Source organism: Oncorhynchus nerka, linkage group LG18, assembly GCF_034236695.1.
Source record: "Oncorhynchus nerka isolate Pitt River linkage group LG18, Oner_Uvic_2.0, whole genome shotgun sequence".
In the NCBI taxonomy this organism is placed as follows: Eukaryota; Metazoa; Chordata; class Actinopteri; order Salmoniformes; family Salmonidae; genus Oncorhynchus; species Oncorhynchus nerka.
The window spans coordinates 39,369,996-39,930,066 of NC_088413.1; the positions used below are offsets into that span (position 1 = coordinate 39,369,996).

At 42.9% G+C, this 560,071-nt stretch overlaps 11 protein-coding genes and 1 long non-coding RNA gene across 26 annotated transcripts; 4 read left to right on the top strand and 8 right to left on the bottom strand.

Moving 5' to 3' along the window:
* Positions 1 to 216,127: 216,127 nt before the first annotated feature.
* Positions 216,128 to 222,488, top strand: LOC115146593 (transmembrane protein 121-like). Its single transcript, XM_029688668.2, has 3 exons — positions 216,128 to 217,173; positions 219,722 to 219,892; positions 220,208 to 222,488. Exons 1-3 carry the CDS (start codon positions 217,060 to 217,062, stop codon positions 220,889 to 220,891), a joined length of 969 nt encoding a protein of 322 aa, XP_029544528.1. The 5' UTR covers positions 216,128 to 217,059; the 3' UTR covers positions 220,892 to 222,488.
* Positions 222,489 to 227,016: 4,528 nt separating this feature from the next.
* LOC115146592 (tuberoinfundibular peptide of 39 residues) lies at positions 227,017 to 231,001 on the bottom strand. 2 transcript variants are annotated; one of them, XM_029688667.2, is made up of 3 exons: positions 229,507 to 231,001; positions 228,237 to 228,373; positions 227,017 to 227,835 (listed from the first exon to the last, which is right to left on the bottom strand). In XM_029688667.2, exons 2-3 carry the CDS (start codon positions 228,350 to 228,352, stop codon positions 227,463 to 227,465), a joined length of 489 nt encoding a protein of 162 aa, XP_029544527.1. In that variant the 5' UTR covers positions 228,353 to 228,373; positions 229,507 to 231,001; the 3' UTR covers positions 227,017 to 227,462. The 2 variants fall into 2 exon arrangements, with proteins under 2 accessions (XP_029544527.1, XP_064859342.1); XM_065003270.1 differs by lacking the exon at positions 229,507 to 231,001 and having other exon boundaries at positions 228,237 to 229,496.
* A 6,052-nt stretch (positions 231,002 to 237,053) lies between these two features.
* On the bottom strand, positions 237,054 to 246,973 carry LOC115145960 (ras and Rab interactor 3). Its single transcript, XM_029687675.2, is given in 15 exon segments — positions 237,054 to 238,284; positions 238,496 to 238,629; positions 238,797 to 238,960; positions 239,106 to 239,237; positions 239,521 to 239,632; positions 240,611 to 240,807; positions 241,584 to 241,738; positions 241,945 to 242,123; positions 242,331 to 243,004; positions 243,007 to 243,588; positions 243,939 to 244,030; positions 244,119 to 244,191; positions 245,707 to 245,821; positions 246,067 to 246,341; positions 246,344 to 246,973. Coding segments are annotated over 15 exon segments (3,375 nt in total). The 5' UTR covers positions 246,615 to 246,973; the 3' UTR covers positions 237,054 to 238,064.
* A 1,855-nt stretch (positions 246,974 to 248,828) lies between these two features.
* LOC115145959 (synaptosomal-associated protein 23) lies at positions 248,829 to 284,895 on the top strand. Of its 4 annotated transcripts, none has more exons than XM_029687671.2 (8): positions 248,829 to 248,905; positions 272,579 to 272,693; positions 278,280 to 278,321; positions 278,418 to 278,466; positions 281,608 to 281,725; positions 281,930 to 282,103; positions 282,383 to 282,527; positions 283,042 to 284,895. In XM_029687671.2, exons 2-8 carry the CDS (start codon positions 272,637 to 272,639, stop codon positions 283,102 to 283,104), a joined length of 648 nt encoding a protein of 215 aa, XP_029543531.1. In that variant the 5' UTR covers positions 248,829 to 248,905; positions 272,579 to 272,636; the 3' UTR covers positions 283,105 to 284,895. The 4 variants fall into 4 exon arrangements, with proteins under 4 accessions (XP_029543531.1, XP_029543530.1, XP_029543529.1 ...); XM_029687670.2 differs by lacking the exon at positions 248,829 to 248,905 and adding an exon at positions 264,465 to 264,572; XM_029687669.2 differs by lacking the exon at positions 248,829 to 248,905 and adding an exon at positions 268,518 to 268,622.
* Positions 284,896 to 285,386: 491 nt separating this feature from the next.
* Positions 285,387 to 341,132, bottom strand: LOC115145957 (spectrin beta chain, erythrocytic-like). 4 transcript variants are annotated; one of them, XM_065004069.1, is made up of 42 exons: positions 340,767 to 341,131; positions 340,015 to 340,069; positions 323,865 to 324,166; positions 315,291 to 315,442; positions 314,763 to 314,936; positions 313,514 to 313,617; positions 313,070 to 313,150; positions 312,598 to 312,713; positions 312,238 to 312,350; positions 311,924 to 312,111; positions 311,486 to 311,603; positions 311,073 to 311,231; positions 310,524 to 310,826; positions 309,589 to 309,739; positions 308,842 to 308,981; positions 308,431 to 308,634; positions 307,996 to 308,271; positions 307,474 to 307,724; positions 307,108 to 307,245; positions 306,616 to 306,973; positions 306,289 to 306,483; positions 305,835 to 306,041; positions 301,611 to 301,813; positions 300,724 to 300,814; positions 299,463 to 299,609; positions 298,626 to 298,889; positions 298,208 to 298,435; positions 297,854 to 298,066; positions 297,495 to 297,662; positions 297,028 to 297,158; positions 296,498 to 296,702; positions 296,037 to 296,260; positions 295,647 to 295,797; positions 294,361 to 294,605; positions 293,261 to 293,399; positions 292,923 to 293,007; positions 292,585 to 292,781; positions 292,215 to 292,364; positions 291,791 to 292,071; positions 289,505 to 289,678; positions 289,166 to 289,208; positions 285,387 to 288,919 (listed from the first exon to the last, which is right to left on the bottom strand). In XM_065004069.1, exons 3-42 carry the CDS (start codon positions 324,010 to 324,012, stop codon positions 288,719 to 288,721), a joined length of 7,116 nt encoding a protein of 2,371 aa, XP_064860141.1. In that variant the 5' UTR covers positions 324,013 to 324,166; positions 340,015 to 340,069; positions 340,767 to 341,131; the 3' UTR covers positions 285,387 to 288,718. The 4 variants fall into 4 exon arrangements, with proteins under 4 accessions (XP_064860141.1, XP_064860142.1, XP_064860140.1 ...); XM_065004070.1 differs by lacking the exon at positions 340,015 to 340,069 and having other exon boundaries at positions 285,387 to 288,916; positions 340,767 to 341,132; XM_065004068.1 differs by lacking the exon at positions 340,015 to 340,069.
* Positions 341,133 to 341,590: 458 nt separating this feature from the next.
* Positions 341,591 to 393,667, bottom strand: LOC115146761 (StAR-related lipid transfer (START) domain containing 9). Its single transcript, XM_065003340.1, has 32 exons — positions 393,288 to 393,667; positions 390,733 to 390,802; positions 386,813 to 386,929; positions 370,843 to 370,959; positions 370,569 to 370,601; positions 370,191 to 370,252; positions 369,943 to 370,055; positions 368,152 to 368,294; positions 367,969 to 368,036; positions 367,631 to 367,728; positions 366,819 to 367,037; positions 366,398 to 366,567; positions 366,134 to 366,253; positions 365,895 to 365,972; positions 365,566 to 365,745; positions 364,623 to 364,674; positions 363,760 to 363,885; positions 363,491 to 363,573; positions 363,337 to 363,398; positions 362,101 to 362,318; positions 360,260 to 360,755; positions 352,691 to 360,133; positions 352,331 to 352,573; positions 352,001 to 352,184; positions 350,014 to 350,160; positions 348,842 to 348,950; positions 346,168 to 346,334; positions 345,883 to 345,947; positions 345,442 to 345,644; positions 345,133 to 345,212; positions 343,976 to 344,134; positions 341,591 to 343,739 (listed from the first exon to the last, which is right to left on the bottom strand). Exons 1-32 carry the CDS (start codon positions 393,332 to 393,334, stop codon positions 343,638 to 343,640), a joined length of 11,574 nt encoding a protein of 3,857 aa, XP_064859412.1. The 5' UTR covers positions 393,335 to 393,667; the 3' UTR covers positions 341,591 to 343,637.
* Positions 393,668 to 393,785: 118 nt separating this feature from the next.
* cdan1 (codanin 1) lies at positions 393,786 to 415,323 on the bottom strand. Its single transcript, XM_029687664.2, has 25 exons — positions 415,114 to 415,323; positions 413,941 to 414,707; positions 413,546 to 413,779; positions 413,101 to 413,297; positions 412,681 to 412,794; positions 412,418 to 412,496; positions 412,108 to 412,228; positions 411,758 to 411,957; positions 411,505 to 411,580; positions 411,223 to 411,428; positions 410,808 to 410,928; positions 410,509 to 410,652; positions 410,133 to 410,299; positions 409,721 to 409,892; positions 409,567 to 409,621; positions 408,226 to 408,362; positions 407,934 to 408,037; positions 407,149 to 407,298; positions 406,914 to 406,977; positions 406,370 to 406,687; positions 405,992 to 406,099; positions 398,480 to 398,543; positions 397,551 to 397,795; positions 394,969 to 395,076; positions 393,786 to 394,821 (listed from the first exon to the last, which is right to left on the bottom strand). The coding sequence occupies exons 1-25, from the start codon at positions 415,318 to 415,320 to the stop codon at positions 394,702 to 394,704; spliced, it is 4,278 nt and encodes a 1,425-aa protein (XP_029543524.1). The 5' UTR covers positions 415,321 to 415,323; the 3' UTR covers positions 393,786 to 394,701.
* Positions 415,324 to 415,500: 177 nt separating this feature from the next.
* LOC115145955 (tau-tubulin kinase 2) lies at positions 415,501 to 450,104 on the bottom strand. Of its 3 annotated transcripts, XM_029687661.2 has the most exons (14): positions 449,772 to 450,104; positions 445,519 to 445,698; positions 444,569 to 444,716; positions 439,712 to 439,926; positions 438,020 to 438,124; positions 437,643 to 437,801; positions 437,292 to 437,417; positions 431,371 to 431,528; positions 430,946 to 431,156; positions 430,612 to 430,838; positions 428,526 to 429,141; positions 423,125 to 423,478; positions 421,154 to 422,181; positions 415,501 to 420,901 (listed from the first exon to the last, which is right to left on the bottom strand). In XM_029687661.2, the coding sequence occupies exons 2-14, from the start codon at positions 445,588 to 445,590 to the stop codon at positions 420,403 to 420,405; spliced, it is 3,918 nt and encodes a 1,305-aa protein (XP_029543521.2). In that variant the 5' UTR covers positions 445,591 to 445,698; positions 449,772 to 450,104; the 3' UTR covers positions 415,501 to 420,402. The 3 variants fall into 3 exon arrangements, with proteins under 3 accessions (XP_029543521.2, XP_029543522.2, XP_029543523.2); XM_029687662.2 differs by lacking the exon at positions 423,125 to 423,478; XM_029687663.2 differs by lacking the exons at positions 439,712 to 439,926; positions 444,569 to 444,716; positions 445,519 to 445,698; positions 449,772 to 450,104 and adding exons at positions 438,279 to 438,450; positions 438,580 to 439,619.
* Positions 450,105 to 450,795: 691 nt separating this feature from the next.
* On the top strand, positions 450,796 to 462,808 carry tmem62 (transmembrane protein 62). 2 transcript variants are annotated; one of them, XM_029687656.2, is made up of 15 exons: positions 450,797 to 450,892; positions 451,115 to 451,316; positions 451,704 to 451,815; positions 451,964 to 452,101; positions 452,937 to 452,982; positions 455,363 to 455,504; positions 455,741 to 455,865; positions 456,368 to 456,490; positions 456,695 to 456,850; positions 458,751 to 458,910; positions 459,088 to 459,201; positions 459,407 to 459,491; positions 459,750 to 459,854; positions 460,120 to 460,238; positions 460,492 to 462,808. In XM_029687656.2, exons 1-15 carry the CDS (start codon positions 450,882 to 450,884, stop codon positions 460,810 to 460,812), a joined length of 1,959 nt encoding a protein of 652 aa, XP_029543516.1. In that variant the 5' UTR covers positions 450,797 to 450,881; the 3' UTR covers positions 460,813 to 462,808. The 2 variants fall into 2 exon arrangements, with proteins under 2 accessions (XP_029543517.1, XP_029543516.1); XM_029687657.2 differs by lacking the exon at positions 459,750 to 459,854 and having other exon boundaries at positions 450,796 to 450,892.
* ptgr2 (prostaglandin reductase 2) lies at positions 462,580 to 471,946 on the bottom strand. 3 transcript variants are annotated; one of them, XM_029687659.1, is made up of 9 exons: positions 471,862 to 471,946; positions 469,700 to 469,818; positions 469,219 to 469,410; positions 465,839 to 466,009; positions 465,402 to 465,611; positions 464,166 to 464,287; positions 463,883 to 463,970; positions 462,878 to 462,917; positions 462,580 to 462,779 (listed from the first exon to the last, which is right to left on the bottom strand). In XM_029687659.1, exons 1-9 carry the CDS (start codon positions 471,899 to 471,901, stop codon positions 462,715 to 462,717), a joined length of 1,047 nt encoding a protein of 348 aa, XP_029543519.1. In that variant the 5' UTR covers positions 471,902 to 471,946; the 3' UTR covers positions 462,580 to 462,714. The 3 variants fall into 3 exon arrangements, with proteins under 3 accessions (XP_029543519.1, XP_029543518.1, XP_029543520.1); XM_029687658.2 differs by lacking the exon at positions 471,862 to 471,946 and adding an exon at positions 470,939 to 471,033; XM_029687660.2 differs by lacking the exon at positions 469,700 to 469,818 and having other exon boundaries at positions 471,862 to 471,895.
* A 6,217-nt stretch (positions 471,947 to 478,163) lies between these two features.
* On the bottom strand, positions 478,164 to 486,705 carry LOC135561881 (uncharacterized). Its single transcript, XR_010459727.1, has 2 exons — positions 486,525 to 486,705; positions 478,164 to 478,441 (listed from the first exon to the last, which is right to left on the bottom strand). It is a non-coding gene; the product is annotated as an uncharacterized LOC135561881 (long non-coding RNA).
* Positions 481,955 to 517,706, top strand: mideasb (mitotic deacetylase associated SANT domain protein b). Of its 3 annotated transcripts, none has more exons than XM_029687653.2 (13): positions 481,955 to 482,297; positions 495,543 to 497,615; positions 500,073 to 500,393; positions 500,899 to 501,253; positions 502,713 to 502,779; positions 505,072 to 505,214; positions 505,469 to 505,572; positions 507,982 to 508,057; positions 509,942 to 510,030; positions 510,943 to 511,086; positions 512,230 to 512,355; positions 513,345 to 513,538; positions 515,032 to 517,706. In XM_029687653.2, exons 2-13 carry the CDS (start codon positions 495,879 to 495,881, stop codon positions 515,279 to 515,281), a joined length of 3,606 nt encoding a protein of 1,201 aa, XP_029543513.2. In that variant the 5' UTR covers positions 481,955 to 482,297; positions 495,543 to 495,878; the 3' UTR covers positions 515,282 to 517,706. The 3 variants fall into 3 exon arrangements, with proteins under 3 accessions (XP_029543513.2, XP_029543512.2, XP_029543514.2); XM_029687652.2 differs by lacking the exon at positions 481,955 to 482,297 and adding an exon at positions 485,878 to 486,217; XM_029687654.2 differs by lacking the exon at positions 481,955 to 482,297 and adding an exon at positions 485,878 to 486,217 and having other exon boundaries at positions 512,230 to 512,337.
* The last annotated feature ends 42,365 nt before the right edge of the window (positions 517,707 to 560,071 follow it).

A 560,071-nucleotide genomic window follows, 5' to 3' on the forward strand; every position in this document is an offset into this window, starting at 1 on the left:
TATTTCACTGAAAGAATAAACGTTTTGTTTTCGAAATGATAGTTTACGGATTTTACCATATTAATGACCTAAGGCTTGTATTTCTGTGTGTTATTATGTTATAATTAAGTCTATGATTTGATATTTGATAGAGCAGTCTGACTGAGCGGTGGTAGGCAGCAGCAGGCTCATAAGTATTCATTCAAAACTGCACTTTCCTGCATTTGCCAGCAGCTCTTCGCTGTGCTTCAAGCGTTGCACTGTTTATGACTTCAAGCCTATCAACTCCCGAGATTAGACTGGCAATACTATAGTGCCTATAAGAACATCCAATAGTCAAAGGTATATGAAATACAAATGGTATAGAGTGTCATGACGTTGCCCTCTTTGGGTACAGCAAGCCCATCCCCCTCTCCCTGCCTCCCCCCTGCCTTCTTCAACTAGGCTGCTGTGGTCAGAGAGAGGTCGTACATTCCTGAGAAGACCCTGCCTCATGGCCACACATTATAAGAGACAGAGTGAATTATCATAGAGAACAAAGGAATTTCTTCCACCTCACAGAACTTTAGGTCCGAACAAATTTCATGTTCCGGACAAGGTATAAAAGATCGATGAAGAATCCAGCTACGAACTAGTCCGTTTGTTACATTTTGGGGAAGTTCATGGGAGACGGTGTGGCCACATTGCCATAACGCTGTTTATATAATAGCCTCAGATATGAGGTTGTTGTTTAGGATGAATGAGTGAGTATGATACTGTTTGTAAAGTTGTGTGATGTGATTTTGGACTGTTTGTTGAAGGAAACTCCAAATCCTTTTTGAGTTGAACTAAATCAGAGGACCGCCCCTGAGCCCAGTTAGGGTCAGGCATCCTGGGACGGCCCTTTTCTGCTATTCCGAATAAAATCCAACTTTGAGAAATTCTCAAGTAGACCATGTTTTCCTCCATAGAGAGCGGACAAAGGTTGCAGACCATTGCTGAATCTTTTAACCATACCACGTGGTTAAACTCTTAGACTATCGATACCAACAGAATAAGAACAAGTCTTTGATATTAATTACTAGTCTGCAGCTAGGAATTCGGTATCATTGAACGCGAACAACGACAACTGCCGAAACACACATTCTATAATGAAACGAATGAATGTCACTCTGAACAATCCACTCTAACCAAGAGAGAGAGATGACAAACTCTCCAAAAGAAACTAACTTTTCAACAGCGATCAAGACGACACACTGAGCGTAAATATATAAATTGATTGCAATTGTTCCCGAATGAGTGAGCGTTCATATGCAAAGGATTAGCATTTCAATTGTTATAATTAGCACTCTGTAGTGACTTCTCAGCTGACTCCCCCTTTTGTCCACCAAGCCGCGATGCCGGTTTAGCCCACTAGGGCACATTCCCCTAAAATTTCTTGTAACCATATTTTTACCTTGTTTGTTTATGCATTTCTGTGAATTACTTAGTTAGTAATAAATAAATGATTTAAGACAATTGATGTATTGATGACTCATAGTGAAGACTGGGTTCGTGCAGATAACCAACAATTTACGACGTTTGCAATGAGACTAACGTGAGGTAAAGTAAATAATTCATTAATCAGAAGACTATTTGATCAGATAAGAAATATCTGAAAAGTTATTTTAGGAAATTATAACTTTAATCTGAAATAGTTATTTTAGGAAATTATAACTGTAATCTGAATATTTTCCTTGGTGCCCCGACTTCCTAGTTAATTGATCGCTTTGATACTATTTACAGAGAATCTTTGATAAAAAGTCTTCAATTTAATGATAGTAAAGACACGACAAGAGAGAAATAGTCCTATAATTCCTATAATAACTACAACCAAAAACTTCTTAACTGGGAATATTGAAGACTCATGTTAAAAGGAACCACCAGCTTTCATATGTTCTCATGTTCTGAGCAAGGAACTTAAACGTCAGCTTTTTTACATGGCAAATGTTGCACTTTTACTTTCTTCTCCAACACTCCAACACTTTTTCATTATTTAAACCAATTTGAACATGTTTCATTATTTATTTGAGACTAAATTGATTTTATTGATGTATTATATTACGTTCAAAATAAAAGTGTTCATTCAGTATTGTTGTAATTGTCATTATTGCAAATATATAAAAATCTTCTTTTTTTGGTCCTCCAATAATCTGTATCGGTGTTGAAAAATCATAATCAGTCAACCCCTAGTCAGGGGTGGGCTGGTTAGGTGCAAGTTCACATCAGCTACCACACCCAAAATTCCTTCATACACATAACCTACTGTATTGCCAACAGTTCCTGCTCTGTCTCCCAATGGTACAGTGATTCAAACTAATAGTCTCTTCGATGACTACATTTGGCAGTGCAGTGTAGGTGGTCGGGCTTAGTTTGGCCTGGTCGAGCACATGCATTCAGTGGGTCAACGGGGTCAGAGAGATCCCATGAATAATACCAATCGTGGCACTTCCAGCGCGGTATAGATACCGATGCTTAGAGCAGTTAGTACCAGGCCCTCCTCACTGTAAGACATGTTAACTCCTAACTTACACAATAGGTCTTTTCCCATTTCACTTTACAGGGCAGTTAGGAGAATAAACAAAACAATGATTTAAAATGTTATCACCAAGTTGGACCGAAAGGGGTTTGGTAAGGATCTCTACCATTGGAATGCCCCAACAGTCTTTTATTACATCTTTTGACAGTGGAACTTTTAAATTGTTACAATTTGATCAAATAGAAATGGTTGCCCCTGAATCGACCAGGAAGGAAATATTCACACCGCCCACACACACATTCATATTAGGTGAATCTGCACTGTCAGAAGATAAAATCTTGAAATGTGGCCAGGCTGTTGTCATGACTGTCCTGTGAGGATCAGAATGGGTCAGATCAGACGGGTTGTCAGGGGGAGGACATTTTCTAAATGTGAATGCAATATAATGTGTGTATTCCACAGTGGTGAAAAAAGTAACCAATTGTCATACTTGAGTAAAAGTAAAGATACGTTAATAGAAAATTACTCAAATAAAAGTCACCCAGTAAAATACTACTTGAGTAAAATTCTAAAAGTATTTGGTTTTAAATATTCTTAAGTAAATGTAATTGCTAAAATATAATTTTAAATCATTTAAAATTCCTTATATTAAGCAAACCAGACAGCACAATTAAAACATATTTTTTTAAATGGAAAGCCAGGGGCACACTGCAACACTCAGATATGATTTACAAATGAATCATGTGTGATTAGTGATTATGCCAGATCAGAGGTAGTAGGGATGAGCAGGGATGTTATCCTGAGAAGTGTGTGAATTGGACCATTTCCCTGTCCTGCTAAGTATTGAAATGTAAACAAGCACTTTTGGGTGTCAGGGAAAATGTAGAAAGTACATTCTTTTTATTAGGAATGTAGTGAAGTAAAAGGAAAAGTTGTCAAAAATATAAAAAGTAAAGCACAGATACCCAACAAAAAATAATTAAGTAATATTTTAAAGTATTTTTTCATAAATACTTTACACCACTGGTATTCCAATATTTCCATTTTGAAGTCCATAAAAATAACTAGATAGGCTACATGTTTGTTATAAACTAGGCCTATTATAGGGTTAGTGTATACTATATAATAAACTATATTAAATGGATAGGACAAACATGCCTCCTGCCGAAGACCCCTTAAGCCTACGTGTGCACACATTGCCTTATGCTCATGGAATGAGAGATGCAATTTATGATATCATGCTGCTGACCCTATCCTATTTGGAAATATTGTTATTGGTTTAAAAAGCCCTCCATTGTCTAAGTTGCCTTGTCTGTATGATACACTCACGGGGAGCGATAATGGTGCCTGACTGTTACTGTATTTAGAATAACGTATTTAAAACAAGTTGTCGTTTTGATTAGAATTTGATTCAAATTATAGATTGATCAATAGCCTAGTAAATGTAATCTTGCTAATGGACTATGTTTGGCTCATCCATATTTAGACTGCAATTTACAGTAGGCCTCTATATGTGAATGTGCCTATGTTTAACAATGTACTGTACTTCCATATTGAGGCAATGCAATTAGAACAATGTGGACTGCAATCTACCTATTGCAGATTCAGTCTTCCCAGCCTGGTGCAGGTCTACAATTTTGTTTCTGGTGTCCTTTGACAGCTCTTTGGTCTTGGCCATAGTGGAGTTTGGAGTGTGACTGTTTGAGGTTGTGGACAGGTGTCTTTTATACTGATAACAAGTTCAAACAGGTGCCATTAATACAGGTAACGAGTGGAGGACAGAGGAGCCTCTTAAAGAAGAAGTTACAGGTCTGTGAGAGCCAGACATCTTGCTTGTTTGTAGGTGACCAAATACTTATTTTCCACCATAATTTGCAAATAAATAAATTAAAAATCCTACAATGTGATTTTCTGGATTTCCTTTCTCATTTTGTCTATCATAGATGAAAATTACAGGCCTCTCATCTTTTTAAGTGGGAGAACTTGCACAATTGGTGGCTGACTATATATTTTTTTGCCCCACTATATTATCCAGCACATTGTTGCCGCTTGTGAGGCAGGATGCATGTTTATGATTTTTAGGAAACATTTGTTTTAAACGTGCTTGGATAAAATCACCAGCTACAATAAGGAATTCTTCCGGGTGAGAGGATTCTTGCTGGCTAATGATCTTGTACAGTTCACTTGGTGCTTGCTTGTGGCGGTATGTACACAACTGTGATAACAACATACGTGAATTCCAGCATATAGCATATAGTGAGGTTGGCATTTTAGCATCAGAAACTCCAGGTCGGGTGAACAGGAGCTCGAGATGTTTTCAACTTCAGCAAACCAGGAATTGTTGATGAGGAAACATACCTCTTATCTTACCATACAGCAACTGGAAAAGCAGTCTGGTTGAGTAGCAGAGTCGAGGGTATCGTCCATAAGCCATGTCTCTGTAAAAACAAAGACACAGCATTCCCTGATGTCCCTGGTAGATGATGTAGTATTCCAGATCTGAGAGGTAAGGATGTAGCTTCCGATTCATGATCTAGAAGTGTTTGTCGGTTGTAGGAAATTATTGTATGAAAGTTCTGAGCAGGGCCTCCCGAGTGGCACAGCGGTCTAAGGCACTGCATCACAGTGCTAGAGGCATCACTAGAGACCCGGGTTGGTTCCCGGGCTGTGTCACAACCGCCCGTGATCGGGAGTCCCATGGAGCTGCACACAATTGGCCCAGCGTCGTCCGGGTTAGGGGAGGGTTTGGTGAGGCTTAGGGGGTTTTACTTGGTTCAGTTCCCTCTAGCGACTCCTTGTGGAACCTGCAGGTTTCCTCCGACACATTGGTACGGCTGGCTTCCGGGTTAGGTGGCGGGTGTTAAGAGGCACGTTTTTTGGGGGGGGGTCATGTTTCGGAGTACGCATGACTCGACCTTCACCTCCTTAGCCTGTTTGGGAGTTGCAGCGATGAGACAAGATCGAAATTGGTGAGAAAAAGGGGGTAAAATACACCCCAAAAAGTTCTGAGCAAACAAAGTAATACTTGAGTTGAGCAGGAACCAGCAGGATGTGCGACCTCTTCAGCGCCGCCATCTTATCTAATAGTGTTTCATAAAGAACGTACGCATATCTTCCCTGTTTTTTTTCCGCCATTAAATCGAGTAACGGAGCAAAATCTTTGCAGCCTGAATGGAGAATAATCCTATGAGGATATGTCCAATGCCATGCCAAATGTGACACAATAAAGTGATTGATTAAACATTATTGAATACATCCTATACAGCAACACAAAGACATGAAAGCAGGACAAGCACAGTCAGTGTAGTAACTGTGGAGGAGATCATGGAGCCGTGTTTTCAGAGTGCCCAGTAAAAGTGGAACAGATACAGGTGGCTAAAGTCAGAGTAGGACATGATGTTATGTATGCAGAGACAGTGAGAAGGGTTGAGGGTGGACTGGGAGGGAACGCTCACTCCGTTGTTGTTACAGGACCAACGGCAACAGTGAATGTTCCCATTATTACTGCGTGTGGACCCCAGCATCTGGCTTTGACACATCCAGGTTCCTGGCCTTCATAGCGATAGTGGTGAATCGTTATGCAAGTAGAACGCAGGAAACACAAAATGGACATTGCTGAGGAAGTGGCTGAACATTGTCTGGGAGTTCGATACCTATTTGCGGGGTATCTACAGAAAATGTTGGCAGAAGAAGTGCCGCCCTGCACGCCCTATTAATATACCTGGTCTCTGTTTTATGGTTAATGGGATAGGGGTGGGTATTGTAGAATATGTAGTTCGGGGTGGGTTTTGGTTTTTACCTATCTATATTGCACTCCAACCTGAGAGAAGCAGCAATATGCAACACACCCTCTAGTCTGCCGGAAACTTACACAAAGAAGAAGACTACTAGATACTTGGACGTTTTTTGTAAGAATCGACTTATCCACAAAGCTTGAAATGCAATGTGAAAAGAGTGTAAAAGCTAAAGAAGTGATTGAATCACCTTTGTGCCCTGACAATAAAAGAGGTGATGAGTGTTGTGTATTTTAATATTGAGGAAGCTTACGATACCATGTGGAGGGAAAGGTTGAAGATCAAGTTGAGCGCATTTAGGCATTGGGGATGTCTGTATAACTGGATCATGGACTTCCTGTTTGATCGAGTCATCTGGGTGAGGGTACGGTCAGAATTGTCAATGCGGTTTGAAGTGGACAGTGGTACTCCTCAGGGAAGTGTGGTTTTATAAGTGTGGCCAAGTCCGGCTTCATGGTATATCCTAGGAAGAAGGTTAAAGATGTTAGGCTGCAAATATACAGTCAAGATATATGTAGGTTGTCTGAGTTTAAGTATTTAGGTATGTGATTTGATGAGAGGCTTACGTGGAAAAGGCATGTTGAGTATATGGAAATTAAGTGTAGGCAGGTACTGGAACTCATGAGGGCAAGGCAGGATATAATTGGAAGTCGGACAAACAAACATATATATACACCCAGTTGAAGTCGGAGGGCCCGGAGAGCCCGTCGAGACCTGGCATGTCCAGCAGATGGAGCCATCGCCTCGTGATGTATACTCTGTCACCAGGCCTCAATGAGTCTCTCCCTGGTGGCTTACCTGCTGTAAGCCATAATACACTTAGGTTTTTCAACCACTACACAAATTACCTGTTAAGAAACTATAGTTTTGGCAAGTCGGTTAGGACATCTATTTTGTGCATGACACAAGTAATGTCACGCCTGCTCCCGCTCTCCCCCCCTGGCGCTTGAGGGCGCCAGGCTGCCCTGCATCACTCACTCCTATCATCTATTATACGCACACCTGCCTTCCCTTGTCACGCGCATCAGCGATATTGGACTCACCTGGACTCACTCATCATCTGTTTATTACCTCCTCTGCATGGAGTAAAAAGGGGGAGGCTTGCAAGCTGAAGAACACCATCCCAACCGTGAAGAACGGGGGTGGCAGCATCATGTTGTGCGGGTGCAACATCTCAAGACGTCAGTCAGGAAGTTAAAGCTTGGTCGCAAATGTGTCTTCCAAATGGACAATGACCCCAAGCATACCATCAAAGTTGTGGCAAAATGGCTTAAGGACAGTCAAGGTATTGGAGTGGCCATCACAAAGCCCTGACCTCAATTCTATAGAACATTTGTGAGCGGAGCTGTAAAAGTATGTGCGCGAAAGGAGGCCTACAAACCTGACTCAGTTACACCAGCTCTGTCAGGAGGAATGGGCCAATATACACCCAACAAATTGTGGGAAGCTTGTGGAAGGCCTCCTGAAAAGTTTGACCCAAGTTAAACGATTTAAAGGCAATGCTACCAAATGCAAATTGAGTGTATGTAAACTTCTGACCCACTGGGAATGTGATGAAAGAACGAAATATTAAATAAATAATTATTTCTACTATCATTCTGATCATTTCACATACTTAAAATAAAGTGGTGATCCTAACTGACTTAAGACAGGGAATTTTTCCTCTGATTAAATGTCAGGAATTGTGAAAAACTGAGTTTAAATGTATTTGGCTAAGGTGTATATAAACTTCTGACTTCAACTGTGTGTGTATGTGTGTGTGTGTGTGTACCAGGCCTTGATCAGATCTTCTTTGGATTATGGGTGCTTTGTTTATGGCTCGGCAGCCAAAACCTTAACGATCCATAGACCCTGAGATTGTGTCAAGGACCCTGAGATTGTGTGGGTGCCTTCAGGATGACACCTGTTGGGGCATTGCAGGTGAATAGTGGGAAACTGCCACAGAGGATAAGATAGGACAAAGGGAGTTGAAAGGGAGTTCAGAAGAGCATCCTGAGGTCACGGCATCTGGGGAATGCTGGGAGTGAGGAGGGGGTAAGCAGAGTGCGTACGGGTGGACTATCGGGCAGAAGGTGGTAGAATATGGTCTGGGACAGAGAGAGAGAGAGAGGGCCAGCAATTGCGTTGGGGTTCCACCGTTCCTTGGCTCTTTCCGAGACCAAGTTTAGATGTGGACATGATTGAGGGCAGGAGAGATAGGGGTGAGGACATGAAACGATGTGTGGAGAGATATGTAGATGATCGGTTTTATTTGTTTTATGTAGATAGATATAGATGGTTCAAAGGATCAAGTCAGTGGTACGGTAGGGGCAGGGGTGTACAGTGCATTCGGAAAGTATTCAGACCCCTTGACTTTTTCCACATTTTGTTAAATTACACCCTTATTCTAAGATCAATTCAATTGTTTTTTTCTACACACAATACTCCACTTTTTTACAAATAAAAAACTTTACATAAGTATTCAGACCCTTACTCAGTACTTTGTTGGCACACATTTGGCAGTGATTACAGCCTCAAGTCTTCTTGGGTAAGAAGATACAAGATTGGTACACCTGTATTTGGGGAATTTCTCCCATTCTTCTCTGCAGAAGCTCTGTCTGGTTAGATGGGGAGCGTTGCTGCCCAGCTATTTTCAGGTCTCTCCAGAGATGTTTGATCGGGTTCAAGTCCAGGCTCTGGCTAGGCCATTCAAAGAAATTCAGAGACTTGTCCCGAAGCCACTCCTGCATTGTCTTGGCTGTGTGCTTAGGGTCGTTGTCCTGTTGGAAAATGAACCTTCGCCCCCAGTCTGAGGTCCTGAGCAATAGCAAGTTTTCGTCAAGGAGCAAGTTTTCATCAAGGATCTCTCTGTACTTTGCTCTGTTTACCTTTCTCTCGATTCTGACTAGTCTCCTAGTCCCTGCCGCTGAAAAACATCCCCACAGCAAGATGCTGCCACCACCATGCTTCACCATAGGGATGGGGCTAAGTTTCCTCCGGATGTGACGCTTGGCATTCAGGCAAAAGAGTTCAATCTTGGTTTCATCAGACCAGAGAATCTTGTTTCTCATGGTCTGAGAGTCTTTAGGTGCCTTTTGGCAAACTCCAAGCAGGCTGTCATGTGCCTTTTACTGAAGAGTGATTTCTGTCTGGCCTCTTTACCATAAAGGCCTGATTGGTTGGGTGCTGCAGAGATGGTTGTCCTTCTGGAAGGTTCTCCCATCTCCACAGAGGAACTCTATGGCTATGGAACCCTAACCTGTTCACTGGACATGCTACCTTGTCCTAGACCTGCTGTTTTCAACTCTCTAGAGACAGCAGGTGCGGTAGAGATATTCTGAATGATCGGCTATGAAAAGCCAACTGACATTGGTGCTGACCTGTTGCACCCTCTACAACCACTGTGATTATTATTATTTGACCCTGCTGGTCATCTATGAAAATTTGAACATCTTGGCCATGTTCCGTTATAATCTCCATCCGGCACAGCCAGAAGAGGACTGGCCACCCCTCCCAGCCTGGTTTCTTCCTAGGTTTCGGCCTTTCATGGGAGTTTTTCCTAGCCACCGTGCTTCTACACCTGCATTGCTTGCTGTTTGGGGTCTTTGGCTGGGTTTCTGTACAGCACTTTGTGACATCAGCTGATGTAAGAAGGGCTTTATGAATCAATTTGATTGATTTTCCCCCAATTGCTCAGTTTGGCGGGCCGGCCAGCTCAAATCATGCCCAATACATTTTATTTACCACAGGTGGACTCCAATTAAGTTGTAGAAACATCGCAAGGATGACGAATGGAAACAGCTTGCACCTTAAGCTAAATTTTGAGTCTCATAACAAAGGGTCTGAATACTTATGTAAATAAGGTATTTCTGTTTTTTATTTTTCATACAGTACATTTGCAAAAAGGTCTAAAAACCTGTTTTTGCTTTTTCATTAAGGGGTATTGTGTGTAGATTAATAAAGACAATAATTGATTTAATATATTTGAATAATGATGTAAAGTAACAAAATGTGGAGAAGTCAAGGGGTCTGAATACTTTCCGAATGCACCGTATATCCCAGATTTCAGTGTCAGAGTATGTAAGCGGTTAACTGATTATGTGTCAGCGTATGCGGCTGAGTTGAGGGCCATGATTCTAGGTTTGAGATGGGTGGAGGAGGTGAAACCACTCACAGTGGTGAACCGCTCATATTCAGCTGCAGTGTTGAGTAGTGTGACGGGTAGGTCGGACAGGAGAGACTTGTTCCTGGAGATGATGGTGCTGTTAATGGGATTGGAGGATGGGAATAGTTGTACGTTTTTGCTGGGTTCCTGCCCATGCGGGTGTGGAGGATAAGGCTGATGTGGTGGCTAAGAGTGCTGGGAGGATTGAGGGGGTAGATATTCAGGTCCCGATGGGTCACAGGGAAGTCAAGTCCTTGATCCGGGCAAAAGGGCTGGATCTTTGGCAAAGGGAGTGGGATTCTAGTAGTATGACGTAGATAGGGAGAGATTGTGTGAAAGGGACTAAAGGAGAGAATTGAATGTAGGTAGGCTGTGACTGGCCTCACATACCAGTAGAGTAGGTGGCGGTGTATGCACCTTAAAGTCGGATGCGATCCGCCAACTCAATCCTAAAGGAGACGACGAAAAAGCATAATCACTTTGTTAAAACCTCTTGGAACTACTCCTCCCGGATCCGGGAGAATTGTCATCAACTGACACTAATTAGCATAACGCAACGGACAAAAAATCCCTCTAGAAAATATTCATATTCATGAAATCACAAGTGAAATATATTGAAACACAGCTTAGCCTTTTGTTAATCACCCTGTCATCTCAGATTTTTTAATTATGCTTTACAGCCAAAGCAAGACAAGCATTTGTGTAAGTTTATTGATAGCCTAGCATAGCATTATGCCTAGCTAGCAGCAGGCAACCTGGTCATGAAAATCAGAAAAGCAATCAAATTAAATCGTTTACCTTTGATGAGCTTCGGAGGTTTTCACTCACGAGACTCCCAGTTAGATAGCAAATGTTCCTTTTTTCCATAAAGATTATTTTTGTAGCCGAAATAGCTCTGTTAGTTCTTCACGTTTGGCTGAGAATTCGACCGGATATTGCGGTCTCGACAACGCTGAAAAATATTCCAAATTAGCTCCATAATATCGACAGAATCATGGCAAATGTTGTTTATAATCAATCCTCAAGGTGTTTTTCAAATATCTATTCGATAATATATCAATCGGGACAGCTGTATTTTCAGTAAGACCGGGAGGAAAAATAGCTACCTCTGTCTATTACGCAATAATTACTCTGAGAGCACTCAGCCGGCCACTTACGCAATGTAGTCGTTTACGCTCATTCTTCAACATAAAGGCGTGAAACTACGTCAAAATGCTGTAGACACCTTGGGGAATATGTAGAAAAAGGAACCTGGTTGATAGCCCATTCACTGCTCACTAGGGACGCATCGGAACGCAGAGCTTTCAAAACATGAGTCACTTCCTGATTGGATTTTCTCAGGCTTTCGCCTGCAATATCAGTTCTGTTATACTCACAGACAATATTTTTACAGTTTTGGAAACTTTAGAGTGTCTTCTATCCTAAGCTGTCAATTATATGCATATTCTAGCATCTTGTCCTGACAGAATAGCCCGTTTACTTTGGGAACGTTACTTTTCCAAAAATGAAAATAGTGCCCCCTAGTTTCAAGAGGTTTTAACTTCTATCTTCACTTGGAGTGGAGCATGTACTCAGTGTACTCTGTGTTGTAATGTACTTAAGTAAAAAATACTTTAAAGTTCTACATAAATAGGTCTTTGAGGTATCTGTACTTTACTTGACTCTATTTTTGACAACTTTGACTTTTACTCCACTAAATTCATAAAGAAAATTATGTACTTTTTACTCCATATATTTTCCCTGACACCCAAAAGTACATCGTTACATTTTGAACGCTTAGCAGGACAGGAAAATCGTCTAATTCACGCACTTAAAGAGAAAATACCTGGTCATCCCTACTGCATCTGATCTTGCGGACTGACTAAACACAAATGCTTTGTTTGTAAATGATGTCTGAGTGTTGGAGTGTGCCCCTGGCTATCTGTAAATAAATAAATAAGAACATTGTGCCGCTTGGTTTGCTTAACATAAGGAATTTGAAATTATTTATACTTTTACTTTTGATACTTAAGTATATTTTAGCAATTCCATTTACTTTTGATACTTAAGTATATTTTAGCAATTCCATTTACTTTTGATACTTAAGAATATTTTAAACCAAATACCTTTAGACTCAAGTATCATTTTACTGGGTGACTTTCACTTTTATTTGAGTCATTTTCTATTAAGGTATCTTTACTTTTTCTCAAGTATGACAATTGGGTACTTTTTTCCAAAACTGCTGTGTGTACCTAGTGCAGAAACCTTCAGATGGGCCAAGCATTACAAAGGAGAGGACATGGTGAGTTTTAGGAAGTTAACGACGACAACAACAAGTTGCCTCTGCGCTGTTTAGTAACTGGATTCGATAATGTTGTAACTCACTGAAGTAAAATATGCTGCAAGTGCTGGAAAACCTCTGTCTGTGCAAGGTGTCATTTCTCAAAAATACAAAATAAACAACTTGTGACTTTGAGCAGTCCGCAAACCCTGGTTACTGTGCATATGCGTCGGGTATTGAACCCGACTCTCGCGTGTGGACCAGAGGTACGTATATTAGATGAATAACACACTGTCCCTAATTCTAAGGCTAATTTGATTGAGATGATAGTAGTCTATGACAGGAGGTATATTTGTGTTCGTCTACCATAGTCATCAGATGGTTGCTTGCCTTAGAATCTGTTTTTCTGGTGGTGGAGGTCTGGGAGTTCCTCCATACAGTAGTGTTCTCCTGAAATCACTACTGTTGGAATGCTCTTGCACAAGACAGTCAGACTTGGGTAAGTTATTTTTTTTATTCATAGAGGAGTATTGATTTATATCAACTATTATCAACTAACTATATCAACTACTATTTAATACTCATTTTGCTACTCTCTCTCTGTCTTAACTTTGTCATGATGTGATTGTGATTCTGCAGTCAGTCCAGAATTTTTGGTATTTATTAGGCTCCCCAATTAACTGCTGCCGAGGGAGCGCCTACTCTTCCTGTGGCGCCAAACAGGAAGCAACATAACAAATGAAATACATAACATACATGCTGTACATACATAGCACTACATTTACATTACAATTGAACCATTCGGCATACATTCCCATCCAGAGCAACCCACAGCTAATGCATTCATCTTGAAATAGCCAGGCGAGACAATCACATATCACAGTTGTGTCCCAACCACGTATCACATACATAGAACTATACATAATACAATGCAAAATACTCTGTCTCTCCACAGTCCCAGTTGTGCCGTAAGTCGTTATTTTATCTATTTTTTTTAACCTGTTTTTATTGCTAGCTTGATTTAACTGGGGTGGCAGAGAGTTCCATAGTCAAGGCTCTATTTAATACGGTGCATTTCCCGGTGCATTTCCCAGCCTCTGTTCTGAACCTCGGGTAATGTGAAGAGACCTCTGGTTGCATGTCTTGTGTGATACCGATGAGTGTCCGAACTATGTGCCAACTGCCTGAACAGACAGTCCGGTACCTTCAACACATTAACACCTCGCACGAAGACCAATAGTGACGCAGTCAACCGGTACCTTCAACACATTAACACCTCGCACAAAGACCAATAGTGACGCAGTCAACCGGTACCTTCAACACATTAACACCTCGCACAAAGACCAATAGTGACGCAGTCAACCGGTAACTTCAACACATTAACACCTCGCACAAAGACCAATAGTGATGCAGTCAACCGGTACCTTCAACACATTAACACCTCGCACAAAGACCAATAGTGACGCAGTCAACCGGTACCTTCAACACATTAACACCTCGCACAAAGACCAATAGTGACGCAGTCAACCGGTAACTTCAACACATTAACACCTCGCACAAAGACCAATAGTGACGCAGTCAACCGGTAACTTCAACACATTAACACCTCGCACAAAGACCAATAGTGACGCAGTCAATCGCTCCTCATCATTGACATTCGCTCTCCATGTACATCTAAGTGCAATACATGCTGCTTTGTTTTGGACGAACTTCAATTCGCCTACGTCCTTCTTTGCCACACCTGACCACACAACTGGTCAGTATTCCAGGTGCGACAAAAGTAGGACCTGTAGTACCTGTGTGGTTGACTGAGATATCACGAAAGCAGAGCAATGCCTTATCAGGGACAGAACTCTTCCCAGGTTAGTAGCCATTGAGTCTGTATGTTTTGACCATGATGGCTTGCTATCTAGGGTGACACCCAGCAGTTTAGCATGTGAGTGGTGCGCTCTATCAGTGCGCTTATGGCGCCAGATTGTTGGGCAGGTACCTGGCAGTAGTCATTGGAGTGAAGTTGAGAGCTGAGATCTACAGGTGGTGTTGGGGTGGGTGTCTGCTGGAGGTCCCAATGAGAGCCTTGGACCTGGATACCCCCTCTCGTCCACCCACGGTGAGATTCTTGTAAAAGCTTTATGGTCAAAGATATCCCTGTAGAATATCCATTCAAAATCAAAGGGTTGTTTGTCTTACATTAGACAGAGCATATTTGTTAAATGATTGTAGAATATGTATTTGACTGGGTGGGGTGTTTGGGGATATATTCAATTGGGGTGAGTTCAAATTGGGTCAGCTGATTAACTTTTAGGTTTATCTTCCTCTTGCCACATTGGCTGAGGGCCCTTGTTCTTTCACAGTTAGTGAATCCACAAATCACACTCTGGCCCCTACCAACTCACCGAGGGCCCCGTGTTTCTGACTAACTGCAAGGGTGACTTCCAGTGAGCGTCGAGGGCATCAATGAACCCATCAACTTCAGGACACATTCATGACTTCAATGATGCAATTAATGTTCTGCTTTAAATAATAAAACGGCGAGAAATTCAAATGAACAAACCCCCTCTGTTTTACAATATTTAAACCTCAGTAACAGTTAAACATTTCATTTGGTATGTATTTAATCTGTTATAGGTATCACGTCTCGAAATCAGACAACAAATTCACGTGACATATAACTAGGCACGCCTCTCCATGATTTTGTATTAAACTGAGCAAACTCCAAACATATCACAGTGCGTGTTGCGATAACACTTCGCTGTGAAGCCTGTTGGTTTGCCTGAAGTGGCAATCGGATGGTCTAATTAGCCCCTACACCCTCAATCATTTTCACTCCCACAGTTTTGGGACACTCGTGCATATGGCGGAGTCCCAAGTGAACGCACAAATGGAGGGGCGAGGGGAAAGGAGTGATTTGGGAATAAGCCAATGCTCTGAAGCAGCAGTTCCATATTTGTCCAACAAATGGCAGTATTGCTCTGCTGATGAGCTTCTTACGCAGAGCTCAGCTCTGCCTGTGAACACAAGACTTTCTTCAAGGTCCAATACAGCTATTTTTTCCTCCTCAATATCAAATCATTTCTGGTTAACAATTAAGTACCGTACTGTGTTTGTTTGTTTGTTTCAATAATATGGTCAAAATTAACACAATTAACTTTTAAACAAATAACAGTTTCTCAAGTAAAAATGTAAAGTGCCTTCAGAAGTTGTGTTACAGTCTGAATTCAACATTGATTAAATATTTATTTTTTTCTAATCCATCTAAACACAATACCCCACTGTGACAAAGTAAAACATGATTTTATAAATTTGTTGCTAATTTATTGAGAATGAAATGCAGAAAAATCTAATTTACATAAGTATTCACACCCCTGAGTCAATATACTGTATGTTAGAATCATCTTTGGAAGCAATTACAGCTGTGAGTATTTCTGTATTTCTGTCTGTAAGAGCTTTGAACACCTGGATTGTGCAATATTTGCCCATTATTCTTCTCAGAATTCTTCAAGCTCTGTCAAATTGGTTGTTGATCATTACTAGACAACCATTTTCAGGTCGTGCCATAGATTTTCATGCAGATTTAAGTCAAAACTGGAACTCGGCCACTCAGGAACATTCACTGTCTTCTTGGTTAACAAACTATATTATAACTAGATATATTGTGCCTTGTATTTTAAGTTATTGTCCTGCTGAAAGGTGAATTCATCTCCCAGTTTCTGGAGGAATGCAGATTGAAGCAGGTTTTCATCTAGGATTTTGCCTGTGCTTAGTTCCATTCCATTTATTTTTTATCCTGAAAAGCTCACCAGGCCTTAATGATTACAAGCATACCCATAACATGATGCAGCCACCACTGTTCTTGAAAATATGGAGAGTGTTACTCCATAATGTGTTGTATTGAATTTACCCTGAACATAACACTTTGTGTTGAGGACAAAAAGTGCATTTCTTTGCCAAATGTTTTGCAGCATTCATTTTTTCAAACAAGATGCATGTTTTGGAATATTTGTATTCTGTACAGGCTTCCTTCTTTTCACTCTGTCAATTAGGTTAAGTATTGTTGCGTAACTACAATGTTTTTTTATCTATCCTCAGTTTTTTCCTATCACAGCTATTAAACTCTGTAACTGTTTTAAAGTCACCATTGGCCTCATGGTGAAATCCCTGAGCAGTTTCCTTCCTCTCCGGCAACTGAGTTAGGAAGGACACCTGTATCGTTGTAGTGACTGGGTGTATTGATACACCATCCAAAGTTGAATTAATAACTTCACCATGCCCAAATAAAATAAAATCACATTTCTTTGGTCACATACACATGTTAAGAAGATGTTATTGCAGGTGTAGCGAAATACTTGTGTTTCTAGCTCCAACAGTGCAGTAATATCTAACAAGCAATATCTAAAAATGTCTCAACAATACACACAAATCTATGTAAAGGAATGGAATTAAGAATATATAAATATATGGAGGAGCAATGTAGAGCGGCATAAACTAAGATACTGTAGAATAGAATACAGTATATACAATGCAAAATATGTAAACGTTATTAAACTGACTAGTGTTACATTTATTAAAGTGGGCAGTGATTTCAAGTCTATGTAAATAGGCAGCAACCTCTAATGTGCTAGTGATGGCTATTTAACAGTCTGATGACCTTGAGATAGAAGCTGTTTTTCAGACTCTCGGTCCCAGCTTTGATGCACCTGTACTGACCTTGCCTTCTGGATGATAGCGGGGTGAACAGGCAGTGTCTCTGGTGGTTGTTGTCCTTGATGATCTTCCTGTGACATCGGGTGCTGTCCTGTCCTGGAGGGTAGGTAGTTTGCGCCCAAATATACCATGTCTTGAAATATACAGACAGACAAATTAAAAGTATGTTTACATTTCTAATACTTCTGACAGCCAACTTTCTAGCTCCGCCCACAACTTCCAGACTTAGCATTCCCATAAAGCATTCCCATTCCCTTAGCATTCCCATAAAGCATGAATTATTGAGTCATTATTAGTTTTACACTTAAAGACATGACTGGTATTGTGCTGTAGAATTTGTGAATTGTGTCTCTTGTATAATACATTCCATACATTAGCTTATATTGGATCAAGTGTATATTTTCATTAACTGTAATTTTGTTAGTTATGCTCCAACTTTCCCTCCATCTGCCAACATCAGTTATTTTTAAGTCTTGGTTCCAATAGTGGATACTTTCTGAAGGCACTGAGGTTAGGACTGTCTGGGAGTGGTCTGAGTGGGGAGGGGAAAACTGAAACTAGCTGTTATTGGCAGAGATGTTTAGAACTCTCTTTCTTGTTGGTCTATTAACTAATTTATCCCCTGGTGATGTCACCAGGCAGTTCAAACTCCATCCCACCAAAACAGGCAGAAATTTTAGGCTTTTCAAAACGCTCTTACTCTAAAAGGACATTATCATAATTTTCACAATTTCGCAGTATTATTCCAACCTCATAGTGTGGAAATATATATAAAACACAGGAAAATCACGGTGTTGAGTGCACTGGGCCTTTAGGAAGATAAATATACATTTCTGTCTGGAGATGGAACGAGATGAGAGAACAAACACCATTTTTTAAGTTGCTCCTCATAAAGAATGTATCAGTAGTCTCTTATGTTCTGGTCTTACAAACTTAAACCCCCAAATTACCTTTGTATGAAAATTCTAAATCCCATGAATAATTCAACTGAAAAAACTTGACATGCATATTACCCTCTTATCCCTCAACTTTGGAGATGTTCAGCTGGGTCTGTCTTGTGGATTGCCATCTAGACAAACCGTTTCCTCGCTAGACTCAAGCCTTGGTCGTGATTGTCAAGGGGAGAGATAAAGACACTCCTCTCCTGTTTTTCAGGTCTCACTGAGTATCCCCAGAGAGGACGGCTCCCCTGGGACTGTGGCTGGCCAAGGAGGGTCAAAGGAGGGGGTCGGTGAAGCCGTCAGAAGACCAGGTCCACAGTAGACTCTGGTTCCAGTTACTCTCAAACAAAATAACATGTTATTGGTCACATACACGTGTTTAGCAGATGTTATTGCGGGTGTAGTGAAATGCTTGTGTTTCTAGCTCCGACAGTGCAGTAATATGTAACAAGTAATACCTAACAATTTCACAACATATACCCAATACACACAAATCTAAGTAAAGGAATGGAATTAAGAATATATAAATATATGGATGAGCAATGTCAGAGCGGCATAAACTAAAATACAGTAGAATAGAATACAGTATATACATATGAGATGAGTGATGCAAAATATGTAAACATTATTAAACATTTATTGAAGTAGCCAGTGATTTCAAGTCTGGAGGGTATATGTATATAGGCAGAAGCCTCTAATGTGCTAGTGATGGCTATTTAACAGTCCGATGGCCTTGAGATAGAAGCTGTTTTTCAGTTTCTCGGTCCCAGCTTTGATGCACCTGTACTGACCTCGCCTTCTGGATGATAGCGGGGTGAACAGGCAGTGGCTCGGGTGGTTGTTGTCCTTGATGATCTTTTTGGTCTTCCTGTGACATCGGGTGCTGTAGGTGTCCTGGAGGGCAGGTAGTTTGCACGCAGTGTTACGTTGGGCAGACCCTACCACTCTCTGGAGAGCCCGGCGGTTGTGGGCGGTGCAGTTGCCGTACCAGGCGGTGATACAGCCCGATAGGATGCTCTCAATTGTACATCTGTAAAAGTTGTTGAGCGTTTAATGTGCCAAGCCAAATTTCTTCAGCCTCCTGAGGTTGAGGAGGAGCTGTTGCACCTTCTTTACCACACTGTGGATGGATGGACCATTTGGATGGACCATTTCAGTTTGCCAGTGATGTGTACGCCGAGGAACTTAAAGCTTTCCACCTTCTTCACTGCGGTCCCGTCGATGTGGACCATAATAATACAGGATTTTTATAGCACTTTTCTAAAAAGCCAAAGGGCCTTTACAATAATACAACTAATGGACCTTGAGCATCAATTTCATCACTCAATCTCATTGTGTTCTGGTGAAATGGATAACCACCATAGCCTCGGTCTCCTATTTCTTTAGTTTTTTTTCAACCTCTGTCTCCTATTTCCTTGGGTCCTTTACTCCAGCAGCTCCACCTCCACCTCCCAGCCCTCTCGTTCTGATGCCTGTGGAGAGGGCTCCACGTCACTGAGAAAGGTTACTGGTCCTGCCCATTATCATGCCCATTATCTGTACCATCAACAAAGATTAACTAGAGCCTGTAACCTGCAGAATGCCTGGGAGGCATAGTGTATATATTTACAGTTTTTCTTATTCCCTCTGTGTTAAATGATCTGGCAAACATTTGGGGATTTTGGAAGGATAAAGGCATGCGAACCCTCTAGCTTAGATGACAACAGGCAAGAAATCCCATATGGTTGAGGAACAGAAGGCTTCTCTTTACAGCCAAAATACCGTTAAGCAGCTGGGTTTAATAGTACATCCTCCCTAGGTAACACTGGTGTTGTGCTGCTTATTGTTTGCTGCAGTATTTCTAAAAGTGTCTTTCTTGAAAGCAAAAGAAATCCTAAGAAATAAAAAAAGAGCCTGTGCCTCCCTCTGTGTTTTTTGGCACTAAGTGGTGAAGGCCCTGTCCAGCCCTCCTTGGAGAGATGTCTAGTGATGTCTAGGAGAGAGATCTCTACTCCTTCGTTTCTTTAATAGCTGGGAAGCTCCTCAGGGAGGCTCCTCATGTACCCTTCCTTAGCCCTTGACAGACAAAATACTTTGTACCGATGCCAGCCAGGGAGGCAGAGAGGGAGCCAGAAAGCTCAGGTGTCTTGTAGCTCAGTTGGTAGAGCATGGTACTTGCAACACCAGAATAGTTGGGTATACCCTTATGGAAAAACCACATGAATTTCAAATGTGAAAAACACGTGACCTCGTGTTATTTTGTGATCACATGTGAAGTTAATTTGACAACATGTGAGAACATGAACTAGTGAAATTAATCTGAAATAAATGCGACAACATGAGGATGCAAAATGTCAACATTTGATACCATGACACGGCACGTGACAACATTTGAACACGTGAAAACCTAGGTGTCAAATGTAATTTATAATATTTTACTTTGAAAGGCATAATTTGCATTAATTCAATTAAAACAGTCATGGTCCCCTGCAGGTTTTGTCTAGTTTCTGGTTTGTTCCAGAGACGTTCCCAAGGACGTTCTTAGAATGTTGTGTCATGGTCCACTGGAGGTTTTTGTCTAACTGCGGTGAAAATATGGTAAACCGACAACTAGTTAATGTATTTAAACAGCTAAATTCAGGTGTTAATGAACAGCATTCTGCTATATGCTGAATACTTGGACCTCAACCTCAATTAGGATTTGAATTCACAACCTCTTGATTGCTAGCTATCTGAAGTTCCTGCTGCACCACCAGGTCTGTGGACATAATGGAGATCGGCAAGTATGCATTTCTGCACTTTGCCTAACATTGCAGTAAATATATTGCAGTAAATATATTGTATACAACAACATGAAGGTGTTATTATACATTGCATTCGGAAAGTATTCAGACCTCTTGACTTTTCCAAATGTTGTTACGTTAGCCTTATTCTAAAATAAATGAAATAGTTCAATCAATCTACGCACAATACCCCATAATGACCAAGCAAAAACAGTTATTTTTATAATTTTTTCCCAATTTATAAATATAAAAAACTCATCACATTTACATAAGTATTCAGACGATTTACTCAATACTTTGTTGAAGCACCTTTGGCAGCGATTACAGCTTTGAATCTTAGTGGGTATGTCGCTACAAACTCTTGGGTATGACGGCACAACTGTATTTGGGGAGTATCTCCCATTTTTTTCTGCAGATCCTCTCAAGCTCTGTCAGGTTGGATGAGGAGCGTCGCTGCACAGCTATTTTCAGGTCTCTCCAGAGATGTTTGTTCGGGGTAAAGTCCGGATTTTGGCTGGGCCACTCAAGGACATTCAGAGACTTATCCCGAAGCCACTCATGCCTTGTCTTGGCTGTGTGCTTAGGGTCGTCTTCCTGTTGGAAGGTAAACCTTTGCCCCAGTCTGTGGTCCTGAGCGCTCTGGGGCAGGTTTCAGCAATAATCTCTCTGTACTTTACTCCGTTCATCTTTCCCTCAATCATGACTAGTCTCCCAGTCCCCACAGCACGATGCTGCCACCACCAGGCTTCACTGTAGGGATGGTGCTAGGTTTCCTCCAGATTTGACGCTTGGCATTCAGGCCAAAGATTTTCATCTTGGTTTCAGACCGGATAATCTTGTTTCTCATGGTCTGAGAGTCCTTTAGGTGCCTTTTGGCAAACTCCAAGCGGGCTATCATGTGCCTTTTACTGAGGAGTGGCTTCCGTCTGGCCACTCTACCATAAATTGCTGATTGGCAGAGTGCTGCAGAGATGGTTGTCCTTCTGGAAGGCTCCCTTCTCCACAGAGGAACTCTGGAGCTCTGTCAGAGTGACCATTGGGTTCTTGGTCACCACCCTGACAAAGACCCTTCTCCCCTGAATGCTCAGTTTGGCCGGGCTGCCAGGTCTAGGAAAAGTCTTTGTGCTTCCAACCGTCTTCCATTTAAGAATGATGGATGCCACTGTGTTCTTGGGGACATTTACATTTACATTTACATTTAAGTCATTTAGCAGACGCTCTTATCCAGAGCGACTTACAAATTGGATGCGGCAGAAATGTTTTGGTAACATTCCCCAGATCTATGCCTCGACATAATCCTGTCTCGGAGATCTACGGACAATTCCTTCAACCTCATGGCTTGGTTTTTGCTCTGACATGCATTGTCAAGTGTGGGATTTTATATAGACAGGGTTGTGCCTTTCCAAATCATGTCCAATAAATTGAATTTACCACAGGTGGACTCCAATCAAGTTGTAGAAACATCTCAAGGAGGATAAATGGAAATATATACATTTCGAGTCTCATAACAAAGGGTCTGAATACTTAAGATATTTCTGTTTTTTATTTTTTTTAATAATTTAGCAAACATTTCTAAAAACCTGTTTTCACTTTGTCATTATGGGGTATTGTGTGTAAGATTGATGACAAAAACAATGAATCTAATCAATTTTAGAATACGACTGTAACGTTACAAAATGTGGAAAAGGTCAAGGGGTCTGAATATTTTCTGAATACCCTGTATGCAACAGGGAGCCATTTTGGACAGAGACATGGGCTCTGCTGGGTCTGCCTGACCTCCCTCCTAGCAGGAAGGCTGCTGGGCTGTTGATTAGCCCTAGACCCACATGGATCAATATTGGATGAGAGCTGCAATTACACAGGAAGACTAATCCTGACAAAAGCTCCTGATTGCAGGCAGCAGAGAGAGTGGGACAAGAGAGGAGAAAATCAAGGGTTTTGTTTTTATTTAATGAAACATGGCATCTACTGAGATTAAACAGGACTACAGTATGGTTGTTTTCTCATCTGTCGATTAAATACAAGTTAATTTAAAAACAAAACTCTTAAGGTTTGAAATGAACCTTCAAAACCCACAAAGTTTTGAAGTTTCTGTTCTAAATCTAAAGATGTTTTTTTACACATTCAATGCCTTTTTTTTTTAGGTAGGCACAAAACTACCTCAATACCTCCATTTGTTTTTTTAAACCCGCACTGGTTACCTTCAGACGAGTCCCATGACACTTGTGGGGGTCGTAGTGCAAAACGGAAAACACCAACCAATTTTCGGGATGTCTCATGGTCTGACAAACACAGCTCTAGCTCTGCCACTTTTCACTGCAGATGCAGAAGTGCGACACTGGCGGGTGCAGTGGATTGAGACGCATCCAATGCAAAAAACTGCTATCTCTAAGGATTTTGATGGGGATTTGTTTGTAATTTGGACACGTCGGTGTGTCATTCGACTGTCTGTCTGTCTGTCTGTCTGTCTGTGTCAACATGACTGAGAAGACACATGACATGGTATGAAAGACAAAATAAAACAAGATGGGAAATATTATTGACATTACATTGCACTTTTCACTGGCTGTCCCTCAGGTTGTGGCAGGAGGACACATATTTCGCTGCCAAAACTGCACATTTTGGATTTTCACCCTATAAATATTAGATTTTTTTCTTCATCTTTTATCGTTTCAAATTCTTTGTATTGAATTGTAATTTGGGGAAAGAAATGTTCTCTTAGGTCTGAGTATTTGTCACAGTGTAATAGGAAATGCAGCTCTGTCTCTTCCTCTCCCCTGGAGCAGAGTGAGCACAGCCTGTCCTCTCTGGGCAGCCAGGTTTGTCTGTGATGACCGGTCTCTATAGCCAGACTGTGCTCACTGAGTCTGTACCTAGTCTGTGTTTTCCTCAGTTTTCTATCAGTCACAATGGTCAGATAGTCTACCACCATGTACTGTCTGTTTAGAGCCAAATAGCATTGAAGTTTACTTTTTTGTGTTGTCTTTCCAATAGGTGATATATTTTTCTTTTTGTTTTGTGATGATTTGGTTGGGCCAGATTTTCTGAGTGCTGTCCTGAGGCTCTATGGTGTTGGTTTGGGTTAGTGAGCTGAGCTTCAGAACCAGCTGGCTGAGGGGACTCTTCTCTTGTTTCATCTCCTGACATTGTAGAGCTGTGTGATGGAATGTTTTGGGGTCACTTGTTTTTAGATGGTTGTAAAATTTGATGGCTCTTTTTCCTATTCGAATGAGGAGGTGGTATTGTCCCAATTCTGTTCTACATGCGTTATTTGGAGTTTTTCTTTGCACTTGCAATACAGTCTTGCAAAACTCTGCATGCAGTATTTCGATTGGATGTTTGTCCCATTTGGTAAGTGCATTGTTAGAGAGTGGACCCCATACTTCGCTGCCATATAGAGCAATTGGTTCTATAACTGATTGGAACATTTTCAGCCAGATTCTAACTGGAATTTCGATTTTAATGTTCCTTTTAATGGCATAGAATGCTCTTCTTGCTTTGTCTCTCAGCTCATTCACAGCAATGTGAAAGATATGTGTAGTTTTTGGTGTGTTCTAATAGAACTGTGTCCAAATAGAATTTATATTTGTCATCCTGATTTCCGGACGTTTTTTGGAATATTATTATATTTGTTTTTTAACGGTCAGAGCCCAGGTCTGACAGAACCTGTGAAGACGATCTAGGTGCTGCTGTAACCACTCTTTAGTGGGAGACAGCAGCACCAGGTCATCTGCATACAGCAGCCACTTGATTTCAGTGTTGTATAGGGTGATACCAGGTGCTGACGATTCTTCTAATGCTTTTGCCAATTCATTAATGTAGATGTTAAATAGTGTTGGACTTATTGGGCAGCCCTGTTTCACTCCCCGTCCCTAAGAGAAGAAGTCAGTTTGCTTGTTGCCAATTTTAACTGCACATTTGTTTTTAGTGTACATTGATTTAATAACATATGTTTTCCCTCCAAATCCACTATCTATTAGTTTATAAAAAAGACATTTGTGACAAATTGAATCAAATGCTTTCTTGAAATCTACAAAACACAAGTAGATTTTGCCTTTGTTTTTGGTTTACTTGTTTGTCAATTAGAGTGTGGAGGGTGTAAATGTGGTCTGTTGTACGATAATTTTTTTAAAATCCAATCTGGCTTCTGCTCAGGACGTTGTGTTTGTCAAGGAAATGCTGTAGTGTGCTATTTATAATACTGCAGAGGATTTTTCCCAAGTTGCTGTTAACGCAAATTCCTCTGTAATTATTTGTGTCAAATTTGTCTCCATTTTTATAGATTGGTGTGATCAATCCCTGGTTCCAAATATCGGGGGAAATACCTGCAGTGAGGATAACGTTAAAGAGTTTCAGTATAGCCATTTTTAATTTGTGGTCTGTATATTTAATCATTTCATTTAAGATACCATCAGCACCTCAGGCTTTTTCTGGTTGGAGACTGCATAGTTTTTCCAATAATTCTTCTTCTGTAATTGGGGTATCCACAGGATTCTGATAGTCTTTGACTGCTGATTCAAGGATTTGTAATTTTTCTTGTATATCTTTTTGTTCTGGGCTCTTTGTTATATTGCTGTAAAGGTTTGCAAAGTGATTTCTCCACATATCCCCATTTTGGATAGCCAGTTCCTCCTGATGAGGTTTGTTTAATTTTTTGGTGGTTTGATTCTATGGATTCCTCAATTCCATCCAGCTGATTTCTAATGTGCTGTTCCTTTTTTTTGTTCTTAGGGTGTGTTTGTATTGCTTTACACCTTCATTGCTGAAAGAGAATGTTAAGGCTAAAGAGTTGTCAGGAGGGATTGTATGTTTTGGCTACTAATTGCTTTTGGTAAATGTCTGTACTGTTTGCACTCCATCTATAGGCCTGTTTAGTACCATGTAATTTATTGGTCCGTGATGCTTCATGGTTGGGTTCCGCTCTTCTCAGATACACTGTGATTTTACTGTGGTCTGAGAGAGGTGTTAGTGGGCTGACTGTGGAGGCTCTGAGAGACTCTGGGTTTAAGTCGGTGAGGAAGTAGTCTACAGTGCTGCTACCAAGGGATGAGCTGAAGGTGTACCTACCAAAATAGTTCACTCTCAGCCTACCATTGACTATGTACAGACCCAGTGTTCGACAGAGCTTCACGAGCTGTACTCCATTTTTGTTTTTCACTTGGTCATAGTTGTTTCTGTGGGGAGGGAAAGGTTGTTGCTTCCTGGTAGGTGTTTAACCTCATGACTGTTAATAGTGTTTTGTTCTTCTGCTGTTCTAGCATTCAGGTCTCCACAGACCAGTACTTTGCCTTGGGCCTGAAAGTGACTAATTTCCCCCTCTAGAATAGAGAAACTCTCTTCATTGAAGTAGGGTGACTCTGAGGGGGGAATGTATATGGCACAGAGGAAGACGTTTTTATCTGTCAAGATAGCCTCCTTGTTGATTTTTAACCAGATAAAGAATTTTCCTGTTTTGATCAATTCAATTGAATAAATTATTTCAGATTTATACCATATTAGCATTCCTCATGAGTCTCTGCCCTGTCTGATTCCTTTTAATTTAGTGGTTGGTATGATTATCTCCCTAAAACCTAGTGGACAGCCAGTGGAAACATCACCTCTGCACCCATGTTTCCTGTAGTACTACAATATCAACATCATCAATTTCTTTCAGGAAGTCTGGGTTTTTGCTCTCCAGTCCAAAAGCAGAGTACTTCAACCCTTGTAAATTCCAACATGCAATGTAAAAAGATTTCACAACTTTTTTTTCTTTACCTTCAAAATGAGACAAACACTCACAATCCAACAAAAACTATTAAAATATGATTTTTCAATTAACGTAAACTCTTATTATGCAAATGTGACTTGTTTATCATTTAAGATAGCATTTGTGTCATGCCACTTGGGTGGATGTAGTGGCGTTATTGGTGGATTTATTGTGCTCATCTTACCATGACCCTCGACCTATCACATGTGAGCATAGTAGACTCAGCATTTGTTTAATGTCACTCATTTAGTTGGTGGGCCAGTTGCTCCTCTTATGGCCTGTGCGTAGCTCTGCCTGCCTGGCTGTGGCTCCTCCAAGTGTGGGTGGGTCTGAAGCTGGGCTGGGGTGGTCTGTGCTGCGCTGGCTGTGGTGGGCATTGAGGTTGGAGGTGCTGTGGTCGTGGCTGGGGGGTCCAGGGTGCTGGTCCGGGGTGTTATCTCGGTGATCTCGGAGGGGTGGAGATTGCTCCGCTGTTCCTGGGTGGAGAGGTCGGGCTGCGGTTTAAAGCGACGTCCTTGAGAGTCTTGGCAAGGATGGGGACTGTCTCCTTGTACAGGTGAACATGGTCATAGAGACAGTCCAGATCGAGGATGGGATGGTGGGCCAGGTCGCATGGCACAGTCCCGGGAGAGGCTGGCGTTTATTCTTTGGATTGTGGCAGGGTGGAAGTCCTTCCTCTGCAGAAGGGTTGACACCACGATTCTTGAGTTGGGGAAGATTGCGGAGGCCTTCTCAATCACTCCCCGTAGTGAAGTCGTCACCCTCTCCTGCTGAGCACGCAGGTCGTTGCTTCCGGTATGTATGATTATGTGGCTTGGTGACCCAAGATGGGCCATATCAAGCAGCTCCATGGCACTCTGTGTTGTTGGGCACCACACCTTTCTCCTTTTGTGTCTAGGGAAAAGGTTCTTCTCCTGAACAAAATTCCCATTTGAGTCCATCAACAGGACGATGTCAGCCAGTGTTTCTTCTGTACTGGAGGGGGTAGAGGGGGTGCTGGTGGGTGTTGGAGCTGGGGTGTGGCTCGTCTGTGCCAGTGCCACTGTCAGTGGGAGGCTGTTCTGTGGGCTGGGGAGGAGGGGTGCAGCAGGCACGGCTGGGGAAGCCTGGCTGGTTGAGCTGGGCTCCTCTGCTATGTGAGGGCAGGTCATAGAGTGGTGATCTAGCTGCTCCTGCAGCCTGTCCTCTGTTCTCTTTCTCTCCTGCAACTCCTCTCTTAGTGTGGTCAGATCGTTATTACTGTTCTGCCTGTCTTTTTGGAGCTCTCTCACCTCCTTTGTTAGATCAGCCAGCTCTCTCTTGAGTCCGTCTCTCTCTTGCTGAACCTCTTTCAGTTGTGTTGCAAGGCTGCTGTTCAGCTCTGTCCGCACCTTGGTTAGGAGCTCCTCTAAGGTGTGGTTGTCTGGTTGCTGTTTGCTCACGCTCTGCCTCAGCAGGACCACCTCCCCCTCCAGTTTGGTGAACATCCCTCATGGCAGCCATGGTGGTGAGGAGGGCCTGAGCTTGCTCTGCACTGAGAGGGTCGCTCTCCTCCTGGGGCGTGTCCTCCACTATGGTGGGAAGAGAGGTGCTGGATGTGCCTTTTTGGGTGGGGATAGTGGGGGTGAGGGTGGTGCTGGTCGAGTTTGTCTTGTGGGAGGGCATGTCACTGGTGGTGTCCTTCTCTTTCTCTGCTCTCTCCTTAATGGTCTGAAAGTCTGTTTCAAAAAGCCTAAGATTACTGTGCACCATGACACTCCCAGTCTTGTAGATTGTTATCATGGTGCAGTCAAGGTTGTCTGTCTCTTTGATTTTCAGCTTCCACCCATTACAGATTCCCTCTTTCTTCATGGATGGGTAGTGAGAGCACACTGCTGAGCGCCATGCATTTGACTGGTCAGTGAGAAAGATGAGATTACTCACATCACCGTTTTTGTAGAGATCTGCAAAAAGGATTTCTGGCCTCCCCTTTAGTAATTTCTGTTTAAAAGCTTCATTGTGTCATTTTTAGCCTCTGGAGGGTAGAGAATGGATTCAGCACTGAGGGTGAGTGGGGACATGGTGCCTGTGGGCTCTGCTACTACTGCTGCTCTGTTTTGCTGCCCCGTTGCCATAGCAACCAGTTTGTTTGTCTGCTGTTTTGGTAGCTAGCTCTAATTTAGTTCAAAAAACAGCAAAAAGAGTGACAAATCTTTACACCAAAAAACTTAAGATATGTTTAAAGTTAGTGCTCCTGTTTGGTATACTCACTCAGTTTGGTCGTTTGATGTGGTTGTATTAGCTCCCCTTGCTAGGTTTGTTCTAGCTCATTTCTTCTGGCTAGCTTGTTAGTCTGTTCGCTAGGTTTTTGTTGTGTAGCTAAGTTAGCTAGCTAGAGTCAAAACAGGCACACAGTACTTTTTTTTCTACTCTGAATGAATAGAGTTGTTGTTCATATCTTGTCTGGAATTCTTTTTCGATTAGAGTGTTTATCTCATTCTAAAAATCATGTTGAGCATGTCTCTCTCTCTCTCTCTCTCTCTCTCTCTCTCTCTCTGATACTGTGGTGGAGGACACTGTGAAAGACATGTCACCTATAGGTGACATGTCAGTAGGTGCTGTTCTCTCAATGACAAGGAAAGGGAAGGACTTTTGATACCTGATGCTGAGGCTCGAAAGGGCTGAGGGACACACACACACAAGACCGGTAAGACACACTCTCACACAGCAGGAGGGCACCAAAAAGGGGAATGAACATTTAGTTGGTTGGCTCTTTATCTACAGTGTATTGTCTGAAATTCCATCCTCTCCTCCTCTCCTGTCTGCACTGATGGAAAAAGACTTGACAGGTGAAAACAATATGTTATAAATCCCTTAGGTTGGCATTCACCTGGTCAGTTATTTTCAGATCAGCGCACTAAAAGAGATGAGGCGAGGAGAGGACGTTTTTTAAACCTTTGAAAAATAAACGTCAGAACAAAAAGAGTGAACTTCAATGTTATGGATTAGGGGTGTGAACGTTTAAATGAAATGGGAAAAGCAACATTTTTTGTTGCTGTTGTACACAATTAAAATCACAGTGCTGTCATCACCAAACTACTACTAAAAGTTCCGGGTCATCATCATCATAAAGGTCAAAATGAAAACGAAACAAATACCTAACGAAACAATGCTGTAACGTTAGTAGTAGGAGATGCATCTTTCAAACGATTCGCTACGGATATAAAGCGCTCTGCCTGTCGTCTCTCTGCATGTCGGCGCTCTACATGTCATCAGTTGACAAGTGGCAGAGAGTGAGACAGGGAAGCGACAGCAGTGAAGTCCTGTATGGCGATAAGTTAAATGAGAAGGTGGTGAAATGCAAACTTCGCGAGGTGGAATTGAGCTACAGTGGCAGTACAGGTGCAATGCTTAACCATCTGAAAGGGAGGAACCGTGAGACCCAAACCATTGCTGGCAGCAGTACAGGCCCCTAACAACAGACATTAGACAGGCTCTTTACACTAAATAAGTATGATAAGGGACGGAGTGAGAAAATCATAGCACTGATTACAGAAATGATTGCAGTTCATATGCAGCCATTGTCAGTGGTAGAGGATGTCAGTTTCAATGCCCCTGGTGACATAGAACCAGACTGACTATAAGATTCCATGTCGAAAAACTGTGACGGCCCGGATGGAGAAATATTACAATGACAGCTCAGAAAGTACAAACCGCGAGCTCTCAAACACCTTACTGTACGTGTCGTTAACAATAGATTGTTGGACATTTATGAACCCATTGCCATACATCACTGTAACGAGCCATCATATTGATGAGAAGTGGGACATGATGTCCCATTTACTGACCACTGAGAACATGGAGAGGCACACAGCAGAGAACCTACAAACGTCCTTAACTACCATCGTTGTGGGTGGGGGACAGCAGTAAAGTGGGTGGGGGACAGTGGGTGTGGGTGGGGGACAGCAGTAAATTGAGCGCCTTTTGGTAGCCATGACGGTGGGCGATTGAGCGGTCATACGCAGGACCAATCTGCATTGTGAATTCACATGTCATTTTAAACATAAAAAAAGTGTCTGTATAAACATCTCTATCCTGGATGACTAGCAATATGCACTACAAGTGGGAATGTGTCCGATGGCGACCTTTGCTCCTACTCCACTCGCTCTCTCTGGTTCTCTTTGGGAATAATAGTCTTCATTGAAGTGGCTTATGAATTGAGCTCCTTCATTTGGACTATGAATGCGTAAGTCGGCGCTTTTGTGTGCAGAATTACATTTCATTATGCTACATTGCCTATTTGCTTATTGCTTCTCTCTAGGCTTTAGACTTGTGTTGCTTCCACTTTTATTTATGTCATTACACTGAGACAGCTGGGTTATTACCAACCCCAGTATCAAAACATCTAGGTCAACTCATAATATAGGCTAGATTAATCTCTCTCTCGCTCGCTCTGTGCATGACATACTAATGTGTGAAGTATCTGGTGCAAGATCAAAATATCAGCCAGATTCTCACGTTATCGCCCACGAATGCACTCATGCCGGAAGTACACTCACACAGACACACACCCACACAGGCACACACACACTCCTTCCCCGTGAGAGTCATCAGTGTTAATGAAATGCCGCCGGAGCCTAGTTGTAATTTTCAAACAGATAAAAACATTTGAGTAATAAGTCATTCTCAGATGATAAGCTGAAAGAGGCAGAGATATACAGCCGGCAATTCATTTGACTGAACTGTTTGTCAATGTCTCATTTCTTCTTCTTTCCCCACAGACCAGAAAAGTGCAGTGCTCTTACAGACGTTAAGGAGTTGGAGGAGATTGAGAGAAGAGTGGCTCTCAGGCTATAGATCTTGGCTGAGTCCTACACTTCAACCTCCATCATCTGTCTATGCCCTACACTTCAACCTCCATCATCTGTCTATGTCCTACACTTCAACCTCCATCATCTGCAGTTGTTACAGGCCAAGTCTCCAGGGGCCACAGCCAGTTCCGTGCCACCACCAGCTTCTTATGCCAGGGAATGTACCCCCACAGTAGCCTGTGATGGGGCAGTGTTGCCAGGCCTCCTCAGTGATCCGAGAGCTGAAGCAGAGAGAGGGTCTCCGGCTGCAGGAACTGGGGCAGATGAGGCAGGCCAAGCGGGAGGAGATCCAAGGAGAAGACAGCCAGCAGGCCGGAGGGGGTTGGAGTTGTCTTCATCCCCCCTCTCCCTCTCAAGAGATAAAAACTAACAGGATGCTAATGTATTGCCTACACTTTTCATCATCATGTCTCTCTTGGGTTTCTCTCTCTTGGGTTGGTTGCACTTTTTAATGAAATGAGGGTAAATTATTAATAAATTTAATGTTTAGTGTATGTGTATGTGTTTGTGCCTGCACCAGTGTCTGTGTGTATTTCTGTAATCCACTGTGGGAGAGAAGATAAAGACCGGTCTGGAGAGGATGTTCAGTTTCTGGGTTGTTTTCTCCTTGTATCGCATCATGTTTCTCAGTGACAAAGCACGTGTGAGAGAAAACAGGCTGAAGTTCAAGTAGGTGAGTGTTTTTGGATGTTTTCTCTCACTGAAGTTGTTTTAGATGTAGGATGCCTGGCGAATGCACAGGCTCAGTCTGAGTCTCACACCCTGATTAGCTAACGTTACCAGTCATGGCTGAATCCTAGTGCCTTCATCTCTTCAAATATCAAGATGTATGTGTGTATGTGTGTGTGTGTGTGTGTGTGTGTGTGTGAGTGTGTGTGTGTGTGTGTGTGTCTCATTAGTGTGCACGCATGTGCTTATTTTGTGTGTGAAATACTAATGTTTTTCTCTCACCTGTGAGGGCTGTTTGATTTGCTGAGATTTGCTGAGAGCAAATTGCATTTATGTGTGAAATGTGTGATAATCAGGAAACCATTACCAAACTGGAAAGGTTTAGCAGATTAGAGTCAGATGAATTACTGCTGGGTTAAAGGGAGATATGTTAATACAGTATCTGAGCTATGTGTGTGTTATCTGAGCTATGTGTGTGTGTTCCTATCTCAGCTGGGTGTGTGTGTGAGGAGCATGAAGGGGAGCCCTAACAGGCTTTCCTCCTAACCTCCAGGAACCCTCAGAATCCTGTTTACTGCTGGGGGTGTAACACTGGAACTCATGTTATTCGCCAAAGGCGCACACACAAGCACACACACATTCTTGTATGATTAACCTTGTGGGGACACACAATTCAGTACCATTCATAATCCTAATTTCCCTAACCCCTAAACCTATCCTAACCTTAACCATTACCCTAAACCCCCTAGAAATAGAATTTGACCTTGTGGGGACTAACAAAATGTCCCCAGTTGGTCAATTCTAGTTTGTTTACTATTCTTGTGGGGATTTCTGGTCCCCACAAGTATAGTTAAACACTTACATACACATACACACACACACACACACTCTCTTGTACAGCTAACCTTGTGGGGACACACAATTCAGTCCCATTCAAAATCATATTTTCCCTAATCCCTAAACCTAAACCTAGCCTGTACTCTTACCCTTACCCTAACCTTAAAACCCTGACCCAAAAACTTAACCCTAACCATAACCCTAGCTTCTAACCCTAACCCTAAAACTAACTCCAGCTCCTAACTCTAAACCTAATTCTAACCCAAACACTAATTCTAACATAAACCCTAAACCCCCTAGAAATAGCATTTGACCACGTGGGGACTAACAAAATGTCCCCAGTTGGTCAAATGTTTGTTTGTTTACTGTTCTTCTGGGGACTTCTGGTCCTCACAAGAATAGTTAAACATGTCTACACGCACGCACACATACACACACACACAGAGGGAGAGCACTGTTCACCAAGGCTAATGTCATCAGTGCCTCAAGGCTGGTTCACTTGGGCGGTAGATTTGAACCCAGCAACTCTGATCCTTAGATCCCTGACATCTCCTCAGATGTGTAATTTACTCACTGTTAGTAGTGACTCTGCTTCTCTGAGTTCTGTGTTCAGTACTAACAAAGGAGAGAACAGGCTTTTTCTTACATTTATTGAAAGCAATTGAACCAGTGAACCCATTTGGCTTGGTATTTTTCAAGGGAAGCTGAAGCCCTACTACCAACAGGTTATTCATAACTGTTTTGAATTATCTTTAACTTACCAGGAAAGGGTGGTTTAACACAAAGTCCCGGAATTACCAACCCCTAACCCCAGGCACTTTTGTAGATCTTGGATAGGTAAGCTAGTGCCATATTGATTTCACCTATCCAATCCTCTCAGAATGACACAAGTGCTTTGGGGGGGGGTAGCCTTGGGGTTGATTTGAGAGTCAGAGAGTTTTTTAATTCAGTTTACTGTGGTGATACAGTACTAGACAGGGGTGATATAGTGGTATAGAGGGGAGTGCGTAGGACACAGAAGATTTGGACTGCCTCAACTGTCAGCTGGCTATCAATAAACGTCTAGTCTTTTTCTCTCTGACAGAGCTCTTGCTCTCTTATAGACAGCCCTCTAGACTCTCCTGTCTCTGTTGACCTAAACATTTATCTCTCCCTTTCTGACTCAAGACGACGATACCAAAGACCATGTAATGGATATATTAAAAGGATAGTTACATTTTCTGAAGTTTTATCTTTATTTCGACTTACCTGGGGTGTTAAAAAACTATTTGGATGAAACGGCAACAGGCCTAGGGAAATCAAAATTATTTTAGCTAGAACTTCAATAAAGTGAACAATCCCTTTAATCTCCCCTAAGGATTTTGTAACATTTGTCTCATGCCTGCGTTTTGGTGTACTGTACAAAGAACCTGAAAGACACAATTCACTGGGGATTGGAACCGAGCCACGTACTGCTACTTTCCTTCTATATTTATTTGTATCCCTTATTTTACCAGGTAAGTTGACTGAGAACACATACTCATTTACAGCAACGACCTGGGGAACAGTAACAGGGCAGAGGATGAATGAGCCAATTTGAAGCTGGGAATGATTAGGTGGCTATGATGGCCAGATTGGGAATTTAGCCAGGACACCGGGGTTACCACCCCTAATTTACGATAACTGCCATGGGATCTTTAGTGACCACAGAGAGTAAGAACATCCATTTAACATCCCATCCCTGTCTGTAATACCAACACGTTTCAACCAGACCACCATAGTCCCTGTGCCCGAGAACACTAAGGTAACCTGACTAGATGACTACCGACCCATAGCACTCACGTCTGTAGCCATGAAATGCTTTGAAAGACTGGTCATGGCTCACATTAATACCATTATCCCAGAAACCCTAGACCCACCCCAATTTGCATACCGCACCAACAGATCCACAGATGATGCAATCTCTACTGCACTCCACACTGCCCTTTCCCACTTGGACAAAAGGAACACCTAGGTTAAATCTAACTGTACTGTCCGATTTACAGTAGGCTTTACATCGAAAGTATGCCATGTGATTGTTTGAAGACGGCACCCCACATCAAAATATTTTCCCACCGGAACAGGTTTCATAAATTTACGAATAGTTTAAATATTCACTTACTTTTAGAAAATCTTCCTCTGATTTGTCATCCAAAGGGTCCCATCTACAACATGTAGTGTTGTTTTGTTGGATCAAATCCTTCTTTATGTCCCAAAAAGTCAGTTTAGTTGGCGCCATCGATTTCAGTAATCCACTCGTTCATCGTGCAGAGAAAGGAATCCAAAATCTACCGCTAAATTTTGTTAAAACATGTCAAAATAAGTTTCTATTTAATCCTCAGATACCCTAAAAGGTAATTAAACTACAATATTTAATAGGGAAAGAAGTATGTTCAATAGGAAAACGGTATTATTATGATTATTTTAAAAGGATGGATCAGCTTAATATTGCAGAAAAATTGTTGCTTCCATCAATGTAATTGTCTGCATCATTTCCAATTCCCCATATCTTTTTTTTGGTAAATATATATATCCATATGCATACATATACACATATATACATACGCATACCTATATAGACATACATACCTTTCTTTTAGAAAATAGCTTTATTCTCCCGCAAACCCTACCACCCTTCCCCCAATTGGAGTAAACTAATAAACAATAACACTTAGGCTTCTACCTTCAGTTTATACATCTTATACACATTTTACAGACACAATCTATTTTACAATAGTTATATTTTGTTTGTTTTTAGTCCTTCCTCTATTTCTGATGTCCATCCAGTTTGATTTCTATTTAGTTCCACCCTTCAGCTCCATTCAACCCTCCCATCTCAACACCTCTCTTTGCCATTATTTTTCAACTGTGCTGTGATGCTTCACAAAAGTACTGAACCTTTCTATTCTCATAGCTTCTACAGATTGTAAATTAAAAATATATTTTTTTGCTAAAATAATGATTATATTATTGATTAATTGACTATGGCTTTTCAAATCACCCAGTATTGCTATCTGCAGTGTTAGTTCTATGCAAATGTTGCAATTCTTCAGCCATTCCTGGACCTGTGACCAAAAAGAGCTACATATGGACAATACCAAAATAAATGATTTAATGACTCTGCCTCCTCACAGCAAAATCTGCAGAGCTGGGAAGATTGTATCCCCCATTTATATAACATTCTATTGGTTGCAAGAATTTTGTATAGTAATTTCAATTTTAGAAGTTTTGAATCCGCCGTTGTTTTGCGTATGTGCCATGGAATGGGTACATTGAAAATCTCTTCCCAACTATTTAGCAATTTATATCACACAGCTCTCAGTTTTTGTTCCTTAATTAAAATTGGTATATGTTTTTATTTATCACGCTTTTCTTCAACCATTTATGTTCTTTAATACAGGGCCGACTTTTTTACTTTTTTCCCCTTCTACTTGCCTCTTCCATTTTTGTGGTAATGCTGCAATTAGTTGGTTGTAATTTTGGGTAGAGCTGACAATTCCATATGTCTGTGTTAGCTGCACATGTGACATAACTCCACCAGTCCTGTTTATGATATCATTCACTAAAATTACAACTTTTTAAACATTTCATTGAAAAATATGTTTTGTTTTGTATATTTGAGTTTAGCCACAATATTGGTTGTATTATTTGTTCTGTCTTTTCAGGTGGATTAAACTGAATTTTTTTTTTAAATAACGATATTTTGGAGATTATTTCCTTTTCAAACAACGGAAAGTGAGCAGGTGTAATCTGAATAAAGGGAGAAAAGGCCATTCTTGAACATAGGATGAGACATTTCTCCCAATTTACTAGAGAACCAGTTTGGATTTAAGTATAACTTTTGTATGACTGATGCCTTTAGTGAGAGGTCTAATGCTTTAATATTTAATCATTTCTGCCCTCCAAATGAATATTTGTTATATAAATAGGCCCTTTTAATTTTTGGGGGCTTGCCATTCCAAATTTTAAAAAATATTTTTTGTTTATGTAATTTAAAAAGCAGGTCACTAGGTGTAGGCAAAACCATAAGCAAATAGGTAAACTGTGATATGACTGAAGAGATATTCAGGGTGATTTTTCCACAAATAGACAAGTATTTTTCTTTCTATGGTAGCAAGATCTTGTCTATTTTTGCTAACTTTCTATAAAAATGTATTGGAGTGAGATCATTTCTTTCTTTTGGGATTTGTATAGTATGTATGTCCACATCTCAGTCAGACCATTTAATTGGTAAACTACACAGTAATGTAAAATTAGATTTTTTTTGTGATCCAATACGTAATATAGTACATTTATCATCATTTGGTTTTAATCCAGAGAGGATAGCAGAAGTATCCGTGGATAGATTATAATTGTGGGTTTAAAAGAAAACGTGAATCATCCACATACAATGATGCCTTAGTTTTTAAGCCACGGATTTCTAATCCCTTAATATTATTGTTTGATCTAATTTTAACAGCTAACATTTTGATGGCAATAATAAATAGATATGCCGATATCGGACAACCTTGTTTTACTCCTCTAGATAGTTTTAAAACTTTCTGAGATGTAGCCATTATTTACTATTTTACACCTAGGGTTACTATACATAACTTTAAACCATTTTGTAAGAGATTCCCCAAAATGGAAATATTCTAGGCATTTATATATAAAGTCCAGTCGTACTTTATCAAAAGCTTTTTCAAAATCAGCTATGAAAACCAGGCCTGGTGTCCCTGATATTTCACAGTATTCTATTGTTTCCAGTACTTGTCTTATATTATCTCCAATGTATCGTCAATGTAAAAAACCTGTCTGATTAGGATGAATAATATCTGACAATACTTTTTTAATTCTATGCGCCAAGCATTTTGCTAGGATCTTGCATCACATCACGGAAGTGTAAGAGGTCTCCATTTTTTTTATGGACTGGATCTTTATATATACCACTTGGGTCCTGTTTCAGTAATAATGATATCAGACCTTCTTGTTGCATGTCTGATAATCTACCATTTATATAAGAGTGGTTAAAACATGCAAATAATGGTCCTCTGAATATATCATAAAAAGTGTTGTATACTTCCACTGGCATCCAGCCATGGAGTTTTCCCAGCCTTAAAGGCTTTAATTTAATTGCATCAAGAAGTTCGTCCTCTGTAATTTGGCCTTTACATGAGTCCTTCTGTATAGATGTTATAAAATCCATACAATTAGCTTCAGTTAGTGGGGATGGAGGAGACTGAAACGAAAACATATTCTTAAAGTACTTTACTTCCTCTTTCAAAATATCATTCAGTGAATCATTTGTAACAAGTTTCAATACATTTTTTGGTAGCATTTCTATATTGAAGATTGAAAAAGAATTTGGTGCATTTTTCCCCATGTTCCATCCAGTTCGCTTTATTTTTATAACATATTACACTGGATCTTTCTTGAATAAGTTCCTCCATTTATCTTTGTTTATCCTCTAACTTATTCTGTACCTCTGTGCTACAGTTTGTATTGCTATCTGACTGTACTGTTAGTCCTTCAATTTCCTTTGTTAATACGGACTCTTTTGATCTAAACTGATTTTGTTTTATAGATGAGTACTGAAATGCATGGCCTCTAAAGGCACATTTAAAAGTGTCCCATACAATAAGGGGATCTGCTGTACCTATGTTGTCTGAAAAAGTCAGTTATAAATGATTCTGTCCTAGTTCTAAACAATTTATTATCTAGTAGGCTTTGATTCAGTTTCCAAAATCCTCGCTCACGTGGAAAATCTGTAAGAGTAATATACAGTATATGCCAATTATGTGATTATCCGACCGCATTCTGTTCCCTATCAACACTTTTTAAACTGTTGGTCCCAGGGTGAATGGCTTAAGAAAGTAGTCAAGACGACTAGCTTGATTAAGCCTCCGCAATGTATATCTCACTAGGTCAGGGTATTTAAGTCTCCATTTATCCACTTATTCCAATATATCCATGACATTAATGATTTCCTTAAGTGTCTGAGGGTGATAGTTTGTAGTATGATTTCCTTTCCGGTCCATAGAGATATTTAAGACCGTATTAAAATCTCTCACCATAATAATAGTCTTGCTCCACAAGTGTTGCTTGTGGAGTTGATACATTCTTAAATATATTTTCAAAGAAGCTTGGATCATCATTATTTGGACCATATAGGTTAATAAGCCATATCTGTTTATTGTCCAATAACATATTTAAAATAATCCATCTACCTTGATGATCTGTTTGGACAATTTGCACATTTGGCTCAACATTACTGTTAATTAAAACCATCACCCCTTTTGAATATCTTTGCCCATGGGAGAAGTATTATATGCCTTCTCTTTTAGCCAGGTTAATACTGATCGTCTTTTCTTATTATCTGCTAAGCCATTACATTTTACATTACATTACATTTAAGTCATTTAGCAGACGCTCTTATCCAGAGCGACTTACAAATTGGTGCATTCACCTTATGACATCCAGTGGAACAGCCACTTTACAATAGTGCATCTAAATCTTTTAAGGGGGGTGAGAAGGATTACTTTATCCTATCCTAGGTATTCCTTAAAGAGGTGGGGTTTCAGGTGTCTCCGGAAGGTGGTGATTGACTCCGCTGTCCTGGCGTCGTGAGGGAGTTTGTTCCACCATTGGGGGGCCAGAGCAGCGAACAGTTTTGACTGGGCTGAGCGGGAACTGTACTTCCTCAGTGGTAGGGAGGCGAGCAGGCCAGAGGTGGATGAACGCAGTGCCCTTGTTTGGGTGTAGGGCCTGATCAGAGCCTGGAGGTACTGAGGTGCCGTTCCCCTCACAGCTCCGTAGGCAAGCACCATGGTCTTGTAGCGGATGCGAGCTTCAACTGGAAGCCAGTGGAGAGAGCGGAGGAGCGGGGTGACGTGAGAGAACTTGGGAAGGTTGAACACCAGACGGGCTGCGGCGTTCTGGATGAGTTGTAGGGGTTTAATGGCACAGGCAGGAGCCCAGCCAACAGCGAGTTGCAGTAATCCAGACGGGAGATGACAAGTGCCTGGATTAGGACCTGCGCCGCTTCCTGTGTGAGGCAGGGTCGTACTCTGCGGATGTTGTAGAGCATGAACCTACAGGAACGGGCCACCGCCTTGATGTTAGTTGAGAACGACAGGGTGTTGTCCAGGATCACGCCAAGGTTCTTAGCGCTCTGGGAGGAGGACACAATGGAGTTGTCAACCGTGATGGCGAGATCATGGAACGGGCAGTCCTTCCCCGGGAGGAAGAGCAGCTCCGTCTTGCCGAGGTTCAGCTTGAGGTGGTGATCCGTCATCCACACTGATATGTCTGCCAGACATGCAGAGATGCGATTCGCCACCTGGTCATCAGAAGGGGGAAAGGAGAAGATTTATTGTGTGTCGTCTGCATAGCAATGATAGGAGAGACCATGTGAGGTTATGACAGAGCCAAGTGACTTGGTGTATAGCGAGAATAGGAGAGGGCCTAGAACAGAGCCCTTGGGGGACACCAGTGGTGAGAGCACGTGGTGAGGAGACAGATTCTCGCCACGCCACCTGGTAGGAGCGACCTGTCAGGTAGGACGCAATCCAAGCGTGGGCCGCGCCGGAGATGCCCAACTCGGAGAGGGTGGAGAGGAGGATCTGATGGTTCACAGTATCGAAGGCAGCCGATAGGTCTAGAAGGATGAGAGCAGAGGAGAGAGAGTTAGCTTTAGCAGTGCGGAGCGCCTCCATGATACAGAGAGGAGCAGTCTCAGTTGAATGACTAGTCTTGAAACCTGACTGATTTGGATCAAGAAGGTCATTCTGAGAGAGATAGCGGGAGAGCTGGCCAAGGACGGCACGTTCAAGAGTTTTGGAGAGAAAAGAAAGAAGGGATACTGGTCTGTAGTTGTTGACATCGGAGGGATCGAGTGTAGGTTTTTTCAGAAGGGGTGCAACTCTCGCTCTCTTGAAGACGGAAGGGACGTAGCCAGCGGTCAGGGATGAGTTGATGAGCGAGGTGAGGTAAGGGAGAAGGTCTCCGGAAATGGTCTGGAGAAGAGAGGAGGGGATAGGGTCAAGCGGGCAGGTTGTTGGGCGGCCGGCCGTCACAAGACGCGAGATTTCATCTGGAGAGAGAGGGGAGAAAGAGGTCAGAGCACAGGGTAGGGCAGTGTGAGCAGAACCAGCGGTGTCGTTTGACTTAGCAAACGAGGATCGGATGTCGTCGACCTTCTTTTCAAAATGGTTGACGAAGTCATCTGCAGAGAGGGAGGAGGGGGGGGAGGGGGAGGAGGATTCAGGAGGGAGGAGAAGGTGGCAAAGAGCTTCCTAGGGTTAGAGGCAGATGCTTGGAATTTAGAGTGGTAAAAAGTGGCTTTAGCAGCAGAGACAGAAGAGGAAAATGTAGAGAGGAGGGAGTGAAAGGATGCCAGGTCCGCAGGGAGGCGAGTTTTCCAATTGTAACTGGCTATACTTATTTCACCACTTACCATAATGAGACACAACTTCCAATTCTATTTATCAAAATATATGTTTGTAAACGTACCATTAAAAAGTAACATGATGATTGAGTGTCTTTTTAGCTGTACCATGATATTTGCATTGCTAATGAGTAAATATCCAATTGGTCTCCACTATTCCACCCGCTAAAAGCCCTCCTCATCCAAATACCCGACAGACCACCCCCGACCCCCGTTTCGAAGAGGCCTGAAAAGACTGGGATCCATCCTTCAAAAAGAGCACACAATGCCAGTCACAGAACAGAAGTATATCAACCGCCAAATGCATTTCCATCGCCCTCACCTCGATTTGTATTATATATAGCCATCAAAAAATGTACAGTATATATATATTTTTTAAATCCTGTCATATTTACCATAATTAGCTATTAATATTTGTTGTAATGTAGGCAATTTATGCAAATGATTTCACCTCTCACATTCTCAACAGTTGCACCATCCCAGAGCCCAACTCAAGAAAGGTCTTTATTTATGAATGCATATACAGTTGTAGCTGTATGAGAAGGCCCGCAAGACTGTGCGGAAAAAATAATGGGCCGAAAATGGAGAGATTTTATTAACCATTGTCACGTCCTAGATGATGGAGGTCAAATGTACACCTTTTCCCTGAAACACCCACGACATGGTCCCTCGTATTGACCATATTCCCAAGCATCTCCATGCAGTCAGACGTTTGATTTTGTGCCACCAGGGCCACAATAATATACCCCCTCTCTGAATGTCCGAGTGTGACCCCTCCCCATGGGTTACTGCAGCTAGTGTTGCCAGCACTGCCACTGCCTGGGTGGGGGCACCCCACCGGAATCCCCACCGGCTAGGTGCAAGGTCGTCAAGGTTCTCATTAACAGTTTGAGAATTTACTTGTATGGTATGCTCTCCCTTTACTGGGCTTTGGCTTTGCAGAACCAACCCTGCCAAGCAGGCTCAGAATCTTGAGGGGGCAGTGCTGCTCTAGGATTCTGACCGCATTTTGGCTGCATACAGACCGCTTACAGCAGGCCCATAAAACAGTTAGGTACTTCTCCTTAGTATCTGGGTCATTCAGGTGGGTGTCTAAGGTATAGGGTTTTGGACCGTTCCATCAATATGGGATCATAAATTAATTAATTCGATATATAATTTATTTAAAAAATGTAGTTCCCCATGATAGGACAATAAATAAATTAAATGTGTAATTTATTTTTAAACCCTGTTCCACCATGATAGGACAATAAATAAATAAATAAAGAAGATGTGTAATTCATTATAAAAAGTATATCCATCATCTGAACAACATTGAAAGCCCTCTCACACTCCGCTCACAGCAACACATTGGTTCTGAGATTTGCAACCATTTCCTTTCTCACTCAACGCCACACCTTCCCAAACATAAAAATGACACACACCACACCATCCACACATACTGTGCCTTCTGTTTACTGAGTTATTATCTTCACCGTGTTGAATTCGTGCTTTTGTGTTCCAAGTAGTTATATTTGAAGATATATGGAAAAGCTATATTTTTTATTGTATTATTACAATCCATAACCGGGCAAGAATTGTGTTTCATTATTTTCCTTGTCTATAAGAACTGTGTAATATTTAAAATAGCCATGGAGTAGTCTTTGTGTCTCTGAACAACTGGTTATCAATACATAGTTTATTGACGACGAGAGCTACTCGTTTCCCTTTTAATTTATTTTCCTTGAAAATTGGATACAGAACTTTACGTCGTTCTGCAATTTCCTTCGGGAACTGGTCATTCATGCCAATTTTAGTCCCAGCAAGTCTTTTACCCAGGCTTTTAACCATTATTTTATCTTTAAAGGAAGCAAATTTGGCAACGATTGGGCTGTCATACCTCTGCCCTCTCTGTCATAGCGTTGTAAGGAGGAACTCTCTAACTACAGATTCAGGAACTTCCCTTTCTTTCTCCTGGATACCTGTAAGTACCAGATTCTCTCTCGTGGATCTAGTCTGTATGTCAAGTAAGGCTTCTCTTAGAACGGTGTTCTCCTTTTTAAGTTCATTCACTTCGGTTTCAATCTTATTGACTGTCCCTTTTAGCTTGTTTGTTTCCTTCTCCAATGTCGCAGCTTTTTCATCACTCATCTCAAGGCTTACCTTCAACTCTTTTATATCCTTACTGACTAATTCAAGTATACCCAGTGTGTCATTTATTGATTTTAACAGATCGGTTTCAACCTTTACCATTCCCAGTGGTGAAAGTATTAAATCATCTGTGTCTGTAGAAGAGTCGCGTTTTCATTTTGAAATCGGTTCCCCTGTCTGTTATTTGGGTGTTGCTTGTTTTTGTAATATTTGTTGATACATTTCTCTAGTCTTAAGATTTGTTTTGTGTTATTATCCAGATTGAAGGTTATCACCAACAAGATTGTGTAGTGCTAATATTTAGTCTAACTTACAGATACATAACTACCGTCAGTCCGCCATTGCCTCCATTACTGCCATTACCTCCATTATCCATTACCACCATAGAAGACTGATGTTAACTAGCTGGCTCAAGTTGTATTGTATGACAGAGTCATAAAACGATATTAGCAAGTGCGTGTCCTCTTCGTCGCGCGAACATACACGAATTTCGAAGTCTGTCTCCCTTTAGTAACACTCATATTTCTTACTCGTTTTGGAAGAAACAAGCCTGAAACCTTGAACAAAGACTACTGACACCCAGTGGAAGCCATAGAAATTGCATACTGGGAGCTAGATTACATTTTTTCCCTATACGTTCCATTGGAAGAGCATGGGCTCTCAAAAAAAAAAAAACTATTCCGGTTGGTTTTTCTCCTACCATATCTATTGTGTTATAGTCTCCTACATTATGTTAACATTTCTACAAACTTCAGAGTGTTTTCTTTTCAATGGTAGCAATTACATGCATATCCTGGCTTCAGGGCCTGAGCAACAGGCAGTTTACTTTGGGCACGTCAGTCAGGCGGAAATTGAGAAAAATAGACCCTAGCCTGATTCATTTTTAACGAACAGCCAGGACAGAATAAACCCCCAGAGCAAAACAAACTTCTTCACCTGAGCTTTTTGTCTCGGACAAAACAGACCATTGTGATGCTTAGATCTTTGTAATTTCTCTCTCTCTCTCTCTCTCAAATTACAGAGGTGGCACTAGAGGTGATTGGCCCTGTGGGGGATGGGATTGAAGACTGCACAGAGGCAGGGAGGGAGACAAGGCTGCTTTGTATTATCAGACTAATGCTGCTGTGGAGGGGGGTCTACGAAGGTCTAGATAGTAGAGGGCTGACACCCTGTCTTCATCTCAGGCTGGAGTGGCTGTGGTTGGGCTCAGGAGACGCATGGCCCCCCTACTTTACCCTGCCTTCATCTTCCCCGCCTATTTCATTCTCACACATCACACACACCGCTCCTACTTCACTAGGGACTCAGTGACAGCAGAGGAATTAAGAGCGAACCACACAGCAGAGCGAAGACGACAGAGTGGAGTTACAAAAATGAAGTGGAATATATTAGAATAAATCTCAACAAGACCTTGCATTGTATGGAGTATTTAAAACTTCTGATCAAAGGGAATTTTAGGATAATTATGGAAGAGAGGATGATAATGAAAAGCGATAAAGATGAAGCGACACATTTTAATGTCATTAGTGTTCTTTGATATTAACTCAGTCTTCACCTAATATTTCACCTAAACAGAGGTCATCTAATGTCAAGTGAATAACAAGGCAATTTAGTTAGATTTCCCTGCATGCTAATAGAAATATGGGAATATACTGTATATCATGCCTGCGTCAAGCTTAGAGCCAACTCTGACATCAACTAAAGGCATGTCACCTTCAAACGGTGACAGACAGCAAGGCATTCTTTCAACTGTATGTAACCCTTTTGTGCAAAGAAATAGTTAAACACTCCCTCTTCAGTTGAGTGTGCGGTGTTGCTTTTTTTATATACCCATCCTCTCTGTTGAGTGCTGTCTCCAGGCTTTCTGGAGTATCCATCATCACCAGGGTGAGTATGTAGGGCAACGTCGGTCACCTTCACAGTCAGGTCACCTTCACAGTCAGGTCTCCTTCCCAGTCAGGTCACCTTCACAGTCAGGTCTCCTTCACAGTCAGGTCTCCTTCACAGTCAGGTCTCCTTCCCAGTCAGGTCTCCTTCACAGTCAGGTCACCTTCACAGTCAGGTCACCTTCACAGTCAGGTCTCCTTCACAGTCAGGTCTCCTTCACAGTCAGGTCTCCTTCCCAGTCAGGTCACCTTCACAGTCAGGTCACCTTCACAGTCAGGTCTCCTTCACAGTCAGGTCTCCTTCACAGTCAGGTCTCCTTCACAGTCAGGTCTCCTTCCCAGTCAGGTCTCCTTCACAGTCAGGTCACCTTCAGTCAGGTCTCTTCCCACTGCCCCAGTACTGTCTTAACGTTCCCCTGGCCAAAGGATCTCCGCAGGTCTGCATCCCCCTAGTTATGTTTGTTCCTTGTTGAATGACAAACCGGGGCACACTCCCAACAACTCCTCATTGGTAACGTAGTGATATGTTGTACACACACAACACACCTGTCTTCCTTTAAAAGAAAAGCACTTTTCTGTGTAACTAAATACGTCACGTGTAAAATATCAATATTTCAATAATGCACACACATTGCATTTTTTAATGGGGTTTTCAAAATCACTCATCACGTAAGAGGCAATAAAAATATTTTGAGTGTGTGAAAAAAAAGAAAAAAGTTTCTGTCCAACAATACTCTATTGTGGCTCTTTGTTTTCACATAAACAAAATCATTCAGTCCAGGTGCTTTTTTGTTGTTGCAATTCTCAGTAAGCCTTTCAGGGGCGTGGACAGTCATTTCTGGTTGTTCTGCTGGAGTGTTTCCTGAAGCAGTTGGACAGCGTCCGTTGTCAGTCAGTGTTGCTGAATGCATTTGAGACTTGAGAATCGTCATCCTGATGATTCTCAGTCCCTTGAGTGAGTGGCTGCAGCCTCAGATCCACTCGGTTTCGCCTCCGTTCGGATCTCATAGTATCGCGGTGCAACGTCTCTCTGCACATGTCCTTGCTGCATCCAGATTCCTGCATCCAGGTTCTCGGAGTCGTACATGATCTCCAGCTTTCAGTTCAGTGTCTTGCCCTTTTGTCGTGTCACTGCTTTTGTTTATGTTTCCGTTCTCTCTTTGCAAGTTTGACTTTGTGAGCAGATCTGGGTGCTAGCACTTTGGACTGTAGGTCAAACACAGTTCACACGAAGCAGTGGTCTGGTCGATTTCCTGGTTCATTCTGGGCCAGTGCATTACTTATATTTACATTTGAGTCATTTAGCAGACACTCTTATCCAGAGTGACTTAGAGTTAGTGCATTCATCTTAAGATATCTACATGGGACAACCACATATCACAGTCCTTGTAAGTACATTTTTTCCTCAATAAAGTAGCTGCCAGCAAAGTCAGAGTTAGAAAAGGGGAAAACTGAATTATTGTGCTCATCGTTTGCATATTTCCTCACCAAAGTGGCCCTTGTGTATTTCCTGTAGCATTTCTTTGCATAGTGTCATGGGAATGACAAACGTGTTGCCTTTGAGCATGATGTCATCCACAACGCTGAGCTCTGCTCTGCACATCCACTAATCCTCCACTTGGACAGTTGTTTTTCTGTGCAGGCCATCCTTTCAGTATTGTTTCTTTCAAGTCGTCATTGGTTGGTCAGCTGCAGTCTCTCTTTTCATCTGCTCCATTCTCTCTGCAGACACAGGAAGTGATGCTACGATCATGTCGACGTAGTTCAGTGGCTTGGACATGATTGACACCAATGGTTTGTGGTCGGTTTCTACTTCGAAGGCTTGTCCGTAGACATATCGGTGAAACCTTTCGCATGTGTATGTGCTCGCCAGTTGTTCTTTCACTATTTGTGAGTACCTTGTTTCTCCGCCTGGTAAGGCTCTGGATGCATAAGTGACGGGTTGCCAGGTGTCGTCATTCTGTCACAGAAGAACTGCTCCTTAGACCAAACTGTGCAGAAACTGCAGAAATCTTTGCACTTTTATCTGGATCGTAGAACCTGAGCATTGGCTCTTCTGTGATAGTCTTTTTCAGGTTTTCAGTTTTCCTGCTCATGGGACCTTTCCCATTCATTGTTCTGTTCCAGAAGACATCTGAGTGGTGCGGACTGTGGTGACAGAGTTATGAACTTTGCAATGTAGGTGATCATGTCCATGTAGCGTCCTTGTTCTGCGGGTGCTCCATACTGTTGATTGCTGATCTTTTCCTTTTTTTTGACTCCCTTCTCTGAGAGTACGTCTCACACGAAGGTAAATGTTTTCACACCAAACTTGCATTTGTTCTTGTTTAATTTCAGGTTGACTTTCCATGTCAGGTCCAGCACTTGTCTCATTCTTGCGTTGTGTTCTTCTTTTGTGGACGCTCAGATGATGATGTCATCCATCACGGTCTCAATCAATCAATCAAATGTATTTATGAAGCCCTTCTTACATCAGCTGATGTCACAAAGTGCTGTACAGAAACCCAGCCTAAAACCCCAAACAGCAAGCAATGCAGGTATAGAAGCACGGTGGCTAGGAAAAATTCCCTAGAAAGGCCGGAACCTAGGAAGAAACCTAGAGAGGAACCAGGCTATGAGGGGTGCCCAGTCCTCTTCTCGCTGTGCTGGGTGGAGATTATAACAGAAATGGCCAAGATGGTGGCCATTGGCTGACTAAATACTTTCTTGCCCCACTGTATTCACTGCTCTATCCAAAGTTAAATATTGCTCTCCCAGCAATCTTTCCTTGAGTCTATTATCACGTATGCTACAGACTATCCTGTCTGTCACTATTGAGTCTTTCAGATTTTCAAATTCACACGTTTTGCTCAGTGTGTTCAACTCAGCCAAGTGCTGGTCAAAACTGACTCCCTGTTCCTGATCATGAGTGAAAAACTCAGTCAATGTCAAATTTGCCTCATCTAGCTGGAAGCTATTATAAATGTCCAATGCATCCTCCCAATTTGTCATCATCTCCCCCTGCTCCACAGGCTGCTAGGTAGATATTGAATCTCTGCTTGAAACATTTCCAATTGTCGGCTGTTAACTGCATAGGAGTAGGAGGACTAAGCCTATCCATGATGGGGAACAGGTTCTGTAGCTTGCTCATCAACTTCCTCATCAACAGATTCCAATGCAGCCTCTCTCTCTCACTGCTGTCACTCTCAGTGCTGCGGCTCATTAACATCACTCATCTTTTTTTGTTATCATTTATTTATATATTTTTTAAGGGGTGGATCAGCTTAACATTGCGGAAAGATTGTTGCTTCCAGCAATGTAATTGTCTGCATCATTTCCAATCCCCCATAATTTTGGGGGGTAAATATATATATCCATATACATACACATATGCATACACATATATACAGTGGGACAAAAAAGTATTTAGTCAGACACCAATTGTGCAAGTTCCACTTAAAAAGATGAGAGAGGCCTGTAATTTTCATCATAGGTACACTTCAACTATGACAGACAAAATGAGAAAAAAAATCCAGAAAATCACATTGTAGGATTTTTTATGAATTTACACCATTACCTACTGTGAAGCATGGGGGTGGAAACATCATGCTTTGGGGCTGTTTTTCTGCAAAGAGACCAGGACGACTGATCCGTGTAAAGGAGAGAATGAATGGGGCCATGTATCGTGAGATTTTGAGTGAAAACCTCCTTCCATCAGCAAGGGCATTGAAGATGAAACGTGGCTGGTCTTTCAGCATCACAATGATCCCAAACACACTGCCCGGGCAACGAAGGAGTGGCTTCGTAAGAAGCATTTCAAGGTCCTGGAGTGGCTTAGCCAGTCTCCAGATCTCAACCCCATAGAAAATCTTTGGAGGGAGTTGAAAGTCCGTGTTGCCCAGCAACAGCCCCAAAACATCACTGCTCTAGAGGAGATCTGCATGGAGGAATGGGCCAAAATACCAGCAACAGTGTGTGAAAACCTTGTGAAGACTTACATAAAACGTTTGACCTCTGTCATTGCCAACAAAGGGTATATAACAAAGTATTGAGATAAACTTTTGTTATTGACCAAATACTTATTTTCCACCATAATTTGCAAATTAATTCATAAAAACTTTAAAAAATTCACCTGCAAACCCTACCACCCTTCCCGCAATTGGAGTAAACGATAACACTTAGGCTTCTACCTTCAGTTTATACATCGTATACACAATTTACAGTCACAATCTATTTTACAATAGTTCTATTTGGTTTGTTTTTAGTCCTTCCTCTATTTCTGATATCCATCCAGTTTGATTTCTATTTGCAACTGTGCTATTTCACAAAATCTCTGAACCTATATACATTTTACAGACCCCGTATGTTTTACATTGGTTATCTTGTTATTAGTCCCACCCTTCAGGCTCCATTCAATCCCTCCCATCTATCTCTCAACACCATCCGTTTTGGATGTCTCTTTGCCATTATTTTTCAACTGTGCTGTGATGCTTCACAAAAGTACTGAACCTTTCTATTCTCATAGCTTCTACAGATTGTAAATTAACGATAAACATTTTTGCTAAAATAATGATTATATTATTGATTGATTGATTATGGCTTTTCAAATTACCCAGTATTGCTATCTGCAGTGTTAGTTCTAGGCAAATGTTGCAATTCTTCAGCCATTCCTGGACCTGTGACTAAAAACGAGCTACATATGGACTATTCTGGCCTTGAGTTGCGTTCCCATGCAAAACTAGACAGATAGCTAACAACTAAGTCTTCCATAAAACTCCCAAGGCGTGAATTTTCTTGAATGAATATATTGAAAACGTTTATGTTGTGAAACTGGAAAATACAGAAAATAATATACTTTAGTGTTCAATTCACACCGACATACTGTAGCTGTACATTATACATTTGAAGTTGCATAAACACAAAGCACGTGCTAAGGTACCATGCATCTGGCATGATGCCAAGCTAATTGTTACTCATATGGTAATTGGCTAACTCCTTTCATTGCTCTAATAATGTACAACCATCTATGTAGAATAACAAAGCATGTTACACTAGAAACAGTAACAAAACTACAGTATTGTTTATTTTAATAATTCGTTTGCATGACGCACGAGCAAAGTAATACAGCTAACGACATACATGAAAGGCATTGCAATTTGTGTGAATAAATGCAACCAACCAACATTGATATGTAAGCAACTCTATCAATAACAAAATTATCATCACTAGCTAAATGCTTGAATCGAATTTAAAAACAAATATTTTCCAAGGCTGAAGTGTGACAAGAAATAACTACACTGAAAGACCTGCACCGTGCGTTGTTTTTAGCTGCTTCTATGCGTGCAGAACGAATTCTCTACTTCCTGTTTGCGTAGTCTTTCTAAGTACCAGAAAGCTTCACTAGGGGGCGAGTAACACCATGGAACACAATGAAAATACATTTTAACCATTGTAATAAAATAATCTGTTACCTTCTAACAGGATGGCAGCACATGGACAATACCAAAATAAATGATTTAATGACTCTGCCTCCTCACAGCAAAGATTGAATCCCTCATGTATATAACATTCTATTGGTTGCAAGAATTTTGTACAGTAATTTAAATAGATTTTTTTTTTTTTTTTTTTAAATCCGGCGTTGTTTTGTGTATGAATTCATAAACCATGTGCCATGGAATGGGTACATCAAAAGTCTCTTCCCAACTATTTTGCCATTTATATGGCACAGCTGTCAGTTTCTTGTTCCTTAAATGAAATTGGTATATGTTTTTATTTATCACACTTTTCTTTAACCATTTCGGTTCTTTAATACAGGGCCGACATACACACACACACACCCCCACACACACACACACACACACACACACACACACACACACACACACACACACACACCTGTGCCAGCTGTAATCTTATTTCTGTTTCATCCCCCTCACACCGTGCTCCTGCTCACCACATACCTGATGATTGATGCACAGCAGGAGGGAGAGGAAAGAGGGAAGGAGAAAGTAAATTAGAAAGAAGAATAGAGAAAATAGATAAGAAGTAAGAAGAGATAGAGGAAGAGAGAGCGAGTTATTTAGCGTTTCTGCGAAAGATCATTGTAATGTTGTAGTCGCTTTAGACCTCATTGGTGACCTGGTGGGTGGCCAGATTTAAATGACCATTTGCAGCGATAGAGAGAGGTGGAGAATAGTGATAGTGGTTGTGGATGTCTGGGTAACTCTCTTTTTTTTCCATGGCAAATGCCATGAGATGAGGGAGTGAGGGAATGGGTTTCTGTCCCAAATGGCACCCTAGTCCCTATATAGTGCACTGCTATTGGCCTTGGTCAAACACTATAAATGAAATAGGGTGCCATTTGGGACGCAACCCTGCCCTGGTGTTCATGTCCTGGAGCTGATACCAGACCCTGGACACTAAATCGATATGCATCACAAAGACTGGGGGAATTTATGGTCTCTATCGATCCTCAGTGTAACCCCTCCCACAGACATCACACTACAGCACAGCCACAGACCAGAGCAGCCGAGCATGAATCATCATCACACAGCCTAGACCAGAGCAGCCGAGCATGTTGACTCCAATGGCTGGATGTACTTCGGGTGGTAAAACATTCTTGATACACACGGGAAACTGTTGAGCATGAAAAACCCATCAGGGTTGCAGTTCTTGCCACAAACTGGTGCGCCTGGCACCTACTACTATACCCTGTTCAAAGACACTTAAATCTTTTCTCTTGCCCATTCACCCTCTGAATGGCACACACACACAATCCATGTCTCAATTGTCTTAAGGCTTATTTCACCTGTCTCCTCCCCTTCATCGACACTGATTGAAATGGATTTAACAAGTGACAAGAGGGATCATGGCTTTCACTGGGCTTTACTGGTCAGCCTGTCATGGAAAGAACAGGTGTCCTTAATGCTTAAGTGTGTATATAGTGCACTACTTTTGACCAGAGCCCTATAGACTCTGGTCAAAATTAGTGCACTATATTGGGGATAGGGTGCAATTTGGGATGCAAACTGTGTCTCCTCCCTATATTGATTTAAACTAGGCCACACTGTAAACCCTGTAAAGGTCTTTTTAACTCAAATACTAGAAAAATGAAATGTCATTATTACTTAAATTGTTAATGTGATACTGAGAAGTCACACCAAGTACATTGTTTAAAAATATCACGCTTTACCCAGCATGCTCTACTGCAGGAATACTTTTTAATATCTGTGTTTTTGCATGTACGTACATTGAGTGATTGATTGAGTCAATGTTATGCTACACGTATTTTGTAAACTAAACCAATTATTGAATTTTTGCACCCGTCACTGAAATGGTTGTTCCAGTTTAAGTAGGTTCCTCCCACTGTTATTAATCTTGAATCATTATGAATGCTGGTTGTCAGTGAATAGAAATGTCAACTGTTGCTTGTTATATTCCAATAGGAATTACACTTTGTAAGTCAGCATAATGTGATTTATAGTTAGGGTTAAAACATTCTGGTAAGTATCCTGGGTTTTCTGGAAATCCTGGTTGGAACATTACTGATTCGGCTAATGCAGCCACGTTGATGACAGGTGTATAAAATTGAGCACACAGCTATGCAATCTCCAGAGACTAACATTGGCAGTAGAATGGCCTTACTGAAGAGCTCAGTGACTATCAACGTGGCACCGTCATAGGATGCCACCTTTCCAACAAGACAGTTCGTCAAATTTCTGCCCTGCTAGAGCTACACCAATAAACTGTAAGTGCTGTTATTGTGAAATGGAAACGTCTAGGAGCAACAACAGCCGCAAAGTGGTAGGCCACACAATCTCACAGAACGGGACCGCCGAGTGCTGAAGCGCGTAGCTCATAAAAATAGTCTTTCCTCGGTAGCAAAACTCACTAATAAGTTCCAAATGGCCCCTGGAAGCAACGTCAGCACAAAAACTGTTCGCCGGGAACTTAATGTAATGGGTTTCCATGGCTGAGCAGCCGCACACAAGCCTAAGATCACCATGCACAATGCCAAACATTGGCTTGAGTGTAAAGCTCGCCGCCATTGGACTCTGGAGTAATGAAAATGCGTTCTCTGGTGAGATGAATCACGCTTCACCATATGGCAAATCCGAAGTACAAATCGGGGTTTGGCGGTTGCCAGGAGAATGCCACCTGCCCCATTGCATAGTGCCAACTTTAAAGATGGATAGAGGAGGAATAATGGTCTGGGGCTGTTTTTCATGGTTCGGGCTAGGCCCCTTAATTCCAGTGAAGGGAAATCTTAACTCTACAGCATACAATGACATTCGCAACGATTCTGTGCTTTCAACTTAGTGGCAACAGTTTGGGTAAGGCCCTTTCCTATTTCAGCATGACAATGCCCCCGGGCACAAAGCGATGTCCATGCAGAAATGGTTTGTAGAGATCAGTGTGGAAGAACTTGACTGGCCTACACAGAGCCCTGACCTCAACCCCATCAAACACCTTTGGGATGAATTGGAACGCCGACCGCGATCCAGGAGTGATCGCCCAACATCAGTGCCTGACCTCACTAATACTCTTGTGGCTGAATGGAAGCAAGTCCCAGCAGCAATGTTCTAACATCTAGTGGAAAGCCTTCCCAGAAGAGTGGAGGCTGTTGTAGCAGAAAAGAGGGGACCAACTCCATATTAATGCCCATGATTTCGGAATGAGATGTTCAATGAGCAGGTGTCCACATTCTTTTGGTCACGTAGTGTATATGTATCGGTTCAATTATAATGATAATTTTGACCTAGGAAATCACTTGTTGAAGACGGCCAAAGGACTGAAAATGAACAACTATCTCTCTATCACTAACAAATACCGTCATGGGGTGGTAACTCTACAATTCAACTGAGAAGTCTAGGCACACTGGAAATTATTGGAGGGGTGGCTTAGTGGGGGCCCTAAATATAAGTATACGTTAAATATGCGTTTGTATTCCTCCTCATATGATGGCAGTACTGCTCACTTCAGCTAATTTAGCTTCTTAACTTGTTTTTTTTTTAGGTAATCGGTTTACTCAAAATGATTGAGTAGCCAGAACTTATCCGGTTTTACAGTGCGGTGGGCCACTCAAGGCACAGGCCTGTGGTCCTGTATCACCTGGTGGTCCTGTATGGCTCAGTTGGTAGAGCATGGTGCTTGCCACCCATATGTAAAATGTATGCATACATGACTGTAAATCGCTTTGGATAAAAGCAAGTGCTAAATGGCATATAATTATTATTATATTAGCATTAATCTCAACATTAGACCATGCACTTTTAGGGGTCTGAGGCATCATCCCAAATTGCATCATATACCCTAAATAGTAAACAACTTTTGACTAGAGCCTTATGAGCTCTGGCCACAAGTAGCGCACTACATACGGAATAAGGTTCTATTTGGGACGCAGTTGGAAAATGTGGAACTTAGTGAGTGAATTAAGTCAAGTTTGGTATTTATTTAGGGAATGGGGCACATTAACCCAAGTGTCCCTACCTGTCTTAGTTTTCAGTGTGGCATAAAATTAAAAAAATATCTTGGTCATTTAATTACGTGCTTAATCTGCCTAAAAGTAATTTCTGCACCACTGGGACCAGGCTATCAATCAATGGAAATGATGACACTTACAAATAAAATATATGATTAAGTTTGATCAATGATGAAGTGTCAGGCTATCAAGTATCAGGCTACTGTGTGTGTGTGTGTGTGTGTGTGTGTGTGTGTGTGTGTGTGTGTGTGTGTGTGTGTGTGTGTGTGTGTGTGTGTGTGTGTGTGTGTGTGTGTGCAGAGCAATCTGTTCACATGTTTGCGTGCGACGGGGGGGGGAATCTATTTCACGTTGTTTGTAACAGAAGAGGGGTTATTCAGCTCAAGGAAAAACAGTGATTACAATTGAACCTCCAATCTAACAGGGAGCGTGATGATAAGTATTCTACCTTTTTCTTAGACTAATCTAAATGGAATATTTTCAAGGGCAGAGGTCCCTAATGTGAAATGAAACCACAGAAAAACTCCAGAGGCTCAAAAACCAAGAGAAAATTGGCCCAAAATGAAAATGCGTAAATTTGTCTGATTATAAATGTCAACCGTTTGTGTGTCTCTGTGCGTGTGTGTGCATGCCTGCATGTGTGTGCATTTGTGTGTTACCTCACAGTTTCGGTGAGATGGCATGAGTCAATGAAAGCCCTACAGAATCCTCTCTCCCTGTGGCTCATAGCTTGTTTATCTCCCACTGTCTCTGTTCTGGGAGCTTTGCTGTGATTGCTCTGTGTATGGCTGGCAGATGTTTGTTTAGAGCAGTGGTTCCCATACTGTGGGGTCAGGGGATTTTTTTTTAAAGCAACTCAGTCCGGCTTTCAACTTACTCTTCAAAGTTGTGTTAGTAGAATGCACAAGGTACAATTTCGAAATTTAGTGGCGCATCATCAGTTTTCGTCTTGTCATGCATACCTTAGAGAGCTATTTATTAATTGTGAGAAATATCCAGATCAATTAGCCCATGTCAGCTAACGTTTTGTAGCTAGGTTTTTTTAGCCCCTAGATTTGTTGATATGTTTGAGTCACTCATTAATACACGTTAGACTTGGCAAAATGTATAGAATTGCAAGACAATGAGCTTTAAAACAACTAAATGTTCTCTGCACCCTATGACACAATGTATACGTTATACACCTGCACAATTTCTCTCCACCAATGAGAGGGGTGTGAACAGTTTGTGTCAAGAACAGTACTTGTGCCCATAGAAACAGACGTGGCACGTGCACGCGGGGGGGGTTGGGAACCCCTGGTTTAGAGGTACAGGACCCTCCCCCCCCCCCACACACACACACACACACACACACACACACACACACACACACACACACACACACACACACACACACACACACACACACACACGCACACACACGCACACACACTCTCTCTCTTTCTCTCTGCTCCAGCTTCAGTGACACCCTCAGATCTGATTTACCCCACTCCATTCACTGGACTCTCTCCATTCCATCTCCCCTCCAAACAGCAGTCCAGCTGTCATAAATACAGGGGCGGTCGATAAAGACACAGGGAAGGTTGATTGGGAAAGGGTGGCTCTCACAAATATGCTCCTGTCCACAATAGCATGAATTAATGAAAAGAAATGAATGAATGAATTGAACGAACAAATGCATGAGAAAACAAAGAAATTAATGAATTATCTTTTTATTTTCATGTCAACTATTTACCCGTCCCTTACGTGATTAATGCAACTCTCCACTCCTCTCCACCCCATTTGAATTCATACTGTATACTGTACTTCTTGACATCTCTACTTGTATTTCATTATATCTCTATACTCCTTGTACATTTAAAATCCCATCACGCACCTATGTCTGCCCCCACATAGACTTATATTGAATCGTCAATCTTCTCCACTGTCACAAACTATTCATAAAGCCACGTCGAGCATCCATTGAGAGCCTATCAGTGCCAAGTAGGCCATTAAATCAGTGATAGATGCTTTGCTCATCGTAGTGCGTGTTGTTGACCATAGACATACAGTATATCATTGTTGTTGACATCTGGGGCTGATCTGACCTCTGACCATAAGTGATCTAAAACCAATGGGAACAAAACAGTAGCAGGGCCTGAGTCAACCAGGGTGGTGTTCAGTAGGGAGAATATATTTTGAAATGGGGATGTCCTATATATTATTTCATCTTAGTGCACGTGTTGGCTGTCTTCTGGAGCATATTGTTCTGACTATAAGAGGTCTCACTGGGCCTTAAGTTAACTTGGTCTTAATAACTCTATTTGAGAGTCCGCCGAGGCCAAGAGAGGTTAGCCGACCAAGGGATCTAGTATCCATTTCATCTCTGTCTCGGCAGCAGTAGTATGTTTACTAAGTAATGTCAGACTCTGAGCTGAGGTAAACATGTATGGCTTAATTGCCTTGATAAGTTTAGTGTTAGACATTACTGTCCAAGTGCTAAGAGTAGAGACCAGTAGTGACGAATAGGGACTAATTGAGACTAGCGGAGACCAGACTAGAGGATTATGCTTGCACTTATGTAAGGTAAGACCAGGGGAGACTAGAGGAAACCAGGGGAAACTAAAGGAGAATAGAGGAGACCAGGGGAGATTAGAGGTAACTAGAGGTAACTAGAGGTGACTATATGAGACTAGAGGAGACTAGAGAAGACAAGAGAAGACCAGGGGAGATTAGAGGTAACTAGAGGTGACTATATGAGACTAGAGGAGACTAGAGAAGACAAGAGAAGACCAGGGGAGACTAGAGGAGACCAGAGGAGACTAGGGGAGACTAAATGAAACTGGAGGAGACCTGGGGAGACCAGTAGAGACCAGGCCAGAACAGAGTATCCTAGCTCATCTCAGGGGTAAAATCATGTTTACTCCGAACTGAGGCTTAATATTTAATGTTCAATTGCCTTCTCTTCCTCAGCCTCCCCCTATTTTATTAGCGTCTTCATGAATATTTATAAGCCCAGGCATCTGCTAAGGGACTTATTTATCGCAACGCTCACATTCAGCACATTTTCTTTCCCCACCAGCAACCCACTACCAACGGCTGCTTGCATTTCCCTTCCTTCCTCGTGGCTTTCTTTATTTGCTTGTTTTTTTTTGCTCTATAAATGACTGTTATGATGAATGCCCAATTACACAACAATTCTTACCGTGAAGCATAGGGCAAAACCCCCTAAAGTAATGACAGTAAAGAGCGGTTTGTGTGTGTGAACAGTAATAACTCTCCTCTCAGAGAGGTGGTGCCAATAACCGTGTTGTTGAACATGGCCAAGTCTAACCTTGTCTAACCCTGCCTGTGTTTACAACACTCTGTTCTGTGTTTATCTAACCTCGCCTAGTGCCTTCATGTACAACAAGCTGTATTTCTCAATGCACTGGGATGGACTGTTTCCCTGGGCTTCTCTATAGAAACTATAGTTTCACTACAGTTACATTTTCTGAGAATCAAATCAAATCAAATGTATTTATATAGCCCTTCGTACATCAGCTGAGATCTCAAAGTGCTGTACAGAAACCCAGCCTAAAACCCCAAACAGCAAGCATTGCAGGTGTAGAAGCACGGTGGCTAGGAAAAACTCCCTAGAAAGGCCAAAACCTAGGAAGAAACCTAGAGAGGAACCAGGCTATGTGGGGTGGCCAGTCCTCTTCTGACTGTGCCGGGTGGAGATTATAACAGAACATGGCCAAGATGTTAAAATGTTCATAAATGACCAGCATGGTCGAATAATAATAAGGCAGAACAGTTTAAACTGGAGCAGCAGCACGGCCAGGTGGACTGGGGACAGCAAGGAGTCATCATGTCAGGTAGTCCTGGGGCATGGTCCTAGGGCTCAGGTCAGTTGATGTCTTTGACATAACTATCTGGCTTTGTTAGACTTTCAAAACTATCAAACAAATCATTTGTGACCTACTGCTGCAATTGGATTTCCTGTCATTTTGAAGAAATCGAAGAATACTTTGGTGTCCATTTTCTTGCAATGTGAAGCATCTATTCCATGGCATATCTCTTCCTAGAAACCCACGTAGCTCAAGTTCACTACCAAGGTCACTCCTTTCTCTCGCTATAGCTCAGTCTCCTTAAGCTTCTACCTGTAGTTGAGGTAGTATCAGACTCTGAACTCAGATCTGATGTAGTTGTCACTCAGTGTCTGTAGGGTCAATGTGTGGCGAGTCTATCTAGCTATTTCACCGGTCCACGATGATGGCCCCTAAGACTATTTGACTCTATGGCCACCCTGTCTAGTGTACACTCCTCCCCACACCCCGTATCCCCAGCCCCTAGAGACATAGGTAACGACTGGACTCTCCATCTCTTCATCTACCCCCTCCCCCTTGTTCTAATGTGGATGTCCCTCGAGACTCTTTGACACTTCGTCTCTATGGCTGCATTTAGACAGGCAGCCCAATTCTGAAATTTGTTTTACTAATTGGTCTTTTGACTAATCACATCACATCAGATCTTTACGAATCAGATCCTGTTCAGAGCTGATCCAAATTGTCAAAAAAATGGGACTGCCTGTCTAAACGCAGCCTATGTCCCACTCTGGCTAGTGTTCACCATCCCCTCATCCTAACTTATCCTCAGCCCCCTAGCGATATAAGCAACCACTGGACTCTTTCTCTCTGTCTCGCAATCTCCCCCACCCCCATGGTGATGGACCCTGAGACCTCTTTGACACTATCTCCATATGAAACCCCCCATGGCTCCTGCTTGTTCCCTCATACCTCCCCTTGAGATCTCTGCTTCCACTCTGGACTCTTTATCCCTGTTATGGGAAAGAAACTATACTATGAAACAAAAATAAATTATATAAAGCATGATCGTAAAAAGCTTTGGAGCACCTTAAATGACATTTTGGGGAAAGGCTAACTCGACTCCATCATTCATTGAATCAGATTTCTCATTCATTACAAAACCCACTGATATTGCCAACTACTTTAATTACTTTTTCATTGGCAAAATAAGCAAACATAGATATGAGTTGTCAGCAACAAACGCTGACACTACACATCCAAGTATATCTGATCAAATTATGATAGATGTGAAAAAATTATTGTTGTTTATTAACAATGACAAGCCACCGGTGTCTGACAATCTGGATGGAAAATTACTGAGGGTAATGTAACGGTTTTCTTCCGCTGAAAGAGAGGAGGACCAAAATGCAGCTTGGTTAGTGTTTAACATCTTTAATATAGATGATAACCGAGAACACTACAAAATAACAAATGTGAAAACCGAAACAGTCCTATCTGGTGCAATGACACAAAGACAGAAGACAATCACCCACAAAATACCCAAATAACATGGCTGCCTAGATATGGTTCCCAATCAGAGACAACGACAGACAGCTGCCTCTAATTGAGAACCAATCTAGGGAACCATAGACATACAAAACTACCTAGAAAGGAAACAGCCCCATAAACATACAAAACCCCTAGACCAGATGAAACACATAAATCCCCCATGTCACACCCTGACCTAACCAAAATAATAAAGAAAACAAAGATAACTAAGGCCAGGGCGTGACAGGTAATAGCGGACGATGTTGCCACTCCTATTTGCCACTTCTTCAATTTAAGCCAACTAGAAAGTGTGTGCCCTCAGGCCTGGAGGAAAGCTAAAGTCATTCCGGATAAAATGGTGTTCGGCCAGATACATGCTGTTTCACAGTAAACAAATTGACAATAGACTTTCAACACACTTACAGGGAAAGACATTCAACAAGCACAGAACTTACACAAATGACTGATGATTGGCTGAGAAAATGTATGATAAAATGATTGTGTGGGATGTCTTGTTAGACTTCAGTGCAGCTTTTGACATTATCGATCATAGTCTGCTGCTGGAAAAACGGATGTGTTATGGCTTTACCCCCCTTGCTATAATGTGGATAAAGAGTTACTTGTCTAACAGAACACAAAGGGTGTTCTTTAATGGAAGCTTCTCAAACATAATACAGGTGGAATCGGGAATTCCCCAGGGTAGCTGTTTAGGCCCCTTATTTTTTTCAATCTTTACTCATGACATGTTACTGGCTGTTTCTATGTATGCGGATGACTCAACACTATTTACGTCAGCTACTACAGCAACTGAAATGACTGCAACACTTAACAAAGAGCTGCAGTGGGTTTCGGAATGGGTAGCAAGGAATAAGTTAGTCCTAAATATTTCCAAAACTAAAGCATTGTATTTGCGACAAATCATTAAACCCCAAACCTCAACTACATCTCATAATGAATAATGTGGAAATTAAGCAAGTTCAGGTGACTGGATTGTAGTAACCCTGGATTGTAAATTGTCTTGGTCAAAACATATTGATACAACAGTAGCTAAGATGGGGAGAAGCCTGTCCATAATAAAGTGCTGTTCTGCCTTTTTAACACTATCAACAAGACAAGTCCTACAGGCCCAAGTTTTGTCGCACCTAGACTACTGTTCAGTAGTGCGGTCAGGTGCCACAAAGAGGGATTTAGGAAAAATGCTGTTGGCTCTGAATAAGGCAGCACGGCTGGCCCTTAAAAGTACACAGAGAGCTAACATTAATGACATGCATGTACATCTCTCATGGGTCAAGGGTGAGGAGAGATTGACTTCATCACTACTTGGTTTTGTAAGAAGTGTTACAAGCTGAATGTACCGAGCTGTCTGTTTAAAATACTTGCACACAGCTCGGACACACATGCATACCCCACAATGCATGCCACCAGAGGTCTCTTCACAGTACCCAAGTCCAGAAAAGACTATGGGAGGTTCACAGTACTACATAGAGCCATGACTACATGGGACTCTATTCCACATCAGGTAACTGATGCAAGCAGTAGAATCAGATTTAAAAAACAGGTAAACAATACACCTTATGGAAGAGTGGGGACTGTGAAGAGACTCACACAAAGATACAGACACATGCATACGCATACATTGTAATATTGTTGTATGGTGGTATTAAACATTTTGTATTGTAGATATGTAGTGGTGCAATAACGTTACTGTTATATGATGTTTATTCCTTTGTTTTATATGTGATGTAAGGGATTTAATATGTTCGGACCCCAGGAAGAGTAATAAATACAAATGTCTATGGACATGTCATCCGACATCCTTCTTCCATGCTTGGGTAGCCATGACCCCTGACCCTGCCTGTCCTGCTCTGACCATATTCAGAAGGCTCTCCAGAGGGACATTACAGGTCAGAATAACTAATTGAACCACCTCTAACAGCTCACAACAGCCCTAACAAACACAGCAGCTAAACAAAATAGAAAATAACAACTTTAGAACGTTTAATTAATCCATAGCTAGGAATGCCGGGAGCTGAGAATGAAGAGAGCTTATCAATTATCAAAGCAACAAAAACACAACTCTCATTCTGATCTGTATCATTTCTCAGTCTGTTTCATGAATACAGAGAGAATACATTTAACAAGATGCCATTTGTGTGTGTGTGTGTCTGTGTGTATGTGTGTATAGCGCCACAGGGGTGTTTGTGAGAGTCTAGCGGGTGAAGAGAGGGGGGTGGTAGATGTGTTAGATACATACTTAACATGCAGAGTCATGATGCTGACCTAGCGTGGTGAAATTTGATTTGCTGTGTGTGTGTCTGTGTATCCAATGCGTGTGTGTGTGTCTCAGAGGTCTGGCTGGTGCCTGCTGGGCCGGCCATTAGAAAAACAACGACAGAACATAGGCATGCCAGGGAGATCAAAGGTGACGTTCGTAGGGATTAGAAAACAAATTATCATCTCTTCCCCTCTCCTCCTTTCTCCTCTCTCTTTTCTCTATCTCCTCTCTTGCTCTCTCACTCTTTCTCTCTCTCTCAATGTAATTAATTTACCTCTCTCCCCAGTCCCTCTCCCCCAGCTTCTCTCTCTCTCTCAATGTAATTTATTTACCTCTCTCCCCAGTCCCTCTCCCCCAGCTTCTCTCCCTCTCAATGTAATTTCTTTAAAATCTCCCAGTCCTTTTCCCCCAGCTTCTCTCGCTCTCTCAATGTCATTTCTTTACCTCCCAGTCCCTTTCCGCCAGATTCTCTCTCAGTCCCTTTCCCCCAGCTTCTCTCTCTCTCTCTCTCTCAATGTAATTTCTTTACCTCTCTCTCAGTCCCTTTCCGCCAGATTCTATCTCACTTTCTTAATGTCATTTCTTTACCTCTCTCCCAGTCCCTTTCCCCCAGCTTCTCTCACTTTCTTAATGTCATTTCTTTACCTCTCTCCCCAGTCCTTCTCCCCCAGCTTCTCTCTCTCTCTCTTAATGACATTTCTGCCTCTACCTCGCCTAGACACCAAATGACGACAAAGTAATTTGATGGAATGATTCATACAATATAATGGCCATTTCGACTTCGATTGAACTGAAGGACTTTGAGGTGCGCTGCGTGGAGATTAAATAAAATGTTCCTTCTCGTTGCCATCTGCCTGCCCAATGACTTTATCAACATGGAATTCACACAGCGAGTGGCAGCACGTCACAAGGTCAATCAATCCCATTTATTTATAAGTCTTTTTACATTAGCATATGTCACAAAGTGCTTCTTCAGAAACCTAAAACCTCAAGCAATGCAGATGTAGAAGCATTATGGCTAAGGAAAAACTCCCTAGAAAGGCTGAACCTAGGAAGAAACATAGAGAGGAACCAGGCTCTGAGGGGTGGCCTGTCCTCCTCTGGCTGTGCCGGGTGGAGATTATAAGAGTACATGGCCATTAAGGCTAGATCGTTCTTCAAGATGTTAAAAGCCGAGCATTCAGAGGTTGTGACAGCAGGAGAGAGAGAGAGGGAGAGGGTTGAAACAGTAGGTCCGGGACAAGGTAGCACAACTTGTGCAAAATGAGCCAAAACCCCTTGGTTTAGAGGGCATGTTGCAAGTTAAATTTGCCAATATACAGTACCAGTCAAAAGTTTGGACACACCTACACATCAGTTTTTTTTTACTCTACATTGTAGAATAATAGTGAAGATATCAAAACTATGAAATAACACGTATGGAATTATGTAGTAGCCAAAAAAAGTGTTATAAACAAATCTAAATATATTTGAGATTCTTCAAAGTATCCCCCCTTTGCCTTGATGACAGCTTTGCACACAAAATAGTAAAAAGGAAGAAAAACCTTTGAATGAGTAGATTTATCCAAACTTGTGACTGGTACTGTTAATGGAAAGCTTTTGGGGGGGAGCAGCAACATGTGTTTTTTTTACGCATGTCCGCGAGTAAGTAAGTGCTATGATTTTGCCTGTTTGACATTCATTCAGGTGAAGACTCTGGAGCTGACTGGGGACACCATCTGGTGATGAGGCTGGTTCTACAAACAAGTTACTCCGTGGCCTGAAGTTCCAGAATAAAATGCAAAGGATTTTCTTGAAGGTTATTGTCTCTTTTATATGTGTACTATATTTGCTAAGCTATTCGTCTGATTGATAAAGTTGATACAAATTCCATTAAATAGCTAGCTAGATTAGAACTGCTGGGGGAAAGCTAGCTAACGTTACCTAACTCCTACCAATAGTCTGAGTTCACCACCTTAGCTAAGTAGACTGTAGCTAGGTTTCTAGAAAATAACATATATATATTTACTAGCTATAATACTCACTATTTTGAACACTTTTTATCAAGCTACTTTGTTCCTTTACCTATTTATTAAACTTCTTAGGGCTGAGATCTCGCTAAAGGGATCGATATGACAACAGCCAGTGAAAGTGCAGGGCGCCAAATTCAAAACAACAGAAATCCCATAATTAAAATTCCTCAAACATAGACGTATTTCACACCATTTTAAAGATACACTTCTTGTTAATTCCAACACAGTGTCCGATTTCAAATAGGCTTTACGGCGAAAGCACCACAAACGATTATGTTACGTCAGAGCCAAGTCACAGAAAAACACAGCAATTTTTCCAGCCAAAGAGAGGAGTCACAAAAATCAGAAATAGAGATAAAATTCATCACTAACTTTTGATGATGATGATCTTCATCAGATGACACTCATAGGACTTCATGTTACACAATACATATATGTTTTGTTCGATAAAGTTCATATTTATATAAAAAAAGCTCAGTATACATTGGCGCGTTATGTTCAGTAGTTCCAAAAACATTTGGTGATTTTGCAGAGAGCCACATCAATTTACAGAAATATTCATTATAAATGTTGATGAAAATACAAGTGTTATAAATGGAACTTTAGATACACTTCTCCTTAATGCAACCACTGTGTCAGATTTCAAAAAAGCTTTACGGAAAAACCATGCTATAATCTGAGTACGGCGCTCAGAGACCAAACAAGCAAAAAAGATATCCGCCATATTGTGCAGTCAACATTAGTCAGAAATAGCATTATATAAGTTCCGTTACGGTCCCCAGAAACATCTTTAGGATGTTTTTAACATAAATCTTCAATAATGTTCCAACCTGAGAATTCCTTTGTCTTCAGAAATGCGATGGAACTCGAGCTACCTCTCATGTGAACGAGCGTCACGAGCTCAAAGCATTCTGCCAGACCTCTGACTCATTCCCCTCTCATTCACCCCCACTTTACAGCAGAAGCATCAAACCAGGTTCTAAAGACTGATGACATCTAGTGGAAGCCTTAGGAAGTGCAACATGACCAATATCCCACTGTATCTTCAAGAGGGAATGAGTTGAAAAATGACCAACCTCAGGTTTCCCACTTCCTGGTTGGATTTGTTTCTCGGGTTTTTGCCTGCCATATGAGTTCTGTTATACTCACACACATCATTCAAACAGTTTTAGAAACTTCAGAATGTTTTCTATACTAATAATACTAATAATATGCATATATTAGCAACTGGGACTGAGTAGTAGGGAGTTTACTCTGGGCACCTCTGGACACCTTATTCAGCCAAGCTACTCAATACTGCCCCCAGCCATAGAAGTTTTAATGCACTGGTGACTGAAAAGTTTGGGTAGGAAAATGCCCCTCTTGATTTCACTGCAAATAGGCTGTTCTGGTATAATTTGGCTGAATAGGTGTCACGATCTTGGAAATGAATGGACCAAGGCGCAGCGTGAATTGAGTTCCACATCTTTAATTATAAAGTGAAACTAGAATCAAAATAACAAAACTTACAAAGTCCGTGACGACGTAGTACTCAAACACACAAACAATATCCCACAAATGCAGGTGGGGAAAAAGCCTACCTAAATATGATCCCCAATTAGATGGAACGATTACCAGCTGCCTCTAATTGGGAACCACACAAACCACCAACCTAGAAATCTATAAACTAGATAACCCCCCCCCAGTCACGCTCTGACCTAACCGAGGGCTCTCTTTGGTCAGGGCTTGAAAATAGGCTTGTTTTCATTTACAAGAGTGTTTCATTAGTTAAGTTACTGACTAATTCTAAATCGTATTCATGTTTTTTGGTGTTGTTGCATTGAAGGATGAAAAGGGAGTTTGATCACTAGAAAGCAGCATGCAGGCAGACCAGGGTCCGTATTCACAAAGCATCTCAGAGTAGGAGTACTGATTTTAGGATATGTTCAGCCTTTTATATCACAATGAATGATTACATTGACAAGGGGGAGCTAGTCCTAGATCACTATTCCTACTCGGAAAATGCTTTGTAAATACGGGCCATGGAAGAATGCTGTTGCCCCAATACCTTGCACAGCAGTCTTTCACCACAGGACCCTATAGGTATTACAGTCAAAGCTTAAGAACTGAATATTTGTATGTGAATTTCCATATAAATGATACTAACAAAACGGGTTGAGTTGTTCAGCAACATGTACTGTGAACATGACTTTGGAGATGAAAGGTACATAATACGTTTATTGTCATCTCCCTATCAGGCCACTGCGTGCTGTGACATGGGCTTGGATAGTGACACACATCTTCTTTATTAAGCTTCCTGACTGAATACTGGGGTTGTTCCGGAAGCAATGGCCTTACCTGGGAGTACAGCAACAGTCTCTCTGTCTCACAGCCAATCTGTCAACATGTACTGAATGTAGCCACTTAAATTCATACAAACTGTGTTGGGGAATAATCAGAATTGGTTGGTAACATAGGTAAGATGTTTTATATTCATAATATGTTTGTAAGTTACTTCTCATCAGAATGTTATTTTTGTATAATAGTGTGGCGGGGTTGCAGAATCTGTTCTATGTCAAGACTAAGTTGTTTGTGATAACTAACTCTGACGTGTGTGTGGTTTGCTCTCATGATTTGGTAAATAGAGGAAATTTCCACGACATTTGGCGACGAGGAGGGGATGTGAATCTTCACTCGGTGACCGTTCCTATGATCTAGGTAAATAAATCGTGCACGAGGGATCCCCTAAACTCAGGGATCTCAGGGAAACCACAAACCATTGCTTTTAACTAAGGGTATGCTGCTTTAAGTCTATTTTCCTATGACCATAGGGGTTAAATCATTTTTCTTTGTGGAATTTTTTTTCAGTTTAGTGATTTTAATTTGATTAAGTTAGTTGAAAGTTTGTTTTACAATTTTTTTAGTTTTGTTTTACATTACTCTCATACGGAGAGATGTGTGTAAAATATGGGGGAGGATTCCGTTGAATTGAAGTAATACAACTTAAGTGATATGTGAATGAGTGTATTGTATTGTTGAGTGTATTGTATTGTTGTGTTTGTTTTGTTCTATTCCCGAGGTATAGGTCTAACTTCTTGATCCTTGGCTCTACGATGGAGTTGACAGTGAGATGGGGAGTATAAACCAATTTGAAAGAATAGTTTCAATAGAATGTTTTGATATTCTCTGTGAAATATGTTTAGATATGTGTATTAAGAATAATTGGTAAAAGTAATAATTTATCATGTAGTTAATGAACTGAACTAAACTGTTGTTCTGATCTGTTCTTTCGAGGTTATCATGAAAAGAGACATCAGACGGTATCTTAATGCATGGAAGAGATAATTGGACCGAATGGTGTGTGTACCTCAAAACCCCTCTAACTGGCTGAAGAAGAGTGACAAAGGCGTTGAAGGAGGCTTTCCAAACCACTTCTACCGAGAGAAAAGAACCAAGCCAGAAATTGGTGTACAGTCTCAGATCTAAGCTATCAACTGCTTTCATGTTTCTCTCATACTGTGATGAGTCCACTTGGAGTGATCATGGAGAAAGATCTGTTCTAACATATTCTTATGATGCTGGTATATTGGTTGATGAATGGACAAGACATGAGTGGTAAAGATGAGACATTGAAATTGAGACATTATCATGGGCCGTCCACTTTGAACTGTAAAGCTATCTGAAGAAAAACGAAAGAGACGCCAGAAGATGCAGTGCCTGAGAGGGGGGGGGGGGGTTGGTCAACTGTGCCATTAAATTGTTTATACTTTTGTGGTATCAGGTTGATTGAAGAGGTCTACACCATGTAAATTGTAGTCATTTAGATTAAGAATGCATTGAGATACTGGTCTGTATTATAATCATGATTAAAAAAGTTAATAGTAGAATTATGGGATAATTATACTGAATGTAAGTAAATCTGCTAATATCGATGTGTGTTAAATTGAGGTTTTTACTTTGAGTGATAAGACAAATATGAATCACTGAGGAATGCTATTCTAAATATTGGTTGGATAAATAGTTGGGTTGTTACTTATGATTTGGAATATGAATGATTTCAATGACCTATTCTCTATTCCTAAGTATATTTCTGAGCATGAGGACTTAGAGGGATGTCTGTCCTATATGTTGTGAGGAGGCCTGTGTTTAGACACTGGTTCGCATGTAACTTAAAGAGCATAAATATGTTATGTTTTTATTTTCCTCAAATGGATTATTCTGTGTTATTAAACATGTGTTTTTGTCTTGTAGAGTAAAGGTTGTAAACTTAGTTTCAGAAGGGAGGAAGATTACATATAAGCTAAGGTATTTGACATTGAGGGGATTTGAATTTTTATATTGAGTATGTAATTAATATTCTGATTCTTTAGAAGGGACAATGTCCCTTGAGAGGGGAATGTTGGGGAATAATCAGAATTGGTTGGTAACATAGGTAAGATGTTTTATATTCATCATATGTTTGTAAGTTACTTCTCATCAGAATGTTATTTTTGTATAATACTGTGGCAGGGTTTGCAGTATCTGTTCTATGTCAAGACTAAGTTGTTTGGGCCGGAGAGAGGGGAGAGGTCAAGCGTGTATCTCTTGGTTCCACAATGTATGTGTGCCAGTCAGGGTGTCTCTGTGATCTTGTCAAGATAGGATGGATTTGATATATGCCTGTTGATGTGGAGGATTGGTTTATGGTTCTGAGTTTGAGAAAGGAGACAAAGCTGAACGATGAATTATGCCGATGCTGTCTTATCCTGTGTGTGTCTTTGCTATAAAGGACCTCAATTGAAATGTGGAAGGAACTCTCAGAGAATTCATTGATAGACACTGAATTGATCTGAGAGTCACAGGGTTGTGATAGAGCTCATATAAATAAAAATGGACTTTGTGATAACTAACTCTGACGTGTGTGTGGTTTGCTCTCACGATTTGGTAAATAGAGGAAATTTCCACGACAACTGCTAAGTACGCAAGTACGGACTTATATTCACTTTGTCCCATTCCTTAATCTTGTCTGGGATATATATTTTAGTTGAGACACCTGTATGATAAACATTAATACAAATATATTCACTCTGGCCATGATACTTGCATTTATTTTAGACCTTTGAATTGTATTTGTCTTGATGTTTAAGTTATCACAGAGGTTTTGTAAAAATGTGAAAACCGACATGACAAATACCCTCAGAGTTTTTCTTTTGTAATCTTACAATATGAGTGACTTGTTTATAGAACATTTTATTGCATTTGGCCATCCCCAAAATGTGGCCATTGAAAGTCTGTGGATAGCTGACAACAGGGTGGCAGGTTTTGTGATGTGCTGCTCTAGAGTTCCATAGACCAGTAGACTCACCTAGGGGAAAGGGGGGCGGACATAAGTTAGTTTTGATAAAAGTCTGGGAGATAGCATGAGTTGGAGTGAGTACAGTAAATCCAATCCAACCATTGACCCTGGATAATATGCTAGCGTCACACAAGCAGATGGCCATTGTGAGGTTTACATAGTGAATCAAATATACTTTTATGAGTGAAGCTTACTTCTCTGTGCTCCGGAGAGATCGCAGGTGGTTGGTCAAAAGGCTCTGGATGTCCTTGGACAGGATAGAAGTAGTGAGTGTGCTTGAAAGAGAGCCCTCACCCCTGACCAACCCTGGACCAGAGCCTTGTGCCTAACCTGCCAATCACAGTCTCTCTGACAGAGAGTTACTCCAGGGGTAGACATTTGTATGGTGCAAAGGGATTCTCCACTTCAATTTGAGTGTAGGTCTTGAAATTGTATAATGCAATGTAAGTTTAAAATTATATCATGACTTACCGGCACGGAGTGCTCCATGTTCCTGTAGATTGCAAGGTTCAACCTGAATGCAGAGACATTTCCTGGCTTAGAGTATGGTTGCATCTATCTCTGCCAGGCTCCAATAAACAATTAAAAAACCAACTTGCAAAGATTAACAAACTAAATTGTTTGCAGTATTTAGGATTCATGTATCCGTTTGCCTACTTCATGATTGATGCCTGATAATGACAATAGAGCGGTTGTCACTATTTACCACAGCCACAAAGTCATACATCCCGCCAAATAAATAATAATCATGCATGCCAGCAAAAACCACAACACAACACTAAACAATATATTAATTGCACTATAACAGTGACAAATGGTGCACACAAACTGTTAGGGCCTACATAAAGATGTTCCAACTGCAGAGCTTTCTTTTCAGCACCATGGGATGAATCCTTACCACTGCCACACCTGGCTATCAGTAGTGCCTTGTCTAGCAGCGAAACAGTTCATTCAGCCTCATTTACTGCCTTTAAAAAAATAGCTGACTTGCTTATTAAACAAATGTGGTTTCTGCTGACAATTTAGATGTACAAACTATGGCATAAGGGGACGACGAGCGGATAAGAAGACAATCAGTAATTTTGATTAAGACATTAATGAGCGAGCTAGGATGGACGTAGTCAATATAACTATTTGTTCAGCACTTTTCAGAACATGAGCATTCTTACAGCGCCAGAAATCCCGAACATGGGCCTTTCTTACAGCAATCTCCCTGAACATCAAGTCAGAACCGTAGAATAAATAAAGGGGGCATATAAGCAGACAATGAAAGCTCTTACAATATTTGATAATTACATTTCTCTAAAACAGGCTGTAGGTTACATGTGTGCCACCAAGTCAGAACAGTAGGCTAAGTTATGAGGGGGGAAAGGACTAAGGCATATGGGCTAATAACAGCTTACTAGACAACATACACTACTATTCAAAAGTTTGGGGCCACTTAGAAATGTCCTTCTTTTTGAAAGAAAAGCACATTTTTTGTCCTTTAAAATAACTTCAAATTGATCAGAAATGCAGTGTATACATTGTTAATGTAGTAAATGACTATTGTAACTGGAAACAGCAGATTTTGTATGGAATATCTACATACAGTAGGGGCACAGAGGCCCATTATCAGCAACCATCACGCCTGTGTTCCAATGACACGTTGTGTTAGCTAATCCAAGTTTATCATTTTAAAAGGCTTATTGATCATTAGAGAACCCTTTTGCAATTATGTTAGCACAGCTGAAAACTGTTGTCCTGACTAAATAAGCAATAAAACTGTCCTTCTATATATTAGTTGAGTATCTGGAGCATCAACATTGGTGGGTTCGATTACAGGCTCAAAATGGCCAGAAACAAAGACCTTTCTTCTGAAACTCTTCGGTCTATTCTTGTTCTGTGAAATGAAGGCTATTCCATGCGAGAAATTAACAAGAAGCTGAAGATCTCCTACAACGCTGTGTACTACTCCCTTCACAGAACAGCACAAACTAGCTCTGACCAGAATAGAAAGAGGAGTGGGAGGCCCCAGTGCACAACCGAGCAAGAGGATAACTATATTAGAGTGTCTAGTTTGAGAAACAGAGTCCTCAAGAAACACAAGTCCTCAACTGGCAGCTTCATTAAATAGTACCCGCAAAAACCAGTCTCAACGTCAACAGTGAAGAGGCAACTCCAGGATGCTGGCCTTCTAGGCAGAGTTGGAAAAAAAAGCCAGATCTCAGACTGGCCAATAAAAAATTAATATTAAGATGGGCAAAAGAAAAAGACAAAGACACTGGACAGAGGAACTCTGCCTAAAAGGCCAGCATCCCGGAGTCGCCTCTTCTTCCTCTGTTGATGTTGAGACTGGTGTCAGCTGTGCTAACATAATTGCAAAAGGGTTTTCTAATAATTAATTAGCCTTTTAAAATGATAAATATGGATTAGCTAACACAAAGTGCCATTGGAACACAGCAGTGATGGTTGCTGATAATGGGCCTCTGTACGCCTATGTAGGTATTCCATTAAAAATCAGCCGTTTCCACCTACGATAGTCATTTACAACATTAACAATGTCTACACACAATTCGATGTTATTTAATTGGACATTTTTTGAAACTTTTATTTAAAAAACAAGGACATTTCTAAGTGACACCAAACTTTTGAACAGTAGTGTACACTTAGTATTATTTTCTTTGCTAGAGTAGAGATATCTCCCTGGCATATTTCATAATTAATGCAGCAACGTACAATACATTTATGGACTCACCTTGTTGTGCTGTGCTCACGTGAACAGGAAGGTGGAGTCGGTCCTTCACGGTCCAATTTTGTCATCAAACAATATCGTCAAAGTCTGGCATTCTCTGGATGTATGGTGCTTTCAAGATAAATAGTAACTGTGGAAAAAAAACAAGGTTGGAGCTCTAGAAAGAATCTTCAGGTCGGAGCTCTAGAAAGAGGCCTGAGTTCCCAACTTGGAATTCTGAGTTGGATGACGGTTCAAAGTGTATTTTCCCAGTCGGAGCCAGTTCCCAGTTGTCTTGAACTCACTGAAGTCTGAGATTTCCCAGTTCTGAGCTTTACAGTTGTTTTAAACACGACGTAAACCATGCTGGATTGACAGCATGGCTAATGTACTCAACCTTTTCTGACGTATCGTCTTGAATGTTTATCCTTTTAAGCTTGGAAAAGAGACCCTTAAACCCAGACTTGGACCACACACCCACTCCACTGAATAGCAGGCTAGTAATTGCTTTACAACGCATGCAAGTTAGCCACTGATTCCTTCCAAACCATAATTTGTTGAATTTGAGATTTCCAACTTGTTGTGTAATGTTTATGTCCAATGGCCAATGACCACCGATAAGTTTTATCCATAATTAATCTTCATAATTTATCTTCTCTAGACAAGGATTTAAAAATATTTTCCAGTAGATTATCAACTTGATTCATGATGATGACTGCTATCTTGCTAGCTAAGATTTTTGAAAGTATGATGTTGACATGATCAGTCCAATCAAAGCTATTGTCAGGGATTTCCTCCTCTTCGGAAGAAGAGGAGAGGCGAAAAGGATCAGAGGACAAATATGCGGCGTGGTAAGTGTCCATGGTTCTTTTAATACGTAAAGGTACACATGAACACTACAAAACAATAAACATGGAAAACCTAAACAGTCCTATCTGGTGCAAAGACAGAGACAGGAACAATCACCCACAAACACACAGTGAAACCCAGGCTACATAAGTATGATTCTCAATCAGAGACAACTAATGACACCTGCCTCTGATTGAGAACCATACTAGGCCGAAACATAGAAATACCCCAAAACATAGAAAAACAAACATAGACTGCCCACCCAACTCACGCCCTGACCATACTAAATAAATACAAAACAAAGGAAATAAAGGTCAGAACGTGACAGCTATGGTAGATATAACGTCATTTGATGTCATTTTATCTGTGGCCAATGACCTACAGCCTTCTTGGATGGGCATTTCTAATGTAAGTTTATGGCAGCAAGGGGCTTGCATTTCCTTTTTGCTCTACCTATATATTTTGTATTGTATGCAAACTGATATGTGACATGTATTAATGACAAAACATGCAAAACAGGTAACAATAATTAACCAACAATGCAGTTTTAAGAAAAATAAGTGTTAAAGTAAAAAACAGATAAGTAAAAAATAAAATAACAAATAGTTAAAGAGCAGCAGTGAAATAACAGTAGTGAGGCTATATACAGGGGGTACTGGTACAGAGTCAATGTGTAGGGGCACAGGTTAATTGAGGTAATTGAGTAACCTGTGGCCCTGTCTGGGGGTGTAGTCGGACTGGGCCACAGTGTCTCCCAACCCCTCCACAATGTCTCCCGACCCCTCCTGTCTCAACCTCCAGTATTTATGCTGCAGTAGTTTATGTGTCGGGGGCTAGGGTTAGTCTGTTATATCTTGAGTATTTCTCCTGTCTTATCTGGTGTGCTGTGAGAATTTAAGTATGCTCACTCTAATTCCCTCTCTCTCTTTCTCTTCTCTCGGAGGACCTGAGCCCTAGGGCCATGCCTCAGGACTACCTGGCCTGATGACTCCTTGCTGTCCCCAGTCCATCTGGTCGTGTTGCTGCTACAGTTTCAACTGTTCTGCCTGTGGCTATGGAACACTGACTTGTTCACTGGACGTGCTACCTTGTCCTGGATCTGCTGTTTTTGACTCACTCTCACTAACACACCTGCTGTATCTAACTCTGAATGATCAGTTATAAAATGCCAACTGACATTTACTCCTGAGGTGCTGACCTGTTGCACCCTCTACAACCATGGTGATTATTATTATTTGACCCTGCTGGTCATCTATGAATGTTTTAACATCTTGGCCACGTACTGTTATAATCTCCACCCGGCACAACCAGAAGAGGACTGGCCACCCCTCAGAGCCTGGTTCCTCTATAGGTTTCTTCCTAGGTTCCTGACTTTCTAAGGGAGTTTTTCCTATAAAGGACTTTATAAATAAATTTGATTGATTGATGTACATGTAGGTAGAGTTAAAGTGACTATGCATAGATAATATCCAGAGAGTATCAGCAGCGTAAATTAGGGGGCATATAGTTCAGGAGTCTTATGGCTTGGAGGTAGAAGCTGTTAAGAAGCCTTTTGGAACTAGACGTGGTACTCCGGTACCGCTTGCCATGCGGTAGCAGAGAGAACAGTCTATGACTAGGGTGGCTGGAGTCTTTGACAATGTTTAGGGCCTTCCTCTGACACAGCCTGGGATAGAGGTCCTGGATGGTAGGAACCTTGGCCCCAGTGATGTACTACCCTCTGTAGTGCCTTTCAGTCGAGTAGTTGCCATACCAGTCAGTGTTTGGACCATGATAGTTTGTTGTTGTTTTGGACATCAAGGAACTTGAAGCTCTCAACCTGCTTCACTACAGCCCCGTCGATGAGAATGGGGGCGTGCTCGGGGTCCTCTTTTTCTTGTTGTCCACAATCATCTCCTTTGTCTTGATCACGTTGAGGGAGAGGTTGTTATCCTGGCACCACACAACCAGGTCTCTGACCTCCTCCCTATCAGCAGTCTCATCGTTGTTGGTGATCCCGCCTATTCCATTTCTCTTCTTAAAATCTGATTTTATACCTCAGCCGAAACCTAACGACACGCATAACTTTATACCTAATCTTAAATTAAGACCAAAAAGCTGAAGTTTGTTTTCATTCATTTTTACGTTTTGGCCAATTTTGACTTTGTGGGTGTGGTAACTAGTGAAAACCCAACAGAGCTGATAAAAAGATCTGCATGCCATTTTGTGATATTAGCTTGGTTTCCATCCAATTTGCAGTAGATTTTCATGTGAATATTATAAAACCTGCAAAAAAAACATTTTTCACACCAGAAATGTGTTTCCATCAAACCCATGTACAGGGAATAAAAGGCTGTGCATTATGACATAGTACACATTAAAATAACTTTTGCGGTTAAATTATCATGGGCCAAATGAAATATACAAGTTAAATGGGTTTCCATCTCATTTTCAACTCTACTGATGGTTTTGTCACAAAAACTGTTCCTTTATAAAGAAAACGTGCCCACTCTGGTTTTGACACTTGTAGTCTAGCCAACAGTTGGCAGATAAAGTGCAGGTAGGCTGTGCGGATAGGCTACCGACATTATTATGGCATCCAAGTATCAATCATCATGTCACCGGAATAAAACCCTCAATATTTATTGGAAAGGAGCATCAAGCTCATCGCGTGTACTTTCAACACTCTGTGAAGTTCATCATAATTAATTTAATCTGCAGCCTAATAAACTATATGGTTTCCTGAGTCGTAGTGGAAGGACCACACAACATATCATTGCGTGACTCCAAGTTTACTTGGATATATATGATGGTTATTGTACCAATATTTGCTCATAAAAGCCTTCCCACTGCCATTTCTTACATAATACATTTTACTGACACAAAAGGATCCCACCATGTCGAACAAACAAATTTGTCTGTCGGCATTTATAAAATTGTACCTGCATATCCTGTTTTCATCAGCCCGGTCATGACTTTTTTCATGCGTCGGGTAATTAATCTGCATGAAACGGTTGGATGGAAACCTGGTTAGTGGTTACGACAAATGACATGGCATCTATGTGAATTTATAGCTCAGCTCTTATTTAGATTAAGTCAACGTGTCATTTCGCTAACAATTGCTACCTCGACTTATTCCATCACAACATCAACGACAACATGCTCCTTATTTAACTTTTGTTAGCTGCTAGCTTAGCCAGTGTAATATTTGTGTTGTGGAGAAATGACCAGGCAGGAGACAGGAGTACAGTTAGTTTTCGTTTAATCAAAACCCCTCGTGCTCTACAGTTCGTGGCACCCCAGTGCGCATGTGCATTTCCTATTAGGTGTAGTAACGTAACACTGCCGTAATGCATTACTGCTTAGTAACAGCACAGTAACTAATATAAACAGATGTAGATCCCAGATACTACACTCCTCCCCCATAGTGTTTAACTCCCAGAGAACAAGGTAAATATGTTAGGTAACTACTAATGCAATATCTGAACAATGCATTCTTAAACATTTTTCAACTACTGGGTTGAAGCAGACTTTTCAGAGCCCAGCACAAATCCAGGTGATTATTCTGCCCCGAAGATTGAGTTTGTGTCCAACTAACTAATCCAGGTAATGTCCTTTTTCTTTCCTTTTATCTAGGACATATTAAAGTGTTTGTTTTACTGTCCGTTACCTCCTTAACCAGCTCAACTCACAGGTCAAGCTTTTGAGGTGCCCTTCGCTGTCGAATAGGATATCTCCGCTCCTCCTGGGCTTCCTGTGGTGGGCCAGGTTCGGGTGGAAGGTCAGGCTCTGTCTCTCCCGTACGTCCACAGTCAGGAGAATAGTCCTGGGGGTCATTATTGTTCTTGTTCTCTCGGCATGTCTCTGCTGGGGCGTTGGACCGTAGCAGATGATCCACATGAACGTTGACCTGGCGATGACCAATTTGGACTTGGTAAGTCAAAGGTCCTCTGCGTTGCAAGAACACACCTGAGTTCCACAGGCGCTTGGGGTGTCTGAAATCACGTACCATCACCCTCTCTTCCTCTTTGAATTCTCTGACAGTCTTAGAGTATCTGTCATGAGCTTTCTTCTGCTGTAGCTGGTGCTTTGCCACAGTGCTTGACAAGTCTGGTTTCAACAATGTCAGGCGGGTACGTGGTTGGCGTTTCAGAAACAGTTCAGCTGGTGTACATTCCGTTACTGTGTGTGGGGTGTTACGGTAAGTAAACAGGAACCGGGGAAGCCTTTGGTGGATGGGCACAGACTGAACCTCGAGTCTAGTCCAGGCCTTCTTAAAGGTTTGCACGGCTCTCTCCGCTGCTCCGTTTGATGCCGGATGGTAAGGTGGTGACAGGATGTGCCTTACTCCATTGTTCTTGAGAAACATTTCAAAATCGTTTGACGTGAATGGAGGGCCATTGTCCGATACGAGCTCCTTGACTAGTCCAAAGGATGCAAACGGGTGTCTGAGAAGATTGATGGTCTTCTCAGCTGTGGTCAGTTGAGTAGGGAACACTTCCATCCACTTGGAATGGACATCAACGACAACAAGGAAATGTTGCTTGTCAATTTCGGCGTAATCCACATGGATGCGTTCCCAAGGTGTAGCAGCCCAGGACCATGGATGAAGAGGCGCAGCAGCAGGCTTGTTGCGAACAGCTTCACAAGGTGAGCAGTGGCCTACATGCTGTTGAATGTCCTGATCCAGTCCAGGCCACCACAGATAACTGCGAGCGAGTGCTTTCATTCGAGTGATCCCTGGATGTCCCTCATGCAGGTCAGATAGTAGTCTCCTCTGGAATTTGTGAGGTACCACCACCCTTGATCCCCACAGAACACACCCTTGATCAGTGGACAACTGGTCTTTCTTGTCGATGAATGGACGAAGGTTATCGTCATTTACGAAGGTTGGCCAACCGCCTAATTTTAAGTCCAAGACTTTGGAAAGCACTGGGTCTTTCCTCGTTTCCTCTGCTATGTCAGAAGCAGATATGGGCAGTTCATCAATGAGTAAGATCTGGAAGACTGCTCTATCATCTTCACTGTCGGAGTCACTGTTGCACGGTAGTCTCGATAGTGCATCGGCATTTGCGTGATCACTGGATCATCTGTACTCAATCTCGTAGTCGTAGGCTAACAATATCAGAGCCCAACGTTGCATTCGAAGTGCAGCAAGGGTTGGTATAGCTGATTTTGGTCCAAGGATGGCCAACAAAGGCTTGTGATCTGTCAGCAGTTGGAACTTCCTTCCGTAGAGGTATTTGTGAAACTCCTTCACTCCGAATATTATGCTCAGGGCTTCCTTCTCAATTTGAGCATAATTTTTCTCACTTGGTGACAGAGTCCTTGATGCAAATGCAATAGGGTGTTCTTCACCTGACGGTAGAACATGTGAGATGACGGCTCCTACTCCGTATGGAGATGCATCACACGCGAGTCTCAGCTTCATCTCTGTGTTGTAGTGGGCAAGCCACTTGCTCTTTAGCAGACGCTGTTTGCATGTCTTGAATGCTTCTTCGCATTGTGGGGACCACTTCCACTTTGTATCGGCCTGCAGCAGTTGGTGAAGCGGATGCAACAATGTGGACAAGTTTGCCACAAACTTTCCATAATAGTTCAGGAGCCCCAAAAATTACCTCAGCTCTGAGATATTTGTGGGTGCTGGTGCATTTACGATTGCTTCCACCTTGCTGTTGGTTGGGTGCAGGCCTTGTGCATCAATCTTGTATCCGAGATACTCCACTGAGTCCTGGAGGATCTCACACTTGCTGCGTTTCATTCTCACTCCATATTTCTCCAGTCTTGACATCACTTTGTCCAGCACTACAAGGTGCTCTCCAATGGTTGGTGCTGACACGAGGATGTCGTCCATGACGCACACAACATGGTCTCTACCGTCCAAGATCTGATCCATTGTTTGTTGGAATATCGCTGGAGCTGTCGAGATTCCATAGGCCAAGCGATTGAATCTGAATAGCCCTTGTGTGTATTGATGGTCAGATACTGTTCTGACTCCGGATCCAGCTTCAGTTGCTGATAAGCGAATGCCAGGTCCAGCTTACTGAAAACCTTCCCAGCAGCTAGAGTGGCAAACAGATCTTCAGCGTTTGGTAGTATGGATATTTACTCTGGTAGTATGTCAGCAACAATCGGAGTCTTGTCTTTCCACAACAATCGCTCCCAGTCGCTCTCGATTTGATTATGTTATTCTTCTGTAGGCGTTCCAGTTCCTTCTCTACTGCTTCCTTAAGAGCATAGGGAACCGGACGTGGTTTGTGAAAGATAGGCTTGGTTCCTTCTTGCACTCTGACTTTTGCTGTGAAGTCTTGCATTTCACCGTAGCCATCTTTGAAAAGTTCTTTGTGCGTCTCCAGCATGTTAGTGAGTGTAGCCTGACTCCCTGGTTTGTCATTTCTGAGACTGAAGATTTCTACCCAGTTCAACTTGATCTTTTGTAGCCAGTTTCTGCCCAGCAAGGCTGATTTTTCTCCTTTAACAATGACAAGCGGTAGCGTCCACTCCTTCCCCTCATACCGGACTGGTACCTGGATCTGCCCTAACACAGGAATAGTGTCACCAGTGTATGAAGAAAGGCGGATGGACGCGGGCTGAAGAGGGCACTCTTTCAGTTTTTCTTTGTAGAGTCTCTCTGGAACCAGAGATGTCCAGCTGCATTTTTACTGGTTTTCCCGCTAACTCCATGTTGAGATAGATTCCATCTTTTAGTTGTTGAGCTGTGTACACTGTGAACAGTTCCACTGTGTACACTGTGAACAGTTCCACTACTGACACTTTGTGCGCTCTTGCTGTGCGTTTCGAGGCTTTACACACTCTCTGTAAATGTTCAACCTTTCCACAATTGTGGCACTTTTCATTTTGGAATCGACATTCACTGTGCTGATGATTATCTCTCCCACATCTGTAGCAACTTGGCTTAGACCTTTGATATGTGGGCTGCTTTGTTCTTGTGTAACCTTGAGGACGGGACTGAAAAGTGTGACCTTTGTGAGCTTTTTCCACCACGTGCATCACTGACCTTGTGAACACCTTTCTGACGTTCTGCATGTCCCGATAGCTCAATAGTATCCCTGTGGGCAAGCTCGAGTCCAAGTGCTATATCACAGGCTTTCTTAAAGGTCAGGTCCTTCTCTGACAGGAGCCTTCTGTGATATGCTTCACCTGTGAGACCACATACAAACTTGTCTCGGAGAGCATCATCAAGAAATCGTGCAAACTCACATGTACTTGCCAGCCTTTTCAAAGCAAAGATGTAGTCAGCCACGGTTTCCCCTTGACTCTGGTGACGTTGGTAAAATCTGAAACGTTCTGCAATGAGAATTGGCTTAGGCTTGAAATACCTTGAAAGAGTTTCAGTCAGTTCTGCATAGTTCAACTCCACTGCTTTCATTGGTTCAATGAGACCTTTCAGCAATCCATACTCAGTTGGACCCAAAACACTGAGAAATACGTCTGCTTTCTTTCCATCTTTGATTTCATTTGCAGCCAGCCAACGCTCAAAAGCTCCAAATAGGAATCAAAATCCTCTTTTGTAGCCTCAAACTCTGGTACTCGACCAATGGTTGCCATTTTTACAGTTAATTGTTCAGTTTCCTTATTCCTTGTATTCCTTAATTTTCATCTAATTCTTCACTTCAGAAGTTTCTGCAATTACTTCATTCACTGCACTCATTTGTAATAATGTACACACCGTGTTACGTTCCTTCTTCCTTTTTTTTCCTGCCAATATTTCTCCACTGAGATCGCCTAATTTCAATGGGTTCAATGAGACAGTTTTTTTTATTTAACCACCAGAGGGCAGTGTCGCTATTCTGGACTCCAATAGTCTTGCTACTTGGCAGCTCCTGAATACTGTACTAGCAGTGCTAGCAGTGCTTAGCCTTCTCTACTGGCGAAAGAAAATAAAAAATAACTGACGAATTACATAATTATTTTGAGTTTCATTACTCACGCAACATTCTTCCCTTCAAGCAATGTCCCTTTCTGTAGTTTAATCACCTCGTCGCCACTGTAATATTTGTGTTGTGGAGAAATGACCAGGCAGGAGACGGGAGTACAGTTAGTTTTCGTTTAGTCAAAACCCCTCGTGCTCTACAGTTCGCGGCACCCCAGTGTGCATGTGCATTTCCTATTAGGTGTAGTAACGTAACACTGCCGTAATGCATTACTGCTTAGTAACAGCACAGTAACTAATATAAACAGATGTAGATCCCAGATACTACAGCCAGATGCAGCCTTTACTTGAGGCCAGGCTAATTTTGCAGCAAAACTGCTTCAAATAGGGTGATTCGCCTAGGTAGCTAGCTATTAACTAAATGACAACCCTATTCATTCTAGAAGTATTAACTCTATTGCTTAATTCAGAAAGTAGGCCTCGCCTCCGAGTTACATCGTAGATATTAGCTAGAGAGCTAGCTAGCGTAATTTAGCTAACGTGAGCTAGCTAGCCAACTTGCATTGTTACTGACATGCCACGATCCTGCTTACTTTGCAGCTGACAGATATTTAGCTACTGTAGATAGTAATGGTTTATGATAATTGCTGTTAGTTCATTATCTAGCTAGCTAACTAGCTAAGTGTAAAATGCAGCTAGCTAGCTAACCAACTAGGCAGTTATAAAAGACAATCAATCTGTAATTTACCATACTTCTCTGATTAACAAGACATTTCTTTAGCCAACCTCACCTGACTCCTTCTAGCCTACTGCCATCTACAGGTTCAAAACTATATGGCTTTAGACCTGTGCTTCATTGTCAAAAGAAACCAACTCTCACACTCCGACCTGGTGCAGTCAGACAGTCCATGACTTAGCATTACAAAAGTATTCACCTAAATCTACGTCAAGCCTGGACAAAGTTATTTTTAATATGTCGATGGTGCGCGTGCAGCCCAGAAATCAATTAAATCTCCAATTGACAATGTTGGATGGAAAAAAATGTGACATATCAGCATCATACATTTCATGCACTACTAATTTAAAAAAAAGTGAAACATTACCTTTAAGAGAATTACGGTAAAAGAGCTAAAACATCAGGAGATCTCTTAAATATAAACCATATAAAACTATATCAAATTCTGTTTCAAGTCCTTTTGTTCCAATCATGCACTGATCTTTAACTTAAATTATCCACAATAAAAAGCCCCAACAACTGCCACAGATCAAAGCTTATGTGACTTAACTTTCCAAACACAAACTGATTACATTAATGCATGACCTGTGATGTGAAGAGAGCATAAATCAATTCTGTTAGACCATGCAGTGATTTCAACATGTCAATAAAGTGTGTCCATGACTGGAATCAATCCATTGAGCATTCCCCAAGGGCACATAATTGAGAGAGTGGAGAGAATAGTATAGCCCAGGGCAGATATTTAGGCCACGGATGGATGTGATAACGTGTTTGTGTGAGAATGTGTACATGTTGTGCGTTTGTGCGTGTGTGTGTGTTCATAAGTGGTCTAATGAGAGAAAAGAGGGCTTTGTTAAGTTTTACCAACCATATACACCACTGGTCAAAAGTTTTAGAAAAACAAAATGTTTTCTCATTCAATGGTTTTTCTCTATTTTTACTATTTTCTACATTGTAGAATAATAGTGAAGACATCAAAACTGTGAAATAACACATATGGAATCATGTAGTAACCAAAAAAGTATTAAACAAATCAAAATATATATTATATTTGAGATTATTCAAATAAGCCACCCTTTGCCATGATGGCAGCTTTGAACACTCTTGGCATTCTCTCACTGGAGCAGTGAATTTCAAGCACAGATTCAACTACGTACAAGACCAGGGAGGCATTTCAATGGCTCGCAAAGCGAACCTATTGGTAGATGGGTAAAAAAGCAGACATTTAATATCCATTTGAGCATGGTGAAATTACTAATTACACTTTGGATGGTGTATCAATAAACCCAGTCACGACAAAGATAAAGGCATCCTTCCTAACTCAGTTGATGGAGAGGAAGGAAACCGCTAAGGCATTTCACCATGAGGTCAATGGTGATTTAATAACAGTCACAGAGTTGAATGTCTGTGAAAGGAAAACGGAGGATGGATCAACAAGATTGTAGGTACTCCACAATACTATCCTAAATGACAGCGTGAAAAGAAGGAAGCCTGTACAGAATACCATTTTCCCAAAATATGCATCCTATTTGAAATAAAGCACCAAAGTAATACTGCAAAAGAAATTGCCAAAGAAATTAACTTTTGTCCTGAATACAAAGCATTATGTTTGGTGGTGGCTGCATCATGTTATGGGTATGCTTGTCATTGGAAACGACTAGGGAGTTATAACATGGATAAGAGCAGGAAAAATCCTAGAGGAAAACATGGTTCAGTCTGCTTTCCAACAGACACTGGAAGACAAATTGAACTTTCAGCAGGACAATAACCTAAAACACATGGCCAAATATACAATGAGTATACAAAACTTTAAGGACACCTGCTCTCTCCATGACATAGACTGAACAGGTGAATCCAGGTGAAGGCACTGTAAATACTGTGTGCGTGTGTGTGTGTGTGCGTGCGTGCGAGTATGTGTGTGTGTGCCTGTGCATGTCTCCACCACTCCTAAATGGCTTGGCTTGAATAAGTTGGCTTGGCAGTGTCCCCCTTTCCGCTGGGCACTGCTACATGCCCCATGAAGCACTATCACCATCTCCAGGCCTCCCAACAATCTATACCACTTCAAAGGATAACAGTCTCATTGACGTTTGTTTTTCCTGTTTTGGAACTCTGACTACACGGTCTCTAACAGAGCTCTTACAGCAAGGTTAAGTCACACTCACAACAGATATCAAACTGTGAGGTCACTGCATGGGGTTGCCTGGATAATACACACATTATGGTACATTCACCGTCACACTGTGGTAATGTCATAGTCAAACATTCCAGGGCACGCGCACACACACACACACACACACACACACACACACACACGCGTTTTTAGCAGTCAGTGGAATGTGAGTGTGGAGAGGAAGAGAATCAGGGAGAGGAGAGGGGTGAGAAGCTGTAAAGGGCTAGGGAGAGGAGAGAAGAGAGTTATGAGGAGATGGGTGAGGAGAGGAGGATGAGGAGAGGAAAAGAGAGGAGAAGTGGGAGATGGGTGAGGCAACTGGATGTCGTGTTGGTTGGCAGCGCGTTTCTAAGGTGAACAGGGAAGGTGTGGCTGCAATTATCTCTATTATTGATAATGATAATGAGTGAGTGATTCCCCGCATCGAAAGTGGCCAGATCCCGGCGGGAGCCAGATCAGACATGACACACACACACACACACACACACACACACACACACACACACACACACACACACACACACACACACACACACACACACACACACACACACTCCCCACAGGCAGCAATGAATGAGGCAACATCGCTAGATGAAAACAAATAAGTTGTGCTCTCTCTCTTTAACTCTCTCTTAGCTCTTGCTCTCTCTCTCGCTCTCACTCTCTCTCTCTCTCCCCCTCTCTATTATTCTCTCTCGCATTCTCTCTCTCTCTCTCTCTCTCTCTCTCTCTCTCTCTCTGTCTTACACTAACGAAACTCATTATCTGGCAAAAATTATATATTTTTGCTTAGCTCAGCTGGGGCTCCTCGAACTGAAGGTCGTTGCTCTAGCATGAAATTATGTATATACTGTAAATAGATGTGTTGTTTCTGGTAGCATGCTAGAGGTTTGGGGGTACTGTATGTGGCTATGAAGGAGTGGGGGCAGCTTGCTCACAGTAAACATTTTCAGCGAAACCAACAGGGAAAATGCATCAGGGAACTGTATCAAACATAGAACCATAGCCGCGGGAAGTAGGGGTGGTGCAGCAGCCCCTGAAAAATCTGAATTTATAGAAAATATGGGCCTTTACTAGTCCTGTATTAGCGGACTGATATAGCCGTCTGTAGCAGGCAAAAACAAATGTAATCTCAGCACCTCCCCCAAACTTGTCATGGTAACATTATATTGCTATACACATCTACATGTATTGAATGCTAAATGCTGGAGGATGTCGGAGCCCAACTGATAGAGTGACTTAGAGCAAAGTCATTGTCAGTTTCAGAAGACAGCAGTGTGACTCCAAGCAGAGATGATGCTTGGTTTCACCCTGAAACAGTACCAATGAATGTACTCTACCGTAATCCACACTTTTTGCTTAGGATGGCAAACCTCAAAACTTCAAACTTCTACACTACCTCCGGCAAAGCTTAGCAGAAAAAAATACACTTCTCAGATGTATTGCCAATGCCAGCTACAACCCCCTAGCTGCATCTCACCCGATTAACACCATCACTCACACTTTTACTGCAATGCCCAGGCTATGTCTCAAATAGCAGCCTATTAGAGCCCATAGGGCTTTGGTTTAAAGTAGTACACCGTGTAGGGAATTGGGTGCCATTTGGGACGCAGACACTTCTTGCGATACACAGTTAACCTCCTAACTCACTCACTGTGGCATGAACCAACATTCCAATACTGCTCGGCACTTGACAAGGTCAAATGTTTCCATCACAACCAATGTTCTCTTTAACTGTGAAGTACTGTACAAGCCGAGCCAGAAAGTATTCACACACTTTGACTTATTCCACATTTTGTTATGTTATAGGCTGAATTAAAAAATGTGTCACCCATCTACACAGTACACAATACCCCATAATGATCAAATGAAAATGTGTTTTTAGACATTTTTTTTATTTTATTGAAAATGAAATACAGAAATATAGCATTTACATAAGTATTAACACCCCTGATTTAATACATGTTAGAATCACCTTTGGCAGCAATTAAATTCTTTGTGGATAAGTCTCTAAGAGGTTGGTTGTTGATTATTTCTAAACAGTCATAAAGTCTTGTCATGGATTTTCATAGCAATTTAAGTCAACACTGTATCTAGGCCACTCAGAAATAGGGCTGTTGCAGTGACTGTATTGCCGCTGTCACGAGTCATAAAGGCAGTCAAATTCCACGTGACCGTTTAGTCATGGTAATTAGGCTTCTCCAAGCTCTTATGCTGCTGATGATCATTAGTAGCCTACCAAGCTTGCTAACTACCTGGTACTCAGCACTCTATTGTCCCTCTAATCACTCTGACATCAATGCAAATGTATTGAAAAGCTAATCAAACACTTCATGAGAGACCATGAGCTCAATTTACTCATGTCAAAATTGTTTTATAAAAACAGAGTGGCGGCCTCTACTAAAAAGAGGAGGATCCCTTCAGTTTTCTATAGGCTAGGCCTACTATATTTATTTCTCAACTTTCCTAAAATTAAGCACATTGCTTGTCTTTGTTACAGGAGTTTAGCCTACCTGGCTGGCATGAAAATGAACCACTCGCTATTTATGAGCATAGATGACATGTACCTGTTTTGAGACATGTGCATCTAAATCAAAATAAATTTCACACATATATTATTTAGTATATGTAAAGACAAGATTAGATAGTCTGATGGGTGACAATATTAGCCTATCACTTGTGAATTATATATTATCACAGCATAAGAAAAAAAGGCTTTTTTTGTGACTTTTTTGCAATCATAGTCGCACACCTAATGTAGCCTAGCCCATAGGCCTATATGTTTTGATAAGGTTTGTATCACAAATAAAGTGGCCAAATAACTTCTTAAAATTAAGCACATTAATCCGCTTTTCAACTGGTGTTGAGCCTAACTGGCATACATAACTAACTAACTGGCATACACAGTGCATGAGTTTCAAGTTTGGGGAAGATAATTTTCACCATAAAAATGCACCTTTATAATAAAAGTATTGCATGCATAATTGCATTTGCATTCACTTTTGATAATGTTTTCTTCTGCTAATGGCACATTCACGCTTATAGCCTAATGCCACGTGCAAATTGCTGTGCTTAAATGTGAAGAAATAGCCTAATAGTTTATCATAATTTAAAGCTAAATGTTCTGACCTGTTACGTCAGCCACATTGCATAAAAAAATGTTTTTGATGCTAGTGGTTGTATTAATTTGAGATCTATTCCACCCCACAACTGTCCCAGACTACATTTGGAAAATGTATTTCTCGCACAGAATAGAATAGGTCGACATTTGTACTATGGGGGATAGTAGATTGACATAGTCTAGTGCTTTTGCTGTTCTTCAGGCCTACTCATCTTGTTGGCTGACGAAAAGTAAATGTGGACAGTTCTTCCAATATCTTCAATATTGGAATTGGAATTGTTTCCCCAATGTGTCTGTCTTCACTTGTAGCCTGTGAGAGAGACCCGATCACGTGATGGAGAGCCATTTGAGTGAGAGGTGCTTTGGAGTGCGCAGAACTCAGGGAGAAGGGCACAACGCAGCAGCCTGGGCAAAGGGCACAACAGTCACTGTCCGCAAAAGGCATGGATTTTGGGGGGTGCATTACGGCCACACATAGGGGATGCCAATGACATTATCAAGTGCTTGTCAAATTGTGAATGAGATACTGATGTGTGTACAGTGTGTACAGCCTGCGCAAAAAAAAACAAAGCAGTGCTCATGCCTTTCAAGAAGCTTTTGTCAAATCATCATAAGAGTTACATCATGCAGCCTTACAATGTATTAAAAATCAAAACATATAGCCCAATGTTTGTAGAACAACTAAAGTTACATTAATAAATCTAAATTAAGCATATAGGAATACCTATTTATTTGTTAACCGCTCAACACAGAATAGAATGGGCACTTGCTCAAATCGTTTGGAAAAAACATCCTTTCTTTTTTATTCAGCTTTGTTCAAGTGAATTCTTTATACTATAAAATAATATAAATAATGCCATGGAACTAGTGTAGCCCACAGGCATTTGACATAGCCAGATCAGGAGCTAACATAAGGACAACTCAGAGTATGCTATTCTGTTCTTCTGAAACAGACTACATTTTCTTCATATCATGCTTCTTTAGACCTGTTTAAAATAAATAATGGATTTAGTTTGAGTTAGTTTTTTCTTGCTCACAGATTAAACTGAAGAATTGCAGAATTTACATGACTAATAAGTGCAAAACACTCATTTCAAATACATATGTCACGTTCTGACCATAGTTCTTGTGTGTTTTCCTTGTTTTAGTGTTGGTCAGGACGTGAGCTGGGTGGGCATTCTATGTTGTGTGTCTAGTTTGTCTAGTTTCTATGTTTGGCCTGATATGGTTCTCAATCAGAGGCAGGTGTTAGTCATTGTCTCTGATTGGGAACCATATTTTGGTAGCCTGTTTTGTGTTGGGGTTTGTGGGTGGTTGTTTCCTGTCCTCTGCACCAGTTAGGACTGTTTTGGTTTTGCCACGTTTATTGTTTTGTATTCTGTTCATGTTTAGTTTCCCTTATTAAAGAACCATGAACTTTAACGACGCTGCATTTTGGTACTCTCCTTCCCAGGAAGAAAGCCGTTACAACATAACACCAATTGACCAATTGAAAACATTACAGGACATTTTTCATGATGGAAATTTAAATATTAAAATGTGATTGTAAAAAAAAAATGAATTTTTGGGAGAACCATTTAAGAGCTATAGTTATTGTACAGTCCAATAGCAGTGGGTAGAGTGATGCACGGGCAGTTATATAGAACAGTTGGTGGCTGTTTCTCAGGAGCCTGGTGGAGCAGTTACCTCTTTTTGGGCGGAGCAGGTCATTCAGTGGATGGTCAAGAGTGTGCATGTCCTTTACCAGATACAGTGCAGCCTGCTCTCACCTGCTCTGCAGTGAGTGGAGCTGTGGATGGAATGCTCCACCTCTGGAGATGATCCTCAAGGCCCTCTTCTGCACCCTGTCTAGTTGGGCCTGCTGCTTTTTACTGCATCCAACTAACAGCACTACACCGTATTCCAGACAAGGCCTGACCAGTGTAGGCTATATTACAGTAGCGTGAGACAGACAGTTATTTGCTTGACAATCACCGGCTGACTAAATTTCTTGAACGACACAGCCCTACTCAGGAACATTCAATGTCGTCTTGGTAAGCCATTCTACTGTATATTTGGCCTTGGGTTGTTGTCCTGCTGAAAGATTAATTTGTCTTGGAAAGCAGACTGAACCAGGTTTTCCACTAGGCTTTTGCCTGTGCTTAGCTCTAATTCAGTTTCCTTTTATCCCCAAAAAAGTCATTGCCACTGGCAAGCAAGCCCATAAAATGATGCAGTCACCACCATGCTTGAAAATATGAATAGTGGTACTCAGTGATGTGTTGTGTTGGATTTGCCCCAAACATAACACTTTGTATTCAGGACATGAAGTTAATTTCTTTGCCATATTTCTTGCAGTTTTACTTTAGTGCCTTATTGCAAACAGGATGCATTTTTTAAATATTTTTATTACGTACAAGCTTCTTCTTCTTTTAATTTCATTTAGGTTGGTATTGGTTAGTATTGTGGAGTAACTACAATGTTGTTGATCCATCCTCAGTTTTCTTCTATCACAGCCCTTAAACTCTGTAACTGTTTGAAAGTCACCATTGGCCTCATGGTGAAGTCATGGTGAAGTCCCTGAGCGGCTCCCTTCTTTTCCGGCAACTGAGTTAGGAAGGACGCCTTTATCTATGTAATGACTGGGTGTATTGATACATTATCCAGCGTCTAATTGATAACTTCACCATGCTCAAAGGAATATTCAATGTATGCTTTTTATTTTTACACACCTACCAATATGTGCCCTTGGAAAACAATGGAAAACCTCCCTGGTGTTTGTGGTTGAATCTGTGTTAAAAATGCACTGCTCAACTGAGGGACCTTGTGTGTGTGTGGGGTACAGAGATTATGCAGTCATTCAAAAGTAATATTCAACACTAGTATTGCACACAGTGAGTCCATGACACTAATATGATTTTTTTGAATTTTACCCTGTTTTCATGGCATCCAATAGTTTTTTTAGTAGCTACTATCTTGTCTCATCGCTACAACTCCTGAAGGTTGAAAGTCATGCATCCTCCGATACACAACCCAACCAAGCCGCACTGCTTCTTATTAACACAGCGCGCATCCAACCCGGAAGCCAGCCACACCAATGTGTCAGAGGAAACACTGTGCACCTGGCAACCTCGGTTACCGCGCACGGCCCGCCACAGGAGTCGCTGGTGCGCGATGGGACAAGGATACCGCCCAACCCCTCCCTAACGACGCTAGTCCAATTGTGCGTCACCCCACGGACCTCCCGGTCACAGCCGGTTACGACAGAGCCTGGGCTGCGAACCCAGAGTCTCTGGTGGCACAGCTGGCGCTGCAGTACAGCGCCCTTAACCACTGCGCCACCCGGGAGGTTAAGCATTTTTTTACTCCTGAACTTTTTTAGGCTTGCCATAAGAAAGCGGTTGAATACTTATTGACTCAAGACATTTCAGCTTTCATTTTCAATTAATTTGTTAAAATGTCTAAAAACACAATTCCGCTGACATTATGGAGTATTGTGTGTATGCCAGTGACATCTAAATTTAATCAATTTAAATGCAGGCTGGATTATCTTGACAAATGCTCACTAACAGGGATGTAAACAAATTTGTGCACAACATTTGAGAGAAATAAGCTTTTTGTGCATATGGCAAATTTCAGGGATCTTTTATTTCAGCTCATGAAACATGGGATTAACACTTTACATGTTGCGTTTATATTTTTGTTTAGTATAGATCTTTACATATGGCTCTGTGTGTAGGCTTAAATAAGTCTGTGATAATATGGTTTAGATATGAATTTAATCTGTCCATGGTGTACACAACTTGCAGACTTGTTTACGTGTTGCTGTGCGTTTTGTTGCCAACCTTACTTTGCTAACTGACAACTTTACGGTTTTTACTTTTTAATTACCTTTATATTTTAAGTTTTTCCCTCACTCAACTTTTTTTTCATTCAACTTTTTTCACTCCGGACGCTTTATCTGGACATGGTTCGTCAGGACTTCCAACAGCCGAAACTAAGTAGTAACATTAACATGATGCCTTCTAATTGCAGTCGTTGTACTCATAATATACAGGAGAACGATCGCCTTACGGCAAGGATAGCTGTGTGGCAAGCCCAGCTTCAGACGCAATCGTTAGGCAAGGGTAATTTCAGTGTGAGAAAGGATGAAACAGCGTCTGTGTCACCAGTAAGTACAGATAGTAACGTTAGTACAAATCCTCTCGCATGGTCCCCGCAGACAGACAACTTTCTCATGGCTTCTGGAGGGAAATGCTGTAGGAATGCTCAACCGGTGTCTCTCATTCACCTGACAGAAACTTTCAACCGGTTTTTCCCATTAAGCAGCGAGTCTGAGGCCGAGCCTTCTCTGGTCTCTACTCCTCCCGTTACGGGGTCTGAGACGCCGAAGCCTCCCACTATTAGCTCTGACAAATTGAAAACCCTAGTCATTGGCGACTCCATTACCCGCAGTATTAGACTTAAAACAAATCATCCAGCGATCATACATTGCTACCGACGTTAAGGCTAGTCTGAAGATGGTGCTGGCTAAAGCTCAAACTGGCGAGTGTAGAGAGTATAGAGATATTGTTATCCGACACTATGTGTCGGCATCGAGTAATTGTCTCTGGCCCCCTCCCAGTTAGGGGGAGTGATGAGCTCTACAGCAGAGTCTCACAACTCAATCGCTGGTTGAAAACTGTTTTCTGCCCCTCCCAAAAGATAGAATTTCTAGATAATTGGCCCTCTTTCTGGGACTCACCTACAAACAGGACCAAGCCTGGCCTGCTGAGGAGTGACGGACTCCATCCTAGCTGGAGGGGTGCTCTCATCTTATCTATCAACATAGACAGGGCTTTAACTCCTCTAGCTCCACAATGAAATAGGGTGCAGGCCAGGCAGCAGGCTGTTAGCCAGCCTGCCAGTTTAGTGGAGTCTGTCACTAGCACAGTCAGTGTAGTCAGCTCAGCTATCCCCATTGAGAACGTGTCTGTGCCTCGACCTAGGTTGGGCAAAACTGAACATGGCGGTGTTCGCCTTAGGAATCTCACTAGAATAAAGACCTCCTCCATTCCTGTCATTAATTGAAAGAGATCATGATACCTCACATCTCCAAATAGGGCTACTTAATGTTAGATCCCTCACTTCAAAGGCAGTTATAGTCAATGAACTAATCATTGATCATAATCTTGATGTGATTGACCTGACTGAAACATGGCTTAAGCCTGATGAATTTACAGTGTTAAATGAGGCCTCACCTCCTGGCTACACTAGTGACCATATCCCCCCGTGCATCCCGCGGAGGTGTTGCTAACATTTATGATAGCAAAATTGATTTACAACAAAAAAAATGACGTTTTCGTCTTTTGATCTTCTAGTAATGAAATCTATGCAGCCTACTGAATCACTTTTTATAGCTACTTTTTACAGGCCTCCTGGGCCATATACAGCGTCCCTCACGGAGTTCCCTGAATTCCAATCGGACCTTGTAGTCACAGCAGATAATATTCAACATTTTGGTGATTTTAATATTCACATAGAAAAGTCCACAGACCCACTCCAAAAGGCTTTCGGAACCATCATAAACTCAGTGGGTTTTGTCCAACATGTCTCTGGACCTACTCACTGTCAGAGTCATACTCTGGACCTAGTTTTGTCCCATTGAATTCACAACGTGTTCACAGGACGTGCTACCTGTCCCAGACCTGCTGTTTTCAACTCTCTAGAGACAGCAGGAGCAGTAGAGATACTCTTAATGATCGGCTATGAAAATCCAATTGACATTTACTCCTGAGGTGCTGACTTGTTGCACCCTCGACAACTACTGTGATTATAATTATTTGACCATGCTGGTAATTTATGAACATTTTAACATCTTGGCCATGTTCTGTTATAATCTCCACCCGGCACAGCCAGAAGAGGACTGGCCACCCCTCATAGCCTGATCCTGCTCTAGGTTTCTTCCTAGGTTTTGGCCTTTCTAGAGAGTTTTTCCTAGCCACCTTGCTTCAACACCTGCATTGCTTGCTGTTTGGGGTTTTAGAGTGGGTTTCTGTACAGCACTTTGAGATATCAGCTGATGTAAGAAGGGCTATATAAATACATTTGTTTTGATTTGATTTGATGATTGTTCTAATGTTTTCACTGTGACACTTTCACATTACTTTACTTGGACTTTAAAATGTTTAGCATTGAGCCATATCTGTATGGCTCTGGTATTGCTGGGTGCATGGGGTGACAACCATATCATATCAGTATGAACGGTGTATTCTTGATACACTCAAACCGGTGCGCCTGGAACCTGCTGCCATACCCCGTTAAAAGGCACTCTGAGACTCTACTTTTATCCATTGTAAAAAACACAATTTCAAATTTTGCTACATAAGACCAAATCGAGACGGTGGGTCGTACATAACAAAACCGTTTGACATAAAAACACTGGATTTTTAGCATTTGTTCTTTATGTTGATTAATTTAGAAATGATGAAAAAGATTAATAACATTCCATCCATGAGGACACTAAAGGGCGATTTGGTCATTTGACTGCAGGATAAGGCTACAACAAGCAGTGTCGCAATCTTCCCATGAAATTTCTCGGGTTATAAGCGGTGGTCTCTGAGAAGTGATGACCAGGGCTGTGGCGGTTTTAAAGTTTGTCCGCAGGTTATTGCCATGCAAAAGACTGCTGTTCTCATGGTGACTGACAATTAATTAACATAACCAAGCTAAGCATGTACAGGCTGTAACGATCTTCTTCATCTGAGGAACAGGAAAGATCGGACCAAAACTCAGCGTGGTAAGTGTCCATGTTAGTTTAATATAACTGAACACGAAATACAAAATAACAAAGTGAAACAACGAAAACAGAAACAGTCCTGAAAGGTGACACTACACAAAACAGGAAAAATAGAAAAACAACATAAAATGCCCACCCCAACTCACGCCCCGACCAAACCAAAATAGAGACATAACAAAGGAACTTAGGTCAGGGCGTGACAGTACGCCCCCCAAAGGTGCAAAACCTAAACCCATAGGGGAGGGTCTGGGGGGGCATCTATCCGCGGTGGCGGCTCTTGCATTCAATTGTCTGAGTACAGCGCCCCATGTCAACATATCTTTCAAACGAGCACTGGCGACACAAAATCATAAATAGCAATTACATAAATCACTTACTTTTGAAAATCTTCCTCTGGCTGCAATCCCAAGGGTCCCAGCTACACAATGAATTGTCGTTTTGTTCGATAAAGTCCTTCTTTATATCCCAAAAATGCTGTTTAGTTGGCACCATTGAATTCAATAATCCGGTCTTTCAACATGCATGCAAAGGATTCCAAAAAGTTACCAGCAAAGTTTGTCCAAATGAGTCAAACAATGTTTATTATTCATCCTCAAATTGTCTAATATCTAAATAAACGATAATATTTCAGACAGAGAATAGTATGTTCAATAGCAAAGGAAAAGAACGAAGAGCGTGCATACGTTCACGGGCACAAAAATACTATTTTTGCCCTGGCACTCAACTTGGAACGACAACAAATACTTCTTCATTAAAAAAAAAACAAGCCTAAAACCTTGTATAAAGACTGTTGACAGCTAGTGGAAGCCATAGGAACTGCAATCTGGGAGGCGGAAATAAGATCTTTCAAAAGCATTGTTCAATCCAAGCTCAAAAAAATAATAATTCTGGATCGATTTCCCTCAGGTTTTCGCCTGCTATATCAGTTCTGTTATACTCACAGACATTATTTTAACTGTTTTAGAAACTTCAGAGTGTTTTCTATCCAATTCTACCAATTACATGCATATCCTCGCTTCTGGGCATGAGTAAAAGGCAGTTTACTTTGGGCACGTCAGACAGGCGGAAATTCAGGATTACTAGCCTCACTCACAGAGAGGTTAACTTCTTATGGCTGCAATCCCGTTAACGCGATCATTTTCATCAACAACCGCTGAATTGCATTAGCGCCACATTCAAATAATTTTACTGAAAATATTTATATTCATGAAATCACAAGTGCAATATAGCAAAACACAGCTTAGCCTTTTGTTAATCCACCTGTCGTGTCAGATTTTGAAAATATGCTTTACGGCGAAAGCAATCCAAGCGTTTGTGTAAGTTTATCGATCGCTCAACAAAACATTATGTACACTTAGCATCAAATAGCTTGGTCACGAAAATCAGAAAAACAATCAAATTAATCGTTTACCTTTGATGATCTTCGGATGGTTTCACTCACGAGACTCCCAGTTACACAATAAATGTTCCTTTTGTTCCATAAAGATTATATTTATATCCAAAATACCCCCGTTTGTTTGGCGTTTTATGTTCAGAAATCCACAGGAAAGAGTGGTCACGACAACGCAGACAAATTCCAAATAGCATCCGTAATGTCCACAGAAACATGTCAAACGTTTTTTATAATCAATCCTCAGGTTGTTTTTAAAATATATAATTGATAATATATCAACCGCAACTGTATTTTTCAGTAGGAGAGGGGAAGGCAATGGCTGCCCAAAGTCTGTTGCGCATAGAAAATGCTACTGGCACCCGGCCAGACAATGACGCGATGTTATCTTTCTCGCTCATTTTTCAAAATAAAAGCCTTAAACTATGTCTAAAGACTGTTGACACCTTGAGGAAGCGATAGGAAAATGAATCTGGTTGATATCCCTTTAAATGGAGCAAAGGCAGGCTATGGAACATGGAGTTTTCAAAATAGAAGCCACTTCCTGGTTTGATTTTCCTCAGGGTTTCGCCTGCAATATCAGTACTGTTATACTCACAGACAATATTTTGACAGTTTTGGAAACTTTAGAGTGTTTTCTATCCAATACTAATAATCACATGCATATATTAGCAACTGAGACTGAGGAGCAGGCTGTTTACTTTGGGAAACGTATTCATCCAAGCTACTCAATACTGCCCCAGCAGCTATAAGAAGTTAACTTGGCTTTCGAAGACCTTAGAAAGGCAGGGTAGGATAGATATAGGCCTGTAGCAGTTTGGGTCTAGAGTGTCTCCCCCTTTGAAGAGGGGGATGACCGCGGCAGCTTTCCAATCTATGGGAATCTCAGATGATTTGAAAGAGAGGTTGAACAGGCTAGTAATAGGGGTTCCAACAATTTCGGCAGATAATTTTTAGAAAGAGAGGGTCCATATTGTCTAGCCTGGCTGATTTGTAGGGGTCCAGATTTTGCAGCTCTTTCAGAACATCAGCTATCTGGATTTCGGTGAAGGAGAAATCGGGGAGGCTTGGACGAGTTGCTGTGGGGGGTGGAGGGCTGTTGATCAGTGTAGAGGAGGAGGTGCTCTTATTATCCATGGACTTTACAGTGTCCCAGAACGTTTTTGAGTTTATGCTACAGGATGCACATTTCTGCTAGAAAAAGCTAGCCTTAGCTTTCCTAACTGCCTGTGTATATTTGTGCCTAACTTCCCTGAAAAGTTGCATACTACGGGAGCTATTTGATGCTAATGCAGAACGCCACAGGATATTTTTGTGCTGGTCAAGGGCAGTCAGGTCTGGAGAAAACCAAGGGCTATATCTGTTCCTGGTTCTAAATGTTTTGAATGGGCCATGTTTATTTAAGATGTTGAAGAAGGCACTTTTAAAGAATAACCAGGCATCCTCTACTGACGGGATGAGGTCAATATCCTTCCAGTATACCCGGGCCAGGTCGATTAGAAAGGCTGCTATTTTAGGGAGGTTTTGACAGTGATGGGGTGGTCGTTTGACCGCAGACCCATAGCGTATGCAGGCAATGAGGCAGTGATCACTGAGATCTTGGTTGAAAACAGCAGAGGTGTATTTGGAGGGCAAATTGGTTAAGATGATATCTATGAGGTTGCCCGTGTTTACAGATTTGGGGTTGTACCTGTTGGGTTCATTGATACTATGTGTGAGATTCAGGGCATCAAGCTTAGATTGTAGGATGGCTGGGGTGTTAAGCATGTCACAGTTTAGGTCACCTAGCAGCACGAGCTCTGAAGATAGATGGGGGGCAATCAATTGACATATGGTGTCCAGGGCACAGCTGGGGGCAGAGGGTGGTCTACAGCAAGCGGTAATGGTGAGAGACTTGTTTCTGGAAAGGTAGATTTTTAAAAGTAGAAGCTTGAATTGTTTGGGTACAGACCTGGATAGTATCACAGAACTCTGCAGGCTATCTCTGCAGTAGATTGCAACACCGCCTCCTTTGGCAGTTCTATCTTGTCGGAAAATGTTATAGTTAGGGATGGAAATTTCAGGATTTTTGGTGGTCTTCCTAAACCAGGATTCAGACACAGCTAGGACATCCGGGTTGTCAGAGTGTGCTAAAGCAGTGAATAAAACAAACTTAGGGAGGAGGCTTCTAATGTTAACATGCATGAAACCAAGGCTTTTACATTTACAGAAGTCAACAAATGACAACACCGGGGGAGTAGGAGTGGAGCTAGGCACTGCAGGGCCTGGATTAACTTGTTATGGCTGCAATCCCAATACCGGGATCGATATGACAACTACCAGTGAAAATAGAGGGTGCCTTATAGTCTTATAGTTACAATTCCTAAAACATACATGTGTCTTATATCATTTTAAAGGTAATCTTGTTGTTAATCACACCAAAGTGTCCGATTTCAAATAGGCTTTTCAGCGAAAGCACTACAAACATTTATGTTAGGTCTCCACCAAACCACAATAAGCACAGCCATTTTCCAGCGAAATATAGCATTCACAAAATCCAGAAATAAAGATAAAATTAATCACTAACCTTGAATTATCTTCATCAGATGACACTCATAGGACTTCATGTTACACAATACATGCATGTTTTGTTTGATAAAGTTCATATTTATATAAAAGAAATCTGAGCTTACATTGGTTTATTAGATTTACTAGTTCCAAAAACATCAGGTGATTTTGCATAGCCACATCGTTTCAACAGAAATACTCATCATAAATGTAGATGATAATACAAGTTATACACATGGAATTATAGATATACCTCTCCTTTAATGCATGCGATGTGTCCAATTTCAAAAGAGGTTTACGGAAAACGCAACACATGCAATAATCTGAGACGACGCTCAGAACAGAAGCCAAATTAGCTGCCATGTTGGAGTCAACAGAAACCAGAAAATACATGATAAATGTTTCCTTACCTTTGATGAACTTCATCAGAATGCAGTCCTCGGAATCCCAGGTCCACAATAAATGCTTGATTTGTTCGAAAATGTCCGTTATTTATGTCCAATTAGCTTCTTTGGTTAGCGCGTTTGGTAAACAATTCCAAAGCTATAACTATAACTAGACGAAATCTCCAAAAGTTCCATAACAGTCAGTAGAAACATGTCAAACGATGTACTGAATCAATCTTTAGAATGTTGTTTACATATATCTTGAATAACATTCCAACCGGAGAATTAGAATGACTTCAGATGACCGGTGGAACGCAAGTCCTTCCCCTGTGAAGGCGCTTGGTGAATGCATGGTTAACTCGTGGTAGCGGTGACCATTTCCTGTGTCATTCAACCCCCCTTCACATTAGAGTCATCAGACAAAGTTCTATTGACTGTTGACATCTAGTGGAAGGCGTAGGAAGTGAAAACTCATCCATATCTCACTGTAATTTCAATGAGAGCTTGGTTGAAAATCTGCCACCTCAGAAAAAAACAGGAAGTTGAATTTCTTAGGTTTTTGCCTGCTATATGAGTTCTGTTATACTCACAGACATAATTCAAAAAGTTTTAGAAACTTCAGAGTGTTTTCTATCCAATACTAATAATATGCTAATATTAGCAACTATGACTGAGGAGCTGGCCATTTACAATGGGCACCTTTTCATCCAAGCTACTCAATATTCCCCCTGCAGCCATAAACAGTTAACCTCTACATCATCAGAGGAACAGAGGAGGAGTAGGATAAGGGTAAGGCTAAAGGTTAAAGGTGCGTTCGGAGCAGAGAGTAAAAGGAGCAGATTTCCTGGCGTGATAGAATAGATTCAAGGGATAATGTACAGACAGAGGTATGGTAGGTTGTGACTTCATTGGAGGTAAACCTAGGTATTGAGTAATGATCAGAGAGCTTTTGTCTCTAGAGACGTTTAAACCAGGTGATGTCACCGCATATGGTAGGTTAAGGCATATTGGGCAGGGCTCTACCGTGAAATAAAACAACAATCACTAACCAGGACAGTAATGGACAAGGCATATTGATATTAGGGAGAGGCATGAGTAGCCAGGTGATCAATAGGGGTCCAGTGAGTGATTGGGCTGGCTGGAGACACGGCGATTCAGACAGCTAGCAGGCCGGGGCTAGCAAGCTAGCAGAAGGGCCTTAGAGGGACGTCTGTTTTAGCCTCCGCGTGCGGTGATGTCGATAGACCAGTTGTGATGGATTAGTAGGGTTCCGAGTAGCAGAGGGGTCCAAATTGTCAAAATAGGTATAGTGGCCCAAGAAATTGACCATTGAATCTATACAGCTAACAGTCCAAAATGCTCTAGACAGCTAGCAGACCGCACATCAGACTATACTCAATTTATTCTTGTCCTTACTAATATGTGAAATTAGTTTAGATTTTGAATGGCCCATTTTCAAATGAGCATGATCTGGGGAAAAGTACATGTTATCCGTACACTGTACAACCGGATAAGTTCTGACTGGTGAAACATTGTCAGGAAACAGATTAACCTAAAACCATGGTTTGAAGAAGGCCTGTAAGTAGGTTTGCAAAATTCACCAACTTTCCCACAATTTTCAATAATCTTTCAAACAGGGTTTTTGGAAAACCTATGATTTTCATCATAATTTTGCAACCCTAACTGTAAATCACATCATGCTGGCTTGCAAAGTGATGTTTAATTCCTATTGGAATCTAGCCAGAGTTTGGCTAGCCAACAGTTGAAATTTGTGTTCACCAGCAACCTGCATTCATAATGACTGCCAGGGTTAAGAACAGTGGGAGGAGATTACCTAAGCCACTAAAAACTCTAACAACCAGTAACAGGTGCAAAAAATTAAATGATTAGATTCGTTTAGAATTTTTGTATTTATCTTTGTGTGGCATGACATTTAATCAATAAATCACTCAATGTTTATGCAGAAACACAGATATTAAAACCTTTTTTGTTTAACAACCTGCAGTAGAGCATGCAGGGAAGTTCATTTGTCATCATACTTTTTTTTCAATGAGTTGGTGTGACTTCTCATTTAGTATTGAGTCAAGTACCACATAAACATTTGACGTTTTATTTACTTTTCATTGACTTTACTAGGAGTATTTGAGATATTAAAAAAATGCCTTGGAGTTTACAGTGATATGCACTCCAATAGAAAATGGAGGTCTTGCGCTTTCCCGCTGGTCCGTTTTTCAATGTTTTCTAGGGGAACCGTGCTTATTATGAGCAGCTGAGAAATAAATAAGAACACTTACATGTATTTCACTCCACACGTCAGCCACTGTTTGAGGAGCATGCTCAAACGGGAACAGCAGTAATAACATGACACCCTCTCTGCACGTTTGAGAAAGGAATAAAGGAGAGAGAGAGGAGGAGATGGAAACGCATGGTGGTGAGATATTCTGTAGCTGAAGGTAATGTGTCAGCCTATTAATTATGAAAATATACAAAAATCCCTATTACTAGGCTACTCAAAATCATATACAAATTCACTAGAATTGTAAGCTAACTGTAAGCCGCCCTGCACAATCCATGAACCTACAGCATCGCCTAGGGCTATACATTCTCTCCCAGACTTGTGGATAGAAATTTGGGAGCGTAGCATAAGGTAACACAGTCCATCCAGTATGCATAACAATATACAGTCCACACTCAAAGGTGATTACTCAAATTTCTTTCATTATGCACCAAAGACATCTTAATAAGTCAGTTTAGTTTGATGTTTTTCTGCCATGCATAATATACTGCAGGATATGTATTGTATAACAGCACAATCCTACTTTTTTATTCAGGTTTTATTTTTTGGGGGCTTGGGCTCATAAGCCTATGCATACGCATAAAGCTCTAATATGCATATGGTTGTTTTGAATTATTAATCATTGCCTTAGAAAGCGTTGTCCATTTCGTTGTGTTAGGCTTTGAAACAATATCCATAATGACCACGTTTTACACTCAGTTTCAACCTGTTGTTGAACTTCTTTCTTCAAATGTATCCGTTTTAAAAGCACATACTGTTTTGATGATAAGTGTTTGATGTGATTTTCAAATGCATTTGCATTGATTGTCAGAGTGGTTAGAGGGACAACAGAGACCTGAGTACCAGACCATCAGTGACCTGATGATCGTTAGCGAGTTGGGTACTACCAACATGTGTCCTGAGTGCATAAGAGGAGATTACTGTGACTCAACGGTCACGTGGAATTTTACTGCGGGCATGACTCATGACTGCCGGTGTGGCAGTAATACAGTCACAGCAACAACCCTAGTGGTGATTTAATTATTTCTACTCTTAATATATACTGGTGAAAAGTATTGCACTGTACAGGGAAAAGGATGCCATTTGAGACACAGACATTGTAGCTCTGTAAAAGCAGTTTGAATAGAGTTGACCCTCAGAGACACACAGAACCACAGGGAGCTGCCCAGTTTATTTGTTAATGCATTTCTATACATCTATCTCCCATTGTAGAGAGATGGAGAAAGAGTGAGAGCATGAGAGGTAGAGGTGGAGAGAGAGAGCATGAGAGAGGTAGAGGTAGTGAGAGAGAGAGAAAGAGTGAGAGCATGAGAGAGGTAGAGGTAGTGAGAGAGAGAGAGAGAGAGAGAGAGAGAGAGTGAGAGAAATAGCCAGAGAGGGAGAGAGAGAGGAAGAGCACTAGAGAGGGAGAGAAAGAGAGGAAGAGAGAGAGTGAGAGACTGAGGGAGCAGCTATATACTGTATGACTCAGTGATACCAGCAAACCACCTCATATCACAACAACACAGATAATTTATCACACAACAGTGTGTGCGCGCGTGTGCGTGCGTGTGCTAGGTCCGTGCGTTTGTGTGTGCGCGTGTGTATGTGCGTGCGCGAGTGTGTTTTTGTGCGTGTGTGTGCATGTGTGTGTCCGTAACTACACAACTCTGGCTTGGCATCTACTTTAGTTTAGAGTTTATTTAGTCACACGCACAGGGTCGCAGATGTTAATTGCAGGGTACCCTGAAATTATTGAGCTCTGAGCTCCTAAAATGCATGTCAAGAGAAGTAAATGGGACAATAATACAAGTAATAATAAATACATATTTACAACTGTAACAATGATAAATGTCCGCAGATATGTGCACATGTCGCAACTGCCTGAATGCCCGAACAATATGCATGCAACTCAGTGAAAACCCAACCCATAGGGGAACATAGGGTCTAACGACGCGAAGGCAATTGGTTATATTTGACATGCAGTAATGTAAAAGCTATGATTGACTGACAGGCCTGTGTGTAAGTGTCTGCTATTTCTGTTAGAGAAGGACTCAGACAGAGAACAGGTAGATGTGCTCACTGTGTTTACACCTCTCTCTTCCCAAATAAACCATTCATTTTAAAGAAAACGTTCCATTTTCCTTTAGTTAATATCTAAAGTACATTTAACTAGGTTATTCCAGTCACCATATGTAATGAGAATTTTGAATTGCATCAGACGTGTAGAGTTAATTTGAATAAAATAATCGCAGGAATGTTGAATAAATATTTAAAAGGGATGAAAGAAAGAAGAGAATTCTAGTGATTGGGTTAGAAGCCAAGGGCTTTGGAAAAACATGGGATTTGAAAACACTTCACAGAAGGGCAAATTTGACAGGCACTCGAGGATGGTGATGTTAAAATGCCTCTGCATTAAAGTGGCCAGAATCAATTAACTTGCCAGCTCTTATTAGACCACACACTTTTAGCTATTCCGAAAGAAGATCACATAATTGATTCTAGAACGGTTTTAAGAAACCCTACATTTTCCTCAATGTAGGCTACCTTTTCGTGCAAATTCTATCATCTTGAACAGGTCTCTCTTACAAAAGAGACTCGATCTCAGTGAGACTAACCTTCACAAAATATATATATAAACTCCCCAGTCTTTGCCGATATCAAACATATTCTTACCATGATGCAGCCACCACCTTACTTGAAAATAAGGAGAAAGTTACTCAGTGATGTGTTGTGTTTATTTGCCCCAACATAAGCCTTTGCATTTAGGACACAACGTTTATTCCTTTGCTGTGTTTTTTTACAGGACAAATGTTTTGGAATATTTTTATTCTGTACATTTATATTCTTCCTTTCACTCTGTCATATTAGTTTTTTATCGTGGAGTCACTACAATGTTGTCAATCGATCCTCCAATGGACTCATCTTGACATCCCTGAGCAGTTTCCTTCCTTTCCTGCAGCTCTGTTCGGAAGGACAACTGTATCTTTGATGTGTCTGGGTGGTCTAATACATCATCCACAGCATAATTATTAACATGCTTAAAATTATATTTAATGTCAGATTTTAAAAAATTGTTACCCATCTACCAATCACTGCCCTTCTTTATGAGGCTTTTGAAAAGCTCCCTGGTGTTTGTCTATGAATCTGCGGTTTAAATTCAATACTTGACTGAGGGACCTTACAGATGTTGTATGGGGGGGGGGGGGGACAGATGCAGGGGCAGTCATTCAAAAACCATGTCAACACCTATTATTTCACACAGAGGGAGTCCTTTTAAGTTATGTGATTTGTTAAGCCAAGTTTTTACTCCTGAACTACTTTAGTCTTGCCTAAACAAAGGTGGTGAATACTTACACAACGACTAAACAGCAAATTGGCCAGTGTCACCAAGTGTTGATTTGTCAGTGTAACATTTCTAATGTGGATTCAGGTTTTAAATTAACTCCATAAGGCCTTATTCAATACTACAGGTTTAATGATATTATTAGCATATGATTTCTCTTGGTGAATGCCACGGAATTAAAAATGGAGAAATGTAACAATTATGTCTCTGTCACTTACAAATACACTCTTGAGTCGTAACTCTACACGTCACTTGAAAGCAAGGCACTCTGGGAAATATGCAAATACGGCTTTGCTCTAAGCCGTGTGTTACTTTAACACTGAAAAGCGTGGACCGGTGTTACATTTAACACTGTCAGTGTTGATTTAACACTGGAGACATTGCTGTGTATATTCTAGTTATTTCATTTTTATTAATTTGTACATTTGTAGAATTTTCTTTTCACCTTCACATTATGGAATATTTTGTGTAGATCAATAATTCAAATATCACAATTAGGCTATGTGTGTGTGTGTCTCTGTGTGTGCTTTTAGGTGTGTAGGCATGTATGCTTGCTCCAATGCCTGCATCTGCACTTGTGTTTACATTTGTCCTGATGTGTAGCCGGAATACCAGATGACAGCCGCTGATTGGCCACATGCTGAAAAACAATGTCGCCATGGCAACTTGCACAGCGAGGGACAGGACCTTCACAAGGCTCTTTTTAAATTACACAGATGTTTTTCCTGTCAAAAGATATTAGGATTCATCGGCCTGAAAGCTTATTAACAAGCCAAGCTGCCCTCGATGCTTTAATCTAGCAGGCTCTCTCAGTGGAAGAAGGCACACAAATTAATTGAGAATTATACTTCATTTGATTGACAATAGCTATTCCAATACTGAGTGTTATTGAACTGCAACACTGGCTGGGGATTATGGATACTTAGTAACAGCCAATCACATGCTTGTCAGGAAGTTTGCTGGAAGTTAATATAGGCAGAGAATGTCAAGGTTAGAGAAGGAGGAGGTGGAGGATGATATAGTGGTCATCCCAAATGGCAACCCTACTCCGTATAGTGCACGCTTTTAACCAGGACCCTCATCAAGAGTAGTGCTCTATCCAGGGAATATGGTGACCTATGGGATGCAAACATACAGATGTTGGAGCTTAATTTGAGCCAGTTTGCTACAGTAGGGAAATAATCCTGCAAAAAACGGGAAATGTGAATTATTATGTGGATTATTTGCGTAACGGAAAATGAAGTCTGACATTTCAAAGTGGAAATTAAAAACTTCAGGAGCTTTCTAAACCTCAAATACACTACAAGTTTAAAATGTCCTGAAAGTTCTCCAGCAACAGGGTGATCAAATTAAGATTAGACTGTACTTTGTGAAAGTAACCAAAGAGTCTTTCCTCATGAGGAGTTGTGAGTGTCACGATCGTCGTATGGAGGGGACCAAAGCGCAGCATGGTGTGAATACATTCTTCTTTATTGAAATGAAGAACAAGAAGAACACTTCAACAAAAAGAACACTTCAACAAGAAGAACACTTCAACAAGAAGAACACTTCAACAAGAAAAACACTTCAACAAGAAAAATGATTAAGACGAACATGACCGCTATATAAACCATGTATAACGTATAACATAGACAATAACCCACGAAATACCCAAAGAAGATGGCTGCCTAAATATGGTTCCCAATCAGAGACAATGATAAACACCTGCCTCTAATTGAGAACCAATCTAGGCAACCATAGACCAACATAAACACCTAGATGAAAACAACCCCATAAATCTACAAAAAACCCTCGACAGTACAAACACCCTAGAAAGAGACAAAAACACACATATCACCCATGTCATACCCTGACCTAACCAAAATAATAAAGAAAACAAATAATACTAAGGTCAGGGCGTGACAGTGAGAGAGAGGGGTGCATGCTAAATAGGAAAAAAAGATTGCCTCAGAGGGGAAATTGGTTTGTCTGAAAAATCAGTAGTTGACAAAAAAATGTACAATCCTGTCCGTTTTGCATGTTGGGGCATTGACACTCCTTTCTGTATGTTCATTCTGACAGTGACACGGAGATCCATGTTTCGTCTCCCCCACCTACTCCCAAAGCAGTTTGCTTGTTTATTTGTCCTGAGATGGTATTCATTGAAGTCATCTGAATTAAAGCCTAAAAGCCTCCCCACCTCCCAGCTGCTCACTCTCGATAACACACATACACACACACCCCGCTCCCCGGATAAAGGCTGTTGGGTTGTTTGTTTCCATAAATGGCGCTGTGTTTGTGTATACGCGCCGGGCAACCCACCTATTCCCCAACGGGAGCTGACAGGTTGACTAAATAATGAATGCCTGCACGCAGAGAAGCCCATCTGGCCGCTAACATCCCTCTCCTTCAAACTTCTCCTCCTCCCTCTCCTCTGCCTCTTCCCTCTGTTGCCTGGGCTCTCTGCTGCAGACGGATGGGAGTCAGCTACCTAGCATGTCCCTCCATACAGTAAGGCCCCGATAGAGCCACAACCACCAGTTAGACCGTGTTTATGTCACCTCAGAGAGAGAGAGACAGAGAGAGACAGAGAGAGGACAGCTACTTTGCTGAGTAGTACCACAGACAGCATCACAGGAGCCCTATTAGTGTTAAATTAACTCTCATTGGTATAAAATAACCCCAGTGTTGGTGTTAATGACCAGTGTTGAACCAAACCACACACATCATTATCATATTTCCCAGCATGCTCTATTGCAGTTGAATTTTGAAATAGTTTGTTTCAATATCTACAGTTGAAGTCAGACGTTTACATACACCTTAGCCAAATACATTTAAACTCAGTTCTTCACAATTCCTGGCATTTAATCAGAGGAAAGATTCCCTGTTTTAGGTCAGTTAGGAGCACCACTTTATTTTAAGAATGTTAAATGTCAGAATAAGAGTTTAGAGAATGATTTATTTCAGCTTTGATTTATTTTATCACATTCCCAGTGGGTCAGAGGTTTACATACGCCCAATTAGTATTTGGTAGCATTGCCTTTACATTGTTGAACTTGGGTCAAACGTTTCAGGTATCCTTCCACAAGCTTCCCACAATAAGTTGGGTGAATTTTGGCCCATTCCTCCTGCCAGAGCTGGTGTAACTGAGTCAGGTTTGTAGGCCTCCTTGCTCGCACACGCTTTTTCAGTTCTGACCACACATTTTCTATGGGATTGAGGTCAGGGCTTTGTGATGGCCACTCCAATACCTTGACTTTGTTGCTGTTAAGCCATTTTGCCACAACTTTGGAAGTATGCTTGGAGTCATTTGGAAGACCCATTTGCGACCAAGCTTTAACTTCCTGACTGATGTCTTGAGATGTTGCTTCAATATATCCACATAATTTTCCTTCCTTAAGATGCCATCTATTTTGTGAAGTGCACCAGTCCCTCCTGCAGCAAAGCACCCCTACAACATGATGCTGCCACCCACGTGCTTCACGGTTGGGATGGTGTTCTTCGGCTTGCAAGCCACCCCCTTTTTCCTCCAAACATAACAATGGTCATTACGGCCAAACAGTTCTATTTTTGTTTCATCAGACCAGAGGACTTTTCTCCAAATAGCAAAATCTTTGACTCCATGTGTAGTTGCAAACCGTAGCCGTGGCTTTTTCATTGCAGTTTTGGAGCTGTGGCTTCTTCCTTGCTGAGCGGCCTTTCAGGTTATGTCAATATAGGACTCGTTATACTATGGATATAGATACTTTTGTACCTGTTTCCTCCAGTGTCAGGGATTTCCTCCTCTTCTTCCGAAGAGGAGAGGCGAAAAGGATCAGAGGACCAATATGCGGCGTGGCTATTGCGATCCATGTTTAATAAAACAAAGTAAACACGAATCAAATACAAAACAATAAACGTACCACGAAAACCGAAACAGCCTAATACTGGTGCAAAGTAACACAGAGACAGTAACAAGGACAATCACCCACAAAACCCAACACCAAACAGGCTACCTAAATATGGTTCCCAATCAGAGACAATGACGAACACCTGCCTCTGATTGAGAACCATATCAGGCCAAACATAGAACTAGAAAAACTAGACATGTAACATAGAATGCCCACTCAGCTCACACCCTGACCAACCAAAACATAGAAACATACAAAGCAAACTATGGTCAGGGTGTGACATCCAGCATCTTCACAAGGTCCTTTGCTGTTGTTCTGGGATTGATTTGCACTTTTCGCATCAAAGTACGTTAATTTCTAAGAGACAGAACACGTCTCCTTCCTGAGCGGTATGACAGCTGCGTGGTCCCATGGTATTTATACTTGTGTACTATTGTTTGTACAGATGAATGTGGTACCTTCAGGCATTTGGAAATTGCTCCCAAGGATAAACCAGACTTGTGGAGGTCTACAATTTTTTTCTGAGGTCTTGGCTGATTTATTTGATATTGATTTGATTTATTTGATATTGATATTGATATTGATTTTCCCATGATGTCAAGCAAAGAGGCACTGAGTTTGAAGGTAGACCTTGAAAAACATCCACAGGTATCAGAAGCATCAGAAGCTTCTAAAGCCATGGCATAATTTTCTGGACTTTTCCAAGCTGTTTAAAGGCACAGTCAACTTAGTGTATGTAAACTTCTGACCCACTGGAATTGTGATACAGTGAATTATAAGTGAAATAATCTGTCTGTAAACAATTGTTGGAAAAATTACTTGTGTCATGCACAAAGTAGATGTCCTAACTGACTTGCCAAAACTGTAGTTTGTTAACAAGAAATTTGTGGAGTGGTTGAAAAACGAGTTTTAATGACTCCAACCTAAGTGTATGTAACCTTCCGACTTCAACTGTATGTTTGTGCATGTACATTGATTGATTTCTTTATCTTATGCTTTCTGTTACGGAAATGTTTTTTAAAAACATTTTAAATGCCTTAGGTAGTCACCTTACAATGTCCTTAACCCTAACATTCTTTTTGAATGCAGGTTGCAGGGGACTACAAATATAAACTCTAGTCTATCTTAACTGTCTGTATTCAAATAGGAAGGGTATATCACTTTGCAAGCCAGCATAATGTGACTTGCAGGTAGGGTTGCAAAACCCGGGTAACTTTTGCAAAATTCCAAGGTTTTCCAAAAATCCTGTTTGGAAGTTTCCTGGAAAGACCCTACTTACAGCCCAATTATGCTCTCATAACTAAAGGTACAAAGGATGCCCTTACTTTGTACCACCACAGTGACAAGTGTTTGTACCGCTTTAGGAACAAATCTAAACCTTCATTACCTAGTGTAATGCAATTGCCAGAAACTCATGGTTTTACAGACCACATCAGGCCTGCAACCTTTATTTAATGTAATCCAGCCAGCCAACGTTTGGAATGTTTTATCACCCGCAACCTTTATTTAATGTAATCCAGCCAGCCAACGTTAGGAATGTTTTATCACCCGCAACCTTTATTTAATGGAATCCAGCCAGCCAACGTTAGGAATGTTTTATCACCCGCAACCTTTATTTAATGGAATCTAGCCAGCCAACGTTTGGAATGTTTTATCACCCGCAACCAGAATGCCTGCCAGAGTTGGAAAGATTTATTTTTCAATGAGGTTTAACTGAGATTGGCATCCAATATATGTTGCATTGCCGCCACCTACTAGTCTAGAATACAACTTATACTTATACCCTTATACTTCGCTTGAAAAAATAAATAAATAAACCATCTAACACTACACTCTCAAAAATATACAAAATATAACACTACCCTACTCCACTGTTTAAATCTATTTAGTCCTACCTCATGCCAACAACCTGAAAGGATGGTACATCACCACTTAACACACACTGTAAATCTTCTGATGTCAAGTCTCGGAAGCCCAATTACCTCTCTGCAGCTGCCACCACAACCTCCATTTTCTGCGACTTACGTTTATTCCTGCAGTACAATTGATAACCATTGCTATAATAGGCTAATGACTTCTCCAAATGCTAATTGGAGTCAGCTAACCTTGAGTCCAATCAATGAGACGAGATTGGAGATGTTGGTTAGAGCTGCCCTGCCCTGTAAAAAACACTCACACAATTTGAGTTTGCTATTCACAAGAAGCATTGCCTGAGGTGAATCATGCCTTGAAGAAATAAAATCTTCACCAGACAAATTGTCTATAAATGGAGAAAGTTGAGCACTGTTGCTACTCTCCCTAGGAGTGGCCATCCTGCGAAGATGACTGCAAGAGCATAGTGCAGAATGCTCAATCAGGTTAAGAAGAATCCTAAAATTTTACATTTAAGTCATTTAGCAGATGCTCTTATCCAGAGCGACTTACAAATTGGTGTGTTCACCTTAAGACATCCAGTGGAACAGCCACTTTACAATAGTGCATCTAAATCTTTTAAGGGGGGGTGAGAAGGATTACTTTATCCTATCCTAGGTATTCCTGAAAGAGGTGGGGTTTCAGGTGTCTCCGGAAGGTGGTGATTGACTTCGCTGTCCTGGCGTCGTGAGGGAGTTTGTTCCACCATTGGGGGGCCAGAGCAGCGAACAGTTTTGACTGGGCTGCGCGGGAACTGTACTTCCTCAGTGGTAGGGAGGCGAGCAGGCCAGAGGTGGATGAACGCAGTGCCCTTGTTTGGGTGTAGGGCCTGATCAGAGCCTGGAGGTACTGAGGTGCCGTTCCCCTCACAGCTCCGTAGGCAAGCACCATGGTCTTGTAGCGGATGCGAGCTTCAACTGGAAGCCAGTGGAGAGAGCGGAGGAGCGGGGTGACGTGAGAGAACTTGGGAAGGTTGAACACCAGACGGGCTGCGGCGTTCTGGATGAGTTGTAGGGGTTTAATGGCACAGGCAGGGAGCCTAAAATGTCAGCTAAAGAATTACATCAATCTCTGGGACAAGCTTACATCTCTGTTGATGAGTCTACGATACGTAAAACACTAAACAAGAATGGTGTTCATGGGAGGACACCACGGAAGAAGCCATTGCTGTCCAAAAAAACATTGCTGCATTTGGAGGTTCGCAAAAGAGCACCTGGATGTTCCACAGCACTACAGGCAAAATATTCTGTTCACAAATGAAACTACAGTTGAGTTGATAGGAAGGAACACACAACACTATGTGTGGAGAAAAAAAGGCACAGAACACCAACATCAAAACCTTATCTCCACTGTAAAGTATGGTGGAGGGAGCATCATTGTTTGGGGCTGCTTTGCTGCCTCAGGGCCTGGAAAGCTTACTATCATCGACGGAATAATGCATTTCCAAGTTTATCAAGACATTTTGCAGGAGAATGTAAGGCTATCTGTCCACCAATTGAAGCTCAACAGAAGTTGGGTGATGTAAAAGGATAATGACAAAAAACATAGAAGTAAATCAACAACAGAATGGCTTCAACAGAAGAAAATACACCTTCTGGAGTGGCCCAGTCAGAGTCCTGACCTCAACTCGATTGAGATGCTGTGGCATGACCTCAAAAGAGCATTTCACACCAGACATCCCAAGAATAATTGCTGAACTAATACTGTTTTGTAAAAAGGTTATGGTTCAAAATTCCTCCTGACAATTGTGCAGGTCTGATCTGCAACTACAGAACATGTTTGGTTGAGGTTATTGCTGCAAAAAGGTGGGTCAACCAGTTATTAAATCCAAGGGTTCACATACTTTCCCCACCCTGCACTGTGTATATTTACACAGTCTGGTCAATAAAGACATGAAAATGTATCATTGTTTGTGTGTTAAGCAGTTTAAGCAGACTGTGTTTGTCTATTGTTGTGACTTATGTCATATTTTATGACAAATCTATGCAGAAATCCAGGTAATTCCAAAGGGTTCATATACTTTTTCTTGCCACTGTATATCTTGACATCACTTTGTCGGGCAAAGACTCAACATCAAAACTCAAAAGAACACACAATGACTCTTCTGTTTCACCCCTCTCGCCACCCTGTTTCAGTCACACCAAACAATGAGCATCACAAACACCGGGAATCTTCTCCTTCAGTTGGTCAACTTTTACATTTACTGCTACCCCAGTAATCACTCCTTTCAATGGTGCCCTTTTCTTGAGAGCAAAACAATTCATATTTCTTGCCTCCATTTGTTTAACGCTGAGCGCCTTCTCCCTCTGACCAGCAGAAACACACCAATTATCACAAGACCACTTCTGGTTATCCTCACCGATTCCACAGTAGCCAACTCTTTTTTTTCACCCTGAAACCACAAATGTATCAGCCAAAAGGCAAGGGTCCACTTGTTCTACTGTCACACACTCATCTTTAACCTGACGCTTGGTGCAAACCTCTCCTCTGAGAACTTTACCACACCTACCACCTCTGATACTTTGATCTCATTCACTTCCATTCCTCCTCCTGTCTTCAGCTCACTCTGCTTACACTTTCTACCATTCTTCTTTAACAAACCGACTCAAGCTCACTGTCTTCTTCCCTCTCGCTCTTAGACCTCCCCTGCCTCTCTTTTTTCCTCTATTCTTCCTCCGTACTCAAAGTATAAGTCTCCTTATGATAATACTGCACTTCTCCTGAAAAACGTCTTGTTCTTGCTTTCTCAAGGGGCGCCATTTAGCTGGCTGTCACAATCTCCGTACAATCAGCACGAACAGCACATCCCACTTATAAAGCAGCTGCTTTGCCTTGATGTTATTCTTTATCAAAAGCTACCAAACACTTTTCCATTCTCAAACAAGTGCACTCTTCCAACTACCATCCCCATATCAATAGCTCACTCTGGACAAGTACTTTCTTCCATTTCACTTGGTTTGGAAATATAAACAATGAGACTACCTAAACCATGTAAAGTAGAACAACGATTTAAGTAACAGATGCAATAAATCCAAGTAACATATTGGATTAGTTTGGAAACGTTTTGTAATTTATATTTGAGTAATTAATTATTAAATTAACTAATTAACCAATAAATCAACATACATGCACAGACACAGAAACAATTCTAAAGATAAACCTGCAATAGAGCATGCTGGGAAATATGATAATTAGGTGCATGGTTTTGATTCAAAGTGATGTGTGAGTTTGAGGCCCCTGCGTTAGGGTAAAACCAGGCCCTCACAATATGGCCTTATGAAATATGTACGGTGTTTATTTTTATTTTAACATATTCACTTAGGATCTCACTTTGTGGTGTTCATAGGACTGAAAATGGATGAATGCAACTTCCATGTCGCTGTCCTTAACAAATACAATAATGGGTGGTATAACCCTACAATTTACTCAAAAAGCAAAGCACTCATGGAAATATTTGAATAGGGCTTTACACTAAGCAGTGTGTTCATTTGTTTGTTTTTTTAACACTGGGGAATTTGCTGTGCAGTATAGACGGATTAGCTGACAACATCACTAAAACGACATGCGTGCTTCCATGGGGCAGAAGTCAGCGTGTTGTTGTGATTCTGGATGGCCAGATTGCTAGCAAGAATGACAAAAAACTGCCACGTGGGAAATCATAAATGTCTCGTTTCATCTTGTTCTTGATATCATGTCTTGTTTTGAGTTGTTTTGATTTGATTTCATGTCAATGAAAATATTGAAAAAAAAATCACTAGCTAGCTAACCAACAACCTTAACGATGTATTTGAGAGACAACAAGGGCAAAGTTATTTTTTTCAATAAACATCGGAGACTAAATATAGCTTACATATTATCAACAATCTAAGCCAACCCGTTCTGTTTTGCCACATAGTTATGCACACACATCAGTTTTATTGCTAAACAACCAACCTGTCTGTAGTATCACAACTTGGTTATACTTATCTGTACACAATATTATTGGTTGATTGGATTGACTTATATACACATGGGGCACATTAAGGACAATCTAAATTTACAGATAGAAATGTGTTGTGTAGATCAAATATGATCTACTGTCAGCTAGATTGATATATGATAGGACATTGTGTGTGCTGTATTCATTATATTTATATCTGTAACATGCAGTTCCAGATACAGCCCTGCCATTAGCTGATGGCAGAAAATCCAATCGTTTCTGAAGAGTAGTCACTTCCTAAGATCTGTATTCAAATATTTAAAAAAATCGAGTAGTTGCTTTCTCAAATCTGTATTCAAATATATACATAAAAAAGTTGTTGCTTTCTCATATCTGTATTCAAATAGTTGTAGTCACCTCCAAAGTAACTATTTGTACCCACAAAAAAGTATTACTTTGCAAAAAAAGCACATATAAACTATTGCTATCCCAGGTTTGTAACAGTGTACATTTAACACTGACCTTGGGTAAAAATTTAATTCTAAAATGTTAAATACAAGGTATTAGTGAACACCATAACAGTGTAACTTTAACACTAAATTACTGTAACATTTTAATGCCACCGGTGTTGGAAAATTTCAGTGTTAAAAGGGCAACACTTTAAAAAGGGTCAATTCAAAATTTTCGGGTGTTCTCATATCAACACTTAAAAAAGTGTGAAATTGAACACCCACAGTGCTCAATTTACCGATCAAATTTGGCTGTGTAGAGATCTCTGTGGTCAAAGTATTGCAGAATGTTGCCCTAGCATACCAGAACCAGAGAAAATAAGAAAAGCCACGAGGTTAACCAGAAGGTTAATGAAATCTTTGTGTTGTTACCGGACCTTATTCTGCCAAAAGAAAAGCTATTTCACTTCTGCCCTCCACTCAAAACGCCAGACGGGTTTGGAGCAGAGAGGGGAGAGTAGGGGTCACTGATTCAAGTAGTTTTCTCTATTTTAAGCCAGACAGAAAGCTATTTTTCATTACAAAAGACAAATTACTCATTTTAGTCCTGTTGATTTTTATTAAAAGTGGAACTTCATCGACTTTAGAACTGTGTATTTGGCTGGTGCATTTGGCTGTTGTTGAATCCAGCTAATTATGACATTCTGAAACCCCCTTTTCCCTTTGTAGCCAAGACTTCAAACTCTGTTCTGTTTTCAATGAGTGATCCAATGACCATCGAAGCGCCTGAAAGAATAGCTAAATGAAGACTTAAACCCTGTCATTAGTTCCATCACTTTGTGGGGAATATGCATGCAGGGCTGATGTACTCTCCTGGTAATGACATGTGATCATAGCCATGCATCGTGGTAACCCTCAGGTGAGCCCTTAGTGTAGACAGTGTGCATGCGTGCGTGCCAGTTCAGGCAGCTATATATCCAGATGGAGCCAGGAGGGGACTGAGCCTGGGGTTGATGTGTGACGCTTGTGGCGAGGTCGTTGTATAGTCAGTTCATTTGTTTATTTGTTTGTTTGTCTGTTGACAATTCCAATTTGCTGCATGAAATCACACCTAGATTTGGCCTGGGTATTATAGCTGCTGAATGACCAATTGAGATACATACAGACACTGGGCCAGCCCTACACACACACACACACACACACACACACACACACACACACACACACACACACACACACACACACACACACACACACACACACACACACACACACACACACACACACACACACACACACACACACACACACACACACACACACACACACACACACACACACACCTCCCAGTGCCGAGGCAAGCCAGACACTCAAGGCTCATTACATTGATTACCCAGCATGCCTCATTAATCCTCTGGGCCAGAGACAGGAAGTTGTCAGGTACCTGAGTCACTCAAGTAACCATGGCACTTACAGATGTGGGTCCCCATCAAACTAGGACAACACAGGTGTAGACTAATACAGACCAGACCAACATTCACACCACTCACTGTTGCAAACCATTTTGCTACTGTGTGCCCTACTGAACATGACCCTGGACTCTCCCTGCTGACAGAGCTTTTTTTTTTAACTTCCCGTCAGGTGAGGTCAAATCAAAATCACATTTTATTTGTCAAGTGCGCCGAATACAATTGGTGTCGACTTTACAATAAAATGCTTAGGAGCCCTTCCCAACAACGAAGAGTCTAAAAAATATATATAATTGGAACACAAGAGGAATAAAATAAAATAGAGAAGAATGAAGTTATATACAGGGATTACCAGTACTAGATCAATGTGCAGGGGTACGAAGTATTTGAGGTAGATATATACATGAAGGCACTAGCAGGGTAAAGTGACTAGGCGTCAGGATAGATAATAATAAGAGTAAAATAAAGAACAGAGTAGCAGCAGCATGATAAGTGTAAAAGTATGTGCAGTGTGTGTGAGTGATTGTGTACTTAGTGTGCATCTGTGTATTAGTGTTGAGCGATTAGTGCTTTTTGAGGTTGGTTCGGTATCGGTTTGATAAAAAAATAAATCACTGCTTTCGATTTTGGGTTTAGATCATTTTTTTAAACATTAAATGCACTCTGCATTATGTGGGTTGAATGCTGTAACAACACAGAATAAAACAATTAATAAAAATCACATGACAGTAGTGACTGGCCATTACTGCCTATCAATTATTAGCCATCATTTATTCACCTTACTTTCTTTAAAGTAAGGGTAGCCTAGCGGTTAGAGCGTTGGACTAGTAACCCAAAGGTTGCAAGTTCGAATCCCCGAGCTGACAAGGTACAAATCTGTCGTTCTGCCCCTGAACAGGCAGTTAACCCACTGTTCCTAGGCCGTCATTGAAAATAAGAATTGGTTCTTAACTGACTTGCCTAGTAAAATTTTAAAAATTATAAAATGTTTAAGTTGTTGTGTATATTACATTTGTTTTATTTGGTGGCTTTATTATTTCATTCCAAGTCATCATTTTATCTGTATAGAGCTGCTGCCTATGCTGTACAACAAAATTACATTTTTTGTCGTTTTTCTAAGTAAGTAATGTATACTTTTATGACTGCTGAATAACAACTATCAATCACTTGCAAATGTATTTTCAGGTATAGATACCTCGCAAAGCAACTGCTCTCTATCCCTCTCGATTGCATTCTGTCTCTTCTCTCCCTCTCCTGTCTGCCCTACACAGACCGGACAAGTAGGCCTGCAATGGATTATGAGAAATTGTAGTTAAGTAGTTAATTTTGGCCTTCTAGAAACTACAACTCCCTACTACAGTTCATCGCTCAGTTCTGGCTTGATATGATTTATCTCTAGAGAAACTGTGCAATGACTCCGATGTCTCGGAGTCTGTTTGTCGAGAGCTGATGCTCCAGTACCGTTTGCTGGATGGTAGCAGAGTGAACAGTCTATGGCTTGGGTGGCTGGAGTCTGGCGGCAATATTTTGGGCCTTCCTCTGACAGCAGATGATATAAAGGTTCTGGATGGCAGGGAGCTCAGCGCCAATGATGTACTGAGCTGTCCGCACAGGTGATGCAGCCAGTCAAGATGCTCTCAAGGGTGCAGCTGTAGAACTTTTTGACGATCCGAGGGCCCATGCCAAATCTTTTCAGCCTCCTGAGGGGGATGAGACGCTGTCGTGCCCTCTTCAGGACTGTTCGGATCTGTGTGAACCATATTAAGTCCTTAGCCAGTGGGCTGGGGAGGATGGATGACAATGTGTGTGTGCGTTTATGTGTGTTTGTGTGAGATTAAGTCAGGGGGCTTGGGGAGGATGAATGCTGAGAGACAGCTGAGTCAGGGAGAGTAAAACTGTCACTGGCTCCCAACAAATGACTGCCAACATTGTTGTTGTAATGCTTTGAGAATTGGAAGCTGGCCAACTGGCCCAAAAATATAGCCTTTTCTGTCACTACGTTTCATAACATTTTCTCCCTACAGAACACAACCCAAGTTAAAACAGGTGGCTCTGTATCTCACCCTCAGGCATGATGCAAATAACCCAATCTGTTTCAGATACAGAACAATAATAACATTTGTGAGTTGTTGCTAACTGCTAAAATACATGACAAAATAGCCTACAGATTTATTCCTGCCCGAAAAACAAACATTTTCACAGTAACCTACATTCACTTTTGACCTTATTTCTTATTCCGTACTAAGTAACAAAACTATATGCTGTTTAAAAGGAGACAGTCTTGTTCAGCAAAACTGTATTTTTCCTGCCTCTTGTGTTTTTACTCCACCTCTCTCCTGGCCTCTCTCTCTCTTTTTTTTAAACATTTGAATTCAGTGCTCCGACATGTCCTGTACATATACCTTTTTGTCATTTAGCAGATGGTCTTATCCAAGCTTATCGAACATGACCAAAAGTATGTGGACACCTACTCGTCGAACATCTCATTCCAAAATTATGGGCATTATTATGGAGTTGGTCCCCACTTTGCTACTATAACAGCCTCCAATCTTCTAGGAAGGCTTTCCACTAGTTGATGGAACATTACCGCGTGGACTCACTAAGAGCATTAGTGAGGTAGGGCACTGATGTTAGCGATTAGGCCTCGCTCGCAATCTGCGTTCCAATTCATCCCAAAGGTGTTCGATGGGGTTGAGGTCAGGGCTCTTCCACACCGATCTTGACAAACCATTTCTGTATCACTTTGTGCACGGGGGCATTGTTATGCTGAAACAGGAAAAGGCCTTCCCCAAACTGATGCCACAAAGTTGGAAGCACAGAACCGTCTAGAATGTCCTTGTACGCGGTATAATTAAGATTTCCATTCACTGGAACTAAGGGGCCCAGCCCAAACCATGAAAAACAGCCCCAGACCATTATTCCTCCTCCACCAAACTTGACAGTTGGCATTATGCATTGAGGCAGGTAGCATTCTCCTGGCATCTGTCAAACCCAGATTCGTCAGTCAGACTTCCAGTTGGTGAAGCGTGATTCAGCCCTCCAGGGAACATGTTTCCACTACTCCAGAGTCCAATGGCGGCGAGCTTTACACCACCCCAGCCGATGCTTGGCATTGCGAATGGTGATACTAGGCTTGTGTACGGCTGCTCGGCCATGGAAACCCATTTCATGAAGCTCCCGACTAACAGTTATTGTGCTGATGTTGCTTCCAGAGGCAGTTTGGAACTCTGTAGTGAGTATAGCAACCGAGGACAGACGATGTCTTGTGGCACAAGCAGTGAGCCCAGCCAACATAGAGTTGCAGAAGTCTAAACGGGAGAGGACAAGCGCCTGGATTAGAATTTGTGCCGCTTCCTGTGTGATGAAAGGTAGTACTCTACGGATGTTGTAGTGCATGAACCTGCAGGAGCGAGTCACTGCTTTGATGTTTTCAGAGAATGACACGGCATTGTCCAGGCTCACTCCAAGTTCTTTGCACTCTGGGAGGGGAACACTGTGGAATTGTCAACCGTGATGGAGAGGTATTGGAGCGGGCCGGCCTTTCCCGGGAGAAGAGCAGCTCTGGTTTAAATAAATTAAAATTGAAAAACTTGAATTGTTGAATCAATCGGTGTTTTGCATATCAGTTCATAAACCATGTGCCATGGGGTTGGAACACTGAAGATGTCCTCCCAGCATTTTTGTAACCTGTGTGCCACAGCTGTCAGCGCTTTTGTCCTCAAATGGAAGTGGTATTTTTTTTATTTACGAAAAAAAATGTGATCTTAAAACAGGGCAGACAAACAAGTTCCCTACCTTCTCCCTCTTCCACTTGCCTTCACCATTTCTTCAGAAATGCTGCAATCATTTGGTTGTAACTTTGTATTGAACAAACATTCCCATATATTTGCAATAGCTGCATATGCGACATCAACTCCACCATTCCTTTTCATAATATTATTAATAAAAATAATAACCTTTTTTTTTTATCAATTAGTATATTTGAGTTGAACCATAATATTTGTTGTAATATTTATTTGTTCTGTATTTTCTGGAAGCTGACATTGAAATTGTAATATTTAATCATTTCAGCACCCTAAACTTATATTCATTATATAAACAAGCATAAACAAGCATACATTTGAAATATATTTTGCTCATATAATTTGAACGACGGATCATCTGGAATAGGCAGCTCCATAAGTAAATACATAAACTGTGAAATGATTAAAGAGTTCATCAGTGATTTTTCTATAAATAGACAGGTCTATTTGACAAATTTTCAATTGAAATGAGTCTTGGTAAGTCATTTATATCTTTATGGATATGAATACCAAGTATGTCTACTTCACCATTAGAACATTTTATAGGTAAAATACAAGTTAATGTGAAAGTTGTGTCTCTTAACGATCCAATATGTAATATGATACACTTATCATAATTAGGTTTTAGTCCAGAGCGACTAGAGAATTGATCTAGATCCTCGATAAGACATTGCAGTGATCCAGATTGCAGACTTCAGAAAAAACTTAAGCCATTGGCGTACATTGACTCTTTTGTTTTTAGTCCGTGGATTTCTAAACCCTTGAGAAGTTATTGTTCAATCTGATTTTAAGAGACAACATTTCGATGGCCATAGCTAATAAACAAGGATGTCCATTGCCTCTATGTTTAAGTTAACTCCTCTGGACAGTGAAATACTTATTGAGAAGTAATTACATTTACTACTTTACATCTGGGGTTGTTATACATAACCATCGTAAAATAGATTCCCCAAAATAGTCCAAGCATTTATATATAAATTCTAGTTGAAATTTATCAAAGGCCATTTTGAAGTCTGCTATGAAGATCAGAGCTGTGTTCGAATACCCATACTAACATACTGTATGTATACAACATACTTAATGAGTATATACTACAAACTGTATACTATTAGTTCATTTTAGTATACTGTAAACAAACGGTATCCTTTCAGTTGAGTGTACTGGCGGTCTGTGTCCTGGAAGTTGATGCTGTTGCTATGCAACAATCTGGAATGCCAGAGAGCTTTGGGCATTCTGTCCGTTTGTGTCCATTAGTAAATTAAATTCAGAGCGTTTCGCTCTCGGAGTATTCAGAGCCACAGTGGACGCTCTGGCCCTAGGAGTTTGGTTGATCCAGCAGTCAAGCACCCAATCTAACTGGCTAACTTGCTAGCTACTTCCAGACACAATTGAGAGAACACCTCACTCTGACCATTTTACTAACCCCTAGCAGAGCTGGTTAAAAAGTGTTCATGTTGTCCAGAGCGTTGGTGACTGTAACTGTGCTGCTGGCAACAATTTAATTTTAAAAATGTGCCTACGTTTACTGACACCGGCCACATTCAACCGGTGTTGAGCGTTTGTAAATTCATCAGTTATTCTGGGCTCTGCCTCTGGCAGTTAGAAGAGAGCACTCTGAAATCGGAGTAGATAGCCAGAGTGAATTTACTAACGGATCCAAGCAACTATACCACTTAGCTAAGCTATGAATGACGTGAATAATAAAGTCAATAAATGTTGGGTAGTTAGTTAGATAGCATAAAGTAAATATACTGGCAAGTTCGATGTACTAGTAGCCAACTAACGTTACAGAAGGTGGTTAACATTCCCGGTACATACTGCTGTAATGATATGCTGGTTCTCTGCTCTCTGCTTTTTGAAAATGGGATAAGCTCTTTCTTTATGATGATTCTTTAGGACTGTGACCAGACCAGCCACTGTATGTGCTTACTTGCAGACTTGATATACAGTAGACTGACTGTAATTGGGTATCAATTGAGTATCTCTCTCACTCTTTCACTCGCTCTCTCTTTCTCGCTCTTCCTTCCTTCCTTCCTTCCTTCCTTCCTTCCTTCCTTCCTTCCTTCCTTCCTTCCTTCCTTCCTTCCTTCCTTCCTTTCCTTCCTTCCTTTCCTTCCTTCCTTCCCTCTCTGAGCTCTTTCTTTATGATGACTTTTAGGACTGTGACCAGACCAGCCACTGTATGTGCTTACTGGCAGACTGGCTGTAATTGGGGATCAGCTGTTTAAATGGCCGAAAGCTTAGACTTCACTCTCACTAATTACTAACCACTAATGGGCTCGGCTCTCACAGTGAAGTATATGTGGTCAGGGGTAGATTACTGTTATTGACTTGAAGTGCACTGATCAGAGAGCTACTGTACCACTAACAACATCTCAACATGCAGCTGAAATAGGTCATAGGAAGCCACACACACACACACACACACACACACACACACACACACACACACACACACACACACACACACACACACACACACACACACACACACACACACACACACACACACACACACACACAGAGAGAGATCAGAGAGCTTCACTAACAACATCATCTCAAGCATACAGCTTCCATAGCTCATTACAAGTCGACCAACCCCTGCCTTTTGGAAGTATTTCATGTCATATTTTCAGAGCTCATAACTTATAAGCACGTTTCATCCTTCATTCTCATACTGTGCTTTTCATTCCGCTATCAAGTATCCAAATTGCTCACACAGTCTCAGAATTAGATGTTCATCCATGTTTCTCAAACTTCAAATGTTGAAGTGTTTAAGGTTAAGTTTAGGCATTAACTCCGAGACCTTATGGTTAGGCATTCATTCAAAATGGTTAAGGTAAGGGTTAAGGTTTTGGATAGGCTTAAAACAAAAATCTGAAACTACTTTTTAATTGCTGGATTTGAAATTGCAACCTTTGGAATCAGAGGCAGAGGTAGATGCTTCCTGTCCACAACTCCCTAGCAAAACTGAAACCTACTTGAAGGTAATGTTGCGCACTGTTGCCCCTAGTGGCCGGTTTCCATATCACTCTCGACATCCTCAGACATGAATGGACGTCGAATACTGACTTATATCACGGGTGACCTGGCTGATAGAGATAGTAGGAGTATAGAAACAGCATTAGAAATAACCATATACTTATATTCCCTGGGCACATGACTGGAGCCTGGGGGAAAAGCAAGCTCAAGAAGAAGTGTTGGCCGACACTGTTTCCAACAACAAGCACTCCATTAATGGGAGTGACAGCAGCTTCCTGGGGCAGGATTTAAAAGGGAGAAGGAGCAAATAGCTCTGTGCATTTCAATGTAACTTCCTATCTCCTATGTCTAACTTCCTATGTGTCACACATGGATACATCTCAGCAGGAGCTTGTTTCAGTACATTCATCTGTGAGCCTCTCAACATGTACACAAACCCGTACCTTTCTAAGTAACTCTCTCCTCTCTCTCTCTCTCCCACCTCTCTCTCTTTCACCATCTCTCCCTCTCATCAGCTACCAGAATTCCAGACATTTCGAAGTAACTCTCTCTCTCCTCCCCTCCTACCTTCAGCTAGATGAAAAGGCAAAAGGTCATTCCTACAAATGCATCAAGTCTATCAGGTGCACATCAAGCAGATTAAAGTATCAGAGGTCCTCTACAGGTTTTACCCCTCTAGCCAATCAGAAGTACCTTTTAATTATGTTTTTCTTAACTACACAAAGTAAGCAAACACACAAACAGGCCTGCATGTAACACACAGACGTGCACACCCAGGGCCAGCTCCAGACATAAGCGACATAAGCAGTATTTATATAGTCCAATTCATCCCAAAGGAATTCGATGGGGTTGATGTCAGGGCTCTGTGCAGGCAAGTCAAGTTCTTCCCACCAGTCTTTGCAAACCATTTCTGTATGGACCTTGCTTTGTTATTGGGGCCATTGTCATGCTGAAACAGGAAAAGGCCTTCCCAAAACTGTTGCCACAAAGTTGAAAACACTAGAATCATCTAGAATGTCATTGTTATCTGTTGCTTTACAATTTCCCTTCACTGGAACTAAGGGGTCGAACCATGAAAAACAGCCGCAGAGCATTATTCCTCTTCTTCCAAACTTTACAGTTGGCACTATGCATTGTGGCAGGTAGCGTTCTCCTGTTAATCAATCTATACACAATACCACATAATGACAAAGCAAAAACAGGTTTTTATACATTTTTAATATAACATTTCCATAAGTTTGGAATAAATTGAGTAATTTATTCCATACTTATGGAAATGTTATACTTATGGAAATGTTATATTACAAATGTATAAAAACCTGTTTTTGCTAAATTGAGTAATTTATTCCATACTTATGGAAATGTTATACTTATGGAAATGTTATATTAAAAATGTATAAAAACCTGTTTTTGCTTTGTCATCATGTGGTATTGTATATAGATTGATTAGTCTGGGCTCTGGCTGAGCCACTCAAGGACATTGAGAGTTGTCCCAAAGGCAGTCCTGCATTGTCCTGTTGGACCCCAGTCTAAGGTTCTGAGACTGAGTATTCTCCCCCGATTGCTCAGTTTGGCTGGGCGACCAGCTCTAGGAAGAGTGTTGGGCGTTCCAAAACGTCTTCCATTTAATAATGTTGGAGGCCACTGTGTTGTTGAGGATTTTCAATGCTGCAGACATTTTTTGTTACTCTTCCCCAGATTAGTGCCACGACGCAATCCTGTCTCAGAGCTCTATGGACACTCCCTTCAACCTCATGACTTTGTTTTTGCTCTGACATGCACTGGCAACTGTGGGACATCATATAGACAGGTGTGTACCTTTCCAAATCATGTTCAATCAATTACATTTACCACAGGTGGACTCTAATCAAGTTTTAGAAAATCTCAAGGATGATCACTGAAACTGGATACACCTGAGCTCAATTTCGAGTCTCACAGCAAAGGGTCTGAATACTTATTTCTGTTTCTTTGGATTAGTACATTTGCAAACATTTCTAAAAACCTGTTTTCATTTTGTCATTATGGGGTATTGTGTGTAGATTTAATTGAATCAATTTTAGAATAAGGCTGTAACGTAACAAAATGTGTAAAAGGTCAAGGGGTCTGAATACTTTCCGAATGCACTGTATGGTAACCTGGGATATTTTGAGTACTTTTCTTCTTGGATGCTTATTTGTTTTCATTGCTTTACTGGGAAGCTGAGCAGAAGTAGAAATGCTTCTGTTATTTATGTTAGTGCAGGGTGAGCTGCACACAATGGACATCCTACAAGGGCACACCGCCTCAGTGCTAACAGTATAAATCTGGTTCATAGGCACATGATTACTGCATACAATAGCTGTAGGATCAGCAGAGGCATTCAGGGCAGTTAGAGGGACATAAATGAGGTTACTTACATTGTGTCTACCAACGCCCCTGGTATAATGTACATTTGTTGAAGCATTATGACAACTCAGCATCACAATGATAGGGATTAACTAAGCTGGGCTTGGGTCATTGATAAATCATTGTTTCAACACAGCTTATTATGCTGTGAAAGGATCAGGGAACCCAAAAAATTTGGGTGGATCCCATCCTCCTTATAAAAATGTGTTTTGTTTCCAAAAGGTATCAAAGTTGTCAACAAAAGTTATTTAAAATCCAGTTTCAACTGTTTAGAGCTGCCCTTCATAATGTCATTAGAACCCACATGGACTATGATAGAATGGATTGCCATGTCCTGACGTAGTACATTCAGGAGCAGCTTAGTAATGTCATTTACTCTAACTCTGGCTTAGGACATTGTTTTTGCACTAGGAATGATCATATTTCTTGCCATGGAGTTGCTCAAAATCACAGCTGTCGAGGAAATACACCTCCTCCTATGCTTCACAGGGTTCGGAGCCATTTATGGTTGGGCGAGAGGCAGGATAACTTGAGCCCGTTGCTCCCGGAGCCTGGTGCAGACCTCCGACAGGCAAGGGGGCTCTCGAGCAGCTAGATGTTCTTTACCATTCGGCCATCAGATTTGTCACCAATTCTCCTTATAGGACACACCACTGCGCTCTATACTACTCTGTAAACTGGTCATCTCTGTATACCCATCGCAAGACCCGCTGGTTGATGCTTATTTATAAAACCCTCTTAGGCCTCACTACACCCTATCTGAGATACCTACTGCAGTCCTCATCCTCCACATACAACACCCATTCTGCCAGTCACATTCTGTTAACTTCTTACTGATCATTGGGACGCTACCGTTCCACCTGACCAACATCCGGTGAAATTGCAGAGCGCCAAATTCAAATGACAGAAATCGTAATATTAAATATTCATGAAAATACAAGTGTCATACATAATTTAAAATCTTAACTTCTTGTTAATCCAGCTGCTTTGTCAGATTTCAAAAAGGCTTTATGGCGAAAGCACACCAAGCGATTATCTGAGGACAGCGCCCCGCACACAAAAGCATTACATACATTTTCCAACCAAGCAGATGCGTCACACTACAGCCATAATGGGAGCCACTTAGAAAAACTACAAATTAATTTTTCAAAAAACAAGCCTGAAACTCCTTCTAAAGACTGTTGACATCTATTGGAAGCCTGCCATATCATATCATATCGCATGCCATATCAGTTCTGTTATACTCACAGATATTATTTTAACAGTTTTGGAACCTTTAGAGTGTTTTCTATCCAATACTACCAATATGCATATCCTAGCTTCTGGGCCTGAGTAACAGGCAGTTTACTTTGGGCACCTCATTAATCCAAACTTCGAATACTGTCCCCTAGCCCGAAGAAGTTAAAGGTCCCCAAAGCACACATATCCCTGGGTCGCTAATCTTTTCTGTTTGCTGCAGCTAGCCTGGAGTGGAAAGAGTCGCAAAAAAACACTCAAACTGTACCATTTTATCTCTGTCTCTTCATTCAAAGACTCAATCATGGACACTTACTGACAGTTGTGGTTGTTTTGTGTGATGTATTGTTGTTTCTACCTTCTTGGCCTTTGTGCTGTTGTCTGTGCCCAATAATGTTTGTACCATGTTTTGTGCTGCTGCCATGTTGTGTTGCTACCATGTTGTTGTCATGTTGTGTTTCTACCATGCTGTATTTTCATGTGTTGCTGCCATGCTATGTTGTTGTCTTAGGTCTCTCTTTATATAGTGTTGTGGTGTCTCTCTTGTCGGGATGTGTGTTTTGTCCTATATTTGTAATGCATTTTACATTTTTAATCCTAGCCCCCAATGTCGTGGAAATATGAAATCAAATATTTCCCCAGATACCGGAACTACCGGAATTCAAATAGACGTTATTACAAAGTAACAAAAGCCGAGCAATTCCTTGGAACAACTGATCTCTCCAGTCTCAGCTCTCTGCTGTTATACAGTTTTACCCTTACATAACAAACATGGTCACTCCTCTCTATGTAAATGATTTATACAAACATGTCTTCCCAATACATAACATGGCTTGTGGCGCCTGTATTGATGAACTAAAGTACATACTCAATGGCCTTCTCAAGTTCAGGCCTATGTTGTCTATGTATGATTAACCCACATGCGTGTCTAGTAGCCTTCACAAGATCAGACATAGCCCAGAATGGTCAAGTCTGTGTTGTTCCAGCTTGGCACATTCACATAGATTCTGCTTACATTCAGTTTTTACATGTCTAACATTTAGCACTATATTGGTCCAGTTTTATACATTCACATGGATCCAGTCTACATTATGCTTACACATATCTAATGATTAACCCCATGTTGATTCTACTCCCTACTTCTGAGAAAACAATATAGATTCTGGAAAATCCCCTTAGGTCATGGAAATTCTCCAACGCCAACCCCGAAGGAAGCCCTTTTTCCTTTTGGTAGGCTGTCACTGTAAATAATAATTTGTTCTTAACTGACTTGCCTAGTTAAATAAAAGTTAAATAAAAAAAAAATTAAAAGATGGAGAAGCCCCGCTCGATCCAGAGCAGGGACGGAAGGTTGCCGGCGTCGACTTCAAAATCTTAGGAGTAGGCACGGCGGCGGCCACAGATACAGACACCCCCAGCGACGAAGGTGCAGTAAGCTCAGGCTCCAGGATGGTGAAACTATTCGTTGTTTGTATCCGCTCCGGGCCTCTCGTTGGGAGTGTAGACTGCTTTGCGGGAGGCCGCTGTCATTGGCTTCCACGGCTCGTTGACATGCGACCACCATTGATTGCCAAAGCGACTCTGCTTTCAGATGGGGGAGCTCAGGGAAACACTGGCCAGTCAGATAATGACAAACGACAAGGTGATATATCCAACCAGTGTCGGAAACCATTCAGCCACCAACTTAGAAAAGATAAACATTCCACTCCGAGTTTTCCCCAGTTTCTTACATAGGCTGGCGACCTGCGTGATCAAAGAAGCCACCTCAAAGCCTATAAAACTCAGCAAGCAAACAACTGCCGCATTGGAACTCTGAGTGATCCGTTTTGTTCTGAAACAAAGCGTAGTAGATACCGTTCCTACAGCGCTGGAACCGTTCATTCATTTCTCCAGACTCAACTGCAAAATTCATCTGGGACTAACTTCATTAGCTTGTTGGCTAGCAGTTTAGTGGCTCTGTGAAGCAGGCTTCAGCCTGTCTGTTAAGGTGGATTACGAGACAAGAAAATGCGGTCCTAGCTATTAAACGCTAACAACGTCGCGGAATCCATGCAAAAACAAGTTTTAGTCAAAAATAGCAAACTGGGTGTTTCCAGCATACAATGATAATGTTTGCCTAGGAACTCGCTTGGTGAAGGTATAACAGTTTTGCTTCAGGTTGTTTTTTGTTAGGGGTGCCAGGTAGGTTGATTTCTCCATTTTGTTTGCGAGGGAAGTCTACACCAATACAAAGGACTCATGTAAAAGTCAGCATGGAAATAGACTTTTCACAAACCCTTAAAACATTGGAAATAATTTTGAGTAGTTCTAATAGTTATTTTGCGTTGGTTGTATTACCAAAATAAATGATCCCACAATGTCACAACACAGTGATCTCTGGTTCCTCAAGAAAAGTCCCATTCCTCAGGCCTAAAAATAGTACATCTCGGTAAACGAGTTCAATATTTGTCCATTCTTAAAGTGTAGCGTAAAACCAGTCTCAATCATAAGTTGAAAAAGTTGTAGTCAGTCAGGCAGTCAGTCAGTCAGTCAATCAATCAATCCAATCCAACAGAGCTACAGCGAAAAAAGACCACATAGAAACAGTGGAGATCAAATGAGATGTTAAGTCCAAAGGAAGAAATGAGTGGATCCAATCCTGGTTAATTTTGAGACAAAATTATAATAACAAATACAGTCATGGGTGGTTACAATTTACTTGAAAGGGCAAGGCACTCTGGGAAATTACATTGGAGGCTTAGTGGGGGCGTTAATTCAAATGTTCAAGCTTATACAACTCAAATCTGGACCCCCTACATCAGCGGTGTCAAACTCATTACATGGAGGGCCTAGTGTCTGCTGGTTTTAGTTTTTTACTTTCAATTAAGACCTTGACAACACAACCAGGTGAAGGGAGTTCCTTACTAATCAGTGACCTTAATTTAGCAATCAATTACAGGAGAGGAGCGAACACCCGCAAATGCTCGGCCCTCCATGGAATGAGTTCGGTACATGTGCCCTACATGGTCACAGTGACTGTCGGTTTGAGTAATGACTACAAAATCCCTTTTAGTAACTGTACTCAGATATGTTAAGTGCAAAGGGTTTCTTCAAAAGTTTTGAATAAGGACAGCACATTGAACTTTACAGTGTAGCATCACGGTGACCAGAAGACCAGGGCACCACTCTGCCGTGCTGAGCTCAGCAACATCCTAGTTGTGAATAAATAAACACATACAGTGCCTTCAGAAACTATTCACACCTCTTGACTTTTTCCACATTTTTTTGTGTTACAGGCTGAATTAAAAACGGATTAAATAGATCATTTGTGTCACACAATACCCAATAATGTCAAAGTGGAATGATGTTTTTAGAGATTCTTACAAATTAATAAAAAAATGAAAAGCTGAAATGGATTGAGTCAATAAGTATTCTAATCCTTTGTTATGGCAAGCCAAATAAATCCAGGAGTAAAAGTCACATAATTTGCAACGATAGTGTTTAACATGATTTTTGAAGGACTATCTCATCTCTGTTCCCAACACATACAATTATCTGAAATGGTCCCTCAGTAGAGCAATGAATTTCAAACACAGATTCAATCACAAAAACAAAGGAGGTTTTCTAATGCCTCGCAAAGAAGGGGACCTATTGGATGGATAAAAAAAATCAGAAATTGAATATCCATTTGAGCACGGTGAAGTTATTAATTACACGTTGGATGGTGTATCACTATAAAGATACAGGCATCCTTCCTAACTCAGTTGCCGGAGAGGAAGGAAACCGCTCAGGGATTTCAACATGAGGCCAATGGTGACTTTAAAACAGTTACAGACTTAAATGGCTGTGATAGGAGAAAACTGAGGATGGATCAAAAACACTGTATATACTCCACAATACTAACCTAAATTACAGTAAAAAGAAGGAAGCGTGTACAGAATAAAAATTTTAAAAAATGCATCCTGTATGCAATAAGGCACTAAAGTAAAACTGAAAGAAATGTGGCAAAGAAATTAACGTAATGTCCAGAATACAAAGTGTTATGTTTGGGTCAAATCCAACACAACACATCACTGAGTAGCATTATGTGTCATGTTATGGGTATTCTTGTCACCGGCAAGGACTAGGGAGTTTCTTAGGATAAAAATAAATAGAATAGAGCAAAGCACAGCCAAAATCCTGGTTCAGTATGCTCTCCAACATACAATGGGAGACACATTCACCTTTCAGCAGCACAATAACATAAAACACAAGGCCAAATATTTGGAGTTACTTACCAAGATGAACTTGAATTTTCCTGACTAGCCTAGTTAGAGTTTTGACTTAAATCGGCTTGTAAAACCATGGCAAGACTTGAAAATGGCTGTCTAGCAATGATCAACAACCAACTGACAGAGCTTGAAGAATTCTTTTGAAGAATAATGTGCAAATATAGTATAATACAGGTGTGCAAAGTTGCCAAAGGTGCTTCTAACATGTATTGAATCAGGAGTGTGAATACTTATGTAAATGAGATATTTCTGTATTTCATTTTCAATACATGTAAAACATGTTTTAAATCAAATCAAATTGTATTTGTCACATGTGCCGAATACAACAGGTATAGACCATACAGTGAAATGCTTACTTACAAGCCCTTAACAAACAATACAGTTTCAAGAAAAATACCTACAAAACTAAGAAATAAAAGTAACAAATAATTCAAGAGCAGCAGCACAATAACGAGGCTATATACAGAGTCAATGTGTGGGGGCACAGGTTAGTTGAGGTAATTGAGATAATATGTACACGTAGGTATTAAAGTTATTAAAGTGACTGTGCATAGATAATAAACAGAGAGTAGCAGCGTGAAAGGAGGGCCAATGCAAATTGTCTGGGAAGCCATTTGATTAGATGTTCTGGAGTCTTATGGCTTGGGGGTAGAAGCTGTTCAGAAGCCTCTTGGACCTAGACTTGGCGCTCCTGTACTACTTGCTGTGCGGTTGCAGAGAGAACAGTCTATGACTTGGGTGACTTGAGTCTTTGACAATTTTTTGAGCCTTCCTCTGACCGCCTGGTATAGAGGTCCTGGATGGCAGGAAGCTTGACCCCAGTGATGTACTGGGCCGTACGCACTACCCTTTGTTGTGCCTTGCTGGCGGAGGCCGAGCAGTTGCCATACCAGGCAATGATGCTCTCGGTGGTACAGCTGTAGAACCTTTTGATGATCTGAGGACCCATGCCAAATCTTTTCAGTCTCCTGAGGGGGAATATGTTTTGTCGTGCCCTCTTCACAACTGTCTTGGTGTGCTTGAACCATGTTCGTTTGGTGGTAATGTGGACACCAAGGAACTTGAAACTCTCAGCCTGTTCCACTACAGCCTCGTCGATGAGAATGGGGGCGTGCTCAGTGCTCAGTTTTTCCTGTAGTCCACAATCATCTCCTTTGTCTTGACCACGTTGAGGCAGAGGTTGTTGTCCTGGCACCATGCGGCCAGGTCTCTGACCTCCTCCCTATAGGCTGTCTAGCCATTGTCGGTGATCATGCCTACCACTGTTGTGTCATCTTCAAACTTAATGATGGTGTTGGAGTCGTGCCTGGCCATGCAGTCTTGAGTGAACATGGAGTACAGAAGGGGACCCCCTGAGGGGCCCCCGTGTTGAGGATCGTGGCGGATGTGTTGTTACCTACCCTTACCACCTGGGGGCGGCCCGTCAGGAAGTCCAGGATCCAGTTGCAGAGGGAAGTGTTTAGTTTCAGGGTCCTTAGCCTAGTGATGAGCTTTGAGGGCACTATGGTGTTGAACGCTGAGCTCTAGTCAAAGAATAGCATTCTCACATAGGTGTCCCTTTTGTCCAGGTGGGAAAGGGCAGTGTGGAGTGCAATAGAGATTGCATCATCTGTGGATCTGTTGGGGCGGTATGCAAATTGGAGTTGGTTTCTGGGACAATGGTGTTGATGTGAGCCATGACCAGCCTTTCAAAGCACTTCATGGCTACAGACGTGTGTGCTACGGGTCTGTAGTCATTTAGTCAGTTTACCTTAGTGTTCTTGGACACAGGGACTATGGTGGTCTGCTTGAAACATGCTGGTATTACAGACTCAGACAGGGAGAGGTTGAACATGTCAATGAAGACACTTGCCAGTTGGTCAGCGCATGCTCTGAGTACATGTCCTGGTAATCCGTCTGGCCCTGCGGCCTTGTGAATGTTGACCTGTTTAAAGGTCTAACATCGGCTACTGAGAGCGTGATCGCACAGTCATCCGGAACAGCTGATGCTCTCATGCATGTTTCAGTGTTATTTGCCTCGAAGCGAGCATGGAAAGTAGTTTAGCTCGCCTGGTAGGCCTGCCGATACAGTGTGTAACCCTCCAGCTCTATGTTATTCAGCCACAACTATGTGAAACATAAGATATTACAGTTTTTAATGTCCTGTTTGTAGGATTTACGTGCTTGTAGTTCGTCCACTTTATTATCCAGCGATTGTACATTTGCCAATAGTACCGATTGCAAGGACAGATTACCATTCATCGCCAGATCCTTACAAGGCACCCCGATCTCCTTTCGCGATATCTCCATCTTTTTCTCCTGCGAATGACGGGGATGAGGGCCTCGTCGGGTGTCTGGAGTAAATACCTCTCGTCTGACTCATTAAAGGAAAATGATTTGTCCAGGTCAAGGTGAGTAATCTCTGTTCTGATGTCCAGAATCTCTTTTCGGTCATAAGAGACAGTAGCAGCAACATTATGTACAAAATATGTTACAAACAATATCATTTTTAAAAGATAAATAGCACGGTTGGTTAAGAGCCCATAAAATGGCAGCCATCCAATCCGGAACCATTACAATTTTGTGTAGATACGTGAGAGAAAAACATTTTATCCATTTTGAATTTAGTCTGCAAAAACAAATTGGAATAAGTCAGGAATATGAATACTTTCTGAAGGCATATTAGACAAAGAAGAAAATCAATGAATCAAGGCCTTATGGATGACCACGGGCTTATAATACCTTATAACAGCCTAACTTCTTGTGTTGCAAATTAGTGCCTGTGTTGCCCCTGCCCACTTAGCTACACAGAAAATTCTCCAGTGTTAAAATAGCACTGACAGTATTACATTTAACAGTGGCCCATTTTCAATACAGGCCCACACTTTTTAGTGTTACATTAACACTCTGTTTAGTATAAAGCCTTATTTTCACATTTTCCAGTTCCTGGACTTTCTGTGGAATTGTAAAGTTCCCTCCCATAACCGTATTTGTTAGTGACAAAGATCTGTATGTTGCGGCCTTTATTATATTATGTGGCCTTTGCCAAGAGAGATCCTTAGCAAATATGTCATCATTAAAATGACATGATTTAACACAATACAAGTATTTAATAAGACCTTGTCTTGTGGGCCTATGTTGGAAAATCGACATTAGGTTACACAGGCCAATTTTCTGTGCCTACAATAACTGCTTCAGCCTCAAATAGCATTCACTCACTCCCATCCTCTCCCATCCCCTACCACTCTCTTCCTGTGTGTCACATTTACTGCAGTGGTACAGGTAACTGGCAAAATAAAGGAAACACCAACAAATGTGTCTTAACAGGCCGTTGGATCACCACGAGTCACCAGAACAGATTCAATGCATTTTGGCATATATTCTACAAGTGTCCGAAACTCTATTGGAGGGAAGCGACATCATTCTTCCATAAGAAATTCCATAATTTGTTGTTTTGTTGATGGTGGTGGAAAACCCTGTCTCAGGCGCCGTTCCAGAATCTCCCATAAATGTTCAATTGGGTTGAGATCTGGTGAGACGCACGCCCGCCCCTCCCAGTGCTCCTTTGAGAACCCTCTTTCAAAGAGGTCACAGCGATCTCTTCTTCTAGCCATGGTAGACAGAATAATGGGCAACTGGGCATTTTTATACATGACCCTAGCATGATGGTAGGTTTTAATTGCTTAACTAGCTCAGGAACCACATCTGTGTGGAAGCACCTGCTCTCAATATCATTTGTGTCCCTAGTACACAGGGTTAACTGCTGTGACGAGTGAGGTCATCTGAGCTCAGGGAGATGACAGGAGTGAGTTTGTCAGATTATTACTCCGGGAGAGGAGTGAGACACACACAGAAGCTGATTCAGCAGAAGCCATTCGCTGCTCTCTTTGCCTCCACTGAACCTTTACTGTATGCTACTATCGTCTCTCCCCTTCTCCACCCTCATCCTAAGCACATGCCATATAGTACTGTATGCTCCTGTTGAACTAGTATCGCATGTAGAATCAAATCTCCTTGATTTCTCTGAGCCTGCATGGCTAACCCACCAATCGGATGTGTGAAACGGGTCACAGTCATTAGATAGATGTTTATGGAATAAGGTATACCTGTAAATATGTCATACTATTATCACTGTTACAGTAGATATTCTCCTTTGTGTCTGTGTGAGAGAGATCTCTAAGTGTCAGTCTGTCTGTAGAGCTAGTCAGTCTGTAGCTCTGTGGCTTGTGTGGGCAACAGTATAAAATCAAATCTAAATGTATTTGTCACACGCCGAATACAACAGGTATCTTATCGTGAAATGCTTACTTACAAGCCCTTAACCAACAATGCAGTTTAAAAAAACAAGAGTTAAGAAGGGAGATAGAGAGGTTGTTGTCCTGGCACCACACCGCCAGTTCTCTGACCTCTTCCCTATAGGTCGTCTCGTCGTTGTCGGTGATCAGGCCCTACCACTGTTGAGTTGTCAGCAAACTTAATGATGGTGTTGGAGTCGAGTTTGGCCACTGTTGGGGAATAATCAGAATTGGTTGGTAACATAGGTAAGATGTTTTAGTGTTCATCATATGTTTGTAAGTTACTTCTCATCAGAATGTTATTTTTGTATAATACTGTGGCGGGGTTGCAGTATCTGTTCTATGTCAAGACTAAGTTGTTTGGGCTGGAGAGAGGGGAGAGGTCAAGCGTGTATCTCTTGGCTCCACAATGTCTGTGTGCCAGTCAGTGTGTCTCTGTGATCTTGTCAAGATAGGATGGATTTGATATATGCCTGTTGATGTGGAGGATTGGTTTATGGTCAGATGGACCAACCTTTGATCTAAGAGGAAGTGAGCCGAGTGGATACCACATCTCGAACTGAGTTTTTTTTAAAGAAAAAGGTGAGCGAACCACACACAGATTTGAAGTTGAGTTTTTAATTATGCCTGTTACGTATACTCTGAGCGTGAATTCCTTTGTAAGGAAGGCACCTTGGCGGCGTAAGCAGGGCCGAGTCAGAGGAGAGTAATCTGGGGGTTTTGTGGACTCAAAAGATACTCTGCACTGTCCGGTTGCCAGTGACCAAGAGCCCTCCTGACACTGAATTGATCACAGTGGGGATTTGGTGAGGTCTGTCGGGGTGAGGAGCCAGGGTGACTGTGTATTCTAGGTGAAACACGGCACTTGGTGAAGCCCTATATTGGAAGAAGGACCTCATTCTGTGCGTCTGTGTGATTGTCTAAGTGACCCTCAGATGTGGTGAATTCCAATTATTTTAAATGTGCTAGCCAGGCATGCCCTGGGTTACTCTGTGTGAGTATTTTGTTATGAGATCACTAGGTAATAGTTGTCGGACCGTTCTGTATGAGCGGGGTAGGGTTGACTCTGTGTGGGCAAACCTTTTTATGTTCTGATGTTCTGTGTGGACGTCTGACCAGTTCTGTGTGAACATCTGACCAATCCTGTGTGGATGATCCTTAAAGTTCTGTGTGAGTACCTAAGATTTCTTAAGTTTTATATGGATTCTGTGAATTATTTGAAATTATGATAAATTGTATGTGTGTATAATCAATTACTAGAGATTTGATAAAGTAATGCTGAGAATGATTAGATACAATTTAAACCACCCATTCGTAGACGTACGTAGGTTTTGAGTTGGTATCTTAAATGGATAAGTTTTTAAGCACTATTAAAATAATCTACAAAATCTGGGAAATTGAGCTCTAGAAACTGATTAGAGTGTGTCCACTTTTGGTTATTTTACCCTAACGATGTAACTATAAAACGCATATTGGATTATCTCCGTCTGGGTGAAACATTTGAAATTTAACTGCCCTTAAGGTCTGAACATGTTATATTTTTTCTTCCCAGTATGAGAGAAGTTGCGGGATTTATTGAATAAACTGAATAAAGTTAGAGAGAATTAAGGGGGAATCTCGACGTAATTTATAATGTCATACAAAGCCCAAGATTTTCCATCAAACTAATTATCATTGCGTGATTTAATGTGATGTAGTAAAGTAATAGAAATACGTTGCATAAGTAAACATAATCTACTTTTATTAAAAGGCGCAATATCTGTTTCCTAGTCATTAACTGTCGATTTTATTCTTTGATTGCTAATATATTCATTTGGAATTTGAGAATGATAGCTGGAGTAATGTTTGTACTATTAAAATTGGGCTATTATTCTTCTGGGAATTACCGACAGTGACGTATTTTGATTTGACTTGTAAATGGGGTTTATTTGCGGAGAAACTTAGTTTTTCACATAGCATTGGTGGTTCAGTGGTAGAATTCTTGCCTGCAATGCGGGAGGCCCGGATTCCATTCCCAGTCATTGCGCTGAATTCTGAGTTTTTTATTGTAAAATAATCTATTTGTATGTTTTGCCTGGAAAGTTATGGTCGCTAGTGTTTGTGTAAGATATAAACTGAACATTTTAATAGCTTGTCTAGTTCAAATTGATAGAAGGGATAAATTGAACGTTTTCAATAGATTGTTTAGGTTAAATTGATAGACTAATTCAACTTAAAATAATAACGAAGCGAATTCTGATGCAAGACGATGTCTGGTCACTAAATTATCTTTAAATTACTGTATCAATAGAGAAGACAGTTACCTAAGTTAAAGAAATTCTGAACGATAGAAAGTGATTACCGAAATGTTTTTTCATTCTTATAGATTGACTGACGCATGTTATAATTTTGGCGCTGCGTGTGTTATTTTTAAAGAAATAGGATACATTTCATAAGTGTGAAGAGCAAAGAGAAGAGGAAGTTATAAAGTTGGGGTTTTAATCTTACGATAGAGGTAAGGGAAAAAAACGTTGAAATGAGAGGGGTTATATTTTTTTCCCACTGGAAGAGGAACAAAGAGAGATCTGAAAGTTGTGAGTGAGTAAGACATTGGGAGAATAGATTCTGATGGTTATTGATTCTTGGTTTGATTGTTTAAGTAACACCAGTTAATTTGAGCAGGAAAGTTCATGTAGTCTAACATTATGGTATGTTTCCATTATGTGTAACAATGTCAGGTCATTAAAGGTGATTGCTGGATTGAGTAGTATGAGAGCCTGTTGACAGAAGACTGAATGCATATAAATGTTGAAAAGCAAGATTGGGCCAAACTAGTAAACTAATATGTTAAGTGGGGGAGTATCATAGATTTTAATCATAGTGTTGTTACCGCAATAGTCAAAACAATTTCATATGTTTTGGGGGATGAAAGCTTTGTGGATATGAGTGGGAAAAAATAATAAGTTTGTTTTGATTTTTATTCGGATGAGACAGCGCCAACTTTTGAAAGATTTTAGATTCGTTTAAAAAAAAATCAGGATTGGTTTTTACTAAATGTATATCAACAGGTTGAAATTATTAGGTTGCTGATTAAAAGTTTTTTTAGGAGTTGATTTAACTTAATTAAACATTGTATCATACATATACATTGATTTGATTCAAACTTATGATTAATGATTTGAGATACAGTGGACTTATCATTAGGTTTGGTTTAAAGTTCACGTTTGAGTTTCTGAATCGATGTAGTGTAAATGAATACTAACTAAGTGTTTTGTGTTTTCTCCGGGAAAATGGATATTTCACGGTCTCTCTCTGGAAAGTTTCCAGGGACTCTACTCTTGGGGAGAGTGAGTGAAATTGAGGCCATAAACTATCACATTGGAGAGGGCCTGGAAGTTTTTTGTTTTAGTGCAAGGGTATTAAAGGTATTAAAGGGGCACTCACCACATGGGATTTTAATGAGTTTTTATTTTCTGACTTTTCATTACACACGCAAATTCTTTTGATAAAGGAATGTTCTGGGAACATGGAAATACAAAATGTTGGAACTAGTTGATTATTGTTTGCAAATGGTTTTATATAGTGAAAAACACTGCTTTGAAGGGTTTTGTATAACCTATGACCTTCTGATGACTTTCCGTTGTGGCTTGATCACCCGCATTGGAAAGCCATTTGGATAATGAAATTATGGTCATTTGTAATACTGCTTTCAAAATAATTTGTGTAATTGGTAAATATGTTTCTTAGCCATATTTGTCATTTGGACCACTGTGAAGGGCATTGCTTTTAACTAAGGGTATGCTGCTTTAAGTCTATTTTCCTATGACCATAGGGGTTAAATCATTTTTCTTTTTGGAGTTCTTTTTCAGTTTAGTGATTTTAATTTGATTAGGTTAGTTGAAATTTTGTTTTACAATTTTTTTAGTTTTGTTTTACATTACTCTCATACGGCGAGATGTGTGTAAAACATGAGGGAGGATTCAGTTGTTTGAGGGTTTGAATTGAAGTTATACAACTTAAGTGATATGTGAATGAGTGTATTGTATTGTTGTGTTTGTTTTGTTCTATTCCCGAGGTATAGGTCTAACTTTTTGATCCTTGGCTCTACGATGGAGTTGACAGTGAGATGGGGAGTATAAACCAATTTGAAAGAATAGTTTCAATAGAATGTTTTGATATTCTCTGTGAAATATGTTTAGATATGTGTATTAAGAATAATTGGTAAAAGTAATAATTTATCATGTAGTTAATGAACTGAACTGAACTAAACTGTTGTTCTGATCAGTTCTTTCGAGGTTATCATGAAAAGTGACATCAGACGTTATCTTAATGCATGGAAGAGATAATTGGACCGAATGGTGTGTGTACCTCAAAACCCCCTCTAACTGGCTGAAGAAGGGTGACAAAGGCGTTGAAGGAGGCTTTCCAAACTACTTCTACCGAGAGAAAAGAACCAAGCCAGAAATTGGTGTACAGTATCAGATCTAAGCTATCAACTGCTCTTCTTTCATGTTTCTCTCATACTGTGATGAGTCCACTTGGAGTGATCAAGGAGAAAGATCTGTCCTAACATTTTCTTATGATGCTGGTATATTGGTTGACGAATAGACAAGACATGAGTGGTAAAGATGAGACATTGAAATTGGGATATTATCATGGGCCGTCCACTTTGAACTGTAAAGCTATCTGAAGAAAAACGAAAGAGACGCCAGAAGATGCAGTGCCTGAGAGGGGGGGGGGGGGGGGGGGGGGGGGGGGTTGGTCAACTGTGCCATTAAATTGTTTATACTTTTGTGGTATCAGGTTGATTGAAGAGTTCTACACCATGTAAATTGTAGTAATTTAGATTAAGAATGCATTGAGATACTGCTCTGTATTATAATCATGATTAAAAAAGTTAATAGTAGAATTATGGGATAATTATACTGAATGTAAGTAAATCTGCTAATATTGATGAGTGTTAAATTTAGGTTTTACTTTGAGTGATAAGACAAATTTGAATCACAGAGGAATGCTATTCTAAATATTGGTTGGATAAATAGTTGGGTTGTTACTTATGATTTGGAATATGAATGATTTCAATGACCTATTCTCTATTCCTAAGTATATTTCTGAGCATGAGGACTTAGAGGGATGTCTGTCCTATATGTTGTGAGGAGGCCTGTGTTTAGACACTGGTTCTCATGTAACTTAAAGAGCATTAATATGTTGTGTTTTTATTTTCCTCAAATGGATTATTCTGTGTTATTAAACATGTGCAAGTTTGTCTTGTAGAGTAAAGGTTGTAAACTTAGTTTCAGAAGGGAGAAAGCTTACATATAAGTTAAGGTATTTGACATTGAGGGGATTTGAATTTTTATTTATTTTTAAATATTGAGTATGTAATTAATATTCTGATTCTTTAGAAGGGACAATGTCCCTTGAGAGGGGAATGTTGGGGAATAATCAGAATTGGTTGGTAACATAGGTAAGATGTTTTAGTGTTCATCATATGTTTGTAAGTTACTTCTCATCAGAATGTTATTTTTGTATAATACTGTGGCAGGATTGCAGTATCTGTTCTATGTCAAGACTAAGTTGCTTGGACCGGAGAGAGGGGAGAGGTCAAGCGTGTATCTCTTGGCTCCACAATGTCTGTGTGCCAGTCAGTGTGATCTTGTCAAGATAGGATGAATTTGATATATGCCTGTTGATATGGAGGATTGGTTTATGGTTCTGGGTTTGAGTAAGGAGACAAAGCTGAACGATGTATTATGTCTATGCTGTCTGACTATGTGTGTTTTTTGCTATTAAAGGATCTCAGCTGCAATGTGTAAGGGACTCTCAGAGAATTCATTGATAGACACTGAATTGATCTGAGAGTCACAGGGTTGTGATAGAGCTCATATAATTAAAGATGGACTTTGATAACTAACTCTGACTTGTGTGTGGTTTGCTCTCATGATTTGGTAAATAGAGGAAATTTCCACGACACCACGCAGTCGTGGGTGAACAGGGAATACAGGAGGGGATTATGTGCACAACCCTGAGGAGCCCCAGTGTTAAGGGTGTGTATGTAGACAAGTCACAGGATATCGGACAACTCCGAAGAAGGACAACAGGAGAATAGTTGTTGGAACCATTTCGGACAATCAGAGCTTTACAAGGGTGCCGTGAAAGTGCCCAACCCCCTTTCCAAGGCTGCTCCGTTCACCGAGAGATCCCCGGCAAACCCAGGCATTTCACGTAAATACTTTCATGATTTCTTGCTCAAAGCGGGTGGTGGTTTGTGTGCAAAGTACATGGTTATTGTAGGTTAGAGTAGTTTCTGAATGTGGCAATGTTGTTAAGTATCTCTGTCCCTCTCCCTCTACATCTCTTCTTTAACAAGCATCTGTGTTGTTGTCATTCTGCTAAGGACCTGTTTTCAGCGTATTACATCTCCATTCACTAACGGGTGCAGTGTGTGTCTTTATCCTGTGTTCCCATTTAATTAGCTAGTAAATAAATACTTAAATCAATTTGTGTAGTATAGAATCATAAGTAAGGCTTGGGTTTTTGCAGATACAGGGAGGTTACAACTGTTCAGAACGGTGATATGATACGATAGGTTATGATTAATAAGTTGACTGTTTATAGATGTGACAGGTAACTCTTAAAATAAACTCTCTCATGGTGCCCCAGATCCTAATGAGTTAACTGTCACATGATTCATTTAATCAAGTAACAATTCAACACAGGCAGTTAACTAGATAAATAACAGTCTTCATATTAATTTAAAGGCAAGTCACAACACCACAAACTGTGTCATTGTGGTGGTACTATATAAAGGTAAAAAATAATTTTTCTTTTACCTGTGGAGAAAGGTAATATCTGGGGTACAATTATGATTTATAACTGACAAAGGAGAACTTTACATTATCCCTCTAACTATAATGATGGAATAGGGTTCCATTTGGGATTGAGACCCTCTCTCTCTTGTTCTCTCTTATAAAGTCATTGAAAGTTATACCTTCTGGGGGTTTGTTATTCTATATGAAAATTGGGTCATACTTGTGAAAGCTTGCAACCTAAACTAAACTTGCCAGAACCAACTATGTGTGAACATCTCTACAGCAGAACCAAAGTCAACTGGGAGACAATTACTTTGAAAGTGGTGGAGTACAGCATCAGTAGGGTCTATGAGGGAGAAAGGAGAGAAAAGAGGAGTGAAGTGATATATGTTCTGCGGGTTGCGTCCCTAATGGCACCCTATTCCCTACATGGTGCATAACTTTTAACCGCAGCTCTATCGGCCCTGATCAAAAGTAGTGCACTATGTCGGAATAGGGTGCCATTTGGGACGGAGCTATGATATGAGAACCGCAGTGAGACGTACAATGAAGAGAAGACTTCTGAAGTTTGGCTGAAGAAGACAGGCATCATACAGTGAGAAGGGAAGTCAGAATCTGATTGAAATCAAGCTGAAACCTCACTGGAGCTCGATGGTAAATTCTGCCAGTACACAGAAGAACATTTCAAAAACAGAAATCTCAGTGTGAATCAGCTCTTTAAGCAATGCACACACACACACACACACACACACACACACACACACACACACACACACACACACATTAGCTGTAGTTGACAGTCTTGGATATGAGGCGGTATAGAGGAAGCTTGGCTTTAGTCTTTGATATGGTAAAGAGATCCACACTTCTGTGTTTAGAACTGCTGTGGGTGTGTTTAGAACTTCTGCACATGAAAGAGAGCCGGCAGAGAGCAAAGATGATGCACAAGCGGAGGGGCTAGAGGAGGTGAAATGGTTTACTGCTCTTGTGCTTTCAATTCTGTCAACGATACAACGTTTTCAGTACTCAGACACATTCTGTATACCAACAGACACACACAGACACATGCATGCTACGCATGAACACACACTGTCAGATACCATTCAGCGGTAGTTCACTGCAACATTGAACAGTACATGGCTCTCTCTGTGCCTGTTCCTAAGGTGCCTGTCAGTCTCTTGGGTTCGTACCAGCTGGGTGCGAGAGAAAGCAGCTTCAAATCCCAGAGGCCTGGAGGCACTTGTTTTGACGCTTTTGTAGTTGGTTAGATTAGAATATAACAGTGATTCTCTTACTATCAAAACCAACCAATTTAACTGGCAGGATAAGGGCTTACCTGTATGTATTTTTCAGAGATTATTATGTTAATGTATGATTATGTTAGACTGAATAGCTTTGTAACATGGTACTGTACTCAATAGCTTTGTAACATCGTACTGTACTCAATAGCTATGTTAAACAAATCAAAATATTTTCATATTTTAGATGCTTCAAAGTAGCCACCCTTTGCCTTGATGACAGCTTTGCACACTCTTGGCATTCTCTCAACCAGCTTCACCTGGTATGCTTTTCCAAAAGTCTTGAAGGAGTTCCCACATATTCTGAGGACTTGTTGGCTGTTTTCCGTTCACTTTGCGGTCCAACTCATCCCAAACCATCTCAATTGGGTTAAGGTCGGGTGATTGTGGAGACCAGGTCATCTGATGAGGCACTCCATCACTGTCCTTCTTGGTCAAGGATTGTTTTTGGGTCATTGACCTGTTGAAAAACAAATGAGAGTCCCACTAAGCACAAACCAGCTGGGATGGCGTATTGCTACATAATGCTATGGTAGCCATGCTGGTTAAGTGTGCCTTGAATTCTAAATAAATCACTGACAGTGTCATCAGCAAAACACCTCCACACCATCACACCTCCTCCTCCATGCTTCGTGGTGGGAACCACACATGTAGAGATCATCCATTCACATACTCTGCATCTCAAATCAAATTAGTAAATGTGTCCAAACTTTTGACTGGTACGGTATATACAATTGAAGTCGGTAGTTTACATACACTTAGGTTGGAGTCATTAAATCTCGTTTTTCAACCCCTCCACAAATTTCTTGTTAACAAACTATAGTTTTGGCAAGTCAGTTAGGACATCTACTTTGTGCTTGACACAAGAAATTTTACCAAAAAGTGTTTACAGATGATTTCACTTATAATTCACTGTATCACAATTCCAGTGGGTCAAAAGTTTACATACACTAAGTTGACTGTGCCTTGAAACAGCTTGGAAAATTCCAGAAAATGATGTCATGGCTTTAGAAGCTTCTGATAGGCTAATTGACATCATTTAAGTCAATTTGAGGTGTACCTGTGGATGTATTTCAAGGCCCAAACTCAGTGCCTCTTTGCTTGACATCGTGGGAAAATCAAAATAAATCAGCCAAGACCTAAGAAAAAAATTGTAGACCTCCACAAGTCTGGTTCATCCTTGGGAGCAATTTCCAAACGCCTGAAGGTACCACATTCATCTGTACAAACAAAAGTACGCAAGTATACACACCATGGGACCACGCAGCCATCATACCGCTCAGAAAGGAGACGCATTCTGTCTCCTAGAGATTAACGTACTTTGGTGTGAAAGTGCAAATCAATCCCAGAACAACAGCAAAGAACCTTGTGAAGATGCTGGAGGAAACAGGTACAAAAGTATCTGTATCCACAGTAAAAATGTGTCCTATATCGACATAACCTGAAAGGTCACTCAGCAAGGAAGAAGCCACTGCTCCAAAACCACCATAAAAAGACAGACTGCGGTTTGCAACTGCACATTGGGACAAGGATACTTGGTCTGAAAAAGATACTTGGTACTTGGTCTGATGAAACAAAAATAGAAATGTTTGGCCATAATGACCATTGTTATGTTTGGAGGAAAAAGGGGGTGGCTTGCAATCCGAAGAACAACATCCCAACTGTGAAGCACGGGGGTGGCAGCATCATGTTATGGTGGGTGATTTGCTGCAGGATGGACTGGTACACTTCACAAAATGGATGGCATGAGGCAGGATAATTATGTGGATATATTGAAGCAACATCTCAAGACATCAGTCAGGAAGTTAAAACTTGGTAGCAAATGTGTCTTCCAAATGGACAATGACCCCAAGCATACTTCCAAAGTTGTGACAAAATGGCTTAAGGACAACAAAGTCAAGGTATTGGAGCCCTGACCTCAATCCTGAAGAAAATTTGTGGTCAGAACTGAAAAAGCGTGTGCGAGCAAGAAGGCCTAGAAACCTGATTCAGTTACATCAGCTCTGTCAGGAGGAATGGGCCAAAATTCACCCAAATTATTGCGGGAAGCTTGTGTAAGGCTACTTGAAAAGTTTGACTCAAGTTTGACTGAAGTTAAACAATTGAAAGGCAATGCTACCAAATAATAATTGAGTGTATGTACACTTCTGACCCACTGGGAATGTGATGAAAGAAATAAAAGCTGAAATCATTCTCTCTACTATTATTCTGACATTTCACATTCTTAAAATAAAGTGATGATCCTAACTGACCTAAGACAGGGAATTTTTCCTCTGATAAAACGCCAGGAATTGGGGAAAACTGAGTTTAAATGTATTTGGCTAAGGTGTATGTACACTTCCCGACTTCAACTGTATATAAACAAGTTAAGAAAAAAGTAACTAAAATACATGTTTTATTATCATCTGAAACAATTATCTTCTCCTGTCTTGAATGTAGAAGCTGTATTTTGCGGTCTCCCAAAATAAACGTAATCTCTTTTTAATGAGATGTTCAGTCAGTGAATCAGGCTGTCTGTCCCCATGGTAGAGACTCTTTCTGCCATACCTGCCTTCAAACATCTGTAAAAACCCTTAATTATGCCCATACCTATGGAATACATTTCAGGGGCTCTATGCAACGCCCTTAAACAATTCCCTCAGGAAAGGGAAAAGTATTCCTTACAGTAAATCCTGTTTTATGCAACTGGTCAGAAGTAGTGAACTATAATTGGACACATCCCTTCTCTGTCCACAAACTAGGGTTTAACATAATACTGTTCTGGAAAGTTGTCAGTAAGTTAGAGCTCAAAGGAGGCTGGGGCTTCTCCCAGGAATATAACATATAATCAAGTGTTTGTTTATGGTAATAGGTTCTCCTGAAAGACAGGAACTAGTAGCTACAAACTCTGCTAGCATGGTCTCCACTGGGAGGAGATTTATTCATACACATTTCTAGGGCCTTATAAAGAACGTGTACAGAATCACAGAATCAAGACATTAAAACCAAATTAAACAATATTTAAAAAGGTATTGACTTTAGTAGAAAATGAACAAAAATGTATTGAACTTATTCGAAAGGGCCTTCATTTTAATCAAAAGACATGCATCTAAATGCATCTGTGATGCGTATTTTACTGCAACTTTCTGAAAACGGCACAGGAATGCCCTCTGTGTGTCAGTACACGCGTGGGATGCAGTGCACGTATGTGTCTACACTTTGTGTTTATAATTATAACCATTTGAATTATAACTGTGTTCTGGCAGAGATGGAAAAGCTTTTCTTAAAACCTTCTCAATGAAATGTGAACTGCAGTGTAACCTGTACCTACCTGGCAGAATGATATCATGATTTTCTGCATCAATCCAGGCGCCATTTGTATTGTTAACTCTGCAGTCACATGAGCGCTACAGAAACATTGCTAACCAAACAATGGTCTCTGGCTGGTGCGCACTTGAATTAAAGGGTAACTACTGAGGTGATTTAAGCACTGACTGTAGACTAACAACATCGAATTGTGTTGTTTTTTTTTTTAAATTAAGTTTAATAGTCGAAAACCAGAAAACAGGGAAAAACTGTAACCTGGAAAAACAAAATAGAGAAAACTCTGGGGCGGAAAAAAGGAATTAGGTAAAGAATAAAACACATTTTCAGAACAAGCTCCAAATCCAACAACACAGTAATCAGTGTTAATGATTCACTAAAAATAACATAAGGTAGAACAAAAACACAGGCAAAATAAAAAATAAGAAATAAGTAGAACACGAGAAAGTAAGAAGCAACAGTGCCTTCGGAAAGTATTCAGACCCTTTGACTTTTTCCACATTGTTATGTTACAGCCTTATTCTAATATGGATTAAATGCATTTTTAACCCCTCATCAATCTACACGAAATACCCCATAACAACAAACCAAAAACAGGTTTTCAGAAATGTTTGCTAAAATAAACATGAAATATTACATTTACTTAAGTTTTTTGACCCTTTATTCAGTACTTTGTTGAAGCACCTTTGGGAGTGATTACAGCCACATCTGTATTTGGGGAGTTTCTCCCATTCTTCTCTGGAGATCCTCTCAAGCTCTGTCAGTTTGTATGGGAACGTTGCTGCACAGCTATTTTCAGGTCTCTCCAGAGATGTTTTATTGGGTTCAACTCTGGGCTCTGGCTGGGCCACTCAAGGACATTCAGAAACTTGTCCCGAAGCCACTCCTGTGTTGTCTTGGCTGTGTGCTTAGGGTCGTTGTCCTGTTGGAAGGTGAATCTTTGCCCCAGTCTAAGGTCTTGAGTGCTCTGGAGCAGGCTTTCATCGAGGAGCTCTCTGCAGGCGGCCAGCTCTAGGAAGAGTCTCGGTGGTTCCAAACTTCTTCCATTTAGAAATGATGGAGGCCACTGTGTTATTGGGGACCTTTAATGCTGCAGACATCTGTGCCTCGACACAATCATGTATCGGCGCTCTAGAGACAATATCTTCGACCTCATGGCTTGGTTTTTGCTCTGACATGCACTGTCAACTGTGGGACCTTGTATAGACAGGTGTGAGCCTTTCCAAATCATGTCCAATCAATTGAATTTACCACAGGAGGACTCCAATCAAGTTGTACAAACATCTCAAGGATGATCAACGGAAACAGGATGCACCTGAGCTCAAATTTGAGTCCGATAGCAAAGGTTCTGAATACTGGTGTAATTTTAAGATATTTTTTTAATTGGATTTTTAATTTATTTTTATTTTTTATTATTAAACCTTTATTAAACCTTTATTTAACCAGGATCTCTTTTTCAAAAGTGTCCTGGCCAAGATAGGCAGCACCAAGTCATTACACAAATTACAGACAAACAACATGAAAAACTACAAGTAATCTAGTAAAAACCATAGAATTCACAAGAGTATAACAAAATCAAAAACAGCAAATTAAAAACATTGACAGATCAGGGAATCAGTCTCAAGATCATTCATCAGTGATTTAAAAATACCAATCAGGACAATTTCTTCCAGTTTAAAAGTATTTTGTAAGGCGTTCCAAGACGATGGCGCAAAGTACATAAAAGCCCTTTTACTAAATTCAGTTCGGACATTTGGAACAGTTAGCAGGATAAAGTCCAGCAAACGAAGAGAGTACCCACCACATTTCTGAATAATAAAAATGCCCAAATAAAAAGGTAGTAAACCCAAAATGGCTTTGTAAATTAAAGTATACCAGTGCCTGAGCCTACGAGTGACTAGAGAAGGCCAGCCAACCCTGGTATACAAAGTGCAGTGGTGCGTGAGGGTTTTGCAGTTTAAAATAAATCTCAAAGTGCCATGGTAAAGGGTGTCAATTGATCTCAAACACTGAGCGGAAGCATTCATATATAAAATATCCCCATAGTCTGGTAAAGGCATAAATGTAGCTGATTACTAGCCTCATTCTGGCTTCAAAAGAAAAACAGGCCTTATTCCTAAAATAAAATCCCAATTTCAGCTTCTATTGTTTTGTAAGTTGTTGAATATGCAATTTCAAAGAGAGGCCGTCATCAATTAAAATTCCAAGATATTTATATGAGGTTACAGTCTCAATCTCAATGCCCTGACAGGTGAAAAGTTCAGAGGTCTATTTCTTTATTTAGAAAACACCATTAGTTTAGTTTTGTCAGTGTTGAGGATAAGCTTCAATTAACACAAGGTATGTTGAATAGTATAAAAAGCATTTTGCAAGTTCTGGAAAGCTTTTGTAAGAGACGAGGGCACAACAGTAAATAACAGTATCATCAGCATAAAAATGTTTTTAGTCAAGGGCTTGATAAAATAGAGTTAGTAAATAAAATATCTTTTAACTGTTCACTCACAAGGGTTTCAAGTATTTTTTACCAGGGGTGACTGCTTTGCGATTGACCTATAATTATTTAAAAGAGTTGGATCTCCCCCTTTTGAAAGTGGTAGGACAAATGCTGATTTCCAGATCTTTGGAATTCCATTACATTCCAGGGTTAGATTGAACAGATATGTAGGTGGTTCAGCTATGAAATCAGCTGCCAGATTTAAAAAGCAGGGATCCAAAAGATCAGGACCTGCAGGATTTCTCTGATCTAAGGATTTCAGAGCTTAATGTACCACCTGCACTGAGAATGGCAAAAAGCTTAAAGTTTGACCAGCTCTTCCTTCATCCACACAGAGTTTGTCAGAGAATGAGGACACTGCCTCAAACAGCATACCAGATGATACAAAGTGCTCATGGAAACAATTCAGCATTTCAGTTTTGTCATATACAGCAACAAAGTCCTTCAATAGACATGACGGTAATGCATTAACATTACTGTTACCAGACATAGATTTAATAGCCTTCCAAAACTTTCTAGGGTCATTCAGGTTATCAGTGGTAACAGACATAAAATATTCAGACTTGGCCTTCCTGAGAAGAAAATAACACTTGTTTCGTAACTGCCTAAAAATAAGCCAATCAGCATCAGAATATGATTTCTTTGCTTTAGCCCAGGCTAGATTACGGTAGTAAATAATACAAGACAGCTAATAAGAAAACCATGGATTATCCCGCCCTTTAAAACTTCTTAGGGCTGCAATCCGTTAACGGGATCGATATGACAACAGCCAGTGAAAGTTCAGGGCGCCAAATTCAAAACAACAGAAATTTCATAATTAAAATTCCTTAAACATACATGTATCTTATACCATTTTAAAGGTAATCTTGTTGTTAATCCCACCACAGAGTCCGATTTCAAATAGGCTTTACAGCGAAAGCACCACAAACAATTATGTTAGGACACCACCAACTCTCAGCCATTTTTCCAGCCAAAGAGAGGAGTCACAAAAGCACAAATAGAGATCAAATTAAACACTAACCTTTGATGATCTTCATCAGATGACACTCATAGGACTTTATGTTACACAATACATATATGTTTTGTTTGATAAAGTTCATATTTATATAAAAAAATCTCAGTATACATTGGCGCGTTACATTCACTAGTTCCAAAAACATCCGGTGGTATTGCAGAGAGCCACATCATTTTACAGAAATACTCATTATGAATGTCGATAAAACAATTGTTAGACATGGAAATATAGATACCTCTCCTTAATGCAACCGCTGTGTCAGATTTCAAAAAAACTTTACGGAAAAAGCAAACCATGCAATAATCTGAGTACGGCACTCAGAATTGTTTTATTTTTTATCTGCCATGTTGGAGTCAACAGAAATCAGAAATAACATTATAAATATTCCCTTACCTTTGATGATCTTCATCAGAATGCACTCCCAGGAACCCTATTTCCACAATAAATGTCTGTTTTGTTCGATAATGTCCATTGTTTATGTCCAAGTAGCTACTTTTGTTAGCGTGTTTAGTACACAAATCCAAACGCTCGTGCAGGTCCAGCCGAACATCAGACGAAATCTTCAAAAAGTTATATTTCAGGTCAAAGAAACTTGTCAAACTAAGTATAGAACAAATCTTTAGGATGTTGTTATCATAAATCTTCAATAACGTTCCAACCGTAGAATTCCATTGTCTGTAGAAATACCATGGAACGCAGGTCGCTATCATGTGAAATGCGCGTGACCAGGACCTGGCTCTCTGCCAGACCACTGACTCAAAGAGCTCTCATCCGGTCCCACAATACAGTATAAGCATCATTCAAGTTTCTAAAGATGGTTGACAGCAGGCCGTTTACTCTGGGCACCTCTGCGCACCTTTCATCCAAGCTACTCAATACTGCCCCTGCATTAACCCTGAACCTGCAGAATGGGGCATGTTTGTTTACTATTTGGAAAAAAAACATAATGAAAGAATTTCCAGGCAGTTTCCAAATCAGGGATAAGCTCAATCTTGCTCCAGTCAAAATAGAACAAATCATGAAGGAAAGCCTGCTCATTAAAACATTTCAAATTTCTCTTACAAATAAAATGTGGGTTTGTCTTAGAAACCTTAGTATTTCTAACAGCAACAACAGCACAATGATCACTTAAAATCATTACAAAAAACACCAACCGCAGAATATTTATGTGGAACATTTGTCAATATCAAATCAATCAGGGTAGATTTATCTGGGCATTTAAGATTTGGGCAAGTGGGTGAGTTAATCAACTGGGTAAGATTCATAGAATTACAAAACACTTTTACATCATCAGACACCGGCTTTAACCAACACCAGTTTAGATCACCAATCAAGATCATTTCACTGTAAAGAAGTTTAGACATAAGGTTCATCAGAGAAGAAAATGCATCACCGAGAGCAGAGGGGGGTCTATAACAGCCAATCACAGTTATAGAGAGCAGAGGGGGGTCTATAACAGCCAATCACAGTAATAGAGAGACCCTTTGAAACCTCAATATTCAAAGCAAGACATTCCAACTGTTAACAAATAGCTTCAGACAGGGAATTTAATTTTTACATATATAGCCACAACCCCACCTTTCTTAACTCGATCTGTGCGATAAACATTGTAACCACTTAATACAAATATCCTTATCAAAAACAGACTTGCTGAGCCAGGTTTCAGAAAACACAATTACATCAGTATCAGTTAATTTAGCCCAAATCCTAACCCCTTCCATTTTTGACAACAGACTGCGTACATTTAATACATTTGCAAACATTTCTTTAAACCTGTTTTCACTTTGTTATTATGGTTTATTGTGTGTAGATTGATGAGGATTGTTTTTATTTAATATATTTTAGAATAACGCTGTAACATAACAAAATATGGAAAAAGGGAAGTGCATTGGGGTCTGAATACTTTTCGAATGTACACGATTAGTTCCAATACCATATTTACAATGTGCAGGGATACTGGAGTGATAGAGGTATATATGTGTAGGGGTAAGATGATTAGGCATCAGGATATAATAGAGTAGCAGCCGTGTAAATGATGATTGTATGTGTGTGTGTGTGTGTGTGTGTGTGTGTGTGTGTGTGTGTGTAGAGTCAGTATAAATGTGTTTATGATATGTGTGTGTTGGAGTGTCAGTATGCATGGTGTTTAGAGTCCTGTGAGTGTGCATAAAGACAAAAAATGTGTTTTCAAAAATGAAAGAATATAAAGGTCAACTTAGATAGTCCATGTAACCATTGTGTTAGCTATTTAGCAGTCTTATGGCTTGGGATCGAAGCAGTTCAGAAGCCTGTTGATGTCAGACTTGATGCACTGGTATTGCTTGCCGTGTGGAAGCAGATAGTACAGTCTACGGCTTGGGTGGCTGGAGTCTAACGATTTTCTGGCCCTTCCTTTCACACCGCTTGATATAGAGGTCCTGGATGCCAGGGAGCTTGACGCCAGTGATGCACTGGGCCGTCTCCTCTGTAGCAGCATGCAATACCAAGCAGTGATGCAGCCAGTCAAGATGCTCTCAATGGTGCAGCTGTTTAATTTTTATAGTATTTTACATATTTTGCCATGAGGCTGGGAGAAAATGTTACTGTTTTAGAGCTCATGGATTCTTGAAAGACAGGACAATCTCAACTTTTTTCCACAAATATTTGTTGTTAATATTAACAAAATGTTAAATATATATTTTGATAGACCAAAGTGTTCACTATCACACCACATAAAGGAACAACTTCCCTTTTTTATTTTTGTATAAAATGCAACTACCTGGATTTATGTCAACTCCGTTAGACACCATAAAATGCACTTGTAAAATTCCCCTAACGTACATTTTAAGCTAAAATAATGCAAAATAAAAACAATTAAACTATAATAATACAAAATCACTGCCAGACAAGGATTGTCCAGACTTTCAAGAATCCCTGAGCTAATTTCCCGCTATTGTACACACTTCCTGCAATTCTTCCCCAAAGCTACGACAGTGCACGCACGCACACACACACCATCACACACACACAGAGTTAATTAGTCAGGAGGAATAATGGCTCAGGCCATGGTAATGAGCAGGAGCATTTGGGTCAACTAAGCACGTGGAGTGTTTGTGTGTATGTGTATGTCTAAGTGTGTGTGTCTGCTGCAACGAAGTGTGAGAGCGAGAGAGAGGGAGAGAGAGAGAGAGAGAGAGGGAGGGGTGGGAGAGACGGCAGCAGAGCATGAGAAATGTGACTGATGTGTAATTAAATTTGTGTGTCAGTCCAACTAAGTCCTCCACACACACACACACACACACGCGCGCACGTGCTCGTGCACGCCCTGCCCCGAGACAACAGAACACAAGTCAGAGCTGGCACTTTAATGAAAGGCTCAGGCTATTAGCTTGGCGTACGCATTGAGCTGAGAGTGTTTAACAAGGGCGCAGAAACATGCCTCTCTATAAACGCTGTCTGACATAAGTGGCTCTGCTGTGGGTCACTATGCTGCATACAGGGTACAGTGGAGAACACTTACACTCGCACACACACACACACACACTCACTCACACACACATGGAACTTGCGCACACAATGTTACAGTATGTGCAGGTGATGGTAGAATACCTTTGATCTCACTGTACAAGTGGTTGAGGCTCCTTGTGCTGGGTTCTAGGATGGATGTGATGCTTTAGGCCTATACCTTTGATAATATACTGTAGCTGTTTCTAAGAACATTCTGGTTGATGTTGTTCCTGTTACATGCTGCAGTGGCTCTGTTGGGCCGTGATGATCAATACAGAAGTTAAGATATTAAAATCCATTTCTCAACTTTGATATTGTGTAGGTTTATGAGCATTGACAATATTAAATACTTCATCTGTATCCACTAATAGGAATGTATCATATCTTGTTTGTATCTGTAGTTAGTCTCTTGCAGACCTTTCTCTGCAATTATTTATTATCAGAACATGATGCTGCTCTCTGTGTGTGTGTGTGTGTGTGTGTGTGTGTGTGTGTGTGTGTGTGTGTGTGTGTGTGTTGCTAGAACTCTGTCCTCTCCCTGTCCCTGGGGTGTTGTGCTAGCCAACTCCTTGTGCCACAAACTGATAAATATGTTACATTATTAATGTGTTTCTCAACATAAATCCTGAAAAAGTATCCCCATTGGCTAAGTGAAGAGAATTAATTTCTGTGAAAAAATACATGGGCCCCACCAATGCATTATTTACGAAGATATGCTAATCTGTGTTGCTGCTCACAACACACACACACACTGCAGTTCCAATGAGAATGTCATGAGTGATAGAAATGAGCTGTCAACCACTAATGTATTTACACATAACTCGTGTGTGGTGCTGTCTAATTGTGTATGTATCACTTTACTAATAAATAGAAGCATTCATCTGACAACTTCATCTTTGTCTCACTTTCAAGTTTTATGAAATTAGAAAATCCCTAAGAAAAGCCCTAAAGACAGAGAGAGAAAAAGAGAGAGAGAGAAAGAGAGCATGTGGAGGATCTTGTAATACTGTCCAGGCTGGGGAGGGAGAGAGGAGAGGGGAAAGAGAGCAACTGACTGAAATCTCTCAGCATAAGCAAATTGACAATAAATGATGCTCTCCGCTGGGAGGTTGAAGGGAAGCTAGACCAGAGAGAGAGAGAGAGAGAGAGAGCACATCAAAGGGAAGAGAAAAAAGACCAGCGTAACTTGAATTGGACCGGCAAAGTCGGCCCCTCAGCTAGGGTGCATCTTTGCCTCTCTCCACGGTACTAACCGATTTGGGGATGAATTGTGAATTTGCCACGTTCTTGTAGTCTCAGTAGTGTGTAACCGTAACCGCGTAACCGTAACCGCAGCTCAGCTCACTATTTGCCTTAGCGCGGACTAAATTACCCTCCAACCTGCCGTCTCCTGCCCCGAACGATCAGCTCCACGGACAGCGACTAGCACAGAGGTAGGACCGATGCTTTGATTTACCCTACCAAAGTCTGATAGAATTATAACCTTTCTTTAACTGTTTGAAAATAGATACGGTGCAAGTTTAGACTGGCACATCATAGGCTATTTGACTCAGATGTGTTACTGAATAACGTTGGCTGTGAATGGAACCATATTTTAAATTACGAAATTGCTAAATCTGCATGAGGCTGTTGAGCGTTTGTAGCTGCCAGACATGCTAATGTGACGGCATAATTGTTATTTGAATCGTAGCGCTGCAGTGTTGGATTCTAAACAACTATTACAAGTTCATAAAGGGGATAGCAGATACACTAGTTTGCAGTTGAGGTTACTTAGCACAAACACATCACTTCAAGACGGAAATAACCCCAGCGTTTTTGTCTAATTGATGGTTGGTATTGTTGCCAAACCAATCATTTATGATGGCTGTTTTCTAAAGTGAAAGTGCTACATTCACACAAGAAGGTGTTTACACGAACCCACTTTATTTCGGACATTAATCTATAAATGCCAGGCAGCGTGTGTGAAAGCATGAGGCTCTTCCCATCTCTTCCACCCCACCCGGCGCAAGTCCCGCGAGGTCTTCAGCCAGCTGGCGCGCACGATCTACTTGGCATCTGACCGCCTCATCCTTATATCGCGCTGAGCCTCGCTGTGCTGCTCGAATTTGAATTCCATTCCATGTATTTTACTGAAACGTGCTTGCTTTGGTTGTCTTTGATATAGCCCCTTGTTGTCCAGATAAGAGTTTGATAGCTCCACAGTGTTCTAAACGGGATGAATGGCATCTCCATTCGTTTGCACTAACTGCACTGGCTGGGAGCCTATGGTCATCTGACTCCTGCTCTAAGCTCAGGCTGAGGTTGAGGCTGAGGCTGAGGTAGCCTACATAGTGCTGCAGTGTGTTCCCTCATCAACTCCCTACACACTGTAAACCCTACGGCAGTTTTTAGCTCAATTACTTCTAGTAAGTTTCACTCAAAGTCAATGAAAAGTAATTATTGCTAAAATGTTTCTGTGGCACTGGCTCAACTAAAGCCACACCAACTCATTAAAAAAAATATATAGGATTTTTTGGAATTGTTTTTAATGTTTGTTTTTTTAATAAACATTGAGTGATTGATTGATTAAATGTTATGTTACCCAAAGATACATATATTTTTTCTAAACGAATCCAATCATTGAATTTTTGCACCCAATACTGAAATGGTTGTTCCAGTTTAAATGGCTTAGGTAGTATCATTCCACTGTACTAAACCCTGGCAGTCATTATGAATGCAGTTTGTAGATGAATACTAATTTCAGCTGTTGGCTAGCCTAACTCTGGCTAGATCAAATAGGAATTACGCATCACTTTGCAAGCCAGCATGATGTGATTTACAGTTGGGGTGCAAAATTCTGGTGAAAATTGCAGTTTTTCTGGCAACCCTGGTTTGAAGGTTACTGGAAAGTTGGTATAATTTAGCAAACCTACTGAACTATGAATCTTAGGTCACTGTGTAAGGCCTTATGATATATGTAATGGTTAAAGTATAATAATACTATTCATTTAGGATCTCACTTGGTGAAGGCCCAAAAAAACAGAACATTTACAAATTCAACAACCATGTCTCTGTCAATAACAAATACAGTCATGGGTGGTAACTAGGGTTGCAAGGGGTTGGAAACTTTCCAGTAAATTTCCGTAATTTTTCCCAAAAAATTCCATGGGAAGTTAAGCCCTGGAATTTGGGGGAATTTTGCTTAAATTCATCAAAAAAAGTTAGCTTATAACAGTGAACCTTTTTGTGGGATACACATAATGCAATTCTAGGTCTTGTGGCATATTTTAGTTTAAGTATCCACAATTCAATAGAATTGCAACCCTCTGCGTTGACACAGTGATGTCTTCCAGTGCACTCTTCCATCACATGCAGTGCACTCTGCCATCACATGGGGAGGCAGGGTAGCCTAGTGGTTAGAGCGTTGGATTAGTAACCTGAAACCCCCGAGCTGACAAGGTACAAATCTGTCGTTCTGCCCCTGAACAGGCAGTTAACCCACTGTTCCTAGGCTATAATTGAAAATAAGAATTTGTTCTTAACTGACTTGCCTAGTTAAATAAAGGTAAAAAACAAAAAACAAACAAACATGTACCGCTGATTCTCAAGATCTTGCACACTAATGAGATGCTATTGAGGCTACACTATCTGAGCCAAGGACTACATGCTTTCTGGTAAGTTTGCAAATAAATTCATTAAAAATCCTACAATGTTATTTTCTGGATTTTTTTTCTCATTTTGTCTGTCATAGTTGAAGTGTACCTATGATGAAAATTACAGGCCTCTCTCATCTTTTTAAGTGGGAGAACTTGCACAATTGGTGGCTGACTAAATACTATTTTGCCCCACTGTATCTCATCAGCCACCTGGTGGAATGGACTTTGTGGATCTTACGGTCTTTCCCCCGTTGCCTCCATTTACCTCCAAATCCCACCAACATCAGCCTCCTCAGAGCGCAACTGTTCCTTATTTGGGAACACACATACCAAATCACGCAACAAGTTGACCAATACAAGTGTTGAAAAATTGTTGGCCACCCGGGCAAATTTGGGGCTTTTTGAGCCTGACAACGAGCCATCCTCAACTAGGTTGGAAAGTGACAGTGAAGATGAGGCCTCAGAGTCTGAGGTTCAAGAGGTGGACATTGAGGATGTCCAGGGAGAAGACATGGAAACCTGAGAGGAAGATAACCAAAGCTTCAGTTTCTAGACAATCATTTTACAGATGTATGATGAAAACGTTTTTGGAAGATGCAATGGATCATTGGGGATCATTCAATATTCCCTTTCTTTTGTTATTCAGTGAAATCATCCCATGTGTAGAGTCAACTCATTTAATTAAAGTTCAATTCGTAACTAAATTGTTTTTTATTTCTATTGGAAGGATTTAATCATTTGCAAATATGTCTACTTATGATAACGTCAAATGTTTATGTTTCTGTCTCCATATGATATGGTAAATATATCTAATGCAAAAAGACATCTACATTTAAATGGTATTATTATAAATGTTCATATATTCCCGTTAATTCCCATATATTCCTGTTAATTCCCACGGAAAGTTTCCACCTCTGAATATTCCCCAAAATGTGCAACCCTAGTGATAACTTTATAATTCAATCGAAGAGCAAAGGCACACTCTGAAATTATTGGAGGCATGGTTTAGTGGAGGTGTTAAATGTAAGTATACCTTACTAAAAACTGCATTTGTATCATCATGACGGTAGGTGGATTGAATTATGAAGTTACCACTAGGGTTGCACATTTTGGGGAATATTCATAGGTGGAAACTTTACTCACTATTTAAGTTTCTTAACTGAAATATTTTTAGATAATAATTTTCCTCAAAATGTTTGAGCATCCAAAACTGATCCGGTTTTACAGTGCAGCCTCCCTGCCAGAAATGTCCCCAGCCCAAGGCACATCTCATAAAATAAAGAACACACTTAAACATATAGAGCCCTTACAAAAAAAACAGTATTGCAGTATTACACGTGAAGAAACTTAAATAGCTGAAATGAGCAGTACTACCTTCAAATGAGTAATAGAAATTCTGTTCTTTTTGTAAAGTATACTTAAATTGAAGACATGCCTCCAATACTTTTCCAGTGTGCCTTGACTCTCCGATTGAATTGTAGAGTTACCACCCATGACTGTGTTTTTTAAGATGCTTGGTGAATTCATTCATTTCAGTCTTCACCAAGTGAGTTCTTAATCATTATAATTAAACCATTGCATATATCATAAGGTGTGTCATACTGTGGCCTGGAACACATACCTTGGAGGCCTGCAAGTAGAGTTGCAAAATTCCACAAACCTTCCCAAAATGTTCAGTAAACTTCCAACAAGGATTTCTGGAATTCTCCCAGAATTTTGCAACTCTAACTGTAAATTACATCATGCTGGCTTGCAAAGTGATGTCTAATTCCTATTGGAATCTAGCCAGTGTTAGGCCATCCAACAGCTTAAATTTGAATTCACCCACAACTTGCAATCATAATGACTGCCAGGGTTTATAAGAGTGTTAGGAAACTACCTAAGCCAATTAAACTGGAAAAAACATTTCAGTAACGGGTGCAAAAATTAAATGATTGAATTAGTTAAGATTAAACATATATATTTGTAGAGCATAACTTTAATCAATCAATTACTCAATGTATATACAAAAACACAGATATTAAAAACAATTCCAAGAATATCAAACTGCAGTAGAGCATGCTGGGAAAAAAAGCTAATTGTTGTCATATCTTTAGAAAATTCTAATTTTGTTTTGAGTCAGTACCACATAAACATTTTAGGTAACCATCATTGTCTTTGAGTTCAAAGTAGCCACCGTTGTCCTTGATTACAGCTTTGCACATTCTTGGCATTCTCTCAACTAGCTTCATGAGGTAGTCACCTGGAATGCATTTCAATTAACATGTGTGCCTTGTTAAAAGTTCACTTGTGGAATTTCCTTCCTTCTTTAATGTGTTTGAGTCAATCAGTTGTATTGTGACAAGGTAATGGTGGTATGCAGAAGATAGCCCTATTTGGTAAAATACCAAGTCCATGTTGTGGCTAGAACAGCTCAAATAAGCAAAGAGAAACGACAGTCCATTACTTTAAGACATGAAGGTCAGTCAATGCGGGAACTTTGAAAGTTTCTTCAAGTGCAGTCGCAAAAACCATCAAGCCCTATGATGAAACTGACACTCCTGAAGACCGCCACAGGAAAGGAAGACCAAGAGTTACCTCTGCTGCAGAGGACAAGTTCATTAGAGTTACCAGCCTCAGAAATTGCAGCCCAAATAAATCATTCACAGAGTTCAAGTAACAGACACATCTCAACAAATAAAATATTATATGTCACTTGTGCCGAATACAACAGGTAGCCCTTATCGTGAAATGCTTACTAACAAGCCTTTAACCAACCATGCAATTCAAGAAATATAATTAATTAAATATTTACTAAAGAAACTGAAGTAAAAAAAACTATAAAATCAATCAAAAAGTAAACAAGAAATGTACAGGTCTCTGACCTCCCTATAGGCTGTCTCATCATTGTCGGGAATCAGGCCTACCACTGTTGTGTCGTCAGAAAACGTAATGATGGTGTTGAAGTTGTGCTTGGCCATGCAGTCGTGGGTGAACAGGGGGTGGTCCAGAAGGGAGTAAGCATGCACTACTGAGGGGACCCAGTGTTGAGGATCAGCGTGGCAGATGTGTTGTTGCCTACCCTTACCACCCGGGGAGGCCCGTCAGGAAGTCCAGGATCCAATTGCAGAAGGAGGTGTTTAGTCCCATTGCCCTTGATGTGTTTTGTGGGCACTATTGTGTTGAATGCTGAGCCTAGTCAATGAACAGCATTCTCACATAGGTGTTATTTTTGTCCATGTGGAAAAGGTCAGTGTGGAGTGCGATTGATATTGCGTCAATTGTGGATCTGTTTGGGCGGTATGTGAATTGGAGTGGGTCTAGGGTTTCTGGCATGATGGTGTTGATGTGAGCCATGACCAGCCTTTCAAAGCACTTCATGGCTACCGATGTGAGTGCTACAGGGCGGTAATTATTTAGGCAGGTTACCTTCACTTTCTTGGGCAGAGGGACTATGGTGGTCAGTTTGAAACATGTAGGTATTACAGACTCGGCCAGGGAGAGGTTGAAAATGTCAGTGAAGACACTTGCCAGTTGGTCCGCGCATGCTTTGAGTACACGTCCTCGTAATCCATCTGGCTCCGCGGCTTTGTGAATGTTGACCTGTTTAAAGGTCTTGCTCACATCGGCTGCGGAGAGCATGACTGTACAGAGGAGACTGCATGAATCAGGCCTTCATGGTTTGAATTGCTGCAAAGAAACCACTACTAAAGGACACCAATAAGACGAAGAGACTTGCTTTGGCCAAGAAACACGAGCAATGGACATTAGACCGGTGGAAATCTGTCCTTTGGTATGATGAGTCCAAATTTGAGATTTTTGGTTTCAACCAAAAGACTGTTGGAAAAACATTTCAGTCGAAGCTGGTTGCGAGAATGCCAACTGTGCAAAACTGTCATCAAGGCAAAGGGTGGCTACTTTGAAGAATCTAAAATCTAAAATATGTTTTGATTTGTTTAACATTTTTTGTTTGCTACATGATTACATATGTTATTTCATAGTTGTGATGCCTTCACTATTATTCTACATTGTAGAAAATAGTACAAATAAAGAAAAACCTTGAATGAGTCTGTGTGTCCAAACGTTTGACTGGTACTGTACATCTAAGTGCAATATGTGCTGCTCTGTTTTGGAGATATTACTAGTTACCCATTCTACAACTGACTTAAGCTCTATGTTAAGGGTGTCAGTTATTTATGTTAATGTTGCAGATGATGTGTATACTGTTTAGTCATCAGCATACATGGACACACAGGCTTTATTCAAGGTCAGTGGAAGGTCAATAGTAAACACAGAAAACAATAATGGTCTAAGCCGGCTGCCCTGGGGTACACCACACTCAATCGAATTTGCATTAAAGAGGCTTCCATTAAAGAAAACTGTCTGTGTTCTATTGCATTAGTAACTGTCCATCCAAGATAAGGCAAAGGAGTGTTCCTGAGTGGCCTAGTTACAGTTTTGACATAATGCTGCAATATGTAACTTTTGGGCGACCCGACCCAATTCACAAATACATTTCAGTTGTATATCTGTCATTCTCATTGAAAGCAAGTCTAAGAAGAGGTAGATATGTTCTATTTGCGCTATTTCTATGCTTCCGGTTTTTAAGTTTTGTTTTTGCGTCTTTTACTTTCAGTTTTGTACACCAGCTTCAAACAGCTGAAAAAATACATTTCTGGTTATTGAAAATATATTTCACAGCTGTTTAGATGGTGCAATGACTCTTTACACTGTTGTTTAGTCACAAACTGAAATTAGGCGAATTATTAGAATTTTAGCAACCAAGAAATGTAGAAGAGATTTCTGCATATTGCACATTTAAAGCTTTCTTAATAAATTGTTAATCAATGCTATTAAAATCCTAAATAGTCTATAGACACACCCTTGCGTCAATCTAAGTAAAATCATTAAAAATCCCCATCAAAATACGTCAGTTTAAGTTATCAGTTATCAGATATCAGTTTTTTTTGCATGGGCTGCATCTCAATCCATCACATTCTCCTGAGTGGCTCAGTGGTCTAAGATACTGTATCTCAGATACTGCGTCACTGCAGTACCTGGTTCAAATCTAGGCTGCATCACATCCGGCCGGGATTGGGAGTCCAATAGGGTGGTGCACAGTGTCGTCTGGGTTTGGCCGGAGTAGGCCGTCATTGTAAATAAGAATTTGTTCTTAACTGACTTGCCTAGTTAAATAAATACATCTGTCTACAGTGGTTCCTCCTTTAAAAGTTGCGTCATAAGAGACAGAGACATGCTTTATTTATTTTTTTGTTTAAAAAATGAGCAATTGTAATCTGAATAAAGGCCAAAATAATATCTGCAAAGGCCAAAACATTTATTTATATTTTTAGAGGGAGAGAAACGCTGGGCCAATTGTGCGCTGCCCTATGGGACTCCCAATCACGTTCGGATGTGATACACAAAAAAATATATATATATATTTTATCCCCTTTCCACATGTTAAAGGTTCCAATTGATTTATCAATTAGTATATATGAGTTAAACCACAATATTTGTTGTATTATTTGTTCTGTCTTTTCTGGTGGATTAAACTGAAATTGCAACCAATCACGGCCGGTTGTGATACAGCCAAAAATACATTTGATGATAGAATTCTCCCCCTACCCTCCTTCTAGGCAAGTCTATTGTCCTGCTAATAGCCCAGCTAATAACCATAATGGCGCTGTACAACGTGACCGTGTGTATTTGAGAGTATTTTTCAGTACGCAACAATTTGTTTACCTTCATTAGCCTACTTTGTTCCAATATTTCTGTTATTCAGTGATAAACTCAGCAAAAAGAAACGTCCTCTCACTGTCAACTGTGGTTATTTTCAGCAAACTTAACATGTGTAAATATTTGTATGAACATAACAAGATTCAACAACTGAGACATAAACTGAACAAGTTCCACAGACGTGACTAACAGAAATTGAATAATGTGTCCCTGAACAAAGAGGGGGTCAAAAGTAACAGTCTGTATCTGGCGTGGCCAACAGCTGCATTACATTAAGTACTGCAGTGCATCTCCTCCTCATGGACTGCACCAGATTTGCCCGTTCTTGCTGTGAGATGTTACCCCAATCTTCCACCAAGGCACCTGCAAGTTCCCTGACATTTCTGGGGGTAATGGCCCTAGCCCTCACATTCCGATCCAACAGGTCCCAGACGTGCTTAATGGGATTGAGATCCGGGCTCTTCGCTTGCCATGGCAGAACATTGACATTCCTGTCTTGCAGGAAATCACACACAGAACGAGAAGTATGGCTGGTGGAATTGTTATGCTGGAGTGTCAGGTCAGGATGAGCCTGTAGGAAGGGTACCACATGAGGGAGGATGATGTCTTCCCTGAAACGCACAGCGTTGAGATTGCCTGCAATGATAACAAGCTCAGTCCGATGATGCTGTGGCACACCGCCCCAGACCATGACGGACCATCCACCTCCAAATCGATCCTGCTCCAGTGCACAGGCCTCGGTGTAATGCTCATTCCTTCGACAATAAACGCAAATCCGACCATCACCCTTGGTGAGACAAAACTGCGATTTTTCAGTGAACAGCACTTTTTGCCAGTCCTGTCTGGTCCAGCGACGATGGGTTTGTGCCCATAGACGACGTTGTTGCCAGTGATGTCTGGTGAGGACCTGCCTTACAACAAGCCTACAAGCCCTCAGTCCAACCTATTGTGGACAGTCTGAGCACTGATGGAGGGATTGTGCGTTCCTGGTGTAACTCGGGAAGTTGTTGTTGCCATCCTGTACCTGTCCCGCAGGTGTGATGTTCGGATGTACCGATCCTGTGCAGGTGTTGTTACACGTGGTCTGCCACTGTTAGGACGATCAGCTGTCCGTCCTGTCTCCCTGTAGCGCTGTCTTAGGCGTCTCACAGTACGGACATTGCAATTTATTGCCCTAGCCACATCTGCAGTCCTCATGCCTCCTTGCAGCATGCCTAAGGTATGTTAATGCAGATTAGCAGGGACCCTAGGTATCTTTCTTTTGGTGTTTTTCAAAGTCAGTAGAAAGGCCGCTTTAGTGTCCTAAGTTTTCATAACCGTGACCTTAATTGCCTACCGTCTAAGCTGTTAGTATCTTAATGACCATCCCACAGGTTTATGTTCATGTATTGTTTATGGTTCATTGAACAAGCATGGGAAACAGTGTTTAAACCCTTTACAATGAAGATATGTGAAGTTATTTGGATTTTTACGAATGATCTTTGAAAGACAGGGTCCTGAAAAAGGGACGTTTACTACTTAGTTTATTTATTCCACTAGTAATTCATTATGGATCCATAACTAAATACATATCTGCATTTTAAAAGAGTATTTTTATCATTATTTTTTTTTACGAAAGCATAAAGGTGCTGATGAAGAAATACAGTACATACAGTAGTATATGCTTTTTCCGACATTTTGCGGTTGCATGAGGTCGCCCACACGCACTTTAAAGCATTGAAATAAAGCATTGAAAGCATTTTGAAGATAGAAGCCGCCCGCATTTGTATATCATTTACATTTACATTTAAGTCATTTAGCAGACGCTCTTATCCAGAGCGACTTACAAATTGGTGCATTCACCTTATGACATCCAGTGGAACAGTAGTGCATCTAAATCTTTTAAGGGGGGGGTGAGAGGGATTACTTTATCCTATCCCAGGTATTCCTTAAAGAGGTGGGGTTTCAGGTGTCTCCGGAAGGTGGTGATTGACTCCGCTGTCCTGGCGTCGTGAGGGAGTTTGTTCCACCATTGGGGGGCCAGAGCAGCGAACAGTTTTGACTGGGCTGAGCGGGAACTGTACTTCCTCAGTGGTAGGGAGGCGAGCAGGCCAGAGGTGGATGAACGCAGTGCCCTTGTTTGGGTGTAGGGCCTGATCAGAGCCTGGAGGTACTAAGGTGCCGTTCCCCTCACAGCTCCGTAGGCAAGCACCATGGTCTTGTAGCGGATGCGAGCTTCAACTGGAAGCCAGTGGAGAGAGCGGAGGAGCGGGGTGACGTGAGAGAACTTGGGAAGGTTGAACACCAGACGGGCTGCGGCGTTCTGGATGAGTTGTAGGGGTTTAATGGCACAGGCAGGAGCCCAGCCAACAGAGAGTTGCAGTAATCCAGACGGGAGATGACAAGTGCCTGGATTAGGACCTGCGCCGCTTCCTGTGTGAGGCAGGGTCGTACTCTGCGGATGTTGTAGAGCATGAACCTACAGGAACGGGCCACCGCCTTGATGTTAGTTGAGAACGACAGGGTGTTGTCCAGGATCACGCCAAGGTTCTTAGCGCTCTGGGAGGAGGACACAATGGAGTTGTCAACCGTGATGGCGAGATCATGGAACGGGCAGTCCTTCCCCGGGAGGAAGAGCAGCTCCGTCTTGCCGAGGTTCAGCTTGAGGTGGTGATCCGTCATCCACACTGATATGTCTGCCAGACATGCAGAGATGCGATTCGCCACCTGGTCATCAGAAGGAGAAAATTAATTGTGTGTCGTCTGCATAGCAATGATAGGAGAGACCATGTGAGGTTATGACAGAGCCAAGTGACTTGGTGTATAGCGAGAATAGGAGAGGGCCTAGAACAGAGCCCTGGGGGACACCAGTGGTGAGAGCACGTGGTGTGGAGACGGATTCTCGCCACGCCACCTGGTAGGAGCGACCTGTCAGGTAGGACGCAATCCAAGCGTGGGCCGCGCCGGAGATGCCCAACTCGGAGAGGGTGGAGAGGAGGATCTGATGGTTCACAGTATCGAAGGCAGCCGATAGGTCTAGAAGGATGAGAGCAGAGGAGAGAGAGTTAGCTTTAGCAGTGCGGAGCGCCTCCGTGATACAGAGAAGAGCAGTCTCAGTTGAATGACTAGTCTTGAAACCTGACTGATATGGATCAAGAAGGTCATTCTGAGAGAGATAGCGGGAGAGCTGGCCAAGGACGGCACGTTCAAGAGTTTTGGAGAGAAAAGAAAGAAGGGATACTGGTCTGTAGTTGTTGACATCGGAGGGATCGAGTGTAGGTTTTTTCAGAAGGGGTGCAACTCTCGCTCTCTTGAAGACTGAAGGGACGTAGCCAGCGGTCAGGGATGAGTTGATGAGCGAGGTGAGGTAAGGGAGAAGGTCTCCGGAAATGGTCTGGAGAAGAGAGGAGGGGATAGGGTCAAGCGGGCAGGTTGTTGGGCGGCCGGCCGTCACAAGACGCGAGATTTCATCTGGAGAGAGAGGGGAGAAAGAGGTCAGAGCACAGGGTAGGGCAGTGTGAGCAGAACCAGCGGTGTCGTTTGACTTAGCAAACGAGGATCGGATGTCGTCGACCTTCTTTTCAAAATGGTTGTGAAGTCATCTGCAGAGAGGGAGGAGGGGGGATTCAGGAGGGAGGAGAAGGTGGCAAAGAGCTTCCTAGGGTTAGAGGCAGATGCTTGGAATTTAGAGTGGTAGAAAGTGGCTTTAGCAGCAGAGAGAGAAGAGGAAAATGTAGAGAGGAGGGAGTGAAAGGATGCCAGGTCCGCAGGGAGGCGGAGTTTTCCTCCATTTCCGCTCGGCTGCCCGGAGCCCTGTTCTGTGAGCTCGCAATGAGTCGTCGAGCCACGGAGCGGGAGGAGAGGACCGAGCCGGCCTGGAGGATAGGGGACATAGAGAGTCAAAGGATGCAGAAAGGGAGGAGAGGAGGGTTGAGGAGGCAGAATCAGGAGATAGGTTGGAGAAGGTTTGAGCAGAGGGAAGAGATGATAGGATGGAAGAGGAGAGAGTAGCGGGGGAGAGAGAGCGAAGGTTGGGACGGCGCGATACCATCCGAGTAGGGGCAGTGTGGGAAGTGTTGGATGAGAGCGAGAGGGAAAAGGATACAAGGTAGTGGTCGGAGACTTGGAGGGGAGTTGCAATGAGGTTAGTGGAAGAACAGCATCTAGTAAAGATGAGGTCGAGCGTATTTCCTGCCTTGTGAGTAGGGGGAAGGTGAGAGGGTGAGGTCAAAAGAGGAGAGGAGTGGAAAGAAGGAGGCAGAGAGGAATGAGTCAAAGGTAGACGTGGGGAGGTTAAAGTCGCCCAGAACTGTGAGAGGTGAGCCGTCCTCAGGAAAGGAGCTTATCAAGGCATCAAGCTCATTGATGAACTCTCCGAGGGAACCTGGAGGGCGATAAATGATAAGGATGTTAAGCTTGAAAGGGCTGGTAACTGTGACAGCATGGAATTCAAAGGAGGCGATAGACAGATGGGTAAGGGAGAAAGAGAGAATGACCACTTGGGAGAGATGAGGATCCCGGTGCCACCACCCCGCTGACCAGAAGCTCTCGGGGTGTGCGAGAACACGTGGGCAGACGAAGAGAGAGCAGTAGGAGTAGCAGTGTTGTCTGTGGTGATCCATGTTTCCGTCAGTGCCAAGAAGTCGAGGGACTGGAGGGAGGCATAGGCTGAGATGAACTCTGCCTTGTTGGCCGCAGATCGGCAGTTCCAGAGGCTACCGGAGACCTGGAACTCCACGTGGGTCGTGCGCTGGGACCACCAGATTAGGGTGGCCGCGGCCACGCGGTGTGGAGCGTTTGTATGGTCTGTGCAGAGAGGAGAGAACAGGGATAGACAGACACATAGTTGACAGGCTACACAAGAGGCTACGCTAATGCAAAGGAGATTGGAATGACAAGTGGACTACACGTCTCGAGTGTTCAGAAAGTTAAGCTTACGTAGCAAGAATCTTATTGACTAAAATGATTAAAATGATACAGTACTGCTGAAGTAGGCTAGCTGGCAGAGGCTGCGTTGTTGACTATGTAGGCTAGCTGGCAGTGGCTGCGTTGTTGACACTACACTAATCAAGTCGTTCCGTTGAGTGTAATAGTTTCTACTGTGCTGCTATTCGGGGCTAGCTGGCTAGCTAGCAGTGTTGATTACGTTACGTTGCGTTAAAAGAACGACAATAGCTGGCTAGCTAACCTAGGAAATCGCTCTAGACTACACAATTATCTTTGATACAAAGACGGCTATGTAGCTAGCTATGTAGCTAGCTACGATCAAACAAATCAAGCCGTTGTACTGTAATGAAATGAAATGAAAAATGTGATACTACCTGTGGAGCGAAGCGAAATGCGACCGGGTTGTTGAGTGCGGAAGTTCTGTTCGGCAGACGTTGGCTAGCTGTTGGCTAGCTAGCAGTGTCTCCTACGTTAAGGACGACAAATAGCTGGCTAGCTAACCTCGGTAAATTAAGATAATCACTCTAAAACTACACACTCTAAACTACACAATTATCTTGGATACGAAGACAGCAGAGACAACTATGTAGCTAGCTAACACTACACTAATCAAGTCGTTCAGTTGAGTGTAATAGTTGTGCTGCTAATCGGTAGACTGTGGACGTTAGCTAGCTGGCTAGCTGCAGGGCAGATAGCAGTGTAGACTGCGTTAGGACGACGAAATACGATAATTACGCAATTATCTATGATACAAAGACGGCTATGTAGCTAGCTAAGAAGAAATTGCTAAGATTAGACAAATCAAACCGTTGTACTATAATGAAATGTAATACTACCTGCGGACCGAGTGCGGATGCGACCGCTCGCTCCAACGAAGTCTGTATATTAGGCTACTGTTCAGTCTGACCAGATAACATAGCCTAATTTCTTACATAAGGGAGAGCAGGCCATGTCCAGACTTTCTTGGTGACCTCAAGTACTCATTAACTCTGTCTTTAATGCTTTTTCGGCTTGCATCAGTCATGAAAAGAAGCTTTAGAGACACAGTATTAATGATAAACACCTGGAGGTACACTGGTAAGCCACATTTGCCTTGGGATCCATCCCAGTTGGTATTCTGTGTCCACTTGTTGTATCTCTCTTCGGTTACACATCCTTGGAATAGCAGAACAGCAGAACGGTCCGGATGGCCCTTGCTGTACCTGGTAAGCAGTTGGTCAAGTTCTGTTGTCAGAAGAGGTAGGGAAATGTCAGGTTGAACCGACGGCCTGATGAACCCGCCAGGTATGTTGACTCTGCCTGTCAGAGGTGGAGTTCCAGGGCTCACAGGTGTGCCTGGCATGGATTGTGACTCCTTCTCATTGCTCGCCCTCTTCAACACGTCATTCTCCATCTGACTCTCCGCCAATGCCGCCCGACTCTCTGCCAACTCTCTGCTTGAGAAAAACAAATGTCTGAAAACCTGTTTTTAAAAATGCCTCCAGTTGTCCATCACTACTGTAAATAAAAACACAGAATCTTGTTTACATCCTGTTTACATTCTTTATTGTAACCACAATGTCAACCACAATGTCACAAATCATTTGTATCTACCTTTCCAATTACTTTTAGATTTACAAATGTGCGCTTTTCATGTCATATTTCGTTAAATCCAGTTTGGATTTAAACGTGCAGACAGGCACTAAGAACAGCGGGAACGTTTCCCTAGTCAGCACCATTATTAATGCAATGTCCCTTAAAGTGTTGCTCTGTGCTACCCAGGGTAGTGCTACACTCCCTTCCCCGTGCTACCCTCCCTTCCCCATGGACTAGGTCCGTCTTCTGTCCGCTGCTCTGCGGCCCATCCCATGCCTCCAGCCCTCGTGCCTTGAACCTCGTGCACCTACCACTATCTCAGTGGATAAAGCTGGATAACTACAAGACAATCCCATTGTGCGCCACTCGGGAGCCATGACCAATATGACCAATATTTATTGTCCTGCTAGAAACGTTGTTTGCAGAATTCACAGCCTGCTACACTTGTGAAAAACAGGGTTAATAATATATCTGTGAAAATATCTAAGGGGCTTTTATATTATTCTAAATGGATTAATAATAATAATAGCTTTCTTTTAAAATTAACAATATTTTGGAGAGGATTTAATTTTCAAATAATGTAAAGTGAGCGAGAAAAAGGACATTCTTGAGCATGGGGTGAGACATTGTTAGTCATTTGTTATTTTTAGAATGATATATTTCTGTTTTGAGAGAGCGAGAAATCAGAAGCCTACCATCACCTCATGGATCTCCCGGTCATAAGTATTGAACCAGCATCGGTAGCAACAAGGTTTGCACTGTTTTGCAGTGTCGTAGAACTCTGCACCACTCAGGCGCTGTACAGCATAACTTGTCCGGAGTAGGCTACACTAAGAGCAAAATAATCCTAACATTTCCACACCCTAATTGTAGTATACATTTCTCTTAGAATAAAAACCTTAGTGTAACAACTGTTTTATTAAGTAATACTGACGAGTAGTAACAAAAAAAGTATTTTCCCGGGTGTGCGCTGCAGGACAGAGGAATAGCAATTCTTACACTATTGTTGAAAATTTAATCACCTTCTTCATCCTCATCATTCAGTTCATTGAAATTCAATTTTGAAGTCGTGCACAATTATCAGTTTATATTTGGTTTATGTCACCCATTCTTTGTCAGTTAGAGACACAGTAGCGCCTTGGGACCCAATAGTATAATCAGTGCTCTAACTCCCCCTTGTGCTGGTCTGGAGCAATGAAGTAGCAGGGTACCGTACTAAACCAAAAATGACCTCAAAATCCCGCAGCATAATCGCAAAACTTTTAGTTGAGCAACCACTGTATGACGGAATTCAGCAAGTGTCATGGGACTCGTCTGAAGTTGCTAACGCTGATGTGCCGACTTTTGACTGGAGTATTCGAACTGTTTGGGCTGCAACTCTTACAAGTGTCAGGTAACCCATACAAACAAATGGAAGTAGATTTGTGCCAACAAAAGTAAGGGCTTAAATATGTTTTTTTTTTAAACAGAGCTTTTTTTTATCTCCTAGATATAGGACAGACACTTCAAAACCTTATTCATCATGATGTATTTTTTCACTGTCTTTTTTTTGTTGCCATTTATGAATGAGTTATTCAATGTGTTTCTATGGGCTATTGTAGTAAAGAGCAAATTCGTGCTTAGACTTTTAGAGGTTAACCAGAAAATGGCGGAGTAATTTCTGCATATTGTACCTTTAAGGATTTCTTATTAAATAATGAATATATGCATGATCAATTAGAAAATGAGTTAAAACACATTTTTAGATTTAGATGCTGCTTAGATTAGATTAGTGGTATTTCATTCCTGTTAGACTACGTGTACTAACTTCTCAGAGATGCAAATTTAATCAGATCAGTTACAACAGTAACACAGCAAAGTATTATCAGCAATTAATCAACCACTGATCCATCCAATCAAATAGCAGAGTAGCAGTCGAACTGATCCTATTGGGTGTTGAGATGATGTCAGGAGGGGAATGTTGGTGATGTAAAGATGAGAGCTTATTCCTGTGAGTGGAGAGGCTTAGAAGATGAAGAACAGGATCATGTCTTTTGACTTTGAACTCAAACTCCCCAGACACACACAAATCAGGGGCATAGGCCCACTGTGAATGAGTTTGAGCAACAACAAAAAACACTACTGCTTTTTACCTCTCAGTGTTCCAAAAACAACATTATTTGGTATTTTTACCTAAACATGCATACACACGCAGATTCAATTCATAGCAAGCAATGCACTGCACTGGGTTAGTCAGATTTGATGAAATATAACAGAACCGATGAACTGGAATGGCATTCACTCTCACGGGATGTGTTGCCAAAAAGAACTAACTGAAAGCCACACCCTCAAATAAACCCTTATATGACCACATTGAGGCACATGTCACTGTGCTTCTCGGGCTATATGTGCCATGCCACTGCCAATTTCATTTGTTCAGAAAACAAGACAGACAGCTCATAATCCAGTGCCTTTATCACAGTCAACAAACCTAGATTTTAGCTTAAAAAATGTAACATTTTCTCTCAGCCTCATGGTAAAATGTGTAAAATAGCATGAGATGAGAGATAAAACTGCTCATATTCCTCTCTGCTCCTTAGCAAAATTTGTAGAATTGCAGAAAATTAGCTGCTTTTTGTTTATAATATATACATATTTTACATATATTGCATGAATTGCAGGAAATTAGCTGTTTTTTGTTTATAATATATACATATACATACATAATATATTTCTTTCTAATTTACTTACACATTTGCAGGCCCACCCACCAACGAATTTCTGGCTGCGCCACTGACACGCACGCACACACACACAAACACTGAGGGTTTGGAAGCACAGGTTCTATAGGGGTCAGGTGCCTTGCTCAAAGCAGGATAACCCCTATACGCAGATATTTCATTTATATTCTGATTGATTCATTCTATACAATTTGTAGATAATAATAGCCCATAATTATAGTGACAATGTCAGCGCAGACATCTGTAAAGGCTGTTGTGGAAGGTGGAGCATTTGACTGGCCGTTCAAGTTGAGGTGGGGGGGGAATGGAGATGCAAGAGGGGTATCTCTGCCTGCTTGTCTGCCTACTTGTCTGCCTGCTTGTCTGCATGCCTGGACACAACCATGTGGCTCTGTCTGCATTCAGTGTTCTACTCATAGTGGAAACTCCATTATCGCAATAACACTCTCATAGACAGACAGATCGTATAAGGGGATATTGATGGACAAATTCAATATGAAAATATCAATAGCCATGATATCTCTGCTCTCCCTCTGTGAGGAGGATACACTCATGTGTCCTACAGAACAACCACTGGACGGCCATGAATTCTTGTCAATTAATGTACAGGACATTTTTATCCAGTCTCAGGTTTGTATTCTGCTGTCACCTGCCACTAAACCACAAGCAGGTTTTTAAGAGCGAGCCAGGGGCTTTCCTGGCAATGAGCACACAATGAACTGAAAGGTAATGTGTATAATGCTCAGTAAACTGTGGAATTGGCTAAACAGATGGACCTCGTCATCATTATTCTGTTGTTTTGTTACCCTGGGCGATGGGGGCGCTGGGTTGGTACAAATCCTGTTCCCTGCCATCCTGAAAAATCACCACCCCCTGGTAGGGGACACTAAACTGACACTGGGCGTTCCGGCACAGATCACAACACCCAGCGATGGGTAGAAATGACCAAATACAATGACAAAATACCATGAAGATCATTGTATCAAAATAAACTTCAAATGTATTTAGTGCTGCATAAATGGGAATGTTCATTCTACCTCATGTTCTCAAGGACATTACTGTACCCTTTCAAGGATGTATCAGGGATGCATTGAAGCGTGTGAAGGTAAAGTTGTCATGGTAACCATGTATGTACTCAGCCAGTGGGTGGGAGGTAAGAAGTGGTGGAGGATATTTTCTAGGGAAGGTAAAATACACACCTGAGTTGGCAAGTTGGAGGCCGGCGGAACACTTAGAATAATATGGTAGTCAGAGATTGGATGAAGACAGAGAAGGTTATAATGTCACTGATTTTCTCTCCTTCACTAAGTGGGCGGATTGACCTTCCCATTCTCTCTCCCACTCACCTGATAATCATGATCAATATCCATACTCCCTCCTTCTGCCTTGTTTACTCCATGTGTAACTCTGTGTTGTCTGTTCACACTGCTATGCTTTATCTTGGCCAGGTCGCAGTTGCAAATGAGAACTTGTTCTCAACTAGCCTACCTGGTTAAATAAAGGTGAAATAAATAAAAAATTAAAAAATTCTCCGTCTGTCTCCTAGCTGGTCATTTATTTATTTATCCATAAATCTCTCACTGACAACCTCACAACCAGGGATGGGCACAAATATCAAAATATAATAATATACAATTACTAAATCAATGATCAATGTATCAAAATAAATGACACAATACATGTATTTTGTATTTTAAAATACAGAAATACATTTGCAACTAGAAGGGCCGAAAAGCAACAACCTTCTCAGTAACGGTTACAGCAACATATTACTTGCTATAACTGTGATATGTTGTTGTTTATCTACCTTAGTTGAATGCACTGACTGTATGCACTCTGGATAAGAGTGTCTGCTAAATTATCAAATTGTAAACGTATATGTGAAAGTGAACATACCAAAATTAAATGCAAAGCGCACTGGGTATTATTGTTCTTGTTACAGGGCAGAGCTCATTAGCATAATACTCAGCGTGCTTTGCAACTGTCAATTTTTACAGATACAGTGCATTTGGAAAGTGTTCAGACCCATTGACTTTTTCCACATATTGTTATGTTACAGCCTTATTCTAAAATGGATTAAATTGCTTTTTTTCCTAATCAATCTACACTCAATATCCCATAATGATTTTTAGACATTTTTTGCAAATGTATTTCAAATAGAAAACTGAGATATCACATTTACATAAGTATTCAGACCTTTTACTCAGTACTTTGTTGAGGCAGAGATTACAGCCTTGAGTCTGGGTATGACGCTACAAGCTTGGCCCACTTTTCTCTGCAGAGCCTCTCAAGCTCAGGTTGGATGGGAGCTTCGCTGCACAGCTATTTTCAGTCACTGTTTTAGAACATTATCTCTCACTGTTTCACGGTTTAATTGTCTTACTCTCATTTTCCCATGGAACCCAGTATAGCAACATTTAAAGTAACTGTCAGGCGTTTGTAGATTTCTATGAAATAAACTCAGCAAAAAAAGAAACGTCCCTTTTTCAGGACCCTGTCTTTCAAAGATCATTCGTAAAAATCCAAATAACTTCGCAGATCTTCATTGTAAAGGGTTTAAACACTGTTTCCCATGCTTGTTCAATGAACCATAAACAATTAATGAACATGCACCTGTGGAACAGCCGTTAAGACACTAACAGCTTACAGAAGGTAGGCAATTAAGGTCACAGTTATCAAAAACTTAGGACACTAAAGTGGCTTTTCTACTGACTCTGAAAAACAACAAAAGAAAGATGCCCAGGGTCCCTGCTCATCTGCGTGAACATGCCTTAGGCATTGCTGCAAAGAGGCATGAGGACTGCAGATGTGGCCAGGGCAATAAATTACAATGTCCGTACTGTGAGACGCCTAAGACAGCGCTACAGGGAGACAGGACGGACAGCAGACCTCGTGTAGCAACACCTGCACAGGATCGGTACATCCGAACATCACACCTGCAGGACAGGTACAGGATGATAACAACAACTGCCCGAGTTACACCAGGAACGCTCCATCAGTGCTCAGACTGTCCGTAATAGGCTGAGAGAGGCTGGACTGAGGGCTTGTAGGCCTTCTGTAAGGCAGGTCCTCACCAGATATCACGGGCACAAACCCACCGTCGCTGGACCAAACAGGACTGGCAAAAAGTGCTCTTCACTGACGAGTCGCAGTTTTGTCTCACCAAGGGTGATGGTCGGATTCTCGTTTATCGTCGAAGGAATGAGCATTACATCAAGGCCTGTACTCTGGAGCAGGATCGATTTGGATGTGGAGGGTCCGTCATGGTCTGGGGCGTTGTGTCACAGCATCATCAGACTGAGTTTGTTGTCATTGCAGGCAATCTCAACTCTGTGCGTTACAGGGAAGACATCCTCCTCCCTTATGTGGTTCCCTTCCTGCAGGCTCATCCTGACATGACCCTCCAGCATGACAATGCCACCAGCCATACTGCTCGTTCTGTAGGTGATTTCCTGCAAGACAGGAATGTCAGTGTTCTGCCATGTTCAGCGAAGAGCCCGGATCTCAATCCCTGGGACCTGTTGGATCAGAGGGTGAGGGCTAGGGCCAATCACCACAGAAATGTCAGGGAACTTGCAGGTGCCTTGGTGGTAGAGTGGGCTAACATCTCACAGCAAGAACTGGCAAATCTGGAGCAGTCCATGAGGAGGAGATTCACTGCAGTACTTAATGCAGCTGGTGGCCACACCAGATACTGACTGTTACTTTTGATTTTGACCCCCCCTTGTTCACGGACACATTATTCCATTTCTTTTAGTCACATGTCTGTGGAACTTGTTCAGTTTATGTCTCAGTTGTTGAATCGTGTTATGTTCATACAAATATTTACACATGTTAAGTTTGCTAAAAATAAACGCAGTTGACAGTGAGAGGACGTTTCTTTTTTTTGATGAGTTCATGACCTATAATTTCAATATGAGTGAAATAGTTTCCCTTCCAAAACATTGTAATTTACTATGTTAAGAAGCAGCTTTTCTGTTTTGGAATTGTGTGGGCATAGCCCAAAAACAGAATGTTGTGGGAGAATATAGTGGTCATAAAAATATGAATGCGAATAGACCACTGATTTGCCAGCTCATCCTCCTCAGCTGGATGACGTCATGCTCTTTGAGGAAATAGAAACCATATTTTAAATGGACTGGTTGAGTTTTTTAAAGTATTTTTTCCCCCCTCCAATTTATGTTCTGGCCACAAATACGAGTATAGGATCGACAACATTATTTGAGTTAACAGAATGTTAACTTTTAAAAGTGAGATTTTCACTTTTACTTTAAGACACTGAATTAAAGACATCCTTCGCACAGATAGCAATCAGCTAGGCCTAGGCCAGGGATTTTTGACCCCCAGCCATTTAATTTATTTGAACTATTTTACAGCTAGCACACCTGATTCAACTTGTTAGGTAGCTTAATCATCAAGCCTGTGAATCAGGTGCGCTAATTCAGAGCTACAACAAAATTGTGAATCGTCGGGGGGTCCCGAGGAGATGTTAGAAAACCACTGAGCCAGGCTACCTCTCACTGTGTCATTATTTTACTCTTTCACTGTCTCATTCTCAGTCCGCGAATAAACGTTAACCCTTTATATACTAAGCCAAGCTGAGTGAAGCCAGGCCAAGCTGTATTGTGCTGGCCTTGTTTACGCATCAACTACAGTTGATGGAACTGTGCTGGAAAGACCAATCGGAAAATAAAATATCCAAGCCAGCACAATGTGGTTTGGGTCAGCCCTATTGTGTGAATCTGGTATCATTAACCACTTAACCAAGTTTGGCAACATGTAAAGAAATAGTTTTGTCATAGGTAGCCAGTAAGGAATTAGTTGGTAACACTTTTTAGTAACTATCATGAATAAACTATTTATAAACTATTAATAAATAAGTATGTCATTATTTGTAAACATTTATTGTCACGATCGTCGTATGGAGTAGACCAAAGCGCAGCGTGGTGTAAATCCATTATTTTATTGAATGACGAAAAAACACAAAGAACACTTAAACAAAAAAAACTAACGTGACGCTATGACAACGAGTGCAGACACAGGCAACTTCACAAAGACAATAACCCACGAAATACCCAAAGAAGATGGCTGCCTAAATATGGTTCCCAATCAGAGACAACGATAAACAGCTGCCTCTAATTGAGAACCAATCTAGGCAACCATTAGACATACATAAACACCTAGATGGTAAACAACCCCATAAACCTACAAAACCCAGAGACAGTACAAAAACACATACATCACCCATGTCACACCCTGACCTAACCAAAATATATAAAGAAAACAAAGAATACTCCGGTCAGGGCGTTACATTTATAAACATTTTAAGTATTTATACACCTCACAAGTGAACATAATTATAAAGTGTTACCAAATAGGTGTGTGATAGGTAGCAGTAGTATACGATGGATGTTTACTAATGAACTGTTATTCTGTATAGGGCTGGCGGGTCTAGTACAGTATATAACATAGTTGACCGATTTCCGATTCAGTGTGTGTAGATATACCCCGAGGCAACATGCTGCCATGATGGCTAACAGGACCACTCTCTGAACACTCAATCAATACATTCCTGTGGCTGAACTACAGCGAGAGACAAACTCCACGTGCATGCAGGGCATAGGCACGCGCGCGCATACACACACACACACACACAGCTCAATCACAGAGATATTTTATCCCTGTATGTGTCGGGACATGGCCCATGTCGACATTAGTTCCCATGACAACAGCATCACCATCACATGCTTACCGCTCAATAGTACTGCGGTTGTGGTTCAAAATATGAATTATTTAGACAGTTTGACTGCTTTTTGGATAGTAAATGAAATAGGCACATAGTAGGGTTATTTTTTTTACATATGTGACCACTGCATGTAAAGCTGATCAGTGGCTCTGTGCTCTGCTGCAGGTTGCATGTGCAATGGTAAGGTACTACACCCAGACATTCTCCAAGTGATATATAGAGAGTGTGCTGACTTTCTGTTTCCAGGCCTGGTACAGTGGGATGTCAGTGGCTAATAAGAGTATCCCTACTCCTCCACCCTCCCTTCAGGCAAATCAGATCACAACTCCATTTTGCTCCTCCCTTCCTAGATGTTTTTATTTGACCTTTATTTAACTAGGCAAGTCAGTTAAGAACAAATTCTTATTTTCAATGATGGTCTAGGAACAGTGGGTTAACTGCCTTGTCCAGGGGTAGAAGGACGGATTTTTACCTTATCAACTCAGGGATTTGATCTTGCAACCTTTCGGTTACTAGTCCAACACTCTTAACCACTAGGCTACCTGCTGCCCCTATAGGCAGAAACTCAAACAGACCAATCGGACTCATTTAAATAAGACCTTTTGGGAGTCTTTAATAAAACACTACTACCAGCCATAGTCACATACAATATTTGATTCCATAACACAACACATTACATAAACTGGAATTGACACTCTCCCTTACGGTTGCACAAAAAGAACTGTACACAAACCACACCCTCAAATATTCTAATGAGACACCTCCCCTACATTTGTATTATTACTAAAAGAGCACAGAACCCTTTTGTGACCTGTAAAGAACCATTGAAGAGCTAAAAGGGTCATTTGAGTCATTATGGTTCCACATAGAACCCTTCCCAAAGAACCCTTGAAGAACCCTCTTTTTTCGGGTATAGGAAAGCTGAGATGGTACATGCTACTTGTATTGGGGCTGTCCTGATCTGGCTGATGCTATGGGTTGTGTTGAAGAGAAACTAAACGTAAGAAAAAAATACTGAAATATGAAGGCTCTATCTGTACTTATCCAATAAAAAAAGCTTGTTTTTAGTTTTGCTACTTTGCACCCTAATGCTACATTGTGCACATGACAATGGTCTAGCACGTCCAAGGTTGAGTGACAGTTGTTACAGTATTACATGTAACACTCAACTTTTCTCAGACCTGAGGTCCACAGAATCTATGGCTAAGAGGCTAATAGCGACTGCTCCTTAATGGAGGGACTGGGGGAGAGCATGGAGTTCAGTGCTGTGTGTGTATGTATGTGTGTGTGTGTGTGTGTGCACCAGTATGTCACAACACAGCATGATACTTCAACAGAATATAGAGACTGACCTTGAATAGTGATTCAGCACTGACAGAGAGATGGGGAGGGAGAGGGGAATGGGGAAAGAGAGGGGGAAAGAGAGAATGAGTGATAAAGAGAGATTCGAAAGTTAAAGAGAGGCTTTTGTTGTAAAACTTTTTTAACAATAAAAACATGTACAGTGTTTGATATTGTCCTGGCTTAGGGACTTTATGATCTAGTCTAGTTTGTGGACTCAATGCTCTCTAGTTCTTTATATCCCAATCTTTATTCCTCTCCCTGTACTGCATAAAATGGGGATGTTCATTCTACCTCATGTTCTCAAGGACATGACTGTACCTTTTCAAGGATGTATCAGGGATGCATTGAAGCGTGTGAAGGTAAAGGTGTCATGGTAACCATGTATGTACTCAGCCAGTGGGTGGGAGGTAAGAAGTAGTGGAGGATATTTTCTAGGGAAGGTAAAATACACACCTGAGTTGGCAAGTTGGAGGCCGGTGGAACACTTAGAATAATATGGTAGCCAGAGATTGGATGAAGACAGAGAAGTTTATAATGTCACTGATTTCCTCTCCTTTACTAGGTGGACTGGACTCACCCTCCCCTTCTGTCGTGACCTCTCTCTCCCTCTCTCACTGACCTGATAATCATAATCAATATCTATTCTCCCTTTCTCTCACTTTCTCCAACCCTTCTGTCTGTCTCCTAGCTGGTGATTCATTTATCCATCAAGCTCTCTCTGACAACCTCACAATCAAGGATGGGCATAAATTACCAACAAAATACCATTAAAACATACCATAAAGATCAAGTTATCAAAATAAACTACACGTTCTGACCTTAGTTCTTTTGTTATGTCTTTGTTTTAGTATGGTCAGGGCTTGAGTTGGGTGGGTTGTCTGTTTGTTTTTCTATGTTGTGTTTTGCATTTGGCCTGGTATGGTTCTCAATCAGAGGCAGGTGTCGTTAGTTGTCTCTGATTGAGAATCATACTTAGGTAGCCTTTTCCCACCAGTGGTCCGTGGGTGATTATTTTCTGTTCTGTGTTTTATTTCACCGTTCAGGACTGTTTGTTTGTCGTTTTATTGTTTTTGTTTCAGTGTTCACTATTCTGGGCACAGGCTGGGGAATATCGCCACCCCAAGGCAGAGAAAGCCGAGAGGTGGCATTATGAGGAGCTAGCACGGCAGCGCGGCTGGGACAAGAGGCAGCCCCAAAAATGTATTGGGGGGAAGGCACACGGGGAGTGTGGCGAAGTCAGGTAGGACCGTGCTTACCGTAGAGAGAGGTGGACCGGGCAGGTACCGTGTTATGCCGTGAGGCGCACGGTGTGCAAGCATAGCCCGGTACGTTACATAGCAGTGCCTCGTATCGGCCGGGCTAGAGTAGGCATTAAGCCAGGTGCCATGAAGCCGGCTCAGCGCATCTGGTCTCCAGTGCGTCTCCCCGGGCCGGGGTACATGGCACCAGCTCTACGCACGGTGTCCCCGGTTCGCCAGCACAGCCCAGTGCGGTCTATTCCACCTCGCCGCACTGGCCTGGCTCCGGGGAGTATCCAGCCAGGTAGGGTTGTGCAGGCTCGGTGCTCGAGACCTCTTGTGCGCCTCCACGGTCTGGTCTATCCAGTGCCTCCTCCACGCACCAGCCCTCCGGTGGCAGCCCCCTGCACCAAGCTGTCTCTCCGTCTCCTCCCTACAGGTGCTCCTGCCTGTCCAGCGCTGCCAGAGTCTCCCTCCTGTCCAGCGCTGCCAGAGCCGCCCATCTGTCCTGAGCTGCCAGAGCCGCCCGTCTGTCCTGAGCTGCCAGAGCCGCCCGTCTGTCCTGAGCTGCCAGAGCCGCCCGTCTGTCCTGAGCTGCCAGAGCCGCCCGTCTGTCCTGAGCTGCCAGAGCCGCCCGACTGTCCTGAGCTGCCAGAGCCGCCCGACTGTCCTGAGCTGCCAGAGCCGCCAGTCTGTCCTGAGCTGCCAGAGCCGCCCGACAGTCAGGAGCTGCCAGAGCCGCCCGTCAGTCAGGAGCGGCCAGAGCCGCCCGTCAGTCAGGAGCGGCCAGAGCCGCCCGTCAGTCAGGAGCGGCCAGAGCCGCCTGCCAGAGCCGTTCGTTACTCCGGTGCTACCGGAATCGCCCTTCACTCCGGAGCTGCCGGAGTCTCCCGCCTGTCCGGTGCTGCCGGAATCTCCCGTCCATTCGGGACCCGTGGCTAGGGTCCCCAGGACTGTTCGTTTGTCGTTTTATTGTTTTTGTTTCAGTGTTCACTATTCTTATTAAAAACCAAGATGAACACTTACCACGCTGCGCTTTTGTCCTCTCCTTCATAAGACAACTGTTACAACAACCTTCTCAGTAAAGGTTACAGCAACGTATTACTTGCTATAACTGTGATATGTTGTTGTTTATCTACCTTAGTTGAATGCACTGACTGTATGCACTCTGGATAAGAGTGTCTGCTAAATGATCAAAATGTAAATGTACATGTGAACATACCAAAATGAACTGCAAAGCACACTGGGTATTATTATTGGCCTTGTTACGGTGCGGAACTCATTAGATCAACATATACATTTATATTTTGTTTATTTCACAGACGCTCTTATCACACCATAGTGCCATCAGACATCGGATAACAATGTAGGGGGCCACAAAAGGATGAACCGCTATATGAAAGTAACTTGTGTTCTTAAAAAATACAGTACCAGTCAAAAGTTTGGACGCACCTACTCATTCAAGGGTTTTTCTTTATTTCTACTATTTTCTACATTGTAAAATAATAATGAAGACATCAAAACTCTGAAATAATAACAAATATTTTATATTTCAGATTCTTCAAAGTAGCCACCCTTTGCCTTGATGACAGCTTTGCACACTTTTGGCATTCTCTCAACCAGCTTCATGAGGTAGTCACCTGGAATGCATTTCAATTAACAGATGTGCTTTGTTATAAGTTAATTTGTGGAATTCCTTTCCTTTTTAATGAGTTTGAGCCAATCAGTTGTGTTGTGACAAGGTAGGGGTGTATACAGAAGATAGGCCTATTTGGTAAAAGACCAAGTCCATATTATGGCAAGAACAGCTCAAATAAGCAAAGAGAAACTACAGTCCATTATTACTTTAAGACATGAAGGTCAGTCAATCCGGAAAATGTCAAGAACTTTGAAAGTTTCTTCAAGTGAAGTCGCAAAAACCATTAAGCCCTATGATGAAACTGGCTCTCATGAGGACCGCCACAGGAAAGGAAAACCCAGAGTTACCTCTGCTTTAGAAGATACATTCATTAGCAGCTCAGATTGCACTGCACCTCAGATTGCAGCCCAAATAAATGTTTCACAGAGTTCAAGTAAGAGACACATCTCAACATCAACTGTTCAGAGGAGACCTACTAAAGGACACCAATAAGAAGATGAGACTTGCTTTGGCCAAGAAACACTGGACATTAGACAGGTGGAAATCTGTCCTTTGGTCTGGAGTTCAAATTGGAGATTACTGGTTCCAACCGCCATGTCTTTGTGAGATGCAGAGTAGATGAACGGATGATCTCCGCATGTGTGGTTTCCACCGTGAAGCATGGAGAAAGAAGTGTGATGGTGTGGAGGTGCTTTGCTGGTGACACTGTCAGGGATTTATTTAGAATTCAAGGCACACTTATCCAGCATGGCTACCACAGAATTCTGCAGCAATACGCCATCCCATATGGTTTGCTCTTATTGGGACTATCATTTGTTTTTCAGCAGGACAATGACCCAAAACACACCTCCAGTCTGTGTAAGGACTATTTGACCAAGAAGGAGTGATGGAGTGCTGCATCAGATGACCTTGCCTCCACAATCACCAATCACCACAATCGCAACCCAATTGAGAGGGTTTTGGATGAGTTGTATCGCAGAGTGGAAAAGCAGCCAACAAGTGCTCAGCATATACATTTACATTTAAGTCATTTAGCAGACGCTCTTATCCAGAGCGACTTACAAATTGGTGCGTTCACCTTAAGACATCCAGTGGAACAGCCACTTTACAATAGTGCATCTAAATCTTTTAAGGGGGGAGGGGGTGAGAAGGATTACTTTATCCTATCCTAGGTATTCCTGAAAGAGGTGGGGTTTCAGGTGTCTCCGGAAGGTGGTGATTGACTCCGCTGTCCTGGCGTCGTGAGGGAGTTTGTTCCACCATTGGGGGGCCAGAGCAGCGAACAGTTTTGACTGGGCTGCGCGGGAACTGTACTTCCTCAGTGGTAGGGAGGCGAGCAGGCCAGAGGTGGATGAACGCAGTGCCCTTGTTTGGGTGTAGGGCCTGATCAGAGCCTGGAGGTACTGAGGTGCCGTTCCCCTCACAGCTCCGTAGGCAAGCACCATGGTCTTGTAGCGGATGCGAGCTTCAACTGGAAGCCAGTGGAGAGCGGAGGAGCAGGGTGACGTGAGAGAACTTGGGAAGGTTGAACACCAGACGGGCTGCGGCGTTTTGGATGAGTTGTAGGGGTTTAATGGCACAGGCAGGGAGCCCAGCCAACAGCGAGTTGCAGTAATCCAGACGGGAGATGACAAGTGCCTGGATTAGGACCTGCGCTGCTTCCTGTGTGAGGCAGGGTCGTACTCTGCGGATGTTGTAGAGCATGAACCTACAAGAACGGGCCACCGCCTTGATGTTAGTTGAGAACGACAGGGTGTTGTCCAGGATCACGCCAAGGTTCTTAGCGCTCTGGGAGGAGGACACAATGGAGTTGTCAACCGTGATGGCGAGATCATGGAACGGGCAGTCCTTCCCCGGGAGGAAGAGCAGCTCCGTCTTGCCGAGGTTCAGCTTGAGGTGGTGATCCGTCATCCACACTGATATGTCTGCCAGACATGCAGAGATGCGATTCGCCACCTGGTCATCAGAAGGGGGAAAGGAGAAGATTAATTGTGTGTCGTCTGCATAGCAATGATAGGAGAGACCATGTGAGGTTATGACAGAGCCAAGTGACTTGGTGTATAGCAAGAATAGGAGAGGGCCTAGAACAGAGCCCTGGGGGACGCCAGTGGTGAGAGCGCGTGGTGAGGAGACAGATTCTCGCCACGCCACCTGGTAGGAGCGACCTGTCAGGTAGGACGCAATCCAAGCGTGGGCCGCGCCGGAGATGCCCAACTCGGAGAGGGTGGAGAGGAGTATGTGGGAACTCCTTCAAGACTTTTGGTAAAGCATTCCAGTTGAAGCTCATTGGGGAATGCCAAGAGTGTGCAAAGCTGTCATCAAGGCAAAGGGTGGCTACTTTGAAGAATCAGATTTTTTAAACACTTTTTTGCTTACTATATGATTATTTCATAGTTTTGATGTCTTAACTATTATTCTGCAATGTAGAAAATAGTAAAAATAAAGAAAAACCCTTGAATGAGTAGGTGTGTCCAAACGTGGTACTGTACATTGGAGTGTACTTCAGTGTAATACAAATTATAAAATACTCTGAAGTAATTGAAATGCTTTCAAATACATCTTACAGAAATACTTCCCATCTCTGCTCAAAAAGGCTTCTACATTTTCTCTCTCTCTCTCTCTCTCTCTATTTTGCTCTCTCCATCATAGCCTTCCTCTCCACTCCCTTTTCTCATCATCTTCTTTATTTTTCATCACCTCGCTCAGCAACGCAGCAATCTTTCTCTTAAAGAACCAATCTTTCTCTAACTTTTCAAAGTGTGCATCTGTGTCTCTATCACTCTCTTTTTATCACTCTCTCTCTCTCTCTCTCTCTCTCTCATCTGTCAGTGTCATAACTGTCACTGTCACTAGAGGACAGGAGATATCCCCCCCGTCTCCACCTCTTCCCCATCCCTCGCTCCCCTCGCCCCAGGAACAGACAGGCAGGCACAGCAGTGTCACGCTGAGATAAAGAATCGCCCTGACGTGAGCAGACTCCAAATCGTTTCTCTATCATCTCCAGCCAAAGAGACAGACAAACTAAAAAAAATAGAGAGATGAGAGGGGGGGGGGTTGGAGTGGGAGAGCGGGAGAGAGCGTGAGAGAGTGAGAGAGAGCGATGAGAGATGTGGGATAATGGCAGAGAGAGAGGAGAGACAGAAGGGATGGAGAGACAAACAGAGAGAGTAAGAGAGAGGGATGAAAAGAGAAGGAGAGATGGAGCTTAGGGCTTAGATGTATCTATGTGAGTGATTGTTTCTAAGTTTAACCTCCTTACATTGTGTCTGATTCCACGCTATACCAGACAGGGAGAGAGAGTCACTGGAGGGACAGTGGCATTACAATGGGGAAATTAAATTATACATCTCTACAGTGAAACCATGGTGTCTGCATGTTAATGTCTCTGAGATTGATTTCTGAGGAGAGCGAGCCATGTCTGACAGCGAGTCTCTATGCATTGAGTCTGGATCGGCTCTGCACTCTTCGAAAAGACAGTGCTACTGCCAGCAATGATTTTAACCTAGATAAGTTACTTTTTTTAGAGTTGAAGTGTGAGAGCTGTGCATTTTCCGCCCTCAGTTGGTCGACACTAGCCAATTGAAAAGGGATAAAGTTTTAAATCATTTAAAACTTTCGGTTTTTTTCGCTCTTCTAGAGCTCCTGAGAGTTGTCAAGTTAAAAGCCTTTAGACATTTAACTCCCCCCGTCTTTCAGCTTCGTCCTAACGGGGAGGCTTGTTTGACCCTGCTGCTCCACAGGGATGAGATGAGAGACGAGCGGGAGTTAAGCATCTTCACCTGCCTGTAGGCCTGCAGGGAGTCTTTGATCCCCTGCTGAGAACCGGCAGATTGGATGTGTGATATCTCACAGTGGGAAGGCAGGAGTACACAGCACCTCACCATCTCCTACTGCTCAACTAGAAAGCAATAGAGAGGAGAGAGCAGAGCCGAGCAGAGCAGAGGAAGAAAATTATAGACAGATTTGTTTTGTTTGAGAAAATGAGAGATAGGGTAATGTAGAGAGAGTGGTTGTGGATGGATCAAAAAAAACAACATGACAGACAATGGAGAGAGGTGCACAGAGATACTTGATTTTCACACGCTTAAGATTTCAACACCGACTATCTGTTAAGGAAGCACATCTCCCTACAGACCACCAAAGGCTTTATACCCGTAGGGGTCACAGGGGCACGTGCCCCCTCAGATTTGTCCCTTATTAAAGAAGAAAATAAACATGTTTTGGGGTTGTTGTTTCTCTGTAATACTACTAGCCACCTAGCACTGTTATGAAGTTAGCTTTTGCTAGCTTTAATCAAGTTGAAGTAGCTAACCTGCCTAACTATCTTAGATGGCTTGCCTTGTGGCAAGGTTGGAAGACTTTAGAAAAGCAGGTAATTACTAAATGTACTGAATAAGACTCACATTCCTTTCAATCTTTTACCCAAATTTTTAGCATAGATGCAAAGAAGCATATTTAGTTTCTTAAAAAAATGTTTTTTTTAATTAAACAGTCAGGAAGATACAGACAGCTCGGGAGGTATTCTTAGATAATGATTATGGCTCTAAGAAAAAGCTGTTTCAAGTGTTTACCTTTCGATACAGGGGCCCGAGCCCCCCTCGGGACTATACCGAGGGGGCAATAGATTTTTGATGCCCCTGCAGAAAACACAAGGCTATTCAATCATTACTCATTCCTATCTGGGGTTTATTCATCCATCTCTCATCCCTCTACCATATCTGTATTTAAGATTTCCTTTCCTCCTTCTCTCCTGTCGCCTTGCTGTTATCATCTCCTGTGTCTCTTGTATTTCCTGTTCCATCTCCCAGCACTGCTTGGCACACACACACACACACACACACACACACACACACACACACACACACCTCTTCAAAGCTTTATTCAGCATGGCACTGCAGGGATCCTGCCACTTAAGTGGTGTACTTGTCGTGTCTCTACATTCCAAGGGTAAACAGCTTCATTTAGAAGAACAAGTTCAAATGTTTAGAGCCCTTCATTTACAATAGGTGGGGAAGACAATTTGTTATTTTTCTAAATTCACTGAAAAGTGTTTCAACCAACACTTGACAGATGTGGAAGTTGTTATTTTTTACATTTAAAAAAAAAAAATCTTTATTTAACTGGGCAAGTCCATTAAGAACAAATTCTTATTTACAACGGTGGCCTACCCCGGGCCAAACCTGAACGACGCTGGGCCAATTGTGCGCCGCCCTATGGGACTCCCAAATCACGACCGGATGTGATACAGCCTGGATCGAACCAGGGACTGTAGTGATGGATGAAAACTATTTTCACTGCCGCAGGGAAGCAGCTTGTTAGGAAGATGTTTTGTCATGAAGACACAGATGAATTGGATGAATTGGCTTCATTGACTATGGATGCATCCTATTCGGTACCCTATTACCTATATTTTAGTCAAATCAAATCAAATTTTATTTGTCACATACACATGGTTAGCAGATGTTAATGCGAGGGTAGCGAAATGCTTGTGCTTCTAGTTCCGACAATGCACTACCTTTACCAAGTCCCATAGGGCCCTATGTAGGGAATAGGGTGCCATTTAGGACGCACCCTTGGCCTCACTGTAACACTAGGGGAGAATTAACACTCAAACTGATGCTGTACACACTGATGACTAAAGGGACTAGAAGGACACGAACAGAAACACTGAGACAGGTGTACTCATTAGGAAGGCTGCTGTGTCACTCTTCTGAACACCTTGCCAAATGTGTTACCACTTACCAGTGAAGACCTGACTCTTTCTAACACAGCTGTGTGTGTGTGTGTGCGTGCGTGCGTGCGGTCGCGCGTGTGTGATCGTCTGTCTATGTGTGTGGTGTTTATCAGAGGGATTTTCACAGCTTTGGCTGGCACTAGTTTTTGGCGTGTTCTCCCTCATTTCTTCTCCCTCCATCCCTCCATCCCCTGCCTCTGGCTACAGTCACAAAGTCATCCCCGGGCCTGGTGGAGCAGCCAAACAGACTTGGCCAGAGCCCAACAGGGCCTTATCTTAATTATCTGTCCATATGATAAGACTGTGTCCATTAATCCTCATAAGTGACTCAATATGGTGCATTTTGGCTGGAACAGGCCCCACAAGCAATCCTTTTGGCTGGAACAGGCCCCGCAAGCAATCATTTTGGCTGGAACCAAAAGGCCAGGACCGCATCCCAAATGGCACCCTATTTCCTTAATAGTGCACTACTTTTGACCGGCGCTTTGTAGAATGGGTAGTGCACTATAAAATGGAATAGGGCGCCATATCAGACACAGACACTGTCCCAGCTCTCCTCACTACAGAGACAGGGTTTGTCATTAGGGCAGCTTTTATATACCAGCTACGATAAAGAAAAGGCCGTAGATGAGGGCTTGATGGCATGATGAATGGGTTGTATCATAGAAGAGGAAGAGATGGATAAAATGGGTTGATTTTGTTCTCTCTTTCTGATCTGTTTCCGCTCTACTTGGGAATAGTGCTGTAGCATAATGAATAAGCCAGACACAAATTGATCTATGAAACACAAACAGCTGGGTTTCTTTTCAATGGCGTAATTCATCATCGTAAAGGCCCCTTTTCTTCACCACAATCATTGATGTTATGTCCTCATGTATAATAACAGCAAAGAACAGCTGATGTTTACCTTTTCCCCCATATCCTAACAGGTGATGCACTTTCTTCTTTTAAATACAAGTAGAATTTTATGTGCAGTGCATTCGGGAAAGCATTTAGTCCCCTTTTTCCACATTGTTACGATACAGCCTTATTCTGAAATGGATTAAATTGTGTTTTTCCCTCATTAATCTACACACAATACGCCATAATGACGAAGCAAATCACATTAAGAAATATCACATTTAAATATTCAGACCCTTTACTTAGTACTTTGCTGAAGCACCTTTTGGCAGCGATTACAGCTGCAAGTCTTCTTGGGTATGACGCAACAAACCTGGGACACCTGTTTTTGGGGAGTTTCTCCCATTCTTCTCTGCAGATCCTATCAAGCTCAATCTGGTTGAATGGGGAGTGTTACTGCACAGGTATTTTCAGGTCTCTCCAGAGATGATCGATCGTTTTAAGTCCAGGCTCTGGCTGGGCCCCTCAAGGACATTCGACATAAGGCTGTAGCGTAACAAAATGTGGAAAAAGTCAAGGGGTCCGAATACTTTCCAAATGCACTGTATTTTGTCCAATAGATGACACAGTCCTATCCAGCATAGTGTTGTTCAATGGGTTGGTGTCCTGTTCAGCCTGTGTCCTGTCCAGCTCCAAAAGAGTTCATAGACATACATTTAATTCAGTTACACACTACTTCAGACGTCACACTACTTCAGACTTGAAATATGTCATTACTCTAACTTGGCACTGTCCAATCCAAAGTAGTGTTCTGTCATGAACCGGCTCAAAGCCCGTAACAAAAAGGGAGACAACGTGGAGATAAGGAGTAACAAGATATATATTAAATAAAGTAAACTAAGTACAATATACAATGGTGTGTGTAATCAGTAGTGTAAGTGAGTGTTTTGCATGAGGGGTTACGTGTTCACACTTCCACTTGCCCCAGCCAACCACCTCCTCCCCAGACCTCAGCAACCTTTACGCACAGGAAGCAACGTTTAAGAGGAAAGAAGAACACAAGACCAGGAGGGAACAGACAGGAAAGATAGAACATGACAACACCAAACAATGGTCAGTCACGTAAACATTCAGGAACAGGGCACAAAAGACCGCATCAGCTACAAACTCCAATGAAAAGAACATCAGGGTCCTTCATTTTTTCAACAACTCCCAACGATTCAGTCACTTCCCGACGTAACATAATTTCACTCATTTCAATCATTCAACCTTGTAGTGTTCAGCGATCTTCAACAGCTGTTCTTTAGTACATAATTCTAACAGTTCCTCTGATGGAAAGCGAATGAACTCGTCTGCATAAGACGCCATAGTCATAAGTAAATAATCTTGCTCAACCCCTCCGCTGAGCACATCAGACCACAACCAGAGAAATGACAATCACCCTGAGCATCACAGAAGAGAGATGAGATACGGAGCTTCCCCAAAACCTACAATAGCTCAACCCTAGTCTTCGTGCAGATTTGCGGTGGGAATTTACGCACTGTAGCCTGCTGGCAAGGAAATAAAACTCCCCAGCATGCTGGCAAATTCCACCAAGCCACGGATGTGCCCCCGAGACAACTGCTCAGTCCACAGACACCACACAAAAATAACAAACATTTATCCATGCCCAACATATTCCAAAAATGAAACACCTCGCTACCCCTATCAGGGGAAAAACGCTATAGCTCCGGGTAGCAAGTTCCACTATCCTACACAAATCTCCCAACCGAGGTACACAGCCGATTTATTCACATCCTCAGACCAATGTCAACAGCAAGTAGAACAAGAGTTTCCAGGCTGGGCAGGGCCTGGAAACTAACCATTATACTCTCTCCAACGCAGCACACAAACCAAACAACAAAGGCAACCAATACTGGGCCTATCAAACTCAAACAAGCAAAATATACAAACCAAACACATTCAGAATTTAACATACCTCCACATTCTCCCCAACCCATACGTTCAAAGATCCAGGACAAGCTCCCACTTGTCACGAACCGGCTCAAAGCCCATAACAAAAGGGAAGACAACGTGGAGATAAGGAGTAACAAAATATATATTTATTAAATAAAAGTAAACTAAGTACAATATACAATGGTGTGTGTAATCAGTAGTGTAAGTGAGTGTTTTGCATGCATGAATGTGATAATGCAGGGTGTTGAAAGGTGCCAAAGCAAACAACCAGAAACCACCCCCAAAAAATAATTTATTACGTTCAATACCATTCATTCTTTACAACTCATAATTTTCTTTTATACTCCAATAATGGTATTTTAATTTAACTAAACAAAAACCCCAAAACAAAACCTCAGGGGAGCATCTTCCCTCCCAGTCATCCTACAAACTACCTTTCCCTATCTCCCGTCCCTAATCTATCCCCTTACAAATCTAAATGAAACCCAGCCCTAAACCCCCCTTCCACCTCTCCCGGGCAGCATGCTGCCCCCACTTCCTCTCCTCCCTCTTCATCCTCCCCCTCAAGTCTCCTTCCACCCTCCTCACTATCCCTTCCACCCCCCAATCTCTCCCTGTCTTCACCATGTTCTGCCTGGCTTCCCACAGCCCCCGTTTAAAGAGACTCATGAGAAGCCAGAGCAGAAACCTCTACCTACCCTCCCTCTCGCTCTCCCTACACCTCTCTCTAACCTGGCCCTCGTCAATACAAAATCCCCTCTTACCAAACCTAACAACACCCGTGCCCTAGCCCATACTACTCCGGCAAAGGCACAGTCCCAAAAGGCATGGCGCGCAGTCTCCTCCCTGCCACAAGAGGATCTTGGACAGGTGGGGGATTGTGCCAAACTTTGCCGGTACATGATGGAACGTACCGGCAAGCACTTGTGGAGGCTCAACCAATTCAGGTCCTTGAGCCTGTTGTCCGGGCCCCGCGCCTGCTCTCCCTCCCAGACCACTGCCGAGATGCCCACTACAGGCGCCGGACTTCGTGCCTGTCTGACCTCCTAGTACAGGTGCCTGTGATCTAATCCTACTCAGGCAACTTCAACCTCGGGGTGCGCACGCAGCCACTTGGCCGCATGGCCAAAGTGCCACGGCAGCTGTTCCGCCCGAGGACCCGTGTTAGACCACACCATTACGCTTCTCGCCTGAAACGAGAAGAACACCCGCAGGAGGTAACCGGACGGGTGTATCACTGGATGAGCAAGCTCCATTAACAAGAAATAAACAAAAATTGCGTCCAGCTTGAGGGGGAGATGTGGTACCCCCCTACCTCCCTCCCCGATGGGACAGAGCATGCGTGCCCTGGCGATCCACTCGTACCTGCCACCCCACATGAACTGAAACACAAGCCTCACTAGAGGCCTCCTCAGACAAGCCGGCAATGGGTAGATGTACGCCAAATACAAAAGAGACAGCAACACATCCACCTTTAGGACCAGGACCTTGTCCATAAAAGACAAAGACCTAGCCCTCCACGTCGCTAGCTTTCTCCGTACCACTGCGATACCCATGTTCCAGTTCAGCGTCGCTGAGCCGGAGGTCTCAAAATGGACCCCGAGAATCCTCAGGGCCCCCTCACAGAGAGATAACCCCCCGGGCACATCCGTCCTACCGCGCCATCTTCCGAAAAACTTAGCGGAAGACTTTGCATGGTTCAGAACCGCTCCCGACGCTCGGGTGAAATCCCCAATGATGGCAAGGGACCTTGTCAGGCACCAGTCCTTGCACAGCAGCAAGGAAGTGTCGTTGGCGTACTGCGTCATCTTAACACGCAGCCCACCACTTCCAGGGATCAACAAGCCTTCCACCCCTGTGTCTGCCCTAATGGCAGCCCCCAGAGGCTCCATGTACAGAACGAAGAGGAGAGCCGAGAGTGGGCACCCCTGCCTGACCCCAGACGAGAGGTCAAAAACGTCACCCAAGTGACTATTTACACTAACTCGGCACCCTGCTCCGACATATAATGTACGGATCCATCCTATGAACTTCTCCCCAAATCCTAATCTACCTAACACTCTGAATAGAAAAGAACTATTCACGAGATCAAAGGCTTTTGCCTGATCTAGCGCTGCTACCATTAAAGGCACACCTTATCTTCAACCCAAGCGATGGAGTCCCTGATTAACTGTAGGTTCCATCTAATAGAGCGGCCCTCTACCCCGCACGTCTGATCCTCATGGACGACGTAGGGAAGGGCTGAACGCAACCGGTTTGCAAGTAGCTTGTAATCTACGCACAGCATGGTCAACGGCCGCCAGTTGCCAAGGTCTGTTGCTTCCCCCTTCTTATACAGAAGTGACAGCACACCAACAGCCATTGATCCCCCCCCGGGATCCCCGTCTCAAGGATGGCCTTCAAGACTTCGAGGACCACTGGTCCAAGTATACCCCAAAACTTTAGATAAAACTCAGCCGGCAGCCCATCCATCCCAGGCACCTTCCCTTTTCCCATCCTCCTAAGAGCGCTCTCAACCTCTTCTAGTGAGATCTGGGCCTCCATCACTTCTCTAACGTAGTCCGGGAACCGCCTGGACAAGTGTTCTAAAAACACATTTCCCTGCTCTTACATATATTTCCCTTTCCTTAAATAAACCTTGGAAATGGTCAGTTGTCACCCTGACCATTTCCTCTGGTTTTCTAACTATACTACCATTTTCTTCCCGAACGCCATGCATTACCTTCCTACTCTGTCTGGCCCTAACCGACTTAAAGAACATAGCGGAACAAGTCTCATTGTGTTCTTGAAAGCCACTATGCGCACGCTCCAGAAAAGCTCGAGCCTTTTGCTCCTGCAGCTCCCTGAGCCTTTAGGGTTGCGGATCTCTCCCAGTCAAACGACCCTCCGAGGTTGCCTGCCTCGTACTCGAGTTCGATTAACCTTTGGATACGATCCACCTCCCTCCATTCCTCCCTTTTTTCCCTCTTGCAATATCCTATTATAAAAGCCCTAATCCTCACCTTAACTAATTCCCACCACTCTAACACCCCCTCGCAGGAAGGACCGGAGGCCTTCAAGCCTCCAAAAGAAACCAAAAAAAAGCTCAACGAAAGCCTGCTCCTCCAGCACATCCCGATCTAACTTCCAGTACCCCCTACCGAAGAGGCAGACTGGCGACCCCACCTGCAGGAGCACCCCGTCGTGATCTGAAAAGAAAACAGGCAACAGCCGCCCAGACAACTTACCCAAAGACCTGGATACAAAAATATAGTCGAGCCTCCACGCAACCCCCCTGGAGTTGCGCCATGTAGGACCGGCCATTTTCGGAGTAGTGTGCAGGCCACCATCAACCAGACCATGGCAAGCCATTAGCCCGGTGATGGCGCCTGCACTGCCATCCCCTCCTACTCCTAATCTATATTAAAATCCCCCCTATCACTAATTTCCTATTTGTGACGCACAGGGGCGCCAGACAGTCCACCATCTCCCTCCTGTCTGGCGCCACCTGTGGCCCATACACCACCACTAATCTAAATTTACAATCCCTTATCGTGACATCCACCCCCATAGCCCGCCCCTGCATCACCACAAAAGAACCCTCCACTTTTACCTCCCTGTGCCCACACAAAATCCCTACCCCGATGAGTGCACCCCCCATACCTCTTAAACCTACTAACATCCCCTCCATCCCTCAGGTGAACCTCCTATAGAAAACAAAAATCAAACCCCACACCCTCCAAATAACTAAATACCGCCCTCCTCTTAACACAATCCCTTAAACCCCTTACATTTAAACTAACAAAAGTCAAATTAGACCCCATGAAAGAATAAAATTAAAACATCAAAAATGTCACTCAAATACTAAACCCAGACAGAAAAAAAACAAAAAACAGGAGACTCACCCAATGCTCCCCTGCTCCATATCTACCGGTGAGAACACCATCCGTACTCCCGACGTCCCCCTCTTCCTCCATCTCACCAACCCAGGATGCAAGAATAGTGTTTGGTACCGGGGTGCCCTGTACCCTGGGTCCACCCCCACACTCCTCCCCCTCCCCAGTGCTGTAGCTGGTTTGGAAAAAATAGGGGAGGCTGAGTCCCCAAACAAAAAACTCCCCACCTCCTCCTCTACTCAGTCCTGGGCCTTGTTAGGTGGGTCCCCACCCAGCAGGAGTTGAGGGCCTAGGGAAACCATCAGCAACCCAGAGGTTTCTCCCACCCCCATCACTCTCTTGGCCATCCCCTCCCTCTCACTGTCTGCCAATCGCACCCTCCTCTTCACTCTCTTCTTTGGTGATGTCGGCAGTGGAGAGATACCACCCCCCCCGCCAGCTCCTCCACCATACCCCTCATCTCTTCCACCAGGGCACTCCCCCTCCACTTGCCCTTCCACCGTCTCCTTCTCCACCACCCCTCCCTCACTTTCTTCTCTCTCATGCTCCTCCTCTCGCTTACCTTCTTCCGCCGCTTTTCCCTCCTCTCTTCCCGGGTTCTCCTACTCCCGTGCCTTCCGTTTCCTTCTCTCTTTGTTGGTGGATTTTGCGCCTCACGTTCTCTTCCAAAACAAGGAAAAAATAAAATCCAAAGTGACCGAGAAACTGAAGCTAAATTTATAGTGCAGACACAGGCAATTAACACATAGACAATAAACCACCAAGATACCCAACAAAATCTAGAAAGGCGTCTGCATGGAGAGAGTCTCTTCCATGAATGGGGAAGTGGTGTATTTATCCTGAGACACACCAGGCCCAGGTGTTTCCCATGTAGCTGACGACCCTCCCAACTCCGCCCACCGGCATCCTAATAAGGAAACAAGAACAACGAGAGAATACGGCAGACAGAGTGGGAGGGTCATCACAGTTCCAACTTCAATGTGTTTGTGATCGTTATCCTGCTCAGTTCCAGTCAGCTATGATGACTCCACAGGGACCAGTAGCTCATGTTGCTGTTGCCAAACTTAATTAACAGCCTGATAGGATTATATTGGAGGACTCCTGCTGATCCCACAGATCATATCTTGCTCTGTCTGATTGTATTTTATCCCCAGGGACTTGTCTGGCCCACCAACCAACCGCTTGAGCCCTATATGCTGCCTATTACACTGGGCTGTGTCCAAAATGGCATCCTCTTCCCTACATAGCTCACAAATTATGACCAGATCTCTATGGGCCCTGGTCAAAAGTATTATATAGTGTATTATCAGTCAATCACCACCTTCCGGAGACACCTGAAACCCCACCTCTTTAAGGAATACCTAGGATAGGATAAAGTAATCCTTCTCACCCCCCCCCTTAAAAGATTTAGATGCACTATTGTGAAGTGGCTGCTCCACTGGATGTCATAAGGTGAATGCACCAATTTGTAAGTCGCTCTGGATAAGAGCGTCTGCTAAATGACTTAAATGTAAATGTATTATATATAGCACTATATAGTGAATAGTGTGCCATTCGGCGAGGAGCCTTGAAGGATAGGGGATTATTGCCCCCTGTTTCATCAGGTGTTTAGTCAAACACAATCATTGACTTCTGGAACAATATGGGGTGAGACAGGCGGAAGACAGGTCCCCTGTGGGAGGGCAAGGGGGGTGCTTTTGGAGGAGTAAAAATATAGGGAAGGGAAGTGTGGGATTGAAGTTTAGTGCAAGGGAGTGAGAATATATATATATATATATATATATATATATATATATATATAAATAATAGATGCCATTTAGCAGACACTTTTATCCAAGCGGCAGGCTCTATTAACTGAGCTATAATGGACCGCAGGAAAGAAGACAGGAGAGTGCAGAGGAAGAGAGGAGGAAGAAGTGATGACTAAGTGTAACCGGTATGAAATGGCTAGCTTGATAGCGGCATGCGCTAGTAGCGTTTCATTCAGTGACGTCACTCGCTCTGAGCCTTTTTACAAACTCCAGGTGTGTTGTCGCATGCCCTTTTACAAACTCCAGGTGTGTTGTCGCGTGCCTTTTTACAAACTCCAGGTGTGTTGTCGCGTGCCTTTTTACAAACTCCAGGTGTGTTGTCGCGTGCCCTTTTACAAACTCCAGGTGTGTTGTTGCGTGCCTTTTTACAAACTCCAGGTGTGTTGTCGTGTGCCTTTTTACAAACTCCAGGTGTGTTGTCGCGTAACTTTTTACAAACTCCAGGTGTGTTGTCGCGTGCCTTTTTACAAACTCCAGGTGTGTTGTCGCGTGCCTTTTTACAAACTCCAGGTGTGTTGTCGTGTCACGCCCTGGCCTTAGTTATCTTTGTTTTCTTTATTATTTTGGTTAGGTCAGGGTGTGACATGGGGGATTCATGTGCTTTGTCTTGTCTAGGGGTTTTTGTATTTTTATGGGGCTGTTTCCTTTCTAGGTAGTTTTATATGTTTATGGGGCTGTCCCTTTCTAGGTAGTTTTGTATGTTTATGGGGCTGTGCACCTGTCTAGGTAAATTGTATGTCTATGGTTGCCTAGATTGGTTCTCAATTAGAGGCAGCTGTCTCTCGTTGTCTCTGATTGGGAACCATATTTAAGCAGCCATATTCTTTGGGTATTTTGTGGGTGATTGTTTCCTGTGTCAGTGTTTGTGCAACATGGGACTGTTTTCACAGTTCTTGTTTTGTAGTTGTGTTCATGTTTGAGGTTTCCTATTAAAACCATGGACACTTACCACGCCGCATATTGGTCTTCCAATCCTTCTCACCTCTCTTCTTCAGACGAAGAGGAGGAAAACCGTGACATGTCGTGTGCCTTTTCCTCAGGAGTGGCTTCCGTCTGGCCACTCTCCCATAAATTCCCAAATTGGTGAAGTGCTGAATAGACTATTGTCCTTCTGGCAGGTTCTCCCATCTCAGCCAAGGAACTCTGTTGTCCTCCCTGACCAAGGTACTTCTTGCTCAGTTTGGTCGGACGGCCAGCTCTAGGCAGAAACTGTGTAGTTCCATATTTTTTACATTTCCCAATGATGGAGACCACTGTGCTCTTGGAAACGTTCAACCCGCTAGAAATTGTTCTATACCCTTCCCCAGATATGTCCCATCACAATTCTATCTCAGAGATCTACGGACAGTTCCTTTGACTTCATGTTATAGTTTCTGCTCTGACATGCACTGAAAACATTTGGTGTGTACAATTAGTTAGAGAGAGGTCTCAAATATCACTTTCATTTGTATCCCCTCTTCTGCCTGTAGCTTTAATATCTCTGCATCCTGTTTAAGTCAGGTCTTTGGTCACGTTCCCATGGGTCAACCAAAAATGCCTTTAAGATAGGTTGACAAATAGTGTCTCCAAATAGCCAGGTGTTGGCTGCATGGTGCAGTTGGCAGAGGCGTTGGCTGTATAGTGTAGTTGGCAGAGGTGGGACTGAGTCACTACTATTCAAGTCTCAAGTCACATGGTCTCAAGTAGAGTCCCAAGTAGAACGGATTGATTCTCGAGTCAAGTCCAAGTCTTGCGTTCTGAGAGCAAGTCTAGTCGAGTTGTCACAAGTATTGTTTTTACAGCCATTTCATTATTTTGTCTATAACATGTTTTGATTATGTAAAAATTCACTCTGGCAACTAATTCCAAATGCAAGGTTCCGAATTCGTCGGACAAAGTTCCGCCTCCATTCATTTTCAACAGGGGCATGCGGAGCAAGGCACAGGGGATTGTGGAGAGGTGAGCAGCGAGAAGCCAACAAGTGGAGTGGTAGAAAAAGTTCAGTTCTACTTTATGCAAATTTATGCAAATTGCACACAACAACCACTTTTTTTATTTAAGCAAAACCAAAAAAAGATGGAGGAAAACCAATCATCGCTGCTTCTGGTTTTCCAATTCTATATGATGTCGCTTTGCTAGAATACAAAGACAAAATCAGGTCAATGGCATAGATGAGGATTGCAGAGATTTTTGGTGTTGATGGTGGGTGCACAACAAGGTTTGCTTGTGCTGCTAGCTAGCTATGAACATCAATCAACCTAAACCTCATAAACTGTGATCAAAGCCACCTTTTGTGAATGTGTTGACTCAATTAAATTGTGCAAATCTCTCTTCACCCACGATCAACACTAACAGTCTCTGCAATCCTCCATGTAGAATGAACACGCTCCACGGAGCCCCATTTGTTTTCCTTTTTGGCATTTTTTATTAGCCTATGAATTGTCAGCTGCTTATTTTCATGTACAGTACTGTATTTAGAATACAAGTGTTGGATTTGTATTAAACAAAAAAATGATGGAGAAAATCTGGCTTATGGTTATCCTCATATACATGATCTATCATTTTAAATTGAGAACATATATCTGCTTCAGATGTACAATGACAAGGGGTACATTTCACATGCCCATGAGTCCAGTAATCCCATCATACAGTAGTCCTATGGGCTGCATTGGTGACGCATGCCGTCATAATAAGCTGCAAAATGGTTTCACATGGCTGATATCCTGAGACAGAGTCTCCAGAGTTTCCAAATTCACTCTGTCTCAGGATATCAGCCATGTGAAACCATTTTGCAGCTTATTATGACGGCATGCGTCACCAATGCAGCCATAGGACTACTGTATGATGAGATTACTGGCCTAATGTCATTGTACATCTGAAGTAGATATATGTTGTTTAATGCAAATCCAACACAATCAAAAAAAACAGATTGGATAGCTCACACCTGGACAAAAAGGTCATGTTAATTTGAGGAAGCAACACTTGAAACAGACAAATTAGAGACAGATCCCCTTTATACCTTTTCATTGCAAAATTGGGATCTGTGATTAATGAACATTGACACCAATTCCTCTTGAATAATATTTGAAGTTAACAATTAAAACAAGTTTAAACACTTGAATGAATCGTCATTGAAGGAAATCAACCTATAATTTCCAAATTCACAAATAAGCTAACCCATTTGTAGATGTAAGACATCTTAGTAATTAGGCTATTATTACTAGAGCAATATTCCAGCCCAGCAATAATACAATAACTCATTAGGTTTGTTAAGTTGAATCAGGTGTGCTGGAACAGACAGCTGCGCACCCAGCATACCTCTAGGAGCAGGATTGGCCTGATCCAGTTGTGATACATTTGTAGCCTACCGGTATATTGTGTGTGACTTTTAACTGTATTTCTGTATACAACATTTGCTAACATAAGTACATATCCAACCAATGACATACAAGGATGTGCCAGCATTCTCTTGGGACGTTTACTGGGACCTCTTCATCTGCAGACAAGTTTTCGCAGCTTTCCATAACTGAGGACAGACATCATCACAAAGAAACAGGTTTCATTATATTACAATTACACAGCCCTGACTATTATCTCTACGTCTGTCTTCATAGTTTTCCTCTCTAAAAACTAGAACTGGAGAATCTTTTCATAATGTCCTCCCACAACATGTCCTATCTAATTAGTACACCTACTCTCTTTACTGACAACTAGAGCAGCAAATCTTTTCACCCTCTTCCATTGTTGTTATCTACAAATGCAGTTAGAGCGTGAGTTTTTAACTTACAATGATAAATGAGCTTACATCAGCTAATATGAAGTTAGCTAGCTGATGATATTTCACTTAGCTATAGTATATCAAGTAAAGTTGGTTAGCTAGCTAGCTAGCAGCTCATTAGCCTGCACACAGTGGCCTGCTTGTAGCCAACAATTTGTTGACTTACTTGAATAGGTTCACGCCTACGCCCACGCACCACTCCCATGAAGCGGGCAATCTTTTGGAGCGAAGCCGTTGTCAAGCGAAGGTGCCGGTTCTAGTCACGGCATACCATAAGGCCTACATGTATGCAGTGGAGGTTGCAGGATCAGGTGGAAAGCACGGTCTGTCTGCACCGCATGCTATCACTTTGGAGGGCTGCCTGGATGCAGAATGCACGTTGCCAACTGGGTAGGCTTTTTCTACCTTACAAACACCGTCATTAATTTGCCAGAATATGCTACATCCTCATCCCATAATATTGAAAGCAGCGTGATGTTGCAGCTATCTTTAGACATATAGCCAGTAGCCACCCAAAATTGCTAAGTAGCCTATTATTGTTCCCGGCAACGTTGCCTCCGTAGTAGATGGCTTAACAGTCTATTTCATGGATAATATCAACATGGCCTACTCTGTTTTTGTCAGGCAAAACTGTAGAAAGTAAAGCAAGTGCTTTCCGGTCTCTGATCTCTGGATATGACTTCCGGCAAAATGGACTGAGCGGCTGCCATAGTCTGAAAAAGCTCTTCAAAAATAATGTCATTTATTTTTACCCCCACTAAACAGTTGAAATCAACAGTCTAACCATGTCAAACCAAGAAAATGATCTAATAAAAAGCATGAGCTGGCGCACACCCTGAGAAAATGATTTAGTGTAGAGGTGCTGACTAATGGTGAATAAACTGTATGCTGATAAAAACCGAGAGAGTCACACAGAGAGAGAGTCTATATGTGTAATCACCCAGTAATGTTTTTTTTTTACCCAATAAAATGAAAATGAAACAGAGACGGAGCAAGTTCAGAAAGAGCCCATGGAAAGTCCTAGATCCACATCTCAGGTGGAGCATGAGCATGCTATGGCTATGGATTTCATGGCGAGCGGCAGTGATAAACAGAGCCGTGACGAGGCGAGCGATTTCCCCACCTATGACACCGACTAAAGGAGCCCACGTTCGGAAATTGACTAAACCTAATGAACCCAGTCATCCTCCGCTACTGTGTTGGCTGCCATCGCCGCCCTCTTGGACAGACTTGATAAAACAAGAAAAAAAGATGGAAGATCTTGGTTACCAGATGACACAGAAGTGTGTGTTGATTGCCAGTCTTACCAAGGCAATGGAGTTCAATGCAGTGGAGGTGAAGGAATGTAAGCAGAAAGTCTCTACTTTGGAAAAACAGGTGTCTACCTTATGTACAGAAGTCAACGAGCTCAAGGAGAGGTCGAGAGTGCAGGACCGGTACAAAAGACTGTGGAACCTGAGAGTCAAACGAATGAGGGAGAAAATGAATGAAAACATCAGGAAGGACGTGGTACAGCTCCTCAGAAGAGTAGTCCCAGAATGGTCACAGAAAATGGACGAGTATGCGGATGTAGCCGATGTCAAATGGCTAGCTAGTTAGCGGTGGTGTGCAATAAAATGCAAATTGGAGTGTTTCTATGGTTTCTGGGATAATGGTTTTGATGTGAGCCATGACCAGCCTTTCAAAGCCTTTCATGGCTACAGACGTGAGTGCAACGGGTCGGTAGTCATTTAGGCAGGTTGCCTTAGATTCCTTGGGCACAGGGACTATGGTGGTCTGCTTGAAACATGGTGGTATTACAGACTCCGACAGGGAGTGGTTGAAAATGTCAGTGAAGACACTTGCCAGTTGGTCAGCGCATGCTCGGAGTACACGTCCTGGTAATCCGAGAAATTGTCAAGAAACTGAAGATCTCATACAATGCTATGTACTACTCCATTCACAGAACAGTGCAAACTGGCGCTAACCAGAATAGAAAGAGGAGTGGGAGGCCCCGGTGCACAACTGATCAAGAAGACAAGTACATTAGAGTGTCTAGTTTGAGAAACAGACGACTCACAAGTTCTCAACTGGCAGCTTCATTAAATAGCACCCACAATACAATGTCTCAACGTCAACAGTGAAGAGGCGACTCCGGTATGCTGGCCTTCTAGGCAGAGTTCCTCTGTCCAGTGTCTGTGTTCTTTTGCCCATCTTAATATTTTATTTTTATTGGCCAGTCTGAGATATGGCTTTTTCTTTGTAATTGGATCAATACTGGGTCCCCACAAGGGTGTGTGCTCAGCCCCTTCCTGTATTCCCTGTTCACCCATGACTGCATGGCCAAGCACACCTCCAACTCAATCATCAAGTTTGCAGACGACACAACAGTAGTAGGCTTGATTACCAACGATGACGAGACAGCCTACAGGGAGGAGGTGAGGGCTCTGGGAGTGTGGTACCTGGAGAACAACCTCTTACTCAACGTCACCAAAACAAAGGAGATGATTGTGGACTTCAGGAAACAGCAGAGGGTGCACTCCCCTATCTACATCGACGGGACCGCAGTGGAGAAGGTAGAAAGCTTCAAGTTCCTTGGCGTACACATCATTGACAAACTGAAATGGACAACCCACACAGATAATGTGGTGAAGAAGGCAAAACAGAGCCTCTTCAACCTCAGGACGCTAAAGAAATTTGGCTTGTCAACTAAACCCCTCACAAATGTTTACAGATACACTATAGAAAGCATCCTGTCGGCTGTATGGTGCTGTCTGCCCAACGCATTACCGGGGGCAAACTACCCGCCCTCCAGGACACCTACAGCACCCGATGTCACACGAATGCCAACAAGATCATCAAGGACATCAACCACCCAAGCCACTACCTGTTCACCCCAACTATCATCCAGAAGGCGAGGTCAGTACAGGTGCATCAAAAATGGGACCAAGGGACTGAAAAACAGCTTCTATCTCAAGGCCATCAGACTGTTAAAACAGCCATCACTAGCACATTAGAGGCTGCTGCCTATAGGCATAGACTAGGAATCACGAGTTTGGAGGGTACTATGGTATTAAATGCTGAGCTGTAGTCAATGAACAGCATTCTTACGTAGGTATTCCTCTTGTACAGATGGGATAGGGCAGTGTGCAGTGTGATGGCGATTGCATCGTCAGTGGACCTATTGGGGCGGTAAGAAAATTGGAGTGGGTCTAGGGTATCATGTAGGGTGGAGATGATATGCTCCTTTTACGCCACTGCCGGAGCTAGAAGCACAAGCATTCTACTACACCCGCAATAACCTCTGATGTATATGTGTATGTAACCAATTCGATTTGATTTTATTTGAAAATCTCTAAAAACCTGCTTTTGCTTTGTCATTATGGGGTATTGTGTGTAGCTTGATTGGGAGGGAGGAGGCGAAATAATCAATTTTAGAAAAGGGCTGTAACGTAACAAAATATAGTACAAATCAAAAAAGTTACTCACTATCACAATTTAAATTACATCACTGCCATTTATCAATACATAAAGAGTCATTTAAGAAGCCTTAATTAGAAACCGCTTTCGCCACCCTGTAGACTAGATGTCTTAGTCATACATTTCTGGAATATTGTCAGGCATTACATGCATTTTAGCAAAGATACAAATGTCTCTACATTTATTCTAAACACAATTGACGTATTATTGATGTTTGACAAAGAGTATATCCCTTCACATGTGAAGCTGGGATACAGTGCCTTTAGAAAGTATTCGTACCCCTTGACTTTTGACACATTTCTTTCTGTTACAAAGTGGAATAAAATGGATTTAATTGTCATTTTTTTGTCAACGATCACACAAAATACTATGGAATGTCAAAGTGGAATGTCAAACAATTCTAACATTTTCCGAAAATGTATGGAAAATTATACACTAATACACACTGAGTATACAAAACATTAGGAGCACCTGCTCTTTCATGACATAGACTGACCAGGTGAATCCAGGTGAAAGCTATGATCCCTTATTGATGTTACTTGTTTAATCCACTTCAATCAGTGTAGATGAAGGGGAGTAGACAGGTTAAAGAACGAGGTTTAAGCCTTGGGACAATTGAGACTGTGGATTGTGTATGTTTGCCATTCAGAAAGCAGTTTTCTTTTAGGATTTTGCCTTAGCTGTATTCTGTTTCTTTTTATCCTACACTCCCTAGTCCTTGCTGATGACAATCATACACATAATGCAGCCAATACCATGCTTGAAAATATGAAGAGTGGTACTGTACTCAGTGATGTGTTGTGTTGGATTTGCCCCAAACATAACACTTTGCATTCAGGACAAAAAAAAGCTCCTTTCTTTGCCACATTTTTTGTAGTATTTTGTAGTATAGTGCCTTGTCGCAAACAGGATGCATTTATTTGAGAGAAAAAAAGTCTGTATAAGCGTCCTTCTTTTCACTCTGTCATTTATATTAGTATTGTGGAGTGACTACAATTTTGGTGATCCATCCTCAGTTATCTCCTATCACAGCCATTCAACTCTGTAACTCTCCTTGGCATCATGTTGAAATCCCTTAGCGGTTGCCTTCCTCTCCAGCCACTTAGGTTAGTTAGGAAAGGAACCTGTATCTTTGTAGTGACTGGGTGTATTGATACACCATCCAAAGTATAATTAATAACTGCACCATGTTCAGAGGGATATTTAATGTCTGCTTTCTTTTTGACCCATCTACCAATAGGTGCCCTTCTTTGCGAACCATTGGAAAACCTCCCTGGTCTTTGTGGATGAATCTGTGCTTGAAATTCACTGCTCAACCCGAGGGGACCCTTTTGTACAGATGCAGTAAATGTGTGGGGTACAGAGATGGGGTAGTCATTTAAAAATCAGGTTAAACACTATAATTGAACACAGAGGGAGTCGATGCAACTTATTATGTGACTTCTTTAAGCACATTTTGACTCCTGAACTTATTTAGGCCATAACAAAAGGGTTGAATACTAATTCACTTCATTTGTAAAGATTTCTGAAAATATAATTCCACTTTGACTTTATGGGGTATTGTGTGTAGATCAGTAACACAACATCTCAATTGAACCCATTTTAAATTCAGGCTGTAACACAACAAAATGAGGAAAAAGTCAAGGGGTGGGAATACATTCTGAAGGCACTGTATGATAGATGTGTGATGAGAGCTTTCGTATCCAAGCAGTTGTTTTGCCATAATGGCAAAAAGTATGGCCGCGTATCAAGTAGGGTAGAGTTTGAAGTGGCAAAGGTCATGGCGGTACAGCAGGTCTCCTACATAGAGGCACGCAAAATAGTTACAGGATTGAGTGGAGCTGAAGATACGGCAGTGGATGCACCCCAGACTGTGGATATTCAGAGGGTCATTCAACAGTTGATGGACACTGACATGCTGATCATGAAGAAGGTGGATTCCGTGGCATTTATTGCCCATGTGATTAATTGTACTTCCCAAGCAAACAAGAAGTCCAAGAAGCTGTCCATAATTGTATCTGCGACTGAAAGGTTCTCGGGTTTCCTGGCCGAAACATTGCAAGGAAAAAGTTGCTCTTCCTTCTCAGGCCTCAGAGCCTGTAGGGTTCAGAGTTGACATTTGAATCTGACTAAGGAAGTACATGGATTTTTGTATTTGTTTCTTTGTCTTTTGTTAATTATTTAGGAACAATATGGGTGTATCCATTTTTTTTAAATCTCATGCTGTATACAGTGGGTGTCGGCATGCACCTTTTAATGTATGTTTGTGGACCGCCATAATACCATAGAAGAAGAAAAAGATGGCTTATGGACACGTTTTCCATGTTTACCCTGGAAGTGTTTGTGCATGCATCCATCCGCAATGTAAGATGGGGCGTTTATTGATGGGGATTGTTTATGATGATTAATGCATGCTACTGAAACCTTGCTGGTGTTGGCTATCTTGTTACATTTGTAACGTATTTGTTTCGTCGCCAGTGGTAGCATTGTGTACCTGTTTAACTAATACATATCGTCTTGCCATTTAATGTGATATTGCATGGTTGTATTTAGTATTATGAGTATGTGGTGCATCTTAATCATGCTGAGAGAGAGTGTGTTATAAACCAGCTAAAATGAGTAGAATATTCTAAATGGCCTGGTGCATATGCGCACTTGATTTATGGCCTGTCAGATTAGATCTCTACCTGCCTGGAGAGCGAGGGTCAGTAATTAGCCTCTCCCTCTACTGAGGTGTTTACGTCTTGTTTGTAGTAATGTGTGTCAATGTTCCTGTAATGCTATGCTATCTAGGCTATATACAGTTCCTGTTGTATTGCTGCATTACCAGTGTTACTATTATGTATATTCTATTTCCTTTTTAGATTAAGTGTGTGTGGTGATGATGTCGATCAACAAAGTCCTGAACTTAGAAGCATCCCTACTGTTCTTGCCTGACAGCCTGTAACGAGTCAGAACCTTAACAATCAGCATTAAGTACATAGCTGGTGAGAGCACCCAATGCCAACCGCTCTGTGTGTGTGTGTGTGTGTGTGTGTGTGTGTGTGTGTGTGTGTGTGTGTGTGTGTGTGTGTGTGTGTGTGTGTGTGTGTGTGTGTGTGTGTGTGTGTGTGCGTGTGCGTGCGTGTGTGCGCGTGCGTGTGCGCGAGCCCCACAACCACTTGAACAGACACACATCAGTCTGACCTATTCAGAGTGGCTCCATTGACACGTGTGTGACCGAAATCCCCAAGTGTTTGGTCTACTCTTGCAGCATTCAAATCAACCACTACACTCACACACACCACAGTGTCTTTTAAGAATGCATGAGCGATGAAACATTGAACAGCAATTACCATCTAAAGACATTTTAGGAGGTAGAAGTCAGTCTGTTATGTGCTCATTGAAAATATATGACTGTCTGCATCGGGACGTGGAATGCAAATTATCCCTAACGTTGACAGTTTAAGAACAGTATTTGCGTTGAGAAACTTTCGAGTTGGTTCTTCATTTGCATGGCCTGTTTATGTGGACGCCTTTAAAGGTGAAAATACAGTAGTATCTTGATTCAATTAAATAAACTGTCTGATGCTTTTAAAAGTCAAATAACATGGCTGACTCATCACAGATGAGACTACACGCACATGTGCATACGTGGGTGTGTGAAAATTGGTTGCCGGATAAATCGATGAATTCAATAACGTTTTGACAGCACCCTTTTTGATTTGAATGAAACCTCTATACATACATATGTGCCCTTTGTGGGAGTGTTCAGGAAGTAACTTTCAATCAACAGATAATGGTGCCTTTTCCATACCCCTCCTTACCATGAGTTATCGATGTCTTCATCACTGGAAAAGATAAACGGTTGAGATTGATGTAATTTAGATGCTTACAAACTATTTGATCACTTGGGGAAAACATTTTCTTTTAATGTATTACTTTTTTAAGTTATAAAGCTGCAATATGTGAATTGTGGGTGCCTAGACCAAATTCACAAAGAAATGTGAGTTATACATCTGTCGTTCTCACTGAAAGCAAGTGTAAGAAGTGGTAGATCTGTTCTATGTAAAACTTTTTCTTTGCTTCCAGTTACTTTCAGTTTTGTACACCAGCTTCAAACAGCTGAAAATATATTATTTCTGGTTATTGAAAATATATTTCACACCGGTTTAGATGGTACAATGATGCTCTACACTATACATTGGTTGTTTTGTCACATAAACTGAAATCAAATTTATCCAACCAGGAAATGGCAGAGAGATTTCTGCATATTGCACCTTTAACATCAATTATCTAAAAATGCATAAACACCGTTTAAAAAAAAATATTTGCATAATTTTATTTAGACCCTGATTTACATAATCTAAGGTTGAGACACAACATGCTCTTGATTACATGGAATAAATTGTAATAAAATAATACAAAAAATTTGAAAAAGATAGTTGGTGGTCCACACATCAGAGAATATTGATTTGAATGGGAATATTTGTTATAAATTATACTGTCAATCCTCCATAGTATAGGATAGATCCATTCTCTGAATTATATTTCTATACTTTAAATGACACCCACCCTGTATTCAAGATCATGTTGTGCCTCAACCGATGGTTTGCACAACATGTGAAATAGAGTCTAAGCTAAAACGTATGTGAATATGAAAAACATCTGAGTTCATTTGTTTTTAGATCATTTACGTTAAGGTTTAAAAATGACAGAATCATTTTTTCAAAAACTATTCAAATAGTTTGACAACACTGTCAGCTTTTAAATGATATCAAACTCAACCGTTTATCTTTTCCGGTGATGAAGTCATGGATGCCTCATGGTACGGTGGGGTATACAAAATGCAGTGCATTTGGAAAGTATTCAGACCCCTTGACTTTTTACACTTTACACATTCAGCCTTAATCTAAATTGATTAAATAAAACATTTTCCTCATCAATTGAAACACAATACACATAAAGACAAGGCGAAAACAGGTGTAACCCTCTCACCAGGCTCGAATTTGACTCTCACGATATTAACTTATGTGGAGTATCCCAACAGCATGGGATGTTAGGTGAGAAGGACATCTCCAATAACTATTGTAAACTATCTAGGGTGATGACAACTAGGTTATTAACTTCAGATGGAATGATTAAAGATTTTTTTGTATAAGGATATACTTTCCCATGCATTAAATTAAATTGAAATCGTAAATGACTCCACTAAGGCAATATACATAAGGTTCAAGGTTCAAATCACAATCAAATCAAAGTTTATTTGTCACGTGCACCGAATACAACAGGTGTAGACCTTACAGTGAAATGCTTACTTACAGGCTCTAACCAATAGTACGAAAAAAGGTATGTGTGTATGTAAGTAAAGAAATAAAACAACAGTAAAAAGACATTTGAAAATAACAGTAGCAAGGCTATATACATACACCGGTTAGTCAGGATTATTGAGGTAGTATGTACATGAATGTATAGTTAAAGTGACTATGCATATATGATAAACAGAGAGCAGCTGCGTAAAAGAGGGGTTGGGGGGGCACACAATGCAAATAGTTCGGGTAACCTTTTGGTTACCTGTTCAGGAGTCTTATGGCTTGGGGGTAAAAACTATTGAGAAGCCTTTTTGTCCTAGACTTGGCACTCCGGTACCGCTTGCTATGCGGTAGTAGAGAGAACAGTCTATGGAGTGGCTGGGGTCTTTGACCATTTTTAGGGCCTTCCTCTGACACCCCCTGGTGTAGAGGTCCTGGATGGCAGGCAGCTTTGCCCCAGTGATGTACTGGGCCGTACGCACTACCCTCTGAAGTGCCTTGCGGTCGGAGGCCGAGCAATTGCCGTACCAGGCAGGGATGCAACCGGTCAGTTTGCTCTCGATGTTGCAGCTGTAGAACCTTTTGAGGATCTCAGGACCCATTCCAAATCTTTATAGTTTCCTGAGGGAGAATGAGCTTTGTCTCACCCTCTTCACTGTATTGGTGTGTTTGGACCATTCTAGTTTGTTGTTGATGTGGACACCAAGGAATTTGAAGCTCTCAACCTGCTCCACTACAGCCCCGTCGATGAGAATGGGGGCGTGCTTGGTGCTCCTTTTCCTGTAGTCCAAAATCATCATAACCAACGTCTTGGTTACGTTGAGGGATAGGTTGTTATTCTGGCACCACCCGGCCAGGTCTCTGACCCCTCCCTATAGGCTGTCTCGTCATTGTCTGTGATCAGGCCTACCACTGTTGTGTCGTCTGCAAGCTTAATGATGTTGTTGGAGTCGTGCCTGGCCATGCAGTCGTGGATGAACAGGGAGTACAGGAGGGGACTGAGCACGCACCCCTGGGGAGCTCCAGTGTTTAGGATCAGCGTGGCAGATGTGTTGCTACCTACCCGTACCACCTGGGGGCAGCCCGTCAGGAAGTCCAGGATCCAGTTGCAGAGGAAGGTGTTTAGTCCCAGGTTCCTTAGCTTAGTGATGAGCTTTGAGGGTACTATGGTGTTGAACGCTGAGCTGTAGTCAATGAATAGCATTCTCACATAGGTGTTCCTTTTGTCCATTTGGGAAAGGGCAGTGTGGGGTGCAATAGAGATTGCATAATCTGTGGATCTGTTTGGGCGGTATGCAAATTGGAGTGGGTCTAGGGTTTCTGGGATAATGGTGTTGATGTGAGCCATTACCAGCCTTTCAAAGCACTTCATGGCTACGGACGTGAGTGCTACGGGTCTATAGTTATTTAGGCAGGTTACCTTTGTGTTCTTGGGCACAGGGACTATGGTGGTCTGCTTGAAACATGTTGGTATTACAGACTCAATCAGGGACATGTTGAAAATGTCAGTGAAGACACCTGCCAGCTGGTCTGCACATGCCCGGAGCACACGTCCTGGTAATCCGTCTGGCCCTGTGGCCTTGTGTGTGTATGTTGACCTGTTTAAAGGCCTTACTCACATCGGCTACAGAGTGCATGATCACACATTCGTCCAGAACAGCTGATGCCCTCATCATGCATGCCTCAGTGTTGCTTGCCTCGAAGCGAGCATAGAAGTGTATTTAGCTCGTCTGGTAGGCTCGTGTCACCGGGCAGCTCGCGGCTGTGCTTCCCTTTGTAGTCTGTAATAGTTTGCAAGCCCTGCCACATCAGACGAGTGTGAGTCCTGTAGTTTAGCATCTGCTTCATCTGACCACTTTTTTATAGACCGAGTCACTGGTGCTTCCTGCTTTCATTTTTTCTTGTAAGCAGGAATCAGGAGGATAGAGTTGTGGTCGGATTTACCAAATGGAGGGCGAGGGAGAGCTTTGTACGCGTCTCTGTGTGTGGGGTACAGGTGATCTAGAATTTTTTTCCCTTTGGTTGCACATTTAGCATGTTGATAGAGATTTGGTAGAACTGATTTAAGCCATTTCTTCTGGCGCCATTTTGTCATCAAAGCACCACATCAAAATAAAAAAATTAAAATAATCCCCATTGAGCCGTGCACAACCCCTGTCCAAATTATTTCAAGCTTACTTAACCCCTTTGTGCACGTTGGACCTCAAAAAAAATTATGACACACATAAATACCCGAAGCACCCCACCGTTGTGGTTACTCACTACTCGTAGATACTCCCTCAGTGAAGTATGGCAGTTCCTTGCAGGTTTCCTCACAAGATCCACAGCAAGCACAGATATCAATGCAGACAGTATTCTTTAGCAGTAACTAATATCCCATGGGAACATGAACTCGTTAATCCTCCCCAAGCAATTCTCTCTCGGTGTCACACAATGCTAGGCTAACCTCAAGGCTGTCAAATACCTCCAAGATGAGACGGTAGCTTCAGTCTTTACTAAGTCTTTCTTAACCTGTCTGGGAACGGGGTTCTGCTAGGAACCCCTTGCCTACAGCCAATGAAATTGCAGGGCGCCAAATTCAATCAGAAATCTCATAAATCAAATTCCTCAGACATACAAGTATTAGGCATCATTTTAAAGATAAAAGTCTTGTTAATCCAGCCACATTTCAAAAAGGCTTTACAGCGAAAGCTCCAGAAACGATTATGTTAGGTCAGAGCCAAGTCACAGAAAAACACAGCCATTTATCCAGCCAAAGAGAGGAGTCACAAAAAGCAGAAATAGAGATAAATGAATCACTAACCTTTGATGATCTTCATCAGATGACACTCATAGGACTTCATGTTACACAATACATGTATGTTTTGTTCGATAAAGTTCATATTTATATAAAACAAATCTCAGTTTACATTGGCGCGTTACGTTCAGTAGTTCCAAAACATCCGGTGATTTTGCAGAGAGCCACATCAATTTACAGAAATACTCATAATAAACATTGATAAAAGATACAAATCTTATGCATGGAATTGTAGATACACTTCTCCTCAATGCAACCGCTGTGTCAGATTTCAAAACAACTTTACGGAAAAAGCACACCATGCTATAATCTGCGCTCAGCGCTCAGAGACAGATATCTGCCATGTTGTGTAGTCAACAGAAGTCAGAAATAGCATTATGAATATTCACTTAATCTTCATCAGAATGCACTCCCAAGAATCCCAGTTCCACAATAAATGTTTGTTTTGTTTGATACTAATACTATGTATATCTTAGCTTCTGGGACTGAGTAGCAGGCAGTTTACTCTGAGCACCTCTGGGCACCTTATTCATCCAAGCTACTAAATACTGCCCCCAGCCATAAGAAGTTAAACATAACAAATTAACACCTTATTTACATAAGTATTCAGACCTTTTCCTATGCGACTTGAAATTGAGCTCAGGTGCATCCTGTGTCCATTGATCATCCTGGAGATGTGTCTACAACTTGATTGGCGTACACCTATGGTAAATTAAATTGATTGGATTTGATTTGGAAAACACCCCTGTCTATATAAGGTCTTACAGTTGACAGTGCATGTCAGAGCAAAAACCAAGCCATGAGTTCGAAGGAATTGTCTGTAGAGCTCCAAGACAGGATTGTATCAAGGCACAGATCTGGGGAAGGGTACCAAAACATTTCTGCAGAATTAAAGTTCCCTAAGAACACAGTGGCCTCCATCATTCTTAAATTGAAGAAGTTTGGAACCACCAAGACTCTTCCTAGAGCTGGCCGCTCAGTCAAACTGAGCAATCGGGAGAGAAGTGACTTGGTCAGGAAGGTGACCAAGAACCCGATGGTCACTTTGACAGAGCTCTAGAGTTCGTCTGTCGGGAGAACCTTCCAGAAGGACAACTATCTCTGCAGCACTCCACCAATCAGACCTTCATGATAGTGAACCAGACCGAAGCCTCTCCTCAGTAAAAGGCACATGACAGCCCGCTTGGAGTTTGCAAAAAGGAACCTGAAGGACTCTCAGACCATGAGAAACAAGATTCTCTGGTCTGATGAAACCAAGATTGAACTCTTTGGCATATATGTCAAGTGTCACGTCTGGAGGAAACCTGGCACCATCCCTACAGTGAAGCATGGTGGTGGCAGCATCAGATGTTTTATAGAGGCAGGGACTGAGGGAAAGATGAACAGAGAAAAGTACAGGGAGATCCTTGATGAAAACCTGCTCCAGAGCACTCAGGACTTCACACTGGGGCGAAGGTTCACCTTCCAACGGGACAATGACCCGAAGCACACAGCCAAGACAACACAGGAGTGGCTTTAGGACAAGTCTCTGAATATCCTTGAGTGGTCCAGCCAGACCCCGGACTTGAACCCAATCCAACATCTCTGAACAGACCTTAAAATAGCTGTGCAGCGACACTCCCTAGCCAACCTATCCCTATCCAACCTGACAGAGCTTGATAGGATCTGCAGAAAATAATAGGAGAAACTCCCCAAATACAGGTGTGCCAAGCTTGTAACATCATACCCAATAAAGGGTCTGAATCCTTATGTAAATGTGATTTTTCAGGTGTTTATTTTTAATACATTTGCCAAATTTGAAAGAAAAACTGTTTTTGCTTTGTTATTATGGGGTATTGTGTGTAGATTGAGTAGGGCGGGGGGAAACCATTTAATACATTTGTGAATAGGGCTGTTACATAACAAAATGTGGAATGTCAAGGGGTCTGAATACTTTTCGAAGGCACTGTAAGTCAACTTTGTGCGTATTTTGTCATTCAGGTCAAAAACGTCACATTCTGACCACTTCTTCCATGGGCAAACATGTATGGAAAGTTTTGTATAAATCAAAAGGGATTCTGTCAAAAAGTGATTGAATTCAAATGGATTTACCCTGCTAGACGCTATATACTGCTCTGCCACATCCTCTCTCTGACCCCCGTGTGTCCTGCCATTTTAATTAAACTGCTGATTTAAAACCTCGGCCCAAAAACCCTCACAACACAGCACAGTACTAGAGAGAGAGGGAGATGTCAACCCACTAAAGCGGATTAACACAGGAATGTATTTGCAATTCAGCTAAATGGAAATTTCACAGGATACATATATGCTGTGTGTGTGTGTGTGTGTGTGTGTGTGTGTGTGTGTGTGTGTGTGTGTGTGTGTGTGTGTGTGTGTGTGTGTGTGTGTGTGTGTGTGTGTGTGTGTGTGTGTGTGTGTGTATCCACTGCATTCTGTATATGTGGTTATCTTTATGGCATTAATAAAAGTCATACTAATGCCCTCTTCTGTAACCGTGTGAGATCACAGGAGTTTAGACACAGCAGCCCACAAGCAATGATTTATATAAACAGCAGAATATTGATAGCGGTGTGTTGAAGCCACTGTACCTCCATCTTGGCACTCCCCCACCAGTTTAAAAAATATTTTGAAGGAAATAGAAATGTATTTATGTTCATCTTTGCCACATTTATACTATTACAGACACCTTAAAATGCATACTTTTTGATTATATCATGTTTTGAGTATATTATGTGAGCTAAAAATACATTTATACAATGATGAAAAAAAAATTGATAAAAACATTTTCCTTAAAGTATGTTTATTTTAGATGACTAAAGTTGCTGTCCTCACTACAGCAACAAACAAACAAAAGTAAATACATGTAATTTTGTAATTTCATTGAAATAATGTAGAATCCCATTCATTTCTATGGAGGACTGCTCCAACCGGTGGCTTCAAAGCCTTCAATGGCCAATACACAGGGCCGGCATTGTGGCCCTGGCCTGTCCTACCATACATCCTTCCCCATCCAAATACAATTTTGAAATGTTGACAATTTATTTGACCAAGAAGCGGGCCCGCAGTAAGACGCATCAATCTTAGACAAATCATCCAAGCAAGTGAAACAGCGCCCCTCTGTCTCAGTATGTGTAGACCATGTATCTGATGCTGTCTGGACAAAAATAGTATGGCATGTCATACTCTTTTTGGCAAGACAACATCAGATACATGGACTACACACACTGAGACAGAGGGGCGCAGTTTCGCTCGCTCGGATGCTTTCTCTGGTGAGATAGTTTCAGCAGAGAGGAACAGGCAAAGCGAGAGGGCTAACCCTAACCCTAACCCTAACCCTACTCTCACCAGAATCTGTCCAGAATAAGCCCAATGCGTTTCTGTGGGCTTAATATGCAGACCTAAGCGTGTCACCTGCCTTCCTTCCTTTGGGACAACAACTCCCGGAGACATGAGCATCTCGTCATTATATACAGGTCTCTGGTTTCAAGCAGCCAATTGGAAAGGAATGTTGGTGTTTGCACAGGGCACTGTTCAGATGCTGGCTTCCCCTAAAGTAAATTGATGTTTTGCCAAAATTATAGAATTACTCATGTCTAAATAAAATCATTCAAATACTTTTACCAGAGATCATGACTTAGCAACAGAGGAACATTAGCTTCTTTTAAAAAATGGCTGTGGATGGTTTCAAATCACAAGCAAGAAGTCGGAGGTCAATAAGCAGCTCGGCCTATTGCCACGCGGGCTTCCCAATAGGTATAGGCCTAGCTGATTATTGACTTGCAGCTGTCAGTGAAAAGCATCTAAAATATGTGTGAAGATAACGTGTCTTGAATATAATTAAAAATGTTGAGACAAGAAGAAGGGGAGGGGTGTGTGGCTAGGATATAGCACGACTCTCTCCAGAATGCGTGCACTCAGCTCTCCAGAAAGCGTTCAGCTGTCTCCCACCAATTCTTGCATGTTCATAGTTTCATTTTGTGAATTGTTTGCCTTTTGATTGTTCATTTTTGATCAATTCCTCATTACATATGTCACCAGTAGGCCTAGTAGATGCACCGTTAATCCCTGTCATTTGGTTACATTAATTTCTGTTAATGCATGTATTAATTACAGTCATTTACCATTCTCATTTTCGGAGTGGAAACAATGTTTGCAGAGAAATAGTTTTGTAAAAAAAAATCATTGTCTTTTGTTTGGAGTGCTCCATATGACCGATGAGGATGGGTCTGGGAGCGCACGGCCCTGAGCATACATAGAAGTACATGGCATGCTGCGCACAAATGTAGAAAAGTGCCTATTTGGGGATGTCTGATTTCTGACTGTTTTAACTCACCACGTTCACCACAAATGAGCTGAGCTTTCAGTACTTTTTTATTCACATCACACAGGAAGTCAATTAATTCAGTTTTTTAACATCTATTGCGAATGCTAATAGTTCCTCACAGTATTTGAAAAATCTTTCCAACACTCTCCCGGCCTCCATAATCAACAAACCTCGTGAAAATAGCATGATCTGAGGAACCAATATTTCCAGGGAAAACATCATACAATACCTGTACAGTTTTCCCTGGTGTGTCAATGTGTCCATATAGCAGAGGCTGAGGCTCTCGCGTTTGAGCTTTGAGATTTTTATATTTTAATTCACATTTTTATGATTAACCATGTGACAATGATTTTGAGAAACTAAAATGTTATTATTGAAATTAAACTGTTCCACGAAAAAAAAAAATGAAAATCATAACTGGCACACAGATCGGTAGAAATGTAGAATAAATTGTAAACTTCCCCAAACTTGAAACTCACAAGTTCTGTGAAAAAAATAAAATGCCCATCCAACTGATTAGTTCTGGCACCAGCCCTGCCAATACATAGCATCAGCAATCCAGGGTTTATATACATAATTGGCTACAACACAGTTTGTGCTAAGCTAACCCCTTTTTCTCTTCTCTCTTCCCCAGACTCCGCAGACTGAGAGAGGAGAAACAATTCCTCTGGCATATCACAGGAACTACACATCACTCTCAGAGGTCCGTCTCATCAACAGTGGGTGGAACTCCATCCTCTCCTCATTGGTAGAACCACTTTAGAAGACCTTTCCCTGATACCTTTTTGAAGCAAGCACTCACATTATCTTCAGCAAATGTACTGTTGTTGTTGTTGTACTATGCTAGTCCATGCTGCTAAAATATGCTGACTCACATGATCAGTTGACACCAATGACGTGGTCCTTCCATGAGGATTCGGCCACTACAAAGTCTGCAACTGAAGATATATGGTTTTGTCATTTTCCTATGGAGCAATAAACCCCAACTGCTATATTACTGAGCGGATTCCAGGGTTATGGAGCCTCAGAGGTGTGTTGTGAGTCCTTGATCACAGCAGTAGCACATTAGACTCAATGGAACTGCGCTGAGAGAGTGGATGCACCAGTCTGTATGGCTTAAACAGACCATAATATATCAATGCAATTCTCCTAACCTGGATTCGTTCCATTGCCCTCCTGGTCCTAAGAGTGTTGTCTTTCTCAAACGCATCGATGGGGGACCCATTGCGTCATGCTAAGGAGTGGGAGTGCATTTTCTCAATAATGTAAAAAAAATGGAATGTAGGCTATTTGTTACCCTAATAGGGATTGATCAGGTACACTTGACATTTTCCCCTAAAATAACTCAATAAGAAAACGGTAAAGTAGGACTACAAGTGCAGTTGGACTACAAGTGCAATATAACTACAAGAGCACTAGGACTACAAGCGTAATAGGATTACAAAAAAAAAGTGTAATAGGACTACACCAGGTCCATTGTACCTGATGCAATAGGACAACAAATGCAGTAGAACATCACTTTTTTTGTAGGACTACAACAGGAAGTTCAGTTCAGCAGAACTACATTGCCCACCATGGTGTTGCCGCAGCCAGACAAACGCCACGTGTGCCTGACCACCATGGTGATCATGACCAGCATGGCCTTCATGGATGCCTATCTGGTAGAGCAGAACCAGGGGCCCAGGAAGGTAAGAGGCCATTTAGTTGTTATCCTTTTTTAAATCTGTTGGGTCCGTGCCCCTGCTCAGACGCTTTATTGCACAGTCGAAGTTGCCCCTCCCTCGCATGCTTGCCTCACCTGGGACAACTTTAGAGATTCCTGTTTTTCTACAGTCAAAGTACTACAATAGCTACACGGCTGTTGACAACCAAAGCAGCCATGACTGCAGTTGTTTAACATAGAAGTCAACCTATTTCCTGTAGCCTCAAAATGATTCCATTTTTTGTTTCATGTAATAAAGTTTATTTTCGATTTCTACTTCAAATGGAGCAGACTTTATTAGTAATATTAAATCATTTGAAATAATGTCAATCAAATAAGTTGACTCACCCACATAAGTATATACCTGGGTGCACATGTATCAACTTTGTGCTAATAGCTATGGCTAATGGCTTCTATCTGAGCGCGTGATAATTGTCTACAATTCACACCTCCCATATAGATGGCAATAATTAGCACAACACCGCTAGGCACCTCTTTCCCTCCAGCCATTTTGTTGTTCTTTGAGCAGAATTGCTGCATGATTTTTTGGAACAGCTGGGACACTTCTTTCGGCTATGAACCCTGTGTGAACTGGCAGGAATTAGCCCATTGGTTGTTGCGTCGCTTTGCCTGAGCAGGGAACACAACTACTGGGCGCGTTCCTCTTCCCAGGCTTTTCTGACGGTTGCCAGATCTTACAACACCTGGATAGGTCCAGTATTTTACTTATAAGCTAAACACATCATATGTTATAGCAATCTGTCAGTCGATGACATAGCACGTAAAGTAACATATCATACTAAATGGAGTGGCACGGATTTAGTAAATATAACATGTTTTGCTCTGAGACCAGGCTGATCAACCAAACATGTTATATTTACTAAATCCGTGCCACTCCATTTAGTATGATATGTTACTTTACGTTGGGTTGCATTACATTTGCTTATGTAAATCCTGAACACTCAAATTAAGATCATAGGTTACGTTTGGTATGACAGTAGGTTACTTAAGGCAAAAACGAAAGGAGGGTGGTTGATCGGGGTGGTTGGGTAGATGTATAATGCAAAAGTCTAGCAACGCAAAGGTTGCATGTTTGAATCTCATCACAGACAACATTAGCAACTTTGCAATTACTTACTACTTTTTAGCTACTTTGCAACTACTTAGCATGTTAGCTAACGCTTCCCCTAACTCTAACCCGAACCTTAACCATAACTTTAACCCATAACCTAACATAGCATATCATACTAAAGCAGTCAATCGTAATAAATCATACTAAAAGAGTCGAACGTAATATGTCATACTAAAGCAGTTGAATGTAGCATATCATACTAAAGCAGTTGAACGTAATATGTCATACTAAAGCAGTTGAATGTAGCATATCATACTAAACAGTCGATAACGATACAGGGTCGAGGCCCAGATGCAGACATGGGAGGCAGATGGTTTGAGTCTCTAAAATGTATTATAAACAAGGGGCAGGCAAGAGACAGGTCGTGGACAGGCAAAATATCATAAACCAGGTCAGAGTCCAGGAGGTACAAAGTGGCAGGCAGGCTTGAGGTCAAGGCAGGCTGAATGGTCAGGCAGGCAGGCTCAGTGTCAGGGCAGGCAAAGGTCAGAACCGGGAGGACTAGAAAAACAGAAATATGGAAAAAGCAAGAGCACGGAAAAACACGCTGGTTGACTTGAAAAACAAGACGAGCCGGCAACAGACAAACAGATAAAACATGTATAAATACACAGGGGATGACGAGGAAGATGAGAAACACATGTAGGGGGTAGAGACAAGCACAAAGTCCAACGGATCAGGGTGTGACAGTCGAACGTAGCATATCATACAAAAGCAGTCGAACATGGCATATCATTCTAAAGGAGTTGAACGTAGCATATCATACAAAAGCAGTCGAACATGGCATATCATTCTAAAGGAGTTGAACGTAGCATATCATACAAAAGCAGTCGAACATGGCATATCATTCTAAAGGAGTTGAACGTAGCATATCATACAAAAGCAGTCGAACATGGCATATCATTCTAAAGGAGTTGAATATATCATACAAAAGCAGTCGAACGTAATATATCATACTAAAGCAGTCAAACGTAATATATCATACTAAAACGTTCAAGACGTAGGATACTATACGTCCTACAATTCGTATTATATTGTGAGACTGCTATTACATTGGTAGGCCAGTGTAATGTAACCTAACGTAAATTAACATACCATGGCACGGGTTTCAGTCAAATTTGTGTTTGACTAGGTTGGGATGATGCATGCAGTGTCTGAGCAGGGGAATGCTCACTAATAAGTCCAACAGTAGATGCACCAATCACAGACTGTAGCTTTGAATTACACTTAAAAAAACATTGTTTTTTACTTAGTGATTTTACTGTTTTGTACATCCTTTGTGGTTTGACATCTCTTTCCTTGTCTCTCAATTTTATTTCCTTTAATGTATTGTTTAACTGTAACAACTGTGTTACAATTTTAAATGCACATTGCGTAAATAAAGTATTGTATGTATTTGTAGATCGGAGTGTGCATCATCGTGCTGGTGGGAGACATCTGTTTCCTCATCGTGCTGCGCTACGTGGCAGTGTGGGTCGGGGCTGAGGTGAAGACCGCCAAACGCGGCTACGCCATGATACTCTGGTTCCTCTACATCTTCGTCCTGGAGATCAAGCTCTACTTCGTCTTCCAGGTAGGTAACCTAGACATTAGACCGGTAGGCCAGAAACCAGAGGGTTGCCGGTTTGAATCCTAGCACCGACTATGGAAAATCTGGTGGGGAGCGGGCCGGTAACCAGAGAGTTGCTGGCATCAGTATCCCATATACAGTACCATCTCCTTCCATTGCTCCCTTGAGCAGGATATTTAACCCCTAAGCTGCTCCAGAGACGCTGCATTGTGGCTAACCCTGGTGTATGTGTGTCTTGTCAGGGGGGGATACTCACAGAGATATTTGAAAAATGCACGTTTCAATGTGTGACAATAAAGTATATCTTATATCTTATAGAACTACAAGGCGGACAGGAAAAGCCTGGAGACGGTGGCCCGGAAGGCTCTAACCTTACTCCTCTCCGTGTGCGTCCCGGGGCTATACTTGGTCCTGGTGGCTCTGGACAGCATGGAATACGTGAGGACCTTCAGGAAAAAGGAGGACATGCGGGGGAAGCTGTTCTGGGTGGCCCTGGACCTGCTGGATGTTCTGGACATCCAGGCCAACCTGTGGGAGCCCCAACGGACTGGCCTGCCCATCTGGGCCGAGGGACTGATGTTTTTCTACTGCTACATCCTGCTCCTAACCCTGCCCTGCGTCTCCCTCTCTGAGATCAGTGTCCAGGGGGAGCACGTCTCGCCCCAGAAGATGATGCTGTACCCTGTTCTTAGTCTAGTTACTATAAACATAGTCACCATCTTGATCCGCGGGGTTAACATGGTGCTGTTCCAGGATAGTAGGGTGTCTACCATCTTTATAGGGAAGAATGTGGTGGCTATAGCCACAAAAGCCTGTACGTTCCTGGAATATAAGAGGCAGGTGAAGGAGTTCCCTCCACAGGACCCTAGCATGGCAGGTATAGCCCTGGAGCTGCATCAAGGGAACTCTGTGGGTCATAGCCACGGGCACAACCAGACCCTGCCCAATGCCACCACTAGCCTCTCTGACGAACCATCACCGACCGAGGTCATAGACACATGACCCTCGCCCATGGATAGTTAGATGCTTTTCACACTATAATGTCGACCGGATCCATGTTGTGACGGCTCTGATATTTACCTTTTACATTGTGCTTACCAGCACGGGTTCAGCAACTACCATCGCAGTACAGCTTGGCTTAGCTTGGCTCAGTAGTGTGAAAAGGGCGGTAAGTGTCTGACCCTGAGCTCAGCTAGACTGGACTAGACTTCTCAGAGCTCAGCTAGACTGGACTAGACTTCTCAGAGCTCAGCTAGACTGGACTAGACATCTCAGAGCTCAGTATGACCTCAAACAAGACTGTTCCGGTCCTACGGAGTGACAGAAAGAAACGACACGTTTCACTGAGACCACTCCAGCTCAGGAAAACGGCCCAGCGCCTTGCCAGCCAGCCTCCCAGATGAACTGATGAGATCATTCTGATGAAGACTGATGTGTTTTTCTATTCTATGATGTGTGTTTCTATACTTCTCTATGGTGGACTAACAGACAGACGGACACATAGAGTTGACCTCAGAGACAAAAACCCAACACAGCTCAGCAGATATGAGCTCATAGTCTACCTGTTAACCATACCTGGGTTCAAATACTATTTGAAACCATGTCAACTACTTTATCTGGACTTGATTGAGCTTGCCTGACACAATGGAACGGATGGAATAGTAGCAAGAGTGAAAACCACACCCGCCTGGCACTCCAGGCAGACTAGAGCAAAAACCTAAAAGTGTATTTTTAAATTCAAGTAGTATTTGAAGCCAGGTCTGCTGTAAACGCTGTCTTTTTTGACTCTTTGGAGTTTTTGTATTTCCAAGGCAATGTTTTTACGTGATGGTGTACCGCTGTAATTCTCGTTGTCATTTTAAAGATATCTATCTATATATATATATAGCCACTGTCATTGAAGTGGTATTCATTTGAGGATTCCTGTCCTCTGCGAGAGAATTGCAGAGCAAGAATGGATAGAGGGGAAACAAAGAGGCAGAGGGAAGGTATGTGGGGTTGGAGGAGGAAGCAAGAGAGAGATGGAGGGAAGGTGAGAGTGGGAGGAAAATGGTTGGGGAGATGGACAGTGTGTGTGTGTGTGTGTGTGTGTGTGTGTGTGTGTGTGTGTGTGTGTGTGTGTGTGTGTGTGTGTGTGTGTGTGTGTGTGTGTGTGTGTGTGTGTGTGTGTGTGTGTGTGTGTGTGTGTGTGTGGGGGGAGGGAGGATGGAAAGGGGTGGAGAGATGGAGGTGTAAGCCTCTCAGAAGGGGATGTCCCTGGTACTGTGTGGATTTTGAAGTATGAGACCAGACCATATGCACAGTGTCCATATTAGGACAGCCTTAGAGTCACAAGACGTTAGTGTCAGACACCAGGGCCTGTATGTGTCAAGCGTCTCAGAGGAGGAGTGCTGATCTAGGAGAAGGGTTTGCCTTATAAACCATAATTAATAAGAGGCGGAACCTGATCCTAGTTCAGAACTCCGACTCTGAGATACTTTGTGAATATGGGCCCTGACTATATTAACTCCTTGTGACTCAGAGGCTGTAATAACAGGTGATTTACAGACCTGTCTGCTTCACTGAGCTCAGCAATATCTGTCGATGGAAGAATAAAGAAGGTTCACAGGACCTATAGTTTCTCAATGTGTCTGAGTCTGTGTGCCTATTCAGCGGTATACTTGTGTGTACTGTGTGTGGGTGGGTGTGTGTGTGTGTGTGTTGGCGTGCATGCTGCGTGTTTTGTTTGTGTGTAATACACACATCATATAAACCATACCTAAAAGACTACCATGAGAAAAGATATCCTATAATATTCATATGCTCTCTCTTCCACAGGAAACATGCATCATCTGTTGCATAGAACATGAAAGGCCGAGCTCACAAACAACGCTCACAATACCAAATATGTGTTTAGCCGAGAGATACAGCACACGCAGTGTTTACTTGTCATTCTGATCAAGGAAAACAGAATATTTCCAGTGGCTTGGCCCGGGTATTACTGTGCATCTGCTATCTGTGATGGATGACAACATAGCAACACGCAATATTACCAGTATGCATGACTGACTAGCTCTAAATTTGAATTTTACGGGGACCACTAATCTCACTCTGCCCCTGCCTGTGGTATTAACTTCTATAGTATAGACACATGCATTTACCCACTGGCTCCCATACTTTTCACTACATCATATGTGTAGGCTATAGGACCCAGGTTATACAGTACCATGCCCATTAAGATTCTCAACTCATACTTAGTACAGTAAATTACTCTTTGGCTGCTGTGGCCCAGGAGTATGAAATGGACAACCAGCGCTCGCTATACAGTAGAGAGAGAACAGATGACTGCAACAAAAGAGGACATAGAAGAAACGATAGAGAAGCAGCATCAGTGGAGGAGAATCAGTGGGATGCAGAAAGCAATTTAGCGTCTGCTGATTGGGTGGGTCTGCCAGGTAGCGCCGCTGGATCCGATGATAAATAATAGTCTCTGTGAGCCTGTGTCTGCTCATCCATCACATCACCAGCAGAGCACAGGCCGGGTCTCTGGGTCACTTGCTGATTCTGATACTGTGGACAATGAGGAGGCAATACAGGAGGTCCGAGTGTAACGTTTTAAAGTAAAAGCCCTACACACACATAAACGTACACACATGCACACACTCAGACACACATACACTACATGACCAGAAGACCATTTTTCCTCCTCCACCAAACTTTACAGTTGGCACTATGCATTGGGGCAGGTAGTGTTCTCCTGGCATATGCCAAATCCAGATTAGACCGTCGGACTGCTAGATGGTGAAGTGTGATTCATCACTCCAGAGAATGCGTTTCCACGCTCCAGAGTCCAATGGCGGCGAGCTTTACACCACTCCAGCCAATGCTTGGCATTGCACATTGTGATCTTAGGCTTGTGTGTGGCTGCTTGACCATAGGCCTACTACTTTGTGGCTGAGCTGTTGTTGCTCCTAGACTTTTCCACTCACAATAACAGCACTTACAGTTGATCTGAGAAGCTCTAGCAGGGCAGAAATTGACGAACTGACTTGTTGGAAAGGTGGCATGCTATGACAGTGCCACGTTGAAGTAACTGAGCTCTTTAGTTAGGCCATTCTACTGCCAATGTTTGTTTATGGAGATTGCATGGCGGTGCGCTCTATTTTATACACCTGTCAGCAACGGATGTGGCTGAAATAGCCAAATCCACAAAATTGAAAGGGTGTCCACATACTTTTGAATATATAGTGTACAGTGCCTTGCGAAAATATTCGGCCCCTTGAACTTTGCGACCTTTTGCCACATTTCAGGCTTCAAACATGAAGATATAAAACTGTATTTTTTTGTGAAGAATCAACAACAAGTGGGACACAATCATGAAGTGGAACGACATTTATTGGATATTTCAAACTTTTTTAACGAATCAAAAACTGAAAAATTGGGCGTGCAAAATTATTCAGCCCCTTTACTTTCAGTGCAGCAAACTCTCTCCAGAAGTTCAGTGAGGATCTCTGAATGATCCAATGTTGACCTAAATGACTAATGATGATAAATACAATCCACCTGTGTGTAATCAAGTCTCCGTATAAATGCACCTGCACTGTGATAGTCTCAGAGGTCCGTTAAAAGCGCAGAGAGCATCATGAAGAACAAGGAACACACCAGGCAGGTCTGAGATACTGTTGTGAAGAAGTTTAAAGTCGGATTTGGATACAAAAAGATTTCCCAAGCTTTAAACATCCCAAGGAGCACTGTGCAAGCGATAATATTGAAATGAAAGGAGTATCAGACCACTGCAAATCTACCAAGACCTGGCCGTCCCTCTAAACTTTCAGCTCATACAAGGAGAAGACTGATCAGAGATGCAGCCAAGAGGCCCATGATCACTCTGGATGAACTGCAGAGATCTACAGCTGAGGTGGGAGACTCTGTCCATAGGACAACAATCAGTCGTATATTGCACAAATCTGGCCTTTATGGAAGAGTGGCAAGAAGAAAGCCATTTCTTAAAGATATCCATAAAAAGTGTTGTTTAAAGTTTGCCACAAGCCACCTGGGAGACACACCAAACATGTGGAAGAAGGTGCTCTGGTCAGATGAAACCAAAATTGAACTTTTTGGCAACAATGCAAAACGTTATGTTTGCAACACAGCTCATCACCCTGAACACACCATCCCCACTGTCAAACATGGTGGTGCCAGCATCATGGTTTGGGCATGCGTTTCTTCAGCAGGGACAGGGAAGATGGTTAAAATTGAAGGAAGATGGATGGAGCCAAATACAGGACCATTCTGGAAGAAAACCTGATGGAGTCTGCAAAAGACCTGAGACTGGGACGGAGATTTGTCTTCCAACAAGACAATGATCCAAAACATAAAGCAAAATCTACAATGGAATGGTTCAAAAATAAACATATCCAGGTGTTAGAATGGCCAAGTCAAAGTCCAGACCTGAATCCAATCGAGAATCTGTGGAAAGAACTGAAAACTGCTGTTCACAAATGTTCTCCATCCAACCTCACTGAGCTCGAGCTGTTTTGCAAGGAGGAATGGGAAAAAATGTCAGTCTCTCGATGTGCAAAACTGATAGAGACATACCCCAAGCGACTTACAGCTGTAATCGCAGCAAAAGGTGGCGCTACAAAGTATTAACTTAAGGGGGCTGAATAATTTTGCACGCCCAATTTTTCAGTTTTTGATTTGTTAAAAAAGTTTGAAATATCCAATAAATGTCGTTCCACTTCATGATTGTGTCCCACTTGTTGTTGATTCTTCACAAAAAATACAGTTTTATATCTTTATGTTTGAAGCCTGAAATGTGGCAAAAGGTCGCAAAGTTCAAGGGGCCGAATACTTTCGCAAGGCACTGTACATCAAACCCACATACACATGTACACACATTGACATACATGGCTCATCATCGTTGAATGATATCTCTCTTCTCATTATAGCTTACCTAAGCCACAAGTCTGCCTCTATTGTCAGGAGCACATGTAAAACATGATTATAAACATTATGGGGTAAGAGAGAGAAAGGTAGAGAAAGAGAGTGAGAGAGGAAGAAAGAGAGAGACCAGCTGAGAGAAAGCGGGGGGAGTGAGAGAAAGAGAAAGAGGCCAGCTGAGAGAGAGGATGAGAGAGAGTCAGCCATAAAGTATAACACAGATAGAAAGAAGAGAGAGAGACAAAGCCCGGCCAAGGGACAGATATATATATATAGAGAGAGAGAAAGAGAGAGAGAGACAGATAGAGAGAAAGACACAGACAGAGGGAGAGAGAGACAGATAGAGAGAAAGACACAGACAGAGGGAGAGAGAGAGCGATGGAGAGAGAGAAAGACAGACGGACAGAGAGAGAGAGAGAGAGAGCGAGAGAGACAGAGAGACAAAAGAGCGAAAAGATTAACTAATAAATCACAGGTCTGTCACATCATCAAATTAATGGCCCACTCGCCGTAAGTAATGGGGTCAGGCTGGTGTATTTAGCTGTGGCCCCATTTATTTTCTCAGCCATAAGTTTATTCAAATATTCAATTTGAAACACATCATAACTCAGGGTGTTGGGGGAATTGATCATCATCTGCAGTCCAAGGTCTTGGCTAAGGGTCTGTGCCCCCTAAGACACACACACGCACGCACACATGTACACATGTACACATACACACCACCACCTTCCTTTATCACCCTGCAGATTTGACTACCTCTCCTTTGAAATCTGTCTCTTTCTCTCCGCCGGTGTGAATGATGCCATCACTATACTGTTTATCAGGTTTGGGGGTGAAATCCATTTCAATTCAGGCCGAGATTCAATTTGAGGCGCTTTGTCGAGCGCTGTCGCTGTCGGGCAATGCGCTTTTTAAAGGCAATATATCCCCGCATGAGTGGAGATCCCGTTCACGATACACGCTGCAGATGTCGGCTCAATCGGAAAGTACCTTCAAATGAAACACCCTGCAACCCACCTCAGATTGAATCCATTCAAGAAGTAAACAGAAATTACAATTGTTTTTCAATTTACTGCTGTACATGATACCTTCCACCAGAGGGCATCAGTTTGTGGCGTAAGCTAAAAAAACTAGAAAATGACTGTTTGACAAAAATAAACTAGAACACTTGAACATAGAGGAACAACAACCATATTAATACAAGACATGATCACTTATTTGCTTTATTTCACACTCATTAATATTAACAATGTATAAAGAGTCCTGTGGTAGACCCTCAGCTGTACAACAGCACCTCCCAACAGCGCCATCTTAGTGTAAGTCGCTCTGGATAAGAGCGTCTGCTAAATGACTTAAATGTAAATGTAAATGGAAGTATCTCAATGCATTTACTACGTCAATCAATAATTCAACTGGATCAAAACAATCATATAAACATGATGCTCCATATTCAGAGTTCATTCTTCATCAAACGTCACACAAAAGGTCTGATAAAAATCTTTATTGACTTTTAAATTCTGAGTAATTGTTTTCAAATTGTAATTAGTACGTTATTCTTTTTTTTTTTTTTTATCAGGGCACGTTATTATTGTTCTTTTTTTTTTTTAAAATCAGGTTCCGTCATTTATACGTAGGCTTAGCAGTCATCTTATTACTGGGAATTGACGACCAACAGTTTCTGCATGTAGGAGTTAAGCCACTTCTGTCTCTCCATAGCTGTGAGCATCTTACTCTTCTCTCTGAACGCTACATCATCCGCCACCACGCTGTTCCTCTTCCCCTCATTGTTGGAGCCCTGCGGAGCCCAGTCGCCCAGCCAGCCCTTGGCCATATCCTCGTCCATCTGCCACCGGCCCACCACTGGGAGCCACTGCTCCCCCAGGAGCTCTGCTTTGCTCTTGGCCTCACCAAAGTACGGGGCTGACATCATCTGCATGCTCCAATCACGGAGCGAGATGGAAGGGTAGAGCACCTCCCACTCCTCCCTCTTGTTGGAGTCTCCTGGATCACTTGGAGAGGAACCTCTGGAAGAGTAGAGCAGGATGATAGAACAATAGATCTCATTAGGAACAATACAAACACGTCTATGGATAGAACTTCCATATAAGAATAAGAGTGCTCACTACCATAGAAAGATTGATCTCCGTACATTGTGTCTCAGTCTCAAAATACAACAGTAAAAGGGTAGATTCAGATGAAAGGAAGGCACACATCTGAGGAGAAGGGGGAAAAAGCTGCCCAGGCGAATGTCAAAATTGGTCCCGTTTCCACGGTCCTCACCTCGCCTCCTTTTCAAAATGTCAGAATGAAACGAGTTCTGTCCTCAAATCCTCTCCACGCTTCCCTCTGACATTTGGAAAAGGAGACATGGAGAGGACAGAAGACACAAGCGTCTCGTCATTATACCCAGTATGTCAGGTCATACCTGTGTATGGGTCGGAGGCGTGGCTGAGGGTAGCTGGAGGTCACCAGGGTCATGGCCATAAGGGTGAACAGCAGGAGGGCAGGGCGTGAGGCAGGGGGAGGAGCCACACCAGCCATCCTTAAACCCACACGACTGGCCTAACCGGCAACACAACCCACCAATCAGAATAGCACATATTAGTGTTTTATCATTTTACCAAACAGTACATTCATAGTCACTCACTCTTTGAAATAACTCTTTCACATTTATATTCAGTGAAAAAAAAAATAAGCTTACACACTTTAAGCTCCTACTTTACAAGCTATATACTCAGTACCTTCTCAAATGTCAACTGTCTAGCAATCAAGGAAAAAAATATATAACACACACACTATCAGTACACTAGATTTTCTCACTGATTTATAAAACAATGGAATTCTCGCAGAATTCTAGAGAACCCACATTAACGTACTGGTGCAGCATAAGGAGCCAGCACTCACGTCACACAATTCAGAAATCCACATGAACTGTGAATAAATACATGAGTTACCTACTCATCTCAGGTGTACTATGTTTTATACCATCTATTGCATTTCGTCGGTCGGTCATTGCCCATCCATATATTTATATGTACAAATTTTTATTCCATCCCTTTACATAGATTTGTGGGGTAGTTGTTGTGGAATTGTTAGATTACTTGTTAGATATTGCCACACTGTCGGAACTAGAAGCACAAGCATCTCGCTACACTTGCAATAACATCTGCTGAGCATGTGTACGTGACCAATACAATTCGATTTGATTTGATGTACTATGCTAAGAAATAAGTGGTAAATTGCTGCCAGTATTATTTCTACTTGGCCTACTCTATTTCTTCTGCTGTTGTTTTTGTGTGACTTTTCTTTGTTGCTTTCCTTCCGTCTTAAAACATAAGCAATCCAAAAGACACCAGAGAGCAGATTAAATTCATCATAGAATACTATAAATATACACATACATAAAAATAAAAAATATTTAAAAAAGCACAACAAAACTAACATTAACTTGAATGATAGGGCAAAATGTAGATTTCCGCCTAAATTAACATACCCGAACGTAATCATTTTTCATGAGATGGCCATAAACAATAACTGGTAATGTTGCATAGTCTCAGAAAGGTCTAGAACTCACCTTACTGTAAGACAATATATATCATAAGTTGCTGAGCTTTTACAAATTCTGAAATTGACATATTTCGTGAATTCATTCAAGTCAAGCAATGTCCCAAGATTTTCCGAAACATTGCACTTACTTTTGTTGATGAGCAGCGCCTTGTCGCCAGTACGTTGTGGTCGGGAACCTAAGTCTCCAGCTTTTTTTCTAACTTCAGGCTGGATAGCTCTTCTGTCATACAGCGTGGTGGAGAATGTTTGGAAGCTACTCCAGTGGTGACCTGAGTCTCCTGTCCCCTGGGCTCCAGCTGAGACTCAGGTAATGTACCACAGGTGAACCGCGCTTACTGTGTGCGTGTGTGTGTGTGTATGGTGGAGAGGTTAAGTACTCTCAAGTGTGAGTGTGTGTGCCCAGGGGTATGTACAGCCCACAATAAAGGGAGTCAGAGTTTGCCTGCTTATATACTCCTGCTTCTGACAGGGGGTAGGGATGATGTAGGGAGGGTAGGGGTGGTAGATGGTATGAGATTTAAAAAAAAGGCTACATCTCATTGTCTCCTTTAAAAACAGACCTGAAACATCATAAACAACACCGCTGGATGGATGTCCTGTTTGGTACAATTCTTAATATAGAGACAGGAGGAATCAGAGAACGAGAGAGAGAGAGGAGAGAGAGAGCTAGAGAGAGAGAGAGGAAGCCTGGCTTGTACCTCACAGACCATAATGATGTCTTGGGAAATCTAAAAAGTGTTTTAATCTAATAGCAGCACACACGTTGAGTCCATAACCCCGGAAGTCCTCATTCCCCGTGGTGGAATATCAGGTGGACGACATAGGGGCTAAAGGGCTTGACTCAAACGGTACACAGAATACAGAATACACAAGAGTGGTGTTTGTAGCATTAATTCTGTCTACTGCCTACGCACACCTTGGAATACGGGGAAGCAGGGAGAAGCAATGCATTGGTCTCGTTAAAATTGAAGAGTCCCTTTAGACACATGTCAAATACGACAAATCACTCTCAGCAAACAAACACATAGACACACACACAACAGAAAACATGCACACACAAAAATGCGGTCTTCTCTATGTGACAACTATGACGTACCGTTTACACTTCACTTTGTAAATGGTTTCTTTAGCTATCTATTGGCCAATCAAATAAATAAATATGCCCCAAAAAAAGCCTCATTCAAAATGTACCGTTTCAACACCTACACTTATACCCACACCTATATTTCAACATCAATGAACACCTTAGTCATAGAAGCAGAACCGGTCTGATTGATGGCCAAAGTACTGGACGTGCTCCTCTTTGTGAGACGATCAAAATGCATTTTCATACACCTGGTCTCGTTACCCAGGTGGAACTTCATTAGGTAGTCATTTTAAAATAATGGCCAGCATGGAAGGAGCTGTTTGTCAGAAGTACAGGCCCTTATACCTCCTTACCGGACGCTCATTATGGACAGACAGAGCGGAAGGAAGGAGAGGTGGAAAGAAAGACAAAGAGGGGAAGTAGGAGAGATGGGAAAATAAAAACACAAGAGGGAGAGAGACAGAGAAACACAAGCGGGGAACTTTTTTTCATTTGCTTAAATCATACTTAATTAACATATATTAAGTATAATATAAATGATCTAAATTGGTAACCATTTTAAATACATTTAATGCATTTAATGTCAATTGTATTTGTATTTTATTAGCATTTAAGTATATTAAATACTGTACATTTAAAATGATCTAAATTGGGACACTTTATATTTAAAATATATTTTGTGGACATTGAAGTTAAATATACTTTTTTGAAAGTATACTTTAGTATTCATACCTCTTGGATTTGTTCATTTTTTTGTTACGAAGTGAGATTAAAATTGATTTAATTGTAATTTTTTTGTCAACAATCTACACAAAATAATGTCAAAGTGGAAGATTTGTATTTTTTTTTTAAAGATTATTAGAAGTTAAATAACTAAAATATAGTCGTTGCTCCCTGAGTCAATACATGCTAGGAACACTGTTGTCAACGATTACGGCGGTGAGTCTTCTTGGGTAAGTATCTAAGAGCTTCACACACCTGGATTGTGCAATATTTATCCATTCTTTTTTTCATAATTCTTCAAGCTCTGTCAAGATGTTGGTGCTCATGACTACACAGAAATGTTCAAATCTTGCCTTTGATTTTCAAGCAGATTTAAGTCAAAACTGTAACTTGGCCACATTCGCTGTCTTCTTGGTAAGCAACTAGATTTGGTCTTGTGTTTGTATGTTAAAATGTCCTGCTAAAAGGTGAATTCCTCTCCCGGAGTCTGTTGTAAAGCAGACTGAACCAGGTTTCCTCAAGGATTTTGCCTGTGCTTAACGTTAACTCCATCCCGTTTCTTTTTATCCTGAAAAACTCCCCAGTATTTGCCAATGTCAAGCATAGCCATACCGTGAAGCAGCCACCACCATGCTTTAAAATAGGGAGGTAATTACTCAGTAATGTGTTGTCTTGGATTTGCCCCAAACATACGGCTTTTGCATTTACGCCAAAAGTTTTTTGTATACAATATCTACAGTATATTTTGGAAAATGTTGATTGTGTATATTTGTATTATTACTTTCCCTCTGTCTTTTAAATCATTACTGTGGAGTCACTATAATGTTGTTGATCCATCCTCGGTTTTCTCCCATCACAGCCATTGAACTCTGTAACTGTTTTACAATCCCCAATGGCCTCCTGGTAACATTCCTATCATGACTCAGGATGAAACCCAGATGCAGAATCTTGAGGCAGATGGTTCAAGTCTCAGAGATTTACTGAATATACAGGGGCAACAATGCTTTTTCCAAATCCAAGTGTATTTTTAATGAATACTAAATTACAAATAAAGCGATTGAAGTTGAAGACCAGTTTTAATGAGTGTGTTTAAATTTAATGATAGTGAACATATAGTATTTTATTATTTTATTTAATTAACCTTTATTTAACTAGACAAGTATAGTATTCTAAAAGACTGAAAAAACTTAACATAAAGTACACTTTTAACTTTTAAAAAGTGTGTTGAAGTGTAATGATATTATATTTACCGTATACATAAGATATACTTAAAAAATACATATCGTATTTGAAGTATATTATTTACATTTTATTTATTCAGAATAGTATAGTCAGAAGTTTACATACACTTAGGTTGAAGTCATTAAAACTCGTTTTTCAACCACTCCACAAATTTCTTGTTAACAAACTATAGTTTTGGCAAGTCGGTTAGGACATCTACTTTGTGCATGACACAAGTCATTTTCCCAACAATTGTTTACAGACAGATTGTTTCACTTATAATTCACTGTATCACAATTCCTGTGGGTCAGAAGTTTACATACACTAAGTTGACTGTGCCTTTAAATAGCTTGGAAAATTCCAGAAAATGATGTCATGGCTTTAGAAGCTGCTGATGGGCGAATTAACATCATTTGTGTCAATTGGAGGTGTACCTGTGGATGTATTTCAAGGCCTACTGTCAAACTCAGTGCCTCTTTGCTTGACATCATGGGAAAATCAAAAGAAATCAGCCAAGACCTCAGAAAAAAATTGGGAGCAATTTCTAAACGCCTGAAGGTACCACGTTCATCTGTACAAACAATAGTGCGCAAGTATGAACACCATGGGACCACGCAGCCGTCATACCGCTCAGGAAGGAGACATGTTCTGTCTCTTAGAGATGATGCGAAAAGTTTGGTGCGAAAAGTGCAAATCAATCCCAGAACAGGAAAGGACCTTGTGAAGATGCTGGAGGAAACTGGTACAAAAGTATCTATATCCACAGTAAAACGAGTCCTATATCGACATAACCTGAAAGGCCGCTCAGCAAGGAAGAAGCCACTGCTCCAAAACCGCCATAAATAAGCCAGACTACGGTTTGCAACTGCACATGGGGACAAAGATTGTACTTTTTGGAGAAATGTCCTCTGGTCTGATGAAACAAAAATAGAACTGTTTGGCCATAATGACCATCGTTATGTTTGGAGGAAAAAGGGGGAGGCTTGCAAGCCGAGGAACACCATACCAACTGTGAAGCATGGGAGTGACAGCATCATGTTGTGGGGGTGCTTTGCTGCAGGAGGGACTGGTGCACGTCACAAAATAGATGGCATCATGAGGATGGAAAATTATGTGGATATATTGAAGCAACATCTCAAGACATCATTCAGGAAGTTAAAGCTTGGTCGCAAATGAGTCTTCCAAATGGACAATGACCCCAAGCATACTTCCAAAGTTGTGGAAAAATGGCTTAAGGACAACAAAGTCAAGGTATTGGAGTGGCCATCACAAATCCCTGTCCTCAATCCTGTAGAAAATGTGTGGGCAGAACTGAAAAAGTGTGGGCGAGCAAGGGGGAGATCATGACAGAAAGAGATGTGGAATGTGTAAGACTGCGAGATGTAGGGAGACCGAGGGAGGCCGAGAGAAGCAACGTGATGAGGGGTAAGTAGTAAACGACAGGCCATCTTACAAAGACATCCTGGGGTCACACTATTCTAAAACATTGTGTCATCGTGTCAAGCAGAGCAGGGCTAAGATAGTGTCATTGCTCCAGAAGTAACTAAGGGCCTGGCACGAAAAAATGTAGTCCTGAAAAAGAGAGAAGAGGAAAAAGGGAAAGAAGAGGGATAAGTAAGTGAGGTGCGTTTTGACTCACCTCGTTTCAACGCACTCTTATGACGCTCACATAGCCTTAACCTCAACCTCTTTCTCACTGGTCTCTTTTTCTTCCCCTTTTTATCGCCCATGATCATTTCGCTGTCAGCTTCTCGGTGCTGTCTCCTTACTGTTGTTAGCTTCATCCAATCAAATGCAAGTATACATTTCCAAATGGAGAACGACATAAAGACACTTCGTGGCATTGCATAATACCAGTTCAATGATTCTGAAACCATGTCATCTCTAAACCTCTGTGTTGCATTGCAAAGAGGGTCCAAACAAAGAACTAACATATTGCATCATCGCCTTGTGCACTTTATGCAAATAGGGAGTCAACCAGTGGAAATGACGTCAGTGTGCTGCTAACAGCACTGCTTCCTCCACTGTCCCTGCCTCTGCTCGTACCAACCAATTAAGCTATAAAAAAAAATGTTTTAATTTGATAGTTCCATTGGCGACATTTCAAGCTAGATGTGGAGTGAGCTTTCGGTAAGTTCTTAAAGCTAAAATCCATAGTTGTTACATCCATTTTTGGAATTTGAATCCATGATATTATACCCATTGATTCTTGAAGAATATAACGTATAAATGCTTCATGAGCTTAGATCGATTGTCAAACCCCATCAGAACCCTAAGTAGAAGCTTGTTTTACACCATTGGTTATAAACACTGTAAATGTAAACAAACACTGTGTAGCCTCAAAACATGGTTACAACTATACTTGTGTCATCATGGATGGTCAGTCCTTGCAGATTACCGACCATTTCGAATCCCACCATACCTTCTCCGCTATGCAATCTGATTTCAGAGCTGGTTATGGGTGCACCTCAGCCACGCTCAAGGTCCTGAACGATATCTTAACCGCCATCGATAAGAAACAATACTGTGCAGCTGTCTTCATTGACCTGGCCAAGGCTTTCGACTCTGAAGCCTTGGTTTCTCAAATGGTTGCCTCGCCTGTTTCACCAACTACTTCTCTGATAGAGTTCAGTGTGTCAAATCGGAGGGCCTGTTGTCCGGGCCTCTGGCAGTCTCTATGGGGGTGCCACAGGGTTCAATTCTTGGACCGACTCGCTTCTCTGTATACATCAATGATGTCGCTCTTGCTGCTGGTGAGTCTCTGATCCACCTCTACGCAGATGATACCATTCTGTATACTTCTGGCCCTTCTTTGGACACTGTGTTAACAACCCTCCAGACGAGCTTCAATGCCATACACCTCTCCTTCTGTGGCCTTCAATTGCTCTTAAATACAAGTCAAACTAAATGCATGCTCTTCAACCCATCGCTGCCTGCACCTGCCTGCCTGTCCAACATCACTAGTCTGGACGGTTCTGACTTAGAATATGTGGACAACTACAAATACATAGGTGTCTGGTTAGACTGTAAACTCTCCTTCCAGACTCACATCAAACATCTCCAATCCAAAGTTAAATCTAGAATTGGCTTCCTATTTCACAACAAAGCATCCTTCACTCATGCTGCCAAACATACCCTTGTAAAACTGACCATCCTACTGATCCTCGACTTCGGCCATGTCATTTACAAAATAGCCTCCAATACACTACTCAATAAATTGGATGCAGTCTATCACAGTGCCATCCGTTTTGTCACCAAAGCCCCATATACTACCCACCACTGCGACCTGTACGCTCTCGTTGGCTGGCCCTCGCTTCATACTCGTCGCCAAACCCACTGGCTCCAAGTCATCTACAAGACCCTGCTAGGTAAAGTCCCCCTTATCTCAGCTCGCTGGTCACCATAGCAGCACCCACCTGTAGCACGCACTCCAGCAGGTATATCTCTCTAGTCACCCCCAAAACCAATTCTTCTTTTGGCCGCCTCTCCTTCCAGTTCTCTGCTGCCAATGACTGGAACGAACTACAAAAATCTGTGAAACTGGAAACACTTATCTCCCTCACTAACTCTAAGCACCAGCTGTCAGAGCAGCTCACAGATTACTGCACCTGTACATAGCCCATCTATAATTTAGCCCAAACAACTACCTCTCCTCCTACTGTATTTATTTATTTTGCTCCCCATTATTTCTATCTCTACTTTGCACATTCTTCCACTGCAAATCTACCATTCCAGTGTTTTCCTTGCTATATTGTATTTACTTCGCCACCATGGCCTTTTTTTGCCTTTACCTCCCTTATCTCACCTCACTTGCTCACATTGTATATAGACTTATTTTTCTACTGTATTATTGACTGTATGCTTGTTTTACTCCATGTGTAACTCTGTGTTGTTGTATGTGTCGAACTGCTTTGCTTTATCTTGGCCAGGTCGCAATTGTAAATGAGAACTTGTTCTCAACTTGCCTACCTGGTTAAATAAAGGTGAAATAAAAACAATTTTAAAAAATCCATAGCTCTGCCTATGAATTTGAGAGTGGTTACATTTCTCCAGTCCCATCCCTCAGCTTGTTAGCAAAACAGAGGCGGGGTGGCGCTTTGTTATTGTTTCAATTAAGGACTCTGTTACGTGCGCAAACTGATAACCTCTTAGACGTCATCTCGCGTACTCTCCATCTCCCTCTCTCCTCATCTCTCCGTCTCTCCGTCTCTCCATCTCTCCCTCTCCTCATCTCTCCCCCTCTTTATCTCTCCCGCTCTCCATCTGACATACAGACAACACACCCCCTCATTTCTTTGTACCCCCAAAACGTCACAGACAGAAAGACATCACACATGCACTCACCAACACAAATAACCTGATATATCCTTGTCCTGTCTCCTTTTGTAAGACAATATTTCACTTCATTCTGATTTTTTAGGAAAGCAAAACCAATATGACATAATTTTCCACAGAATTCTACACGGGTAAATGAGGGATTTTGTTATTCAGTGTGTGGATTAATTCTATTGATACCACATTGGAATTTCTGAAAGGAAATTCAGCATTTCTTCTCCTGATACGTCCACATAAAACAGTTCACATATGAAAAACGACACAATTCACTTATCAAATGTGAAAAAACAATACAAGACACACACTATATAAAGTCATGGTGACAGTTTAATTAATTACAGTATAATATGGCTTAGCACCATTAACCAATGTAAACCATGAGTGCCTGGTAGACTTAAGGGAATTGCGTTTGACCTTAATGGATGGTATTGTAACAGATACCTTCTAGAATGAGACATCAAAGGTTCTTTCAGGACATTGATGAAACCTATCCACAGCACAGCTGCAAGAGTATACAAATCCAGCAGAGCAAATATGGATATACAGAGAGTAGCAGTCTTTCTTGAGCATATAAACCCACTCAGATAATATTGGCAAGGATATTGTCATGCAAAATTCAATTAGCTAAACCATTGAACAGCTCATTGTCTGTCGTAACTGTTGAAGAAGCGTAAAGTCGGTTAAATATGAAAATGAACACCGACCAGACAGGATACATGGTCGGCCCAAATTAGACCCTATTCCCTACATCCCTACATACATATTCCCTACATAGTGCCCTTAATGGTCCCCCGGTCAAAAGTACTGCACTACTAGGGAATAGAGAATAGGGTGCTATTTGGGATGCAAGCTGAGTCTCCTTGTCCTGATCCTTTATCTTTTAATTATCCATGCCATTGTACCCTTTCAAACTAGAGGAGGACAATATCCCTTTATCGCTGCAGCTTTGGTCAACCTTGCAGGGACTCACTGAGCAAGATGAGTCAGTGTAGAAGTCATACAGAAGCCAAAGTAAACTTGAGTGAAATTTAGACCTGAGGTCCTAGGTGTGGTGATGGTTCTCTTCTTTCACAAAGTCTCCACATGTTCTCAAACCTGAAGATGGTATTTTTATTGAAGATTGTATGGTTTGGCAGAACTATCATGTCCATCTTGGACTTGAGTCCATTTTGCTCCACGAAAGAAAAAAAAATCCATGTCTCGTTTAAAATGTCTGTTGTGGTTGAGGAGGATGCCATTGTATTCCCTTGAGCAGCTCCTCAATCATTTGAGCTTCGTCTGACTATGCACGCACCACACACTCACACACACACCTTAATATCATATCTCGATCAGCCTCTTCTCCTCGTCAGGCTCTGTCTCCGCTGTGGGTGCTGGCTCCTCACTCTCTGCCTCCTGCCCTTCCGACTCTGTCCTTCCAGGCCGGTAGACAAAATGGTACTCCTTGCGGGGCTCACAGTGGTGGAAACTAGACTTGATGGTGAGGGGGGACTCCCCCGGGGCCAGGAGCTGGTAGTGGCCCTCAACTAGTACACTCAGGCTGTGGAATAGAATAGAATAAAATAGAATCGATACTTTATTGTCCATTTTGTGAGAAAGGTAAATGTGTCTTTTGCCTACATCAACCATCCCAAAAGCATACACATACACTATTGACAGGCACAGTGTCAGCCGCAGAGCAGCATGCCTGGATGGAGACGCTTTTAGGGGTTAAATGCCTTGCTCAAGGGCACAACGGCAGGAGATTGTACCTGTAGAACTCTGGCTCCAGCACCTCGAACTTGTCAGCACACTGGGCACACAGGTCCTGGGCCGTGGTGGTGGGGAGAACCCCCAGGGTCTTAGTGTTAGACCCCGCCTCCAGGAACGACACATTGATGAAGTCCTGGAATGGGACCAGAGCAAAAAGCGGGAGGACATCAGATATCATAGGAAAATTGTTTTCGTAGTGACAATTACAATTTCAAAGAATAATCATACAGTCATAACTATCCAATATCCCAATACTGAGGTGACATTTTGTATTGTATTCATGTGGTGGTCCAAACTGACCTGTACAGATGAGCGTGACACCTGAGCCTTGTTCAGGGTGCGTCTCTTCTCCCAGCGGTGGATAGAGTCCTGGATCTCCAGACTGAGCTGCTGTGTCACCGCCTGCTTGTCATAGTTCTTTATGTGCTCCAAGGCTCCATACGTGGTCGTCAGGTAGTAGGAGCCTGGTGACACACACACAAAATATAGTCACCATTAACAGTGGTACTATCTGTGTGTTTGGGTACAGCAGTTGGTATGAGTGTGTCCGCATGTGTGCTTGCGTCTGCACCTATGTGTGCGTGTGTATGGCATTTCGTTTCTCCCTACCTTCTCCTAGCTGCAGTGCAGGGTCCATCAGCTCCATCATGTACTCTACGTCCAGTAGCAGGAAGGCCGTGTTGCTCCTGGCCAGGACGTACATCAGCACTGGCAGGAAGTCATCTACACCAAATGCTTTTCCTGTTGGCAAGTCAACCGCCATCCCAATCAGTTCACATGACAGTCAGGTATTTGTAAACGTTGGTGTCGCCAGGCAGTAATGATCGCTCATCATCAACTTCAATCTGCACTCTTACACTAGCCTTGATTTCCATGCTTCCTAACGTTCGTTTGGAGGTAGTCGAGGAAATAAGCAAGACTTGGAAGGATGGCATTGTGAGACTACTGTTACACTAGCAAACATGACAAAGATCATTATAATTGAACCACCTAAATCTACCCGGCAACAAAGACAGTGCCTCACCTGGGCAGCCTATAGACATGGACTCATAGATGATCTTGCAGGTCTTGAGGAGCAGATCAATCTTCTTCTGAGGGGAGTACTCAAGGTGGAGGGTCATCAGCTTCAGCTGGATCTAAGATAGATAGATAGATAGATAGATAGATAGATAGATAGATAGATAGATAGATAGATAGATAGATAGATAGATAGATAGATAGATAGATAGATAGATAGATAGATAGATAGATAGATAGTATTCACCCCCTTGGATTTTTGCACATTTTGTTATGTTACAAAGTGGGATTGAAATAGATTTTTAGCTGCAATATGTAACTTTTTGAGCTACCTGACCAAATTTACATAGAAATGTGTGTAATAGATATGTCATTCTGATTGAAAGCAAGTCTAAGAAGTGGTAGATCTGTTCTATGTGGGCTATTTTTATGCTTCCCTTTCTTAAGTTTAGTTTTTGCAGGGGGTTTTGTACACCAGCTTCAAACATCTGAAAATACAATATTTTGGTTATGGAAAATGTATTTCACAGCGGTTTAGATGGTACAATGATTCTCTACACTATACTTGTCACATATACTGAAATTAAGAGAACTATTCAAATTTTAGCCATGATCCCCAACACCTTGACAGAGCTTGAATTTTTTTGTTTAAGAATAATGGGCAAATATTGCACAATCCAGGTGTGCAAAGCTCTTAGGGACTTACCCAAGAAGACTCACGGCTGTAGTCACTGCCAAAGGTGATTCTAACATGTATTGACTCAGGCGTGAATACTTATCTAATCAAGGTATATTCGTGTTTTAGTTTATATTCATAATTCATCTTCCACTTTGACTTTACAGAGTATTTTGTATAGATCACAATTAAATCAATTTGAATCCCACTTTGTAGCACAATAACATGTGAAGAAATCCAAGGGGGGTGAATACTTATGATACCCAGTATAGATAGGTACTTTATTAATCCCAGAGGGGAAATCCACATCGGACAAAAACACACAAGACAAATAGTCAGGAGCCATAGAAAGTGATCAAAGGGTCCAAGCAACGCACTACACAGAGAATCATGTGCCGTTTCAGATGCAGCCCTTGTCTACCTTCTCCATGACAGGGATCTCTGGAACGCTGGTGGTGACCCCCAGATCTGTGGTGGTGGTGCCCAGGACCACACTCTGGTTCTCCTTCAGCCTCTTCAGAGAGCCCCCCCTGGAGTGGATGTCCTTCAGGCCGGAGTAGACAGCCTCCCGCAGAGGCTTCAGCACAGCCTTACACAGAGCAGCCTCCATAATCACCTCTGGAGAGGTACAAGACCCAAAACAAAGACAGGTTAGAAATCATTGGGGAGAGAGCATGTTGCGGCCACAGTTAGTCTTCTGTGCAGTGCAAAGAGTAAAGGAGGAAACTCTAATGTGGCTACGCAATGCTGCTGGTTATTATACTCTCTACGCAAATACGGAAGCCGATTAATTCAAGTGTTTTTGGAACTATTGTCATTTTGCCTGCAATTTTGCTTGCATTTTGCATACTGTAGTTCTTTATGAGGGGGGGGGGGGGATCTATCCAAATGGTTATTAATTCAGTATGAATATTATCCTCCCTTTAATATATATTGTATTCTGTATGTACACTTTGTAAGAAAACCTGACATTCAGCATTTCATGCTGGAGGCTAAATAAGTTGTATCTCAAAGGGGACTTCTTGTAAACTGGCAACCCAGTTAAGCCATCAAATGTCAACGGTGACAACGCTCACTAACAACGATGTCTTCTGTCCCTGTTGTAATTTGATAGGTGCCACTACAAAGTCTAATTTACCACGCACAAAGAGAAGACTGGTAATGACAACTGCCTCCTGTTTGACAGGGAATAATGGGAACATAATGGGAACATTTTTGTCAAAAATCTTCAAATGAACATACCCACCATATCCAGTGTCCAACGGGACAATTAAAGTAAGGAACAAGTGGAACTTTAACCGTGTAAGGATTGGAGGAATGGAGTGGAGTCATTCATCTGTATTGACAGATGAATGTTGAGTATATCGAGGGGAATTATGTAAGTAGGCAGGTACCTAGTTTGTCCTCTGTGTAGACGTTGGGCTCCAGGAGGTTCTGCAGCTCAGTGCTCTGGATGAGGTAACTCTTCAGCTGGGTTATCATCTGCCTGATCTCCTGCAGCAGCTCAGTGCTGGAGCTGTGCTTCCCCATGGTCTCCAGAATGTACACCCTGGGATAGATTCACTAATTAGTCGATCAAGGGTTTCTGAAGTGATCTTTATTTTATGCCAATTTAAGGGACATTTTCCGTGGCTGGACAGAGATAAGAGTTGAAATGAAGAAGATTCTGCTTTGAATGAAAATATGTTCGGCCCTAATCAGCCCATCAACTAAGAGATTCTAAAAAACAAAATCTTCAGTTGAACTGGTCCGTACCTGTAATCCTTCACCAGGTTCCCGAAGTAGGAACTCCCGTCCCGGGACAGTTCCACCATCCTCTTCTGCAGCTTGTGGTCAGCGCTCATGAAGTTGGTGAACACACTGGAGAAGTTGACCATGGAGAGGCGTTGCTTGGCACGGTCCAGCATGATGGTCGGGGTCCTTTTCATTGGCACCTGGGGTTTGTTGGTTTTTCAATGATAAGTACTTTATTTTACAGGAAAATGTCGTGCAAATTCTCATACAGTAAGACAGCAACAGCAGCAAGTGAAGATTGTAGTTAGGATCATGTTAGTTACACAGCTGAGCTGCATAATAATGTTAAATGGGACTTCCTGGGGAAATAAAGGTTGAAAATAAATTAATGAAATGAATATATATACTTTGGTATTGTTGGTCCCAACGGCCCCTCCAGCCTGACTGGCCACCGTGTCGGCCTCCTCCTCTGTGCTGCTGGTAGAGTAAGAGTCATGGTCCAGTGCAGGGAGGGCCGCGCCACCATCAGGGGCGTACAGGGACACATCTGCCCCCCTGGCCTCCCTCACCTCCCCCTCAGCGATGGAAATGGCCCTCCGGGCTGGCGAGGGGATGCTGGAGGTCTGGGGTGTGTCTGATGACGCATTGATTGAAAGAAGTCCTCCACCTATCACGTCTGGGGAGAGAGTTGTAGTGGGCGTGGCCTGGGAGGGCTTATTCTTTCTGGGAGGCGGGACTGGCGGTGCGGCCCTCTTCGTCAGAGGGGCTGGTGCAGCCACGCTAACAGCGTCACTGCTGTTTGAGGTCTCTGATGTCCCTTGCCTCTGCAGTGTCTCACCAGCATAGGGCTCCACTCTTAACTCCTTCTTCTCCTCTACCATGTTGGTGGTGCCGTCGATGCACACCAGTGAAGCAACAGGCACTGTGTCAACACTGCCCTCCTCCTTCATCTTCCTCTTTGAGGGTGTGGTGAGGGTCAGGGGGCCTCCTTCTGGCTGGGGCGGCTCCTGTCCTGGGGGTGGGGGACGCTTCTCTGAGGGCATCCGCCGTAGGGGCACAAGTGGTATCCTGTGTGGGGAGGCCGGGGTCCTGGGTGCTGATGTCTAGCTGTTGCTCCGTGTGGTGACAGATGCTGTAGAGGCTGAGTAGCTGCTACTGAGTCAGTGGCTGTAACTGACACCTCTCTCTCTGAGAAAAGCTGAGAAGCAGCTCTCTCTCCCTCCCCACTGCCTTTGCTGCTGTTTCCTTCTCCTTTTTGCCCTAACTTGGTTGTAACTCTAAGAGGTGTGGGTGGTGAGCGTGGGGAGGGGGAATCAGACGTCCCTCTGTTCCCATGCTTGGCCCCCTGTGACAGTAACAATCCCTCAGGGGCATTAGGGGGTCGGGGTGGGGGGCGTTTGAATTTGGGGGGTACTTGGCCCTGCCCTTGGCCTGGGGTGTTCAGGCTCTGGCTCCTGAGGATGGGAGCAACGACGGGAGAGGAGGCCTCCAGGCTGCTGCAATACTCCTCAATGAAGACGGGGTTAACGTACCACAGCCGCTCGTTACCGGTCCCAGCAGACAGATGGATCTCACAGGAGGAGCTGTGACCCCGGCGCTGGTCTACTGGTGTGTCCCTTTGTCCTGGATCCTCAGAGGAACTGTTCAGCTGAGAGCCCCAGAAATCTGACCGGAGAAACTGACAATTACCCATCACACTATCACTAGAGAGCTGAACCCCATCATTAGACATTCATGTTACTCTTATGTTCATTTTACTCTTATGTTCAAAATATGCTGAATCTTTGTTGAATCTGGAGGGTTGTGTTGTGTAGATATTAAAGGAGGAAGCTCGCCTTAATATATTCAGTACAGGACAGTTCACTGTCTGAACATCCGCTCACTCACACATCAACACGGTTGTCACACTTCCTCTCTATTTCACCAAATGGCTCCTACACTTTTATTTTTGCCTTACCGTGAGATAATGTGCCCCTACCCCATAGACACACCAAAGGAAGAAACATTCAAAGTACCTGAGCCTAACTCCGATATCGTCTCTATATCTTCATACTTGGTTGCCTGGACGATGACCTCAGGCAACCTCAGAGTGAAGGGGAGAATATCCCTGGAAGAGAATTCATGATTATTCATTTAGAACAAGTGAATATGTTGAGTGCCAGGCTGTAGGATATGAAGTATCAGTCTTGTCTTACCGGCTGACACAGTAGAAGGAGATGAGTTTGAAGATGGTGTCAAAGACCAGGACAGACCCTTCCAGGTAGATCACTGTTACGGGATGGAAAGGGTGGTAATAACGCAAAACTGTATCAATATTGACACTGTATCAATACTGATATTAGATACTGATACTGTATCAATTCTGAAGCAACTGACAGTCATGCTTGTATACATGTTTAATTGATGAGTGGTCCTTTGGGATCAAACGACACACCCTATCCTGGCATTGCAAGCGCCATGCCGTTCCAACTGAGCCACAGAGGATCACTCTACATCACAATGATCCCTTAATCATGTAGTAGGGACAGATTGGGGCATGCTCACATGATTTTCTTTCTCTCTGTGTCTCTCTCTCTCTCTCTCTCTCTCTCTCTCTCTCTCTCTCTCTCTCTCTCTCGCTCTCTCGCTCTCTCGCTCTCTCTCTCTCTCTCTCATATATCGTGCATAACTATACTATGGTAACTATCAATGTGCAAAGTGAAACTTAAACCCATCCAAGCCACAGACAATAACTATTTATAGAGGGGAGAAAACTTTGAAAGTTGACAGAGATGAGCAAAAGATAACAACTTTGTTACAAGCACTTCCCAATCCTAGGCCAACACATTTACTGGACGTAGCTGCAAGGACATGCATACCAAGTGCATTTCATGCACTCCTTGACAAATATAGATTCTGAACATGCAGATATTGTTATACTGGATACTTTACATATCTGGACATCTCTCTCACACACACACACACCTAACCTGGACTCAGGGGTAGACGTAACATAGTAAACGTAAATCGGGGACATTCCAATTATACTGTATGTTGCATTTTGTATGGTATGTATTATGGATTAGGGTTAGGGGTTAGGGTCAGGGTTAGGGTTAGTTAAGTTTGGTATGGTTATATAAGACAGAAGGTTACGTAGGGCAAAAACTAAAGTAGGGTGGCCTGGATTTATATTTACTATGTTGTCTAGTCTATGATACCAGGCTGCACACACACACACAAACACACACACACACACCTCCCTACACTGCGGCCGGGGTCTGGTGAGCTCAGAGTGTCAGGAAGTCCTGTACTGTCGACATACAGCCCAGAAGAGCAGGGGACAGGAAGTTAGTACCCTCACCCTCCCCTCTCCACCACAGAAGTCACACATGTCACATAGAGCAGCTGTAATAATGTGTTCTGTGTGTGGATGGATGGGCAAGCATCATGTGTTCTGTGTGTGTGGATGGATAGATGGCCTAGCATCATGTGTTCTGTGTGTGTGGATGGATGGGCTAGCATCATGTGTTCTGTGTGTGTGTGGATGGATGGGCTAGCATCATGTGTTCTGTGTGTGTGTGGATGGATGGGCTAGCATCATGTGTTCTGTGTGTGTGGATGGATGGGGTAGCAGGACCAAGGGCTTTAACACTGATATTCCCCATATCTAGTTACCACTGACTGTTCACTAGGGTTTGAGGACAGGACACCTTTGAGTGGGAAACTGTGAAGGCTTAGGGTTAGAATAAAGTTGTTACAAGGTGCATTACAACATTATAGACCATCTCTAGTTAGGATACTCACATGACTTCTCCTCTTTAACCAGAATGTCCTGGACCTGAAGCTCCCCCTGCTGGTTAGACACACGTACTGACAGAACCATGGCCTTCTGGTCCGGGCTTTTGCGCACTAAAAAGATCTGGGTGCACAAAGTCACGCTATCAATATCATAAGGAAATATCTCTACAGTGATATTTGTTATGTCAGAAAACGATGTCTGGCCCTTCATGTGTTTGTGTGTGTGTATGTATTTGACGTCTATGTTTGCAAGTCTATGAAAGGGTGTTTGAGTAATAAATGAATCCAAATGTGAGGCTCATTATCCTCAGACAGTAACAACATGTGCCTGTGTGTTTGCGTAAATAGAATTTGTCTATCACTCACCCCAGGAGTTTCTTTCTTCAGTATAAGTGAGGATTTCTCCTGGGCCATGGCTAACTGCAACCACACAGGACATGTTTTGATCAGCTTCTCCAGGATACTGATGCTAGGTGGTGGGGCTGTGGCTGTGGCTGGGGTTGGGGCTGAGGAGGGCTTAGCTGAAAGAGGGACTAGTGGGGTGGGGAGAGGGGGAGACGAGGGCTTGGTAGATGGAAGAGGGGGTCTGGGGAGAGCAGGGGAGGATGGCTTCGCTATCGAGTGAGGGTGAGGAACAGGGGTCTCGGCTGGGATGGACCGGAGAGTTTTCCAGTTGCTGAGGGTCCAGGAAGAGGGGGAGGAGAACTTTGAGACAGGAGGAACAGGGGGAGAGGAGAAAGGAGATAAGGAGGGTTTTGAGAGAGGATGAATGGGGGAGTGGGGGGAGGGGGTTTTGCTATAGGAGGTACACAGGCAGAGGAGAGAGGAAGTGAGGAGGGATTTGGGACTGGGTGAGAGGAAAGTGCTGGTACGGTTGGCTCTGAAGAAGAGAGCTCTGGGACTGAAGAGGACATATCTAAGGGGAGAGGAGGAGGAGAGACATCCAAGATATTAGGAAAAGGGATTGTAGAGGGTACTGAGACTTGAGGGGATATTGGTGTGGGGAGGAGTGAAGTGGATGCCTCTGCTAGGGGTTTGGGGAGTGGGGGGTACAGTCCTCTGGGACAGTGGCATGAGGGACATCAGTGGTGTCAGTGGAGCCAATGGTCAAGTCAATTTGAGGAGGGAGCGGTTCAGATGCTGAAAGAAGGGGTGGTGTGGATGAGGAGGGTGAGGAGGGAGTGAGGGGTTTAGGGGGAGGGGGTGGAGGAGTCTAAATGGAATGGTGGTGAGGGAGTGGGGTCAGCGGGTGAGACAGGGGTGGGGGTGAGACAGGGGAGAGGAGGGTTTAGAGGGGGAGTCGGGGGAGTCATCAGGGGTGGTTCTGAGGAGAGGGGGGTCTAGGTGGAGGGAACGGTGCTGTTGACCCTGAGGATAAGTTAGGGGTGAGGGGGGGTCTAGGTGGGGAGCGAGACTCAGCATTCACCCTATGGAGAGAAGTGAGGGAGAGATTAGATTTCCTTACTAATGTCCCTTAGCCATGGGTAAGGTATGGTTATATTACCCATGGCTGTGTATATCATGTACTCATTGGTGCAAAAAGTACCTACATGTAATTGTCATACTTGAGTGAAAGTAAATGTAATTGCTAAAATATACTTAAGTATCAAAAGTAAAAGCATAAATATTTTTCAAGTTCCTTATATAAAGCAAACAAGACGGCACCAATTTTTTTATTTTTTTGTTACACTCAGACATAATTTACAAACGAAGCATGTGTGTTTAGTGAGTCCACCAGATCAGAGGCCGTAGGGATGACCAGGGATGTTCTCTTGATAAGTGTGTAAATTGGACCATTTTCCTTTCCTGCTAAGCATTCAAAATATAATGAGTACTTTTGGGTGTCAGGGAAAATGCATGGAGTAAAAAAGTACATTAATTTCTATAGGAAATGTTGTCAAAAATACAAAAAGTAAAGTACAGATACCCAAAGAACCTACTTAGGTAGTACTTTAAAGTATTTTTCCTCAAGTACTTTACACCACCGCATGTACTGTATATTAGTCACATGTGCAGTACATAACGCACCTACGCCTGAAATACTTGGGAAATATCTGTGGCTAACAGTTCAAATGCAAAGAGGTCCAAGAACAACGTTTTCAGTCGGCTCAACGGTAGTGGAGAGATCATGAAAAAAACATGTCAACCATGACTCATGCATGCCGTCTGCAATCCTCCTCTCCAGTTAGGAACATTTCCCCACATTCTCAGCAGATTCAGCAAATACACCCCCCCCTGAAGCTGCCCTCTTCTCGTTTTCATCTGGATCCCCCACCTCAACCTCTTGGCAGGCAGCCCTAACTTAATTATACCCTAGAAAGATTTGTGCATGTATCAAATACTATTCGTACATCATATGTTTGCTTTAAAACAATCATGTGGCCAAGGGCGGGGCTATCTTTGACGCAAAGCTTTTCAAAAAAACTTTCGCAAAGTTAGGATTGTTCAGCTAGAGGCACACAACCAAACCAGTTGCTGAATTAGTTTCTTCTCTTAGGTTCAGAAAAGAAAAGAGGGCGAGGCCTTGAGCCCCGAGTTGCATAGACTAAACGCCTGTCCATTTAGTTTGCCCTTGAAGAACAGATTGTTTCGACTACAGACCCTGCAGACCTTCTAGTTCTACAGCAGATTGTTTGTACATACCCAGCCAGCAAATGCTCCGGTTTCCTTAGCGAGAACAGCTGTTTTCATCATTATTTGTTTGGACGCAAAACCTATCCCTGCGTCAGTCACACACAACTCCACTGGAACAATCCATGTTGGTAGACTGAGAAGTCCTTCTCTCTTTCACCAATATCCTTCTTCTATCTTTTCTATTCACACTGTGTTCCTACCCTAAATCTGTATTTCTCACACTCCAGTCCAGCACAGTTTGCAAGAAGTTAGGTGACAGGAAAAGTATTCCTCTCTCTCTCTCTCTCTCTCTCTCTCTCTCTCTCTCTCTCTCTCTCTCTCTCTCTCTCTCTCTCTCTCTCTCTCTCTCTCTCTCTCTCTGTCTGTCTGTCTGTCTGTCTGTCTGTCTGTCCGTCTCTCTCTCTCTCCCGTCCCCCTCCCCTCTTTCTGTGTGTCTCTACTTCCTGTCTCTGTGAACTGCAGTGCTGTCAGGAAGAGGCAGATCAGGGTGGTCAGCCTGCCCTCCCCCTCCTCGGTCCTCTCCTCCACTCCTCTCTTAAACTCCTCCCCCCTTCACACAGCTATACTTCAGGTATGTAAGTTTTAGTTCTATACCTACCCTCTCTTCTCTCCTTGTCCCACTTCTCTCTCTCTCTCTCTCTGTCACTCTTAGTTCCTCAACAGTCACATCTGGCTTTTTCTTATTTTCTCTGTAAGGAGTTTGGAAACTAAAACTATAACACAGCGTTACGTCTTGATTGGGTTTAGCACGAAGAAGAAGGCGTGTTTTAGCTTAAACAGATCCAGATGCCGACCCCTTTAATCCCCCCTCAAACCCAGATCCAGACACGGGAATGTAGGGTAGTATAGCATGTGGTCGGTTTCACAGCTGCAAGCGCACACACTGCACAATGCCATTCTCATTCCCCCCTTCTTTTATAACCTGGATCGAGACTTGAAACCATAGTGAAATGCAGGGTGTGCAGCGTTTCACTGCTAGTGCACAATGGGATTCCCCCTTCTCTATCTAGCCTGGAACCCAACTGAGTTCTTCCCTCTATTTACAGCGTTTCACTCTATGATAAAAACGAAGCAATTCAATGTACATCTTTTCTACTCCTCATCTCAAACCTTACTTCTGATCAAACACATGCAACATATTTCTGAGTTGCGTATGCCTATGAACTGCATACTGTATTGGGAAATCAGTGACTAAACAGATCCCTGGCCATAGATGTCTTGTGTTTGTAATGTAGGCTACAGTTCATTTAAATCTTCGCCAAACGACGGTGTAGAACGTCTTGGCGTTTCAGCCAGTGCGTTTGCTTTGATTGTTTTTGATTGAGCTGTCACTGAAAAATCTAACTGAGATCGGAAAACAAATGATTTTCCTCTTTTCCTTTATGTCACGCAAGAGCGTAGCTGAGCAGATGCTTCCTGTTAGCAGTGTGTGTGACCTCTTCTGGGCAGTGGGTTAGAGAGATAGAGGGGGGGGGGGGGCGAGAGAGAGAGAGAAATGTACACAGAGAAATGTACACACTCAAAGGTTAGAGACTGAACCACAGTGAGCTAGTGCATCACAGTATGCAAGTTCCCTCTTAAATCCATCACTCTAAATTAAAGGGCAATTCCATGCCGGCATAGTCCAGAAATACTTTTGATATCACATACAATATTGTTCTGGCAAATCTCACATAATAATGGAATTGGGAGAAAGGGTGTTTCACATGCTTTTTACATTTGTATCACACCCATTTAAAAAAAATAATAATAATCATGACGAAAGTGGACATTTTAGGCTCTTTTTAGTTCTAAAAATGAAAAACAAACACAGCTGCCACAAATGTAACGCCTTTTGGAGGGTCCGTAGAGTGGGCCGTCAGCTATAGGTGTCACGGATCCCTCCGGAACTGTGTCATTACGCACACCTGGTCCCTAGTCCCATTGATTAGTAATTGTATAAGTGTGATATTTGTCCGTTGGTGCGTGTGAGTACCTGTGCTGTGTGTTTTGGGCTTTCGTGCCCTTGTGGATTGCGCAGATGATTACGGGTCTCGTCCGTGCATTAATCACTGTGCACTGGTGTTTTTTATTCGAGGTACTCCTCACTCTTTTGTTTTGGTTTCAACAATGTGTTTTGTTACGTGTTTGTTTGGTCTTCGTCCCAGTGCCTTTACACGACACGCCGTAATTTGGCCTGAGTAAAAAAAACTATTACATATTCCTGCGCCTGTCTCCCGAATCTCTTCATACCAGCGTGACAATAGGAAAGATAAAACTTGGACACGAGACAGGATATGGAACTACAACAGGACGTGACTTTATTCCAGGACATGCTACCACCATCAATTAGTCAATTAGTTAATGTGACACAGATGAATTTATAGACACAGGTCTGGAATTAGTCATCAATGATGAACATCCAAATATCATCCTTACTCCTGTTAGACTATGATCTGTGAACCGTACATGGAACAGACAACATCTTGGTGTCATTATAGTCCTTATAGTGTGCTCTAAAATAGACAATATGTCTATATTCTGGAGAAAAAAAATTATCACTTTTATTTATTCAACATGAAAAATATTATCGTTAATAACTAAAAAAGTAGCCTTTTTAATTTTGCTTATTTTTTTTAACAATAAACTCTTCAAACACATCGCATTTACAGAGAAATTATAAATTTTATACATACAATTGAAGTCGGAAGTTTACATACAGTGGAGAGAACAAGTATTTGATACACTGCAGATTTTGCAGGTTTTCCTACATACAAAGCATGTAGAGGTCTGTAAGTTTTATCACATGTACACTTCAACTGTGAGAGACGGAATCTAAAACAAAAATCCAGAAAATCACATTGTATGATTTTTAAGTAATTAATTTGCATTTTATTGCATGACATAAGTATTTGATACATCAGAAAAGCAGAACTTAATATTTGGTACAGAGATCATACGTTTCCTGTAGTTCTTGACCAGGTTTGCACACACTGCAGCAGGGATTTTGGCCCACTCCTCCATACCGACCTTCTCCAGATCCTTCAGGTTTCGGGGCTGTCGCTGGGCAATTCGGACTTTCAGCTCCCTCCAAAGATTTTCTATTGGGTTCAGGTCTGGAGACTGGCTAGGCCACTCCAGGACCTTCAGATGCTTCTTAATAAGGAGCCACTCCTTAGTTTCCCTGGCTGTGTGTATCTGGTCGGTGTCATGCTGGAAGACCCAGCCACAACCCATCTTCAATGCTCTTACTGGGGGAAGAAGGTTGTTGGCCAAGATCTCACGATATATGGCCCCATCCATCCTCTCCTCAATACGGTGCAGTCGTCCTGTCCACTTTGCAGAAATGCATCCCCAAAGAATGATGTTTCCACCTCCATGCTTCACGGTTGGGATGGTGTTCTTGGGGTTGTACTCATCCTTCTTCTTCCTCCAAACACGGTGAGTGGAGTTTAGACCAAAAAGCTCTATTTTTGTCTCATCAGACCACATGACCTTCTTCCATTCCTCCTCTGGATCATCCAGATGGTCATTGGCAAACTTCAGACGGGCCTGGACATGCGCTGGCTTGAGCAGGGGGACCTTGCGTGCGCTGCAGGATTTTAATCCATGACGGCGTAGTGTGTTACTAATGGTTTTCTTTGAGACTGTGGTCCCAGCTCTCTTCAGGTCATTGACCAGGTCCTGCCGTGTAGTTCTGGGCTGATCCCTCACCTTCCTCATGATCATTGATGCCCCACGAGGTGAGATCTTGCATGGAGCCCCAGGCCGAGGGTGATTGACCGTCATCTTGAACTTCTTCCATTTTCTAATAATTGCGCCAACAGTTGTTGCCTTTTCACCAAGCTGCTTGCCTATTGTCCTGTAGCCCATCCCAGCCTTGTGCAGGTCTACAAATGTATCCCTGATGTCCTTACACAGCTCTCTGGTCTTGGCCATTGTGGAGAGGTTGGAGTCTGTTTGATTGAGTGTGTGGACAGGTGTCTTTTATAACGAGTTTAAACAGGTGCAGTTAATACAGGTAATGAGTGGAGAACAGGAGGGCTTCTTAAATTAAAACTAACAGGTCTGTGAGAGCCGGAATTCTTACTGTTTGGTAGGTGATCAAATACTTATGTCATGCAATAAAATGCAAATTAATTACTTAAAAATCATACAATGTGATTTTCTGGATTTTTGTTTTAGATTCCATCTCTCACAGTTGAAGTGTACCTATGATAAAAAATTACAGACCTCTACATGCTTTGTAAGTAGGAAAACCTGCAAAATTGGCAGTATATCAAATACTTGTTCTCCCCACTGTATACCTTAGCCAAATACATTTAAACTCAGTTTTTTCCCTGTCTTAGGTCAGTTAGGATAACCACTTTATTTTAAGAACGTGAAATGTCAGAATAATAGTAGAGAGAATTATTTATTTCAGCGTTTATTTCTTTCATCACATTCCCAGTGGGTCAGAAGTTTACATACACTCAATTAGCATTTGGTAGCATTGTCTTTCAATTGTTTAACTTGGTTCAAACATTTTGGGTAGCCTTCCACAAGCTTCCCACAATAAGTTGGGTGAATTTTGGCCCATTCCTCCTGACAGACCTTGTGTAACTGAGTCAGGTTTGGAGGCCTCCTTGCTCGCACACGCTTTTTCAGTTCTGCCCACAAATTTTCAATAAGATTAAGGTCAGGGCTTTGTGATGGCCACTCCAATACCTTGACTTTGTTGTCCTTAAGCCATTTTGCCTCAACTTTGGAAGTATGCTTGGGGTCATTGTCCATTTGGAAGACCCATTTGCGACCAAGCTTTAACTTCCTGACTGATGTTTTGAGATGTTGCTTCAATATATTCACATCACTTTTCTTCCTCATGATGCCATTTATTTTGTGTGCACCAGTCCCTCCTGCAGCAAAGCACCGCCACAACATGATGCTGCCACCCCCGTGCTTCACAGTTGGAATGGTGTTCTTCAGCTTGCAAGCCACCCCCTTTTTCCTCCAAACATAATGATGGTAATTATGGCCAAACAGTTCTATTTTTGTTTCATCAGACTAGAGGACATTTCTCCAAAAAGTACGATCTTTGTCCCCATGTGCAATTGCAAACCGTAGTCTGTATTCTTTATGGTGGTTTTGGAGCAGTGGCTTCTTCCTTGCTGAGAGGCCTTTCAGGTTATGTCGATATAGGACTCGTTTTACTGTGGATATAGATACTTTTGTACCTGTTTCCTCCAGCATCTTCACAAGGTCCTTTGCTGTTGTTCTGGGATCGATTTGCACTTTTCGCACCAAATATGTTAATCTCTAGGAGACAGAACGCGTCTCCTTCCTGAGCGGTATGACGGTTGCGTGGTCCAATGGTGTTTATACTTGCGTACTATTGTTTGTACAGATGAACGTGGTACCTTCAGGCGTTTGGAAATTGCTCCCAAGGATGAACCAGACTTGCGGAGGTCCACCATTTTTTTCTGAGGTCTTGGCTGATTTCTTTTGATTTTCCCATGATGTCAAGCAAAGAGGCACTGAGTTTGAAGGTAGGCCTTGAAATACAGGAACATCTCTAATTGACGCAAATGATGTCAATTAGCCAATCAGAAGCTTCGAAAGCTATGACATCATTTCCTAGAGTTTTCCAAGCTGTTTAAAGGCACAGTCAACTTAGTGCATGTAAACTTCTGACCCACTGGAATTGTGATACAGTGGGTTATAAATAAAATAATCTGTCTGTAAACAATTGTTGTAAAAATTACTTGTGTCATGCACAAAGTAATGTCCTAACCGACTTGCCAAAACTATAGTTTGTTAACAAGAAATATGTGGCGTGGCTGAAAAACGACTTTTAATGACTCCAACCTAAGTTTAAGTAAACTTCCGACTTCAACTGTATATACTGTACGTTGACATTATAGGTCATTAACCAATCACAGTCCTTCTGTAGCATTGCACTTTCAGCAAATCACCAGCAGAGGGAGTTCCCTTTAAATGCATTTTCCCATTCACCGTGCTGGTGGTGCTCATAAAATGTATCAAAACTTCAAAAGTTGCAGAGAGCTCACTCTGACAAACCAGGAGAAATTGGGAGACAGGAGAACATTAGTTATAACCCTTTTAGTTACATTGTACTTGTAATGTAACATTCTTTAACAACCATCTCTGCAATTAGTGTTGTTACAACTTACCCAGGAGCAAGCAACTTAACCCATATGTAAAAATAATAATAATAATAATCCCAGACATGCCACTATGAAAATATTCTGCCATTTGTAACCCTAACATGTAATACATATTACTGTTACCCCAAAGCCCGAACACCCACATGCCAATACCTTTATATTGATACAATCAAGTACCGATACACCCATATCCTACCCTTAAATGCCTATTTCTTACTTATAGCACCCGGTTCTTTTGCCAATACACCACATCCCTCTTACTTGCCTATCTCAGCCCTGTTACCCACTTCCCATAGGCCTGTATTCCTCAAGTCACCAACAGTAACCCTGTATCCAGCTATTCACTGTACACCTCAACCCTGTTATTTGCATATCTTAATCCCATTGAGCTCTGACCTGTATATGCTAATCATTTCATAGATAAACTCAGAGTACAGTGGTATAACACATGTGCCCCATCCTCATTTACTTTTTTCCTACCACAAACTTGTTGCCAGAAATGATTTGAATGGGCAAATATACGGTGAAATAGGTGAAATAAAATGATAATAAAAAAGAGGTCAATCTGGACCCATTACCTGTAGGAACGTTGTGTATCCCTACACCCCATTACTCATATAAACCAGATAAATCCATGGGCATACTCATATTAGACAGGTCCACCCCAGTGCTCAAGCCTTCATAAAAACCAGGTCTAAACTTGTTTACACCTGCACATGTAACCCAATATAGATTTTTTTTTGAACTGGTCTACTGCTATATGTCCTCCCAAATTGTCATAAAAATAGGTGCATTTCAGCCCCAAAATTCATACAGCCATGGTCTACACCTGTACTTCAGCTCCAATTTATCTACCTACAAAGTCTGCACCAGTGCTTGAACCCAATTAGTAATCTAATCCAGGTCTAAATGTGCCAAAGCCTGAATACCCATAAAATGTAAACCAGGACTACCACTGCACCTCAACTCCAGTAGTCCTATAAACCAGGTGTGCAATACTAATATAAACTAGATCTACACCTGCATATATCAGCACAAATGACGATACAAACCAGGTTTACTCCTGTGGTTATGTCTCAATACTCTGATAAACTAGGTCTACCCTTGTGACTATACAGAACAACTCACATAAACCAGGTCTATGATTGTGCAAGAGTGACTAAATAAACCTATTGAAATTAAATATTTGTTATTACACTAATTCAACATACAGTCATGGCCAAAAGTTTTGAGAATGACACAAATATTAATTTCCACACAGTTTTCTGCTTCAGTGTCTTTAGATATTTTTGTCAGATGTTACTATGAAATACTGAAGTATAATTACAAGCATTTCATAAATGTCAAAGGCTTTTATTGACAATTACAGTGGGGCAAAAAAGTATTTAGTCAGCCACCAATTGTGCAAGTTCTCCCACTTAAAAAGATGAGAGAGGCCTGTAATTTTCATCATAGGTACACTTCAACTATCACAGACAAAATGAGAAGAAAGAAAATCCAGAAAATCACATTGTAGGATTTTTAATTAATTTATTTGCAAATTATGGTGGAAAATAAGTATTTGGTCACCTACAAACAAGCAAGATTTCTGGCTCTCACAGACCTGTAACTTCTTCTTTAAGAGGCTCCTCTGTCCTCCACTCGTTACCTGTATTAATGGCACCTGTTTGAACTTGTTATCAGTATAAAAGACACCTGTCCACAACCTCAAACAGTCGCACTCCAAACTCCACTATGGCCAAGACCAAATAGCTGTCAAAGGACACCAGAAACAAAATTGTAGACCTGCACCAGGCTGGGAAGACTGAATCTGCAATAGGTAAGCAGCTTGGTTTGAAGAAATCAACTGTGGGAGCAATTATTAGGAAACGGAAGACATACAAGACCACTGATAATCTCCCTCGATCTGGGACTCCACGCAAGATCTCACCCCGTGGGGTCAAAATGATCACAAGAATGGTGAGCAAAAATCCCAGAACCACACGGGGGACCTAGTGAATGACCTGCAGAGAGCTGGGACCAAAGTAACAAAGCCTACCATCAGTAATACACTACGCCGCCAGGGACTCAAATTCTGCAGTGCCAGACGTGTCCCCCTGCTTAAGCCAGTACATGTCCAGGCCCGTCTGAAGTTTGCTAGAGAGCATTTGGATGACCCAGAAGAAGATTGGAAGAATGTCATATGGTCAGATAAAAATATAACTTTTTGGTAAAAACTCAACTCGTTGTGTTTGGAGGACAAAGAATGCTGAGTTGCGTCCAAAGAACACCATACCTACTGCGAAGCAAGGGGGTGGAAACATCATGCTTTGAGGCTGTTTTTCTTCAAAGGGACCAGGACGACTGATTCATGTAAAGGAAAGAATGAATGGGGCCATGTATCGTGAGATTTTGAGTGAAAACCTCCTTCCATCAGCAAGGGCATTGAAGATGAAACGTGGCTGGGTCTTTCAGCATGACAATGATCCCAAACACACCGCCCGGGCAACGAAGGAGTGGCTTCGTAAGAAGCATTTCAAGGTCCTGGATTGGCCTAGCCAGTCTCCAGATCTCAACCCCATAGAAAATCTTTGGAGGGAGTTGAAAGTCCGTGTTGCCCAGCAACAGCCCCAAAACATCACTGCTCTAGAGGAGATCTGCATGGAGGAATGGGCCAAAATACAAGCAACAGTGTATGAAAACCTTGTGAAAACGTTTGACCTCTGTCATTGCCAACAAAGGGTATTTAACAAAGTATTGAGATAACCTTTTGTTATTGACCAAATACTTATTTTCCACCATAATTTGCAAATAGATTCATAAAAAATCCTACAATGTGATTTTCTGGATTTTTTTTCTCATTTTGTCTGTCAAATTACAGGGCTCTCTCATCTTTTTAAGTGGGAGAACTTGCACAATTGGTGGCTGACTAAATACTTTTTTGCCCCACTGTACATGAAGTTGATAAAAAGAGTCAATATTTGCAGTGTTGACCCTTCTTTTTCAAGACCTCTGCAATCCACACTGGCATGCTGTCAATTAACTTCTGGGCCCCACTGATGGCAGCCCATTCTTGCATAATCAATGCTTGGAGTTTGACAGAATTTGTGGGGTTTTGTTTGTCCACCCACCTCTTGAGGATTGACCACAAGTTCTCATTTGGGATTAAGGTCTGGGGAGATTGGTTTTGTTCCCCGAGCCACTTAGTTATCACTTTTGCCTTATAGCAAGGTGCTCCATCATGCTGGAAAAGGCATTGTTTGTCACCAAACTGTTCCTGGATGGTTGGGAGAAGTTGCTCTCGGAGGATGTGTTGGTACCATTCTTTATTCATGGCTGTGTTCTTAAATTGTGAGTGAGCCCACTCCCTTGGCTGAGAAGCAACTCCACACATGAATGGTCTCAGGATGCTTTACTGTTGGCATGACACAGGACTGGTATGGTAGTAAGCACTCACCTTGTCTTCTCCGGACAAGCTTTTTTCCGGATACCCCAAACAATCGGAAAGGGGATTCATCAGAGAAAATGACTTTACCCCAGTCCTCAGCAGTCCAATCCCTGTTTATTTTGCAGAATATCAGTCTGTCCCTGATGTATTTCCTGGAGAGAATTGGCTTCTTTGCTGTCCTTCTTGACACCAGGCCATCCTCCAAAAGGCTTTGCCTCACTGTGCGTGCAGATGCACTCACACCTGCCTGCTGCCATTCCTGAGCAAGCTCTGTACTGGTGGTGCCCCGATCCCGCAGCTGAATCAACTTTAGGAGATGGTCCTGGCGCTTGGGTGCCCTGAAGCCTTCTTCACAACAATAGAACCCCTCTCCTTGAAGTTTTTGATGATCCGACAAATGGTTGATTTAGGTGCAATCTTACTGGCAGCAATATCCTTGTTTGTCAAGCCCTTTTTGTGCAAAGCATTGATGACGGCACGTGTTTCCTTGCAGGTAAGCATGGTTGACAGAGGAAAAACAATGATTCCAAGCACCATCCTCCTTTTGAAGCTTCCAGTCTGTTATTCCAACTCAATCAGCATGACAGAGTGATCTCCAGCCTTGTCCTCGTCAACACTCACACCTGTGGTCCTTTTGTGGAAGGGCTGACATTCAGTGGAAATGTTTTTGGGGGATTGTCACGTCCTGACCTTAGTTCCTTTTTTATGTCTCTGTTTTAGTTTGGTCAGGGCGTGAGTTGAGGTGGGCATTCACTGTTTTTGTTCTAGGTTTTTATATTTCTTCTTTTGGCCTGGTATGGTTCCCAATCAGAGGCAGCTGTCAATCGTTGTCTCTGATTGAGAACCATACTTAGGTAGCCTGTGTTCCCACTATGAGGTGTGGGTAGTTGTTCTCTGTGTAGTGTATGTCACCTGACAGAACTGTTTCGTTTCTTCCTTTCACTTTGTTATTTTGTTTCGTGTGTTCAGTCTAATAAATTAACATGGACACTTACCACGCTGCATATTGGTCCGATCCTTCCTACTCCTCCTCAGACGACGAAGAGATTCGTTACAGGGATTCAGTTCATTTGCATGGCAAAGAGGGACTTTGCAATTAATGCAATTCATCTGATCACTCTTCATAACATTCTGGAGTATATGCAAATTGCCATCATACAAACTGAGGTAGCAGTCTTTGTGAAAATTAAGATTTGTGTCATTCTCAAAACTTTTGGCCACGACTGTACTATATGGGTCTATACATGGCCAATTCTCCCTAAAATATTACTTTTTAAAGTCAAAACCATTGATTTATAAACATATGTAAAGGCTAAGGGATGGATTGAAATTTACATGATGGGTACCTGGAGGAAAATGGGGGAAGGTCATGCTTTTTCAATTTCAGTCAAGGGGAGTGTTAAGTATTTTTTTAAATCTAGTCCAGGGGAGGGTCATGTAATTTGTAATGGATGAAATGTAAATATTTATCAGTGTTTTAGAATGTGTTGCTTATTAGGCTATAATAACTGAGGGGGTTGAATTGAGGGGGTATGAGAGGGTAAACCATAAGCCTACTTTTTATTAAAGAAAAGGCCTTTTTAGTTTAACATTTTGAAGAACATTAAACAGATCAGATTATGTAAAGTGATCTAATAACAGCACTTTGGTCCACGATGATTTATGCTAGAAACAAAAGACCCGGGAAGACTCCAAAGTATATGGGGATGTCATTGTTTTGTTTCATTGACATTCAGAGGCTGAGCTACAACCTTCTTTAGCCGAGGAGACTGGAAAAATGGACTTTGCTTGGGAAGTAATCCAATTCTGTCACTATCAATTGATTAATCCTTTCACTTTCTGTACAATAGAAGATGTTTAAACCCAGCCAGCTTTTAGGGTGACCTTCTCTCATTGGGTTAAGCCACGGAAGAATAGTAGCCAGCAGGTAAAGCTTATATTTGTCTGCGTCAGTAGGTCTACTCTGTCTGTGGTGGAAAGATAGGCCTAACTTTTGTTTGAAAGCACCATGCTCAGATTCCTAATGAAGTCTCGGGTTGAATTATTTGCGAAACAAGACACACTGATTTGGCAGTAAATAAATATGATAAGATGAACACCTAGGCCTATCTCTCTGTCCATTCTTATCCTGTAATTTTGGTAATATTTGTGGTATTAAAAACGATTCTGCTAATATGTCAAATGATGTAGAGTTGCATGAAATGTTTAAAAGTCTATTTTTTTCTCTGGCCTGCAAACACGATGATAGATTCATGCTTTTACTATAAAGATCTATCCACCCCTACTCTTGTCCACGGTGGTCTGCGAACCCACATCCTTCTAGCCTGCAGCCCTTCGCACTATCAAAATTCCTGCTTTGCCATGTAATGTTTTCAAGACGAAGAAGAGGTTATGAAACTGTACTACCAAGGCTCTGGTCTTTTCAATAAGTGAGGGTAAACTGTAGACATGTTCTCTGCTATCCACTTTATGTTTAAAGTATTATTGTGGGTATAGGGGAGGGTCACTTGTTTTTTTCAAGCGTTCAGGGAGGGTTTAGGTCAAATGTATTTTGCTTAAGGGAGGCCAACCATTTTTATTTTAAGGGGGTCCGATTTTCTCCGTGTAATCCTTATTATAAATAGCGTTCACTCCCTATTGGATGAGGCCAAAATCATCTGTAAGATCATCTTGATCGAGTATATTCATAACCCAACTCAACTTCAATCTACTGAAAAAAGAATACATCTCCTATGATTAAATATACACTGAGTGTATAAAACATTAGGAAGACCTAGTCTTTCCATGACAGACTAACCAGGTGAATCCAGGTGAAAGCTACAGTACGGTCCCTTATGGATGTAACCTACTAAATTCACTTCAATCAGCGTAGCTAAATGGGAGGAGACAGGTTAAACAAGGATTTTTAAACCTTAAGACAATTGAGACATGGATTGTGTATGTGTGCCATTCAGAGGAAGAATGGGCAAGACAAAGATTGTGCCTTTGAACAGGGTATGGTAGTAGGTGGCATACGCACCGATTTGAGTGTGTCAAGAACTGCAACGCTGCTGGGTTCTGTCCTGTGTGTATCAAGAATGGTCTGCCACCCAAAAGACATCCAGCCAACTTGACACAACTGTGGGAAGCATTGGAGTCAACATGGGCCAGCATCCCTGTGGAATGCTTTCGACATGGAGTCCATGCCCCGACAAATTGAGGCAAAAGGGGGGGGGGGGGGGGTTGCAACTCAATATTAGGAAGGTGTTCCTAATGTTTTGTACACTCAGTGAATATAAAAAGTTGGAGCCACTGTATTTTCCCATAAGTCATAAATGTGACTGCTAAGGAATTTTCATATACAGTCTAGTGGCGACGAGTCATTCAAAATTAGCTAATAAAGTCGCTTACAAACATGGTCTCTTTCTTGAGTCAGGCAGCTCCAAAATGCAGATGTTTCAGCCTAGCTCAGTGGAAGGGCAGCCGGTGGAATATACAGAGCGTAGGCGTTGGTAATATTCTCTAGTTGCGCCGTGATTGGCTCAGTGTTCTGTCACTCTCCAGAGATGTTCGATCGGGTTCAAGTCCAGGCTCTGGCTGGGCCACTAAAGGACATTCAGAGACTTATCCTGAAGATGGGTGTACTTCTGGAGGATTCTCCGATCTCCACAGAGGAACTATAGAGCTATATCAGAGTGACCATCAGGTTCTTGGTCACCTCCCTGACCAAGGCCCTTCTCCCCCGATTGCTCAGTTTGTCCGGGTGGCCAGCTCTAGGAAGAGTCTTGGTGGTTCCAAACATCTTCCATTTTAAGAATGATAGAGGCCACTGTGTTCTTGGGTACCTTCAGTGCTGCAGAAATGTTTTGGTACCCTTCCCCAGATCTGTGCCTATACACAATCCTGTTGGAGCTCTACTGCCATTTCTTCGACCTCATGGCTTGGTTTTTGGTCTGACATGCACTGTCAACTGTGGGACCATATATAGTCAGGTGTGTGCCAAATCATGTCCAATTGATTGAATTTACCACAGTTTGACTCCAATCAAGTTGTAGAAACATCTCAAGGATGATCAATGGAAACAGGATGCACCTTAGCTCAATTTTCGAGTCTCATAGCAAAGGGTCTGAATACTTCTGTAAATAAGTTATTTTTGTTTTTTTATTTTAATAAATTGGCAAAAATTCTAAATTCCTATAATCGCTTTGCCATTATGGGGCATTGTGTGTTGATGAGAAGAATTTAGTTTTTTTAATCCAATATAGAAGAAGGCCGTAACAAATGGTGTAAAAAGTCAAGGGGTCTGAATGAATACTTTCCGAATGCACTGTATATACAAAAGTATGTGGACAACCCTTCAAATTAGTGGATTTGGCTATTTCAGCCACACCCATTGCTGACAGGTGTATAAAATCAAGCACAGCCATGCAGTCTCTATATACAAACATTGGCAGTAGAATGGCCCATTCTAGAATGGCCCATACATCATAGGATGCCACCTTTCCAACAAGTAATTTCGTCAAATTTCTATCATGCTAGAGCTGCCCCGGACAACTGTAAGTGCTGAACATTCTAAAAACCTGTTTTAGAATAAGGCTGTAACGTAACAACATGTGGAAAAAGGATAAGGGGTCTGAATACTTTCCAAATGCACTGTACAATCACAAAGCCACCGGGATTATGCATTACCAGGACGTGACTCAGAGCATGAGCTGACCAGCTAGCAAGTGTCTTCATTGACATTTTCAACCTCTCCCTGCGCCAGTCTGTAATACCTACATAGTCCCTGTGCCCAAAAATGCCAAGGTACATGCTTAGTTCCTTCCCTCACTCCCTGTTCACCCACGACTGCGTGGCTATGCACGACTCCAACACCATCATTGTTTGCCGACGACATGATGGTGGTAGGCCATGAGAAAGACAAAGGAGCTAATTGTAGACTGCAGGAAGAGAGCAGAGCAAACCCCATTCACATTGACTGGACTTTGGTGGAGAAGGTTGAGAGCTTTAAGTTCCTTGGTGTCCACATCACTAGGAACTATCATGGTCCAAACAAACCAACACAGCGTTGAAGACAACGCCTCTTCCCCCTCAGGAGGCTGAAAATATTTGGCATGGGTTCTCAGATCCTCAAAAAGATCTACAGCTGCACCATCAATGTACCCACTGGACTCTAACCCCACACTCACACATACTACACTGACACTCCAACACACACACTGATACACACACATTCCTTCACACATGCTGAGCGCTGCAAGCAGAGCAGGGACCTGAGTAAGTGATAGGAGAAGCACCAGCACGCGTGCACTTCATGACATGCTGTGTGAAAAACAATTGCCTACTTTTCAGTGTTCGTGCTACCCGGGATCCTTGGGACGTCCATCCAAAAAATTGATATGTTTTATTGTCACATACTCCAGATAGTACCGTTTTATGAAGCATGTTACAAATACAATTTGACTTGATGAGCTTGGCACCTTAAACATTGTAATGGGTGCTGGAAAAAAGCTCTCATGGGATTACATCCTAACTTGATGTTGGTGGGCAAAGACTCTGCACCAAGACAGTGGGTGTTTCTCAATATGCATAATACCGTGCTCCACACTCTAATTCTCCGAGTACGTTCTTGTGAGGACGAGAGTGTGGAGAACGCATAAAACATTACATTTGAGATTACATCACTCTCCCTAGCTACTCTATTACCTCACGCTGCACCTCCCCATTCACTGAACCTTCTTCCAGCTAGGACAATGGCAACCAAAGAGACTAAAGAAGATATACACAAAGCAAACATTTGACTTCATAATTATCAGCTAGCTATATGTGAATTGAAATAATCTAGCTAGAAAGCTAGTTAAACAGGAAAAAATGACCTAAAACGAATGTTACGCAAGGTAGATGCAACCAATTCTTTGTGGCTATGTAGCTACCAAACAGCAGTAGCTAGCCAGTTCACCTTATTGAATTACTATGGGCTTGCGATCTATACACACTTCTGCGGGTATAGTAGGCAGGTTAACATGCCAAAATGAACACCGAATGTATTTATTAACATATCAAGATAAAATATTGTAATCAGGCTACATATGAGATGTGAATGGGCAACATTTCATTCCGAAGTCAGTTTATTTTTCTCTCGCTTCAGCTCAAATAGTGGCCATCGATTTCAATAAATTTTTCTTGTTTTTTTACATGGTTACATCATAGTTTGTGCATACTTTCTGTTGAAGCTTGCATACTTTTATTTCCCTTTTGACCTACTTTTTTTATGACATGATAGACAATCTGGGGAATCAAGTGTCAAACAAACATGAAGATGGCTAGAGGCAATCAAGATGGCGTGTCCTCGACAAGGGAGGAGGGGACGTTACTGCAGCAACCAAGGGGGGGAGACTGACATATAAAAATCATAAATATAAAATATGTTTGGTATATAATCCACTTGTCATTGTAATCAAATATCAGAACAGTAGCTACAGATACCACTGTAAACAGTAAGCTACACAAACTTAGCTGTTAAGGTGTGATCCAACGCATGCGCAAATCGCCTTCCGCCACTTGTGGAATCATATGACAGGACATGCGCACCATCGACTCTCAGTCCATATCAATGAATTTCAGAAATTGCAAAGATCACATACGGATAACCTGAAGAAGGATATTTTTCCTATTTGGGAAGCGTAGCAGTAAGTAGCTTTCATCCAGAAGACAACCCATTGTCATTATGTGTTCATCCATCAAATTATCCACAGTCGGGGAGTTTTACGCGACTTGTCTGTGTTGTGTGAGAGGAACTAGCAAGCCTAGCTGGCTTCCACTGCTAGCGGATCTAACAATTACAGGTAGTATGCTGTGTTGGGCTAGCACGACATACTTAATTACAGGAAGACGTTAATGCTTTTAGTGTGTCGGGACGAAGTTTAGAGCATTACAAGTTACTTGAAAAAACTGACACCAACCAGATTCCTGTTGGAACATTCCAAAAATTATACCCACCCAGCGAAGTTAGCAAAATAAAGTTGGTGACAGTTTTTCCAAGTAACTTTTAATAAGTACAAGGTTGCCAACAAACAACGCATACAAAGTAGCAACGCATACGAACCTAGCTAACTAGCTGCCGAATAGGCATCAACTCGCCACGTAGTTTATTTTTTATGTTTGTCCATAGGCTACCAGAGTGAGAACAGACATTTATCGGAATAAACGTGATGAGTGAAAAACGGAATGAAATAGCCCACTCCCTACCCTGTATCTTATTCTGCCGCTATACAACTTTGTATGTGTTGTTTGTTACCAACCTTGTTATTTACAACGTTTTTGGAACAGATTCATGTTGGAAGGTTCGACAAATAATACCCACCCAACTTCGCTAGCTAGCTCCCTTTTGCTAGAATACCTAACAACTCCTTTGGTGTTTGGGTGTCTGTTTGTGATCACCTTGTTACAGTACAGCTGGCCTAACTGTACTTGTCAGCTGATGACCAAGCACGTCCAGCTAGTTACACTGTAACTGCAGCTAACCCCAATGAACTCATACATGAATATCAACACACACAGCAGTGGAATCACCCACATTGCTACAACTTTGCAGATAAATGATTAACAGGTGTCATGATCATGAGGTTGTGTTTGAAATAGGGGTCGACTGATTATGATTTTTCAACTTCGATACTGATTATTGGAGGACCAAAAAAAGCCGATGCCAATTTTTACATTTATTTGTAATAATAATGACAATTACAACCATACTGAATGAACACTAATTTTAACTCAATATAATACATGAATAAAATCAATTTAGTCTCAAATAATGAAACATGTTCAATGTGGTTAAAATAATGCAAGAACACAGTGTTGGAGAAGGAAGTCAAAGTGCAACATTTGCCATGTTAAATTTTTTTTTTAAAAGCTAACGTTTAAGTTCCTTGCTCAGAACATGACAACATATGAAAGCTGATGGTTCCTTTTAACATGAGTCTTCAATATTCCAAGTTAAGTTTTAGGTTGTAGTTGTTATAGGACTATTTCTCTCTCTACCATTTGTATTTCATATTCCTTTGAGTATTGGATGTTCTTATAGGCACTATAGTATTGCCAGCCTAATCTCGAGAGTTAATAGGCTTGAAGTCATAAACAGCACTGTGCTTCAAACATTAAGAAGAGCTCTTTGGATTAATGCTTACGAGCCTGCTGTTGCCTACCACCGCTCAGTCAGACTGCTCTATCAAATCGTAGTCTTAATTATAATAAACACACAGAAATACGAGCCTTTGGTCAGTAATATGGTCAAATCCGGAAACTATTGTTTCGAAAACAAAACATTTTATTCTTTCAGTGAAAATACAGAACCGTTCCATATTTTATCTAACGGGTGGCAACCCTAAGTCTAAATATTGCTGTTACATTTCACAACCTTCAATGTTATGTCATAATTATGTAAAATTCTGGCAAATTAATTAGTCTTTGTTAGGAAGAAATGGTATTCACATAGTTCGCAACGAGCCAAGCGGCCCAAACTCCTGCATATACCCTGACGCGAATGCACTTTTTCTTAAATCATCACCCGTTTGTCGAAGTAGGCTGTGATTCGATGATAAATTAACAGGCACCAAATTGATTATATGCATCTTAGGACAAGCTAGTTAAAAGAGTAATAGTGTCAACCATGTGTAGTTAGTTTTTTTTTTATACGTTAAGTTTAATGCTAGCTAGCAACTTACCTTGGCTCCTTGCTGCACTCGCGTAACAGGTGGTCAGCCTGCCACGCAGTCTTCTTGTGGATTGCAATGTAATCAACCATAATCGGCGCCCAAAAATGCAGATTATCGATTGTTATGAAAACTTGAAGTCGGCCCTAATTAATTGGCCATGCCGATTTTAATCGCTCAACCTGTATTGCCATCAAATGATATGTTGACCAATGGATACCTACTGAATGTAACGTTTTAGCTAAGTGGATTGGTAGTTATATGTACTTGGTAATTATCAGAAATAGCTAATTTTATCAACATCTATAACTTTTACCTGTAAAGACTTGTACATTTGTTCTGATCTGGGATATGAAACCCACAGCTAAATCATTATACTCAGCAAAAATATAAACACAACAATTTTACTGAGTTACAGTTCATATAAGTAAATCAGTCAATTTTAAGTAAATTAGGCCCTAATCTATGGATTTCACATGACTGGACAGGGGTGAAGCCATGGGTGGGCCTTGGAGGGCATGGGTCCACCCACTGGGGAGCCAGGCCCAGCCAATCAGAATGAGTTTTTCCCCACAAAATGGCTTTATTACAGTGGTGGAAAAAGTACCCAAATATCATGCTTGAGTAAAAGTAAAGCTTCCTTAAAAGAAATTGAAAGTCACCAATTAAAATACTACTTCAGTAAAAGTCTACAAGTATTTGTTTTTAAATATACTTACGTATGAAAAGTAAATAATTTTCTAATTCCTTATATTAAGCAACCCAGATGGCACGATTTTATTTTCTTTCATTTACAGATATCCCGGGGCACAATTCAACAGTCAGACATAAGTTTAGTGAGTCTGCCAGATCAGAGGCACTAAGGATGACCAGTGATGTTCTCTTTATGAGTGTGTGAATTTGAGAATGTTCCTGTCCTGCTAAGCATTCAAATTGTAACAAGTACTTTTGTGTGTCAGGGAAAATGTAAGGATTAAAAAGTACATTATATTCTTTAGGAATGTAGTGGTGTAAATGTTGTCAAAAATATAAATAGTAAACTACAGATACCCCCAAACGACTTAAGTTGTACTTTAAAGTAGTTTTACTTAAGTACTTTACACCACTGCTTTATTACAGACACAAATACTCCTCAGCCTCTCTAGATATTCTTGCAGGTGATGAAGCTGGAGGTCCTGGGCTGGGGTGGATACACGTGGTCTGCGGTTGTGAGGCTGGTTGGACATACTGCCAAATTATCTAAACTGACGTTGGAGGTGGCTTATGGTAGAGAAATGAACATTAAATTATCTGACAACAGTTCTGGTGGACATTACTGCAGTCAGCATCCCAATTGTGCGCTCCTTCAAAACTTGAGACATCTGTGGCATTGTTGTGACAAAACTGCACATTTTAAAGTGGTCTTTTATTGGCCTCGGCACAATGCACCTGTGTAATGATCATGCTGTTTAATCAGCTTCTTCATTTGCCACACCTGTCAGGTTAATGGATTATCTTAGCAAAGGGGAAATAATGACTGTAACATATGTAAACAAATGTGTGCACAACATTTGAGAGAAATAAGCTTTTTGTGCATAAGGAACATTTCTGGGATTTTATTTCAGCTCATGAAACATGGGACCAACACTTTACATGTTGCATTTTTATATTTTTGTTCAGTGTATTAGGCATTATAAGAAGGTGGTGAGAAATTGATAAACTTTTCTGTTCTGGTAATTATTACCTATCTTGTACTAGAGATCTCAAATCACTTGGCAGACAAATGCATGGTCAGGTAGTGCCATATGCTACCTCTGTGTGTAGCTATTGCCATAAGACATTGTCAGCATGAACAACCTAAGTATGAAAGAAAAGAACGGAACGGAGGGATGTCATGTTGTAGTTGTTGAAACCTAACCTGGAGGAACTGGTTTGAGTAGAAGAGCAGGAAATGTGTGTTGTGTTGTGGAGGCATGTATGGATCAGCAGGCTAGTTAAAACACTACAGTAGTTGGGCTGTATGGAGTGGAACGGTGGAAAGATGAATAGGTATGTACAGTAGATTTAATTGCAGTTAATCCTCATTGTTTTCATAATCATAAATGTGTGTATGTGTGGTGTATTGCTGCTGGGTGTAGTGTGACAAAGTATTTTTATGGTGTGAAATTGAGGACCATTTGGTGGATCATAGGGTGATGTAGCAATAGCCTATGTGTTAGGCTTACCATAAAGAATGAGCAGCAGGGTTGTTCCATGTCATTTCAGCAAGCCTTGACACCCACCATCCGGAAGCATTATTTTGTTGAAAAATAATTTGATCTCTGAGAAATTAAGGGAATTGATTGCACCCAAATTGGCCATTTTTAATTTATAGGATTCATATAATATTAAATCATTTTTGTGTCTAACATCCTATTTGGACAACTTTTTTTCTAACAATGGGTAAGACATGAGGAATCAAAAGTGGTTAAAGGTCATTCTACACTTCATATCCAAATAATCCATAAGTAACATTGTTGAGTTACACGATACATTTCTAGATCCTTTTAGGATGATTTGGACATGAATCGTGATGATGCTAATATAGGTACCATTGACACACATGCTGAAAAGTTACCATTTGAAACAGTGGCCAGGTAATACAACCAACGCATGGGTTGCTGTCATACCAGAAGGGTATCCTACGGGTATACTACTCAGGGTTTTTAAAGCTAACCAGCTTCAGTTAGCTTTACATTCCAGCTCACACTTCATCCGCACTACGACGGTGGATATTGATTGTCCGCCTGCCTCTAAATCTAGCAGGTTAGAGATGGGGAAAAAATAGGATTGACCTAAACATACAGTGGGGTCTGAAATCGACACCCATGATAAAGATCAAAAAGTGACTAAACACTGAGATGTATTGTTTGCTCAGACAAATGAGGAGATTATATTAATTTGTGCTAATGGAATTGCTCAAAGAAAGATTTTGTTTCAGAAGTGTACTTACTATGCCTGTGATATGTGGTTGTCCCACCTAGCTACCTTAAGATGAATGCACTAAGTAACTGTAAGTCGATCTGGATAAGAGCGTCTGCTAAATGACTCCAATGTAACTGCGCGTGCATGTCGCACATCCAATGGCAAACTATTCATTGATACAACACTGAAACGTCAATGCATGGGTGAGTCAGTGCCACATTTTAATTTGTGCCGAAATCAAAATGAAGAAAGTTACCTTTCACACAGGTTATAGTGTGAAATAGGCTTTTAGAAGTGCTGCCTTTAATTTATTACTAATCCTTAAAGGGATATTTCAGTATTTTGCCAATGAGGCCCTTCGTGGATAACATGTTCATGTCTCTGTGTCCAGTATGAAGGAAGTTAGAGGTAGTTTCACAAGCCAATGGTATCTAGCATCTTAAAATAATAATCACCTAATAGCAGGAACACCACCATCTAGTGGTCAGAACCTTGTAATATTAGGATGTAGAATGGGACATAAACCCAACTATTTAAATTACTAATTTCTCAGAACGGGGGGAGAGGACATCACCAAATTCACTGAGAACACGTTACATAGGATGAAGAAACAATACTTCGAGACGCAGCTACACACTACTTGTCAAACAGAAAACTCATACTATATACTCATTGTCAATTTGAGTGCAATTAATTAGGTTTATTTCACAGATATTATATTTTAACAAAATAATGTTGCAGGAATGCTAATCTTATCTGTTTCTACATTTACATTTAAGTCATTTCTAACAGAAATGATTTCAGAAAAATCTGAGACTGTGGGTGTCAATCCTCTTTCTTGTGCTTTTTGAAGTGGAACGACCCAGCACTCTGAAGAGTGAGACATTTCCCGTCTATCTGAAATGTGCTGATTGTGTTCTTAAGTTTGAGATGGTATCTTTACAGGAATATAGCCTCTCGTTTTTTGAATCCAACTTGAAATTTAGAAGTTCAGCGTTTAGGCCAACAATATTTAGGGAAAGGCTATAGTGTGAAATAGGCTTTAAAAGTGCTGTCTTTTTATTTTATTACTACTAATTAAAGTAATACTTTTGGTTTGTTCTGAAATCATTTGTTATAAACTGGACCGTTTTCTCAATCTCTTAATTCAAAGACTCAATCATGGACACTCTTACTGACAGTTGTGGCTGCTTTGTGTGATGTGCTGTTGTCTGTGCCCAATAATGTTTGTACCATGTTTTGTGTTGCAACCATGTTGTTATGTTGTGTGGCTACTATGCTGTGTTGTCTTAGGTATCTCTTTATGTAGTGTTGTATCTCTTGTTGTGATGTATTGTGTGTGTGTATTGTCCTATATTTATATTGTATGTCTTTTTAATTAGTTCTTAACTGACTTGCCTAGTTAAATAAAAGTACGCAGTTAGGCATATGAAAAGTCAACTGAACATCACTAACAGTCAGCCAACCATCCCCTTTCCCTGTTTTTGTAGTGTGTGGGGAAGTTATAGTTCAGGGGTTATTGCAAAAACAGGAAATAGTTACTCTAAGCAGGTCCAAAGGAAAAGGGGGGAGCAGGAGAGGTAAAGTGAGCCCTAGATACTGAACTTCAACTAGACCCTCGATAGGCCTACATCTGGGCTAGGCTATGCCTGCTGGTCCAAACTGTCAGTACCCCTCTGGTACCAAAGCATCTTAATTGCAGCGATCTTCCATCAAAGAGCTGGTCAGCATTTCACACATGAACCTTGAACAGAACATACACTACATAACTAAAAGTATGTGGAGACCTGCTCGTCGAACATCTCATTCCATATTCAGGTGTTCGATTGGAGCTGAGATTAGGGCTGTGTGCAGGCCAGTCAAGTTCTTCCCCACCGATCTCGACAAACCGTTTCTGTATGGACCTTGCTTTGTGCACGGGGGCATTGTCATGCTGAAACAGGGAGGGGCCTTTCCCAAACTGTTGCCTCAAGGTTGGATGCGCAGAATTGACAGATGATTTTTACGCGCTTTTTAGCACTTGCCGGTCCCGTTCTGTGAGCTTGTGTGGGCCTACCACTTTCCGGCTGAGCCGTTGTTATGCCTAGAAGTTTCCACTTCACAGTAACAGCACTTACAGTTGACTGGGGCAGCTCTAGCAGGGCAGAAATTTGACGAACTGACTTGTTGGAAAGGCGGCATCCTATGACAGTGCCACGTCAAGTCACTGAGCTCTTCTGTAAAACCATTCTACTGCCAATGTTTGTCTATGGAGATTGCACGGCGGTGTGCTCGATTTTTATATACCTGTCAGCAATGGGTGTGGCTGAAATGGCCAAATCCACTCATTTGAAGGGGTGTCCACACTATATATATACACACACACACAAGTATATCTTCTGCTGCTTTTCTCAAATGCAGTCCACATGAATAGTGTTGTGATGTCATGTGAGCCATTAAACACTCTGGCTCCATTCCAATATCTATGCTAGTTTAGATATTGGAACACACGGGCACTAAAACATGTGACTAAAACCGTCTCTCTCTGTCATAACCCAGTGGAGAATCCAGTGCAGCTTGTCAACACCAAGTGTGACATCCAGTGCTAATGTGTTCCTGACTGTGGCTGCCACGTTACAGTGGTGCCAAACGCATGATCCTCATTTCCCTATCAAGCGCTCCTTATCACCAGCCTCCTCATTGTCAGCATGCTTTCTGCTTAACAACACCAGGCCCTAATGTCACTGACAAGGAACCCGCCTGCTGCTGTTTCCTTTTCCACATTCCAACATTGGGCTGGCAGGAAAATAATCTCATTTGTTTAATGTTTTGCATAATTTCCCTTTATGTAGGCCTAAGTCAAACGTTTTTTATGTAGTTCCATAGTATGCCATTTCTGTCCGCAAACTTAAATGGTACCTTTTCAGACAACTTTTTAAAATGTATATCTGTGATCCTGATACAACCTTATGACCCCCCCCATCTTTCTCCAACTTGCTCTCCCTCTCCACTCCCTGTCCTTTCCCACACTCCTTCCATCCCTCTCTCTCTCTCTCTCCCAGGCCTCAGAGTGTAGAGCTTGGTGTGACAGGAGGAGCCTCCAACTTTGACAGCAGCAAAATGGCAGACATGTCAGTGGAAGAGATCACCATGAGGGCCAACCAAGTGACCGATGAGGTACAGCTGCCTTTCGTTTCCATGGGGACACCATAGAAATGCTGGGAATGGGGGTAGTAGGTGTTTACAATTAGCATACATTTTCCACTTCAATTTAACTAGGCCACTTGGGGAAAAAAATGATTGACCTTAGTAGGGAATCAACTAAATGTATTACATTAATTAATTTGTCCCAAGTTTATCATAAGACATGAACAGAATGCGTCCATGATTCATATTTCCTGCAGCCTTCTGAAGAGGCAACGAGAATGTCCTTGTGTGTGGTGTGCGCGGCTACCACTTTGTGTATCTGTTAGCGATGATGCTAATGAAAATGGTAGTGCTGAGCGATTTAGTGCTTTTTGAGGTAAGTTCGATTATTAAAAACTAATCACGGTTTTCAATTTCGGTTTCTATTATTTTTACATTAATTGCACTATGTATTATGTGGGTTGAATTCTGAAAAACAGAATAAAATAAGTTAATAAAAGTCCCATAATGCTAGTGACTGCCCATTACTGCTCATCACTTATTAACCATCATTTATTCACATTACTTTAATAGAATATTTGTCTAAATTATATGTTTAATTTTACATTATTTTATTCCAAGGCATCATCTCATCTCTATAGAGCTGCTGTCTGACAAAATCACAATTTCAGTAGATCAAAGGGAATATGGCGTACTTTTATGACTGCTAAAATACCAACCATTAATCACTTAGATGATTTATTTTCAGCTAGAGATACCTCGCAAAGCAACTGCTTTCTATCTCTCTTGCGCGTCCTCTTCTCTCAGGCCGTGTCATGACTTGACAGTCCATGTAGCTACAAAGTAGCCTATGTTGACCTGGCAGAATGATATCAGGATTGTTTTTCATTAATCCAGTGGGTATCTGTTTCGCAAACTCAACCATCACATGTGGCTTCAACAGCAGCCTTTTGTTAGACCATGCACACTTGAATTAAAGGGTAACCACACCCCAAAATAAAAATGTATGAAAAAGGTGCATGTTGAAGATATTGGAAGAACTGTCCACATGTACTTTTCATCAGCCAACAAGATGAGTAGACCTAACAAACAGCAAAATAAGTAGCCTATGTCAATCTACTATCCCCCATAGTACAACAGTTAACCTACTGTATTCTGTGGGAGAAATAAATAACCAAACATAGTCTGGGAAAGTTGTGGGATGCGATAGATCCCAAATTAATAAAACCACTAGCATCAAAACAACTTATTTAAACAATGTGGCTGAACGCAACAGATCAGAACGTTTAGCTTAAAATGTTGATATTAACTATTAGGCTATTTTTTTCACATTATGAGTTCACCAATACGCACACGGCAGTAGGCTATAAGTGTGAATGTTCCAAAATGCAATCAATTAGCTGAAAAACACCATTCTCAAAAGTGACTGCAAATGAGATTATACATGTAGTTCTTTTATTATAAAGGTGCATTTTTACGGTGAAAATGAACTTCCCCAAACTTGAAACTCGCGCGCTGTGTGTATATATATATGCCAGTTAGGCTCTACACCCCTTGTAAAGCGGATTCATGTGTTTTAAATTTAAGATGTTATTTGGCCAGTTGTGATACAAACCTTATCAAAACATATAGGCCTATGGGCTAGGCTACATGAGGTGAGTGACTGATTGGAGGAAGTTGCAAAAAAAATGAATGTGCTGTTTCTTTCCTTACGCCACACAATCTGGGCATCGTTCACAAGTGATAGGCTAATATTGTCACCCTTCAGACTATTCTTGATTTAATCTGGTCTTCACATACACCTAAATAATATAGGTGTGAAATTTGTTTTGATTTAGAATGGACCATTATCATGCACCTGTCTCAACTGGCAGTGGGTAAAAACACATGTCTTCTATACACTTAAATAGTGAATGGAGGACGGTTTTCCCGTGGTTTATTTTAATGCAAGCCAGGTAGGCTATACTCCTGTTGTAAATATAAGCAATGTGCTTAATATTAGGAAAGTTGAGAAATAAATATAGTAGGCCTAGCCTATAGAAAGCTCATGGGGTCCTCCTCTTTCTATTAGCGGCCATCACTCTGTTTTTCTCCCGCATAGCCTATAGACATTTTGCAAAACATGGGCTCTCATTAAGTGTTTGATCACATTTGCATTGATGTCAGAGGGATTAGAGGGACAATGGAGTGCTGAGTACCAGGCAGTTAGCAAGTTTGGTAGGCTACTAATGACCATCCGCAGCATCAGAGCTTGGAGAATGTCTAAATGGTTTGACCGCCGTCAACAAGTGTTTGCAACTCTTTGTGAATTGCAGTATGCCATTCATTAAAAATAATTTTAAATTTTTTTTAACTGACCCACGGATTATTCTTAAAGAATCCTGTAAGAGTCTGCCAACTTCCACAGGCTTCAAGCTTCCTTTTAAGAGGCATTTTCTCAGCTATCTGTAATACAGGTATGATTGAAGAATGAAGCGGGTGCTAATCAATGGCTTTGCTCCACAGAAAGCCGCAATTGACGACTCCATTGTCAATAGTAGACCCATATAATATCTTTGAAAATACCATACAAGTATCATGGGCTTTTAAAACAATTCAATCTGTTTTCTTTGATCATATTTTGGACCATATTTTCTCTCTATTGGCCTAGGTGAATCGTCCTCACTGCGCGAATAACATCTTTATCAAATGTTTTCATAATTTATCTGCAGATAATCACCAAAAAGCCTACCAGTGCAAATTATGGCGCCAAATGTACGGCTCTCTTACCGATTCGGTAGGCTACTGACGAGTCTCTCTCACTTTAACGTCACTGTCTGACAAGTCCTGATGGGACTTCATGTTGAAAATACAAACAGAATCTTTAGTTTACTTGTAACGCATCGGGACAACACAGTTTTGTCCATTTTATATGATTTCTGAATGGGAAGGATATGAGATCGGCTTTATTCAGTCAGTACGACACCATTTATAAACTAGTCAAGCTTGCTGTTTGTCAATCATAGCACAGTAAGCCTATGCGCCAGCACTTTGTGGCTGCATATGAAACACGCTCACTTAGATTCTAGATTGCTAGAAGATGCATATCGTTCATTCTAGTGGGAGAGGGCTCGGGCATACTTTTTCTCTGACTTGCAAATTGTAAACAAAAAGTAGCCTAGTTAGTTTGTGGGAAAAGTACCCCGACTGAAAATGATTGTGTAACTGGCTGTGTAGCCGACAGCCGGCGCTAGTGGAAAACACTGATCTAAGCAAAAAAGTTATTCAGGCCCAGGTTAGTAAAACTGTTCTTTTAACACTATACTAAATAGTGTGGTCCTCTGACATTTTGATTCTAATCTTTATCTCGTCTTACCAACCTGAATTTCTCTCTCCGTCTTTCTCTCTCTCTCTCTCTCTCTCTCTCTCTCTCTCTCTCTCTCTCTCTCTCCTTGCTGCCTGACTGACAGACTGTGCTGGGTTTAGGACAACATGGCTTGGGGTAAACTGTCACAGTAACCTCTTACTGTACCCCACACACACACACACACACACAGTTTTGAGTGGTTCGGACAAAAGGTAAGCTTAGAAATGTGTCAGAGGTGAATCATTTTCAACTCTGTTAGCTTAAGCCATTTTAGTGAGGTGGCATGGTGTAGCCGCTCATACTGCTGAAGTCGTCATACCCTGAGTCATCCTTTCTCCTAGCCCTTACCTCCTAGTGCTCCTCTGCTGTAGGCTACACCTTTCAGTCTTTCACACTCAGTTCTGTCCTGCCTCTCTTGTTGTTATTATTAGGTCCTCTGTCTCACCTGACTGCATTCCATCATTACGCCATGTCACCTGCTGCTGCTGCTGTTATTTTGTGTATTGATGTGCTGCTGGGAGGGAGAGGGTTCCTGCCTGATTTGAATTATTCTACCTCGTCTGACCAGGCACAGTAAACTGGGCTAGTCACGGGGAATACCGTGTCTCTTCCTCGCCTAACTGATTTTAAAATGAGGCCATTGTTGTATTTTAGACCAATAGAACCTAGTCTTTGTGTTTCCTAGACCTTGAGCATCTGCTCATGATTGCCTGTACCCCTAAAAGACACTGACTTCTGTCAGTCCAGCTGTCGTGTTCATGCATTCGGAAGGAATTCAGACCCCTCGACTTTTCCCACATTCTCGTTACATTACAGCCTTATTCTAAAACGGATTAAGTCGTTTTAACCTACACACAATACTCCAAAATGACAAAGCCAAAACAGGTTTTTAGAGATGTTTGCAAATGTATAGAAAAATTATGAAATATCACATTTACATAAGTATTCAGACCCTTTACTCCGTACTTTGTTGAAGCACCTTTGGCAGTGATAACAGCCTCAAGTCTTCTTGGGTATAACACTACATTCTTGGCACACCTGTATATGAGGAGTTTCTCCCATTCTTCTCTGCAGATCCTCTCAAGCTCTATCAGGTTGGGTGGGGAGCGTTGCTGCACAGTTATTTTCAGGTCTCTCCAGAGATCAGGTTCAAGTCCGGGCTCAGGCTGGGCCACTCATGGACATTCAGAGACTTGTCCCAAAGCCGCTCCTGCGTTGTCTTAGCTGTGTGCTAAAGGTCACTGTCCTGTTGGAGGGTGAACCTTTGCCCCCAGTCTGAGGTCCTGGGCTCTCTGGAGCAGGTTTTCATCAAGAATCTCTCTCTACTTTGCTCTGTTCATCTTTCCCTCGATCCTGAATGGTCTCCCAGTCCCTGCCGTTGAAAAACATCCACACAGCATTATGCTGCCACCACCATGCTTCACTGTAGGGATGGTGCCAGGTTTCCTCCAGACGTGACGCTTGGCATTCAGTCCAAAGATTTAAATCTTGTTTCTCATGGTTTGCCTTTCGGCAAACTCCAAGTGGGCTGTCATGCTTTTTACTGAGACGTGACTTCCGTCTGGCCGCTCTACCATAAAGGCCTGATTTGGTAGAGTGCTGCAGAGATGGGAGAACCTTCCAGAAGGACAACCATCTTGGTTACCTCCCTGACCAAGACTCTTCTCCCTCGATTGTTCAATTTGGCCGAGCAGCCAGCTCTAGGAAGAGTTTTGGTGGTTCCTAACTGCTTCCATTTTATGAATGATAAAGGCCACTGTGTTTTGGGGGACCTTCAATGCTGCAGACATTTGTTGGTACCCTTCCCCGGGTCTGTGCCTCGACACAATCCTGTCTCGGAGCTCTACGGACAATTCCTTCGACCTCTTGGCTTTGTTTTTGCTGTCAAGTGTGGGACCATTATAAAGACAAGTGTGTGTGTGTGCCTTTCCGAATCATGTCCAATCAATTGAATTTACCACAGGTGGACTCCAATCAAGTTGTAGAAACATCTTGAGGATAATCAATGGAAACAGGATGCAGCTGAGCTCAATTTCGAGTCTCATAGCAAAGGGTCTGGATACTTATGTAAATATAAGGTATTTCTGTTTATTTGTAATACATTTGCAAAAAAAAATCCCTGTTTTCACTGTGTCATTATGGAGTATTGTGTGTAGATTGATTTAATCCATTTTAGAATAAGGCTGTAACATGGAAAAAGGGAAGCGGTCTGAATATTGTATGTACTACTTGTAACATTACTGCTTTGTTCCTCTATTGTCCTCCCCCAGTCCTTGGAGAGCACCAGGCGGATGCTACAGATGGCTGAGGAGGTGAGAAAGATTGTTATTGCCCTTATAAGTTATCTGACCTGTGGTCTTTGAGTTCCTGATGTGGTGCTGAACTGTGGTCTTTTCTTGTGTCCACAGAGCAGGCAGACTGGTGTCAATACCATTGAAATGCTGGACCAACAGGGGGGTGAGTCAGAGATACATGGTTCACTTCCAAGTACCAGCTCTGGAACACCATCTTTTGTTAGAGGGCGATTCCACGCCAGGAAGGCCCCAAAAATATTTTTGTTACAGTGGTTGCTCAACTAAAAGTTTTGAGATTATGCTGTGGGATTTCGAGGTAATGTGTGGTTTAGTACGGTACCCTGCGCCACTGCTTCAACCCCTGAGGGTTTTGTAGAAACACTAGAATATTAAGCTACACTTCTTCAAATCAATCCCATATACTAAGGTTTTAAATTCTCTAGTACAGACAATATTGAAGGCTATCAAATGCTTCTCAAAGATGCCCTCTGGTGGTCAAACTTGCATTAATGGAAACAATGGCTGACAATTAAATAACATGCCCATAGAAATTGCGGCAGCCCGCAAAGGTGTACTGCGGTATGAGTGGTTCTTCCTGTAAAAGTTGCATCTCAGATTGTTCTGGTAGGAAGGATTTTTAAATATTCTTTTTATATTTATATCACAAACCATTTTGGGCCATTTTAGACCTATACATCAGGGTTGGGGGTCAAATAATTCCAGTTTAATTTTAAATGATTTTATGTAAAACTGAATTCAAATTTCAACAATCTTCAAATTCTGGAATTGGTATTAGACTGACTTTTTAAATTGGAATTGTAAAACATTTTTCTTTTAATTTGAATTCAGTGTTTTTACATTTCCCAGTAAATGGAATTAATGCACATAGTATCACACATTGGCTACAGGATTTGTTATACATCATTTCAACTTGTATTTCTATATTTCCAGTATACAGTGGGTATCATAAGTATCCACCCCACTTTGATCAAAACCATTCTAATAAATGCGTGCCAGTGGAATTGAAATGGATTTAGTTCTGATTTCTTGTCATTGATCTATTCAAAATACTCAAAAAAATAACATATAGCTGTTGTGGAAGTGTTCACCCATTTTATTAAGGCACGGGTAAAATAGTTACGGAGTAAAAACTGGCTTTACATATCACATAAATTACATTAACCCTTCCTCTGTACCCCATACATGTGTAAGGGCCCTCAGTCAAGTATTGCATTTTAAGCACAGACTCAACTACAAAGATCAGGGAGTGATTGGTAGAAGGGTAACGATAAATCAAATCTGATATTGAATATCTCTTTAAGCATGGTCAAGTTAATAATTATGCATTGGATGATGTATTAAACCACCCAGACACATCAAAGATAGTCTTTCTGAACTGAGCTGCAGAACAGGAAGGAAACTGCTCAAGTGGCGTCACCATGAGGCCATTGGCCATTTTTAAAGCAGCTGCGGGCTTCAATGGCTATGAAGGGAGAAAACAACTGAGAATGGAGCAACACAATTGTACTTACTCCAGAATAATGACCTAAATGTGAAAAGAAGATTTAAGTATACAGAAGATATTCCAAAACATGGATCCTGTATGCAACAAAGGCACTACAGTAATACTGCATAAAAACACCACAAAGGAATAAAATGTTTGGCCTAAACCTGCCCCCCCCCCCCGATACATGTTTCAATATTGTACTATAAATTGTTCGTTTTTGTATTATACTTATGCTAAAATGTTTATTCAATTCTACTGAGCCATTTACTTTGTTCGTCTTTATCTTTTATTATTTTGTTATTGTCAAGAAGGAACCTGCGAGTAAGCATTTTATTGGACGGTGAATACCATGTGTATTCTGTACATACGACTAATAATAAAACATAACTTCAAACACAACACATCACTTGGTAAATGCTTGAAAATCTATGGCAAGACCCCCAACACCTCGAGTATGTTTACATGCACACTAATAATTCGATATTAAACTGCTTATGGCAGTAGGCAGATTATGCAACAGTCATGCAAACGCCTTACTCTGCCTACCTTAATCGGCGTACGGTCAAGATCGAAGTAAGCGTACGTCGGTTAAAACACCTGGTTTTCTGCGCCATCTTTCACGTTTATCAGGACATGTAAACGCCTTACTCGGCGTCCCAGCGGTGCGTTTGATCTGCACGTGTTCGAGAACCAGCCAAGTGAAGCCTCCCTTATTTTAAAAGAATAATGGGCAAATATTACACCATCCAGGTGTGCAAAGCTCTTCGTTACCTAAGACTCACAGCTGTAATTACTTTTTTTTTCTTCTTCCATTTTGGTATTGTGTCGATCAATGACAACAACAAAAAAATCACAATGAAATGAATTTTAATCCCACTTTGTAACGCAACAGAATGTGAACAAATCCCAGGGGTGGCGGAATGCTTCTGATACCCTCTGTAGCTATGCTGTCTGAATAGTGACATGATACGCCTGAGGGAATTGAATTCTAATTGGAATTTGTGGGGATAATATTGAATTACTGGAATGTACCTACAATTGGAATTGAGACAAACCTGGAAAATGAATTGAATTAAATTGAATTTACAGGGAGAGAGAATTTAATTAGACTTTAACATAAATATAATTATTTGTGCACTGTAAATTGACCACCACTAAGCCCAATAAGAAATTGTATTTTAAAAATAACAATTTCATACCTTGATTCCATTTAGATACAAACATATAACTTTATTTTTGGGAGTACTTGGGAACATTTTCTAAACTAATTTTCCTGGTGATTCTAGTATTTTTTTTAATATATATTTTTTTAAATCTAAAAACAAAACATCCCTTTCGGGCAGGTTTTGCCCCGCGGGCCACTTGTTTCCGACCCCTGATACTGTTTAAAATATGTCAAAACATTTACTAAATCAAAAAGGGTACTTTTTGAGATGGTCATGTTGAATAAATTGAATGTGTACTTCTAAAACTAGACATTCTCCATATTTTAGGGCACACTATAAGGAGTAGTTTTAAAAAGGGCCTAAAATGGCTACTTTCATCATGATTTGTAAAAAGCATATCAAACATCCTTCCTCCCCAAAGTCTCTATGTGAGAATTGCCAGTGCAATCTAAGATGCCAAATATATTTCTGGGCCTTCCTGTTGTGGAATCGCCCCAGAGAAGACAGTCATTGATCATCAAAACCATTTTTTTTAAAACCACAAAAAACAAGCCAGGTTTTCATTTAAGTAATTTGTTTTTAATGTTGCATTTCCCTGAGCTGGATCTTTGATGTTCTGTTTGTGTAACAGAGCAACTGAAGCGCACGGAGGAGGGTATGGACCAGATCAACCAGGATATGAGACAGGCTGAGAAGAACCTGACTGACCTGTCCAAGTGCTGTGGCCTCTGTGTCTGCCCCTGTGACAGGTAGCAAACTGTAACCTAACCTTTCAGCTACCTAACCTCACTTCTGTCTGCTACGCTGGAAATGAGTCATTGTAACTTTCTGTACTGTACCTTCTGTAGTGATCGCTCTCACAGTTTCCTAGCATGTTTTAATCTATCTTCCCCTGAAGTTGTCCCCTGATTTGATTGGCGGACTGAATGACTTTTATTGATCTTGTCCATCAGGGTAACGTCCATCGAGCATGACTCTAAGTACAAGCGTACCTGGGGAATGGGTGATGGTGGCAGTGCAGGTGGAGGAGAGGGAGTGGACAGTTCGGTGGTGTCCACTCAACCAGCAGGGATCCGTAATGGACAGGCCAACCAGCAGCAGTCCATGGGGGGACCTTACGTCAAGAGGTGAGTGAAGCCAGTCAACCATATAATACACACCTAGTTAGAATTTATTAGCCGGTCCCAAGTCACTCTTGCTTCCTTTGCCCTTTCAATGTTTGCAGATCTGTAAGGTGGCCGGCAATATGGTGGAAGGTCCATCGCTACATTGATTTTACTTATCTAGACCCTTCAGATCTGGTAAAACCGAAGGGTTTAGGGCTATCAAGCAAGAGCAAGAAGTCTCATGAAAATGCGTATGAGATTAGTAGATATTTATGTAACGTGTCCCTTTCTCTCCCCCAGGATAACCAACGATGCTCGGGAGGATGAGATGGAGGAGAATCTGGACCAGGTGGGCAGCATCATAGGCAACCTGAAGAACATGGCCATGGACATGGGCACTGAGATAGACAAGCAGAACAAACATATCGACCGCATCACAGATAAGGTGGGTTGTCATCATAGCTGGGCTGTGTTATCCAATCCATACACTGCCTCACTCCTTACGGCTTTATTATACTGCGAGGCTCTCTTTCTATGGGCTATCTTTTTTTTTCTCTCACTAATTGGTCTTTGGACAAATCTGATCAGCTCTGAATAAAATCTGTGATTGGACAAAACACCGAACCGGGCTGCCTGTATAAACGCAGCCATGGATGTCACCAGTATGCTCTGGAGGTCTTTGAGAGCAAAAGTTTGCCATGTTAGATCAATGCAAACTTCAGTCATTTAAGTGTGAAGAGATTATTTGTCAAATAAAATACAGTTTAGTCTTTCACCTTCCTACACCTCAGATACCTTAGTCAAGTCTGTTGTATATTTCTCTAGTGTACCATGAGGCTGCCTAACGTTGGCCTCCACTGTCAAGGAAGTGCTACTGTTGCACTAAGTGATGGAAATGTAGACGTGTTCATCCACCTCTCACCTGGTGTCTACTGTCTCTCTCTCTCTCTCTCTCTCAGGCGGACATGAACAAAGCACGTATCGACGAAGCCAACCAGCGAGCTAACAAGCTCATCAAGTAGACCTACCTGCTCTCCCTTCAGCATCCACTTTGTGACTCTCTGCCTCAGCTTGCATGTGCACACATGTACAGACTAGTGTTTAAATATACAATACATACTCACACACACACCTTGAACAAAGATAATCAACCAGCACAAAAATCCATTGAACCACACTTGCCTTCTCTGTAATGATATATGTAAATATGCACACACACACTCTCTTATTGTGCCTTTTATGACTAGATGAAAGTCTTCGCCCGGGGCCCAATCCCTAGTATGTGACCCGGTGAATCACTTCTCCAGGCGTTGTGAGATCTGTGCCCATATTTATAAAGTGTCACAGAGTAGGAGTCCTAATGTGGGAGAAGTTGCGCAGGACGGGGGACCCACTCCTAGATCAGCACTCCTACCCTGAAATGCTTTATTTATACAAGCCCTGATAATCTGCCGTGGGTTCTAGGAGTATAACGTGGAACGCCACCAGATTCACAGCCATATGCGTCTGTCGCCCCCCCGGAGGTCTAAAGGTGTCACAGCGGCTGTATCCGCTTCGGGGTTTGCAGGGCAAGGTTGTGAGAGACGACGCTTTAGGTCATGGGTGTCAAACTATTTTTTTCCCGGGGGCCGCATTTGATCTTTAATGAGGTCCGGAGGGCCGCACTGAGAATCGGTTATATTTTCTCACCGTCAAAATTTGCTTTTGGCATTTTCGATGCTCCCTGACTGTTATGCTAGCTTTCATTTCGGTGATTTATTGGCGAGCTGAACACTGTCAAGAAACTGTATAAATGTAGGTCCATTTAATCTTTACAGTTTTGATTTGGTGTTTGTCATTATAAAGTATATGGAGTTTGCTGGATCCCCCCATCCAGCCGTATGTTTAACACCCCTGCTTTAAATCCTGTCATTTGGTTCCTGGCTCTTGTAATTATTGTAATTGTATCCAATTGTTATTGTTTGAAACTATGTGCCTATTTAATTATTTGAATAAAGTTAGCTTTTCTTAACCCCCCCCCCATTTATCCCCTTTTTAATGCAATGGTTGATCTATTAAGTTCTATGCTGGAAGAATTGTAGCAATACCTCTTTGATCAAGAGTAACAACTAATATTAATGGAAGATCTTAGCATGGTTTGGCACTCAGGCTAGCAGAGGCTGTCTGTTTGTGCAAAACTCCTTGTCCCTCATTTGCTTTACAATGAGCAATGGAGTTGGTAACAGTACAAACAGATCTGGGACCAGGCTATACCTCTGCCACCAATGGATCAAGTGCTGTGCTTCATCTCAATGTTATTTCACTCATTTTCATTTGAACTGCCTCATTGTCACCTGAGAGAGGCCTTACTGCCTGTTTCTTTGAAAGGGAAAAGTGGCTGTGTTGTAACAGCCTTGTCCCCAAAACGGCTCTTCTGTCAGTAACCTACTCATCCAGAAATGTCCCATCAGTTTCTTTCCTTACTTTCCCCTATAAATATTTGTAAGAAAATGTCAAACAAAATGTTATGTTCTTCTGCATTCAGGTATACTTTTGGTCAGTTATTGGTTTCCTACAGTGAACTAAACTGTTATCCAAGGCTGTATTTAAACCAAAGTGACACTGAAGGACTTCAGAGTGTCTTAATATTAGTCGTTAATGCTACTGCTACATTATATTTCTGTCTTGATGCTGTTGGTTCAACACCAATGTGGGGTTACCGACTGTAATGTAAACTCAGCAACGGCCTCTTTAAGTTTGAATATGTCGAGGAACACAGCTTGTTCTGTCTGGATGATTGTTTAACATAATAAAAGTGCCTTTTTTTTCAGCAACAGATTTGTTCTTTCTGTTTAAAAGTTGTATTTGTATAATTCATTAAACTCTTCAGTAAAACCATGTTGAGCTTTGAATTTACTCAAGCAAGGGACCCTTATGGCGGCTGACCCTGCTGCTCACCTTGCTCTCTACCCAGTGTGTGTTGCCTGGGGGGAACATACAGTAACTCCAAACTATCGGGTTATGAGTTTATTTTCAAGTTCACCTCTCAATGTAATAGACATTTTCTGTCAACATTTTGGGATATTTTACATAGCTTGTAGAGAGTAGAAAATGCGGATTTAAAACCACTACACAGAGGACTGGAAGATAAAGACGTTGAGTTTAGTATGTGATGAGTAGATGTGAGGGTGGGAAAGTGTAATGGATGAAGGATCTAGAGGGACAGTACAGCCAGTACATTAAAAGGCCATGTGTAGTAGGTTTGGGGTCAATTCGATTTTGAGTGATTACCCCTAAAAAGCAACTTCGCGTTTTGGACACAACCTATGTAGCATCAATTTCAGTAAAACATTTATTCTAGTGTCAAAATGTATTACAATGTGACATGTACAGTGCATTCGTAAAGTATTCCGACCCCTTGACTTTTTCCACATTGTTACGTTACAGCCTTATTCTAAAATGGAGTAAATTCGTTTTTTTTTTACCTCAATCTACACACAATACCCCGTAATGACTAAGCAAAACAGGGACAATTCTTTGACCTCATGTTTTGGTTTTTGCTCTGACATGCACTGTCAACTGTGATACCTTTGCAAATGTATACAAAAATATATATTTGCATAAGTATTCAGACCCTTTACTCAGTACTTTGTTGAAGGACCTTTGGCAGGGATTACAGCATCGAGTCTTGGGTATGACGCTACAAGTTTGGCCCACCTGTATTAGTCGAGTTTCTCCCATTCTTCTCTGCAGATCCTCTTAAGCTCCGTCAGGTTGGATGGGGAGTGCCGCTGCACAGCTATTTTCATGTCTCTCCAGAGGTGTTCCATCGAGTTCAAGTCTGGGTTCTGGCAAGGACATTGAGACTTGTCCCAAAGCCACTCCTGTGTCATATTGGCAGTGCTTAGGGTTGTTCTGATGGAAGTTGAACCTTTGCCCCGGTCCTGAGCACTCTTTTCATCAAGGATCTCTCTGTACTTTGCTCTGTTCATTTTTCCCTTGATCCTGACTCGTCTCCCAGTCCCTGCCTATGAAAAACATGCCCACAGCATGATGCTGCCACCACCTTGCTTCACCATAGGGATGGTGCCAGGTTTCCTCCAGACCTGACACTTGGCATTCAGTCCAGAGTTCAATCTTGGTTTCATCAGGCCAGAGAATATTTTGTCATGGTCAGAGTCGTTTATGTGCCCTCCAAGCAGGCTGTCATTTGCCTTTTATTCAGGAGTGGCTGCTGTCTGGCCACTGTACCAGAAAGGCCTGATGGAATGCTGCAGAGATGGTTGTCGTTCTGGAAGGTTCTCCCATCTCCACAGAGGAACTCTGGCTCTCTGCTGGAGTGAACATCGGGTTCTTGGTCACCTCCCTGACCAAAGCCCTTCTCCTGCAATTGCTCAGTTTGGCCGGGCGGCCAGCTCTAGAAAGAGTCTTGGTGGTTCCAAACTTCTTCCATTTTAATAATGATGGTGGCCACTGTTCTTGGGGACCTGTTTCAGAAATGTTTTTGGTACCCGTCCCCAGATCTGTGCCTCAACGCAATCATGTCTCTGAGCTTAACGAACAATTCCTTCGACCTCTTGGCTTGATTTTTGTTTTGACAACTGTGGGCACCTTATGTAGACCGGTGTGTACCTTTTCTAAATCATGTCCAATCAATTGAATTTACCACAGGTGGACTCCAATCATGTTGTAGAAACATCTCAAGGATGATCCAATGGAAACAGGATGCACTTGAGCTCAATTTCGAGTCTCATAGCAAAGGATCTGAATACTTTTGTAAATAAGGTGTCTGTTTTGCAAATGTTTTATATAAAATGTTCTAAAACCCGGTTTTCACTTTGTCATTATAGGGTATTGTATGTTTATGTATATATGAATAATATATATATATATATTTTTTTTAATCCATTTTAGAATAAGGGTGTAACTTAATGTGGGCAAAGTCAAGGGGTCTGAATATTTTCTGTAAATAGGTCATTTTGTTTTGGCATTCGATATCGCACACCAGCAACCAACCAACCAGCACAAAGGAAGGGGGTATACCTGATACAAAGGAAAAACAAACTACACAAACAATGTTGGACTGTCAGTAGTCAAATGTATGAGTATATTTTCCTAGTTCCATTATATACTGTACATTTAGGTGATGTAAAAGAAAATATTTGAGAATGGATTCCTTTTTAAAATATGTATCATTAACTTTACTAATGTCATTGAGGGAAAAAAATGAAATTTGAATATTCTGACGGTCGTTTTTCAAATTAAATACATTTTTTCTGGTTTTCCACATCGTTGTCTTTACCCATCTTCAACGATTTCTGTATTTCCATACATACATACATACATTCATTCATTCATTTTGACACATTCTTACATTATGAATTTTTCATACTGTGTGGGTTTTGGAAAAGCAATTTAGATTTGATTGACCCACAATTTTTATCCTCGATTTTTGACAGACTAAAAAAGTATTTCTGTCTCCGATTTATGTAATTGAAGATGTTTTGAGTGAAACCAAACAAAGTGTGATAGAATCAGTTGCAGTCCAAAGTAAAAGACCAATCGGGCAGGCCAAGTTGGTCTAGTTTGAGTGTGAGTCCTAGATTCAATCAGATCAAGCGTTTACCGGCAATAGCAGACACTCGCATAGAGGATGTGGATTTGACAAATCTAACACAGTTCCATCACCTACACTGTCAAAACAACCGCTATGCGGAGGTTGGCTAAAGCAGAGCTGATTGAAGAGCCCGAATAATATCACGACACTATAGCACCATATAAAACAAAAAAAACATGCATCTTTAGATACAGTACCAGACAAAAGTTTGGACACACCTACTCATTCAAAGCTGGTTGAGAGAATGCCTTGAATGACTAGGTGTGTCCAAACTTTTGACTGGTACTGTATATAGATATGAGATTCGATACACATGTGTTTTAGGCATAGGCTATTTCAAGTTCTCAGCAACAGAGATGGCCACAGTGCTATTCTGGTAAAAGTCATGTTTGAAAGTAATTGAGTTGATTTTTTGTTTTAGGTAAAAGCAAGACAATAATCAGGTAACATTATTGTCTTTCAATTGTGTTACTTTCATCATCTCAGCTAAAACAGTCTATAACATCCAATTTCGGTAATGTTATTTGGCTTTCACAGTGCATAGGACAATTAGTTTGCATACTTGCTGTTGTACTAGTCGTGCATGCAGGTATTGTACTGTGCAGCACTGTACAATGTCTCACTCTCTTTCAGGCAACACTAGGCCTATCATTTAATTAGCTAAAATAGCATTTACAAAGCTCTACAAAGAAAATAGCTACCATACCCAAACCTGATGATTTTATGATATGAGCTCCAAATTTACAAACATTCTTCGGTTGAGTGTCAAAAGAACATTCCTGTGCTTTTAATTCACTATTTAAATGTAGCATATTTTGTCAAAGAGAAAACAAAAAGAGAAAGAAAAAGGTGGACATTTGCATTGATACACTGGCTTTAAATACACTCCGCAGCATGAGCGTAGGTTTAAATCTAAAAACTACAATATCTCAGGTATTTTATTGTAATAAAAAAAAATCAATATTGTAAGGTGATAAAAATCTGTCTTACTGATTGTACACTACTTCTGCCCATGTGACGGAAATATCGTCAGTCAGTCCTCACTTCTTCTTTGCGAACCGACTGAATCCCTTCTTCTCCTTGTCTTTCTTCTCTTTCGCTGGCTCTGTGGTGGTGGTGGAGGAGGAAGGAGGGGGCAAGCTGTGGGCCCGGGCCCCTGCGGACCCTGAGGGTCCTACCTCTTCCTGCGCCAGGGGCTTCACTGCCTTCTCCATCGCCTGGGTCCAAAGATCCAGCTCCTTCTGAAATAACCATTTATGTTCAATATATATTTCTTTGAATTTGGGTGTTGGGGTTAAGATTGCTACAAGATTATCGTTCATAATACATCGACAGATGTAACACAGCTGCACAGATACTTGTGATTTAATTCCAGAAAGAGGCAGAAAGCTGATCTTTTAGATGGTTCAACAGAGCTGTAATTTGCTGACTGATTGATTGACTCATAAAGTATAACACGAGTATTTAGAAGTGCATGAAGAACTCACCTTTTCTTTACACTGGAACAAGTACTCACTACCATCGCCAAGCCTGGAAGAGAGACAGCCCAAAATGAACAACATTCAGTACGGATTCAAAAAAAAAGTGCAATTAACAGAGTGTGTGAATCACAGGTGGTTGGCGGCAACTTCATTGGGGAGGACGGTCTCGTGGTAATGGCTGGAGTGGAATGGGCGGAATGGTATCAAATACAGCAAACACATGGTTTCCAGGCGTTTTGATGCCATTCCATTCGCTCCATTCCAGCCATTATTATGAGCCGTTCCTCCCCTCGGCAGCCTCCACGGATGTGAACTATGTAAAGTGAGAGACTCCGGGATCCTCGCCTCAGTTTGAATACGTGCTTCTTCTTCTTGTAGTTGGTCAGGACTTCACAACTGGCGTTGCCGAGCGACAGAGGGTCCTCTCCGTGGTAGGTGGAGCCATGGCTGATGCTCTTGGCGTCCTTATAGACAGACAGCTGACCAGGCTTCAGCACACAGTACAGGTTGTTCCAGGACCTGTGAGAGGACAGGAGCACAAACACATTTAGCTGGAGGAGACCTTAACCAAGATACATAGGCATCCCAAGCTTACCCCAAACTATTTGAATTATCTTGCGGTAGAGCCATGAACTTGAATGATATTAATTTGAACTATACTTTATATCCTATCTACTGTAAGGCCTCGATTCAATCCGATCGAGCGCTAACCTGTGTTGGCAGAGATCCGCATAGCGGATGTTTTGGAGGTGTAACTGCGGTATGAGCTGACAAATACACTATTTAGACAAAAGTATGTTGACACCCCTTCAAATTAGTGGATTTGGCTATTTCAGCCACACCCGTTGCTGACAGGTGTTAAAATCGATCACACAGACAGCGAATGTCCATAGACAAACATTGGCAGTAGAATGGCCTTACTGAAGAGCTCAGTGACTTTCAACCTGGCACCGTCATAGGATGCCACCTTTCCAACAAGTCAGTTTGCCAAATTTCTGCCCTGCTAGAGCTGCCCCGGGCCAACTGTAAGTGCTGTTATTGTGAAGTGGAAACATCTAGGATCAACAACGGCTCAGTCGCGAAGTGGTAGGCCACACAAGCTCACAGAACGGGAACGTCAAGTGCTGAAGCGCGTAGAAATTGTCTCACTACTGAACTGCCCCTGGAACATCAGCACAACAACTGTTCGCTGGGGGCTTCATGAAATGGGTTTCCATGGCCGAGCAGCTGCACACAAGCCTAAGATCACCATGTGCAATGCTAAGCGTTGCCTGGAGTGGTGTAAAGCAAGCCGACATTGGACTCTGGAGCAGCGAAAACACGTTCTCTGGAGTGATGAATCACGCTGCACCATCTGGCAGTCCGACAGGAATCTGGGTTTGGCGGATGCAAGGACAATGCTACCTGCCCCAATGCATAATGCTAACTATAAAGTTTGGTGGAGGAGGAATAATGGTCTGGGGCTGTTTTCATGTTTTGGGGAGGTCCCTTAGTTCCAGTGAAGGGAAATCGTAACGCTACGGCAAACAATAACATTCTAGACAATTCTGTGCTTCCAACTTTGTGGCAACAGTTTGGGGAAGGCCCTTTCCTGTTTCAGCATGACAATGCCCTGTGCAAAGTCCATACAGAAATTGCTAGGTCCATACAGAAATTGTTTGTTGAGACCAGTGTGGAAGAACTTGACAGAGGCCTGACCTCAACCCCATTGAACACCTTTGGGATAAATTGGAACGCCGACTGCGAGCCAGACCTAATCGCCCAACATCAGTGCCCGACCTCACTAATCTTGTTGTGGCTGAATGGAAGCAAGTCCCCGCAGCAATGTTCCAGCATCTAGTGGAAAGCCTTCCCAGAAGAGTGGAGGCTCCATGTGAATGCCCATGATTTTGGAATGAGATGCTCGACGACTTTTGGTCATGTGATGTAGATGAGCGGCTGCTCTTGTATGTCACAAACCACTCCCTTCCTTATTATCACTACCAAGTTAGATGTTCAAAACGGCAATAGAAAGTTGACTCTTAACTCTTGACTCTCTCTCTCTTTTCATGTTCATTTGGACGGGGGATGTTTATCTGTCTAATTGAGGTGTAGACAATAGAATACGTGGCTGCATAGGATTTGTCCGATTAGAAAGTTGGGTGTAATCATTGCATCCATTGGCAGTGCCCACAACAAGCTAAAGCAAGGAGCCACTCGTGGATTGGATGGTTCTAACACAGTTTTACCTCTTAGACCGCTAAAACAACCCTTGTGCGGGTGTTGGCTAGCGCAGATCTGATCAAATGTAGCCCGCAGTCGAGTGAGTGCAATGGTACCTTCTTATAATACCCCAAATGATAAAAAGAATGTTACACGTTATGTGGATAGTCCATCTATAGATGCTCTACAGACTCACTAACCTTTCCACTATCTACTCACCCTAGCTCCAACCCTAACCTTAACCCTTATCCTAACCCAAAACTTCACCGTAACCCTAACCATAGCCTTAGCAAGAAGTTGTTAATGAGCAGATAGTTTGTTGATTGTATGGCCTTCTGTAGAGCATCTACAGATAGAAAATCTGGTCTATCCAAACAAAGTGTGACCTAAAAAACAACTGAATTCTACGCAAATCATTTTCGTATCTACCTGTTAGAAGTCTTCTTCCCAGCAGCCTCCAGGTCGTGTTTGCGTCCCAGCATGCCCTCCTGCAGAACAGCCTTAGCACTGAGGGGTTCAGCGGGCAGGGTAGTGGACCTGATCTCCCCCTCCCTGAGGGTCTGTCCAGACACAGAGGCATCCAGCAGCTCCAGAGAGCTAGCCTCCTGCAAGCCAGCCTCCTGCATCTCAGAGAGCAGGGGCATCGTGGAGTCACCTGCTGTCCCCTCCAACTGACCTGAACTTGCCTCCACCACTGCCCCAGATGCAGGCTGGGAAAGGAGTGAGGGAGGGAGGGAATACGATATATATATCTCTTTTTAATGTATAATCAATATAATATCCTTATATACAAATTGGGAATAATATTGTCAGAGATGGTCATTTTGTCAGCATACATTAGCTCAGTACGAACCAGTGTCTGCTCTTCAATGGTGTAGAGCTGAGAAGAGTCCTCAGCAAACCCAGTGTCTTCTCTCCTGCTCTCCATCTGTGAGCGCTGCTGCTCCTCTGTTACAATCTGCTGCATCTCCTGCTGCTGCTTCCTCAACTCCAACAGCTCCAACTGAGAGAGAGACACAGACATGGAATGTAGTCATTTTCACCCGCAAATAGAGGTAAGGCATAGATACACACACACACTGCAATTGTTTATATGAAAAAATGGGGACATCAGGGGAAAAAAACTGCTAAAGGAGACAGATTTACACAGATCACAAACAAACAACACCCCCCCACCCTCACCTCCCCTCCCAAACACACACACAATCCTATCCACAATATACCGTAGTAAGTCTCTCCAGTGCTGAGAAGCGCTCCTCCCAGGTGGCGGTGGACTTCTCAAAGGCTTCATGTCTCTTCAGCAGTTTCTCCACCTCGTCTACCGTCTGTCCCAAGTCCTTGCTGGCCACGTATGGCTCCTGAGCCACTAGCCACGACTCCGCCACTGAGGCATCCCGTGCAAACTGGCACACCTCCAACACTGGGACATAACACAAGACAAGACCAATGTGTAAGTATGCTATATGGACCCAGGGCCTTGTGTTTTTGTGCTCACTCTGATCTATAATACCGTATCAGGAAGGAGGGGAAAAGGGAGGGTTGTTGTTGTTGCTGTACTCACAGAGCCTGAGCCAGTCCCACCGGTCCTCCCACTTCATCATCATTTCCTTCCTCTTCTCCCTCTGCTGGCTCAGCTTAATACTTATCTGACAGAGAATGAGGATGACAGTAACAGGGATGGTCAGATGAATTCAGTTTTCAAATGAGGTAGAGTCACAAGGTACAGAAATAGCCACATATCTGAAAGAATTTAGTGTAGCCCCAGGCTCTTCCCCAATTCAACTTTACTTGATTGCTTGCATACTCTCTCCTCGCCTCCTTCTCAAAACACATTGGAGGAGAAGATCTGAGGGAAGGGAGAGGCGTGGAGATTTGATATAGAGCCCTGGTGTTCCTCACCTCAACAGAGTCTTTGTGTTTGCGAGCCAGCAGAGCTTTGCCGTGCTCCTCACATTCAGAGAACTTGGGTCCACGCTGGTTGATCTCTGACATAATCCCTTGGTGGTATTTCATCAGCAGCTCTACTGATGACACGTCCCTGAGGAGAGAGAGGTAGAAACAACATGCGATCATCTAGCTTTTATCGCTCTATCCTCTATTCCTCCATCCCCCACCCTTCCTTTCTCCCTTCACCCCCTCTCCCCTCCGTTTCCCCAGTCCACTCTCCCCTCCGTTTCCCCAGTCCACTCTCCCCTCCGTTTCCCCAGTCCACTCTCCCCTCCGTTTCCCCAGTCCACTCTCCCCTCCGCTTCCCCAGTCCACTCTCCCCTCCGTTTCCCCAGTCCACTCTCCCCTCCGTTTCCCCAGTCCACTCTCCCCTCCGTTTCCCCAGTCCACTCTCTCCTCCGTTTCCCCAGTCCCCTCTCCCCTCCGTTTCCCCAGTCCACTCTCCCCTCCGTTTCCCCAGTCCACTCTCCCCCTCCGTTTCCCCAGTCCACTCTCCCCTCCGTTTCCCCAGTCCACTCTCCCCTCCGTTTCCCCAGTCCACTCTCTCCTCCGTTTCCTCAGTCCCCTCTCCCCTCCGTTTCCCAGTCCACTCTCTCTTCCGTTTCCCCAGTCCACTCTCCCCTCCGTTTCCCCAGTCCACTCTCTCCTCCGTTTCCCCAGTCCCCTCTCCCCTCCGTTTCCCCAGTCCACTCTCCCCTCCGTTTCCCCAGTCCTCTCTCCCCTCCGTTTCCCCAGTCCCCTCTCCCCTCCGTTTCCCCAGTCCTCTCTCCCCTCCGTTTCCCCAGTCCTCTCTCCCCTCCGTTTCCCCAGTCCACTCTCTCCTCCGTTTCCTGTTGTCTAGTCATTTTGAAGATGTTTTTCTCTGCATATATTCCTTGTGACAATTAAACCCACAACTGTGGTTGCAAGTACCTGGCTCCAACCAACAGAGCCATGGGATCCCCTTTCCTCCCCTGTCCTGTTCACCTTAAACTCAGAACACAGAACAAAGTTTTGCCCGCCCGCACTAGCTAGCTAGCATTTATGTTAACAGTCCTGTCACATGAGATTACCGTGGTTTCTCCTGTGTCTCTATCTGTTGTATGGTGCTCTCCATCCAGGCCATGAGGTCTCGAACCATGGTGAAGAAGCGGAACTTATCAGCTGTCTCCTCCAGGCGTCTCCTGCGGCCGTCACAGGCATCCAGCAAGGCTTTCCAGGCCTCCACCACCTCCTTCTCCTGGGTCTGGATCTCCACAGCCTGGTCCCCAGCGTACTGGGCATGCAGACGGACCGCTGTCTCCTGGAATTGCTGCACCTGGTGGGGGAGGAGGAGGGAGGTTGCGGTGGTGAACTTAGATATAGAATCTCCATGGAGGTGATTATGAGAGAGAAACCCTTGTGAGAGCAAAAGTACAAGATGATGTTATAATACTGTTATTGCATCAAATGGTTATTTTATGGAATAGAATAGAACGCTCTCATCTGTGCGTAGTCTTCTGAGTTGGGCCTCTGGGGGCTTAATGCTCACAGTGGATTTACAATGCCTTTGGTGATTTAACCTTAAGACCGCATTCCATAGTATGAGTTGGTGTTTGTGTACTGGTTGGTACCAGGGCAGAGATGGCTCAGGTGTGTATAATGAAGAGGGGAACCTTGTTTTTGGGGCCAGACCCTGGTTTCCAAACAATGAGAACAGTCTTTACAGCAGATACTGTCTGCTGTGAATTATTCATTTCTTTCATACGAATCCTAATCTTGTGACCCATTCCACATATCTGTTGCTTGTCATGTAGACTAAGGGAGTGTATCTTGCCATTTAAAAGATCTTTGTATCCTTTGTGTCTGGGCTCTCAATGATTCATCTAAGAGTGGTTCGTCGACCAGCCATAGTAACTGCAGAGCACTCACATCATTCACTTGTGTGTGTGGTGTGACATGCTTTCCTTACTAATATGTGAATAAAGATTTTGTTTAAGTATAACTCTGACTTGCGTGATGAGTTTGTCTCTCCTCATTAGATAATACAGAAATGAACCACGACACCCTCGATGTAGAAGACTTTCAATCCCATTTCACATATTTTCTTTATCGTCCTTCGAGACGGATTCGAGCGACTCCAATCACGACTGGCGTTCAGTGTTATTGCAATGTGTTGTTACAGGGAGGCCACCAAGGCACACAAAAACAAATGCTGTCTTACAACTACTCACCTTGGTATAACTTGAAATGTACATGGCTGTACACTAAGTCCTATCTCTAAATCAGCATAACACCTCTTAATATCTTAACGCTGCCTCTCCCATTGACCTCTCAACCAAACTCCAGGCTTCCCAGGTAGTAGAGGGTTAAGGTGTACCTGTTTTCCCAGGGCGCTGATGTCCCTCTCGAAGGCGGCGTGCATGCGGTGGAAGGTATCTGCCTTGCTGAAGTCTTCTCCCAGGTCAGCAGGAATCTCATTATGTTTCTCCTGGATCTGAGCCACCAGCTCCTTCCCATCATCGAAGTACCTGAGAACCACCAGGGCATTCACTGCTGAGCACTCACTGTACCACTACTGTAGTATACAACTGTAATCTGTCAGAAGTCAGATCTCAACCGTCTATGAAAGGAAAAATGAAACGTCTTCACTGTCTAAAAAAAATGACAAATTATTGTCTTGTGTTTGCCTTGTGTGTTTGTCTTGTGTGTTTGAGCCTAGGCATACAAAGCCAAAAACAGTGAGGGGCATTCATGTGTCCAGACTCACTTGAGCAGGTCATATGAGGCTTGTAGGAGCTGAGCGCGGGTGTCTATGAGTTCCAGCAGGTCAGCCCAGCTCTCATTGACGCTGTCCTTCCACTCGGCCATGGCAGAAGCCTCTGTGTGGCCCGCCTCAATCAGTTCGTCTATGGTCTGATTCACATAGTCCACACGCTCCTGCCCCAAGGTCCCTGTCTCCCGGGCAAAGTCACGGAACTTGTCCCTCAGGAGCTGGACGGTTTAGATTTGGGGAGGGAAAATAAAAAGGAAATAGTTTCAAAAATACGAGAGCTCAATCATAGACTACTCCATGAGAATACAGAACATTACAGAGAGAACCAATACAAGGTGTGACTTCACATTCGTGCTTGGACCATTCTCCATCCCTTCAGCCGCCTAGAAAGTCCCATTAACCCGATCGCCCCCCCCCTCCCTGGCCTCTGTATTTGGTATGTATTCCACCCTCACCGTGACATGGTCCAGGTCCTGTCCCATCTCCTGGGAGGAGGCCACCACATCCCTCTCAGCGATCAAGTGCTCCAGATCCTCCACCTCACGGCTCAGCAGGAAGTGATGATAGGCATGGTCCAGCTTCCTCCTGCGGTCCTCTGCCAGGTCCTTCAGACCAGCGTACTGCTTATCTACCTGGCCCTGACGACGGATGACAGACTCACTATCGGGAGGGAGGAAGGGAGAGGGAGAGAAAGAGCGAGTGACTGACAAGAGGAGACAAGTCACCATCATGCATCAAGATGTGTCATAGCTGTCTGATCTTTGTATGGTAAGGGACCCAATCGTAACCACACCCATCACTCTCAATACTGTTACACAGTGAGGAACAAGAGACTAATCCTAAAAAGGGAGGATTCTCCACATGTATGCAACATAGTCTGAGGCCTACAGAGGAGGTAGTGATACTATACTGTAGTACTATACTGTACTATACTGTAGTACCCAAGGTAAGCTGAGTGAACCCTAAATATCTAGGTTCCACTCACCCATCAGGGTGGTCCTCGTTGAGCATCTTCTGTGCGCGGTCAGCCAGCTTCTGGATGGCGTCTGAGTAGTCATCTACAGCCTCCTTCATGATCAGGTGACGCTTCAACATCAACATGGCTCCCCGCTCATCCTTAAGAGAGGTGGAGGGGGGGAGAAATGAACACTTTAAAGCCACAATCTTTTATATGTTTTTTTTCTCAGCCAAACAGCATCCCCACCGCTTGGTTTACTATGAGGGATGAGATTGGACAAATATCACCACTCTCGATTCACCAGTGGAGCTATGGTTGCAAGGACTGACGGTCCATAAGATCCACTTGATAGTTGCAAATATATTTGGAGTACAATGCCTTGGCATTCTCACCAGCAATCATGTAGAGTTCCTGCTCTTCTATTCAAATCTCAGCCTCCTCCCCTCCTCTCTCATCTCTCCTCCCATTTCCTCTCCTCCCCTCAGCCTCCTTACCTTGGCTTTCTCATCAGTGATCATGTATAGCTCCTCCTCTCCTATCCAGGCCTCAGCTTCATCAGCGTCATTAAAGTACTGTTGGGCCAGGTTAGATCCGTTCAGCCTGTCTCTCCTCTTAGCCATCTCATCCTGCAGCCGAGACCACACCTCCTCCAGCTCCTTCACCTGGAATCAGGGACACAATGCAAAAACAAAAACAGTATCAGTAACAAACCTTTTTCAAAAACCAACCGTTGAAAACGAGCAAAAAAATGGGAAAAAGGTGGAAGGAACAGAGGTGGAGGAGATGGGACAGATGGTAGAAAACAAGAAGTGTGCACGGGCGTGTGCACGTGCAATCGTGAACATGTGCACACCTGCTGTCCAATATGCTCAGCCTCCGGCCCGCCCGCCTCTGTCGCGGCCGATGCCATCCTCCGGCCGCGCTCCAACACCTCATCCACCCGGGGCTGGTGGCCCTCCATCTCCCTCTGTAATGTCTGGTTCTTCTTCAACAACATTTGGACCGCTTGGAGATTGTTGCCGTGTTCATCTGACATCGCAAGGGGCAACCTCTCCTCGACCCAGAGCTGCGATAGAGAAGAGAAAAAGAGAGAGAGAACAGAACGGTGAAACACATCATGTTCATGTCAGCATTTCTCTGAGGAAGCATTCAGGTGGAAACAACAGCGCCGTAGTGGCGATGATGATAATCTGAAAGGCATCCTCACAATCTCATCAGCCAGGTCCCTGTAGAACTGGTGCACGGACTTGGCTGCCTCCAGCTTGCCCCTGCGCTGGGACAGGGGGTTGAGGAGCTGCTGGAAGTCCATCTGGATAGCTTGCTGCTCAGTCTCAAGCTGGTCCTCCCTGCTCCCGGCTAGGCCTCCGTGCTTCTCGACAGCCTTCTGGAGCTCTTCCAGCTCCCGCGCACGGTCACGCACCTGGTTCTCTGTTTGCTAGAGGGGGGGGGGGGGGGGGGGTTAAAGTAGTGGCTGGGTAGACTGGAGACAGAACTTTTTTTTTTCTCAACGAGAAGATTGGAACTCTCCGGCTTTTGTTCCGGAGTCTAAAGTGTTATTGTTTGATCAACCTCCGAAACTGGGGGAGGGACATTAGACAGACACACCCCTCCACACACACACACACCTGGTGCTTCTTGAGCAGGATGTTAGCGTTTGTGAGGTCCTTGACCTCCTCGTCTCCCTGTAGCTCCTTCTGCAGCTCAGCCAGCCACTTCTTGATGTCGGCCTGACTCTGGTCAAACAGCTCGGAGCGGTTAGCATCAAACAACAGACGGGCCTTGTCCTCGGCAGTGGACTCCAGCTTGTCCCACAGCTCATGCAGCTTCGCCAGACGCTCTGTCACGATGGGCTCGAACTCAGGTTTGGCATCCATCAGCTCCTGACCCTCCTGTGGATGAGAAGACGGGGCGGCGTTAGAAAGGTCACAGGGGAAACGTTCATACTTGTTACATCATCCATCAGCGTCTGTGGCACATGTATGATAAGTAATATGGATGGGATGTGCACCAGGAATAATTCAAGTAGGCTATATGATTACTGGGATAGACTAGCGTCATGTCCAGTGGGTGTACGTGTACATTAAGCTGCCTCACGATCCACAAACAGAAGATCATGCCTTTTGGGACATTCTGGCTCGCTTTGTATATTACTATTTCAATCCAAAATAAGCATTTTAAGAGAACAGAAACAGAATCCAGTTCAGCTAGATGCCTTTGCGAAGAGCAGGGTTGATGTTAAAACGTCACATGGACAATATTCTTACTTATTACACCATGTGGCATATAGCAAGGATGTGACCACAAGGACACATAGAAACTGATACTGTAGTGGAGCGAGTGTACAGGCTCTGACAGCTCAGTGTAGCTACGTCACTTTGCACCTTGCGTGCGCGCGCACACACACACACACACACACACACACACACACACACACACACACACACGCATCCACACACGCACACCTGGTCTATTTTGTTCAGCCAGTCTTTGTTGGAGGACAGCTCAGCCATGAAGGCCTGATGTTTCTTCCACTTGGTGTGAATGTTCCTGTCCCCGTCATACGACACGTCCTGAGCCGTCAACATCTTCTCGTTTATCCACAGAGTGAGCTGGAGAGAGGGAGAGGAGAGAGGGTATGGAGAGGAGGGGGAGAGGAGGAGGATGGACAGAGGAATTGAGAGGGGGAGAGGGAGAGGATGGAGGGGTGGGGAGATGGAGGTGAGAGGCAGATTGAGAAAGGATAGTTGAGAGGGAGTGGAGAGGGAGAGGATGGAACGAGGGAAATGGAGACGGAGAGGATGGGGAGAGGGAGTGGAGAGGGAGAGGATGGAACGGAGACGGAGAGGATGGGGAGAGGGAGTGGAGAGGGAGAGGATGGAACGGAGACGGAGAGGATGGGGAGAGGGAGTGGAGAGGGAGAGGATGGAACGGAGACGGAGAGGATGGGGAGAGGGAGTGGAGAGGGAGAGGATGGAACGGAGACGGAGAGGATGGGGAGAGGGAGTGGAGAGGGAGAGGATGGAACGAGGGAAATGGAGATGGAGAGGATGGGGAGAGGGAGTGGAGAGGGAGAGGATGGAACGAGGGAAATGGAGACGGAGAGGATGGGGAGAGGGAGTGGAGAGGGAGAGGATGGAACGGAGACGGAGAGGATGGGGAGAGGGAGTGGAGAGGGAGAGGATGGAACGAGGGAAATGGAGATGGAGAGGATGGGGAGAGGGAGTGGAGAGGGAGAGGATGGAACGAGGGAAATGGAGACGGAGAGGATGGGGAGAGGGAGTGGAGAGGGAGAGGATGGAACGGAGACGGAGAGGATGGGGAGAGGGAGTGGAGAGGGAGAGGATGGAACGAGGGAAATGGAGATGGAGAGGATGGGGAGAGGGAGTGGAGAGGGAGAGGATGGAACGAGGGAAATGGAGACGGAGAGGATGGGGAGAGGGAGTGGAGAGGGAGAGGATGGAACGGAGACGGAGAGGATGGGGAGAGGGAGTGGAGAGGGAGAGGATGGAACGAGGGAAATGGAGACGGAGAGGATGGGGAGAGGGAGTGGAGAGGGAGAGGATGGAATGAGGGAGTGGAGAGGATAGAGAGAGGGAGTGGCGAGGTGGAGGATAGAGAGACGGAGATCAACACAGAGTCCGCACAGACAAGAACAGTAGTAAGAAGTAAGACAGGAACACATTTGCTGTATCATTTTACCAAAAAATGAATCAAATATCTTACATCCTGTGTGTTTTGCAGGAAGTGTTGGAGATCACGGTTATCCTTGAGTACCCCTGTAACCTTGTTGGCTTTGTCTCTGTTCTTGTGGTACCTGCAGATCGAAAACACACAGACACAACAGAACAACACGTTAGACTCAGTCCCATATCGCCAAGGTCGTGTTCATTAGGGCACGCAACGAAAAATGTTTGAAAAGACAACTAAAACGAGCATCTCTTATTCGAGTCCCTCCCTGTTTCAGTCCATTTTTCTCAGTTTGGTGCCTAATGAACATGACCCAGGTCCCCACAACAGAGACTGATGGTAGGGTGTAAACAACACATGCAATCCCCTCTACTGAACCTTTCCAGTTCCAGCCCCAGCGCCACACAGTAAAGAGTCTTTACTAAAGACCTTACTTCCACAGCCCCCCCACCCCTCCTGATCTCTCAGTATAGCTATCACTACCTCCTCTGGGTTGAAGAACACTCTCTCTGCGATCAATACCCATCATAGCAGGCACCCGGTGCCCTCCAACCATCTCCCTCCCAGCAGAGTAGAGTGAAGCCGGATGGGATGATAAATTGCGTGTGTTAATGGGAGAAGGAGCTCCCTCCCTCGCCTCTCCCCCCTCCACTAGAACAATGTTAAAACTAATTATGTATTGCTGACCTAGCTGACTCAGAATGGCAGGCTAAAAGTTCATTACAATATGTACAGACAGATCCTCTTATAAACCCATGGCTGACATTAGAATTAATTGAATGAAAGAGAGCCATTTGTATTCATTTATATTTCATAAACTTAAAACGTCTTTTCAAAGAAATCTGATGTCTTTTGGGTATTTTTTTTATTTATTTTAATTTTAATTAAGCAAATATTAGAGCAGAAAAAGATCCAAGACTAACCTGTCATGGATTAGGTCCATCTTATCTTGGACCCTGGGGGAGTAGAGGTTCCCCCTGTCAACCAATTTCTGTCCACCCTCCAGCATGCTGGCGATCTTCTCTATGTTGGCGTCCATGGTGCAGACGAAGTCCTCGTGTCTCTTCAGGGCCTGCTCTGCTCCGTCCAGGGTGTCAGGCTTGTCCGTGTGGGCCAGAGTGTACTCCTGAAGTAAAGAAATAAAGAATTCATTATGTTTGGTGCTGACTAACAGACGATAAGCTACATCAATGTACTCTTGACCCACCACAGTCACAAACATAGCACAGCACCCTTCAAATTGTCACTTTCTGCTTTACAGTTTTCGATTTTCATTGGGGTTTTTAACTCTATTCATATTCCATGTTTAAATGTTAAAAACTTTATTTGCCATGTGTAATGAATACATCGAAAATCATACTCACTCCAGCATTCAGTGTAAAACCCACAATAAAAACACAATACAAAGACAACAGGGAAATGGTATACTGTAGTAAAGGGGAAATCACAATATTATTGGTTTATCTTCATACGTATGTAAACCTTTATTTCGCTAAGTTAGTAATTAGCTAGGTTTCCATCCAATTGGCGACAGATTTCCATGCGGATATTCTATAATCCACATAAAACAATATGCGTATTTTCCCACCAGAGAAGTATTTCCATCTAATTGACTTGTTATGGACAAAACGGCTGTGGGTGATGACGTAGTGCACATAAAAAATAACTTTTGCAGTTCAATTTCCATGTACAGAATGAAATAAACAACTTAAACTCATTTTCAACTCCACTGACGTCACATTGTTTTAAATATATATATATATATAGCGAACGTGACCACTCCGGTGTTGGCATGTGCGCTCTAGCCAACAGCTCGCATATACAGTGCGGGTATAGCCTATATGATGAGATTATTATAGACAAAAGAGCGAGATTATTTTTATTTGTCAAACGGCAACCAAGCAGAATAAGTCTCGATATTTATTGGAAAGGGGCATCAAGCTCATAATAATAGATACATATTAGATACGTCTATACATAATAGATAAAAGCGTCTGCTAAATGACATATATTATTGCATTATCGTCACCTTGCACATTCACCACCCTGTGAAGTTCAAAACCTGATTTAATCTGTAGCCTAATAAACTGCGTGCTTTCCCAAGTCGTATTGGGAGGACAACACAACATGGCATCGCTTGCCATGTTATTAAATTCAAATTCAAATCAAATTTTTACTTACCGGTCCATTTCAAACTATGCTGAGTTAATGATACAATAGAAACATAAAAATAGTGACACGAGGAATAAATACACAGTGAATAAGGAATAAAAAATAAAGTAAAAGTATGACTATGCAACGCATTCAGAAAGTATTCAGACCCCTTGACTTTTTCCACATTTTGTTACGTTACAGCTTTATTCCAAAACGGATCAAATTCCCCCCCCCCCCCCCGCATCAATCTACACACAATATCCCATAATGACAAAGCAAAACATGTTTTTAGAAATTTTGGCAAATCTATTCAAAATAAAAAACTTAAACATCACATTTACAGGCAGCGATTACAGCCTCGAGTCAAGCTGCAAGCTTGGCACACCTGTATTTGGGGAGTTTCTCCCATTCTTCTCTGCAAATCCTCTCAAGCTCTGTCAGGTTGTATGAGGAGTGTTACTGCACAGCTATTTTCAGCTCTCTCCATTGATATTTGATTGTGTTTAAGTCTGGGCTCTGGCTGGGCTCTGCAAAGACATTCAGAGACTTGTCCTGAAGCCACTTCTGCATTGTCTTGGCTGAGTGCTTAGGGTCGTTGTCCTATTGGAAGGTGAACCTTTGCCCCAGTCTGAGGTCCTGGGCGCTCTGGAGCAAGTTTTCATCAAGGATCTCTCTGTACATTGCTCCATTCATATTTCCCTTGATCCTGACTAGTCTCCCAGTCCATGCCACTGAAAAACATCCCCACAGCATGATGATTCTTCCACCATGCTTCACCGTAGGGATGGTGCCAGGCTTCCTCCAGATGTGACTCTTGGCATCATGGTTTCATCAGACCAAATAATCTTGTTTCTCATGGTCAGAAAGTCTTTAGGTGCCTTTGTGCAAACTCCAAGTGGGCTGTCATGTGCCATTTCCTGAAGAGTGGCTTCCATCTGGCCACTCTACCATAAAGGCCTGATTGGTAGAGTGCTGCAGAGATGGTTGTCCTTCTGGAAGATTTTCCAATCTCCACAGAGGAACTCTGGAGCTCTGTCAGAGTGCCCATTGGATTCTTGGTCACCTCCCTGACCAAGGCCCTTCTCCCTCGATTGCTCAGTTGGCCGGGTGGCCAGCTCTAGAAAGAGTCTTGGTGGTTCCAAACTTCTTCCATTTAATAAGGATGTTGCGAATTTTCTTAGCTTTTTGTTAAAAATCGTGCAACATTTCAGCGCCCTGCTATTCATGCCAGGAATATAGTACATGCATATGATTAGTGTTTGTGGATAGAAAACACTCAGACGTTTCCAAAACTGTTTAAATCACGCCTGTGGCATTTACGGAACGTGCGTTTCATCGCATAGTGCATGAAAATCTGTTCACTGAAAATGGAAAACATATATTCTTCCGCGATGACAGGCAATTGTTAAAAGCGAACAGAATTACATAGAGCCGAGTTTTCATTGGCTACAGCTTCCCCATGTTGTCTAGAGGGACGTCATTTGTTGCGCAATTGATTCTTGGTCTAACCGAAACAAGGGAACTCATTTCCTACTGTCCCCGCCCAGATAATTTGGAAGAGCTCTCTCCTGAAATTTTTTCCAAGACGACAGCTAATGATTTTTACATCGCCTCCTGATGAATTTTATCGCTTATTAACGTGTACTAATACCTAAAGTTGCATTACAAAAGTATTTCGAAGTGTTTTGTGAAAGTTTATCGTCGACTTTTTGAATTTTAAAAAATTACGTTACGTTATGAAACGCTGTTTTTTTCCGTTGATCACACAGTCTACATATAACGATATCTAGGCTATATATGGACCGATTTAATCGGAAAAAAGACCCAATAGTGATTATGGGACATCTAGGAGTGCCAACAAAGAAGATGGTCAAAGGTAATGAATGTTTTCTATTTTATTGTGCGGTTTGTGTAGCGCCGAATATGCTAATTATTTTGTTTACGTCCCCTGCGGGTCTTTTGTGGTGTTACATGCTATCAGATAATAGCTTCTCATGCGTTCCCCGAAAAGCATTTTACAAATCTGACTTGGTCGATAGATTCACAACGAGTGTAGCTTTAATTCAGTATATTTTATGTCAATTTTAATGAAAGTTTGAGGTTTATCAACCTCTATGGTGGCGCTCTTGAGCATTTCTGCTGATTTGATCCCCACAGCGGGAGCACTTCTCTAACTTAAGAATGGTGGAGGCCACTGTGTTCTTGGGGACCTTCAATGCTGCAGAAATGTTTTGATACCCTTCCCCAGATCTGTGCCTTGACACAATCCTGTTTCAGAGCTCTACGGACAATTATTTTCGACCTCATGGGTTGGTTTTTGCTCTGACATGCATTGCTAACTGTGGGACCTTATATAGACAGCTGTGTGCCTTTCCAAATCATGTCCAATCAATTGAATTTACCACAGGTGGACTCTAATCAAGGAGGATCAATGGAAACAGAATGCACCTGAGCTCAATTTCGAGTCTCAAAAGCAAAGGGTCTGAATACTTACTGTGTGAGTGTGTGGGTAAAGTGTGTGTGCATAGAGTCAGTGCAAGAGAGTTAGTACGAAAAAGGGTCAATGCAGGTAGTCCAGGTAGCCATTTGATGATCTATTTAGCAGTCTTGTTTACAAGTCTTATGGCTTGAGTCTTTGACCATTTTTTGGGCCTTCCTCTGCCACCGCCTGGTATAGAGTTCCAGGATGGCAGGGAGCTCGGCCCCAGTGATGTACTGGGCCGTATGCACTACCCTATCAATACCTGCACATAAAAGCGCTTCCACCGCTATTTCTCACATAATTAATCTTACCAACACAAAAGATCCCACGTCGTCTAGGGAAATTTTGTTTTGTCGACATTGGGAAAGTTTACCGAAAAATGTGCTGTTTCCATCAGGCTGTGACAGCCTATACTTTATTCACATAAAAAGGTTGGATGGAAACCTGGTTAAGAAAACAATTGTTTTCTTTCAATATAACAACCTGGTATCACAACGTTGGTTTATCTCACCTGGTTGTTGAGGATGGTCTCCACCTGCTTGGCGTCCCTCATGAACTGCTGGAATCCCAGGCCCTGGTCCAGGAAGCCCTTCCTACTGTCCCACATCTTGTGGAGCTCGTCCCAGCCGCGGTCCAGACCCTTCAGCCTCTTGTCCAACTCCTGGTATTGAGGATCATCCAGCTGGCCCTGGGTCACCGCCACACCCGTGTCCCTCACCTAACGTAATAATAATCATAATATGCCATTTAGCAGACATTTTTATCCAAGCAACTTACAGTGCAGTGACTGTAAACATTTCAGTATATGTGGCTCCAGCAGGAATCCAACCCACGACCCTGGCATCACTAGCACCACGATCTTACTAACGGAGCCACACAGGATCACATATTTATGTCACTGCCTTGACAACTCTTTGTAAAACTATCCCCACTGTTCTTAACAAACTTTACAACTTGAAACTAACCTTGTAGTAGTCCTCCTCGTGTGTGCCCATGTCATCATGCACGGCGTCATGGAGACTCAGCAGCTGCTCTGCCTGGGGCAGAGTCTCAGGCATGTCCTCGGACGCCACGGACTTCTGGGTCTTGAAGAGCCAGGACTGGAAGTCATCCATGTCCTGCAGGAAGTTCTGCAGCTTGGACACCTCTCCCAGAGACTCCTACAATACAACTTTATTAGTCCATTTGTTATGGAGAAGTGCACCACAAAAATGTGTTTTCTGCTTGTTTCCCGACACAGACATAGACCCAGACACACACGCACAAAGATACGCACGCATGCACACACATACCTCCCGGTCCTTCAGGGTGGCTTTCAGGTTATCCCAGGCTGCGTCCAGCTCGGCTCGTCTAGCCAGGATGTCTGCAGCGTTGTCCGGGTGATCCTTGGCCAGCTGGTCCGCCTCACTCCGCAGGAAGGTGAGCTTGTCTCCGATGGCGGCAAGGTCGCGCTCCATGCCATAGAGTTTCCTCTGGATGGTCATGACAGCGTTCAGATCATTGCCCAGTTCCTGGGTGGATTCGATGACCCGGGTTTTGTCTCGAATCCAGGACTCTGTCTCGTCACACTCCAGGCCATAGTTGTGGTAGCTGAGAGCAGAGTCCACCTTTCGCTTCCTCTCCTCAAACATGGCCTTGAAGGCCTCCCACCTGGAAGAGAAGAGACAGACCAGAGGGTTAATACTAATGTTACTGTAGACTGTGGATCATAATGACGACATGTCCTTTTTGCTACGAGTATATACTACATCTACACATGAACATCACATCATCATGAGTCTCACCTCTTATTCAGTCTCGTCTGGCATTCCTTCACCTCTTTGGTACGAGGGTGCCTGCTGTCCTCAAGCTGCTTCACTGCTTTGTTGACATCATCAACCCGTGACTGGACGTTAGCCATGTCTGAAGAAAGTATACTCAACCTGGGAATGAAAGAAATTGTAAGCACTAAATCAAACAGTATGTACCAGAGCAAGCAGGTTACATTCAGAGAAGCGACCAATCCCCCATCAGTCAGTCCAACTGTAACCCGCATTTGCAGAGATCTGATACAGATGTGATTGGTGTCAGATTTATACAAATGTAAAAGTACTGTTTAACATTGCTGGTACCCCAACAATATGACATGACGTCATATCTGTGGTTTGTACCTGTTCTGCACCACCTCCAAATCCTCTAGTTTCTCAGGCACATCCAGCCCTACCAGCCAGGTCTCCTTCTCGCCCATCCACAGCTCACAGGCGTCTGTCTCGCTGAAGATGATGTACAGGGCCATGGCATCATCCAGCTTCTTCTGTCGCAGGTCGCACAGGGACATCAGCTCCATGTACAGGTCTCTGACTTCCGTCAGACGTCTCTGGATGTCCGGCGTGTTACGCAGCTCCTCGGGTAGCGCCGCCGCCTGGTCATAGGAAGTTCAGGTTTATTAGCCATATGGAATAAATACATTGGGGAAATCTGGGGAAATCATCAGAGCTCTTACAATAAAAACAGCATTAAAAACAGTAAGATTAATCTGGACGAATTTCAACAAATATACACATATGTGACAACTAGAGGTTAAATCATGATGCTAACATAATCTAGTAGATCCTAATTGTAAAGCTATGTAAAGTATAGTAACACAGGTTTTATAGGCAAGAACCAGCCATTTGGTCAGACAGTTATTTTACCTGTTTGGTCAGAGCGTCAATGGTGGCTCCGTTCTTGGCCACGTGGTCCCTTAGGCCTCTGTGTCTCTTCAGCAGCCTCTGGGTGGTATACTCATCATGACCCACTTCATCACTGGTCATCTGCCTCTTGGCATCCAGCAGCCAGGCCTTCAGGTCATCAGCCTCTCCCTGGAACTGAAAGAACCTCTGGGTGTCCTGGAGGTTCTGCCTTCTGAACGCTGCCAGCTCCTCCAGCTGCTGCCACTGCCTCCTCACGTCCTCCATGCGATCCCCGACCTTACGATAACATTTTTTTAAAAGAATGACTTTATTGTCCCCATGGGCACATTGTATTTGTGGCCATGTGCATACATATATTAAAGACATATCATGTATAAACACATTATATAGACAGTTACAAACAAAAGAAATACAGTCAACGTGGGGGAAAGCTACTTGTGGTGTGTCGAAGTGTCCAGCCTGGATTATCTTATCTCCTTCGTCCATGATCTCCCGCAAGTGGACACGGCGGGCCCCCAGCTCGTCCTCGAAGGCACTGTGTTTGCTCTGCAGAGTCAGCACACTGGTCAGGTCCTTGCCGTAGTCCAGCGAGGAGAAGATGTGCTCCTTCTCCTTGATCCAGCTCTCCAGCTCGGCCATCTAAGATAAAACAAGGTACACTTTATAGTCATTTCTTTATAATAAAAAAGCTGATATATGTTATAGTCAATTATCACACAAAAAACCCTTGAGGATCACACATACAAACACCCATGGAGAGGTTGGAGGACAGGGTCCGCCGCCCCTGCCGTAGGGCCTTGCTTAAGGGTAAGACCTTTCAGTTGCCTACCTCTGTAGCCTACATACCTCCCAGAAGAAGTTCCAGAGGCGTCGGGACTGCTCCAGTCGGGCACGGCGCTGGGCTGCCAGGGCACACAGCTCCTGGTAACACAGGTCTAGGTGTTGCACCCGGTCCTTAATCACCTGGGGGTCACAGGGCTTGTAGCCTGGGAGGTGAGAGGACAGGGGAAGATTTAAAAACAAGAGCTACGTTTTTGGCATGATTATGTACTGTGTCTTTTGGGTTAACACTTGACATGAAGGTATCTTTTGGGTTAACACTTGACATGAAGGTATCTTTCGGGTTAACACTTGACATGAAGGTATCTTTCGGGTTAACACTTGACATGAAGGTATCTTTTGGGTTAACACTTGACATGAAGGTATCTTTCGGGTTAACACTTGACATGAAGGTATCTTTTGGGTTACATGTTAGAAAGGGAAAGAAAGGGAACGGGCGATACCTAGTCAGTAATACAACTGAACGCATTCAACTGAAATGTGTCTTCCACATTTAACCCCTAACCCCTCTGAATCAGAGAGGTGCGGGGGGGGGGGGCTGCCTTAATCGACATCCACGTCATCGGATGACGGTATCTCTTGGGTTACACTTCACCTGAAGGTATCTGTTGGATTACACTTAACATCTAGGTATGCTAAAAAGGATCATGTAAAGTGTTACCCTCTTTTGTTAGATGCGGGTGTACGGTCCAAGTACAAAACCAGTTGCTAAGGAGGGACAATTCAATGAATAGGAAAGTCGACTGCACTTACTGTCTCCATTGGCAAACTTGAGAGCAGCTGCATTGGCGTTGTGAACTCTCTCTGCCTGCACTGCGATGTCAGCCTCCACCAGAGCATGCTTCTGGAGCAGGTCCTCCACCTCCAACAGGTGCTTCCCAAAGTCAGGAGACAGGAGCCGAGACTGGGGACATACCACAGGTTCAGGGGTCAGGGTTGAGAGGAAGGGGTGGGGGTGGTAAGGAAGGGGTCAAACATGGCAAAGGAATGTTCTGGCATACAGATGTGGGAGCGTAATTTGACCCGTAGTTTTGTCGCAACAAAATATTACTGCAGAAACGGGATGTGAACGTTTAGTCCATAATGATGCTTGATAGGTGGTTAGGCTAAAGTGCAATACTGTTAATATAACCATGAGTTAGTGCGGGTTTTCAGTGAATTTATGTACATCATGAATACATCTGCATTTCCTGGTGCAGGAAAATACTCAGCAACAAAGGAGTGATTAAATGAAATCCTACATCTATAGCTATAGCAGGGAGAAAGCTAACATATTCTTCTGTATGAATATAGATTCTAACCTTGAACCAACATGGCTTTTTCAGATTCATAATTTATAGATTCTGCACATGGCCTATGACAGTGGTAGGCAACTAGATTCAGTCGCGGGCCAGTTTTCAAACAAAGCCTCTCTCTCTATATATATATATATATATATATATATAAATACTAAAACTTTGGGGTCCCCAAAAAGTTTTTGGGCCTACGGACCTGTTGCCGACCTCTGGCCTATGATGTCTGGTTCCAATGGCTCAGTGGGTTAGCTAGCAAGTAACACAAGGGTTATAGGTTCGATCGCAGCAGGGGCTAGAGTGAAAACAACATGTACTATATCCCTGTCTTTAATCTATAATTCTGCAAGTCACCTTCGATACATCATTTCTATGGCCCTACTATTAACAATCTACCTTCATCTCATCGATCCAGTTGATAATGTACAACATCTCCTGGAAGATCCTCTGCAGGGTGAGGTTCTTGTCCAGGCGTGCCCTGCGAGCATTCAATAGTTCCAGTAGGTAATCCCGTAGCCTCAGGATGTTGTCCTTACGTACGTCGATGCGCTTGGCGTCATGGTAGAGCTCAGACTGCAGCTCTTTCGAGATGGCCACTATGCCCTGGATGCGTTCCTCGTAGGCAGCGATGTCCGTCTCGATGGCGTCGTGCTTCTTCTTCGCCGCTTCCACCGCCGGCAGGTCGTAGCCAAAGTTGTCCTGAAGGGGGAAGGTGGGGGATGTTTCAGAGGCGAAGAGGTTCAACTGTTATGCATGTCTATTTGGAGAAGGAGGGCATTCTGACTTGAGATCTGTAAAAGTTTTCGCTCAATTATTCCACTGACATCAATGAAGGAATTTCGGTCCACTTATCTCAGCTCTGAATTGGCCCCAAAATGAATAGCGCATGTCTGTTTTGTTATAGACTATATGTGTGCAGGAGTGCTGCCCAAGTGGATATATTACCTGTGCCACCAGTCTCTGGTTCTCCAGTAGCCAGGTCTCTCTCATGGCAGCTTTCCTGTCAAAGCGTCTGGCCATCTGCTCCAGCTTCTCCTGACGAATCAGCTCGTCTCTCAGGACACGCTCCCTCTCATGCTCCTCCCGTTCTAGGCGCTCCCAGGCCTGCAGAGGGCAACATGGTTGTTTAAAGTGCCGGCTGGCTACCGTAGGATTTCGTTATAATAAGTAATTATTCTCTCTTTGTGCTTTGTTAGCTTTGTCGATTAATAAATGACCCATTACTGAATTGACTAAATGTGTCTCCTCCATTCCTGAATCCCGGCAGACTCAAAATAGCGCCAGTAAGTACGGAACCAGCCGACTAAATTAAACTTACACTCTTTGTTTCAGTATTACTGAATACTCAGGTCTCTTACCCTGTTGATATCAGCCACTAGAGCCCCGTCCTTCGGGGTGTAGACCCTCTGGTTGTTGGCTCTCATACGGCTCTGGATTGTGAACAGCAGCATCTCAAGGTGACCTTTCTCCTGGAACCTTGTCCATCACAGACAAAACAATAAACACGGTGTCAGAACCAGAACTTGTTGACCAGCACAGGAGGTTGGTGGCACCTTAATTGGGGAAGACGGGCTTGTGGTAATGGCTGGAGCGGGACAAGTGGAATGGTATCAGACGTGTTTTCATGCTAGAACTAGTGTTACAAACTTGCGGAAATGTTCCCCAAATACCCAGTTTCGCATTTGGAGGATTCGTGGAGGATTTCTAGAAAAACTAGATGTTTTTGGGGAAAATGTACTGTATTTGTGCAACCCTAGTTGGGGTATATTGTATTAAGGCATGCTGGTGTGACTCACTTGGGTGGTTTCTCCACGGTGCGGTAGGAGTTGAAAGCTTGGAGCTGCTGCTGGACACCAGTTAGAGAGTTGGCCAGTTTACGGTTGTTCAGGACGATGATGGTCTGCTCTATCCACATCAGCAGGTCTGACGATAGGGCCTCGTACTTGTCAATCATCTTCTCTGTCTCTATGGCATGGTCTAGCACCTAGAGGATGGACACAGAGGGTGAGGTTACACAAGCGCCTTGGTGTTTGGGTAAACAAAGCAGGCACGGATGTACACACGCACACACACAAGCATATACACACTGCATTATTTATCCCATCCTTACCTTGCCAACTCTCTTCCCCTCCACTGCTAGTGCCTTCATCTTGGAGAAGTAGTGGTAGAATGCTACAACATATGTGATGATGGACTTCTCATCTGGGTTCTCCGTGAACACATCTGCAAAACGAACAGACAGTCCATGAAAGCTAGAAGATCACTGGACTCTTTTATTTCAGCCTTGAGTTCAGCTCATAAAGACTAGAAAGGACCGGTTACCCGAACACAGGTAAAGCGTAGTCCTGGATTTAAAAAGCTATTTCAATAGAGATTATCCATTAAGCTTTTTAGTCAAGGTCTAGGTTTAATCTGTGTCTGGGAAAATGGCCCATAGTTCTAGATGAGGGAACAGGAAATTGTAACTTGCCTTCGGGGTCTAACAGTTTGGTCACGCCAAGCTTCTGCTCTGCTACGTTGAAGGCATTCTGGAGGTTATGGGTTGGGTTGGACTTCTTCAGGCCACCATAGTCCACCAGGTCTGGCCTGAGAGATTGAGAGAGATTGAGTGAGAGTGAGAGTGAGAGAGAGAGAGAGAGAGAGAGAGAGAGACAGTGAGAGAGACAGAGAGAGAGAGAGAGAGAGAGAGAGAGACAGAGAGAGAGAGAGACAGAGAGAGACAGAGAGAGAGAGAGAGACAGAGAGAGAGAGACAGAGACAGAGAGAGACAGAGAGAGACAGAGAGAGACAGAGAGAGACAGACAGAGACAGAGAGACAGAGAGAGAGAGAGAGAGAGAGAGAGAGAGAGAGAGAGAGAGAGAGAGAGAGAGAGAGAGAGAGATTTGCCTGCAGCGAGATCCATCGGAGATGGTATTATACACGGCATTATATCTCTTCTTACCTGTGTTTGTGTATGAGAGCATTGAACGCAATGCCATCTTTCCAACTGGTGGTGAAGTTGGTGATGTTCACATTTGGATATCTGTAAAAACACAAGAAGGACAAAGAGTCAATGTCACGGACTGACCTCAATCACAAACTGATCCCAGTAGTTTAGAGGACTTAGCAGCGTAATCAGATAAACTGATCTCTAATCAAGATGGCGTTATCCAGGCAACCCTGATCATTGATCATTTTGCGGTTCCAATGTCTCAGTGAGTTAGAACATGGTTGTTGGCAACATCAGGGCTGTGGGCACAGAATTCCATATAGAAGCTCTATGGGTCCTATTCTCACACGGGCCAAACATCCTGAATATATGTGTCTCTGTCAACGCTGACAGTTCTGTTAGCTGCTTTGGATAAAATAGTCTACTAAATAAGACTTTTTTTTTTTTCAATCTCACCCAGCAGTCTTCATCTGGCACCAGAGTAGCAGAGCGTCCTTGGCTGTGCGGCTTTCCCGTTGGGTCCCGTCTGCCTGTCCCATCTCCACCACAATGTCCTGGATCTGTAGGTCAGGGACAGGCAGGACAGACAGTCAACTACAGTAACGACAATGGAGTGGACACTAGACCAGATTGTTCTTACGTGGTAGAGGAGACAAGACCTACATAACGAAACCTAAATGTTATGGGGCATGTAGTGTATACATATTGTATATTTGGAAATGGAAGAATGTTTAGGCATAAACTGCCCATTTCCTATTTTAGGTTGAAGTACGAAGTGTATGTTTTATCAGTATGAACCTATGAAAACAAGGTTGATCAAGTCATGTTTTAATTTACACTAATTGTAACCTTAGTTAAAACGGTTGATTTCCAAGGTTCCTATTTTCCCACTAACTGCACACACACATACACACACGCACGCACGCAGGCACGCACGCACACACACACGCACACACGCACACACACACGCACACAAATGCATGTGCACACACAAACACACACAGCTATTTTCCCACCAACACACACACCAGAACGAACGAACGCACACACATCCAGACACACCTATTTTCCCACACACACTGTCAGTAATTAGAACAGTGATTTTATCTGTGAGACATACCGCTCCTCAGAGAGGCTAAATTTAGCACCGCTTTGCTTCTCTTCTCCTCCGTTTGTTCTGATGCTACGTAGGGATGCCGACAGAGGCTAGCTAGTCGTCTCCTCTTTTTCCCTCTCCTCCTTTTTGAAGGTGTGAATAATGCAGCAGCGAGGGCATATTGTTTGAACTAAGCAAAGCTAAAAATAACAACAGGCTGTCAAATTGAAAATAAATACTGGATCAGCCTGTTCCCAGATAAAATAATCTAACACACGGTATGTTTTGTTTGGGATGTGGTTTTAGTTCTAGCACCAGATAAGGTCAGCTGTTGGCTGAAACCAGACCGTATACAGCTCCAGCCAGAGGGGATTTACGTTGAGTTCTAGTTGATTTTGTAACCAGTGTTGTTGTTATAGTGGTTAGCTAACTCACCAAGCCTAGTGGTCCCAAATCAGTTTGTTCTATCTTGCCACCTAGACATAGAAGTTGGCAATACAGAACAAACAGATCTGGGACCAGGCTAGCAGAGGGTGGTTTAAATTTAGGCCATTTTGTAACCTGTGTTTTTTTTTGTGGTTGGCTAGAAGAAGAAGAATCCTAACTCACCTGGAATCTGAGGATGATGGTCCAGATGAGTCCCAGGATGAGGCGGTGGTTGCCGTCAACGATGTCGTGTGATCCCATGTTCTCCAGATGGACCCTCTGCTCCTTGAGGAACTGCAGGGCCTTGTCCACGTTCTCCAGGCAGTGGATACGCATACGACCCTTAGTAGGCTTGGGCTGGGGGGAGAGAGGGAGAGGATGGAGAGTAAGGGGCAGAGATAGGAAGGGAGAGAGGGAGAGGATGGAGAGTAAGGGGCGGAGATAGGAAGGGAGAGAGGGAGAGGATGGAGAGTAAGGGGCGGAGATAGGAAGGGAGAGAGAAGAGAGAGAGGAATAGAACGTAAACGTGTAGTGTGTTGCTATTTAGTGCAGTGAAGTGATTAATGAGACTGCGACGAGTATTTCCATTCTGATCTGGACATCTTCAGATCATGTCATAACAGGGACAAAGAAAGCACGCAGACTAAACACACATACAATACATCATAAATACACATACCGTCCACACTGTCCACGCACACGCCCACGTACCAGTTTCTCTTCAGAGAGGACCTCCAGTAGTTTGATGAGCATGCGTCCATCCCTGAGGTCCAGGTACAGGTCAACGATACGGCAGTTGACCCGCGACAGGATGGAGTTGACCCACTTAGTGAAGGTCTTCTTCTGGACCGCCTCGCGCTCATCTGGAGGTAGACAGAAAGAGAACTAGGTTAGACAGTAATAACCTAGGAGTTTGTTTTGTTGGGGTTCATTCACCCAAGCACCTCTAATACCAGTGGAATCTGAACTGTAAAAGAAGTGTTATACTTCTTGCTTTATCCTTTACAGTGAGGGGGGGGGTACATTATGGAACGTATCATATCTGAAACGTAGCAGGACACAAACCATGCGTCTGTGTGGGCAGTTGCGTGAAGAAAAACTCAAGGCTTGACTGAGTAAGTGTTGAGAACAGACATCAGAATCCACAAGGCCTCTGAGAGTAGGAACATCAACGTTGTTGTGAGTTATGTAAGTTCGAATAGTGAATACCACTACCCACCTGGTGGCATCATGTCTCCCTACTAGTTAAGAGCAGGAGATCACAGTCACACTTTCAAGTCCCCATCAACACACTGTCAGTTTCAAATGGCACCATATTCCCCATTTAGTGCAGTACTTTTGACCAGGGTCCACAGTATGTGTGTGTGTGTGTGTGTGTGTGTGTGTGTGTGTGTGTGTGTGTGTGTGTGTGTGTGTGTGTGTGTGTGTGTGTGTGTGTGTGTGTGTGTGTGTGTCCCAAATATAAGAGTGCAAAATACTGCATCCTTAATGACTTGTACTATAAATGATTCAGGCCCTCAGCCTGTGTAGAACAGAGACAGAGAGAGAGACAGAGTGAGAGGGAGAGAGAGACAGAGAGAGAGCGAGGGAGAGAGAGAGAGAGAAAGAGGTAAGAGAGAGAGATAAGAGAGAGGGAGGCATATAGAAAAGAGGGAAGATAGAGAGAGATGAGGCATGGGAAGAGAGGGAGAGAGAAAGAGAGGGAGGCATGGGAAGAGAGGGAGAGAGAAAGAGAGGGAGGCATGGGAAGAGAGGGAGAGAGAAAGAGAGGGAGGCATGGGAAGAGAGGGAGAGAGAAAGAGAGGGAGGCATGGGAAGAGAGGGAGAGAGAAAGAGAGGGAGGCATGGGAAGAGAGGGAGAGAGAAAGAGAGGGAGGCATGGGAAGAGAGGGAGAGAGAAAGAGAGGGAGGCATGGGAAGAGAGGGAGAGAGAAAGAGAGGGAGGCATGGGAAGAGAGGGAGAGAGAAAGAGAGGGAGGCATGGGAAGAGTGAGAGAGAGAAAGAGAGGGAGGCATGGGAAGAGTGAGAGAGCAACACACACTCAGAGAGCGGAAGGGAGGTAACCCCGAGATAGAGGGAGAAAGTAGGAGGACAAGCAGCTAGAGGGAAAGGTGAATGAGAGAAAAGTGGGATAGAGAGAAAATTATACTGGTGGGGACAAGAGAGAGATGTAAAGCTTTTAAGCCTGGTCTGTAGAGACCACAATAGGAACATTTTTGACAAAAAAAGAGTCCTTGCTTTTGAATCACTCAAAATGACATGTCATCATTGCTCTCACATCTATTCTCTGCATTGTCATAATGTAACAAATCTGTCACCTTTGGCCGTGTTATATAGTCCTATATTACATAAGAGACTAGGCAGTATTGTTAAATGAGTCATGTCCCATTCTGTTTCTTGCCTAGTAAATAACAAGGAGTCTACTGCACAACATCCACGTAGTTCACCCCCACCATAATGAAAAAGTCATGACAAATAAAACGCACCATGCGCATCCCAAATGGCCCCCTATTCCCTACGTAGTGCACTACTTTTGACCAGGGCCCACACTTCTCCCATCCAGGCCAGGTCTGTATCAGTACAGGCTGAACTAAATACTACTATGTTGTTTCACATGCTGCTGCTTCCCACTGATTTCCAGCCCTATCCGCACTCTGACTCCAGCGAGCGACAGCCACAAGACACATGACTTATTGATGCTGATGGGTTTTCCCCTGTACACAGGCAGAGCCAGAGAGCCAGAGAAAGAGCCACACTCTTAGAATAAAAGGTGTTCCCTGTCCCCATAGGAGAACCCTTTGAAGAACTTTTTTGGTTCCAGGTAGAACCATTTTGGTTCAATGTAGAACCCTTTCCACAGAGGGTTCTACCTGGAACCAAAAAGGGTTACCTTGTGGGGACAGCCGAAGAACTCTTTTGGAGTGCAGAGCCAGGCTGTTTTCCCACAGTTAGCCTCCTTATATAGCTGTTTTCCCACAGTTAGCCTCCAGCAGAGAGCTGAGCTAGCCACATCTAGCAGAGTCAGCCCAGCAGAGTCAGCCCAGCAGAGAGCTGAGCTAGCCACATCTAGCAGAGTCAGCCCAGCAGAGTCAGCCCAGCAGAGAGCTGGGCTAGCCACATCCAGCAGAGTCAGCCCAGCAGAATCAGCCCAGCAGAGTCAGCCTAGCAGAGTCAGCCCAGCAGAGTCAGCCCAGCAGAGTCAGCCTAGCAGAGTCAGCCCAGCAGAGTCAGCCCAGCAGAGTCAGCCCAGCAGAGTCAGCCTAGCAGAGTCAGCCCAGCAGAGTCAGCCCAGCAGAGTCAGCCTAGCAGAGTCAGCCCAGCAGAGTCAGCCCAGCAGAGTCAGCCCAGCATAGCCTGAGACCATAGGACGTAAAGAGGAAAGGACTGGTAGTGTTACCTGCGGGTATGTAATCTCGGTTAACCCAGAACTAAAATCGTGGTTTATGTTTACGTAGATGTCCACGAGAGATTAGTTTAGCTGGTATGTAACCTCAACTTGGAATCCATAACTAAATCAACTGTGTTGACGAGCTACTCCATTTGTCATATTAATGTTTGAAGTCTGTCATGAGAGACTATAGCGGGCTCTGCAACCGCCCACGGCTCAACACAAGAGCAGAGAACACAACACACTGTAAACAAGCCAACCAATTGCTTTAACCAGCGTTATTCTGGGAGTTGGGTGGACTTCATAAGGACAGGAAATGTAACTAATGTGTCAAAGTTTGTTCACTCAACAAACGTTGCTCACAGCGAGCTGGATGTATAAAAACTTGTCGAGTGAATGTTTCCCGTTGTTAGTCAACACTGTATGTTGGTTCAGCTATATGCCCAAGTGTTGAGCAAACTCACAATCCTATCACAGCTGTTTACCTTACAATACATTGAATCAGCAAACTCTGCTCAAAGTGAGCTGAATTAGAACAAGCTTGTTGAGTAAAATGAGAAATGTATGTTTGCCCAAAACCAAGCAAAACCACGGGCCATCACTATCATATTTCTCAGCGTGCTCTATTGATTTCCACAATTGTTCGTTTCAATACCTGTGTTTTTGCGTGTACATTGATTGGTTGATTCATTTTATGCTACACAAGCATCAATAGCATATATTTTTCTAAACTAATCCAATCTCTTAGCAGTTTGACTTTTTGCACTCGTTACTGAGATGGCTGTTCCAGTTCAGAGGCCCTCGCAGTAATCACTCTTTCATGCCCTGGCAGTCATTCTCAATGCAGGTTGTTGTGGGAAACTGGTCAAATGATGTATGTAGTGTAGCTAGCCACTGCATGGCTCTGAATTGTCATAAAGAGTTCAGTTTTTCACCGGGAAATATGCAAATAAGGCACAATAAATTCTCAAGTTGAATTGTATGTTCATGCAACCCAACATTCTAAGTTGAGGGAACATGCGATTCAAACTTGAGAATGTGTGTTGGTTCAGCTAAAGTCATATGCCCAAATTCCCAATCCTATTGCAGCTGGTTATTGTACACTGAATGACCTTTTTTACGGTGCAGAACACAACGAGACAACGGACAGAGCGCAGCGCAACACATCTTGCGGCAGTCAAAACAGAGACAGAACAAGCCATTAACAAAATCTGGCGGAGCCCGTGGTCTAGAAGCCCGGTTCAATCCCCACGTCCACCCTTTCTACTATTCTCCCACTTGCCTGTCTCACCCTCTGCCCCCCCCCCCCCAAAAAAAAACAAACGTAGATATCCTTCTATAACCAGAATACAACCTGACAACCTGACCAGTTTAGTCCGTTGGGAAGAGTGCTGCAGGAGTCTGGGTCTGGTGTGGAGCATGGTTGATGAGAGGACAGACTGACAGAGACACCGGGGTAACAGAGGCACCCAGCACAGCTAAGCAACACCCACCCAGGCAGTAGGGGAAATACTTTTTAATGACATCATTTCAACTCAACGCAGAAGCCGCCTGAAGGAATCTGGAACAGGAGCAGGGTGAAAGGACAGAGACAAAGTAGAGGTAGAAATAAACAATGCATTGCAGACAGGTACAATGTATGACATTGTTACTCTAGCAGATACACAAAGACACACAACAGAGACAGAATGAAGTACAGTTGGCGGAGCGCAGCACAACGGAGATATAACACACAGACAAGACAGAAAGACGTAACACTAACAAACGCATGATGGAATAACAAAAGCATAGGTCATGAATCAATATGAGGCAGGAGAGATGATGAAGACATAAACAGAAACACAGAGAGAGAGAGAGAGAGAGAGAGAGTACCAGGTTACATCATGGGTAAGAGAGTTGTGTGCATCAGCATTTGGGTGAATCCAGGGGGCTTTATTCAAAACACTCTGACTTTGAAGAGTTTCACATCTCTATAAGAATCCCCTGAGTCCATTAGACAGCAGCGGTCGGGCTAAATGTTGAAATATACCAGAGAGAATAAATGAAAGTATGTCTCTCTCTTTCTCTTTCCAGCCTGTCCTCTTCTCTTCCTCCTCTCCTCTCTCCTCCTCCTAATGTGTTTCTGTCATCGGGGAGCTGGCTAGAACAAGCTAACGTAAATTCACAGTGACGGACAACCGCTCTCTTTGAAAATCGAATAACGGAGAGAGAAATTAGCAGTTAGGAGAGGAGGAGAAAAGGAAGAGAGGGATGGATTATTCAATAGCTGTTCAACACAGTCATCTGTGGCAAATATAAAGTTTCTGAATAGTCCCACAGCTCATCAGGAGAAAAGAAACCAAATGAATATGAATACAGCTAGTGTTTACGTTACGTCATACTACGGTGACGGCAGGTGAAAATACGTCACGTGAAATTTGAATGTGGCTAGTGTAACGGAGGGGTGGTAGCGCAGCTAACGAGACAATTCGGTGAACACGTAATCATACATAATCAATCCCGCTCTGATTAAATGGGAACGAAAGGTTACAACAACGGCCTGCCGTGAATGGTAGAGGGGGAAAAGAAAAACACGGCGTGTCCTTTTTAGGAGTTTGCTCCATGAAATATTCAGATCAAACTCAGCGAACAATTGGGGCATAGCAACTGCTTCCTGAAAAATAAATAAATGCACACACATTAAAAAAGGGCCACTACAGTGGAAGCGCAGCTCTTTTCCCCCGACTCTCCAGCTCACACGACAGCAGGAACAATCAAACCACCCACATGCTCGCTTGCATCACAAGCTAGACCTCGCCATCAACCCCTCCCCCGCCTCAATCTGTCCCAAACACAGAGAGAGGGATGGGAAGGGCACACAAGGAAACGGTGCTCTCTTTTTTTACCCACTGTGGGGTTGGAGGTGAGAGGTGGGAGGGACCACCACCATCCCCACCAACACCACTGCAAGACTGGACCTTAACCCTAACCCTGAGCGGTGGGAATGAGAGAGGGTGGGCCGTGAACCCACCTCTACCATCACCACCCCCAGCCCCAGACTGGACCTCGACAGTAACTTGTAGCTAGTGTCCAACCCACTACCAACACCATCACCCCCAGACCAGTCTGGACACCAGGTACCTTGCAGCTGCCTGAAGCGTCCATCCAGGATGGAGTTGAAGCAGATGTTGGAGGTACTGTAGCTCAGCCACCTCGCCTTCTTCATACTCCTGCCAGAGGTGGAGGCGTAGGAGGAGGTGGTAGGGGGCGGAGCGGGGCGCGGGAGAGAGGGGGCATGACGCTGCTGACGCCTGGCGGGGGTGCAGGTGGAGGAGGACGAGGAGGAAGAGGAGATGGGGGAGAGACCCAGACCCAGTCTCAGAGGATGAGGTGCTCCAGATCCTGTCTTGGATATAACCCGGAGGGTCCCATTCCTCTCAGGCTGATTCTCTGGCTCCTGCCTGGTCCTCCCATCGCCCTTAGCTTCCCTCCTCAGGGCTCTGTGGATGGGTGGGGTGCTCCGGCTGCGGCTGCTGCTGCTCAGAGTGGCCCGGAGCGGGGTCTCTCTTCCTGGGGTGATGGCTCTGTCCCTGGTGGCCTCTCTGTAACTGTCCCTGTCCCTCCCTAGCGCCACTCCACTGGATCGGAGGTCTGTGGAGGTCTCTCTGTTGAATTCCCGGGTCACCCTGGTCTTCAGGCTGATCTTCACCTCTCGGAGCCGAGGCTGGGTGACGGCACGCAACAGACATGGAGACGGGCTGCTCATCTTGAGTCCTGAGTCCTGACCCCAACAATGGAGGGAGTCTGCAGGACCTGGAGTATGGAGCTGGGAGAGATGCTCAGCTCAGCAGCACTCCACTTCTCTCCTCTTCTCTCTCACGCTCTCTCACTCTGTCCTCTTCTCCTGTTCCCTCTACCTCTCCCATATGACTCTCTCCTGTTCCCACCCCTCTCTCTCTCTCTCTCTCTCTCTCTCCCTCGCTCTCTTTCTCAGCTCAGCTCGGAGTGGTTCTTTCTCCAGCGCACCAGCCATGCATACAATATGTTCCAGGCTGCACACAAGTGTTCCTGACAAGGCTGTGCACCCCCCCCGACTAAATGGGACGTGTAGGTTGGAGGGCTTATCCTTTGCACATGCCTCAGTGATCATACATTTTAAACAGTGGGTGAACATCTTCATCACAGTGGATCAGACAAGGCATTCCCAACCTGAATTTTAGAAGGTTATGACTTTGGGTGTAGAGTCGATGTTTGTTGTAGGGTCTAACGTGTTGTGTCATGTAAGTGTAATCTCATTATGAACAGCTCAGACAGTAGATGTAGCTGACACTTGGTTTGTCCACCAGCTGGAAATCAACACTGATGTGTAAGAGCTACTACTTCCTCTTTCCATTGCCTACCTCGTTCTCTCTCTCCCTCCACTCTCTCTTTCATTCTCACCCTCCCTCGCTCTTTCTCTCGCATTCTCTCTTTCATCCCCCCCCTCTCTCTGTCTGTGACAGGACACTGATTGCATTACAGAGACATCAGTGCAGTAACACAACACACCAGCTAGCTACTCTCTTAGAGAATAAGGTGCTAAAAGGGTTGTTTGGTTGTCGCCATAGGAGAACCCTTTGAAGAACCATTTTGGCTCCAGGTAGAACCTATTTGGTTCGGCCTCCCGAGTGGCGCAGCAGTCTAAGGCACTGTGTCTCAGTGCTAGAGGCGTCACTACAGATCCGGGTTCTATCCCGCTGACACGGTCGCCAGTTGGACGGTGTTTCCTCCGACCACATTGGCACGACTGGATTGCGGGTTCTGCGAGCAGTGTGTCAGGAAGCAGTGCGGCTTGGCGGGGTCGTGTTTCTGGAGGGCGCATGGCTCTTGAACTTCGCCTCTCCCGAGTCCGTACGGGAGTTGCAGCGATGGGACAAGACTGCAACTATCAATTGGATGTCGCGAAATTGGGGAGAAAAAGGGTCAAAAAAATTTAAATAATGTGGAACCACTTGTCCACGGCATCACTGACCCTACCACTGTTTGTGGCTATAGAGCTATGTGCCCCTCACCTCTGCATCTCCAGTCCCATGGTTCCTCTGTTCCCCTGTTCCATAGACGGAGGTACTATTTAAAAGGCCTTCAGAGTGAGTACTTATTGGCCCCAAAGGTGTGTCACTGATTACAATCTCAGGCAGATATCCCAGAGATCCAAGCTATGGGAAGGCTGAGCCTTATCCAAAATGGCACCCTATTTCCATATTATGCACTACTTTTGACCAGAGCCAATGGGTCCTGGTCAAAATGGCGCAATAAATAGGGAAACATGGTGCCATTTGGGACTCACACGGGAGGGCAGCTGTCCACATCGCTCACACTGGAGCATTCTGGGAATGTGCAAATGATCCCAGCAACTTTAGGGGTGTGTATGTGTGTGTGTGTGTGTGTGGGGGGGGGGGGGTAAGAGAGACTGTACGTATGATAAGTCTCAACTGCTCTGCTGGGAGTGTGTGTGGCTGACAGCCAAACTCAGACATGATGATACAAGGCTCAAAGCTATCAGGTAGACTTATTAAGCATACTGCACAGCATAAACAAGCCTAGATAGTATTCTGCCACTGCCATCTTTCATGTTTTCTTATATGGACAGAATATAGACATTGAAATAGATGAGACATATGGATGGAAATGGAAATACTAGGAATGGTGGGACTAGCATTTGATCCCATGCAGACATGCACTGTAAGTGGTGGTACTAGCTGCTAGTGGCTAGCTAGACCATCCCCAGGCATAGCGTTTTGCCAAGAGGCTGATTCATATAATAGCTGATTCCAAGAGACAGTAGGTGACAGAGAACGACCCATAAGGGAAAAACACCCCAATAACACAACCCAGCCCACATCAGAGCCCTAGGTCTCCCCTCCCTGCTCCAACTCACCTGTTAGGGTTTTGATGCGTGACCTCTCAAACAGTCGTACAGAGCTCTTGTCATTGTCCAGCTCCTCTTCCAGCAGCTCGAAGCGCGTGTTGATGCGGCTATACTGCTGAGTGATCTCCACGTTGTCGAAGTCCGTGGTGGACGTCATGGCAGCAGCCAGCTTGGCGGTGGGACGGGGGCCGTTGGCTGGGGTGAGGTAATTGGGGGCCGGGGACAGCCTCAGCTGCTCTGGGAGGGGAGGATGAGGAGGAGGAGTGGAGGAGGGAGAGATACAGTAGAATGGACCTCACACAGCAGGACGTCTGAAAGAAGGAGAAATAAAGAGCTGTTAGCATTGATGTTTTTTCCATCTTTGATTCACAGACATATGTGTGGAGACAAGGTTTTCTATCAAAGGTCAATGGCTGTATTGTGTTCTGGGTAGGATAGTTGTATTATGTTATGGGTAGGATAGTTGCATTATGTTCTGGGTAGGATAGTTGTATTATGTTATGGGTAGGATAGTTGTATTATGTTCTGGGTAGGATAGTTGTATTATGTTCTGGGTAGGATAGTTGCATTATGTTCTGGGTAGGATAGTTGCATTATGTTATGGGTAGGATAGTTGTATTATATTATGGGTATGATATCTGTATTATGTTATGGGTGTGATAGTTGTATTATATAATGGGTATGATATCTGTATTATGTTATGGGTATGATAGTTGTATTATGTTATGGGTATGATAGTTGTATTATGTTATGGGTACAATAGTTGTATTATGTTATGGGTATGATATCTGTATTATGTTATGAGTATGATATCTGTATTATGTTATGGGTAGAATATCTGTATTATGTTATGAGTATGATATCTGTATTATGTTATGGGTATGATATCTGTATTATGTTATGGGTAGGATAGTTGTATTATGTTATGGGTATGATAGTTGTATTATGTTATGGGTACAATAGTTGTATTATGTTATGGGTATGATAGTTGTATTATGTTATGGGTATGAAATCTGTATTATGTTATGGGTATGATATCTGTATTATGTTATGGGTAGGATAGTTGTATTATGTTATGGGTATGATAGTTGTATTATGTTATGGGTATGATACCTGTATTATGTTATGGGTAGGATAGTTGTATTATGTTATGGGTAGGATAGTTGTATTATGTTGTTATGGGTATGATATCTGTATTATGTTCTGGGTACGATAGTTGTATTATGTTATGCGTACAATAGCTGTATTATGTTATGGGTATGATATCTGTATTATGTTATGGGTAGGATAGTTGTATTATGTTATGGGTATGATAGTTGTATTATGTTATGGGTACAATAGTTGTATTATGTTATGGGTATGATAGTTGTATTATGTTATGGGTATGAAATCTGTATTATGTTATGGGTATGATATCTGTATTATGTTATGGGTAGGATAGTTGTATTATGTTATGGGTATGATACCTGTATTATGTTATGGGTAGGATAGTTGTATTATGTTATGGGTAGGATAGTTGTATTATGTTGTTATGGGTATGATATCTGTATTATGTTCTGGGTACGATAGTTGTATTATGTTATGCGTACAATAGCTGTATTATGTTATGGGTATGATATATGTATTATGTTCTGGGTAGGATATCTATATTATGTTATGGGTAGAATATCTGTATTATGTTATGGGTATGATAGTTGTATTATGTTATGGGTACAATAGTTGTATTATGTTATGGGTATGATAGTTATATTATGTTATGGGTAGCATATCTGTATTATGTTATGGGTATGATATCTGTATTATGTTATGGGTAGGAGAGTTGTATTATGTTATGGGTATGATAGTTGTATTATGTTATGGGTAGGATAGTTGTATTATGTTGTTATGGGTATGATATCTGTGTTATGTTCTGGGTATGATAGTTGTATTATGTTATGGGTACAATAGCTGTATTATGTTATGGGTATGATATATGTACTATGTTCTGGGTAGGATATCTGTATTATGTTATGGGTACAATAGCTGTATTATGTTCTGGGTATGCTATATGTATTATGTTCTGGGTAGGATATCTGTATTATGTTATGGGTATGATAGTTGTATTATGTTATGGGTACAATAGTTGTATTATGCTATTGGTATGATAGTTGTATTCTGTTATGGGTATGATATCTGTATTATGTTATGGGTATGATATCTGTATTATGTTATGGGTACAATAGCTGTATTCTGTTATGGGTATGATATATGTATTATGTTATGGGTAGGATAGTTGTATTATGTTATGGGTAAGATATCTGTATTATGTTATGGGTATGATATCTGTATTATGTTATGGGTAGGATAGTTGTATTATGTTATGGGTATGATAGTTGTATTATGTTATGGGTATGATATCTGTATTATGTTATGGGTAGAATATCTGTATTATGTTATGGGTATGATAGTTGTATTATGTTATGGGTACAATAGTTGTATTATGTTATGGGTATGATAGTTGTATTATGTTATGGGTATGAAATCTGTATTATGTTATGGGTATGATATCTGTATTATGTTATGGGTAGGATAGTTGTATTATGTTATGGGTATGATAGTTGTATTATGTTATGGGTATGATACCTGTATTATGTTATGGGTAGGATAGTTGTATTATGTTATGGGTAGGATAGTTGTATTATGTTGTTATGGGTATGATATCTGTATTATGTTATGGGTATGATATATGTATTATGTTCTGGGTAGGATATCTATATTATGTTATGGGTAGAATATCTGTATTATGTTATGGGTATGATAGTTGTATTATGTTATGGGTACAATAGTTGTATTATGTTATGGGTATGATAGTTATATTATGTTATGGGTAGCATATCTGTATTATGTTATGGGTATGATATCTGTATTATGTTATGGGTAGGAGAGTTGTATTATGTTATGGGTATGATAGTTGTATTATGTTATGGGTAGGATAGTTGTATTATGTTGTTATGGGTATGATATCTGTGTTATGTTCTGGGTACGATAGTTGTATTATGTTATGGGTACAATAGCTGTATTATGTTATGGGTATGATATATGTATTATGTTCTGGGTAGGATATCTGTATTATGTTATGGGTACAATAGCTGTATTATGTTCTGGGTATGCTATATGTATTATGTTCTGGGTAGGATATCTGTATTATGTTATGGGTATGATAGTTGTATTATGTTATGGGTACAATAGTTGTATTATGCTATTGGTATGATAGTTGTATTCTGTTATGGGTATGATATCTGTATTATGTTATGGGTATGATATATGTATTATGTTATGGGTACAATAGCTGTATTCTGTTATGGGTATGATATATGTATTATGTTATGGGTAGGATAGTTGTATTATGTTATGGGTAAGATATCTGTATTATGTTATGGGTATGATATCTGTATTATGTTATGGGTAGGATAGTTGTATTATGTTATGGGTATGATAGTTGTATTATGTTATGGGTATGATATCTGTATTATGTTATGGGTAGGATAGTTGTATTATGTTGTTATGGGTATGATAGTTGTATTATGTTATGGGTAGGATAGTTGTATTATGTTATGGGTATGATATCTGTATTATGTTATGGGTAGGATAGTTGTATTATGTTATGGGTAGGATAGTTGTATTATGTTATGGGTATGATGTCTGTATTATGTTATGGGTAGGATAGTTGTATTATATTACGGGTAGGATAGTTGTATTATGTTATGGGTATGATATCTGTATTATGTTATGGGTAGGATAGTTGTATTATATTACGGGTAGGATAGTTGTATTATGTTATGGGTAGAATAGTTGTATTATGTTACGGGTAGGATAGTTGTATTATGTTATGGGTATGATATCTGTAATATGTTATGGGTATGATATCTGTATTATGTTATGGGTATGATATCTGTAATATGTTATGGGTATGATATCTGTATTATGTTATGGGTAGGATAGTTGTATTATGTGTATGCATAAAACAAAATAAAGAACCCAGAAGACTACCTGTTTATGTGTTGTGCATATGTTGTCTGTCAATGGTTATTCTTACTTGTTTTGTACACCAGAGGGCACTATATGTTGGGGTCATGGGTCACTGGTCAGTGTGTGTATATAGGTAGCACAGGTGACCAGGAAGTGTTAGCACAGGTGAGAGGAGAGCACATATAGTTGTTACCGTATCACAGATATAGGCTTTTAGAATGCATCTCTCTCTGCACCTCTTCTATAGGAATATGTGTTTTGGAGCTATTTATATATTTATATACCCAATAAATGAGAATTTCACCCAGAAAGAGTAACGTTTTGCTCAAATATACTAGTGGCAAGTAGTCTAGCGGTTAAGAGCGTTTGGCCAGTAACTGAAATGTTGCTTGGTTGAATCCCTGAGCCAATTAGGTGAAACAAATCTGCCGATGTGCCCTTGAGCAAGGCACTTAACACTAATTGCTACTGTAAGTAACTCTGGATAAGAGTGTCTGTTAAATGATGTTAGGGAAGAGAGGGAAATGGAAATACAAAAACACCTCCCTTTATATGTTAGTATTTAGTATAAAAAAAGACTGCCTGTCCAAAATCTACCATTTCAAACAAAAAGATACAGACTAAAGGAAGACAACAAACTGTTCTGAATGTAAAGCAAAAATTCCAAGAGAAGAAATGCTGTAACATACATCCTAGGAATGTATACTATTTTGTTTACAATATTTTGCTGCTATTTAGGAATCACAAGTAGTTCCCTTCACTCCTCAACTCACTCATCCCTCATCAGACGTGGCCATTTTGAGCCTGACATATCCCCCAACCGTCACAGAGTGGGGTGTGTGTGTGTGTGTGTGTGGAAAGGCGGGTAAAGGTTAGCCACCAAGATAGCTCTATCTTAGTGCAGCGTGCCGCTCTTATCACCCCACACAAGGGAAGGGCAACCCCCTATCTGTCTCTACTGGGGAACTTGATGAATGTTACGCACAAACCGCCTTCCTGTGATGCTGTACGGTCAACGTTTCAACTGTAAATGTGGGTCTGTGTGTTTCTGCTGGCTACATCTGGTTTCATGTTAGTGTGGCTGGGAGGCAGGTCGCCTAACAGTAACAGAAAGGTCAATGGTTTGAATCCCTGATCTGACTAGGCAACAACAAAAAAATGGGTTGATGTGCCCTTGAGCAAGGCACTTAACCCTACTTGCTCTGGATAGGAGTGTCTGCTAAATATTGTGTGGGAATGTGTCTGTACAGTCCAATGAATATGGGAGAGAGTCCTTGTGTGGTGTTCTCCTGTAGTGCAGAAATACTAGATATTAGTACTAGAGAGTCATAATTCAATGCAAATCACAGATATTGTAACTCGTTATGTTTACAATGTGGCCGGCGCCCGACTTGAGCTATGCACGTGCAGCTTGAACCTTCACATAAATCATACACTGAAGTCAACGGGGATTTGGGAGAAAGTTAGTTTTATAACACACAGACTTTATGTTCCTATTCTTATCTTTGATTATTTCTTATTGTTGCTGCACTTATCGAGAAGGAGCCTGCGAGTAAGCATTTTATTGGACGGTGAATACCATTGTTTATCCTGCACGTACGACTAAAATAATCAAACTTGAAACTTGAAACATACTGTGTCTCAAGGATTCAGCCCAACCCGGCATGATTACTTTGAGTTCTACTCACATGTTCAGAGGTGTGACTGTACCATCTTTGTTGTGGAGATACAGTCACACTATGCACATTACCTCTCCCCTCCCCTTACACGACAAAGTCAACCTCTGGTTTTAAGGAGATAAAAGGATGACTGGTTCTTTTCCATTCAGAGAAGGGGCCCTGGTTGTGGTTACGTAGTATACAGTTTTGTTAGTCCCGGTGGATCGAGACTCAGTTTAGCCTTTATAAATCATAATAAAAAAGAGGGAGGATCGTAGATCAACACTTCCTTTTTTTATTTGTATTTTTTATTTGACCTCTATTTAACCAGGTAAGACCCACTGAGGTTAAGAACCTCTTTTGCGAGGGCGACCTGGCAAGAAGGCAAAACAGGGAAATGGCAGCATGTCCATAAAATATTACCAATAGAAAACATACAAAATACACGCAAAAGACAAAGTGTCACAAGTTACGAATACAAGACCATGGTGCTTGCCTACGGAGCTGTGAGGGGAACGGCACCTCAGTACCTCCAGGCTCTGATCAGGCCCTACACCCAAACAAGGGCACTGCGTTCATCCACCTCTGGCCTGCTCGCCTCCCTACCACTGAGGAAGTACAGTTCCCGCTCAGCCCAGTCAAAACTGTTCGCTGCTCTGGCCCCCAATGGTGGAACAAACTCCCTCACGACGCCAGGACAGCGGAGTCAATCACCACCTTCCGGAGACACCTGAAACCCCACCTCTTTAAGGAATACCTAGGATAGGATAAAGTAATCCCTCTCACCCCCCCTCCCCCTGAAAAGATTTAGATGCACTACTGTTCCACTGGAGGTCATAAGGTGAATGCACCAATTTGTAAGTCGCTCTGGATAAGAGCGTCTGCTAAATGACTTAAATGTAATGTAAATGTACAATATTATATTATATATTATATATTGAATATTTCAAACAGCTGCAGTTATCACAAACAGTGTTGTCAATCAGAGTCTTCAAAACAGGCAAGGACTAACTCCCTAATTTCACTAACTATCTTTTGAAGCATGGTCCAGGATGACCATCTCAGTTCTAGCCGTAGGAACAGACAGCGACAACAGCGACTGTGAGCGAAGACTGTATTGAGTGACTGATCTGCTCGGTAAGGAACAGAGATACTCTAAGGCGCTTTGTGAATTCAGGCCCAGGTCTCCCTCCTCCTCATCTCTGTATCAGTCCCGTGCAGGGGGATGTTATCAGACATAACCCTACCTCCACCCACTGACTAGCAGCACAGGGGATCCCCTTATCACCGCACACACAACCTGGGCTAGCTCCAACAGAGCAGGCATGTCCCTACACTATGTGACGTGCATGTCTGCTGACACCATTAAATCCACTAGCCTAACTGCATGAAACCCAGGACGCCATGTTGCTCTGGGCCAAACTGACGACAGGAGCATGTCATGGCATAGCCTCTCTGGATTCTACATGGCTTGGACAAAGACTACCTCTTCACTGAACTGACAGCCTCTACCCAGGCACAGCTTAGTTCAGGTGGAGGCAGAAACCTTAGCCCCATTACAGTCCTCACCAATTATAATATCAAAAACACCAGCTTGGTACATTCAGCAAGATACGTCTTTCAATCAATCATCCTGATTGAACAGTGATTAGACCGCCTATTCAAACCTTTGAATGAATTTCATGATAGCTAGAGAGGGGAATGGAAATACAAAAACACCTCCCTTTGTGTAAAATATAAAGGCTAACACAAAACAACCGAGCAGGAACCATGGCAACTAACTAGAGAACACAGCCAGCCGATGTTCCATCTGTAATTCTTGGATTTTCTGAGTAGCATGGAAAGTGGAGAGGGAGAAAGAAGAGATGGCAGATGGGTGTGATTAGGAGGACTAGCGACTCAACGTGTGGGAAAGTGTAACAGCAACAGCTGGAGTGAGGTCTTGTGTCATCTCGTCTTCGCATGGTGAAAATCTGGTAGAGGCAAACACATAGTACCATGTTTTCAGACACAAATTAAGCCTAGTACTGCACTAATACGCATAAGTATTCAGATGCTTTTTAGTGCAGAACTAGGCTTAACCTGTGCCAGGGAAGCTGCCCCACAGTGAATAAAGAAAAAGCTATATCAAAGAGTGTGACAGGAGGGGCAATCATCTACCTTGCTCCCCTACACTCGGGGGACAGTCTGAGATCTGTCATTCCTGCTTCTGATAGATTGTTAATATCTATAGATTGTCCTCTAATGCACAACTATACCTGCCACACAGACAGAGACAACACTACACCATATACTTTTCATAGACACTACCACAACATATCAATCTACACATAAAAAGATCCCACTGGGCACAGACGTCAGTTCAATGTCTATTTTTGATTTACATTTGAGTTGTCATGAATTCAACGTGAAATCAACAAAAAATGTCACCATGACATTTGATTTGGGTCAAAAAAAATCTGCACATTTAAATTCGGGGGTTGAAATTACGTTGCTGGTTTGAATTCCTGAGCTGACTAGGTGAAATCTGTTGATGTGCCCTTAAGCAAGGTACTTGCTTGCTCTTAAGCAAGGTACACCCTACTTGCTCTGAATAAGAGTGTCTAATAAAAATCACTGAAACGGAATGGTCAAGTGGCTTCATGTTGATTTTAATATTGAGTTAAACCCTCATTCATTTAGGATATGAACATGACAGTATATTATATTACTATACCATTTGTAGCCTACTAGAATGGCAATACTAAACCCTGTTTGGACTGCCATAACACGTGAGTTTGATCTTGGGAGAGGTTAGGGACAGTATTGGCTGTTCCAAAATAGGGGAGGGTTGTCAAACTTCTGGGGGGCTTTGGGGAGGGTTGTCAAACTTCTGGGGGGCTTTGGGGAGGGTTGTATGGTTTTTTATTGGGCACAGGGGAGGGTAGAGAGTTTTCTCCCAGGTTTGCATTCGTCTCTTTTGCAGGTTGTACTATATCATTTCTTCCATCCAGCCAAATGTCTTCATCTGCTTCCATGCAGATGTGAATCCACAATAACAACTATGAATAGCTGATAGGCAGTGGAGAGGCCAGGTGCATCACTGTGCATGAAAGAACAGTGAAGACATGAGACACGCAGCTGGAAATGATCCCCTATTGGATCTTGTTTAGAGACAATACAGGCAGAGCAAGCAATAAGCCTCCTCTCCAATACGAGGGCTTTTCCTCGCGCACCTAGAACGCTTCAATATAGCCTAAATATTGGTCATTTGAAATGTGTTACACTGTATATGTGGCATAAACACAACCAGTCACCATGTTTTCAATCTGATTTGTCTACTTTAAAAGTCTCCTCTGGGCATATGCACATTCGTCCAAAATATCATTCCAGCATCCTCAAAATGGCTTGATTATCAACCAGGTCTCCATCCGACCTTTTTATGCAAGTAAAGTACATGTTGGATTAAAAAATGTCACCACATCCTGGGAAAGAATGCAGTTTATCAGGCCAGAGTTTCCCAAACTCGGTCCTGTCCCCCTGGGTGCACGTTTTGTTTCCCCCTGGGTGCACGTTTTGTTTCACCCTGGGTGCACGTTTTGTTTCCCCCTGGGTGCACGTTTTGTTTCCTCCTGGGTGTACGTTTTGTTTCCCCCTGGGTGTACGTTTTGTTTCCTCCTGGGTGCACGTTTTGTTTCCCCCTGGGTGCACGTTTTGTTTCCCCCTGGGTGTACGTTTTGTTTCCCCCTGGGTGTACGCTTTGTTTCCTCCTGGGTGCACGTTTTGTTTCCCCCTGGGTGCACGTTTTGTTTCCCCCTGGGTGTACGTTTTGTTTCCTCCTGGGTGCACGTTTTGTTTCCCCCTGGGTGCACGTTTTGTTTCCCCCTGGGTGCACGTTTTGTTTCCCCCTGGGTGTACGTTTTGTTTCCCCCTGGGTGCACATTTTGTTTCCCCCTGGGTGCACGTTTTGTTTCCCCCTGGGTGTACGTTTTGTTTCCTCCTGGGTGTACGTTTTGTTTCCTCCTGGGTGCACGTTTTGTTTCCCCCTGGGTGCACGTTTTGTTTCCTCATGGGTGCACGTTTTGTTTCCTCCTGGGTGTACGTTTTGTTTCCTCCTGGGTGCACGTTTTGTTTCCTCCTGGGTGCACGTTTTGTTTCCTCCTGGGTGTACGTTTTGTTTCCTCCTGGGTGTACGTTTTGTTTCCTCATGGGTGCACGTTTTGTTTCCTCATGGGTGTACGTTTTGTTTCCTCATGGGTGCACGTTTTGTTTCCTCCTGGGTGTACGTTTTGTTTCCTCCTGGGTGCACGTTTTGTTTCCTCCTGGGTGCACGTTTTGTTTCCTCCTGGGTGCACGTTTTGTTTCCTCATGGGTGTACGTTTTGTTTCCTCCTGGGTGCACGTTTTGTTTCCCCCTGGGTGTACGTTTTGTTTCCTCCTGGGTGTACGTTTTGTTTCCCCCTGGGTGCACGTTTTGGTTTAATGCCCTAGCACTACACAGCTGATTCAAATTACCAACTCAGCATCAAGCTTTGATTATTTGAATCAGCTGTGTGGTGCTAGGGCAAAAACCAAAATGTGCACCCAGAGAGGGCCTCAGGACCAAGTTTGGGAAACCTTGTATTAGGCTACATGTTAAATAATGATGAACTTCACAGGGTGGTAAAAGTGCATGGGGATGATCTTGATGCTCCATTCAATAAATTTCGAGGGTCTTATTCTTGTGACATGTTGATTGGCTGCCATTTGACAAATTAAACCATCTCTCAATTTTGTCCCTAATAATCTTTTTCTGTTGGCTATTTCCACACTGTATCCTCGAGCTATTGGCTAGAGCGCAAGTGGCAATACCAGGCCACAATCGCTATACCTACGCAATATCTTTAGTGACAAAACCATCAGTTGGCCAAGAGTGGAAACCTAGACCCCCTAAAGCAGAGATCATCAACTAGATTTAGAAGCCCAAACATATAGCATTTGTTACTAAAACTTCATCATAATTTCAAACCTTGCCTACGTTTGCATAAATTAACATCTCCTTATTATGTGTGGGAATACTTGGGGAAAGAGTTCCAAAATCAAAATCAATTGAGCTGACTTCCTTGTGTTTTTAGTGTTTTATCCAACAATGAAGAATAAAAATAAACACAAATGAATAAACATTAAAAACATTTGCCCAGAAAACTTTGGGGGGGGGGGGGCAAATAAAACAAATTGGCCTGTGTGCTGCAAGTTGGGGAACCCGAAAGACTGTGGAAAAAATAATAGTATTAATTGAACTTGGTCTAAAGCACAGAATTATCACTGACTCAGCCCCCAGGTACCTATCCAACAAAAAATGTATTTGTTAGTGTCCAAATCAAATCAAATTGTATTTGTCACATGCGCCGAATACAACAGGTGTAAACCTTACAGTGAAATGCTTACTTACAAGCCCTTAACCAACAGTGGAGTTTTAAGAAAATACCTAAGAGACTCTAATATTCACTGTTTTAAATATGCGTCTATCTGGTAGGAATACATTGTTAAATACCTGCGCTTTTGAGTGGAACAAAGTACCACAGCAACTCAAAGCCATTACCAACCATAACCACTTTTTAAGATAAGGTCAAAAGCTGCCTTATGTGTGAACAGTATATATTTTTGGGATTGTTTCTCTGTAATATGTCTGTATCTATGTCATTTATATGTATTTATATACAAAACAAGATAGGGACCAGAAGATCCTGACTTTATTGCGCAATCATGGTCACTTTTAAAAATCGTTGTAATGTGTGTATATACAGTGCATTCGGATACTATTTACACCCTTTGACTTTTTACACATTTGATTACGTTACAGACTTATTCTCAAATGTATTAAATAGTTTGTTTTACCTCATCGATCTACACACAGTACCACATAATGACAAAGAAAAAACTGGTTTTTTGAAATGTTTGCAAATGTACTAAAAATACAATTCTGAAATATCACATTTACATACAGTACCAGTCAAAAGTTTGGACACACCTACTCATTCAAGGGTTTTTCTTTTTTAAATGATTTTCTACATTGTAGAATAATAGTGAAGACATCAAAACTATGAAATAACACATATGGAATCTTGTAGTAAACAAAAAAGTGTTAAACAAATCAAAATATATTTTATATTTGAGATTCTTCAAAGTAGCACCCTTTACATTGATGACAGCTTTGCACACTTTTGTCGTTCTCTCAACCAGCTTCATGAGGTAGGCACCTCGAATGTGTTTCAATTAACAGGTGTGCCTTGTTAAAAGTTAATTGGTGAAATTTCTTCCCTTCTTAATGTGTTTGAGCCAATCAGCTGTGTTGTGACAAGGTAATGGTGGTACACAGAAAATAGCCCTATTTGGTAAAAGACCAAGTCCATATTATGGCAAGAACAGCTCAAATAAGCAAAGAGAAACAGCAGTCCATCATTACTTTAAGACAGTCATTCCGGAAAATGTCAAGAAGTTTCTTCAAGTGCAGTCGCAAAAACCATCATTCACTATGATGAAACTGGCTCTCATGAGGACCGCCACAGGAAAGGAAGACCCAGAGTTACCTCTGCTGCAGAGGATAAGTTCTTAAGCGTTAGCAGCCTCATATATCGGTAATTAACTGCACCTCAGATTGCAGCCTAAATAAATGCTTCACAGAGTTCAAGTAACAGACACATCTCACCATCAACTGTGCAGAGAAGACTACGTGAACCAGGCCTTCATGGTCAAATTGCTGCAAAGAAACCACTACTAAAGAGAATATGTTCTTTGGTGTGATAAGTCAAAATGTTAGATTTTTGGTTCCAACCGCCGTGTCTTTTTTAGACGCAGATTAGGTGAAAGGATGATCTCTGCATGTGTGGTTCCCACCGTTAAGCATGGAGGAGGAGGTGTGGTGGTGCTTTGCTGGTGAGACACTTTGCTGGTGACACTGGCAGTGATTTATTTAGATTTCAAGGCACACTTAACCACCACTTAACACAGCATTCTGCAGCGATATGCCATCCCATCTGGTTTGCACTTAGTTGTACTATCATTTAATTTTCAACAGGACAATGACCCAAAAACACTTCCAGGATGTGTAAAGGCTATTTAACCAAGGAGGAGAGTGATGGAGGGCTGCATCAGATGAACTGTGTGAATTTAAGGATGCTCCCTCTAATTCTCTCTCTCGCTTTCTCTTTTTCTTCTCTCTGAGGACCCGAGCCCTAAGTGACTCCTTGCTGTCCCCAGTCCACCTGGTTGTGCTGCTGCTCCAGTTTCAACTGTTCTGCCTGCGGCTGTGGAACCCTGACCTGTACACCGAACGTGCTACCTTGTCCCGGACCTGCTGTTTTCGACTCTCTCTACCGCACCTGCTGTCTCTAACACTGAATGATAGGCTATGAAAAGCCAACTGACATTTACTCCTGAGGTGCTGACCTGTTGCACCCTCTACAACCACTGTCATTATTATTATTTGACCCTGCTGGTCATCTATGAACGTTTGAACATCTTGGCCATGTACTGTTATAATCTCCACCCGGCACAACCAGAAGATGACTGGCCACCCCTCAAAGCCTGGTTCCTCTCTAGGTTTCTTCCTAGGGAGTTTTTCCTAGCCACGGTGCTTCTACATCTGCATTGCTTGCTGTTTGGGGTTTTAAGATGGGTTTCTGTATAGCACTTTGTGACATTGGCTGATGCAAAAAGGGCTTTATAAATACATTTGATTGCTTGATTGATTGATGAACTGGCCTCCACAATCACCCAACCTCAACCTAATTGAGATGGTTTGGTATGAGTTGGACCGCAGAGTGAAGAAAAAGCAGCCAACAACTGCTCAGCATATGTGGGAACTCCTTCAAGACTGTTGAATTCCAAGCATTCCAGGTGAAGCTGGTTGAGAGAATGCCAAGAGTGTGCAAAGCTGTCATCAAGGCAAAGGGTGGCTACTTTAAAGAATCTCAAATATATACCAAAAATATTTGTTTAACACTTTTTTGGTTACTACATGATTCCATGTGTTGTTTCATAGTTTTGATGTCTTCACTATTATTCTACAATTTAGAAAATAATAAAAAAATAAACAAAACCCTTGAATGAGTAGGGTGTCCAAAATTTTGACTGGTACTGTAAGTATTCAGACCTTATACACAATTGTTTGTTGAAGCACCTTTGGCAGCGATTACAGCCTCGAGTCTTCTTGGGTATGACACTACAAGCTTGGCACACTTGTATTTGGGGAATTTTTCCCATTCTTCTCTGCAGATCCTCTCAAGCTCTGTCAGGTTGGATGGGGTTCATTGCTGCACAGCTATTTTCAGGTCTCTCCAGAGATGTTCGATAGGGTTCAAGTCCGGGCTCTGGCTGGGCGACTCAAGGACATTCAGAGACTTGTCCTGCAGCCACTTCTGCGTAGTCTAGGCTGTGTGCTTAGGGTCATTGTCCTGTTGGAAGGTGAACCGTCACCCCGCTCTGGAGCAGCCGTTCATGTTTGTCACGTCCTGACCTTAGTTCCTTTTTTATGTCTCTATTTTGGTTTGGTCAGGGCGTGAGTTGGGGTGGGCATTCTGTTTTGTTCTATGTTTTGTATTTCTGTGTTTGGCCTGGTATGGTTCCCAATCAGAGGCAGCTGTCTACCGTTGTCTCTGATTGAGAACCATACTTAGGTAGCCACCTGTGTTTTGTGGGTAATTATTTTTCAGTGTGTGTTTGTGTGCACCTCGGTTGCGTCACGTTCTTTGCTGTTTACCTGTTTATTTTTTGGTTGTTTCGGTTTCACTTTCATTAAAAGATGTGGAACTACATGCACACTGCGCTTCGGTCGATTTATGACAGGGAGTTTGAGGATAGCGAGCGTGACAATGTTTCCCAGTCACTGGCGCTGAAAAACATCCCTGCAGCATGATGCTGCCACAACTATGCTTCACTGTTAGGGATGGTGCCAGGTTTCCTCCAGACGTGACACTTGGCATTCAGGCTTAAGAGTTCAATCTTGGTTTCATCAAACCAGAGAATCTTGCTTTTCGTGGTCTGAGAGTCCTTTAGGTGCCTTTTGGCAAACTCCAAACGGGCTGTTGTGCCTTTTACTGAGGAGTGGCTTCCGTCTGGCAACTCTACCATAAAGGCCTTATTGGTGGAGTGCTACCAAGATGGTTGTCCTTCTGGAAGGTTCTCCTATCTCCACAGAGAAACTCTGGAGCTCTGTCAATGTGACCATCGGGTTTTCGGTCACCTCCCTGACCAAGGCCCTTCTCCCCCAATTGCTCAGTTTGGCCGGACGGCCAGTTCTAGGAAGAGTCATGGTGGTTGCAAACTTCTCCCATTTAAGAATGATGGAGGCTACTGTGTTCTGGGAGACCTTCAATGCTGCAGAAATATTTTGGTACCCTTCTCCAGATCTGTGCCTCGACACAATTCTGTCTCAGCGCTCTACGGACAATTCCTTCAACCTCATGGCTTGGTTTTTACTCTGACATGCACTGTCAAATGTGGGCACTTATATAGACAGGTGTGTCACTTTCCAAATCATGTTCAATCAATTGAATTTACCACAGGTGGACTCCAATCAAGTTGTAGAAACATCTCAATGATGATCAATGAAAACAGGATGCACCTGAGCTCAATTTCGAGTCTCATAGCAAGTACTTTTGTAAATAAGGTATTTCTGTTTTTTTTATTTGAATAAATTAGCAAAAGATTCTAAAAAACGTTTCGCTTAGTCATTATTGGGTATTGTGTGTAGATTAATGAGGACATTTTTTTATTTAATACATTTTTAACTGACAAATTACATCTATCAATCTAAACTGTGTAGCAGACATTTGATGAATGGAAAGAGACATCTGTTACAAAACACCAACAAGTTTAATGACATTCATAGATTGTCAAGCCAAGCCTTCTGTACTGGGTAAGCCTACAAGGTAGGGAGGGATGTATTTTCTGTTTGCCGAGATTGACATAGTCTATTTTTTGTGGTGTTGAAAACGTAAACCATGATATTAAAGCGCCCGAAGTCGGTACACTTTGCTGATTGATTGTGTGGTGCATTGGCACAGAAACCTGTTGGTGAAGAAAATTGTTATATAGTTATAAATAGGCATAAAAATGTTGAAAATCTCATTTCCCCCTAGCTGGTCATTGTGTGCAGCTGGCTCTGATCATAGTGTAGGCCTAATGAAACAGGCAGGAAGAGTGAGCTCGTCGTGGTGGTGATCCGCGAAACCTCAACCTTCTGGCTGGTAGCCCTGCGTGGCACCAACTGCGCCACAAAAGCATGCTGGTGTGGTCTATATCCACCTTTATAAACACACGGTTATTATTTGTGGTCGTCAATATTATTTTTAGTTAATTCTATGATGGGGAGGGTGTGCAATTATTTTACACTACAAGGGGAGGGTCATGTGAAAATATAATTTATGTTGGCATTGCATTTTTTATGACACCTTGAGTTTTGCCTCAATACTGCCTCCCGCTCATGTAGAGTAGAGTGCAGCATGTAAGTAAAAGTATATAACAGTTACATACTCCTAGTGTGGAGAGGAGCACCCAGTCTGTGTATTCTTGCAGCAACCGAATTGCCCTTTAAGGAAAGAAAATATATATTATATTTTATTATTCTCCATGTGCCAAAGGCAAGGAGTGGAGAGAGCTCTATGTGGCCTTGTGTATGAAGAGGATAAGTAGTATCCCTCCAGCAGTCAACAATTTTGAGACAATATTTTTGTCTTCATCTCTCTCCCCTCTCTTTGAAAACTATGTAATGTTTCCAATAACACTAGAAAGGATGGGCAGCAAGCGAAGCGCCCTTTGGATTTCTGTCAGCAGAAGCGCGCAGAATATGCATCAAGACCGTTATGACCCCGCATAGCGCGCGCGCCAAAAGTTCACCTAAACACCCGCCTACTTACCGAGTACCGAATTAAATCCTTTCAAAGTTAAAATGATAAAATCTGAATAATATATGTGTCAGAACAATAAGCAAGAAATACAAAACTGAAATGTAGCCAATGCTACAACAGCTTATCCATCGTGGTATTTGAAAGGAAGGGAATGTCCTTCACCAAGTTTTGCATTGAGCAACAACAGGTGGTAAGCAAAATGTGCCTTTGGTGTCTACATTTAGAAATTAATCGCACTGAAAGACCACTATGTCAATAAATATATTTGTAAACAGTATTCTCAATAATAATCTAACACATAACCATTATCATTTTAAGAATGTAAATAGTTCACCTGTATGAATTTACATGAAACGTTTCCCTATCAAAGAAACTCACCTTCGCTTGATTTAATCCTGTAGGAAAATATACACTTTCTGATGTCCCTCGAATTAAAAGACAATTATAATCCCATTGAAGCTTCCCACCGGTACTGTTCACGGCCGTGGACTCCGCACAGAGGGAATGGTCTTGGAGAGCCAGAGGGGCAAGGTGGAGAAAGGGGTTGTAAATATTGCGGTCCAAAAGCTGCGGCCGCGCACACAGCACGCTCATTCCTCATTTCCGTCAGCCAGTGAGCCATCGTTTGACCCATCCAATGTGTTAAAAATAAAGTAGACTCATCTAGTACATGATCTCTGTGCGCAGGGTACAGACATTCCTGTCATGAGCTGGTGACTTTAAATGGCAGCTATAGACACACTTCTGTGTGGTGGGGTGCGCCCCCTCCCCTCCTCGCACCGCCTGGCTGTCGGTCTGGTCTAATTGGAACACATAACAACCTCCGCCCCCGCCAGAAATGTCACCTCCACTACTCTGCTCCCACCGGGTCCTCATTCAAACAAGCCAGTGCTACACTCCAGCAAGCTATAGCAGTGTACATACAGTGTAGACGCTCCACTATTTAATGTAATGATTCATTGATTGTGGTCAAATTTAAAACATTGTTGATCATGGCCAACATTGCATACCATACAAATAAATAGGAGGGCGGCAACAATCAACATACACAAGGACATACTGTTGAGTAGGCTAAGTTAATACATCATGGATATGTTTAAGTCTAGGGGCTATAGTCAGGAACTGGACAACAGCCCTGCAATTTACAATGAATATACCTCATTATTTACACAGCTAAACAAGTGACAAGCTGCAGGTATGTACACATTTTAAATGTCAAGTTTATATAGGAAAATAACACACACTCATTTGCATTTCTTTAGGATTAGAATATATAGTTATTAAAATAAACAACATAATAAAACAAAAATAATTATACATATTGACATGGTGTTATACATTCATGTCACATAATAGGCACTTGTAAAAATATGGATAAAAATAAAACTCAGTACAAAAAGGTTGTCAGTCAGCTACTTCATTGTTCTATCCCCGGGGAAACTAGATCTTTCATATCAGTTCCTTCTTCTTTGGTTTCCCCGGGGACCTTCTTACTGTGACACTGTGCAGTACAACAACTAGAGCAAAACTAATGTCCTGAACCGTCAACAAAACACATAATATGGCTTTTTAAAGGTTGGATCTCAAAAACTGTGCATGACTTGCCTGAAGCGTCAACTAATTAACAGATGAATGGGCTTGGTCTATTATTGGCCAACTAATATGCCTTCTCTCTCACCAACACCATTGCGAAACACCTTCCGTTATAGCATGGTCAGAGATCTGTTTGTGCTGTCTTGTTAATCAACGTTCAGAGAAAAACCCATTGTTCATTATATCCTCAAGCATATGGTTTACTACATGACTCTATGTGAAATGACCAGTATTGCATATATGCAGGGCTAATAACATTGTCATTGGGAGACAGTAGAAACAAAGTAGTATGGTACATACAAATCTGACTAAGAAACAGATAAGGACCTATAGACTCAGCTTATATGGTTTTGGGGCTATAGTTTACAGTATGTAACTTAGTGTTAGCTTTACAGCTACCCCAAATAAGTGGTTGCATATTTTTTTGTTCCTTTAGACTACAATTCTTAACCCTTTAAAAGTGCTCACCCTGCTTCTGTTTTTGGTTAAAAAAAATGTTTTAAAGATGAGGTACGGGCCTGGATAAATGTAACCCCTCTAAAAATGCATAGACAGAGCTGTGGATGGAAGGACTGACCATCCGTGATGTCAAAATTATAGTTCTAATCACGTGGTCGAGGCTACACACCGTCTGTCTACATCTACATGGTTTACAGACATTGGAGTAAAACAAGCTTCTATTTTGGGTTCTTGTCGGGGTAAGCTCATGGGGCATTTCTAAGTTATACTCTTCAAGAATCAATTGGTATATAATCATTCATTTGGAAGTCTGAAAATGGATGTGGACACTAAGGGTTCTAGCTTTAAGGGTAGTGAGTGGGTAAAGTGTGCTGTGCCTTGGGACGCTACCATAGGATTCAGAGGATAAGAATCATGTCATTAAGTGGTCTTTATAGTGGTTAGGACTGAGGCTGAGGCCTGTGAAATGGGAGACAAATCATGTTGTATCATAAATCAGTAATTATGGAAGTAGTACAACTGAGTCTCACGGTACAGATAGATTGAATAGAGGAATGGGCAATAGGAGACATCATTTTGCATAAATCGGTGTTATTATGAAACGTTTGGGGAATTGTAAACCTTCAGGAGCCTGGGGTCTCTCTGATCAGAAGTTGCAGTAACGCAGTAGGATCTGTTGAATGGGCCACATCTAGGAGCCAGCCCCTCAAATCCTCCCTGACACCCAGTCCACACCACTCAAACTTTAGCAAGATACGATTAAGATTGCTAAAAGCATACATATTAAACACAGATCTACAATTAACGATTTTAAACACAGAATACTCAAATATGTACTGACATACATATATTTATAAAAAAGAAATGTACATTAAAAAAAGCTGCATGATACTTTGTATCACAAAATCAATGTCATCAGTGCTCTTCATAAGGTTAAAATCAAGTAAATAAATTCAGGTGCAAATTGAAAGAGAGAAGTCACAGATCAGATTCCGGACATAGGTCTAAGTGCTCACTGTTACAACTGTGGCCTTTAACCTGGGGCCTGTTCATTAAGGCACACCGTAGCCAAATGTTTTGAAACATAACACGAAAATGATTATTTCTTATTGGACAAGTCCAGGTAGCCCCTCACTTTTTCAGTCAGTTTTCTTCAATTTGGTGACTAATGAACACGACCCTGGCCAGCTGTCAGTCTCACAGAGAGAAAAGGGAATCGAGCTCTGCCAGGACTGCAGCCTGTCTCCTAGCCACTGTTCCCAACAGCCTCTGTGGGAAGGATGGAGTGCCAAGGTCGACCTGAAAGACAGAGGAGGACAAAAAGTGAGCCAAGGGAGGGATGGAGAAGAGAAGGGGAGGAAGAAAAGAGAGAGGAAGAGAGACTCCACATTGACATAAGGAATCATTAAGCATATCTGCATCTGAAGTAAGAACTGTTGATGTAAAACAAGATTGATAAATCATTTTGATGAATTGATTGATAGATTTTTCAGACCACTCTACATTGACATACAGTACACGGGTTCCTGTCTCACCTGCAGCAGGTAGATGACCCTGACAACCTCTCGGCCGTGGCGTGTGATTGGCTGAAGGACCCAGGCGCTAGGCAACATCTCCCCTCGGATTGCCTCCACACTGGGCCGAGGGAGAGACTCCTCGAAGACTGACTGCACGGCCAGCACACAAAGGTCATCCTAGGAGAGAGAAGAGGGCACTGAGTTAGGCTTTTTCCTGACCATGTAAAAAAAGAAAACATGTTCAAAAAAAAGGATGACATGTAGCCTTTTGCTGCACCTATCCGGTGTATGTGACAATAACATTTAAACTCCTGGCTATAGGGCAGTAAGAATCATTGCCCCTGAAATGAAGATGTTCTCTGTCCCCCTGATTCCACACAGCAAATTCTCCAGTGTTAAATCCACTCTGACAGTGTTCAATTTCACACTGGTCCAGTGTCTACACGGGTCCACACTTTTCTGTATTAAATTAACCCACTGCTTAGTGCCTTGCCTTTCAAGTGAGTTTACCGCCCATCACTATATTTGTTAGTGACAGAGACATCCATTTTCAGTCCTGTGACCTTCACCAACTGAGATCCTAAGCGTAGCTATGTTATCATGATGTAGAATTCCTATTGGAATCCAGCCAGAGTGGGGATATTCAGCCATTTGAATTTTTATTCACCCACAACCTGCATTCAGAATTACCTTAAGCATCTAAACTGGAACAACCATTTCAGTAACAGGTGCAATAAGTCCAAGTAACAGATTGCATAAGTTTAGAAAAATACATTTATATTTGAGTAACATTAATTAATTTATAAATGTACGGTACATGCAAAAACATAGATATTGAAAAAAAACGATTTAAAAAAATCTACCTGCAACAGCGCATGCTGAGAAATATGATAATGATGGGCAAGGTTTTTGTTTAACACTGGTTATTACCACCAACACTTATGTTATTTTACACCAATGGGTGTTAATTGAACACTTAAGAGAGTTAATTTAACACCTGAATCAACTCTAGAAATGTTACACTGAAAAATCAACACTAGGTAACACTGGCCAATTTGCTGTGCAGTTAAACATTTAAAACAATTATTGGTAAGAAAGAGCAGTTGGGACTTGGAAGTCAACTGGAGGTCCATTAAGTGTGTAGCTTCTGACCTGTGACCTCTGACCCTACTGACCTGTCGTGACTGGGTGCTGATGCAGCAGAAGTCTCTGGGCTGTTTGAGGTGGCAGCAGGACGGGTCTGTCAACAGGTACACTGAGGAGAAACACATGGAAAAGCATGAGGAAAATTACAATTGGATTCTGCATTTCACTTTACTTCCTGGAAGTAATTTCTCTGAACTGAAATGGAATGACTCCGACATGGAAAGATGGTGCATTTGCCAAAACGCCTGTTTTAACATGGGCAGCAGCATTGAAGGCTTTCACCATTTTCAAATAGAGAATTGACCTCAACCCTGCTATACTCCAGCCAGCAGACTCACCCAGCTGAGTGCTGTCATCTAGTGGCCGTGTCCGGGCTGAGTGGATAGCCTTGTGGTACAGGTGGGTCTTGGAGTGGTCTCGGACCATGCTCCACAGGCTGGCCAGGGGCCTCTCTAGCTCCACCGCCCCCAGGAAGGAGTGCACTGACGGACTAGAGGAGGGCTTGTAGAAGGCCTGGACACCTCGCTCTAGCCCCTGGTACCTGAGAGAGAGAGGACAGGGAGGTAGTTAAAACATAGTATCTCATTTCTGTGTAACTACAGTCGCGTATAACATGTTTTGCTGACACTTTACTTAAAGCCTGCAGCTGTGCTTGCTGATGCTTTATAACTTAAGGGTGTTCTAATATGGGTTATGCGGAGTGTTAACCATGTGTTCTCTCAGAAGTCTTTACAAATGATTATGAAAATGACGGGAGGAGAAACCATAGTGCAACTCACCTCCAACCAGCAGCAGCCTTCCCCCTTACTAGGTTCCCCATGTCACCAGCAGCAGCCAAGCGCACCTGGAGGCACAGGTGAGAACAGCACAGCTGTTTATTCTACACAATGTTCACATAAATAGTGTTGACATGACATAATTACTCAGCTGATGGATTTGGTCAGAGCATGCAGTAGATCCACAACAACGGCTGAAGGTTGTGTAACAGGTGGATGGCGAGGAGGAGAAGCCATAGAAATAGGATGAGCACGTTCTACTTTGAATGGAAAAGCGTCATATTCTACCTCAGCCATAGCGCGGCCAAGCAGACAGGATGTGAGGTCCTGATAGGCTGTAGATAAAGAGGAGGCAGAGCCGAAGGAGGCTGTGCGCGGGCGTAGGCTGGTGGGAGATGACGGTGAGGATGACATCAGAGGGTCAGACCCTGACACACCGGGCTCCAGCCGTACATCTACAGAAGACACAGGAGAAGAAGACACGAATGGCAGTGTTTCCGCTGCAGTCATTTAGCTGTGGCGCTGCGCCACGGCAAAATCATTAGCACCACACCAAATAAATATGGAACATGAAAGAATATTTCTGGCGAGGCACACTTTGAAGATGCTGGAACTGTCCACCTTTTCCTTTGCAAACAAAACCAGTAATGAACAGACATAGAAGAATAGTCTATTTGCCTAGTCGGCTTGTTGTTGTGTGTTCTATTCGAGAGAATCATTCATCTCGAGGCGCATTCAAGTTGCGAGTGCCATCGGGAGGGAAACACATATTCTGACAAGCAGTCAATGGACAACAATTCTTGCAATCGCGGGTGAAAACAGCATTAACGGTTTTAATGGGCTGAAACACCAACCTACCAACAAACAAACAAAAAGTATAATTGTCGTGACTTAAAAAATAGTGATGAGACAGATGACATTTTTTATTGAGCGAGACTAGTGGCAACCAGGGAAATTTTTTTTTTTTGGGGGGGGGGATTGCGACATGAAGTGGTTTCTGTGAAAAGTACAGATGGGTGGCAGGTCACCCAAAGTTACCCTAACAGGTCAGCCTACGTTATATTCACTGTGTTTTTTGGGACGTAAAATTCAACAGGATGCTAACTATACTGAACAAAAATGTAAATGCAACATGCAACAATTTCAACGATTTCACTGAGTTACAATTCATATAAGGAAATCAGTCAATTTAAATAAATAAATTAAGCCCCAATCTATAGAAGTCCTCCTCCGATCCTTGCTACTCCTCCTCGTCGTCGTCGTCGGAGGAAGACAGCCGTTACAGCGTAGAGTTGATCAGGCTGTTGATTGTGGCCTGTGCAATGTTTTACTCCTCTTCAATGGCTGTGCGAAGTTGCTGGATATCGGCAGGAACTGAAATACGCTGTCGTACCACGTCGATCCAGAGCATCCCAAACATGCTCAAGGGGTGACATGTCTGGTGAGTATGCAGACCATGGAAGAACTGGGATATTTTCAGCTTCCAGGAATTGTGTACAGATCCTTGCGACATGGTGCCGTGCATTATCATGCCCATACATGAGTTGATGGCAGCAGATGAATGGCATGACAACAGGCTTCAAGATCTCGTCATGGTTTCTATGTTCATTCAAATTGCCATTGATAAAATGCAAATGTGTTTGTTGTCCGTAGCTTATGCCTGCCCATACCATAACCCCACCGCGAGCATGAGGCACTCTGTTCACAAAGTTGACATCGGTAAAATGCTCACCCACACAATGCCATACACGTGGTGTGCGGTTGTGAGGCTGGTTGGATGCGCTGCCAAATTCTCTAAAACGACATTGGTGGCAGCTTATGGTAGAGAAATGAACATTAAATGATCTGGCAACAGCTCTGCTGGACATTCCTGCAGTCATCATGCCAATTGCAAGCTCCCTCAAACTTAAGACATCTGTGGCATTGTGTTCTGTGACAAAACATTTTAGAGTGGCTTTTGATTGTCCCCAGCACAAGGTGCACCTGTGTAATGATCATGCTGTTTAACCATATTCTTGAAATAGATGGGTTATCTTGGCAAAGGAGAAATGCTCACTAACAAGGATGTTTTTTTTGTGCACAAAATGTGAGAGAAATATGCTTTTTGTGCGTATGGAACATTTCTGGGATCTTTTATTTCAGCTCATGAAACATGGGACCAACACTTTACATGTTGCGTTTATATTTTTTGTTCGGTATAGTTAAAATATCACGTTTAGATCCAGCTAATGATGAGCCCAATCGGGTAAATGCAGATGGGCAACCCCATGCTTCAGCCTATTTGTTTATAGCCATAATGCTGCATCAGTTGGGCTACAGGTGATAATGCTTATTGCTAATAGCATACCTGATAATATGAACCGTGCACAGTCTACATGCATGGTCCAATGTTTTACCAATATATTATTGGGCTCATTTCTGGAAGTGGAAATTCTATTTTAGAGGGTGTCAGCATCATTCTATTTTCATTCATTTTGGAGTAGAACATCCTTTTAAAAAGTGACCATAACTGAGATTCAGCTACCCTTTCTCCCCACTGAAAAACATTTTTTTTCAGAGGAAACACTGCTAATGGTTAATATGAGTAATCAAAATATTACAATTGTTTGTTGAAAATTAGGAAGTAGAGAGTGGCTCAGGGGGACTCAAGGCGGAAGATGCAAATGTAGATGCCCCAAAACAAGAAAAACAGTTGAAGCTCCGTTTACTTTTATTTTTTACTTAACACTTATTTTTCTTAAAACTTCATTGTTGGTTAAGGGCTTGTAAGTAAGCATTTCACTCTAAGGTCTACACCTGTTGTATAACAGGTGACAAATACAATGGGATTTGACTTGATAAAGGAATTGATGCCAGGCTGCCAAACAGGCTTTAGACCATCAGAAGTTGGAGAGATGTTGTCTCTGCCTTGTGCATGAAGAAAGCGGCTGTTGTTAATGGTAGTGAGTCACTCAATCCTTACCTTGGGCAGAGAGCCAGGCATGCTGGGTCGTCACACTCTGAGAACCACAGATGGGAGGGCGAGACCTGACCTTCAGCCCATTTATACCATTATCCGGGACCCCGGTGACCTTGGACCAGACAAAAACCACACAGAGAATTCCTTAGACTCTTTTATTTATTTGTAGTTGATTTAAATAGGGACATAAACAAACTAGGACTGTCAAAGTTAACGGGTGGGAAGAGGTGGGAAACATGGTTTCCAGGTGGGGAGGGAGGATGCTGGTGTTGTTTTTCAAGTGGCAGCCCACATGTACCGTAAAGTATGAAATATGAAAGGCAAATATTATAACTGAATGTATGAACATATCTGAATTAATATTACTTTGAATGTTATTCCTGTACCCCCCCCCAACTGAAAAAAATATTTTGGTTGAGCTGGTTGAGATAATGCAAAGGGTGTACAAAGGGTGTACAAAGAGTGTACAAAGGGTGTACAAAGCTGTCATCAAGGCAAAGGGTGGCTACTTTGAAGAATCTCAAATATAAAATATATTTAGATTTGTTAAACACGTTTTTGGTTACTACATGATTCCATATGTGATATTTCATAGTTTAAATGTCTTCACTATTTTTCTACAATGTAGAAAATAGTCTAAATAAATAAAAACCCTGGAATGAGTAGGTGTGTCCAAACGTTTGACTGGTACTGTATGTTACAATGCAGCTTTACTGTGTTGGAATGGTGTCAGCGTACTCCAAAAACAGAATGATGTGGGTGAATACCGGTCATTAAAAATATTCATGCGAGGTGTCCACTGATTAGCCAGCTAATCCTCCTCAGGAGGATGACATCATCCTCTATGAGAAAACAGCAAGCCTTTTTTAAACAGTCTGTTTCAGATACGGGTTTGAAGTGGGGGGGTTTTCCCTCCAATTTATGCTTTGGCCATAAGTATAGATTGTGTCAACAGCAATATTTGCGTCTGAGTTAACAGAATATGGTCTGTTAAAAAGTGAGATTTTCACTGGACAGTTACTTTAAGTTTGGTTTACTGTAGGTCTACTGTTAGGCTTTACTTCGTAACATTTCGTTTTTCAGGGACAGTGCACATGAATCAACATAACTGTAAGTGTGCCCGTTTTGGGCATAAAAAAAGCAACAGAAAATGTCTTCAAAAACTAGTACAGTACCTCCTGTGTCTGTGAGGGTCTACTGCCGTCCCTCAGCTGAGCTGTGTTGCCACTGTTGTAGCCAGAGGTTGGTCCAGATGATAGGCTCAGACTCGACCCAGTGCATAATGTACTGCTGCTGACTCTGGTCCGATACCGCAAGTCATCCTAAATGTGAATGAATAATCAGTAGACAGAGAAGAAGAAAGATAGATGTTTTAGGAAAACAGCACAGATCAGGGGACAACACACACTACATATACAAAATGATGTGGACACCCCTTCAAATGAGTGAATTTGGCTATGTCAGCCACACCTGTTGCTGACAGGTGTATAAAATCGAGCACACAGCCATGCAATCTCCATTGACAAACATTGGCAGTAGAATGGTCTTATTGGAGAGCACAGTGACTTTCAACGTGGCACTGTCATAGGATGCCACCTTTCCAAAAGGTCAGTTGGTCATATTTCTGCCCTGCTAGAGCTGCCCCGGTCAACTGTAAGTGCTGTTATTGTGAAGTGGGAATCTCTAGGAGCAACAGCGGCTCAGCTCACAGAACGGGAAGCGTGTAAAAATTGTCTGTCCTCGGTTGCAACACTCACTACCGAGTTCCAAACTGCATCTGAGTTCCAATCTGCATTAAATTCCTATTACTAACAACTCAAATATGAGCCTTTCGCATCTTTTATATATTTTTTGATTGCACTTAGCTTTAATTTATAGCCTAGTGGCTCATTGAGATGAAACAATTATAATGATAATGTTTCAAGGTAAATGGAAAATTCTAGCACAAAATAAAACATATAAATAGTGTGTCTCGTTAATCAATAGGCCACGTCAAAATATACCTAGGTGATATTTGGATGTCTGTCAATCAGGAGACACAGAGACACCAAAAAAATCAAGGCAACACCCATTATAGAAACGAGGACAGTGAAAAATCATCGTTTAGCCCCTTTGGATTCGCATTGTCTAAGGAGTAGTGCCAGAATGCTTTCTTTTATTTCAGCTTACATACGATATCACCTACTCTTGCTGAAATTTGAACATGATCAATAAGAAATCAATCTCTGCCTTTTTTGTAGAGAGCTTTTTACCTCTAATTAGAACTTTTGAAAGCTTTTCTTGGTAAGCCATTCTCGTAACTCAAATAAGAACTTCCAATCCATTTTTATTCCCAACTTGATGTTTATTTTGGAAATAACAGAGTTCCACCAGGCGGTTTTTACGTCAAAAGAAGGTCATAACATTTGCATTTTTAAATAAGGACTGATGTCAAATGTTTACAAATTATGATAATTTTGTATGTCCAAACATTAATATTCAAATAAAATAAAATGTTATTTGTCACATGCACCGAATACAACAGGTGTAGACCTTACAGTGAAATGCTGACTTATAAGCCCTAACCAACAATAACTTAATTTTAAAAAATATCAATGAATGTGTTTTCAGGTAGTGTATGGTGCAATCTTCCTCAAAATAGTTTTTCTTAAATTTCAAATGATCCAGGTTCTTCCACCATCTTCAGACTACATGTTGAAATAATATATGACAAAGTGCAGTTTTTTATTACTATTATAGGCATTATTTTATAGGCGACCTTAAGTCGGAATATTGATTAATTGACTCCATGAAATGTGGATTAACCAATTTATGTCGCCTAATATAATGTGTTGTCAGCAATTCAATCACACCTTTTACCAAAATAAGTATTTTTAATCAAAATAAATTAATGTACCTTATTCTTAGTCCACTGTCCTTTCCTCACCGCATTTGAACTATTCATTTCATATTCCTACTCTTCAAGGTCTCCACTAACAGGAATGGTGCAATTTTAATCCCTGACCAGGGAATCATGTTCCCTCCGAATCCATTGTCAATGGATTCGGAGGGAGGTGACCGAAAGGTTTTATTATAGAATTAATGGAGAAAATATGCTGAATACATCTTTAGGCTTTCGACTAACTATGGAGTGTGAAACTAGGACTTCCTGCTGGGACTAACCTTGACCACCTGAGACAGAGCCTGTTGCTGGAGACGTCTCTTCTCCTGCTCTGTCCTCTCGCGGAGCCGTTCCCGTGCATGTGCTATTTCCGTCCTGGCTTCCTCGCGGGCACGGCCGTAGTCACGCAGCAGCTGCTCGATCTCAGAGGGATAATGACCCTCTCCTCTGGGTGGATCTGGGATCCTGGGGAAAGACAGATTTACAATCAATCAATTGATAAATTAATCCACAGATATAACACTCTTTACAACAGAGACTAAATAATCTGACATTGAAAACTGTTGAGCAATTTAGCACAAAATTATTATTTGGTCTGGATCCTGTCTTACCTACTGCCCTCCATTTCTTCTTGGCGGAGATGTTGGAGGCACTCTCTGCGTTGGCTAGGCAAGGTTGAAACCCTGGAGGAGGATATGGCTTTTTGAGGAGGGGATCGGAAGTGAGAAGGGGATTGGGATTGAGGAGGGGAATGGGGGTAGTTATGTTTGCTGGGGCTGAGGCTGCGAGCCCGACGACAGTTCTGAAGCCGAGTGTCCCTCTCCTGCCTCAAACCCTCGATGCTGCTCCGGTGCCTAAAACAAGAGGAACATAGAGAAAAATGTACATTTAAAAAAACTACCATTTTATAGTTATCTAATTACATCATAATATCAAGACAATCACATACATAGGGCCATTTCTAGCCTTACCGTTCATAGAGCTGCTGTTTAGTAGGGACAGCGGATGGTTCCTCCTCCTTGGTTCCTCCAGAAGTTAGGATCTTCAACAGCATGTCTGTCTCTCCCAGACCGTAGTGTAGCTTTGCTTCAGTCAGCTCCACGGTCAGCTGATGAGGGTTCATGTTCAGTTGGACTGTAGCCATGACCTGCTCTCGCTCCTTACGCAGCCTCTCTATCTCCCTCGTCTTCCTGATCTTCTGGAACGTGGACTCTGGACTCAGACTGGACCACTCTGGCTGGTTCCTCTGTGCTTTGTGACCAGTGGGTATATATATGGCTGGTTTCATTGAACTACTAATTTGTCCTCCGTCAGATGGATGCTGGCTGATACCGGACCAGTTGGTAAACTTGTTGTGCACCGGTAGGTCCTCAGGGAGACACTGGCAATCTCGCTGCTGTGGCGAGTGTTGGTGTTGGAAGTTGGAAGTGTGGGTGACTGGGTTGATGTTCACAAGGACGTCTGTGTTGCACTCACTTGGGGCCAATGACACCATGTCATCCTCCTGAACCTGGACGGTGTTGTCACTGAGAGGGGAATGATCATAAGCACCACTGAAGCACTCTACTGGGCCCTCTGAGGGTCGACAGTGGTGGTTGTCTATTGAATGTCTCCTGTGGCTTAGTTGATCTCCAAAAGAAGAGATGGATTTCTCCTCCTTTTTGGACACATCCGTCTGCCTGAAGGTGAGAGAGGTGTGGTTCAGTAAAGTGACTCCATTACTGCTTAGAACAGAAGGAAGAGAACATCTTGGACTTTGGTTGGTTTTGTGCCATGTGCTCATTTCCCCTTCTTCTTCGTGGCTGACAATTCTGGTTTCATTGTGGATGTATTTATCAATGGACGAACTAAGACTTTCTGAGTGTCCATCAGACCCTTTTGGGCTTGAATTGCTGAGGGCACTCACGTTCTCGAGAGATATTGATCCCGTTGATTTTGTGGTGGACATATCACAAGGCTCCTCACACAGATGAAGGGAGTCATGTCCTGATAGCTTATCATTCTTTGTGAAAGATACGCATGTTTTCTGTTCGCTGAAATTTAAACAAGGTGTTGACTGGCACTCTTTTCGGGGCGAAATGTGTTCTTTACTTCTATTTTGAATCTCAAACTTCTGTTGTTCTTTGAGACTCTGTAAAGACGTTCTACTGCTCTGGTTGGAACCAGCCCTAGGACTTACAGTGAGAATGGGTGAGCATGCGCGATCTGTGGAGCTCGCTTGTTTTATACAGCCTATTCCCGGGTCACTCCTTCTCAAGATGTTACGGCTTTCTGGTCTGAGTATTTCTGACAAATTATTGCAGACTTCAGAGACTCCCAAACTTTTGGAGAAGGACACTCTCTCAGGTTTGCAGTCCTCATTGCTTCTACAATGAACGGCAGGATTTGAATGGCTGTGACATTGGACAACAGTCTCCAGAGAAGGCACTTTGTGAGGGACAATCTCTGATTCCAAGATATATCTTTGGTTAACAGTGGAGCCATTGAGTCGCAGGTCGGGAATGCTCTGAATCCTATCATCTGGCCTGTTCTTGAGTTGATGTTGAAGGGGGAGCTCTTTCTCTTGTGACACATTAAGAACTTCTGAGCCAATCACTTTGACTATCACATTAACTTCGTGAGCTTTGGACCTCTCCGTGGACAGAGTTTGGTGGATAAACATTTTGTCTTGAATGGTTGTTGAAGTCCTTTCAGTCTGGATCCCAATATCTACTGCAGTTTGTGTTGAGCAGTCTCTCTTGGTCCAATCTCTGGAGGAGTACAGATGAGATGAATATTTAACATTTCTTATCGGACTATGTCTGAGGCTATCGCCAGACCTCATACCCTGAACATTTCCCAGAAGATCGGAGGTGTTGTGTATCAGCTGAGAGAGATGCTCAGACATGTTTTGAAGGCTGGCCCATGTGGTGGTCTTTCTACTGGCCTCTGTATTCTTCTGCAACACTGGTACCTGAGTGCTGCTCAGTCTGTGATGGTTGTTTCTCCTCTGTAGATCACTATGGCTGATCGTTGTCTTAGTCATGGGTTCTTGAGTCATGGTTGTCTGGGTGCTGTGGTCACATGTGGTGTGTGTTTCAGGACTCTGAAACCCCTTAGACTGAGACTCCTGCTCTGAGGAGTAGACCAACATGATCTCATCTACCTGGCCAGAGCTGTTACCAGGATCTCCAGATACATCATGGCAAGAAGAAGAGTTACAACTCATGGTCCGGATCAGTGGTTGATTGTGATCGTCAATACTAGAGGCTTGGTTAGTACATCCTTTCAGATGGGCTTTGGGGGACGTTTGACCTTTTAAATCTTCTTCCATGCTGCTCAGGGTGCTGGAGAGTCCCTTGTTGTTGGCGTAAGTGCTCAGGTGGGAGTTGAAAGGAGAGTTCTGTACGTTTAAACCGTTGTCGACACTGCAGCATCTAGTGATGCGTTTGTCAGTGGAATCCAGCATGGGGGATTTGCAAGATATGTCAGCAGCACTTCCAAACACTTGGTTCTTGTAGCACCTTTGGTTTGGCTCTTCTTCTTGCCATTGGTGAACAAAGGGATTGACGTCACTGGAGGCAAAATGCATTGGCGAATCCTGAGGCTTTGGTGTGTAGTGTGACATCTTATTTTCTTTGATACTGGAAGCCATGATTTTCTCCCGAATGGTCCTTTTCTCCATTGCAAGAGTATGTGCTGATTGTCCATTGAGGCTGTGTTCTTTCTTACCAAAACTGATGCCAACTCCAGCTTTATCGTCATATTCGCCCGGGGTCGGGACAGTACAAGCTTCCATATTGTGATTGTCTTTTGACTGTGGTGATTGTCTTTTCACTGGAGGAATTGCTGCACCATTGCATTGACTGACCTCTAATTTCCCATGAGTTTGAGATTCAGGCTTCATTCTTGTTGATGAAGATCTGCTTCGATGCAACCTGGGAATTATTTTCTGTTCTTCGTCTGAGGAAGACTTGAGTGTGGAGTCAGAGGATGAGCTAGGTGGTGCCTGGACTTTGGACCTTCTGAACCTCTTGGACGTTCCCTTTTTGCAATGAACAACACTGCTACCACTGAACTGATGGGGTTGCCTGAAATGAGATGTTTTGTTATTTCCCTTTCTGGACATGATATCTCCGCAAATGTCACCCAATATCTTCATATTAGCATCACTACTTCCCTGTGTTATTTGGGATGTAGAAGATCCATTACTATTCATTTCACTTGGTACGTCAAAGGAGGATACAGGAGACTTTGTCTGTGTTTTTTCTGTCATTGACCCCTCTTCATTGTTTGCCATTTGGCAACCTTTGGTATTGTCCGAGGCAAAGTTTCTCACATTGCACTGAGCCTTCAGCCATTTTTCAATATGGCATTTGTTGGGTTTTACAGGATCGACGATTACACAAGTGTTATGAAATGTGTCTACCTGAGTTTCAGATGAGCACTTTGACTGTGGTAGTTCCTTACTTGTGGCATAAGGGGTGTCTTTTTGGAACTCTTTTCTGACCTCTTTCTCCTCTAGCTTCTGTGATTCACATAAAATGTCACAGTGAAGACTGACAGTCAGAGTTTTTATAGCATCGACAGACTGTGGATTATTTGAGCGTATTTGACTGTTGTGGTGCTTGTCAATGTCTTCTGGTGTACGTTGAAGTCTGCCTTTGTTAGAGAGTGAATCTACAGCTGCATGCCGATCACGATCCTTTAGATCAAGTTGTCCACCTGCACCTGTTGGGGAGATCAATTTGCATTGGTTCTTGTTTTTGCCTTGAACCTCTGAATCCATTATGATGTCCCTTAAATGTGCAAAGGCCTTATTTGGTGGCGTAGTCACTGAGGACATTGTTCCTTGGCAGTTCTGGAGAGGTTGTAGAGCACTAGGTTTCAGGGTTTGCTGAGGTGAACCAGCCTGGTTGACAGTTTGCTTATCATTATTACCAAGACAGTTAAGGTGAGGATGATACTTCTCAGGACCTGTTTGTTTCTTTATGTTGCCCATATGTTGAAAAGGGACATCTCTTTCCAACCTTTTCCCTTGAGAAACTAAGCATTCTTTGGGTATGGTGGTAGTGAAAGTAGACCCTGAAGAATGTCCCATTGGTAGCAGTACAGGTTTGTTGATGGATTCAGGTTGCCCTTGGTTCAATGCCAGACTTAATTTGATCTCATGGCTTTTTACACCAGAATTTACACTTGCTTGATCATTTGCTGCTATGACAGCACAGCCAGAAGCATCCAGACCCTTGTCAACATCAGTTATTCCATGTTTCAGTTGCACCTCTCTTACTTTCTTTCGAATGCTCTGACTTAACTGGGACTCGGAGGGGATCTTTGTCGTACCGTCTGAATCATTGTCTTTGGTAATGAAACTTGATTGTTTCATGGAAATTAATATGAGGGAAGTAGAGTGTCTAAGAACTTTTTCATGGCTTAGATTTTCCATGTCTGTCATGTTGTCCATCTTCAGCTTCTCAGAACAGATGAGAGACTTTTCTGATGTCGAACAAGAGACAGGCTTAATGCTCCTCAGTGGGGCGGCTACTTGATGATGACTAACTATTTGTAGATCCTTTGGGGAATCACATTTGTTAGGATTACTTGTTGGCAAGGCATTAAGGCTTTGACTACTTTGACTCTCTAGTTCACTGTTACTGTTGTCTCCATCCCCATCTATACCTGACATCCTCATATGCTCCTTTACCACCTCTGAGATTCGCTGGTCTATCGGACTACAGTTACTGTCCCCATGGTGAGGTCCCCATCTACCATTTTCTACATCTCTTCTCTTGCAATCTGAGATCAGCTCTTCACCCTGCCTTTGAACTTCTATTTCTTCACCTTGATTTACTTCTCTTGTCTTTATAATAACTGCACTCTCTCCGAAAGGAGTGCCTTTATGGTCATCTTTTTCAATGGTTTTATGGTCACATGGGGAGAAATGTTCTTGGGATATGTGCACAGACACTGACATTGCTGAGGTATGTTGTTGGAAGTTATCTTCATTGCAGCCCAGATTTAGTTTAAATGAATCAACTGCAAATGAAGTTTGTTTGTCTTTTAATTCACTAGTGTTATTTTTGTCATCTGACCAAATAACTTCCTGGCTGTTCTTGACAGTGGAGAATGTACAAAAATCACCTTCATTGCTCCTCTTTAGAATTTTCAAGCTGCCAATGAAATTGTCCTGCTGGACTTTGTTCCTCTTTCTGGGATTTTTACAAGATGCTTTGAAAGACTCCTGCTCTGGTGACAAACAATTCCGCTCTGTGACTTTGGCTCCAAGATTTTGCAGCAATTTAAACTCACTTTTAATTGATGTGTCTTTGGTATTGCTAGCTTCAAAAAACTCCTCCACTCTGACTTCTTCCATGTCTCCATCTACATTGAATAGGTCATTATCTCCAGAAGGATTCTTTGGGGCACTTTCAATGTCCAATGTCTCGTTCAACATGCCACCTTCAGGTTTAGGTAATGTTTCCTGCTGCATCTGATGCCCATGGAACATTGCAGCCTCCAATGTTGACGGGATGCATTGAGTCTTATAGTCAATGGTTGGAGAAAATGCAGATCTATACGAAGGAATCTCTGATGAGACATCTCCATTTTGATTGTTGCAAAAGCCTGGATCATCAATAGACACCTTCAGCAAACCTTCTGTACGGACTGTCTGCCTTTTAAAATAGTCTTCGCAACATACTGGCTCCTGAATCAATGATATCATTATATGTGGCGCTGCCGTTTGGAGGAGCTGAGAATTATGTAACTTCAAAGTATCAGTTGTCCCCCCTGAAACCCCAAGTCTTTGTTCCTCTACTGTGACCTGTTCTCCCTCTGTTCCATCAGTAGATGCGGAGCTATGGGATTCAGTGGATCCAAATACACTCAGAGAGTCAGATAGATCGGCACTGACGGGGCTGGGACAACTGCTGCTGTCCAATGCACCGTGACTAAACACCGTCCTCCTCCTCAACACGGCAGAGTCCCTGGGTACCCTGGGACTATCTGCTGCATCAGTGGAGGACCAGGCATCTGTAAGCGCTAGCAAACTCTCTGGCTCCCTCACACTACAGCTACTCAGAGAGCGAGGACTGCCGGTCAACATGGTGTGGACGTGCCCAAGCTCTTCACTCAACTTTGATACAGTGTCTCTACACCTGGGTTCTTGCGCTGACTGCTTCTGGTACCGTGATTCCCTTGTCGTTCCGGTTGCTTCATTGACTCCTGTTTTAGGACCGCCATGATGGCTCCAGTAAACCTCTGCAGGTATTTCATTTGGTTTCCCAATGTCTTCGATTCCCTCTCTAGTTTGCTGAATATCTGAAGCCATGTTCATAGTCTTTTCAATCAAAGGATTGAGACCCCTCACCACAGAGTGACTGGGTACTTCCCCAGTCCATCTCTGTGCCAGCCTAGATACAACATGTTTCCCTCTGCTCTCCATGGCGAGTGAGTCCTTTGACATCTGACTGTCTTCGCTCTCTGCTTCGCTCTGGATAGCCTCCTCCTGCTTCAGCTGCTCTGCCAGAGCTGTGGCATAGGCCGAGGACAGGGAGTCCATGGAGAACAAGCTGTCACAGTCTGAGGAGTGGTCACCCTCCCTTTCCTCTTCTTCCTCACTGTCATACTCCTCCCATCCTGCCAGTCCCTGCGGTCTCTGCACCCACCTTAGGATGCTAGTCTGGTTTATCAGAGTCTCTGCACTGTGCCACCGTCTTTGTCTCGGTCTACAATCATGTGAAGGAGTCTTCTGATCAAGATCCTCACACGAGACAGTTGTTTTCATCGTGCATTTCTTTCTGCTCATATTGGCTTCTTCTAAACCTCGGTTTTGTTTCCGGTCAAATCGGCTTGCTGTTTTACCAGTGGGCTTGGTCCTTCTACTCAGTCCTGATGGTGGCTTTCTAAACACCCTAGCCAACGCGGTCTTTAATCCAGGGCCGATTGAGTGTGATAAGACCTTACGGATGGTCTCCAAGCCCTTTCTACCTCCACGGGGAAGGCTCTTCACTGCCTTACATTGAGCCTTCTGAGTCTGACTGCTGGATTTGCTTACTGTAACTGTTGGTACCTTCACGATGGCATTACTGCTTGACTGTAAAGTCCCACCATGTTGTGATTGCGATGGGTTCTGATTGTTCTTGAATGTAAATTCAAGCCCACGTTTTGGAAGCAGTGGTTTCCTCTCAGGTCTTTCACGACATGGTGGCTGAGCTAGAGCCTCCTCCTCGTCCTTCACAGGCAGCTTAAGGTTCTCAGAGGAACTGGTTCTGCTCCTCCACCCCTGCTCCTGACTACTGGGTCCTGTTCCCGAGGAGAATGTGTCGGAGCGACTCCTCGTCCTTTCGCGTGGAAGACATTCGTCAGACACCCACTGTCTTGAGTTGATGGATCCAAATGTCAGTTCAGATGGTCTGTTTCTCTTCAGGAAGTGGCTGTTGGGGAAAACAAAACGGGCGGTAAAAGAAATGCATTATCCTTTACACCATGCCTGTGTAATTCCTTTATACTAGTCAAATATCGGCTTGAATAGATATATTTGTGAGAGACTTCATACTGACCTGAAGATTGGGGTGTGTTGGGGGTGCAATCGGGACAGAAGGTCCGATGAGAAAGAATGCCTGCGCAAGACAGGTTGAAGTCCTCTGGGACTTGAGGAGGACACTAGTTCAGGGGAAGCAGGGCTCTCTAGACCTGGTGGCAGGGCCTTCTCCAGCCGCTGCAGTTCCCTCTTAGCCTCTAGTAGATGGCGCTTGCGAGCGATCCTCTCCAGCTGGTAGTGAAGTCTTTTGCGTCGAAATCGGGTCTCGGCGCGCCGCAAGGCGTGATGTCGTAACAGCTCCTCCTGAACAACCTTCTTCCTGTTTAGAACAACTTTAGAGGGAGGGGCCACTGTTTGACCACACCCTTCCTCAGAACCTTCCGAACCTTCCGTTAGCAGGCTGTCTAGGATGGGAGCTGGAATAGGATCAGTCTGTACACCAAACTCCTGAGTTCCTTTTTCCTCTAACGTTATAGCTGCCAGACGTTGCTTCTCCTGCAGAATCCACTGCTGGACTGTAGACAGAGGAAACAAATGACATGCATAAATTAAATAAGCACTATCTGCACATACAAACTTTAACAACATATTTTTCAGATCCGCTCCCTTACATATTTTTTTTGGACAGTGAAGCTTAAACTTTTTCTATTCTTTAGCATGTTTATTTTTTACCATATTTTTAATATGAGGCGACAGTACATAATGTCACCTTTTATTTAAGGGTATTTTCATACATATCTGTTTTACCATTTAGAAATTAAAGAATTTTATGTATCTATTTCCCACATTTGAAGGTGTAATAAGTATTTTGACAAATTCACTTACACAGGTATGTGTATTAAAGTAGTCAAAAGTTGAGTATTCGGTACCAATATTCCTAACACAATGCCTACATCAAGCTTGTGACTCTACAAAGATGTTGGATGCATTTGCATTACGGGTTTGTTGTGTTTCACATTATGTTGTGCCCAATATACATCACTGGTAAATAATGTATTGTGTCATTTTGGAGTCACTTTTACTGTAAATAAGAATAGAAGATGTTTCTAAACACTTCTACATTCATGTGGATTCTACCATGATTATGGATAATCATGAATGAAAAATGAATAATGAGGAGTGAGAAAATTAGAGGCGTAAATATCCTACCCCCAAGACATGCTAACCTCTCACCATACCCCCCCCCCCCAAAATGCTAATATTGGTTATGATATTTAAAAGCCTCCAACTTTCTCACTCATCATTATTCACAATTCATTCATTATTATCCGCAATCATGGTAGCATCCACATTAACGTAGAAGTGTTGTGAAACCAAACATTTGATCTTCAAATATGAAACATTTTGGAAAGGGGGATACGTAGTCAGTTGCACAACTGAATGCACTCAACCAAAATGTGTCTTCCGCATTTAACCCAACCCCCCTGAATCAGAGAGGTGCGGCGGGCTGCCTTAAATCGACGTCATCGGCGCCCAGGGAGCAGTCGTTGTTGTGGGTTAACTGCCTTGCTCAAGGGCAGAACGACGCATTTTTCCACCTTTTCCGGCTCGAGAATCCCAACCAGCGACGTTTCGGTTACAGGCCGAACGCTCTTAACGCTATGCTACCCCCAGCATCCAAAATGCTGGAGTGTAGAGTCAAATTAAAAGTCCTAGCTTCACTGTCCAACTAGATACATAGGGGAGTGTATAATGTTCTGTGACAAAAATGCTAAACATGTATCCATTTCTCTTCACATCTCTAATGTAATCAAAACATTTCTCTACTGAGAGACAGGTCAAATCCACATTCAAGCTATTCTCTCAAAGTATACTTACTGTACTGAGTACTGTGTGATTCGATGAAGGTGTGCTACTCACTGTCATTGTGTTGTTGTCTCAGATGGGCCTGTTCGCTCTCCAGGTCTCTCTCAGCCCGTCTCTGTTCAGTCTGGATCTCCTGGCGTAAACACTCCACGTACCCCCTTCGCTCCTCCACGTACTTCACCTGGTCCTTTACACACTGCGGCTTGCTGGCTGGATCCTCTCCTTCAGCCACACAGTACCCGGTCTGTCCCAGGACCACCTCTCCTCCAAGCCTGTTCACATAGACAGAAATACAAATGAGTGAGAAGTAGGGCCAGAACACAGACGTGACCAAATACCAAATAAAAGCAGAATTCATTCCAATGGAACAGAGATAGTTGAAAACAAATCTTCATCGAGCCTACACATTTTCAGTGATCTGTTCAAAGACGTTCTACGACAATTTTACCTCAGCGCAGTAAAGCTTTCATTAAGGGCAGAGATCCCTAAAACACTGAGAGCTCTGGCTCCTTGCCTAAGCAGAGTTTTAATGAGAGCTAATGTTGTTAGAGTTTAATGCAGCGTCTCTCCTGTAACCAAGCAACGGCCCAGCCTTGTCTGTAAACAACAAACTATGATTCCACCAAGACACTGATAAAAAAAATGAGAACACCTTCCCCATGCTGGCCCATGTTGACTCCAATGTTTCCCACAGATGTGTTAATTGGACCATTCTTGATACATACAGGAAACTGTTGAGCGTGAAAAACCCAGCAGCGGTGCAGTTCTGCGCCTGGCACCTACTGTACTACCATACCCCATTCAAAGGCACTTCAATCTTTTGTCTTGCCCATTCACCCTCTGAATGGCACGCGCATACACAATCCACGTCTCAATTGTCTCAAGGCTTAAAAATACTTCTTTCACCTGTCCCTCCCCCCCTTCAGCTACACTGATCGAAAAGGATTTAACATGTGACATCAATAAGGGATCATCGCTTTCACCTAAATTCACCTGGTCAGTCTGTGTCACATCTATGTACATTGTAAGCACTCTCTCTCTGTCGTTCTGTACACAGAAACATGCATGAAGCATTACTAGCCATTAATCCTTTGTACCAGTGGTAGGTTGTACTACATAAAATACATAGAAAATATGTATTCCATGAGTCTACTATGAGAGCTCAGCAGAATCCTTTCAGCACATAGTGTAGTGTAGTTCAGAGATGCTCCTGACCTGTGCTTGTCAGTGGGTGCTGGTTAGTTTAGATTGAGTGTGTGTGTGTGTGTGTGTGTGTGTGTGTTCGTTTACCTGGGGTCGGAGGTTAAGGATCGAAGGTCACTGTAGCTGCAGTTCAGTGCACCCTCACTGGCCTGTCAAGAAGAGGATGTTGTTAGGTATCATCATCATCCCCACCACCATCACTATCATCATCGCCATCATCATCATATTTAGGAGTACTCACCCGTCTGCGTTCCCTCAGGACTGCAGCCTCTGCTGGGTGGTTGAACCGGAACTTGTGAACACCTCCAATCGTGATCACTGACCCTGAAGACAGAGAGATACATACCAAAAATGTTACACAGTTGTTGGGCCTCCAAGTGCTACTCTACACGCTCCTAGCTGCACAGCTTACACTGGCACTGTTGTTAAGGTAAACTGAAGTGTAACAAGACAGACACTCTTTGACAAGGGATTCAGAAGAGAGTGTTTGAGAACTAGGTGAGGGCCTACCTTGGGCCAGTCTGCAGGGCTCTGTCACCTCCCTGTCGTTGACCATGCAGACACTCCCTGGCAGCGGCCTCAGGGTGACCACCCCAGACTGGTTTTCTATCTCACAGGTGGCGCCGCCCTGGAGGACTGGAGGGGAAAGACATACACTAAGGAACTCCAAAATCAAACGCATTTGAAGTTGCAAATGCTTCTCCAAAAGACATGTACTGCATGCACAAGATCTATCTAATACTCACGTAGGATATATAAATATGACAGATAATAAACAGAGAACATAGGAGATATCAATATGACAGAGAACATAGGAGATATCAATATGACAGATAATAAACAGAGAACATAGGAGATATCAATATGACAGATAATAAACAGAGAACATAGGAGATATCAATATGACAGATAATAAACAGAGAACATAGGAGATATCAATATGACAGATAATAAACAGAGAACATAGGAGATATCAATATGACAGATAATAAACAGAGAACATAGGAGATATCATTATGACAGATAATAAACAGAGAACATAGGAGATATCAATATGACAGATAATAAACAGAGAACATAGGAGATATCAATATGACAGATAATAAACAGAGAACATAGGAGATATCAATATGACAGATAATAAACAGAGAACATAGGAGATATCAATATGACAGATAATAAACAGAGAACATAGGAGATATCAATATGACAGATAATAAACAGAGAACATAGGAGATATCAATATGACAGATAATAAACAGAGAACATAGGAGATATCAATATGACAGATAATAAACAGAGAACATAGGAGATATCAATATGACAGATAATAAACAGAGAACATAGGAGATATCAATATGACATCAGCCTACCTATTTGTGGTTCAACCAGTTTGTCCTGAGGTCCAATCGTGGTCACCCCCTCCTACAACAGAGGGTAGTGAAGAGTTCAGGATGACAGAGGGTTTAAACAGTGTGTGCCTTAAACAAACATTTCATAACAGAACAAATTACTACCGCATGACGTTCTACTACACTAAGCATGACTCTCACAGGCCTCAGAGCCCTACACTTAAGGCTTGCTTTCAGGAAAACAATGATTTGTTTACCAAATGCTATCTTGTGGGATCAAAAGGCTAGCTTATGTAACTACAGCCCCACTACAGGAGCAGTATTGGATTCCAAGGTGGTTTCTGCTCTTTAAATACAGGAAGTGGCATAATCATCGGCTCTAAAGCCATTCTAGTCGTTGTCAGAATCAGAATAGGCGTAGGTCCACAGAGCCCGTGCCTCACAACGGGGGGAGAAAAAGAGAGGGGACCGGGTGAAAACGCACCTCGTCTTAACATCGAGCAGTACAAAGAGAGAGAAGGAAGAACAGGGAGGGAGAATCTAGTAGACAAAAAAAAAAAAAAGAGAAACATTTCAGTCATAGAAAGAAGCAAAAGAAGAAGTGTAGTGCAGAGGTACATGTAGAATGTGAGTTCCGTGGATGTGTGTACGTGCGTGTGCCTGTGCGTGTGTGTGCTCGCGCGCGTGTGTGTGCCAGCGTCCATCCGTATGCACGCTCGTACCGTGAGCTGATAGAAGGTGACCCCGGTGCTGAGTACATCCCGGTCCAGGGAAATAGGGTGTGGTACCAGGGCGTGGATGAGGATATGTGTGTTAGTATCCGAAGGTGTGTATTATATATACCCTGGGGTGATAGAAGGTGACCCCGGTGCTGAGTACGTCCCGGTCCAGTGTAATAAGGTGTGGTACCAGGGCGTGGATGAGGATATGTGTGTTAGTATCCGAAGGTGTGTATTATATATACCCTGAGGTGATAGAAGGTGACCCCGGTGCTGAGTACATCCCGGTCCAGTGTAATAAGGTGTGGTACCAGGGCGTGGATGAGAAAACCAGCCCGGTCTCTGTTGATATCCACACTGTACTGTTCCAACAGCTCCTTCTTGTCCCGCCAGCTCTCTGACCAGTCCTTCGTCAGCTGATCCACCTGGAGGAGGGAAGATTAGGGTCAGGCAGAGTGGAGAGGAGTCAGGAGCATAGATTGTATAAAAAGGACAAGATGTGGTAATATTGACTATTTACTAAAAGTGACGGTACACAGTTCTAGTGGGAAGTCTGATAGATGAGCCTCTCTACCTTTAGTTCGTTCTGTAACACTATGTCGGACAGACTGCCGTCTCGCTCGTCGCTCAGAGAAGGGCTGGGATTCCGCTGCTGTGAAGGAATTACCACAGACATTTTGGTCAATGTTACAAGACAAAGGCAGTAATAACCTAGAATTGAAATGACTTCAAATCGTTTTTTTCCCCCAATAACACCGCTGGCGCATGCGATTATAAATCCTAGTGAAAACCCCGATCCCGTGGAACCAGTACCATCTCGAAGCTGAGCAGCATGCTCTTCAGCCTGTCAATCTCTTCACGTAGCTCTCTGATCAACCTCACACTGGCATCCTGTCGAGAGGCAAGACATGAGGCAATTACGATGCTCAGACACTAGCGCAACCAAACACTCAGAGGCAATGGAATGAAGCAAAGGCAAAACGCTACCACTAATATTGTAGCCCCAACCGGTACTCAAACCCAGGTCCCTACGACTGTCAGTCCGACACCTCTATCGTTACGTCGAGAGGTCATAACCTCTTGACAAGGCTCACTAGGCGGTGGACGAAAGGTCGCGGCAACATACAGCAGAATGCTCAGAACACTCGCCTCGTTGACGCGTGGCTTGTTGACGATGTTCCTGGCGTGAGCAGCATAGCGCAGGGTGCTGAGAGTCTCGTTGTAGCTTCTGCAGGACGGGGACACGGCTGCAAGACACAGGCAGGGGGGTCAGATATATTGTTGGGATAATAACGCTACAGTAGCCTCATTACAACCACTGGCTGGACTCATTCAGCAACAACTGTCTTTCTTCAGTGCCGTCGTATAGACAAACGATTGCCCATCGTACATTGCCAAATGACTAAATCATAAGTGCAACAAAAGAAAACGTGATCACTATTTCCACTCCCACTAGTTGACGCAAATGTGCAACGCAATGCCAATATTCCTCACTCACTGGCGATCATGATGGTCTTGGAGTTTCCTCCCAGGCTGTCTTTGAGGAGCCATGTGAGGACAGAGTCCCTGTAGGGGATGAAGCAGTGTCTTCTCCCTCCTCCTCCTCCTCCTCCCCCAGACAGAGAGCTGGTGTGGCTGCCCACAGTGCTGCCTGCATCGCCCTCGCTGGCCACGCTGTTGATGCTCTGACAACTACTGGACATCTGGGAGTTCTGAGCTGGAAAGGGACAGACGTAGTTCAGGATTGATGTTTTATTGGAGATAGCCGTGCACAGGGGAGACAAGGGGAGAGTTAGGTTACAGAGACAGAGAAAGAGACGGACAGGACAGAGACAGGGACAGGACAGAGACAGGGACAGGGACAGAGAAAGGGAAAGAGACAGACAGGGACAGAGACAGGGACAGGACAGAGACAGGGACAGGACAGAGACAGGGACAGAGACAGAGACAGGACAGAGACAGGGACAGGACAGAGACAGGGGCAAAAGATGGGGACAATGAGAGAAAGGGACAAGAGACAAAGACAGGGAGAGATACAGGGTCAGGGGGGGAGGATTGGGTTAGGAGTAGGGTAGTCTCACTTGGCTAGTCTTACAGAACAGAAGATAAGTAGGGCACTGGGTCAGTTACGTGAGGCACAGTGCTGTACGGAGAGCACATCTACAAATATCAGCCTGTACGAATGAAAGATGTGCATGTATGTACAGCATGATCTGGGTACTGAAAGCTAAGTGGATTCTGACAAGGAGATGGTAGAACACAGATAGGAAGGCAGTACTTCCCAATAAAAAAGTCCCGTTTAATATTTACCCAGAGCAGAGATGACGATACCCAGGGTCACCAGGGATTTGTTGATGTTGGATCCCTCAGTGAGTCGGTCTCTGCAGTAGTGGGGGTCTGCTCTCTCGCTGTCAGGCAGAGCAACAACAACACACTGGAACATCGCATATTCTAGAGAAACGCAACGCTGGAAATGGTACCATAGCGAAAAGCTACCGTGTGATAAAAAGAGACTGCCGGGTCAGTGAACCCACAGTCATGGCAGAAGAGATCCACTAGGAGGCAGCTTGCTCATGGATACTGAGACCTGTATCTGGGATGATTAGACACCTGGGAATACGCAGGGCTAACCTCTTCAACAAACTCACCTGCCAGCCAGGTCTACCAGGTGGATCTTGCTGACGATCTCTGAGGGAAGGTTATTCTCCAGAATAGCCTGCATGGGGACGAATAAATAGACTGGAATAACTACTGTGACTGATAGATCGGCAGGGTCGTGACCTGGGCGAGTGAATCCAAGTGCTGGGATTGGCGCCGGGTTGGGACCTCACCTGGGTGTACTGGATGGTGAAGATGGCATGGGATCTGCTGCTGGCATCGTGGATGTGTGTTGCCGCGGTGATGCGGTTGGCGATGCCCTCCTCCAATAGCTCCACCGCCTGCTTGTAGTCAGACACTACGTGCTGGGACAGATCTGTGGAGAGGAGAGGAGAGGAGAGGAGAGGAGAGGAGGAAGACAGACAGACAGACAGACAGACAGACAGACAGACAGACAGACAGACAGACAGACAGACAGACAGACAGACAGACAGACAGACAGACAGACAGACAGACAGACAGACAGACAGACAGACAGACAGACAGACAGACAGACAGACAGACAGACAGACAGACAGACAGACAGACAGACAGACAGACAGACAGACAGACAGACAGACAGACAGACAGACAGCAGACAGACAGACAGACAGACAGACAGACAGACAGACAGACAGACAGACAGACAGACAGACAGACAGACAGACAGACAGACAGACAGACAGACAGACAGACAGACAGACAGACAGACAGACAGACAGACAGACAGACAGACAGACAGACAGACAGACAGACAGACAGACAGACAGACAGACAGACAGACAGACAGACAGACAGACAGACAGACAGAAAGCAGTTATCAATACCACCTAAAAATATGCAGAATCATATCAAACAGAATAATAATGTTTAATTGAACAACATTGTCTGAGTTGGCAGTGATGTGCGATTAGGAAGTGATGAGGAACTAAGTTACATTACATTACATTTAAGTCATTTAGCAGACGCTCTTATCCAGATACTACAGTGTGGTTCAGCTGAATCACGTCTGGTGTCTCGCACAGCCACAAAAACCAGCCAATAACTTCCCAAGTGATGAAGTCAGTAGTGAGGAAAACATTTTTGCACGCTTCTTAGACCAAGAGACTTAATGGTGGTAAGGGGTTGGGGGAACCTTCCGGAGACACCTGAAACCCCACCTCTTTAAGGAATACCTAGGATAGGATAAAGTAATCCTTCTCACCCCCCTTAAAAGATTTAGATGCACTATTGTAAAGTGGCAGTTCCACTGGATGTCATAAGGTGAACGCACCAATTTGCTCTGGATAAGAGCGTCTGCTAAATGACTTAAATGTAAATGTAATGTAAATGGAACCAGATAGAGAAAGAGAGAGGAGACTCTGGAGAACCAAACATTATAATCTGGTCTGTGTGTAGAGTACAGCAATGTGCTTCATGCTGCCACCAGGAAGTGACATCCCTTCCTGTGATGCTCGGGGAGTTTTCCTGATACAGACAATGAGTGGATGTTGGGCTTGAGGGAATAGAGGGAAGAGGGGGAGACGGAGAGAGGGAGAGAGAGAAAGAGAAGTGATGAAAGAAAAAAGAGAGAGAGTGAGAGAGTAAGAAATAGAGTGAGAGAGGCAGAGAGAACGAGAGAGGCAAAGGGAGAGAGAGAGAGCGAGGGAGGGAGGGAGAGAAAAAGTGAGAGCAAAGTGCAGAGCCTGGGTTCAAGCCGGGATTGCAACTCTGTTATTAATAATCAAAGTTGAGTCCTAAACACAAGGCTAGAAGACTAAGAGGACCACAACGTCCCACTAAGACTGACCTCTAAGATAAGCAAACCTTTATCATTATACTGCTCACCACAGCTACACAACATATCCACTGAGTTGGTGAGTGAATCCTATCCCGCACATACGCATTCCTCCCCACACACTGGATCGGTGTGGACTTAATGGGTATTGTATCTACCATCCACTACGGCTTCATGTAGTAAGTAGACACTTGTTCGGTCCCCTCACCTTGTACGTAGGGTCCCTTCTCAGGGTGCTCCCTAACCCGTAGGGAGTCTTTCTTCTTCCGCTCTCTGCCTCGCAGCAGGTCACGGACACGCTCATTATAGATCTCCAGAAAGCTGCAGGGTGAAGGAGAGTAAAATGCACCGTCACAAGGAACTGGCACGACACCTAGATACCAATGTGCGCTCACTGATAGCTGGAGTCAGGCGATCACTCAAGGAGAAATAGGCAAACACGCAGCCCCCTCGTACCTGATCTCAACCCTGCTGGAGTTTTGTCCTTCGGGGAAGGTGGCATCAGATCTGAACAGGCCCTGGAGAGAAAAGATAAACAACAAAAATCAATCTGGCGCTGAGTCGTCTTGTGTGATCCACAGAGCAGAAGTACTACAGCGCTCCTGTGAATAACTTGAATGAACGACTTTTTACTGCCGCATGAGGATTTCGGGTATGAGCCCTGGTTCAGCGTGCATAGGAGCGTGCATAGGAGCGTGCATAGGAGCGTGCAGAGGAGGCAACGTCAAGACAACCATACAGGTCCTGGAGATACCAGACAGGTGGAACAGGTCAACAGCCAGAACACTACCTCACGAGACCCTCTAGACTGAATTAGGGGACCGATTCCTTTACCTGACAAATCCTGGGGGTCAGGCCCATGGAGTCCTGAGAGGAGGAGGAGGAGGAGGAGAGCGCGAGGGAGGAAAAGAGAAGAGTCATTCACTTTATTGGCACTGTGCCTCCAAATCAAATCAAATCACTGTGCCTCCTTTCAACACACAGCAGAGAACGCCAAACGGGGATGTTCCAGATTATATGAGAGGTAACACTGTCCTGACAACACTTTATAAGTGCCGCCGTAATGCATTATACCTGCATAAAGTCAAGCATTATAACCCTTCCTCACCTGCGTGCCCATCATGGTGTAGGTCTTGCCGGTGCCAGTCTGCCCGTAGGCAAACAGACAGACGTTGTAGCCCTCTGATGCCCCGGCCAGCACCGACACTCCCAGGTCCTGGAACACCTACAGGAGAGCACACAAACACACAACCAGTATGAAGAAAAGACGACATAGTGTCGGGCGACGAGAAGAGAACGGACAAGCAGGGCTTTCTTAAATTCTATGCGTAAAGGTCGACAGTTAAAGGGCAGAGGTATGGGCGAGAGCAGCTGGCGTCCTCGGTGTGATACACGGTGTCATGGAGTGCTTCTATGGCTGTATTCAGATTAAGTTCAGCCAGACACAACGCTGAGGAACCCAGCCGGTGGCCTCGGTTGTTGCGTCCCTGCAGAGGTGTTCGGGTAAGAAGCAGAGCCAGGGAAGTGCTAAGGAGAACAGAGTCAGGAGGTCAGCTAATACTGAGAGCAAACACCCTGCTAGAGCTAGGAGGAGGGCCGGGAGGCTGGGTGGCAGGGCGGGAAGATGGGGGAGTTGAAAGCGAGTCGCCGCGCAGGCAAAAAACATCTCGAAAGGAGCGTAAGAGCTAAGAGCGCGGTGTCCCTGAGGAGGTCCCATACCTATAGCCACAGAGCCAGTATGGGCACATTGTTTCCCTTCCTCCCCTCGGGCCAGGGAGAGATCAGAGAGAGGGGGTTGAAGGAGTACCCGCCGCCCAGGCCTGAGGACATGCTTGACCCCCAGCAGCCCAGCCAGCAGGCCCAGACCCAGGTAAACACACCAGCAGCAGCAGGAAGTTGATCCAGAGCCAGACCCCAGACACAGCACATTCTCCTTCATAACCACAACACAGAGGATCCGTGAGGAGGGCCCAGACCCACTGAGAGTTTAGGGAACATTGAGACGGCGTGAGGGGAGGAGTTCTCCCACACTGCTCCCCCAGCACAAACAATCACACAGGTTTCAACACAGTTCCACTCCTCCCTTAGAAGCTCTCAGCCAACGTAACGACCAACAGAACTGGAGCTATACGTTACTGGAGCTATACGTTACTGGAGCTATACGTCACTGGAGCTATATGTTACTGGAGCTATACGTTACTGGAGCTATACGTTACTGGAGCTATACGTTACTGGAGCTATACGTTACTGGAGCTATACGTTACTGGAGCTATACGTTACTGGGGCTATATGTTACTGGGGCTATACGTTACTGGAGCTATATGTTACTGGAGCTATACGTTACTGGAGCTATATGTTACTGGAGCTATGTTACTGGAGCTATATGTTACTGGAGCTATACGTTACTGGATCTATACGTTACACAAACCCAGAGAAAAGCCCTCGAATGTACACAAAGAGCAGGACAACGTTTTGGTTGGATAAAGCCCTCAATGACCGGGGCGATGTTTTGGTTGGATAAAGCCCTCAATGACCGGGGCAATGTTTTGGTTGGATGACTGGATGCCCCTTTTAATATTTTATGAAAGACCACGTAAAGACCCTCCAATAAGATTTGCTTAATAACCAAACGGTCAGTTTCAACAAGGTCAACATTTGTTTCCGTCAGTAAAGAGGGTCAATATTGACCAGAGAGGTGTAGTCAGCCAGTCAGTCAGCAAGCCAGACAGTCAGTCAGTCAGTCAGCGCACATGGAGAACAGCACAGAGGGCACCAGTAGTTTTATGTCTTAACTGCCGTTGACCACATGCCAACACAGAAACAACCAAACAAGCACACACACAAAGTATCTCGGACGAAAATCAACAGCATCACTACTGCAATGCATCCTGTCTCTCCTAACAGCTAGCAGCAGGCCAACACACGTGACATTTGAGGTTGGGTTACGCGATCACTACCAGTAGCCTTGTGTCTTATCTAATGGTTATTTCCCTGCATGCCAACACAGGAATGGTCAAATAACTACAGCACCCAGTAACCCAATAAAGACATGTGTACATGTCTACGTGCCAACAGGCAAACCCTTACGGCAGTAACAGTCTATCAACGTCACCATAGGATGCCTCAACAGCAGGAGAGAAAAGGAGAGAGGGTACTGGGTAGGCTGTTGTTATCCTACAAAGGAATGCACAACAAACCTATTGCAGTGGGTTTCAACCCACTAATGATTTTATTTGAGATTTTAAAATAACAGTGGGGAGTGTAAATGGTATTTGAAGCTTTTGACAATGCAAAATATTTACAATAACAATAATAGTTCACTGCTAATAATGAACTAAATTTGACCTCCGAGATATTTTATGTTTAAAAAAAAAATCCTTGAATCGTGAATGGTGGTCCTCGAGAGCTTTTGACAGTGATTTTGGTGGCCCCCGTGACGGAACAGGTTGGGAACCGCTGACCTATTAGTTTGATAAGGGCACAGAGGGTGGGAGCACTAGTCTGGTCCCAGATCTGTTTGTGCTGTTTAGCCAACTCCATCGTGACCATGATGAACATAGGAGGTGGCAAGACAGCACAAACACATGTAGGACCAGGCTATGGGAGCAGTGGTTGTAAATTCAAAGTGTGTTTGTGTGGAAAGTCAATTAGCAGAGCTAGCAACAACAAAAAAAAGAGTATTAATTACGAATGCTGTGCTGTTGTAGTTAGTCTACATGATGTGTTTGGCTGTTGAAGAAGCTAGACTAGTACATTGTGTGTTTGGTTGTAAGTTATGCTGACTGTAGTGCAGTGGAATCCAGAACACCAAGCTAGGCCCCCCTGTAAACTCTGCTGCTTGAATAGGGGTTCCCCACCCACACCACAAAGGGCCTTGACACTCCTGTCCCCATAGCATTCGTTACGCTGGACTCTGTCTCTCCCTCCCTCCTGTCCCCCTCTCTCCACCTCAATCTTGCGCCCTCTCCCCTCACTCCTGTCCCCCTCTCTCCACCTCAATCTCGCCCCCGCACTACTGTCCCCCCCTCCATCTCTCTCGATAGATCAAACTCTCCTCCCTATCCTCACTAGCAGACAGAATCAGTAGTAACCTTGTTAAAGCATAAACTCTCAGCACACGAAAAGCACAAAACTCCACATCACCACACTACTTTCAACTCTTAACTCTTTCTATACTGACCTTGAGTATGCACACACCTCTCCATTTATCACAATGACTTCTACAGGCAGGGAGGTATTCTTATTGAAGATGAATAACACAGGCCCTGACATCATCTGAATCAGTCTATTGTGTCTCATCATTGTCATATAACAATCATTTTGGCAGAGGGCTATCCCTGCTGCGGACAGCATCCCAGAAAGACCACAATAGGCTCTCACTGCTCCAACCTACTTTCGCAGAGCCCTGGCCTGGCGGCACAGCAAACTGGGAGGTATGTGGCCAACAAAGCAGACCTGTGTGGTAAGAGACACAGTGCATTATGGGGCTGCTGACTAACTAACTATCCAGATTCAAGCAGGTCATAAAGAGAATTGCCTGCCTGGCCTGGCCTGGCCTAGGTTACACAATTACCTTCACACAAACTCGCACTATCTGGCTGGCTGGCTGGCTGCCTGCCTGCCTGCCTGCCAGCCAGCCAGCCAGCCAGCCAGCCAGCCAGATAGTGCGAGAGTTCGTGTGAGAGTAAATGTGTGTTTGTGTAGGTGTTGCTATGTGTCCAACCGGCCCAGAGGAAACTGTATCTGAATACAATGACTAAAGGCTTGGCGTTTGCTTTCCTTCTCTTGACAAAAACAGAAACAAATACAAACCTGCTTCACAATGAAGGGAGGAAAGCAGAATATAGATTCCACTCTGGCAAGGGAAGCACAGGTCAAAACCATCAGGCCAAACAGGGGGACAGGAAGGGGGAAGCAGTGGGAGACCATGGTGACCGACTGAAGGTTTAGCTGGTGTGTGTGTGTGTGTGTGTGTACTAGAGGTCGACCGATTAATCGGAATGGCCAATTAATTAGGGCCGATTTCAAGGTATAACAATCGGAAATCTGTATTTTTGGGTGCAGATTTTAAAAAACATTTTTTTATACCTTCATTTAACTAGGCAAGTCGGTTAAGAACACATTCTTATTTTCAATGACGGCCTAGGAACGGTGGGTTAACTGCCTTGTTCAGGGGCAGAATGACAGATTTTCACCTTGTCAGCTCGGGGGATGCAATCTTGCAACCTTACAGTTAACTAGTCCAACGCAATAACAACCTGCCTCTCTCTCGTTGCACTCCACAAGGAGACTGGCTGTTACGCGAATGCAGTAAGCCAAGATAAGTTGCATTAAACTTATCTTATAAAAAACAATCCATCATAATCACTAGTTAACTACACATGGTTGATGATATTACTAGATATTATCTAGCGTGTCCTGCGTTGCATAAAATCTGACTGAGCATACAAGCACACAAGTATCTAAGTATCTGACTGAGCGGTGGTAGGCAGAAGCAGGCCCGTAAACATACATTCAAACAGCACTTTCGTGCTGGCAATACTAAAGTGCCTATAAGAACATCCAATAGTCAAAGGTTGATGAAATACAAATGGTATAGAGGGAAATAGTCCTATAATTCCTATGACTACAACCTAAAACTTCTTACCTGGGAATATTGAAGACTCATGTTAAAAGGAACCACCAGCTTTCATATGTTCTGAGCAAGGAACTGAAACGTTAGCTTTCTTACATAGCACATATTGCACTTTTACTTTCTTCTCCGACACTTTGTTTTTGCATTATTTAAACCAAATTGAACATGTTTCATTATTTACTTGAGGCTAAATTGATTTTATTGATGTATTATATTAGATTAAAATAAGTGTTCATTCAGTATTGTTGTAATTGTCATTATTACAAATACATTTTAAAAAATGTAAAAATCAGCCGATTAATCGGTATCAGCTTTTTTGGTCCTGTTGAAAAATCATAATCGGTCGACCTCTAGTGTGCACTGTAAAACCAAGTGTTTAGGATCTGAACACACAACGAAACACTTTCCTGTAACACTTTTTAAACGCGCCAAGGCATTTAGAATTCCAATGAAAACGCATCAGAGTGTTTAGATTGTAAACCCCAGAACACGTTCATTTGCTGTAACACTTTTTAAACACATGAACATGTTTATTCAGCACAAGGAATTTAGATTTTAAACACTAAACACTGGGGGGGGGGTATTCTAAAAATCTAGGGCGTAAAGCCATATCTGCATATTTCCCAACAGGCCTTTCAAGCGAATGTGAGAGATACCCACCCATGACTGTGTTAGTATGGTTGTTGAATTCAATCATTTCTCTTCCTGAAGCTTTCACCAAGTGACTGCATAAGTTAAAGTGTTAATTACAAGTAAGCCCTCTATGACCACTATGACCACATATTATACATTTCATAAGGCATTTAGTTATGGCCAACTCATCCTCTGTGGTCTCCAGCCAGAGCGAGGAAATCCAACAATTGGAATAATTTATCATGTCATGTTCAGTTGGGCTGAAATGTAGGCAAGGTGACAGACATTCCTAACACTGATAGAATGGAAAAGTCACATCAATTTCTAATGACTAAATGCACTCTAAACAGGACGATCGGCAATGAAACACTAGTGTTTAAAATAGATATAGGTGTTCTCCTGGTTGGAAACTGGAAACCGCTGACTATGATGTTTAATCTGGCATTCTAAACGCCTGTGTTTAAGACGCGAACACTTATTGGCTAATCTAAATGCCTAATCTTTAAGTTTTAAACACTGACGTTTAGGTTATAAACGTGTCACGTGTTTCACGGTTTTACAGTGTGTTGGCATGTGTGAGTGCGTATGGGGACAAGGAGAGTCCACTCCAGAAATGGGTCAGTCCAAGCAGAGGTCAGATCTGGAGCGAGCAGCAGAACCCCCCCCCCCCCTCTCTCAGGACCATGACGTCTTCTGATAAACAAAGGAAGGGCAGATTTTGTCGCCAGAAGATCTGAACCTGGATAACAGCTGTTTATAAGAGCTTGTTTTGAAACGTGGATACATTTTAGATTGGAAGCCTGTAATGTCTGGAGCGTGTCAATGGAAAGAAAAAACAGAACGGGGGGGAGATCGGGAGAAGAAGGAGAGAGAAAAAGAGAGATGGGGGCAGGCAGCTGTAATGGTGCTTATTAATGGTCTCAGTCTACTAATCATTGGCTGTGGTGGACTGACTACAGTGGCCGGGTCTGTTTTCATGTGGCCTGCTCTACACCAGCCCCTGGACTGGAAAACTCCTTACTATGCTCTGTCTGTCTGTCTGTCTGTCTGTCTGTCTGTCTGTCTGTCTGTCTGTCTGTCTGTCTGTCTGTCTGTCAAGTGCTCTTCTATGAAGCCACGGCCGAAAAAACGTCAGCGCCTCACCACTTTCCAGGTTTGAAGAGACAAAAAAACCCACCATTTACTTTCCTACTACTACACACACATTACACATCTCATATAGTAAGGGGGATCCTTGGGCTAAAACAGTGGGCATTGGTTGGGCAATCGGGAAACGTAAAGACACAGACACAGCAGCCATAATCCAACAGAACCAGGGCCGTATTCACAAAGGAGAGCTGATCTAGAATCAGGCCCCTCTCTTTCTATGTAATCTTACTCTAAAAAGGCAAAACTGATCCTATATCAGCACTCCTACTTTAAGACTCTTTGTGAATACAGGCCCAGGTCTCACGGTTAGTGCTGCACTCTCGCCAAGACTGGACAGGACAGCTGCATTGGAACTGGAACCTACAACATGGGTCAGTCAGTCCGTTTCAGTCCCACACTTTCCAACTAGGTTGACACCAACGCTGCAGCTGGACCCTGAGCAGATATTAGACAAAAGTCTAGCTTTTGTTTAGCCTGAGGAATAGATGCTGTTATTGGAGATGGGAGTCGACTAAACTCGATTATGGAGTTGAGCGGCTACTACCGACGTCACATAAAAGGAGGTTTTTAATCAAAAACTACAGATTTCAGCATCCATGTGTAAATGCGGGCTATTTTATCAAAACTTCATTTCATGTGACGTCGGAGCTCCTGTACGCCCCCACACTAGTCGCCTTCGGCTCAACTCCATCGTAAATTGTGAAGCTGTGTTTGGTCGGCTAACGTGTATCCTAACTTTCTGAGATATGAGCGAGAGAAAAAGGGTAAGAGGGACAGATAGTGAAGCTGGGGGAGGTGTTGTGGGAGGGGGCAGGAAAAACTAGTGAAACACAGAGAGAGGCAGAACGACGACAGAGAGAGAGAGAGAGAGAGAGATAGGGAGGAAGAACATTGGCTGGAGTTCAACAGTGTTCTCATTCATTTGACATACTTTGACAGAATTTGTAGGTCAAATTAGCATATAAGGGCAGGGAGGCGGGAGTGAGAGAAGGGAGACACTGCGGGTTACACAGATAAGCTGTTGGACATTATTCATGCCTGCCTACACATGGGAGGGAGGGGGGGAGAGAGAGAGAGAGAGAGAGAGAGAGAGAGAGAGAGAGAGAGAGAGAGAGAGCGAGAGCGAGAGAGAGAGAGAGACAGTTGGGAGGATGAGGGGACAGGGATATAGTAAAGTGGAGAGAGAAAACATCGTTTTTTTTAGATTGTTTTATTCTTTAAATTTGATGGAACCTATATTTAACTACGCAAGTCAGTTAAGAACAAATTCTCATTTACAATGACGGCCTACACCGGCCAAACCCGGACGACGCTGGGCCAATTGTGCGCCGGCCCTATGGGACTCCCAATCACGGCCGGCTGTGATACCCCTGGCAGGGTCCAGGGAATGAGAATGTTTAAGCACCCAGAACCCTCTCTGGCCGAAAGGTTTTAATGACAGGGTAGGGGAAGGTGGACAGGGAATGGCTTCCCCAGACTGTAGCCTCCCTTACAAAAAAAAAACACATATCACATTTCCATTTTCACAAGTTCTGCAACATTGAAGGTCCCCAAAAACACAGTTGCCTCCATAATTCTTAAACAGAAGAAATTAGGAACCACCAAGACTCTTCCTAGAGCCGCCTTGACATACTGAGCAAACGGGGGAAAAGGGCCTTGGTCAGGGAGGTGACCAAGAACCCGATGGTCACTCTGACAGAACTCCAGAGTTCAAGAAGGACAACCATCTCTGCAGCACTCCACCAATCAGGCCTTTATGGTAGAGTGGCCAGACGGAAGCCACTCTTCACTAAAAGACACATAACAGCCTGCTTGGAGTTTGCCAAAAGGCACCTAAAGACTCTCAGACCATGAGAAACAAGATTCTCTGGTCTGACGAAACCAAGATTGAACTCTTTGGCCTGAATGCCAAGTGTTACATCTGGAGGAAACCTGTCACCATCCCTATGGTGAAGCATGGTGACAGCATCATATTGTGGGGATATTTTTCAGCAGCAAGGACTGGAAGACTAGTCAGGATCGAGGGAAAGATGAACGGAGCAAAGTACAGAGATATCCATGATGAAAACCTGCTCCAAAGTGCTCCGGACCTCAGACTGGGGCGAAGGTTCACCTTCCAACAGGACAACGACACTAAGCACACTGCCAAGACAACATAGGAGTAGCTTCGGGACAAGTCTCTGAATGTCCTTGAGTGGCCCTGCCAGAGCCCGGACTTGAACCCGATCTAACATCTCCGGAGAGACATGAAAATAGCTGTGCAGCAATGCTCCCCATCCAACCTGACAGAGCTTGAGAGGATCTGCAGAGGAGAATGGGAGAAACTCCCCAAATACAGGTGTGCCAAGCTTGTAGTGTCATACCCAAGAAGACTCGAGGCTGTAATTGCTGCCAAATGTGCTTCAACAAAGTACTGAGTAAAGGGTCTGAATACTTATGTAAATGTGTTATTTCAGTTTTGTTATTTGTAATAAATGTGCAAAAACTTATAAAAACCTGTTTTTGCTTTGTCATTATGGGGTATTGTGTGCAGATTGATGAGGGGGAAAAAACGATTTAATACATTTTTGAATAAGGCTTTAACGTAACAAAATGTGGAAAAAGTCAAGGGGTTTGAATACTTTCTGAAGGCACTGTATATATATTTTTTGTATATATTTTCCCCTAACCCTACCAACCCTCCCCTAATTGGAGAAACTAATGGACAATAATACTTAGGGTAGCCTAGTGGTTAGAGCATTGGACTAGTAACCGAAAGGTTGCAAGTTCAAATCCCCAAGCTGACAAGGTACAAATCTGTCGTTCTGCCCCTGATCAAGGCAGTTAACCCACTGTTCCTAGGCCGTCATTGAAAATAAGAATTTGTTCTTAACTGACTTGCCTAGTTAAATAAAGGTAAAATAACTAAAAAATATATATATACATTTTACAGACAGTGTATTTTACAATAGTTATCTTTTGTTTGTTTTAATACCAACCTTCATCTACCGTCAACCCCTCTCATCTATCTCTGAAGACCATCCAGACTAAGTTCCTCCATTTCTTTTTGTTCTTCTTCCAAGCCTCAAGTTAACCATTTGTATATATTTTTTCCGCATTGTCTGAAAGCGTTTAAAATTCACTGAAAACATCAACATACATCATCTACATAGCTAAAAACAATGTGATGGCAAAACCAATTGACTTTGAAGTCAAACAAAGTGTGTTCATCAATTTACCCGATTTTGCTAACTGTTACTTTGAACAAAATGAAAACGCAAATATTATTGTAATACTTTTTGTAAATTACAGCTCAATTTGAGCAAATGACGAATTTGCTTGTAATCCCAGCAAATCCTGCGATCAACTCGATTACATTTTTGAATCGTTTGACAACCCTAGTTGACATTAAAATGTGGAAATGGACATGTGAAAATGTTTCGGACACGAGTCGGTCGTGTTTGCTCACGGTCACGTGATGAGGTAGCCCTGCCTGCGCCTTATTAAAAATGAGTGTTGTCCTTCATGGCCAAGACGTTCTAAACCCGCCAGTTACAAAAACACACGTGATACTTATACTGGACTGGAAATATTGGGGAAACACATACAGTATGTATGTGATTTGTTCACGCGTGTTCTTTCAACAGTGTGATTTTTTTTTTTTTCATGTGGTCTTTTTTGTATGGCGTGGGAGTCTCATCTGCTATACTCTCTGTAGGGGTACAGTATAGGGGTTTATTCTGGTCTGCTATTACCATCACTGGTCCAGAGAACTGCAAGTATGCAGAGATACGGGCAGCAACACCGTGTGCTTACTAAAATAACATTAAATTAGAATACTTTTTTTTGTCCATCACAGGTGCTCCACATTTTTTTTTTAAATCAGGATTTTATAAGCGTCTAAGCAAGACCAAACTATTGATGTCTTTGTGGCTTGTGAGTGTCCGTACCTAGTCTAATAGTCTGCCATTAGATAAAATATGTGTGGGAGTCATGGTTCCTTTGACCAGACCGTCAGTAAAGGGGATTCAAGCTCACTAGTGTGGAATACAGTGAGAGAGGAAAATGCACACCAATCACTGTGAAGCCCAGAGCAGTTCTGCTTCTTCCTATAGCACGACTAACACACAGACCTAGAAATACCAAGAGCATAATCAAGTCATGAACACAGCATGGGGGGAGGGAGGGAGAGAGAGAGAGAGAGAGAGAGAGAGAGAGAAAGAGCGACGAGAATGAGAGAGAAAGAGACGAGAATGAGAAAGAGAGAGAGAGACGAGAATGATAAAGAGAGAGAAAGAGACGAGAATGAGAAAGAGAGAAAGAGAGAGAGAGAGACGAGAATGATAAAGAGAGAGAAAGAGACGAGAATGAAAACGAGAGAGAGAGACAGAGAGAGACAGAGAATTCCAGAGGTGGAGGAGGGGAATGGGCAGGGGGTCGACAGAACCGCCCATTTCTCGTCTGCCAAACTCACAGCTGCTCCACTAAGTCATTTTTCACAGTTAGATTTCAGCCCAAAAGACGTCATTGGACAGGATCTGAATCTGGAGCTCAATGCTGGGTTTTATTACCAAATGAAGTCAGCTTGGAGCTTGGACCGGGGTGTTTTTGCTCTCCCTCCCTCATTCCCTCCCTCCTCGTTCTCTCTTCTCCATCTCTCTCTCTCTTTACCCCAATATATTCTCCTCCTCCCCCCTCTCTCTGTCTCCCTCTCATCCCCCCTCTCCCACTCCCTCTTCCACCCTCCTCTTTCTGTGCTCCAGATGATTCCCGGTTCTCAGCTATTTCCGTTTTCCATCTATTTAAATGCCCCAGTCTTTCAATGAGTTTTGGTTAAATGTCCCATGTTAATTAAACATAGAAGAGAATATATTACGCAGTAAGTATACACATCTAACACTTACAAAATGAGTGCTTAAATAAATAGGGCCATTCTCTCTCTCTAGTTCACCACTACCTCAACAGCTGGGCTCCATTATGGATTATATCTCTTATTCCGCTCTGTTCCAAAGCCTAACTCCGTAGTGAATACCTAGGAGCTCTCATTCTCTCTCGCTCCCTTCCTCCTCTCACCTTCCCCCTCCTTTCTACTCTCCCTCCTCTCTGTTCTCCAGTTCACTCCTTCTTTCTGACTGAGTGGAGAGCATGCAGTTAAACCTCCTCTGGAGAACACTCCACCAGCCCACTGTCACTGCAGCAATATACCATAACAAGCCAACGTCATTGACGCCCCTAAAGATCCCTATAAATAAAGCAGTCAAATGTTTAGTATTTGGTCCCAAATTCCTGGCATGCAATGATTACATCAAGCTTGTGACTCTACAAACTCTTTGGATGCATTTTCTGTTTGTTTTGGTTGTGTTTCAGATTCATTTTGTGCAAAATAGAAATCACTGGTAAATAATGTGTAGTGTCATACTGGGGTGACGTTTATTGTAAATAAGAATAGAATAGGTTTCTAAACACTTCTACATTCATGCGGATGCGACCATGATTACAGATAATCCTGAATGAATCGTGAATAATGTTGAGTGAGAAAGTTACAGAGGGGTCAAAGATCATTTTACGTGCTAGGAATACAGGAACAAATACTAAACCGTTTTAACTACTTTATTTATAAGAATCTTTAGCGGTGTCAATCGTTTTGACCCCTGCCTTTTTGAGAGAAGAAAAACACGACTTTCTCTTTTCCAGAGCAATTTCATTAGTATAAAACAATATTATTTCCCACAAATGTTTTTCTTTGCATACAATACACAGCTCGGCATTTGAATGATTTACTTTATACAGTCATTATGGCTAAGCTTTATCAAGGGGTGTCAATAATTGCAGACCCCACAGTATGTGTTCTTTTTCATTCTGTGGCATATACAAGCACATTCAGACAGTACAAAGCAACACAGCAGAGCTCTAGCAGCTCGGGGTGGTGGGAATAGGAGGGTTTGCTCTGGAGCAGTCTCAGAGGGGTGTGGTCGGGGTAGAGACTGGAGGAGCAGGAGTTAGGTTGGAGTTTCCCCCCCCCTCCATGGGTCTCAGATTGACTCAGTCCCTCTGGGCTCAACAGGAAGTTAAGCCAGGAGGACAACGTCTTCTCTGGACACACACGACTACACTACAGCGCTCCGACATGTTGCTGGAGAAGAACACAAGGCTAAGTCGTGACTTTAAAATAGTGCTTGGCACCGGTGGGAGGAAAATGAATCTGACGCTTATCTAAAATGGCAAGACTTTTTTAAATGGAATTAAAGACTGTTGAAATTATAGGTAGGTCTATTACACGAGTGTACTATTAAGGGAGAAAACAAAACTCTATTCTTTTTTTTTATGACTAGAGATGAAGTCGGAACCTTAGCCAAATACATTTAAACTAAGTTTTTCACAATTCCTGACATTTAATCAGAGTAAAAATGCCCTGTCTTAGGTCAGTTAGGATCACCACTTTATTTTAAGAATGTCACATGTCAGAATAATAGTAGAGAAGATGATTTATTTCAGCTTTTATTTCTTTCATCACATTCCCAGTGAGTCAGAAGTTTACATACACTCAATTAGTATTTGGTAGCATTGCCTTTCAATTGTTTAACTTGGGTCAAACGTTTCGGGTAGCCTTCCACAAGCTTCCCACAATAAGTTGGGTGAATTTTGGCCCATTTCTCCTGAGAGAGCTGGTGTAACTGAGTCAGGTTTGTAGGCCTCATTCCTCACACACGCTTTTTCAGTTCTGCCCACAAATGTTCTATAGGATTGAGGTCAGGGATTTGTGATGGCCACTCCAATACCTTGACTTTGTTGTCCTTAAGCCATTTTGCCACAACTTTGGAAGTATGCTTGGGGTCATTGTCCATTTGGAAGACCCATTTGTGACCAAGCTTTAACTTCCTGACTGATGTCTTGAGATGTTGCTTCAATATATCCACATAATTTTCCATCCTCATGAAGCCATCTATTTGTGTGAAGTGCACCAGTCCCTCCTGCAGCAAAGCACCCCCACAACATGATGCTGCCACCCCCGTGCTTCACGGTTGGGATGGTGTTCTTCGGCTTGCAAGCCTCCCCCTTTTCCTCCAAACATAATGATGGTTAAACAGTTCTATTTTTGTTTCATCAGATCTTTGTCCCCATGTGCAGTTGCAAACCGTAGTCTGACTTTTTTATGGTGGTTTTGGAGCAGTGGCTTCTTCCTGGCTGAGAGGCCTTTCAGGTTATGTCGATATAGGACTTGTTTTACTGTGGATATGTGATACTTTTGTACCGGTTTACTTCAGTAACTTCACAAGGTCCTTTGCTGTTGTTCTGGGATTGATTTGCACTTTTCACAACAAAGTACGTTCATCTCTAGGAGACAGAACACGTCTCCTTCCTGAGCGGTATGACGGCTGCGTGGTCCCATGGTGTTTATACTTGCGTACTATTGTTTGTACAGATGAACGTCGTAATTTCAGGCATTTGGAAATTGCTCCCAAGGAAGAACCAGTCTTGTAGAGGTCTACAATTGTTTTTCTGAGGTCTTGTCGGATTTCTTTTGATTTTCCCATGATGTCAAGCAAAGAGGCACTGAGTTTGAAGGTAGGCCTTGAAATACATCCACAGGTACACCTTCAATTGACTCAAATTATGTCAATTAGCATATCAGAAGCTTCGAAAGCCATGACATCATTTTCTGGAATTTCCCAAGCTGTTTAAAAGGCACAGTCAATTTAGTGTATGTAAACTTCTGACCCACTGGAATTGTGATACAGTGAATTATAAGTGAAATAATCTGTCTGTGAACAATTGTTGGAAAAATTACTTGTGTCATACACAAAGTAGCTGTCCTACCAGACTTGCCAAAACTTTAGATTGTTAACAAGAAATTTGTGGAGTGGTTGAAAAACGAGTTTTAATGACTCCAACCTAACTGTATGTAAACTTCCGACTTCAACTGTGTGTCTGCGTATGAAAGTCTGGGGAAAGTATGAACTGCTGAGGGTATTAAGTGTTCTGAAACTGCACAAACAACACAGACTTTTTGCCATCTGCCCTTACGACCAGTCCTTAGTATTAGCCACAGGTCACCCAACACAAGTCGTTTTATTCAACACTGTACTCAAATGTTGTCAACATACAGCACTGTAAATAGTGTTTCGTCTACATTCTTTGGGACAGAGCCTAGAGAGAAGGGTAGACCTAGCAACTATCTGTGCCGTGTGGCCAGTAAATGTCAGCTCTGTTGCCACTGTCAGAGTTTGTGTGGAACAGCCACACACTTAAAGGCCTCAGAAAGAGGTCAGATTGTGACCCTGCTCCACAAAAGTAAAGAGAAAACACACACACTAACAACAATATATTTCATCTCTATGCCGTGCCCCTGTTGCCCCTCCTCCTCGCCCACCACGGGTCACCAGAGGAATGTAGTGGCAGGGCCACCCCACCAGCACCCTCTGACTGGGCACAACTCAGAGATGGAGAGAATGGGACAATAGAGGAAGAGAGAGACAGAGAGAGAGGGAGGGATGAAAGAGTGACACAGACAGAGAGAGAGAGACTGTATATAGACTCAAGACATTTGAAATGTCTTTATTCTTTTGGAACCTGTGTGAGTGTAATATTTACTGTTCCCTTTTAATTGTTTATTTCACTTTTGTTTATCCATTTCACTTGCTTCGGCAACGTAAACATACGTTTCCCATGACAATAAAGCCGAGTGAATTAAATTGAGAGAGAGCGAGAGAGGAAAGAGCGCTGTGTTTTGCTTCAGCGAGTGGGCCGTCACAGCTCGTTCACACGCACGCACACACACGCACACACACAGGAGAGGAGAGACAGCAGAGGAGGCAGAGAGGGTGGAGGAGGGGGTGGAGGGTGGAGGAGAGGGTGGAGGAGGGGGTGGAGGGGGGTGGAGGGTGGAGGAGAGGGTGGAACTCTCCAGTCTTCCACAGACAGAGACCAGAACAAAATCATTGGATCTAGACCAAGCCATGGTGGTCCAAGGCTTTTCCCATGTCATGTTAATGTTAATGGTACTTGTCTTCAACACCAAAGGCAACATTGCTTGCATAGCTTGTCCTTAATTGAAATGCTTGTTTGTAAATAAATCAGCCGGGAATCAGAACAAGACAATGCAGAATTCATCAAGTTTGAGTTGTATAAACGGAGGTCCAACTAACATGACACAATGGCCTCTGCTAGTCTGGATCTGAGGGGGTGGGTCTTATTCTGGCTCCTCCTCCCATCAGTACCAGGAAAAACGGTAGCACCCACCAATCAAAGCAGCACAAACAGATTTAATCAGCCAATCACAGAGACATAAAAGAGAATCTGAGGCCCGCACAAATCAAATCAATATCCAAGACGTTTTGTTTCTTTCCAAACACAGTATTATTTCCCCTGGACGTCTTCCTTCAGTTCAGGTTGTGATTCCCCGTGCCCACCCTGCCCAACGTCCCCCCCCGGCTGCCTCACACACAAATGCCAGGGTGGTGTTCCTTAGGGCACATCATGACCGTGGAAAAACACTTGATTGGACAAGTACAGATAGTACCTTTCACTCCCATTTTGTGCTTACTGACACCCACCCCTGCCAACACCCCCAAGGCTGCCTGGGCACGCACATGCCCGATGCCGCCACTCAACCGGCACGAAACCTGGTACAAGAACAGCTCAAATCAAAAACAAACAAACAACACGCAGGACTCCCTCTTACCTCCTCCTGTGAGGCGTAGTGTGGTTCCTCTGGGGACACAGACCAGTAGCAGTAGTCAAAACCAAACTCCAGCACCTTCTCCCTGGAGTCTCCATGGACGTCCTGACGTCCATCCAGCTAGGGGGGGGGGGGGGGGGGGGGGGGGCACAGACAGAGAGACAGTGAGACAACAGATGTCGGTCAGTTAGGGACTCTCAGGGACAAATGTCAGAAGTACGGTTTAAGCTGTACTGACACACGTGCCCATTTTGCTGTACATTCAAATCGGGTCTTCAAAATAACGTACCGAAGCTTATTCTTTACGGGACTGATTCTTTACGGGACTGATTCTTTACGGGACTGACTCTTTACGGGACTGAGGTTACCAGGGTTACAGCCCAGACAAGAGAACCAGTGTTACCCTGTGTTACTGCTAGAAACAACCACTTAAATCAACTACAGTGTCAGCATTACTAATGAGTGACTGCCCTGGTGTTGACTGTTGACTAAGGGCCATGCCACGAAGGGGGCAACTGAAGCAGAGCATGTATCCACACGCCCGGACAGAACTGTTGAGCTGTTGCTCTGGACAACTTTAGTTTACAGCCAACTGAGCATCATTTCACAAGCAGTACTCTCATCTTGTGCGCGAGACCTTACAAACCGTCGACCTCGTACGTATCTTCACTGTGATATTGTCAAACCTTTCTATTATTAACATGTAGATATCGTTGTCTCCGTGTACAGTGCATTCGGAAAGTACTCAGACCCCCTTCCCATTTTCCACATTTTGTTACGTCACAGCCTTATTCAAAACTGGATTTCTCATCAATCTACACACAACACCCTATAATGACAAAGTGAAAACAGGTCTGTAAAAATGTTTGCAAATGTATAAAACATTTTTATTTTTTATTATTTACATAAGTATTCAGACCCTTTGCTATGAGACTCGAAATTGAGTTCAGTTGCATCCAGCAAACACCTGTCTATATAAGGACACACAGTTGACTGTGTATGTCAGAGCAAAAACCAAGACATGAGGTCGAAGGAACTGTCCATAGAGCTCCGAGACAGGATTGTGTCGAGGCACAGATCTGGGGAAGGGTATCAACATTTTTTTGCAGCATTGAAGGTCCCCAAAAACACAGTGGCCTCCATCATTCTTAAACAGAAGAAGTTAGGAACCACCAAGACTCTTCCTAGAGCCGCCTAGACATACTGAGCAAACGGGGTAGAACAACCTTCGTCAGGGAGGTGACCGAGAACCCGATGGTCACTCTGACAGAGCTCCAAAGTTCCTCTGTGGAGATGGGAGAACCTTCCAGAAGGACAACCATCTTTGCAGCTCTCCACCTATCAGACCTTTATGGTAGAGTGGCCAAACTCCAAATTTGGAGTTTGCCAAAAGGCACCTAAAGAATCTCAGACCATGAGAAACAAGATTCTCTGGTCCGATGAAACCAAGATTGAAATATCCGTCCTGAATGCCAAGCGTTACTTCTGGAGGAAACGTGGCACCATCCGTACGGTGAAGCATGGTGGTGGCAGCATCATACTGTGAGGGTGTTTTTCAGTGGCAGGGAATGGGACACTAGTCAGGATCGAGGGAAAGATAAACAGAGCAAAGTACAGAGAGCTCCATGATGAAAACCTGCTCCAGAGTGCTCAGGACCTCAGAATGTGGGAGAAGGTTCACCTTCCAACAGGACAACGACACTAAGCACACAGACAAGGCAACACAGGAGTGGCTGGAACCCGATTGAACATCTCTGGAGAGACCAGAAAATAGCTGTGCAGCGACTCTCCCCATCCAACCTGACAGAGCTTGAGAGGATCTGCAGAGAAGAATGGGAGAAACTCCCCAAAGACAGGTGTGCCAAGCTTGTAGCGTCATACCCAGGAAGACTCAAAGCTGTAATCACTGCCAAAGGTGCTTCAACAAAGTACTGAATAAAGGGTCTGTATACCTATGTAATTATGGTAAGATTTTTTTTTTTTTAATACATTTGCAAAAATGTCTAAAAACCTGTTTTTGCTTTGCCATCAAATCCAATAATGATCAAATAAATGTTTATTCGTCACATGCGCCGAATACAACAATGCAGTTAAGAAAGTATTGACTAAATAAACTAAAGTAAAAAATAATAGTAACACAACAAAACAACAATAACGAGGCTATATACAGGGGGTACCGAGCCAGTGTGCGGGGGTACAGGTTAGTCGAGGTAAATAGTACATGTAGGTGGGAGCAAAGTATTGTGTGTAGATTGATGAGGAAATTTGTAAACATTTTTAAAATACATTTTACAATAAGGCTGTAACGTAACAACATTCGGAAAAAGTCAAGGGGTCTGAATACTTCCCGAATGCACTGTATGTACAGCTGACGTCACCATCGTTTCAGAACACACTCGGTTTAAGGGGATCAGGTTGAGCAGGGCACATACGAGTAGTTATTTGGGACGCACAGTTGTAGATCAGGGATTCTGCACAGTCTGACAGTAATCAAGTCAATCTTCAATGAAGTTTCTAACAGCAGCATTAGGCCACACTAAAGCTAGTCATTCCTCACAGCCAATTGACTGCAGTGAAAACCTGCTACTTCAGCCATGCACCATTGTTATGATACTAAACAATAGCCTTGCTTCGGATGGCTGATCTGAGAGTGAAACCACATAGCACACAGGCTTAGATATGGTGTGTGAGCTCGCCTCTGTGGTCATTACTCTATCCATCCGTCTATCTCCATTTCGGTCTCCTCCGTTCCTTCATTCCCCTGCTCTCCCGTCCTTCTTCAACGTTGCCCTCTCTCTCCCATCCGAGCGTGTGTGTGTTCATTCTCCTCTTCCCCTCTTTTCACTTTCTCCGTCTTAATCCAAAATGTCCCACTTGCCTAAAATAATTCTTCCCATAACAGCAGGACACCATATGTGGCTCGTCTCTTTCACATCATTTCTAAAAACACATATCCTCTCCCTTCTCTAACTTCTGTCGTAAACATCTCCTGCCCTGAACAACCAGCGATAATATTGCAAAGCTGAACATTCACACTCAAGAAACTTGATTTTAAGTCACTAAGATGGGGTAATAAAGCAGTGTCCTCCTAATTGCTGGATCTGGGAGGCAATAATTAGATGGGGGGGGGGCTGCCACAGATACTCAGTCACGCTACGGAGACGGTTTTAAACCACTTGCTCTAACAAAGGTATGAGGGTTGTAACAACTTGTCATCATCCCCCAAACAGCAGAGGCTTCGAGTGTCCTATTGGAGTGTGTGTATGAATGTCGTGGTGTCTGTGGGAGGATCCCTTTGCCTGTGTGTGTGTTTGTGTGTGTGTTTCTACATGTGTGTGCGTCCCTGTGGGCCCTGTGTACGACAGTCCCTCCCTCTAAGTGTCTCCGAGTGTGTGAGGCAGTGTGTGTGAGGGAGTGTAGGCTCTGCATAATCATTATAAACAATATTGGATTCAGACAGCAAAGGGCCCAGTCCTGAGTGTAAACATCCTGTGTGTAAGAGACACATACCCTCTGGATGCCCCCACCTCCTCAACCTGCTGCCCTCAACCTGCCCTACACACATAAACAGTCCGTCAAGATCGCCGCCTCAGCTCTGATGTTGATTGAGAGATACAGTGGGGAGAAGTATTTGATACACTGCCGATTTTGCAGGTTTTCCTACTTACAAAGCATGTAGAGGTCTATATTTTTTTTTATCATAGGTACATTTCAACTGTGAGAGACGGAATCTAAAACAAAAATCCAGAAAATCACATTGTATGATTTTTAAGTAATTAATTAGCATTTAGTAGGAAAACTGAAGAAAAAGAAAAATAACCCCAATCTGATACTATTTAGGAGACATTTGTGTGTGTGTGTGTGTGTGTATCAGAGTCACCTGTGCAGTTACATGCTGGGTAAGAAGCCAGTATAGCACTCACCTTAGTATTCTTTATCCTAACCAACTTGTCCTCCACCTGCACAGCTAGCCTCCCTCCATCCACACCTTCCCTGTGAAAGGCAGAGCGATAGACATTGTGTTAGTATACTTTCCTTTGTATAGTTTCACACATTTGCCCACATTAACTACACATTATAATTGCCCAGGGTATAATTGGGGAGATGGGTAACAGATGCGGGGGAAGACGGAAGGTCGTGGTGGACAGACATGACCACTAACTGGTGGTCCTCTGTAGCTGTTAGTAGAGCACGGCACCTGTAAAGTCAGGATAGTGGGTTGAATTACTGGGAACACCCGTACATAAAAAGCATTGCACACCTGATTGTCAGTCGCTTTGGATAAAAGCGCCTGCTAAAATGACATGTATTATTATATATTAGCTGAGTGTGAAAGGTAATAACAGAAACTAATAAAAGGTGACAGGCCATGTCCTTCAGTCATCGGCTCTTCTGATCTACCCACGTTACTCAGTTAGACAGGACGGCTACATGAGACCAATCACTGATTACATTAACGGTCGTTGCAGAGACATCATTTCATCGGCGCTACCTTTTCAAACTCTGTTTTATGTACTTTGTCTTTGTGACGTTTAAAGAGGGAGGGGCGGCAGACAAAAATCGAGCAAGCGCTACTTGAGACTAGTGGCATGGGACTATTACATGGTGTCAAAGACAATCCCACAAATCTAGGAATCAGAGTTGGAAAAACACTGTCCAGTTCTTATTCAAAAGAAAACAGTCCAAACTGGCCCTGCAAAGAGTCCCCCGGGTGAGAAAGCTTGAGCCATTCCTTGGACAAAAGCCCATGTGTGTGTGTGTCTCTCTCTCTCTGTGTGCTCCAGATGCTGACTCTGGACACATATGATGCAACAGAATGAAATCTGAGGCTGTAGAAGAGTAGAGCTGAATGAGTTTAAAACTCCTTGAGCGACAATGGGGGATTGCAACAATGAGGGACACTGCAATAGTACTTATAACTTCTCTGTCCTTGGTCTGGGTGTGTGAGGCGGGGTAGATAAATCAGACCAGGGACTCTGTTGGAAGTTGTAATAAGCACATGCAACCACCACGTGGGATTCATTTTGCCAACCCCAGCAGCCCAACCCAAAACCACGACAACCTCAAGAGAGAAGGCTTCTAACTGGGGTTCGACCAGCATGAATGGAAGGAGGAAGGGAAGGAGATGGAAAATAAAATGAGGCCTCTTCTGTTTTGACACAAACTGAAATATTACTCAAATGGATTGACACTTTGTAACACATGTAGTAGCTAGTGCTGTCCTCTCTGTTTCCCCGTCTCTCTCTCTTTCTCTCACTCTCCAAAGGGTTCACAGCATACTGTAGCCAATTGGAAAGAGTCGGATTGGCTGTCAGTTGGCAAAGGATAGATTACGCAGGGCCCTATTGGTCCTTTGAGAAACATGTAACAGCTTGGGTTCTCCTGTTATCTCTGTGTCACAATGCAAAGCCTGAATGATGGCATGACAGCGACAATTAAACTGTACCGAAGGGCAAAATACTTTTCTATTAACACATGAACACACACACACACACACACACAACAGCACCAACTTAAATCCCTGTAAAAGACACAACCAGGAAGCATGTATTTGCATGACAGTGAATTTGAGCTATTAAGTCCCCTTTTGTAATGCAAAGCGCAAGGAAAGGATTTAAAACAACCAATGATGTTCAGGCAAAGACGTAAAAAAAAAAAGTTTTATAGCTAGGCCTATATTGCTTGGCCAAAGGCAATGGCAAAATACAGTCAACTTAAATTTGATTTAACTGTACAACCCCACCCCCTAAGCACCCCAAAGGACCTTTAACTCGACATACTGTTGTAATTTGGGCTAATAGGAGGGTGCTTGTGGGGTACAGTGCTTACTACACTAGTCTAGCTACCCCAATAAAAACATGTTTATGCCGCTGTAAAATAGACACACAAAAAAGTTTTCCCATGAGTGTTTCGCCAACAAATGTTGCTTGTTAGATTGTGATATGAGTGATATAACAAACGGGATACGTATTCACTAGAAGGCAGCACACATTCATTTGTTCTAACACGGCAATTACAATATTGTTGTTACTGTGGCATATAGATTACTACTTCAGTAATTGCATAATAATGGAGACAATAGATTTTTCAAAATGTCAACGTAAATGTTTTTATTCTGACAGTGTAGCCTTGCCCTGTACCTGCTGTCAGTGGCCTTTCAAGAAGTAACCTGCAAACTGAGACCGAGGGTGTATGCACCGTATATAAATCATGCACATTTAAGGCATATAGGCGACCTACATCTTATCATGACATGAAATACATTGTATCGGAAAGTAAGCAAGAGATCGAATGAGCTGGGGCTGCCCAATTCAGTCCAATTCCCATGCGTAGTAACACTGACAACACACAACAGCAGAATAAATCACAGTTATGTCATCTACTCTAAAAATGATCATTTGCATACGAAGCAAGGCAAGTTAGTAATCCAACTTTATTGACAGTGAACTCAGAATAGAAGAGAATAGGCTGAATTTACCTTGCGTTGAGAGGGCGAACTCGAATGGCGACTTTCACGTTTGCCATAGTTCCGCTCTTGGTAAAGGCGACTAGTTATGCTATAAACACCCCTTAATAATTACATTCACCCGTTAAAACGGGAAAATGTGTATTCACCGTCCGTCAATCAAGACATCGCTCACGAGAAAGAGCCTCTTCGTCCCGACGCTCAACGGACAGTGGGACACACTGAACGCAACTTCCTGCTGGCCTGGAGTCTGTGTGTTGAGACCGAGTGAGGCAAGGCAGCTCAGAGGACGCTTGCCTTGCCATTAGAAAACATGGAGCCTATAAGATTTCACAAGTGCATTAAATTCCCTGATGAAAATGTGTTCATGCAAATACAGTAGGCCTACAGTGAAAGAAAAATGACAATGAAAAGGACCCCCCCCCCTCCCCCCAAGAATAGATCTTCATTAGTTCAATCAAAAGCATTGAAAAGACAGCCAAAGCCTACTTACAGAAACACTTCTAACCGTTTAGTCCCAAAGAATACATATTTATTATTTTTTCAATATGTGACAGGCAGCATGCGAAAATGTAAAGTTTAAAAGCAGCAGACAATCATGGTACCATTAAGTCCAACATGAACTAAACATTATTACAAATGCACAGAAAGCATCCATGAACACACAAAATCACGAGTGACGGTTAAAGGCATTGAGTTACACTCTTAAGTGCTTCTGAGACTAACACAAATACATATTTATCTGTGAACATTTAGAAATGACACATTCCTTGGCCCAATAACAAATCATCCCCCAGCCAGCCCTTACCCACTATTGATGAATGCTGACACATACAGTATCTACTATAATCCTTTCAGACCTACATATGTCTAGGGCAGTAGGGGTCGAGTAGGGATTGGTTTCTCATGTTTTTTTGTTGACCATTTTTGATTTACTAGTGTCTGTCCATCAAGTTAGTTATTTTATTGATACTGCACCCCTCGTTCTCAGCCTTCTGGTACACCCTTCCCCCTGGCCTATGGCTCCACCACTAGTCCTGAGCAGCAGGACCTTTTGGTTCCCATTTGCACCTCTAAACAGGACAGTGTCAGCCGGTCCCAACTCGCTCCCTACCGCATCCCTTTGGCCCTAACCCTAACGATGTTTGTGGCTAGGGCTTAGTCTGAACTGACTGTGGCTGGCTGTACAGATGAGTGATGTTCCAGGTGATTGTCTCCTCTGTTCTGTACACAATGGCTGTTCATCTAAACACGGTCTGTGTGTGTTTAACATCTCAGGAGCCTAGAACGGCACTATGGACTGACTGGCCAGAGTAGTAGAGTTCAGCTACACCTGTCAGTGACATATGTCTTCTAACAGACTGGGCAGTGTTGGCCAACAGAGAGCATGTGTCTCTCAGAGCCATGTGTTTTTTTGTCATGATGGTTAGTTGGCTCCCTCTACAGGTTGTGGTGAGACCTGCAACATGTCCATGTGGTTCTGAAGCTCAGGCAGAGGAAGGGATGTGGTGGAAGAGGACTGCTGCTGGATCTTCTCTATGAATTCCTAAATAGTGAAAAGAGAGAGTTATTCACAAGCAGGTTTCGCTTGGCTAAATTCTCTTGAACAGTTATTACAATGAGCACCACCGATTTCCTGTTCCACGCAGTGCGGAGGAGACAGACATGTTTCAAGTTTCAAGCAAACAATCACCGTTGGCCAGGGTAACTGTGACAGCTTCCTCCAATGAGAGACCACTTCTTCCTCTCCCAGAATCCCCCGCTCTACCAGCTGTCTGACCAGGAACAGGAAGTTGTCCCACTGTAGAGATATGACAGAGAGCATGCTGGTTTATCTGGGGGGCATAAAACCTGAGCTTCACATACTCGCGTCTACAGAATTGTCGATGAAATAAGGTTGACATAATTACATTTAGGATGACATTTACATGTAGGTAATTTAGCAGATGCAATTTTCCAGAGTGACTTACAGTAAGTGCATTCAACAAAGGTAAGTAAAACAACCACATATCAGTCAATGCAAGTCATTTCTTCAATACATACACTACCGGTCAAATGGTCAAGGGTTTTTCTTTATTTGGACTATTTTCTACATTGTAGAATAATAGTGAAGACATCAAAACTATGAAATAACACATAGTATTGTTGATTCTTCAAAGTAGCCACCCTTTGCCTTGATGACAGCTTTGCACATGCTTCGCATTCTCTCAACCAGGCTTCACCTGGAATGCATTTCAATTGACAGGTGTGCCTTCTTAAAAAGTTAATTTGAGGAATTTCTTTCCTTCTTTATGCATTTGAGCCAATCAGTTGTGTTGTGACAAAGTAGGGGGGTATACAGAAGATGGTACAGAGTTCAAGTAACAGACATCTCAACATCAACTGTTCAGAGGCAACTGTGTGAATCAGGCCTTCAAGGTCAAATTGCTGCAAAGAAACCACTACAAAAGGACAACAATAATAAGAAGAGACTTCCTTGGGCCAAGATACAAGAGTAATAAGACATTAGACGGGTGGAAATTTGTCGTTTGGTCTAGAGTCCAAATGTGAGATTTTTGGTTCTAACCGCCGTGTCTTTGTGAGATGTGGTGTGGGTGAACGGAAGATCTCCACGTGTATTTCCCACCGAAAAGCATGGAGTAGGTGGTGTTATGGTGTGGGGGTGCTTTGCTGGTGACACGGTCTGTGATTTATTTAGAATTCAAGGGACAAGTAACTAGCATGGCTTCCAATCTGGTTTGGGCTTAGTGGGACTATCATTTGATTTTCAACAGGACAATGCCCCAACACACCTCCAGGCTGTGTAAGGGCTATTTGACCAAGAAGGAGAGGGATGGAGTGCTGCATCAGATGACCTGGCCTCCACAAATCACCCGACCTCAACCCAATTGAGATGGTTTGGGATGAGTCGGACTGCAGAGCGGAGGAAATGTCTTCAGTATTATTCTACAATGTAGAAAATAGTGAAAATAAAAGAACCTCTTGAATGAGTAGGTTTTATAAAACTTTTGACCGGTAGTATACATACTGCTTCAACTACATACAGCTGAAGTCGGAAGTTTACATACACCTTAGCCAAATACATTTAAACTCAGTTTTTACACAATTCCTGACATTTAATCAAAGTAAAAATATCATTTCTTAGGTCAGTAAGGATCACCACTCATTTTAAGAATATGAAATGTCAGAATAAGAGAGAACATGATTTATTTCAGCTTTTATATTTTTCATCACATTCCCAGTGGGTCAGAAGATTACATACACTCAATCAGTATTTGGTAGCATTGCCTTTCAATTGTTTAACTTGGGTCAAATGTGTTGGGTAGCCTTCCACAAGCTTCACACAATAAGTTGGGTGAATTTCGGCCCATTCCTCCTGACAGACCTGGTGTAACTGAGTCAGGTTTGTAGGCTTCCTTGCTCGCACACGCTTTTTCAGTTCTGCCCACAAATTTTCTATAGGATTGAGGTCAGGGCTTTGTGATGGCCACTCCAATACCTTGACTTTGTTGTCCTTAAGCCATTTTGCCACAACTTTGGAAGTATGCTTGGGGTCATTGTCCATTTAGAAGACCCATTTGCAACCAAGTTTTAACTTCCTGACTGATGTCTTGAGATGTTGCTTCAATATATCCACATAATTTTCCATCCCCGTGATGCCATCTATTTGTGTGAAGTGCACCAGTCCCTCCTGCAGCAAAGCACCCCCAGAACATGATGCTGCCACCCCCGTACAGATGAACGTGGTATCTTCAGGCGTTTGGAAATTGCTCCCAAGGATGAACCACTTGTGGAGGTCTACTATTTTTTTCTGAGGTCTTGGCTGATTTCTTTTGATTTTCCCCATGATGGGAAGCAGAGGCACTGAGTTTGAAGGTAGGCCTTGAAATACATCCACAGGTACACCCCCAATTGACTCAAATGAGGTCAATTAGCCTATCAGAAGCTTCTAAAGCCATGATATTTTCCAAGCTGTTTAAAGGCACAGTCAACTAGTGTATGTAAACCTCTGACCCACTGGAATTGTAATACAGTGAATTAAAAGTGAAATAATCTGTAAATCATTTTTGGAAAAATTACTTGTGTCATGCACAAAGTAGCTGTCCTAACTGACTTGCCAAAACTATAGTTTGTTAACAAGAAATTTGTGGAGTGGTTAAAAATCGAGTTAATGACTCCAACCTCAGTGTATATAAACATCCGACTTCAACTGTATAAACATAAACATAACATACACCAAGTAGCTATGCACATGTAGGCTATAGTGAGACGTACCTGTGAGTCACTGGCCATGAGGACAGCACTGAGTGTCATTTCTGTGAAGAGCAGGTGGAGGGGGGCTGATGAACAACAGTCTCTCCCCCACAGGAGGATCAACTGCTCCAGCAGGACTTTGATTGAACAGCCTACCCTTTGGACTGGTGACTCTGGTAGTACTGGATCAGGAGACACTGTCCTACCAGGAGACACTGTCCTACCACATTCCTCCTGTGGGGACACCATGGGCAGCTCCCCTGAAACTGTGCATACACACAAATTCAACGATGATCAACATTAGGTCTCATCTGGCTTCATTCCATAATGTATATGCTGTAGCCAACCCTTGTCCTATAGGACATGCACTGAGGGCATGATAACAATGGAGGTCTTGGCAACAGGCAAATTAATGTACACAGTGTACAAAACATTAGGAACACCTTACTAATATTGAGTTGCACCCCCCTTTTTCCCTCAGAACAGCCTGAATTTGTCGGGACAAGGTGTCAAAACCGTTCCACAGGGATGCTGGCCCATGTTGACTCCAATGCTTCCCACAGTTGTGTCCAGTTGGCTGGATGTCCTTTGGGTGGTGGACCGTTCTTGATACACACAGGAAACTGTCGAGCGTAAAAAACCCAGCAGCGTTGCAGTTCTTGACACACTCAAACCGGTGCGCCTGGCACCTACGACCATACCCCGTTCAAAAGGCACTTAAATATTTTGTCTTGCCCGTTCAACCTCTGAATGACACACACAATCCATGTCTCGAGGCTTTAAAATCTGTCTCCTCCCCTTCAATCTACACTGATTAAAGTGACATCAATAAGGGATAATAGCTTTCACCTCCTCCTCATGGAAAGAGCAGGTGGTCCTACTGTTTCATACACTCAGTGCATCTCCCCCGACCTGGTTTCTAGCCGTAGTCCCAGCTCTCGTCATCTTACCTAGTTTACAGGCTAGTAGGACGGTGCAACGTATCAGCATCTGTTCAGGCATTGGGAATGAGAACTGTGAAGTAATAGGTAGGAGGGAGAGGGGAGAGAATAAATACAAATCAAAAACAAACTTGTAGTATACATGTCTAGGTCTGTGGCCGTCATGACATTCCGCCAGCCGGTAACTGTCATGCAAATGACAGCCGTTCTCACGTTTATTTGACCATTATTTAACAAACACGTTTAGCATCTCCAAGCCGGCACACATGCAAATCGCTGATGGCCGCAGTTGAAACATTTGGAAAGTATTTGGAAAGTATTCACACCCCACATTGTTAACTTACAGCCTTATTCTAAAATGGATTAAATACATTTTTTCCCCTCATCAATCTACACAAAATACCCCATAATGACAAAGAGAAAACAGGCTTAGATTTCTGGCAAATGTATTAAAAATAAAAAACAAAAATACCTTATTTAAATAAGTATTCAGAACCTTTATTATGAGACTCAAAATTGAGCTCAGGTGCAGCCTGTTTCCATTGATCATCCTTGAGATGTTTCTACAACTTGATGAGTCCACCTGTGGTAAATTCAATTGATTGGACATGATTTGGAAAGGCACACATATATATATATATATATAAGGTCCCACAGTTGACAGTGCATGTCAGAGCAAAAACCAAGTCATGAGGTTGAAGGAATTGTACGTAGAGCTCCGAGACAGGATTGTGTTGGGACACAGATCTAGGGATGGGTATTAAAAAAAAAAATCACAGTGGCCTCCATTATTCTTAAAATGAAGAAGTTTGGAACTACCGCCCTGCCAAACTGAGCAATCGGTGAAGAAGGGCCTTGGTCAGGGAGGTGACCAAGAACCCAATGGTCACTCTTGGGCCAGTACTACTCTCCCAGGGAGAACCTTTCAGACGGACAACCATCTCTGCAGCACTCCACCAATCAGGCCTTTATGCAGAAGCCACTCCTCAGTAAAAAGCCACGACAGCCCGCTTGGAGTTTGCTAAAAGGCACCTAAAGAACTCTCAGACCATGAGAAACAAGATTCTCTGGTCTGATTGAACTCCTTGGCCTGAATGCCAAGAGTCACGTCTGGAGGAAACCTGGCCCCATCTCTACAGTAAAGCATGGTGGTGGCAGAATCATACTGTGGGGATGTTTCTCAGCAGCAGGGACTGGGAGACTAGTCAGGATCGAGGGAAAGATGAAAGGAGCAAAGTACAGCGAGATCCATGATGAAAACCTACTCCCGAGCGCTCGGCACCTCAGCCTGGGGAAAATGTTCACCTTCCAACAGGACAACGACCCGTTAGCACACAGCCAAGACAATGTGTAACGGATGTGAAACGGCTAGCTTAGTTTGCGGTGCGCGCTAAATAGCGTTTCAATCGGTGACGTCACTTGCTCTGAGACCTTGAAGTAGTAGTTCCCCTTGCTCTGCAAGGGCCGCGGCTTTTGTGGAGCGATGGGTAACGATGCTTCGTGGGTGACTGTTGTTGATGTGTGCAGAGGGTCCCTGGTTCGCGCCCGGGTATGGGCGAGGGGACGGTCTAAAGTTATACTGTTACAAATGCAGGAGTGGCTTCGGGACAAAGCTGTGAATGTCCTTGAGTGGCCCTGCCAGAGCCCGGACTTGAACCCGATCGAACATCTCTGGAGAGACCTGAAAAAAGCTGTGCAATGACATTCCCCATCCAACCTGACAGAGCTTGAGAGGATCTGCAGAGAAGAACGGGAGAAACTCCCCAAATACAGGTGTGCCAAGCTTGTAGCGTCATACCCAAGAAGACTTGATGCTGTAATCGCTGCAAAGGTGCTTCAACAAAGTACTGAGTAAAAGGTCTGAATACTTAAGTGAAAGTGATATCATCGTATTTTTAATACATTTGAAAACTTTTCTTAAAACCTGTTTCTGCTTTGTCATTATGGGGGTATTTTGTGTAGATTGATGAGGGGGGAAAAAAAACACTTGAATACATTAGAATAAGGCTGTAACATAAAAATGTGACAGAGTCTGAATACTTTTTGAATGCACTGCATTTATTTTAGGGTTAGGCAGGTCTAAAAAAAAAAACATTCAAATGTATATCATAAGAACAAGTGTATTCTGAGTCGGCCTAACGCACGTTATCTGGCCATGCCTCGGCCTGTAGGTAGTCTGTTAAGATATGCTTATAAATCCTGTGACATTATTTACCGTTTTCCCCCCCCCATTCCCGAGCGAGCGCACACTGCGCATATGTAGCGCTATGTTGAGAGTAAAAGTGATCATTTGAAACAGGTCCTTATACACTAGATTTAGAGTTACTTGGCAACTTTAGTTGTGAATGACACAAACCTTAGAAAATATATATGGGCTGCATGGATGTGATTATAGGGTATTGATGATTTGTTGAAAGTTGCAACAAAAAAAGAAGAAGCTGGTGCTCTGTTCCTTTGCCTCAGGCTCTCATCAAGTGATCATATTTCAAATCAAATCAAATGTTATTTGTCACATACACATGGTTAGCAGATGTTAATGCGAGTGTAGCGAAATGCTTGTGCTTCTAGTTCCGACAATGCAGTAATAACCAACAAGTAATCTAACTAACAATTCCAAAACTACTGTCTTATACACAGTGTAAGGGGATAAAGAATATGTACATAAGGAGATATGAATGAGTGATTGTACAGAGCAGCATAGGCAAGATACAGTAGATGGTATCGAGTACAGTATATACATATGAGATGAGTATGTAAACAAAGTGGCATAGTTAAAGTGGCTAGTGATACATGTATTACATAAGAATGCAGTCGATGATATAGAGTACAGTATATACGTATGCATATGAGATGAATAATGTAGGGTATGTAATATTATATAAGGTAGCATTGTTTAAAGTGGCTAGTGATATATTTACATCATTTCCCATCAATTCCCATTATTAAAGTGGCTGGAGTTGAGTCAGTGTCAGTGTCAGTGTGTTGGCAGCAGCCACTCAATGTTAGTGGTGGCTGTTTAACAGTCTGATGGCCTTGAGATAGAAGCTGTTTTTCAGTCTCTCGGTCCCAGCTTTGATGCACCTGTACTGACCTCGCCTTCTGGATGATAGCGGGGTGAACAAGCAGTGGCTCGGGTGATTGATGTCCTTGATGATCTTTATGGCCTTCCTGTAACATCGGGTGGTGTAGGTGTCCTGGAGGGCAGGTAGTTTGCCCCCGGTGATGCGTTGTGCAGACCTCACTACCCTCTGGAGAGCCTTACGGTTGTGGGCGGAGCAGTTGCCGTACCAGGCGGTGATACAGCCCGTCAGGATGCTCTCGATTGTGCATCTGTAGAAGTTTGTGAGTGCTTTTGGTGACAAGCCGAATTTCTTCAGCCTCCTGAGGTTGAAGAGGCGCTGCTGCGCCTTCTTCACGATGCTGTCTGTGTGAGTGGACCAATTCAGTTTGTCTGTGATGTGTATGCCGAGGAACTTAAAACTTGCTACCCTCTCCGCTACTGTTCCATCGATGTGGATAGGGGGGTGTTCCCTCTGCTGTTTCCTGAAGTCCAAAATCATCTCCTTAGTTTTGTTGACGTTGAGTGTGAGGTTATTTTCCTGACACCACACTCCGAGGGCCCTCACCTCCTCCCTGTAGGCCGTCTCGTCGTTGTTGGTAATCAAGCCTACCACTGTTGTGTCGTCCGCAAACTTGATGATTGAGTTGGAGGCGTGCGTGGCCACGCAGTCGTGGGTGAACAGGGAGTACAGGAGAGGGCTCAGAACGCACCCTTGTGGGACCCCAGTGTTGAGGATCAGCGGGGTGGAGATGTTGTTGCCTACCCTCACCACCTGGGGGCGGCCCGTCAGGAAGTCCAGTACCCAGTTGCACAGGCCAGGGTCTCGAGCTTGATGACGAGCTTGGAGGGTACTATGGTGTTGAATGCCGAGCAGTAGTCGATGAACAGCATTCTCACATAGGTATTCCTCTTGTCCAGATGGGTTAGGGCAGTGTGCAGTGTGGTTGAGATTGCATCGTCTGTGGACCTATTTGGGCGGTAAGCAAATTGGAGTGGGTCTAGGGTGTCAGGTAGGGTGGAGGTGATATGGTCCTTGACTAGTCTCTCAAAGCACTTCATGATGACGGAAGTGAGTGCTACGGGGCGGTAGTCGTTTAGCTCAGTTACCTTAGCTTTCTTGGGAACAGGAACAATGGTGGCCCTCTTGAAGCATGTGGGAACAGCAGACTGGTATAGGGATTGATTGAATATGTCCGTAAACACACCGGCCAGCTGGTCTGCGCATGCTCTGAGGGCGCGGCTGGGGATGCTGTCTGGGCCTGCAGCCTTGCGAGGGTTAACACGTTTAAATGTCTTACTCACCTCGGCTGCAGTGAAGGAGAGTCTGCATGTTTTCGTCGCAGGCCGTGTCAGTGGCACTGTATTGTCCTCAAAGCGGGCAAAAAAGTTATTTAGTCTGCCTGGGAGCAAGACATCCTGGTCCGTGACTGGGCTGGATTTCTTCTTGTAGTCCGTGATTGACTGTAGACCCTGCCACATGCCTCTTGTGCCTGAGCCGTTGAATTGAGATTCTACTTTGTCTCTGTACTGACGCTTAGCTTGTTTGATAGCCCTGCGGAGGGAATAGCTGCACTGTTTGTATTCGGTCATGTTACCAGTCACCTTGCCCTGATTAAAAGCAGTAGTTTGCGCTTTCAGTTTCACGCGAATGCTGCCATCAATCCACGGTTTCTGGTTAGGGAATGTTTTAATCGTTGCTATGGGAACGACATCTGCAACGCACGTTCTAATGAACTCGCACACCGAATCAGCGTATTCGTCAATATTGTTATCTGACGCAATACAAAACATATCCCAGTCCACGTGATGGAAGCAGTCTTGGAGTGTGGAGTCAGCTTGGTCGGACCAGTGTTGGACAGGCCTCAGCGTGGGAGCCTCTTTTGTTTTAGTTTCTGTCTTGTAGGCAGGGATCAACAAAATGGAGTCGTGGTCAGCTTTTCCGAAAGGAGGGCGGGGCAGGGCCTTATATGCGTCGCGGAAGTTAGAGTAACAATGATCCAAGGATTTTCCACCCCTGGTTGCGCAATCGATATGCTGATAAAATTTAGGGAGTCTTGTTTTCAGATTAGCCTTGTTAAAATCCCCAGCTACAATGAATGCAGCCTCCGGATAAATGGATTCCAGTTTGCAAAGAGTCAAATAAAATTTGTTCAGAGCCATCGATGTGTCTGCTTGGGAGGGATATATACGGCTGTGATTATAATTGAAGAGAATTCTCTTGGTAGATAATGCGGTCTACATTTGATTGTGAGGAATTCTAAATCAGGTGAAGAGAAGGATTTGAGTTCCTGTATGTTTCTTTCATCACACCATGTCTCGTTAGCCATAAGGCATACGCCCCCGCCCCTCTTCTTACCAGAAAGATGTTTGTTTCTGTCGGCGCGATGCGTGGAGAAACCCGCTGGCTGCACCGCCTCCGATAGAGTCTCTCCAGTGAGCCATGTTTCCGTGAAGCAAAGAACGTTACAGTCTCTGATGTCCCTCTGGAATGCTACCCTTGCTCGGATTTCATCAACCTTGTTGTCAAGAGACTGGACATTGGCGAGACAAATGCTAGGGAGTGGTGCACGATGTGCCCGTCTCCGGAGTCTGACTAGAAGACCGCCTCGTTTCCCTCTTTTTCGGAGTCGTTTTTTTTGGGTCGCTGCATGGGATCCATTCTGTTGTCCGGTTTGAAAGGCAGAACACAGGATCCACGTCGCGAAAAACATATTCTTGGTCGTACTGATGGTGAGTTGACGCTGATCTTATATTCAGTAGTTCTTCTCGACTGTATGTAATGAAACCTAAGATGACCTGGGGTACTAATATAAGAAATAACACGTAAAAAAACAAAAAACTGCATATAGTGTCCTAGGAACGCGAAGCGAGGCGGCCATCTCAAAATGTAATCTTGTCTTTACTATCATGTAAAAGTAGTTTGAATTTAGAATGGGCCATATATCAAATGGGCAGAAACAGGGGCATGGGAAAAAAGACATGTCATCCACTTGCACCCAAATAGTGAATGGAGGTTGTGCTTTCTTGCGGTTCCTTTTATGCTGGGTAGGCTACTCCGGTTTTACAGCAGAGCAATGTGCATAATATTAGCAGCTGAGAAATTAATATATTAGCACTAGAAAGCTGGGATCCTCCTCTTTCTAGTGGCAACCATCAGAACTCTGCTTTCACACATGATTGCATGTAGAAATGTCTGGGCTCATAAGAACACTTATTTCACTTCACGCGTCAACCTGTTTGAGGAGCAAGCCTCTTACTGCGCGACAGGTGATATTCTACCTAAACTCTATATGGCATGGGCTCTCTAACCCAGTTCCTGCAGCTACCCTGTGCTTCATTTGGGGAAGCAAGCGAAATCTGTTCACGAACATCGATAGTAACATGTTTAACCAATGAAACACATTTCATTAAACTGTTGACAGCCCCTGTCTCGCGTCCTCGAGAAAGTATTGAAGGAGAGAGAGAGAAGAGACGGAAACGCATGGTGGTGAGATATTAATTATGATCATATTTTTTTAAAATACACTATTAGTAGGCTATTCAAGATCAAATACAAATTCACTATAATTGTAGGCTAACTATACACGGTAAGTGAATGAACCAACTGCATCACCTAGGCTTATACGTTCTCTCCCAGACTCATGGATAGAACATTTGGAGCGTATCATAAGGTAACCATGCCATCCAGTATGCATAACACAGTCCACACTAAAGAGGATTACTAGAGTTTTGTTGAATTTTGGAATAGCCTATAGGCTAGACAATTGTGTACCAAAGACATCTTAAATCTGTTTTATTTAAAAAATATATGTTTTTCTGCCGTGCGTAATATGCGGTAGGCTATATAGGCCTATTGTATAACACCATTTTAATTCAGGCTTTATACAGGCCTATGCATAAGCTTTAATATGCCAATGGGTGTTCTACATGGGATGCCTTAAATGCTTTGCATTAATCATCACCTTAGAAAGCTCTGTCCATTTAGTTGTGTTTGGCTTTGAAACAACATCCACAACGACCACGTTTTCCCCTCAGTTTCCACCTGTTGTTGAACTTCTTTCTTCAGAGTGATCGATCACAGTGAGGTCAAACAATGTAGACTAACAGTGAGTTTCAAAAGCATGACACTGTTTTGATGAGATTTTCAATTGCATTTGCATTGATGTCAGAGTGGTTAGAGGGACAACCGAGACCTGAGTACCAGGCCATTAGTGACCTGATGATCGTTAGAGAGTTGGGTACTGCCAACGCATCAGTGCCATTCATGTCAAAGCGCACAGATTACCGTGACTCAAACGGTCACGTGGAATTTTGACTGCGGTCATGACTGCAGGTGTGGAGGTAATTCGGTCACCGCAACAGCCCTATGCAGAACCTCTATCTGAACCATAAACCCATGTTCATTGCGGGAGTATAAAGCATGTGTTAATCAGGACCAAGGTGACGACAGCCTGCTGTACCTTTTTGCAGCTCAGTGTGTCTCCTACTTTTCCCAGTAGAGCGTTCAGCTGTAGACAAGTCAACGCCTCCTTTTCAGACCGCGGGCCTACTGCAATACTCAACACCTCCTGTAGGGGGCACAATCATCCTCTTTTATATTATCATCAATAAGACTGATTCACCAGAGCTGAACCTCACATAATCTACCATTATTCTGATTGATTTTATGCTCTCATACTTCTATCTAGCAAAGTCAAATCAAATTTTATTGGTCGCATACACATATTTAGTACATGTTTTTGAGGCTGTAGCGAAACGCTTGTGTTCCTAGCTCCAAACTAGTGTCTATAATAAGGATAGCATTACATCCTGGTATTCTTCATTCATTAGAATATTACCTTAATCTCTACCAGGACATCAGATGGTAGTGGTGCACTGTGGGGGCAGTCTGGAGGGCAGGACGTCACAGCCTCCTCCTTGCCCATGTCCCGTTTTGGGGTACGTGACTGCTCCTGGGAGACTGCTGCAGCTCCAGCTTTAGCCACAAGACTAGAACCTTCCACACCACTAGCCTCTGGGCTGGGAAGAGACTTCATCACACGGTCAAACTTTGTTTTCCACTCTCGCTTGACCAGGGCTGTGATGTTGGAGGAGAGCCAGCTATAGGCCTTCTCAGTGGCCAGGCGCTTGGTGATGTTCTCAGATGTAGTGAGAACCTGGCGGGAGAGACAACGCATGTTAGCATCGTCAGCAAGGACTGATTTAGCTATAGCTATTTTATTAAGAAAGAAAAATGTACCACGAGTGTGATACGTGGTTGTCTCGCCTAGCTATCTTTAGACCGATGCACTAACTGTATGTCGCTCTAGATAAGAGCGTCTGCTAAATGACTAGCATGTCAATGTAGACCAGAGTTAAAAGAGCAACGCTGAATAGACTTACAGCGGGAGACGTCTCGTCAGGAAGAAGAACCCGGATGGCTTCTGGACCCTTCTCGCTGCAAAACCTGAACGCACAAGAGTCTGTAGTCAAAGCTCCACAAATATTACAGTCACACCCCATACAGACCTGGGTTTAAAAATAGTACCATAGGCAGGACTTGCACTTTAGGGACCATTTAATTGGCAAGCTCCACGAATCAAGTTTATAACCACACATAGACGAAAACCATGTGTACCTGGTAGCTCTCTCCAGAGCCTCCTGGCCCCCGTCACAGAGCTGAGCACAGATGGAGTCGTTGAGTATCAGAGGGTTGGCCCCTGGTGAGATCAGCCCCTCCCTCAGCAACCTCTCTCCACCACGGACCAGCTCACACACCAGCGTGACCCTGCAACACAGTCACATGAGGATACTACACGTATCGACACTGACACCTACAAACAGTGGATACATACGATCCCTATATTATATACGAGTGCACAAAACATTAGGAACACCTCTTTCCACGACATAGGCTGACCAAGTGAAAGCTTTGATCCTGTATTGATGACACCTGTTAAATCCACTTCAAACATTCTGGATGAAGGGGAGGAGGCGGGTTAAAGAAGGATTTTTAGGCCTTCAGACATGGATTCTGTTTGTGTCATTCAGCGGGTGAATGAGCAAGACAAAATATTTAAGTGCCTTTGAACGGGGTATGGTCGTAGGTGCCAGGCACACCGGTTTGGGTGGGTCAAGAACTGCAACGCTGCTGGGTTTTTCACACTCAACAGTTTCCCGTGTGTCTCAAGAACGGTCCACCACCCAAAGGATATCCAGCCAACCGGACACAACTGTGGGAAGCATTAGAGTCAACATGGGCCAGCATCCCTGTGGAACAGTTGACACATTGTAGAGTCCATGCTCTGGCAAACTGAGGCTGTTCTGAGGGCAAAAGGGGGTGCCACTCAATATTAGAAAGGTGTTCCTAATGTTTTGTACACTCAGTGTATACTGTACACACACACACACGACAGTACCCACTTCATATGTTTGACACAGTTGGATCCCACCCTCTCAGCTACAAACTCCACCGTTCGTCTGAGAGATGGAGGCTGGTTATGGAAGAAGGCTTGCTCCAAATCCACCTTTACAGACAAAGGTGACAACACAGTCAAATCAACATGCTTCTAGAGACACTTTCCTTCCTATTTAGTATGCTTTGCTGGGAAGAGGAGAGACAGTCAGAAAGATAGTAGGAGAGTATCACATAGGCAGTACGTCGGATTGGAACCCGGGGCACTAACCACTAGGCCAGCTACTCCTAGAACCGTACCTGTCGTTTTTGCTGTGACCTGGTGGTGGTGGGGGTACCTCTCAGCTCAGCAGAGGTAGGGGTGATCTTACGGATGAGGCCTCCACCCCTGGCAGAGCTACCGGCCACAAAGGCAGCGAGGAGTTTACGGAACTCACCTGAAAACAGGAGATAGAACAGATAATCATGTAGAAATAGAATAACTATTGTCTATTGCCAGGGTTGGGGAGGAACGGATTAGATGTAAGGGATTACAAAAACAACGTTAACTGTAATATGTTAACAGCCAAAAATATTGTAATCAGATTAGATACTTTTGAAAAACTAGATGATTACTTTTAAATTTAGAACGGATGTTTGGGAGAAAAAAATAAAATCTTTGACACTTCTGTTGTTTTCTCAATGACATTCAAATCAGCATTGAAAAAAGGGGCAAGCTTAAGTTTGTTCCACCTGAGTGACTCGGCTACAGTCCAAGCTGTGTCTTCCAATTGTGCGACTGCTGTCGGCATCCAAAGATTATCCAACCTGAATAAAGGCTTGGAGGTACGGATGACAGCAGTGGTGTAGTCTACGGCGATACGGATATCACTTATTATTGATATCTACATAGCGCATTGATGTGAGTCACACAGCTACTCTCTGATTTAGCTATTTGCGCCTTACAGATTGTGGATGGCTGTTCACAAATCTAAATGTGTATTTGAACCAAATAATAGTTGAATTCTTGAAGTTAAAGCTGCCAATCAATCATTCTTCTTGAAACCAGTGGACAGCCAGTGAAAAATGCACTCTTGCAACAGCTACATAGCACAGATCCCAGCCTATGGAATAAAAGTGGGGCTTTTATTGCTCAATCTAATTCATGCTGATAAAAAAAAAATCCATAGGTCTAATGGACACGTGCTCAAACTCGCACACTTTTGATAAACTTAACGAGGGGCAATCTGTAGTTGCTACATACATTTTTGGACTTATAAATTATGTCAATGTACAGATATAATTTAATGTAGCAGTAAGTGATGGTTAGAAGAAGCCTACATAACCAACCCATAAAGTACAATTTTACCTCCATATATGGCCAGCTATGTAAACATTAACATTGATTTATCCTGCAATAGATGTCGTTCAATTGGTAACATACATTTTTGTCTTCTTAAAATGCCTCTCAAGGGCAAAGTAATCTAAAAGTAACTGAATGTTATCAGATTACATTACGGAGTTTTGGTAATCCAAAAGTTGCGTTACTGATTACAATTTTGGACGTGTAACTAGCAACTAATGGATTACATTTAGAAAGTAACATACCCAACGCTGTCTATTACTATAAATTACTCATTTGATTTCTATGGATGTACCCACCCAGGAAAGGACAGCAGGTGTAGAGAAGCTGTTGGTCCACCAGGGGGAGACAGTCCTAAAATAAACAAAAAAAACAAGTTCATCAAAACTCATGAAAAGACCGTGGCATTTCGCCTTCAAATGTAATTGAGAAGAGCCATTCCAGTTTACTCACAAGTCCCTGGACGTTGGTCTGGCTCTCCTCTAGCTCGACAGCTACAGCGAAATCAGTAGTGAAGAAAAGCTCCTCCGGGATCACTGGGATCTGGAACAGCCAGCCTAGAACAGCCACCATGAGAAGCTGATTCAGGTAACACACCTCTCCTTCCCTGGACAGCACCATCCGCCTAAGAGACACACACACACACTGGGTCAGGACTTCAGATCACGAGAGAGAGAGATGGGGAAGCAGAGTGGAAAGGGAGAAATAGAGGGAGAAGGAGAGAGATGGGTAGAAAGAGAAAGGGAGAAATGAAGGAAGAAACTGGAGACAGGAAGAAGGTAGAAGGAGAGTGGATGAGTGAGAACACATGCAAGAGAGAGTGAAAGCACTAAAAAAGGAAAATGATAGAGAAAGTAACACACACCTGTATAGGCTGAGCAGCAGTCCCAGAACGGTCCTGTAGCAGAGGAGGAAGGGACCGGTGAAGTCCAGCATGGAGAGGAACTCCACCAGCCAGGGCACAGTCAGGATGGTCCGTCTCCTACGAACACAGCTACGCAGGACCGCACACACATCCAGCACAGACATACTCTGAGAATGGAGGGAAGTCACAATCTGGTAAGAAACTAGTACTTTACTGACTTGTAATAAAAAATGTATCTTCTGCGGATGGATGAAAAAATATGCCCCTTCCAACCAGGGTGAGGGTCAGTGACATTTCAATTCAGTCAATTCTGGTTTGAAGTCTACTTCCTGAATTGCTTCCACCGACTACTATTCCAAGTCTGGTGCCACAGTACCTTGCTGCGGAGATTGGCAGTAGCCTCCTGTATCTCCCTGGAGGGCCTCTCAGAGGTCTGGTATGGCAGGAAGGAGATATAACCCAGGAACTTAGCTAGGAGACGAGCCAACAGCAGGACAGAGGAGAAACGCTGCTTCTCATCCTGAGAGAGAGAGATGAGGTGGCACAGAGAGAGGGCGAGAGAGATGAGATATGGGAAAGGGGGGTATTAAAACATGAATATATATTCTCCACCAAGCCCCATTCTGATTGAGGTGAGAGATCTTGCACCAGGTCTACAGAGTAATCAGTGCTGACTTGTTGTTCCATGTCTCCCTCTCCCTCGGTACTGGAGACCACGGGAGCCAGGACGGACACCTCGTCAAGCTGGAGGAGCTGCTGACACAGACTGTCCTTCAGGTGCTGGTTCAGCTGGCAGCTAGGACAGAGAGGTATGGTTACGGGTAGACGTTCACCCAAATGACAAATCAGGATACTTCCGCATCTGTATAGATCTGAGAACAATCAGTCCGTATAAGATCGCTGCAAAATGCACAAGTAGTGTTTAACACTGCAGGAACCCGATCAATATGATTTGACAATCTGGTCATCTGCAAAATGCACAAGTAGTGTTTAACACTGCAGGAACCCGATCAATATGATTTGACAATCTGGTCATCTGCAAAATGCGACTGCATTGTAATCCAAGCTGGAACACCACCGTCAATCTCACCAGCTTGCGGTCTTTAAGAAGTCCCTGAAGAACTCCTGGTGTCCCGGGAAGGCGGGTGGAGGACAGGGTCCCAGAATGCCTTGGGGCTGGATCAGACGCTCCTCCAGACGCTTTAGACGCCCCAGGCTGTCTGCTCCCAGCATGCCTAGCAGGTCCGCGTCGGGCGTGTCGCCCGGGGAGCCCAGAGCACGGGGACCTTTGCACATCTAGAGGGAGAGAGGGGTGTGAGGGAGAGAGAGAGAGCGCGAGTGTGTGTGTAATTGCACCATCCCAATTCCATACCTGCACCAACTGCTTGAGGAAGAGTCTGGCGAAATGGGAGTGGTTTCCAGTGGAGTTCAGTTGACTCACCATTCCTCTGAAAGGAGGAAGCACAACAGCACCACCATTATAACATGACCAATAACAAGGCCTACTCCTACAAAAAAAGACATCACATTTTGCTGGAACCAGAGCCTTTTTATAGTCCAGGAATAGGCTTAAACTCGTTCTGTGAAACTGGCCATTAGTTTGCTACCACTAGTATTGGTCTTACCTGACCCTATTGCCTAGTTCAGCTTCAAACTCCCATCTAGGTTCCTTGTGGAAGTCTTCCCACTCTCGCAGCACCTCGTAGAAAATATCCCTCTGCTTCTTGAAGGTGTGGAAGGCCTTGTCACTGCTGAAGTTGGAGCGGTTGTCAGTGGCAGGCTGGAACGGGACAGAGTGGATGAAGGTGTCCACAGAGGGCAACACCTGGAAGGGAAGAGAGAGAGGGCTGGGCTCAATTACATTTCAATTCATTGCTTTGCGATTAGGAAAATGTGAATTGCTGTTTACTTCGGAGTTGACTGAAGAGAACGAAACATGAGTGTATTAGTGCTCTTGTCATGTTGGGTTATGTACCTTGGCTGTGCTGGGGTCCTGGGCCAGAGTCAGTCTGTTCCTCAGGGACGGAGAGAAGCAGGTCACCCTCTCGTTCTCAGCCAAGAGACGCAGGGTGTCTTTGTCCAGGTGAGACACCAACCTGACACAGACAAAGATTGTTTTAACCTTCATTTCGCCAGGTTGTCACATTGACGTCAAATGACCTCTTTTACAAGGGAGACCTAGCCAAGAGTGCAGGTCCGGTATAAACACATATGGAGCCAGACTATCATAGGATTCAAATCTTAAATGTTCAGTATAATATCCCCAGAAAGAAGGAAGAACTCACTCAAACTGATTCTCCAGCACCCTGACAGAGAAGTAGACACAGTTGTGCACCTTGCTGAGGTAGCCTCTTTCCAGGACGTCTGTGTAGATCAAACACAACAAAGGTTTTAGCAAAGTCACATTGTCACCAATAAAACATTAATTAACCCATACATTTAAATAAATACATTTGAAAGAAAGAATAAAAGAAAGAATATTACATATATATTACAAAACTCCATCCATACTGATTACTGGTCATGTTAAAGAATCTCCACCTCTCACCTAACGTCCCCATACTTAGATCCTTGTCCTCTTCTTCTGTGACGGCTGGTGTTCTAGATGTCAGAAGCTGCAGCACAAAGAACAGCTCCAGGAACACGTTGGGAACTAGGTTCTCTGTCAGAAAGAGATAGACCAAACACAACATTAGAATCTTCACCAGAATTAACACACAACAGTAATTTAAAAAATATATATATTTGTTTAAATCGCACTAAATACACATTACTTCAACTAAAGTACTTAAAATATTTCCAAAAGAACACATTTTGATTATATAGCTAGCCAACCATAGCCTGGTCACAGATCTCGTGCCAACTTCTATGATCAATGCAGACAGCAAAAATATATCTGGGACCATCTTAAGGACCAGGTTAACCCCCCTCTAGCATGAAACACTGTCTCCCCCTACAGGTCATGTACCAGAGATGCAGGTGCAGTAGAGGTCAGCCAGAAGGTCCAGTTCAGAGGTCAAGGTGACTTTAGAGGGGTCAGGACATGACCCCTGGGTGACAGGGGTCATTTTGGAGCCCGATACTGGCCGGAGCCCTGATTTGGTAGGGGTACAGGGGTCCAAAGAGGTGGGTAGAGGGGAGCCCACCTGCTGGGCTCGTTTACACCTACAAAAAACAAGTAACAGATTGAAAATGACAGCAAAGGAACAAATTAGATAATTGAGATTGACAGAGGTAGAAAAAGGACTGGTTTCATGTTCCCAAATAAGACTACTCCTGGATTTTTTAAAAACTTTCAATTGAGATTTTCCATTAAACAAATGTTTTGTCCAGGATTTGGCTGACTTGTGTTTGGGAAATCAGTCCTAGAAGGTGTGTGTTATAATGGTGACTGGCCTTCTTAACCCACTTACTTCACTCTCTTTAGCAGTTCTCTCTCCTCCTGCAGACTGAGGAGAGAGTGGGATACGTTCAGGGCCCCAGTGATGCTCCCTTCGATGGCCCCAGTGACTGCCTCTGGGACTGGGGGTGGGCTGGAGGGCCTGGTGCTGAACGGGGTGGAAGTGAAACAGGTCTTCGGTCTGGAGTGAGGCCGCTCTGCACTGACTGGGGTTGGGTTGATCCTCCGAGATGGTTTTGTATGCAGTCTAGTGGAAAAAAAAGTGGGGAGGACAGAACAGTATGATAAAAATAACATTGTTGTTCATTGTTTTGGTTGAAGATATTTGTGATTGATCTCTTAATTCACAGGTGAGAACGTTTCATTCAGTGTTCTTAAATTCAATTCAAGGCATAGAACAGAACTCACGCTGGTGATGCATGAGACATCCCCATAGGTGGGAAGTCTTCCAGATTGGTTAAATTGAGCTGGACCAGCGTTGTCATCTGAGCAATTGGAGGTGACACAGCTGGGTCACCCATTTTATTAGCCCCTCCTCCCCTTCCCTTCTTCCCACCACCCTCAGATCTTCCTGGCCCCACCTCCTCAGTCTGGAACACACCACGCCCCCCACCCTGCCTTCCCTGCCCTCCCATCCCGGCACTCCTCCTGCGGCCACGCGGCTGCTGCTGGACCCCAAGGCTGAGACTGTGGTGCTGCTGGAGCTCTGGAGGTGACGGCATGAAATCCCCCAAACTGGCTCTCTGGGTGGAGCGGCGCTCTGAGGGAGGGTGCCTGGAGGTGGAGGCTGGAGCAGGGCTCCTGGCTGAGCTGAAGGAAGGACTACTGAGGGCGCTGATCCCACCCAGGCAGTGGGAGCCAGATGGGGGTTGGGTAGTATCCCACTCAGCCCCAGGGGACAGGGAGGGAGTGGAGGAGAATAGCTGTACACGGCTGGCACTACGAGGACCGGTTCCAGGTCCGGTAGATCTGCAGCCTTCCCTATGCTCACTGGAGAAGCCTGGCCCCTGCTGAGAGGGCTGGGAGACCCTGGGTTGGCTGGGGGTCTTGGCAGGTGTGGCAGGGCCATGGGTGAGGGTGGAGCAGCTCTGCTCTCGCAGGAAGTTCAACAGGAAAGGAACAAACTCCTGTCTTTCGATCTTCAGTGGCTTACACCATGCCAAGCTGTCACTGTCCTGTTGTGACAATAACAGTAGGAAGAATGTATGAGAACATCTCAAGAATATCTAGCTACATAACGTTCGCTAGTTATCTTGAAGTGGTCATCATTAGCTAGCTATCTAGCAATACTTCCATAAAGAACTAGTTACGTTAGTTGATGACCTGATTTACACCATTCTGAAGATGATACGACAGGTAGCGAGTTGTCAGTTGACTAGCTGGTAAGCTATTGATTTCATAACAGTTAGCTAGCAAACTGGCTAGCTAGCCTAGTTTCCATATTGAAAACAGCAGGTGAGCGAGCAATGGAAAAAGTTTTGTTTACATCCGTTCCACGATGACATTTCGCAGCGCACTCAAAACTATTGAAACCAGACCCCGCGAAATCCACTTAATCTCGGGTTTGCAATTGTCACTTACCCCGTCGTGTTTTAGCCATTCTACGGCCTTGATAGCTTCCACTTCCTTCTGCAGCAGCGATTCCAAAAGAGCCGCCATTCTGGTCTGAGCAGGCGCCGTCTGGCACTCTGCCTGCTGCTTGGAGTTGGGGGCGGACCAGAATGGGAGCAGGCGCGCGAATGTCGCTACTGCATTGCCCTGGAGCGCGCTCCAGAAACAGGACAGCATGTCTACTTCCGTCAGATCATTTCCTGCGACTGACAAATCAACGTTGAAGTGCAAACAGCACTCAAACCGGAACCGGTTCCAATATTACGTAAAAATACTAGGCAAATGTGACATTTGCATTACAATAGTGCACTGTTGCAGACCACTTCTCAAATAAAATAAATAGGCAAACAGTTTAGGTGTTTTCTGCATGCTGAATGAGTATTTTATTTATAACCAGTTTATAAAAATAAAATACAAAATAATTGTAAACGAACAGAAAAAAAACACTGTACAAGGCATTGATATGGTACAAATGATAAAATAAGCATACATAATTACAGTTATGTACAATGTCAATCCTCCTCTTGTTACATTCTTTCCTTGTGACTGTACATACATTTCAAAACCGTTACATTGCAACACAGGACTAAAACGTGAAACATTTCAAGAAATATCTAAAACTGAAGTCACACAGGCAATGGGTCTCAACGATGAGCATCACTACCCAATACATCAATAAATCAATTTGTTGTTGTTTTTACATTTGGCCTTTGGCCCCAAAACACAGTATCTGTGGCCATGAATGAGTACAATCATTGGACCACAGATACAGGTAGGCTATGACACATGTGACACCTTCACAATCACACCACCATACAGTCAGTGGCAAATCATAATCTCAGTCCAAAAAGTAACATTATAAACTGGGTGCTTTGAGCCCTGAATGCAGATTGGCTGACAGCCATGGTGTATCAGACTGTATACCATGTGCATGACAAAACATTTATTTTTACTGCTCTAATTACATGGTAACCGGTTTATAATAACAATAAGGCAACAGGGGGGGTTTGTGGTATATGGCCAATATACCACTACTAAGGGCTGTATCCAAGCACTCCGCATTGCGTAGTGCTTAAAAAGAAGACCTTAGCCGTGGTATATTGTCCATATACCACACCCCCCCAGGCCTTACTGCTTAAATATACCACTTTTTGTGCAATAATAACAATACAATGCAAATATTAATGAATGGATTGATGATATTTTCCCAAAATCAGCAGCACTTTATTCCTTCAGCACTTTCCTTCTATTAAAGCCTTTAGTGAAGCAATAAGTTACGGTTAAATCAATATGACCTTTTAAATAAATACATTGAACTTTTTACAGGTATACATTAAACATTTTGAGCAACTACAGCTGAAGTCAGTTAGCTTATGGAAGTTCCGAATAGAACCTAGAATTGAAAAGATCACTCACTGCTTGGTGTGGTACTACTGTATATGTACTGTACATTCCTATCACAATCTCTGGATGTCAAAACAGAGCTTTATCATACACCTTAAAACACCTTCAAACTCATTTCTGATTCCAGAATCCAGACACAGCTCAGTGGTCAAATGGCTATTGGCTACTGCCGGTGACTTCAAACATTCTGTCCAGTCAATGGGCAACTTGATTGGATCAAATTGGCCAATAAGAGCAGAGGTGCCCACAGAAAGAAAAGCTATATATCTGAAAGGCAAACACCAATACTCTGCTGGATAAATCATTTCCACAGATCTGTAAAGGCAGGCAAGACGGGACGGACAACACACCTATCAAGGATGGAAAGGGACTCAGGAGAACCCTATACAGTCTATGGAAGAACCTGACAGTAGCTTGGTGGCTAAGCAGTGGAGTGATCCTCAGCACAGAGTAGACAAACAGACAGACACAGTTCAGTCATCCCTTGCTTACACAGCCAAGGAAAGAGAAGATACATGATTTAAGGCGACCGACTGACTGAACACTGTCTGTGTCTAGCCTTGGGATAAGTCATATCATAGCTGCTCTGTGAAACGGTTCCCACTAGATGGGCAGGCTGCAGAAAAACAAAATGAGCTTTTTGGTCTTAATTGAAGGTTAGGCATAAGGTCAGCACTGAGGTTAGGGTTAAGGTTAGGTTTAAAACCAGATTTTAAAAAGAGAACTTGTAGAAATAGGCTAGGGCTTATGACTTTGCAACTTGGCCAGATAGTGACGACGCTGTGAGACAAGAGGGGTTTTTCAAGGTTGCCCACATGTTGCATAGATCATCAGATCATGAAGTAATTGATGGGGTTCCCGCTATGTTAAACACTACGCCCACATTTGTAGAGATCTACGTTGAATCAGATCTGTATCAGCTTGTCTGCAATGTAAGCAACCTGGAACGCCACCAGGCTGTATGCAGCCAAGTACCAAGACAATCTATCACAATGGACCAAGTAAAACAACTCACTTGACATACAGTACTGTATATCATGACAGAGCAATGGAGTCCATCTCATAGAGCAGTGGTATAGCAGATATCTCCCACTGCATATTGGTTGTATAAGGTTTGGGTGAGAACCAGATTTTCATAGCGTCTTACCGTTTTTGATGCACAAAACAATTTAGGCAACAGGGATCTTGATCCAGGAGGGAGTTGAATGTCTCTGTTATAACCAAGAAGCTTGATCTTAACATCTTGCCACTTAGCTAGCAAATTAGGAAACTAAATGCATAGCTGGAGCCCTGAGCTGGATATAATTTATTTGACACATTTTAGATTTCTTATAGCGATACTTAACTTGTAATTATAAGCAGTGGCGTAGCACCCCCCCCAAAAAAAAAAAAAAAAAAGTTTGTAGTTTTTTTAAACGGTATTAAAAATTATACCGTCGGTATTTCGCCAGCATCCTTTTTCAGGAGTATTATGGAATCAGTCAGTGCAGTAGTCCTAGGATTATGAGCGTTTGGAGAGCTAGAAAAGCGGATCAATTCTGTGGACCAGGTGGGACGATAAGAGTGAAGAGTGATCGAGATTGTGATGAGAAATGGAAAACGAAACAAATTAAATATTCCAACCAAAATACATACGGTACTATCCAACAAGAAGAAGAATTCCCTTTCAGACATTCACAATGCATTATGGGAACTGGTATGCTGCTTACTTTACTGATTGGTTGATTGTTTGGTTTTCTATTTTCTTAGTAGGCAGCGCATGCAAGGAGTAATAGTGCTGGAAGCAGTGGTTAGTTATATTACAGTATCTTACAAGCAGAGGTGGTGGGGAGAGGTAGCCCGTGTTTCAGTCGGTTTCTGCTATCATTCTACTCCTTTGCTACTCCTTTTCATTCCAATGTTGGGCAATAACACGCAGTACAAGGAGTGGAATGTCAGAACAAAACCGGTTCTGGATTTCAAGCTAGAGGGGAGGGAGGGGGGGTTTAGTAAGGTAGAAGAAAGGTCAGGTGAGGGAGGTTTTAAATGATCGTGTTCATTGAAAATGTGGTTGGTTCTCAAACAATACATGAACTCTGAGGTAATAGTGCACACAACATACAGTATGTCATTACAAAAGAAACAAAACATTCTCTTGCACATGTTTTTTTTTTTTATCCTTTGGGAAGTTTGAAACACTGATTTGGTATACGATACATGATATTTATATGGTATAAATAAATAGCATGACATTATTTGACATAAATGTTGGACCTGTCATAACATTTAGACAAACAGGATATCGAAGTTTTAGTTTAAAACATTCCCTTTCTTTAATATCTTAAATAAAAATGTTCTTTCTTAAAATAATGTCTGAATAAATAAAATAAAACCATTCACTTTGCTTCCTTTTCCTTGTGGTGAATAATATGTTACACTCACATGAAGAGGACTGTCTTTGAAGCTGGCACAATTTTTGCAGGGGGTCATTTTGTAAAAATGAGAATCATAGCCTACTTTGTAGTGAAACCAGGAGCTGCCCAAAGTGCCAAGGCAAGGCACACATTAAGACAAGTGTTTATCATACAGTAATAATCATTATAACTTAGCGTTGCCTTGTATTCACTACTACTGTTATAAAGTTATCAGCAGGCTGTGTCCCAATTCTCCCCAAGTGTGCAGTTCCCTCCCATCCATGCATTTAAAATCGCTGGATTGGTGTAAGCATGGGCAAGGCTAGGGAGGGTTGCCATCATATTTCTTACACCATTACTTTTACGTCCAAGGCAGAAGGGTAAAGAATTAGGACGCAAAGTCAGACTCCTTTCTCAAGAGGAGCATATAAAGGGAATCAAGGCCCAGTTACTAGTATTCAATCACACACTTACTTTGACATTTAGGTTCCCCCAATCAATCAATCAACACAGTAGGCACAAGTAGGTGTGTGAGCTCACACACACACACACTATACGATTGTATTAAAGGAAGGATCGCTCAAAATGATCACTTCTTTCACTGATCGATCGATTGCTTTAGATGCCTTTGAAATAAAGGACCCTCGCTATACAGTACATCTGAAGTCAAAGATGGAGAGAGAGAGAGAGTGTAACTGGTGTGACAGGAGCGTCAAAACAGAAATAAATCGGATCTGTAGATAGTGTACATTTTTCTCGAGGGCTTCATGGCCATACATGTAGGCCTGCTATGCACTGCGCTCCCTAAGCCAGTACAGAGGAAACACAATAGAACAAGCCAATATAATAATGGTTAGTGATTAATACACAAGTGCTCATCCACTGAATTTCCACCATGAGCGTCCTAGGGTAATCTGAATGAAGTGTGTTAACTTTCACTGAGGAGATGAGGGAAGTAAGTACCCCTACATTTTACACACAGCATGACGCATCTGGATACTTTTTGCATGAAGTATGACCGCTTAAAGAGGGCTTATAAATGAGTGATTAAACGATGACAAAATGGAAGGAATAAGATGAGAAAGAGTGAAGGATTTACAAGTGAAAGAGATATAGAGGACAGCGGGGTGTGGGGAGAAACTGAACGGGGAGGAGAGGGAGGGAGGGCATTAAGTTCAGTATTCTCTGACAGAGGCCTCAGATCCTCATCATGATCGTCTGGTCTGTATGAACATCCCACCCTCTGCTGTGGCAACAACACTGACCCCCAGGGCCTAATCGCAAAGCATCTCAGGATAGGAGTGCTGATCTAGGATAAGTTTAGTGATTCATTATTATTTACGTACTTCATGAATAAGATTACAATGACATAGGGGACCTGCTCCTACCCTGCGATGCTTTAATAAATAGGCCCAGAGCTTCCTGTGGGCCAGGCTTGGACCAGAGCTGGAGCAGTGGGCCACTATCTGCTGCTCAGCTTGCTGGAGCACTTCCTCTCTCTTTCCTCGCGGCTGCAGACTTTCCCCCTGGGGGCGTGCTGGTGGAAGGGGCCGGTGCGGGCCTGGCGACCGCAGCAAGTCTCCTGGTGGTGAGGGTAGGAGCGCCGGGGAGGAGGGGGGGACCCGGAGAAGCTAGGAGGGGATCGGGACCGACCGAAACAAACCCCTCCTCCTCTCTCTCCCCCGCGGTGTTCGTGGCGGGAGGGGGAGGAGGAGACAGAGCGCTGTAGAGAGGAGGAGCTGCGTGGAGATGCGCTGGAGCTCCGGTGGTGATGGTGGTGGGGGGAGCTGGTCAGGCTACACATGCCCATCCGGGAGCCTCCGTGCTGAGCTGAGGAGCGGCCGTGGTGGGGGGAGCCGCGGACAGAACCACCACCATGACCATGGTGCATGAGCTGGGCCAGGCAGGTAAGGAGGTCTGAGTCGCTGGTGCTGCCCGCTCGAATTCGGTAACGCCTCAGCCTTGGGTGGAGGATGGAATATGGAGAATGGGTTTGTAACTTTAGATATACATTGTAAATTGAGATGATTAAGGCAAAATGAGAGTAATTCAGCTGAATGATAGTAGCCTCATCCCAGATCTGTTTGTGTCCAAACAGTAGCATGATAATGACCATAGGAGTTGGCAAGGCAGCACAAACAGATCTGGGACCAGGCTACTATGACAGATGGCATAGACAGGTAATAAAAACTAATAATGAAGAGTTATATTACCTGCCCTCCACTGCAGGGCGACTGGGTGGCTTGCCCGGGGGTGGGCGTGGTAGGTACTGTGCAGCTCGCTCCTGCTCTGTGGCCGGGTTAGGAAGGTTAACAGGGCGAGGGATCCTGCTCTTACGGGACAGGGGGCTGGAGGAGGAGGACAGGGAGGGGGCATCGTCCCCCTGGCGGTCGGAGCGTGACCCCAGGAATGACTCATCTGCCGTCTCAGAGCGGTCCGAGGCGGAGGACAGCTGTTCCCCACGAGGGAGTGAGGCCATCATGGAGCCGCGGTGGGAGAGAGAGGGAGAGGCTGTGGGAGAGGGGGCTGGGTGGTGGCCTCCTCCCTGGTGGTGGTGGGCTTTCTTCTGAAGCAGCTTCTCCATGGCAGAGCCAGGAGTGGGGAGGAGGTCCAGCAGACTGGAGGGTTCCAGGACAGGGATACGGCTCAGCCTGCGGGAGGGGTCCCTACGGGGGGCGGAGGGCAGGGAGGAGGGGGTTAGTGCTGGGGCTGGGTCACTGGTCTCCACCCCATCTCCCCTGTCTGGCCGGGGCTGGTCACTCTCATGGTCCTTCAGCTCTGGGAAGGCTCCACTGCTGCCATCCCCCTGGCCGTAAGCTGGGGGAGAGAGATGGCCGTTGACTAGCCCTAATACTGGGCTGTGGGGGGAGCGGGGGGAGCGTGGAGAATGAGAACGGGGAGAATTAGGAGAAACGGGAGAGCGAGGGGAGTGAGGAGAAGACATTCGGCTTGGCACAGGACTGTGGGCTTTGGTATGGGTCTGGGTGTTGGTGTCTCCTCCGTTGACCAGGGTATCTGCCAGGAGGTCATCCAGAGTGGTGGGACTGGTGGGCTGGCTGCCAGGCTGGGTAAAGGTATGGTTAGGGGTGGGCAGGCACTCCTGGCCCTGGGAGGAGTGGATATCAGCGGTAGCAGTATTATCCTGCGGCTGCTTGGCCTCAGCTGCGGCTTCACCTCGTCTCTCCAGCAGGAGGCAATGTGGGGCACTGTCTGAGCCTGACTGGGACCGCTGAGCTGTCAACTACAGAGAGAGATGGGGAGAGGGAGAAAGACAGACGGAGAGAGAGAGAGAGAAATAGAGTCAAATGGCAACATTGTAAGAGATCATGTGAAAAGATTTAATTAAGATCAAGGAAATGTCAGTTAAGTTGTTAGTCAGTATCAAACCAGCAACAAGACAGACCTGGGTCAAATAGTATAGATCATGTATTTTATTTAACTTGGAGTTTTGGGACTATTCCATTGTACCTGGAAAGCTAAACTAAGTACCCCTCAAGTATTTGACACATGTATTTGACCCAGGTCTGCAATAAGAACAAAAACATTTACACAACCATGCATGGGACTACAAATGAGAGAAAGAGAGGGTCAGGTTGAGTTTTTAGAAAAGAGAGCGAACAGGAGAAGAGGAAAGGACAAAAGACAGAGACAATCACCAAAACAAAAGTTACTGTCACGTAACCTGTTGTCATGGCTCCACATTCTAAACACACACATACTCCAATCAGAAAGCTCCCTGAGCAAGGTTGGGCTCAATTCAGTCAATTCAGGAAGTAAACTGACATTCAAATTCCAATGTTCAACATCGCTTTTCAATCAAGAAAAGTGGAAGTGCAATTTCCATTTACATTCTAAATTGAAAGGGAATTGAAATAGAATTGACCGAATTCCTTCCCTTGACACGAGGACACATTGATCTGAGCGTTCTCAGTCTGCATCACAATGATCTGCTGTTCCCTGGAGAGAGCAGCCTGCCTGATGACAACACAACACAACAGCCAAACAAACGCACTAGCAGCAAAAGGAAACAAAAAAGAAGCAATCGGGATACCAAACAAAACTTGTAAAAAAGGACAGGAAGAAACTAACAGCTGAGGGAGGAAGGTAGGCGGTGTGTTATGGTTAAGATAGAGACGACTGATTGGTTAGTGGCCTCAGGGCGGAGTGGGCGGCGTGATCATCACCTGCTGAAGTTGGGCACGTGTGATGCGTATAACGGAAGGGAACCTGCTGTTGGCGGCACCCGCCGGGATCGCGGGCAGTTTCCTGCGCCCAGTGGGCGATTGGTTACGGGCGGAACCGGGGTGAGGTGGTGGAGGTAGGGAGGCGTGGCAGGAGGAACAGGAGGTGGGACGGAGGAGGTGCTGTTGGTGGTTGGCTGAATAGCTGTGCCTCATTCCAGGAGGGTCCCTTTGGTGCAGGGGGTCCGACAGGGTGGTGAGGAGGGTCTGGGTGTGCGGGCTGGGGGAACGCAGGAGCAGAGGACTGGACGTCCTGGCCAAAACCTCCTCAGGCAGGGACGGAGGAGAGGTGGGGAGCTAAGAGTACGGGAGGAGGTGGGAGAGGGAAGGAGGGAGGGACAGAGGAAGGGAGGGAGAGGGGGATGGGAGAGGAGAGGAAGAGGAGAGGAAGTGTGGAGTGAGAGGTGATGAGAGGGAGGTGAAAAGAGAGGGAAGGTGGTGAAAGAGGAGAGATGAACAGGTAGAGTGCGGGGAGAGAAATAGGAAGAGTTGAAGGTGTGGAGAGAGGGTAGTGTGGGGGAAATGGGCAGATTGGCATGGGGGGTGGGGGTGAGAAAGGAGGAGTATAGCATATATTTAAAACTTTGAGGGAGTGGACAGCGAGGTGGGAGGAATCCTGAGATCTAAAACGTCTCCTGAGAGGAATCGCATGAGTCAGTGTACAATCTATTTCTTCATATAGCACCGTTTGTGAAAGGGTCAACCCAGGACAAGAATTCAAGTGTAGAAAAATCAACATAGCAAATGAAAGTTAATAAAGAGTAAATAAAGAGCAAATAATGATATCAAACGCAAATCAAAGTGCCCTTTCAAGCAACAGCCACTCTCAAACAAAACCATTGTCTGAGGAGTATCTGTAGTTTTACCAAGCTCACACAAGAAATGAAACAAGCTCACATGACATTAGTGATCACAATCACATTTCACTTCAATCCACGGCAAGATGCTACTGTTGACCCAGATGAATGAAGCATCCTACCGTGTCGAGTTCTGTGTAAGGTGTATTACACTTTCAGTAAACATTGCATGATATGTCTTTACCTGTGTGAGGTATTTAATAGTGACGTGTATTACAGTTAAGCATGTAATATAATAGTGAAGTGTGTTACAGTGAGGTGCGTAATATAATAGTGAAGTGTGTTACAGTGAGATATGTAATAGTGAAGTGTGTTACAGTGAGGTGCGTAATATAATAGTGAAGTGAGCTAGTGAGGTATGTAATATAATAGTGAAGTGTGTACCAGTGAGGTATGTAATAGTGATGTGTTACAGTGAGATATGTAATATAATTGTGAAGTGTGTTACAGTGAGGTATGTAATATAATAGTGAAGTGTGTTACAGTGAGGTATGTAATATAATAGTGAAGTGTGTTACAGTGAGATATGTAACAGTGAAGTGTGTTACAGTGAGGTGCGTAATATAATAGTGAAGTATGTAATATAATAGTGAAGTGTGTACCAGTGAGGTATGTAATAGTGATGTGTTACAGTGAGGTAGGTAATATAATAGTGAAGTGTGTTACAGTGAGGTATGTAATATAATAGTGAAGTGAATTACAGTGAGGTACATAATATAATAGTGATGTGTGTTACAGTGAGGTATGTAATACAATATTGAAGTGTGTTACAGTGAGGTATGTAATATAAAAGTGAAGTGTGTTACAGTGAGGTACGTAATAGTGATGTGTGTTACAGTGAGGTATGTAATAGTATTACAGTGAGGTATGTAATATAATAGTGATGTGTGTTACAGTGAGGTACGTAATAGTGATGTGTGTTACAGTGAGGTATGTAATATAATTGTGAAGTGTGTTACAGTGAGATATGTAATAGTGAAGTGTGTTACAGTGAGGTGCGTAATATAATAGTGAAGTATGTAATATAATAGTGAAGTGTGTACCAGTGAGGTATGTAATAGTGATGTGTTACAGTGAGGTAGGTAATATAATAGTGAAGTGTGTTACAGTGAGGTATGTAATATAATAGTGAAGTGAATTAGTGAGGTACATAATATAATAGTGATGTGTGTTACAGTGAGGTATGTAATACAATATTGAAGTGTGTTACAGTGAGGTATGTAATATAAAAGTGAAGTGTGTTACAGTGAGGTACGTAATAGTGATGTGTGTTACAGTGAGGTATGTAATAGTATTACAGTGAGGTATGTAATATAATAGTGATGTGTGTTACAGTGAGGTACGTAATAGTGATGTGTGTTACAGTGAGGTATGTAATATACTAGTGAAGTGTGTCACAGTGAGGTATGTAGTAGTGATGTGTGTTACAGTGAGGTATGTAATATAATTGTGAAGTGTGTTACAGTGAGGTATGTAATAGTGATGTGTGTTACAGTGAGGTATGTAATAGTGATGTGTGTTAATGTGAGGTATGTAATATAATAGTGGAGTGTGTTACAGTGAGGTGTGTAATATAATTGTGAAGTGTGTTACAGTGAAGTATGTAATATAATAGTGAAGTGTGTTACAGTGAGGTATGTAATATAACAGTGGAGTGTGTTACAGTGGGGTACGTAATAGTGAAGTGTGTTACAGTGAGGTATGTAATATAATAGTGGAGTGTGTTACAGTGAGGTATGTAATATAATAGTGGAGTGTGTTACAGTGAGGTATGTAATATAATAGTGAAGTGTGTTACAGTGAGGTATGTAATATAAGTGGAGTGTGTTAGTGAGGTGTGTAATATAATAGTGAAGTGTGTTACAGTGAGGTGTGTAATATTATAGTGAAGTGTGTTACAGTGAGGTATGGAATAGTGAAGTGTGTTGCAGTGAGGTATGGAATAGTGAAGTGTGTTACAGTGAGGTATGTAATATAAGTGGAGTGTGTTAGTGAGGTGTGTAATATAATAGTGAAGTGTGTTACAGTGAGGTGTGTAATATAATAGTGAAGTGTGTTACAGTGAGGTGTGTAATATAATAGTGAAGTGTGTTACAGTGAGGTGTGTAATATAATAGTGAAGTGTGTTACAGTGAGGTGTGTAATATAATAGTGAAGTGTGTTACAGTGAGGTGTGTAATATAATAGTGGTGTGTGTTACAGTGAGGTATGTAATATAACAGTGGAGTGTGTTACAGTGGGGTACGTAATAGTGAAGTGTGTTACAGTGAGGTATGTAATATAATAGTGGAGTGTGTTACAGTGAGTTATGTAATATAATAGTGGAGTGTGTTACAGTGAGGTATGTAATAGTGAAGTGTGTTACAGTGAGGTATGTAATAGTGAAGTGTGTTACAGTGGGGTACGTAATAGTGAAGTGTGTTACAGTGAGGTATGTAATATAATAGTGGAGTGTGTTACAGTGAGGTATGTAATAGTGAAGTGTGTTACAGTGAGGTATGTAATATAAGTGGAGTGTGTTAGTGAGGTGTGTAATATAATAGTGAAGTGTGTTACAGTGAGGTATGTAATATAAGTGGAGTGTGTTAGTGAGGTGTGTAATATAATAGTGAAGTGTGTTACAGTGAGGTGTGTAATATAATAGTGAAGTGTGTTACAGTGAGGTGTGTAATATAATAGTGAAGTGTGTTACAGTGAGGTGTGTAATATAATAGTGAAGTGTGTTACAGTGAGGTGTGTAATATAATAGTGAAGTGTGTTACAGTGAGGTGTGTAATATAATAGTGAAGTGTGTTACAGTGAGGCGTGTAATATAATAGTGAAGTGTGTTACAGTGGGGTACGTAATAGTGAAGTGTGTTACAGTGAGGTATGTAATATAATAGTGGAGTGTGTTACAGTGAGGTATGTAATATGTGGAGTGTGTTAGTGAGGTGTGTAATATAATAGTGAAGTGTGTTACAGTGAGGTGTGTAATATAATAGTGAAGTGTGTTACAGTGAGGTGTGTAATATAATAGTGAAGTGTGTTACAGTGAGGTATGTAATAGTGAAGTGTGTTACAGTGAAGTATGTAATATGTGGAGTGTGTTAGTGAGGTGTGTAATATAATAGTGAAGTGTGTTACAGTGAGGTGTGTAATATAATAGTGAAGTGTGTTACAGTGAGGTGTGTAATATAATAGTGAAGTGTGTTACAGTGAGGTATGTAATAGTTAAGTGTGTTACAGTGAGGTATGTAATATAAGTGGAGTGTGTTAGTGAGGTGTGTAATATAATAGTGAAGTGTGTTACAGTGAGGTATGTAATATAAGTGGAGTGTGTTAGTGAGGTGTGTAATATAATAGTGAAGTGTGTTACAGTGAGGTGTGTAATATAATAGTGAAGTGTGTTACAGTGAGGTATGTAATATAAGTGGAGTGTGTTAGTGAGGTGTGTAATATAATAGTGAAGTGTGTTACAGTGAGGTGTGTAATATAATAGTGAAGTGTGTTACAGTGAGGTATGTAATAGTGAAGTGTGTTACAGTGAGGTATGTAATAGTGAAGTGTGTTACAGTGAGGTATGTAATATAATAGTGAAGTGTGTTACAGTGAGGTATGTAATAGTGAAGTGTGTTAGTGAGGTGTGTAATATAATAGTGAAGTGTGTTACAGTGAGGTGTGTAATATAATAGTGAAGTGTGTTACAGTGAGGTGTGTAATATAATAGTGAAGTGTGTTACAGTGAGGTATGTAATAGTGAAGTGTGTTACAGTGAGGTATGTAATATGTGGAGTGTGTTAGTGAGGTGTGTAATATAATAGTGAAGTGTGTTACAGTGAGGTATGTAATAGTGAAGTGTGTTACAGTGAGGTATGTAATATAAGTGGAGTGTGTTAGTGAGGTGTGTAATATAATAGTGAAGTGTGTTACAGTGAGGTATGTAATATAAGTGGAGTGTGTTAGTGAGGTGTGTAATATAATAGTGAAGTGTGTTACAGTGAGGTGTGTAATATAATAGTGAAGTGTGTTACAGTGAGGTATGTAATATAAGTGGAGTGTGTTAGTGAGGTATGTAATATAAGTGGAGTGTGTTAGTGAGGTGTGTAATATAATAGTGAAGTGTGTTACAGTGAGGTGTGTAATATAATAGTGAAGTGTGTTACAGTGAGGTGTGTAATATAATAGTGAAGTGTGTTACAGTGAGGTGTGTAATATAATAGTGAAGTGTGTTACAGTGAGGTGTGTAATATAATAGTGAAGTGTGTTACAGTGAGGTGTGTAATATAATAGTGAAGTGTGTTACAGTGAGGTGTGTAATATAATAGTGAAGTGTGTTACAGTGAGGTGTGTAATATAATAGTGAAGTGTGTTACAGTGAGGTGTGTAATATAATAGTGAAGTGTGTTACAGTGAGGTGTGTAATATAATAGTGGCGTGTGTTACAGTGAGGTATGTAATATAGTGTGTTACAGTGAACTGTGTAATACTAGTCCATGAGGTCCTTACCTGTGTGAGAACTTCCTCAGCCAGGCCCTCAGCAGGGCTAGTCGGGGTGATGGGGGGCAGGCTTCCAGGGGGGTGTCCCACACTCAGCTCCAGCCTGTCCACTCTAGGGGGTCCTGTCCTGGACACTGGTGACCCCTGGAGGTTCCCATTCCTGTCCCCATGGACCTGACCAGGACTTGGGCTCCCCCTTGACCCCTGCCCTGCCCCCAGGGGTACCTCCAGCACCTCCAGGTCCTCTTCTTCCTCCTCAGAGGGGCTGGTCGTAGCCTTCGCCCCAGTTCCTGTCCCTGGGGACTCGCTGGGCCTCTCCACCATCACCCACTCCCTGGAGTCCACCTCACCCCTGCCGGAGCTCAGGTTGAGGGCCACGAAGCCTCCACTGCTGGGTGCCCTCTCGCCTTGCTCCAGGGAGCCAGGGGAGTGAGGGGAGACAGGTTTGGGCGAGCTACCGTTGGTGCCACCACCAGATATGAACTCCTCGTCGTAGTGCCAGACTCGGTCAGAACCACCAGCTCGACCTAGAGCTGTGGCACCAACAGCAGGTACAGACACACCCTGGCCCACCTCAGACCCCTTCTCCTGCTGCTGCTGCCCACAACCCTGCTGCTTCACTGAGCTGGAGAGAGAGAAAGACAGACAGACAGACAGACAGAAAGACATTAACATGTTAGTCATTTGGCAGGTGTTCTTATGCAGAGCGACTTACAGTCAGGGCATTCAGAGAAGACAGGACAGGAGTAGGGCTGTTGCGGTGACCGTATTACCTCCACACCTGCAGTCATGACCGCAGTCAAATTCCACGTGACCGTTTGAGTCACGGTAATCTGTGCGCTTTGACATGAATGGCACTGATGTGTTGGAAGTACCCAACTATCTAACGATCATCAGGTCACTAATGGCCTGGTACTCAGGTCTCTGTTGTCCCTCTAACCACTCTGACATCAATGCAAATACAATTGAAAATCACAAACACTTATCATCTAGGGCCTCCCGAGTGGCGCAGTGGTCTAAGGCACTGCATCGCAGTGCTAGCTAGATTCTGGGTTCAAGTCCAGGTTCTGGGGCGGCGCAGAATTGGTCCAGTGTCGTCCGGATTAGGGGAGGGTTTGGCCGGCAGGGATGTCCTTGTCCCATCGCGACACATTGGTGCGGCTGGTTTCCGGGTTAAGTGGGCATTGTGTCAAGAAGCAGTGCGGCTCGGTTGGGTTGTGTTTCAGAGGACGCACAACTCTTGACCTTCGCCTCTCCCACGTCCGTACGGGAGTTACAGCAATGAGACAAGACTGTAACTACCAATTGGATACAGTGAAATGGACGCTTACTAAAGTGGTGATTCATTCTCAGCATTTAAGAAGTTGCATGTAGAACACCCATTGCATTTTAGAGTTTATACTCAATCCCCCCCAACAAGCCTGAATTAAAATAACAATTGTGCTGTTATACAATAGCCTAATATACAAAATTCAACAAAACTCTAGTAATCACCTTTGAGCGTGGACTGTGTTATTATGCATACTGGATGCCCTGGTTACCTTATGCTACGCTCCAAATGTTCTATCCATGAGTCTGGGAGAGAACGTATAGGCCAAGTCGATGATGTTGGTTCACGGATTGCGCAGGGTGGCTCAGTAGTTTGTCTATAGTGAATTTGTTCATTCCATTCCCAAGCGCGTAAAGAGAGAGGGGCTGTCAACAGCTTAATAAAATATATTTAGTTGGGAAAACATTTCTGTCGATGTTCCCAAACAGATTTCACTTAGTTTCCCAAAATGAATCACTAGGTAGCTGCAGGAACTGGGTTAGAGAGCCCATGGCATACAGAGTTTAGGTGGAATATCACCTGTCACGCAGCGAAATCCTGCTCCTCAAACGGGTTGACGCGTGAAGTGAAATAAGTGTTCTATATAAGCCCAGAGATTTCTACATGCAATCCCGTGTGAAAGCAGAGTTCTGATGGTTGCCACTAGAAAGAGGAGGATCCCAGCTTTCTAGTGCTAATATATGTATTTCTCAGCTAAGTCCCATTCCTGGTTGTAAGTAATAGTGTAGAAGCATAGAGATACAGGGGGTTAGTAAGGGTACTGACCATGCCTCCAGGAAGCGTTCAGGGCTGGGCTTGGCCTCTAGGGTCAACCTCCTGTCCAGCTCAAAGCTGTGGATGTTACGAAGCTTCCTGAGCAGAGGACCACCACCGTCCTGCCCGGAGGCCCCCACCATCTCAGAGTGTACCCGGACAGGAGAGCCCAGACTGGGGTTGGCGTGTGGGCTCTGGAGACCCCCCTGGTTGTTGCTGTGCTCCTCCTCTGTGGCTGCCTGGTGGGGATGGAACCAGGGGATGGAGTGGTAAAGGATATGGGTGTGTGTATACATGTGTGCTGGTGTGTATGTGTGCGTGGGTGTGTTCACGTGTGTGTGTTTACCTTCCAGACAGCTGTCCTGATGCGGTTGCGGTCACGGTCCAGCATCTCCCAGACGTCAGCTTCCTGGTTGGCCCGAGGCATGCTGGGGGATCCAGGGAGGCGGTCTGGAGGAGGGTTGTTCTCCCCATTGTCACTGAGCTGCTCGTCCTGCAGCACGTCATCTGTGTTCTCCCTCGCCAGGTCCCCAGGGACCAGGGACGCATTCGCCATTCTGGAATCATAGAGTAGAGGTTACTATGGTGTCACTAACTGACAGCAACTGGAAGATTAATCCATTCATTCAACAGGTAGATTAATTAATTCATTCATTCTGTAAAGAAGTGATAGTTGTTTTTAAAACCAGTGTGCGATTGTGAAAGAAACAAGAAACCCCTAAACCCTCAGTGGACTTTCAAACAGCTAGTCCATGATTCCCAGTCTCTTACCCCATGTGTGCAGGCGTGAGGCGTGTGTGGTGCTGTGGTGTGGTGGCTGTGGCGTTGATGCTCAGAGTGCCATCAGACCCAGTCCTCTCCCAGTCATACGGGTCATTCTCCACCACGTTGTAGGTCTTCATACTGTTGTCAAACACTGACATCAGCAGCTACAACACAACAGGAAGTCACATGATGTCATATCCTGAGATACCTAAGGACTTGTACGACATCACTGACTGACTGGCTGACTGATACTTAGTACTCCAAGAGGGATCAGACATTCAGACACTCATTGCTATGACATTTTGAAGACAATCCAAGATTATGTAGACAATCAGCACAACTTCCTAATATTGAGTTGCGCACCCCACAGGGATACTGGTCCATGTTGACTCCAATGCTTCCCAGAGCTGTGTCAAGTTGGCTGGATGCCATTTGAGTGGTGGACCATTTCTGATACACACAGGAAACTGTTGAGTGTGAAAAACCCAGGAGCATTGCAGTTCTTGACATAAACTGGTGCGCTTGGCATCTACTACCATATCCTGTTCAAAGGCACTTCCATTTTTTTACATACACAATCCATGTCTCAATTGTCTCAAGGCTTAAAAATCCTTCTTTATTCTGTCTTTATTCTGTAGACAACAATTGACTGTGAGTAGGGTTGTGACGGTCACAAAATTTAGTCAGCCGGTGATTGTCAAGCAAATAACTGTCGGTCTCACGGTAATTGACCGTGAATTAACATAAACACATTTAGCATCTGCTGGCTAAAATCTACATTTGAACAAGTCTAATAAATCCATGTAACATAATAAAATCAAATCAAATGTTATTTGTCAAACGCGCTGAATACAACAGGTGTAGACCTTACCGTGAAATGCTTACTTACAAGCCCTTAACCAACAACGCAGTTGAAATAGAGTTAATAAAATATTTACGAAATAAACTAAAGTAAAACATGTTTTGAATCAAACAAAGAGTAACACAATCAATTTACATAACAATAACGAGGCTATATACAGGGTAGAGGTCGATTAATTAGGGCCGATTTCAAGTTTTCATAACAATCGGAAATCGGTATTTCTGGGCGCCGATTTCTGATTATTAAAAAATATATATTATATATATATATATATATTTTTTTTTTTTGAATACCTTTTATTTAACTAGGCAAGTCAGTTAAGAACACATTCTTATTTTCAATGACTGCCTAGGAACTGTGGGTTAACTGCCTTGTTCAGGGGCAGAACGACAGATTTTCACCTTGTCAGCCAGGGTTCCAATCTTGCAACCGCAGTTAAGTAACTTGCCTGTTACACGAATGCAGTAGAAGCCAAGGTAAATTGCTAGCTAGCATTAAATTTATCTTATAAAAAACAATCAATCACTAGTTATAACTACTAATCCAGTTTAGCAGGCAATATCAACCAGGTGAAATGGTGTCATTTCTCTTGCGTTCATTGCATGCAGAGTCAGGGTATATGCAAGAGTTTGGGCTGCCTGGCTAATTGCGAACTAATTTGCCAGAATTTTACGTAATTATGACATACATTAAAGGTTGTGCAATGTAACAAGAATATTTAGACTTAGGGATGCCACCCATTAGATAAAATACCGAACGGTTCCGTATTTCACTGAAATAATAAACGTTTTGTTTTCGTTTTGTTTTCGAAATGATAGTTTCCAGAGTCGATCATATTAATGACCAAAGGCTCGTATTTCTGTGTGTTATTATGTTATAATTAAGTCTGATTTGATAGAGCAGTCTGCAGCAGGCCCGTAATCATTCATTCAAACAGCAGTTTCGTGCGTTTTGCCAGCAGCTCTTCGCAAGCACAGCGCTGTTTATGACTTCAAGCCTATCAGCCTAATGGCTGGTGTAACCAATGTGAAATGGCTAGCTAGTTAGCTGGGTGTGCGCTAATACTGTTTCAAACGTCACTCGCTTTTAGATTTGGAGTAGTTATTCCCCTTGCGCTGCAAGGGCCGCGGCTTTTGTGGAGCGATGGGTAACGATGCTTCGAGTGTGGCTGTTGTCGATGTGTTCCTGATTCGAGCCCAGGTAGGGACGAGGAGGGGGACGGAAGCTATACTGTTACACTGGCAATACTATAGTGCCTATAAGAACATCCAATAGTCAGAGGTATATGAAATACAAATGGTATAGAGAGAAATAGTCCTATAAATACTTTATTAACTACAACCTAAAACCTCTTACCTTGGAATATTGAAGTCTCATGTTAAAAGGAACCACCAACTTTCATATGTTCTCATGTTCTGCAAGGAACTTAAACGTTAGCTTTATTACATGGCACATATTTTACATGGCACATATTACTTCTCCAACACTTTGTTTTTGCATTATTTAAACCAAATTGAACATGTTTCATTATTTATTTGAGGCTATATTGATTGTATTGATGTTTTATATTAAGTTATAATAAGTGTTAATTCAGTATTGTTCTAATTGTCATTATTACAAAAAAAAAGCATAATAATAAAATCGTCCGATTAATCGGCATCGGCTTTTTTGGTCCTCCAATAATCGGCATCGGTGTTGAAAAATCATAAATCGGTCGACCTCTAATACAGTGGGTACCAGTACCGAATCAATGTGCAGGGGTACAGGTTAGTCGAGGTCATTTGTAAAGTGACTATGCACAGATATTAAACAGCGAGTAGCAGCAGTGTAAAAAACAAAGGGGGGGCAATGTAAATAGTCTGGGTGGCCATTTGATTAGTTGTTCAGCAGTCTTATGGCTTGGGGGTAGAAGCTGCTAAGGAGCTTTTTGGTCCTAGACTTGGTGCTCCGGTACCGTTTGCCGTGTGGTAGCAAAGAGAACAGTCTATGACGGCTGACTGGAGTCTGGGCCTTCCTCTGACACCGCCTAGTATATATGTCCTGGATGTTAGGAAGCTTGGCCCCAATGATGTACGGGCTGAACCCACTTCCCTCTGTAGTGCCATTAGGGTCAGATGCCGAGCAGTTTCTATACCAGGCAGTGATGTAACCGGTCAGGATGCTCTCGATGGTTCAGCTGTAGAACTTTGAGGATCTGGGGACCCATGACAAATCTTTTCAGTCACTTGAGGGGAGGAGGGGGGGGGGGTGTTGTCATGCCCTCTCCACAACTGTCTTGGTGTGTTTGGACCGTTATAGTTTGTTGGTGATGTGGACACCAAGGAACTTGAAACTCTCGACCCGCTCCACTTCAGGGAGGTGTTTAGTCCCAGGGAGGTGTTTAGCTTTGTGGGTACTATGGTGTTGAACGCTGAGCTGTAGTCAATGAAAAGCATTCTCAAATAGGTGTTCCTTTTGTCCAGGTGGGAAAGGCAGTGTGGAGTGCAGTAGAGATTGCATCATCTGTGGAGCTGTTGGGGCAGTATGCGAATTGGAGTGGGTCTAGGGTTTCTGGCATGATGGTGTTGATGTGAGCCATGACCAGCCTTTCAAAGCACTTCATGGCTACCGACATGAGTGCTACGGGGCGGTAATCATTTAGGCAGGTTACCTTCGCTTCCTTGGGCACAGGGACTATGGTGGTCTGTTTGAAACATAGATAGGTATTACAGACTCGGCCAGGGAGACATTGAAAATGTCAGTGAAGACACTTGCCAGTTGGTCCGCGCATGGTTTGAGTACATGTCTTGGTAATCCTTCTGGCCCCGCGGCTTTGTGAATGTTGACCTTTTTAAAGGTCTTGCTCACATCGGCTATGGAGAGAATGATCACACAGTCGTCCGGAACAGCTGGTGTTCTCATGCATGCTTCAGTGTTGAAGCCTACACCTTCACAATAAACCCATTATTTATTTTAGACAGGTCTAAAGAAGCGTGATATGAAGAAAATGTGGTCTATTTCAGAAGAAAAGAATAACATACTCTGAGTTGTCCTTATGTTAGGTCCTTCTCTGGCTTTGTCAAATGTCTGTGGGCTACACTAGTTCATTTAGCAGACAAGATTTACTTAGAATTCCGTAGCATTATTTTATAGTTTGAAGAATACAATTTAACAAAGCTGAATAAAATAGAAAGGATGCACATGTGGCTATTCTGTATTGAACGGTTAACAAATAAATTGGTACTCCTATACGCTTAATTTAGAGTTAATGTAACTTTAGGTGTTTTGCAAACTTTGAGCTATATGTTTAGATCTTTAATACATTGTAAGGCTGCATGATGAGACTAATGATGATTTGAAAAAAAGTTGCTTGAAAGGCATGAGCTCTGCTTTGTTTTTTTGCCCAGGCTGTACACACCACATCAGTCACTCATTCCCAATTTGACAAGCACTTGATAATGCCTAGAATTTCACGGTGGCATCCCCTTTGTGTGGAGGTAATGCACCCTAAAAAGAAAGCCATGCCTTTTGCGGCCAGAGGCCATTGTACCCTTCTCGTTGAGTGCTGCGCGCTCCATCATGTGATTGGGTCTTTCTCACAGGCTACAAGTGAAGACAGACACATCAGGGACATAACTGCTCGCCTCCTTATCCAATTCCGAGGTGCATATTGAAGATATTGAATGAACTGTCCACATTTACCTTTCATCTGCCAACAAGATGAGTAGGCCTAAAGAACAGCAAAAATACTCGCCTATGTCAATCTACTATCTCCCATAGTACAAAAGGTCGACTTATTCTATTCTGTGCAAGAAATCAATATTCCAAACTTAGTCTGGGACTGCTATGGGATGCGATAGAGCCCAAATGAATATAACCACTAGCATGAAAAAAAGTTTTTTTATACAATGTGGCTGACGCAACAGATCAGAACGTTTAACTTAAAATGTTGATCAACTATTAGTCTATTTCTTCACATTATAAGCGCAGCAATGCGCACACGGTAGTAGGCTATAAGCGCGAATGTTGCATTAGCGGAAAACACCATTATCAAAAGTGACCGCAAATGCGATTATGAATGTAATGCTTTTATTATAAAGGTGCATTTTTATGGTGAAAATGATCTTGAAACTCACGCGCTGCTTATGTATTTCAGGCTCTATCCACTTTAGTTGTGATACAAACCTTATTAAAACATATAGGTCAACGGGCTAGGCTACACGAGGTGTGCGACTATGATTCGAAAAATGTCGCAAGAAAAGACATTGTTTCTTATGCTGGGCATCATTCACAAGTCAAAAAATATAATTCACAAGTGATGGGCTAATATTGTCACCCATCAGACTATTCTTGATTTAATCTGGTCTTTACATACACTAAATAATATGTGTGTGACATTTGTTTTGATTTAGAATGGACCATTATCGTGCACCTGTAATCAAAACCGGGACAGTGGGAAAAAATACATATCATCTATCCACTTAAATAGCGAATGGAGGACGCTTTTCCCCATGGTTGATTTTCATGCCAGTCAGGTAGGCTATACTCCTGTTGTAAAGAGAAGCAGTGTGCTTAATATTAGGAAAGTAATACAAGAAAGAAATACAGTAGGCCTAGCCTATAGAAAACTAATCCTCCTCTCAAGTAGAAGCCTTCACTCTGTTATCTCACGCAACTGCATAGCCTATTGAAATGTTGCGCTACATCAGCTCATGAAGTGTTTGATTCGATTTTCAAAGACATTTGCATTGATGTCAGAGTGATTAGCGGGACAATAGAGTGCCACAGTCACCACCTTTGGTAGGCTACTAACAATCACCAGCAGCATCAGAGCTTGGAGAAGCCTAATTACCGTGACTAAACGCTCACGTGGAATTTGACTACCTTCACGACTCGTGACCACCAGCGCGGCGGTAATACGGTCTCCGCAACAGCCCTAACTGTGACTTCCTGTATATTGACACACATGGAACTAACACAGTGCTTAGTTGTAAACAGTTCAAAGATACAGGTACTGTATACACACACACATGCAGTAGGCTCAGGGAGAGAGATATGTCATGCTACCACCCGCCCACACAGTTACCTGATAGTCTGGTTTGGTGAAGTAGTCCAGGTTAGAGATGTGATCCAGGAAGACCGTGAACTCAGCAGGCAGGTGTTTCAGCATGAGCCTGTGGTCATAGGTGTCCTTCAGCTTCCCTACATGCTCCTGGGGAGGGTTCACACATGTTACAGTGGAACTATTTTTTTTGATCTATGCACACAGGAGCACGAGTGCATTCATATGCAGTGACGTCAGAGCTGTGACATAAGTTAGTGTTTAGCTAAAGGCAATGTTGCCACTACGAGTCGTGTACGTCTGTAGCCTGACTATTGTTTCGGAGACTGCTGATTGGTTGGTGTACGGGATGGAATGTTCAAGCTAGATGCTTACCTTGTCTTTGATCTTTCTCCATGGCAACTGGCCAACCATGAACTCCACCAGCATGTAGAAGAGAGACCACAGGTCGTCATGCCGACCCATCTCCTTGTTCTTGTGTGCGTTGACGGACGCGTAGCGGACTGTACCTCTGAACCCTGCTACTGGTCGTGGCTGGGGGGAGAAAGAGAGACTTCACAAGCTGCTGGATGACAAACAAACAGACACCGCCAGTTTCCCGGACATAGATAGAAACCTAGTCCTGGACTAAAGAAGCTATTTCAATTGAGATTCTCCATTAAGAATGCTTTTTAGTCTAGCACTAGGCTTAATCTGTGTCAGGAAAAACCGACCCCCAGTGTCTAACCACACTCAGCACCACAGACGCTTACCGGTCGGACCTCTTGGCAGGAGTTAGTAAACTGGCGAGCTAGACCAAAGTCCAGCATGTAGCAGGTCCTACAGGTACTGGGGAAACGGCCCATGGCAAAGTTGGACTAGGAGAGAGATGGGGAAAGAAGAAGGTAGTGAGATAAAGAAAGAGAGAGAGAGAGAGAGAGAGAGAGAGAGAGAAAGGATTTAAATAACAACTATGAGTCTGATTCTCTTCACTAACACAGATATACATCTCTTCTTTCCAAAAAGTCATACCCGCTCATAGGGCTGTGGCGGTCATGACATTTTGGCAGCCAGTTATTGCCATGCAAAAGTCTGCCGGTCTCATGGTAACGGACCATTAATTAACATGAACATGTTTAGCATCTCCAGGCCTCCACACATACAAGCCGCATACAAGCCACTGATGCAGACCGTCCGGAAAAATCTACATTTAAAGAAAAAGCATATTAAATCATTTGAAAATACATCACAATAACTATTTTAGGCAGGTCTAAAGAAACATTACGACATAAAGAGAATGTATTTCAGAAGAACAGAATATGAGTTGGCCTACTGTATGTTATCTGGCTGTGCTCCATAGGCTGTAGGCTTGTTCATTTAGCAGACTAGATATTTGTATAAGTCCCATGCCATTATTTTATATTTGTACCGATGTACGCTGAGAGTCGGGAAGCAAGTTCAGGGAGTGAATACATTTCATAAATAAATGAACAAAACAAGAATCACGAACAGCGCACCGACATGAAACAGGAACAATGACGACTGGGGAAGAAACCAAAGAGAGTGATATAAAGGGCAGGTGATCAAGGAGGTGATGGAGTCCAGGTGAGTGTCATTATGTGCGTACTGCTGGTGACAGGTGTGCGCCCTAACGAGCAGCCTGGTGACCTAAAGGCCAGAGAGGGAGCACGTGACAATATTATATGATTGTATAGTAACAAGAATAGAATTGAACTTAGCTGAATAAAATAGAAAGGATATTTTTCCCATTCCGGAGCGAGAGTGCACATATGAAGTGGCTATGTTGAGCATAAAAATTACAATTTGAAACAGGTCCTATAAATGATGTACCAACGAAATCTTAAAATCAGTATTTTTTGTATGTTTTTCTGCCATGTGTAATATGCGGTAGGCTATGCATTGTATAACAGCACAATCATTATTGACATTTTTTAACGGGCTTGGGATCATATATACAGTATGCCTATGCATATTGCGTACGCATAAGCTCTAAAATGCATATGAGTGTTCTGAATGAATCATCACCTTAGAAAGCGTTGTCCATTTCCTTGCGTTGGGCTTTAACACAACATCCACAACGACCACGTTTTCCACTCAGTTTCAACCTGTTGTTGAACTTCATTCTTCAAAGTGATCGATCACAGTGAGGTAAGTTTTAAAAGCACATACTGTTTTGATGACTAGTGTTTGACGTGATTTTCAATTGTATTTGCATTGATGTCAGAGTGGTTAGAGGGACAACAGAGACCTGAGTACCACGCCATTAGTGACCTGATGATCGTTAGCGAGTTGGGTACCACCAACATGTGTCCTGAGTGCATAAGAGGAGATTACCGTGACTCAACAGTCACCTAGGAGTTTACTGCGGTCATGACTGCCGGTGTGGCGGGTAAAACGGTCACCGCAACAGCCCCCCCACACACACACCTCTGACCCAGTCTCACCGGTTTGATGTCTCGGTGCAGGAAGCCAACAGAGTGGATGCTCTCTATAGCTTCTAGTATCTGTCGTCCCAGTCTCAGGGTGGTGCTGATTGTAAAGGTGCCCCGCGTCATACTCCGCCGCAGGTCGGCCAGGTTACGACCCTGAAGCTCCATCACCACGTAGTTGAAGCGATCATTGCGGCCGCACCCAACAAAGCGACACACGTGGTCTTTACCTGGGGGAGAATGGAATACAATTCAAATGGAATAGATTTGATAAAACGATCAAGCATAATCTAATCTAACCATCATCTAACCTCAATCTGATACAGCACGTGTATACAGTGGGGCAAAAAAGTATTTAGTCACCCACCAATTGTGCAAGTTCTCCCACTTAAAAAGATGAGAGAGGCCTGTAATTTTCATCATAGGTACACTGCAACTATGACAGACAAAATGAGGGAAAAAATCCAGAAAATCACATTGTAGGATTGTTAATGAATTTATTTGCAAATTATGGTGGAAAATAAGTATTTGATCAATAACAAAAGTTTCTCACTACTTTGTTATATACCCTTTGTTGGCAATGACAGAGGTCAAACGTTTTCTGTAAGTCTTCACAAGGTTTTCACACACTGTTGCTGGTATTTTGTCCCATTCCTCCATGCAGATCTCCTCTAGAGCAGTGATGTTTTGGGGCTGTTGCTGGGCAACATGGACTTTCAACTCCCTCCAAAGATTTCTATGGGGTTGAGATCTGGAGACTGGCTAGGCCACTCCAGGACCTTGAAATGCTTCTTACGAAGCCACTCCTTCGTTGCCCGGGCGGTGTGTTTGGGATCATTGTCATGCTGAAAGACCCAGCCATGTTTCATCTTCAATGCCCTTGCTGATGGAAGGAGGTTTTCACTCAAAATCTCACGATACATGGCCCCATTCATTCTTTCCTTTACATGGATCAGTCGTCCTGGTCCCTTTGCAGAAAAACAGCCCCAAAGCATGATGTTTCCACCCCCATGCTTCACAGTAGGTATGGTGTTCTTTGGATGCAACTCAGCATTCTTTGTCCTCCAAACACGATGAGTTGAGTTTTTACCAAAAAGTAATATTTTGGTTTCATCTGACATTTTACATTTACATTTAAGTCATTTAGCAGACGCTCTTATCCAGAGCGACTTACAAATTGGTGCGTTCACCTTAAGACATCCAGTGGAACAGCCACTTTACAATAGTGCATCTAAATCTTTTAAGGGGGGTGAGAAGGATTACTTTATCCTATCCTAGGTATTCCTGAAAGAGGTGGGGTTTCAGGTGTCTCCGGAAGGTGGTGATTGACTCCGCTGTCCTGGCGTCGTGAGGGAGTTTGTTCCACCATTGGGGGGCCAGAGCAGCGAACAGTTTTGACTGGGCTGCGCGGGAACTGTACTTCCTCAGTGGTAGGGAGGCGAGCAGGCCAGAGGTGGATGAACGCAGTGCCCTTGTTTGGGTGTAGGGCCTGATCAGAGCCTGGAGGTACTGAGGTGCCGTTCCCCTCACAGCTCCGTAGGCAAGCACCATGGTCTTGTAGCGGATGCGAGCTTCAACTGGAAGCCAGTGGAGAGAGCGGAGGAGCGGGGTGACGTGAGAGAACTTGGGAAGGTTGAACACCAGACGGGCTGCGGCGTTCTGGATGAGTTGTAGGGGTTTAATGGCACAGGCAGGGAGCCCAGCCAACAGCGAGTTGCAGTAATCCAGACGGGAGATGACAAGTGCCTGGATTAGGACCTGCGCTGCTTCCTGTGTGAGGCAGGGTCGTACTCTGCGGATGTTGTAGAGCATGAACCTACAAGAACGGGCCACCGCCTTGATGTTAGTTGAGAACGACAGGGTGTTGTCCAGGATCACGCCAAGGTTCTTAGCGCTCTGGGAGGAGGACACAATGGAGTTGTCAACCGTGATGGCGAGATCATGGAACGGGCAGTCCTTCCCCGGGAGGAAGAGCAGCTCCGTCTTGCCGAGGTTCAGCTTGAGGTGGTGATCCGTCATCCACACTGATATGTCTGCCAGACATGCAGAGATGCGATTCGCCACCTGGTCATCAGAAGGGGGAAAGGAGAAGATTAATTGTGTGTCGTCTGCATAGCAATGATAGGAGAGACCATGTGAGGTTATGACAGAGCCAAGTGACTTGGTGTATAGCGAGAATAGGAGAGGGCCTAGAACAGAGCCCTGGGACGCCAGTGGTGAGAGCGCGTGGTGAGGAGACAGATTCTCGCCACGCCACCTGGTAGGAGCGACCTGTCAGGTAGGACAGGATCTGACCATATGACATTCTCCTAATCTTCTTCTGGATCATCCAAATGCTCTCTAGCAAACTTCAGACGGGTCTGGACATGTACTGGCTTAAGCAGGGGGACACGTCTGGCACTGCAGTCCCTGGCGGCGTAGTGTGTTACTGGTGGTAGGCTTTGTTACTTTGGTCCCAGCTCTCTGCAGGTAATTTACTAGGTCCCCCCGTGTGGTTCTGGGATTTTTGCTCACCGTTCTTGTGATCATTTTGACCCTACGGGGTGAGATCTTGCGTGGAGCCCCAGATCGAGGGAGATTATCAGTGGTCTTGTATGTCTTCCATTTCCTAATAATTGCTCCCACAGTTGATTTCTTCAAACCAAGCTGCTTACCTATTGCAGATTCACTCTTCCCAGCCTGGTGCAGGTCTACAATCTTGTTTATGGTCTCCTTTGACAGCTCTTTGGTCTTGGCCATAGTGGAGTTTGGAGTGTGACTGTTTGATGTTGTGGACAGGTGTCTTTTATACTGATAACATGTTCAAACAGGTGCCACTAATACAGGTAACAAGTGGAGGACAGAGGAGCCTCTTAAAGAAGAAGTTACAGGTCTGTGGGAGCCAGAAATCTTGCTTGTTTGTAGGTGACCAAATACTTATTAAATCCTACAATGTGATTTTCTGGATTTTTTTTCTCATTTTGTCTGTCAACACTGTCTGGTACACTGTTGAAGTGTACCTATGATGAAAATTACAGGCCTCTCATCTTTTTAAGTGGGAGAACTTGCACAATTGGTGGCTGACTAAATACTTTTTTGCCCCACTGTATTTCTACTGGCCATCCAATGTGCTCCACTGCCCCCCCCCAACCAGCCCACAACTCGCCTCTGACAGCTTGCCCGTGGCCCATGCTGATTTATGTGTGTGTGTGTGTGTGTGCACGTCTCATGGGACTCTGCCGCACAGCCCGACTCCGGCCACACCCTTCAGCACAGGGAGAGACCCCACTCTTACTCTCCCGTACACTCAATCTTTCACTACATTCTCGACCACATCTTCCCTCTCTCCCTCTCGTCCTTTTCCTCCTCCCATTCCCGGCATCATTATATTTGACGGCGTACAAATGCTCGAGAAGTGTGAGAAGGCCTACCATACACGTTTTTTCTCCCATAAAAGAATCTACAAAGGCTTCCTTTTTAGCCTTTCAGTCAATGTCTGTTGAGAAAAAAAGAGGCTGGAGGAAACATGTTGGGGGATGGGAGAACGGGAAGAGTTGAGCACGTTTCAAGTTACATCCTCTTTCCCTCAGGACGCTATAGAACCATAATCCTCTAGCACACAACCATTATACACACACACACACACACTCACACACGGACACACAACCATTAGAAAACAAACATGATCCTTCTCAGACCATTGATTTTCGGCAACGAGCTAAAGAAAACTGACAGAGAGGGGAAAAGGGCAGGGAGAAGGAAGAGAGGGAAAACAAGAAGAAAAAAGAAAAAAAAAGAGAGCAGAGAGAGAGAAACAGAAAGACAGAAGACAGAGGGGAAGAAGGCCAGGGAGAAGAGAGAGGAAGTAAGAAAAAGAAAAAAAAATGCCCCCCAAAGGAACTCCTCTCCTAATTGGTCTGTGGATCTGCTGCTATGAAGGAGGATTTTATCAGGAGTTTGATTTGAAGCCAGGCTAGGGTCATTTACATTTATAAATGGAACCTTATTTAACTAGGCAGGTCAGTTAAGAACAAATTCTTATTTACAATGACGGCCTACACCGGCCAAACCCAGACGACGCTGGGCCAATTGTGCGCCGCCCTGTGGACTCCCAATCACGACCATTGTGATACAGCCTGGATTCGAGTGATGTCTGTAGTGATGCTGCAAGCACCGAGATGCAGCGCCTTAGACCGCTGCGCCACTCGGGAGCCCCCTATACATAGCAGTAGTGATGCCCTTTTACACTCTGTGTCCTGTATCCCCGCTGCCAACACTTCCTTGTTTTCTCTCTCCATCTCTACATATTATCCTTCAGTGTCAGTATCACCTTGCCTTATAAAATAGAGCATGTACCTTTAAGAAAATATAAATTCAATTTATTGAGATTACATTAGGTTGAATGTCTACTTTGAAATTACTACTGGTCTGGTTAGGAGAGGTTGAGTTTAGGGCCGAGGTGGTTGAGTTTAGGGCAGATGGCTTGTGGTTGAGTTTAGGGCAGGGGGTTGTGGTTGAGTTTAGGGCAGGGGGTTGTGGTTGAGTTTAGGGCAGGGGTTGTGGTTGAGTTTAGGGCAGGGCAGGGGGTTGTGGTTAAGTTTATGGCAGGGGGTTAAGTTTGTGGTTAAGTTTAGGGGGCAGGGGGCTGTGGTTGAGTTTAGGGCAGGGGGCTGTGGTTGAGTTTAGGACAGAGCAGGGGGTTGTGGTTGAGTTTAGGGCAGGGCAGGGGGTTGTGGTTGAGTTTAGGGCAGGGCAGGGGGTTGTGGTTGAGTTTAGGGCAGGGCAGGGGGTTGTGGTTGAGTTTATGGCAGGGGGTTGTGGTTGAGTTTAGTGTAGGGTGGGCAGGGGGCAGAAGCCAGAGGGCAGGTTAAGTGCAGGTAATTGCTGTCTCACCCTGGAGTTTCTTGAGGACAGCCACCTCCATCTTGAGGACCTGTTTGGGCTGCAGTGCCGACTCCACCTTCAGAGCAACACTGACCCTGGTCAGCAGGTCCAACGCCTCGTAGATCTCCCCGAAGCCCCCACCACCAATCTTCTTTGCCTACACACACATCCCAAGTCAAAACTGCTTGTCATAATGTGGAAAACATAGGCTTCATTATTTTATTTTTCAAATCTTCCCATCACCCTTCCTCTTCCAAACTTCCTCCTTCCCATTACCACAGACATATTTACATGTTACTCCCTCTCTTATCAGTATCCACACATACACACATTTCCCCAACTGCTACACACACACACACACATTTCCCCACCCCCTACACACACACACACACACAATTGTGTGTGTCAGAAGCAGATCATCTCAAATGGATTAGCAGTGGCAGAGTTACGTAACATCAGTATCTCAGTCAGTACTATAGACAGGAAGAGGAGCCATGGCGCTGTACTTTGTTACTGCCTAGTATTCCTCCCAGGACCAAGTCCCAGCTACACACACACACACGTGCAAGTACACACACAAACTCCAGCAAGCACACACACACACACCACGCCCTGGTGGAGCGGAGAGGACAGGGGGATACGGCCAAGGCCTGAGTGCTGAGAAAAGCACACTGAGTGGCTACAAATAGCCGCTCTGCTGCTATATTAAGTTCCACTCCACTTCGTGACAGAAAGCTGCATGTGCACTGCACACAAAGGGAGTTGACCCCAGACTGTCCAGGACAGTAGGTGAGACGGAGAAGATAGGGACATAGGGGAGAGTTTAAGCAACGCCTGGAGGACAAAGATAGCCTTGTTGTGAGGAATTGGTGCTTGCAGAGGGGGTGAAAACATGACATAGCTTAAGGGTGAGAGACACACAGACGTAAGCTTACACACACACACACACACACACTTACCACTTTCCATCGTTCCTTGACCAGGACAAGCACAGTTAGGATGTCGGCTTGCTCTGTTGCTGTAGCACTCATTCCGCCGGTGGTGGACTCACTGCTGCTTCCTTTAGGCTTTCCCTGCGACTCTTGCTACCCACGACCGGCCTTATTAGATTGTGCCGGGCATCAGGACCCTGTGGAAACCTAACCAACAGGCCAGGAGAGAGGCGGAACACACAGAAGACCACCACCACAGTCAACGTACCGTAGCGTTGCGGCCCTTTCAGACATAGCTTTGATCGACGCTTCCCTCTACAAGGGCGGCATATCGTCATCAAAATCAAATTGATTTCTAAAGCCCTTTGTACATCAGCGCATGTCATAGAGTGCGTATACATATGTTGTTGATGTCAAGTGATGGATGCAGGAGGAATGTCAACGAGCCGGTGTAGACGATATGCTGAGGACAGCTGAAGTAGGGGCCTATGGGTCTTATGACTGAAACCTGGATATTGACTTCCCGGGTTGAGGAGTAGCCCGTGCTAACTAAGCCTATTTTGTGCTGCATGGCCTAAATGCAGCTGCCACAACTGCTGCTCCCAGTTGTCTCATGCAAGCTCTCTCTCTCTCTCTCTCTCTCTCTCTCGAGCCCACAGCACCACCACACAGCTCCACACACCCATCATGTATTTAATTCACCTTCTAAATGTTTTCCCCATATATCTAGTAATTAATGTATCCTAAGTATATATACGGGTGTTCTTTTCCTCTTTTGCCAATATCATGAGTATTTACAATGCGCAAGGCTAATTATGTGTCGAGGAAACGTTTGGTGAAGCTGCACTCATTGTGAGGCATTTCAGGTTCATATTTAAATGCAGTATTTGACACTTTTCCAATCTTCCAAGTGCATGCGATGTTCAGAGATACATGAACACTCGCTGCACTGACGAGAAAGAAGAGTTTTTATTTCCATATTGTAATGTGTTTGAAGTTCGCGTCTCGGCGCTCTATGACTTCTTGTCCGCCATGTCTGTGCGTAATGGGAGCGCGCACGGGTGAGCGACTGCACGATACGTTTTGCCGCCCGCTGGCCTGCAGAACTATTGCTATGAAATGCATCTATATTCGTTCAATTGAAAGTATTCCTGCTTTGAGGATAAGCCAGGAATGTTTAAGAGCCTAAATGTGGGTCTAATGAAGATGCCGTTACATGATGTAATTCCATATTTATATAAAAGAGCTCCATGATTAACGGTATGGACCAGAGGGAGGGGTCATCACCTGTGAACTTCAGTTAACCTCTGGTATGTCATCTGTGTGGGGAGACTGTCCACAGCCTGGTATACCCCAACCTGCTATAGTTGGTTCGGAGGAGTAGGCCTGATTGAGGCTTAGTTTTCCCATTTATATTCAAAACGGTATATTCAGAGTCTGTTCATTTTGTTAATACCTTTGTAGATAAAGTAAGTATTCGTTGGATTTCGTCATTCACCTGGAACAACCTTTCACTGTTAATAAACTGGACACTATTTTGCTGCCTCTTGCTATTTACTGCCCTTAAGGCTGCTCTAACTTCTGGTCTCTACCACAGTGATGAGAACTTTTCTTCAGCATTCTGTGTGTGGAACAAGTAGGCTGCTCCAGCATTATGCAACAAGGGCGCAGAGCATTCTTTGGTTACAGGACATGACATCAGTGTCAGTGTCTCCCCAGCACAGGAGCACTCCCAAGATGCAACGGGACAGGGCTGGGAAACGTCAGTACAGCACAGGAACAGACACCGCTACATCAGGGTGAAATCAAGACCATGACGTCTGACACAATGCTGTTGACACGTTGTCGGGAGTCCGTGGCCTTAGCTCAGCAGCAGCGCTCTCTCTGATCGCTCTCGCTCTCTCTCCGCCTCTCTCTCTCTCCCCCACTCTTCCTCTTCCTCCTGCTCTCTCCCTCCATCTCCTCTCCTTCAGACTGCAGAGGGCAGCAGTCATGAAGTCAAAGCACCACTCCATGGATGTCAGGGGCTTTTTTTTAAAGGACACAAGATAGTTCAAGTTCCAGATAAGACCAGCAGAGTAGCATTCATTTAGTGTGGTGTAGCGACAGTAGAGAATAGATAAGCGTGTCTGGGAAAAGAGTGATGGTAAGAGATTGGCTGGATTCCTGTCTGAATATAGGCCTAATCTGTGCAGAAGCAGCAGCCCAAAATGAAACTCTGTCTGAAGGTCAAAATGAGAAACATCCATCTTCCGCTAAAACCCTGAGGCAGGAAAGTTACACACAGTCAGGGAAGCCCAACCTCCCTGTCTCTGTGTGAGAAGCCACCAATACAACGCACTCTGCAGTAGCCTACATTTCAAGGACACAGAGGCTTTATTCCAATCTCCTCCCTCCATGGAGTTTGATACATTTCTGTTAGAAAAACAGCACTAGTTTGTACAGTGGAAGTAGTATCCTCTCTTCAATCTCTCCATCTGGGGCAATAATAATTTATTACATTTGTAAAGCGCTTTTCATTTTACAGAATCACCTCAAAGTGTTCATAAAGCACTATACAAAATACTATCTGTATTTATAATGCATCTCAGAGTGCTGATCTAGGATCAGTCTTGACTTTCAGATCAGAATGATCTGGATAGGGAAAACCTGTTCCTAGATCAGCACTCCTTCTTTGAGATGGTTTATGAATACAGGGCCAGAAAGCAGCCTGCTGCCTCAGAGCCAGTCCAGAACCATTCCACTCAGCCAGCAGGTGGCTGGTCCACATGGTTGTGGAATGAATCCAAAATGGCACCCTACTCCCTTTTAAGTGCACCACTTTTGCAAAAGTAGTGCACCATAGCCCATAGGGTATAGGCTGCCATTTGGGACCTATTTGTGTGACTCACTGATCAACAAAACACTGCTGTCCTGACACTTCTCAATGCAAATCATGAATCCGAATAACACATTGGTTGCAGAGATTTGGTATTAGACCAGTCATCATAAATATTTGACACCCATCTCAGTCTCGCCGTGAATCATGCTGCCTGACTCCATGGCAATTGAACTACTTAAATGTGCTGCCTGCTGCACTGAAGACTACATGACACAGTAATATAGCAGTAATGATAAATGACAGATGGATATCTGTTGGATAGGCCTACTTCCATTTCTATGACTCTGAGCAGACCCCCCCCTGTTAGAGGGTGTTGCAGCAGCCTCAGCCTGACCCAGTGGACCAGAGACACCTTCCAACCTATCCCTTATATAGAGCCCGAGCTTTGGTCAAAAGCAGTGGACTACGTAGGGAAAAGGGTGCCATTTGCGACGGCCTCCTCTGGAGATGAAAGGAGTTGAGTGTCTGATTCCCGAGCTGCTGCCGCTGCCACGGGCCTGGCTGTTCAGTCATCTCTCTGTTTAAAGCCCTGGAGCTTTGCCAGCATGGGGATGGGATGGGTAAGCCCTGCTCCATCCCCGGCCAGGCCCGTTCCATCTCCACCCAAAGAATGATGCTACAGTACAGAGTGAGTGGGCATGATAGTAGGGAATGATGTTGGGGTCGTCTCTCTCAATATCAGAACCTTACTACAGTGCATGTGGCCTACTGTGTTGATCAATGACTGAATAAAGTAGGTACCGATTGTGTGTATGCCTCTCTGTTGTTGTAATGTTCGCCTGTACTGTTGATAAGATATTCTTCTCAACTAACTCGTTCTGGATCTTGAATCAGGTGGCATAATAATCATGTCATGGATAACATCTTTCCCACACCATGTCAAGCTATGAATTCAGTACTGTACTACCTGAGTGACAAAGCTGATATGAAAAAATGTATTTGCATGTGGATTGTAGCTTGCTGTACATCTCCTCTCCCCCTCCCATGAATGGCATGTGGTCAATACACAATAGAAATGCGCATGACTTTACAGGCAGCTGTTACAATGCAATGACTATGTAACTGGTGGTTGCAATGTGCCACCTCCGCGCCTGTTGTTGCATAGCGAAGCTGCGTAATTAGCTAGCCCTAGTGGATTTACGATTGCGCGTACACGCACAGCGTACACACGGGCTATGCTAGAGTGCCTCTTTGCATTGATTTAGCTATGGGGAAAGCGTTGCGTTCTAGAATATAATCGTACTGCATCTAGCTATGGAACGACCTTGGCAGCGACGCTATACTCCATCAGTCCGTTTAAAATGTAGCTAATGTGGCCTACTCTATCCCTGTATGTTGACATCAGCTAATGTTCGCTAGTTGTCAGTGTCATCCGATTGCATAGCAGCGGTGTCCATACCTTAGCCGCTCCAATCCTTGATCCGAAAGAAGCCGGGTGTGGTTACTAAAAATCCTTTATGTTTGTCTTGATGGAATGTTGAGACATCGAGTGGAATTCCATAGTGGGTGCGTTATCCATGTGTTGTTGATTCTGCAGCTGATGTTCACACGCACACATGTGAATTTAGCAGCAGGGATTATGAGTTTTATCTAATCGTCCCTTTTCTCCTTCTCTCTCGCTGTCACCTCAGCATCTCTCTCTTTCGATCGCTACAGATCCGTGACGTGTTAGCTACTCTTCTCTGATGATCTGCCTGCCTGCCCGCGCGTTCACGATCCTATCCCCCTCGCAACAGCTCGCTATGTGAACGAGCGTGGGCTTTAAAGCGCTAGTGCACGTGTATTATGAATCATGAGCGTGGCCGCGCCCAATATTCTCTAATAATACATTTGTACATTGCGTATTTGTTTGCCCGATAGGAGGTGCCCAGCCGTTAGTTACTATTACACGCTCTTGCAAGTGTAGCCTCGTATTAGAATTTCACCCCCTCTATTATATTATATTCAATTGTATTATATTCTGTTTTCTTTCATTTGAAATCAGGCTTTTTTTCATCAATGAAGATCCAGATATGACAGCATTGTAGAATTTGTTGCATAAGCATACTGTTGTGTGATAACAACATGCTTCCGCACAATATCATGTGTGCTTTGATATTGTCTCTCTACCACATTTTATGAGTCCTTGCATGAATAACCATAATTCACTGAGCATTTGCTAAAAGCTAAGCATTAGATTTGTAAGAATAACATACTTCAAAAGAGCATGAAGATGATGTTAAAAACTGCTCATTTAGATTTGGAGCCAATCCCAACCAATTACATCTCAACCTCTAATTATTGCCACTTGAACATTGCTTATCTATAAATAAGTATTAGGAAACGGGAATGTGCTAGGTTCTCTCACATGTTGCTTACACCTATCTGGTTGTGTATGTATTTTCAGAAGTGCAACAAGCAAATCAACAAGAAACTAGGAACAGAGTCAAGAGATTTGGTTTGGAACTGGACCCTAAATTACACCCGCGCAGGGATTTGTGGGAGTGATTCATACAGCGATGACGTAGCCATGCACAACCGGTCAGTATGGTATTTCCTTATAGCTAGCTTTTTCAAAACAATCTGAGGGGACAGTGTTTCGTGTGTAGCTCGATCTGGCTATGGTCGCAAATGGAAATCGAACGGTCTGAGTGGCCAGCGGCTCAATGTAGTTAGTAGCTAATATAGCTAGCATAGGTGTGTTGATGTTGCTCTCGCCAGTATTCTGTCCAGTAGATTCCCACCGCTCTTTCGTCACTACAGGATGCTCAAGCTGTTCGGAGCGCTAGTTCTTGTGGGACTAGCACTGGCGTGCTTAGCTTCCTGGGTGCTGGAGAGCTATGACACCTCCTGGCACCCCAAACGGAGTGTTCCGCAGTTCAACGCCGTGGATGGAGAGGAGGCTAGGACATGTCTTCCTCCGTATCCCGGCGGCGAATTGGATAACATATTCTGGTTCGTGCAGGTGAGTGGATCCAGCTTCTAACTCGATTTGCTAGCTAATTGCTAACTTGCTAACTAAGTGTTTTGACTGTCAGTGTCAATTGTCAGGGTGACAGCTGTTAGCAAGTAAGTAGCCCACTGGGTAGTAGTGGTCATGTCACAATCTACACTGGATGGGGTCACAGTCCAGTTTCCTTTTTGGGTGCTGTGCTGTCATGCATGGACAAAGTTGGCACCGGCCAGCCATCAGGTTTTAAACTTTGAACCCAGTTGTAACTAGCTAGGTAATAAGTAATATGTTTGTTGACTAGAGGAGGGGATGTACCAAGTGGAATATCTTGTCAAAACGAGCTAGATGATGCCCTAGTTTGTGCTTTTAACCCCTGAATTATGTCCTGTACCCGCACAGGTGTCTGACATTCATATCAGTCGATTCCATGACAAAAAACGAATTTATGACTTTGAGAAGTTCTGCACTAATACCGTTGAAGTGATCCAACCTGCTCTTGTGCTCGCAACAGGTACGTCGGCCATTGCTTCTTGCTCATTAGTTTATTAGCAGCCCCCAAACATTACAGCTTGCAGAGTTTCAGCACTATCACAAGAGCAGCCATGAACCTGAAGTGAGTTATTATTTCTCATAAGTCACTCTGTCTGTCCACCTAACAGGAGACCTGACGGATGCGAAGACCGAGAGCAAGGTGGGCTCCCTGCAGCATGAGGTGGAGTGGCAGGCCTATCACGACATCTTGAAGAGGTCTCGGGTGCTGGAACGCACAAAATGGATTGACATCCGCGGAAACCATGGTGACTAATATAATATACCTCCTATGATATTCTCTTACACTTCATGATTTCTAGAATTCCCCCCCCCCCCCGGGAAGATCCTATGAACAGGGATGATAGATTGGTATGGAATTGGGTCGGGTCGTAAATGTCTAGAAATCTGCAAAGCCAGTTAGTTGAATTGGACTTGGAAGGGTTGAAAGGGTTTTTCGGCTGTCCCCATAGGAGAACCCTTTTTGGTTACAGGTAAAATCCTTTTTGGTTCCATATAGAACCCTCTGTGGAAAGGGTTTTACATTGAACCCAAAATGATTCTACCTAAAACCAAAATGGTTCTACCTGGAACCAAAAAGGGTTCTTCAAAGGGTTATCCTATGGGGAGAGCTGAAGAACCCTTTTAGGTTCTAGAGAGCACCTTGCTTTCTAAGAGTGTAGAATATGTAAAGAATCCACACACCTACAGATATGTGCATTCTTTGTGAATTTTAACTCAAAGCTGAGCAGTCAGGACCGTCACTGCTTAATGCCCCTCCATTGATATTGAATCACAAATGCTATTCGAGTTGAAACAAGAAATCTCCTACAGCTTAACTGTCCACTACAACCCGTTGTTAAAGACACTTCAAAAGAGCCTTTCTCTGGTTGACATTAGTTCAGTACAGAATAGATCGTAACAGCAGGACATTTAGGCTATGTGAGTCCCTGTGGTTACTGGTATGGATAGATGTTAATCAACAGGGATGAGGGAATTAATACCAAGGTTAGATACCTTGGCCAGGAGATGGTATATGTTCATTATGTTTTGCAAGGTCTCTCTTACTTAGCTACATTCCTGTTTTTATTATGTTTCTGATAGATGCCTTCAATATTATTTCCTTGGATAGTGTCAACAACTACTACAGGTCAGTGTTCACTCTTGCCTGCTATATCTGGAATGAATGTTGTTTACATGTGTCAAAGACGTACAGTAGGCCCTTCCAACTCAGCTCTGGACCTCGAAGCCAGTTCCACTGCGCTTTCTCATTGTTCCCCTCTATTCAGGGACTGATTTAGACCTGGGATACCAGGTGGGTGCAATTAATTATCCGGTAGAATAGAAAACCAGCAGGTTCCGGACCCCGTAGGGTCAGAGTTGAATACCCCTGAAATATGACAAGTGTCACTGTGATTCATGTTCAGAGACTCCTACTAGTTATATGACTAGCTTTCTAGCAACCAGCTCTCCAGCTCTCTGTAGTGTAGCTAGTGTGAGTGAGTTGCCTCTCTGCGTTCGCTTGTCTGTGTAACATGAGCACTAGACTTATTAACATTGATTCTAGCTATCTGAGCTAGATATAAAGCTATCTAAAGCCAGAAATACAATTTACAAGCTGATTCAAATGATCAAAGCTTGATGATTAGTTGATTATTGGAATCAGCTGTGTAGTACTAGGGCAAAAACCAAAACGTGCACCCCTTGAGGTCCCGAGGACCGATTTTGGGAGACCCTGCTCCACAGTTTGTAGCTCATTCTCTTTTTGAAACACAGTCTCTCAAAATATGACATCTGTCTCGTGTCTGCATGGTACAGTGCCTTGCGAAAGTATTCGGCCCCCTTGAACTTTGTGACCTTTTGCCACATTTCAGGCTTCAAACATAAAGATATAAAACTGTATTTGTTTGTGAAGAATCAACAACAAGTGGGACACAATCATGAAGTGGAACGACATTTATTGGATATTTCAAACTTTTTTAACAAATCAAAAACTGAAAAATTGGGCATGCAAAATTATTCAGCCCCCTTAAGTTAATACTTTGTAGCGCCACCTTTTGCTGCGATTACAGCTGTAAGTCGCTTGGGGTATGTCTCTATCAGTTTTGCACATCGAGAGACTGAAATTTTTTCCCATTCCTCCTTGCAAAACAGCTCGAGCTCAGTGAGGTTGGATGGAGAGCATTTGTGAACAGCAGTTCAGTTCTTTCCACAGATTCTCGATTGGATTCAGGTCTGGACTTTGACTTGACCATTCTAACACCTGGATATGTTTATTTCTGAACCATTCCATTGTAGATTTTGCTTTATGTTTTGGATCATTGTCTTGTTGGAAGACAAATCTCCGTCCCAGTCTCAGGTCTTTTGCAGACTCCATCAGGTGTTCTTCCAGAATGGTCCTGTATTTGGCTCCATCCATCTTCCCATCAATTTTAACCATCTTCCCTGTCCCTGCTGAAGAAAAGCAGGCCCAAACCATGATGCTGCCACCACCATGTTTGACAGTGGGGATGGTGTGTTCAGGGTGATGAGCTGTGTTGCTTTTATGCCAAACATAACATTTTGCATTGTTGCCAAAAAGTTCAATTTTGGTTTCATCTGACCAGAGCACCTTCTTCCACATGTTTGGTGTGTCTCCCAGGTGGCTTGTGGCAAACTTTAAACGACACTTTTTATGGATATCTTTAAGAAATGGCTTTCTTCTTGCCACTCTTCCATAAAGGCCAGATTTGTGCAATATATGACTGATTGTTGTCCTATGGACAGAGTGTCCCACCTCAGCTGTAGATCTCTGCAGTTCATCCAGAGTGATCATGGGCCTCTTGGCTGCATCTCTGATCAGTCTTCTCCTTGTATGAGCTGAAAGTTTAGAGGGACGGCCAGGTCTTGGTAGATTTGCAGTGGTCTGATACTCCTTCCATTTCAATATTATCGCTTGCACAGTGCTCCTGGGATGTTTAAAGCTTGGGAAATCTTTTTGTATCCAAATCCGGCTTTAAACTTCTTCACAACAGTATCTCGGACCTGCCTGGTGTGTTCCTTGTTCTTCATGATGCTCTCTGCGCTTTTAACGGACCTCTGAGACTATCACAGTGCAGGTGCATTTATACGGAGACTTGATTACACACAGGTGGATTGTATTTATCATCATTAGTCATTTAGGTCAACATTGGATCATTCAGAGATCCTCACTGAACTTCTGGAGAGAGTTTGCTGCACTGAAAGTAAAGGGGCTGAATAATTCTGCACGCCCAATTTTTAAGTTTTTGATTTGTTAAAAAAGTTTGAAATATCCAATAAATGTCATTCCACTTCATGATTGTGTCCCACTTGTTGTTGATTCTTCACAAAAAAATACAGTTTTATATCTTTGTTTGAAGCCTGAAATGTGGCAAAAGGTCGCAAAGTTCAAGGGGGCCGAATACTTTCGCAAGACACTGTAATTGTTGAGGTTTGTTCCAACATGCACACCACACTGTATGCAGTCACGAACTCTGCCACACAATAATGATGCCTGTTTTTATTCCCAGGAAATACTCAGCCAATCAGAAAGTTGGCTCCTTCCACTATGTCCACAAGACTCCCTTCGGCAACTACTCCTTCATCTGTGCTGATGCAACCATCACCCCCGGACCCAAGCGGCCGTACAACTTCTATGGCATTCTCAACCAGGTACAGTATACCCCCAACCAGCTTAACACCAGCCTGGTCCCAGATCTGTTTGGCATTACAACAACCATATGAGTTGGCTATACAATACAACACAAACTGATCTGGGAGCAGGCTAGCGCAACAAAACTAAATACTTTCCCACCCTACTCTGTCATTAATTTAAACATAAGACTGAGACATTACAGTCTATTTGCTTAATATTTTTTTAAATGTCCTTATGCAACACCATACATTAGACTCAGATGGACCTGTTGGCATCCTTCAGGACTGAGAGCCACAGCAGCAACCAGACCATCTGGTTTGGACACTATACCACTTCAACGGTCATCTCCCCCTTTCCAGGGCTGAGAGGTGTGATGAGGTAACAGATGTGTGTGAGATGAGGTAACAAAATAATGTTTGTGGGTTTCTATAAGCCTGTCTTTATGTTAGTCTGCCTCTCTCATTTAAACACCCTCTAAACAGGTTTTGGATAATTAACTAGTATACTGTTGTTATAACAGTTCTGGCATAGGTCAGTTATAGTTGTAACATAGTTAATAGCATAGTGGAAATGGTAAAATAAGGTTCCGGAAAGGCCATTCAATTATATTTATTGCCAATGCTTTTCGGAACAAGCTCACATTTACATTTACATTTAAGTCATTTAGCAGACGCTCTTATCCAGAGCGACTTACAAATTGGTGCGTTCACCTTAAGACATCCAGTGGAACAGCCACTTTACAATAGCTCCTTTAAAGCACTATTGCAACAGTGTCCGAACGTTATATATACTCAATAGCACAGTTATTGAATCCAGTTAGTTGAGATTTTTGTACCATATACATCTGTGATGTAATTGTTACCTATGTGTGTGTGTGTAGCTCGGCTGTAGCGTACCTGTGTGGTCACCTACACACTCTGGGTGGCCTGATGCCTGTACTACACAGCAGACACCCCGAGGGCACCCTGGAACTGGAGCTAGGTGACTGGATGGACAATCGCAGGTAAGTCTATAGATGCATCATACTTTTTACACACTCAGGCTCAGACAAACACATACACCTGTATTTGTGGTCTGTTTAAATTGTGCTACAAATAAAGTTATCACACAACACCGATATATTCATTTTCTCTCTCTTTCTCGGTCCCTCTTTCTCCCCCTTTCTTTCTTCCTTTCTCCCCCTCTTTCTTTCTCCCCCTCTCTTCAGGTACAGAGTGCTGGCGTTTGACCACGACCTGCTGAGTTTCATGGACCTGAAGTTTCAGCAGTGGCCTGCAGTACTCATCACCAACCCCAAGGAGGCGCAGTACCTCCATCCTGGAGTGGAGCCACTGGGGAGAATACAAAGCTCTACCCACATCAGGTGTCCCTTCTGTGTGTGTGCTTCTCAACCCTAAACCCCATGCCATGACCTCTAACCTACACCACCATACAGAATCACCATCACCCACTCTGCCTTTTTTACACACATATACCATACCATCTATCTCTCTATTCCATAAAACAATCACCCTTTTCACACTACTCAGCCGAACTGAACTGGTTACACTTCCACCACAGTTGCTGGAACTGTGCGGGACAGAGTAATATGCAAAGAAAATATTGGAACCAGTACAGTTCAGCACAATAGTGTGAAAAGGTTCTTTATCACCTACAGTTGAAGTCGGATGTTTCGATACACTTAGGTTGGAGTCGTTTTTCAACCACTCCACAAATTTCTTGTTAACAACTATAGTTTTGGCAAGTCGGTTAGGACATCTACTTTGTGCATGACAAGTAATTCTTCCAACAATTGTTTACAGACAGATTATTTCACTTATAATTCACTGTATCACAATTCCAGTGTGTCAGAAGTTTATATACACTAAGTTGACTGTGCCTTTAAACAGCTTGGAAAATTCCAGAAAATGATGTCATGGCTTTAGAAGCTTCTGATAGGCTAATTTACATCATTTGAGTCAATTGGAGGTGTACCTGTGGATGAATTTCAAGGCCGACCTTCCAACTCAGTCCCTCTTTGCTTGACATCTTGGGAAAATTTAAATAAATCAGGCAAGACCTCAGAAAACACATTGTAGACCTCCACAAGTCTGGTTCATCTTTGGGAGCAATTTCCAAATGCCTGAAGGTACCATGTTCTTCTGTACAAACAATAGTATGCAAGTATAAACACCATGGGACCACGCATCCGTCATACTGCTCAGGAAGGAGTCCTATATCGACAACCTGAAAGGCCGCTCTGCAAGGAAGAAGCCACTGCTCCAAACCTCCATAAAAAAGCCAGACTACGGTTTGCAACTGCACATGGGGACAAAGATCGTACTTTTTGGAGAAATGTCCTCTGGTCTGATGAAACAAAAATAGAACTGTTTGGCCATAATGACCATCGTTATGTTTGGAGGAAAAAGGGGTAGGCTTGCAAGCTGAAGAACACCATCCCAATTGTGAAGCACGGGGTGGCAGCATCATGTTGTGGGGGTGCTTTGCTGCAGGAGGGACTGGTGCACTTCACAAAATAGATAGAATCTTAAGGAAGGAAAAGTATGTGGATATATTGAAGCAACATCTCAAGACATCAGTCAGGAAGTTAAAGCTTGGTCACAAATGGGTCTTCCAAATGGACAATGACCCCAAGCATACTTCCAAAGTTGTGGCAAAATGGCTTAAGGACAACAATGTCAAGGTATTGGAGTGGCCATCAAAAAGCCCTGACCTCAATCCCATAGAACATTTGTGGGCACACCTGAAAAAGCGTGTGTGAGGAAGGAGGCCTACAAACCTGACTCAGTTACACCAGCTCTGTCAGGAGGAATGGGCCAAAATTCACCCAACTTATTGTGGGAAGCTTGTGTAAGGCTACCTGAAAAGTTTGACTCAAGTTAAACAATTGAAAGGCAATGCTACCAAATACTAATTGAGTGTATGTAAACTTCTGACCCACTGGGAATGTGATGAAAGAAATAAAAGCTGAAATAAATCATCTTCTCTACTATTATTCTGACATGTGACATTCTTAAAATAAAGTGGTGATCCTAACTGACCTAAGACAGGGAATTTTTACTAGGATTAAATGTCAGGAATTGTGAAAAACTGAGTTAAATGTATTTGTCAAAGGTGTATGTAAACCTCCGACTTCAACTGTATCTCCATACCACAAAGTTTGTCAACAATGTTTCATTTTGGCTCACCTGTCTCTGCAGATGTGTGTGATAATCTTCCCCTATCCTCCTGTATTCTAACCCTGGCCTCTCCGGTCCCCTCAGGATCCTGGCCTTCTCTGATGCCCCGGTCACAGCAGTTCACGTCAGCGTGGACGGGGTGGAGATGGGTGAAGGCCAGTCTGCTGGAGGTCCTCTGTATGTGGTGCCATGGGAACCCTCACTCTACCTCGCTGGGCTGCACACTGTCACTGTCAAAGTGAAGGTTGCACAACACCCATTACCTCATATCTTCTATTATATAGACATGCTAAGAGGTTGTCAAATGTTTTAAAAAGTTGTTCAAAAGTTATCCAATGTTTTCTCAGATAGCTACCAGATGTTTTGTTACTAGTTCAGGTGATGTGGCCTCTCTTATTCTGTGTGCGTGTTTTTGTGTTAGGACGCGGTGGGGCGGTCGACTTTCCGAGAACAGCTCTTCACCCTGGAAGAGGACCTCTCCCCCAGCTTTGGTTTCTTCCAGTCCTTCATCCTGCTCACTGACCACTACATTCTGGTAAGAAGACAAAGAAGAATACTTGATTTTCCTGTCAGTCTTGAGATACGAACGGGCGACCTTCCAGTTGTTGACCTGCCTCTCTCCCTGTACGTTACTTGCTGACTCAACCTCTATAGCAAAAGGTCTTCTAACATTTAACCATCATGTCTTCACCAGCTGTGCTCTGTAGACCTACTGTATAAACGGTCCTGTCTGTCCACAGGCCCGGGTAGCCTTTGTCGCAGGGATGCTGCTGAATATTGGAGTGCTTGTGGCGTTCAGGTTCATGCCTCTGCCCTCTGTCAGAGGTGAGATCCGCCAGACACTCCTGTCACGTCAACCATGGTAGTATCAAGCTGGTTGTTACCGGTGTGAAAATTGCCATAGTTATTGTTCTCAGCCATCCTATATAGTGAAAGAAAATCTAGGATTTTTGCATATCATTCCACACATAACCTCATGTTGATAAATACATGTATTGTCTGTAATACGCAATTTGTTGTCTGTGACAACTCTTTTCGTCGATTTGTAGTTTTCAATCTTACCCGTTTTCCTGTGTCTCCCAGGGTCTTCCAGTCTGTCCTCTTGCGCCTGTCTGTCCCTGCACTTGGTCAGTAAAGCAAACACTTTCTACTACTCTCTACTGCTCTTCAACCTCTGCACTGCCTTAGGTGAGTTTCCTACTGGGTCCAGAGGACAACCATCCATTAAACTCAGTCTCTTCACCCTGTCAGCCGGTCTCAACTTGCTCCCTACCCCTTGCCTGTGTCCCTTCAACATTTATAGAGCTGTAAGGTGTGAGCCTGTAATCCTTTATTTGATTATACCTATCCAGACCCTTCATATCCTCAAACATCTTAGGGTTGGGGCCAAGGGGAAATATGCCAATTAGCACTGACTGTGTTGTGTTCGTCTACTCACCCTCTGTCTCTGCAGGTCCCTGGTTCATAGGAGAGTTGATTGATGGTCACAGTGGGGCTTGCTTTGCCTTCGGAGTGGTTATCGACGGACACTTCCTCGAGGGAAGTCTCACTTATGTTGTTGGGGTGGGGCAGGTGAGGAGGCTGGTATTTAGTCAGGATCATTATGAGATGATATTGAGAGATACGGCGTTCATACATGCTCATGACAGGTCTTAATGCACGATAACTGCATTATAATACGTCATGCCTGGTGGCTTTTAGTAAAGTTCTACCAGATGTATAAAGAAGGGGGAGACTTTAAGGCAGTGGTCCTTTTTCCCTTAAAAAGGGTTACCTGTAGTTGACAAACTCTTATCCCTGTGTCTTCTCTCCATTTCCCCAACAGCTGCTCTTCTTCAACATGCCTCTCACCTGTTACCTGTGCTGGAGCCTTCACCTGCGTAGTCGTGGTAACTCCTTCCGCTCACACTTCTTGCGCCCAGGCTATCGGTGGAAGACTCTGGGGGTGCATACAGCCATGTTGCTGCTGCTAGCCTGGCAGGGATACTCTTGTTACTTCCTGCTGGAGACATATGGACCGCTGGCCTTCTTCCTGTCCCCAGTCCGCACGTGGGCAGTAGGGATCGCCCTGCTATTGGTCTACCGCGCCTGGAAGGGCCCCGCCCCCTGTCTCCGTGACGACAGCAAGACAACCACAGCCTCTTGACGGTTGCACTTATTTTCTTTCTACTGGGGGATTCTCTTAGTTATGGCAAACTACATTGGCTCTACTTTTCTATCCCATATTTCAAACTACTCTTTTGTGCAAAGTTGTTTCTCGCTCTCCCTTCAAAGCTACTTTCCCCTCATCGTATTTCCCACATTTTTAAACAGTTTAAAAGTAGTTGTTTCATATGCATGTTAGTGTATTGCATGTGTAGACCACACCCCTATACACAGTCAGCGCAATGGTGTTTGTACAGTGAAGACACTAGTTCAGTATATATTGTGGATAGAATTGATTGTTCAGCCAATGACTGCTGTTCCTCAAAGTGGATTGAAGAGTCTCTCACCGCTGTATTCTGCTGTGGTAAACGTATGTATTAGTTGCCCACTTGAGACTTGATTTGTAGCGGTTATTCAATTCAAAGTGTTGCCTCGGCCAACTGCCACATCACCACTGCCAGAGGATACATAATCAGTCCTGCTCTGGCAGGTTTTGTATTTGGTTATTGCACATAGGTATCGCAGACCAATCACCCACCGGAGGTAGTTTAAATGTTTATTTTGAGCTCTGAGAATCTGGCTTAAGATAACAGCTGTTACTCAGGAATGGGAGGACTTGAACCAAAAGACTGATGACCTTTTTATATATTCAATATTAGCTCAGTGGTGAATCTATCCACTTAAAGCATGTTAAACAATCAATGCTAAATAATAGCAAGGGTGCAATGACCTGAGATTGTGCGGTTTTCATTTTTGTATTATTTCCTTGGTGATGGTTATTCTCTATTGAGAAGTTGATTTGGGCAGCTGTGTGTTATGTATAGAAAGCAGATATTTTGGGGAGTTTCAGACCAGCACTGGGCGCTCGACTTAGACAGGTGCCGGAGCGTCACAATATTTGAGCTAATATTCTAAGAGGAACATGGAGCTCAAGCAATAGAAATGTTGAGGTGAGAGCACCTGCCAAAGTCCAGCACTACTCTGGACTCAGGTTGGGGGTTAAATTTCTACATTGAATTAAGAAAATTGGAATTTAAGTTATGACTAAACTTTACGGATGTCACATTGCTTGTGGGCGGTGCTATGGCGTCCACACCAAGGGTTGAACTGTCTCTTTACCACGTCCCATTGTCCTCATTTCCCCTAGGATGGGATCTTCAGTCAGGGAGTTGTGGTTCTCCTTTATAGAATGTATCAAAGTTCATATTGGTCCCATGTATCAGGGTTTATTAGAGCATCGCACAAGATGCCCAATGCCGATTATGAAGTGGAGATTAGAGGTTTCATGACTTAATTGTCCAGAGCTGTACTTTTTATTCATGGTCAGCTTTAACACCAGAATGTAAAGGGTTGGCTGACTCAGTTTCACCAGCAGTTGCCCCAAGCTAGGTAGGTAGCCTGGGTGCCAGTCTGATATTTTGCCAACTCCTCGTCAGGCCAAACATAATTCCATAAGGACTTTGCATGAGAGCAGAATTAAAACTGGCATCTGGGCAGAACATAACCACTACTTTGATGTTTGCTGTAATGTTACTCATGAAATAGATTGTGGCAAGTGTAAAATCAGATACCCATTTTCAAATTGATCATTGAAATGAAGAATGTTCAGATTTTATTAATGGTTTATAGTGCTGTGAAATAAATTGTTTAGTCAACTGGAATGAGATCTAAGACTTCATTGAATTCTTTGCAATTTAGCATGTTGATAGTTAGACTGTCACAGATCGGTTAAGTATATTACAAAGGTTATAAGAAAAGAGACATTCAGTACAGTGTAACTACAAATAATTTTATTCAGTCCATCCAGTTATTGTCAGTATAGAAATCAAAGGCAGGAAGTAGTGTGTTAAAAAAAAAAGCTTGTGATTCCAGTAGCTTCTGATGGTGCCACCAGGGATTTGAATCAATCTGATATTTTAATGATCTGTTTACCAATGTTTCCTCCTTTCATCATGGAGCAAAAGGCCACTGCAAAATAAAGTAAAGCTCAATTCTCAGGTTTGTGGTAAATTTATTTTAAGATGGTCATTTAAGTGCAACTACACCATTACCAGCGACACACTTACCTCCCATATTCTCAATGCCATTTACTACCGTCTCCAACACCTGAAGGGAGAATGGAGGGACAAAAATCATATAGTGCAAAAAAGATAAGGTACTCAGATATGGGGGGGGTCAAGCTGAGGGGGAAGGTTGAGTAACTATTTCTGGCAACATGGCACCACTGTTCACCATGTGCTCAAATCTCAGATTTTACCAGTTGTCTGTGCGGTTGGTCCTTGTGGGTCATAATTTGAGAAAAAATATCCGCAGGAAAGAATAATTTACCCAACTTAAGAGCGCCTGTAGGTATATGGTTCTGTCGGCTTGCATCTCGATGCCGTCACACGTAAAGCACACCATGTAAATAGCTGAATGTAACCGAACATTGCTGACCGAAGCACATTTCCTGTCAATCAGCTGGAAGCGCTTGAGTCGTATTGCGCCTCACCTGCGGTGTATTCATTAATCGGATTCCATTGCAAAATGTTTCATCTGTTGTGAAAATACAAAAACGACAGAAGAATATAAAGACAAGCGTTCTGAAAGTCGTTTTAATAACACTTACCTTTGGATAATTTGTCTCAAATTTCCACCCACCTAAGGGCGAAATCAGCAGACAAAAAAAAAGGTAGTTCAAATGAAGTTTATGCAACATTCTGATTTGTAAAGAGGCCGTTAATTGTTTTACCCTATATGTTAAAAGAGGGCGGACTGAGACTTCCACACTCAAGATTTGAAAGCTATCAAGCAATGTGCAGGCTTCAATCAAAAAGAAAAATCTGACTTGCCAACTATTCTGATTAGGCGACTCAGTTGATCAGTCAATCAGGAAAATATCAGATAGTGGCCACTGACTTTGGTATTTGATCAGTTTGGTTTTAAAGCCCCCCCCAAGTAACGACCTTAAATGTAGCACCATGTTGGTAGAAATGTGCAGAACCCTCGCAAGAGAGGTCTACTAAGTTTTAAACTTCAGAACTTCCAAGTATACAAAACATCAAGATGGCCTCAGACAGACTTTGCCTTGCCTTGATCTGCCCCTCTCTGACCCACTGACTGAGCTGGATTATGCCGGCTTCGTGTTTCTCCATGTAGTTCAGCACCATGAACCGCTCCCTGGTGGGATAGAGTAGAGCTTTCTAACACAGATGCAGACTGGGCCAACTAGCAGCTCAGGCATCTCAAATGTGTTAGAACCGTTTACAGATTTATCAAATATTTAGTAATACACTTCAAATGACTATTAAAGTATACCATAATCATGTAAATGCCAAATGTTCCTTCAGTTATCTGAGACAGACCATTGAGTACCTGGTTATGTTTTTACTTTCCAGTGCCTCCCGAGTCTCATCACAGAGAGGTGGTGGGTAGGGCACGTCCTTGTTGTACTGGGAGATCTGTCCACAAAGGATAACGTGACCATCATTGTTCATCTGGAGATGAATGAAGGGAAGAGGAATGCGTGTCAGTCACTATCAGGGTGGACAGAGCAAAACTGCTCCATACACCAACCATCTCGAGCCCCCCCCCCCCCCAACATTTCATTTCTTTTAACAGTAAACACCTGATTAAATTAGTCAAAGGCTTGATGATTAGTTGACTAATTGAATCAGGTGTGAGGGGGGTTGGGAATTAAGGTCTTTAAGGTAATTCTTCCAGGAACATGTGGTGTGAGCCATTGTCTTTACACTACCACTTAGATGGTGTATGTGTCCCACACTACCGTCGGAAGTAGTGGGGGAGCCGTCTCCTTACACGAGTCTCTCCTGGACCTAGTTTGTCATCAAAGTAGTGTAAAGAAGCCCTTTCAGCCTTGTTTACATTGGCAGTTTGAAGTGACTGAAATTCATTTTTTTTTTGCATATCCTACTGAAATGCGCTCTTTCCTGCAGTCTGAACAGACAATAAAGGACACATTGGATAGGAGATTTCACTTTTGGTGATTTGAAGTCAAACGAAACAGATTCCTGGCCATGTGAATTGTCAAATCGGATTTGCCCTGTGGTTGACTGTTTTTTGGCATCTTGTGGCTTGCTAGATACTGTTGAGAAGAACGTGGTAGCCAACTAGCATTGTTTACAAGCAAATGAGTGAATGTCCTAGAAAGCGAGACAGCTAACATTGCCTAGCTAGTTGAGTGCTGTGGCTAGCCCAAAAGGACTAGGATAATCTTATCCTTTGAGGCTTTAAAATAAAAATAAAAGTGTTCTTACACTTTGATTTTGAAACTGCAACGCAACTGGAAAACGTCCACGGCAGGCACTGTCGTCACAATCTTGCTACATAACTTCCGAGTGATGGGAAGCAGGAGGACCAATCATCCTACACTACTGCACACACCCGTTGTTATTCTGACAACTAGTGTAACCACTTCAGCAAATGATTGCTGTCTGAACACACAAATTGAGTACTATATAGGTAGAGAAATTTGAACAGAACAAGGCTAGGTCAATAACGCAATTCCGACAAATGCAGATAGAACCACAGTCCCAATCTCTCAATATCCTGTCTGCGTCAAGACACCTAAAGACAGTAAAGCCTGCTTACCTGTGCTATTACAGCATCGCTTATGGGCCCTCCCACATTGTCAAAGTAGACATCCACTCCATTAGGACAACTTTCTCTCAGTGCTGTGGCCACATCCCCCTGACGGTAGTTGACTGCTGCAGAGAACCCCAGATCCTCCACAAGGACTCTGCACTTCTCATCAGACCCACAGATCCCCACCACCCTGGTACAGCCATCCACACGGCCAATCTGGAGAGCAGGAGGAACACAGAAACCCTGGTAGTCTTAAATTAATCTCTTGCGTCCCATCACCTCACCCTCAACGCATTGATGGAAAATGTCAGAGGGACCTTGGAACGCAAGTGTTTTGGGGGCAAGTATAGAGAATGTGAGGATAGACAAATGACAACCACCATTCACAAAGAGACCATACCATGTTTAACTAGATCAGGTTACTGTAACATGCTGGTGTTTACCTGCCCAGCTACGGACCCACAAGCCCCTGCAGCTCCACTGACCACCATGGTCTGATTGGCTCCGTCGGTCACATGACCCTTCTCTCTAACACCCAATAGTGCGGTGAGACCAGGCATGCCAACTGCACCCAGGAAGTAGGATATGTGTCCATCAACCAGCTGTGGCTCAACCTGTAGAAAACTTAGATCATTTTAGAGAAAAAAAAAAAAAGGGAAAAAAAGTCCAAGAACATAGCTTTCCTATATAGGCACGATTTCAGAAACTATGGTGGATCTGCTCATCTCAGTAGTATGAAAAGGGCACTAGACCGATATACTGAAGCAAAAACCCTGTCTTAGGTCAGTTAGGAGCACCACTTTATTGTAATGTCAGAATAGTAGAGATGATTTAATTCAGCTTTTAATTCTTTCATCACATTTCCAGTGGGTCAGAAGTTTACATACTGAGTACTTGGTAGCATAGCCATTAAATTGTTTAACTTGTTAGGGCGGAAACCCTCGACAACATCCACTGAAAAGGCAGAGCGCGAAATTCAGAAACATTTAATTAACTGTCATACATTCACAAGTGCAATACACCAAATTAAAAGCTTCACTTCTTGTTAATCTACCACCGTGTCAGATTTCAAAAGGCTTTACAGCAAAAGCACACCATATGATTATGTTAGGTCAGAGCCTAGTCACAAAAACACATACAGCCATTTTCCAGCCAAAGAGGAGTCACAAAAAGCAAAAATGGAGATAAAAATTCATCACTAACCTTTGATGATCATCAGATGGCACTAAGGACTTCATGTATGTTTTGTTCAATAAAGTTCACATTTATATCCAAAAACCTCAGTTTACATTGGCGCTTTACAGTCAGTAATGTTGTGCCTCAAACAGCCGAGAGAGCCACATCAATTTACAGAAACTCAAACTTTGATAAAAGAGATAACTATTATGTACAGAGTTATAGATATACTTCTTAATGAAACCGCTGTCAGATTTCAAAAAAGCTTTACGGAAAAAGCAAACCATGCAATAATCTGAGTACAGCGCTCAGACACAAAAACAAGCCATGCAGATACCTGCCATGTTGTGGAGTCAGTAAAAGTCACAAAAGGCGTTATAAATATTCACTTACCTTTGATGATCATCAGAATGCACTCCCAGGAATCCCAGTGCCACAATAAATGTTTATTTGTTTGATAATGTCCATCATTTATGTCCAAATACCTCCTTTTGTTAGTGTGTTTCGTAAACAAATCCAAACTCGCAATGCACGGGCAAGTCCAGGCGAAAGTTTAAAAAGTTAGTTCGTAGAAACATGTCAAACGATGTATAGAATCAATCTTTAGGATGTTAACATAAATCTTCAATAATGTTCCAACCGGAAAATTCCTCTCTTTAGAAATGCAAATAGAACGCAGGTCGCTCACGGGTGCGCGTGTGATCAGCTCATGATGGCAGACCTCTTATTCAATCAGCTCTCATTCGCCCCCACTTCAGTAGTAGCCTCAAACAAGGTTCTAAAGACAGACATCTAGTGGAAGCCTTAGGAAGTGCAATATGACCCCATAGACACTATATTTGATAGGCAATGAGTTGAAAACATACAAACCTCAGATTTCCCACTTCCTGGTTGGATTTCAGGTTCTCACCTGCCATATAAGTTCTGTTATACTCAGACATCATTCAAACAGTTTAAGAAACGTCAGAGTGTTCTATCCAATACTACAAATAACATTAGCTTCTGGGCCTGAGTAGCAGGACGTTTACTCTGGACACGCTTTTCATCCGAACGTGAAAATGCTGCCCCCTATCCCAAACGTGTCGGGTAGCCTTATACAAGTTTCCCACAATAAGTTAGGTGAATTTTAGCCCACTCCTCCTGACAAAGCTGGTGTAACAGAGTCAAGTTTGTAGGCCTCCTTGCGCGCACACGCGTTAACAGTTCTTCCCACAAATGTATGGGATTGAGGTCAGGGCTTTGTGATGGCCACTCCAATATCTTGACATTGTTGTCCTTAAGTCATTTTGCCACAACTTTGGAAGTATGCTTGGGGTCATTGTCCATTTGGAAGACCCATTTGCAACCAAGCTTTAACTTCCTGACTGATGTCTTGAGATGTTGCTTCAATATACCCACAATTTCCCATCCTCATAATGTCATCTATTTTGTGAAGTGCACCAGTCCCTCCTGCAGCAAAGCACCCCCACGACATGATGCTGCCACCCCCATGCTTCACGGTTGGGATGGTGTTCTTAGGCTTGCAAGCATCCCCCTTTTACCTCCAAGCATAACAATGGTCATTATGGCCAAACAGTTCTATTTTTGTTTCATCAGACCAGAGGACATTTCTCCAAAAAGTACAATCTTAGTCCCCATGTGGCTTCTTCCTTGCTGAGTGGCCTCTCGGGTTATGTCGATATACGACTTGTTTTACTGTGGATATAGATATTTGTACCAGTTTCCTCCAGCATCTTCACAAGGTCCTTTGCTGTTGTTCTGGGATTGATTTGCACTTTTTGCACCAAAGTACGTTCATCTCTAGGAGACAGAAAGCATCTCCTTCCTGAGCGGTATGACAGCTGCGTGGTTCCATGGTCCTTACTTGCGTACTATTGTTTGTATAGATGAACATGGTACCTTCAGGCGTTTGGAAATTGCGCCCAAGGATGAACAAGACTTGTGGAGGGCTACAATATGTTTTCTGAGGTCTTGGCTGATTTCTTTTGATTTCCCATGATGTCAAGCACAGAGGCACTGAGTTTGAAGGTAGGCCTTGAAATACAGCCACACCTCCAATTGACTCAAATGTCAATTAGCCTATCAGAAGCTTCTAAAGCCATGACATTTTCTGGAATTTTCCAAGCTGTTTAAAGGCACAGTCAACTTAGTGTATATAAACTTCTGACCCACTGGAATTGTGACAGTGAATTATAAGTGAAATAATCTGTCTGTAAACAATTGTTGGAAACATTTCTTGTGTCATGCACAAAGTAGATGTCCTAACTGACTTGCCAAAACTCTAGTTTGTTAACAAGAAATTTGAGGAGTAGTTGAAAAACAAGTTAATGACTCCAACCTATGTGCATGTAAACTTCCGACGTCAACTGTATATGGCCAATATACCACAGCTAAGGGCTATTCTTAAGACAAAACGGAGTGCCTAGATACAGCCCTTAGCCGTGGTATATTGGCCATATACACCACAAACTGCCGAGGTGCCTTACTGCCATTATAATCTGGTTAGAGCAGTAACAATAAAAACACACAACAAAAAAAAATCATACCTGTGATATACCACGGCTGTCAGCAAATCAGCATTCAGGGCTCGAACTACCCAGTTTATAATGTAGGATAGATAAACTGGTGGATGATAAACTAAACCTACCTTCTGTAAGAGCTTTTCATCCATCAAACATTGCGTCTGCCAGTGCCAGTTGAACGAGGTGACCATGTCATCCACAGAGAGGCCATCGCAGCGGCTTAACTCAACCACCCCGACGCCTCCACCGTCCACACACTCAGACAGCCCCCATGGAGCCAGGTACTCAGCGCCTGTGTCTTCGTTCATGCGACATCGCTACAAGACGAATATGGAATGTCATTATGAACAGTGTATTTGTTTAGGGTACCTTACCCATAACTTAACTGGGCACTTGTGAAAGTAAAATGGCTGTTTGTATGCCTATAATTGCATTTCATGCAGGTGTTAGCCATGCCCACTTATTGGACACATCTTTAAATAGCCTATATAAAATAGGAAGCTTATCGTAGGTTACTAATGGTCCCATTTTGTTTATTTCATGCACATTTGATATAGTCAGCAAAGTGCAGACACATTTCAGCTTTTCTTTCCAGCCATGCATCACCATGTAAGGGTCAACAGACAGGAAGAGGGTCCGGACAAGGACTTGTCCTTCTTTCAGAAAAGGTCCTACAATCGCCTCTTCCACACGGAAATGACCAGGGACTGGCTCTCCATCAGTCCCTGTAAAACACAAACATAGAAGAGCCATTTGGCCTACTTATGTGGTTGTTGTATAGTCTATAGTTTGTCTCTACATTAATTAGTACACTAAAAGGCAATATATTTTGGGTTATGGTTATGGGTTATATTGGGTTATTCTAATAAATTAATGGAATGTAATATTGTTGATTTCACAGGTTTGTCTGATTGGAACACAGGAACAAATATAAAGGGGGGGTTCTGCTCTGGACGGAGCAATTGGAAAATAATTTAGGTTGCAACCCCTGGTCATAACTGATTTAGGATCATTGATGCAGCAGGTTATGATAATTAGGTTAAGGTTAGGAGAAGGGTTTAAGGTTCACTCTGGAAAGAGTCACGAACGCGATGGTGTTCTCAGTTTCTCTACGACCCCCACAAGTGTCACAGGACTCATCTGAAGGTAACCATACAAAACAAAAGGAAGTCTGGAGGTAGTTTTATGCAACAACAAAAAAGGGTTAAATGATCAAAAAACAAATATTTCCTGACCTCTTATTGGGGTGGCAGGTGGTTAGAGCGTTGGGCCAGAAACCAAAAGATTGCTGGATCAAATCCCTTAGTTGACAAAGTAAAAATCTGTCATTTTACCCCTGAACAAAGCCGTTAACCCACTGTTCCCCAGTAGGCCGAAATTGTATATAAGAATGTTCTTAACCGACTTGCCTAGTTTATACCTAAAGGGTACAAAGTCCCCCCCACACACATTTTTTCCTTAGCCAATTTTTTTTGTCTTTTTACCTTATATGAATGTATTTATGGGCTATATTAGTAAAGCCCCTACACCATTAAACTGAGGTTGTCTCACATGCGATGAATACAAGTGTAGATTTTAACATGCTTTAAGAAAAACAAATCCCAACAATGCAGTTAATATTGTAATGAAACAGCAGGGAGCAGGTCTCGAACCCTCGACCCCGAGGTCCGGCGCGCAGGGTCTATAAACCCAGGGTCGTTATATATATATATATATATATATCCGCGATTCGATCCAGCAATCTTTCGGTTACTGGCTCAACGCTCGGAGCACAATTAGTCAGGCGGCGTGTAAAACCGCAGCCATTCCCTCCAACGCCATTAAATAATCTTTGATAGTGTTTACCGTGCTCACGTCGCATTGGAATTTCGCGCTTTACGTAGCCAAAAGGCATGCAGACGACTATAATGACATTGTTCTGTCTGTGAAATCGCAATGAGCAAGAACAATTAGCAAGATATTTGACCGGATTTATAAATGTGAAGCATCCGGTTGGTGTTTCCCCTCCCTGCCACATATGGTGATGAGGAAACCCAGTGGCCGACAGTAAGGAGAAGGAATTTGGTCAACATTTCTGCCTATTCTCTCATTGATTAAACATTTGATCTCCAAAATGCTGTTTCCAAAGCTATCATTCTAAAAATTGCGTTCAGGAATGCAAGGGCGAATTGAGATATTGCACACAGGAATTGGAGTGTTCCCTAACGGAAATATGGCTCCGCCCACCTTCTTGCTTTTTCTGCCCACCATAATTAATTTGACGACTCAATAGCGCCATCTGCTTGCGTTTGGACTAGCACCTATGCTAATTACAGCTATCTGCATGTAAATATTGCAGTGTTTTTATCTTTACAGCTAATAAAATGGACAAGGGACCCAACCAAAGATGTCCGTTTGGAAACCGGTTTGTTTTGTACGCGTTTATTTGCAATCCTACCCTTACAAGAGTTGCAGTCAGGAACTTTTGACGAAGTTATGCTGCATTCACGTACTAGTTGAAACTAGGACAATTTCGACATAACTGACTAACTGCTTGAAAGCGGCACGTGTATAACTACAACCAAATAGCAAGTTGTACATTTTCGAGTTTAGTTCCGACTTGGGTGTGAATGCCGCATTAGCCGTAACGCCATTAATGCGATGCTAATCATTGACCAGTCGTTTCAAAAAAGTTAACAACTGTCTCCATTCATACACTCGCTAGGGTACAATTGACCGCTATATGAGAATTATAAAATGTATCACACAGCTGAGAAGTCTACACATACCAGGTCGGGAGTTAAGCACCACTCTCTGCACAAGCAACATATTCTCTCGTCAAAATGGCGGAAGTAAACGTTGTTTTTTATTTAAGTCTTTCTTCTTCATGAGGTTTAATGGCGGTTGGCATCCAATAAATGTTGCATCACCGCCACCTACTAGACTGGAGTATAACTCCCTTAACTTATAAGTACAACTACCTTATACTTTGTCATTTTTACATTTAAAAAATCAACAACAAAAAAATGTTTTACTAAAAATACCCTACCATCTAATACACTCACAAAAACAAAACAAAAATGACCATACACCACTATACCTCTCTGCAGCTGCCACCACAACCTCTATTTTCTGCTACTTACAGTACAGTTGATAACCATTACTATAAAGGGCAAAATTCCAATCTTACTGAAACACATATCACTTGTTGGTGTTTCACTCTGTACTGGTACAGATCTACTACTCACACCACTCCTCTCAGGATCCCTCCCCCTTGACCCATCTTCCTCTACTTTCTTCACTGCCTCAGCATATGACAACTTCTACACTACTCTAACCCTGGAAACCTCAACCTGCCTCTCCGAGGCCCCATTGGCACCCCATACAATCAACACGTACCACTACTTTCCCCAATGCTACACGTTCCTCTGTCTCATGCTTCATTTAAGTAATGGAAAATGTGCACAATTATCAATATATTGTTCACTAGTTATCATACAAAGAATAATACAAATGATTCTAGAAGATATGTCTTTTTTCCTAAAGGTCAATGTTTTTTGGTGTATACCCTATCATTTATTTCACTGTACAACGTTTTCTTTCTGTTGTGCTGCAATTAAAGGGGCGGGGTCCACTGAACTCAGGAGCGCTTCTAGTTAAAGAGTGGCCAATCAGCTTAAACCCAATCTTTGTTCCATATTGGACATACATACATAATTCCCAGTCCATTGTGTCATGGTAAAAGACGGGCCCATTCTACTCAGGACAACTTCTAGTTTCCAAATCCACAGAGTTTCGCCCAGAGAAGCATCAGTGCTCATTTTGCAGACCTTAAATAGTGGCCTATCAGCTGAAATGCAGTGTGTTTTTATATTGGACATAACGTTACATATTTCACAGTGCAAAATTATTTTGAACCATAAACGTTATATAAAGTGTTGCAGGACATCTACTGTGGTCAAACAGCTTAATGTAGAGTGCCTAGACACTATACAGTACAAATATAGCACTGTACAGGAAAAACAATTGATTGTTTGTGTCCATAAAACCAGGGTTCAGTCTGCACTTTTGTTCTGTCGCTTTAACTGTTTACTGACTGACTAATTACAAAACAATAAATTAACTATTTTAGCTTCCTCTTTGTTTGCTTCCAGTTTGAAATAAAACACCATTCTATACTAGTCTTTGTACTCTTGGCTTGCTCTATATTGGAGGTGACAAATTATGACTATTAGCAGGTGATTCGGTGAGAGTTTGAGTTTGAGTTTATTTTTTAAATTTTTACAGGGACAGTGTACATTAATCAACGTTTCAGTAAAAGTGCCGGTTTTAGCCAGCCGGCTAATTTTCAACCGCAGTCCCTGGGCAGGTTATTAAAAACAATTACAATATAGACAATAGCAACATAGAACAAGCAAGACATAGCAACATAGGACAAGAAGACATAGCATACAGACAGAGCAACATAGGACAAGCACAGACAGAGCAACATAGGACAAGCAAGCATACAGACAGAACAAAAAGCAGCAAGACAGAGAAGCTAACTGCTTAAGTGAAACACTGGAAATAATGTGATCAGTAGATGGAGTGTTAACTGACTGGCATACCTGTAAATGACCCACATTATCCTAATGATGAGACGGCTGCCTTACTTGCCAAAACGTGCATCAGGTCAAGTGTTCTGGTTAGACAAATAAAATACATTTCTATTTATTTATTTAACTAGGCAAGTCAGTTAAGAACAAATTCTTATTTTCAACAACAGCCTAGGAACAGTGGGTTAACTGCCTTGTTCAGGGGCAAAACGACAGATATTTACCTTGTCAGCTTGAGGATTTGGTCTTGCAACCTTTTGGTTACTAGTCCAATGCTCTAACCACTTGGCTACCTGCCGCCCCAAGTATCCCAGTAAGATCGTGTTGCTACAGGTTAGCATCATCCCCGTTTTTTCCTTCTTAAAATGACAATGTTGATTCAAGCAGTTTGTGCCCACTGGGTTGATACCCATGAAATGTGGAGGATCTTGCATATTATTTAAAACTTCTGTTTTACTGTTGATCAATTTCACAAAAAGTATGATTAATTAAATTCATTGAAATATTTGTAATGAATCATCTTTTTTGAACAAATAGCATCTCGACTTTTTGAATATGAATTTTTTGTAGAATGAGTGTACACTTTGGGGATTTGGAAACGACAAGTGCTCCTGGTATAAGGGCACAAGGCGAGACCCAGATGCAGACATAGGAGGCAGATTGTTAGAGTCCAAGATGTTTATGAACAACCCAAAAGGGGTAGGCAAGAGAATGGTCGTGGACAGGCAAAAGGTCAAAACCAGTTCAGAGATCCAGAGGTATAGAATGGCAGGCAGGCTCGAGGTCAGGGCAGGCAGAATAGAATGGAGTCCAGAAAACAGGGAAAGGTCAAAACGGGGAGTACTAGTAGATAAGAATAGAACAGTCTGGTTGACTTGAACATACAAGACAAACTGGCAGAGTGAGACAGGAAACACAGGGATAAATATACCAGGGAAAATAAGCGACACCTGGAGGGGGTGGAGACGATCACAAGGACAGGTGAAACAGATCAGGGTGTGACACCTGGGTCGAATGGACCACCCCCCTTTTACTGTGATTCAAGGTACAGAAAATTGTGTACTTTGCAGTATGTACACAATATATACAAAAGTGTGTGGACAAAGCTTCAAATTTGTGAATTCAGCTATTCAGTCACATCTGTTGCTGACAGCACAGAGTTGTTGCTGACAGCACACAGCCATACAATCTTCATAGAAAAACAATGGCAGTAGAATGGTTTTACTGAAGAGCTCAGTGACTTTCACCGTGCCACTGTTATAGGATGCCACCTTTCCAACAAGTCAGTTCGTCAAATTTCTGCCCTGCTAGAGCTGCCCCTGTCAAGAGCTGCCCCTGTCAACTGTCAAAGTGCTGTTACAGAACGGGAAGTGGAAGTGCATAGTGCGTAAAAATAATCTGAGCAACTGAGTTCAGCCTCAAAGTGAAGTGGGTAGGCCACACAAGATCACAGAACGGGATGCCAAGCCGATTGCTGAAGTGCATAGTCTCGTGATGAAAATAATCTGTACTCAGTTGCAACACAACTGTAAAGTTTACTGAGTTCCAAACTGCCTGTTTTTTGTTCGGGCAACGTTCAGTGAAATAATGCTATAGCATACAATGACATTTTAGCTTCATGAACTTTGTGGGTTTCCAGAAGGCCCTTTCTTGTTTCAGAATGGCAAGCCGCGCAAGGTCCACAGAAATGATTTGCCTAAGATCACCATGGCCTGCAACAGAGCCAAGCTTTGGCTGGAGTTGGACTCCATTGGACTCTGTGCCCGACCTCACTAATGCTGCTGTTCCTGCATCAATGTTCCAACATCTAGTGGAAAGCCTTCCCAGAAGAGTGGAGACTTATAGCAGCAAAGGGGTGGACCAACTCCATATTAATGCCCCTGACTACTGTAGCTGGAAATGGCATATTTTTAATGGTATATTTACAGAGGCGTACAGAGGCCCATTATCAGCAACCATCACTCCTGTGTTCCAATGGCACGTTGTGTTAGCTAATCCAAGTTTATAATTTTAAAAGGCTAATTGATCATTAGAACATTTAAAAAGGGTTATGTTAGCACAGCTGAAAACTGTTGTCCTGATTAAAGAAGCAATAAAACTGGCCTTCTTTATACTAGTTGAGTATCTGAAGCATGTGGGTTTTGATAACAGGCTCAAAATGGCCAGAAACAAATAACTTTCCCCTGTAACCGGGCAAACTGTCTCTAACCAGAAAAGAAAGAGGATTGGGAGGCCCTGGTGCACAACTGAGCAAGAGGACAAGTACATTAGAGTGTCTAGTTTGAGAAACAGATGCCTCACAAGTCCTCAACTTGCAGCTTCATTAAATAGTACCCGCAAAACACCAGTCTCAACGTCAACAGTGTTAGCTGATGCTGTGCACCGTTAGCTGTGCTAACATAATTGCAAAAGGGTTTTCTAATGATCAATTAGCTTTTTAAAATGATTAACTTGGATTAGCAAACACAACGTGCCATTAACAATGTCTACACTGTATTTCTAATCAATTTGATGTTATTTTAATGGACAAATATGTGCTTTTCTTTCAAAAACAAGGACATTTCTAAGTGACCCCAAACTTTTAAACAGTAGTGTATTTTTGGTGTCCAACATGAAAAACAGATTGGATATAGGCTGATAGGCCACTCTGTAAGGGCTGCAGAATGAGCAGTGACTTTCCTCTGGGCAGAAACTCTGTGGATTTGGAAAGAACGGACTCCGCTTTTACTGCGACTCAATGTATGCTACAGGAAATTGTGTTACACTGCAATACAGTGCCTTCAGAAAGTATTCACATTACTTTTCCCACTTTTTGTGTTACAGCCCGAATTTAAAATGGATTAAATTGAGATTGTGTCATTGGCCGACTCACAATATCCCATAATGTCAAAGTGGAATTATGTTTTGAGACTTTTTTGGTTGCGCTAATTGCAGTCTATATAACCTGGTTCAAGCATTCATAACTTTATCCTGAAGAAGCACAGTTATGCCAAAACGTTGGTGATTTACCCAATAAATTACTGGGAGCTTGTATATTTATTTAACCTTTATTTAACCAGGTAGGCAAGTTGAGAACAAGTTCTCATTTACAATTGCGACCTGGCCAAGATAAAGCAAAGCAGTTCGACACAAACAACAGAGTTACACATGGAGTAAAACAAACATAGTCAATAATACAGTAGAAAAATAAGTCCATATACAATGTGAACAAATGAGGTGAGATAAGGGAGGTAAAGGGAAAAAAAGGCCATGGTGGCGAAGTAAATGCTATATTTTAAGTAAAACACTGGTATGGTAGATTTGCAGTTGAAGAATGTGCAAAGTAGAAATAATGGGGTGCAAAGGAGCAAAATAAATAAATACAGAGAGAAGTAGTTGTTTGGGCTAAATTATAGATGGGCTATGTACAGGTGCAGTAATCTGTGAGCTGCTCTGACAGCTGGTGCTTAAAGCTAGTGAGGGAGATACTGTATATACACAATACTCTGCCCAGATATTTGTTAACTTATTTAACTAGGCAAGTCAGTTAAGAACCCATTCTTGTTTACTATGACAGCCTACACCGGCTGACGCTGGGCCAATTGTGCGCCACACTATTGGACTCCCAATCACAGCCGGTTGTGATACAGCCTGGATTCAAACCAGGGTCTGTAGTGACGCCTCAAGCACTAAGATGCAGTGCCTTCGACCGCTGTGCCACTCCGGAGCATATGAAGTAATGTATATACAATATTTATAGCCATAAATTATTTAATGAAAAGCTGTAAACATACACATTGTTTCACATCCTTTAATAACAGACTCATAAACACAATCACGCAATAGGCTACAACCCACTTCACAGCTCCCATGGAAAAGTCGATGTATTGTAGCTTCATGCTGACGAAAGAGTAGCAGAGGAAGGAGTTTGCTTCTTCAGCAATGTTCTCTAAAATTGTACGTGTTACGGTGGTGTGTCGCTCATCTCTGTACCCCACACATAGCCAAAATATTTCTGTCCCACAGTCGAGCAGTGAACTTCAAACACAGATGCAACTGCCAAGACCAGGGAGGTTTTCTAATGCCTCGCAAAGGGCACCTATTGGTAGATGGGTAAAAATAAAACAAAAACTAACATTGAATATCCGTTTGAGCATGGTGAAGTTAATAATTACACTTTGGGTGGTGTATCAATACACCCAGTCACAACAAAGATAGACATCCTTCCTAAGGAAACACTCAGGGATTTCACCACGAGGCCAATGGTATCTTTAAAACAGTTAGAGTTGAATGGCTGTGATAAGAGAAAACTGTGGATGGATCAACAACATTGTAGTTACTTCACAGAATAAAAATATTCCAAAACATGCATCCTGTTTATAATAAGGCACTAAAGCAAAACTGCCCCAAAAAATGGCAAAGAAATGTACTTTATATTCTGAATACTAAGAATTATGTTTGTGGCAAATCCTACACAACACTATCAGAACTCAAAATAAGACCCAGATGCAGACAGCTAGAGTCACAGATGTTTATTGACCCAAACCGGGGTTAGGTAAAAGACAGGTCAAAGGCAGGCAGATGTCCATAATCCAGGGCAGAGTCAATAAGGTACAGAACAGCAGGCAGGGTCGGCGTCAGGACAGGCAGAGGTTCGTAAATGGGTCAGAGTCAGACAGGTACAGAACGGCAGGCAGGCTCGGGGTCAGGGCAGGCAGAATGGTCAAAACCGGGGAAACAGAACTTGAGAAAGCAGGGAGACGGCAAAACATGCTGGTAAGACCTGACGAGACAACTGGCAACAGACAAACAGAGAACACAGGTATAAATACACTGGGGATAATGGGCGACACCTGTAGGGGGGTGGAGACAAGTACAAAGATAGGTGAAACAGATGGGGGTGTGACAAACACATCACTGAGTACCACTTCATATTTTTAAGCATGGTGGTTGCTGCATCATGTTATGGGTATGCTTGCCATCAGCAAGGACTAGGATGTTTTTTAGGATAAAAATCAATGGAATAGATTTAAGCACAGGGAAAACCTGGGTCAGTATGCTTTCCAACAGACACTGGTAGACATTCACTTTTCAGCAGGACAATAACCTAAAACACAAGGCCAAATGTACACTGGAGTTGCTAACCAAGATGACATTGAATGTTCCTGAGTGGCCTAGTTACAGTTGACTTAAATCAGCTTGAAAATCTAAGGCAAGACTTGAAAATGGCTGGCTAGCAATGAACAACCAACTTGACAGAGCTTGAAGAATATTAAAAAGAATAATGTGCAAATATTATACAATCCATGTGTGCAAAGATCTTAGAGACTTACACATTAAGACTCACAGCTGCCAAAGGAGATTAACATGTGAATACTTATGTAAATGAGATATTTCTGTATTTCAATTTCAATAAATGTGCAAAAATGTATAAAAACATGTTTTCACTTTGTCATTATGGGGTATTGTGTGTAGTTGGGTGAGAAAAAGTATATTTAATCAATTTTGAATTCAGGCTGTAACAAAACTAGGAATAAGTCAAGGGGTCAAGGGGCGCTCCCGCGATATGCAACTTTTCAGGGAAGTTAGGAACCAATATGCACAGACATTTAGGAAAGCAAAGGCTAGCTTTTTCAAACAGAAATTTTCATCCTGTAGCACAAACTCCAAAAAGTTCTGGGACACTGTAAAGTCCATGGAGAATAAGAGCACCTCCTCCCAGCTTGCCCACTGCACTGAGGCTAGGAAACACTGATAAATCCATGATAATTGAGAATTTCAATAAGCATTTTTCTACGGCTGGCCATGCTTTCCACCTGGCTACCCCTACCCGGTCAACAGCCCTGCACCCCCCACAGCAACTTGCCCAAGCCTCCCCCATTTCTCTTTCACCCAAATTCAGATAGCTGATGGTCTGAAAGAGCTGCAAACTCTGGACCCCTACAAATCAGCCGGGCTAGATAATCTGGACCCTCTCTTTCTAAAATTATCCGCCAAAATTGATGCAAACCCTGTTACTAGCCTGTTCAACCTCTTTCGTATCATCTGAGATCCCCAATGATTGGGAAGCTGCCGCACTCATCCCCCTCTTCAAATGGGGAGACCCAAATTGCTACAGACCTATATCTATCCTACCTTCCTAAGGTCTTCGAAAGCCAAGTTTACAAACAGATCACCGACCATTTCGAATCCCACCGTACCTTCTCCGCTATGCCATCTGGTTTCCCGAGCTGGTGATGGGTGCACCTCAGCCACGCTCAAGGTCCTAAACGATATCATAGCCGGCATCGATAAGAGACAATATGTAACGAATGTCATCGGGAGAAGAAGAAGAGGACCAAGGTGCAGCGTGGTAAGTATTCGTAATGCTTTTAATAAATATGAACACTTGAACAAACACAACAAACAAACAGTTCTGCAAGGTGCAATACACATAACAGAAAACAACTATCCACAAACACAGGTGGGAACAGGCTACCTAAGTATGGTTCTCAATCAGAGACAACGATTGACAGCTGCCTCTGATTGGGAACCATACCAGGCCAAACACATAGAAATACAACACACAGAACAAAACATAGAATGAATAACATGGAATGCCCACCCCAACTCACGCCCTGACCAAACCAAAATAGAGACATAAAAAATAACTAAGGTCAGGATGTGACACAATACTGTGCAACTCTATTGGCCAAGGCTTTTGACTCTGTCAATCACCACATTCTTATCGGCAGACTCAACAGCCTTGGTTTCTCAAATGACTGCCTCGCCTGGTTCACCAACTACTTCTCAGACAGAGTTCAGTGTGTCAAATCGGAGGGCCTGTTGTCCGGACCTCTGGCAGTCTCTATGGGGGTGTCACAGGGTTCAATTCTCAGGCCGACTCTTTTCTCTGTATACATCAATGATGTCGCTGGTGATTCTCTGATCCACCTCTACGCAGACGACACCATTTTGTATACTTCTGGCACTTCTTTGGACACTGTGTTAACTAACCTCCAGACGAGCTTCAATGCCATACAACTCTCCTTCCGTGGCCAATTGCTCTTAAATGCAAGTGAAACTAAATGCATGCTATTCAACCGATCGCTGCCCACACCTGCCTGCCCATCCAGCATCACTACTCTGGATGGTTCTGACTTAGATTATGTGGCCAACTACAAATACCTAGGTGTCTGGTTAGACTGTAAACTCTCCTTCCAGACTCACATTAAGCATCTCCAATCCAAAATTACATCTAGAATCGGCTTCCTATTTCGCAACAAAGCATCCTTCACTCATGCTCCCAAACATACCCTCGTAAAACTGACTATCCTTCCGATCCTTGGCTTCGGCAATGTCATCTACAAAATAGCCTCCAACACTCTACTCAGCAAACTGGATGCAGTCTTTCAAAGTGCCATCCATTTGTCACCAAAGCCCCATATACTACCCACCAGGTCATCTATAAGTCTTTGCTAGGTAAAGCCCCGCCTTATCTCAGCTGACTGGTCACCATAGCAGCACCCACCCATAGCACACGCTCCAGCAGGTATATCTCTCTGGTCACCCCCAAAGCCAATTCCTCCTTTGGCCGCCTCTTCTTCCAGTTCTCTGCTGCCAATGACTGGAACAAACTGCAAAAATCACTGAAGCTGGAGACTCTTATCTCCCTCACTAACTTTAAGCACAAGCTGTCAGAGCAGCTCACAGATCACTGCACCTGTGCATAGCCCATCTGTAAATAGCCCATCCAACTAACCTCATCCCCTATACTGTTATTTATTTTTCTCCTTTGCACCAACTTGTTCTCAACTGGCCTACCTGGTTAAATAAAGGTGAAATAAATAGAAAAATGAAAGTATGAATACTTTCTGATCACACTGTATGTCTGTCCAATATGAAAAACGTAGTGAACATCGTCCAATATCAATGGGCTAATTAACAATGGGATTTAAGTGTTTTCTAAAGTGTATTATTATAATTGTAACAATATATTGTCATTACTATTATTATAAATAATGTGTTTGAATTGTTTTACTGCTGTTACCATGATAACTGTCTAGTAATCATTCATTTGAATGCTGTAACAATAATGTCAATGGTATAATATTATTTGTGCTATAAAAGGCGTTGGCCTTATTTCCTTTTTTTATATTGTTAAACAAAATTAAAGTCTGTAACATTTCCTCATAAAATGTTAATCATTTTATGACAATTGTATTGCTTTTATTTTGAAGGAGAATCGCCGAGCTCAGGGATTATCCTTGCTAGGTCTTGCTTATTCTTGCTGGCGGAACGGAGGTGTGGTGGTTGACACTTTCTTTTCCTCAACTCTTTGCGATTGAGCGTTTGCGTCACCTACAGTAGGGTATCGTTAAATGTATTGAAATGGTATGCGCCATGGTTTCTCATAAATTCTAGATATTCTTTGTTTATTTTTATTTTGTATCTCTGTCGCAATACTTGAAGAGATTAGCGTAGTTTAGTTGGCATCGCAACAACTCATAATACAGTTTAATGCTATAGTTACATTCACAATCATCATGCAATGACTTCGGCAGCAAGAGTAGGAAGTGACGCTTCGAAGGGCAGAAAAAAAGTTTTCTGTTTCTGAAGAGGGAGAAAATGCAAACTACAAATTGTGCCAGCGATGCATACTAGCCTACAAGGTAACGTATAACCTACATTGTTTAATTCATGTGTGTAGTAACGTAACAATTTATTCGTGTTTTTAAACTGCTCTATGGTTTAAAAAAAAGCCAAGGTGTCAATATAAGATTCAGGATTCAAGATTCATCGTTATTGTCCACTCCCTGCTGCATATGTCAGCGACAATGGTTGCATCAACAAAAAAAAAACACACATCTCAATTAATCTTCATGGAGGTCCTGCTGATGGATCTAGAATTTCTATGCAGTAGTCTAGGCTAGATACAGATTCGCGTGGTTCGATATAGCTCGGATGCCAATGGTTGCTGCACGATGAGGAGTAGCCTTGTGCACCTCCCTAGTTGTGCCTGGAGAAGCGGGTGGGTGTACTCTAATATACCTAACATTTCCAAAACGGCCCGCCCTGCGAAGGAGACCTGTTTGACATCCACTGTTTTTATGAAAGTAAAGTCATAGTGTATATACAAAAAAAATAACGACAGCTGTGATGGGAACTGGAAGTTTCGGTACAATTTTATAAATGCCTACAGATACTTTGTTCTTTCGACATGGTGGGATCTTTTTGTGTCGGTCAAATTTATTATGAGAGAAATGCCAGTGGAAAGGCCTTTATGCGCAAATATCGATATAATAACCATCATATCTAAGTAAACTTGGACTCACGCGATTATATGGTGCGTGGTCGCTGGTGAACTCGGGAAATCGTGTAGTTTATTAGTCTACAGATTAAATAAATTATGAACTAAACAGGGTGGTGAAAGTATTGTGATCTTGATTCTCCTTTCCAATAAATATCGAGGGTCTTATTCTGGTGACATGATGATCGATGCACATCATGCGGTGATTTTTATCGGCAAATAGTCCATTTCCATCTGGTGGGAAAATGCTCATATTTTCTTTATGCAAATTCTAGAGTATTCACATGAAAATCTGTCATCAATTGGATGGAAACCTAGCAATACACTCTGAAGAACCTAAAATGATGAATCCCATGGGCCTATTGGTTTTTCACAGTCAGGTCAACCCAAGCTGTAGTCTACTATGCAAGTAGGCAAATAGTATGCCAATTATTGAAATAGATAAATGTGACTGTCAACTGAGTCAGAAATTCACAGGTTTCAGATTTGTACCAAATTATTTTCCAGGTTTTCGCTCTCAAAGTCACACTTTTTAAATAGAAAAACAACTAAATTGGATGTTCTAAGTCCACAACAATGCTTAAACCACAGCAGGAGAACACTTGAGGTCTGGGTAAAAAATCTAAGAAAATTTGATTTTTTTGTGTGTAGTTACCCTTTAATTTAACTGTACGGTCACCAAGCACTGTTGTTTGGTTAGCATGTTTCTGTAGACCACATGAGATGGCGTTTGCAAAACAAATGGCCACTGGATTGATGCAAATATTAATGCTATCATTCTGCCAGGTGCAGGCATAGGCTACTTTGTAGCTAGTTAGTTTTTGTGAATGTTTTTCCATCAACCAGAAGACGGTTAGGCCTATCATTAGCAGCATCACTATATTTTTCCTGAACCTTAATTGTTTGAAACCTGGACGTTTTACTTCCTATTATGAAGCATGTCTTACCTTGCTTCAAAGTAGCCTATAGCAAAAATCCCACCATAGAAACGTGGATGCGATTATTTTACAGACTTCCTTTTAATGCATTCTCCTGTACTTATTGGTTTTCTTTCAGCTTTCTTTCATTGTCTAGAAGCCAAATGCATTATCCTAGTCATATTAGCAACCCGTGATAGTTGTTGCATCTTTAGAATTGACCTCTTTATAAACTTCTAACGGATATGTCCATCTCAGTTCTTGAAGCATTTTAGAACCGTTTTTTTCCCCGCAAATTGCGCAGGACTACCGCTGTGTGCATATTGCTGCGCTCAAAATGTGAATCCATAATAGTTTGTCAACATTGTAAGCCAAACATTCTGATCTGTTCCATTAGCCGTATTAATTGATACTGCGTATACCTCCCCTACCCTACTTTGATACGCAGACCAGAAAGTGTCCCATCAGTCTGTAACAACACACCTGAGCTACTGTACGTGTCCTGTACGTGTCCTGCACAGAAGAGTGGACTAGACTATTGTCTTCATTTTATTAACAGTTTAAATATGACCAGTTTAATGACAGACAATTATAACTACGTCAATGGATATCTAGAGGCGAAAAAAACAAAAACACACCTATTTAGGCGAATTGCTGGCTAGCGGAGTAGAACACTAGAACATTTAAAGGAGAGCCGCACACTCTAAGGGCTCAGATGCAGTAATTGAATAACCTAATAACCCACGTTTCTACAGAGAAGCTGTCTTCATCAGGGTATAATGACAAACACTGCGGGGTGACTAGTTTATATAGTGTCAAAGGACACACACAGGTGTCTGTAATCATGGATGGGTGTGGCCTGATATCATTGGTTAATTCTCAGATATAAAAAAACAACATACCAAAATCGCATAAGATCATAGATACAATTTGGCTACATAGACCTACAAACATTTACAAAAACAAAATCACAATAATCACTAATGGATATGTCATGTGCCAATAATGGTTATGCCAAGTGCCAAACATAATTTCTCTTTCAAGGGTAGATTTGCATCTTATTTCTACAATCAATTTGGTCATTTAGGCCTTTCTCCCAATGAAAGATTGAAAGAGTGGATATGATATGGACATGACTTTGATTCAAAACCACAACACGCACACAATCATACGTAATCTCACGCACTCTCACATAGCAAGGTGGGCATATTTCTTATGCACCGAATAGCACGCATGAATGTTTTCAGGCTTTGTGGCGTTATTTTAAGGTACAGCAGAGATAGCAGAGGGCAGAGCATACCCTGACATAGAGGGACTGGCAGTGTCTCCTTTCTGTCAGCTGGAACATGCTTGGTCATGGTCACTGCTATTCGCTAGGCACCCCAGTTGTGCAGCCAGTCTGCATTCACACAGCAGCGTTTGAAAACAGTAGAGAACAGCAGCCTTTGAAAGCTGTGCGGAAAACTCGATCTCAACTGCTTTATTCCTAAATCTCAGTGCATCTTTCTATCAATGACTGACCGAATGAATGAGTCTACCTGCTGATTCACTGAGATCAGTGTGTATGAGATCATAGATATGACATCTCATAGTGTCACTCCGAAAATGTCTTGCTGCTTTTTCTCAATGCATCTTGAAAAAGGCAGCTGCAGTTGGATTGTGGGGTTCTGCTGATGGACTGTTTACTCAACAGTTTGTAAAGTCTAGATGTTAGTGTACTCATGAGTGTGAATAATGCTGTAATAATGTTAATGAATACTGATAATGAATACTGAGAGTAGGTAGACATATTCTCTCTAACTTGGAACTAGTGCGAGGCTCGCCCCTGCCATTTTTAATATTGATGGGATTTAAATAAGGGCCCCTCTTTGTATCAGTAGCCGACTGACGGAATTTCCCTGCATGGATCTGAGTAGAGTTTGCCCAGTAAATTACACCGCCTCGCATACAAGATGAAAGCCATATATGGTCGTGGAAGTAGGTGTGGCGAACAGACTGGAGGGGATCACAAGACAAACTGAAAGAGAACGTTTGAGAGAGCGTTCTACATTGAGAGAGAAAAGGCCGCATATGACAGTGGTGTGTTGTGTGCATGTGGGCTATTTGTGCAATCCTAACGCAATAATGTCCACATTTTTGCAGATCAGTGCCCCATTTCGGACTGGATAGCACTTATTTTCTAACGACATCGATCTACCTTTGGCTTGAAAAATAATAGCGAGGTCAGCATAGAATGACTCAACGCTAGAGATGTATGCTGTCGTCTCGGTTGGATTGCACTGCTGGGCGCGTGGGTCTGGGGATAGTTGCTGCACTGGTTGGTGGTGGGTGATTGTTGGGGCATCGCAGAAACATGACAAGCACGGTAAGTGATCGGATAGCAACTTTGATTTACTTATATATCCGGCTTTTTGATCGGTAAATGTGAACCAAGAAACATGCAAGTGAATGGATGACATTAGTTGTAAACAAAGTTGACCATTTCATTACATAGGCTTCTATGCATATTGAACATCAAGATTGTTGATCAGCTGTTGATACCTGTGTGTGTTTTATTGCTTAATATGGGGATTTTCATAAACATAGGAAGCAATATCAGTTCCTATGACGTAGGCTATTAACCATGTTGATAAGTTGAGCAGCCCTAGCTGCGCGGTTCATATTATCCTTACTTTTGTCGTGGTACTTGTGTAGCCAATATGGGGTGCATTGTTGTCTCACTTTGTTGTAATGTGCCATGGAATTAGTGACTGGATAATCCGTTTTCTGTAACAAAGGGCTGCCTTCTCGTAAATAGCGCTGAGCTGGCTGGCGGTGGGGACTGAGAGGAGGCGGGGGTTCAGCAAGGGTTGTTCAGAAGTAGGACGCAGCATGTTTTTGTTTTTTTTACTTCGATTTTTTTTGGTGCTGTCTGGGGGGGGGGGGGATTCTCACTCCTCCATGTCAAATAGCCAGCCTATAGCCGACATCGAATGTGCGTTCGCTTTCACCGCCATGCCCCATTGGCTGCAAGGGTATTCGCTGTTTAAATTAAGAAACGCTCGACCGTCTCATGGATTAGGTAATTATGGTTGACGGTACAAGCCTAGACTATATTAACGGCTTTTCCTTGGTTGGTTGGGTTAATAAACCCGACAGGGGGTTGTGTAATTAGCTGCAACGTGCGGTCCACTTTGTCATCGCTCTACTAGTTTACACCCGATCGCCTACTGAAAGGTTAGGTGGAAATCGTGTTATTGTGCAAATATTTCATATGGCAGAAACCCTTCCATGAAAAACAAACACTGCAAAACCCACTCCATATGATTTCTGCTGTTAAGCAAAATAGGCCAAGGCAATGCGTCTTCCATGGTCTTCTCAAGCCACGCCTCTCACATTCCCGGAAATTGATAGAAATATTTCTTCATAAATACAGTGACGCATGCACATTGTTTTTTAAATTTGATATATATATATATTTATAGCTATAGCGGAACCGCATCTACAAATTGTTCATAATTTGGATTTCTAAACAACCTTATCATGTAATAAGCATACAGAAGAACATGCTATAATATAACATGGTGTTTAATTCTCCCTGGCCAATGCAATAGTGTCCTCACCCTGAAGTGTGCGTGGTCGGTCAGACAAGTACATTACTGTATATATCCTGCCACTGTGCAGGATATGAGCAGCTGCAGCTGTCTATTTTAAGGTGTGTGTTTGCTAAATGGTTGCTGCCTAGGCTAAACAGTAGCCTACCACCTTTTGAAGAAACAACTACTGAGTCATGTGTTGTTGTAAGTTCTACCAAATATATTTTGCACAGTTTTCGGTCACCTGTACCTTGTACAATCAGTGTAGCCTACCATACAACGAGGCCTATAACTTGTATAAGTCTATATTATAGACAACTGTAGGATGGCCTACTGCCCTCATCTCGGCCTTGCCTGCCTTCAGGAACAGAATAGGTGCAGCTATCGATTGTTCTCTAAGCTACTCTTCGGTAACAATAAATATCTCATATTTATAAAAGCCATATATATATATATGTGTGTATATTTGGCCCTAAAGTCCTGCAGAATTAAAAAAAGGTTGTTGTGCTGAAGATGCAGCCACAGTCAACTACTGAATAGGGGGATAGCATATGATATGTGATATGCCTGAGTAATATGTACTGAACAAAAATATAAACGCAACAATTTACAGTTCATATAAGGAAATCAGTCAACTGAAATGCATTCATTAGGCCCTAGTCTATGGATTTCACATGACTGGGAATACAGATATGCATCTGTTGGTCACAGATACCTCACAGATAAGGTGGATCAGAAAAACAGTCAGTATCTGGTGTGACTGCCATTTGCCTGATGCAGCCCCTTCGCATAGAGTTGATCAGGCTGTTGATTGTGGCCTGTGGAATGTTCTCCCACTCCTCTTCAATGTCTGTGCGAAGTTGCTGGATATTTGGCAGGAACTGGAACACGCTGTCGATCCAGAGCATCCCAAACATGCTTAGAGGGTGACATGTCTGGTGAATATGCAGGCCATGGAAGAACTGGGACATTTTCAGTTTCAGTATTATACAGACCAGAGGACAGTTGCATTGTATTCCATTGCATTACATCGTCACCACTCTCACCATTGGAAAAGTCCATCTCTTCAAACTGTAAATGCAATTGCAGAGGGGTCTGTTCTTTGTGCATTGGGAAGATGATTGTAGTATACTCTGCACAAACACTATGCCCTCAGATACACATCCAGATTGTGATTATCATAATGTGTTGCCATGGCAATGAAAGTGATGCCCAGAAAGATTTGGACTACAATAAATGTGCCTTTTTTCCACCCTCGTATTATAATTTTTTACTCTTAGGTCGACTGACTAGCTGTGACGGAAATTGAAAATGTAATATTTTTCACTTTTGGCCTTTTTTCCAAAGAAGGTTATTGTGACTCATAGTTGTTCTCTCTCATTGTCCTCTCTCTTGCCTTTCCCTTTTGACAATGCAGGAACAGGATCAACGAGTGACAGGTTCCCCTTTTGTCCTGAATGATTTGGAGACCACTGAGTCAGAGCCTCAGTGCAAAAAGAGCAAGTAGGCTGCATTCCCTATATGGTGCACAACTTTTGACCAGGGTTCATAAGGAATAGACTCTTTACAAGTAATATTTTGCCACAGGGCTATTCCACGGTAGCATAATGAGGCTGAGACTCAGATTAAAATGCATTAGAGCTGTCCCGACTAAAAAAATTATTGATCGACCACCATTGTCTGTTCTTTCGACCAATCTATTGGTCGAAGTTTTAAAACAAGTTTTTTTCCCTTTGTAGACACATCCTATGTGTTTTAATCAAATCCACTATATTCACTGCGCTTGTCTGATGCTATTAAGCACACTGTTTGATGAAATAATTAAGACACACAAATGACTAGAGGGAGTCCGACCAGCAATTTATTTGATTGTGCCGGGGCCGGGCTCAGACTTGCTGTGTTTACATTTCTTTTCTTTTTTTTTTAAAGACTGTGACTAGCACCCGTTGTCTTTCTCTCCTCCCTGCTGCAGCGACCGCCACAGTATTGCTGAAGCTGCAAACATAATAACAGCCATTTCTGACCGAAAAGTTCTGTTACCCAAAATCCCTCATTTATTTAGGAGATACATTCCCTCTACCCTTGCCCTCTTTACGTGACACATGTAAAGCATCGCATGCACATAGCATATCATAATCACATCAACAAATTGGTTGTAACAAACTCCGAACACCGTATCAGCAAAATGGATGCAGAGGACGTAACAAGTAAACTGGAAACGGGGGAGTGTTTAGGCTACTGGTTCCCCTTTACCTCCTGAGGTAAAGGGGAAGTCAGGTGTGTGGAATGAATTTGACTAGTTGTAGAAAATGCTGGCGATCTAGAAAAAGAAGGTAAGGAGAAAGCACTACGTGCATATTGTGTGTCCCCAAACTGGCGCTGTTAGATTACAATATAACCTTTCTGACCATTTGGAACGATGTAAACAACACTAAATAAATGATAAGCCTACCAGAGAGTCTGTTGTAGTATTTTTTTGTCAAGCCTCTATTACAGAAAAGACAAAATGGTCGCATGGAACGGTATATTTATTGTTTAAGGTAATTATTCAAGGATCGCTTTATTTTCAAATGAAAATGCTTGATTGCATTTCAAATCATGAATGACTTGTATGCTGTGTGATGACTTGAACGAATGAATGATTGATTGATACAGTAGCCTGTATAAGTATTGAAATAAAGGCCAAAGTAAGTTAAGGTTAAACAGGATGCCCTTTTAGGCCTACAGCTCAATGGTGGTAATACAAATCAAATCACCTTCCAGTGAAATGCTTACTTACAAGCCCTTAACCAACAATGCAGTTTTAATTAAAAAAAATAAGTGTTAAGTAAAAAATAGACAATAAAAGTAACAAATAATTAAAGAGCAGCAGTAAAATATAACAGTAGCGAGGCTGTATACAGGGGGTACCGGTACAGAGTCAATGTGCGGGGGCACCGGTTAGTTGAGGTAATATGTAGTTAAAGTGACTTTGCATAGATAATAAACAGGGAGTAGCAGCAGTGTAAAATAGGGTGGGGCAATGCAAATAGTCTGGGTTACCCTTTGATTACAAGGCTGCTATTCTAAGCCTAATAATGACATTGTTATTATTATTATTATTATCATTACAATAATAAGTAATCACAATAAGGAGATCAAGAAAAAGGAGCATCATTATTGTTATTATTATAAATAATCATTTTGTAAATTTACACTGGAGTGTCAGAGTGCGCTCAGATTGCACTCTGGGCTTTCGTAAATTCCGAGCGTTGTCCGTTTTGTAAATTCAGCGCGTTTTGCTCTCGGAGTGTTTAGAGCACACACTGGACACTGGCCGAGGAGTAGGGTTGATCCGAGCGTTCTGACCTCACAACGGCAGTCAAGCATCCAAGCTAACTGGCTAAACTTGGCTAGCTTGCTAGCTACTTCCAGACACAAATGAGAGAACACCTCACTCTGACCATTTGAATTGCCCTAGCAGAGGTGGTTTGGCTGTTTTCATGTTGTCTAGAGTAGAGGTCAACCGATTAATTGGGGCCGATTTTCAAGTTTTCATAACAATCGCAAATCGTTATTTTTGGACACCGATTTTGCCGATTTAAAAAAAATATATATATACAGTGGGGAGAACAAGTTTTTGATATCATCATCAACCATGTGTAGTTAACTAGTGATTATGATTGATTGATTGTTTTTTACAAGATAAGTTTAATGCTAGCTAGCAACTTACCTTGGCTTACTGCATTCGCGTAACAGTCAGTCTCCTTGTGGAGTGCAACGAGAGAGAGGCAGGTCGTTATTGCGTTGGACTAGTTAACTGTAAGGTTGCAAAATTGGATCCCTCGAGCTGACAAGGTGAAAATCTGTCATTCTGCCCCTGAACGAGGAAGTTAACCCACCGTTCCTAGGCCGTCATTGAAAATAAGAATGTGTTCTTAACTGACTTGCCTAGTTAAATAAAGATTAAATAAAGGTGTACATATATATATATACATACAGTGGGGAGAACAAGTATTTGAAACACTGACGATTTTGCAGGTTTTCCTACTTACAAAGCATGTAGAGGTCTGTCATTTTTATCATTGCTACACTTCAACTGTGAGAGACGGAATCTAAAACAAAAATCCAGAAAATCACATTGTATGATTTTTAAGTAATTAATTTGCATTTTATTGCATGACATAAGTATTTGATCACCTACCAACCAGTAAGAATTCCAGCTCTCACATACCTGTTATTTTTTCTTTTAAGAAGCCCTCCTGTTCTCCACTCATTACCTGTATTAACTGCACCTGTTTGAACTCGTTACCTGTATAAAATACACCTGTCCACACACTCAATCAAACAGACTCCAACCTCTCCACAGTGGCCAAGACCAGAGAGCTGTGTAAGGACATCAGGGATCAAATTGTAGACCTGCACAAGGCTGGGATGGGCTACAGGACAATAGGCAAGCAGCTTGGTGAGAAGGCAACAACTGTTGGCGCAATTATTAGAAAATGGAATAAGTTCAAGATGACGGTCAATCATCCTCGGTCTGGGGCTCCATGCAAGATCTCACCTCGTGGGGCATCACTGATCATGAGGAAGGTGAGGGATCAGCCCAGAACTACACGGCAGGACCTGGTCAATGACCCGAAGAGAGCTGGGACCACAGTCTCAAAGAAAACCATTAGTAACATACTATTAAAATCCTGCAGCGCACGCAAGGTCCCCCTGCTCAAGCCAGCGCATGTCCAGGCCCGTCTGAAGTTTGCCAATGACCATCTGGATGATCCAGAGGAGGAATGGGAGAAGGTCATGTGGTCTGATGAGACAAAAATAGAGCTTTTTGGTCTAAACTCCACTCGCCGTGTTTGGAGGAAGAAGAAGGATGAGTACAACTGTGAACCAACAACACCATCCCAACCGTGAAGCATGGAGGTGGAAACATCATTCTTTGGGATGCTTTTCTGCAAAGGGGACAGGACGACTGCACCGTATTCAGGGGAGGATGGATGGGGCCATGTATCGCGAGTTCTTGGTCAACAACCTCCTTCCCTCAGTAAGAGCATTGAAGATGGGTCGTGGCTGGGTCTTCCAGCATGACAACAACCTGAAACACACAGCCAGTGCAACTAAGGAGTGGCTCCATAATAAGCATATCAAGGTCCTGGAGTGGCCTAGCCAGTCTCCAGACCTGAACCCAATAGAACATCTTTGGAGGGAGCTGAAAGTCCATATTGCCCAGCGACAGCCCCGAAACCTGAAGGATCTGGAGAAGGTCTGTATGGAGGAGTGGGCCAAAATCCCTGCTGCAGTGTGTGCAACCCTGGTCAAGAACTACAGGAAATGTATGATCTCTGTACCAAATATTAAGTTCTGCTTTTCTGATGTATCAAATACTTATGTCATGCAATAAAATGCTAATTAATTACTTAAAAATCATACAATGTGATTTTCTGGATTTTTGTTTTAGATTCCGTCTCTCACAGTTGAAGTATAGCTATGATAAAAAATTACAGACCTCTACATGCTTTGTATGTAGGAAAACCTGCAAAATCGGCAGTGTATCAAATACTTGTTCTCCCCACTGTATATATATATATATATATTACACCTTTATTTAATCTTTATTTAACTAGGCAAGTTAGTTAAGAACACATTCTTATTTTCAATGACGGCCTAGGAACGGTGGGTTAACTTCCTCGTTCAGGGGCAGAATGACAGATTTTCACCTTGTCAGCTCGAGGGATTCAATTTTGCAACCTTACAGTTAACTAGTCCAACGCAATAACGACCTGCCTCTCTCTCGTTGCACTCCACAAGGAGACTGACTGTTACGCGAATGCAGTAAGCCAAGGTAAGTTGCTAGCTAGCATTAAACTTATCTTGTAAAAAACAATCAATCAATCATAATCACTAGTTAACTACACATGGTTGATGATATTACTAGATATTATCTAGTGTGTCCTGCGTTGCATATAATCTGACTGAGCATACAAGTATCTAAGTATCTGACTGAGCGGAGGTAGGCAGAAGCAGGCCCGTAAACATTCATTCAAACAGCACTTTTGTGCTTTTTTCCAGCAACTCTGCGTTGTGCGTCAAGCATTGCGCTGTTTATGACTTCAAACCTATCAACTCCCGAGATGAGGCTGGTGTAACCGAAGTGAAATGGCTAGCTAGTTAACACGGGTTAATAGAGTTTCAAAGTCACTCGCTCTGAGACTTGGAGTGGTTGTTTCCCTTGCTCTGCATGGGTAATGCTGCTTCGAGGTTGGCTGTTGTCGTTGTGTTCCTGGTTCGAGCCCAAGGAGGAGCGAGGAGAGGGAAGCTATACTGTTACACTGGCAATACTAAAGTGCCTATAAGAACAAAGGTTAATGAAATACAAATGGTATAGAGGGAAATAGTCCTATAATAACTACAACCTAAAACTTCCTACCTGGGAATATTGAAGACTCAGTTTTAAAGGAACCACCAGCTTTCAAATGTTCTCATGTTCTGGAGCAAGGAACTTAAACGTTAGCTTTCTTACATAGCACATATTGCACTTTTACTTTCTTCTCCAACATTTTGTTTTTGCATTATTTAAACCAAATTGAACATGTTTCATTATTTATTTGAGGCTAAATTGATTTTATTGATCTATTATATTAAGTTAAAATAAGTGTCCATTCAGTATTGTTGTAATTGTCATTGTTACAAATAAAAAAATCGTCCTATTAATCCGTATCGGCTTTTTTTGTCCTCCAATAATCGGTATCGGCGTTGAAAAATCACAATCGGTCGACCTCTAGTCTAGAGCATTGGTGACGGTAACTGTGCTGCTTTTTTTGCCGATGTTTACGGACACCTGTCATATTCAACAGGTGTTTCGCATTCGTAAATTCATCAGTTATTCTGCGGTCTGGCAGTGCTCTGAAATCGGAGTAGATACCCAGAATGAATTTACGAACACACCCTAAATAATCTATAAATAATACCAGAGAGGCTGTTGTATAATGAACAAAAAAAGTGGAGAGCCTTTATTACAGAAAGCAATGATTAAAAACAGCCGAATTTGTGAAATTGTCGTTGCGTGAGACTTGGCTCTCACGGAATCAGTAGGTTATTAAACAATCACTCAATCAGGCAACAGAAGCAGGATCTGTCTTATTTCTGCAGATATATATGGATGATTTATAAAGCCTTTAACAGTTAGGCTGTTGATTTATAGACCTAATTTAAGTTGGTTTCCTCACCTTTCTTAGACAATAAGGTAAGGGCTGTTTTCTCGTCTCCTCATTCTGCTGCTGCCTCCGCCGCATTGTTCTCAACACCTGGTTAACTTTGCTATTATGCACATAGCAACATGATCTAGGAAAAGGCGCCAATTCAACAGCGCACTGATGTGTTTCAGAACCGCGGACAGCGGCCACTATCCAACGCGGGAGAAAGCTCATTTGTTATAAAATAATATTTTTATTAGTGTTGCACCATTGTTCTTATTCAATATAACCATATACAATTTCAGTAGCACGTTTTGGAGTGATGGACTGTACCATCCCCATTCCTCATGGCCTCCACAATGGATCAGTCCACTCAGACAGACGCGAATCAGACAGTTGTCTTTGCTACTGCTCGACTAAAGAAATCTTAAACAAATAAAAAAAATCTGCAGAACATTTTACAAAAACGTATTGTCTTGGAGTGTACATGCAAAGTTTGGTAACAGAAAGACGGCACAAAATGTAGTGGAAATTGTTCAAAGTTGTCCTTGTGCATGGAATTGTATGTTTTGTGTTAACTTTGCAATCATTGGTTTTTGTTTGGCATGCATTTTAAAGTGAAAGATCTGAGTCTCGGCATCACACCTGCTTAATGTTCCATCTGAATTATCACTGCCCGTGCCAATATCATCATGTTCAATGTTGCTGTCCGAATCCTCTCTTGAATCTATCTCACACTCCACATATACACACACGCTTTCATTCCCACCCAACCCAATACATTTCCCTGGTACTCCATTGTGTTGGAAAGGCCCCCAGGCCATAGCAGGTTTTCACATGGCTGCAGGCAGCTTTTACAATAGGACCATTAGGACCCGTGTTTTCGACCTCTCTGGACTGCCCTGTAAAAACATGCCTGACCCCTCTGGTCTCTTCACAGGGTGTCTCCCATAAATGAATGAGGCCAGTGGACATCCAGACATCTCTATCAGCACCGGCAACCTCTCAATTACACCAGGAAGAGGAGATCAAGGGAAGAAGATTGTTTTTTTTGTCTACGTTTAGTCCAACTCCCTGACATGTGGTTTGATGATTTCCATTCAAATATGCAACCCCCTCTCCTAGGGTGTGTTCTGTGAACATTCTATTCCTTTTGTCTTCAGATTGGGCCAGTTAAAGGGGACATATTTGTTGGTGGTTTGTGTGGCTGGGGGACTGTTATGCACCTAGTACCCCATATACCCCCCCCCCCCACTTCAACCTCACCCCGTTATTCATGCTAGCCATGAGTTTGCCACCCCAGCAGAAACCCAACAGTAAGAGAACAGGCAAGCGCATCTCATTTTTCAACGACCAAGGAGTGGCGATGAAGGAGACGTCCTCTCAGCAGCATCCAGAAGGTTCTTACTACGCCCTTGGTGCCCCAGCCTCAGGGCCTGGTCCTGGGCAGAGTGAGGCTGCAGGCACCGTCACCTCTACAACCTCCAACCCAGAGGCCGCCCATACTGGTATGTACCTCAACTCAGTGATATTCAGCCCAGAGAAAGGAGACCAGAGTCGGGGACATTACCAACAGACTGTACCCATGAAGTGGGTTCACCAGGACCCAGCAACCAAACCGCAGCCTCCACAAAGAACTGGGACTGGGAACTGGACACAGGGTGTCACTATGGCTAACTGGGGGCAGAACTTTGCGCCGTACCTAGGGGGTGTCGGTGACTCACGTTCCCAGGTCCAGAATGCCTTTGTCAAGCAGCAGATCCGTGAGGGGCCTTCACCCCTGCAACCACAGCAGCCCCAGCCCCCTAGTAGGGCTGCAGAGAAGCAGCCACCTCAGCAGCAGCAGGTGGTTAACCCTAACTCTCTCCCTGCTGGAGGAGAGGCCTACAGAGACATTAGGGATGTGGCCAAGGCTCACAGTCTAGAGTGGGAGCAGCAGCATCATACTTCCCAACAGCAGTCCCAGTCTCAGGCGTTCCCACAGACCCTTAAACCTGGTGCTCTAAACGCCCAGCAGCACAGCACATCCAACCCTGGGGGCAGCTCCGTGCTTCAGCCCTTCCAGCTAGCCTTCGGCCAGCCCAAGCAGCACCTAACGGCTGGCTACTACCAGGTGTTTCAGGGGGGCAACAGGACTTTACCCAATCTGAACTACACCCAACAACCCTCACAGCATCCCCAACCCTCACAGCATCCCCAACCCCCACAGCATCCACAACCCCCACAGCATCCACAACCCCCACAGCATCCACAACCCCCACAGCATCCACAACCCCAACAGCATCCACAACTCCAGCTGCAACAGCAGGAGCAGCAGAAAATACAGCAACGTCAACAGCAACAAATATTAGAGCAACAACAACAAATGCAACAAAAACAAATGCAACAAAAACACCATCAGATGAAGCAGCAAATGGTTCAGCAGCAACAGCAGAAAATACAACAGCAACAAATACAACAGCAGCAAATACAGCAACGAATACAACAACGACGCCAAATACAACAGCAATTGCAGCCACAACCACAACATGTACTAGAATTTTACCCCAGCAACCAAAACCCACCTACCCACCCACATCCTCTCTCCCAGCCGCCCGTGTTGGTGCACTCCCAGGAGACCATTCCTCCACCAACCCCCCCAGACCTCAAGGAAACATCCCCAGACTCTCCACACATTCCCCCCCGCACAGACCCCCAGTTCCCCCACACAGAGACACAGCTCCAACCTCCCCAGCTTCAGCTGCAGCCTCGACGGTCCAGGAGACTCTCCAAGGAAGGTGGATCACCACCAGTTGACAACCCTTTCGTAATCCCATCTGATGGGTCCCAGAATGGGGCCTCTGAAGGGCCAGGTGGAGCCCCCAAGGCGGAAGAGGTCCATGCTGCCCAGTTGGCCCCTACAGGGGTCATTCAGAGCACATGCAGGAAACAAAGGATTTCCCAGGAGGTTAACCTGGAGACACTGGCCCAGAAAGCCTCAGAGATGGAGTCACTACCGCCACACATCATCAAGGTAAATATGGCTGCATGTCCTGGTGCTCGTGGTGCTTGTGGTCATGCTTTGAAGGGTATAGTGTAGTTACATGATTTAACAGGGATATCCCCACCCTCAATTTTAACTAGGAATGGGCCCTGTTATCTAGATATCTGGGTATCTGAACAGAAGTTAGTATTCGATTACTTGAGTGAGTGTTATGTTCTGGATAAAACAAAAATTGTCGGCCTATTTTGACAATGAAAAAGCTTATTTATGAATTCAATTAGATTTATCCTTGTGAAATTGTTACCTACAAGGACATTATACCATGACATACCAACATTTTGAGTGTCATTTTTATAACCATGCCTACCCTGACATATGCTATTCTCCCCACTTCAAATAGCAATTACAGGCACGCACCGAACAGAGTTTCCACAAGACCTGACACAGACCAATGCAAAACACTCACCAGAAAACCGTTTCGTAACAGAATCAGTTCACGGTGGAAATCAGACTTATCTTTCACTGTTACTTTTAGCGAGGGGGGGGGGGGGGGTCCTACTTTTTTTTTTTACTATCTGGCCATCCTCAAAAATGTCATGATATTATTTAAATATTGTCAAATGCACACCCCTAATTCTAACCCAACTTTTCATGCATGCACTCCAAAAACACAGTGCTGAAGAGTTATTGGGCTGTAGGAGCTGCATTAATAGGAATCTTCTATAGATGTTAAAACATCCATTTTGTTGTTGTTTACCTGGGTGTAATTGCAGGGGGATTACAGCTCCCTTATCTAGAATTGCAACAAACAAAAGCCTTTAATGCATCTGCCAAGGCCAACTGAGTCAGACCATGATGTTGTTTATGAATGATTAGCACTTTTCTGAGCGGAATAAGCAGTCATCAACCCAATATAAACACAGGAGAACTGATTGATTTTGGCAGGACAGAACATCAGTGCATTTAGTTTTTGTTTACATTTGAGGCATTCACGGTCTTCAGGCACATAGACAGATAATAAGCACTGCTCCTGATCTTTTTGTGTAAAGAAACTGCTAGAAAAGTTTTGACCTATTACTTTATAATACATTACAACATGGTGAGTGATGATGGAATTGCTGGGATATGCAGCCCTGGTCTTCCCCTACGTGACTGTGCAGTTAGCTAGTAACGTTGCACTCCCACGTGGGTGCCTCGTGCCTTACCATATACATTATAAAATAGGACCGCTACGTTGCTGAATGCTGACTGGACCCATTTCACTCTGCACTCCTCCCCCATTCATTCCACCATAGGGCTGAAATTCCACCCCGGGGGGACTCTGTTGGGGAGGGGTACAGGCAGAAGCCAGTGGGGGCCGGTGTAGGGGGCTGGGGTGCAGTGCTCAGCAGAATCTATGCCTCTCTTTCTCCTGTCCTGGTGTTGGGGCTGGAGGCTCTACTTTTCCACTGGGAATAGACAGTGAATAGGGCTCCAGGACCAGGCCACGCTCACTCCTACAGGCTTCTGCCACACTCACTCCTATAGGCTTCTGCCACGCTCACTCCTATAGGCTTCTGCCACGCTCACCCCTATAGGCTTCTGCCACGCTCACCCCTATAGGCTTCTGCCACACTCACCCCTATAGGCTTCTGCCACGCTCACTCCTATAGGCTTCTGCCACGCTCACTCCTATAGGCTTCTGCCACGCTCACTCCTATAGGCTTCTGCCACGCTCACTCCTATAGGCTTCTGCCACGCTCACTCCTATAGGCTTCTGCCACGCTCACTCCTATAGGCTTCTGCCACGCTCACCCCTATAGGCTTCTGCCACGCTCACTCGTACAGGCTTCTGCCACGCTCACTCCTACAGGCTTCTGCCACGCTCACTCCTACAGGCTTCTGCCACGACTCCTACACTGCCACCTACAGGCTTCTGCCACGCTCACTCCTACAGGCTTCTGCCACGCTCACTCCTACAGGCTTCTGCCACGCTCACTCCTACAGGCTTCTGCCACGCTCACTCCTACAGGCTTCTGCCACGCTCACTCCTACAGGCTTCTGCCACGCTCACTCCTACAGGCTTCTGCCACGCTCACTCCTACAGGCTTCTGCCACGCTCACTCCTATAGGCTTCTGTCACGCTCACTCACTCGCTTCAGCTGATCAAATACTCTACTAGGGTTGAGCAACAACCTCACTTCATTTTTAGAATGTTTATTTAGCGAATGGAAAGTCACTTCCCGGCAATATACTTCTGTTAGCTTCCGGGCAGTATGATTCTGTTAGCTTCCGGGCAGTATGATTCTGTTAGCTTCCGGGCAGTATGATTCTGCTGAAACAGGTTTTCCGTGCCTCTACTTCAACACGACAATACAAAGGTAATACGACAATACAAAAGTAGTAAGGAATAGCTATGGCTGCTCATTTGGTCTGTAAAGGAAGCCTGTTCAGGGATTCTCACATTCGATATGGGATGATGTGTGTATGTGTCTGTCTCTTCCGCAGGAGGAGCCCCACAGACCCTGGAGCCCCCAAAGGCCAGCGCCACGGCGAGGGACCATGGAAAGAGATTCTGGAGGCCACAGCGCCAAGCGGCCTCGTGATGAGAGCATGATGCCCCTGGTCATCCCTGTGTCAGTCCCCGTACGGAGGCCAGACACCCTCTCGTCCTCATCCTCCCTAGACAGGGAGCACTCTATCCTGGGCACAAGCTGGCCACAGCGCCCCTCCACGCTCCAGGACATGACCAGCATGAACCGCAAACCCTCCGTCATCGTCACCCGCCGACGATCGCTCAGGAACTCTCTGACGGACAGCTCAGGACAGGTGGGTCCAGCAATTCTTCCCCTCCCCTCACACCTAACAAAAGAGCTTGGTTCATACCTCCTTCTCCTATAGTCTCTCATATCTTGCCACCATCTTCTCTCCCACTCTCCCTTATCCAGCACCCCACTCTCCCCTGGTTCCCCTATGTTCTCTCTCCCCCCTTGCCCTCATTCCGAATCTCCCTCCTGCTGCCTCAGATGAGGTCAAGCAGATTAGCAGGTGTTATCCACACTATTGATGGAGATATAGCCTACCACTGTGCTGTACATACAGTACAATCTATGAGGGAATATGTACTGTACAAGTACCATGGTGGGGGTGAACTGGACATGTAATGTATGGGAGGATAATTCTACATATTGTAGAATGTATCTGACCAGATAAACAACTCACTTACAATACATCTCTTCTTACTAACTGGTGTATGCTAGTTTGGACATTGGAACAGTGCTGTGTTGTCAGTTATGCAAGAATGTTTGTATTGATGTGCTACTCCCTCCTTTAGAACGGCGGCACCCAGGGAGGGAAGGACGACGACGACGACGACGGAAAAAAGTCCAAACGGCGTCCCCGGCCCGAACCTCTCTTCATCCCGCCTCCCAAACCTGGCACCTTCATCGCCCCGACTGTCTACTCCAGCATCACTCCCTACCAGAGCCACCTCCGCTCCCCTGTCCGGCTGATTGACAACCCCCTGACCATGCCCCCCTACACCCCCCCGCCCATCCTCAGCCCTGTGAGAGGGGGATCAGGTCTCTACTTCTCTACCTTCCTCTCCTCTGCTGCAGCTGCTGTCTCCAGCCAGGGTCTGCCTCCACCCATAACACCCAAATCAGCCACACGCAGCCTGCTGAGATCCAGTGAGTACCACTACCTGGGGTCCTACTGGGGGTTGTAGTTCAAAGATCTTCTATCTAAATCCTACTGGGATTTGTAGTCCAAACAACTCAACCTGGGTCCGACTAGGATTTGTAGTCCCAAATGTATTCTACCTGGGTCATAATGGGGGTTGTAGATGATTTGGCACCAGTTTCCCAGACACAGTTTAAGACAAGTCCAGGACTAAAAAAAACACTTTCAATGGAGATTCTTTCATGCTTTTTAGTCCAGGGAAAGGCTTATCTGGCACCTGGAAACCAGACATTATGGTTTGAACAAGCTGTCCTCAGAATGAACTGTAGCTGTGTGAGTTGAACCATGACATTATTCTTTCATGTAAACTTTTCTTGAGTAATATGCATGGGGTTAGCTCAGTCCCTCAAAATCTGCGGTTCTAGATATCTTCTGCTGTAAGACGATAAGGAGGAGGTATAAGGATAGTAAATAAAAAAGTTCACCCAGCAGCATACCGCCCTGCAACCCACTGCCGGCTTGCCTCAGAAGCTAAGCAGGTTTGGTCCTGGTTGGTTCCTGGATGGGAGACCAGATGCTGCTGCAAGGGGTGTTGAAGGGCAAGTAGGAGGCACTCTTTCCTCTGGCCAAAAAAAAGATCTCATTGCCCCAGGGCAGTGATTGGGGACATTGCCCTGTGTATGGTGTTGTCTTTCGGATGGAATGTTAAACGGGTGTCCTGACTCTCTGTGGTCGCTAAAGATCCCATGGCACTTATGGTAAGAGTAGGGCTGTTAACCCTGATGTCCTGGCTACATTTCCAATCTGGCCACCTACTCATTCCCGGCTTTCAATTGGCTCATTCATCCCTCCTATCCCCTGTAACTATTCCCCAGATAGTTGGTGTAAATGCGAATGTGTTCTCAGTCAACTTACCTGGGGTAATATGTTTTTTGTGTGTTTTTCAGACAGCGTTGACATGTTTTTTGTGTGTTTTTCAGACAGCGTTGACATGTTTGTTGTGTGTTTTTCAGACAGCGTTGACGTGTTTGTTGTGTGTTTTTCAGACAGCGTTGACGTGTTTGTTGTGTGTTTTTCAGACAGCGTTGACGTGTTTGTTGTGTGTTTTTCAGACAGCGTTGACGTGTTTGTTGTGTGTTTTTCAGACAGCGTTGACGTGTTTGTTGTGTGTTTTTCAGACAGCGTTGACGTGTTTGTTGTGTGTTTGTCAGACAGCGTTGACGTGTTTGTTGTGTGTTTGTCAGACAGCGTTGACGTGTTTTTTGTGTGTTTTTCAGACAGCGTTGACGTGTTTTTTGTGTGTTTTTCAGACAGCGTTGACGTGTTTTTTGTGTGTTTTTCGTTGACGTGTTTTTTGACAGCGTTGACGTGTGTTTTTTTTTGTGTGTTTTTCAGACAGCGTTGACATGTTTTTTGTGTGTTTTTGACATGTTTTTTGTGTGTTTTTGTTTTTTGTGTGTTTTTCAGACAGCGTTGACATCACCCCACCAGTCCTCCTTGCAATCGGCGAGGCCACTCCAGTCAGTATAGAACCGTGAGTACAGAACACACACTAGGGTTTAATATTTTCCTGATAATCTATACATTTTTCTTCCAGAGAAAATTACAACCATCTTTGTAATATCCCGGTATTCCCGTTCAATATAGACAGGAATCTACTGATTTCCTGTTGCATTTGTCACAATTGAATCAACTCAAAGTTCTGTCAAAGTCGCCACACAATTTGTTGATGTAGCATAGTTTGAATGTAGACCTAAGGTATTGTCAAGTTAGTAGCCTACAGCCTAGTTAAAATGACATTTGTTTTAGCTTACCTTTGACTGAAAGATGACAGCCAGCTTGTTGGCCCTTTTCTTTCCCCTTGTACCTGGCTCAGGAGGATATCGGAAGGTTGAGTTTTTTTCCTTATGATAACTCTCTTATTGTGGTGACTTTGTCACAGGGATGACCCCTCTCCTCTGCTGGTTTGCAGACATTGGGTCACTTAGTCGAGTTGTTTTCTTTAAAAAGAGCCAGGTTGAGTTTTTGATGCTGGGTTATAAGGATATTACCCAGTGGGTCAGATCAGAAGACTGGAGGAGTGCCTTAATTGGGGTGTGGCTTTCAGATAGTTATATTTGGCCCCCCGTGAGAGTCAGAATTCAATTCGGGATCCGATGTGCTATTGTATTGTTAAGGTTGAACACTGACACGTTTGTAGCTTTTAATGAGGCGTACACACGAGCATTAGTTCTACAATGTTGGGATAGTTACCACTTTGTTACAATATGTAAATACTAATGTTATACATTTTATATTGGAATATGTAAAGTGCAAAAATATTAAAGGAACATTTGATTTTACAGTGTACAAAGTTAACATGATGAACAGGAATGACATACTCTCACGAGTGGCCAAAAATATCTACCTGAAAGACACGCCCCTAATAGGCCACGTCTCCTGAAAATAGCCTACGGATTAGAATAAAAAAATGTCCCAGCTGAATGAAAGCTGAAATATGAAGCAGCATGAAAGTGAATATAAACCCAACTAATGGTTCAATGAACCTGTTTGGGTAATCCAAACCACCCAACATGTTGGGTTATTCACGTAAACCCAACTGGCTGGGTCAAAATAACCCAGTTTGTGTTCTGTCCAATATTTACCCAGTGCTGGGTTACCAGCTAACCCAAATTGGGTTGTTTTTAACCCAGCAGTTTTTTTTGTGTAGTAGCAGAGATTCAGCACCATGGATAGCGCCGCGGTTGAGCAAATCCCTGCAAATCTGACTAGTCAAACTCGTGCACATGTCTATTTCCTCGAGCACATTTTTGGACACAATGTACCAGACATTTTGTTAAGTGAGTAGCCGCAGTTTATATTTTGAAACGTAATACAATGGGAAACCAAAACTATTGTTTCTTGTTAGACAAGTCCATTTAGTCTTCAGATCAGCTTATACCAAGGTTAGTTCAGGAGGCAATCTTTGTGAAAGGTGCAGATTGAAATGTAACGAACACAACCGACGTGATTCTTTACTCTACAAAGGCCTCATACATTTCTCTCTGAACGTTCGACAACGTTGTGCCCTCCTGAATGCGCCCCAGCTAGCCCACTCTACGAGGAAGGAGGAGCGGCCCGAACTGAGCTCGCAGTCTGCAGGCCTTTGCAATTTGTGACCAGGCAGGGAGCAGGCAAAAAATCGGCTGCGTTCCAAACGGTTTCCAAAGCAGCCATTAGCTATATTTGGAGTATCCTGAGGGTAATCTGATAGACTTACAGCATCATTTTTACCCTGTAGATTTGGGTGCAGAGATGTATTTCTTAATGATGAGCTTTGGCTTATTTCTGCAACACAGCCGACCCCCTAGGTAGCTACATGTGAATAAATGTTCTTATCCAGACGTGATATTTATTTTAAATAGAACATTTACAGTAGTTACAAAATATTGTCCCTGTCAATGACAATAATATGATTTAGAGCCCTCCAATTTCAAATCTGGACACCAAAGCCAGTTCCACTGTGTTTTTCCATTGTTCCCCTCCAGGCAAGACACACTTATTTTCATGATTTCAATCAGGGACTGATTTAGACCTTGGACACCAGGTGGGTGCAGTTGATTATCTGGTAGAACAGAACACCAGCAGGCTCTGGACCTCGTAGGGTAAGAGTTGAGTACCCCTGATCCCAGAGTGTTAGCCATAACATATGGCTGTGTCCTCCACAGACATCAGAATAGTGAAGACTAACCCATAGCAGGGCTAAGATGGTTCCTCATGCAAACAAATGTAACCCCCTCTCTCTGTCTTCCCAACCAGCCACTGACTGTACATTCTGTCATCTCAGGCGTATAAACATCGGCGTCCGGTACCAGGCAGAGGTTCCAGAACTGAGGCAGCGTTCAGCGGCCAAACACGACCATCACAAAGCTTTGCTGGTCTGGGCTCCTCTCCACGACCTGGAGGCTAAACCTGGACACCACGAGAGAGGTAACAGACTAACATATCAGCTGACACATCTTTAATCCTCTGTCCTAAAACTGTCAATACTCAGCTTGGTATTTGTCAAATTTAAGTCTCAGTAAATTTGAGTCTCAGTAAATCAAACATTCAGTGCTGATTTGAAGAACCCAATGACAACAATGGGCTGATCACGCTATCTCGATCTTGATCCCAATCTCTTTCTTTCTCTCTCCTTCCCTTCCTCCCTTCCCCCTCTCCCCCCTCTCTCCCTCTCCCTCCAGTGGATGACCTCATGCACCTGTCATGCTCCAGCGCTCTGCACGGAGGAGGGACCAATCAGGAGCTGATGCTGCACTGCCTGTATGAGTGCAAGGGTGACATCATGGTAAGAAATGCATGATGGGTCATGTTGACTGAGAAGGGATGACCGGGAGGGGAGGAGAGCTGGGTTTTGTTCATTAGGGCACACTGTAGCGAAATGGGTTGAAAATGAAAAAGAGTGTGTGTTATTGGACAACTGCAGATGGTATCTGTCTGTTTGTGACGGTTCTCATCCATTTTGTGTCTACTGAGAACAACCGTGGCTTTAGTGGGTGTGATTTAACTGGACGCAGGCTGTGTTCCAATATCCTACTAGAATAACAGCTAGCTATACCACCTCCGAATGTATTCACAATACATTCATAATATAATAATATATGTAATTTAGCAGACGCTTTTATCCAAAGCAACGTACAGTAATCTGTGCATACATTTTACGTATGGGTGGCCCCAGCGGGAATCGAACCCACATGGCCACTCTGGCTACTGTAGCGCAGCACTCTCTTCCTACTGCAACCACAAATGGTGTATGGTAAGGGGAGAGCTGTGTAAACTGTGTGGTGAATATGTAACAAGGTATGATACAGCACAGGTGCTCTTGAGTTCACTATTCCTCCTAGTTGCCTTGTTCTCCTTGAATCTATGTAGGCAAGACACACTTATTTTCATGATTTCACTATCATCAAAATCAATGAATCGTAGCATGTTTTTGGTCTCCTTCAATAGTTTTTACCTGAGTTTAAGTAGAATCCTGTTGAAAAAGGAGGCTTACACGATTATCAGTTCTTATGCATATCCCAATGCTGGGATGGTTACCACTTTGTTACAATATGTAAATAATAATGTTGTTAATCTTAAATTAGAATATGTGAAGTGCAAAAATGTTCAAGGATCAGTTTTATTTGCAGTGTATGAAGTTAACATGATGAACAGAATGACGTTTACTCTCACAGGTGGCCAAAAATAACTATCTGAAAGCCACACCCCTAATTGGCCACACCTCCTGGAAATAACCTAGCAATTAGAATAAAGAAGACCCGGTTTCTCGGTCAACGCAGCATTAAAGTGAATATAAACCCAATTAATGGTTAAATGAACCTGTTTGGGTAATCCAAACCACCCAACTGGCTGGGTCAAAATAACCCAGTTTGTGTTCTGTCCAATATTTACCCAGCGCTGGGTTACAAGCAAACCCACATTGGGTTGTTTTTTTTACGCACCATATTTTTGTGTAGTAGCAGAGATTCAGCACCTTGGATAGTGGCGCGGTTGTCCAAATCCCCCCCAAATCTGATGAGTCAAGCCCGTGCACTCGCTTTCGTTATTGTAACATCATGGAAAGATGTCTATTTCCTCAAGCACGTTTGTGAACACAATCTACCGGACATTCTGTTAATATTGAGAAGCTGCAGGTTATATTTTGTCTCGGCCAGAGCCATAAAGATAGTTTGGAGATTTGTGAAGGTGAGATGGAGATTGCCTTCAGTAACTGCGTTGAGAGTTCACATGTAGCCTACACAAGATATGATTCAGCTGGACACAGACTAGGCAACGCTTCCTCCTTAAACATCCCTCGCCCCCTCAGCATCAGCCAGATCAGCTTACGCCAGGGGCCTGTTCATTAGTGCACAATGTAGCAAAAGGTTGCTCAGTTGAAAACGTTAGTTTGTCTAATGTAGTAACACGTTCTTTCCACTGTCGAGAAATTCGCGTAATATAAAATAATTACCAATGTCAAAATAATGTCATATTTCGATGTAAGATGAAGCACTCTCACTGTTTTTTACAACAATTAAATACATGTATTACTACTTTAACCAGAGAGAAAAATGCACCTAAACAGAATTTAATGGGCATTCTAGAAAGAGCATAATGACTGTGCCCATTCATTCGGTCGCCCTAATCTGTGTGTTGTTTTGTTATAAGATATGCCCAGTGCTCCATATGCCCAATGTAGAAAACAGACGTGTATATACGCACACACACACACGCTCTCTCTTACTCACTCTGGAGTAAAGGTCACATATGTTCAGCAGAGTGTTCAGAGAGCGAGAGAGACATTGAGTTAGAGGAAGGGAGATGGAGAAAAAGATAGAGAAAGAGGGCTTTATGGTAGTGGCACCATGTTGTTGTCAAGGAGACCGAGGGTGGTTATCAGTGTGTGCGGTGCGCCCACTCTCTCTCTGTCTCTCTCCAGCATCAGGAGGCATTGCTGTTGCTCTCTTACAGTAGCTCTCCGGGTTAATCCATCCCATCACAATGACCAACAGATCAGCTTCAATATCAAGGAATCGGTCAATATCAATATCAAGCATTACCCTGATCAGCGTCCGGTGTGTGTGCTCTGAAAACCAACCAAGTAGCCCTTGATTTCAAGTATTGCTCAGTGTCTCGTGAGCTGTTGATCTACGTGTTTACTCTTGTGAGTTCATTTGTGAACGATTGGGCTGATAATGCTGTTCTTGGTGTTCAGGGAGCGTTGGCCTTCCTGCTGTTGAAAAACCCTGTCTTCCCTAAGGACCACCGACTAGGAGACTACCACTACTCAGGTTTGTCATGTCATAGATTAAGACACTATCTGTGCATTATTACTTCTATGGGTACTGGTCATTTCTTACTGTGTCCACCGGGTTATGTTGTGTGTGTGTGCATTCCTGCAGGCAGGCCTGTGTGCATAACTCTCTGTGGGTCCTTTTACTGAGTCAGAATCATCACACTTCACTGGAGTATGTCAAAGTGCATTCCTGCAGGCAGGCCTGTGTGCATAACTCTCTGTGGGTCCTTTTACTGAGTCAGAATCATCACACTTCACTGGAGTATGTCAAAGTGCATCCCTGCAGGCAAGCCTGTGTGCATAACTCTCTGTGGGTCCTTTTACTGAGTCAGAATCATCACACTTCACTGGAGTATGTCAAAGTGCATTCCTGCAGGCAGGCCTGTGTGCATAACTCTCTGTGGGTCCTTTTACTGAGTCAGAATCATCACACTTCACTGGAGTATGTCAAAGTGCATCCCTGCAGGCAGGCCTGTGTTGTATGCTTTGCATGGGGCCTTTTTCTTCTATTTTCTATATTGAACAAATGTATAAAATCAACATCAACAATTTTACTGAGTTATAGTTCATGCGAGGAAATCAGTCAATTGAAATACATTAGGCCCTAATCTATGGATTTCACATGACTGGGCATAGGCCCACCCACTTGGGAGCCAGGCCCAGCTAATCAGAATAAGTTTTCCCCTTTAAAAGGGCATTATTACAGGCATAAATACTCTTCAGTTTCCTCACCTTTCTGGGTGGCGGGTCTCAGACGATCCCGCAGGTGAAGAAGCCGGATGTGGAGGTCCTGGGCTGACGTGGTTACACGTGGTCTGTGGTTGTGAGGCCGGTTGGACGTACTGCCAAATTCTCTAAAGCGACGTTGGAGGCGGCTTATGGTAGAAAAAAAGAATATTAAATGATCTGGCAACAGCTCTGGTGGACATTCCTGCAGTCAGCATGTCAATTGCACACTCTCAAAACCTGAGACATGTGGCATTGTGTTGTGTGACAAAACTGCACATTTTAGAGTGGCCTTTTTATGTCCCCAGCACAAGCTGCACCTGTGTAATGATCATGCTGTTTAATCCGCTTCTTTATATGCCGCACCTGTCAGGTGGATGGATTATCTTGGCAAACGAGAAATGCTCACTAACAGGGATGTGAACAAATTTGTGCACAGACTTTGAGAGAAATAAGCTTTTTGTGCGTATGGAACAGTTTCTGGGATCTTTTATTTCAGCTCATGAAACATGGGACCGACACTTTACATGTTGCGCTTATATTTTTGTTCAGGATAGTAGCAGGGATGTCTCCAGAGCGCCTCTCAGCTTTAAGGTGTTAGCGCCAGAACTCGGCTAGACGAACCGAACGAGTGTGCTTCCATACTCCCTTAAAAATAACTTTGCCTCTTTCCTCTCGTTTTTCAAGCAATAGTACTGTTTGTTCATATTGAGACGCCATAGTCAAAATAGTCAGAATTCATCTAAGATGACTCAAGCAATCTGTCATTCATTTTCACGTTTTTGCCGAAAGAGATCTTAGTCGCCCAATTTTACATCTAACTATGATGTTTGGTTAACAGTAGGGACGACACCAATCACAGACGAAGTGGCGTAGACTTCGGCTTACTTACAGAAGAAATGTTGTGTACCCGAACAGCAGGCAAAACCCTAGCCGAATTCCATAACGAACAAAAATGGCCCAAAATGTTGTCATAACATATGCACAAACTTGATAGAACTGTTTCAGCTAGGAAGCAGCTGAGCAGAGGACAGAGAAGCATTGTTTATCGAACCAGTCGTGTGTGTGTGTGTCCACCCTGTGCATACAGAAGCAGACCGTCACCAGTCAGTGTCTGTCCGTCTAACTGTCTCTCTTTCTTTCTCTCTCTCAGGGTCAGACAGCTGGACCTCAGTAGAGAGACGTTACTTCAACAAAGGGATCGCTGCCTATAAGAAAGACTTCTTCATGGTCCAGAAACTGGTATGTGCCAGTCTATGTATATATCTATAAATGGCATGGGCTGCTCAGTGCTCACATAAATAAGTCAACTGAGGGCCTTGCTTAATCTGTTCCCATTCACCATTCCTACTTGGTTACTGTAATATGCTGCAAAGGTTACTGAGAGGTTGCCTCTGTCTCCCAAAAAATTTCCGGGTGAGTCATTTTTTTTCAGGAGGATATACAGTACCAGTCAAAAGTTTGGACATACCTACTCATTCAAGGGTTTTTCTTTATTTCTACTATTTTCTACATTGTAGAATAATACTGAAGACATCAAAACTATGAAATAACACATATGGAATTGTGTTATGACAAGGTAGGGATGGTATACAGAAGGTAGCCCTATTTGGTAAAAGACCAAGTCCATATTATGGCAAGAACAGCTCAAATAAACAAAGAGAAACAACAGTCCATCATTACTTTAAAACATGAAGGTCAGTCAATACGGAACATTTCAAGAACTTAGGAAGTTTCTTTAAGTGGAGTCGCAAAAAGCATCAAGCGCTATGATGAAACTGTCTCTCTGCTGCAGATGAGAAGTTCATTAGAGTTACCAGCCTCAGAAATTGCAGCCCAAATAAATGCTTCACAGAGTTCAAGTAACAGACGCATCTCAACATCAACTATTCAGAGGAGATATTTCGATTTGTTTAACACTTTTGTTTTGGTTACTACATGATTCCATATGCGTTGTTTCGTACTTTTGATGCCGTCACTATAATTCTACAATGTAGAAAATAGTACAAATAAAGGAAAACCCCGGAATGAGGTGGGTGTGTCCAAACTTTTGACTGGTACTGTAGTTGAGTTGATGCTTTCGTGTCTTCTGCTCTAAACCTTGTAATGGGCCTAGATATGAAGTGTGTTTCTGTGTGTGTCGCTGGTACACAGGTGAGCACGAAGACAGTGGCTCAGTGCGTGGAGTTCTACTACACCTGTAAGAAACGGGTAAAGATCGGTCGGAACGGCACTCTGATCTACGGAGACACAGAGCCACCTGAGAGCAGGAACACTGACGAGGAGCTGGACTTCAAAGTGAGTTGATTGACTACCTACATAAGGACTTCATGTAGCACATTCATGGCCCATATCTAACACATTCATAGCCCGTACATAGTCCATTCAGAAGCATGTCCTGAAGCCAATGAAGAGTACCGACATTAAGGACTTCATAGCACATTTTATAATATATAAATATATATATATATATATATATAAGCATGTAAGCATGACAAGAACAGAGGAAGTAGTCAACCCCAAAGTGCGTAAAATCGTGTCAGTCCCTCAGCCAAATAAAAAGCATAATAAAAAACGAGCTGGCGCACACCCAGAGAAAATGATTTAGTGTATTCTTTAGAGGTGCTGACTCACTCACAGCCACCCATTTTAACCTAGGACACAAGTTGTGATTTGTTGGTAAGACTTTATTTGAGGGCTACCTGTATACGGATTTCATAACACATTCATAACCCATTCATAACAGCATTGCAGACGTATTTCATCAAATGTACTGTGTGGGATACCCTGTTACTGTACAGCCGACTGTATACGGTATAAACAATTCTGAAAGCACAATGAAACGCATCTCTGCATCTCCCTACCAACAGAAACAACACTACATAAACAATCTTTCTACAGTGTCTCTCTCTCTCTTTCTCTCTCTCTCTCTTTCTCTTTCTCTCTCTCTCTCTGTTTCTCTCTCTCTCTCTCTCTCTCTCTCTCTCTCTCTCTCTCTCTCTCTCTCTCTCTCTCTCTCTCTCTCTTGTTTGGGCAAAAATCCGTCCTCTCTCCTCCGTGACCCAGAATTCCGATAAGAGATCGAGGAGTGGGTCAAATCGTTAGTATGCAAACGGAAGATGGTCCTCCTCGATAGCCTCCTTTTGGCGAGGAAGCAAATCGTTTTTACTTATCCTTTTATCCATGAAATGTCTTGCAGAACTAACTTAATTTGTTTTGAGCACTTTACGCATTTATTTTGGGATCCACCCCTGCAAATGTAGTTTGCCTAATGACGCAGGACTGGAGAAGGACAGTCTCATTTCAAGCGAGCGCATTTCCATCCACGTCCGCTCTCATCAATTTGAACTTTGACTTTTTCAAAGTGAGGTGAGCGAGGACGCAGGAAGTGAGCAATTCTAATTGAGAAAATACCTCTCTCTCTCTCTCTTCTACCAACAGTGCTCTCAGAGATTAGAATCTCGGAAGGAAGACGAAGATAGCAGGAAGTGGGAGGTGTCAGCTGACAGGAAGCAGTGGGGCTCCAGTCCAAGCAGGATAACACAGAAGGTACAAGCCACTGAGAACGTGAGTGGGAGATGCAGGGGAACTGTGTCTGTGTAGAGGAGCATCTCCTCCTGAGTAGAGGAGACACTGACTAGAAGATGAATGAGCATGGATGTATGTGATAGTTTTATTCTTGTGTAATCAACACCCCGTGCAGTCAACAATATTTGCACTTTTGAACTTGCCTCGACTGAGTTCACAGTAGAACAGTGGCGAGGGACACCAAGCTGCGGTGTTCATAGGTCTTCTGCCGTCTAGTGGCTAAATACTGAACAGCTGATTTGGCTGGCTTCCCCTCTCCCCATGTTGTGTAATTTGACTCTGTCCGCAAACAATGACTCAGAAAACCTTTGACACCATTTCTGCTGTTAGTTGGTGACCTGGTAGAAATCTATGGTTTTAAAATATGGCCTGAGGTGAAACATAAAGCTTTGTTATGTTTTGTAAAGATGTGTATAAAAAAAAAACTGCCTTATTATGTTGTACTTATTTTGTACTATCCAGGTATACAATGTCTAGGTTAGTTTGACTTTGGGAGGTGTGTGAGTGTGTGTGCTGACCAGAGTTGTGGGTGCAGTTGGCAAGATACTGCTCTGACATCACTGGGGGCTGCTGAGCGGCGGACGGCTCATAATGGCTGGAATGGGGATAATGGCATTTAAAATGGTATTTATTTTTATTTAATCTTTATTTAACTATGCAAGTCAGTTAAGAACAAATTCTTATTTACAATGATACCCTACACCGGCCAAACCCGGACCAAACACATTGGTATCAATTGTATTTGATACCATTCCACCCATCCCGCTCCAGCCATTACCATAAGCCCCATCCTCCTCAATTAATGTGCCACTAACCTCATGTGTCTGATTCTGATCAGCTGTCATGATTATTGGGCAGCTTGGCAATTGGGAGGAGAGGGTGCTTTTTGTATCCATGCCTGTGTCCTTGCATCCAATGATCTTTTACATGCTTAAATCAATTAGCAAATGAATTATTTCCATGTGCAGGCTGGAGCAGTCCTGGTGTTGAAGAGTCAGGAGGGCTTGAGGAGAGACCAGACGTCGTCCCGTGTCAGTCTCCCTCCTCAGCTCCCTTCCGGCGCCTCCTCGAAACCACGACCGGCCCCCAAGACCGGGACCATATCAGGGACCAAGGGCCCTGCCGGACCAGAGGGAGAGTTCCCCTGCAAGAAGTGTGACCGGTCAGTTTCTGAGATATTTATTTTCTTTATTTAACTAGGCAAGTCAGTCAAGAACAAATTCTTATTTACAATGACGGCCTACCCCGACCAAACTCGGACAACGCTGGGACAATTGTGCGCCGCCTTATGGGACTCCCAATCACCGCCGGTTGTGATACAGCCTGGATTCGAACCAGGGTGTCTGTAATGACGCCTCAAGCACTGAGACGCAGTGCCTTAGACCGCTGCACCACTCAGGAGCCCCCATATCTAAGATATGTCTTAGATGCCAATAGGCAGAACAACATGGCGTCGTCATTTGTGTCAAAGTTGGCCGGACTCTTGATGCGGTGCTGGTTGCAGGTGCTGGTTAAAGGTAGTTGGGGGGGGAGATTCCAGATCTGGATAAAGCATTTTGTCTATGTTTGCAATTAGAAGTTGTCCACTCTGTATTTACAGTGCTAGCACACTAACCAATGACATCACCGCTCGTGATTTTGACGCATGTTACTCCGACAGTGAATTGTATGGACTGGTAGTTGTGATTTGCATATTGGAGGAGAGACCTTGATCAGAGAGTACTGCGATTCGACAAGATCTGCAGGGTAACTGCAATGTTGCACCGGTTGGTTTGAATAGGTTGGAATCTTGGAGCGGCTGTTGGTTGCAGAAACACTCACTTGGGAAGCACTCTGAGCGATGTGTGTGTCTGTGCGTGCATGCGCATGTGTAATAAAGTGAAAAGTGCTCCTTGGTGGTTGTTTGAGCTTCCTGCTATAAAAAAATCAAGCAGTGCTGACTACCTCTGATTGAAGAGCTCGTCCAGTTAGCAACCACAGTTCTGTTATTATCAACTGTCTCCTAGCAACTGAAACACAGCAGTGATATGGCATGCTATGCCCCCAGTCTATGCAGCTCTTATCCCATATCCGATTCCTCACTGGTCCACATACTGCAGACTACTCTACAGTATTCTGCCTTGGCATGGTGTTACACTTCATCCAGTTCTATAATTAAGCATTGTATGGTTTGGGAACCTTCGAATATGAAGTAAGGAAAAGTAATATTTCATGGGCAGATGTTTCTGGCATTTGGACTTCATCAGTTCTCCTTCCTCCAGGTTCACACACAGTACCGTGCTTGTGCAAAGAGAAGGTCTACACTCTTCAAATTGAAGTGCGGACCTTCTACTTGTCTACTGTGAACCAACACCATACAGATGTAGGAGCTTAATTTGAGCCAGTTTTCTGCAGCAGGAAAATAATCATGCAGCAACAGGAAATGTGGATTATATAATGAATGGACATTTTTCAAAAGGGAAAGTCAAGTAGAAATTACAATCTTCAGAAGCCTTTTTAAACCTCAGATACAGTAGGAAGTTAGACATTTCCTGCAATGGGGTTATCAAATTAGAGCTAGTGCTTGTCCACAGATACGAAAGCTAACAAGGAAGCCAACCCAGCCTTCTCTCTGACCTCTAACCTCTGCCCCTCTCCTCCTCCTCCTCCCCTTAGGATCTTCTACAAGGTGAAGAGCCGCAGTGCCCACATGAAGAGCCACGCGGAGCAGGAGAAGAAGGCCGCTGCGCTGAGGCAGAAGGAGGCGGAGGAGAGGGCAGAGGCCCAGGCGGCGGCGGAAGCTGCAGCGTTACTGGCCGCGCGGCAGAACGGGGCACGGGAGGGGAACGCAGCTGGAGGAGACGGCGCTAACGATGACTCATCTGACGAAGACGATGATGTCGAGGAAGATGAGGACTGGCACTGAGACCATGAAGATAGAAAGGGAGCCCACAACATATTATGCCGTTATGGCAAGTGCACCCTCTAGTCATCTCTATGGCTAAGGCGGACGGCCAGACAAACAAGACAGACTGACTGCTCCTCTACTGGCAGGGTGAGGGGAACATAACAGAAGTACGAGGCCTCGGCTGCTCCTCTTGTGACACCTGCTTTAGCAGCATTTGTCTTGAAACAAACTTCTTTTTCATTGTTTCATGGAACAGGATCGCCTATCGTGACACTTTCAGGGACAGGTTTTCTCCCTCTTCCCTTTAACCTGCTTGTGATGCTGAACGCATCACAAGCAGGTTAAAGGGAAGGGTTACCGATCTCTGACACGCCCCACGGCTATACAGTAGGGTATGAAAGCCATACCATCTCTCTCGAACGCCATGACTTTTTTTCCCCCGTCCTGTCTGCCATCCTCCCCTGGCTTCTTCCTGTTCCTGTCAGCACTTTCAGCCAGTCACAGCACACAGACACTCATCAGGTGGGAACTCATAGCCACGCCCTCAGCCGTGTAAGGCTTTAAAAAACGAGAACACTGTGTGATGCTTGGCAACGCAAGACTACATGAACCACAATGCAACCCGGCTTGGCCACCGCCCTGCGCTCTCTCTGCAGTTTGATATGCTGTGAATAGAAGGAGATAAAATGAGTGATTGGGACAATGCAATATTAAAGTGGGAAGGACTTCTAGATCAGGAAAAGCTCAGATCGACTGATGTGGTGGTAACACTACCTGTGAAGGACCGATCTGTTTAGAGAACACTGCATTGAATGTGTTTCATAGTCTTTCATGTTTGGGACCTTTCCCACTCAAGACTGCCAAAAGCTTGTACAGATGCATCGGTCCTCAGTTCACCAAACTGGTTTCTTTCTTAGTTTCAAGTGCTGTACTTTTGGGTTTTAGTTTTGTGAATCCCTACCTTGTCACTTTTCTTTTGAAATAGATTTGGTATTCCTCCTCACTGTCGATGCCTTGGATGTTTTAAACACGTTTTTATCTTCGAATGAATGACCATTCATTTTACAAAGGTTATTTTTTGATATTCAACAAATTACTGTTGCTTTTTTTTGTTGTTTTTTTTTGCTTATTATATCAAATGGTCATTGTTGTTAATTTGATCATTGTTATTAATAATGTCGCCATTGTCTCGTTTATTATTATTATTATTATTATATTGTTTTTGCGGCAGGTTGCTTTGAAGCTCTCGTTCTCATTTGACCACAGTATAGGGTTATTTATGACATTGCTTTTGTTGTCTGTTTTGAACTGTGAGGTTTGGGAAGGAGATCTCCAGAAAAAGAAGTCGGAGAAGAGAAGAAAAGTACATGTAAATAGAATGTGCAATAGAACAACAACGTGATCCCTGATGCCCCCCTCCCCCCACCCTGTACCCAGAATGCCCCTCTTTGTGCCCTCTCCAAATTGGTCCTTAGTAGCTTTTATAGGCAGTTAACCCTCTGTCAACCATATCATTACACCAGGAGGATAGAGAGGGGGAAACATGATGTTGAATTGAATGGGAAGGTCTGCTCTGGTCATTCTATTTCTATGGAGACGACTCCTATTGTCTGGCCTATTAAAATAAAATAAAAAAAAAGGGCTTCCCATAAGTCTGTCTCTATCGATCTATCTCTTTCTGCCAAGCACTGTATCTCACATCTCTATTCCCAGAGCTGGCTCGATCTGTCGCCATGGCAACAAATGAGCAGGCAGAACATTTTCTTGTTAAGTAGAGTGGGGAGCGGAGAGTAACTGCTCCAATTACCTTGCTAGGTTAAACCTACCTGCGTACTATGCACTGTGTGTCTGTCTGTTGGGAATGTTCTCTGCGTTCTGGGGTGTTTGAGAGTGTGTGTGTGTGTGTGTGGGGATGGCTTCTTGCAAATGTGCTGCTTTTTGGTCAAATATCCTTCTGAAATTCAGCCATTTGTGGAAAACTAGGTTTAATCCTGACTTTTCACTTTTGTCATCTTAATTTATATCTCCTTTACCTTTTTTCTTATTATTTTTACTTCCCCAGAGATTGTCACGAGGCGTTGTTTGTTTTGAAAAAAATGTTTTAATACCGTTAAACAGAATCAAGAATGAAATTGAGGGCCACAAATGCTAAGAAGCTGTAAACCTTATTCGCTTTCATCGAATTAGGGAAGGGAATAGAAAACATGTAAAGGTTTATTTAGCTAATATATATATATCTATAAATTAAATTCTATGAATGCAAACTTTCAATGCTATTTTCATATGGGGTTCATTTCACACTAATGATGTCAAATGAAATGGATTCTCAAGTGCTTTTTACTATGTCATTTATTTGTTTCAATTAGATTTTTACCACCTGTGTTTAAAAAAAATATATAATAAAATGGGAAAGCACTGTTTTATTAAAATTGTGCAATACTGATGGAATAAGAGTGTTGGTCATTTTTAAAACGTGCATGTATTTACCATAACATGAGATCAGGGTTGTTTTCAAATGTTTTGCAACAGGGGGGGGGAAATAAGTACTTTTGTAATTGGACCACGTTATTTGCCGTTTCATTCCATTATTCTTCACGTTGTACCTAATGAACATAACCCCAGTGTGTTTCTGGCTCCAGGGGGAAGTTTCCCCCCTAGGTGCAGATCTAGGATCATCTTCCTAACCTTAACCCATTTAGTGTGGAAAATGCTAAACTGGATCATTTTCTAGGGGCAACTTCACCTTACACTGTGCCTGAGGGTAGTTGTTTTACTGAGATCCACGACGTGGCAGTATTGGAGCAGGAATCTAACGTGCCTTTACATGGTCTAAGCACAAGATGGAACCATTGTTTGACATATGTTCATTTGGCTTTTATTTTCTTTATAAATACAGTGCCTTTATTCCACATAATATTGAGCTTGAATAGTGTACAATACTGGATTTATAGTGTACAATACTGGATTTACTCTCTGTAATGTAAGAGTAAGTAAGCTATAAGTAAGACATCTATACAGAGTAAGACTGCTTCTCATGTGGCTGTGTGAGTCACACTTGCCGGATGTGGCTGTTTTGGTGGAATCTCCAAACTGGTGTTTGGGGTTTGGATGTAGAGTTGGTTTGGATGGAACTGGGTGTGGATGTTTGATAGTACGGTTAGATATTTTTATATATTTATATATAAATGTACTTTTTTCTGCTGGTGTCTTTGTTCCACTCTTCAAATCTTTCCTCTCACTCTGTGACGTCTCTTCTTTCTCTCACTCTCTCTCTTCAGTGAAAGTGTTGGACACACTTGAGCAGTGGTGCTGGACAGAGCTTCAGTACAAGAACAGAACAGAGTTGGATCTGGAAGAGAATATGCACCTGGTCTGGCCGTCTTCAAAAAAAAATAGGCCATACTGTGTAGTTAGGAGGATGAAGGGAACTGCCAACTATGTTAAGCACCGGGAGCGAGCAGCATGGAATTCTGGGAAACAAGAACAATATGAGCCTCAGATGTCTCCTCACACACACACACTGTGTATGTATGGGGTCCTGGGAGAAGAGAGGGAAGGGAGGAACGACGGGTTAAGGATGAGTTATGTTTGAACTGACAATGATTCTTCAACATGAGACATTGCTTTATCTTGTTTGTATGGGGTAACAAACCTGGGAGAGAGAGAGGAGGAGGTGTTGAAGGAGGGAGGAGTGGCAGTTAAGGGGACGTGGGGTTGAAGAGCATCCTTCAACATGACACATTGCTGTATGACACCATCTGGAAACGATAAAAGATCAGAGCCACGCTCACATGAACTTATTGACAAGGGTTGAATGTAAACCGCATAATCATAATCATTTCCGATATATTGTTCGCTGCAAAACTGCATGCTAGATAATCATTTAGATTTGAGTTCGCTGGTTTGGGAGAGACAGAGAGTTAGGACACGTTTGTAAATCTTTACGTCCCAAATCACACCCTACACCCTATATAGCGCACCTCTTTCGACCAGAGCCTGGTCAACAGTAGTGCACTAGGGAATAGGGTGCCGTTTGGAACGCCTCCATGCAGTCCAGGTGTGTGTGTGTGTGTGTGTGAAGAACTGAAGCGATGTAGCTTATTGCAGAGGGCTGTACTGCAGACCTGACTGACCTCCCAAGCCTCCAGGCTGTCTCAATAGGAGGATGAGAATAACACACACAGTACTTTACAGCTCGAGGAATGCCTACCGCCTACTGTACAGTTTCAGCTTTACCTCACGGTGTACAAATATATAACAGTTTCACTCCATCGAACAGGTAGAGCTCTAACCACCTATATACAGTACCAAGACCAAGCTATCTAATAGGTCACGTGCTTCTGTGAACAATTCTCAAATCATCACGTCAACGTCATCAAGAATATGCTGACCAAAATCATCACGAATGTCATCCTCACCATTATAATTAACATCGTTACCCTCATCATCATCCCCATGTTATTACAACCAATGACAATGAAACCAGTTAGGACAGACTAGCCTGCCTCCTCATTAAGCGTTTCGCTCTATCAGTAGGCTATATAAACTGGAGTTCAGTCCTATCGTTGGATATGTAGACCTCTATAATCCATATTAGGTCAGATCCCAACCCTGTGGAAACATTTCCCTTCACTTCCATCACTCATTCTGACCAGACTGGACCATGATGGCCCCGCCCCTAGCCACACCGTAGGGAACTATGTGGTTCCCTGGTTACTCAACAGAAGTCCCTTGCTTCTGCTAACAAGCTATACAGACTGACCAGGCTGCAAACTGTCACTACCCAGCTAGCACATAACTTTCTGAGAACTGTATGTTTCTTAGAGCTTGGTGAGAGCATGGTTGTCCTATGGTTACTTTGTATACAACCTTCCCACAACTTTCTGGGAATGGTGCTGGACAGTTGCTTGACTTTGCAACATTCTCAGCACATTTTAAGGAACTTTACAAAAATACTTTATTTTCTTGATATTTCATTACTTTATCAGAAGGTTTCCGAAAAGTTCAAACTTGGTTACATTTCAAAAATGTTCAAGCAACGTTCTCCAACTGGTTGTATGTTGGGAATGTTCTCAGAACGTTCAGAGAACATTAAGAAATATTGCTCTCCTGTGGGAATTTCAATACTTCAGCATACAGTTTTCATGGTTCTATTTAAAGTAATGATTTAAAAACATATACATTCTGTTTCCAACATCAACAAACCTATCTCTGTCCTCTATCTTGTTAATTGTGTTCAGGTGTGTTGGCCACACCCACTAATTGACCACACCTGATCTTAATGTGTGCTTGTTTCCTTTGACATGGGGTCTGTTTGAATTAGTGCTAGGTGATTAACCAACATTCTGGTTATTAAACAAGTAATTGACCGACATCTGTTCAATTATTTGAATTCCATTTCGTTTTTTTTCTTCTTCTGTGAGCTCAATACGCACATTGCAGTTTCTCTAGAGATAAATCATCCTGAGTGGCATAGCGGTCTAAGGCACGGCATCGCAGTGCTAGAGGAGTCACTACAGACCCAGGTTCGATCCCGGGCTGTATTACGACCGGGAGTCCCATAGGGCCGCACAAAATTGTCTGGGTTAAGGGAGGGTTTGGCCGGGGTAGGCCGTCATTGTAAATAATACTTTTTTCATTGTAAATATTGTTTTTTTTATGTTCCTGGAGGCTGTTGCCATAGTGATAACCAAAAGATAGCTGTGTTGCCATTCACTCAGCCTATTGAGTCCACTGGTTCCACTCACACAGAACTACACTTTGCCTTGACCTCTTTCTCCCCTGTCTCCGGATGAAAACCTCTGACTCGTGAGGTCTGGCCGCCAGACAACCTTTCCGTTCGACCCCCTTCCCCTCCTCCGTTCTCCAGACCGTCTCTGGAGACCTTCTCCCATTCCTCATCAACTCATCCATCACTTCTGACTTCAAAAAGGCCTGAGTCGCTCCCCTCAAGAAACCAACAACCGAATCATCTGACGTCAAGAACAATAGACCTGTATCCCTCCTTTTCTTTTCTTTCCAAAACACTTGAGCATGCTGTCTCTGATCAACTCTCTTTTTATCCCTCGCAGAATGATCTTCTTCACCCTAACCAGTCTGGCTTCAAGACGGGTCACACAATTGAGACTGCTCTCCTCTGCTCTCTCTCCTCCTCAGCCAAAGCTGACTCTCTCTCCTCTGTTCTCATCCTCCTAGATCTATCCACTGCCTTTGACATCATGAACCATCATCCTCCTCTCCACTCTCTCAGAGCTGGGCGTCTCAGGCTCTGCACAGTCTTAGATCGCATCCTACCTGGCAGGCCGGTCCTACCAGGTGACTTGGAGAGGATCTGTATCTGCACCACATGCTCTCACTACTAGTGTCCCCCAGGGCTCAGTTCTAGGCCCTCTTCTCTCTTATACACCAAGTCACTAGGCTCTGTCATATCCTCACATGGTCTCTTCTATCATTGCTATGCGTATGACACTCAACTACTTTTCTTCTTCCCCCCCTTCTGACACCCAGGTGGCGACACGCATCTCTGCGTGCCTGGCAGATATCTCAGCTTGGATGTTGGCCCATCACCTCAAGCTCAACCTCGACAAGACGGAGCTGCTCTTCCTCCCGGAGAAGGCCTGTCCACTCAAGACCTCTCATTTACCGTTGACATCTCCACAGTGCAAAGTACCTTGGCTTGACCCTGGACAACACTGTCGTTCTCTGCAAACATCAAAGCAGTGACTCGCTCCTGCAGGTTCATCCTCTACAACATTCGTAGAGTACGACCCTTCCTCACGCAGGAAGCGGTGCAGGTCCAAATCCAGGCAAAGGTCATCTCCCGTCTGGACTACTGCAACTCACTGTTGACTGGACTCCTGGCTTGTATCATCAAACCCATCATCAAGTTATCCAGAACGCTGCAGCCCGCCAGGTTTTCAACCTTCCCAAGTTCTCCCATGTCACCCCGCTCCTCCGCACACTCCACTGGCTTCCAGTCTAAGCTCACATCCAATACGAGACCACGGCGCTTGCCTACGGAGGAGCAGCAAGAGGAACTTCTCTCTTATCTGTCCTGTCACCCCAATGGTGGATCCAGCTTCTTCATGAAACTAGAACAGAAAAGTCCCTGCCCATCTTCCGAATGCACCTCTTCAAAGAGTATCTTAAATACAAATAAATATTTTGTGGAGCGATAGGTAACGATGCTTCGAGGCTGGCTGGTTCGAGCCCAGGTAGGGGCGAGGAGAGGGACGGAAGCTATACTGTTACATGTGCTGAGAGTTAAAAAAAAGTTTACCCAAAATAAGCTAGCAGTTTTATTGAAACATTGTGAAAGTTTTAAGGAAGTTATTCATACATTTCCAAATTGTAATTTCCGTTCTCAGAACATGAATAAAACTTTCAAGGAACCAGAGTAAAACGTTCTCAGAACCTCCCTACAATCTAAAAATGAAGGTTCCCAGAACTGGTGAAATTTTTTACTTATGTTCTCAGAATGTTTAAAAAAAAGTTACATTTGACAGGTCAGGAAACATATGGCTTCATTCCCACAGCCAATGTGAAACCAAAAACATACGTTCCCACAATGTCAGAGCCAAATGTGCTAGCTGGGAGAGCTGCAGGCCCTGTGATGGGGTTAGCCAAAGGAAACAGGTCTGTTTAAATTAAGGCAACATTAGGAATAACGACAGGGGTCCGTGGAGGCTCTGCTCCAAGATCTCCCTCACTGCTCCACAGACTCTGGACAGTGTGTGCCCTCACAAAGAGACATTGGGTCAACACAACTACCGCACAACCTTCATACAACTCTCAAACAACTTTCATATAACCTACAGACAACCTTCCCCTGCTCCAGAGGGTCTGGGCAGTGTATACACTCTCAAAGAGACAGAGACAACACAACCATCAAATAACGTGCACACAAACACCAAACAACATTCACACAAACTACCGAACAACCTGCCAAAGAGTCATGAAACGTCCTCTGTAGGATCTTTAAAGACTATTCTTTCAACAGAGAGACACACATACAGTGCCTTGCAAAAGTATTCACCCCCCTCTGCATTTTTACTATTTTGTTGCATTACAACCTGTAATTTCTATTTGGATTTCATGTAATGGACATACACAAAATAGTCCAAATTGGTGAAGTGAAAAAAAAAAAACTTGTTTCAAAAAATGTAAACGAATGTAAAACTGAAAAGTGGTGGGTGCATATGTATTCACCCCCTTTGCTAAGAAGCCCCTAAATAAGATCTGGTGCAACCAATTACCTTCGGAAGTCACATAATTATTTAAATAAAGTCCACTTGTGTGAAATCTAAGTGTCACATGATCTGTCACATGATCGCAAAAATCCCACGGAGCACCGAAGGTGAATAGTTATGCACCCTCAAGTTCTTCGTTTTTTTGTCTTATTTCTTGTTTGTTTCACAATGAAAAATATTTTGCATCTTCAAAGTGGTGAGTGAAGATGGGTCACACAACCGTTGTGTAATGTTATGTTGTGTAAATCAAATGACACAAACCCCCCCAAAAAAATCAATTTTAATTCCAGGTTGTAAGGCAACAAAATAGGAAAAATGCCAAGGGGGATGAATACTTTTGCAAGCCACTGTATTTCCCTTTGTAGTCTTCATTTTTTCATTGACCATTGCTCCTTGACCATTGAGGTTTTGACTGACATTGCAAAATGATATTTCCACCATCATCTACAGTAACCTCCTAAATAGAAATGTCTACTTAAAGTAGCATAGATTCAACTCATCTACCAGATGTGCTGGTCCCAAACCCTCAGTAATGTGGCCAGAGCCTGGGCTTATGGGATTTGAGGGACTGGATGGGTCACTAAAATGGAACCATGACTCCAGGTCCGCATCCCAAATGACACCCTTTTCCCTTTGTAGTGGACTACTTTTGACCAGGGCCCATAGGAATCTGGTCAAAAGTAGTGCACTATGGAATGGGTGCTACTTGGGACACATCCCAGTAGTCTCAAAGGACCATTGAGCCACTTTAACCTTTAACTTCGCATGCAGCGTCAACTTCATACATACACTATAGCACAGGACTCACAACAGTACACAGTATTCATCTTCTTTTTTTTACTCAACATTTGTCTTGAGTTTGCACTCAAATAACAATTGTTTGAATGTTTTTAAGATGTGAACTCAGATATTCAGACAGCTTTAGAGGGGGGGAGGCAGGGAGGCAGTGAGTCAGGGATTCTGGAGTTGTTTTCTCACTATGACAACGGTCAGTGAGTGGTTGACCCAGACCCTCTGGGGCAGCCGGTCCGGACACAGATCCTGTCCAGAGCCACAGCCTCCAGTGGACTTCCCCATGTCAGATTCAATTATCCAAATTCTATTTGCAATTGGTTTGATTTCTGGTGACTGTCTGCCAAAGTCAGTGTTTTTCTCAGCCAGTTAAACCATTGCGAGTGCACACACACACACACACACACACACACACACACACACACACACACACACACACACACACACACACACACACACGTGCACGCAGACACGCACACACACACACACACACTCACACGCAGTTAAAACGTCAGAATGACTTGGTGAGGCGCCTATCTGGCAGTAATGGTAATGAGATTCCTGCTCCCTTTGGTTTCACTGATCTGTGGTGATTATAGAGGCTTTCTAATGCTGACCATACTGGCGGCATTACGGTTATCAACAGCGTTTCTGTTGTTACCATCATCGTTATTCTCCTCATCCTCCCCCTCGTCATCGTCTGTGTCATCCCATTATTCCTAACGATAATTCTACGTCAGTGTCTTTCCCTCCCTTTCTCCCTCCCAGCTCCACGTCCATGTCTCTCTCCAGTTGCAACATCTTAGTAAGCAGATGTGAACCTGACCCAAAGATGTTCTGACTCCAATTGCATTCCTATTGATTTGGCTTGTTTATGTCCTCCTATCGGATTGTCTCTACTACCCAGAGCCTTATTTAAAAGTTCAGGCATAGAAACAGATGTTTCTTGTATCCCAGATGGATCAGCTTCACATAGATGGCTCCTCTTCCTCCCTCTCCCCTCCCTACTCAGCCCTAGCTCAAGAGAGCCATTGGACAATCAAGTAAAACCTGCGTGTTCACAGTTAATGTTGTAATGATGCAATGATGAAAGAGGAGGTCCAAATGGAACCCAGAGCTCCCTTGCTACCCTGAGGGCCCAGACATATTCCCTGGCCCGGCACAATCCTTCAACCCTTCTTGGACCCACTGACAACCCCCCCCCCCCCCACCACCCCCCTACATAATCACATGTCTCAGATCGGCACAGGTGGGCCGGCTTGGCAGGCGCACTAACGTTTCGAATTGATGAGAGCGACTCGAAACCATGGCACCCTGCCACTGTCAAGGCCAGGATCCAATCCTCCCACCACCTCCTCCTCTCCTTTACCACAGTTTACTATGTCCCTCTCTCCCTGTTGGCCCAATAAGGTGGCCAGACCAACACTATAAAAGAAGATTATATACACTTTTAGTACAGGAGTTATGGATGGGAGTATGTAGGGATTTATATTATGAATGGGCATATCTCATAGGAACCAGCTGTTTTATCATGTTCTCACACCCATTGTGTGTCTGCGCTGTGATGAAAGTTGACAGCCGGGCCGGCGGGGGCCAGTGGGGAACACACAGGGATAAGTGCTGCGTCGGCCCTGGGCCCCTGGTGTACACAGTTGGCCCCTGATCTACACAGTCCAGTCCAGGCAGGGATTTACATGATAGATTAGTTAGTGAAACGCTCCAGCAGTAGCTTAGCAGTTCCCTTTGGTTTCTTCTCCAACACCAACACCCGGCCTTTCCTGTGCTCTGCTCTTTATGTCCTCGTTGGAAGTGGCCATGTTCCACAGCGGGAGTTCTCACCGAGTTTCCTTTCTGCCTATACTACAGGGACTAGCTAAAGAGATTAAAAGCAACTACACACAGTCCTGCTCAGCTAACCTTGTGGGGAGATACCATTCAGTCCCAATAAAAAAAAATATATTTTCCCTAACTTCTAACCCTAACCCAAAAACCTAACCGTAACCCTAAGGGGATACTCAAAGCTGTCACTGGGGTACATAAAGGCGCACACACACTGGCAGGCCTCACCCAGAACAGAATGCTTGATCCCCCCTAACCCTAACCTCCACAACTTTCCCTGCAGAACTCTGGACCAGGCACTGACTCCTGACCTGGGCGAACAGCCCACACCTATTTTTAACCCTTTCCAGATTCTGGGTCCGTATCCCCCCCCCCCCCATATCAGCATTCTGGAAGAAAAAAAAAACGAAGAGATCTCTTAGTCTATGTAAATTGTGCCAACAAACCCACTCCTAAACCACCTATTGAATCACAGTACTATCGACAACTTCCACACATTCAAAATCCGCATGCACAAACCTCCAGTCCGATCCCTTAACTCATAACCATTCAGAGCACCAAAATTGTCCATGCCATAACATGCACATTATGCTACAACATTTATATAGGAGAAGTCTGGACATGCCTTCAACTGCACCTCCACAAAATTGAAAAAACAACAACATTAAAACACACCTGGTAAAACATTTCCAAAACCACCCTACAACCTCCCTCAGCATCACCGGTCTAGAGATGAAAGCCTCCTCGACCATAGACCAGAGAAGAGCAGCTGAATCCAGGTGGATAGCAAACCTTAAGACCATGGCTCCACTTGGTATGAATGGTAAAGAGTAGGATAAAGCATTGTGTATCGAACACGAGGGGAGACAGAGAGCTGGTTTCAAGCGCAGAGCGCAGCAGGGGTTTAACGAAACGCACCGTAGGAGGAGGAGACAGGTAGCTGGGTCCAGGGCCAGGCAGAAGGTCATACGCGATAGGTCCAAAAATGGCAACAGTACAGGCAGGGAATAGGCAAAAGCCGTCGTGAGTGAGGCAGGCGAACACTATCATACACGAGAGGAGAGACGGACGGGGAACAACCAGCGCTCCAAAAAGGTGTGTCTCAAAACAAACAATAGCTCACAGTGATGGGGTGCAAGGAACTGAAGTAAATAGTGTGGGAGGATGACATGCAGGTGTGTGAACAGGTGATTAGAATTCCGGTGATTGGGATCTGGAGAGTGAGCTTGAAAGTGGGCTGTGTTCCGGGGATGTTTGGGAGTGTGAGTTGGACACAGACGTTACACACTGACAGTGGGAGTTAGTGAGGGCCTCATTAAGAGAGCCGGAGGAGCCACCGACACGAGGAGGAAATTGAACAAAAAATGTGTTATTGATATGCTCAATCTGGTTTTGTCTTTTTTATATTTAATTGTATTATGTCAAGCACTTCAACATAGCACTCGTCTTTGTACCACTTAATCACTCCATCCCTTGGTGTGATTTCCAATGATGTACTTAGTTATTTATCTATTCATTTATTGATCCAGATTGAATGTTTTATTATGATTTTATTATATAAAATGTGTTCTAAAATTAAACTTGTTTACCCCCAGCACTTTATCAACAATTGTGTTCCTTCTGTTGTTGAACTGTGATGGGTGACCCCTCTGAGCTCTGGGCCTTTCATGTTCTCTCACCGTCTCCAGACCGGTCTGATGGACAACATAGAAACAGGGTAGAAAGTTGCAATAGGCCCCTGCAACCCAAAGTTTGATACCAGCATAAACAGAAACCCTCTTAAACCTAACCCTAACCCTAATTCTAACATAAACCCTAAACCCCCGAGAAATAGCATTTGACCATGTGGGGACTAACAAACTATCCCCAGTTGGTCAAATTGTTGTTGGTTTACACAAGTATAGTTAAACACATCCACACACATACACACACACACACACACACACACAAGCTCTAAGCTGTAAATGTGCTATTCAAACGATTAGTCATTGGGTTTTATGATATCCATGTAATCTCAGTGTACTATAGCACCTCTCAGACATCAGGAAACAGCTGGCTAGCTGATCATGTGCTGTGACCTCACCGCCTGCCCCTCATCACGTCTGTCTGTCCCCGAGTCCTTTCCCTCTTTTGTCACTGCCTTTCCTGTTGTTGCTGTTTTTGACGGCAACGCTCTTACCCCTCGTGTTCTGACTGCGTTGTAATTCCCTATGATGACACGTACACCTAACCATTAAACAATAATACAACTACATGAACACTATGTACATAAACATGTCCGAGGCCCGAGACAGAAATGCCAATACTGTACCGTACACAAAATGTACAGACTCAAATCAAAAGAAACTCAAACATGGTTTCTTATGTGTGCACTGCGTCACTGGTATATATGTGATATATTATCCGCCTACACTGTTCTCTTGACACAATGATGAAAATAATCATGGCCTCTAAACCTTCAAGCAGCATACTGGACCCTATTCCAACTAAACTACTGAAAGAGCTGCTTCCTGTGCTTGGCCCTCCTATGTTGAACATAATAAACGGCTCTATATCCACCGGATGTGTACCAAACTCACTAAAAGTGGCAGTAATAAAGCCTCTCTTGAAAAAGCCAAACCTTGACCCAGAAAATATAAAAAACTATCGGCCTATATCGAATCTTCCATTCCTCTCAAAATTTTTAGAAAAGGCTGTTGCGCAGCAACTTACTGCCTTCCTGAAGACAAACAATGTATACGAAATGCTTCAGTCTGGTTTTAGACCCCATCATAGCACTGAGACGGCACTTGTGAAGGTGGTAAATGACATTTTAATGGCATCGGACCGAGGCTCTGCATCTGTCCTCATGCTCCTAGACCTTAGTGCTGCTTTTGATACCATCGATCACCACATTCTTTTGGAGAGATTGGAAACCCAAATTGGTCTACACGGACAAGTTCTGGCCTGGTTTAGATCTTATCTGTCGGAAAGATATCAGTTTGTCTCTGTGAATGGTTCGTCCTCTGACAAATCAACTGTAAATTTCGGTGTTCCTCAAGTTTCCGTTTTAGGACCACTATTGTTTTCACTATATATTTTACCTCTTGGGGATGTTATTCGAAAACATAATGTTAACTTTCACTGCTATGCGGATGACACACAGCTGTACATTTCAATGAAACATGGTAAAGCCCCAAAATTGCCCTTGCTAGAAGCATGTGTTTCAGACATAAGGAAGTGGATGGCTGCAAACTTTCTACTTTTAAACTCGGACAAAACAGAGATGCTTGTTCTAGGTCCCAAGAAACAAAGAGATCTTCTGTTGAATCTGATAATTAATCTTAATGGTTGTACAGTCGTCTCAAATAAAACTGTGAAGGACCTCGGCGTTACTCTGGACCCTGATCTCTCTTTTGAAGAACATATCAAGACCATTTCAAGGACAGCTTTTTTCCGTCTACGTAACATTGCAAAAATCAGAAACTTTCTGTCCAAAAAGGATGCAGAAAAAGTAATCCATGCTTTTGTCACTTCTAGGTTAGACTACTGCAATGCTCTACTTTCCGGCTACCCGGATAAAGCACTAAATAAACTTCAGTTGGTGCTAAATACGGCTGCTAGAATCCTGACTAGAACCAAAATATTTGATCATATTACTCCAGTGCTAGCCTCTCTACGCTGGCTTCCTGTCAAAGCAAGGGCTGATTTCAAGGTTTTACTGCTAACCTACAAAGCATTACATGGGCTTGCTCCTACCTATCTCTCTGATTTGGTCCTGCCGTACATACCTACACGTACGCTACGGTCACAAGACGCAGGCCTCCTAATTGTCCCTAGAATTTCTAAGCAAACAGCTGGAGGCAGGGCTTTCTCCTGTAGAGCTCCATTTTTATGGAACGGTCTGCCTACCCATGTCAGAGACGCAAACTCGGTCTCAACCTTTAAGTCTTTACTGAAGACTCATCTCTTCTGTGGGTCATATGATTGAGTGTAGTCTGGCCCAGGAGTGGGAAGGTGAACGGAAAGGCTCTGGAGCAACGAACCGCCCTTGCTGTCTCTGCCTGGCCGGTTCCCCTCTTTCCACTGGGATTCTCTGCCTCTAACCCTATTACAGGGGCTGAGTCACTGGCTTACTGGGGCTCTCTCATGCCGTCCCTGGAAGGGTGCGTCACCTGAGTGGGTTGATTCACTGATGTGGTCTTCCTGTCTGGGTTGGCGCCCCCCCTTGGGTTGTGCCATGGCGGAGATCTTTGTGGGCTATACTCAGCCTTGTCTCAGGATGGTAAGTTGGTGGTTGAAGTTGTCCCTCTAGTGGTGTGGGGGCTGTGCTTTGGCAAAGTGGGTGGGGTTATATCCTTCCTGTTTGGCCCTGTCCGGGGGTGTCCTCGGATGGGGCCACAGTGTCTCCTGACCCCTCCTGTCTCAGCCTCCAGTATTTATGCTGCAGCAGTTTATGTATCGGGGGGCTAGGGTCAGTTTGTTATATCTGGAGTACTTCTCCTGGCCTATTCGGTGTCCTGTGTGAATCTAAGTGTGCGTTCTCTAATTCTCTCCTTCTCTCTTTCTTTCTCTCTCTCAGAGGACCTGAGCCCTAGGACCATGCCCCAGGACTACCTGACATGATGACTCCTTGCTGTCCCCAGTCCACCTGACCGTGCTGCTGCTCCAGTTTCAACTGTTCTGCCTTATTATTATACGACCATGCTGGTCATTTATGAACATTTGAACATCTTGGCCATGTTCTGTTATAATCTCCACCCGGCACAGCCAGAAGAGGACTGGCCACCCCACATAGCCTGGTTCCTCTCTAGGTTTCTTCCTAGGTTTTGGCCTTTCTAGGGAGTTTTTCCTAGCCACCGTGCTTCTACACCTGCATTGCTTGCTGTTTGGGGTTTTAGGCTGGGTTTCTGTACAGCACTTTGAGATATCAGCTGATGTAAGGGCTATATAAATACATTTGATTTGATTTGATTCTAAGTTACACACTCTGTTTGTATGCACACTTCTAAGTTAAAGATTAGGCATAAGTTGGTTTTGACATGCAAGGTGATTTGCTACCCTCTGCTCTGCTTATCTCAATGTATTGTAGTGACCTTAACCCAACACCTAGAGACCTCGTCACAGGGTTTGGACCCAAATTTGCTAAAATATGTACAAGAGGAATGATTCAATAATTTCACCTTTGCCGGAAAGCTAGCCCGGTCACCAGGTAAGATAGAATAGCTAGGGTTCCTACTGCACTGAGCTGTCAGATGATGCCAAGTGGTATGGGGTGATATATCCCCTTTGCTGCTGTTACCAGATCAGTTCCACCGAGGCCCTGGCTGCATCCCAAATGGCATCGTACAGTGCCTTGCAAAAGTATTCACCCCCCTCTGCATTTTTCCTATTTACAACCTGTAATTTAAATGGATTTTTATTTGGATTTCATGTAATGGACATACACAAAATAAGTCCAAATTGGTGAAGTGAAATGAAAAATGTAAACAAATTCAAAACTGAAAAGTGATGTATTCACCCCCTTTGCTATGTAGCCTCTAAATAAGATCTGGTGCAACGAATTACCTTCAGAAGTCACATAATTATTTAAATAAAGTCCACCTGTGTGCAATCTAAGTGTCACATGATTTATCACATGATCTCAGTATATATACACCTGTTCTGAAAGGCCCTAGAGTCTACAACACCACTAAGCAAGAGGCACCACCAAGCAAGCAGCACCATGAAGACCAAGGTGCTCTCCAAACAGGTCAGGGACAAAGTTGTGGGTTGGATTATAGATCAGGGTTGGGTTATAAAAAAAAATCAGAAACTTTGAACATCCCACGGAGCACCATTAAATCCATTATTAAAAAATGGAAGACTATGGCACCACATCAAACCTGCCAAGTGAGGGAAGCCCACCAAAACCTATGGACCAGGCAAGGAGGGCATTAATCAGAGAGGCAACAAAGAGCCCGAAGATAACCCTGAAGGAGCTGAAAGCTCCACAGCTGTCACGACTTCCGCCGAAGTCGGTCCCTCTCCTTGTTCGGGCGGCGTTCGACGTCACCGGTCTTCATGCCATCGCCACTCCACCTTTAATTTTCCATTTGTTTTGTCTTGTTTTCCTGTACACCGGGTTTACGTCTCCTCATAATTACTATGTGTATTTAGCCCTCTGTTCCCTCTATGTCTGTGTGAGGAATTGTTTATTATCGAGGTTGACACGCTTCCAGGTGGTTAGCGCCAGGTTTTATGTATACCTGTGTTTTGTGGCATCCGGTACATTGTTTGTGGTACTTTGTGTTTCCTTACTTGTTTTGGGCATTTGGTGTTGGTGATGCTGTTGCGTTCTGGTCTTACTATTTTGCCTCAGTAAAGTGCTTTGTGTTCACTCATCTCTGCTCTCCTGCACCTGACTTCCATGCACCAGCTACACCCACCGTTGACAACAGCGGCGATTGGAATATCTGTCCATAGGACCACTTTAAGCCGTACACTTCACTGAACTGGGCTTTACAGAAGGATGTCCAGAAAAAAGTCATTGCTTTAATACAAAAATAATCAAACATGTTTGGTGTTCGCCAAAAGGCATGTGGGAGACTCCCCAAACATATGGAAGAAGGTACTCTGGTCAGATGAGACTAAATTGAGATTTTTGGCCATCAAGGAAAATGCTATGTCTGGCGCAAAACCATTTAACAATAAAGCTTTCAAATGGTTACCCCGTAGCCTACCCATTAGCTAGCCAGCTTGATAGTCCATGCTAGTTAGATAGTTCTGAATTCAACTGACCACTTAGCTTTGTCCCGCAACTAGGCATTTCTATTAAAATTTCTATTATAATGTTCAAATAAACATTTTTAATATACATTTTGGAATGGGTTGTGAATGACATCACTGGGTGGTGGCCCTGGATATGGAACTGAACTAGGCATTTATATTTAAGCAGTAAGGCCCGAGGGGGTGTGATATATGGCCAATATACCACGGCCAATGGTTGTTCTTTACGCACGACACAACACGGAGTGCCTGGACACAGCCCTTAGCCGTGATATATTGGCCATATATCAGAAACACCCGAGGGGCCTTATTGCTACTATAAATTGTTTACCAACATAATTAGAGCAGTAAAAATAAGTGTTTTGACATTCCCGTGGTGTACGGTCTGACATACCATGGCTGTCAGCAAATCAGCACTCAGGGCTCGAACCACCCAGTTTATAAAAACATATTATAATGTTAAAATAAACATTTAGATAAATAATGCCTAGTTCCGGGATGGAGCTACCGACCATTGGTTTCATATCCAGGACCACAACCCAGTGATGTCACTCACAACCCATTCCATTCTGTTGTAGTTGTGCATCCAGCCTGGGGAACCAGGGAAGAGAAGGCCCGTCATCCTCACACAATGGCCCCAGTGTCCCAGCTGCCAAACTGGGATGGAAAACCGGGGCTGAAGGTAGCGGAGGAGCAAACTGCTGGAGGCAGTTAGTAGGAGGACGATCATGGAGAAGGAGAAGAAAATGAATGGAATGAAAAAAAGTGTGGAGGGTAAGTAGATGATGAGCAAAATAGGAGGAACAGGTGTCAATTAGACAATCGTTCAAGTTCATCACAAAGTGTCAAGTCTCTCCTGACACTTGTGGTAAAAAGGAGAGCTAACATAATTCTTGAGATTGAGAGTAGGCACATTTTTTTTCTTGTGTAGTTTTCTATTCAGTCAGTGGCCTGTTGCTTTTCGACATCTATGGCTTTCTAACCGCTCAGTCACCATACGGTATCAGCACAATACAATACAGTTACATACACCAGACTGTCAAAATGCGGAAAAAGCAGGGCACAACCGAAATGCAATTCTAGCATGCCAGCCCAGTTCAGTTCAGTTCACAGCTGCAGCTAAATATATTATTTTACTGAATTCTTCAGCGGTTTGGAAGCGTTCCAACTGCAGAACCACCGCAGGAGCCCCTCCACAGCTATTACTTGGTAAAAAAAAAATGTTCTCTGCTCTCTCTCCCTCCCTCCCTCTTTTTTTCATCTGGAGAGAAAATCAAGGAGTTTGTTTGTGTTTTGGAGGGGGAGCTGGTTGCTATGGAGATCCACCAAGGATCTCAGACTCAGTGCATTCCAGTTCTTTTTATACTTTTTATATCATACAGACAGAGAGTGTCTTAAAAATAAAGCCCCATGTCCCCCTTTGAGATGTTAGAGAGGAAGTTGACTTGATTCTCTAATGGCCTTTGTGATTATATTTTGGATCTCTGGGCTTGTTTTAAATCAGTTTGGGAGGATATTATAGAGATCCAATTAGATTGTTTGAAGCTGTGCTTTACAGGAACACTTATGGAATTGGATCCCCAAATGACTGGAAATCCCGACCTCTCATTGAGATAACATGTGATTAGCACTTGATTATGGGTTGCCATGTTAGTCGCTGGACTTGAGCAGAGCAGGCAGGAATTGACAGGGGTTTTGGTTGTCAGATATGTGGTTTTAAAATCCCCAACCAAAAGAAACTATAGTTGATTGGCTGAGGCAGGATTGTATCAGAGGAAACCACAGTAACAGCCCTCTTGGTTCCTTCCAACAGAGTAGAATACCACTGGGCACGACGTCAATTCAACATCTAGTCCATGTTGGTTCAACGTCATTTAATTGAAACGACGTGGAAGCAACTGTCACACCCTGATCTGTTTCACCTGTCCTTGTGCTTGTCTCCACCCCCTCCAGGTGTCGCCCATCTTCCCCACTTATCCCCTGGGTATTTATACCTGTGTTTTCTGTCTGTCTGTGCCAGTTTGTTCAAGTCAACTAGTGGTTTGTCGCTGCGCCTTGGTTTCCACAGTCTCGCTTTCTCTCGACCTCCTGGTTTTTGGCCCTTGCCTGTCCTGACCCTGTACCCGCCCTCCTGACCACTTTGCATGAGCCTGCCTGCCGTTCCTGTACCTTTGCTCCACTTCTGGATCACCGACCTCTACCTGAACCTGCCTGCCGTCCTGTACCTTTGCTCCACTTCTGGATCACCGACCTCTACCTGAACCTGCCTGCCGTCCTGTACCTTTGCTCCACTTCTGGATCACCGACCTCTACCTGAACCTGCCTGCCGTCCTGTACCTTTGCTCCACTTCTGGATCACCGACCTCTACCTGAACCTGCCTGCCGTCCTGTACCTTTGCTCCACTTCTGGATCACCGACCTCTACCTGAACCTGCCTGCCGTCCTGTACCTTTGCTCCACTTCTGGATCACCGACCTCTACCTGCCTGCCATCCTGTACCTTGTCCTCTGCTCTGGATTATCGACCCCTACCTGCCTTGAGCTGTCGTTTGCCTGCCCCTGTGGTTACAATAAACATTGTTACTTCACACAGTCTGCACTTGGGTCTTACCTTGATTCCTGATAGCAATGTTGATTAAACCAGTGTGTGCCCAGTGGGATGTTTTTTTTGTTGGTAAAAAAATACTCTTTCCTCAGGTAGAATTTAAAAATGGTAGTTCAGATGAGTTTGTTATTCAATGATCTTTGGACTGCTGGAGAGAAATAAAGCATACGTGCAACCTAACTGTACCAAAAATACAACCGTACCAAAAAATACAACTTGGCTAAAGTAACATCTTGCAAGGCTCTGTGGTGGTTTTATTCATGAACAATAATCATCTGAGCTCCACATGATTCTGGACATTTAATACACTGCAGATTTGTTTCTGCGTCAAACTGAACATGTATATTTTAGCAGGGAAGAAACAAACATGCCGTATGCAATCAATCCATTTCTAGGCCTGCCAGGTTCGTCAAAGTCTACACTATTTGCTTTTTCTCTCAGTCATACTCATAAATCCACTTCAATTCTCTCGAACCTTCTGGATAGACTCTGTTCCTTGTCCCACCCGTTAGCACTGCCATAAGGAAACGTTCCAGAACTCAGACGGCAGGCTTCTGGGACGGACAGAACCACCACATCAGAGAGAGTTGTTCAAATATTTCTGCAAATGAGATGAAGATATCTTCATACAGTTGGAATGGAGTGCAGAGAGCGGGAAAGTACAGGGGAAACACTGTAACCACCACCCATCACTGGCCGGGGGTGAACTACACCATGGTGGTCAGCTCTGTGGAGTATCAGCTTAATAGCTAGTTCTAACTGCTAAACATCTGAAGGCGTAATGACAGAGTAAATATCCGATTGGAGTAAATATGGTCATTCTGGCGAAGTAGTGAGTTACCGTATTTATCCAAGGTGTGTTTTTCATTACTGAATCTGTAATCCTGGCCTACCTCTCTAGTGATTTACTGGTGCTTTCCAGAGTTCTGCCATACTTAATGGCCCGGTTTTATAAAGAACAACAGCCATCGTAAACAGCAGACCACAAATGCAACCACCAGAGTTCTAGCAACGTTGGTGGGAGAAAGAAAGCAGTGAACAAAATGCTCACAGTCAGATTTATGATCAGCACCGACTCCAACTAGGAGGAGTCACGTTTCACGAGACTCCAAAGCTCCGCTAGACCTTCTAGACTGAGCCCAGAGTACTGTCAGCATCCTCTAATTATTATTTAACCTTTAATCCAGATTGCCTCATACCTGGCCATGGAGGTCAGCTCAGTATAAAAACCACTCTGTTATTCATTCAAAATGAACCCCCTTTGATCTGTGCAGCTACAGTAGATATACCCTTTTTCTTCTTCTACTGTATATAATAGATGACATAAGGATGGCCTTACAGTAGCGAACACTGTCCGACAGAACCCGTTCAGAAGAGTGATCCACGGTATGAGTCTGTGACCAGACATCCATTTGATGTTGGGTCAGCTTGGGTCTCTGCCGTTCACAGGTTTTGTGGAGCGAAGAGAGACTCCTGACTGATGTCTTCTCCAGAAACACTGCTTCTTTGAGGGCATAAATACATGACACCTATTTTGGTTCTTTTTTTCCCCCAATGCCTCTCACAACTCTCCTGTTGCATACTACAGTACAGTATTTTCCACATACCAGTCCATTTTATTAATTTGTTCCCATTCATTTCCCACAAACGGTCCAAGCACCAGATTGTGCGAGAGGGAAGTTGGGAACAATCAGCTACTAGAGAGATCAAACGACTCCACTAAAGCTTTCAGAAGGAGCGGAGGGAATTCAACAAAGCGTATCTTAACATTCATTCCTCACGCCATCTGACTTGATGGAGGAGATTGGTTAATGGGAGTAGCAGTGGCCACAGCTGCTCTACCAGACTATAATGCATCCTGTGCTTCAAGCTTCCCTCTGGTCTGTTCTTCCATCAGAACCTATTAGAATCCAAGCCATTGGACGCTGCCATAATATAAACAAATTCCACAATCACTGAACATGAATCAATACAAAGTCAATTTGTCACATGCGCCGAATACAACAGGTCTAGTAGACCTTACAGTGAAATGCTTACTAACCAACAAAAATAATAACAGTAAAATAATATATATACATATATATAATGTAAAATAAAAGTAATACAAGTTTAAAAAACATGTAAAAAAATAAAAGTAACAAATAATTCAACAGCAGCAGTAAAATAACAATAGCAAGGCTCTATACAGGGAGTACCAGTACAGAGTCAATATGTGGGGGCACCAGTTAGTTGAGGTAATTGAGGTAATATGTACATGTAGGTAGAGATATTTAAGTGACTATGTGACCATGCATAGATAATTAACAGAGAGTAGCACCAGTGTAAAAGGGGGGGGAGCAATGCAAATAGTCTGGGCAGCCATTTGATTAGTTGTTCAGGAGTCTTATGGCTTCGGGGTAGAAGCTGTTTAGAAGCCTCTTGGACCTAGACTTGGCTCTCCGGTACCACTTGCCGTGCGGTAGCAGAGAGAACAGTCCATGACTAGGGTGGCTGGAGTCTTTGACCATTTTTGACACCGCCTGGTATAGAGGTCCTGGATGGCAAGAAGCTTGGCCCCAGTGATGTACTGGGCTGTACGCACTACCCTCTGTAGTGCTTTGAGGTCGGAGGCCGAACAGTTGCCATACCAGGCAGTGATGTAACCCATCAGGATGCTCTCGATGGTGCAGCTGTAGAACTTTTTGAGGATCTGAGGACCAATGCTAAATCCTTTCAGTCTCCCGAGGGGAAATAGGTTTTGTCGTGCCCTCTTCACAACTGTCTTGGTGTGCTTGGACCATGATAGTTTGTTGGTGATGTGGACACCAAGAAACTTGAAGCTCTCAACCTGCTCCACTGCAGCCCTGCCGATGAGAACGGGGGCGTGCTCGGTCCTCCTTTTCCTGTAGTCCACAATCATCTCCTTTGTCTTGATCACGTCGAGGGAGAGGTTGTTCTGGCACCACACGGCCAGGTATCTGATCTCCTCCCTATAGGCTATCTCATCGTTGTCGGTGATCAGACACTGTTGTGTCATCGGCAAACTTAATAACGGTGTTGGAGTCGTGCTTGGCTGTGCAGTCATGAGAGGAATTACTATCCAGTTGATGTTTCATAGAAAATAACAGAGTCCAATAATAATTATTCTAAATAAATCCTACACTATGTTAATCAGAGGCTGCTGTTGTGCAATGAATATTGGAACTGCTGTACTGGACTAACTTGTTCTATGCAGGACTTATGACAAAATAGCACAGACATGTCATTTCCTGCAGTTTGTGAAGTATGGGTACAGGGATTGATCTGAAAGGGTATTTATGTGGTTATACGAAGGGATGGAAATGTTGCCGTTCAAAGCTCTGGTATAGCTTCTATGATTACTTACATACTGTACAGTAGGCTACATTGTTCCGAGTTTAAATACAATTTCAGTTGAGATTCAAACCAAGCATTAAGCTATTAAAAACATCAAAAGGAAACCACTGTGTAATGTAAAATTGCCTGTTAAAGTGGAGGAGTGGAAGACCTTCTCAATAGTGGGGTTCTGTCATGGAGAACGTTCTGATGTACTGTAGGTCTGCAGGTCCATGTGTGTGTGATTACTGATTAGACCTCCTTATGGTGCACTAAACCATAATGGAGACCCCTTAATCCTTAATCAAAATCATATAACCCCTCCTTCCCTCCTTCCTGAGAGTACATATATTGTATATATACCATAACACATCTTACAGGCTCCAAACTAATGTCTACTCAAAGTTCACAACTTATCAGGACTATTTAGAGTTGTACATTCAATGCTGAGTTTTCCTTCCTGTCTTTGTAGGCTACCCAGAGTAGGTTGCTGGGAACTGAGTGGGACCGTACGCATGGCAGAGAGTTTCCAGAACTGACAGAAGCCAGGCGGTAGGCATGACTTTTTACACACCCACAACAGAAACCTTCAGGACTGTCAAGAGTCCCATGTAACTCAGCAGATAGAGCCTATGTACCTGGTAGAGCCCCTGTAGCTCAGTAAATAGAGCCTGTGTACCTGGTAGAGCCTATGTAGCTCAGTAGGTAGAGCCTGTGTCGCTGGTAGAGCCCCTGTAGCTCAGTAGGTAGAGCCTGTGTCGCTGGTAGAGCCCCTGTAGCTCAGTAGGTAGAGCCTGTGTATCTGGTAGAGTCTGTGTAGCTTAGTAGGTAGAACCTGTGTAGTTGGTAGAGCCCCTGTAGCTCAGTAGATAGAGCCTGTGTAGCTGGTAGAGCCACTGTAGCTCAGTAGGTAGAGCCTGTGTAGTTAGTAGGTAGAGCTTGTGTAGCTCAGTAGGTAGAGCCTGTGTAGCTTAGTAGGTAAAGCCTGTGTAGTTCAGTAGATAGAGCCTGTGTATCTGGTAGAGCCCCTGTAGCTCAGTAGGTAGAGCCTGGGTAGTTAGTAGGTAGAGCTTGTGTAGCTCAGTAGGTAGAGCCTGTGTAGCTTAGTAGGTAGAGCCTTTGTAGCTTAGTAGGTAAAGCCTGTGTAGTTCAGTAGATAGAGCCTGTGTATCTGGTAGAGCCTGTGTAGCTCAGTAGGTAGAGTCTGTGTAGCTCAGTAGGTAGAGCATGTGTCACTGGTAGAGCCCCTGTAGCTCAGTAGGTAGAGCCTGTGTAGCTCAGTAGGTAGAGTCTGTGTCGCTGGTAGAGCCCCTGTAGCTCAGTAGGTAGAGTCTGTGTCGCTGGTAGAGCCCCTGTAGCTCAGTAGGTAGAGTCTGTGTCGCTGGTAGAGCCCCTGTAGCTCAGTAGGTAGAGTCTGTGTAGCTCAGTAGGTAGAGTCTGTGTAGCTCAGTAGGTAGAGTCTGTGTCGCTGGTAGAGCCCCTGTAGCTCAGTAGGTAGAGCCTGTGTAGCTCAGTAGTAGGTAGAGTCTGTGTAGCTGGTAGAGTCCCTGTGGCTCAGTAGGTAGAGTCTGTGTAAGCTCAGTAGGTAGAGCCTGTGTAACTGGTAGAGCCTGTGTAGCTGGTATGACTAGGCTTTTGGTGTGTGGATCAACACCGTACCCCGGGTTTCTATTTACACTGCATGTTTGGATCTTTTGGGGCCAAGGAGAGGGGAGTAGATTTACATTAACTGGATGAAGTACATTCATTTCATACAGGCCAAAGCACAAAGAAGGAATTGTATCTTTTTAATTTCTTGCTAGTCTGAGGAAATCCACTCCAGATAAAAACAAAGCATAAATATTGAAGCAACATTTCGAAAATATGCATATTATTTCTCTCTCTTTCTCTTTCATCCTTAATTTTTTTTGACAGATCATTCACACAAATCACCGGATCTGTCACCGGAGACACCCAGGGATCTAGGGTATCAATAAAGTTGGTAGGATATATATTTGAAAATGCTATTTTTGATAAAAGGTGTACATTGTTCACAGTATTGACGTCATGAAAAGTTTCTGTCATTAGTCTCGGTTATATTGTATCTATTGTACCTTCTCAAGAAGTTAGGTCTCATAAGTAGGCCTGAGAGCTTTTCCTGGTGATGACACATTATCAGGCAAAACTCCAGGTCCTTACTCATATATACATTACTTTTATATCAAAGGGCTATTGTATGAGTGTAGACAATTGGAGCCTTTCATTTAATAATAAAACACTCAGCTGCATAGCCGGGGTAAGTAGGGGTGCTGAGGGTGCTGCAGCACCCCCTGAAAAATCTGAATATTTTCCGTATTGACTGACCTTCATGTCTTAAATTAATGATGGACTGTTGTTTCTCTTTGCTAATTTGATCTGTTCTTGCCATAATATGGACTTGGTATTCTACCAAATAGGGCTATCTTCTGTATACCAACCCTACCTTGTCACAACACAACTGATTGCCTCAAATGCATTAAGAAGGAAAGAAATTCTACAAATTAACTTTTAAGAAGGCACACCTGTTAATTGAAATGCATTCCAGGTGACTACCTACCTCTTGAAGCTGGTTGAGAGAATGTCAAAAGTGTGCAAAGCTGTCATCAAGGCAAAGGGTGGCTATTTGAAGAATCTCAAATATAAAACATATTTTCATTTGTTTAACACTTTTTTGGTTACTACATGATTCCATATGTGTTATTTCACAGTATTGATGTCTTCACTATTTTTCTACAATGTAAAAAATACTAAAAAATAAAGAAAATCCCTTGAATGAGTAGGTGTTCTAAAACGTTTGACCGGTAGTGTAGTTAATATTTTTTCAAAATTTTTCACAAAAAGAGTGCACTGAGCCTTTACTAGTCCCGTATTAGTGGACCTATTTGTGCATTTGAAGGTGTCTGTCTTCAGCGCATCATGTTGTCATGTCTCTGATGTGTTCTCAGCATAAGACCACACAGAGGGCATGTCCTGTCAACAAGAAGGGACGAGCCAGAGCCAGTCTGAGCAGGACACATGCACCTACACACACACACACACACACACACACACACACACACACACACACACACACACACACACACACACACACACACACACATACACACACACACACACACACACACACACACACACACATCTGCGGATAAAATTAATACCTTTAGCTGCTGTAACAATATATAGAAAATAGTGCCAAAGTGATATATGAGGTTTCTGTCCCAAACAGTTAACAAATATTGGAGAAGTTCTGTTTTGTACCGTGAAAAATCATGAAGTGAATCATATCGGAGCGGTAAATATGACAACACAGTGAGAGTGCTGGGGGAGATGGAGGAAGACTACTGGAGCACTGAGACCAGATGGTGATGACATATAGATGCTTCTGGACTAGGTTTTATTTTCCAAAATATGCCTTACCTTTTCATAGTCACACTGAAACAATATTGTTTTTACGCCGTGAAGTCCACTTTGATTCAGGCAAAGTGCGGGTCGTGTATCTGGATGACCAAGCCATTGACAATTCACACACGTTTGAATTCATCTGTCATATCTTCAATCTCCTTTGGAACCTCATTTGAACTTTGATTGAGAGATTTTCTTTCGCTGATAAAATATTGCATTTCATTGATAAGGGTGAACCTAATGCTTCACGTCTCACTCTACCCAGAGAGAACCGGAAACTACTATAGACGATCATCAAACACACATCCCCGTTTCATATCCTGTTTTGATTAAGCTTCTTGTAACCATGGCGCAGGACACACAACCCTGATAAATAATGACACGTTGTCAAGGAAACCGTTGTTTTTATCCTGTTGATTGTTTTTTTTTCTTCTTTTTTTTCCTAACAAATAGTTGTGTTCCTGCCAACAACATGCCCGGCTGGAAATTGGTCTTGATGAGAACAGTTTGAGGGTAGGCGGGTATGGGTTTAGATAATTGTTTTCTGAACCGATCTATCTCAATGGCTTCCATGAGATTATCCTATTATTCTAGTATGAGAAACCTCTGTGAAATGTTCTTGTTATGTTCTCGCTTATATTTGTAGCTGACCCCTCCCCTTTTTTACACACACAAACACTGAATGCAACAAGAACAGTCACACAATGTGTCTAGAACAGTGCAGACAAGGACAAATACACTCTTGACATTTGACCATGTCGGTGCCTCTTCCCATAGTGTATTGGAGTGTGTGTGTGTGTGTGTGTGTGTGTGTGTGTGTGTGTGTGTGTGTGTGCGTGTGTGCGTGTGCGTGTGTGTGTGTGGAGTATATTTGTTTTGACTGTAAGCCACTTCTTGACACTTATCCAAGTCAAACACAGAGAGGCGCTGGAATGTTTTCAATCATCCAACAAAAGGATTGTCAACCTACACAGAAACACCACCCCAAGTTAAAAAGTCACAAACAACACACGTTGTTTTCTCTGCAGTCGTCCACTCGTTCACCGCCTCTATATGGCTACTTCCTAGCCAACATGTTGATCTCCTGTGACTTGTTACCAGGATCTGCTCCTAAATTCATGATGCCTGTAGCGTGTGTAGACAGACTGTATCTGGCCTGGGGATGGATGGATGAAAGAAAGCTTAGCTACGCCTCAGATGAAATGACATGATACAAAATCTCTACATAAATCTCGTAAACATGTCCGTGATAATAGTAAGAGCGACGTTTAGGGCTTTTGGGGGGAAAACTCTTTGAGGATATGATGTGTTTACGTCCTACAGTATATCCATAAAAAGGAGTTGCTTCCGTGCTATCAAGTTACCACCACAGCTGCCACTGATGTGACAATTAGACATCCATGTAAGATGTTTGTAACGTTTGAAGCATGGGTGTGGTACTTTCTGTCTGCTCATTAACGGTGTCAATAACCTGTTGACTGACAGCACTGGTGTTTATGGACAAACTATGATGTGGTGGGAACATTAATCTGCCTAGCAACCACATCAAAGCTTTGCTAGTGGCTCATTGTTTCCCATGCTGATGACGTCATAGCGTGGGGGTTATCAGTACAATGAGGTAATGGGAGTATTAAGGAGAGAAGAGAAAGGACAGCCAAAGGTGGTGACCATACAGAACCTCTCCTGTGTGTGTGTGTGTGTGTGTGTGTGTGTGTGTGTGTGTGTGTGTGTGTGTGTGTGTGTGTGTGTGTGTGTGTGTGTGTGTGTGTGTGTGTGTGTGTGTGTGTGTGTGCGTGTGCGTGTGCGTGTGCGCGTGTTCTGACTGGCTCTGACTTTGAGCATCACAGAAACAAGGACATTGATTGAGTCCCAATTTACTGGCCATGTTCCTGTATTCTGTCTACCGCATGATCTCCTTCCAATCGTGGCCCTCTATACCACACTCTCGGTCTCACTTTCTCTCTCTCTCTCTCTCTCTCTCTCTCTCTCTCTCTCCTCCCTCCCCCTTCTCCCTCTCTCTCTTTGTCCTGTCTACATGTTCTCCTCCCAGTCCTGGACTTCTCTCTCACTTTCTCTCTATCCCAACATCCATCTCTCCCTCTGTCTGATAGATTTGCAGGAGTAATGACCTAGAACATGTCATGGCTTGTTTTACTAACAGTCCCGATGAACTAATCACAGCCTGTATGTTCGTAATCACAGCCTGTATTTTGTCTCTCTCTCCACTCTCACCTCACCGGATGGACCCCAATCCATCATTCTGGGGAGCTACGCTACTCCCACAAATAAAAGATTCTAGAAATGTCCGTTTCAAATAAAATAAGCCGGCCGAAAATTCTTAAAGAGGCAGTCCTGTTAAAAACGTGATTTCCTGTTTTTTTAAATTATATTTCCACACTATGAGGGTGAAATAACATTCTGAAATTGTTCAAATTATGATAATGCCATTTTAGTGTAAGAGCTTATTTGTCAACAGTGGGTGTAGCTGGTGGAATGGAAGTCAGGCGCAGGAGAGCAGAGATGAGTGAACACAAAGCACTTTAATGAGGCAAATAGTAAGTCCAGAACGCAACAGCATCACCAACACCAAATGCCCAAAACAATTAAGGCAGCACAAAGTACCACAAACAAAATACCGGATGCCACAAAACACAGGTATACATACATAAAACCTGGCGCTAACCAGCCGGAAGCGTGTCAACCTCGATAATAAACAATACCTCACACAGACATAGAGGGAACAGAGGGTTAAATACACATAGTAATTATGAGGAGACGTAAACCAGGTGTGCAGGAAAACAAGACAAAACAAATGGAAAATGAAATGTGGAACGGCGATGGCATGAAGACCGGTGACGTCGCCCGCCGAAAGCCGCCCGAACAGGGAGAGGGACCGACTTCGGCGGAAGTTGTGACATTATTTATATTTTTAACTCCTGGAATTTCAGCTTGTTCAGGTGGGATGGAGTTTTTGGCCAAAAGCATGACATCACAATTTCTTTGTTTTGTTATTTAACTAGGCAAGTCAGTTAAGAACAAATTCTTATTTACAATGACGGCCTACCCTGGCCAAACCCTAACCCGGATGATGCTGGGCCAATTGTGCCCTATGGGACTCCCAATCACGTCCGGTTGTGATACAGCCTGGAAACGAACCAGGGTCTGTAGTGACGCCTCTAGCACTGAGATGCAGTGCCTTAGACCACTGCACCACTCGATTATTCTGACCTATGACCAGTCGTCTTTTATTTGCATATGTATCTTCCTACTTTGGAGGGGTAAGCGGGGTAGCCTCTTGTCTTGAGTCTAGACGATCCGATCCGCCAATCAGGGCTGGGTATGTAAATACATTTAGATTTGTATAAACACACCCACTAGTGATGTCGCAGTACAGCTGTTTGTCACCCACACCCACCCACAATTACTAATAACCCATCCGCAACAGCCAGACGTTTTGAAGTGTCTGTCCTATATATAGGAGATACTGTGTAAGAAAGCTCAGGAAATATACACTACCGTTCAAAAGTTTGGGGTAACTTATAAATGTTCTTGTTTTTGAAAGAAAAGCCATTTTTTTCCATCAAAATAACATCAAATTGATCAGAAATACAGTGTAGACATTGTTAATATTGTAAATTACTATAGTAGCTGGAAACAGCAGATTCTTTTATGGAATATCTACATAGGTGTATAGAGCCCCATTATCAGCAACGATCCCTCCTGTGTTCCAATGGCACGGTGTGTTAGCTAATCCAAGTTGATAATTTTAAAAGGCTAATTGATCATTAGAAAACCCTTTTGCAATTATGTTAGTAAAGCTGAACACTGTTGTCCTGATTAAAGAAGCAATAAAACTGGCCTTTTTTAGACTAATACCTGGCCTTCTGGCCTTCTTCAGACGAGTATCTGGAGCAGGGTACTATTTAACAAAGCTGCCAGTTGAGGACCTGTGTGTAACGGCTTTCGTTGGTAGAAGGAAGAGTGGACCAAAGCCCAGCGTGGAAAGTGTTCGTGATACTTTATTCAAAAACACTCAAACAAAAATAACAAACGCGAAAACGAAAGCGTACAGTTCTGTCAGGTACAGACAAGATCCCACAAAACCCAAAAGGAAAAATTACAATTTATGTGTGATCCCCAATCAGAGACAACGATAGACAGCTGCCTCTGATTGGGAAACACACACGGCCAAAAACAAAGAAATAGAAAACATAGACTTTCCCACCCGAGTCACACCCTAACCAAACATAGAGAATAAAAAGGATCTCTAAGGTCAGGGCGTGACGTTGTGAGGTGTCTGTTTCTCAAACTAGACACTGTTTCTCAAACTAGACACATCTCCGGCCCCAGCCGACCCAACAGAGCAGAGCCCAGGGCAGGCAGAGTAGAGCGGTGAGGCATGGCCCCGACCCGGGCCTCCTGGTTGGCATGGAGATCTGGCTAGGGTGGCCTGGGAGAGATTAGCTGACTGATTGAGCTGCTGCTGCGGGCACTGAGGGGCAGGGGTTGGGGGGCATCATCTGGTCTGAGACAGTTTCAGACGCCAGACAGCCAACAGAACAGAAGACAGTCATCCCAGACTCATCCCAACCACAAGGGAGACTATTCACAACACAGAGCTTCAATAACTTCATAAGGTCAGGCTTTCCATAAAGTATAAGAAATGACCAGTGTCAAACAGCCCTATGCTACTGTACAGGACAAAGCAAAGTCATTGATCAAACGCAGTCCTTGACTTAGACAGGAGTTGCGTACTGAGTACCGCCACCTCAAATGTTCTACTGTTTGAGTTCGTCAGAGTATTGCGGCGTTCTTGCACCTAAATGTAAACAGTACCGGCACCCAAAATGAGTACTGGCACCTATTTCAGAGTCAAGCACTGCATCAAAGTCTGAGCCGGCACACACACACACACACACACACACACACACACACACACACACACACACACACACACACACACACACACACACACACACACACAATGCTGTTGAGTTGAGGGGCCCCACTAACCCCAAATTTGACTTTGAAGAAAAATATGATTGTGGCGTGGTAGAGGCGGTTTATAAGGTAAAGGATGTGGGGAAGGTAGAGTAGTGAAATGATATGCTGCATTTGTTATTTTCTTCTAGAATGGATTACTTGACAAGTCTCTTTTGAAACGAATTCACGTGACACATGGATTCGATAGTCAAGTTAAAGCTGTTGGAAACACATCGTAGCGAAACCTAGCATGGCATGACTAACTTTGTTTTCCCAGTGGGAACTTAATTTCTGGTGTCAGATGCATCAAGCAAACTTGAATTTAAAACACCTTGATGTTCGACAAGGTGACATTCTGGTGAAATCCATCCCTACTCCTGGTAATTTATTATGTTTGCATATCATCAGTCGACCATAATTATATCTATAACTGCATAATTATCCTACGACAGGGCGCGGCATAATCTGTTTTATGTCTGTTATCTGATAGCCAGTTCTGCCCTATCGTAAACCTATATCAATGTTTGGTCCTTGCCTCGTGAATAGGAGACAAAGGGAGTCAAATCAATCAGACGTATTTCATCAAATAAAATAAATAATCATATCTCCAAAAGCACTATACTAATTTGAACAAATATATCATTATAAAATGGAATAAAGTACTGTCCAAATGCAGTAATTGATCTTCTTGAACATCTTGTTTTGTTTCCAACATCTCCGTTTCTGTGTCTGCAGGATGTCTGCTCCAACTCCATGGGTGACCATGCCAAACGGTGTGCAGTGGTCTGCCATGCTGTCAACTAACTGTGATGATTTTCCTGAAAGGCAAGAGGCTCATTGGTTGTGTTCTAATCCTTCTGATTCTCTACCTTCACCGAGAAGTGTCCATTCGTTCACTCCACCTCATCCATTCAAAAGCATTGGAATGGCGCAAGCATATACATTTAAATCCTACATTATACGAAGTACAAAACATTTATACAGCATATATAAAGGCTTCCTAAGCACTAAATAGATCATTCACAAATTATCCATAAGCATATGACATCTATAATTGGTGTATAAAGGGTGACATAACCATTCCCACTGTAGGGTAAATTGCCAAATGTGACATAATGCGCTATGTATATTTATACACCACCAAGCATTTATGTAGTAATTTGTATGTGTGCTATATAAGTTGTACTTTGTCTAAAGTGGGAGCAAAGTTCCCACCATATTCCTTACACCACTACATTCCTTTTAAATTCATGAGGGACAGTTGTGAAGTTACCTTGTGGTATTTAGCTCAAACAGCCTTTGAGGGACATTCCCTGCAGGAGCAGCGTTGTTATCTGACACATGACGCAGGTTGAGGAATCTTGCGGACAGCATCTCAGTGCCCCTCAAAAGCCTTAGAACATCACATGGGACACACACACACACGCACACACACACACGCTGTACTACAGTATGCATCATTACACAATATCATAATTCATCGTTTTAAGCTCCTTTAGTCTCATGTTTCTATCTAGATTACATTTTGTATTTACATTTCACTATGCCTTCTTTGAGATGTATCGTGATACATGAATGGATGGTTTCCCGGACACACACAAGTCTAGTCCTGGACCAAAAAGCAAGCTAAATGCAGCATCTTTGCCCCCCAAAAATACTTTTTAGTCTAGGACTAGACTTAGTCTGTGTCCGGGAAACCACCCCTATGTCCTTCCATCCCCTCACGCAGTGCTGAGAAGAACACTGTGTGCTGTTGATTTTGTCTTTTGTTGTTCCCTGTCTAATGTAATGCTGGACAGTATTTAAAGGGAACTGTTGTGGGCACTCAATTCTCCTTTCCACCTCTTTCCTTGCAACTTCACTCTTTTTGGTGGGATGTTTGCCCAGGTTGAAGTTGAGAATCGACAGCACCTCACGGACCTGTAAAAGGGCAACGATGACAGAAGGTTACGTTCCCAAACCCAGCTCAGTTAATCCCTACCATTGTGATGCTGAGTTGTCATAATGCTTCAACAAATGTACATTATACCAGGGGCGTTGGTAGACACAATGTAAGTAACCTCATTTATGTCCCTCTAACTGCCCTGAATGCCTCTGCTGATCCTACAGCTAGTGTATGGAGCAATCATGTGCCCGTGAATCAGATTTATACTGTTAGCACTGAGGCGATGTGCCCCAGTAGGAAATCCACTGTGTGCAGCTCACCCTGCACTGACATAAATAACATGAGAATATGTACTTCTACTAAGCTTCCCAGTAAAGCAATGGAAAACAAGCAAGCAACACAGAAAAGTGCTCAAAATAACCCACATTAATATATCTTAAGAAACAAGGTTCATGACATTAATAACTGATTACATTCATATTCTAACTATCTCTGAAACTCACTTCGATAATACCTTTGATGATACAGTGGTAGCAATCTATTGAATGTACAGAAATGCCAATGGGGGCAGTGTTGCGGTCTATATTCAGAACCACATTCCTGTAAAGCTTAGAGAGGATCTCATGTTAAATACTGTTGAAGTAATATGGCTACAGGTTAATCTGCCTCACCTAAAGCCCATTCTTGTGGGAAGATGCTATAGACCACCAAGTGCCAACAGTCAGTATCTGGATAACGTGTGAAATGCTTGATAATGTATTTGATACCAACAGAGAGGAATATTTTCTGGGTGATATAAATATTGACTGGCTTTCATCAAGCTGCCCACTCAAGAAAAAGCTTCAAACTATAACCAGTGCCTGCAACCTGGTTCAGGTTATCTGTCAACCTACCAGGGTATTTACAAACAGTACAATAATGAAATCATCAACATGTATTGACCACATCATTACTAATGCTGCAGAAATTAGCTTGAAAGCAGTATCCAGATCCATCGGACGTTGTGATCACAATTTAGTGGCCATATCTTGGAAAACCAAAGTTCCAAAGGCTGGGCCTAATATAGTATATAAGAGGTTATGCAATAAGTTTTGTAGCGATTCCTATGTTCTTGATGTAAAGAATATTTGTTGGTCCGTGGTGTGTAATGAGGAGCAAACAGATGCTGCACTTGACACATTGATGAAATTGCTTATCCCAGTTACTAATAAGCATGCAACCATTAAGAAAATAACTATAAAAACTGTTAAATCCATATGGGTTGATTAGGAATTGAAAAATGGTAGGGTTGAGGGATGAGGCAAAAGGAATGGGAAATAATTCTGGCTGCGCAACCGATTGGCAAACATACTAAAATTTGAGAAAGCATGTGACTAAACTGAATAAAAAACAAGAAAAAACTACACTATGAAACAAAGATAAATGACATAAAGAATGATAGTTAAAAGCTTTGGAGCACCTTCAATTACATTTTGGGAAAAAAGGCAAACTAAGCTCCATCATTCATTGAATCAGACGTCGTATCATTCATCACAAAACCGACTGATATTGCCAACTACTTTAATGATTTTTCCATTGGAAAGATTAGCAAACTTAGGCATGACATGCCAGCAACAAACACTGACACTACACATCCAAGTATATCTGACCAAAATATGAAAGACAAGCACTTTGATTTTGAATTCCGTAAAGTGAGTGTGGAAGATAAAAGGGCCGGTAAACCGGGGGGAAAGTTTGCGGGACTCCACCCGGAGGGGCAGATCTTTGGTGGACAGCCATACCCTCTGCCTGAGACAATACCCGGGGAGCTGGGGTCCGGTGATGGTCCGCTTGTCATCGATACCTGGAGATGGTCTTGAGAAGAGCCAACGAACAAAACAAACTGGCAACAGACAAACAGAGAACACAGGTATAAATACACTGGGGATAATGGGGAAGATGGGCGACACCTGGAGGGGGGTTTGAAACAAGCACAAAGACAGGTGAAACAGATCAGGGTGTGACAAACATATTGATAAGATGGGGAGAAGTCTGTCCATAATAACGCACTACTCTACCTTCTTAACAGCACTATCAACAAGGCAGGTCCTACAGGCTCTAGTTCATTGCACCAGGACGGACTACTGTTCAGTCGTATGGTCAGGTGACACACAGATGGAATTAGGAAAATTGCAATTGGCTCAGAACAGAGCAGCACAGCTGGCCCTTGGATGTACACATAGAGCTAACATTAATAATATTAATGTCAATCTCTCCTTGCTCAAAGTGGAGGAGAGATTGACTTCATCACTACTTGTATTTGTGAGAGGTATTGACATGTTGAAAGCACCAAACTGTCTGAACAAATAGCACACAGCTCAGACACCCATGCATGCCCTACAAGAGGTCTCTTCGCAGTCCCCAAGTCCAGAACAGAATATGGGAGGCGCACAGTACAAAATTGAGTCATGACTACATGGAACTTTATTCCCCATAACTGATGCACGCAGTAACTGATGCACGCAGTATAAAAATACACCTTATGGAACAGAGGGGACTGTGAAGCAACACAAACATAGGCACAGACACATGCATACACACACATGATAACATACGCACTATACACACACGTACACATGGATCTTGTGTTGTTAGATATGTGGTAGTGGATTAGGGACCTGAGGGCACACACTTAGTGTGTTGTGAAATCTGTTATGAATTTATATTTTTTTATATTTTTGAAATGCAATGCAAATAGTCTGGGTAGCCATTTGATTAGGTGTTCAGGAGTCTTATGGCTTGGGGATAGAAGCTGTTTAGAAGCCCCCTGGACTTGACGCTCCGGTACAGCTTGCCGTGTGGTAGTAGAGAGAACAGTATGACTAGGGTGGCTGGAGTCTTTGACAATTTTTAGGGCCTTCCTCTGAGATCACCTGGTATAGAGGTCCTGGATGGCAGGAAGCTTGGCCTCAGTGATGTACTGGGCCGTTCGCACAACACTCTGTAGTGCCTTGCGGTTGGAGGCCGAGCAGTTTACATACCAGACAGTGACGCAACCCGTCAGGATGCTCTTGATGGTGCAGCTTTAGAACCGTTTGAGGATCTGAGGACCCATGCCAAATATTTTCAGTCTCCTGAGGGGGAATAGGTTTTGTCATGCCCTCTTCACAACTGTCTTGGTGTGCTTAGACCATGTTAGTTTGTTGGTGATGTGGACACCAAGGAACTTGAAGCTCTCAACCTTCTCCACTGCAGCCCTGTCGATGAGAATGGGGGCGTGCTCAGTCCTCTTTTTCCTGTAGTCCACAATCATCTCCTTTAACTTGATCACGTTGAGGGACACGTTGTTGTCCTGGCACCACATGGCCAGATCTCTGACCTCCTCCCTATAGGCTGTCTCGTCGTTGTGGGTGACTGTTGTGTCATCGGCAAACTTAATGATGGCCGTGCAGTCATGAGTGAACAGGGAGTACAGGAGGGGACTGAGCACACACCCCTGAGGGGCCCCTGTGTTGAGGATCAGCGTGGCGGATGTGATGTTACCTACCTTTACCACTTGGGGGCAGCCCGTCAGGAAGTCCAGGATCCAGTTGCAGAGGGAGGTGTTTAGTCCCAGGGTTCTTAGCTTATTGATGAGCTTTAAGGGCACTATGGTGTTAAACGCTGAGCTGTAGTCAATGAATAGCATTCTCACATAGGTGTTCGTGTTATCCAGGTGAGAAAGAGCAGTGTGAAGTGCAATAGAGATTGCATCATCTGTGGATCTGTTGGGGCGGTATGCAAATTGGAGTGGGTCTAGGGTTTCTGAGATAATTTGTGTTGATGTGAGCCATGACCAGCCTTTCAAAGCACTTCATGGCTACAGACGTGAGTGCTACGTGTCAGTAGTAATTCAGGCAGGTTACCTTAATGTTATTGGGCACATGGACTATGGTGGTCTGCTTGAAACATGTTTGTATTACAGACTCAGTCAGGTACAGGTTGAAAATGTCAGTGAAGACACTTGTCAGTTGTTCAGCGCATGCTCGCAGTACACGTCCTAGTAATCCATCTGGCCTTGTGGCCTTGTGAATGTTGACCTGTTTAAAGGTCTTCCTCACATCGGCTGTGGAGAGCGTGATCACACAGTCTTCCGGAACAGCTGATGATCTCATGCATGTTTCAGTGTTATTTGCCTCGAAGCGAGCATAGAAGTAGTTTAGCTCGCTTGGTAGGCTTGTGTCACTGGGCAGCTCTCAGCTGTGCTTCCCTTTGTAGTCTGTAATGGTTTGCAAGCCCTGCCACATCTGACGAGCGCCAGAGCCGGTGTAGTACGACTCGATCTTAGTCCTGTGTTGACGCTTGCCTGTTTGATGGTTTGTCTGAGGGCAGAGCGGGGATTTCTTATAAGCTTCCGGGTTAGAGTCCCGCTCCATGAAAGCGGCAGCTCTAGCCTTTAGCTCAGTGCGGATGTTGCCTGTAATCTATGGCTTCTGGTTTGGGTACGCACGTACAGTTACTGTGGGGACCACGTCATCGATGCACTTATTGATGAAGCCAATGACAGATGTGGTGTACTTCTCAATGCCATTGGAGGAATCCCGGAAAATATTCCAGTCTGTGCCGGCAAAACTGTCCTCTAGCTCAGCATCTGCTTCATCTGACCACTTTTTTATTGATCTAGTCACTTTCTGCTTTAATTTTTGCTTGTAAGCTGGAATCAGGAGGATAGAATTATGGTCAGATTTGCCAAATGGAGGGCAAGGGAGAGATTTGTATGCGTATCTGTGTGTTGAGTATAGGTGGTCCAGAGTTTTTTTCCCTCTGGTTGCACATTTAACATGCTGATAGAAATGTTGTAAAACTGATTTAAGTTTCCCTGCATTAAAGTCCCCGGCTACTGGGAGCGCCACCTCTGGGTGAGCGTTTTCTTGTTGCTTATGGAGGAATACAGCTCATTCAATGCTGTTTTAGTGCCATCCTCTGACTGTGGTGGTATATAAACAGCTACGGGAAATACAGATGAAAACTCTCTAGGTAGATAGTGTGGCCTCGTGATTATATGGACTGGTAATGCAGGTTTGGTTAGAATAGAGTGCAATAGAACGAGTGACATTCAATAAAAGCTACTTCATGAAAAGGAGAACATTATTTTCTATGAAAATGTTAAAAGTCGTTGACTTCATGATTGAATATATGGATTTTACAGGCAACTCCTACAGTGAGAGCCAGGGAAGCAACCTCTGGTGGGCAGATGGAGACGAGGACAACAACACAAGGTTAGTGGTTTTATGACTTACACATAAAAATAAAACGTTGTTACAAATTCTACTGTATAGTGTTAAATATAACCCTGCCTTGTTACAAATTCTACTGTATAGTGTTAAATATAACCCTGCTTTGTTACAAATTCTACTGTATAGTGTTAAATATAACCCTGCCTTGTTACAAATTCTACTGTATAGTGTTAAATATAACCCTGCCTTGTTACAAATTCTACTGTATAGTGTTAAATGTAACCCTGCCTTGTTACAAATTCTACTGTATAGTGTTAAATAAAACCCTGCCTTGTTACAAATTCTACTGTGCAGTGTTAAATATAACCCTGCCTTGTTACAAATTCTACTGTATAGTGTTAAATATAACCCTGCCTTGTTACAAATTCTACTGTATAGTGTTAAATATAACCCTGCCTTGTTACAAATTCTACTGTATAGTGTTAAATATAACCCTGCCTTGTTACAAATTCTACTGTATAGTGTTAAATATAACCCTGCCTTGTTACAAATTCTACTGTATAGTGTTAAATATAACCCTGCCTTGTTACAAATTCTACTGTATAGTGTTAAATATAACCCTGCCTTGTTACAAATTCTACTGTATAGTGTTAAATATAACCCTGCTTTGTTACACATTCTACTGTATAGTGTTAAATGTAACCCTGCCTTGTTACAAATTCTACTGTATAGTGTTAAATATAACCCTGCCTTGTTACAAATTCTACTGTATAGTGTTAAATATAACCCTGAATAAATAATTGCAGAAGATCACTGTAATCAGATAATAATAGGTTTTTATGACATAAAATGTCAATCATTTTCTACATTGAAACCTGTCTCTTGTTAATTTTTTCAAAAACCACTGCCAAACATTGTGTGTACAGAGTGAAATGTGTATTTAAAGCCATTGTAACCATTCTTTGCATAACGCTCAGCACTGCTATAGTAGTTCACTAAACTACAGAGTATGCTGTCCATTGGCGTTGTTGTCACTGGCTCTTCTGATATCAGATTCAGAATGAATAATAACAAGGTGTGTGGTAGTTTGAAAGGGTTTGATTCACGTTAGACCAGAAGTGTTTTCAATTCACATGACCCAACAAGAAAACCTCTAGCTCTATGGTCATAGCACAGATGAAAGAGGAAGCTGTCTATAAAAAGAATGTTTTGTGATTAGCCTACGAATAGCATCCAAAGTTTTAACTGACCAGGTCATGAGATCAGGAAAAACTACAGGCCCCAGAAAAGACACATTTGAATTTCCTCAAACCACTTTTGAACCTGTGGTGCCACCTCATCTTTCTACAGAACCTATGATGACTCCTGTGTGTTTCGCTCATTATTTGGTTGCCATGGTGACTTCATTAAAAGGAGGGTCAGCGACTTAGCTATCTTTTAGAAATAAGTCAACAGTGGAGGAGTACACAGAGGCACGCACTACTGACAAGGTGTGTGTGTGTGTAGGTGTATGTGCATGCGTTGGTAGGTGTTTGTATAGTAATTACACACAAACCCTCTTTACATAGATTCTAGTGTTTGTGCTTGAAGCGGTTGCCTATGAGTTAAAAATACAAGCATAGGGTTAGGGTTAGGGTTAGGGTTAGGGTTAGCATAGGTTACGACAAATATTACAAGCATAGGTTACGACAAAGTAATATCCAATGGTCAAAGGCTAAAGTGTTCCAAAAGGGTTAAAGTCTAGTTCTCTGGTCCTAGGCATGGTGTGCTACATGTTCTAATCATTATACAAGACTGACAGGGCTGGGTTAGTCTGACAGGGCTGGACTTCACATGCTGATCTTTCACATGCTGGGCTGAGAATCAAAACACTCCCTGTGTTTCTGCCGAAGACATTTGTGACGACACCGCACAGTTATGACTGCAGTCACAAGTCAACTCAGCTCCTAAACTGTCCTACACTGTCTGTCAGAGACTATAACCAACAAACAGTAGCTATGATCACATGGGTGGAAGCATGGTTACTAGGCTGTAGTAGGTCAAGACCAGAGGGGTATACTACAATGTAGGAGCAATGAGTTAGCCAGCTATCTTTAATAAACCTTTAATAACTTTAGATTTTCTGGTTAATTAAGTTGTTTGGTTGTTGAGTAAATTAGACCATGCCAATTTCAAGCTTTTCTTTTGTAAAAAATTTAAAGTAATTTCAGAATATTTGTTCTACATTATATATTTGTATGTGAATTTTCCACAACTTTGTTCCGTGCTGAACGCAACCCAGGCCATGTTTTATCTTTAATAAACATCATCTATAATAATCATCTAAATGCCCTCCCTGGGCTTGATAATTTATCAGCTTGACATGTACTCTCACGGGTGGCCAAAAATAACTATCTGAACGCCACGTCCCTATTAAGCTACGCTTACGGTCTTCTGATGTCATATCTCAATAACCCAGCATCAATAACCCAGCATCAACAACTCAACCTTTCTATATTTAAAGAAAACAACCCAACTAAGTGACCCAATTACTGCAACCCAGCAGTTGGGTCATCCAAACAACCCAGCATTTTTTAGAGTGTGTAATTCATCTGTAGCCGTGTAGGAGTAGGAGGAGTGGGTTGAATCATATTTCAAAGAGTAAATGACAAAGAAGCAATAAGCTGAGCTCCCTTCCAATCCCTTCCTTCACTCATATCAGTTCCCTGCTCTGGGTCATTCACATACTCAGTCCTTCAGATACAGTCAGAAAAGCAAATTAATATTACATTTCATCATAAATCAAACACATTCCCTACCTACTGATGCACACACACACACGCACGCGCGCGCGCGCGCATATGTGCGCCCACACACAAACACACACACACACGCACAAACACACACACTCACACACACACCCTCCTCCCTCAGGAACTCCTTTGTTCTGGGAAGGTGTGATGTGATATGAAGCTGCCAAAACTGTGTTAACAAAATGAGGTATTTTCTAAAGGCTTGTTAATAATGTCATGTTTTCCAAGGAGGAACTATTGTCAGATTAGTTAGTGGAACAGAGCATGACTTTACTCACACTAATCACTGGACTATATTTCAGATGATATTTAGGGCAAAACTCTAAACTGGTCACACGTGTAACGCAGTCAGCCTTTCATTCAAAACCTGTCATTGTGCACTCATTTGGATTGTAAACATCTCTCACCACACAACCATTGATTCAAAATATGTTTATTGTGAAATGTAATGAGAACATTGGTTTAATCCCCAAAACACAACCTAATGATATCTTTTAAATTTTGTAGTTTTAACTACCAGTTAATCCAATATCAAACAATGCAAGATACGCTACAAGTACTGCATTCCACTGCCGGTTTGCTTCTGAAGTTAAGCAGGGTTGGTCCTGGATGGGAGACCAGATCCTGCTGGAAGTGATGTTGGAGGGCCAGTAGGAAGCACCCTTTCCTCTGGTCTAAAATAATATCCTAATGCCCCAGGGCAGTGATTGGGGACATTGCCCTGTGTAGGGTGCTGTCTTTTGGATTGGATGTCTTGACTCTTTGTGGTCACTAAAGATCCCATGGCACTTATCGTAAGAGTAGGGGTGTTAACCCTGGTGTCCTGGCTAAATTCCCAATCTGTCCCTCATACCATCACGATCACCTAATCATCCCCAGTTTACAATTGGCTCATTCGTCCCCCTCCTCTCCCCTGTAACTATTCCCCAGGTTCTTGCTGTAAATGAGAACATGTTCTCAGTCAACTTACCTGTTAAAATAAATACAGTAGATTACAGTTTTCACATTAGGCAATAGATTTACACCACCGTTCCAAAGTTTGGGGTGACTTACAAATGTCATTTTTTGTCCATTAAAATAACATCAAATTGATTAGAAATACAGTGTAGACACTGTCAATGTTGTAAACGACTATTGTAGCTGGAAACTGAAGAGCTCGTACAAAGTGTATTACTCCCTTCACAGACCAGCGCAAGCTGGCTCTAACCAGAATGTAAAGAGGAGTGGGAGTCCCCGGTGCACAACTGAGCAAGAGGACAAGTACATTACTTTGATCAGGCCCTACACCCAAACAAGGGCACTGCGTTCATCCACCTCTGGCCTGCTCGCCTCCCTTCCACTGAGGAAGTACAGTTCCCGCGAAGCCCAGTCAAAACTGTTCGCTGCTCTGGCCCCCCAATGGTGGAACAAACTCCCTCACGACGCCAGGACAGCGGAGTCAATCACCACCTTCCGGAGACACCTGAAACCCCACCTCTTTCAGGAATACCTAGGATAGGATAAAGTAATCCTTCTCACCCCCCCCCCCCCCTTAAAAGATTTAGATGCACTATTCTAAAGTGGCTGTTCCACTGGATGTCTTAAGGTGAACGCACCAATTTGTAAGTCGCTCTGGATAAGAGCGTCTGCTAAATGACTTAAATGTAAATGTAAATTACAGTGTCTAGTTTGAGAAACAGACGCCTCACAAGTCCTCAACTGGCAGCTTCATTAAATAGTACTTGCAAAACACAAGTCTCAACATATACAGTGAAGAGGTGAATCCGGGATGCTGTCCTTCTAGGCAGAGTGTTTGTCACAACCCGGCTTGTGGGAAGTGACAGAGCTCTTATAAATAATCAAATAATCAATCATTTTTCTCTTTATTTTGCCATCTTACATATAAAACCTTATTTGTTCATCGAAAATGATGAATACCTCACCACAGGTTAATGAGAAGGGTGTGCTTGAAAGGATGAGTAGAACTCATAACTCTTTTACAACATACATGTGTTGTATAGTGTGTGTGGCAGACTTACAATGATGGCAAAAGAGAACATTTGAGAGTGAAGTCTGACCCTGGCCCTGGTGCTAGAGGGGGTACGCAGCTGGAGGGTGAATGTTTGAAGTGTTACAGGACTATAAACAGTTTGGGGACCACTAATCTAGATGAAACAGTGATAAGGTTTGTTGAAAAAGTTACCATGTGATTTTGTGTGTTGTACTTAAGTCAATTTAAAATGTGCTGAAAGTTTTGATGATCTGTTTTCAGTTTTGTTGTAAGAGTTGTGAAATTTGACCACATTCTACTGAAAATAGTACCAACGTGATAAAACACTTTAATAACTGAGATTTATTGAAATTCAATTCAATTATTTAGAATATGTAGCTCAAACAGCAGATTTTACAGTGTTAAATCAACACTTAAAGAGTTCATTTCAACACTACCTCAGAAAACCTTCCCAAGTTCTCTCACGTCACCCCGCTCCTCCGCTCTCTCCACTGGCTTCCAGTTGAAGCTCGCATCCGCTACAAGACCATGGTGCTTGCCTACGGAGCTGTGAGGGGAACGGCACCTCAGTACCTCCAGGCTCTGATCAGGCCCTACACCCAAACAAGGGCACTGCGTTCATCCACCTCTGGCCTGCTCGCCTCCCTACCACTGAGGAAGTACAGTTCCCGCGCAGCCCAGTCAAAACTGTTCGCTGCTCTGGCCCCCCAATGGTGGAACAAACTCCCTCACGACGCCAGGACAGCGGAGTCAATCACCACCTTCCGGAGACACCTGAAACCCCACCTCTTTCAGGAATACCTAGGATAGGATAAAGTAATCCTTCTCACCCCCTTAAAAGATTTAGATGCACTATCGTAAAGTGGCTGTTCCACTGGATGTCTTAAGGTGAACGCACCAATTTGTAAGTCGCTCTGGATAAGAGCGTCTGCTAAATGACTTAAATGTAAATGTAAAACATATGGTCCCACTCTACAGA

Coding starts and splice junctions, on each gene's coding strand:
- LOC115146593 (XM_029688668.2), top strand. CDS start 217,060: ATGGTGTTGCCGCAGCCAGACAAACGCCACGTGTGCCTGACCACCATG. Junction 217,174..219,721: donor AGAACCAGGGGCCCAGGAAG/GTAAGAGGCCAT, acceptor ATGTATTTGTAG/ATCGGAGTGTGCATCATCGT. Junction 219,893..220,207: donor AGCTCTACTTCGTCTTCCAG/GTAGGTAACCTA, acceptor TATATCTTATAG/AACTACAAGGCGGACAGGAA.
- LOC115146592 (XM_029688667.2), bottom strand. CDS start 228,352: ATGGCTGGTGTGGCTCCTCCCCCTGCCTCACGCCCTGCCCTCCTGCTG. Junction 227,836..228,236: donor CGCCTCCGACCCATACACAG/GTATGACCTGAC, acceptor CTACTCTTCCAG/AGGTTCCTCTCCAAGTGATC.
- LOC115145959 (XM_029687669.2), top strand. CDS start 268,594: ATGGAGTGGAACGGTGGAAAGATGAATAG. Junction 272,694..278,279: donor CCAACCAAGTGACCGATGAG/GTACAGCTGCCT, acceptor GTCCTCCCCCAG/TCCTTGGAGAGCACCAGGCG. Junction 282,104..282,382: donor GGGGGACCTTACGTCAAGAG/GTGAGTGAAGCC, acceptor TCTCTCCCCCAG/GATAACCAACGATGCTCGGG.
- LOC115145957 (XM_065004068.1), bottom strand. CDS start 324,012: ATGACGTCCACCACGGACTTCGACAACGTGGAGATCACTCAGCAGTAT. Junction 308,982..309,588: donor CAAGTTTGCCAATGGAGACA/GTAAGTGCAGTC, acceptor CTCACCTCCCAG/GCTACAAGCCCTGTGACCCC. Junction 307,246..307,473: donor TTGGAGGTGGTGCAGAACAG/GTACAAACCACA, acceptor TTTCATTCCCAG/GTTGAGTATACTTTCTTCAG.
- LOC115146761 (XM_065003340.1), bottom strand. CDS start 393,334: ATGGCAAACGTGAAAGTCGCCATTCGAGTTCGCCCTCTCAACGCAAG. Junction 368,295..369,942: donor GAAGGGACCCTACGTACAAG/GTGAGGGGACCG, acceptor TCCTCTCCACAG/ATCTGTCCCAGCACGTAGTG. Junction 367,038..367,630: donor TATCGTCATCTCTGCTCTGG/GTAAATATTAAA, acceptor GTCCCTTTCCAG/CTCAGAACTCCCAGATGTCC.
- cdan1 (XM_029687664.2), bottom strand. CDS start 415,320: ATGCTGTCCTGTTTCTGGAGCGCGCTCCAGGGCAATGCAGTAGCGACA. Junction 410,300..410,508: donor CTGCCAATCTCCGCAGCAAG/GTACTGTGGCAC, acceptor CTCCATTCTCAG/AGTATGTCTGTGCTGGATGT. Junction 409,622..409,720: donor AGACCAACGTCCAGGGACTT/GTGAGTAAACTG, acceptor TGTTTATTTTAG/GACTGTCTCCCCCTGGTGGA.
- LOC115145955 (XM_029687661.2), bottom strand. CDS start 445,590: ATGAGTGCTACAGCAACAGAGCAAGCCGACATCCTAACTGTGCTTGTC. Junction 437,802..438,019: donor CCTGCCAAGAGGTCCGACCG/GTAAGCGTCTGT, acceptor TTCTCCCCCCAG/CCACGACCAGTAGCAGGGTT. Junction 431,529..437,291: donor TCACCAAACCAGACTATCAG/GTAACTGTGTGG, acceptor GTTGTGTTGTAG/CTGCTGATGTCAGTGTTTGA.
- tmem62 (XM_029687656.2), top strand. Junction 455,866..456,367: donor GGGCTGAGAGGTGTGATGAG/GTAACAGATGTG, acceptor GTGTGTGTGTAG/CTCGGCTGTAGCGTACCTGT. Junction 459,202..459,406: donor TCACTGACCACTACATTCTG/GTAAGAAGACAA, acceptor GTCTGTCCACAG/GCCCGGGTAGCCTTTGTCGC.
- ptgr2 (XM_029687658.2), bottom strand. CDS start 470,987: ATGCCTTTTGGCTACGTAAAGCGCGAAATTCCAATGCGACGTGAGCAC. Junction 463,971..464,165: donor GAAAGTAAAAACATAACCAG/GTACTCAATGGT, acceptor CTATCCCACCAG/GGAGCGGTTCATGGTGCTGA. Junction 462,780..462,877: donor TGGCATTGAGAATATGGGAG/GTAAGTGTGTCG, acceptor TTTATTTTGCAG/TGGCCTTTTGCTCCATGATG.
- mideasb (XM_029687653.2), top strand. CDS start 495,879: ATGCTAGCCATGAGTTTGCCACCCCAGCAGAAACCCAACAGTAAGAGA. Junction 500,394..500,898: donor TGACGGACAGCTCAGGACAG/GTGGGTCCAGCA, acceptor TCCCTCCTTTAG/AACGGCGGCACCCAGGGAGG. Junction 512,356..513,344: donor AGGTACAAGCCACTGAGAAC/GTGAGTGGGAGA, acceptor TTCCATGTGCAG/GCTGGAGCAGTCCTGGTGTT.